Consider the following 544,574-nt stretch of genomic DNA (forward strand, 5'->3'; position numbering starts at 1 on the left):
AGGGAACTGGAGCCCAGCAAAGCCCAGCTCAAACCTCCAGGGATCCAGGACCCAGCTCCAAGGGGTGAAGATCCCCTGTGACACCGAGGGTCGTGGCTTCCAGACCTGCAGAGTTTGTGCAGGGAAGTTCTGGTGAGAAACTCAGCTCCCTGTGCCCAGAACGTACCAAGAACACCCTTGGAACAAGCTGAAACTGGCTTCATCTGGGGAAAAGCGCTAAGAGGAGTGAAAATGAAACCTTCCCAGTGCAGCTTTGGCTCTGGGAATGCCCCAACCCTCTCTGCAATGGCAAACCTGGGGAGATGGGAACAGATTCCAGGTAAAAGCACAAACCTCCCACTCCCCCAGGCCCCCCAGCCCTCAGCCAGGAGCAGAGGAGGAACCCAGGGCTCTGGGATGCCATTCCCAGCGTGTTCAACACTCCAACACAGTGAATCAGTGCTTTATTTCAGCATGGACAGGTCCAGCAGTGAGCTCCAGGGAATGAGCCGGGGTGGCAAACCTCCCCTGGTGCCCTCAGATCTGTGGGACTGAGGGAAAACACGAGGAGAGAAAAGGCCCCAAGGTGTCCCCAAGTGTGGGTGCAGCCCCCTAAACCCCAGGGGTCAGCAGCAGCCCCTTGCCTCATTAAAATCCTGGTGTATCCATTCCAGAGGAGGATCTGGCTCCTGGGACAGGCAGGAATGAGGCACTGGATTGAGGAGAATGAGTGTGGCAGCCCTTGGGAGCACCGAGACAGCACAGCCACAACGCCCAGAGCCTGAGCAGTGCCAAGGGCAGCCCCTGGGCCCAATTCCAGCTCCCTCCCACAGGGCAGGGCCAGCAGGACCCTGAGTGCCCCTGGGATGGATTGCACAGTGCTGAGTCAGGGGTAAGGCCAGGCCAGGGCCGAGGACAGCGCTGTGGAACCGTCCCTGCAGGGTGGGCAGGGGGGAAACCCCTGGATGCTGCCAGTGGGACCATCAGACATCCCTGCCCCAGCACCCTGGCAGGGTTTATATGGGGCACTTCATAGCATGATCCCAGAATAGCTCCAGGGATTAACCCCGAGCCTGAGCCCAGCTAATCCTGCCTGAGTGCCTGGGAGCGCCAGCACAGCCTGCCTGCCTCTGGACACTGTCACAGCAAAGATCCAGGGCTCAGCACGGGCACAGAGCTCCTGGGTGGAGCTGGAACAGCCCCAGGGGGAACTGAGCCAGGGAAACCAGGGGGGACTGTGAGAGGGAAACCAGGAGAGAGCCAGGACAGGGAAATGAGGAAAGAACCGTGACAGAGAAATCGAGGGGAACTGCAACAGGGAAAACTGACAGGGAAATCAAAGAATAAAACCTTGACAGGGAAATCAAGGGGAAACCGTGACCACACAATCAGGGGAAAACTTGGACCAGGAGCTTCCTTGGGGTTGCTCCTGCTGTGGGTCCCTTTGGCAGGTCAGTGCATCCCAGGAGTGGAGGCAGGATTAGCCCAGGGCAGTGGCAGGTGCAGCAGCTCACTTACTTCTCCTTCAGGTCAGCTTTACCTAAAAACAGGGGAGGAGCAATGAGGGCTCGTGTTTCTCCCTCCAGAACCAGCAGCCCCTTTTTATCTGGGGGTTTTGTTACACGATATCACCACCGTCACAGCCTGACCAGCAGGACAACAGCCCATGGCTATGCTGCTAACTGGAATTTGGCTTCCTGAGGCCTTTCCTCAACAATTTTTCCTTTGAAAACTTCCCCAGGGAATGCCCAGCAAACCTCCCAGCCCCTCAGTGCCACCACAGAGGGTCCCTGCCCTTTTGCACCCTCAGAGAAACCCCCAAAACTCAGCCACCCTCAAAGCCACAGAGTTGCTGAGTGCTGGTGACAACCAGGAGCTCCAGCTGAGCTGAGGAGCCTCAAGCTGAGCACAATGAACCGGATTTATCCCAGAAGCAGCTCCCTGCCCTTATCAGCACAGCCAGAGCCACCCTGCTGCAAGCAGTGCAGCACTCTCAGCGTGCCAGAAACAACTCCCTGGGCAGGGCAGGGGCCAAAGCCGCGCTGGTACCTTTGGGGATGAACTTCAGCGAGCTGCTGAATATTCAGAAGCGGGACTGGCCCCTCTTGGGGCCATCGTTGAGGAACTCGTGGCCCAGCCCGTTGCCACACTTGCCGCAGGTCACCTGGGGAGCAAAGGAGGGGTTGGCAGCAGTCCGGGGCTCACCGAGAGCCAGCCCGGGGGTGTTTTGGTCACACCCGAGGGTTCGGGGTCCGCACCTTCAACGCCCCCGGGCGCTCCTGGCGCTTGGCCACGCTGTCCTCCCGCAGGGTCTCGGTGAACGCCGGCCACGGCGACGAGTGCTCGTACTTGGCACGGCTGGAGAACAGCTCATGGCCACACTTGGCACACACGTAAATACCTGCGAGAGGGCACGGCAGGGACAGCGCGGGGTCAGGTCAGAGCGGGGACACGGGACACGCAGCGCTCATGTCCGGGCTGCGGCTGCCGGACCCCGGGACACCCCCAGGGATCCCCCAGGACACCCCCAGGGCATCCCCAGGGCCAGGCAGGGTGTGGAGGGGCAGGATCCCCACTCCCCATTGAGGTTCCCCCAGGGCAGGATCCCCACCAGGGACGGAACCCCCGAGCCCCTATCGGGACCCCCCTCCCCCATCGAGGAGGATTCCCCCACCCCAACCAGGACCGCAGAGGGGGGACCCCCGCCCGGATGCTCCGCAGAAGGAAACCCCCCAAACCCTCCTCAAACCGCTCACCCGGGGGGTTCCGCCTTGCGGGGTGACCCCCCCTGCCCGCCCCGCTGAGACCCCCCGGCCGCACCCCCGGAGCCCGCGGGGAGCCCCCTCACCAGGCTGGAAGTGGTTCTTGAACACCTCTCCCCCCAGGAAGGAGCAGAAGGACATGGCTGCGCCCGCTGCCCGTTCCGTTCCGTTCCGTTCCGTTCCGTTCCGTTCCGTTCTGTTCCGTTCCGCCGGCCCGGCCGCGCCCCCGCCGCGCCCCCCCCGAACCACCCCCGTGTCCCTCCCCTCCTCGTGCCACCCCCTGTCCCGCCCCTCTCGGTGCCACCCCCGTGTCCCTCCCATCCACCGGTCCCTCCCCGGTCCCGCCCCTGCGGCCCCGCCCCGCCGCCCGCAGAGGGCGCTGCGGGCCCGGCGGTCCCGGGGCGGTCCCGGTACCGGGGGGACCCCGCTCCGAATCCCCCGTTGATCCCCGGGAGCCCCGGCCCGGCCCAGCCCCCGCGCGGGCTCCCGGTGGCGGCGGCGGAGCGGGGGCAGCCCCGGCGGGGGCGCGGGGGGGCGCGGGGCGGAGCGCGGAGCCCGCTCGGGGCTGCGGATGCTCCGTCCGGCACCGCCGGTGGCAGCGGGGCGGGCGCCAGCCCGGCTCTGGGCGTCTGTAACGGGCAGCGCGACCGCGACGGAGCCGCCGGTACCGGCTCTTCAACGGCGGTACCGGCACCGGTACCGGCAGCGCTCCGGCCCTGCTATCCCAGCACCGGCATCAGTGCTTGGATCCCGGCACCAGGACCGACCGGCCTCACTGACACCGGCACCGCCACTGACACCGGTACCGGCTCTTCTTCCCCGGCACAAGGTCCGGTGTCCCCGCCACCGGGACTACACCCCGTTATCCTCCCCCGGCACTGGGACCACTCCGATTCCCCGGCATTGCTCGTCCTTCTCCTGCACCGGCACCGACCGGCCCTTCCCGGCTCCCCGGGCCCCCGCCTGCCGCAGGTACCGGCGCTGCGGGGCCCGGGGCGGGCGGCGGGGCCGGGCAGCCCCGGTTTCCCCCGCAGGGTTGGGGGCGGTGCGGACCGGGGGTCCCTCAGGCGCTCCTGGGCTCTGGGGATGGTGCGGGCACAGCAGGGACCGCCCTGTCCCGGGATGGCAGCGGGCACAGCAGGGACCACCCTGTCCCGGGAGCGCAGAGCGTGGCCCCCGGGGGATGCGGGGTCCGACCGGGGGATGCGGGCTCTGACCGGGCCCGTGGTGGGCGCGGGGATCCCCGCAGGAGGAGGAGGTGACAGCCCGGCGTGTGGCAAGGTGAGGGCTCTGAAGGTGAACCTGGGCAGGTTCCAAAGGGGCTGAGCTGCTGCGGCTTCCTTCTCCTTGCAGAGATCAGCAGCGCAAATCCCTGCTCGGGGACTTCATACAAAACATCTCACCGGGGTGAGTCCCCGGGCTTGGGCTCTGCTGGAAGCGGCGCCTTCCTTGGTGTAAGAGGAAGAAATTTTGGTGCTTTTTGGCCAAAACGCGGCTCTGGTTCCCTGCGGGGATGGATCCCCGCTCCCAAGTGCAGCCGGGCGTTGCGAGACCCCGGCGTGGGGCCGCTGCCCTGTCGGAATTAGGTCAGGCTTCGTTCATCCCGGGCGGGCTGAGCTCCCGCCGCAGCCCCGGGATTGATGGCTCGGGGCAGGAGCCCGGGCGGGGGGATGGAAGGGGCTCCGCACGGCGGGGAACGGGAGCGGGGACGCGCAGCATCACCGGCACCGCACGGAGGGATGGAGGAGGGGGATGCGCTGCTTTGAAAGCGCCTCCCGTAAGATCCACCGAGATCAGAGGAGCGGGATGTCAGGGAAAGCTCCAAATAGACTCCAAATAGGGCCCCGCACAGCCCAGCGCTGTGGATCTGCAGGCGCTGGAAGGAGCTGCAGCTGCCAGGAGCTCCCGGCAGCATCATCCATCGGGTAACTGCTGCTCCCTGCAATTCCTGCGGCGAGGCTGTGCCGGAGGGAACGGGATGGATGTGGGGAGTGGCTGGATCCTGCCCCATGGCTCAGAGCCCCTGTGAGCTGCAGGGGCCCACGCAGCTCAGGAAGACGAGTGGAAATTGGGAATGGCTGAGACACGGGAGTGAGGCAAAGCCCAGAGACAGGCAGGGCTCAGCTCCAGCCCTGGGATGCACAGGGTGCTGGAGAGGCTTTGGGAGTGGCTCCTGGGGCTGGCAGGGTCTCAGGCATTCCAAAGCAGCACAAAACCCACCCTGGTATCCACCAGTAAAACCCCTGAGAAGCAGCGATGTGATGTGGAGCTGGGGGCAGGGGATGGAGCTGGGATCCCACCCTGCCCAGCCCGCTGGCCACAGTTACATCTGAGCTTGCAGAATTCCCTCAGAGCCACCCCAGTGCTCCTGATCCCGGGATAATGCAGGGACAGCCGGCTCTGTCACTGTGCTTTGTGCAGATAATTAGAGAGGGATTTCCAGCTCCTTTGGCTGTGTGAGGAAAGCGCTGCTGTGGTGCCACTGCCACCCTAATTAACCACAGAGGACCGAGGGAAGTTAATGAAGTTGATATTTCAATTAACTCCCTGATCCTACAAGCAGAGCAAACACCAGGCAGGCGGTGCCCACCCGGAGCTGCCACCCTGCCAGGCTGTGCCAGGCCACCTCTGCTGCCCTGGCCATGTCAGGGAATGTTCCAGGGGGACACACTGGGTCACAGCTTGTCTCTGTCAGGTCGTGTCAGGCCCTGAATTTGAGCCAAAGCTAGGAGCAAGGAGTGGAATTTTGGGGCTGGAATGCAGGGAGAGGCTCACTGATGGTCATGGCTTTGGTGTGTCCTCACACAGCGAGGGGGGACACTGTCATTGGGGGTCTTGTGTCCCTGCCCTGCACAGGTGTGACTGTCCTGGGCTGTGTGTCCCACTCAGCAGCCATCCCCCTCAGCCCCAGTCCTTCTCAGGGATGTCCTGGAAGGGCTGGGATCACCCCTGAGAGCTCTTTGCTGGCACCACCATCACCCCACTGCCCAGTGACCCCATGAGCCCACCCAGCTGCCCCCATGACAACCCCTGCAAGGACTTTCATGTCAGATTTATCCTGCAGAGAGCACAAAGATCCCCCTGATCCTGCAGGGCCGCAGCCTGGGCACCCCCACACTCAGTGCTGGGGCACCCCCACACTCAGTGCTGGCTCTCTGGAGCCTGAGGCAGCAGCAGAGCCTCCCCCAGGGCTGCACCTGCCCCTGGGGTGCTGCTGGTGCACCAGGACACCCAGCAGGGTCTGTCCTGCTGCCCACCCTCCCCAGAGGTGGCTGCAGCAGCAGCAGCATAGCCGCCCCTGTACTCACCATCCCTGCCAGAGGAGAACTCCCATACAAACCCAGGCTATTATTATCTCTGTCTTCCACCGTGCTAATGGTCTCTCAGGAAACAGACTTCTTTTTTTTTTTTTTTTTTTTTTTTAGCTTTGAAAACCCACGAGTGGTGGGAACGGAGAGCTGGGCACGGTGGAGTGAGCACAAGGAGCACCGAGGCCAGCACAGGGAGACACTGTCCCCTGACCTGGCAGGGACACGGAGCAGGGACCAGCCAGGACCCTCCAGGGACCAGCCCAGGGGCGTTCTGGTAGGAGCAGCCAGGGGTAGTGGGCAGCACTGGGCATACTGGGGATACTGGGGATGCTGGGAGTGGCTGTGATGGGGCCATGGGACCCCTGCATGGTGAGGGGCAGGGGCTGCAGTGCTGGGTGGGAGGGGGACAGGGCCCTGCAGGGTCAGGGGAGGGATCCCTTGGAACCACACACGGAATGCTTTGGGCTGGAAAGGACCTTAAAGGGAAGGGACCTTAAAGACCCCCCCTGCCATGGACAGGGGCACCTTCCCTAGAGCAGGGCCCCTCTCAGGCCCAGCCCCACTGCTCATTGCCCTGCTCACCCCTCCTTTGGCTGTTTTGGTGCCTTGCCAATGGTGCCAGCAGTGCCACCAGCACCAGCCAGGCTCTGCCGGGGGCTGGGACCATCACCCGTGGATGATCCGAGGTTAACAAGTGGCTCCTGCAAAGGAGAAGCAAAGCAAGAGCTGAGATTATATAAAGGGGGCTGGAGGCAGCTGCGGCACAGGCTGTGATTAATTCCTGGCACCGAGGAGCTCTGAAGATCCAGGGCGGTGCGCTGGGAGGATGAGGCAGCCCCAGGGTCCCTGGGATGCATTCCTGCTGCCGCTGCAGGGCTGCTGTGAGGGGAGGGGGACAGGGAGGGGCTGAGCACTCCAGGGACCCGCTGGGGGCTGACTCAGCACCGCGGTGCCCTGCAGATCCCTTCTCCCTCCCAAAACCACGGCGGGGACACGGCTCAGGGCAGGCCAGCCCATGGAGAGCGGCAGTGAGGGGTGGTGGGGACAGGACAGCCCTTCCCTGAGGCCATGGGCCCCCTCAGGACAATGGAAACTTGGTGTTAGAAGAACTTTTGTCCTCTGCATCCCCAGTGAAGGCAGAGATTGCTGACTGGGCACTGGGGCCGCAGCTTGGGCCGGCTCCAGTTTGGATCCATGCAGTGCTCGAAGCTGGGGCCAAACCATGAACGTTCAGAGGAGTCAGGGAGTCCTGCCCGCTGGCCTGGCAGCCCTGGGCTGGCGCTGGAGCAGGGGAATGTCCTGGTGTGGAAAATCCCCTTGTTTGGCTGCAGCCCTGGCTGGCAGCTCTGGGCTCTCTCAGCCCCATGGATGATTGCCTGGCTGGGTTTATCCTCCTCGGACGAGCGGGTTCTCACATGCAGATATTGAGGGAACAGCCTGGCAGGGCCCAGCTCGGTGTGAGGGTCCGGGGGATGCAGGAGCAGAGCAGGGATGGATGTTCTGTGCCCCGCGGTGACACGGAGGTGACGCGGAGCCCTTCCAGCTCTGACAGCCGCTCCCCTGCCCCTCGGCAGTGCCGCCGGCGATGCGAGCCATGGCAGACCCGGCTGCGGTGGCAGCGGACGCCTCTCCAGCCCTGGCACCGAGCCCGGGCTCCCCTCGGCGCGGGGACTTGGAGGCACCGACGCCGCACGCCCGGGAGGACGGGGGCGGCCGGGATGGCTGCGGGCTCCTTCCCTCGGCAGACGGGGACACGAAGCGTCCCCCCTCGCCCCAGCCCGGGGGGATGCTCCTGGCCGAGCTCCCGCGGGCCCCCCAGCCCCGGCTGAGCCCGGCCCGGTCTCGCACGGCTCCGCCGTCGCCCAGCGTGTCACCGTCGGAGAGCCGAGCCGCGCTGCTCCGGCTGCGCGACGCCAGGCTGGAGGACACGAGGCGGCGGCTGTCGGAGGCCGTGCAGGAGCCCCTGAGCCGCCTGAGCCGCCTGATGGCCGAGGAGAGCGGGCCCAGGGAGCCGGGGGGCAGCCCCGGGGGCGGCCGCGGGGCCGGGGGCCGCCGCCTGCGGGACTGGACGCCCTGGGAGCCCACGCAGAACTGCCGCTACGAGATCTGCTCCTACGGGGACGTGATCCAGGTGGTGGAGGTGGCACAGAGGGACACGGAGCCTCCGCCGGTCCCAGCGGCCGAGGAGACCCCGGCGGCGGCGCGGCCTGGAGGCTCCGTGCCGGGCAGGGCCCTCGGCGGCATCGCCCTGCTGGCCTACGGCTACCTGGTGCTGCCGCTGCCGCCCTACGCCGCCGGGCTCGGCCTGGGGCTGCTCTGCGGGCTGCTGCTGGGCTTCCTCGCCATCCTCCTCCTCGTGCCCAGGGCTCCGCCGGCCGCTCGGGGACCCTGGGGCCGCCTGCGCCCCAAGCTGCTGCCCGGGGAGCCGCGGGAAGCGCCGCACCTGCAGGTAGGAGCGGGTGCTCCGGGATGAGGGGCTGGGGGTGTCCGTGGTGAAGAGGGGAACAGCCGGCTCCCTCTCCCCGTTCTGCAGGGCTGGATGAACCAGCTGCACGCGTACGACCCCGAGCTCTTCCACCCGTCCCTCACGCACTCGGTGCTCGCCGTGCTGGACGGGGCCACCCTCAAGCTGTCCTACCCCAAGAGCAACATCCCGCGCAGAGCCACCTTCGAGGAGGAGATCCTGGACGCCGTGTTCGTCAGCCACCGCTGCTACGACCTGACAGACGCCAAGGTGAGCCCGGCGGTCCCCAGGAGCCTCCTTCCCACGGGGACCCCCCAGCCTGGCCCGGGCACATTCTGCTCTCGGTGCTGCACGTCTCCCTGTGCCCCTCCAACCTGGTTTGGCCTCACCCCGCTCTCGGTGCCGCAGGTGTTCCTGTGCCCCCCCAGCCTGGCCCGAAAGCGGACGTGGAACAAGAAATATCCCATCTGCGTGCTGCTGCCCGAGGCGGCCGAGGCAGAGGGCAGCGAGGAGCAGCGGGACACGGAGCCGCAGGGGGACGAGGGCAGCAGGAAGGCCCCGCTGGCCGGGCAGGACAGCCCGGGGGACAGCAGGGACAGGTGCCTGTACCTGTTTGGGAGGACGGGGCGGGAGAAGGAGGAGTGGTACCAGCACCTCGTGCAAGCCTCCCGTGGGACAGCCAGCGGCCACGGTGACACCAGGGCAGGTGAGGGGCAGCCACCGGGGCTGAGCCAGGAGCACAGTGCCTTGGTGGGCAGCAGGGAGTGTGGAGGGACGGGGAGGAGCCCAAAGTGTAGCCAAGAGAGTTCAGATGGTCAGCACAGGGTGGGTGGCATGTCACTGGTGTCATGGACAGGCATCATGTCACCCCTGATGCCATCCTGACCGAACAGACTGGGTATTAGTGAATATTGGATATTAGTGAAAATTGGATATTAGGAATACTGGATATTACTGAATATTGGATATTAATGAATATTGGATATTAGGAACAATTCTTTTACTGAAAGGGCTGTCCAGGCCTGGAGCAGGGGTGGAGTGCCCATCCCTGGAGGGGGTTAAAGCCACATGGATGTGGCACTTGGCGACACGGGTTGGTGCTGGCCTGAGTGGATTGCTGACATTAGGGAGGTTTTCCAAGCTCAGTGATTCTGTGATTCCTCATCCCCAGGCACAGGATGGGCTCCTCAGAGCAGCGGCAGCAGCAGCGGGGGCAGCACCGAGGACATCCCATCCACGGATCCCTCCAGGGACATGTCAGGGAGCACTGAGGAGATTTACCTGGACTACAGCACCTACATGGCCCGATTTGTGCCAGCACAGGGGGCAGCCAGCCCAGAGAGGAGCCCCTCTCATGGAGCTCTGGGCAGCTCCACGCCCACAAAGGTGAGAGGGACAAACCCAGCACTGAGAGCGGGGCTGGAGGCTGATGGAGCCACGCTTCCAGTGTGTGGTTTGCTTGAGCAGCCATGCCCTGGGGCAGGGAGCACAGACAGCAGGTCCCACTGCTCACAGAGCCACCTCACTGCAGGGGCTGGTGGCTGCTGTCCCCTCCCAGGAGGACACGGCCAGCATGGCCTGGATGAACGCGCTGGTGGGACGCATCTTCTGGGACTTCCTGAGGGAGCAGTACTGGGCAGAGCAGGTGTCCAACAAGATCCAGAAGAAGCTGAGCAAGATCAAGGTGAGAGGCGGGAGCATCGCTCAGGGAGCCCTACTCCCAAGGCCCCACAGTGAGTGGTGACTGTCCCCATGGGGGATTCCCTCCATCAGCTCCCGTATTTCATGAACGAGCTGACGCTGACAGAGCTGGACATGGGCACATCCATCCCCTCAGTGCTCAGTGCCTCCAGCCCCACCATCAATGAGCGAGGTAAGAGCCCCACAGAGGCACAGGGACCCCAATGCTGCCTCCAGGTTGGCTTTGCAGAGCTGCCAGCCCAGTCCCCAGAGCTGGGAGGGCTTGGCAGTGGCCAAGCAGCTGACCCCTGTGGTGCTGACCTGATCTCACCCTGTCCCTCTCCCTGGCAGGGCTCTGGGTGGACTTGGAGGTCACCTACAGCGGCTCCTTGCAGATGACACTGGAGACAAAGATGAACCTCAGCAAGCTGGGGAAGGAGAGCTCTGCAGAGGAGAGCAGCCCTGCAGAGGCAGGCAGAGAGGGGTAAGGAACCTGCCCGTGGGTGGGCTCACCCTGCTCCTCCTGCCCCGGCGAGGCGAGGCCGCTGTCCCCGAGCGGGCTGTGACCTCCTGGGCTGGCAGGGCCCGGCCACGGCTGATCCTGCTGGCAGACAGCGACGCCGAGTCCTCCAGCGCCGGCTCCTCCGACGAGGACGATGCCACCGGTGCGGAGCCCGTGGGAGCCCCGGGGGAGCGGCTGCCCCCGCCCGGCACTGAGGGGTACGGGGGTGCTGGGGGTCTGTCTGTGCCATGGGGGGCACAGGGAGGGGATGGGGATGCACAGTGCCACATCAGCACAGGGAGGGGGATGGTGTCCATGGCAGGACACACACAGCACATTGTGGCAGCTTCCAAAGGGGACTCTGTCCCTGTCCTCTGTCCCTCTCTGTGCTGTGGCAGAGGGCTGGGGAATCCCCAAACCCAGCAGGGCTGAGCTGGGACCCCCCTTGCTTTAGGCACGTCAGTGGGAACAGCACGAGCAGGAGGATCCTGCGCTTCGTGGATAAGATTGCCAAGTCCAAGTACTTCCAGAAGGCCACGGAGAACGAGTTCATCAAGAAGAAGATGGAGGAGGTGTCCAACACGCCACTGCTGCTGACGGTGGAGGTGCAGGAGCTGGCAGGAACCCTGGCTGTGAACATCCCCCCGCCACCCACCGACCGTGTCTGGTACCAGCTCTCCTTCCCCACATCACATCCCGCTACCAGCCCCAGGGCTTTGGGCTCATCTTGGGCACCAACAGCCAAAGCTGCTCCCCAAAGGAGCTCACAGAGCTCATTCCTCTGAGTCTGCACCCAGGCCAGCACAGATCTGGGCGCCCTGAGCTGTCACCTCCTCCCTAACCCCCTCAGTGGCTGTGCCACACCTGTGATGCAGGTGATGCTTTCTGCCTGTTTGCTCTCCCCTCACAGGTACAGCTTCCGAGTGCCCCCGCAGCTGGAGCTGAGGGTGCGCCCCAAGCTGGGCGAGCGGGAGGTGACATTCCTGCACGTCACTGAGTGGATCGAGAAGAAGCTGAAGCACGAGTTCCAGGTGCCTGGGCTGCTGCTCAGGGCCTCAGCAAGCCCTGCTGAGCCTTGAGCATTGCTGCCATCGGGGAGAGGCAGCCTCAGTTGGGGCCAGTTGTTTCTGCAAAAAGCCCGCACTGGTCTGGTCTGGCCAGCTTGGAGCAGTGACAACACAGAACCCAAATAATGAGCTCAAGGGCTGAGGAAAAGTGATTTCCTCCCATCATTTGCAGCCCTGCCCCAAGCAGGGAGGGTTCAGCCCCAGAAGGGTTGAATCCAGCTGTCCATTCTGGTTTGGGGATGTTTGGGAGATTTGCCTTCCCAAGGGTTTGTGTTCAGCCTCTCACCTCTGCTCAAAGAGCAGAAATGTCCCCAAAGACATTTAGGGTCCCCCAAAAGCCACACATTGGATGGTTGGTCCCTCTCCTCTGCTGTGACCACCCCTGCAACCATTGAGGTGGTCAGGGCAAAGAAAAACTGTCCCTGCTTGTCCCCACCCTGATATCCAGAGCTGGGACCCTCCTGGGGCTGCTGCTGTGGGGTGGGAACCCAGAACCTCCAGTTTATCCCCACGTGGCTCCTGCCAAGCCTCCTCCAGGAGTGTCCCCGTGCTGCTCAAACCCACTGATTTGTTACTCTGAATTCCTCTTTGCAGAAAATCCTGGTGATGCCAAACATGGACGATCTCATCATGCCCATCATGCGCTCTGGCCTGGATCCTTGGCCCCCCAGCCCGGGACCGCCCCAGGATCCACCAGCCACGGGGGACAGGAGGCTCTGAAGCACAACCCAGGGGCAGGGACACTGCCCAGAGCTCAGGGACCTCACTGGGACATGGGACAGCCGGGGCTGTGCCTGGATTCATCCTCACGCTCTGCTTGTGCAGATGAGCCTCCTCAGATCCTGCAAGCACACGTTCAGGGCACAGCCAGGCTGCTGGAGACCCAGGGATTCCACAGCCACGCTCCAGGACTCCTGGTCAAGCAGGCAGCTCGGGGCAGGGGAGGGCTGGGCTTCCCACTGTCTGCTTCCAAAGAGGGTGCAGGACACCTGGATCACGGCACTGAAGGAGTTGGGATCATTGCTGATCCAGAATTCCCAGCTCTGGGGCATGCCCCATCCCCACAGGCAGCTGGGCTGCAAGGACAGCACGGGTGGGAAAGGCTCCCAGGTGAATAAATCCATCTCTGCCCAGCCCTGCCTGGCAGCCCTCTTGTTGTGCACAATTCCCACCTCTGCCAGGGTCCCAGCCACGATCAGGGGGCTTTGAGCGGGAGAAGCCCCCAGGTTGCACCTTCAGCTTGGCAAAAGCAGTGCTGGAGGTGTGTGGGAGAGGCGGGAGGAGACAGGCAGGGAGCTGGGCAGAGCCAGGCCATGGGCTGGCCCAGTATTCCCAGTGGAAGCTGGGGCAGAAGTGCTGGAATGTGCTCTGCTCTCTGCTGGATGAGGGGGGAGACTTCGTGGTGATTTGGGTGAGAGGGAAAAATTCACTGGGAGGAAAGAAAAGGGAGGATCCAGAGGGCAGAGCAGGCACTTGGCTGTCCCAGTTAGTCCCCATCCATGTGGGCCAGTCCCAAATGCCACTTTTCCCATCCCCAGCTGCTGAGGAGCCTGAGAACAGGCAGGACACCCCTCCAGAAGGAGAGAGGAGCAGGCAGGGCTTGGAGCCCCTTTATTGCAAATGCCCAGCAGGCAGCCTTGGATCTCTGTCCTCAGAGCTCTTCCTGCACACCTGGCTTCTCCTTCACCAAATGCTTCTTCTGGGGGCCCTGGAAGAGAGCAGAGAGGAGAGTTTGGATTTAGGGACACACAGACCTGGCCTGCATGGCTGTGTCTGAAAGAAAGGCAGCTCGGGCCAGCAGCTGAGAAATGGGATTATCCCACAGCAAATCAATCCTACGGGAGCAGGTGGCAGGAATTACTTGTGTCCCTCAACTTCCAGACAAATGTGATGTTTTAGCACAGAATCCATGGGGCAAAATGGCAAAGAAAAGAGCTGCAGCCAGGTCAGACCTCCTCCTGTCACAGCAGCTCAGGGCTGGCAGTGACACAACAGGCTCCTGACACTGAGCTGAAGGAAATCAGCTTAACCTCTAAAGAGCTCTGCAGAGGCAGTGCCTCACCAATCCCCCTGGCAGCTCTAAGGAGGCTTAGCCAGCTTCACATGGCATTTCTGGCTGACAGGCCACAGCCAGACCCAGTTTACATCTGCGTGGGACACACACACTTGTTTCTTTCCCTTCTCCCTCTCCTGGTTTACTCAGTGCTTCCTCCGCTTCAGACTCAGACTCACACCAGCCTGGTGAAGGCTGCAAAACTATTCAGGGAACTGCTGTGTTTGGATTATTTAATTATATTATTTTTTTGCCCTGGGTTTAAGAAAAATACACTGTTTGGCCTTCTTGAAAGCTTCTGACAAAAGCACCATGAATCTGCATCTGAATTTGACCCAAACTTTTTTTCCTCTGAGAACATTAAAGCTATAAATCATCCCAAACAAATCAAAGCAGTGCACAATTCTGAGTGAAAGGCACCATATGGCCAAGACAGTGCCTGCCAAGTTAACTGCTTGTTTAAAACTTCCCATGGTGAATGGGAACTGGTTGCCCATATGGTCTTTTATTTGCTGGTTGAGTTGTCTTGGATCACTCACACAACCATCCTGTTCTTCCTCAGCATCATTTCTGCTGTGTGAACTGAATTCATGGCTGCCTTTAGGCAAGAGAGCCTCAAACATTTACTTGGCTGCTGTTGTATCAAGGAACACACCACAGAATCATGGAATCATAGAATCCTGGGATGGTTTGGGTCGGAAGGGACATGAAACTCATCCAGTTCCACCTCCCTGCCCATGGAAGATGCTTGGTTGGAGTCAGACAGTGGCAGCCTGAGGAACTCACCATGAAAGCTCTCTTCTCCTGAGCCGTCTGGAAGCGGCCGTGGCCGAATTTGGAAGTGGTGTCAATGAATTTGAGCTCGATGGCTTCGTGGGCCCGGCGGCTCGTGTGCACCAGGAGGGACTGGGAAAGAACAGCCACAACAGCAGGGGAAGTGTCACAGAACAGCTGGTCTCATGGAAGCAGGGCTGGAATATCCTCTAAAACATCCCCTCAAAAATCTGTGTTCTCACAGCGACACCCTGGGGCTCAGATGGGAGAGAGCTTGCAGAGCTGCTCTTTGCTCAGCATTGCACAGAATCACAGCATCAGCCAGGCTGGAAAAACCTCTGAGATCACCAAGTCCAACCTATGACCTGACCTTGTCACCCAGACCATGGCAGTGAGTGCCACATCTGTCCTTAAACACCAGGGACTCCACCACCCCATCCCTGGGCAGCCCATTCCAGTGCCCACTCACCTTTCTGTGACAACCCAAGGTTTCATTTCTGGAATGAGCCACAGCCCTCAGAGCTCTCTGTCCTTAAACACCAGGGACTCCACCACCCCATCCCTGGGCAGCCCATTCCAGTGCCCACTCACCTTTCTGTGACAACCCAAGGTTTCATTTCTGGAATGAACCACAGCCCTCAGAGCTCTCCTGCTCCATCCACCTGCTAACACTGCACCAAGGACCTGCCCAGTGTCCCTGCCCAGCACTTGGAGGGTTCTGCAGGTGGGGAATGTGCTCCTGGGGAGCTGCAGCCCATCCCAGGTGCTCTCACCTTGCGCAGGGTGAGGACGCGCTTCCTGGTGCCCACCACGCAGCCCTTCAGCATGAGGAAATCGTTGTTGACCTCCCCATAGTGAGGGAAACCACCCTGTGGGGAGAGCAGAGGGGTGGGTGGGCAGGAGAGCTGGCTGGGAGGGTCAGGGGGGCACGGCCCTGTCACCCCTCAGCCCTCACCATGGGCGTGATGGTCTTCTCAGTGATATCATAGTGCGTCGAGGCGTTGTTCCTCACCACCTTGCCATCCTCCACGTGGATCCCGTGGCCAATGCGGTAAATCTGGGGACACACAGGCAGTGGGGATGGAGGCTCTCCTGCCCCTTGCTGAGGAGCCTTACAGGGTGCCAGAATCCCCCACAGAACCACGTGGTTTTTGTTGTCATTATATTGCAGAAGCTCTATTATCAGTACATTGCAAGGGTTCCATATTGCTAGAGTTTTATACTCCTTGATGTTTCTTGTAGGCAGCTCCTCCAGGCACTGACCCTGCCTTGTCCTCACAGCAACCAACTGACTCCAGTTCCCCCTCAGCCAACCAATCCACTCTTTTATAACACTCTTCTTATTGGCTAGAGGTGTGGCCTGTTAACATCAGGCCTGCTCCTAATCTTTAATAATGCGTTCAGCTGCAACTCTTTAGGGGATAAGATCACATCCTATACCACCTTCATTTACCCATAGTGAATTCCCCTACAGGTTTTCACCACGCTGTGCCCTCAAGCAGCAGAAAATCACCAGGAAGGCCATGGAGATGTCCAGGGGAACATCCATGAGGATGCAGGGAGCTGAGGGCAGCGTGGGGAGGAGGGTGTGACAGGATGGAGCCCCCTGGCCATACCTTCTTGTTGATCTCGGTGCGGTGGTGGTAGCCCTTCTGGCCGGCCCTGGCGATGGAGTAGCCCACGCGGGCCGGGTGCCAGGCCCCGATGCAGGCCACCTTCCGCAGGCCCTTGTGCGTCTTCCTGGGCAGCTTCTTGGTGTGCCAGCGGCTGGTCACCCCTGGGGGCGTGGGGACAGTCAGCAGGGACACCAGGGAGGGCTGGGGAAGTAGAGTCCCATGGCTCTCCTAAAGGACAGTCCCTGAGGGGCAGTCCCATGGCTCTCCTGAGGGACATTCCCTGAGGGACAGTCCCATCATTCTTCTGAGGGGCAGTCTCTGAGGGATGGTCACACCACTCTCCTAAAGGACAGTCCCTGAGGGGCAGTCCCATCACTCTCCTGAGGGACAGTCCCATCACTCTCCTGAGGGACAGTCCCATGGCTCTCCTGCAAATCTCACAGGAGGCCATGCTGGGAGGAGATCAGGAGCTATTCTCACCTCCCAATGCTCTGATCAGACCAGATGTCCCATGTACACACTCAGGGATGCCCACTCTTCTGCACATGTGGGGTTTGTGAAATTCACACCATCACAGACTGGTTTGGATTGGAAAGGACCATAAAGACCATCCAGTTCCAACCCGTGCCATGGGCAGGGACACCTCCCATTAGACCTGGTTGCTCTATGCACTGACAGTGCCTCAGAGCCTCCTGGGAGGAGGCCTTCACTGGCCTTAATCTCAGGGAAAATCCTTCCAACAGAGATTACCTTGTCAGCTCCTCTGTATCTACACCAGAGGTGCCCCTGTTGGATTTTTCCCTTGCTGAGATTAAGGAAACGGAGCCCTGCCACACCAGAACTGGATGTCATGCTTTAGATCCTGAGGCTTTTTGCTACTCCCTCTACAGAAAGTGAGGGGTTCTAAGCATGGTTAACACTCCCCTACCCCAGAAGCAGCTGCAGGGCAGAGCCCTGTGAGGAGCACAGCCCCATAGCCCCGTACCTTTCATGCCATGGCCCTTGGTCACGCCGATGACATCGATCATCTCGTTCTGGCTGAAGACACTGTGCACAGAGATCTGCTTCTCCAGCCTCTCCCGCACCCAGTCCACCTTCTCAGCCACCGTGCCCCCGTTCAGCTGGATCTCCATGATGTGGGCCTTCTTCTGCCTCAGGGGGAGCAGCCTCATCTGCAGCACACCGTGCTTTAGGGTGGCTCTGAGCCCCACAGAGAGCAGGGTGCAGCAGGGATGGGTCCCTCACAATTCGTGAGGGGCACAGGGGTGAACAGAGCCACTGCTTCATCTCTCTGCCACAGCCACCCCCCTTCATAGCAGCCCTGGGTCAGCAGCTCTTTATATCTGGGATTTTATGGAGCCAGCTCCTTGTCCTTGTGCCCAGAGTCCCTGTCTGGCCTTGAGCCAGCTTAGCTCTCCCCCAGACCCCAAAGCAGCCCTTAACTCCAGGGATCAGCATTAAAATGGGCCCGTGTGTATCCAGGAATCAGCATCTGGCAAAACTGTGCCTGCCTGTGGGGTTATTTTTACCCAAAACATTTGACACCAGTTGCTAATTTGAGGTGATCATGAGGTCCCTTGCTGACACAGGACTCAGGACCTGCCCAGGCTCTGCCCTGCTCCTGCTCTCCTGCATGTGGTGTGTGGGTTCCCATTGGGGTGTGGGGGCTCCCCAGGGACCCCAAACCACAGCCCCCATGGCAGCCCTGGAGCAGGAGCTCTGGGAGGGCTCTGGGAGGTCAGGAGGCAGCTGGAAGGGTCATGCATCACCATCTCACACCCTCTGCTCTCTCAGCCCCTGTGACCCCACCAAAACACCCCCTGATCCCATTTCCAGACCTTCAGAGCCGAGGAAGCCCCCGAGCCCCCTGCCCATGCCAGGGGGAGGCTCTGACCTGTGTGTGCATAATGACACGGATGACCTTGCAGTACTTCTTCATGGCTGCAAAATCCTTCTCCAGCTGCTTTTTCCCAGCCTCATCCTGCCATTTCTTGCAGTACTTGGTGAACGCCTTCTTCTTGCTCTTGTGCCTAGGGACAGGAGTGGTTCAGCAGCCATCAGAGCTGATAAAGGGCTGGTGACACTGCAGAGAGGGGACAGGTCACCCTGGCTGCCACCTGTTCGGTGGCACAAGGAACCTGTGGATACCTGAGCCTCCCCTGACTGTCAGGACCTTGAGGTGGGAAGAGGGAGGTGGATAATGAGCCCTGAAAAGGGCTCCTTCAAGGGTAATTCAAACCTTTCTGCATGAGGAATGCAGCTGTCTCCCACTGACTGACTCAGCACCGTCAGAACAGGCGCAAAATCAGAGGCAGGAGAAAGCAGGGACAGAGCCTTGGGGTGGGTGCGTCCCCACGGCACTCACAGGGGATTCCTGCAGCCAGGAAATCACTTCCCTGCTCCCTGTGGGTACCTGAGCCTCACCTGGCTGCCAAGGGTTGGGGTGGGAAGAGGGATGAGCGTGAAAAGGGCTGACAGGAGCAAACAGGGATCAGTGTGGTGGGTGGGTCTCCATGGTGCTGTGACAGGAGACACAATTCCTACAGCCAGGAAATTCGTGTTCCCACTTCCCTCTCCGCTGAGGGGTGTCGATATTTATGAGGGCCAGGGGCCACATTCTGCATCAATTTCCCCCCTGGCAAATCTGGTTTCAGTCCAGCTCAAGGATTCTGGTTAACTGGGGAGCCGAGGAGCTACACGAGGGAAAAGGAACCTGCCACACGATATTGTGGAGAGAGCTGACTTGGTTCAGCTATTAGAATAAATTTACATATGCAAACGCTGCTCCCCAGCACCGGGCTGTCTGCAGTGTATCCCTGTGCATGACTAAACAGGCAGCAGGTTCACTCCTCGGGATCTGAGCTGTCTGGGCATCCTGGAGAGCCTGTGGGATTCCTGCCAGGCATCCCTCACCGGCAGCCCCACAGGAAAACCCCACTCTGGGCATCCCAGGAGGTGGGAAAAGCCCTCCCAGATCATCCAGTCCGACCTGTGGCTGATCCCCAGCTTGTCCCCCAGCCCAGGGCACTGATGCCACATCCAGGGGTGCCTTGGACACCCCCACCACCTCCCTGGGCATTCCCAGTGTTTGGTGACCCTTTCTGGGAGCCCGTACCAGTTCTTGTAGAAGCGCCGGCGGCACTCATCGCTGATGTGCTCAGCAAAAACAGTCTTGAAATTCCTCAGGCCCTTGGGGGTCTCGATGTAGCCCACGAGCCCCACCACCACCATCGGGGGCGTCTCAATGATGGTCACGGCCTCCACCTCCTCCCGCTTGGACACCTCTGCAGGGCCGCAAAGGGAAGGGGTGCTGGGCATCCTCTGGGATCATCCCTGGAGGATTTCCCTGTCACCGAGTGCTGGGGGCGAGGCTGTGTTTGATCTCAGCCAGCCGCAGCCTCCCCACATCCCAAACCCACCATCCCAGTGTGCACAGTTCCACACTCAGCCCATGCTGAGCTGGCTTTGACCATGCAAGATGTGGACAGCCAGGGTTTAACCCAGCGCTGTGGGCTCCACTGTCACGGACATATTTTATGAAAAATCCTTTTGCTAGGATTTTTTTCTCCTGAGAAGCTGAGAGGTGTCAGAAACGAAATGCAAACAATAATTATCTACTGCTGTGGAATGCAACAGGTGCATCTGTGATTGGCTCATGTGGTTGTTTTTAATTAATGGCCAATAACAATCCAGCTGTCTTGGACTGTCTGGTCAGTCACAAGATTTTATTATTATTCCTTTCCTTTCTATTCCTTGCTAGCCTTCTGCTGAAATCCTTTATATTTTAATATATTTTAATATATTAAAATATAAATGAATAGAATTTATTTTAATGTATTGAATATTTTAATATATTTTAATATATTATATATGTCATAAAATAATAATATGGTCAGTCACAAGCTTTTATTATTATTCCCTTCCTTTCTATTCCTTGCTAGCCTTCTGATGAAATCCTTTCCTCTATTATTTTAGTATAGTTTCAATATATAATTTTCTTTTAATATAATATATTATTATTATATTTTAATATAATATATGTAACATTTTATTAAAATAGTTTCATATAATATATTATATATTATATATTATATATTATATAATATATATATAATACATAATACATAATATATAATATATAATATATAATATATAATATATAATATATAATATATTATATATTATATATTATATATTATATATTATATATTATATATTATATAAATATAATTAAAAATTTAATATAGTATATTTTCTATTTTAATATATTTTAATATATTAAAATATAAATTAATATATTTAATACTTTAATTTATTATATATAAAATAAAATAATAAATCAGCCTTCTGAAACTGAATCTTGGAGTCAGATTCTCATCCCTTCTCTCATCCTGGGACCCCTGCGAACACCACCACACTCCACCCCCCTTTCCATAAAGAGCCTTTCTTTCCCCAGGAGCCCATTCCCAGTTTCCCTCCCCCTGCAGCCCAGCCTTACTGAGGCCGGGCCGGTGCACCTCGCGCACGGTGTGGGTCATGCCAGCCTTGTAGCCCAGGAAAGCTGTCAGGTGCACTGGTTTGCTGGGGTCATCCTTGGGCCAGGCCTTCACCTTGCCGCGGTGCCGGCGGCTGCGCTTGTGGGGCAGGAAGCCCAGGTGGCCGTGCCTGGGAGCCGAGAACTTGCGGTGGGACTGCGGAGGGGAACACAGAGGGAGCTGCGCGCTCAGCTCAGGAAAATGAGGATAAGGGAAACACGGCAGAAACGCAACAAAAACACAACAAAAATCCCCCCTTTCAGATGGGAATGGCACGGAGGTTCTGGGCACTTCGCTGAGTCCCAACAGGGCAGGGGTTTGTTCAAGCTTCTGTCACGTACATGGAAAATGGCACAGAATATTGGAATGGTTTGGGGTGGAAGGGACCTCAAAACCCATCCATGCCACCCCTGCCATGGCAGGGACACTTCCACTGTGCTCCAAGCCCCATCAAGCCTCACCTTGGACTCTTCCAGGGATCCAGGGGCAGCCACAGCTGATCTGGGCGCCTGTGCCAGGGCCTGCCCACCTCACAGGGGAAGGATTTCTTCCTAACACTCTTTCTAAATCTACTCTCTGTCAGTGAATTCACTAAATTTCTGGACAAATGATGCCACTTATATAAAAACTTTACATGATCTCCCTCCTCCAGCTTCTTCTGAAGGACGTTGAAGGAGAAACACATTCTTTACTAGGTCTGTCTTCCTGTGCTCTTAATTATAACAATTTATTTTTGTACCCTGTAGCACCAAAAAGGCCTGCTTGGAATTCCTGGGCTTCGTGTCATCAAGGCAAATGGCACAAAACAAGCACAGCCAAGGACTGGGAAAACAGGGGAAAGGATGCCCAGAGGAACTGGCAACAGGAACATGCACAGGTTCTAAAGGCACCTTGAAAGCCAGGTGAGAAGAGATAAACACATAAACCTCAACCACAAGCAGCAAAGGGTTAGTCCTGCACCCACTGCAGCTCCTTCCTAGCTCAGATCAGTGCCAGCACCCGGCTGTGCTTTCCACCAAGCTCCTTTTCCAGCCTGAGTGGAGCTCTGAGGATTCTGCCCCATTCCTGTGGCACCACCAGGAGCACAACCCAGCCCTGCTCGCTGACCCTCACACACAGCAGAGCTCTACCAACCATGGGACGTCTTCAGGCCAGGCAGCAGCAGAGAGAGGCCGTCAGGAGGTGCCTCCCCAGATTAATACTTGAGATGGGAATGGGTCTGAAGACACAAATTTAGCCGCTCGCTTCACCCGCCGCGATATTCATTTCATTCCTGGCAGGTTGGACACGACAGTTGTGGTGTGGTAAAGGTCACTTGCTGCTGGCTCAGTTTACGCTGCTCCCTCCTGAACAACTCTGGTGTGAACAGCAGGAATTGGGGCAGTTTCCTGAATTAGGGACAGTTTCCAAAAGGGGTGCCACACACCCAGAGCTGTGAACACCTGTACCAGGTACCCCCAGCGCAGGCTGAGAGTCTGTCAGCCCAGGATTGTGATCCTGGCTGGAAAAGAGATTGAGACAATGCATCTCCAAATCACAGAGCTGTTTGGATGGGAAGGGACCTTAAAAATCATCCAGTGCCAACTCCTGCCATGGGTGGGACACCTTCCAATGGCAATGGCACCAGAGCCATGGGCAGGAGCTGATCCCAGGCAGTTCCACTGGACACGAGGCAGAACTTTACCCCTGTGACTGAGCACAGATCCCAGAGGATGTGGAGTCTCCCTGTGAAAAACGCCAATCACTTGTTTTTAAATTTTTAAATTTTAATAGTAATAAAATGGTTATTAAAATAGTAATATAATTAGAGTAATAAAAATTTGGACAGTTTGGATTAGGACAATACAAGACAATAAAAACAAAGAGTTACAGACCATCCAGGTACCTTTTTCTGGGCAAAATAAGCCTGAAAAAGGAGCCACATTAACAAAGGATTAATCCTTAAAAGAAACAGCCTGTTGCATATTCATACACCTCATCCATAAATTCCATAAATTCCATTCAAACACAGGATTCTGTCTGGGCAGTGTCAGCTTCTTCCTCTGAATCCTGATGGTGTCTTCATGGCTGAGCGAGGCAGGAAGAAGTTAATTTCTTCTGATAATGGAGCAATAAATTCTTTATATCTGAAAGATTTAGGTGTCCTGTGGCTGCTATCTCACTGCAAGTCCTCTCTTTTAAGAAAGTATCTTACATAGCATAGTTTCTATTTTAACATTATGTTATAACCTAAAACTATATTTAAAACACTGCTTAAGAAAATTAATACAGCATAACTTTCTAACATAGCACGTATAATATTCATTTTAATATTTGTGAAAAGCCAATAATGAAATACGCATTTTTCACAGAGGGGGACAGTGGGGATGGCCCGGTGAGCGGGGATGGGGACATCGGGATGGCCCTGTGAGCAGAGATGGGACAGTCAGGATGGCCCTGGGAGCAGCGAGTAGGGACGGAGACAGCGAGGACACACTGTGAGCAGTGAGGGGACAGTGGGGACACGCTGTGAGCAGTGAGGGGACAGTCGGGGCATGCTGTGAGCAGTGAGGGGACAGTGGGGACACGCTGTGAGCAGTGAGGGGACAGTCGGGACACGCTGGGGGCTCTGCCGGCCCCGCCCCATGCCGGGCTCCCCTCACGGATGAGGCACACCCGCACTACAACTCCCGGCATGCCCCGGGGCCGCCGCCATATCCCCGCGCCCGTCCCCTCGGGTCGCCGCCATGTTCCCGGGCTCCCGCCCCCTCAGGGGTCGCCGCCATCTTTTGCCGCCGCCGCCGCCGCAATGCCGGAGGATCGCGACTGGGAGGCGTACAAGGTGCCTCCGACCCGCACCCCCGTCTCCGAGAGGACCACCTCGGTGCCCAACCCCGTCGACTACTTCCAGAGCGCCTTCAACTATGTCCTCGACTCGCCCGTCGGCTTAATCCGAGGTACCGGCGGGACGAGATACCCTTCCCTGTCCTCCCCTGGGAGCTGAGCAGCGGCGCGGGGATGGGGACACCGGGATGGGCACACCGGGCACGGGGCAAAGGCGTGAGGACACGGGCACCTGCACAGGCAAAGGGCACGCGCAAGGACACAGGGACACCGGTCCTGTCAGTAACGGTAGAGGGACAGGACACTGGGACACGGGACATTGACAAGAACACAGCATGGACACAGACAAATACATGGCCTGGACAGAGGGACAGCGCAGGGGACATGGGATACAACATGGACACGGGCAGACATGGACAGGGGACACACGGTAGAGCACAGCATGGACACAGGGACATGGGACAGACAGGAACACAGCTTGGATAGGACAGACACAGGGACATGGGACACTGCACAGACATGGGAACATGGGACAGACAAGAACACAATATTGGTAGTGGGACAGGGACATGAGACATGTCATGGACACTGTGAAGATACAGCGACATCAGGACACAGCTCGGACACTGGGAGTGTGCAGGGGATACAGGGACACGGTGACACAGCGTGGACAGGACATGGGACACAGCACAGAGGGGCAGCCACACAGCTGGGCATGAGCTGGACAGTGTGGAGCCACTGCTGCTGCCAGGGAAGGTGGCACAGGCAGTGCCAGCCCTGTGTGGGCTGTGCTGCCCTCGGAGCTGGGCCAGGTGTGTGACCAGGCTGTCCCTGCAGGCTGGATCGAGCGGTGGCAGAACAGGAACAAGTTCTACTACTACCACCAGAAGTTCCGCCGTGTGCCCGACCTGAGCCAGTGCCTGGAGGGCGACTACCTGTGCTACTATGAGGCCGAGGCGCAGTGGAGGAGGGACAGGTATGGCTGCCCCTGCACTGTCCCCAGGCCAGCTCACAGCAGAGCACAGGGTCTGGGGGATGCTGGGGTGCTGAGGCACATCTGTGTCCTGCTGTCCCTGCACCACGTCTGGGCATGGTGGCATTAGGGACCAGGATGCTGAAAATCCCAGAGCTGACATTCCACAGGGTGTCCTCAGCCCTTGGTTCAGCTTTTCTGCCTTGTGGTTCCCACAGGATGGTTGATCAGGAGATTGTGGAGATAGTCCGGGAAAGGATGGCTGCGTGCAAGCAGAGGGAAGGGCCCAACCAGTTCCAGAACTGTGCCAAGGAGATGGAGCTGCTGGCACAGGTCACCAAGGCCTACCAGGACAGATGTGAGTGTGGCAGCAGCACACAGGGCAAGGGCTCTGAAACCACATCCCACACTCATCATGGAGGCACTGCTCATGCATCTCCTTTCTTTTCCAGACGGTGAACTGGGTTTCCATGGCAATGCACGGACATGCCTGATGAAGCAGAAGCACAGGATGATGGAGGAGAGGAAAGCAGCAGAAAATCCATGCCCTCCAGGCACTGGCTCAGGTCGGCCCTGAAGCAGTTCCTCCCCAATGGTGCTGGTACCCAAGTGCATGCTGCTTCCTTGGCCTCCACAATAAACAGATCTGTACAGCTGGGCTCTGTATTCATTCTTTGAAGAGCTCTGCAAGCCCTCAGCTCCAGGCACTTGGGGGCTGCCACTGTTGGGATTTGCCCTCTCCTCCAGAACACTCTGTGCTGCTCTGCCCTGGCTCTGAATCCCCTAAGTGAAGATGAAGTGCCCAAGGCCAGGCAGGACAGAGCTTGGAGCAGCATTGTTCAGTGGAAGGTGGAACTGGATGAGCTTCCAGGTCCTTCCCAACCCACCCCAGGTGGTTTAGCCCTCCTGCCCCAACCCCCATCACACCAAGCACGGATTCCTGGTTCTCTGATCTCTTTATTGTCCTACAAAAGCCCTTAGGTGGTGGCCACAGCGGCTGCCTGGGTCCTCTGCACCGACACTCTGGTGTGGGTCTTGGCCAGATGATCAGTGAACTCCTGCAAGAAACACCAACGGGGTTATTCCCCCAGACCCCTCACGGGTTCCTCAGCACCACTCCCACCCCTCGTGTGTACTGAGGTCAGGGTGGCTCAACTTTATAGCTCCCAAACCTTTGGGTACAGAAATCTGAATTTTAGCGGCAATTTTGAGCTTTAAGTTACCAAAATGCTCTTACCTGGTAGGGAGACTTGGTGAAGACAGTCTCTTTCCAGAGGTCAGGAGTCAGGTAGCTGTAGGTTTTGGAGATGGCATCGAAGGTGGCTTTAGCTGCAGAGAGATGTCACACACTGTCACACAGTGCCCGCCAACGGCTGCAGAACCACCCCGCTGATCAACCCGCAGCTCCAAAATACCCACCAGTTACAAAAATGTGGAGTTTTGAAAGGATCAGGGAGACCAGAGAGGGCCTCTCTGATGAACCCACAAAGCTCAGGTTGCTCTCTCTCTCCAGTTACGACGATTACACCACGGCACACAAGTGCAATCGCGCAGATCGGGAGATTGGGGAGTGTTGAACCCCACAGCTCTGTCACCAACTCTGACAGAACCTCCAGCAGCACTGACTGCACTGGCAGCACAAACCGCTGTAAAACGGAGCTGCTGTGCCCCATCAGTGCCAGAACTGTCCCAAACCCCGTGGCAGCCCCAGAGCTCACCGAAGTTGCCAAGGGTGGCCGTGCAGCCCCGCGCTGACGTGTAGCAGTCATCGATGCCGGCCATCATCAGCAGCTTCTTGGGGACAGGGGCAGACACGATCCCAGTGCCACGGGGAGCCGGGATCAGGCGCACCAGCACGGAGCCACAGCGCCCGGTGACCTGCAGGGACACAGCGGGGTCAGCCCCGAGCAGAGGGACACAGGGGATCAGCCCCAGGGCCAGGCCAGGGGACACTCACCTTGCAGGGCACCGTGTGTGGCTTCCCGATCTTGTTGCCCCAGTAGCCGCGCCGCACGGGCACGATGGACAGCTTGGCCAGGATGATGGCCCCGCGGATGGCCGTGGCCACCTCCTTGGAGCACTTCACCCCCAGCCCCACGTGGCCGTTGTAGTCCCCGATGGCGACAAAGGCCTGCAGCACAAGAGGAGTTTTCAGTGCTCCAGCCAGAGCTACGCTGTGGTGTTGCTTAGCAGGAACTCACAGCTCACCCCCAAACCTCCCACACAGCTCTCAAAACCCGTTTCTCCCCTCAAAGTTCATCCTTCAGGCAGAACCAGCCAAGCACTAGAACTCAATTCCTTGCTGCAGCCTCACTCTGGTCAGAACTCCCCACAATCCTCCAACAGCACTCCCTGCTTACACCCAAAACTTCTCCATGAAAACCCAACACTGCTGTGCAAGAACAACTGAATTTTGCAGTGTCAGAAAAGTTTTCTTAACAAAATACTTATTTACTAGATGTGACAGTAAAAAAGGCTTGGAGTTATTAAAATCACTCTAAAGATGCAAGAAGGAAGATGTGAACAGGAGGATCCAGAAAAAGGGGATTACCTTGAACCTGGTGCGCTGCCCAGCACGGGTCTGTTTCTGCACAGGCATAATCTTCAGCACCTCATCCTTCAGCGAGGAGCCCAGGAAGAAATCGATGATCTCCGACTCCTGCAAGAGTCAGCACTGAGCACATAGAAATCACAGAATCCTGGAATGGTCTGGGTTGTGGGGGACCTCAAATGTCAGCTAATCCAACCCCGTCCCAAGGGCAGGGTCATCTTCCACTGCCCCAGGCTGCTCCAAGCCCCATCCAAGCTGGCCTTGGACACTTCCAGGGACCAGGGGCAGCCACAGCTTCTCTAGGAATATGTGCCAGGGCCTCACCACCTTTTATGGGGAACAATTCCTACCCAATACTCCATCTGACCCTATCCCAAATCCCTCTCCAGCTCTCCTGGAGCCCCTTTAGGCTCTGAGGTGTCCCCGGAACCTTCCCTTCCCCAGATGAACAACCCCTGCTCTCCCTGCCCGGCTCCACCCCTTGGAGCATCTCCCTGACCCATCCCTTCTATGTCCACAGCAACTCACCTTGATGGGAAGCGAGAAGAGATAAATCTCCTCGAGAGACTTGATCTTCATATCCTTGACCAGGCGGCCGAGTTTGGTGACAGGAATCCACTGGCAGAGAAACCCAGGGGCAAGAGTCACCAGGTGCCAGCACCGGCCGGGGCCCGGCTCTGCTGCCCCGTCCCAGGGGCTGGCAGCGCCCCCGTCCCCGCTCCCCACTCACCTCCTTATCCTCGGCTTTCCCTCCGCGGGCTCCGCGGCCTCTCCCACGGCCTCTCCCGCGGCCGCGCCCGCGGCCCCGCAGCCCGGTCCCGAATCCACCGCGGAAGCCCCCGCGGGCCGCTCCCGCTCCTCCCGCAGCACCGGCGTCGTCCGCCATTTGCTGGAACAAAGCGGGACGTCAGGCGGGCGGCGGCGGGCGCCGATGGGGCCGGATGGCCGGGCCGGGCCGCGCGGTGCCGCGGCCGCCGCTCCCGCCATACTTACGTGATCCCTCAGCGTAGAAGGCCGCGCCGCGGCACCGCGCGCTATTTATACTGCGCGGGCATCTCGCGAGAGCCGCGCCAGGCGGCCCTGCGCGCTGGATGAGGAATAACCGCGGGCTGGAATGGGCAGTTTGTTGTTATTTATGCAGAGCGCGGGGCGAGCGCGGAGCCCGGGGTGTAGGGGCGCGCACGGGCGGAGCGCGCAGAGCGCGGCGCGGCGGCCACAGGTGAGGAGCGGCGGGTGAGGAGCTGCGGTGCGGGCGGGAGTGAGGGCACTGCCGCACCTCCCTCCTGCCCTGCGCCTTCAGCCGCTGTAAAACTGCTGGGAAACGGGAATGGTGCTAGCCGAGCCTCAGCGGGGGCAGGGAGCAGCCCGGGAAGGCGCTCCGGAGGCCGCGGTAGAGCCCGGCGCGGTCTGAAAATCATTCGGGGTCTGCGGTGGCCCCGGGTGAGATAACGGCGCCCAGAGCATCGGGAACATTAAGCTTATTGCCCACGGCTGTGTGTGGGGAATGAAACCCATGTTCCCATAAGCGCCGTGGCCGGCGGTACCGGCACCGCGGGGCTGTGGGGCTGTGTCTGAGGTTTGTTCCCTGTTCCAGGTGCCGTTCCTGGGCGCTTGGAGCGCGGCCCCGCCACGGGCTCGGCTGGCGCTTCACGGCGATCCCGTCCCCGGAGGAGCTGTGAAGAGCACGGGGCTGCCGTGATGGACGGCGACACGGGGGTTACTGCGGGGAACGATTCGGTTTTGTATTTTGATGTGCAATAAAAGATGAATTGATTAAAAGATGGAGCGTCTCTCTTCATTCTAATTGTCCAAGGTTCTACTTTACGCTGTGGTCAGGGAGTTCAACTTTGCGCTCTTTGGGGCGGGGAGGGGCGGTTGTGCTGGAGAACGCTCCGGATGGCGGGGAAATGCAGCGCAGAGGCCGGGCTGTGGCCGCTGTCCCGGGGGAAGGGGGAATTCTTATTCCGTTCTGCGGGGCCGGGCTGTGGTCACTGTCTCGGGGGAACCGGGAATTCTTATCCCGTTCTGCGGGGCCGGGCTGCGGCCGATGTCCCAGAGGAACGGGGAATTCTCCCGTTCTCCGGAGCGCTCCCCACGTGGTGCCGGTGGCGCCCCCGCTTACGTCACTGAGGGGGCCGGAAGTGTTCCCTCACTTCCCGGAAGTGGTGACCGGAAGCACGTGGGCCGTGGCCATGGCGGACACGGACCCGGCCGCCGCCGCTCCCGTGCGCTTCAAGAGCAAGTGAGCGACCCGCGGGACCGGGCAGGGGCTGCGAGGGCGAGCGAGCGGCCGGGCTGGGCTGGGCCGGGCTGGGCTGGGACCGGAGCCCCCGGGCCGCCACCGCTCCGCTTTAACGGAGCCTTCCGGCGCGTCTCTTTCCCTTCCAGCTATGCCGCGACGCGCAAGATCGAGCCGTTCTACAAAGGAGGGCGAATCCAGGTAACCCCGGCTCTGGAGGGACAGCTGGGAATGTCGCACCTCCCGGCTCTAACGTTCCCCATCCCTTTCTCCAGGTCAGCCGGGATGGGAAGTTCATGTTCTGCCCCTGCGGGAGCAAAGTCAACGTGATCGATGTGGAAACGGGAGCGCTGCTGCACAGCCTCCAGCAGGTGACCGCGATCCGCCTCTCCTGGGCGGCTTGCGAGGAGCCCGGGGGGTTTTCTCGCTGTGGATACAAAACTCCCAGGAGTGAGGAGCGCAGGGAGGGGGGAATGAACCAAACACAGGTTTGGGGTGATCAGCAGAGCCCTTGGAGAAGGGAGCTCGGAGATCCCTGCAGGGGTGGTTCAGCTGTGGCATTTCCCCTCTGTTTTCCCAGGATGAGGAAGAGGATGTCACAGCGTTCGTGCTGAGCCCTGATGACGAGGTGGGTTTGTGCTGGGGGCAGTGAGCAGCCTGGGACAGGCTGAGCCAGGAATGGGGGGAATTTTGGGGTGTCCTTGCAGGGCCAGGGCTTGGACTCGATGATCCTTGTGCATCCCTTCCATGGTTCCATTCCATGCCCTGTGTGCTTCCTGAGGTCCCCTGGGGGCCATGGGTCACACTCACACCAGAGCCTGAGCTCCCCCAGCAGCTCCCTGTGCTGTGTGGCACTGACAGGAGCCCAAACCCAGCCTGTGCCCAGGCTGTCCCTTGTCCCCATGTCCCCAGGTGCTGGTGACAGGCAGCAGGGCGCTGTTACCCATGGCTCAGGCTGTCCCCGTGTCCCCAGGTGCTGTTACCTGTGTCTCAGGCTGTCCCCGTGTCCCCAGGTGCTGGTGACAGGCAGCAGGGGCTGTTACCATGGTTAGGGCTGTCCCCGTGTCCCCAGGTGCTGGTGACAGGCAGCAGGGCGCTGTTACCTGTGTCTCAGGCTGTCCCCGTGTCCCCAGGTGCTGGTGACAGGCAGCAGGGCGCTGTTACCCATGGCTCAGGCTGTCCCCGTGTCCCCAGGTGCTGGTGACAGGCAGCAGGGCGCTGTTACCCATGGCTCAGGCTGTCCCCATGTCCCCAGGTGCTGTTACCTGTGTCTCAGGCTGTCCCCATGTCCCCAGGTGCTGGTGACAGGCAGCAGGGCGCTGTTACCTGTGTCTCAGGCTGTCCCCGTGTCCCCAGGTGCTGGTGACAGGCAGCAGGGCGCTGTTATCCATGGTTAGGGCTGTCCCCGTGTCCCCAGGTGCTGGTGACAGGCAGCAGGGCGCTGTTACCCATGGCTCAGGCTGTCCCCATGTCCCCAGGTGCTGGTGACAGGCAGCAGGGCGCTGCTGCTGCGCCGCTGGCGCTGGAGGGAGCCCAGGTGTGAGCGCAGCTGGCGAGCCGTGCACACCGCGCCCGTGGCCACCATGGCCTTCGACCCCACGGCCACCCTGCTGGCCACAGGTACGAGCCACCCTGTCCCAGGGCTGTCCTGCTCCTGGGAGCCTCAGGGCCGTGTCCAGCCTGCAGCTCCCACAGCTCTGCCCTCCAGAGCTCAGGGGTTCTTCTCTTCCAGGTGGCTGTGACAGCACCATCAAGGTGTGGGACATGGTCAAACACTACTGCACACACAACCTGAAGGGATCCTCTGGAGTGGTACAGTAAGGAGCAGAGCTGTTTGTCAGTCCCTGCTGTGCTGGGATACTGGGATTGAGGTGCAGTTCTGGAGTTAATGCAGCAGGAAGCCAAATTCCCAGCAGGTTCTGGGCTCTTCCTGCTGTTTGAGGGCAGGGTTATGGCTGGCTCTGCCCAGAGAGGAAACAGTCTGGTCAAGAATTTTCATGGAATTCTTTCACAGAATTTTCGTGGAATTGTTTCACAGAATTTTCATGGAATTGTTTCACAGAATTTTCGTGGAATTGTTTCACAGAATTTTTGTGGAATTGTTTCACAGAATTTTCGTGGAATTGTTTCACAGAATTTTCGTGGAATTGTTTCACAGAATTTTTGTGGAATTGTTTCACAGAATTCTCACAGAATTGTTGGGCAGGGACACCCCCCAGTAGGCCAGGATGCTGTGAGCCCACCCAAGCTGTGCTGCCGTGGGATGTGCATGATTTAAAGGCTGCTCTGGGATGTGCATTATTCAAAGGCTGGGGTTTATTCCTGTGCTGTCCTCTGCCCTGCCCAGCCTGGTGCAGTTCCACCCCGACATCTCCCGCCTGCAGCTCTTCTCCTCCTCCATCGATTACAAGATCCGCATCTGGGACCTGAGCAGCAGCAGGTGTGTGGCAGCGCTGGAGGGACACTTCAGTGCTGTCACCTCGCTGGCCTTTGCAGATGGGAACAGCCTCCTCAGGTATCCTGGCAGGGCTGCACCTCCATCCATTCACTCCTGCAGGGCCTGGGTGGGTTCTGCTCTGAGGGGAAGGGGTGGTGCAGCTGCTCAGTGCGTGTGCATTGGAACCATGGAATGGTTTGGGGTGGAAGGACCTTAAAGCCCATCCAGTGCCACCCCTGCCATGGGCAGGGACCCTTCCACTGTGCCAGGGTGCTCCCAGCCCCATCCCGCCTGCCTGTGTTCCTGGGAATATCCTGTGCTGGCACAGGGAATGCTGCTGCTCTCTGTCCCACGGCCTCTGCAGAGAGGTGTTGAGCTCCCACAGTGCCACATTTGCACCCAGAGCCAAGCTGGACAGGTTTAGCACTAAAACTGAGCTTTTCACTTGCAGCTCTGGCCGTGACAAGATCTGCATGGTGTGGGACCTGGAGAGCAGGCAGAGCAAACGAACCGTCCCTGTCTATGAGGTGAAACTGCTCTTTGTCCCTTCCTTTGAGGCCATGGTCTCCCTCTTCAGGGTCTGCATGCTGTGAAATCAGGTTTCTCCCCCTTCCCAGGGTTTTCAGCTCAGTCTGTGCCTCTCTGATTTTTTCAGACTGTGGAAGCTGCTGTGCTGTTGCCTAAAGAGGGAGATTTCTCTCAGCTGGGTGTGAAGAATCAAGGGCTGCACTTTGTCACAGCTGGCAGCAAAGGTGGGTGGCACTGAAGGGTGGCACTTGGGTCACTTCACTGCTGTTGTTCCCCGGCTGTGTGTTCTCCATGGCAGGAGAGCAGAGCCTGCTCCTGAGATCCTTGGGCTGGAACAGGATGGAACAGGCACAGATCCATTTACTGCTCAAACACATTTATCTCTATTTTCTAACTCGATGAGTTTGAGTGAACAACCAAACCCTTGGGGCTTTTCCAGCCACTGCATCCTGCCCAGTCTTGCCTTGGAGCTGGGTGGCTTCTCCCACTGTGCTTTGGATGGTGTTCCCTGGACATGCACTGTGTGGGGCAGTGGCCCTGCCATGGTTTATCCTGTGTGTTCCCTGTGGGAAGCAGTGGCCCTGCCATGGTTTATCCTGTTTGTTTCCTTGTTGAAGTGAAGGGAGACGACCCATCTTCCTTGATCAGCATCGACTCCAATTTATTGATCAAACCAGGCACCTTTTATAACAGTGCTAATTCACTTCATGCATATTGCAAAATCTGAGCTCCCGATAGGCTGTAGAGAAAACTTCAACTCCTCCTTCTGTTAACAATACCTGAGGTTTGTTTATTGAAACCAAGATCAGTGTTCTCACCATGATATGAAAAGTTCTCAAAACCTTTATATCTGTTCCCAGAACGGCCGTCTGTTCCTAGAGCAGCCAAGGACAGAATATTGCCTGTTTTTGAGGAAACGGTCTGAGAATCTTGTTTATATAAAAGGTGGCTGAGAACCTTAATTATTTACAGAATCAAGCCTGGGAACTGCTGCTTTACAGCGGCCTTTTATTTTTCCCTTAGCTGACTACCTTTATGGCCTCTTTCTTTAAGCCATGCTTGAACCAGGCTCTCCACATTTCCTGTTCTTTCAGGCATTTTGAGGGTGTGGGAGGCAGCCTCAGGTGCCTGTGTGCACAGCCAGGCCGTGCCCTGTGTGAAGCAGTGGCTCTGCCATGGTTTCTCCTGTTTGTTTCCTGTTCTTTCAGGCATTTTGAGGGTGTGGGAGGCAGCCTCAGGTGCTTGTGTGCACAGCCAGGCTGTTTCCTGTGTGAAGCAGTGGCCCTGCCATGGTTTCTCCTGTTCTTTCAGGCATTCTGAGGGTGTGGGAGGCAGCCTCAGGTGCCTGTGTGCGCAGCCAGGCCGTGCCCTGTGTGAAGCAGTGGTTCTGCCATGGTTTCTCCTGTTTGTTTCCTGTTCTTTCAGGCATTTTGAGGGTGTGGGAGGCAGCCTCAGGTGCCTGTGTGCACAGCCAGGCCGTGCCCTGTGTGAAGCAGTGGCCCTGCCATGGTTTCTCCTGTTTCCAGGCATTTTGAGGGTGTGGGAGGCAGCCTCAGGTGTCTGTGTGCACAGCCAGGCCGTGCCCTGTGTGAAGCAGTGGCCCTGCCATGGTTTCTCCTGTTTGTTTCCTGTTCTTTCAGGCATTTTGAGGGTGTGGGAGGCAGCCTCAGGTGCCTGTGTGCACAGCCAGGCCGTGCCCTGTGTGAAGCAGTGGCTCTGCCATGGTTTCTCCTGTTCTTTCAGGCATTTTGAGGGTGTGGGAGGCAGCCTCAGGTGCCTGTGTGCACAGCCAGGCCGTGCCCTTCGCGCTGCAGGAGGAGCCCAGCGAGCGCAGCCTCTCCCAGTGCCAGTTTGTGCCCGCCAGGAACGAGCTCCTCACCGTGTCCATGGAGCACAACATCCTGTTCTATGATGCTCAGAGCCTGCAGCTCAGGAAGCAGGTGACAGCCCCAGCCTCCCTGTCCCTCTGTCCCTGCTCCAGGACCAGCCCTGCTCTGGCAGAGGCACCAAGGGCACCCCTGGCTCTGGGATTGTTCCATGGGCAGGGAATTCCACTGCTCTGGGGGAATGTTGCCCAGAGACCAGCACAGGAGGGAGAAAGCAGAACAGACTTAGCCAGAAATGCCTCCTGTGTGTAGAAATTGCAGACAGCATGAAATGAAAAGCAGCCACTCCCACCTCCCCTTCAGCTCCATTTCCCTCTTGGGCTGTTGCAGCTTGCAGGATACAACGAGGAGGTGCTGGATGTGAAGTTCCTGGGCCCTGGGGACTCTCACATTGTGGTGGCCACCAACAGCCCCCAGCTGAAGGTGTTTGAGCTGGCAACGTCCCACTGCCAGATCCTGTACGGGCACACAGGTGGGTGACAGCCCTGCCTTTGTCCAGCTTCTCCTGGAGCTCTGGTGGAGAGGACTCCCCGAGTTCCTGGTGGAGCAGCACCACAGCAGGTTTGGGAGCTGTGTGGGGAGAGGATGTGTCCCTTTGTCCCTGTCCCTGGCAGTGAGATCAGTTTAAACTGGAGCTGAAGGTGCAGGTGTGTGACAGGCTCAGTCCTCAGGGACCAGTGTGTCCCAGACCTGTCCCTTGGCTCATTAACTGGGCTCATTAAGCACTGGGCTCATTAACTCACCCTTTCTGTTGTCCCATCTCAGCTTTGCTCTGCATCCACCAGCTTTTATTTCTTCTCTTCAGAAACAATCCTGGCTTTGGATGTCTTCAGGAAAGGCCTGATGTTTGTCACCTGTGCCAAGGTGTGTCACTGTTCTCCATTTAATGAAGCTCTTCATTCCTAGTGATCCCTGTGGGCAAAATTACGTTGTTTTAGGAACTCCAGAAAGGGTTTTCTGTTCACACAATCCCTGGCTGCTGCATGCCCCAAAGAGGTTCTTCCACTGTCCCTTTTTAACATTGTCCCTGGGAGAATTGGTTGTATTTTATTGGCCTGAAGGAGATATTCTGTTGTAATCTTCACTGCAGTGTTGTTCTTGCCTCGCTGCTGAGGCTCTTCTCCATTCTCTGCAGCACAGTCCTTCCTGTCTTCTCAGGGGCTCCTCCTGGGCTCTCAACCCACCCCTATTTATCTCAGTTACCTTCACGAGCTACAGCTGCTGCCCAACTAAGGACCCTGCAGCTGCAGCTCGTTTGGAGCAACTCAGACCCACACAGGTCTTACAATACAACATATATTCAGGCCCCCACATTGACACACACAGGTCTTACAAGACCACATATATTCAGGCCCCCACAATATTCCTTCTCCAAACATCCTGGTCTGAACTGTTAGAGTTCAGAAAAGTTGTTGGTGTGAGATTGATGAGGGAAACAACAACAGACAGAACAAGAGGACACAGTCTCAAGTTGCGCCAAGGGAGATAGAGGCTAGAATTAAGGAGGAAGTATTTTACAGAAAGGGTGGTGGAGTCACCACCCCTCGATGTGTTTAAACAAAGACTGGATGTGGCACTTGGTGCCATGGTCTAGTTGAGGTGTTAGAACATGGGCTGGACTCGATGATCTTAAAGGTCTCTTCCAACCTAGAAATTCTGTGATTCTGTGAGAAGGTGCCAAGAGCCCTGACAGACCCAACCCCAAAGCTCTGAGACAGCCAGCAATAACCGTCCATGCTGGAGCCCCAGAGCTGATGTTGCTGCGAGGTTCAGGCTGGAGCAGCAGAGGCCAGCGGGGCTCGGGGATGGGGTGGAAGCTCAGGGAGCTGCTGTCCCCAGCCAGCTGAGGCTTTTGTGTCCCCCCCAGGACAGAAGCGTGCGGCTGTGGCGCATGGGCAGGGCTGGCAGGGTCACCTGTGTGGCACAGGGCCTGGGCCATGCCCACGGCGTGGGCGCCGTCGCCTGCTCCAGGTAACACACGCTGGGCAGGCAGGGAGGGAGGGAGGGGAATGTCCTGGGGGTGCTGTCCCCTCCCAGCTGTGCTGCTCCTCAGCCCTGCTCCAGCTTCTCCTGGTGCCCGGCTGGGAAGGGACCGTGGGGTGGTTTGGGTGGGAAGGGGCCTCAGGTGTCATCAGTGCCACCCCTGCCATGGGCAGGGACACTTCCCCTGTCCAGCCTGGCCCTGGACGCTCCCAGGGATGGGGAAATCCTTCTGAAATAGCCTGGAAAGCCATGAAACCGCTTTCCCACACCGAGCAGTGGCTGAGTGTGGGGATGCCAGTCAGGGAGGAGAAACCACGGAGTTGTTTCCCTGCCCTTGATGCTTTCACTGCTCTCAGGATGAAGGAAAGCTTTGTGGTGACCAGCAGCCAGGACTGCACCATCAAGATCTGGAACATCCCGGAATCCCTCACTTCCAAAGCTAAAGCAGCCTTGATCTCCAGCCCAGAGCCCCTCCATGCCAGGGTCACTGAGAGGGGCCATGACAAGGTACAGCTCCAGCTGCTCTTTCAGCCTCTGTTTGTTCAGTGTCCCACAGCCAGAGCTGAGCCCTGACCCTCCTCCTCCTCCTCTTGTGGCTCCCCCAGGACATCAACAGCGTGGCAGTGTCCCCCAATGACAAGCTGCTGGCCACGGGCTCGCAGGACAGGCTGGCCAAGCTCTGGTCCTGCTCCGACTGCTCCCTGCTGGGGGTGTTCTCTGGGCACAAACGTGGCATCTGGTGCGTGCAGTTCTCCCCTGTGGACCAGGTCCTGGCCACCTCCTCGGCCGATGGGACCCTGAAGCTTTGGGGACTTCGGGATTTCAGCTGTCTGAAGGTGATGAGAGCTTTGCCTCTTGCCCTGGGCAAAACCTTGGGGTTCCTCAAGGATCCTTCCAAAACTTGGGGCTTATTCCTTTGGGCTTTGGGAGTAACTGGGATCCTTTGGGGTCTCTCCAGAGGCCTGGCAGTGCTGAGCTCCCTTTGTGTTTTGCAGACCTTTGAAGGGCACGATGCCTCAGTGCTGAAGATCATCTTTGTGAGCCGAGGGGCTCAGCTGCTCAGCAGGTTTGTGTCTGATTCCAGAGTTAGGGAATGTCTGAGCTCATCAGCAGCACCAAGAGGAAACACTCCTGTGCCCAAAGAGTCTTGGGACAGATTTATAGGAAGATGCCCTGTTTAGGCCAGGCTTTCTGTAGAGGTTATTTTCATCTTCCTCCTCTCCAGGTGTCCCATGGGTTCCATGGGGCTGCTGTGGCATTGCTGGGTTGGGACAAACTCAGTGACAGAGCCAAGGGTGCATCTTGCCCTCCACATTTTGGGTTAACTCTGCTCCTGTTTGGAAGGAATTGGGATATTTGTTCAATTCATTCAAGTCCATCTGGTATTTGAGGTGGGACAGAGCAAGAATGGATCTGTGCAGTGATGCTTTCTGTTGTGTTTCTCTTCCAAAAGTGGATCTGATGGTCTCTTAAAACTCTGGACAATTAAAACAAACGAGTGTGTGAAAACATTGGATGGTCATGAGGACAAAATCTGGGGCCTTCACTCCAACAAGAAGGATGACATGGTTGTGACAGCCTCCAGTGACTCCTGCATCACCCTGTGGCAGGTACAGCAGGGGCTGCCTCCTCCCTGGGTTAATAATCAGGGTAATTGGAGAGCTCAGGGTCCCAGGGGGCTTTTCATGTGTTCTCCTTGTCTGCAGTTTGAAATTAGGTTAACGAGGCTGACCTTGGGGTTCAGGGTATTTTTTGGCCATTCTGTATTTCCTCAGAGCAGCAGATGAGCCCCAGCACTGGAACTTTGGAGGGAAGTTGGAAATTTAACATTTAAATTACTTGACCACAAGATTTTGCTGCAGAAACTGGTCTCACATCACTTAATGGCCAAATCAAAACCCTTCTGTATTAAAGCAGGATTTGATAAAGTTTGATCCTGTTTTTTTTTAACAGGATGTGACTGAAATTGAGGAGAAAGAAGCACAGGCTAAACAGGAGGAGCAGATTATGAAGTGAGTTGATCTTGTGTCTTAAAGAGCTGTGAAAGCAAACTGTGCAGTGGAACTGTCCACACCTGGAGCCATCCAGCTCCACCTGATCCCAATATTGGAGTGAGGGCATTTATTGATGAGCACCACAAACTCCTTAACTGTTATTGCCAAATCTGCTGCTTTTTCTGTGGTTTTGTTTTTTTCAGCACCCAGAGATTTGTCTCACTCTCACCCCTGATTTGTTTTCCAGAGAGCAGGAGCTGTCTAACCTTCTCCATGAGAAGAGGTTCCTCAAAGCTCTGGGCCTGGCCATCTCGCTGGACCGGCCGCACACGGTGCTGACCGTGGTCAAGGGTGAGTCCAGAGCGTGCTCCGAGGGCATTTCCTGCCCTCCCTCCTGTCCTGGACACCCCCTCCAGCCAGCTCAGGGCAATAATTACTCTGAAATCCTGAGTTTTCCCTGAGTGCCATCACCAGGGTGCCCCTGCTGTGGTTTCTGTCCCCAGCCATCCTCAGGGAGCCCGAGGGGAGGAGGCACCTGGAGGAGAACATTGTTCGGCTCCGCAAGGATCAGAAAGGTTTGTGGCACAGCTGAAGTGCTGGAAGCTTCCAGCTCAGAGGCTTTTCTGACACTGAAATTAGAATCCTGCAATCCTGGCATGGTTTGGGTTGGGAGAGTGTTCGGTTTTACCCTCTGCCATGGGCAGGGACACCTTGAGTAGAGCAGGACTGGCCTTGGGCACTTGCAGGGATGGGGAATGTCCCTGGTGGGACCTCAGTGAGAGCCCAGGGATGTTTTCTGTGTGGGCTGTGCTGTGTGCCAGCCTGGCCAGGCTTCCTTCCCCCCACAGAGGCCGTGCTGGCCTTCCTGGTGACGTGGAACACCAACTCCAGGAACTGCCACGAGGCCCAGGCTGTCATGGAGACCCTCCTGAGGCACGAGGCCCCCGACACCCTCCTGCAGTTCTCGGGAATCAAATCTGCCGTGGAGTCCCTGCTGCCCTACACAGGTGAGGCTCTGTGGGGACAGGAGGGGCTGCCTTGGGTCAGGGATCATGGAATGGTTTGGGGTGGAAGGGGCAGGTCAGGTAATCCACCCCTGCCATGGCAGGGACACCTTCCTTCCACCATCCCAGGGTGGGATCCCCATCCCAAGCCTCCATCCCAGGGTGGGATCCCAAGCCCCAGTGTCCAGCCTGGCCTTGGGCACTGCAGGGATCCATGGCAGCCCCAGCTGCTCTGGGCACCTGTGCCAGGGCCTGCCCACCCTCACAGGGAACAATTCCCAATTCCCAATATTCCATCCATCCCTGCCCTCCAGCAGTGGGAGCCATTCCCTGGGTCCTGTCCCTCCGTCCTTTGTCCCCAGTCCCTCTCCAGCTCTCCTGGAGGCCCTGGGTGTCTCCCTGGAGTGTTCCCCTGTCCAGGCTGGGCATTCCCAGCTCCCCCAGCCTGGCTCCACAATCGAGGGCAGGGTTCTGGTGCCTCCCTGAGCCCTGCCCTCCCTGCAGAGCGCCACTTCCAGAGGCTGAGCCGCCTGCTCCAGGCCTCCACCTTCATCGAGTTCATGTGGCACAACATGAGGCTGGCAGATGTGGCCCAGCAGGACCAGGGCACTCTGTGACCCTCCCTCCTCCCACCAATTGCTCTTTCCAAAGAGCTCTTTCCCACCAGGATTTTTAGTTCCTGTATTTTATAATAAATGTTTTCATTTCTAAGCCAAGTCTAACATTCAATCTCCTCAGGGATGAATGAAAGGAAAAGGTAATTTCTTTGGCCAAGCTGGTGTTTGTGTTTTCACACCCTGAATTTTCACAAACAGAAGGCAGTTTGGGATTTAAAAAAGGCAAAATCCCAATGAGCAGTTGGGATTTAAAGGGTTCATGGAGCTGGGATCTTGCTTGGGCAAAGCAGCCTGGACCAAGGCAGGGGCCTCACCTGTGCCCACCCAAAATTTAGCACCTGGGAGGAAGAGAAGCACAATTCAAATTCCCCAAATAGCAAATTTTTAAAGCATAAAACAAGCAGGCTTCAGAGATATTTACATGTATTTTATTTCATAAACAAAAATGTATAAAATTCAAACAACACAAATACCTCACAAGTTCTTTATAAAAATATTAACAGATACCTGGGAGAATAAGTACAATTAAAGCCATTAGTGTAGAGAAAAGTCTTGATTTTCCTGTAACTCTTTTTCTAACTCATTTCTAGCTAATGAGTTTAGGATTGTTGTTTCAGTAACTAGGCAGTCCCCTTGGGAAGAGGAGTGTTTTGTCCATAAAGGTGACCTCTGTTCCCATCCCCAGGTGGGACAGGAGCTGTGGCTCCCCTGGTTGTGTTCCTGTGGCTGCAGGGAGCAGGGATGAGCTTCCTCCCCAGCAGGTTTTTTATTCTCACAACCATTCAGCACATCCAGCCCATCCCTGTGTTTCATGGCCTCTCCACTAACGTATAAAAAAACCCCAAACTGACACCAAAAGTCAGAAAGTTTTTAAAAATACCTATAAAACAGGGGGTTAATAGGTGCCATCATACATCCCATCTCTCCCCAATCCCGTGGCTGTGTCCCCTCTGTGCCAGGGGACACTGAGGCACTCTGGTGCCACTCCTGTGCCCTCCATGGTGGCCGTGGCTGTGCCAGCTGATCCTGGCATGGGGAATAGCCCAGCTGCACTGCAGGGAGGGGAACACCTGCCTGGGGGAGAGCTCTGAGTGACCTCCAGCCCTGCAGCTGCTGGAAGCTCGGGTGACCCCACTCAGCCCTGTCCCAGCAACTCCCTGGGGAAGCTGCAGCTGCCCAGGGAGGTGGTGGATCTGTGTGTGTCCCTGGGGAGGGGACAGCCCCAAGCCCTGACACTCCAGCAGTGATGGATCTCTGTGTCCCTGGGGAGGGGACAGTGCCAAGCCCTGGCACTCCAGCAGTGATGGATCTCTGTGTCCCTGGGGAGGGGACAGTGCCAAGCCCTGACACTCCAGCAGTGATGGATCTCTGTGTCCCTCAGGAGGGGACAGCCCCAAGCCCTGACACTCCAGCAGTGATGGATCTCTGTGTCCCTCAGGAGGGGACAGTCCCAAGCCCTGGCACTCCAGCAGTGATGGATCTCTGTGTCCCTGGGGAGGGGACAGTGCCAAGCCCTGGCACTCCAGCAGTGATGGATCTCTGTGTCCCTGGGGAGGGGACAGTGCCAAGCCCTGGCACTCCAGCAGTGATGGATCTCTGTGTCCCTCAGGAGGGGACAGTCCCAAGCCCTGACAATCCAGAAATGATGGATCTCTGTGTCCCTGGGGAGGGGACAGTCCCAAGCCCTGGCACTCCAGAGCCGCTGCCCACGGCTCCCAGGGGGCTGCAGGGTGCCAGGGCTGTCCCCGTGCCCCCTGCCCAGGGTCCCTAACGCTGGCTGAGGTCCGGCAGGGCCGGCCGGGGGGCCGAGTGCTGCACAGCCCGCTTGGTGACGGTGCTGCAGCGCTGCAGGATCTCCTGGGCTGAGGGACGGGCTGGCACCTTGGGGACACCCGCGGCCAGCTCGGGGTCAGCGAGGGGCGGCTCGGCTGTGCAGGACTCCACGAAGCCAGAGTCGTTCCTGTCCCTGGCACTGAGCCCTGGGGATTTGCTGCTGTGTGTGCCCAGCTCGTGGCTCGGGCCAGGAGAGCTCCTGGCCGGCTCCACCTCGGGCAGGGACCGAGACAATTCGGGTTTCCAGGCCAGCCGGGCGTTCCCGGCGCTGCTGCTGCTGCCCGAGCTCAGCGAGGAGCTGTCCAAGCCCAAATCCAGCCCCGGGGTGGAGCTGGCCTGGGGCAGGGAGCGGGATCTGCTCCTGGCAGAGCTGTGTTCCTCCCGGGAGCTGAGGCTCGGGGTGCAGGCGTGCAGGCTGCAGCTCAGGATGCTCTGGAGCTTGTGGTGAGGGTTCTGGTAGGGCCGGAGGCACAGCGAGGGCATGTAGCCAGTGCAGCCGTTGTACCTGAGGGCAGGGATGGAAAGAACACTGAGAAAACCCTTCCTGCACCTGGGGCCAAGGGGAGGGAGCACTTGGGGAGCAGGTCAGTGCTGTACACGGGGTGTGAGGACATCCCCAGCTAAGGACATCCAGCCCAGAGGGCTCCCGTGCATCCCACACAGGAGGAACAGCAAGCAGCTCCCCTGGGGAGCCACAGGGCTCTGGGAAAGCCTCACCTGATCAGCCACCAGCCATTGTGGGACGTCCTGAGCACCTCCACGACCACCCCCTGGTTCAGAGAGAGCTCGTCTGCCTTCTGAGCCTCGTAGGCCTGCACCACAAAGTACAGGCTGCCTGCAGAGAGAGGGAAAGGTTGGATTTGCCTTGTGGAGAAAATCCTCTGATCCATTTAAGTTGAATATAAAGAAGCTTTTTACAAAAAGGGTGGGCAGGCCCTGGCACAGGTTGCTCAGAGAAGCTGTGGCTGCCCCTGGATCCCTGGAAGTGTCCAAGGCCAGGCTGGACAGGGCTTGGAGCAACCTGGGACAGTGGAAGGTGTTGGGGTTGGAACTGGATGGGCTTTAAGCTCTCTTCCAACCCAAACCAGTCCATGGTTCCATGACCCACAGGTGGTGGCAGAGCCAACACCAGAAGAGTCAGAGGTCCAGGCAGGGACTCCAGGCAGTGGGTAAGGTGGTGGGGGTTTGCAGAACCCGTTTTGAAGGAGGAACAGACTCACCCTCCTCATCTGAGCTGAAGGCATTCTGGATGTCCTCATAGGCATCAAGCTCTTCCAGGTATGTGGCTGGGAACCAGGCTATCTGCTTGTCTGCATTTTCCACCAGCCACCAGCCTACAAAGAGGAAGAATACCCAGATTTTAACAGCCTGCAAGTCAAGACATGACAATAATCCCAGGGTAGGGGACATAAGGGACAGGAGTGCAAACTCCTGAACCCCTGACACCAGCTCAGCATTTGCCTAGCTATGAATCCATCTGCCCATCCAGCCCAGCACTGAATCCTCTCAGACCTACCAGTCATGTACTTGATGAGCACTTCCACGATCTCCTCCTGAGCCACTGTGAAGGGTTTGTTCTTTGTGTCTTTGGTTTCAAAGGCCTTGATGCAGCGGTAGCTCTGCGACGCCTGAGGGAGGGTGATGGAGAGGGGCTGGGGGCCCTTCTCCCTTCTGAACACTGAGGGCATGATCACAGCACTGGAAAGTGAAGGTGCACGTCAAAACTCACGTGAGAGGTTGAGTTTAGTATTGATTTTGGTAAAATCATTTCTGCAGTAGACTGAGAAATACTTCAGTCATCAGAAACAAAATTAAAAGCACCCAGCTGAACTGCCCTGGTGTTTCCCTTCTATCCATATCCCATGACATTTCTGTTTCACCAACAAACAAAAAAATACAATTCATATTTCACACCTGTTTTCAGGGAAGGAGGGATCGAGGTCTTGAGTCTGTGCCTTGAAAAACTGGTTCACCTCTTCACCCCGGGAGATTTTCACATCAGTTTTCAGCAGCTCCTGGGAATACGTTTCCAGCAGTTTCAGGATCTCCAGGCACCTGTTCAGCTTGCCACCCTTCCTCTGCTGCATAGTTATTCCTTCAAAATAACAAGGGCACAGTTGGGATAGGACAGCAATGGATCTGGGTCCCTGGAGCAGCATCTTTTCCCTGAACACCAGGTGCCCTCAGCCACCACCCTTCCTGCCCAAGCTCAAACTGTACAAAGGCACTGTCCGTCCCTCCCTGTCATTTTTAACAGCCCCTGATAGGATTTTTTAACATCTAAAATTTCTCTTTTTTTCACATGTAAAGTTTCAAGAAGTTCTAGGTCAATATTTGAAGTGTAGCATTATTTGCTAAGTGCAGCTATCTATTTAAAAAGCCTTTCTGGGTCATTTCAAGTCTGTAGTAGACCCAAACATGATGATGTGACCCAGTGGTGCCATGGCAGGAGCAGGAGTGAGCCCCTGATCTGTTCCAGAGGAAGGTCAGGCTCAGAGGCTTCAGTCTCTATCATGGGTTAGGCTGTCCCTGATCACTTTTGGGTTTGTTGGTCCATCAGAGATTTGTCCTTACCTTTAAACCTGGGTAAACTCCTCAGTGACCCATTCTCAGTGGGGAATTTTCTCTTCAGCTCTTTCTAAAAGCAAGGAGAAGGAGAGAACAGTGATTCCTCACAGCTGACACATGGCCAGGCTCCTTCCCCTCCCCAGGACACAAACCTTGAAATTTCAGGAATTGGAAATTCACTTACATGGAATTTCCGAAAGTCTTCAAACGTCCTGTAGATGAGAATGTTGTTCTGATCTGACCAGGACACAAACATCATGTAGTTCTGGGGAAAAAGAAGCAATTTAATCACAATGTTCAATTTTGGATGCTTCCAGATAATTAGCATTTGCTGTGGTTTAGTTGAGGCTTTTAATGTCCCATTAAAAAATTAAATAAAACATTAAACCTACAAAAGTATGTCCTAAATTTCATAGTCCTAGATGGGTAATCATTGCTGAAACCAGGAGAATTTTATGGTGCTGTGACAAAAAGAGGGCAAACCCCAAGATATTAAGCTCATTAAAAACCAAGTCCCCTTATCCTAGACCCCTAGGCTCCAATCCCAATACTATGGGGAACGAACAAATACCCCTGCAAAATCCTCTAGTCTCCCAGTTTGTAAATTATATTTAAGGAAGAAAACAAAGCCAAAAAAAAACCCAATAAAAATTAAAGTACCTTCTGTTTTCTGCACTGCATGAAGCCGACAGCCTTCACATCCACGGGATACCTGTTAGAGCTCATCTTCCCCGCGGCTGCTGCTCCTCCTTCGCGGGGAGCCAGAGGGATGGAGAGGGAAGGATGGGAGCTGGAGGGATGGGAGCTGGAGGGATGGGAGACGGAGGGATGGAGAGGGAAGGATGGGAGCTGGAGGGATGGGAGACGGAGGGATGGAGAGGGAAGGATGGGAGCTGGAGGGATGGGAGCTGGAGGGGTGGAAAGGGAAGGATGGGAGCTGGAGGGATGCGAGACGGAGGGATGTGATCTGGAGCGATGGGAGCTGGAGGGAGCAGCGATGCAGCTCCAGCCCGACTGCCCAATTTAAATGGCACGGAGCAGGAGGCAGGGCAGAGGTGCTCCCGAGCTTCCTCCTCCGCCCAGGCCGGGCAGAAATTCCGCGATTTGCCAAACTGCCGCGTGCCTTTTACCTTTCGCCCCGCTTTTAACATGCAAATGCTGCCGGCTGCAGGAGGAACAGAGTTCAGGGAGCCGGGGAGGAAAAACACACTCTGTTATCTCGTCCTTACTCAGCAGTGCCGGGAAGGAAGGAAGGCAAGGGAGCGGGGCTGTTTGCCAGCGCTGGGGCAGAGTAGGTCACAGGGCTGCAGAACCTGGCCCGAGATGTTTCCGGGACACAGGTGAGGGTTTTGCGGCTGTAATACACAACCTGCAGCTCGGGCTGAGCTCACTCCAGCCCCAAAGGCTGATTTAGACATGGGTTGTAAAACATAGATCAGGCACCATTAAATGTGAGTAATATTTGTTGCAATTTTTTTTTCCTGCTGAGTTACTTTAAATAGATTTCTGACAGTTTTATCAGTAACTCCATTGAGATGCCGATGTAATGAACAGACACATCCCCAGGATGTAACTAAAAGACTGAAAGCTCCTCAGGTGTAAATGTGATGGAAATTAAGCTCCGAGTGCTCTGCCCTGTGTCCAGCCAGGTGTGCACACCCTCCCAGGGCAGCCAGCAGCTCTTCCTAAGGAGCAGCTCCACTGCCCAGGGGCTCAGCAGCAGAGATAATTCCAGCCCTGGCCAGCCTGTCCTCTCCCTGAACCTCAGGGCTGATGGGCACCGTGTGATCAAAGCGCCTCTTCTTTGATAAAGCCTCAATTGAACCATTCTCACTATAATTATCTTTATCATTATCATTATTGGAACCCAAACTGAGAGGCTCAGCCGTGCCTCCCTTTCATTTCCCAGCTACACCTGGTGCCTCAAAGCTTCAGCAATGGCTACAGATGATTTTTCATCTACCAAAACCCCCCACCGAACTGGAACAGGGAGCCAAACCAGATTCCTTCTGGAAAATACAGTCAGGAGGGTCTTGGTTTGTGATCCATGAGCACGGGAGGCTGCTCCCACACAGCAGAGCAGCAGTTTCTGGAGACAAAGAAAGCAGGGTTATTGCAGTTGGATTTATTGCTGCTGGATATCTGTCCTGCATTAAAAAGGGAAAGTTATCCAAAGAGCGCTTTGGTTTGGTGTGGATTTTGGAGAGAAAATCTCTCCCACAGCATCTCCGAGGCATTTCCTGGCTCAGGAAGTTGCACAGGAGCTGCCCTGTGGAAAAGGGATCTGGAGCAGCTCCCTGCCCTCCACAGCCCTGGAATCAGACCCTCCATCCTTCGTTACAAATCCTCCAGCCAAACCATGTGCTGGTAAATCTCCCCAAATCACAGAGTGAGGATTTTATGGAGTGAGAGGAAATTACTTCATCCAGCAGATTTATTTAGAAAGTTCCAGTCTCTGAGGTGCCAAACCCCTTTGCTGACTCCATGTCCTCAAACCTGCACTCCTTGGCTTCTCCTGGGCAGCCAAGCCAGGGCCAAGCTCCCCCTCATGTGGCTCTGTTAAGTGGCTCTTGGAAATATGTGGGACCAAGACTCCCAGTGAAGCACCTTGGCTTGGTTTCCTGTCTCAGAGCAAACACAAACCACGATGTATTTCCAAGAATGTAAAGGTTTAAGCATGTTTATCCTGACTGGGAAAAGCCAAAGACAAGGAAAGCCTTGGAGGAGCTGCAGGATGAGGAGACAGCTGGGGAGGCTCAGAGAGCACCTTGATCTCAGGATGCCATAAAAACCAGAAGAGTAGGAAATGCCTTGGTTTTGCTGTGTTTCATCATTCTCAGGGCATTCAAGCAGAAAGGGGGTGTGGAAAACATCTAATGGAATATTACACCTGGAAGGTGAAGCTACACAGGGGTTTCCAAGTCACCCAAGGCAGAAGGACCAGCCCTGCAGCTTGGAGAGCTGATCTTCTGGAAAAGATTGGACTGACTGGAGCTTGCTGGTGACTGCGGTGTTGTATAAATCCAAATATGAACAAAACTGCTCAAAACTTAATAATTGGTTATTGAGAAAATGTTTTGTGGAAGTGAAGGTCTCTGTGACACAGAACTGAGGTGCAGGGAGGGGAGGGGAAAACCTCTGAGACACCAACACCTCTGGAGTCACCTGCAGGGCCCAGCTCCAGCTCTGCAGCTGTCGCAGCAGTGTCGGTGTCCCAGAGGTGTCAAGTGTGATGTCACGAAACTGTCAGCTCCAGGATGACCTCAGGAGCCACGTCACCTCTGCCGTGACACTGCCCATGAAACTGAAAGGAGGCTGGGCCAGATGGCCTTGGATGGGCACAGTGCTCCCCAAAGCTCTCCACAACTCCCATCCACGGCAGGACCCATTGGCAAGGATGGGTCACCCACCAGCAGAGGCCATAACTCCGCAGCTCTGCTGGATGTATTTGGGCTCGCTTATAAAAAACAAGACAAACATTGTTTTTCCGCCATTATCAAGTTTACTTTGTGTCTTCTACAGTTCCCATGTCATCCTGCCATAAATCAGCGCCTCTCGTGGGTAATAATTAATGGCAGGGGAGGAGGGGTCTGCCCAGAAAAAGTGATACTCAGCAGGAATTACTGGATGCTGCTGTTTCATCATTGATATTTATTTACACAGCTCTGAGGGCAGCAGTAAATTTTCCTTTAGTTGTTTTGCAAGGTACCGAAGAGATCATAAATTAACAGGCAATATGCAGGAGTGCACTGCCCAGCTTTGCCAAGATACAGGACACACAGATTTTTCCATAATGACGCCCATAATTTTGCAGTCTGCTCCAAGAGAGCCTCCTGCACCCCACCAAGGTGCAGCTCTGCCACTCAAAGAGCATCACTCCAGCCACAAACAGCTCCTGTGGGGACAGAAACATGTTTGTGTCACAGCAGGTGACTAAGGCACTGTCACAGGGAGTCACAGCAGCCTGCCTGCCCCACATTGCCCACGGCTGGGAAGAGGAAGGACGGCACCCAGAGGCTGCAGGAAGGCCCCAGAGTCACCAGGGCTGTCCCACTGAGTATCTCCATTCCAAGATCAGCCTCATTCCATGCCAAATAAACACTGATGCTCTCTTTTCTATTCATTTCAGTGTGGATGAGGAGTAACTTCAGTAGAAGCAGAATCTGAGTGCACAGATGCTCTCCAGCTCCTCCTGAGCCATTTTCCAGGTCCAACAAGAAACAGCCTTGTCCCAAATGCTTGGAGAGGAGCAGCTGTGTCCTGAACATCTGTCCCACACACACAGGTTGTGTCTGGGCTGCTGAATGACCTGTGCCCCTCATGGCTGACGATGTGTGGGACTGTGCATCAGGGATTTCTCCTTCTATGGCCGGCACAGGAAAGGCAAAGAGAGGAAAAGTCCTCAAACCACCCTCAGGACACTGCAGCTGCGAGGAAGAGATACAGAAAGGAGCTGTGGGCACAGCCAAGGGGGGCCTAGAACAAAGCTGGTGGAAAAGCTTCATCTTTCCCTTGCTCACCTTCAGGATCAAAACCTGCCCTTTACTGTTCTTGAAGGTCACTTGTGATGACACATGACCTATCAGCACCTTTAATGAAAAGCCCAGATGCTAAAAGCCGATTTTAAAAGTACAAAGAGGTTTTAGACTTTTAATAAATAGAGAAACAGACCTTTATTTAAAAAGAATAATGAAAACCCAGACACTGGAGTTGACAAAAGTCTCCTTCACATCACGAACAAAGGGAGCAGTTGAACTTTCACACAGGCTGGGATGAGAGATTTTGCAGTAACTAATCCAGAAGAAAGTATTTCATTTTATCCTAATTCCAGCAGCTGCTGCAGGCACTAAAGCATTTCTCTGTGGCAGACTCAGTTCAGGAATTCTTTGAGCCCGGGCAGCAGCTCAGCCCTTTCCCACTCCATCACAGGAGCTTCCCAAGGTGCACATCCCTCCTCAGGGCAGGGGGGCACTCATTCCTCACAGGCAGCTTTATTTCAAGATCCAAAATCACAGCATCACATCAAACCCCCTCAAACCTCACTCCTGAGGTGTCATTTTCTTTGCAGAGCCCTTGAGATGGCCCAGCCCAGCCCATGGAGAGCTCTGCCCGTCTCAGGAGCTTTGCTCGCTGCCTGGGGCACGCACAGCGGACGGGCTCGTGTTTACCAAGCACAAGTTGAAATAATTTCCTTGTTGTTTTATAAAAGTGACATGTTTTCCTAAGGTTATGCAAAATACAAAAGCGTGATTCGAGAAGGAATCTTCCAGAAAGGGTGAGAATGTAACTTAAGCTGCTTCAAGAAGAGGAGGTTCCCTGAATTTTTTTTTTTTTTGAAAAAGCTGTGTTTGATGAGTGCATAGCACGAGGGCAGAGCTTTGTGGACGTGCTGTGACCCAGAAATGAGATGTGAAGGCAGAAGAAAAGCAGAGTGGAGTTTCCAAGGACGTTTGAGGCTCTGCAGTGCTCAGCCTGCCCTACACATTCCAAAATCTGGTGGGAGAAAATCCCAGCAACACCAGTACAGCCAACAGCGAGCGCAGCAAGCACGAGTGAACATGAAGAAATACTGTTTTCACTTGGGGAAAATCTGTTCTTACATCATGCTAAATATAGTAAATTGATCAGAGACAGGACCGTTGTGTTCCTTCCAGATTAGTCAGAGATGCTCATCCCACTCTTTCCCTTTCCTCATTCCCCACGGCCACCGAGGAGCAGAGTAGGCAAAGCCTTATCTCTCCTGGCGATTTCACCAGCTAAATGTCCACCTGCATTTCAGAGCAAAGACAGCAACTTGTGTTCCTTGGGCCCTCCAGAAACCAGGGAAAACCAGACCCAGTCTTCACTCAAAAGCCTGGTAGGAGAAGAGCAATGTGGAAGGGATTGTTCTTTCATTTAGGTTTAATTCTTAAAACATAGCAACTGTTACCTGAGGAAAACCACTCCCACTGAAGGAGACTTCCTGTTGAATTCCTTTGACCTCCTTCTGGAAAAAAGGAATTATCCCAAGTCAGGGACCACTCTCCTATTGCAAAGCCAAGAGGAACAGGAGCTGCTCACTGAAGACTTTGTTTTTCAAGAGCACAAAAGGAACCCCCAGTTTTGCTGTGTTTATCCTCAGAATGGATGAACTGATTCCAGGGAAGCTCGGGGTGGGTCTGGGAAGGAGGAGATAGATTGGAGCATGACACAAACAGAAATAATAAATAATTTGGTTTTCTCCCTGCCCCTGCCATCACCATTACTCATGGATTCTCATTTTAATCAGCGAAAGGATCCACACATAAAAATGGCACCAACTTTAAAAGAACAAACTCAGTGTCAGTAGGTGCCAGATCTGAGCAAGGCAGTGCCTTGTGCTGTCCTTCAGACTGTTCTGAACACATTTCAACAGTTCTGGATGGATCTGATCTGACACATCTCACCCATTCCCTGGCAGGGGGCTGCAGGCTTCTTCGTGATATCTGAGGGATAAATTCATGCTTTTGGGAAATTTTGCAGGTGATAAAGTTCTTCTACGCAGACAGAGAGGATCAATATGATTCACATACCTAGAAATAAACGTCTTTTTTGTTGTTGTTGCTATTTCCTAGTTGGCTGTAATTTCTCAAGCAAGTCTATGACTAATTCCTGGTGCTGGTTTATCACTGGTCAGACTTTCGGCTCATACTCTTACATGTAAATACAAGACAGCTTCCTGCTGTACTGCAGGAATACAACCCAGGCTGCTCCTAAGCCCTGTCCAGGCTGGCCTTGGGCACTGCCAGGGATCCAGGGACAGCCACAGCTGCTCTGGGCACCTGTGCCAGGGCCTGCCCACCCTCACAGGGAAGGATTCCTCCCCAAAATCGAATTTGTGTGAGGAGTTTGTTTGGTAACAGGTTCTAGCACACCCCAGCTCCTAAATCAGTGCTGGGAGCAGAGGGTTGGGTGGGTTAGGGCTGTCCAGAGGGGAGCAGGAGGGAATATTCCCTCATCCTTCCTCAGCTCTGCACCACATTCCTTCCTTTGGATGGAAATAATTTGGCTGTGCACTTGGATTCAATTAGAGACAGTTAAGTGAATTTCCTTGCTCTGACTTCATTTGGAGCATTTCTCTATTTTTTAAACTTTGAAATCCAAGCTGATGCTGAAGCTGAAGGCAAGTGGAGAAAATTGGGAGAACCTTTTCCTAAAGAGCCAGCTCTGCTGCTAGAGCTGAGCACAGAATGGGCAAGGGGAGCAACGCGGAGCACAAATCCCTGTAACCAACAGCCTCCTTCAAGGCTTTTCCTTTTCAATAAAAATGCTGATGTTTTAACTGAATCCATAAATTAAATCACAATCAAGGAAGCAAAGTCTGCTAACGGTCAAACCAGAGATTGCTGTGACTTGGAAACATCTCTGTACCTGTTTAATTGCTTGAAGGCCAAACAATAAAGCTCTAGAGGAAATTCCCTCAGTATCTCATTCTCTTTTTTCCCGACTTTACAAAAATTAATGAGGTCATGAGCATCAGTTAAAACATTTATTGGTGGGCAAGGAAAACAGACATAAAAATGTTGCTGTCCCTACTTGATCTTTTCTTTGCGTGTGAAATTTATCTTTACAGTTGTCTACAACTTTAAACAAAGCCATTCCAGCAGCTCCTACCAGTTACTCACGTGTCTTCTCCCTCCCTCACAAAAATCAGCAAATAAGTATTCCCAAGAAACTGCAAATAAATAAAAATAAAGGAGCACTGGTAAATAGAGACCCCAAGATGGAGATCCAGACCATCAGCTCTGTGCTCCACAGAGCAGGAACAGCTCAGCCATTTCCACATGAAACACAGCAAGTGTTGAAGTATTTTTGAGGGCAAGTCTTTGACGTATTTCTCTAAAATGATGCTTTTTCTAATACACATTTTACACCCCACTGTGTTAAATAAATTGCATATATACTTTTTTAATTTATATATATATATATATTTATTTTTTTTAAATTTTGGTCCAGCTCCATCCTGGACATAGATTTGTTCGCACAAAACAAAATAATAATATTTTTCACTTGACCTACAGGTGATGAACAGGAGAAAAGTTGAAGTGGATACAAAATTCATATTGTTCATTGTAGGATACTTGTGGCTCTCAAACCTTTAAGAGCATGACAGAATCAAGCCAAAAAGAAGGATGTGAGCAAGTCTGTGCTGCTCTCCAAGTTTTCACTCTCTGACCTCTATTAGGAATTTTGTAAGGCCACAGCTAATTAACATTTCCCAGGGGTGAAAGAGCAAGCTCCAAAGTCTGATGCCAGGCTGGACAGTTGCCCAGGTTACCCCTCTCATGTGCTCACAAGCCTGTGGCTCTCTGGGAATGAAAGAAAAAATGCTAAATGTCCACTCAAGACCAAGGCCCTGAAACCAGGTTTGGCTCTCCATCATCCTGAGGAGCCCAGCCACTCCCGACAGCACCTGCCCTGGCGTGACACATGGCAACACTCCCAGAAAGAGGAAAATCCTCCCTCAGTATGGATTTACAAGCATGTGACAGGTGTTAAAAATATGGAGAACTTCATATGGGCGTGTTGCTATAAAGGAGCATGAGATGAATGGAGTTATCCACTTGTTTGTCCATAAAATCGCCCTGTTGATTGTATGAGTCTGCTGGAGATAACGCTGAGGTGCCCGTCAGCACCGCTGTCACGAAGGAGAGCTGCTGTGTGCCATGGGATCTGCACACACAATATCTACATCCCAGAATCCCAGAATAGTGCAGTTTGGAAAAGATCACCCAGTGCAGCCCCTGGCCAGACAGGGTCACCTGGAACAGGTGACACAGGAACGTGCCCGGGTGGGTTTGGGATGTCTCCTGAGGGAGGCTCCACACCCTCCCTGGGCTCTGCCATGTCAGGGCTCTGCTCTTTCCTCTATCATGGAAAGAGGTTCTTCCTCATGTTAAGGTGGAACTTGTTGTGTTTTAGTTCCTGGCCATTGCTCCTCATCCTGTCACTGAACAGTCTGGCACCATCCTCTGACACACCTGGGAGGGATTTGTATGGATTGATGGGATCCCTTCTCCAGACTAACCAGCTCCTACAGTCTCTCCTCATCAGAGATACTCCAGACCCGAGAGGAACACATATTTTAACGTATTTTTGTGCTCATTTGGGAGGGCTATAGGAGGGGAACTGCTTTTTGACACCCACTGAAGGGACATGTCCGAGCCCCCTCACATCCTCGGGGGGATCATGGCAGAGTCCTTCTCACACCCTCAGGGGGTATCATGGCGGATCCCCCTCACACAGAGGGGAAGCAGAGGGAGACCCCCTTCAGCCTCCCACTGTGTGGGTGAGCACAGCTCCATCACATCCCAAGGGCGATGTGAAGTAAAATCGAGGATGCACAGACGGGAGTATCGTGTTCTCCTCACACACGACACTTAAATACAGAGTTTGCTGCTGGTTTTTGGTAAAAACACACCAGGAATGGCACTCGGGCGCGTGCCGGGTCCCAGCCCCCTCACGCCGCCCGGGCGTGAATGGCGCCGCCCCGGCCCGTCCTGCACCGCGGCGCCATCATGGCGGCGCCCAGCGAGGGCCGTGCGGGTCGGGGCTACGAGCCCTTCTCGGGCACCGACAGCGGCTCCTTCTCCTTCGCCGTCCCGCAGGGTGAGACGGAAGAGACACCCAAGAAGCCATGCCGAGCCTGCATGGATTTCAAGAGCTGGTTCAGCCACCAGAGGAAGCAGATGGGTCCGGGCACCGCGGTGAGGCGCGGCGGGAGCTCTCCCTGGGGCCCTTGGCGACCCTCAGTCCCTGCAGCGCTCCCTCCGTCCTCCATCCTGCTCCCGCAAGTGGGACGAGGCTGGGTGTTCCCTTCAGGGTGTGAAGGAGCCGGGGACAGGGCTCCCTTCAGTGGGAATGGGAAGGGAGTCCCCATCTTCTCCCTGGGGGTGAGGGGCGCTGCCATTGCCCCCGTTGAGGGTGTGAGGGGGGCTCTGCCATGTCCCCTGAGGGTGTGAAAGGGTCCTTGCCTTGACCTACAGAGGGTGTGAGGGGAGCTCTGCCATGTCCCCTCAGAAGGTGTGAGGGGACTCTGCCATGACCTCAGAAGGGATGTGAAGGACCTGTTACCCCACCTCACCTTCCCACCCAGCACAAAAGGGCTGTTTCCCCACCCGCCCCGGTGTCCCCTCACACTCCTCTGTCCCTCTGCAGGAGGCGAAAGAGCCCCCTCGGGACTGTCCCCTGGACATCGAGCAGCTGGGCCGCAGCACCTGGGCCTTCCTGCACACCATGGCTGCCTACTACCCTGACCGGCCCACCGGGACACAGCAGAAGGAGATGAGGGACTTCATCAACCTCTTCTCCAAGTTCTACCCCTGCAAGCACTGCGCAGAGGACCTGAGAGAGAGGTGAGTGGGAAAACCCTCAGAGGGTTTTTTCAGGATCTGGGCAAAGGTGAGTTTTCTCAGTGGGTTTTTTGAGGCTCTGAAGGACAGGTGAGTGGCCTCAGCAGGTTTTCTGAAGATCTGAGGGAAAGGTGAGTTTCCTCAATGGGTTTTTCTAAGATCTGAGGGAAAGGTAAGTAGCCTCAGCAGTTTTTTTGTTGGAGGGGCTTGCCAGAAGTGCTGGGCTGCAGCAGCTAGTTTGCATATCAGCAGCTCTTCCTGCATTTGGAGTTTGTAGCTACCTGAACTGGTTTCTTCCATTATTGCATCAATCACAGATAAACTTACTCAAAAAACAAACACCTGTTCTCAGGCTGTTGGGTTCTGTGCTGCCTCCAAGGCTTCCCTGAGGCAATTTTGGAGTTTTCTGGTTCAAAATGGGCTTGTGAACAGTTATAGAATTAGACTGGAATAATTTTCAGGAGGCAAGTGTTCTTCTACCCTCTAAAATGCCCTGTATTGGCAATCTGAGTAGTGGAGGCAAGGACTGAAATGGGCTGAGGTGTTTGATTTGGTTTGGGATGAGATGATCTTTAAAGTCCATTCCAACCCAAGCCATTCTGGGATTCTGTGGTAAGGTTTTCTGCTGCTCTCAGCTTCTTTCTCAGAAGTTTCCACTGATTTGTTTGCCGTTCCCTGTTTGCAGATTACGGACGAACCAACCCGACACGAGCACCAGGAGAAACTTCTCCCGGTGGCTGTGTCTGCTCCACAACGAGGTGAACAGGAAGCTGGGCAAGTCGGAATTCGACTGCTCCCGTGTGGATGAGCGCTGGAGGGATGGCTGGAAGGATGGCAGCTGTGATTAACCCGCAGGGACTGCTCTGGGAATCCAGCAGAGCAGTGCAGTCCCTGCGGGGTTGCTGCAGGGACAGAGGGAGTCAATAACTCTGTTTGTGTGGGACTGATTCAGAGCTGATCCAATGCCAAAAGGAGAATTGAAAATCCTAGCCCAATGATATTTTGATAAGTAATGGTACCTGAGGGGTTGAGGCTGCCAGAAACCTCTGAGATTGGGTCAATCTGACAAACTCATTTCATGATGACATTTCCTGATTTTGGGGGCATTTGCTTATTTCTGTGGCTAGAGTTAATTTTCCCTGAATGCAGTGATCTTCTCCAAGGCATTGCCTGATGTTTTAGAAAATACATCTGATTAATTGTCACTTTCATTTCTGTTGTTCTAATAGAGAAAACTCATGCTGGGTTTTGTGCCAAGTCTGTACCCCTGGATTTCTCTTTCTAGCATCTCCAACATTTGTTGTTACTCTTTTGTCCAGTTCCTTTGGTAAAAGTCTTGAGGGCAGGTACATTTAATTTAAACACTAAAACATGGAGCCCAGATTTCTCAATTTGGTTTTGTATTTCAACTTAACATGTCAGAGGACACAACAGAGTCAAAATCATTTCAAGTTCTTCACGTAGGTGATGATCTCATCCCTTCCTGCACTCCTGCCTGGGAGAGGTTTGCACAAACCCTGACAGCAACAGGTTTTTTTCCTTCCCTGCTTCCTGCTGAGGTTTTCTTGTCTGTTTTATTGAGCTTCCTTATCTCATGCCCTACAGCACACCTGTGAATTTAGCCTTGGAGTTTTTGGCAAGTTTTGACTGGAAAGATTCATGGTGCTGCTGAAACTAGAGCAGACTCACCTCTTATCTGAACCTTTGGTCCTCACACCACTGTGTGGGCTCCTGAGTGATTAGAGAACCAGGAACACCTTTGGATACACATTTTAGTATTTTGTGGCACAGTGAAGGCCTTTCAAGTCAGATCTGTTAAATTAATGTGAGACTTTTATGGACTAATGATTTCTGAACTTTCCGTGTCGTAACATTTCTAAACACAAACCCAAACGAACTGATAACGAGACACTGCATGAAGAGTGTGATTGAAGGTGTCACTCAGGCTGTTAAAAGTGCTCAGAAAATTTCCCTGCCAGCATGTTGAGGTTCTTAGAACAAATAAACCCCAGCTCTTGGGTTTTGTGTTTGGTAATAAACTCAGCCCCCACAAAAAAAGCTCATTGGGATCCACTAGAGGGGAAAGGACCAACAAAAGGGCAGGCCTCCGTTTTTGCAGGTAGGACCCATCTGACTCAGTTCTGTCAGGACACTTTTAGCAGAGGGAGGTGTGGGCAGGCATCTCCCTGTGGGTTTGGTTGTGCTGAAGCAGGAATTCTGTGTTCCTCCTTTCCAATCTGCCCTCCACTGGTGTGTGTGACGGTGTCCTCGCCCACGGAGCAGATGATGAGATTTCTCCCTCGTTTGTTTCAGTGTAAACGAGCAGGTTGGTGAAACACCTGCCCATCCTTTGTCACCTCCATCTGCCAGGGGCCTGGGGAGGTGCATTGCCCTGGGCCAGCAGGGACACGGAGCCCCCCAGCACTCCTGTCCACTCCTGAGTGCTGAGGGGAAAGGGAGGGTGTACCCAACACATTCTGGTCACTTTGTGTCCTTCAGGGAGGTGGTGCTGCAGTGCAGGAGGAAAAGCCTCTCCTGTCCTGGCAGAGCTTGGGAACAGCCTTCAAGCTGACTCTGTGTCTTTAGCAAATCCTGCCCAAAAATGAGGCCACCAGCTGTAGCCAGGATGCTTTTAGGGCAGTTTCTATCTTTACCAAGTGGCCATTTGATGAAATCTCTGCTTGCACTTTGTTCTCTCATTGTTTTGGCTTGGCAGAAGAGCTCTGATGTAGTTGTTTCTCAGGCATATCCTCACCTCTGTGGACTTGACCATGTGAGGATTGGGGGAATTTGTTCTGCTGCTTGTTTGTACCACAAGTTTTAGTCTTGGGTAAGGAATTTCCTTTGGAGGTCCTCATACTTGTGTACAGAAAATTGTGACTTCTTTACTAATTGCTCTTGATTAAATCTAGTTTTAAAACATCTCTGTGTTCAAATTGTATTTCCTGTTGATGTAAAAATAATAAAGCAACTGAGTTCACTCCTGGTTCACTCCTGCTGCATGGGATCTTAGGAAAAGGGGTCATGCTGTGCTGGTGGGTCTAACCTCTGTATGCCAAGGTACTACTGTTATATATACAAAGCAAGATATAGATATAAATATAATTATATATCTATATATTACAGTTTGGTGGCTCAAGTAAATTGTGTGATTCTCTGTGGATTGATCAGACAAGGTGGGGCTGCTCCTGGTCCCTTCCTCTTGTGCTGTTGAATTGATGCTGTTGGCCCTACAAAAATGCAGGAATTTGACAGGAATTTAACAGTAAATTCAGAATTTGCTTTTACATGGGGAACAGTGGGAATTTTATGGGATGCCAGTGATTTTTTTGGCTTGCTGACAGCGTGAGGGGCAGCATTAGAGTTGGGAGTAGCTCAGCTCTTGCTGGTTTGGAGCAGGGTGGCATCCCTGAGGGGCAGGGTTGGCAATCCCATTGCCTGGAATGGGGAAGCTGCTTCTCCATGTGAGGAGCCCTTGTGAGGAAGAGCAGAGCCAGGAGCAGGTGCTGCCTGAGGAGCTCTCCACCTGTCTCAAGAGCTGCTGCTGTGTGACAGGAGCCTGACCAACCCTGCAGCTTCCCAAACTCCTGTTTCCATGGCCTGGTTTGCATTCAAACCACACTTCAATTTTTTCCCTTTTTTTTTTAAATTCCCTCCCCAAAAGCAAAGAGCAGGGAGCCCCGGGGGAATCATCTGTTCCATGGATGGCAGGCAGGCTTGCAGATGCTGGCAGGAGCAGCGCTGTGCCTTTGACATTTTTCCAGGGATTAGCTGTTCCTTTGCAGCGCGTTGGGCGTACACAGGCTCCTGTTTACAGAAGGATTCCCAAGAGTTGCTTTGTTTTCTCGTGTCTTCTGCTTCAGTCTGTTCCAATCAGTGTGGGAGATCCTTCCTGTTGGAGTTCTACAGGCTTGGAGAGGGAAGGCTTTGGATTTTTTAGGATTTTCTTTCCTTTCCTTCTAAGCCCTGATTTTGTTGGTGTTTTATTCCATTCCTGGAATGGCTGCTCAGGGTTTTTGTCTGAAGGATGGAGAGGAGCTGTCCAGTATTATTTGAAGTCAGGATTAAGCACAGCCAACAAGGTGATGTAAAGTCAACTCTTCATTTCACAGGGTAATGGGAAAAGTAATAAAACATGGAAAGAAAACCACAAATAATGGCACGGAGACAAATCAGTTAAATTGTAATCGAAGGGGATGAGGGTCAGCCTTGGGGCCAGCTGGGGCACTGCTCTGGGTCAGTCCCACAGGGAAGTGTTGATGAGCACCAGACCCTGGTTCCAGGCTGGCCAGCCCTCAGTTCAGCTGTTAATCCCAGTGCAGGGAGCTGAGGGGTGATGCTAGTTGGCATCTTCTGCAAAACAGTGAACCAAGGCTGTTTGCTGAGGATAAATGGGGTTTGTACCCTCCTCTGTGCTGATGCATGTAAAATAACCCCCAACCCCGATGGAGCTGATTTTTCTGTCATTTCTGAATATTTGTAACTGCTGTTAAGATTCCCACAAGCAGAATCACAGAATATCCTCAGCCAGAAGGGACCCACAGGGACCATCCACACCAGCCTTTGCCGGGCTGTGTTCCCCTTGGCATGTGACAGTCCTGCTGAGGGGTGGCTGATCCAGCCCCGAAAGTTCTGCTGGCATTTCTCTGGGCTCAGCACCTGGCATGGGCTGGTACCCCAAAGGGGTCCCTGGCACTGGCACCTGCCCAGTTCTGCCCTTGCTTCCTATGGAAAGGTGCCCTCCCCTCCCACGGGCTGTGCTAGTGCAGGCTGATGCTTTTCCTCCCGAGCACTCCAAATCCAAAAGCCCCGTCCTGGTCTCAGTTTTCCCTCCTGGTCCCAGTTTTCCCTCCCATCCAGCACATCTCGTAATTCTCCTTGGCTTCTGTTCCTGGCTGCAAGATTCTCCTTGGTTCCTGGCTGCAGTGTGCTTCCCTCCACATCTGACCAAGCCAACAGTAGAGGGCAACAGAGGATGTATTGTCATGCATTTCCTTGTATTGCCAGGTATTTCCATGTATTTACATGTATTGCCATGTATTTCCTTGCATTTCCTTGCACTTCCTTGCATTTCCTTGACTTTCCCACATCTTACCCATCTCTGGAACAAGACTGCTCTGGATACCAAGTGTTTTACCTCATCCTGGTCCCTTTCCTGTGACTTTGGGAGGAGATTTTGGTGTCTTCAATTACTTTTTGAACGAGTGTGCAAGCCTCTTGTATATTACCAAAATGAGGGATGTGTTATTCCTCTGCCTGCCACTGAAATCTGCACTTGGAAGTAGAATAAAATGCTGTTTCCAGTTAATTTAATGTCTGTCCCACCAGGCATTTAATGCAGCCCCTAAAACCTTCCATGTTTCCCAGAACACCAAGCTTTAGTTCTAAGCTCAAGTCCCACTGCTGGATGGAGATGTGCCCTGTGAATTCTGAGTATGGTCAGGCAAAGCTGGGCTTTCCCTGCTTTTTCCATCCAGGTGTGCATAAAAAAGTAAAAAAGAAAGTGGATTCTGTGACTGTGCCTCATGTTCTGCTGCTCAGATGGTGTGAAAGATATACAAGGAATAAAAGACAATGCCTTTGTGGCCAGAGCACGTGACTGGAGGCTCTGGAGATCAAAATTCAGTTCTTTTTTAGTCATAAGCTTCTTGCTAGACACCAGGTAAGTCACTTCATCTTCTGCAGCTCCACTTTCACTTCTGCCTATGGGGGTAAAAATAGCTGTTAGGGCAGCCTTTGCCTGTATTTCCTGTTTAGATGAAAATCTCTTTCAGAGAGGGTGTTTTAATGGGCTTGTGCTGCACAAGCCTGGGCCTGAGAGCATTCACACTTATAAAATCCCTCATCTCCATCCATCTCACAAACCTCTTTTCCATCAGGTTGCATCCTGCTCGTGAATCTGAGGACCTGTTGGGGTTGTGTTCAGTTAAACAAAGCTTTTCTTATTTTCAGTGTATTTTGGCAGCAAAGCTCGATGTAGCTGTGGATGCTCTTCATGTCCAGTATGGCCTGAGCTGCCCCATGTCCTTGTGTACCTGTCAGCTCTGCTCACCTGTGCACAGCTGCAGGTGACAGGCACCAATGTCAGCTGTTGGCTGGCACGTCCCAGCACGGTGTGACTGACAGTGTGCTCCTAGGGAGGCCAGTTTGGGACAGCAAAGACCTTGTTCCCCTTTTTCAAGCTCCCCCCAAGGTGAGCAGCAGTGGCTGAATCAGATTAGATTCTGGTTTGCCAAAAGCCCCGAAATTTTCATGCTGGGGGAGCAGAGGCTGAGTTTCCTCCCGAGCTGTCGAGGCCACGGCTGCACCCCTGAGAGGAGTTTTGAAACGCTTTGGGGTTGGGTTCAGTTTGGGTTTTGCGCAAGCACTGAGACACCAATCCCCTGTTCAAAGCCAGTGCTGCCTCAGCTCACTGAGCTCTGTTATCCCAACCTTCCCTCAGCGATTTCAGTCTGCAAAGTTTTCCACAGGTTTTTCTGGCACACTTATCCTGGGTTTATCCACGTACAGTAAGTGCTGAATCCCACCTGAGAAACGTTTCACAAGCAGATGAGTAACCAGCTAATAGATGATCTTCCAGATATTTTTAGTGTGGAAAGCATGAAGAGCTTTCTATGACAGTGGGCTAAGGTACTGCTCATCAAGAAGCCCATTCTCCCTGCCCCTGGGCCCTATGGGCTTCTAAGCTCTCCTCAATACTCCCATCAACTCATTTTCATTTTCTCATTTGATGGCCGAAAGCAGCATCAGCCAAGCTCTAATGAAGGGAGGCAAGCAAAGCATTTCAGAGCAACAACTAAGCACCTCTCAAAGTGCTGCTGCGAGCCTGCTGCCCGGGGAATGTGAAGGACAAGCTGTTTTCCCACCCACGCCCGTGCCAGGGCCGGCTCAGACCATGGGGAGCTGCTGGAATCTGTGTCCAGAGCCTGCCCAGCTGCCTTGTCCAGGCTCTGCAGCCAGGCTGCGTCCTGCACGCTGGGATTGCTCACTCCAAACACACTCTGGGGCAGGTTTCACCTTGCTTTTCCCACCTGGAGCACTCTGTCCAGCTCTGGGACCCCACACACGAGGAAAACGTGGATCTGTTTGGGTCACTGCTCCCAGGGCTGGAGACCCTCTGCTCTGGAGCCAGGCTGGGAGGGCTGGGGGTGTCCAGCCTGGAGAAGAGAAGGCTCCAAGGAGATCTTTGAGTCCCTCCCAGTACCTACAGGGTATTAGGCTGACTGGAACAGGTTTTGAAGAAGGAGAAAGCCCCACATCTTGTCTCCTCCAGGTTGTCATGTCCACATACTTAGCCCTGAGAAAACCTGATGTGTTTTTTTGTGATAGAGACAAAGACAAGAAGTTGGCTTGACCAGAAGAAGCAGAAAGCAAATAGAGGTTTTCCACTACCTTTAATTAAATTCATGTAAAATAAAGACATGGGCAGCTCTTGGGCAGTTGTCTGCGTGCTGCTCTGTTTGCTTCCTGTCCTTGTTCCCTGTCCCTGAAATCCAGTGGGAATGGTAAATAGAGACAAAACTTGTTCAAATCAAACTAACGCTCTGCGAAGGGCCATTTCCAAACGCTGCTGCTCTCCCTTTGATGGGGAAAATGTGGAAGTTGCAATATCCTTCCCCGTTATTGGCTGCCTCTGTGTATCTGTTGATCTGCAGCAATAGGAAGCGAGGCAGAAAGACAGTTTGTATGTGGGCTGGAGATAGCTCCTGTGCTCTATCTGAGCTGGAGCAGGGGAAAAACTGGCACCCCACGATGTGGGCAAGGGTTGTATAAACCCTGCACACAGTGTTTGGGGGGATGAACCCCAAAGAAAGCACAAGTTTAGGAGCAGAGATTTCAGTGCCTGGAAGGTTATAAAGCCCATACCAGTCTGGAAAAGGTCATGATTTGTTCCAGGGTAACATTTCAAAGATCCAGGCAGTGTCCTGCTCCCTTGTGCTTTGCATTGTCCAAAAATTCCAACTGGGACAGATGAGCTGGGCAAGACAGGTTAGAAAGAGAGAGAAAGAAGTGGTTTCCCCAACATCATCAGAAAATCAGGAGCAGAAATCAGAGGTCGAGCTGATTCCCTGTGCAGCATCCCTGGAACAGCTGCCTCCCTGGCATGGCCACCCTGGAGGAGCAGGGCAGCCCGTGCCATCCCAGGAACTCTGGGCTGGTGGGCTTGGGATGGTTTGTGCCCAAAGCATGAAAAGGATTTCTGAGGATGCTGAAACAGCTGCCTCTAAACTGCTGAGGCTGACTGAAAACCCCACCTCGGGTAATCCCTTCAAGTTAATTTGGTCTTTGTTCCTGCCCTGCAATTCAGGGATGAGCTGGCAGTGATGCTCTTGGCACTGGGCTCCCATCCCTGGCCAGCTCCACAAACCATCCTGCCAGCAGAAAGCAGGAGGGACCAACCTGTCATTTTCTTCATGGCCATTTTGGTTCTGCCTAGAAAAATGTGCCGGTTCCTGAGCTGGTGACATTGAGGAATGAAGGCCTGAATTCTGCTTTTCCTGCTGCGCGTCAGAAATAGACCTGGAGAGATGATGACTCACCTGTAATTGAGAAAAACTGCGTGGCACCATTATGAGCTTCAACAGTTAAACCCTGATCCCACCCTGCCAGAGAGAGCACACTGACAAAGCAGCAAAAGGCCAAGAGGGGCTGGGGACAGGATCCAGCACTCGGGAATCCTTGGTTCTGTGGCTGCATGGTGTGTGAGGGGTGTGACACACCTGCCCCACAGGTACCGCGTGTGCTGTGGCACTGACAGGGTCCCTGCCGGGGGAATGGGGCTGCAGAGGGGCAGGGCAGCTGTGTGGGGGCAGGAGAAGCCCCCAGAGCCCCCAGCCCCAGAGGCCGGTGCCAGCAGGGCGGGTGGCTCCTCCTGGCTGCGCCTTTCCCGTCCGGAGCGGGGATGATGTCAGGGTTGTCATGGCATCGGTATCTATGGAACCGGGATCAGCATCGCTCAAAACCAGCTCGGGACACGGGCCTGGAGCCGCGGGGGGAACTCCCAACATCCGCACTCATCGAGGGTTTCCCTCTGAGCTGCTTCCTTTTCCTCCTTGCTGCTGCCCATGGGAGGGAGCAGGGATGGGGCTTGGCCTCCTCCTCCCGTCCCAGGGCAGCTCTGGGCGGCTCCTTCCGTGCATGAGGGAAGCGAGAGCTCAGCCCCGTCCATTTTCACTTCCCTTTTCTTGCAGCAGCTCTGGATGTGCAACAGCAAAGAGCAAAACCAGCCAAACCTCACCCTCTGCTCTCAGTGAGTGCCAGGTCTGAGAGCCCTCCTGGCTGCAGGGCCTCTGAGGGTCCCCAAAGGGTGACAGCCACCCTTTCTGGGGGTCTGGGCACAGAAGGGGTTTATTTTAGGGTCAGTGCCCACAGCAGAGGTGAGCTGAGCTGCCTGGTGACCTCCCTGTGCTCTGGACCATGGCATTGCCCTCCTGCCAACAGCCCAGCTGCTCACAGGGAGTCTTTGCCATTGCTTGGTGACACCGGCATGGCATGGTGACCCGGGCAAGGACACCGCACCCCTGCTATCCCCAAAAGCAGCACTATGACCACAGGACGGTCATTCTTGGAACAGCACAGTGACCCTGGCAGTGGCAAGGTGTCCTGGCTGCTCCGTGGTGTCCCCAGAAATGGCACAGTGACACGGCCACAGCATGGCAACCATGGCCACAGCACAGTGACCCTGGCACAGCTGTTCCATGGTGGCAATGCCCTCAGCTGGGTGACAGTGCCTGTCCCACTGTGACAGTGCCCGCAGCCCCATCCCGGAGATAGTGCCTGTCACATTGTCACAGTGCCCATGCGTACAGCTGGGTGACAGTGGCTGTACCGCTGTCACAGCGCCCGTGCCCACATCCCGGTGACAGTGGCTGTCACAGTGTCACCTCTCCCGTGCCCACAGCTCAGTGACAGTGCCTGTCTCACTGTCACAGTGCCCACAGCCCCATCCCGGTGTCGAGGTCGCAGCTCGGGCTCTCAGCGCCGGGAGCGCGCCCCGCGCCGGCCGCGGGCACCTGCCCGTGCCCACCACCCCCTGTCCCCCCCCCTCACCCCACGGGTGGTTCCTCCCGCCGCCCGCACGCGGCGCTGCGGACGAGCCCACGAGGGAGGGGCGCGGGGGGGGCGGGCGGCGCGCGGCCGGCGCGGGGCGCGCGCGGCGGGGCTCGGCTGGGCGCGGAGCGGGGGAAGATGGAAGGAGCGTCCTTCGGAGCGGGCCGGGCGGGGGCGGCCATCGACCCCGTGGATTTCCTCAAGCAGCCGCAGACCCTGCTCCGGGTCACCACCTGGGTAAGGCCGAACGGCCGCGGGAGCGCGGGGATGGGCAGCGGCGGTGCGGGGACAGCGCCCGGTGCGGGGACAGCGCCCGGTGCGGCGGGCAGTGCCCGGGTGATGAGCAGTGCCCAGGGATAAGCAGTGCCTGGGTGATGGCAGTGCCTGGATGATGGCAGTGCCCGGGCGATGGGCATTGCCGGGGCCATGGGCAGCTCAGGTGCATCGCAGCCGGTGCATCGTTCCCGGTGCTTGGTGCGGCGCCGGTGCCGGTGCCGCTGCCGGTGCTCGGTAAGCTGCCGGTGCCGGTACGGTGCCGGTGCGGCGGGCGCTGCCGGTGCCGCTTCTCGATGCGCTGCCGGTGCTCGGTGCGCTCCCGGTGCCGCTCCCGGTGCCGGTGCCGGTGCCGGTGCGGCGGGCGCTGCCCAGCCCCGCGGGCAGGGAGTTTCCCCGGGAACGGGGCCGGGATGCGCCGCTACCCCGCTGCCGTGCGGTACCGGAGGATGCGGCTCGGAGCCGCAGGCAGAGGACATTTTCCTGCTTTCCACGCTCCGTGCATGCGTGTGTGTGACAGAAATCCGGGAGCCAGCCCTGCCCTGCTCCCCCGTGCTGCCCAGAGGATGTCGTGTTTGTTGGACGTTTCCATCTGTGAATTCCCGGTGTGAGCAGGAGGTGGAATGGGCAGTGCAGGGCTCAGGGAAGGCTGTGGTGCTCCTGGGGCCGTGGTGCCCCGATGCCCTGGGCCAAGGACAGCCCTGATTTTCCTCCCCCAGCTTGGCTTTTGCTGAGATCTGCAGGTGTGCAGGGCCTTGGCAGGTCAGGAATGCCAGGTCCTTCCCAAAATCCCCGCTGTGGGAAGGATCTGCCATCTGCCCGGCTCTCACCTGGCTCCAGCGCTTGGCTGGGGGCTGTGGCTGAGCCTGGGGCTCATCCTCGCCCATGTCACACCTGTGCTGGCCCTGTGTCGCCGTGTCGGCGAGGCAGGGGGCTCACCAAGCCGTGCTGGGAGGGGGGTGCAGCCATCCCCAGCTGCCCTCCTGCCAGCGGGCACAGCCCTGGCACCGAGGGGCTCTGCGGCCTGGGCTGCCCTGGGAGAGGCCCCAGCAGCAGCACATGAGCGATTCCAGCTGCAGTCACATGCTCAGAGTCAAACCACACGCTGCAGTGTGAGCCTGATGGGAGCTGCTGTCCTTCCCAGGCCTTGAGGAGGCCCACAGCTCTATTGATGGAGAAAAACGGGGCCAGGGATGGATCTGGGGCATCCAGACCCATGGATGGGGTGTGGATCTTGCTGTGGATCTTGGGGCATTTTGGGCAGGGTTGAGGCACAGGGTAGAAGTTGTTTCCTAGCAGAAAACTTGGTCTGGATCCTCCTTGCTGGCAGTGCTGTAGGGTTTGGGTACAGTTCAATCAACCTGGTGAGTTCAGCCCCTCCTAAAATCCTAAAATAAATGTGTCACCCTGCATCCAGAGGGCTCCCTGTCCTTGTTGGATGGAGGGGGTTGGACACTGCTGGGGAGCAGGACCAGAGTATGGAATGTAGGTACAAAATAAAACCCAGCTTAGTAGATATTTCTGTATATACCCACTGGTTCATTCAGGGGTGAAGGGCTGAATCCCATCACCACTTTCCTGGCTCTGTGCTCCCAGGGATTCAGTGGCAAACGAGTGCTCACAATCACAGAAATTCATCAGCTTAACTCCAAACGAGTGCAGGGCCAGCAGTGTGCACAAACTGGGATGAGCATGCTGCCATGCTGCCATCCCAGAAGTGTTTGCAGCATTCAGAGCTGGCCAAAGCCCACTGAGCAAAAAGGGAGGTTTTGCCCTTTGCAGTGTGCTGGGGGAGGGTTTATCAGGGTCAGGGTTTATCCAGCCTGGGGGTTCAGAGCCCAGTTTGGTGTCCCAGCCCAGTTCCCCGTGTGTTAAACCAGTTCAGCATCTGTGATCCTGCCCAGTGTGAGCTGGGGCTGCAGTCTCAGCGCTGCCCTGCTGCTGCTGTGCCCTGTGCCAGCCCAAACCCGTGCCAGCACGGAGAAATTGGGTGGAAGAGACACCCAAAGCCTTGCTGGGGTCCCAGCTGCCTTCCTGCCGCTGTCCTGGGTGGGTGGCAGTGCTGTGGCACATGGTGGCACCGTGCTGGTGGCAGGGCAGGAGCTGGAGCCGATGCCCAGGTGCCATCCCTGATTGCCAGACCTTGCCAGGGCTGCCTGCCTGCCCTCCCAGGGGGATGAGCTGCACAGAGCAGCCACGGTGGGTGTTTGCTGGGCTGAGAGCAGCTTTGGGGTGGGATTTCTCACGTGGTTTTCCTTCCTGTGCCTCGGTGATGCAGCTCGGTGCCCTGGTTACCCTGAGCAGCTGGATCCCACAGCTGGATCCCACAGCTGGATCCCACAGCCCTGCTCTGGGTGTGGGCTCAGCTCCTCCTGGGGAAGGAAGGGCTGCCAGGAGGGGCTGGGTTGGGTGGGGGTGATGGAGAAACCCCCCAGGATTGGGGCCAGCCCCAGTGCCCAGGGTGGGTGAGCCCATCTGGTGTGGGTGATGGCCACTGCTGGGGCTTCCCAGCACCAAAGGAAGGTCCAGTTCTCTTTTCTGCGACTCCAGAGGCTGCCTTGTGCTGGCAGACATGTGAGGGGCTGGCAGGTGAACAGTGACCAGCACAGAAATCCCCAAATGTCAGCGGTGCCCAAAGGGGATTCCTGGTTCTGCCTCCCCCTGAGAGAGCAGTTCTGAGTATCTGAGGGGGAAAAACACCACTCCTGCCTCGAGCTGCAAAATCAAAAGCTGGAAAGAACCATTTAACAGTTCCTCATTCATCTGTTCCCTCTCTGTCTGATGCAGTTTGTCAGATGAAGATGTGATCGCTCTTGTGGTTTCCTTTTGAGACATTTTCTGCACAGCCAAACAGAGTCGATATTCACGAGGGCTGCCTGCAGAACCACGAGCTCCTGTCTCTGTCCCTGCCCGTGCCAGCCAGCCTTTCAAGTGGCCACTCAGCTCCCCAGGGCAATTGTTCATTTAACACAGGCTTAGCTTTGGCTTTTAAAAGCAGTTTTGAAAATGTTTTCAGCAATAAACTTTTTTGGTGATTCCTGTGATTCCGTGCAGGGCAGCAGGAGAAGCTCAGTGCTGGGTACCAACAGTGCGTCCTCACCCATCCCATTATCCCATCCAATCCCATCCCATTATCCCATTATCCCATTCCATGGATCCCATTATCCCATCCCAGCCTCCCTGGGGCTCAGCAGAGGTGCAGGGAATGGGCTCTGGATGGTTCCTCAGGGGTTTCACTGACTCCCGAGCTCTCAGGGCTCTCAGGGAAGAGCTCCAAAGCTGCCCTGGCACTCCAGGAGCCCCAGCAATGCTCAGAGCCATTACCATGATCTGAGCAGCCTCAGACTCCAGTCCTGACCACTTTTCAGAAGGGTCATCAGATTTCTGCCTTAATTTTCTCTTTCTGCAGGCTGTGGATTAAAGGCAGAACTTAAACTCAACATTTTGGTAATGGAATTATGGGGATCTTTGCTGCATCTGAGCTTGGAATGGCTCTGAATTGTCGTGCTCTGTCATCTCTGGTTTCAAGCCCTGCTGCTGTGCCATGTGCTCAGATTGCAGGGCGAGATTGGAAGCCTTGAATGAGCGCCGTGTCTCAGCCAGCATCTCTCACCACATCAGAAAAAGTAATTCAAGAAAAATCAGTCATGTGGCCATCAACAGACATCCTCCCAAGCTGATTAGCCTGGTGGAGGTGGCCCTGAACCCATTACAGGCAGCATCAGCCCCCTCTTGCTGTGCCAGAACCCATTCTCTTGATGGCATCTCCATGGTCCTGTGGGAGATCTGCAGGGCCTAAAGCTGAGCTTTGGTCATACAGCCCCCAAAAATGGTGCAGATCAGTGCTGGAACCCCCTGTGAGGATAAACTGCAGGGGGAGCAGGGGTTGAGTGCCCCCCGTGCCAGGGGATCTGTGCCAGGAGATCTGATCTGTGCCAGGGGATCTGTGCCAGGCCCGTGCACAGCCCGGGGCTTACAGGGAATTAGGGGAACACTCGCTGCTAAGCAGGATTTGGCCGCTGCTAATTTGACCTGAATTGTTTTCCTTTTTTCATTTGGTGATGCCTCCTTCCCTCTGGGATGGGCAGGGAGCTGAGCACGAGGGGTTTGGGGGGCAGTGAGGGATCTCAGAAGGGGTTTGGGAGGATGAGGGATCTCCAGAGCTTGGCCTGGCTCTCTTACCCGTGAGCAGGAGCCAGGGCAGAGGAGATGAGCTCTGGGCTGTTTCTCCTCATGGATTCCATCTCCTCCATGCTGACAGGGATGTGTGTGTGTAACCAAAGCCGGGCTCTGCAGTCTCCTGCCACCCCACACCTTCTGCTGGTGATTTTTATAGGCCCCAAGTGCCAGAGCAGCTCGTGAGCAGTGGGAAATGCTCACCTTAAGATGGCTGACAGCTCACACCGGAGCTCCCAGCTCCTGCTCTCCTGTGCTGATGCTGCTTGCTTTCCTTGCCTGCCTCTGCTCTGCTGAAGCACATTTTAGGGGATGGGCTGCAGAAAGCTGAAAGCAACAGGGAGAAAACTGTTTGTGTGTTGAGGTGCAGGCTGCTGGAGCTTCAGGAGGGAAGGGGGATCTGCAGAGCACAACCCCAGGAGAAAGGCAGGCAGGCTGGGCAGCAGCATCCTCCAGATGGCAAAATGGGCTGGAGGGAGGGCAGGCACAGCTCCAGCTCCATCCACACTGAGAGGTGTCTGCACCCGGGCACCCTGGGCTCCTGCCTGATGGATCCAGCAGAATCCTGGAATGGTTTGGGCTGGAAGGAGCCTTAAAGCCCATCCAGTGCCACCCCTGCCATGGCAGGGACACCTCCCACTGTCCCAGGTGCTCCCAGCCCTGCCCAGCCTGGCCTGGGCACTGCCAGGGATCCAGGGGCAGCCCCAGCTGCTCTGGGCACCTGTGCCAGGGCCTGCCCACCCTCTGAGCAGAGAGAGTGTCCCACTGTCCTGTTCCACTGTCCCACTGTCCCACTGTCCTGTCCCATTGTCTGTCCCACTGCCCTGTGTCACAGAAATGCTGCCTGGCCTGCAGAGCTGTCTCTTCTTGCTTAGAATCACACTTTTTAAACTTGCACCGGCTCAGCCAGGAAAAGCAGAATTTGCTGCTGGTGGAGTTGGGTTGTTCAGCTGGAAAATGAAATGTCCTGTGAAGGCAAATCCTCTGAGATGCTGCTCCGGCCACCAGACCTCGCTCACAGTGGAAAATCTGACCCTGTGTTTTCCCTTTCTGTCTCTGATGAGCTGCTTGGGGCTCTGAGCCGCTGTGGTTTGTGAAGGTGATGGGGAAATGCACTTGTTCTGTGGGAGCTTCAGAAAAAACACAGGGGGTTTATTTCCCTGCCCACATTTATTTCATCCACCCACGTTTTCCTAAAATAAAAGCACTTTTTCATCCAAACTTAGAAAGACAACACCAAATTTATTCTCATTAAAACATTTCGCCAGCACCAGTGGGTTTTTAAAGAAAATAACATTACAATCCTGGGGTGAGGGAGAGGTAACCCATGGCAAGGCACGTTTTGACAGGAATATTCCAGGCAGTGCTGATGGTTTGAGCTCCTCTATTAAATGTGTGCACTTGGAATTCGTGGCTCCTTTGGCCTCCCAAGGAAAAGCTGCCTGTGCTGTGTTTTGTACATTAAAATGTGCTTGTGTCTCATGGTTTGAGCCACTTGGCTTGTCTGGCAGCAGGAAGGATGCTTTGCTTCCCAAAATCCTTTTCTACTGGAAATTAAGTGATAAAACATCCTTAAAAAAATAAAAATCAACATTGCCAGCCCCAGGTGTGCAAAGCTGGTGCAGGCACCCCACACCTGTGCTGGGCCATCCTGAATTGTGTTTATGGGATATTTATGGGAGCTCCCCCTCCTCACAGAGCTCTGGGATGCAGCAGGTCCCCACAAGCCTGGAGCAGGCTGATAATCCTGGGGGGAATGAGTGGAACTTCTCCGAGCAGCTGAGTTCAGGTTTGCTGCCCTGCCCCAGCAGTGATGGTGTGGAATCAGAGCTCCTCAATTATTCATGTTTTCCAGAATCACATTACTCCTTCCCAGGGCCTGCTCCATCCATGCTGCTGCTATTTCTGATGGTAAATAACAATTCTGCATTATTTATGAGCAGATTTTTACAACTGCTGATGTTACAGCTGCTGCCAAAGCCCTGGGAAAACGATTAGGGCTGTTTGTTGTTGTTTGTGCCTTACTCACGGCCCCTCCTGGGTGAGGATGAGGAGGGTGGGGATGATGGGGATGGTGGGGAGGATGAGGATGGTGAGGATGATGGTGATAGGAGGATGAGGATGATGGGGATGAAGGTGGTGATAATGATAGTGATGGTGGTGATGGTGATGATTATGATGAGGGTGATGATGATGATGATGATGGTCATGATGATGGGGATGATGATGGTGATAAGGATACTGATGGGGATGATGGTGATGATGATGATGGTGATGATGATGAGGATACTGATGGGGATGAGGATGGTGATGGTGGTGATGATGGTGATGGTATGATGGTGATGATGGTGAGGATACTGATGGGGATGATGATGATGGTGAAGATGGTGGTGATGATGGAGATGGTGATGATGATGACGATGAAGATGGTGATGAGGATACTGATGGGGATGAGGATGGTGATGATGATGCTGCCATATTTTTAATAAATCACCAAGTGCTCCCCAAGCACAGCACCAGGAGGAACAGGGTGCAGGTGCCACAGGGTGACATGGGTGACCCCTGAGGTGCCACAGGGTGACATTGGTGACCCCTGAGCTCATGGCTGGAGCTCAGGGCTGACCTGGGGCAGGGATGGCTGTGGGACAGGGCCCAGGCTGTGGTTGAACTCCCAGAGGAGGAAGAGGAGCAGATCTGTCCCTGTGTTATGTTAGAGGGTGGTTGGACCTTGGGGGTGGTTTGCCCACTGTGGGCTCTGCTCCATTTCCCCTGCTCAGTGACACAGCTGCCCTGGGAGCTGCAGGAGGTGACACAGGTGACTGTGAGAGCCACCAGCTGGGCTTCACACAGTGTCCCCTGTGTGACACTGGTGCTGGTCGTGCTGTCCCTGCAGGGACAGCCTCTTATCTCTGCCCTGCATGCCTGGGAGCAGCAGGGAGGCAGCAGCGCTGCTGGTGCTGGCAGGGATGAGATCAGAGGCTCCCAGTGTGAGGGAGATGTGCCACCTCCCCACACATGTCCCCTGTCCCCTCCAGCCCTTCCCTGGCTCAGCTGCTCAGCTGTCCCTGTCCCTGGGGACACCAGGGGCTTTGTGGGGCCCAGAGAGCAGCACAGCACAGAGTCCCTGCAGGGATGTGGGTATCCTTTCCCTCCCCAGCGTGCCTGGAGAAGCAGGTCCTTACCCCACTGTGCCCAGCAGGGCATTGGGAGGCAGGAGGAGGTTCCAGGATGGAACACCCAGGTGCAGCCTGGAGCCACCAACCAGAGCAGAGCCGGGATGTGTCTGACAAATGCCACGTTTGGGATGTGTCTGACAAATGCCACGTTGCCATGGAGTCAGGGCTGGGATGTGAGGATGGGATTGTCGCTGCTGTTGGGGAGCAGGGTTCAGTGCCACAGCAGCCAGCTGTGCTCTGTGCCTGCTCCTGCAGATCTTCTCCATCGTGGTGTTCGGCTCCATCGTCAACGAGTGCTACGTGAACAAGGACAGCCAGCACCCCGAGCTGCTCTGCATCTTCAACGAGAATGAGAGTGCCTGCAGCTACGGCATCGCCGTGGGCGTCATCGCCTTCTTCGGCTGCATCTTCTTCTTCGTGCTGGACCTGCACTTCCAGCAGATCAGCAGCGTCAAGGACCGCAAACGGGCCGTGCTGCTGGACCTGGGCTTCTCAGGTACCTGATCTGCTTGGGTCTGCCTTCCCTTCCCTTCCCTTCCCTTCCCTTCCCTTCCCTTCCCTTCCTTCCCTTCCCTTCCCTTCCCTTCCCTTCCCTTCCCTTCCCTTCCCTTCCCTTCCCTTCCCTTCCCTTCCCTTCCCTTCCTTCCCTTCCCTTCCCTTCCCTTCCCTTCCCTTCCCTTCCCTTCCCTTCCCTTCCCTTCCCTTCCCTTCCCTTCCCTTCCCTTCCCTTCCCACTCCAAAGCTCATTTCCAAGGTGCTGGAGCACCCAGCCCTTGCTAGATTAAATTTACAGTCCCTTCTGTGGGGTTTGGTGCCTGAAATCCTGGATTCCAGCAGAAGGGGGATGTTGGGATCTATAAAATTAGAGGGTTTTGAGAAAGAAATCTCCTCTCACCCTGGCAGCCTCTGCTCCCTGCCAGCCACGGGGCTGGCACTGCTCCCAGACCCTGCCTCCTGTCCCCTTTGTCCCTGGGGTGGATCCATGGGAGGAGAAAGGGGAGAACCAGCCTGGAATCCTGGAATCCTTGAAATCCTCAGATCCTGGAATGGTTTTTTGGGAGGGACATCAAAGCCCACCTTTAAAGGGACATTGGAAGGGACGTTAGAGCTCCACTTTCCTTTAGACCAGGATGCTCCAAACCCAGTTAAACCCTTCCAGTGTCCAACCCTCCCAGGGATCCAGGGGCAGCCAGAGCTGCTCTGGGCACCCTGTGCCTGTTCTACCCTCCCAGGGAAGAACTGATTCCTGAAATGCATCTGGGCAGTGACTGGGAGGTGGCTCTGGGTGGCTCACAGCTTCAGGGCCACACTGAAAGCAGCATTTACAGCCTTCTCCTCCAGCTGCTGCTCCAGCTGTTCCCATGGACAGGGTGTGCAGGATTCCAGCCGTGATTAGGGTGGTAACACATCCCGGCTGTTTGCACTCCGTCTGCAGACCCCTAAATGCTCATTATCTCCTTAATTGATCATTATCTCCTTAATTGATCATTATCTCCCGCGGTGCTTCCTGGCCCTCCTTTCCCGGGGTGCTGCAGGCAGAGGAGCTGGGGCTGCACATTCAGCCTCACCCGCGGTGCCAGCTCAGCCCTCTCAGAGCAGAGGGGTTTAAATTCCTGTCTAGCATCACCCACACCTGGCTGCTGTTACTGGTTTATACTGGGAGGCACTGGGGGCTCAAAATGGGTTGTACTGGCTGCTGTTCTGGAGGTGCTGGCCATGCCTGACCCCATCCCCATGCCCATGCCCTGGCACTGCCCCCTGCCCTGTGCTGGCCATGCCTGACCCCATCCCCATGCCCTGGCACTGCCCCCTGCCCTGTGCTGGCCATGCCTGACCCCATCCCCATGCCCTGGCACTGCCCCCTGCCCTGTGCTGGCCATGCCTGACCCCATCCCCATGCCCTGGCACTGCCCCCTGCCCTGTGCTGGCCATGCCTGACCCCATCCCCATGCCCTGGCAGTGCCCCTGCTGCAGGTGCTGGGGCTCCAGCGTGGGGAGGGAAGGTCGGTGCTGCAGAGGGATTGGTGTGGCAGCTGCAGTTCCCAGCGCAGCCGTGCTGGCTCCGGGCTGGGCATGATGTCATTTTAACCCCTGACAGCCCGGGGTGCCACTGGGGACACACCGTGGGCAGGGGAGCAGTGCCAGGGAGGACAAGCTGTGCTGGGTCCAGGGGTTCACACAGGAGCAGCTTCCCCTCCACAAACCAGTGCCAGCCCCAGTGCCAGCCTCAGTGCCAGCCCTGTGTCCCTGGGCCTGAGTGGTGCCATCCCCATGTCCTTTATGCCATCCCTGTATCCCCAGCCCTGTCTCTGAGCCTAACCAGTGCCAGCTCCGTGTCCTTCATGTCAGCTTTGTGTCCCCAGCCTTGTCCCTGACTATAACCAGTGCCAGCCCCATGTCCCTTGTGCCAGCCCTGTGTCCCCAATCTTGTCCCTGAGCCCCACCAGTGCCATCCCCATGTCCTTCATGCCATCCCCATGTCCCTTGTGCCAGCCCTCTGTCCCTAAGCCTAACCAGTGCCAGCCCCAGTGCCAGTCCCTTATTCCAGCCCTGTGCCCCAGTCTTGATCCTAAGCATAACCAGTGCCATCCCCATGTCCCTTGTGCCAGCTTTGTGTCCCCAGTCTTGTCCCTGACTATAACCAGTGCCAGCCCCATGTCCCTTGTGCTATCCCCATGTCCCCTGTGCCAGCCCCATGTCCCTTGTGCTATCCCATGTCCCCTGTGCCACCCATGTCCCCTGTGCCAGCCCCATGTCCCAGCCCTGTCCCTGAGCCTAAGCAGTGCCAGCCCATGTCCTCTATGCCATCCCATGTCCCTTGTGCCAGCCCCATGTCCCTTGTGCTATCCCCATGTCCCTTGTGCCAGCCCCATGTCCCAGCCCTGTCCCTGAGCCATCCCGCTGCTCCCACAGTGGGAATTATTAACCCTTGGGAGCTGCTCTTGTTTCACCTCGGGGTTTTTGACTCCCAAAGTTTCCCCCGTGTGATTCTGAGCTGGCTGAGGTACAAATGTGGGGTTTGGGGCTGGTTCCCATTGCAGGGAGGAGCTGCTGGGGAAGCCCCCTGGAACAGCAGGAACAGAAAATATCCCTGGGTTAAAGGGTGACCTTTGAGGAGAAAATCCCAGTAAATCTCTGCCCTTTAGGGCTGGCAAGCAGGCACTGTGCTGAAGGGAAGTGAAAATGCTCATGCAGAGATTTGGGTGGGTTTGGTGACAGGCTTGGCTGCCTTTGGTGAAGGTTCTGTCATTTGGAAAAGGAAACCAAACTTCACTTCCTGTGAGGGGAGGATTCCTTCCATGGCCAGAACTGGTGCTTGGGAATTCCCAGGCCCAGCCATGCAGGAGGAGACGGGGAATGTGTCTGAAACTGCAGTGAGGGGAAAATTCTGAATTAAAGCCTTGAGTACTGCTCCCAGGCATTTTATGGCATATTTAGGGAAAACTGGCGAGAGAAATGGGAATAAATGGGAATAAAGGGAGGTTTAAAGGAGGAATAAAGCCTGGCTGCTGACCCTGATGTGCTGATGATCCTTGGGGGCTGCTGGGCAGCTCAGCACTCCCAACATCCATGTGTGCACTGACACCCAGAACCTGGGACATCAGCAATGATGGGGACCCTGAAAGCAGCACCATGGGAGGGTCCAGGTGCTGCAGAGCTGGAACACACCCCTGCTGCTGGCCCTGTGTGCTCCTGGCTTTTCCTTGAGCTGCTTGGCCCTGGGCAGGGCTGGTGGCTGGGGATGGAATTAGGGCAGCTGCAGCCCTATCTTGCTCAGCCAGCTTTGCTTCCAGGCAGGAATAATCAAATAATCACCAGAGTGTTCCTGCTCAGCCCCACAGGCCCAGGGGGGTTCTCTGCAGGGATGAGCAGAGCTCTCACGTGTCCTGGAATCACGGAATTACAGAATGGTTTGGGTTGGGAGGGGCATTAAAATCCATCTCATCCCACCCAGTGCCATGGCAGGGACACCTCCCACTGTCCCAGGGACACCTCCCACTGTCCCAGGTGCTCCCAGCCCTGTCCAGCCTGGCCTGGGCACTGCCAGGGATCCAGGGGCAGCCCCAGCTGCTCTGAGCCTCCCCACACTCACAGGACAGAATTTCTCCTCCATATCCAATATAAATCCACCCTCCCTTGTCCTGTTATTCAGTGCCCTTGTGCAAAGTCCCTCTCCAACACGTCCAGGGGGGATGTGCTGTCCTAGGAATTCTTTCTGACAAAGAACTAGCGGCAAATGTCACGCAAAATTCGTAAAAAATGAATATGTATGAACCTACTGTGAAATTGTATGCACGTGTATCTGAGAGGGGGATAAAAAGGGACCTGAAGTCCCCAGAGGTACACATGTCATTTTAGGGGAATGATTCCCACGCGTGTCCAGCGCTGTAATAAACATCCCAGCTTTACAACTTTCACAAAAGTTGTAGAGTTTTGATTATCTCCACCAAGCACGTGTTCCCCCGCAGGTTTCCTGGCCTTCCTGTGGTTTGTGGCCTTCTGCTTCCTGGCCAACCAGTGGCAGAGGACGACGCTGACGCGCGGCTTCGCGCAGGGCGCGGACGCGGCGAGGGCGGCCATCACCTTCTCCTTCTTCTCCATCATCATCTGGGTGAGGGGCTGGGGGGGCCACAGCAGAAATGAAACCTGCCCGGGGTGCTGGGGCGGGCTGGCTTTGCAGAAGTGATCCCTGGTGGGCGCAGAGGGGCTGCGCTGGGGAGCCTGCGCGTGTGGGACCGGTGGTTTCCAGCCTGAGGAGCTCGGCTCAGTCTCCTCTGCCTGGGGAAGCCCAGGCTTCCCTTTCTCCCGGGGCTGGGAGCTTTTGTTCCTGTTGAAAACGTGTGGCCAGGCACGAGCTGCCTTCATTTCAGGGCCTCCTTGGAGGCAGGGAGTCCCAGGAGCAGATCTCTGCTCTGAGCAGCTCCATGGGTGCCTGGGGGATTTGGGAGCTCTCAGCTCCTCCTGGGCCACACCAGCCTGTCCACATGGAGAAGGGGATCAGAAACCCCCCTTGGTCCCGTTTCCAGCTCCATCTGGGCCACACCAACCTGGAGAAGGGGCTCAGAAACCCCCCTTGATCCCATTTCCAGCTCATCCTGGGCCCCACCAACCTGGAGAAGGGGCTCAGAAACCCCCCTTGATCCCATTTCCAGCTCATCCTGGGCCCCACCAACCTGGAGAAGGGGCTTAGGAACCCCCCCCAGTCCCATCTCCAGCTCCATCTGGGCCACACCAGCCTGTCCACCTGGAGAAGGGGCTCAGGAACCCCCCTTGATCCCATTTCCAGCTCCACCTGGGCAGAGGGACTCCAGCCAGGGCTGTGAGAAGCTCACCTGGACCCCACGTGCACCTCAGACAGAGCAATCCTAACTTTATACACACGACAACAAGCTCTTGGCTGGCTGCTAACACTTAGAGATGTTTGGTGTTTATCATGGCTAGACCCATGAGAACATCACTGAGGTGCTCACCAGCAGTCAAAAAGCAACCTGAAAGGCAGAACATAGGAAAATAGAATAAAGAAGAGAGAACATCACATTGCCACCTCAGTGCATGATGAACACCATAATTCTGGTTCAATCACCTGGGATCCCTCTCAAAGACAAAGGGAAATCCCAGCATGTCTGGCATCTACCAGGAAAAAATTGTAACAAAGGTACCAAAGTCCTCAGGAATCTTATGTTCAAATGTTCAAAATATCCATAAACAATTTGGAAAGGGGCTGAACAGCAGTCTGGCAAAGATGAGGGTCAGCTATGAGGAAACACCAAAGGATCTCACAGAAGTCACTACAGAGCAGGAAAATGAATTTCAGCAGAGATGTGTGCACCGGGGGGCTCCCAGCCCAGAGCTGTGTGTGCAGAGGCAGGGATGGCTCTGGGTTATCCCCAGCTTCCCCTGGGCACAGAGCCCCGGGATGTGCCCTAATTCCACATTGCCTCCAAAGAACTGGGGCAAAGCCAGGGCAGGCTTTCCAGCACAAGCCTCGCTCCATTCTCCCCAGTTCAGCTGCTCCCTGCTCTGTGATTATCCCAATAAATCTCCTCTAATCCCAGCTCTTCCCCATCTCTGCCACGGATGCTCCCCATCCCATCAGCATCTGCTCCCACCCGGGAGGGCTGTGGGGACACTGCTGTCACCCTGTCCCATCCCGATGGCTGGGAAGCCATTCCCGGCCTCTGCAGGCGTTTTCAGCCTCCTCAGAACGTCATTTACAAACTAATTGAATTGTTAATGAATCCTCCTGGAAGGAGAGGAGCTCGGGGCCCTCCCGGCTTTGCCGCCCACATTTCCCAACCTCAATTCCAGCAACCTGGAAAGGGGTGAAGGAGCCTCGGCAGAACTGACCTATTTTCCTGGGCTGGCTCTCGGCAGCTCCCCCTCCCCACAGCAGATGTGTTTATTTGGGCCAGCTGTGCCAGATGTGCACGGCCAGGGCCCCCCAGCCCGGGCAGAGCTCTGGGGGTCCCCCTGCCCCACAGAAACGGCTCTGGAGTGTTCCCGTGGGCTTTGGGGCTGGGGTGGCTCTCGGGTACAGCAGGGTGGGGTGGCAGCGTGTGGGGCGCTGCGTGGGCTCGGTGCTCTGCAGGGAATGGGGGGTGTGGGGTGATGGGGGATGTGGGGTGATGGGGGAATGTGTGAGGTGTTGGAGGGGTGTGGGGTGATGGGGGATGTGGGGTCCGGAGGGCTGTAGGGTCGTGGGGGGACTTGGGGTCCTGGGGAATGCGAGGTTCTGGGGGTTTGGGGATCCTAGGGGGACACGGGGTCCTGATGGGATTCAAGGTCCTGGGATTTTGGGGCATCCTAAGAGGACATGGGGTCCTGGTGGGATTTGAGGTCCTGGAGATTTGGGGACCCTGGGAAGATTTGGGGTCCTGGTGGGATGCGAGGTTTGGGGGATCCTGGGAGGTCATGGGGTCCTGGGGTGATGTGTGCTGCTGATGAGACACGGGATGCTGGGGGGACACGGGGTCCTGGGGGTCCGGGGGGTCCTGGGGTGTCCTGGGGTGTTCTAGGGTGCAGTAGGGTCGCAGCCCTGCCCTGTGTGACGCTGTCCCTCCCTGTCCCTCCCTGTCCCTCTGTCCCTCTGTCCCTCTCTGTCCCTCCCTGTCCCTCTGTCCCTCTGTCCCTCTGTCTCTCTCTGTCCCTCCCTGTCCCTCTGTCCCTCTCTGTCCCTCTGTCCCTCTCTGTCCCTCTGTCCCTCTGTCCCTCTGTCCCTCTCTGTCCCTCCCTGTCCCTCCATCCCTCTCTGTCCCTCTCTGTCCCTCTGTCCCTCTGTCTCCCTCTGTCCCTCTCTGTCCCTCTCTGTCCCTCTGTCCCTCTGTCCCTCTGTCCCTCTGTCCCTCTCTGTCCCTCTCTGTCCCTCTGTCCCTCCCTGTCCCTCTGTCCCCCTCCATCCCTCTCTGTCCCGGTGCCGCAGGTGGTGCTGGCGCTGCGGGCGCTGCAGCGGTACCGCCTGGGCACGGACATGTCGCTGTTCGCCACCGAGCAGTTCGGCGCCGAGCCCAGCGCCTCGTACCCCGGCTACCCGGGCGGCAGCGGCGTGGAGAGCACCGAGACCTACCAGAGCCCGCCGTTCAGCGAGAGCTTAGAGGCCAACCCCAAAGGTTACCAAGTGCCAGCGTACTGAGGGGCCGCGGCGGGGCCGCCCCGCTGTCCCGCCCCGCTGTCCCCAGCCCCGTCCCCCCGCCGTGGCCGCTCAGTGCCGGGTCCCTTTATTAGCTCGTTGTGCAGTGAATTCTGTACAGTGGTATTGGTTCTTGTCTTACCTGTCCCAGGGTTTCTAAGAGCAGTGTTCCCTCTAAGCCGGGAGGAAGGAAGGTTGGTACCGCATCACCTGTGCGTGGGGAGGAGGAGGAGGAGGAGGAGGAAATGTCCCAAATGTCCCCTCCGAGCTCTGCTGGGAAAGCCCAGGATGCCTTTTCCTCTCAGCAAACAGCAGCTGAGGAATTCTTATCTCGTTCTTCCAGAGCTAACACAGAATCCATGGAGGGTGGGTAGAGCTGGCCCTGGCTGCTCCCGCTGTGGAGCTCCCAGCCCAGGTTCCAGGGAAGCCAAATCCACGGGGAATCAGTGGTGTCTGTGTTGTTTCCTTTGTATATACTTGCTGTACAAAGCAAATATCCAAACAGGTGTTTCCAAACGTGGTTTAGAGGCACAGCAGGCCGGGGTTGGGGTCAGTATCCAGAGGGCTTCTATGCTTCAGCAGGTTCTGGTTGAGGATTTAAAAAGTGGCTGTTAGAAATGGAAACCAGCAGGAGCTGGTTGCTAACTGGGAATAGCCTGTGATCAGTGGGAATGTGGCACTTTGTGGTTCATTTCCTCGTGGGGGGTTGGGAAATGTGTAAATTCCTAAGGAATTTTTGTTGGCAGTGCTGACACATCCTCACCCTGGCTGGGTGAGGACCGAGATGAGGGGCTCAGACTCCACATCCAGGGCCATTAGGAGCAATATTGGAGTTGTATTTTTATTCTGGGAGCAGCCACCATCTGCCAGCTGCAGCAGAACCCAGGTGGGGACACGTGTGTCACCCTGCAGCCTCCAGAAATGAGGGATTATTCAGTGAGGGACCTGGGAAGGCTCCACAGGCCACTGGAGTCCATCCATCCAGTGTGGGCTCACACCGTGTTTGGTGTGGGGAGAGTCAGTGAAAAGCAGCCAGGAGGGAGGCTCAGGTTGAAGGTTCAGCTGCAGAGAACAAAGCAAAGGAGGGAATGTGTAAAACATCCATTGCCAGCTCCCCCTGCCCGCGTGGCAGCTGCTCCGGGCTGTGCCACCAAGGGCTGAAACCTGAATGCCCAGCCCGGGGGTGGCAGCTCCATCCCTGGGGGCTCCTCCAGAGCCACCCCTGCCTTGTGACCTCGAGAGGAGCAAGAGCCACCCCTGTGCTGTCCCCTCCCTGCCACAGGGCCTGCTCACCGCCGTCCTGCTGCTGGCATCAGAGCGCTAATTAACGAGCAGCAGGTAAATGCACTAATTAAGCAGCCAGTCATGCCCAGGTCACTGCCCGTGGCGCGTTCCTTGCCTTGGCTCCAGGTCCTGGCTGTGCCCAGCCCCTCACAGGTGCCTGACCATGAACACCCAGCCCAGGGCAGCCTCAGCCTCGAGGGATTCCGGGATCTTTGTGGGTTTGTGGAGTCAGTTTTGCTGGGAAAGAAAAGAAAAAAGCCCCGAGGATTTTAATACAGGGTACGGTAGAACTGTAGCAATATTTTCCTTAGAGGGAACACTGAAACTTTAGCAGCACAAACAGTACTTGTGTTAATATTTTAGCAAAATTATAATCAATTTAAATGTTTAAATTGATTGTACGTGAGACAATGTTCGTTGGGTACAGTGTATTTTTTCTAACTATGATATAACTGTTGCAGAGTTTCCGTGTAACCGTACAGAGCTAAAGCTGTGTCTGCCTGCGGGACGCGTCCCGTGTGCCCCCTGCTGAATATATCACGCTCTGAATGTCCCCCCCAGGCCTGCATTGCCTTTCTTTGCCCCCACACGCACATCCCACCACGCTGTGACCTCTGGAGCAGCAGCAGGGACACGGGGATGGCACCAGCACCGCTCCTGGTGCTTCCCAAGGCTCGTTTCAGCTTCCCAGGGTTTCCTTTTCCTTGCTGTGCTGGGCAGGGCCAGGAGGAAGGGCTGGGGGGCTTCTGGCAGCACAGGAGATGCTCCTGGATTAAAGCAGAGATGGAATAAATAACCTGGTCCCTGATGAAACCAGAGCTGGGAGTAAATAACCTGGTCCCTGGTTAAACCAGAGCTGGGAATAAATAACCTGCCAGCCTCAGCACCTGGAGGGAGGCGAGCCCTGCTCCTCTGCACCCACAGTGCCCGTGCCAGGCAGGGCAGGGTGGCACCTCTGCTGGGGTGGCACTGGGACGGGCAGGAGCCACAGCTGGAGCGTTTTTTCCAGGGAATGGCACCGGGCTGGTGTCCCATGGGCCGTGCCAAGGCTGTGTCACCAGGCAGGATGGGACAGCCCCAAACTCCCTGGCTGTGGTGGGAGCCTTCACCCAGTGTCCCCACAGTGTCCCCACAGTGTCCCCACAGTGCTGGGTGTCACCATGCCCGGTGGCAGCCCCTGGGTGTGCCCATCAGGGTGTGCAGGGAGCGCTGCCACCAAACACACCCCAAAGGGGCTGTGGATGGAGAAGCAGAGCCATGGCTGCAGTAACCCTGGGCTGCTGGGGGTTCAGGGACTTGGAACATCAATTTTCCATTTTTCTCCTCTTTTTCTCCCAGCTGTGCTACAGCAGCACTCGCCCCCTTGTAAGCACCCAGGCCACATCCTAGGAGGGTGCCAGGGCTGTCCCAGATTTGTCCCAAAAGCATGCCAGGATTGTCCTGAGCGTGCCAGGGCTCTGCCATCCTCACAGGCTGTTTGCAGCCCTCTGTTCTCCCCAGAGCTCACAGAGGGCTCAGCTGTGCTCAGCCCAGCCCAAAAGCCTCTGCACGGTGTTAGCTCTAAATTTGGGTGTGAAGAGCAGAATTTCAGCATTCTGCCCTTCCTGGAGCTGCACTCTGCCCCACCCATCCCCTTGCTGCAGGAGGCTCTGTCACAGCACCACAGCCCCTCAGCACTGAGGTAACCCCATCGTGCACTGTGCATTCAGGCATATTAAAAGATTTGGAGTTTTTGCCAACATTTCAAGCTGTTCCTAGCAAAGGTGGAAGCTTCAGTGATGTTCAGTGAAAAGCATCCTCCTCCTGCATTACCTGCTGTGTGTCAGGGGCTGGAGCAGAGCCTGAGAGCAAAGCCCCCCTTTACAGGGCAGCGTTTGGGATCTCAGATTCCCATCAGTCCATGCCAAAACCACCAGTGCTGTTTGTTCTCTGCCCATCAGGCCCTCCCAGGGCTGTCCTGACCCTGTCCCTGTCCCTGGCTCTGCCCTCTGTTCCCAGGGAATTGCCATCATTGTCCCACACAGTGGAATTTCTCTCAATAAACGCTGCTGTGCATTTCAGACCCCTCCCCAAGAGGTGGCTCTGGTCCCCCTGGTCCCACTCTCAGTCCCATTTTGTCCCCATGTCTGTCACAAGCCCCTCTCCCCCTCAGTGAGGCTCAGCCCTCGCTGCCTCAACTTGAAGCCCCAGTTCAGCTGCCTGGATTTTGTTGCAATACACATTCAAACCTCAGCTCCTCTCAGAGTTTTAATCTCCACAGCTCCCACCTGGGGGCTGCTGGTTCAGTTTCTTTGCCAATACCTCTGTCCGAGCAGACGCTTCCAGGAGTTGCAGTTGTCACTAACCTCTGTGCAGTGTAGTATAAAGTGGACTGTGTATGGAAATAAGTTTAAAATGTTTACAATTTTGTATATATTATATATATAAAAATATCTTTTGAGAGAACAATCTGTGATTCTGTATTTTCGGTGTCTGTGTAACCAACTGCAACTTATTTTCAATAAAGAGCTAAAAATGAATAGAAAAAAAAAAAAAAAGATTTGGTAATAACTTTATTGAATCAGGTGAGCACAAGGAACAAGGAAACTGCAACATCAGGCCCCAGAGATGCAGCAGCTCGAGGGAACTCCCAGCAGCCCCTCCCAGGGAACTCAGAGCTGCTGATGGAGAAGGAACTGAAACCCAAGGGAAGACACAAGATGCTCCTGCAGGGAAGACATTTCACTCCCTGAACTGCACAGACCCAATGGGGACAGCTGCTGACTGCAAGTGCTGGCAGCACCCAGCGCCCTCAGGGACCAGGATCAGCTCCAGGGTCCTGAGGGAGGGTCAGGGACTGCCAGGGGCTCGTGCACCCAAATCACCCTCCCCAGCCCCTTCTGGGCCAAACCCAACGTGCACAGGTGGTCACAACAGTCTTAAATATTCCAGAAAAGAAACCCAAAGCACTTTGCAGCCTGAGAGCAAGCAAAAATAACACATGTAAGGCAAGGAAGAGTGGCTGTGGGCAGGAGTAGCTCGTGGGTAATACTCTGAGCTCGATTCCATAGAAATGATGATGCTAGAAAAGCTGTGTTTCATCACTACAAATTACATAAATTAATGTGAGCTTTGTTCCTACGTGTTAGAAATAACTAAACCTGGAGATGGGAGAGAATCAGACACCGAACTACAGCCAGGGGGGACTCCTGGCACTCCATCAGCTCAGAGCTGCTGCTGGAGGAGTCACTCGAGAGGAGGAAGGAAGAGATCCTCCTCTTCCTCTGGGGTGGAATTTGGGGGTGCCAAGGAACAGGAGCCAAGCCAGCCCGGTGGTACCCAGGGAGGTGCAGGTGTCAGACTACTGTAAACAGATAAATGCACTTAAAGGCACTGCAGAAAACATGGTCAGTAATCAGCAGCATTTAATGTCCCAGGATGCTGTTGGGAGCTCCCACCAGTAATACATCCAAGAAATTAGAAACATGGCAGTCATTAAATAAAATTCCCGTGTGCTTTACGGAGAGTAAAGCCTTAATGCTGTTACTGTACATGCAGGGCTACAAAATCAGCTTCTTGAAAGAACTTTACAGAAAAAGTCAGAGGCAACTTCAAATCTTGCACAGATCAGCCCAATTCTCCAAGCAGCAGAACTGACTCTGCAGAAAGGGAAACTCTGCAGCCCAGTGTGTGCAGCTCCCCTGGTCACACAGCCCAGGGAGCAGCACTCTCTTGCACCTTTTACCCCTGACTAGTGTGATCTTCACTGAAATAGCACAAAAAAAAATCAGAATGTTATAAGGGAAGCCACCTCCATTCATTTCAGCGATCCATAAACTTCCCCCACCCCCAAACCAGAAAGAAACCCCCAAACCAGAAGCTTATTCCCCTAGTGAGTCCCCTGTCATTCTGCAGATCCAAAAGGATTCCCAGCTATTGCATGTTCCAGGAGGAAGGAGCCCTGCCTGTCCCCCTGCAGCTCAGCCTAACCCCAGCCCAGCTTTGGGAGCTCAGACAGAGGGTGGGGACGAGCTCTGGCCCATTCCCCTGCCCCCTGTGCCCAGGAGGGCTTCCCAAGCCACCTGCTCCTCTCTGCCTCAAGGGCACCAGCCCCCAGCCACTGCCAAACCTCGTTCCAAAGTGCACAGCCACAGCCAGAGCCTGGCTGCTGGCCCTGGGCAGAGCTAGCTGATGATCCTGCTGATTGCCTGCAGCGAGGGGAACTCCTCATCCTCCAGGTGCAAAGCTTTGTGGGTGACCACGTCCTGCTGGGTCAGCACCTGCCTGCACGTGGGGCAGATGCAGCAGTCGAGGTCGGCGGGGGAGTCCGTCTGCCAAACGTTCTTTTTGTTCTTTTTGGGTTTGTTGGAGCTTTGCTTCTCCTTGAGCCGGAAGTCGTTGTGAGCAGAGAGCAGTTCCTGCTGCTTGGCTGTGTCTGGCAGCAACACCAACAACTCCTTGAAAATCTTCTTGAAGTTTTCCCCCAGCAGCTCCCGGCAGCTTTTGTAATACTGAGCTGCAGAGATCAGCCCCTGCAGGGGACAGGGAAGGGCAAGAATCAGAGGAAAATGAATATTTATCTATTAAAAATCCCACTGGAATTCAGGCCTCCCAGAAAGGGAGGCTCTGGGAAGCCACTCACCTGCCTGAACTGCCCAGAATGAGTTTTAAATTTATTGAACTTGGACTCGTCGCTCTGAAGAAATTCTTTAATGGATTGTATGAGCTGGATGTTCCTCTGCTGGAAGTTCTCAGGTATCAAGTATGATCCATGACAGGATTTTGGCCTGTGTTGGAAAAGACCAGAAGTGACCCTGACACTGGTTTGTGTCACACAAAGATGTCCTGGGACATAAATCACAAGGCAGTTCTGGTTTACAGCTGCACGTCCTTCCTCCACCCAGCTACACAAAAGCAGCACAGCTGTCTTGTCAGAACAATAAAATATGGGATTTCCATATCAGATTCCAGCTTTACACAAACAGAATGTTTAAAATCCAAGTTTAACGTGGTCCTGACAAGCTGCTCTGTGAGCTGGGTGCACTCAAAGGACCTGAGCAAAGACCTCACTGTGAATAAACCAACATACAAATGCAGGTTCTGTATGAAACTGACACAAAGTTTTCCCTCCCCTTTTCCCAAAAACTCCTCTTTCTGTCCCAGAAGAACCCAGAGAGCAGATCCTGGAAAGACCAGAGCAGTGAAGGTCACCAAGGAGAACAAGCCTCAGTGCCTTGCTGCTGGGACTCCCATAAGGAATATGTTGGAGCTGCAGATTCCCAAATAAATCTAGGATAGACCAAGGTCTGAGCAGCCAAAACATTGCAGAGGCTTCCAGTTCCTCAGACTTGTAACTACACAGGGCTGTTTTAGGCAATTCTCCTGAATCCAACCCACAGCACCCTGGGACTTCCCAACAGGAACCTTCCCTGGCTGGCCCCTTGGAGCCACCCCCTGTGTGCTGTTTGAAGCCCTGTGACAGCAGGGAGTGAGAGGGGTCCCACAGCCCCTGGCAGGCCCCTGACTCACTCTTTCAGGGCTGTAGTGACGGGTTCAGAGATGGTGGAGGATGGGATGACAGCGAAGCCCGGGGGGGGTTTGCTGACAGGCACCGACAGGCCCGGAGGCGGAGGAGGGTTCTTCAACAGCACCACGGAGTTAAAGCCTGAGGGAAGCAGGGAGAGACAGGAATTAGAGCACCCACAGACCCCTGGCTAAAACCCACACCAGTGCCTGACACACTCTGCAGAAGCACCAAGCACAGTTTGCAGTGCAGACATCACTATATTGGAGAAAACCTAAAAAAAATCTTCAAGAAGCACTTGAGAGTAGCTGATGTTCCTCTACAGAGAAAGTGCTTTAATTATTCATTTACTTTCTCAATGGAAAATAATTTTGAAAGCCCACTCCAAGTCACAATGAGAAACACTTTTGCATTATTAAAGTGAACACAAACCACGGGAGGAGGCATTGGGGCCAGCCTGGCCTCTCCCAGCAGGGGCTGCACAAACAGCGGTGCTGGCGCCTCCCGACGCGATCCCACTGCCATGAAAACCACTCCAGCTCACGTTTGCTCCTGTCTCCCTGCCTTCACAAGGTCATGGCTAAAAGCATGGCAGGAAAGCTCTGCCAGCACAGGAGGAAGTGAAGTGACAAGTGCCAGCAGGGACAGGACACAGCCAGATTCCCTTTGCCTGCAGCGGCTCCAAGGCAGATCTTGGAGCACAGCACACGGATGTGTCAGCCCTGGGGACAGGGAAGAACCAGCTCTACATCCAGGAGCCACCCCCAGAGAGCAAACAGCTCCAGCTGTGGGGCAGAGGTGAGTCCCATGCAGGACATTCCAGCCCTCCTGTGACAGCCAGGCTGACTCTACCTGGCAGCTGGTGGCAGAATCCCACAAGAGCCAGGAGTTGACACAACACATCCATGTGTTCTCTGGGCTGTCCCCAAGCAAAGCTGGCTGTGCTCAGCAGTGCTTCCCCATCCCTGGAAGTGTCCAAGGCCAGCCTGGAACAACCTGGTCTAGTGTAAAGCGCCCCTGCCCACAGCAGGGAGTGGAATGAGATCATCTTTAAGATCCCTCCCACCCAAACCATTCCACGACTCTGAGCTTCACTCCCTGCTCACCTGGTGGTGGGGGCATCCTGGCTGATCCTGAGCTCCCAAGAGCTGGGAAGTCTTCCTGAGGTAAAGGGCATTTGTTAGTCCCTGGGGGCTTTTTAAGGCCGGGGGGCTCTTTGGGTGCAGCACAGGCAGCTGATGGTTTCTCCGAGTGCCCGTTGACGAGGGGGCCGTGGGCAGCAGGGAAGGCCCTGCAGGGCTGCTCGGCCTCCGGGGGCCTCTCTGTGCCTGGCCTGGGCAATGGTGGCTCCTGGGGCGGGCGTGGGGACGATGGGCTCTGCTTCTCAACCCCCATCTTCTTTTTCTTGCCCACTTTTGTAAAAGTTTGTGAGGTAGAAGCTGCCAGCAAGGACGAGACGTCGAACATGGTCGGGGTGTTGCGGATCTCCTGGGTGGTCAGGCCACCGCTGCCGTCCTCGTCGTCCGATTCACAGAGTTTATTGCTCTTCTTATTTCCTTTGGAGGTGTTCAAGGATGGTTTTTTGGCTGGCTGGTTGACACAGGGGTTGCACATGGCTTTGACTACGTTTTTACTGGAACCATTGTTCCATGCAGATGTGATGTGAGTTACTGTCCTATTGGTGGGCTTCACTTTGGACACCAGGGCTGGGAAATCCTCCTCCTGGAAGGCTGCTTTCCTGGCAGTGGCTGTGTACATCAGAGACATCCCTGATGAGATGGTGGGAGCTGCAGAGGAGGACAAGCTTGGGAAATCTTCTTCTTTAAGCTTAACCAGAGCTGGCTGGGCAGAGCTGTGGGGAAGGGAGAGGGTTGGAGTTACTGAGGCAGCAGAACCCCAAGGGACAGCACAAACCCACAGCTCTCCACTCCCCCTCTGACTGTCACTCAGAGTGACACAACAGGAGCTGGACCAGATGATCCTCAGGGGTCCCTTCCAGCTGAGGATATTCCATGATTCTGTACCAAGATCAAGCCAGGAGCTGATGCTGCTCATGCTGGTGAGCAGCACAGAAACAGCTGCAGGCAGGAGGGGACGAGGCAGGGGAAACCTTGGAGGGATCAAATGATCTAGAAAATTGTTTTCCCCAGATATGCAGAACATATCAATCAGCTTCTAAACGTGCTTTGTCCCTGCAGACTCACCCTGGGAGAGGTCCTGCAGCAGAGCCGATTGCTGGAAAGTCCTCCTGGCTGAGCACTCCGTTAGCAGCTGCTTCTTTTGGAACGGGACAGAAAGAGCAAAGACATTGTTTTCAACCCAAACCCATTCATTCAGAGCAGGGGCTATCAATGGCCATGACTGCAGCACCACCAAGGCCTATTTTCAGCAGCTGGTGATGTCATTAACTGACATTCCAGAAGAACAATTTAAATCCATGCATCACTATTTCCTTCAATTAACTGTGCTGCCCATTATGTTGTGGCATTCAGGAAATCCATGATCCTTTAAATGAGTAAACCATGGCTAAGGCAGAACTTTCTGAGGGAACCTTCCAGACACTGAGATGCCCTGCAGCTGCAGGACCTGTCCAACACTCACCTGTGACATCGTTTGAAGACTTTGGCACACGTTTGGAGCCGAGCACGTCGGGATCCCTCAAATCCTCCTTTCTCCCCCTGCTGCTGCTGCTGCCTTCCTCCTTGTCCTCCACCCTCTTCTTCTCCTCCTGCCGTTTGGCTGCCACAGATGCTCTGACTGCTGCTGCAACATCTCTGTCTTCTTCTTCCCTGCAGGACAGGGCAGACTCCTTGGTCAAACACAAGGATCACAGAGCGCTGCCTCACTGCAGCGTCACCTCTGCGGTGCCAGCTCTGGTCACATCCCTGACCTCGTGCTGCCACCTGCTGAGAAACCCAAACCAGCCCCACCACTCCCATCCACTCCGCATTTCCAAGTTCCACGTGTGGGAATAACAATCCAGGCCAGAAGAAACCAGGCTGAACTGGGAGAGACAGTACCAGGGATGCAGGGGGCACCTGTCCCTCCCGCTGATTTCCAAATGTATGGAATCATTCTTGGAGGCCACAGGAACTCTTTGGGGCATGAACTCTCAACACATGCAAGATCCACATGTGACACCAACAGAGGAGTGCTTTGGGATGCACTTTTTTCCCCAGTGGAATCACCAGTAATGAACCAGCTGCCCATCCAGCCAGAAAAAGAAGAAAATAAGATGTACAGGATGGAAAAAGCACTCGGGTCTGGTGTGGATGAAGAGACACAGAAATGCAAAGTTTTTCAATTCAATACTTAACCCTCTTTCTTTTCCAAAGCACTCAGTCTGGCCACACAGAGATCTGTTATTTCAATGAAAAGCATGGTCCTTAGAACAGGAATTTCATCACTACCCAGACCAAAAACTCCATTAAACCTGCACAGACTTGTCACCTACTTCAGAAAATCCTATTTAGGGAAGTTTGCATAAAAAAAGCTGCTGGAATTAATTCAGGGTTCTGAGTTTACTTAACCCAAAAGTTGAGGGTTACATTGTTTGCTTCCTGAGCTGAAACCTCACACAAAATAATTCCATGATTACCAAGCACATAGCCAGGACACAGGCTTGGACTGGAAGCTGTCAGCTAAGGATTCACCATGGAGGCTTCCAAATTTTGTATCACTTCCTTCCTCCTAATCCACCAAAATATTGTGAATTGGTAAATAAAAGCCAAGACGAAATGGGAGTAAAACTCCCCACAAGGTTGTGCTACTCACCTCTTGTACCTCCAGCTGCCCCTCCTGTTCTGCTGGCTGCCTCGGCTGCTCAACCTGCTCGCCCTCCCTTGCCTGTTGAACCTGTCAACCTCCTCGTAGTCATCTCCACCTACAACACCTAAAACAGAGGGGAAGGATGATCACTCTCAGTTATTTCTCTAGTGTGGGCATCACACTGTGCTTGAAATATGCAAATGGTACAAATAAATTATCTTCATTTCTTTCTGATGACCAAGTCAGCAGTTCTCCTAAAATTACCTGTCCTCATTAAACTCGTACACAGGGAAAAAATCCTACAACAATTCAGGCAGGAAGGGATGCCTGGATATCACCTGCTCCAGCCCTTTACTCAAAGCAAGGCCAGCTCTAAAACTACATCAGAGGGCTTTGTCTGGGCAAGTTCTGGTTATCCTCAACCTCTGCAGCCTCTCAGGTTGGAAAGGCCTCAAACTTTGCAACCTCTCAGATTGGAGAGCCCTTCTCAAAGTCTGCAACCTCTCAGGTTGGAGAGACCTTCTCAAACTTCAGATTGGAGAGACCTTCTCAAACTCTGCAACCCCTCATGTTGGAGAGGCCTTCTCAAACTCTGCAACCTCTCAGGTTGGAGAGGTCTTCTCAAACTCTACAAGCTCTTGGTGCTGTTCCAGGCCTTGTCTACCTTGTCTGGGAAGAATCTTCACGCCTATGAAATATTCACTGGGCGTTCTTAGAGAATAAGACCCATAGATTGGTTTGGTTGGTGGGAGGACCTTAAAGAACACCTTGCTCCAGAGCAAGGACACCTTCCACCAGGCCAGGCTGCTCCAAGGCCTGTCCAGGGCGCTTCCAGGGCTGGAGCAGCTGCAGTGGTGCCTGCCCACCCTGGCAGGGTACCCATCCTTGCTCTGCCCACCCTGCTGGGGTGCCCATCCCTGCCCTGGGAGCTGACCTGAACATCAGTCCTGCCCACCCTGCCCCTCAGCCCAGCTGACCATCAGTCCTGCCCATCCCGCCCCTCAGCCCAGCTGACCATCAGTCCTGCCCCTCAGCCCAGCTGACCATCAGTCCTGTCCCTCAGCCCAGCTGACCATCAGTCCTGCCTGTCCTGCCCCTCAGCCCAGCTGACCATCAGTCCTGCCCACCCTGCCCTCAGCCCAGCTGACCATCAGTCCTGCCCACCCTGTCCCTCAGCCCAGCTGACCATCAGTCCTGCCTGTCCTGCCCCTCAGTCCTGCCCATCCCTGCTCCTCAGCCCAGCTGACCGTCGGTCCTGCCCCTCAGCCCAGCTGACTGTTAGCCCTGCCCACCCTGCCCCTCAGCCCAGCTGACCATCAGTCCTGTCCCTCAGCCCAGCTGACCATCAGTCCTGCCCCTCAGCCCAGCTGACCATCAGTCCTGCCCGTCCCTGCCCCTCAGCCCAGCTGACCATCAGTCCTGCCCACCCTGCCCCTCAGCCCAGCTGACCATCAGTCTGCTCCTGCCCTCAGTCCTGCCCAGTCCTGCCCCTCAGCCCAGCTGACCATCAGTCCTGCCCACCCTGCCCCTCAGCCCAGCTGACCATCAGTCCTGCCCATCCCGCCCCTCAGCCCAGCTGACCATCAGTCCTGCCCACCCGCCCCTCAGCCCAGCTGCCCATCAGTCCTGCCCACCCTGCCCCTCAGCCCAGCTGACCGTCGTCCTGCCGTGCCCCGTGACTCAGTCGATGCTTCTGGCCCCTCGCCCTCTCTGCAGGCCCTGTGAGCCATCATCCGTCGGGGCCGATCCCCCCTCAGCCCCCTGCACAATGCTCCTGCCCCTACCTGTCCTCAGAGCCAGCTGACCATCAGCCCTGCCCATCCCTATCCCTCAGCCCAGCTGACCATCGGTCCTGCCCTCAGCCCAGCTGACCATCAGTCCTGCCCCTCAGCCCAGCTGACCATCAGTCCTGCCTGTCCCTCAGCCCAGCTGACCATCAGTCCTGCCCACCCTGCCCCTCAGCCCAGCTGACCGTCGGTCCTGCGCGGGTGCCGGGGCGCGTAGGTGAACTGCAGGTCGATGTGGCGGTTCTGGCGCGCCTCGGCGCGGCTCTTGCTGTGGCAGGCGCTCTTGTGGGCCTTGTAGTCGATCTCGGTGCGGAAGGCGTGCGTGAACTGCTCCGTGCTGCAGCGGCCCTCCTCGCACAGGAAGTGCTTCTCCCTGAAGTGCTCCCGCAGGTACTCGTAGTCACTGCGGAGGGAAAGCACAGGGCTGAGCCTTCTCACTCTGACACAGTCATGCCTTCAGGTTGAGCTCTCCCACTTCCCAGATTCTTGGGAATTCCCTGCATTGGTACAGAACTCTGAACTCCATAGAAAGTGTCAGCAGCTCTCCTCACAGCTCAGGCACACAGAACAATCCTTGTCCAGCCCCAGAACCAAGGACACCGCTGCAGCTCCAGGCCCAGAGAGTGCAAACAACAGGGAATGGAGGAGAGCAGTCTGGGAGGGTGGGACTGCAGAACCTGAGCTGGAATCGGACAATGAACCCCAACATGGAAATGGACCAAAACTTGTAAAAGTGTGAAAACTCGCAACCCATTGTCCATCTTGGGTGTAGCCATGGCTGGGCTCTTCTAATGCCCAAGGTGAATCCTTTGAGGACTTTTATTAAATCCCTGCTTTATTACTTTAGCTCTGCCCAGCCTCTGTTCCAGGCAGCCTCCCAAGGCATCAAGGGGAGGTGAGGACAAGCCCTGGTGGTTCATTTGTCCTTATCCCAGGAAGTTTTCCAGCTGACCCTGTTGCTGTACAGTCAATGCAGTATAAAGGTGTTAAGCCACACCCACAGATGCTCAGCACATCCAGTTGTGCATACAACAAAAAAATTACCTCTATTCCCCTTGCACACAAACCTTGGAGCAGCAGGATCAGGGAATCACAGAATTAAGGTTGGAAAAGGCCTTTAAGACCATCAGCCAGCACCACCACCATGCTCACCACTAAGTCATGTCCCCAGGTGCCACATCCACTTGGTTTTAAACATTTCCAGGGATGGAGACTCCACCATTTCCCTGGCTAACCTCTTCCAGTGCCTGCCAACCCTTTCCATGAAGGAATTTTTCCCAATATCCAATCTAAACCTCCCCTGATGCAACTTAACACTTCCTCTCATCCTGCCCCCCATTAGAGGTAACACACCAGACAGCTGCTGTCAGGCTGCAAAATTAACTTTTAATAAAGACAATTTTAAAGCATGAACTAGATTCAAAGTGAATATTTTGGCTACTTATTTACAGAATTGCACCTAACCTGCTGCCACTCCTCCACTCTGCTTTCAAACACTACTTACCCCCAAATTCAAAGCACACCCAAGGAATTTTACGTCATAATTTAAGCTAGAAAAAGGGAATTTAAGCCGGGAAAAGGACCAATATCAGCAATGTTTTCTTGCCTGTAGTACTCCTGAGCCCCCTCAGAGTCACAGAAGTGGCAGAAGTAGTGGTCCCTGCGCAGGTGTTTCAGCAGCTCGTCGTTGTCCAGGTAGCGCTCGTCGCAGAACTTGCAGAGGGGGTGGCCGCGGTGCGAGGTGTCATCGGGGTCCCCGTGGATCCGGTGCCGGGCCAGGTCCTTCCTGGAGTACCATTTCCTCTCGTAGGTGAAGATCTGGAGGGCAGGGATTGTGTTAATGCATTGGTATTTAGAGATTTGCGTTCATAGATTCGTACTGTTTCCTATGGACACAGAACCAAAGAGAACAAGCCAGGCTGTGTCCAACTTCTCCATCTCTAGGGGTGGAAGATTTGCTTCAAAAAGATGCAGTTTGACCACCAACACCTAAAATTTTGTTGGACAGGAAGTAAAATTCAATTGATGATTCAAACTAAATCTAACTTGCATTTCTCTGAACACTGGGAACGAATTTAATTCACTTTTTTCCCTTTGGAATCTTTCCATGCTGTAATGAGTTTAAATTATAATCTCTGGAGTAGAAAAAGCCTAACTGTGTATTTATCAACAAGCAGTATTTTGCATTCTCAAATTTAGAAACCCCAAGGGAGCAGTTTTACCTTCCTCTCACAGTAACCACCCCAAATATCTGCACACAGAGGATCCACTTCAGTGAACAAGTCCTGTATCACAAGCCAGCCCTCTGTCCCCACTGCCTTGTGAGCTGTTTTGGTAGGAAGGGTTCTGGAGATGCCAAAAAGATCAACCCAGCCTTGAGAACAAAATATCCTTTATTTCTGGCCTAGATAAGGACTGGGAAATTGCTCTGGGAAAAGGTTGGTTTGGCTTTGCCAAGGCTGATGGACTGAAGCTTTCACGAGTTTAGGAGTTTTTTTTCAGTGGGTATGAGTAAGATGGGACTTTTTTCCTTGAAATAAAAATCTCTACAGTACTCAGAAATTAAAAAGCAACAGTTTTAATATTGTTTGTGAGAGAAAATGGCAAACAAGTTCCCTCAGTGCTGAGGGAACCCTGGGCATGAAGCACCTCACCAGAAACCAAAGGAAGTCCTGCCCTCCTTTCCCACTTCCCTTCAATCAGCTCCAGGAATTCCAAGACCACAGGAAAGACTCAGCTCAGTTCCCAAACTTATTAGGGTTCATTGAGGTCAACCTGCTCGCTCCTGGATCCCATCCCTTTTGGCAGCAAACTCCAGTTCACCTGGCACAAACCAACTGTGGCACCACCACCGTGGGGTTTAATTTAAAACCTGGAGAACCTCCAGAGCCTCTTCATTAATCAGTTTATGGAAGAAGAAAGGCTTAGAATAAAGCAACTGGCCTCACTGCAGGAAGAGGGAACTTAAATAAATCCTTGCTGTTCTGCCTTCCCACTTCCCAGGAGCTCCTGGAGGTCACGGAGGGAAACTCCCTCCTCCCCACACATCCAAGCAGAGGCCCAGCTCACCTTTAGGTGTTTAACACAGAGTTTGCAGCAGAAGAGCTCGTGCTGCTTCCTCATGTGCTGCTCCAGATCTGCAAAGGTGTTGAAGGGCTTTGCATCCGGGCACAGGGGGCATTCGTGCTGCAGCAGCTTCCTGAGGGATGAGAGAGATTCCCAAAAATGACCCAACTCCCTCTCAGCACCCCCACACCTTCAGCAAAACACAAATGTTCCATCCCTGGCAGAAGGCTCCAGCTTTAAGGCTGCCCCTGCAATCTGCAGGGAGGGTTGTGACCTGCTTATTGCAAGATTTGCTTATGGCAAGAATTCTGCTGGATGGAAGGAACAGGATGGAACCAAACTACACCGAGGGTCCGACTGCTGGAGCAGAGCTGAGCAGCCATGGATGGAAGCACAGCAGGAACTCACTGCAAAACTGAGTAAACTGAAACAAACCCTTCCCCTGATGGGTCACATCCAATTCCAGTACACTTCCCACTGTCAGAAACTGAGGAATACAGTGGGGAGAGATAAATTGAAATTAAGGAATTGTATTAGGAAAGGAGGGAAAAACCCCACTCAAAACCCCACCACACAGTGGCTCCCAGGAAGAGCTGAGCACTGGTCTCACTGGGAGAACTCCTACTCCCTCATTCCCACAAATATCAAACCAAAACTGCAAATGTCCCAAAGTTACATTCTCAGCCCAAATCAGGGTGAAAATAATGCCCAATTCTCCAAGGACAAAAGCTCCACTGCCAGTATGCATAATTTCCACACCTATTTCCATTATCTAAAATCCTCCCAATTAGGATTGTTATGAAAAATATTTGTAGAACACGATGCTAATGCCACGTTTTTATTCTGCACTGGTTTTTTTCACTTCACCTTTTTTCCCTCCCATTCAGAATTAAGATCTTTGTGTGAAGACATTGTTACTCTTCATGCAATACTTGGCACACCTTGGTTTGGTTAGTCCTTATTCAGCACAGCAGTAATTACAATTACAACAGTAATTAAGTCTTTATCAATTTCCACAGCAGCCACACAAGGAATGGGAAGGTTTTCAGCAGTTTTGCTGCTGTTAAAGATGCCAAAAGGGATTTTTATCGAGAGAGCAAAGCGTTGCGCTGGTGCATCCAACCCTGCAGCCCCAGGAGCTGCTGAGCGCTCAGTGCCTGCTCCAGCTGTCACCTCGCCAAGCACACCTGCACAGGTGACTCAGAGCTGCCCAAACGCCAGGAGAGCAGAGCAGGGCACCCCGCCCTCCCGCAGGCACTTCCTGCCACGTCCCGTGCGCCACCACGTGCTGGGGACACCGCGGGGACATTCACCTGTACAGCGCGTACACCTCGGCATCCATGAAGTAAATGTCGTATTTCTTCTCATGCTGCAGCTGCTGCAGGGCAATGGAGGAGAAGGATGGCAGCTTCCTCCCGAACACCACCTGTGGGAACAGCACCGGGGTGGGCATTGCAGCAGGCACGGCCTCGGGGAGCTGCCCATGCCCACAGCCCTGTGCCAGCCTCAGCTGTCACCTCCCTCGGGCACTGTCCCCAGCAGGGCCACGGCACATCTTATCAACCCGCCAGGGATTGGCACAGCGCGGCCTGTGGAGTTTGAACGGGGTTAGGAAACGCTCCCGCTGTGTTTTGCTAGCACAGCTGTTCGCAGAGTAAATATCCCGCACCAGCACAGCCCCTGCCACAGCCAATGCCCGCCAGGAGCCCTGCCCCCGGCTCCTCCCTGGGCATCGCACGGGCACCGGGAGTTTCCAGGTGACTCAATGTCTAAGGCTGGCAGGGAATCACTGTTTCGTGTTCCCTTAGCTCCCAGGAAAGCGAGGAGCTAAACACAGAGCGCCTCCCGAATCACCTGTACCGCACACCCCTCTCAGGGCATCTCCTTGCTCCCGGCTCCCCCCGGGCTCGGAGCGCTGCAGCTCCCACCTCCAGCACACACTGCCAGCCCGGGAACTGCTGCTGGAGTCACCAGCCCCGGCCCAGACAGGCTGAGACACAAATACAGCAAGGAATTTCAGTTCTTACAGTAAAAGCTACATCAGAAATCTAGAAGTAGATTCCCAGAGAAACTGTGGCTGCCCCTGGATCCCTGGCAGTGCCCAAGGCCAGGCTGGACAGGGCTTGGAGCATCCTGGGACAGTGAGAGGTGTCCCTGCCATGGCACTGGATGGGCTTTAGGTCCCTTGCATTCCAAACCATTCCAGGATTTTACGATTCCATGATCCCCCCTAAGATCTGCAGCCTCCTGGAGCAGGGAGCAAAGGCTCCATCCTGTGCTGCCAGGGCGAGCCCTGCTGACTTCACACCATAAACATTCGCTCTAACTCCATTTTCTCCACGTTTTGTTTCCCACTGGCCCAGGCGGCGGCGGCACCCCCGGGAGCGGGGCAGAGGGCGGATAACCGGGCCGTCCGTCCCCGTCGGTCCCAGCCGGCCCATCCCCGGTGCGGCCCTGCCCGGAGCTGCCCCGCCCGGCCCGCGGCCCCCCCAGCCCCAGCCCCGGGCCCGGCCTCACCTGCCGCAGCTCCTCCCGGCACACGGCGCAGTACCGGACGCCGCAGAGCGCCCGCATCCGCACGGAGCAGCGGTAGCAGATGGGGTGCTCGCAGCGGCCCAGGGCGACCACGTCCAGCTCCCCGCAGCACAGCACGCACGGCCCCTCCGCCGGGCCCGGCCCCGCGCCGGCCATGGCGGCCATGGCGGCCTCGGCCCCGCGCCGCCCCGCCCGCACCACTGAGCGCGGGCTAGAGCGCCGCCCCACCATAGAGACGCACGCTCGCACAGCGCTCACCGGCCATAGAGCTCCGCCCAGAGCGCCGCCGGGCTGCCGGAACTGATTCCCCCCCCCAGGGCCACAGCGCCGCCATACTGATGTCACCGCGCGGTCCTCCAGCGGCCGGCCATAGAGACGCAGCACGGTGACCATAGAGATGCGCGGGGCGGAGCGGCCCCGGCTGCGCCGCTCTGGTTCCCTCTCGGTGGTGGCTCTGAGGTGGAGGAGGACCCCGGACGCGGTCGGCGATCCCGGACACGTTTGCGGTCTCCAGCTCCTTCCTGGCTGTGGGGACATGGGGACTCGGACTCTGCACTTCAGTCTGAGGGACCCAGGGCCGCTCCTGCCACCTCAGTCTGTGGTGACACGGGGCCCTGAGCCCACTGCCGTGCCCCGCTGCCGATGGATGTGGGATTTTCCCAGATCAAACGCCTCCTCTGGGGTGCCAGCAGATCCTCCATGGATTCATCAGATCGCCAGCTCCGCCGCTTGATTTAATTTTAAATTTTATAACCCAGCCATGCGTTTTCCCAAGTAAACCGGGGTGATTGGGGAAATAAAAGCGTTAAAAACATTTTCGGATCACTGCAGACACTGAGGTGTGGTATCCGCTACAGCAGGAACACAAACGAGCTCAGTGTATGTAACACGAATAAATCTTTATTTGCTGCAGGGGGTGAGTCCCACACACTTCCCCCTGTGCAGAGGCAGCCCAGGTGTGTAAAACGCCAATCACTTGTTTTTAGAATTTTAAAAGTTTAATAGTAATAAAATGGTTATAAAAATAGTAACAGAGTAATAAAAATTTGGACAGTTAGGATTAGGACAATACAAGACAATAAAAGCAAGGAGTTATGGACAGTCCGGGTACCTCTTTCTGGGCAAAATAAACCCGAAAAAGGACCCACGTTAACAGAGGATTAACCCTTAAAAACAGCAGCCTATTGCATATTCATACACCTCATACATGATTCAAAACTGAAGGTGTTTCTGCTTTATATCTACTTCCCCTCTTCATCTTGTAAATCAGTTTTCTTGGCTCCTCGAAGTCTGAGGAGGCAATAATTCTTTTCTTGAGATCTTGGTGTCTTGTTGCTGTTTTCTCTTTGAAGAATTTCTGTATTATCTTATCCATTCCTTGAACTAGTTACTAAAAGTATCTTACATCACATAGTTTCTATTTTAATATTATGCTATAGCCTAAAAACTATACTTACCACACTACTTAAAAATATTAATGCAGCGTTACTAAAAAATATTAATACAACATAACTTTCCAATATAACACATATAGTATTAATTTTAATATTTGTGAAGAGCTAATCATATAATATGCATTTCTCTTAGATGGGAATTGCTGCTGCTTGGACAGGAGAGGGTGCTCCAGGAGCAGGAAAAATGCTTCAACAGCAGCCATGTTCCTCTGGAAGTGGGGAAAAAGGAAAAAAAAAGAAAAATAAAGGATAAAAGCTTGTTTGGCGATAGCACAGAGGAACACACAAGAAGTTTTTCAAAGTTCGCTGCCTTCCATCTTTGTTTCCCCACGGATCCCTTCTAAGTGACCAACGTAGGATCACTGAGTCATAAAACCTTGGCATGCTTTGGGTTGGGAGGAACCTCAAAGCCCTCTGAGTGCCACCCCTGCCATGGCAGGAACACCTCCCGCTGTCCCTGGGTGTTCTATGCCCTGTCCAACCCTCCCAGGCATCCAGGGGCAAACACGGCTTCCCTGGGAATTCCATCCCAGCCCCTTCACCATCATCACAGCCAGAATTCCTTCCTCTATCCATCTATCCCTGCCCTCTGGGATCCAGGGGCAGCCACAGCTTCCCTGGGAATTCCATCCCACCCTCAACCACTCACAGCCAGAATTCCTTCCTCTATCCATCTATCCCTGTCCTCTGGGATCCAGGAGCAGCCACAGCTTCTCTGGGAATTCCATCCCAGCCCCTTCACCATCATCACAGCCAGAATTCCTTCCTATATCCATCTATCTGTGCCCTCTGGGATCCAGGGGCAACCACAGCTTCCCTGGGAATTCCATCCCAGCCCCTTCACCATGATCACAGCCAGGAATTCCTTCCCCAATCCCATCATCCTGTCCCTCTGGGATCCAAGGGCAATCCACAGCTTCTCTGGGAATTCCATCCCACCCTTCACCAGATCACAGCCAGAATTCCTTCCCCATATCCATCTATCCCTGCCTCTGGCATGGGGACAACCACAGTCTGTCCCTGGAATTCCATCCCAGGTCCTTCTTGAACTGACTACAGCCATGGATTCCTTCCCCTAATTCCTTCATTTATGCCCTCGGGGATCCAGGGGCAACCACAGCTTCCCTGGGAATTCCATCCCAGCCTCACCACCCTCACAGCCAGGAATTCCTTCCCCAAATCCATCTATCTGTGCCCTCTGGGATCCAGGGGCAACCACAGCTTCCCTGGGAATTCCATCCCAGCCCCTTCACCATGATCACAGCCAGGAATTCCTTCCTATATCCATCTATCCCTGCCCTCTGGGATCCAGGGGCAATCACAGCTTCCCTGGGAATTCCATCCCAGCCTCACCACCCTCACAGCCAGAATTCCTTCCCCAAATCCCATCAATCCCTGCCCTCTGGGATCCAGGAGCAGCCACAGCTTCCCTAGGAATTCCATCCCAGCCTCACCACCCTCACAGCCAGAATTCCTTCCCCATATCCATCTATCCCTGCCCTCTGGCAGTGGGAAGACATTCCCCCTTGTCCTGTCACTCCATGATGAAATTCCTACTGAATTCCTAGGGTCTTCTTGGAAGGGCTGACTAGCACCTCTATGGTTCCTTTCTTTTCCCTGAATTCCTTGTCATTTGAGTCAAAAAGTTGCTCTTCGTTTTCTTTGAGCCATAAACAATCATTTCAGGACAAAGCAACTCATCAAACAGATAATTAAAAAATCCCATGATGTTCACCAGCCTCGGTTAATGACATCTGTGCCATCAAATAAATTAAGTAATAGCTTTGTTAAGTGTTTGGGAGCAGATAATGAAGGATTTGAACGATTTGGATCATTGGGTACAACAGGTAATATTTACTTTCTCCTAGAGAGCCCCATTTATCCCTCTCAACGTGGAGTGGGATAACACACGTCTTGCTAATCAAGGCTGAAGTGTGTTTGGGTGGGGCTGCGTGGAATAATTAGGAATGACTGGTGATGCTGGCTGTAATTACTCCAGGAAATGTTCCCCGAATTAATGACACTGTTGAAAATGTTTTTGTGCCCCAACTGCATCACCCAATTTTGGAGAGCAATTAGCATGAAATGAGCTGGAGGCTGCTGGCAGTGATGTGCTGCCCTGAGTGTCACTTGGCTGGGGAGTGACACCGTGGCTCGGGATCATAAACACACCTGGAAAGGGACATTACTCACTGCCAGGACAATGGGACACGGACACTCAGCACGAGCTGGGACATTTCAGAGGTGGTGACATCACTTCCCACCAGCCCAGGAGCACCAAGGAGCTGATCCAAAGCCCTGATCCTGCACAGTGTGTCCACAGGAGCGTGTGGTGTTCCTGGTCCTGCTGTTTGCCAGGCAGGCAGCAGCTCCTCAGCTGGGGCATTGTCTGCTTTTGGGGTGATATTTGTTATAATCAGTGTCTGGGGGGGAAACAACTGAAGATTCCGTGTCCCTTCATGGTGCAGGTGAACCTCCCCCAGCTCTGGCAGCTCCTGCCAGGTCAGATCCCATCCTCAGCTCTCAGATCCAGGGAGCTCATTTGGCACAAAACCCATGTAAGGACATCATAGCATGGCCTGGGCTGGCAGGAACCTTAAGGATCATCTGTGTTCCTTCCAGAGTTCCTTCTGGAGGCCAGATCCATCCCTGACCTGTCCACCCTCCATGGGATGACCCATCCCAGCCCAGATCCCACTTGTGGCACGGTGCCATTGCCAGAGTTGGGTGTCCTTAACTGCTGCCTCTTGCTCTTCCTCCAGGCACCACAGAGAGCAGCTTGGAGCAGCCCCTCCATGGCACCAGGGCCTCAGGCTGCACCAGGGAACCTTCAGGGATATTGGGAAAATTCCCTCATGGACAGTGTTGGAGTCCCCATCCCTGGATGTGGCACCTGGGGACACGAGTTTGTGGTGGCCTTGGCAGTGCTGGGAGCGTGGTTGGACTCAGTGGTGTTGGAGCTGTGTTCCAGCCTCAGTGATTCTGTGATTCCACGGCTCCATATCCTGCTAACACAGCTCTGCTGCTACCATGGCTTTTCCAGCAGTTGGGCACATCTTTCCACAGCTGTAAAATGCCAAAAAACCCCTCTCTGTTCCATTTTGTCATCATCACACAAGATATTCCCACTCTTCTGGCATTCCCACCATCAGCAAGCAGCACAAAGAATTGCTAAAAAGCCAACACTGAAACCTTCAAACTTCACCAAATCCTGTTTCCAGCTCCTCACCCTTCTGGAGAGCCATCCTGCTGGTGCCTGTGAGTCATGTGTTGAGATTCATTTATTTTGTGGTGCAGAGAGGTTTTTATAAGCCTGTTTGAAGGGATTGAATCATTCTTTGCTGATGATTTAAAGATGCTGGTTTATTTCTCTGGTGATTGCAAATGAAAGCTGGATCTTAGCACTGAGTGTGACCCCAAAAACATAAAGAATTAAAATACTATAGAATTAACTGGGTTCTAAATATCTTAGTTGGTGCTTAGTTCAGTGTGTTGGCAGGCAGGTAATGTTTCCTTCCCAAGAAAAAGGGTTAATATTGACACTTGGGATAGTTGATTTCGATGTTTACTCACTAAATATCCCATAAGAACTGCAGGAAAAGGCCTTCTCCAGTCATTTCATCAGCAATAAATACCCTTTGGAATAATTGATCAGTCTGGAGATGAGCACAACAAGCCCATTGCACTCAGCAGAGCCCCAGACCCGATATTTATTGTTCAGCTCTGAGATCCTGTCCAAGTGCAGAACCAAAGGTTGAGCCTTGGATTAATTTCCCATTCCCAGCTTGGTGCCGACACGGCTCATTTGCAGCCAAGGCTCTCAGTGCAGAACGGGGAAATTTGTCTTCATTTGATAAAGTTTCTGCTGAAAGTGATGATTTTCTCAGCGTTCTGTTTTAAGGAAAATGAGTCTCAGCCAGCCCCTGAGCAGTGGCTTCCCACAGGTACCTCATTGCATGGAATCCTGGCATGGTTTGGGGTGCAAGGGACCTTAAACCCATCCAGTGCAATCCCAACACTTTCCACTATCCCAGGCTGCTCCAAGCCCTGTCCAGCCTGGCCTTGGACACTGCCAGGGACCCAGGAGCAGCCACAGCTGCTCTGGGCACCCTCCCCACGCTCTGAGTCAAGAATTCCTTCCCAAAATCCCATCTAACCCAGCCCTCTGGCAGGGGGAAGCCATTCCCTGTCCTGGCTCTCCAGGCCCTTGTCCAAAGCTGCACCAGGGGAGGTTCACGTTGGATATTAGGGAAAATTTCTTCATGGGAAAAAGGTTGTCACACCCTGGCAGAGGCTGCCCAGGGCAGGGGTGGAGTCAGGGTCCCTGGGCTGCTCAGTAAATGTGTGGATGTGGCACTTGGGGACGCAGGGGTGAACGAGGAGGGGACGGACTGATGCTTGGACACAGGGATCTTGGAGGGCTTCTCCAACCTTACCCTGTGCAGATTTGCCTGAAGGCAGATTTATTCTCATCTACACCCCTCCGAGCCCTCCAGCCATCTCACACGTGTGTGCTGGAGAGCGTCAGCTAATTACAGTTCAGGAGAACAGGAGAGCTCTTGGGAGTGGTGTGCGCTTTGCTTAGGAGATCTCAGGACTGTCAAATGAAAGATTCATCTCCCAACTCTTTCTTCTTGCAGCAACTCTGCAGAGCGGAGCCAAATGTACTCTGCACTTCACACATCTGGGTATGAACTCTCTGGTGGGGTTGGGAATTACTTCCAGGAGAAAGCCTGGCTCGTGGGCTGGAGGGAGCTGAGGATCTGCTCACATTTCAGACATCAGCAGCCATGGCATCTCTTCTCCCTGCTCTTTTCCCTGCTTCTCAGAGTTTTTGTCTTTGCTGCTTTCCTGAGGCAGCACTGTCATCCCCCATGGTGGGGAATTTCTCGTCATGGTTCCTCCGTGGTGTTATTCACACCCAAACCACTCTGTGATGCTGCTGCTGCAGCCCTTGATGTGTTTGAAGACTTATCATCCTCTGCCAAGTGCACAAGAGGCAAAATATAGGGCAGGGTGGGTGATGGTGTCTCACAGTCCATCCTCTCACCCAGGAGGCCCCACCAGAGCTGGGCTCTCCAGCTGATGAGTCAGGCCAGGAGTGAAGGGTCACTCCTGCAGCTTGCAGGGTGATGGACAGCTTCATTAAGCTGGAGGTGAGGACCCCTCGGTGGGTTTGGTGAGTCTGGACCTCTGTTTGGTTTTGGTCTCCCATCAGTGATTCAGTGATTCCCTCTCTGTACCTGGGTTTGAAGCAGAAATAATTCCACTGACTCACCTGGGGCTTAGCTATTGTCAGTAAAGGGCTTTGAAATCCTGAAGGATCAATGCCCTGAGAGTGTGGGTGATTGTGGTGTGAGCTCAGCACAGAATCCAAGTGTGGAAACCAATTCCCTTGGCTTGGAGCAGCAGCTCCGTGAAGCTCTGCACAAGCATCACAAGTCTGTGGGGTTTTTTCCTTACCTTTGTGCTAATGGATCCATTGTTTCGTGCAAAGGTTTCTCCTGCTCCTGTTCTATCCTGTGTGACATTTACAGTACTCTTTGTTCCATTAGCAAAGTAATTTGAGATAGTTTATTATCCTTTGGAGACTTCACTGCCTTCTGTTTAACTTCCACGTGACTGGACCCTGAAGACAAAACCTCTTAAAATAGTGCGTGAGACTAAAAATAGCGGGGAATAAGTTGCTTCTTAGGAGTCAAATAATTAATTTAGTGCACTTTAGCAAGATCTGCAACAGTAGGAAACACCCCTTGTTGTTTCCTCTTTCTCTTCAGAGCCACCAAAGCCTGCAGCAGCTTTCTCAGGAGTCAAGGTGTGTTTTACCTCACAGCTTGAAACCGTAATTTGTTTGTAGCAACTGCAGCTCCTTTATTTCAGAGGAACAGACAAATAGCATTTAATCACGTTCTGAATCACCGGGGGCAGGAATTGCTCCGTGATCCGAGTTTGTTACACAAGGACACACTTGAGATGTGAGAAAATGGCAAAGGTTGTTATTGCTGGGGCTTTGTGGTGTGCTGCCAGCACAGCACCTGGGGACTGGGGCTGTTTGGGTCCCCCTGGCTGAGTTCCTCATCCCAGCCCCACACAGACCCTGCTCTGATTGCCCAGGAGCTCAGCACTGGGATGGGTGCTGGAAAACACCAGGATTTACTGAGCCACACGTGTGGGAATGTCCTTTTCTTGCCACCAAGACTTTGCTCACTCCCAGGCTGAAGTAATGCAGGAGGCAGCAGGGATGTGGATCTGGGAAAGGAGGGGAAGTGCAGGAATTTGGGCAAGGCTGGGCAATCAGAGCAGTGACCTGGGCAGCAGGGTGTTCACACAAATGTGACAAAAATGTGACATTTCTGAGTGGGGCCTGCAGTCCCAGCTCATTCAGCTGCTGAGCTTCCAGCCTTGTCTGGAAATCACCGCCTCACAGCAGCACTGGCTGTGCTCCACCTTGGGCAGGGCCTGGCACTGCCTGGTATGGCATGGGCAGCAAAACTCATCCCTTCTCCAACCTCCAACTTCACTTTTGTGCCTCCAGCTGATTTCACAGTGATGAAGCTGCTTTTGGCTTATTGGCTTATTATTCCAAGGCCAACCTGCACAGGAAGGCAGAGCTGGGCAGTGGCCAAGTGAAGGCCCTCGGAGCAGGAGGCTCCAGGTTACTCGGGCCAAACTTCCATTCCTTGGGTGGTCCTTGGCAATGTGCTGAATGCTCTGTGCCTCAGTTTCCCAGCCTGAAGAACAGGATGATCCCAATTAGCAGAGTTGGATGAGTTCGCAGAGTGCAGGAGGGCAGGCTCTGTTCCTCTTCATCCCAAGTGATGTCACCTCCATCCTCTCATACTCCCACAGGGACATGCTGGAGAGCCCAAATGGCCCAAAAATGTCGTGAATAGAGCAGGCATTAATGCCCAAGAGTGCAGAGGCCCCATGGCAGAGCTGGCCTCTCCGATTGCTTTGTTTTCCTGCTCGCTGAGTTGCTAACCTTCCAATAAACACCAGAGTCATTATCATAAAAATGTGGAAAATGCTGTCATTAAACCCCACCGGTTTCGCTTTCAAGTGCCTCTTTCTGGGACATCAAATTCATTTAGCTCATTCTCCAAAGCCACAAATCCTGAGTGGCTGCAGTAATGTGTGTGGTGGGAGGTGAGAGCACAGCAGGAATGAAATCGGGTGGAGAGGCTCTTCTGAGAGCTGGGCTGGCTTTACTGCAGGGGTGAAGATGTGGTGCCTCCAGCTGCTCACCCCTCTCTCCCCTCAGCTGTGGGGTCCCTCTGGATGTTTTCCAGAAAGCCCAGTTCATGCTCTGGAGCTGTGGTGGGGATGGTGGGTGCAGTGCAGAAATTGGAGGTACCCTCTGGAGAAGCTGAGCATCCAGCAGGATGGGAGTTGCAGCAGAGCCTTCCTCTTACAAAAAGAGGGATTTTGTTCCAAAATGAGAGAAGAAAACCTTAAATCCTTTCAGCAGCAGAGACATGTGGTAAATCCCTATGGTTAGGTTCCTCAGAGAAGCTGTGGCTGCCCCATCCATGGAAGTGTTCAAGGTAAGGTTGGACAGGGCTTGGAGCAACCCAGGATGGTGGAAGGTGTCCGTGCCCACAGCAGGAGGTGGGACTGGATGGCCTTTAAGGTCACTTCCCACTCAAACCACTCCAGGATTCTGTGATTCAGTGATGATCCCATTCCCCTTCCCCTCAGCAAATGTGGAATGACATCATTAAAGGTTCATACGAGCACTGGGATGAACCCCAGCACTGGGAGCTGTGTCTGTGTGGCTGGGAAATGTGATGCTGGAGCCATAATCTGAGGGTTTAAATAAGAACATAAAAATGGGGTTTCCAAAAGGGCTTGGGGTCAGCTGGACCCTGCCTGAGGTCAATAAACACCTTCAGCTATGGAAATTACTCGAGAGGCTAAAATCTCATATTTCTGTGAGTCTGTACAAGACTTCCATAGGAACTAGGACTTCTTCAAAAGTTTTTTATCTCCCAAAAATAAGCAGGATTTTGCTCCTCTGGGGGAGTTCCTGGCACAAGCCCACCCCGGAGCAGCACGGTGCCATGTGCCCGCTGACGTGCTACGGTATTTGCAGAGCATCAGCTTCTGCGAGGGGAAGAAGAATCCTAAAATTATCTTTACTTACTTAGAATATAAATAGCAGACAAATTGCTTATCAGCTGTTTCGTTGGGAAGATATTTAAAAATACTTGGGAGAGGAAACGTGCACTCTGCTGGAGATCCGGAGCCGTGCTGCATCCCAAGGCTCTCGGCCTTGCGGACAGAGCTGCTGGCTGTCAGCAGGGACCATTCCTGGGAGGAAAGAGTTCAGTTCATGCAGAGTTTATCAGGGTGACAAGTTACCCAAGTCACACCAAAAACACACAGAAAAGACACTTCAGGCAGATCTCTGGGAATGAGAGAATCTTCCTTTCCTGCCTGGGAAGGTTGAGCCCACATTGGAGCGTGGCTGCAGTGAAACAGGAGCTGCTAAACCTGCCTTTGTTTGGGCACAGGGCAGGTGCAGAACGAGCCAAGAGGAGCATCAGGTGCTTCTGAATCGATCCTTCCCTCGTGGGGAGGAGGGAGTGTAATGGCTTTAGCTGGAGGGAGCAGAGCCCTGGAGGCAGCGTGTCCTGTGCCAGGTGACCGGGGATGCGCCGGGCTGCTCCGTGAGCTGGGCTGTACTGCTGCCATTCATTAATGGCTCCAGCAAACAGCAAAGTGCTGAGGCCTTCTAATGTCCAGAGCACTCAGGGGTGACCAAAATAGCCCATTCAGCCAGGATTGGCTCCCAGTGAGACGGGAGCAGCCGCATCCTTACTGTAAACCTGGGCGCTTCCAAGAACTCGAGCCGTGCCTGGGTTGGACTCTGCTCTGGGTCATTACAGGAACGAGTTGTGCTCTGCACAGACGTAACTTCCAGCATCCTCTCACGAAGGGCTGGATCACCCTCCTGCCGGCTGGGATTTGCATTCACTCCCAGCCTTCTCAGAAGAGGAAAGCCGAGAGGCTCCGCACTGACACTGCCCATCCCCATGCCCTGATCCCTGCCGGGCCGAGGGGCTGGCTCCTACAGGAGCAGGATGTTGCTTGGCTGAGATCCCACACTCTGAGGGGCTCCCAGCATGGTTCTGTCCCCAGTGTGAGCCTGGAAAAACATCCCCCAGAGTGGAGGGGCACAGAACACCAACAACTGCAGGCTGAGCTGTTAAAGTTTCCACTGGGGACTTGTGCTTGATGGGTGGGAGAAGAGGAGGCTGGAGGGTGAAGGACTGGGGGAACCCAATGATGGGAAGCAGCCTGGATGGGATTCCTTTGGACTGTGTTAAAATGAAATCCACAAGGAGAAATTCCAACCTCTGCCCAGAGCAGCTGTGGCTGCCTCATCTCTGGAAGTGTCCAAGGCCAGGTTGGACAGAGCTTGGAGCACCCTGGGAGACTGGAAGGTGTCCCTGCCCAGGGCAAGGGGTGGAATTGGACGGGCTTTAAGGTCCTTTCCAAACCAAACCATTCCATAATTCTAAAATGCTGAGATTAAAATTAATCTTTGTGTGGCCTAAAAAAACCCCCAGAAATTATTTAGTCCTAGTTCAGCATATAAAGAACTTCCCTAATCAACAAGAGGAACTGGAATTGCTCTCTGCTGAGCATAAACTTGACCTGCTTGGTTTCATTAAGGAATCTGGAGGGGGGAATCAGCTGACTGCAAAGGCAGAATGGATGGTGATATCGTATTTAAGATCGGAGTGGCAGAAGAGGAGGGCAAGCAGCCTGGCAAACCCACTGCAAATGGCCCTGAGCACTTCACCGCAGGGACCACGAGGATGCTCACGGATGCTTGGGATGCTCCAGGCTGCGGGGGAATGCCCAGAGGATGCTCGAGGCCATGGGGACGGTGCTGAAGGCTGCAGGGAGGCTGCTCACGGACACTCGGCTCGCTCTGGCTTTCGGGGGGATGCTCAGAGGATGCTGGGGGCCGTGGGGAGGATGATAAGGCAACAAGGGGGATGCTCGTGGGTGCGCGGGGTGCTGCGGGCTGCGGGGAGACGCTCGGGGATGCTCAGAGGATACTCGGGGCCATGGGGAGGATGCTAAGGGGGATGCTAAGTGGGGATGCTCGTGGGTGCGCGGGGTGCTGCGGGCTGCGGGGAGACGCTCGGGGATGCTCAGAGGATGCCGGGGGCCATGGGGAGGGTGCCGGCATCCCGGGGGGGGGGCTCTGCCGGGGGAGGGCGGCCGGGGGCTGCCGGGGCGGAGCCGCGGGGCCCCTCCCGACGGCGCTATAAACCGGCGGGGCGCGGGAGCGGGGCAGCCGTCGCTGGGGTGCCCGGGGCCGGGCACAGCCCTGCCCGTACCGTGCCCCGCGCCATGGCCAGGGGACAGCTGTCGGGGGGCGCCTGGGGGGCCCTGGTGCTGCTGGGGCTGATGCTGCCGGCCGCCCCGGCGGGCGCCTGGTACAAGCACGTCGCCAGCCCCCGGTACCACACGGTGGGTCGCGCCTCGGGGCTGCTGATGGGGGTCCGCCGCTCTCCCTACCTGTGGCGGCGGGAGCTGCCGGCCGAGCCCCCCCGGCACCCCGGCACCCCGGCCGGGGACAGCCCCCCGGCAGCCCCGGGCCATCCCGGCGGGGAGAGCCCCCCGGGCGCCGCCCCGGCCCCGCCGCCGCCGCCCGGCCCGGGGCGCCTCCTGCAGCGCCTGCTCCGGCGGGGATGGGGATGGGGCGGCCCCCGCCCGGCCCCCGCCCGGCCCCCGCCCGCGCCCCGCCAGCCTCAGGTAACGCCCGGGACACCGCGGGGATGCGGGGGATGCGGGCGAGCGGCCGGTCCGCGGTGCTCGGGATGCTCGAGGGGCGCACGGGATGGGGAGCCCTGCGGTCACTCCACGGCTCCCGGAGCGCTGGGGGTCACCGGGTTGTGGGGAGTCTGGAGTCTGAAACCCCGTGCAGGGGTTTCAGCAGGAAATTGGGGTTCGGGGGAGCTTGGAGAGGCGTCACCAGGTAAGTGTGTGTTTGTAAGGGCTGTGCTTTGCCTTCAGGGCAGAAAAAGAGCTGGATGAAGTGACCAAGGTCAGGTTGGACGGGGCTTGGAGCAACCTCGTGCAGTGGAAGTTGTCCTGCACATGCAGGGGGTGGAATTGGAGGATCTTTAAGGTCTCTTCCAACCCAAACCATTCCAGGACTGTAGGATTTCTGTGTGTGCCCGGTTTGGTGCATCACAAACCCGCACTTTGTGGGACCGAACTGCCCATGCCCGAGGGGTGTCCCTGGGCTATCCATGGGGTGTCCCTGGGCTATCCATGGGGTGTCCATGGGGTGTCCATGGGCTATCCATGGGGTGTCCCTGGGCTATCCATGGGGTGTCCATGGGCTATCCATGGGGTATCCATGGGGTGTCCCTGGGGTATCCATGGGGTGTCCATGGGCTATCCATGGGGTGTCCCTGGGGTGTCCCTGGGCTATCCATGGGGTGTCCCTGGGGTATCCATGGGGTGTCCCTGGGCTATCCATGGGGTGTCCCTGGGGTGTCCATGGCGTATCCATGGGGTGTCCCTGGGCTATCCATGGGGTGTCCCTGGGCTATCCATGGAGTGTCCCTGGGCTATCCATGGGGTGTCCATGGGCTATCCATGGGGTATCCATGGGGTGTCCCTGGGCTATCCATGGGGTGTCCCTGGGGTACCCATGGGGCAGGCAGCCCGGTGATGCCGGGGTGCTCCCAGCATGGCCCTCCCCCTCTCAGGACCCTTCTCCTGCCCCTCGGGGCTCAGCCGGCTGCGTGGGACTGCCTCGGGGCCGGCTCCAGCCTTTACATTTCTTTCCTCTTATGTAAAGCTGGAGCCAACATCCAGCTGAAATCCACCGAGGCTTTTAGCTGTTGGATCAGCCCCTGAAACATGTAGCTGTGTTCCTCCCCCACTTCATTTTTTGGAGGAAATCTGGGATAAGAATCATTTTGGGAAGGCTCAGACAGGTCAGCCCAGCCCTGGATACGTTGTGCTGTCCTGGGCTCCACAGCTCTGACCTGGGTACACCCTTGATTAAATCCTTCTGATTTCCCAGGCAAATTCCCACTGGGAACCCTGTGGGCAGGTCCAAACCTGGAATTTGGCTCTGCGTGGGGTTTATCTGTGTGGGGTTTATCTGTGTGGGGTTTATCTGCATGCACGGTGGCAGAAAGGGAATCTGCAGGTCACATCTGAGCCTGTGGAGGAGGAGATTTAATGAAACTTGTGAATGGAGCTGTGCTTTAAGCACTGAAACGGGGTCCCACGTGGGGAGGGAGGTGGTGCTGGAGCTGGATACTCCAAAATAATCCAATCCCTCTTCTCCTTCCAGCTCTTCCCTCTTGAGGACCTGGCTCTGAGCCGCTGACAGAGTGGTGGAGATGCTTCCTGTGCCAGGGAGCACCGGCTGCCCCAGGTGGGAGCTGCTCACCTGGCTGGCAGGGAAGGCTCTCCTCGCTGGATCTGCGGGCACTCTGACCTCTCTGAAACCACACAGACACTGACATCCCAAAACTCTGATTTCTCACAGCCGCTGCCCAGCTGCAGCGGTAAATCCATCTTGTCTCCAGGCCAGCCCTGCGCTATGAACTCGGGGAGAAAGAAACAGGGGAGATATTTATTTTTGTTTATTTTTTTTACATTTCTGTACTGGCTTGTTTGCAATCTGACAGAAACATGTACTGTTCGCTTCCTCGGAACCTGCCCTCATTAAAATGAGATGTGATCAAAGGAAACTTTGGCTTCCTGGTGCTGTTGCAGGGTCTTGGTGGGGATTTTTTGAGAGCAAAACCTGGTCCGGCTCTGCATGGGGCAGACACGTCAGCAGCTGGGTCACTCCCAGATTTTTCTGGCATGATTTAACTCCTTGACACAATTTTTTCTGCAGTTTTACAGTAAATCTCTTTTACTGCCTGTCGGGGAGTCACTGCCAGGCCAAGTGCCAACTCAGATGACAAAATTTCGGGATATTTTCTCAACTGGGCTGTACAAAAGCTCTGCAAGCCCTCACTGCTCTGCTTGTGTTTTAGGGTTTGATTTCTATATATTCCCACTGATGGAAATAAATGTCAATCCCCATTAAAACAGGGAGAAACCTCAGGGCTGGGCAGGAGAATGTGGGGAAGGGGCATTGGAGCTGGTGGCATCTGGGATTTAGGGAAAACTGAGGTTTGGGGGGCTGAGTCTGGCACTGCTGAGCTTTAACCTGTTAGTGGATTTTGCAGGAAATTTGACAAAAAGAAACATTTCCACCACTTTTAGATGAACCCCCTGTTCCTGCCAAGGTTTGTGCTGCCTTTGGTTGGGGTCTGGAAGGAAAATCCCCTCCTGGGGCTGGTCAGTGCCAGGCCAGGCCCTCCCTGCCGTGCTCCCCTCACCCTGGGGCTCTGTCACCCCTCACGGGCTCTCAGGGAGGATTTTGGGGGCTGTAACCCATGAAGGATCATTCTCTCCCTGTTGTTTTCCCCACCAGTTTCTCCTCCATGTCCCCTCTCCTTCTCCCTCCCACGATTTTCCAACTCCTGCCCTTGGATGCTGGGATGGGCCCAATGAGACACAATTGCTGCACTTGAATCCATCCTTGGCAGGCTCCAGCAGCCCCTGGAGTGGCCATGAGGCCAATTCCTCCAGGAAAATAAGGGGTAAAATGAGGCAGAACAGGTAAAGCTCTGCTTTGAATTGAGGGTGCACAGGGGGATGAAGGGTGATGGGATTAGAGACCCTCATCTGTTGGCAGCAAACACTTGAACGTGCCAGTGAACCCATGAGACATTCAGTGAAAACCACAAACCCTTCACTCCTCACCTTGGAAAATCATTTTTCCTGTAGAGCTCGAGCTGATTCCCCACTGGGGCTGTAAAATCATTTCCTCTGTGCTGCTGTTTCTCTGGAGACATCTGGGCCTTCCCTGGGGGTGAATGAGCCAAATAAAAAGGAAGGAGGCTTAAAAAGGCATTTAATTACCCTGCCACCTCCGGGCAGGACCCAGCCATCCCTAATGGATGTTAATGTGATCCCCTCACAGGCTGATCCCGAGGGAGATCCCACATTCTTCCCCATCACATCCCCTCGCTCCGAGGGGCTGCGTGCCTGCACCACCAAGATCCCATGGCATCGGCCACAGGGACGCCCTGTCCAGGCCCCAGTGAATGCCCCAAAATGAAATGCAGCCACAGGGATGCCCAGGGGGAGTGCCAACATCTGCAATTCACAGCTGGGAGCAAAGTGAGGGGACAAAAGCTTTAGAGAGGAGCATGGAGAGGCCCAGAGCTGCAGCAGCGCATCGGCCCTGGCCCCATTCAGGGTCCTGGTCCTTCCCTGTTCCCCAGAGCAGCTGTGCAGGGACAACTGCAGCCAAGGAGGGCGATTCCCAATGGCACTTTGGGATGGGGGGGCTCAGAATCATCCAGTGCCAGTGGCACCAACCATCCCTTCCCTCCCACCATGTCCTGGGGGCTGTGGGGCTGTGGACAGGAGGTGCCACCAGGAGTGCAGTGGCAGCCGGTGGCTTCCCCAGGCCCTCTTGTGGTCACAGCGGCCACCATGGAGGTTGGGACCAGCCCTGCCACCATGTCCCCATCCCTGCTCCCTTGCAGAGCAGGGAATTGTCCCCATGGGTGCCACTTTGCCTGCGTGGCCCCAGCCAAGGCCACAGGTCCTGGAAGGGATGGGTGCTCTGGCTCTCTGCTGTGCCCCTGCCCCGTGTGTGGATTTGGGCAGCCCAGGGATGAGGCAGCTCGGGGTGCCCATGCAGCACACCTGGGCTCTGCAGCTGTGCTGGGGAAGATGAGACAGGAAAGCCTTATCAATATGATTGTCTGGCAAAAGATGTTGAGAATATGGAAACTATAAGCGAGATTGAAATGAAAGCAAGCTCTGAGATCCCTCAGTTACTGAACAACTGGAAAACAATGGTGTGGCCAGCTGAAGGTGATCCCCTTTTGATGGAACAGCACTCTCTGCTTGCAGACAGCTCCAAGGGTCAGAGCAGACCCTACAGCTTGGCAGAAAGGGCCCAAAGAGGAGTTTATAGGGTTTAAATGTAACACAGTATGGTAATGTAATGATTCTTATAGGTTGTATGGAAATGCTATAGGATTTGTATCTTGTACTAGATTGGTTAGTGAGAATTAGAATATTCAACACAGAAGAAGATTTATTGTATTGTAATGGGAACCTCACTCTCTTACCTGTTTACTGTCTCACCCTCTCATCGTCTCTCTCCCTCTCTCTCAGCCTGCTCTGAGCTGTGGCTGGCAGCTCCCAGCAGGGCCCTGCACCCAAGCCCTTTGCAATAAACCCCAAATTCCACAACCTGGTTTCAGAGATCTCTCATCTCCATCCATCCCAACCGTCCCACACCCTGATGCTCCTACAGAGCTGGATGGGGCCCGGGTCCACGCCCAGGGCAGCCTTGGCATTCCGTGGTCGCAGCGGGCCTGGCAGTGCCCGCGGTGCCCGGTGCCAGCGGGCGCGCTCCGTCCCAGGCCCAGGGCGGGTGAATCCCAGCGGCTGTGGCGGGCAGGAAGATGTCCCACCCCAACCCGGGGCAGCTCCCTTTCCTTCCCGGCTCCCCGGCCTCTCCCAGGGGAGCAGCAGCAGCCAGGGCGGGTTTGGGAAGGGCAGAGGCCGGGCAGGAACCGGCGGGCCCGGGGGAGCTGCCGTGAGCTCACGCTGGGCTGGCCCGGGCACACACAATGGCCCCTGCGGGTACCAGGAGGAAGAAAACTCCCCAAGGAATTTCCTCCAGCGTCGGGCCTGCTCAGAAGCTGTTCCTCAGGGATGCAGGCCAGCACTGAGCACATCCCTGGCTGTGGATGGAAATGCCTCGCACGGAGCTGGCTGTCCTCATGGTCCCTGCAATGGCCCCAAATGGCCCTGTGGGCACCAGCCTCCTCAGGAGCCAGTCCCTCTGGAGTTCCATTACCCATGGAGCTTTCCTGTACCACCACACACATCCCAGCTCCTGCAGGCAAAGGCGTGTCCTGCCTGGCAGAGGCCGTGGGTGTCTGTCCCACGGGGACTCTGGGTGTGGGAGCTGCATCCCTGGAATCCCCAGGTGGAGGCTCAGGTGTGGCCAGCCCGGCTGGGCCCGTGGCCAGCTCCTGCCTGCACAGCATCCAGCAGCACCAGCCCCACCAGCTCAGCTCAGCTCCCACAGCTCAGCTCCCACAGCTCTGCCACCTCCTGCACATAATAAAGGAGCTGCCAGCTTGTGCAAGATGGATCTCCCAGCTCTCAGCGGCGTGGCTGAACTTTCTGGACTTTCACAACCCACAAAACCAGTAATTAATCGTGCTAATGATCGGTTCTTCTTCTATCCCCATCAATCTAACCTGGGGAATGTTTACAGCTCAATAGTGCCACACACAGAGGCTCAGGGAAAATGAGATGGGGTTTTTTATGAGCTCTCCTCTCATTCCTGGTTCCTCGGGCAGCACAAATAAATCATCCCCTTTGAAATCATCCCCTGGGAGCAGCCAGGCCCAGCAGCCTCACACTGAGTGATGGTGAAACAAGGGAGGAGTGAGCATGGAGTATCCAGGCCAGTGGGAAATCCCAGGAGTTCATTTATTCCCAGTTAGAGCTGATCACTGCGGTGGCACGGGCTCTGCACTGCCAGCAGGGACCAGCAGCACGAGGAGCAGCCCTGAGCTCCCTCCACAGCCAGCAGAAGGTGCTGGGAGTGCTGGAAATGGAGCCTGGTGAGCTCCAGCTATGGGGTGGAAAGCTGGAATGTGAGTAAACACCAGCACTGAGGAGGAAGAGGAGGCTGAGCAGGAGGAAGAGCAGGAGCAGTGTCCAGCCCTGCCGTGGGCCAGCAAAGCTCCCAGCTCTGGGCAGGATGAGCTCAAGGGATTTACCAACATCCCGGGACAGGCGGGACATGGAAATGCCACCAGATGTGCCCAAAGCCACTCATGGAGCCACAAGTGGGACACAGGGCTCTTGGCATCTCAGCAATGAGTGTGCAGAAGGACCCAAAGGCACCAGGAAAACCTCCCACCCCTCTGGAAGCTCTGGCCCAGCCCAGTGGCTCCATCGTCACCATCCTCCTCCTCAAAGAGCTCCTCACCCTCCCACTGCCTCAGGGACAAACCTGACTGAGCAGGCTTGGGGGGTCAGCTGAGGATTTCCAGTTTCTGAATGAGGATGGACTTTGTGGCTCCCCAAAATCCCCACTTGGAGCTGCCAGGGAGCCTGGAGGTGACTCTGATTTCCATAACTGGGAAAGTCTTCACCTGCATTTTAAATTAGTGTTGCAACAGCATCAGGCCTGAGGCAAAGGGAGCAGGACACAGGTGGGATTCTCTGTCACTGCTCAGCCAGGGAGGGAATTGGAAGGAGATGTTGACCAAAAAGAGCTCCAAACCCTTCCAAGCCACTGAGCTCCAGGTCCCTGGGCTGCCTCTGCCCCCAGTCTGGGCTTAGAGATCTGCCCAAATCAACACACCCAGAAATGTAAATGGAAAACTTCTGCCTGAGCAGGATCTGCTGGATTTACCAAGGCTCTGCCATTCCAGGGTGCAGGATCCTCTCTGTGCTCTCTCATTTTGCTTTCACTGAGACTTGGGAGGATGGGAAAAGGCAGGATGAGCAGAACCAAAGGGATTTTGTACCTTGTGATGATGCACATTTGCACAATGTATTTTAATGTTCCTTCCAGCTCCTTCTCCATCAGCTGCAGGGAAAAAATGCAGGATTTCCCTGAGATCCATGTTTGTGCCAAGGGATGCACAGGCTGTGTCCCAGGACAGGCAGGACAGCCCAGGGCTGTGTGCCAGGGGCACAACCACAGCTCCCAAAGCAGAGGGATCACAAAATAAATGTTTGATTTTAGGATCACAAGGTGCTCAGGCAAAGATCCAGTGCTGAGTCAGGGCTCTACCAAGTCCCCTACATTCTCTACAATAAACAGATGGGGTTTTTTGGGGGAAGGAATGCCTTTTGCAGACACTGAGGTTGAAAAAAATCAATAAATTCAGAGCACACTTTAAAAAATGCTCGTACTTTACAAAAGAGAGCTTTTTAAAAATTCAAATGGTTTCCCCCCTTTTCAAAATATTTTCTCTCTGTTTTATTATCTTTTTAAAGTTTTCCATGCTCCCAATGCTTTCAAAAAGATATTTAAAAGGGTTAAATATTCACTCTGACCACCCGAAAGATTTTCTCCCACCGTGTTTTTATTGCGCTGAATCAAAAGAAAAACTTTTTGGTTCAAATAAACTTGAAACAATTCCTTCTCCTCCCCCCTTCCCTCCAGCATTTTGGTTTAGCCAGTGAGTGGAAAAATCAATTATTCGCACTCCTCCAGCCCGATAAAAAGCTTCAGGACTCCACAAAGAGGCTCGAGGGAGCAGTTGTGTTGTACAGCAAATAAAACGGGCTCAGGTTCTCAGCTCTCCTCCTGGGTCACCCGGGATCCTGCGCTGAGCTCGGCGCTGCTGCGGTGACACAGGCAGTGGAGAGGCAGAGCATTGTCACTGGGGGAACTAAAACATCCTCCTGGGGGGACATCAGATCCTCTCCTGGTGGGACATCACATCCTCATCACATCCTCATGGGGGGACATCAGATCCTCATCACATCCTCATGGGGAGACATCACATCCAGCTTTGGTGGGACTTCACATCCTCCTGGGAGGACATCACATCCTTCTTTGGGGACATCACATCCTCATGGGGGACATCACGTCCAGCTTTAGTGGGACTTCACATCCTCCTGGGGGGACATCATATCCTCCTTTGGGAACAGCACATCCTCCTTCTGGTGGGACATCCCATCTTCATGGTGGGACACATGTCATCCTGGTGGGACATCACATTCTACTTTGATGGGACATCACATCCAACTTTGGTAGGATATCACATCCTCCTGGTGAGACATCACACCCTTCTTTGGTGGGACATCAGATCCAACTTTGGTAGGATATCACATCCTCTTGGTGAGACGTAACACCCTTCTTTGTTGGGACATCAGATCCTCCTGGGGGGACATCACGTCCAACTTTGGGGGGACATCTGATCCAGCTTTGGTGGGACATCACATTCTCATGGTGCGACACACACACCGCATCCAACTTTGGTGGGACATGAGATCCTCATGGTGGGACACCACATCCAACTTTGGTGGGACACGAGATCCTCATGGTGGGACATCACATCCTTGTGGTGGGACATCACATTCTCCTTTGGCGGTTCATCAGATCCAGCTTTGGTGGGACATCACATTCTCGTGGCGGGACACACGTCATCCTAGTGGGACATCACATCCTTGTGGTGGGACCTCATGGCTGCCAAGCCTGAGGAGCTGAGGCTGCCCTGACCTGTCTGGAGCCAGGGCTGAGCCTGTTCCCACCCCACAGTGACAGACACCCCAAGGGACAGCCCCAGTGCCCCCACCCAGCCCCTGCAGCTCCCAGAGCCACACTGCCTGCAGGGAATGAGGGGGGAAGGACTGGCAGAGATAAATAATGCTGTGATTTTTCAGGATACAGTCTCCAAGCATGTTTTTGGTTCCAGGGTTTTTAAGAGTGAATTTATGCATAGCTGCAGTGGAAGTAGGGTTTTTAAGCAAACTACACATTAAAAGTAAATCAATATTAATTTCTGGAGCCTTTTATTTCCAGCCTCCAGCTGGCTGCTGTGTTTGCTCAGCGCTGTAAAATCTGGTAGGAAAGCTGTTGAGGAAGGAGAAGCTGCAGAAGAAGGCCTGAGAACCTGTGTGAAAGGAATGTGTCACAGTGACACTCAGGGCCATCACTGTGACAGCTGCTCTGGGTCGTGTCCTCCTTGTAAAAGATTTCAAGGAAATGAAGCTGAGGAATGCAGAAAGGTGAAGACGGGGATCTCTGTGTTTCACTAAACAAACTCAGCCCAGGTGAAACCTGGGTGGCCTCCAAGGGTCAGCCCGGCTGGAGCCGGAGCCTTTCCCCACCAGGAGTCATCGAATCCTGGAACGGTTTGGGTTGGAAAGGACCTTAAAGGACTTAAAGATCCGGTGCCATCCATCCAGTGCCACCTCTGCCATGGGCAGGGACACCTTCCACTGTCCCAAGTTGCTCCAAGCCCCGTCCAACCTGGGGACACTTCCAGGGATCCGGGGGCAGCCACAGCTGCTCTGGGCACCGTGTGCCACGGGGATGCACCAGACTGCCGCTGCTGGGAGGGTTTTGGCCCCGGGGCTCCATCAGCTGCTGGAGTCAGGGTCGGTGTCGGTCCCGGTGCCGATGCTGGGCATCCCCAATCCCGGGGCTCCATCAGCTGCTGGTGCTGGTGCTGGTGTCGGTGTTGGTGTTGGTTCTGCTGCCGATGCTGGTGCCGATGCCGGTACCGGGCATCCCTAACCCCGGGGCTCCATCAGCTGCTGGTACCGGTGCCGGGGTCGGTTCTAGTGCCTATGCCGGGCATCCCTAACCCCGGGGTTCCATCAGCCGCTGGTGTCGGTGCCGGTGCCGATGCCGGTCCCGGTGCCGGTGTTGGTCCCGGTGCCGGTGCCGGTCCCGGTGTCGGTGTCGGTGCCGGTCCCGCCCCGTCCCTCGCTGCGGCTCCGCCCCGTCCCCTCCCGTCCCGCCGCCGTCCCCGCCCGCCGCGCTCCCGGTGCCGCGGGGCAGCCGCAGCATGGCCGAGCTGCGCATCGCCCCGGCCCCGGTCCCGAGCCCCGCCGCTGCCCCGCTCCCTCCGCCGGCCGCAGCCCCGGCGCCGGCCCCGGTCCCGATCCCGACCCGCCCCTCGGCGCCCGCCCCGGGCCGCCCATAAAAGCGGCCCCGCGCCCGCCCAGCTCCGCCGCCGCCGCCGCCGCTCCGCCGCCGGCCATGGCCAAGGACCAGCTGAAGCCGCGGCTGTGCCGAATGCTCAAGGGGGAGAGCGGCTACGGCTTCCACCTGCACGGCGAGAAGGGCAAGAGCGGCCAGTTCATCCGCAAAGTGGAGCCCGGCTCGCCCGCCGAGGCGGCGGGGCTGCGCGCCGGGGACCGCGTCGTGGAGGTGAACGGGCTCAACGTGGAGCAGGAGACGCATCACCAGGTGCGGGACGGAGCGGGGACACGGCCGGGCCACCCCGGGCCCAGCGGGGTTTGTGCCCGTTCCAGTGGGGGTTTCACCCGAGATATCCCGAAATATCCCCGCTGGAGCATCCCCGGCCTGGCCGCGGCGGGGCGGCTGCGGCGGTGGGGCTGTTGCAGCTGTGGGTGGGTGTCCCGATGGGGTGGGTACCGCAGTGGGGTGGGTGCCCCGGTCGTGTGGATGCCCCCCGAGATGCCAGGGCCCGGCTTTGCGTGGCCCGGGAGCCGCAGCTCCGTGCGGGGTCGGAGCGCTGCAGTCGTGTCAAGGTGGGGAAGGCGAAGGAAGGTGTGTGTGGGGCTGGGCAGGGCTCTGCCGCGTTATGCAATCTGTGGTGGAAAGGAATGGGGAGACCCGGGCTTTATTTCCGGCTCTGCTGTGGGTTTTCTTGGCTGCTTTAGGCGAGCTGCGCCTGCCTGTGCAGCTCGGAGTGTAGGAAGATGCCTGAAAATCTCCAGATAGAGCTGTGCAGATGTTCAGCGGTTGGGCTGGCCAGGGAGCGATAGGGCTCGGAGGGGAGCCCTGGCTCTTCTGACCACGCTGGGACCGGGCAGCTCCGAGGGTGCTGTTTCTGCTCCAACAGAAGCTGTTTGTTTCAGGCTCTGGCATTTTCTCCTTGTAAAACTGAAACTTACATTTGTCAAACAATTTAGTCTAAAAAAAACCAAGAAATGCGGAAAAAAACAAGCAATGAGAACAAAAACAAACAAGCAGTAAGGTTCAAGCTGCTCCAGTACTGCTGGACTCTCAGAGCCTGGCAGGGGCACAATTTGCCTCGTGGTTTGTGGGGCTCTGCAGGATTTGGTGTTTTAGTAACTTAAAACATCTGCTCAGCCCCGCTGCCAGCACTGCAGGGGACAGAGCTGGGATGTGCCTCGATCCCACAGAGTTTTGGGGGGCTCTGTGTCCCCAGACCTCGCCCCAGGTGTGGATGTTGCTGTGCTGAAGGTGAAGCTGATCCTTCTAGGTGGCTCCAGTAAAGCCCCGTGTGCTCCTCTCCATGAGCCTGGTGGGGTTTGGTGGCGAACTGAGCTTGTTTTGATGCTCTGAGCCAGCCGTGTGAAAGTTGATGTTTGTCCTGAGAGCGGTTTCAAACTCCTTGAAGGAGGATCCCCATCTTTGATGTGGCTGGGCAGGAAGGAGGGCTGTGTTCCTGTGGTGCCTTGGAAGCCAGCAGAGCTCCCTGCTGGCGCTGGGCTGCTGGGGACGGGCGATAGCGGAGCCAGCTGCGCCTTTGAAACGTGCTGGGGCTTCCCAGTAGGTCAAGTGAAATGGGAGGGGGAAATTTCTCTTTCTTCCTTTTTTTTTTTTTTTTTTTTTTTTTTTTGGTGGTTGTTTGTTTTTGTTGTTGCTGCTGGCGGCAGGATGGAGCGCTGGCACTGGCTGCTGCAGAGCAGTGATTGGAACAGGGTGTCCCATCCAGGGTGTCCAGGAGCTCGGTGCCACTCTGGCTGCTGTGGCACTGGGATCTGTGAGAGGGCCGGTGGTGGGAGCCCTGCCCGCTCTGGGATCACCATTTTCCTGCCTCAATGCCACAAGAACCTCTTCGTTCCCCCAAAGCCCTGATGGGCCGTGGCGAGGGCGATGCCCTGGTGGGTCGCACGATGGCTCTGAGCAGCCGCTTCACCGTGGCCCTTCCTCTGCTCCTCGCCCAGCCTTGAACAAGTAACACTTCACCATTGCACAGGGGAGCCCGCAGCACACAAGGCCTTGCTGGTTGGGTGTAACTGTGTTTCCAGCTGAAGCTGGCAGCATTTTTGTCTTTGTTCTCTGTTTTTTTTTTTTCTTTGGCCATGCCCAAGGAGCGAAGGCAGTGCATGCTCTGTCTCAGGCTTGCATGCTGGGTTCCTCCGAACCGGGCAGAGCTGCAGCTCCTGGGCACAGAAAGACTCCTGGTGCCCGGGGAGCCTGGCAGCATGGAGCAGGGCATGGGCACCTCTATGGGAGCTGCTGGTGGCACCGTGAGTCCTTCCTGGGCGCTGCTGTTTGGCAAGGGTGGCGGGGCCGGCGTTGCCGGGCTGGCGCTGCTGGCGCAGGGGTAAAGTCTGCCTGGGTGGGGCTGCGGAAATGGTGGGGCTGGCTCGGGTGCTCAGGAGGTCCCAGATGAGCAGGGCAGGCTGCATTGTCTCCAGAAGCCTGCGGGACTCCAGCCTGGGAGCATGGCTCGCAAGCGGGTACGGTGCTGGCCAGGAGCTGCTCTGCCTCCCACCTCTCTGCTCTGCCCCCAGGGAGACCTGCTGCCTTTGGGGGGCTCCTCGCAGCCCCTTCTGCCTTGGGGGGCTCCTCACAGCCCCTGCTGCTCGTCCTGCTCGTGGGGAGGGGGCAGGGGGCTGCTCTGTGCCACTCTCCATCCCTGCTCAGCCCCCAGCGCTTGTGGGACCTTCGCTCCATCACTGCTGTTGCTGTTGGGGGGCTTGGCCATGGGGTGAGCCCAGCACTGCTCCATCCCAGCTTTGGACCCTTCTGTGGACCCTCAGAGTTTCTCTGCAGTCTGTGGGACCGCTGTGATCCCCTGTGCTGCCTGGAGCACCCAAACTGCAGGCTCTGGGGATGTCCCTACAGCACCTTCCCCGTCCCCGTCTTTGCTGCTGTGCTTTGGCTGCTGCTGCCAGGTCCCCTCTGGGAGAAGTGTCCCTGCACAGGCTCTGCTGGTGTCAGCAGCACCGTCTGATGGCAGATGTAAACGGATCTGAACGGGAGCAGATGGATTTTGTGGGCCTGGTGGATCAGCACCCTCCAGGCTGGTTCCAGGAGGGAGCCTGGATCGCTGCTGTGCAGGCAGGGGCTGCAGTGGATGAGTTGGTTCAGCCCTGGCTGCAGCCTGTGCATTTCTTCCAGGCTGGTTTTTTTCTTGTTTGCAGATACCGGCTCTGTTGACCTTGAGTGGAGCTCGCAGGGAGTAAATAAATGCTGGTTAATTGCGTATTAGGCTCGTTTGTCGCTCTAACCTTGGCGTGTCTGGCCGCTGTGACCTAGATCAGAGCAGGAGCCCTGCAAGGAGCCCCGGGCTGCTTTTGGGAGATTCTCAGCACGTCTGGGGTGTTCAGGGCCGCCCCATGGCTGGGGAGGGTGGCTGAGCAGCACTTGGAGCAATGCCACCCCTCCTCCTCCTCAGGATGAAGGCCTGTGCAGGGAGGAGGTGCCCTGGCAGCTGCCAGCAGTGAGTCTGGAGCTGGTTTCCCTGTGGATGTTCTGGGTTTTCCCTGTTTCCATCCCGCTCTGGTGGGATTTAGCCCTGCCTGGCTGTGGGATCAGCTCCTCCTGGCTCTCTGCAGTGTCAGTGCCTGTCGGAGCCTCTGCCAGTCCCTGATCCTGCAAAGGAGCCGGGCACAGCAGGACAATGTCCCCATTCAGCCCTGCTGGAGCTGGATCCTGCCAGGGACGGGCTCATCTCCCGCTCCCAGCACTGGCTCCCCTCTTCTCTGCTGCTTCCCAGCACGGGCTGGGGATGGGTGCATGGATTGGGCTGCTTGCTTCCTAAATCTACCCCTGGCCTGCACAATGGTGTGGTGGGGACAGTCCAGCACCTGACTGCCCACACTGGTGCTTGGAGCGTTCCTCTGCCCCCTGGCTCATGCCCTGCCCTGGGTATGGGAGTAGAAGGACACCCTGGATTGAGGAGATGAGGGTGTTTGCTTGGTGGGACAGACTGCACGGGACAGAGGGTTGCTGATGCTCGAGGGGCAGTACCAGCCTCTGGAAGCTCCTGACCGAGCAGGAGGCCATCCCAGGTGTCTGGGCAGGGTGATCCTGGCTGGCAGAGCTGCTGTGTGGCTGCAGGACCTGGGCTGGGAGAGATCCCCAGGGATCTCCCAGAGCTGTGTCCTTGCCCTTTCTGCCCCATCACCTGTATCTGGGAGCACAGCCCTGTACCCAGACTGGAGCTGCAGCGCTGGGTGGGGGAGCTGATGGCCCTTGGGTGCCACCCCTGAATGTCCCCATGGCTCCATCTGAGCTGTCCCTGTCGTCCCCAGGTCGTGCAGCGCATCAAGGCCGTGGAGACGGAGACGCGGCTGCTGGTGGTGGACAAGGAGACGGACGAGTACCTGTGCAGCCTGCGGCTCACCTGCACCGAGGACATGGTGCACAACGGCATCGTGCTGGGCTCGGCAGTGCCCCCTGCCAAGGGCCTGCCCAGCGACAACGGCGAGCTCTGGAAGCCGCAGCTGGATCTGAGCGGGGGCGGCCTCCAGAGGCATTCCCACAGCTTCTCCTCCCACGGCAGCAGGAAGGTGAGGGGGGATGTGGGGACACCCTGGGATTTCCTTTCTCCTTGGGCATGCCTTGTCCCATCAGAGAAAACCCTGCTGTGCGTGGGACCCCCAGTGTCCCTGTGGAATCTTTCACTCCAGGCAGTTTGGGGCTGTGCATTCCCTTCCCTCTGGTGTCCCCAAGGGTCTCCTGAGCTGCTGGGGGGGCTCTGGGGGGCTGCCAGTCCTGGGGACAGTGACCCCATGGTGCCTCAGCCAAGGCTGGTGTCCCAGCCTGGTCACAGGCAGCCCAGTGCAGGGCTGTGGCCAAGCTGGAGCTCATGAATGAGCTTCTCTGCCTCCATTATTCGCCGGAGGGAGGGAACATCTGGGCTGAACGTGTTCGCAGCTTTTTGCTGAAATGGGAAGTTAATTGGCTCTTTTCAAGCGGCCTGGGTCTGGCCTGGGACTCGGCACTAAGTGCCTTTTATTGGTAAACTCCTTTCCAGAAGGGAAGGAATTCGGGGTGGAACAGGTCCAGTTTCCATGGCTGCGGGGCTGGAGCCGGCGCCGGCAGGAGCGGGGCTGATAGCGGGGCTGGCTGGGGCTGGCAGGAGCTGCTGGGTGCTGTGTGCCCTGCTCCACGGCCATCTGTGCCCTCCCGTCCCTGTCCCCTGTCCTATGCTTGCTGCTCTGGGCTGCTCAGCAGCCTCTGCAGCACGGAGCTGCTGGGATCCCCTCCTCCTCCTCCTCCTCTTCGTCCTCCTCCTCCTCCTCCCTGGGGCCCTGCAGGGGCTGCGCTGCCAGCTCGGTCTCTGTCCCCTCGCACTGGGGGTGGTGGCCGAGTGCTGGCCCAGAGGTGGCCACTGGGCTGCCAGGAGGGCATCCATGGGAAGGTTGGGGAAGCACTGTGTCCTCAGAAGCCCCTCGTGCAGAAACCCCCGTGCAGATAAAGGCGATGCTGGTGTGAGGCAGGAGAGGGGCTCCCACCTCTGGTGCTTCCCTCTGGAGCTGTTTGGAGTCTTGCAGAGAAGGCTCCCCCTTCCCTGGGCCAGCCTCGGAGGCTGTGCTTTATTTTTCTTTATTCACTGTCTGATTTGAAGCTGTGTGTGTGTGAGGGTGGTGCTGGCTGTGTTTCCCTGGGGCTGCAGCCCCCCGGGACAGGGACAGGAGCCATTCCCAGGGACAGGGTGGCTCTCACAGGGACATTTCCTGCCCTGTTCCCTGTGCTGGTCTCGCTCCAGCAGCGGGAGCTGACGGGAAGTCAGGCCGGGGAACAGGACGGTCCTTTCCGGCCTTTGGGCTGTGGCTCCTCCGAGGAGAGGGTGGGACAGGGAGAGCAGGGCTGGCAGGGGGAGCAGAGCCCCTGTTCCCCCCAGAGGGGCTGTTCCTGGGCACCCACTGGGCTGGACACAGGGCTGATGTTTGGGCTGGACAAGAGGAGCTGGTTCTAGGGGTGATTCCTCGTGGGGATGGGATTGGGCTGCTGAGCACCTGGGGTGGTTTGTTCCTGCCCCAGCAGGACAAACCAAGGTGCTGCCAAGGTCATTTCTCCATGCCAGAGCCATGTGTGACACTGGGGTGAGGTCAGGGGTGGCTGGAGCAGCAGGGCTTTGCCCGTCCTGCCCCCGGGCCTTGCCGTCCTGCCTGACTCAAGGTGGTGAAAGCTGCCCCAGGCTCTTGCTCTGGTTGCTGTGTCCCCCTTGCTGGGTGCCAGAACAGCAGAAGGGGTGCTGGAGCCCGATTTCTGCCCTGTGCTGTGTCCCCCCATGGGGCAGCTCGAGCCTTACCCCGACCCAGCAGCTCACAGGCACTGCAATGTGCAGCTCCTGGATATGGGAGATTGCTGCTGCTGCAGTGAGGCTGGGATACACCCAGGGATTGTTTCCCAGCCAGATTTAGGGCTTTTCTGAGCTTTCCTGGAGGCGTGCAGTGAAGGAGAGGAGGCAGCTCCTTCCCCCTGCAGACCCGTGGCCCCAAGCTGTCCCTGTGGGAGCTGGGGCTGCTGCTCCAGGGAGCTGCATTTTTGTCAGCAGCGTTTGTTTATAGAAAGCCTGGAGTTTTCCTGGATTTGAGGCCGGGGTTGTTCAGGGCAGCCTGAGGAGAGGAGCAGCTGAAACAGAACGAGGAGGGAAATCTGGCGGTGGTGATGGAGCAGGAGGGTGGGCACGGCCCTGCCAGCCCCCAGAGCTGCCCTGGGTGTGGGGAGGTCACCGTGCACCCCGGCAGGGAGCTGTGCCCAGCACCTCGTGCTCCAGAAACCTCGGTGGTGCCATGAATAATTCAGCATGTATTTAAAATCCTGCCCGGGGAGAGGTCAGCAGGGCTGGCAGCCAGCAGCTGTGCCTGTCACAGCCCTGCTGTCCCCAACACCGTGGCTGTGGTGGCACAGGGAGCCAGGGCTGCCCTGTCCCGCAGCATTGTGCCCGTTCCTGTCTCTGCTGGGCTGGGGGGTTTGTCCCACTCTGTCCCCTGGCAGGGCACGTGTCCCCCATGCCAGGTTCCCAAGGCTCTGGCTGTGCCCTGCCCGGGGTGCACAGGTGGGGTTTGGGGGTCCCAGCGTGCCAGGGCAGCTCTGGGTGCTGGCTGTGAGCTGCTTTAATGACAAAGGTGCCTTTGGCCACGGCAGGCTGTGATAAACCCCTGGGCTGCTGGTGTGTGAAAGGCAGGGGAGCTGCAGGGCTGCCAGCACCTCACCTGGGTGCTGCTGGCCATTCCAGAGGTGTCCTGGTGGCACCTTTGCAGGGCTGTGGCTCTGCTGTCCCATTCCTGCAGGGCACTGGGACCCCGTTATGGCCATTAGGGATGTCCTTGGGGCTCGCTGCCTTCTCCAGGTGTGTTTGTAGGAGAAACAAGAGCGACAGCAAAGCCAGAGAGACGTTGGGGTGATGCAATTCCCTTCCTTCATGCTCTGGTCTGCAGGGGGTGGGTGTGCAAAGGGACCTTTACAACCTTGGTGAAGGATAAACTCTGGAGAAGTTTTATAATTTGGAGGACAAACCCACATCTTGGAGCTGCTGGATTCAACCCTGTTGGGTCTGGGGATTGAAATGGGGGGAATTAGTGGCTGGTTGCTGATTGTGATGTGCTGGGGAGGGATGGGGCACCCCAGGATCACTGCTGGCAGGAATTGGGGCAGCAGGATGGTGTCCCTGGGGTGACACTGGGGGCAGCAGGATGGTGTCCCTGGGGTGACACAGGGGGTGGTGGGCAGCTCCTGAGCCCTCTGTGTGCCTGGGGACAGCTGTGCTGCTCTGAAGGACAAAGGACCAGGTGTGGGGTCAGTGCTGACCTCGAGGCAGTCAATATTTACCCTTCTCTCTGGGCCAGGAGTCAGAGCTTGTGTCTGTTGCAAACAAACCCCAGTGCTGTGATGTGTCCTGCCCCAGCTCTGCGAGGGGAATAACTCAGCACAGATGTCTTTGGAGCACTTTGCCAGCTCAGCTGAGGCCCAAAATTTAGGGCTTGTAGAATAACCACAGAGATGTAATAAAACCAAACATGAGCAGAAATGTCTGCAGCAATTATGCAATTTAAAAAAAAATAAATAAGTGGATGGTTTGAATTAAAGCGCTTCCCTGCAGCATCTTCCACTGCCCGCGGCAGGCTGGGCTCTGTGGGAAAGGTGGTGAGGATGGCACAGCTCAGCCCTGGCACAGCCCAGCCCTGGCACGGCCTGGTGAGGCTCCTGCTGGGCAGGGAGAGTGTGGGGAACCCTCTGTGTCCCAGTGCATCCCTGCCCTTCCCACAGCAGCTGCTTTTGGGGATGCTGTGGGTCTGAGAGGGCAGAGATGAGGGGAAGCTGTGTTTGTGCCACCCTGGGGGCATCAGGGGTGTGCCACTCTTGGGACTTTGCCCTTTTTTGCTTTAAAAAAACACTTTGCAAAGCCAACTGTGCACCTGCAGTGTGGAGCTGCCCCTGGCTGAGGACATGGATGGGATGGATGAGGAAGGGAAGGGATGGGATGGATGAGGAAGGGAAGGTGCCTGGAGAGGCTCTGCCAACCCTGGAGTCCCTGCCATGGGCACCCCTGTGTCCGTGAGGGTCTGTGTGGGTGGGAGCTCAGCCAGGATGGCACAGGGCTCCCTGGTTTTGGGATCTCCATCCCGAGCAGCAGCAGCAGCAGCCGGGCGGGGCTGTGGGGCCGCCCTGCTGACCCCGCTGCATTATTGATGTCCCCGGGCTGTGGCATCGCGTGTCACCGGCTGGGGGTGGGCTCGGGAGCGGCTCCAGCTCCGCAGCTCCGGCTCTGGGGGCTGGGACACCTGGGGATTGCACCTCCTCATCCCTGGGGGATTGCACCTCCTCATCCCTGGGGGATGCACATCCTCATCTTCATCCCTGGGACTGCCAGGGCCGGGCTGGACCCAACCCGGGATAATGGAGGTGTCCGAATGAGATGGACTTGGGGCTCCCTTCCCATTGTTAGGGAAATTAATGCACAAACACCACAGGTTTATGTCCAAAAAGGAGACAGAGGAGTGCTTTTTGGCGTTATAATAACGGGAGAGGCCATGGGGCATCCCCTGGGGTCTCTCCAATTTTTGGAGGATGCAGCCTCCTTTTTATCCCAATTTCCCAGCTGCATTTCCCTTCTCTCTTTCCCCATTTCTGAGGTACTTGAGAGGTTCAGACTTCCCAATGTGCCTGATACCAGAGATTTCCCCTCTAATGTAGAACCCTCCATTTTAATTTTTAATTCTTATGGAATTTAGGGGTTTTTCCCCATTGGCTGAGGTACTTGAGAGGTTCAGACTTCCCAATACACCTGATACTGAAGATTTCCCAAAGATTTCCCTCTAATGTACAACCCTTCCTTTTAATTTTTAATTCTTACAGAACTTAGGGGTTTTTCTTCCCCATTTCATCTTTCAGTGTCTAATTTCGTTCATCAACAAACCGAAAGTTTATTTATAAAAGCAAATATCTTTTTCCATTCATCAATCAGTGGAATCCTTCCCATTGTTTCTTTTACCTCCCAGTGCTGGTTTTGTCCACCAGCAGACCCACAGCTTGTTTGGAAACACAAATCCTCCATTCCTCTCACCATCCCAGGATTCTGTGATGGTTTTGGGGTGCTGGTGCTGTTGCAGAGGCTGCACATGCCTGAACGCTGTGGGGTGGGGCAGCCCCAGCTCTGGTGTCTGTCCCTGTGCGCTGCCCCCCTTCCCTCTGGTGCAGGTTTTGGTGAGTTTGGGGCTGGCAGTGCAATTCCTGGAGCTGTGTTGGGATCAGCAGCATGTGCTGGGCATCACTGCAGCACTCCAAGGAGGAGCTGGCAGGGATCTGAGCCCAATCCTGCTGGGAATGTTCTGGCCAGGGGTTAGTGTGGCAGGTCCTGTGTGCTGGGGCAGTGCTGGCAGGTTTTCCTCTTCTGGCCATTGGTGTCAGAGCTGAAACACCTCCTGGGAATGGGCTGGGTGGTAATTACAGCTGTGGCTGCAGGGAAATGGGAGCAGCCTGTTTGCTGCTCCTGCCCAGGGGTTTGTTCTTGTTTGCTGCTCCTGCCCAGGGATTTATTCCAGTTTTCTGTTCCTGCCCAAGGGTTCATTCCAGTTTTCTGCTCCTGCCCAGGGATTTATTCCTGTTTGCTGCTCCTGCCCAAGGGTTCATTCCCGTTTTCTGCTCGTGCCCAGGGGTTTATTCCCATTTTCTGCTCCTGCCCCAGGGGATGCGGGCTGGAGCATCTGGGCAGGGCGAGCTCCAGTCCTGCATCCTCCCGGTGCTGCGGGACAGGGATGGATGCCCAGAGCTCCCCTTGGCATGGTCAGGGCTGGGCAGGCAGTCCCGCTCCAGAACGGCCCTGCAGAACGGGCCGGGGGCTATTTCAGTGCTCTCCCCGCTCCAGACTGCCCTGCACATAGAGCTGGGGGCTATTTCTGTGCCGGGGCATTGCAGGAAGCCCCTCCCGGGGAGGAGAGCATCCACCCCGCTGCACGAACTTCCTCCCCGCGGTATTTTTAGTGAAACACAAAGCGGGCGGGAGGCAGATTAGCATCGGGAGGAGCCGTGCCCTGCCAAGAGCCTTTGTTCCCGGAGCCACGGGGGACCGAGGGGTCACCCCGGGACCCCCCAGCTCCCCGGGATAGGGGAGGGGTCCTGCCCCAGTCCGGAATGGGGATGCTCAGGGTGGTCCAGCCCAGGGAGGGGTCCTGCCCCAGCCCGGAATGGGGATGCTCAGGGTGGTCCAGCCGGTGCTGATCCCTTCTGCATCCCCCACTAATCAAAACCTTTCCCTCTGATGCTGAGTGGGAGCTGCTGGAAGTGCAGCTCCATCCCTCCCCAGCCCCCTCGGCTCTCAGGATGGGCTCCAGCAGCTTTCCTTCAAACCCAGCCCCGCTCACCAGTGGGCTCCCGGCCAGCTGGGGATGGTTCTGTTCAATGGCAGAGCTATTAAATGGTTTAGAATAAATTAAAAAATCTTCTGGCAGCGGCGGGGCCTCGTGCGTGTGCCCTGGCAGCTGCACAGAGCCTCTGCTGTGCCTCTGCTCCATCCCTGGAGCTGCTCCAGCCTGCTCGGCCCCGGGGGCTCCACATGGCACAGGAAACCCTCAGACAATATTGGGCTTGGGCTGGGTTTTCTTTCTCTTTTTCTTATCCTCTGTTTATTCCTGAGAGCCAGTTGTGGAGAAGGGGATGATGTGCTGCTGGTTCCCAGCTGTGTGTGCAGGGCTGTCCCAGAGGGATAAATCATCCCAGGCGTGGATCTGAACCTGCTGGTGGCTGTGGGGGAGTCCCAGCTCCTCCTGCTCCCACCTGGGGCTGTGGGATTGCTGGTGGGCAATGGAAACTGGGGGGGCAGAGGTGCCCCTGCTGCTGATTCCAGTGTGAGCCCCCAGGCTGGAGGGGGCCAAGGCTTCCACACACACCTGACTGCCAAAAGAGCATCCAAAGAGCTCCTTTTAAACATTCCTTGGGTGCTCTCAGCCCTGGCAATGTGGCATCACCTCTGTGTGGGTCATTCCTGCCCTCCAGGCTGGGGGAATGATGTACCCAGCATTATAAATTGCTCAGGGTGCAGTGAAGGTCTGTTCTGAGCTGGGTTTGTCTCCCAGTCCTTTGCTCTGTCTCTGGATATGGAGATTTTACAGGCACTGCTGGTGGGGGACTCCAGGCTGGGATATGGGAGAGCAAAAATTAAACTTGCCATCAGTGGAGGCTTTCTGCAGATCCACAGGTCTCTATAAATAAGGAATTGAACCTCAAGCTGTTGACATAATTCTTTCTGGCAAGATCCATATTGTAATTGAATTTCATTACATTTTGCCTGGACTCCTGAATGTTTTGGTTCCATTGCTGTGCACATTCTGACCACATCCAGACTGGAGCTGGATTCTGTTGGCTCAGTGTCCCTCTTTTCCCACTAAAGCTTTGCAGGAGTTTGTTTCCAGGTACAATAAGCTGGTGTGAGATGTTTGTTTAGTGGTGAGCCTGTGAGAGCCAAATTTTAGTTGTTTTATGAGCACTGGGAAGGGGAGAAAGACAATTCCCTGCAGGTGCCAGTGCTGTGGAAGTGTGAGAGGCTGCTCAGTGGGCAGAGAGTTCTGGAATGGTTTCTGGAAGGGGCAGGTCAGTTAATCCACCCCCTTCCACCATCCCAGGGTGCTCCAAGCCCTGCCCAGCCTGGCCTTGGGCACTGCCAGGGGCAGCCACAGCTGTGCCAGGGCCTGCCAGGGAACAATTCCCAATTCCCAATATCCCATCCATCCCTGGCAGTGGGAGCCATTCCCTGTGTGCTGTCCCTCCATCCCTGTCCCCAGTCCCTCTCCAGCTCTCCTGGAGCCCCTTCAGGCCCTGGAAGGGCTCTGAGCTCTCCCTGGAGCCTCCTTTTCTCCAGGCTGCACTTTTGGGCTGCCTGGTTGTGGTTTTTTCCCCTGGCAGGGTGTCCAGCCTGGCACTGAGCAGTCCCAGGGATGCTTGAGGGAGGAGCAGCAGTGCCTGGGTGCCCAGATGTGTGCCCAGATGTGCTCCAGGGCCTCTCCATCCCCATGTGCTGGCAGTGGGGTCAGAGCCTGCCCTGCTGCCCCTGGGCTGTTCTGTGATTAACCCCTCTGATGGCATTACAGGGGCTAATCCCCCTAAAGCCCCCAGCAGCACACGGGGGGCAGGGAGGGCTGATCCCCCTTGTCAGCCTGAGCTCCCAGCACCCCTGGGGACGTGGCCCTGGCACCTGGCTGAGCTGGCACTGCCAGGCAATTCCATTTCACTGCTGCTGTGCCCTGGGCAGGGGCTGCAGGGGCTCTGCCCAGCCCTGGCACCTCCTCCTGCCCCGTGGGGCTCCTGCCCACCCCACCAGCAGCCAGAGGCCATCCCAGGTGAATCAGTTCACTCTGGCTGTTCATGGTTGGCAGGATTTAATTAAGACAAGCCCTAATTAGCTGTAAGCGGGTGAGCAGCCGGCTTTGCCTGGAAGGGTTCCCTGTGTGGCTGCTGGGCTGAGCCAGGGGGATGTGAGCCCCTGCTTGGGGCTGGCGTGTGGGGATGAAGCCCCCTGGGAGGGGCTGGTGGCTTGTGCTGGGCACCCAAATCCCTTTTTTGGGTTTTGCCAGCACCGTTTTTGGGCTGTTCCCCCTTTCTGGGGGCTCTGTGTCCCCCTGGCACAGGCAGGGATGGCAGCGTGCCCAGCGCCCCAGGACTGGCCCTGGCACCCCCTGCAGCCCGGCTTTATCAGCAGGAGCAGCTGGCCCTGGCTCTGGGGTTATCTCAGAGATCCTCCCTGCCCCAGGAACCTCTGTGTGCTCTGCCCAGGGCTCCAGGGGCCAGCCCAGCCCTTATCTGCCCTGCCCTGCTCAGCTGCAGATAAGCTCAGCTCCCTGCCAAGGGGTATCCTCATCTTTAAGGAGTTTGGGTCAAAAAATGTCATTTTTGGAGCTTGGCAGAGGAGCCCTGGTGGTCCCTGATGATCCTGTCAGATCCTGGGACCTGATCAGATGGGATCACTCGGGTTGAGCCTGGTTTGATCCCGAGTGTCCCAGCAGGGCTGGGGGATGCCCTGGTGCCAGCATTGTGCAATGGGGGCGCTGGCAGCAGGGCTGAGGGGTGCCTGGGGAGGTCAAGGGGAGCCCCAGCAGCACGGGAGGCTCTGGGTGTGTGCCCAGCCCAGCAGATCCTGTGCAGGAGCTGTGATTTGGGGGTTTTGGGACAGGGGAGCAGCTCAGTGTGGAGCTGAGGGCTGGGACCAAGGCCCCTCACCCCCCAGTTCTGGAGAATGGCACCCTGGATGTTTGATTGCAGGTTTCTGAGCACAAAGGGCCCCTCTCACACTGGGTGACCCCAGGGGGGTGCCCTGAGCTGCCTTTGCTCTCTCTCACCAGGAATGCAGAGGATGTTTGGAGCCCTCCCCCTGCCCCATTTCCTGCAGCCAGCTGGGCTGCCCGGCCAAGACAAATATTGGGAGTAAACTCTTGAACTTCCCTGGGCCAGCACTCACAGAGCAGAGCCTGTTCTGGGGCAGGGGCCGGGCTGGGGGTGCAGATGGGTCCCCTGCCCTGTGCCCAGTGCACCCCTCACTGCCAGGGGGCAGAGCAGGAGGGAAACCAGCCCCAAAGGGACAGCAGGATGGTTTGTGCCTCCTTCCCACCCTGCCTGTGCTGGGCTGGGCTGAGTGCAGCATCCATGGCCTCTTCTTGTGGGGTCTGGGGGCTCCTGGAGGGGACCAGGATTTGTGCCCCTGCTGGAATGTGGTGCAGAACAGTTCTCCCCATTCTGTATGAGATGCCTGGCTAACAGCTGGCTTTCTGCAGGATTGCACCCTATCCCTAAAATTCAGCCTTCAGGGCAGGTCCTGGTGGGTTTGAGCAGTGGGTGCTGGCCCTGGTGGGGTTTGCTGTGAGGTGACCCCAATGCCACAGCCCTGGCACGGGGAAAAGCAGCAGGACAGAGCCTGAGCAGCCTCAGTCTTTGGGAAAAACCTTTATTTTCCCAAAACCTCCCTGTCCTGGGGTTTTCCTGGGAGCCAGAGCTGCAGGACTGGATTCCTGCTCTGACTCCGGGGCATTGCAGGGCAGGAATGGGCCCAGCCTCCACCAGCATTTGTGATTGCTCAAGGCCTGGCCTCCAGAACAGCTGGGGAGGCCAAGGGGGCTGGGCAGAGCCTGGAGGTGCCTGGCTCCAGCACAGACCTGGGTGAAAGCAGGGCTGGGCTGGGCTGGAGCCGTGCCTGGCTCTGCCCTGTGCGGGGGGCTCAGGTTGGGATGTGCTATTGGGGGTTTGGGGTGTGCCATTATTGGGGTGGCACTGCTCTGGTTTGAGGTGTGCCATAATTGGGGCTGGCACTGCTCTGTTTGGGGTGTGCCATTGCTCTGGTTTGGGGTGTGCCATTGGGGTGGCACTGCTCTGTTTGGGGTGTCACAGAGGGGGTGGCACTGCTCTGTTTGGGGTGTGCCATTGGGGTGGCACTGCTCTGTTTGGGGTGTCACAGAGGGGGACAGGACCTCTGGTTTGGGGTGTGCCATTGGGGTGGCACTGCTCTGGTTTGGGGTGTCACAGAGGGGGTGGCACTGCTCTATTTGGGATGTGCCATTGGGGTGGCACTGCTCTGGTTTGGGGTGTGCCATTATTGGGGTGGCACTGCTCTGTTTGGGATGTGCCATTGGGGTGGCACTGCTCTGTTTGGGATGTGCCATTGGGGTGACACTGCTCTGGTTTGGGGTGTGCCATTATTGGGGGTGGCACTGCTCTGGTTTGGGGTGTGCCATTATTGGGGGTGGCACTGCTCTATTTGGGGTGTCACAGAGGGGGTGGCACTGCTCTGGTTTGGGGTGTGCCATTATTGGGGTGGCACTGCTCTGGTTTGAGGTGTGCCATAATTGGGGCTGGCACTGCTCTGTTTGGGGTGTGCCATTGCTCTGGTTTGGGGTGTGCCATTGGGGTGGCACTGCTCTGTTTGGGGTGTGCCATTATTGGGGTTGGCACTGCTCTATTTGGGATGTGCCATTGGGGTGGCACTGCTCTGGTTTGGGGTGTGCCATTATTGGGGTGGCACTGCTCTGTTTGGGATGTCACAGGGTGGGACAGCAGCTCTGGGCTGCAGCACAGCCCCTGTGCAGGGAGGGAGGGAGGGAGCACTGTGGCATTGGGGAATTTCGTTCCCAGCATCTTTCTCCATTCCCATTGTGCAGACAACCCCTCCTCTGGCCTGGGGGTTCATGCTGAGCGTGGGAAGGAGTTTTTCCCCTGCTCCAGCAGCTCCAGCCCTGCTTGCTGACCAAGGCTTTATTAATAATAAATCCAAGGATTTATTCCCATTTGCTGTTTCCCCTCCCACCCAGCAGAAAACAGATCCCTGTGGATCTGCTGAGATCCCTTTCAACGCAGAGCAGAGATTCCACATTTCTCCTCTTGGACAAACCCCAGCCTGCCATTCCCCACATTTCTCTCCCACATCAGCCTGGAGCTGCTCCCCGTGGAGCAGAGGAGCCCTGTGGTGCCCTGGCTGTGTGTTCCCTTGGCAGAGCCAGCTGGAAAAGCCGTCTGTGTCCATGCAGACACGTGCACGTGGCGCTTTCTGCCTCCTCCATCCTCCCTCCTTCCCTCCCTGGGCTGGCCCAGCTGCTCCCTGCTCCAGCCAAGCCTCTGCTGCTGCTGCTGCTGCTGCAGCCCTGCCCGGGGCACAGCGTGGGTGCTCTGCTGCCTCAGCCTGCTCCTGCTGCAGCACAGAGGGGAAAATGCTGATTCCCACAGCTGGGGGCTGCAGGGAATGAATGGGGACAGATCCATCCCTGATTGGGGACCAGCTCCATCCCTGCTGCACCCTCTGGGGATGCCAGGGGACAGGGACAGCTCCATCCCTGCTGCACCTTGTGGGGCTGCCAGAGAATGGGGACAGGGGACAGCTCCATCCCTGATGGATCTTGTGGGGCTGCCAGGGGACAGGGACAAGCTCCATCCCTGCTGGGGGATCAGCTGCACTCTGTGGGTGTGGGCAGAGCTGGGGCTGTGCCCCTCGGGGACCCTCCCTGGGGCTGTGCCCACGGGCACAGGAGGTGCCAGGCAGGAGTGGCCACGCTGAGAGCCCCCTTTGTGCTCAGGGATTTCCCCAAAGCCGCGGGGATGTCGCAGAGGGGCAGATCCAGCTTAGCCCGGGGGCACCGAGGGCAGGCTGAGCTGGGGTTGCTCTGCCAGGAGGGTTCTGGAGTGGGGCCCTGTGGGGCTGCAGGGAAGGGCTTTTCCCAGGGCTGGGCTGGCAGTGGTGCCCTGGCACAGCCTGGCAGTGCTGCCACCATGGGCTGCACCTCCCCACCCTCCACATCCTGCTCCTGCTTTCTCCTGCCTGGCACTTCCCTGGGCACACAGGGCTATGGCACAGCTCTGCATCCCACAGCTCCTGGCAGTGAGCTGGGCACAGGGAGCTGCAAACCTCCTCTTGCTGCTGCTCTGGTGGCACGGGATGGTGAAGGGCCTCATTAACCTCTTGTGATGACTTTGCACCACCCTGGCACCCTCACTGTGCCCTCAGCTGTGCCCACAAGGGCTGCAGGGCTCAGGGGAAGTGTCCAGGACCCTGCTGAGGATGGGTGCCCACTGTGGGCATCATCCTTCCCCTCCATGCAAGGAGCTGTGCTGTGAGTCTGGGCTTTCCATGGCATGGCTCATCATCCTCCTCCTCCTCTCAGGGACTGCCTGAAAAATCAGAGAAATCCCAGGAATACCCAAATTAGCAGGAATGATCCCAGGAATATCCAAATTAGCAGGAATGATCCCAGGAATATCCAAATTAGCAGGAATGATCCCAGGAATATCCAAATTGCCCTATCAGCTGCAGCCTGGCCGTGTGTCCTGCTGAGGAGCCCAGGCTGGATGTGTTCCATTGCTAATTGGAGTCACTCCCTGCCATCCTCACCCGCTGCCTTTGTGCTGCCTGCTGGCTCAGGGCGTGTGGGATGCATCCAGAGGTAGGGATGGAAGGAGGGATGGATGCATCCAGGGGGCACTGGGTGGGTGCTGGTGCAGCCCCTGGATTGGCAGGAGGGAATAAACCCTTGGGCAGGAGCAGAAAATGGGAATAAACCCTTGAGCAGCACAAAGCTCAGCGTCTGCCGCCCTGAAAATAAACCCCTGCTCTTTTATTTTTTTATTACACCTGCTTTTTTAGTGCTTCTGTCACTCCAGCTCAGCTGGAGCAGTTGAAATAATTGCAGTAATTTGAATAATGCAGGGGATCTCAGTGAGGTGCAGCAGCCCCGTGCTGGGCAGGCAGGTGAGGGTGGCACAGGTGACACCCCAGTCTGTGCTGTCACCATCAGGAGCTGCAGCTCTGCTCTGGGGACACTGAAGGTGACCCTGCTGGTTTCAGGGTGATCTCAGCCTCTCCCAAAAGGCCTTTTGGTGGCAGCTGAGCCACGTTTGAGCTCCTTTTCTGTGGGGCAGAGATGGCCACGGGCAGTCCCTGAGCTTTGTCCTGCCGGGATGTGAATGAGGGAGGTGTTGGGGACATTCCCTGGGTGGCTCTGTGCTGGGGCAGTGCTGGCAGGTTTTCCTCTTCTGGCCATTGGTGTCAGAGCTGAAACACCTCCTGGGAATGGGCTGGGTGGTAATTACAGCTGTGGCTGCATGGAAATGGGAGCAGCCGGTTTGCTGCTCGTGCCCAGGGATTTGTTCTTGTTTGCTGCTCCTGCCCAGGGATTTATTCCTGTTTGTGCTCCTGCCCAAGGGTTTATTCCCATTTTCTGCTCCTTCCCAGGGATTCATTCCCATTTTCTGCTCCTGCCCAAGGATTCATTCCCATTTTCTGCTCCTTCCCAGGGATTCATTCCCATTTTCTGCTCCTGTCCAAGGATTCATTCCCATTTTCTGCTCCTGCCCAGGGATTCATTCCCATTTTCTGCTCCTGCCCAGGGGTTTATTCCCATTTTCTGCTCCTGCCCAGGGGTTTATTCCCATTTTCTTGTCCTGCCCAGGGATTCATTTCTGCCTGCTGCACACCTCCTGCCCGGGGGTGTCTCTGGATGCTGGATCTGCCCCTTCCTACCCATTCCCAGCCCAGGCCCTGCAGGAAGGGCAGGAACATCTGCTGGTGTTTGGTGGGGCTGGCGTCCCAGTCTCCCCTCCCCCGTCTGTTATTTATAGCATTTCACCAAACATCTGGAATTTGAGCCCGCTCAGACTGCCTGCAGCTGGAGGAGGGGATGGGGGAGAGTGTGTGGCCAGCAGGAGGGAGGGAGGGATGGAATCAGCCCCAAACCCTCCCAGAAGTCCCATCTGGAGGTGGGGATGGACAGCAGGGCTCTGAGCAGTGCCCTCTGTCCCCTCAGGACATCCCCAGCCCTGGTGGGTTCTGCAGCTGAGGTTTGTTTGGGAGGGAGCAGAGGAGCCATTTTGCCATTTTCTGACCCAAACCACAGAAAAAGGAGAGGAAACACCGCGGCTGCTGGCTGAAAGTGTGTCAACAATGTAAATGAGGCAGGAGTGCTCCTGCCTGGGCTCTCTGCAGCCCTGCCAAGCAGGGATGGAAAGGTTTGACCTGTCCTGGGTGATCCTGGAGTGCATCCAGGTGCTGCAGTGTGACCGCGCTCTCAGGGGTCCCAGGATGAGGGAGGAGATGAGGATCTGACTCCATGGTTCAGAAGGCTGATTTATTATTTTATCATATATATTACATTAAAACTATACTAAAAGAATAGATGAAAGTATTTCATCAGAAAGAAGGCTGGCTAAGAATAGAAAAAGGAAGGAATGATAACAAAGGTTTGTGTCTCAGCTCTCTGTCCGAGCCAGCTGGACTGTGATTGGCCATTAATCAGAAACATCCACATGAGACCAATCCCAGATGCACCTGTTGCATTCCACAGCAGCAGATAATCAATGTTTGCATTTTGTTCCTGGGGCCTCTCAGCTCCCTAAAGAAAGGATTTTCCATAAAAGATGTCTGTGACACTGCAGGGGTGTTGGAGCTGTGGGCAGGGCCCCTGGGGTGGGCACAGGGAGCAGGGGAGGGGGTCCCAGGCAGGGCTGAGCTGATTAGGAGCCCTGATCCTAATTATTGTGATTATTGTGGCACACCAGGAGAGGAGCTTGGTGGAGTTCCAGCAAATCCCACTGCGGGCAGGAGCAGGGCTGGAGCTGCTGGGACACCCCAGGGACACCCCAGGGACCCCCTGCCCTGCCAGCCTGCAGGAGCCACCAGGACCCAGGGTGATGGTACCAGCCTGGCCTCGGCCTCTAGAGTAGCTCTGTGTGTGCCTGTGTCCCCCTCTTCCTCCTCCTTGTCTTCTCCTGGAAGACCCAGTGTTCATGCTGGCACTGGTGTGGAATTTTTTATTTTATTTTTTATTTTATTTTATTTTATTTTTTTTTAAATTTTTTTTTAAATTTTATTTTATTTTTTATTTTTTATTTTATTTTTATTTTTTATTTTTTATTTTTATTTTATTATAATTTTTTAGCTTATATTTTATTATTTATTATTTATTATTTATTTTTTATTTTATTTTAATTTTATTTTTATTTATTTATATTATTTATTTTTATAATATTTAATTTTTATTTATTTATTTTTTATTTTATTTTAAATTTTTTTTTTTATTTTTTTTATTTTTATTTTATTATAATTTTTTTGCTTATATTTTATTATTTATTTTTTATTTTTTATTTTTATTTTATTTTTATTTTTTATTTTTTATTTTTTATTTTATTTTAATTTTTTTATTTTTATTTTATTATAATTTTTATTTTATATTTTATTTATATTTTATTATTTATTTTATTATTTCTTTTATTTTTTCTTTTATTTTTTATTTTTATTTATTTCTTTAATTTTTTTTATTTTTTTATTTTTTTATTTAGGAGTAAACCCCTATTTTTTATTTTATTTTTATTAGGAATAAAGCCCCAAACCATGGCTTTCAAAGCATTTTAGCCCTTTGTGGGGCAGAGGGGTTGGGGACAGTCCTGGCACCTGAACACCAGTGTGGAGAGCCAGACCCTGGGTGCTCCTGCAGCTTTCTGGGCTGGCTCTGAAATGTCCATTTTATTTATTCCTGTCCCTGCTCAGGGCCAGGCTGGGCTGGTGTGAAGGTGCAGGTTGGTTTTTCCTTTGGGCTGTGGGGAGCAGGGACATCCCTGTGCTGGGCTGGCTCACAGTGGCACAGGAGGGTCCCTGGCACTGGGGTTTGTTACTATAGGAGCCGAAAGAAAATCAGTGTACACTGCTGCTTTTGAGGTGAAGGATAAAAAGGGGAGTTTATTTTCTGACTTTAACATTTATAGTTTTCCTAAAGTGACAGCGGACTGGAGGGTGACAGTGCCACCTCTCCAATGACCCTGGTCAGACCAACAGTTTATCAACTTTCTCTTCTTCTATAAAGGAATGCAAAACAATGAGTTATTTACAGAAAGTGTGTGAGAAAGTTCACTACACTTCAACATGAGAAGGCTGAGAAAATCTTAAAAATCTTAAAAGGGTGAGAGGTGTTGAGCTGGGAGGGGTTTTTGTAGGGCCAGGTGGGTTTGGTTGGGTAACCAAAGCTTGGGGGCTGCTCTGCTGCCCCTCAAACCCAGGAGGGGACTTTGGCTCCTTTTGGTGCTTCTGGATTCTGCTTTCCTGCAGGCTGCCACGTGCTAATTAATGGTGTGCAACCCCTCGTTAATCAGGGCTGGTGACATTGGTGCCAAATGGGCACAGCCCTGGTCAGTGCAGGGGTGGCACAGAGCCAGGGCTGGGGCACCCATGGGCCAAGGGGCACCCATGGGAGCTGGGCTTGGCTCTGGGTGCCCCCAGGTGAGCCCTGAGGGACCCCGGTTCCCCTCAGCAGCGCTGGGAACTCCAAGGGGAAATCAAAAATCAGATGCTGCAAAGAGTTGCCGTGAGATTGTGAGAGCTGGCAACACCCAATCGGGTTTTTTTTTTAAATTTTTTCTGAAAGCTTTTCATTGTTATTTAATGTCTTGTTTGTGCTTTTTTAAATGGAGCAGCTTGAGCTGAGCTTCCGAAAGGTTTTCCTTGGAAAATGCAGCAGCTCCAGGGCTGGGTGTGAGTGCAGTTCACCATGCAGGGAGGATTTACCTGCACAGACACCCCTGGGCATGGCACAGGCAGGGATGGAGTGGGCCCTGCTTCAGGCACTCACTGGAAGGGCCTGGATTCCTGGAGAAAAATTCAAAAAATCTTCATTTTGCATGTTTTTTTTTTTGCAAAATCTTCATTTTGCGGTTTTTTTGGGGGGCAAAATCTTCATTTTGCAGGGTTTTTTGAGGGGCAAAATCTTCATTTTGCAGGGGTTTTTTTTTGCAAAATCTTCATTTTGCAGGGTTTTTTTTTTTGCAAAATCTTCATTTTGTGGGGGTTTTTTGGGCAAAGTCTTCATTTTGCATTTTTTTAGCAAAATCTTCATTTTGCAGGGTTTTTGGGGTTTTGGGATTTTTTTGCAGGTGTTTGTTTGGTTTTGGTTCTTCATTTTGTAAGGTTTTTGGGTTTTTTTTTGATTTTGTTTTTTTGTTGGGTGTTTTGTTTTTTTTTTTTTTTTTCCTGTGTATGGGCAATTTTTGTCTTTCTGAGACAGAAAAAACGGGGTTGAATTCAGTTTCTTTGCAGCACGCCTGTGTCTGTAACTGGATCCTTTGCAGCGCTGGCTGTGAGAGGGGCGCAGCCTCCCCCTCTCAGGCAGAATCCTGTGAAGCCCCCATGATGACCACACTACTCTTCCAGAAAAACTCGGGTTTCACAGAGGCCAAATCCCCCGGGAAATGGGGAAATATGGAAATATCTCCCCAGAACACAGCCAGGGAAAGGAATGCAAAAGGAAAATAAAGAGAGGAGCTGGCAGGAGAGGCCGTTCCAGAGCTGGGGGTGTGAGCAGGGGCTCAGCCCCTAATCCCAGAGAGGGGCTTTGCAGAGCTCAGCTCCAAAAGCTGTTTGCTCCAGCAGCCAAGGATTGCGTTAGCTGGGAGCTTTAAGAGCCCAGCAAAACCCTGGATCATCTCTGCGGGAGGATAAGCAGTTTTCCCTGAGGATTTCTGCCCAGAACAGATGCTGAATTGGGATTATTTTTTTTTTTTTATATGTGTGTATTTAAAAATAAACGTCTTGGATTCGTTCCAGTTAAGGGCCTTAAATTGAGGATTTTGCAGTGAGAGCAGCACAAGCCCACGCAGGACGTGGCACAAAGCAGCAGCTCCCAGCCTGGGGATCCTGCAGGGGAGCTTTTCCCTCCCTCTGGGGTTGGTTTAGTGAGTAATTTGATTTCACTGCTGATCCCTGGAGGAGGAGGAGGAGGAGGAGGGACTGACCCTGCCAGGGTGTCCCCAAGGGATCCCCACGCTGGGACAGCACCTCCAGCCCAGATTTTGGGGTGATTCTCAGTGATTCCTCTGTGTTTTCACACTGCTGCAGGAGCTCTGACCCTGCAGGGATGGAGCAGGAGGAAAATGGCTTTAGAAGGTCCTTTTTGGACCCGAATAGGTGATGCCAGGTGGGTTTTGGTGATGCCAGCTGCACTTTGGTGACCCCAGAGGCGCTGCCCTCGTGCTGCACACAGAGCCCCGTGTGTCCTTTAAGGTCACTGCAGTTGAATCATTTCCTGTTTTCCTCAGAGCCTGAGGAGCTCCAGGCAGGCTGGAAATGTTTGCAGATAGGGTGAACTGCCTGCTCTGGGGCCATGGGAAAAGTGCAGCAGGGCTCAGGGTGCACGGGGAGGGGATGGGGCTGCAGGGCTGCCCTGGTGGGAGCAGGCACAGGAGGGCCTTGGAGCCCCATCCTGGCTGGGCTGTCACTGATTCAATCATTATTCCCCTTTATGAACCCAGCTGGGGGTGAGATACCAACACCACCAGCTGGTTTTTAGTAAAGAACTCATTTGATGAAGGAATCTCTGTAAAATTCAGGAGCAGTTTTGAGTGTGCCCCCGTGCCTGTGATGGGCACTGCTGGTGGTGACCCTTGTGTGAGAGGAGTTTCTGAGGAATTTGGTGGGTAAAGTGAGCACTTTTTGAGGAATTTGGTGGGTAAGGTGAGCACTTTTTGAGGAATTTGGTGGTTTAGGTGCCTCTCCTGTGCCAGAGGAAAGACTCAATCCTGGGTGATGGGCTCTGGGGAATTCTGCTTGAACAGGGAGATTGGACTTGGATGACCCTCAGTGGTTCCTTCCCTCCTGAGCCATTCTGTGTGCACAGGCTGTTCATTTTGCATCCCTGGTTCTCCCTGGATGCTGGGCTTGGGCTGGTCCACATCTGGAGCCCTGGTCCACATCTGGAGCCCTGATCCACATCTGGCTGCCCCTGGATCCCTGGCAATGTCCAAGGCCAGGCTGGACAGGGCTGGGAGCACCTGGGACAGTGGGAGGTGTCCCTGCCATGGCAGGGGACTGGAACAAGGTGATTTAAGGTCTTTTCCACCCCATCTGGAATTCTGTGCAAATTCCATCCCCAGCACAGGGATCCCTGGTAGATCCCTCTGTGTGACCCCACTCAGTTCTCCTCTGTAAAACCCCTCCTTGAGGGGGTGAAGGAGTTGGGAGGTTTGGAGTTTCGTGGTGCCTTTCAGCCAAGGGAGGGAGGAGGAGGAAATTGCTGCCTGGATTTTTAATTTGGACGGAAAGGCTGGGAGAGATTTCCCTGGGAATGTGATCCCAGACCAATCCTCTCTGCTCAGACAGGGAGCAGAGCTGCTCCTGCTGAGGGAAGGTTAAAACTCATCCAGGGGGGATGTTTTCCTTAAAGCCTGGGTGAAAATGAGCACCCTGGATCTCTGAGGTGCCTTTGGCAGGGATGTGATGCTGTGCCTCGAGCTGGAGCTGCTGGTGGGAATGTTGTGGGTCCTGCAGACCTGCAGAAAACCAGGAGTTGTTGCTCCCTGGCTGGCCTGAGGAGCCGTAAAGCATTTTCCATGGCATGGGGAGAAGCACTGAGCTCCTCCTGTGCCCCTGTGCTGTTCATCCTGCCCAGCTCAGCCTTCCCCAGCCGCAGGGAGCTCTTGGATGTTGGGGTTCATCCCCTCCCAGCAAGGAGGGACTGGGGTGGTGGCACCAGTGGGTGATGCAGGTGTCACCGAGACCAAGGGAGTGGCCCTGCCTTAAATACCTGGCTGAGGTCAATCCCAGGTCTGGCCAAAGCACAGCTGGGCCTTGGTTCCTCCCTGCCCAGGGCTGGGGCTTGGCCGCTGCTGGGAGGGTCCCAGCCTATGGGTGGATGAATCTGAGCCACTCCTGCAGAAGGAAATGCATTTTTTGTTTTGTTTTCATTTTTCTGGAGTGCTTTTGGACAATTGGGTTTCGAAAATAGACTCAATGAGAGGAAATCCATTTGTTAAGCTGTCCCCAGGCTGAGGACGGGGGGCAGATACGGCGCTTCCTCGGGGCTCTATTTACAGTCACATCTGCCTGGAGCCACCCCAAATGCATCCATTAACCCCGTGCCTCCTTTCCCCCACCCTCTCCTCCATGAAGCAGGACCTGAACGGGCAGAAGGAGCTGTGCCCACGCCTGTGCCACCTGAAGAAAGGCCCCAATGGCTACGGCTTCAACCTGCACAGCGAGAAGTCGCGGCCGGGGCAGTTCATCCGCTCCGTGGATCCCGACTCGCCCGCGGCCAGGGCAGGGCTGCGGCCCCAGGACCGCCTGGTGGAGGTAACAGCGAGGGGGCAGCAGCAGGGTGGGACCCTGGGCAAGCTGGGACAGCCCCCAGCCCGTCACCTTCCCCAGCTGAGCCCCCTGTGTTGCTCTAATTGGGGTGCCAGGGATGGCACGGCTCTGTGCTCCTCTCCTCCAAGTGGGAGCTCTGGGGAGGATTACAGAGTAGAAATTTGGGGTTGTTCTTAGGCTGGAAAAGCCCTCCAAGACTGCTGAGTCCTGCCATCCCCCAGCTGTGTCCCCAAGGTGCTGTGCTGGCTCTGGCTGGCACCAGGGAGCGTCGGGCAGGGGACAGTGGGCACAGGGCCAGGCTGGTGCTGCCCAGCTGAGCTGATGCCCTGCCAGGGAGTGCTTGGAAACACAGGGGAAGAGGCTTTGCAGAGATTTTAAGACACAAAATTATGGAAGATGGGGAAAAAGTGTTCTTGGAAGCATCTCGCTGATCACCACGTGCTGGACAGCACTTCTTGCCCAAGATGGGGCTGGAGTTGCCCTCTCTTTGGATTGTAATGTTGTGTTGTTCCTGGAGAAGGAGGTGCCCCCATCCAGAGCTGCCTGTGTGGGCAGAGGGGCAGACACAGCAGCCATCACCCCTTTCCCTGTGGGAGCACATGGATATTCCCTGCTTGGGCTGAACCCCAAAACCACCCACAGGGACCTCGCTGCCAGCTCAGAGCAGGAATGGGATTGGCACCCCTGCAAGAGTGTGAGCTGGGATAATCCTGCGGGCAGAGCACTCTCCTGCCTTTCAGCCCCATGAGGAGTTACTGCCCGGGCAGTGGGAGCTGTGCCTGTCCCTGCAGCTGAAAGTTTAATGCTGGGACAGCGTGGGGCCGGGCCGGGCACGGGTGGCACTGCCGGGCTGGTGTCACATCCAGGGGTCCTGTTATTTATTGATGGGCTTGGCCCGGGGCCTGGCACACACAAAGCAGCTCGGGGTGAGCTCAGAAACCTGATCCCCTCCCTGCCTGCTCTTTGGGGCTGGGATAAATATTTGATGCCCCCAGCTCTGTGCCAGGGTGGGGGAGAGCAGCCCTGGCATGGATTGGGGTGAGCTGGAGTGGCAGGACAGGGATGGAGCAGGGCTGTGAGCTGGCAGCTGAGGCTGGCAGCACCTGGAGTGAGGGGCAGAGCCTGGAAGGGGTTGGAAGGGGTTTGTTCTCACCCCAGCCCTTGCAGCTGTGCCCTGGGGAGCAGGGGAGCCTGGTTCCCTGCAGAGGGGACCCCAGGTGTGGAGCCCAGGCTCTGCTCGTCCCTTTGGATGAGGAGCAGCTCTGGGTCGTGCTGAGGCTGTCGGGCCCTTCCCGGTGGGACAAAGGGTGATTCATTCACCGAACAATGTCCTGAGTCACCATTGTCCCCTCCTGCAGGAACAATCGGGATCGGGTTCCCTGGAGGTCCTGGCTCTCACGCAGGGCAGGGCAGGGAGGGAGGGATGAATCCCTGCCCCAGGCACAGGGACTCGCCTGTCAGGGGCACAGAAATCTCAGTTTCCCTCCAGAGGGATGGAGGGTGGCACAGTGATGGCTCAGGACACGGGGGTGCACCCAGCCCCCTGTGCCCACGGGGAGATTGGGGCACATCCAAGGGGAAGGCTGGGCTTGGCAGCACCAGAGAGGGCAGGCAGAGGGTTTTGGGGGGAGCCTGAGGTGTGTGATTACCCATGGATGTATTTGGGATGCAGCCAGAGGTGTGAGGTAACACAGAGGATGCTCTGGGGGGGTTTAGGAGAGGGAGAAGGGAAAAGCCTGTAGCCTTCCTGTCATCCCCACAGGAACAGAGAAAGGAAAATGCCACAGGCCCAGCAGGAATAAAGACAGGAATCCTTAGGGAAGGAGGGTTCTGGGAGCAGGAGCAGCCCTGTGGGCTGGGTTTGGGTTGTGATGCTGTCCCTGTGCAGGTGAACGGGATCAACGTGGAGGGGCTGCGGCACTCGGAGGTGGTGTCCCACATCAAGGCCAGGGACAGCGAGGCCAGGCTGCTCGTGGTGGACCCCGAGACAGACGAGTACTTCAAGAAGCTGGGGGTGACCCCCACGGAGGAGCACAGCAAAGGTGAGACCTTCCCTTCCCTTGCCAGGGTGACTCACGGTGGGATCCCAGATCCCAGCACAGTCACATTTCCCTCCTGCCTCATCCCTCAGTGGTTTCCTGAGAACCACCCAGCTATTTATAAACACTGAGAATACACCCTCCCCCTGCCAAAAACCACTCTGTGGCTTTTACACGGTGAATAATTAACTCTGGAACTCCGAGGCACTGAGGTGTGCTGGGCTTTGGGATACTGGAGCACGGGTACTCGCATGGATATACCCAGCAAAAACTAACAGTGAGGGTAGGACTAAGCCTTTTGTCCTTGGGTGTGTGTGGCAGCCACCTGGACATCTTCAGTGTCATGCTTTTTATCAGCTACAATAACGTAAAATTTGGTGGGTGATTGGTTGATGACTGATGATCATCATTGGGGGGCCCCTTCAAAGCCAGGCTGGACAGGGCAGGGCTGTTCCAGTGCAAGATGTTCCTGGGTGAGCTTTAAGCTCCCTTCCAACCCCAAGCACTCCACGATTCTGTGATTCTGTTGCTCTTTGCTCCAGTGAAGGAGCCCCTGGGCACTGGAGAGTCCCTGTGCAGAGGGAAGGGCTCCACGCTGGCTGAGCAGGGCATGGCTGGGGCAGGAATTGTTCTGGCTGGGGCAGGAATCGTTCTCCTGGCTGGGGCAGGAATTGTTCTCCTGGCTGGGGCAGGAATTGTTCTCCTGGCTGCAGAAACCTGGCAGGGAAGGCTGCTCATCCCCTGCCCAGCCTGGCCGTGCCCTGCTCAATGCCCAGCTCTGTTTCCCAGCACAGCTGCTCCTTATCTGAGCCCCGGGATGCTCAATGGGCAGATTTGTCCCCAGAAATGGGTCAGGCACTGCTGGGGAGCCACAGGGTGTCAGATGCTGCAGGAGGAGCAGGGCTGGCTGCTGGCACTGCCACAAAGGAGCCCTTGTTCCAGCAGGGGACTGGCGAGGGAGCCTGGGGGCTCCAGCGTTCACAGGGAGCAGAGTTTGGCACCTGCCAGGTAACAAAGGGCTCTGGGAAATTCTGCTGTTTGCTGGGTGAGAGGAAATAATAGTAATAATAATAATAATAATAATAATAATAATAATAATAATAATAATAATAATAATAATAATAATATATTATAATAATATTATTATTATTATTATTATTATTATTATATTATTATTATTTCTATTATAATAATATTAGTTTATAATAGTTATAATAATATAATATAATATATATTATATTTTATAATTATTTTATAAATTATTTTATTACTATATTAGTAATAATAATTATTATTACTAATAATAATAATAATTACTAATAATAATTACTACTACTAATAATAGTTATTATTATTATTATTATTTCTATTATAATAATATTTTATTAGTTTATAATAGTTATAATAATATAATATAATATATATTATATTTTATAATTATTTTATAAATTATTTTATTACTATATTAGTAATAATAATTATTATTACTACTACTAATAATAATAATTACTAATAATAATTACTACTACTAATAGTTATATTATTATTATTTCTATTATAATAATATTTTATTAGTTTATAATAGTTATAATAATATTATATAATATATATTATATTTTATAATTATTATTTTATAAATTATTATTACTATATTAGTAATAATAATTATTATTACTACTACTAATAATTACTAATAATAATTACTACTACTACTACTAATAATAATAATTTCTATTATAATCATATTTTATTAGTTTATAATAGTTATAATAATATTATATAATATATATTATATTTTATAATTATTATTTTATAAATTATTATTATTACTATATTAGTAATAATAATTATTATTACTACTAATAATAATAATAATTACTACTACTAATAATAGTTATTATTATTATTATTTCTATTATAATAATATTTTATTAGTTTATAATAGTTATAATAATATAATATAATATATATTATATTTTATAATTATTTTATAAATTATTTTATTACTATATTAGTAATAATAATTATTACTACTAATAATAATAATAATTACTAATAATAATTACTACTACTAATAATAGTTATTATTATTATTTCTATTATAATATTTTATTAGTTTATAATAGTTATAATAATATAATATATATTATATTTTATAATTATTTTATAAATTATTATTATTACTATATTAGTAATAATAATTATTACTACTACTAATAATATTTACTACTAATAATAATAGTTATTATTATTATTTCTATTATAATAATATTTTATTAGTTTATAATAGTTTTAATAACATTATATAATATATATTATATTTTTTAATTATTATTTTATAAATTATTATTATTACTATATTAGTAATAATAATTATTATTACTACTACTAATAATAATAATTACTAATAATAATTAATACTACTAATAATAGTTATTATTATTATTATTATTATTATTATTATTATTATTATTATTATTATTATTATTATTACAAATAGTGTTATTACTATTTGAGCTCACCCTGACAACTTCCCAAGCCCTGCAGCTCACCCTGAGCACCTCAGCCTTTAACCAAGTGAGTGGCTTTTAGATGAAGCATTTCCAGATGTGGCTAATTCGGTTTTGAAGTCCAGTCCCGCTTTTCTGTTCCTTGTCATCTGAAGCTTTTTATTTAAATAATTTAAAATTTAGCTTCTTACGATACCAGAGACATAAGCATCTGTGTGAGCTGACTCTTTTGATGCTCATTGCTCAGAGCTTATCCTGCTCCAAACACGAGTCCAGCATTCACTGCAATAAAATATTTAAGGATCCCAAAGCCACACGGAGGTTTTTGCACCAGCACACTCTCAAAAATCATGATTTAGGTTTATTTTTCTGCTCTGCCCCAGAAATTCCTGCAGTCTGCAGTGATGCAGCCCCCAGTCAGTCCCTAGGGAAAGCATCCATGCTTGACATGATGCAGTTATTAATCCTGTCCCAATTAACACATCTGTTAGTCTGGGACAGAGACACGGTAATGCCTGGGGCAGTGACTTGATCGTGGTGACTGGCAGCTTAAATGCATGAAATTGCCATTGTGTGGGCTATTGTTAGAGTAAATCATTGGAAGTGAGCAAAAAAAAAAAAAAATTAAATTCCAGAGTGCCTGGAGAGGGGGTTGTGTGGCAGACACTGCTGTGACAGCACCATGATGGGGATTTTGATGAAGGTTTTTGAGCTGGCTTTTAAGATTTTTGATTAAAGAATTTATGAAAAAAAATGGTAAAAAAAAAAGAGAAAAGGGCAGGATGGTGGCTGTAGAAGGAGGTTACCTGTTCCTCCTCCTGGCAGGTGTTTTCCCCTGATCAAAAGGGTGAAGTGGAGTGAGTTGAGGGGATGTGGTTGTAGAAGGGCACAGGGAGAGGGCAAAGGCTTCTGTGTGGGCTGGGGAGCAGCACAGGGCGGAGGGGCAGGGTGAGCTGGTGGGTGGGCAGAGCAGGAAGGGTGGGTGGGTGCCAGGTGCTGCTGCTGAGGGGCTCACTGTGTGCTCTGTGTGTGTTTGCCGTGCCCAGGTGTGCCACCCCAGCCCATGACAAACGGATCTGCACAGACCCAGGTGAGTCCTCACCTGCCCCAGAGAGGGCTGCAGAGAGCAGAGGGATCAGGGGCTGTCCCTGCTGGTGCTCAGGTCCCCAGGGCTCGTTTAGCTCAGCCTTACTGCTGCCTGCTTTAATTGCTGCCTGCTTTTAATTACTGCACACTGCAGCTTTAATTCAGGGCTTGAACCGGGCCAGTTCCAGCCCCATTTAGTCCCATGGGGAGAGGAGGAGGTGCAGTGTCCCAGTTCTGCTGGGGCTGGGGGTTTCTGTGGGGTCCCAGGGGCTCCCCTCAGCAGTTCCATCCCCTCCCTGCGGGCTCCATCCCATCCCATCCCATCCCTGGGGGTTTATTGTGTCCAGCTCTGCCTGGCTCACACCACACTGACGTTTTCCTTTCCTCCAGCTGAACGGGGGATCCACATCTTCATCTCACAGCGACCTGCAGAGCCCTGGGAAGGAATCCGAGGTAAAAACCCCAAACCAACACCTCGTGTCCCCTCCATCCTGCCCCACAGGGATGTGCAGTGAGGAGGTTCCAGTTTATCTCCCAGATTTGATTTCTTTTGTACCCACCCAGGCTTTCCTCTCCTCCCTTGCACTGGGGGGCTCCCTGGCAGCTCCTTGGGCACTGATTCCTGCTTGGATAATTTGGGAGGTGAAGGGGTGTCTGCAGGATTTGGGGTCTCAGCTAATTACACTCATGAGCCACAGCAAAGCTGGGAACCCATAAGGAACACAGCTGTGAGGCTCAAGAGCTGCTAGCAGGACAAAAGGCAGAATTTAATATTTTTTATTTATAATTTTTTTTAGTTTGGAGCACAGTGTTTAAATGAAGGGAGGAGTTGTTTTTGCTGCCAGGCTGGGCTGAAGGGGTTTCTGTGGTGTGGCTCAGCACTGGAAAGGGGCAAAACTTGTTGGGCAAGGTGAAGTGGCAACCAAAAGTCAACACAAGGCATAGACTGGCATTCTCAGGCGTTAATAATTCAGCAGTTTTTTTTCCTGTTAAAATAAGAAGTGGGGATTTGCAAAGCGCACAGAAATTTATCTTCAGCACAAGGTTCTGCTATAAATAGAGCAGAGTGTCCCTGCAGGTGCCCGGCAGGAATGAGCCAGCCCCAGGTGCTCAGGTGGCCTCTGAGCACCCAGAGCCGCTCGGGCAGCAGCTGTGCCAGGCGCCTGCAATCTGCCCCTGTCGCTGTGAATAATGCATGGCCTGCTGCAGGGGTGTGTCCTGGGAGACCCCGGCTGTGTCCTGTCCTCTGGGGAGCCCCGGTGTCCCCCGAGCCTCCCTGGGTGTGACCGTGCTCACAGGGGTCCCAGGATGATGGAGGAGATGAGGATCTGACTCCATGGTTCAGAAGGCTGATTTATCATTTTATGGTATATAGTACATTAAACTATACTAAAAGAATAGAAGAAAGGATTTCATCAGAAGGCTGGCTAAGCTAAGAATAGAATAAGAAAGAATGATAACAAAGGTTTGTGTCTCAGCTCTGTGTCCGAGCCAGCTGACTGTGATTGGCCATTAATCAGAAACAACCACATGAGCCCAATCACAGATGCACCTGTTGCATTCCACAGCAGCAGATAATCATTGTTTGCATTTTGTTCCTGAGCCCTCTCAGCTTCTCAGGAGGAAAAATCCTAAGGAAAGGATTTTCCATAAAAGATGTCTGTGACACCTTGGGCTGCTGCAGGGTCACTGCAGCCCCAGTCAGAGTCCATGGCATGGAGAGGATGGAAAATGGGCTGTGCTGGTGCCCTCCTGCCATGGACACACCCTGGGGCTGCTCAGGGCTGTCCTGGCTGTCCCTGGGGCTTTCCTGGGCTCGGTTGGGTTGGTTCAGCCCAGCAAGGCTGGCTCTGTTATTCAGAGAATGTGAAACCCAGAAATATTCTTGGGAAGAATTGTGCCTTGCTTTTCTCTGTGAGGACAAATGTGGAGCTGCAGGTGTGGGGCACAGCTGGGGGGTTTGCAGCCTCTGTGATGCCCTGAGGGGCTGTGGGCACTGCAGTGCCATCATATGGGACACAGCTGGGGGGTTTGCAGCCTCTATGATGCCCTGAGGGGCTGTGCCATGGGGCACAGCTGGTGAGCCTGGGGGTTTGCAGTCTCAGGGATGCCCGAACAGCCCTGGGCACTGCAGTGCTGTGCCATGGGGTGATCCTGGGGCTTTGCAACCCTGAGGATGCCCTGAGGGGCTGTGGGCACTGCAGTGCTGTGCCATGGGGTGATCCTGGGGCTTTGCAGCCCTGAGGATGCCCTGAGCAGCCCTGGGCACTGCAGTGCCCGGCCGTGCTGGCAGCTGTGTCCCTTCCAGGACGGTGACACGGACAAGAAGGACCCGTTTGAGGAGAGTGGGCTGAGCCTGAGCCCCACGGCGGCCGAGGCCAAGGAGAAGGTGAGGGCCAAGCGAGTGAAGAAGCGAGCGCCGCAGATGGACTGGAACAAGAAACGGGAGATTTTCAGCAATTTCTGAGCCCTCCCTCCCGCCCAGCTCGGACCTTTCTGAGGTGCCTACGCCTGTCCTTCGGTGTCCACGTGAGATGCTTTGTGCTCTGCTCTTCACTGGTTGCTTTTACAAGGCGTATTTTAAAGCCCTTTTTATTTTTATTTTTTATTATTATTATTGTTGTTATTATTATTATTATTGTTACTCACCAGCGATTCTCATAAGAAAAATGTGACCAAAGCTCCTTTTCTTGCTTGCTCTGAGCCTGGCTCCGGCTGCCTGCCGTCCCTGTTCTATGAGAAAGGACTGGAAGAATTTTAACTCTTGTTTCTTACCTGCAGCATTTAGGCTTCTGTTACTTCTTTTTTTTACTTTTTACGTGGGGTGTTTTGGCTTTGTGGGTGTCCCAGGCTGAGCCCCGTGGGATGCTCAGTGCCCCTGTGGAAGCATCTCATGGCTCATGGTGGGGGTGCCAGGAACCCCCTCCCCAGCTCCCCAGCATCAGCTGCTCCCACCATGGGAAAATGGACTGTGGCTGGAAATTGTTTGTTGGCTTTGCTGTTGAAGCAAAAATATTTGTTTTGTTGGGGTTGTTTTTTTTGTTGTTGTTTTTTAATGAAGTCCATGTGTTTCCAGTTAGTTTAGGAACCTCCCCCTCAGCAGCAGCTCCTGCCCAGGCAGTAAAAGCCCATTAAAAGCCCATTTTCATCCCAAGCAGCTCTGCAGAGGGGGGAGGGTTTAAAAGCAAACCCCAAACCCTGAGAACACAGCTGTCCCCCCCTGCAGCCGTGGATGTGGCAGGAGAAGGAGGAGCAGCAGGGCCAGCCCTGCCCCACGGAGCACCAAGATGAGAACCACGAGATGCTGCAAACCCCTCTGGGCAGGCCTGGCTGTGGGGCAGCTCCCACATCTGCTGCCAGGAGGGAGCCCAGGGATGCAGCTGGGTTGGTGTCCCCAGCCTGGCAGTGCCACCGTGGGAAGGACATCCTGCAAAGGAATCCTGCAAAGGAATCCTGCAAAGGAATCCTGCAAAGGAATCAACATCCTCTGGAGCCCTGGGTGTCCCTGGGGCTGCAGGTGCAGCAGGCTCTGCTGTGATAGAGGGAACAGCACCCCTGGCCTCCTCCAAACCCACTCTGGCCATTCAGAGTGTATCTAAAGCACTACAGATGAGTCCATTTAAGCTCTTTGTTGTTCCCTCTGGGTGTGTGGGTGAAGGTGGCCCAGCTGAGCTGGGTTACAGGGCTGGGGCTGCCCCACTGCTCCCCTGCCCCTGCAGGACCCCAGCCCTGCTCTGGGGAGGGACTGGGGGCACAGGGCCCCTGTTCCCAGCTGGGATCAGTGGATGAGGGCTGAGCACAGAGCTGTGGCTGTGCCCTGCCTCCCTCAGCCCCTCAGGGATGGAGGCCCTGGCTGGGCAGCGTGCTGTGGGTGTGGGAACGGCTCTGCACGGATTTCCCAAGGAATCCCCAAATTGTGGAGCTAAAGGTGCCTTATGCCATGCTCTGCTGTCCTCAGCAGGGGCTGGGGCTCAGCACAGCGTGTTGGGCTGCCCTGGGCAGCAGCTGGTGCCCCTGGCCTTGTGCTGCTGGCAGGAGAGCGTGGAGAGCCTCAGGGGGGAGGAGATGAGTTCTCTTTATGAAAGTGATCTTTGAGGATTGTCGATGGGCTGAACAGGTAGGAAATAATGGCTTTGGAGAGGAGCTGGTGCAGGTTTGGCTGTGGGTGAGGAGACAGGACATGGGGGTGATGGGGATGTGGAGAGGCTGCCTCCCCTCGGGGCTCTGCCATTAACAAGACACCTCTTCCCATCCCACTTCAAGCTACCTGCTCTCTCTTTGTCCCCCAAAATACTGTTTTCTCTGTCTGGGTGATGTTTGGCAGGAGCCCCTCTTTCGCATGCTGTGCCCACATTGCCAAACCCCGGCAGTGCCCGGGCTGTGCAGGGCAGAGCAGCCCCAGGACACCCTGGTGCCCATCAGAGAGCACAGACCTGGTGTCAACGCCCCATTCCCCACCCCAGACTGCTGGACTTGAGGGGGGAAAGGAAAAAAAAAACCCTTGTGTAGTGTTGAATGTAGATCAAAAGAAATCAGGCGTGCAAATCCGTGTTGGTAAGATTGCAAATCTTAATCTGTCAGTGCAAGGAAACTGCTCCTGGTTGAAGCATTACTGCATTCCTGACATCTTGTTGTAGCTCAGTAGTAATTATTCAGTTCCTGTACATTTAACTTGGAAAAGAAAAATCAATAAAGTCTAAGGCTGGCAGCAGCATTGCAAACCCATATGTACACTGTAATGTCAGTAATAAACTTGGTTTGCCATGTACCCAGCACTTATCTGCTCCTTCCTCAGCTGCTCAGGGAGCGCCGGGCGGAACTGCAGCCCTCCAGCACATTGTAAACTTTGCTTCCTCTTCGGAGAGGAGCTGGAATTACCCTTTGAAGCTCCACAATGAAGTCAGCACTGCCCTTTCTTTGAAGAACAAAACGCAGGGGTGGTGCTGTCCCTGCCAGCTCCTGGGGACACAGCCCGGCTCCCGTGGCTGTGTGACCCTTGTGGCACACACAGAGTGGCACTGCTGCTGCTGTGCATCACCCAGCACCCAGGGATTGCTCATCCAGCAGGGATTCCTCTGCTCCTGCCTTGGGAAGGCTCCAGGTGCACCTCGGGCTCACCAAGGCTGGAAAAGATCTCCAGGATCATCAAGTCCAACCTGTGCCCCATCCCTGCCCTTGTCCCCATCCCCACCTTGTCCCCATCCCTGCCTTGTCCCCATCCCCAGAGCTCTGAGTGCCACATCCAGGCCTTCCCTGGACACCTCCAGGGATGGGAGCTCCACCACCACCCTCCTGGACAGCCCATCAGTGTTTAACAACCTTTCCCATGAAGGAATTCCTGCTGCTGTGCACCCTGGATGTCCCCTGGCCCAGCTCCTGTCCTGTGTAGGTTCTGTGGCAGGGCTGGGCAGGTTGTGCTGCCTGTTCTGAGCCTGGCAGAGCAGGGTTGCCATGGTTCAGCCCTGCTCAGGTCACCCACGTTCTCCTCCCCTCAGCCAGTGCCACACAAATGCCAGCAGACCTCGTGGGTGCAAAAAGCCCTCACCACCTTTATTAAACAATATTTACAAGCAGCAGCAGCAGCTCCCTGAGGACAAAGCTTTTCCCTGCAGTGACTCAGAGTGGCACAGCTGGGCTGTGCTCAGCCATTCGGCCAGGCTGGAGCCTGCAGCTCTGTCCCAGCAGGATTGCTGCCTCTCCAAGCCCCTTTTCCCTCTGCAGAGCTGAGCCATGGCCGGTGGCTGTTCCTGGAGCTCCTGTCCCTGCAGCCACACTGCCAGCCCTGTGCCAGGCCCAGCTCCAGCAGGGCTCAGCCCAAACAGCTCTGTGGCTCTGCCAGGGCTGGATGGTCCCTCAGGGTCTCCTGGCAGCAGGGCAGATGTCTTGGTTGAGGCACTGGCTGCAGCGAGGGCTCACAGGCAGGCAGGTCTGCTGCCCAAAGCCCACCAGGAGCCAGTTGATCTCCTTCCAGAGGTCCCTGCAGTGAGGGGACAAACAGCACCGTTGCCATGCAGCTTGGAAAGGTGAGAACAGCCTGTGGTGCTAATGGGATCCCTTTCTTTCCCCTTCTGTCTGTCCCTCCTGGAGTGAGGGAGTGAGTCCCAGCCCTGCTGGAACAGCCCTCCCAACCCTTCCTGGTCCTGCTGGGCTGGGGGAGCAGTGCCTGTGCTCAGGCACGTGCCAGGTGTGGGGCTGCCCCTCTGTGCCAGCTGTGTTTGATACTGAACATCAACCACCACTGAGGCCAGCATCCAGCCCTGCTGCTGTGGCCACTGGGCTCAGCAAGGAACAGCACCGGGCCTGGGTCATGCTAAACCTGGCAAGGCAAAAATCAGGGACCAGGAGCTGCACTGGAGGTGACTGATCCATCTGATAACAACAGAAACACCACACAGGTGAGATATTGCTGCTGTGGCTGTGGCAGGGGGGAAATACTGCGAGCCTGGAAGGAGCAAGGAGCCAAAATGCAGCCCCAAGCAGGGCTGAGTGCAGACACAGGGCCTCACCTGGGCAGCCACTCCTCCAGTGCCACCCGAGTCTGCTCGGGGCTCTTGGTCTCCTTCTTCACCCACTGGAGTCTGTTGGAGATTCTGTGCACGTGGGTGTCCACAGCTGGGGAGGGAGAGCCAGAGTTCAGCTGGGGCAGGCACAGAGAGAGACAGAGCAGAGCCCCAGGTGTCTGTCACAGCCCCAGGGCACAAGGAGAGAGCAGAGCCCCAGGTGTCTGTCACAGCCCCCAGGACAAGGGGACAGAGCAGAGCCCCAGGTGTCTGTGCCAGCCCCGAGGGCAAGGGACAGAGCAGAGCCCCAGGTGTCTGTCACAGCCCCAGGACAAAGGGACAGAGCAGAGCCCCAGGTGTCTGTCACAGCCCCAGGACACAAGGGAAGAGCAGAGCCCCAGGTGTGTGTCACAGCCCCAGGACAAGGGGACAGAGCAGAGCCCCAGCTCTGTGCCAGCCCCAGGACAAGGGGAAAAAGCAGAGCCCCAGGGTCTGTCACAGCCTGAGGACAGGGGACAGAGCAGAGCCCCAGTGTGTGTCCAGCCCAGGCACAAGGAGAGAGCAGAGCCCCAGGTGTCTGTCACAGCCCCCAGGACAAGGGGACAGAGCAGAGCCCCAGGTGTCTGTCACAGCCCCCAGGACAAGGGGACAGAGCAGAGCCCCAGGTGTCTGTGCCAGCCCCAGGACACAAGGACAGAGCAGAGCCCCAGGGGTGTGTCACAGCCCCAGGACAAGGGGACAGAGCAGAGCCCCAGGTGTCTGTCACAGCCCCAGGACACAAGGACAGAGCAGAGCCCCAGGTGTCTGTGCCAGCCCCAGGACAAGGGGACAGAGCAGAGCCCCAGGTGTCTGTGCCAGCCCCAGGACACAAGGACAGAGCAGAGCCCCAGGGGTCTGTCACAGCCCCCAGGACACAAGGACAGAGCAGAGCCCCAGGGGTCTGTCACAGCCCCCAGGACACAGGGACAGAGCAGAGCCCCAGGTGTCTGTCACAGCCCCAGGACAAGGGGACAGAGCAGAGCCCCAGGTGTCTGTCACAGCCCCAGGACACAGGGACAGAGCAGAGCCCCAGGTGTGTGTCACAGCCCCAGGACAAGGGGACAGAGCAGAGCCCCAGGTGTCTGTCACAGCCCCAGGACAAGGGGACAGAGCAGAGCCCCAGGTGTCTGTCACAGCCCTCAGGCTGGCCCTGGGGCAAGAGCACCCAGCTGGATCAGAGCACAGGGCAGGGGAGCCTCACTCCAAGAACAAACATTTTCTTCCCAGGCCTGCAGCCAAAAGCATTTGGGGTGGGTGTCTGTCTGTCCCTCCCCAGGCTCACACAGCCTCTCCCAAGGCTCCCCAGCCCCATGGAGCAGGCACAGGCCTGGCCCCTGCTCCCTCTGCACGTTCCCATCCTCCCCGAGTTTCAGCTGAGTTACGCAAACTGTGCTCTCTGCCCCTTCCTCTGCCCGCATGGAAAACACATTTCATAATACCCACCAGCAGAGAGGGCTTGGGAGGCTTAAAGCAGTGTTTATAATGTGCTTTGAGCTCAAAAGCTCTGCATGCAAAGTGTATTATTGTTAGATCAGCGGTGATAAACCTGTCTCTGGGGCTAATTGGGCAAAACCCAGGAAACTGCTGTAAACAGGAAGACTGAGCCTTGCCTCCCAAATCAAACCCGAGCACACAATTATTTGGAAAGCACTTGGCTGCTTTGGCTGCCTCTGGACTTCCCTCCCCCACAGCAGGAGAACAACAGACCCCAAGGGCTGCTGGATGCAGGGCAGGGGCCACGGCCTGTCCAGCTGATGGTCACCATTGGGGCTGCAGGCTCCAGCTCCCACCCACCCGCCCCTCCTGCCTTTCCCAGGGCTCTCCCATGCAGCAGCACATCCTTCTGGAACACTCCTCTGTCCCCAGGGGCCCCGGGGCAGGACCTGCAGGTGATGGTCCAGCCCCATCTGGCACCAGCTCCCCAGGGCTGTGACTTCCCTGGGGGATGTCTGTTATCAGATTTGGGGAGGAACAGCAGCTGCTCACATCCTGCAGCTCCCCGGGTGAGTGCTGAGGGTCACATCGTTCCCCCACCCAGATACTGAACCAAGGGGTGTCAGCAGGCTCTGGGGCTGCCCTGCTGCCCCTCTGCCTGGGGATGGGCTGGGATTTAGGAGAGGGGTGGGAGAAGCACAGGTTACCTATCCCAGCCACGCTGTCCCAGGCTATGTGCATGGCCAGATGAGCCATTTTGGGCCCAACTCCTGGCAGCTGCACCAGCTCCTCCACAGTGCTCGGGATGTCCCCTCCATATTTCTGCTTCAGGATGGCCGTGGTCTGCTTGATGTACTTCACCTTGTTCTGCAAAACCAAGGGGAGAGGCACACAGTCCAAGATGCCCTGCAACACAGGGAAACAGACACACAGCCCAGGAAAGCGACCATTCCTGAGTGTGTGTTACAGGTGAGGCCACACATGGGAGCCTCGGCTTCTACATGAAATGAAAATGCTGAGAGCTGGGAGCTCCAACCTCCTCCTGCACAGGCCCTGCAGCCAACAATCCCATCCTGCTGGCAATACAAAGTGCCAAAACTGGTGTCCAATCCAGCTTCTAGCCTGACTCCAGGGGAGAGAAGAGGGCATAGGGGCTCTGTGTCTGTGTGGCAATGCTGCACTCACCTGTCACTACAGGACATGAAATAATACAATGTGGACACACTGCTCTTTTCAAGGCAAAAAGAGACTTTTCAATTTTTGACTCTAACATTTATAGATTTCTAAAAGTGACAGTGGACTGGAGGGTGAAAGTGCCACCTCTCCAATGACACTGGATGGACAAACCAACAATCCACCAAATTTCTCTTCTTCTATAAAAAACAGAAAACACTACGTTATTTACATGAAACGCGAAAGAAAGCTTAGAAAACCCTAAAAGAGCAGAGCAGCACTGACCCTCCAGAAGCCCACGGGGTAGATGATGTGGCCCAGGCTCTCCTCATCCATCTGCAGCACGCTGTCCACGGTGAGGCCGCGCCGGCGCAGGCGCAGCATGGCAGCGCTCGTCACCTGGTCCTTGGTCTGGCTGGACAGCATCAGGGCCAGCAGCACCTGGTACCGCCTCACCTGGGGACACAGGGGACACTGACACACCTGGGGGGATCCAGCAGCTCTGCACCACCCTCAGGGCAGGCTGTGCTCCCACCCTTCAGCCCTATCCGCCTCCAAGAGACTGGTAGGCTGCAACAGGAATAATCCATAAGCAACAGGAATAGTCCATAACCAACAGGAATAATCCATAACCAACAGGAATAGTCCATAACCCACAGGAATAACCCATAAACTTCTAATTCCACCACACAATAAAGGAGAAAAGGAACACACCTTCAAGCTCAGCTGTCAGTACCTGTGAGAGGGCAGGGAGCAGCTCTGCCTGCTGGAATACTCCTAAGACAGTGCTGAGCCACAAAGGGCTGGAGAAAGCTTTTCCTGAGGATGGCATTCCCAGGAGAGGCACAGGATGCACAGGCACAAACAGCCAATGATTTTTCATGCAATGTCTGCTCTAAGCAGCTTTTGAAAATCCCAACCCTTTCCCACCAGGCTGCAGTAGGAATTGGTGTCTGGCTCCAGTGAGCTCCTCAGGGAACCAAATCTGAACAACTGGGATGAGAGACTGGGAGAAGGAGACAAATCCCAGGAATTCCTCTGCTGCCACGCAGGGTTTAGCCAGGCCATCACCTCCTGTTTCCCAATTCTTTCTTCCCAGATGTGATTCCATCCCACCAGGGAGAGGAGGATGATGCAACTAACCCAAAATGACCTGGGCTAACATGGGACACAATCCTCCCTCCAGCTCTCCTGCAAAGTTTGCAAAACCAGGTGCACCAGGAAAAATCCCTGCATGCGTGGAAACAGGATAATCTCAGGGTACAGAGAAATGGTGTGAGGAGTGAGGGTTACAACATCCACTTTTTCTTGGAAGCAGCAACGCAGCTTCCCCAGGGAAGAGAAGCTATTTCCATGTGGTCCCCCAGCTGCCAGCCCACGCGGCTGAGAGCGTGTGATGCTGCCTGGCTCCGGGGTCACAGCTCATCCTTCTGCCAGGGAGCAGCAAGGACAGCATTCCCTGTGCCAGGGCTGTCCAGCTGTGTCCTCCAGAGCCCTCCCTCAGAGCCCATTGTCCCACTGCCCCTCTGGATGATCCCCACATTCCCACTCCAGAGGCTCCTGCTGCTCCAAGCCCATGGGGTTGGATTAGTCAGTCTCCAGTCATTTCCAACCCTATCAATTCTGGGGTTCTGTGATGCCCACATCCCCACTCCAGTGCCTCCCACTGCTCCTCCAAGCCTGCCCCACACATTCCTCTGCATTCCACAGCCACCTTGCTGGATACTTTCCCTGGACTCCTACAGAGATTTTTAAGGAAAAGAAGAACATGGCTTCACGCCCTGCCAGCCTGCTCCATAAAGCAGCACTGCCCCTCACATTCATCACATCCTCTGGGACCAATCCCAGCCCTGATCCTGATCCAGTTTCTGCCCTGGAAACATCCCAAGTGGGACAGATCCAGGGGCAGCAGGAGGGCGAGGGAGGCTGGGTTATCCTGTGCCTGCTGGAGCTGTCACCCATGGATGCTGTTACCCGTGGATGCTGTTCCCTGTGGGAATGCTGTTCCCTGTGGGAATGCCATTGCCCATGGATGCTGTTCCCTATGGGAATGCTGCTCCCTATGGGAATGCTGCTCCCTGTGGGAATGCTGTTCCCTGTGGATGCTGTTCCCTATGGGAATGCTGCTCCCTGTGGGAATGCTGTTCCCTGTGGATGCTGTTTCCTGTGGGAATGCTGTCACCCGTGGATGTTGCTCCCTGTGGATGCTGTTCCCTGTGGGAATGCTGCTCCCTGTGGGAATGCTGTTCCCTGTGGATGCTGTTCCCTATGGGAATGCTGCTCCCTGTGGGAATGCTGTCACCCGTGGATGCTGCTCCCTGTGGATGCTGTTCCCTATGGGAATGCTGTTCCCTGTGGATGCTGTTCCCTGTGGGACTGCTGTTCCCTGTGGGAATGCTGCTCCCTATGGGAATGCTGCTCCCTGTGGGAATGCTGTCACCCGTGGATGTTGCTCCCTGTGGATGCTGTTCCCTGTGGGAATGCTGCCCCCGTGGGAATGCCGGGGTTACCTCTGGAGGCGCGCTGGTGTCGTAGCACCTGTGCACTCCCATCTCATCCACGGGAGCATCCCTGCCGCTCCTCATCTGGCGGATGCGCTGCAGCTGCTCCCGCCAGCGCGGCGGCTCCCAGCGCGCCTCGGCCCCCTCGCCCTGCCCTGCTTCATAGGCAATGGCCACGCTCTTCCTCCTCCTGCTCTGCCTCGGCACCGCGGGTGTGCGCTGGAGCTGGCTCCCTGCATGGATGGCAGAGATTCCAGGTTCAGGAGAGCGGCCTGCACAGAGCTCGGTGACAGCCCCATGTGCCACCAGCCGCCCAGGGGACCCTGAGCAGGGCGAGTTCCCTGCCCTGAGTCCCAACTCAAACACTGAGCATCCCCCGGCCCCGAGCAGAGCCAGCAGGGGCGAGGGAGGGTGGAAGGACCTGTGAGACAAGTGGCAACAGGTGACAGCAGTGGGGTCACTGGTCACACCATGGGGACAGTGTCCCAAACACAGGCGAGGCTGCTGGAGGTGCATCCCCAGCCCGGGACAGACACATCCCTCGCTCCGAGTGGGACGTGACAAGGACACCCAGCCGCTGTCCCAGCCATGCCGGGGCCTGGTGCAGCCCCAGCACACCCCGATCCCCTCTTCCCGTACCCAGAAGCGTGATCCCCCTTCATACTCCCATCCATCTTATCCCATCCTCCGACCCCCTCCCTACCCAGACTCTGATCCCTTCTCATACCTCCATATCCTGTATCCACCCATCCCTGCCTGACCCAACCCCCATCCCCTATCGTACTCCCCTCCCACGTCCCGTACCCCCATTCCCTGTCTCTACCCCATCCCCAGTACCCATTCCCCCAGTACCCCATTCCCGGGTCCCCTACCCCCATCCCTGCCGTACCCGCCCCGCACCCACCCCTGCCCACCGCATCCCAGCCCGTACCCCATCCCCAGTCCCGTACCCCCATTCCCAGTCTCGTACCCCATCCCCAGTCCCATTCCCTGCCCGTACCCCATTCTCTGCCCGTACCCCATTCCCAGGCCCCTACGCCATCCTCTGCCCGTACCCTGCCCCGTACCCCGTCCCCTGCCCGTACCCCCGGTGCCCCCGGCCGAGCGCAGCCGCCGCAGGCCGGGCCGGGCCGCGCTCATGGCGGCCCCGCGAACTACCGGGCCCGGGGCGCACCGGGGCTGCCGGAACGGGCGGGGCGAGCGCGGGGCGGGGCCGGCACCGGGCACCGGGCACCGGGCCCCGAGCGGAGCGGGCCGGGGGCGGCGGGACCGGGCCGGGCCGGGCCGGGCTCGGGGTGAGTGACGGGGGAGCCGGCACCGGGAGGGGACCGCGCTTTGGGGGCGCGCTGTGTCCCCGCCGTGTGTCCGGGGGGCCGGGCTGTGACCCGCGGTGTGTTTATTGGGGTCTGAGTGTGACCCCCGTTGTGTTTGGGATCTGTAGTGTGATCCCCGGTATGTTTGGGGTGTGGAGTGTGACCCTCGTTGTGTTTGTTGGGGACTGGGGTGTGACCCCCGTTGTGTTTGGGGTCTGGCATGCGATCCCCGTTGTATTTGGGGTGTGGAGTGTGCCCCCGTTGTGTTTGTTGGGGTCTGGGGTGTGACTCCCATTGTGTTCGGGGTCTGGGATGTGTCCCCCGTTGTGTGTCCCTAAGCGCTTATGGTATATCCTGGCTTGGGGTGGGTTGTGGCATGTTTGGATTTGGGGTGGGATGTGGCATATCCCGGCTTGGGGTGGGATGTGGCATGTTCGGGCTTGTTCAGGGGTCTGGGGGGACAATGTGCCATCACCCGGGGTGGGTCAGGGTTGTGGGGGTCCCCAGGGCGGTGCACTCCAAATGTCCCTGTGGTCAGAGGGCTGGGGGCTGGGTGTGTCCCCGGGGATGGTGGGCAGGGGTCCGTGGTGTGTCCCTGGGGATGGTGGGCTGTGTCCATGCCATGTGCCCCAGGATGCAGGGACAGGCTGTGTGCTGCATCCCCAGGAGCAGCGGGAATTGCTGTGCCAGGCTGTGGGAAGGCCATGGGACGTCCATGGGGCTCTGGGGTTGTGCAGGGTGCTGTGCCCAGGGCCAGGGTCCCCAAGGGACAGTGGGTCGGGCAGGGGGAGGCAGTTTCTGCAGTTGTCGTTGTAATGCCCTCCCTGTTCTTGCCCATGTTTCCCTTGCCATGGCAGCACTTGGATGTTCCAGCACTCAGATTTGTGAGTCCTTCCTCACTTCCACATCAACAGCACAGCACGGTGTGCTTGGCCTTTGCTTGGGGAACAAGTGGCCAGCTCACACCCTCCAAAAACTGTGTGCACATGGACATGCTGCAGAAATCATCCTGTGTGCTGGGCTGGGCGTTCAGGGCTCTCAGGAAAGGGTGTCCCAAAGGCCCCTGTTCCATGGGGGATGCAGGTGCTGAAGGCAGGAGCAGCACAAGCTCCTTGTGTTTCTCAGTGTTGGGCTTCTCCCATGTTTGAAAAGGCTCAAGCACCCAAGCTCTTTGGAAAAGCCTGGTGTGATGCTGTTATTGGGGTTTCCCTGCTGAAATATCCCCCTTGTAGTTCCCTTACCAGAGGCCTGTTCTGTGTTTGCAGGGCCTCAGCGCTGGGCAGCCATGGCAAAGCCTCAGAGCAAGGACTCTGGGCTGAAGGAGAAGTTCAGGAACCTCCTGGGCCTGGGAACATCCCGGGGAAGCTCCAAGTCTTCGGAGGGCAAGCAGACAGAGTTCATCATCACTGCAGAAATACTCAAGGTGTGAGAACTGAGTGGAGTGAAGGTGGGAGTGGTGCCTGGGGTACCTCAGCTGAGGGGATCCTGCTCCTTTCCTGTTTTTTTGGCACTCAGTTCCTCTCCATCATTCCCTCTCCTGATTCTCTAGTGAGCTGGATGTAGAGCTCACCTACTTTGCAGCTCCAGCATTTGAGTTATTCACTCTTTGAAAGCTTTAGAAATATTTGTTGTGTTGGGTTACAGGCTATTTCCCTGTCCTTTTGATTTTTTATGGTCTGAGCTTGATGAAGTTTCTGTGGTGGCAGTTTCCACAAGCTGGGAACTGTTTCTGTTTTATGGAAACCTTACAGTGCTGTGGAAATGAAAAATAAAATAATTGATTCCAGTAATTGGTACCACAAGTCTTTAAGCAGAATAGTTGGCACACGAGGAGGAAAATGCAAAAAGAAAAAGGGAGAAGGAGACCAGAATTCCTTCTCCCCTTGGAGAAATGGATAAGTGTTTCTGGTAAGATAAACTGTTAGCTTATTTCTCCATTTCTTTCCAGGAACTGAGCATAGAGTGTGGATTGAGTAACAGGATACGAGCAATCAGTCAAATCTGTGAAGTGGCAAAAACCAAAAAAATTGAAGAGGTGAGTTCCAAAGTGTTCAGTGAGTATTGGAAGGATGGAAATGTAAGCAGCAGCTCTCAGACTGTATCGTAAGGGACTCCTGTTGTTTAGAAAGCATTTTAGAATGGGTGATCCCTGGCCACTTTGTGCTGTAAAAGGGAATTTGTCTGCCCAACCTTCCTCTGCAGCAGAGGGGATGGAGCTGTTGGGCTTCCTGCACCATCCTGGAAGGAGAATGCTGGGGATATTGAGGACAGCTCATGGGAGATGATGTTTAGAGAGGTTTCCTTATCTCCTGACTTGTTAATAAGCATCCCCCAATTGGTTTGAACTCATCTTGTAGCTGGGTGAAGGCTTCTGCACAAATATTCCCACTTGCAGTGAGTGTGGAATGAGAAATTGCAGTTCCTGGGGTGTAGGGCTGGATTTGGGGTCTCCTGGGGTTGGTCTGAGTGTGTGACCAGGTGGGTGAGTGTCCCTCAGAGCAGAGAACCCCGCACGTGGAACCCCTGGGTCTTGGTCATGGATTGCCATCGCTCATTGTGCCCTGCTGGCGGAGCTGAGCTCTCCTGCCTCACGCTTTTGCCGTGCTGTTGGTGTTTGCTGTGCCCCCAGCACGCCGTGGAGGCCGTGTGGAAGGTGGTGGCTGACATGCTGCAGCCGGAGCGTCCCGCCGAGGCCAGGCACGCCGTGCTCCACCTGCTCAAGTCCATCGTCCAGGGACAGGTGACAGCAACCCCACGGGGCGGGGGGACACTGACCTGAACTGGGCTTTGTGCAGGGGGGAAAATGGGAAAAGCACCAGGGAGCTCTTCTCTGCAAAGGTTCATATTTGTCATTTTGGTTGTGTCTCATAAATGAGAAGAGGAAGCGCTTTAGTTTTAAGTCTCGGTTTGACCTCACAGCAAAACTTTTCATACAACTCATAGAAAGCTGTTCTGGTTTGGGGTAACGCTCTTGAGAAAGAGGAAATACTTTGGGTTAAGTTCAGCATAATTCAGCAGATTTTATGTGGTCTTTGCCCAGACCTTCTAGTCCCAGTTTGCAGCTGGTTTTGATGTTTCAGGTATGCAAGGGGTTCTGTGTGAGACACTTCTAGCCTGGCCAAGTTCAGCACACAAGGAATTCTTCGGATTTCCCAACGTGTTGCACAAACATGGGGCTGAATCAGCCCAAAGTTGTCATTGTCAGTGTTGTGAGAAAGCAAGGGGGGAGTGCTTATGAAGGGAGTAGGCATCGATTCAACAAAAAGCTGATTTAAAGCATGAAGATTACTGAGGTATACCTTGCTAATGACCAGGCCTTAACCCCTTCCCTTTTTTCATTTCCAGGGTGAGAGGCTGGGGATCCTCAGAGCCCACTTTTTTAAGGTTATTAAGGATTATCCCTCCAATGAAGACGTGCACGAGCGGCTGGAAGTGTTCAAGGCTCTGACGGAGAATGGGCGCTACATCACCTACTTGGAGGAGGAGCTGGGTGAGCATTGTCCCAACTCCTCTTCAGTCTGGGGGGGAGAATTCCAGGCAGAGACACCCAGTGATAACAGAAAAGGGCATGGTGTCATTCCTGGGGAGAAGGTAACAGGGTTTTTTCCCTTTTTTAGCTGATTTTGTGCTACAGTGGATGGATGTTGGGCTGACGTCTGAGTTCCTCCTGGTTCTGGTGAACCTGGTGAAATTCAACAGCTGCTACCTGGAAGACTACGTAGCTGACATGGTCCAGTAAGTTGGGTTTTTTAACTCCTACCTGCTTATTCCTGGCAAATTAGAGAGAAAGTTACAGATCAATACACAGACAACTGGGATATTTTTGTCCCCATCTGGATCTGTTTCGTCCTAGGTGATTTCTGACAAATATTTGATTTTCAGTTCTTGTGGTGTTTAGGTTTGTTTTAGTTTAACTAGGTGTGTTTCTCCCATTCCAATTCCATGGGGTGGGCCTGTTTGCATTGCTTAGTCTCACAAGGGTCTGTGCTGTTGCATTACCTGAGCTGCATTTAAGTCTCCCTTTGTAAAAGAGATTGCAGAGCTCAGTGTCCCTTGGGCTGTCACCTCCATTGCCCCCAGAAGGGCAGTGAGGAGTTAAATAGCATGGCAATTAACCTGACTGCTCTGGCTCTTTGTAATTTGCCTAAAATCATGTGGAGCAAACAATTCTAATTAAATGTTCTTTCTTAACAGCAAGATCTGCCTTTTGTGCATTCAGACTTCATCATCTATGGACATAGAGGTCAGTGATCTGAGCTTCTTTTAGTACTGCAGAACTCTTTGAAGTTCTTTGTAACTTCTACAAACAAAATCAGATCATCAGACTCTGGGTTTATTCTCATCTTTCAAGAGAGCTGATGCAATATTATGTTATTTGTAAGCCAGTAAATCTCATACGCCAATAATTTATTCCAATGCAAACAGAGCATTAATTTGATAAATGAATTGACAGTGTTTTTTAAAAAGAAAAGAAAACCCAAAATATCTTCATCCCTTTTGACTTCCAGGAGATTTCCTGGGTGTGCCAGGTGTGGATTTGACCTGGCTGATTGACTTTTGTCTTTCCCAAAGATTTCCTTGCAAGTCCTGGATGCAGTTGTCTGCTACAACTGCCTGCCCTCGGAGAACCTGCCCGTGTTCATCATCACCCTGTGCCGCACCATCAACGTGAAGGAGCTCTGTGAGCCCTGCTGGAAGGTCAGGAACCCTGCTTGCTTTCAGGAATTCACCCCTGGATGAAGTGTCAGACTGACCTGGGCCCATCTGCCACCAGTTTCAGCTTGGTTTGAAGAGTAATTAAAATTAAAACTTGTTGAAGTGTTGAGGGATCAGCTTCTCATTAGTGCAAGTCGTGCCATGTCCGTGGGATTCTCCCCTGGTTTCAGCTGCTGTGACAGGGAAGGGCAGGACATGTTTACTCAGAAGCATGGCCATTTAATCCGTGTTTAGGTGCTGAGTGTTTGAACAGCTGGGGATTGAGGCGTTCTCTCTGCATTGCAGCTCATGCGCAACCTCCTGGGGACCCACCTGGGACACAGTGCCATCTACAACATGTGCAGGATCATGGAAGACAGGTAAGGGAGCAGCAGCCAGGAATCCAGGGAGCTCAGTAAGGGCCTGGTGAGATGGATGGGGAGTCACCAACCTCAGCAGGACAAGCTGAAGGTTCTGGTGCTTAGAACTGATTTCCCTTTCTAGTTATGCTGCTGAAGTGCTCATTTGGGGCATTTCTGAATTTAATTTCCCTCTGTTTAAAGTTGTGGTGAATGATTTGCTGCTTTTCATGTTTGTCCATTGCTGTGCAAGGCCCTGATGTGTAACAGCTGGGAATTCCTGGGACAGTGCATATTCCTATTGACTTTGTATGCTGAAGTAATTGTGGCACGGTTTGAACCTTCCCTTCCCCCTGTCCTTAGATCCTACATGGCAGATGCAGCCCTGCTGAGAGGAGCTGTGTTCTTTGTTGGGATGGCTCTGTGGGGGGCTCATCGCCTCAACTCCCTCAGGAACTCCCCCACTTCAGTGCTGCCTTCATTCCTCAAGGTAGGATGGGGTGCTGGGCAACTTTTTGATTACTTGGATAAATTTAAACCAAAAACGTGCCCCCCTACACCAGAGGGATTTTTGTAGGACTGGAGGACAAGAGGAAGAAATTGGGTGTGGGGTGAAGCAGTAAAACAAGAGGATTTGTGTCTGTAGCTGAGGCCTCCTCCTTGCACATCTTTGGCCAGAAAAGCAAAGTCTGAATCCTTTCTAGCAAATACCTACACTGTGGGTGCTTTACCTTAAAAAAATAAAATAAAAAGCAACAACTTTCACTCTTCCCAGTGGGTGGTACAAAAAGTGAGGGAGGGTGTCTGCAGGGGAAGCCTCAGAGCTCTCAAAATTTCCTCATCTGGGTGCCTCAAGCAGGAATTACTGCCTTTAATCCCCTTGTCTGCCTGTAGGATGGGGCTGTGTCTGCCATCTGAGGCACAGCTGCTGGCAGGAGGGCAGAACTGCTTTGAGAAGGTGGCTCTGTGTGCAGGGACCCAAAGGGATTTATCTCAGGCCTCCAGGCTGATTCCCTGATTACCAAGGCTTGTTGCATTTGGGTGCAGAGGGTTTGAGGGCTCTGCTGCCCCCCTGCTCACTGATGAAGGGCTTTGCTTGCAGGCCATGACCTGTCCCAACGCCGTCGTGTCCTACGAGATCGTTCTGTCCATCACACGCCTGATCAAGAAGTATGGCAAGGGGCTGCAGGCTGTCACCTGGGACATCCTGCTGGACATCATGGAGAGGCTGCTGCAGCAGCTGCAGGTGCGTGCTGGGCCTGCCTGCAGGTGCTTTCAGTGCCAGGGCTGTGCCATAAGTCATAAATGTTTGTGCACTGTGGGGGAAAAGGGGAGCTGAGAAAGGCTTCGCCCAGTTCTCACTGCTGTGGTTCTCTGAATTTTCTGTTTGTGTTTAAAATTAGCACTTTTTGGCAGGGTGGAACTCTTCCAGGAATGGTTTTGTCTCTTTTCAGGTTCTGGAGAGCCAAGAGCTGAAGTCCATTGTACATGATCTTCTGACCACAGTAGAGGAGCTCTGTGACCAGAATGATTTTCATGGCTCTGAAGAGAGATTTTTTGAGCTGGTGGAAAGATGTGCTGATCAGAGACCAGTAAGGCTTTTATTATTGTCCTCCTTTTGGATCTGTTCTGTTACAGCTCAAGTTTGAGAGTCCTAAAATAGGAAATGGTCAGAAAACCCCAGCAAGGTCTTCCATGATTCTTATTCCCATGGAGGGGGTTGGGGAAATGGATTTATTACGTTTACTTATGCAATAAAAACATTGCTTGGTCTTTCCATGAAGGAATCTTCTGTGTTAAACCTGATAACATACAGAGCTCAGTCCATCCACCCTGCCAAAGATGGCTGGATCCACAACCTGCAGCTCCTAATGGAGAGATTCTTCAGGTAGGAAATCATAACTTTGGGAACTTCTTACTTTTAAGAAGCACTTTCAAGTGCTCCTTGCCACCTTGTCGTGCTAGATAATTTTGTTTTCTGAAGTTCTAAGTCAGTAAGTGGCTGCTGAGAAGTGTGGTAGTCCCAGGGCAGAGCACATGAAAGGACTTCTTTAACAGAAGAAAATCTTTCCACTGAGTTCTTTATGCTGCTTTTTTCTCCTTCTCTTTCATTCCATTCAATACTATTCCAATTAGCTTAGGCAGTTTTGTTCCACTCCACAGCACTTTGTAGTTCTGACACCAAACAAGATTTTCCTGTTAAGCATTAGGGTTGCATATGGTTATCCAGTATTCCAGTTATCTGGTTTTGAATTGGTGCTCCCTCAGGGATTCTGTGCTCTGAAACATCAACCCAGAGCAATAACAAACTTGTGTCTCCTCTGTGAAATGCTGCCAAAGAGCAGCTCTTCCTCAGTGCCATGTGTTTGCTTTTAAATTCGCTCACCAGAGCACTTGTTCTTCTGACATGTGCTTCCTAGTTTGGATTGGAAATGGGAAAGTGCAATTACAGGTCTGCAGAAGGAGTGAAAGCTGACCTGGGATTTGAATTTCCAATTGTTCTTGAATCTGATTTCAGGTGTAGAGACATTAACTCAGGTCTCAGCTGATCTCTCACAGTTACTGCTCCAACTCTGAAAAAGTTTCTTATTTTCCTTTAGTTTTACTTTTCCCCATTCCCTAAATACCAACAACTCTTCTTTTATTCATTTTGGATTTGTTTTTCTTGTTTTAGGAACGAGAGCCGCAGTGCTGTTAGGATTAAGGTCCTGGATGTGCTGTCCTTTGTGCTGAGCATCAACAGACAGTTCTATGAGGTGTGTTTGCCTGGGGCCAGGTGAGGTCTCAGGTGGGGGGAAAGCCTTTGGTAGAACATTGTCCTGTGGGTTTCAGGTCCCCTCTGCCCGTGGGGAAGGCACAGCCCTGGGCTCTCAATGCCACACAGAGCTGTTTCTTTGGGATGCTTGTGGGGGGATTTGCCATTATTTGTCCTTAGCTGGATACAGAAATGTGCAATTTGCAGTGGGAGCTGCACGGTTTTGAGGGCAGACCTGGTTGTGTTTTGGCTTCCCTGTTTTAAGGCTGTTAAATCCATGTCTGTGTTGTTTTGGCAGGATTGACAGTTGATGTGAGAGGTGCAAAGCTGATTTAAAAGCTTTGTAAAAGGATGGGGACTGGACATATTGAGCAGTGACTGGTCTTGGTGCTTGCAGTTTAACTGCTGTCCAAGATGGAAACTCTGTGAGAGAGAAGTTGGGGATATCCAGGGATATCTTGATCTCCTCAGGATGTGGATCTCACTTTAGGATCTCCTAAAGTGTCAGAGGGCAGGAAGGGGCAGAGATGCTCCTTGGGTTTATTCAAGATTTGTGAAAACATGAAGCTGTTGGAGTTTCCTGTCTCTCTCAAAGAACCAAGGCCTAGAAATCCCTGTCTGTTTGAGCCTGGGCTGTCAGATCTATAGGATAGACAAAACCCAAAGCACTGAAAAGTTCAATAAAGTCACAAATATCTGGAGGGATGGCAGACAGAAATACCTGTGGGATGGAAGGGGAGGTGAAGGAATGAAGCAGTGGAGGAACAAGCCTGGTACCAGAATAGCTGAGCTCTTTTGTTTGCAATTCTTTCTCTAACGTGCTGAACATCTGACAGCTTAGGAGGGTCTGTCCTCTTGCAGGAGGAGCTGATAAACCTGGTGGTGATCTCCCAGCTGGCTCACATCCCAGAGGACAAAGACCACCAGGTCCGGAAATTGGCCACTCAGCTGCTGGTGGACCTGGCTGAAGGCTGCAACACTCACCACTTCAACAGCCTGCTGGACATCATTGAGAAGGTGAATGAAACCTCCAGGGCTGGCAGCTTTCCCAGCAGGGGTGACTTCCTGAGGCTCTGAGGCTTCCAGCATGGAAACAGAGAAAGGATGTGCTGCAGGTTTCAACCACGTGTTGCTTTTCTCTTTCACAGGTGGCTGCACATTCTCTGTCATCTCCCTCTGAACTGGAAGAGAGGGACTTGCTGTCATATTCAGCTTCTCTGGAGGATGTCAAGACAGCAGTTCTTGGGCTCCTGATAATTCTTCAGGTAAATGCTGCAGAGCATTAAACACAGATTGTTCATAATACTCTTCTGCTAGACTTGGCTTTTTAGGTACTAAATATTCTGACTTTTAACTATTTAATATTTTAAGTCTTGTTTTGGTCAGTGCTTTGATTTTGAGCCCTGTGGGACTGTTTGCTAAATGTTGTATATTCTTAACTCCCACTGCACAACCCAGATGAGCACATTTTCCTGTGTGGAGGGAGGATGTGCCCATAAATTAGCTGAAAGGAGGAGCTGATAACCTTGAATAGATTTAATAGGTCTGTTGTGTTTGGGCAGCATGTCCTGGGCTGTTCTCTGGAGCAGCTCTGGATCTTTGCAGAGGTTCCTTGCAGAGCCATACAGCGAGGATGAAGCTTTTGCTGCCTTTCTGCAGGAAGTGGCAGTGCAGCCCCAGGGGTGTGACAGGGCTGTGTGTCTGTGTTTCTGTGCTGCAGACCAAGCTGTACAGTTTGCCCTCCAGCCACGCCACGCGCGTGTACGAGATGCTGATCCAGCACGTGCAGCGCCACTACAAGTTCTGCTACAGCCTGCCCGTGGCCAGCAGCATCAGGCTGCAGGTAGGAGCAGCCCCTGTGCCCCCAGAGCTGCACAGCCCGCTGGGTTCCTGGGTCAAGGTGGGGACTGGGTGCTCTGGGGCTTGCAAGAAGTAGAATTAATGTTCCTTGGCTCACACAGGTGTGTAAATGCGGTGCGATGCCTCCTGCAGAACAAGCTGTGGCATCTCTTAAAAATCCTTCTGCACCAGGAAAAATATCATGTAGGGGTGGGAGAGCATTGCAGTGGCTGAGGTTTGAGTGACTCCAGTGTGTTCCCTGTTGCAGGTGTTTGATTTCCTGCTGATGCTCCGAGCTGACTCCCTGCACCGCCTGGGCCTTGCCAACAAGGATGGAGCAGTGAGGTTCAGCCCCTACTGCCTCTGTGATTTTGTGTAGGTTTCTCATTGTGTCAGGCAAAAGAATCACAGAGTGGTTTGGGTTGGAAGGGATCCTAGAGCTCATCCAGTGCTCCCCTGCCATGGGCAGGGACACCTTCCCCTGTCCCAGGCTGCTCCAAACCCCACCCAACCTGGCCTTGGACACTTCTTAATTTATTTTTTATTTTTAAAAAGCGTTTTTCCAAACTAAATTGTGTTTCCAAACTAAACTGTGTGCTGAGCTCAATGTTCCATCAGTAACAATCTGCAGTTTTTCTAAATCTTCCACATCCAAGACCAGTCTGTAGTTACAGCCTAGGATTGTCTGAACCAGTAAGGCATTGGTGAGCTGTTCTTACAAATCACTTACCTGCAGAGCTCTCAATCTCAGACATGAAATTTAAGTTCCTGCTCACAAAGCTTCCCCTAAAAATGTGCAAATTTTTGCCTCAAACCAGTTCCACGCTGAATTTGATTCAATGATTTGTACAAATCTGGCTAGTTTTAATTTTATAGCTTGTCTAAAGTTGTGTAACACACCCCAAAAGATATCTTTATAAATTGGATAGAAAAATCCTTCATTGATCAAATTGGCTGATTGCAGTGTGTCTGCTGGGCAATCCTGTGCTTTTTAAAATTGAAAATGCAGATTATATTTGTCAGTCTTTAACCTGGCTCCCAAACAGAGCGATGCTGTAGGTCACACGAATAAGCTGTAAAAATGACATGTATTTTTCTGTGTTTTTCTCCCTTTCTGTGCTGCAGGGAGGCAGAGAAAAGGGCTTCTGAGAAAAAGCCCCCTGGCACCCTGTCCCCACCTTCAGGCAGCCCCAGTGTGCCTTCCCAGGGTGGCACCGTCCGGGTGGGACACCTGCCCTACTCCATGGTCTTTGGGGTCCTCCTGCAGTGTTTGAAGCAGGTATGTGCCCTCCTGGCATCCTTGTGTCCCCTCCTGGCATCCTTCTGTCCCCTCCTGGCATCCTTGTGTCCCCTCCTGGCATCCTTCTGTCCCCTCCTGGCATCCTTGTGTCCCCTCCTGGCATCCTTCTGTCCCCTCCTGGCATCTTTGTGAACCCTCCTGGCATCTTTGTGTTCTCCTGGCATCCTTCTGTCCCCTCCTGGCATCCTTGTGTCCCCTCCTGGCATCCTTGTGTCCCCTCCTGGCATCCTTGTGTCCCCTCCTGGAATCCTTCTGTCCCCTCCTGGCGTCTTTGTGAACCCTCCTGGCATCTTTCTGTCCTCCTGGCATCCTTCTGTCCCATCCTAGCATCCTTGTGTCCACTCCTGGCACCAGCTGCCTGTCAAATTCCAGCCCAGAGTTCTTAAATAAATCCTGAAAAGCAATTTCTGCTCCTCCTGCTCAAAATCTGGGTGTGATTGTGCAGCTTCACAGCCACCAGTGGGAGCAGCAGTGCAGCTCTTGAGAAAATGAGCACAGCTTTCCCTGCACTGCTTCAGAGCAGGCAAGGGCAAAAGCTGTGCTTGTTAAACAAGATCCAAGAGGCCATCCTGCTTCTGAAAGGGCATTTGGAAATAAAACCTCTCCCAGTGCGAGTTTGCGAGGTGTTTTGGGAATGTTTCATCAGCAATAAACCGTAAATAGGAATTGTTCCTGAGGGTGGCATTGGACACGGTTCTGTGCTGAGGGCTTGGCTTGCTCTGGGAGTTAATTGGTGCTGGTGCTTTGGAGAAATGGATTCTGGCTGTCAGATCTCAATGTAATTCCTCTTCCAGTTTGTGGTGCCAGTATTGCACCTCGAGCTGGGTGACAGACAGGGAGAAACTTGTGACTTCTTTTTCTGTATCAACCACGACAAGGCCTGCATCTGCCTAGGAAATGACACATTGTCTGCAGTTTGATTGATCTTCCAAACTCAAGTGAAATCGTGCAAAAATTTTCAAGCTTAACATTTCCTGTCTTTGCAGGAGACAGACTGGAAGGTGCTGAAGTTGGTTCTCAACAAATTACCCGAGTCCCTCCGCTATAAAGTGCTATTTTTAACTTCTCCTTGCAACATAGACCAGCTGGCCTCTGCACTGAGCAACATGGTAATGCCACTGAAGCACAGTCCCCAGCTCCTTGGCTTGCTTGGGAATTGCTTGGAGGGGATTTTTGAGTGTTTTTTTTTTTGTCTTCAGACTAATATTTTTACGATTAGCAGGCTGGTTGTCAATCCTTACTCACCCTCTCTTTTGTGAGGGCTGTTCTAGGTACAGAATAGGTAATAAATGTGTGTTTTAATGCATGTATATGGATATATGTATACACAGGTCTTGGGGAGCTGTGGGCAGTGCCTTCTGCTGCCTTTCAGAGGGTGTTTCAGTGAGAGGTGCCCTGACTGGCTGTGTGATTTGTCAGCTCACAGACAAGAAGACCACGGACAGGCTCCACGGGACCCCCGAAGGCTTTTCCCGCACGGATCTGCACCTGGCTGTGGTCCCCGTGCTGACAGCACTGATATCTTACCACAACTACCTGGACAAAGCCAAGCAGGTGTGGGGACACGGGGGGCTGCAGGGAGGGCAGAGCCTGTAGAGCATGGTTTAGCCTGGGAGCTGGTTAGGAGACAGGAGTGCAAGGTAACACTGCCCTTTGCTGTTGGTGAAAAAACACTTTGGGAACTCCATGTAGGATTAACTGTGGGTTCACTCCTCACCTCTCTCCCCTCACAGATCACTGAGTGATTCTACCCTCTTAGAAACACAAAATTTCTGTTAAATCAGGAACTTAAAGTCTCAACTACCTACTTGATTTGAGTTCCCTGATAAGAGTTTGGCCTGGGGTATCTGCAGCGTTATTTAAAGCTCAGTGTTAGCACTCAGCTGTGTCACCCAGCCTTGCAGCAGGGGTGCCTTGCAGCAGGGGTACCTTCAGGGTGCCCTGGGGTGCTGCCAGGAGTCAGGGGGTGCTGTCAGGGTGTTCTTTGGTGTGCTGAGTGTTTCCCTGCCCTGCCAGCGAGAGATCGTGTACTGCCTGGAGCACGGGCTCATCTACCGCTGTGCCAACCAGTGCGTGGTGGCACTGTCAGTCTGCAGCGTGGAGATGCCCGACATCATCATCAAGGCACTGCCCGTCCTCATTGTCAAACTCACCCACATTTCTGCCACGGCCAACATGGCAATCCCTCTGCTGGAATTTCTGTCGAGTAAGTCGTGATGTTCTTCCTTTCGGTTTCTGTAGTTGTGGGTTTTGTGTGGAATGGGGGGATGTTGGTCATATGGAATGCACTGTGATGCCCTTGCTTAGGTTGTAAATGTTGGATCACCTAATTTGTTACAAGTTTTCTGTATGAAGCTCTTGCTCTGAAGAGAGAAACACACTCTGTGTTGTGCAGCCATATAGAAATACCAGCTGCTTTCTTCTTGCATGACGTGATTTTAACTTCCATGTCACTGATCATTCAGAAAAAACCAAAAATCTAGAAATTGAACTGAGTTAGGATGTTGAAGGGTTGTGTGGAAGGGTGTGTTGAGGGCTCACCTGTGCTGGTTTTGCTGTTGGACTCTTGCAGCTCTGGCCAGGCTGCCTCACCTGTACCGGAACTTCGCGGCAGAGCAGTACGCCAGCGTCTTCGCCATCTCCCTGCCCTACACCAACCCCTCCAAGTAAGGCCACAGCAACGTGCTTCTCTCAGCTGTGAAACTCAGAGCTTGGAAAGCCTTTTCTTGTAGTTTTTGGTTCAAGGTTATCCACAGGATGTTGCTCATTCTGGTGTCACCAGGCTTTTCCTGAAGAAGGGATATTTCTGCCTTGTGAGGGTGGGCAGGCCCTGGCACAGGGTGCCCAGAGAAGCTGTGGCTGCCCCTGGGTCCCTGGAAATGTCCAGGGCCAGGCTGGACAGGGCTTGGAGCAACCTGGGATAGTGGAAGGTGGAACTGGATGATCTGTAAGATCCCTTCCCACCCAAACCATTCTGTAATTCCATGATACAATTCTAGGACATCATCACCTTGGACAAAAACCTGTTTTTCTTGAAGAGAATTTTAGAGGGCTTTTTTTTTCCTTTACACTCTGATTAGGTGAAGGAGCAGTTCAGTGTGCCAGGCTGAGCAGTGCACACTGAGCTGGGGTGTCTCTGCTGCTGCAGGTTTAACCAGTACATCGTTTGCCTGGCCCACCACGTCATCGCCATGTGGTTCATCCGCTGCCGCCTGCCCTTCCGCAAGGACTTTGTCCCCTACATCACCAAGGTAATGGCTCTGCTCAGCCCAGCAGCACTCAGGGGACCTGATCCAAACTGAGCTGAGATCATTGGAGCTTCTCTTTGAAGCCTGCAGAATTCTGGTTGTCCTGTCAGCGTCTCTGTGAGCTCTTGTGCTTTGAGTTGCAGATTTTGAGTTGCAGATTTTGAGCTGCAGATTTTGAGCCGCACGTTGTTCACGTTGTCACCTCCTGTCCCCACGCAGGGCCTGCGCTCCAACGTGCTCCTGTCCTTCGATGACACCCCAGAGAAGGACAGCTTCAGGGCTCGCAGCACCAGCCTCAATGAGAGGCCAAAGAGGTAAATTCTCTTGGAGCCCAGCAGGGTTTGGTGTTCCTGCTCTGGTGTCCCTGAGGGAGGCTGGGTTCTGATCCCCATCTGGCAGTGCAGTAAGCAAGCAAAGTAAACCTCTTTAGGTCAAAGACAAGTGGGTTGGTGAGAGGCTGGGATGCAGCCAGGCTGGCAGCCTGGTGGGGCAGCTGAGGCAGCACTGCCTGTCCTGCAGGCCTGTGCAGCCCTTTTGGTGCTCACTTCTGAAAATCAACACTTGTGTCAGGTTGGGGTGTGTCAGTGCAGTGTGAGCAGAGATGAGAGATGAGGGTGATACCAGAGATAACAGAATCCCATGTTCATGTGGATTATGTGAGCTCCTTTTGATGATTGATCTGTAACGAGTCATTTTCAGATGATTGCCAGAGAAATGGTTGTGATCAATGACCTGGATAAATTATAGAGCCAGTCCTGTGTTTTTCCATGGTGTTCCCAGCCAGGTCAGTGCACTGGCTGGCACACAGCTGCTTTCTGTCCAAGCCCTTTTTTATTTTTTGAATCTTTGAAGCCATCATGACAGTTTTAAGCAAAGCCTTCAGAAGTCAGAGCCTTTCTTGCCAGCAATCATTCAAGGTAACATTTGCCAGGGGAGGAAGATATTCCTTGGAAGGCATTCAGGGTTTCTCCAACATCCTTTTACCTGCAGGGATTACCTAAACTGGTTCACTTAACTTGCTTCAGTGTTGTGAGCAGTGAGCACATGGTGGCATCTGAGCCCTGGGGAAAGTGCCTCTACTTCAGCTGCAAGGCTGCAGCAGTCTTGCAATGCAGAAACACCATCCCTGCCCTACTGCTGCAGCTGTGAGCCTTGTGTTGTGTTTCATCTCTCCCATCTCCTCCTCTTTCATCCAGCAACTTGGAAGAGAAGGCTTTTGACACTCATCTCTCCAATTAGAATCCCAACTAATCTTTTTTTTTTTCTTTTTTCCCCCTTAAAAAACCTGTTAAATTCTACCAGGTTGGAATACTACTGTCTCTAAAGGCTTTTGCTGGATCACTTTCCACAGAGATCTCTGCTGAGGAGCGTGGCTGTACTCAGGCAGTGCCCAAAGCACTGGAATAGCAGGATGCCACTGCTTCTGGGCCTGGCTGAGCATGGATTCTGGCCAGGGCAAAGAGGAAGGGCCTGGAGCAGATTCCAGTTTCCTTCCTGAGCAGTTTCTGGGCTTGGTTTTTAGTCCTGAAGCCCAAAGAAGGTTTCCCTGCCATAGCTGAGGTGCTGGGTGTTCCAATGGTAATGATCCCAGCAGTTCCCAGGGCTGCTGGGTGTGCTGATGTTGGTGTAGGGGATGATCCCTGAGCATGAGCCTGGGCTCTCTGCAGCAGCTGTGGCCAAAAGTGCTCTGGGAGAGGTTGCTGGGAGAAGGACAAAGAAATTCTGATCCCTGCAGGTGGCAATCTGAGATGTAAGAGCTCACTGAGATGAGGATGGCAGACAAATTGTGTTTAGAAAGAGCCAGAAGGGTTAAATTAGTGCCTGCATTTTATCCCTGGGGACGGGAGCTGCTGGACCAACTGTTCTGCCCAAATTAGCCCGAGCCTGGCGTGCATCTCAGTGACTAATTAAAGTGCCTCTTGGATCTTAATTGGATCTTAATCGCTGTCATCTCCCACGTGTTCCTGGCACTTGCCAGTGTGCACAGTAATTTCCTTTCTGTGCCAGCCCAGGGCCCAGGGGGTTCCCTGGAGCTGGGGTGGCACAGGAGCATCCCCAGGGCTGTTTGTGGGCTCTGCAGTGTGGCAGGGTCTGGAACAGGGGCTCAGTGTCCCCGGGGCCTCGAGCTGGGCTAAGGGACACCTCTGGGAGGCCCTGGGTGTGCTGTGACTCAGCTTTGGGCCAGGCTTAGTGAGGACAGAGATGGGTGCCATAGTCCCTGTCTCTTATTAAAATCTGCTGTGACCTAGTGCAGGTAAAGCATTTTAGGATCTGTGGAAGCCCTCAGGTGTTGAGCCATGCTGAGTTGGGGCAACACAAGAGGGGTTGAAGTGCACAAAACTCCTCAGCCTTGAGGAATTTGTGCCAGGGAGCCCTCAGGTGCCCTTGCCTTTGCTGAACAGCCCAGTATTCCAACTCTCATTTCAACCAGTTTTTTTCTTTTAACTTGTACTAATTTCATTTGTTTTGTAGCACATTTAAAATCTTGTTTTCAAAATGTGGTTTGTCTTTTTAAAGCTTTCAGCTCTGCTTGTTTGTATGTTTTAATTTTTGTTTCCCTTTTTTTTTTTTTTCTGGCATTTGTTTTATTTTCCATCACCCTCCGGGATCCCCCAATATTGACCCTGTGACTGTGACCTTTCAACCTACATCCCTACAATGGTTTCCTCCCTTCTGTGACCTCTTTTGGGGCTTGGTGCTTCTCCACATAGTAGTTTAAGACTAGCCAAAAATGCAAAGCAAGGCTTGAATAACTCTCCTCCAGTGAAAGAGCTGAAAGAACCCTCTGCAGTTGATGCCTTCCGATCCCGCAGCATCAGTGTGTCTGAACATGTGGTCCGCAGGTAGAGGCACTTTGGATGGGGACAATCCAAGAGCAGCTGGGCCCTTGGAGGTTTTGCTGCCAGGGTGGGTGGAAGCAGGGTGGATTTGCATGTGGGATGCTTGCATGACTTGGTTATCCCATCCAAAACCGGCCTCGGGCACAGGCGAGGGCTTTGGGAAAGCATCCCGAGGCTTCCCAAGGCCACGTCACACCCTGGGTGTCTGTGCTCACCTGGCCACGTTCTCTGGTGCTTTAGCAATCAAAGATTCTGTTTTCAAAGTAAAGGTGGTGAAGGGGAAAAAAACCCCCAAACAAACCCACACACAGAAAAAGGAAAAAGGTTGCATTCTGCACAAGTGAGAATCCTGGGTACAGCTCACTAAAACTTGAGCCTCTCAAGCAGGGGTTTGATTCAGGAGAGGCTCTGGAAGCTCTGCAGAGTCATGGAGAGCTCTCCTTCCAGTCTAGTTCTGGCCTCAGTTTAGGATTTGTTCTTCTGAAGGAGCTGGTGAAGTCTCCTGGTCTCAAGAATGATGCCATGAAAAACCTGGATTTGTCTTTCCAGAGACGAGTGAGGGCTGTGCTGAGCCCATATGAATTGTTGCTTTCACAGCTAAGGAAAACAAGATTTGATTTCAGAGATTGATTTGATTGACTGACAGGTTTTGATGGCAAGCATTGATCTGCTCCAATGAAAGATCTGAAATAATTGATGCCAGTTTTTAAAACATATTTCTGGATCACTTCTCTTGAGTGTTAAGCTGCTGAACCTGAAGAGTTGTGCCTTAACCGTAAGATTGCTGTCAGTGGTACTTGATTTGGTTTATTTTTTTTTTTATTTTTGGCTCTATGTAGTGTTTGGGGGAGACAGGCTGAAGTGACTGAATTGCAATTATAGTTCTGACACTTCATGTAATGGGAGAAATCCTTCCCTGGCAGGGTGGGCAGCCCTGGCACAGGTGCCCAGAGCAGCTGTGGCTGCCATGGATCCCTGGCAGTGCCCAGGCCAGGCTGGACAGGGCTGGGAGCACCTGGGACAGTGGAAGGTGTCCCTGCCATGACAGAGGTGGCACTGGATGGGCTTTGAGGTCCCTTCCAACCCAAACCCTTCCAGGATTCTCTGATTTCCCTATTAATCATGAGGTGATTTTCTTCTCTTGCCTTTCAGTGTAAATGGTAGCAACAAAAAGTTCAGATAATTGCCCTTAATGAAGCCAAAGAATTTGCCACATGACAACAATTTTGGCTGTGCCTCAGCTTAGTTTGTATTACAATGACATAAGGAATTGTCTTTATAAAGTATTGCAGTCCAGCCTAAAACAGAAATGGTTTTAAACTGCTTTGCTGATTTGGCTGATTTGAAGGCAGACCTTCTCTCTATTCTTGTGCCAATTTCCTGTTCAGAGTGCAATGTTTTTTCCTATTTCAAGTTAAATTAGGTTTTACGTAGCTATTGAATTTGGAGGGGAAAAAAACCGATATACGGAAGAGATGCAACAGAGAAAAGAGCAAACCACAGGAGTATAAAGTGAAGTGTGGAGTGCCCCAGTTTCTGGCTCATGGGCAACCTGCTGCCTGGGAAGCTGGTGCTGCTCATGGGATGCTTGCCCTCAGCATAGATTAGGAGCTCAAAGCTGCCACTCTCTCCTTGCTTGGTGCACTTGCCCATGGGCCACCAACGTCAGAGAGCGCTGGCACTGGAGGCTCTCCAGAGAAAATCCCCTTGCTGCAAGGACAGCCTGGGAAGCACAGCACCAGGCTGATCCCAAAATCTGTTTCCCAAGGCCTGGGTGTGCTGGCTGGCACGTGCATGCACAGCAGGGGCTGCATCCCATCACCTGTGGGCACGGGGACGTGGTGCCATCTCATCGGGCACCTGGGGCCTTTCTCTTCCAGCCGCATCCAAACCTCCATCACCAGCTCCAGCCTGGGCTCTGCAGATGAAAACTCCATGGCTCAGGCTGATGACAACTTGAAAAACCTGCACCTGGAGCTGACAGAGACGTGCCTGGACATGATGGCTCGATACGTCTTCTCCAACTTCACCGCTGTGCCCAAGAGGTCAGTAGGGACACACGGGTGGGACTCAGGTTCATGTCTCACTCTGTTGGTGGGAAAATGTTGGGATTGTGGCAGGCTCAGGCTCTGAAGCCTTTCCTCACTGATAAAATCTTGGCTAAAAAGGAGGAGATGAGGAAAGACTGGAGATGGGAAGGCTGTGGTGAGGTCTCAGAGCCCCTGAAGGGGCTCCAGGAGAGCTGGAGAGGGACTGGGGACAAGGGGTGGAGGGACAGGACACAGGGAATGGGTTCCCACTGCCAGAGGGCAGGAGTAGGTGGCATACTGAGAAGGATTTTTTTTCCTGTGAGGGTGGTGAGACCCTGGAATGGATTTCCCAGAGGATGCTCCGTCCTTGGAAGTGTTCCAGGCCAGTTGAATGGGGCTTGGAGCAGCCTGGGATAGTGGAAGGTGTCCCTGCCATGGCAGGGGGTGGCACTGGATGGATTTTAGGGTTCCTCCCAACCCAAACCAGTCTGTGGTTCTTTCAAATCCACTGGAGCAGGGCTTTGCTCCCTGTCCTTGCAGGATAATCCCAGCGTGCTGCAGCAGCTCATCCATCATCCTGATGGATAACAGAGATGTGGGCAGCCAGGGGGGGTGGCACAAATGCTGTGTAAAGGAGAGCAGGCAGCACCTCCTGCATGGTTAATGGCACCAGCTCTGTTCTCTGCCTGCTGAGGAATCTTCATCCCAAATGTGTTCCCAGGTCTCCCGTGGGGGAGTTTCTGCTGGCTGGAGGAAGGACCAAGACCTGGCTGGTTGGTAACAAGCTGGTGACCATCACTACAAGTGTTGGAACGGGGACAAGGTCCCTGCTTGGCCTGGACTCTGGAGAATTCCAGAGCCCCCCAGAACCAAGGTAGGTGTTGCTCCCATTTCTGGAAATCTACGGCTGACAAAGTCACCTAAACCACTGCTACATCTTTGTAGCATAAGAGGAATGTTTTATTTGTCCAGCACGCCTGATTCCTCCCTCAACATCACCAATGTCTCCTTTCCTACAGCTCAGACCCTGTTTTGCAAGTGAGACAGACCAAGGAGGCTCCAGCCAAGCTGGAGTCCCAGCCTGGGCAGCAGGTTTGCAGGAGCTCCCGCAACAGAGTCCGATCCATGTCAGGTGAGTTCCCATCCTGGGCTCTCCCTGCCACAGCTTGAAGGCCTGGGTGCCTCCTGTGTCTGAGCTAATTGGAGATCTGGAGCTCTCTGGTGTTTAATGAGGAGCAGGTAGCAGGAGCTGTTGGCTTTAGGTGTGGTGAGGCTCCTCCTGCTTTCCTCTCTTCGCAGGAGAGCTTTGGTGATCACATAAACTGCTTTATAAAGAACACATAGAACATCAAATTCTCTTTGTGGTTTAGCCCCAGCTGGCAGCTAAGCCTCACACAGGTGGTCACTTTGTCCCACACAGGGAGATGGAGGAGAGAGTTGGAAGGGGAAAAGTAAGAAAATTTGTGGATTGAGAGAAGAACAAGTTTAATAATTAAAATGAAATAATAGTAACAACAATAATTGTAATGACAAGGGAAATAAAATCAGTATACTGTGTATGTGGCTGCTAGAAGAAGTTAAAAGCCTCATTCCTGAGATATTTTCGGGGCTAACTAAGCGTGTCTCTCCCTTGGATTGTGTCTGTCCTGCCAGGTGGTCATGCCTTACGTGTTGGTGCCTTAGACAGCTCAGCCTCCCACTTTCCCAGTGGCTCAACATCCCAAGGGACACAGGGCCCTGCTGCTGCTGCAGCCCGCCCAGACAAGGCCAGTCCTGCTCCACAGACGGCCCTGCAGAAGGAAAAGGCCAACTTGGCTGCCTACGTGCCCCTGCTGACCCAGGGCTGGGCAGAGATCCTGGTGCGCAGGCCCACAGGTGGGTACCTGAGTGTGGGGGGGATCCTGGGGAGAGCCCAGAGCCTGGGGGAAGGAGAAAAATCCATATTTAGTTGTAAATAAATCTGTTTATGGCTTACTGCCTTTTGAAACTGTAGAACCATGGGATGGGTTCCATCCAGTGCCACCCCTGCCATGGCAGGGACACCTTCCCCTGTCCCAGGGTGCTCCCAGCCCTGTCCAGCCTGGCCTGGGCACTGCCAGGGATCCAGGGGCAGCCACAAGTCTGGACAGCTCAGCTGTGTTTGCTCTTAGGGAAGGAATAACAACCTGTTCAAGGTCAAAATGCTTGAGCACCAATGTGTTCCACGAGATTAACAGGAATTACCTGTTTCAACTGAAAGCTGTTTCATGAGAAAGTAACTGACCTGGTGTTAATTAGGACACCTGAGTGTTTTGGATGGCTTTGGGAATCTGCTGTTGCAGTGAGTTACCGGGGGTGGGTTTTGAGGAGCTTGGGGTGCAGTGCAGAGCACTGGGAGTAGCAAATTAATTGAGTCATTCTGCAGAACTGAGAACTTGCTCTGTTTGGCTCTTTTACCTGCAAATTCCAAAACAATGTGAGCATTTCCAACAGGAGCTGTAACCTGTGGGGGAGCTGGGAGACGGTGTTCACAGGGGTCTTATGCTGAGAATCTGGCTCCATGTTTCAGAAGGCTTGATTTATTATTTTATGGTATATATTACATTAAAACTATATTAAAAGAATAGAAGAAAAGGCTTCATCAGAAGGCTGGCTAAGCTAAGAATAGAAAGGAATGATAACAAAGGTTTGTGGCTCAGCTCTCTGTCCGAGCCAGCTGGGCTATGATTGGCCATTAATTACAAATATCTAAGATGAGCTAATCAAAAGTCTACCTGTTGCATTCCACAGCAGCAGATAACCATTGTTTACATTTTGTTCCTGAGGCCTCTCAGCTTCTCAGGAGGAAAACTCCTAAGGAAAGGATTTTTCATGAAAAGATGTCTGCAACACTTCCCCCCTTGTCTGGTGCAGGCAACACGAGCTGGCTGATGAGCCTGGAGAACCCGCTGAGCCCCTTCTCCTCAGACATCAACAACATGCCCCTGCAGGAGCTCTCCAACGCCCTGATGGCTGCAGAGCGCTTCAAGGAGCACCGGGAGACGGCTCTGTACAAATCCCTGTCCGTGCCCTCCTCCAGCCTGGCCACGGGCACGGCCAAGCCCTCGCTGCTGCAGCGCTCCAACACAGGTGGGGGCTGCGGGCAGGGCGGGCCAGCTCCGGGCTCTGCTGGGTCCCTGCAGGGCTGCCACAGCACCTGGGAGTGTCAGGGGGCCAGCACTGAGAAAGGGAAGCGGTTCTTGTCCCTAGAAGGGAAAAATTCCCTTCCTCTTGCTTCTGCTGGTGCGCGGGGGAGCAGGAGGCAGGGGGAGTCACGGAGCTGCTTTGGAGGAGTGGTGTGGTTGGTGTGTTCCCCAAATGAAAATGAACAAAGTCATGGATCTGTTCCCTCTCCCACTTGTTTGGGGCTGATCTGGGCATCCCACATGTGGATGGATCTTTCCATGCAGTGTTTCCATTTCCATTTGTCTTCAGTTTGGGAGTCTGTGTCGGGCACTCGGAGCTGCAGGTTCCTGGGGCATGGCCTGTCCCAGCCCTTGGCAGCCAGGAGGAGTGGGCTGCCTCTGGCTTTTACAGCAGAATGCAAATCCCCTTGGATTTACCCACCTCTGAAAAGGACTGTTCAGCCTGCAGTTGAACCACTCGAGTTTTCATTTGCTGGCTTGATTTTAACACAGTGGCCAAGGATTTTCACTCTATTTAATGTGGTGCTAGTTCCTCTTAAAAACTTGTTAATGTTGGGAGATTGGTGTTGACCAAGAGCTGCAGTTTTTAAAGCTTTCTGCAGTCCCTGCTCGAGCTCTTACCAGTGGTATCCAACACTGAGGCTCTGAGCACTGCAGGCACCATCAGAATTGAGCAGCAGTACCAGCAGACCAGGCTTTGCTGGGGAAAATGGGATGGATTGTCTGGAAATCTGGTTAAAATGCCAGTTTTCAGCTTTCTTTGAAGCAGGGCAGGGTGTGTTTTAGTGTTTTAGAACATGTAAACACAAAATTGGAGCCAAAATCAAATTATCGCCTCTTACAAACAAACAGAAAAATTATTCTCCATTAACACTTTTGTGACTCTAAAAATTCGTGGTATGTGGAGCTAAGTGGAGAGCTGAACCCATGCCACCTGAATGCCACTCCTGTGCCAGTCTGGGAGTCATTTGGGCCCCTCCTTGTTACCCAGACTTGCTGGAGCTGGCTGGGCAGTGACTGGAAGAAGTTTTGCTGTCCCACTGTGACACGCCTGTTCTGCCCCTTTAGAGGTTAAACCTCTGTGGGTCTTTACCCAGATTTTTCAGGCTCTTCTGTGGGTTTGAAAGTGACCTTGTGCAGGTCAGGAAAGGGTCAGCCTGGTTTCCTGTGTGTGCTGGGATATCAGGAAGGGATTTTCTGTTCCTAAGCCTCCTCACAAAATGCATTCTGCAAAGGGAGCAGTTGGAGCCTGCACTGTTGGATGTGTTTATTCCTCCTTATTCGTGTTGAGACCTTGTGCCCTTAAAGTATCCCTTTGGCATCTGGTGAGCTTATCCCAGCTTGTTCTTTCCTTTGTTTCATTTATTTATTTGTTTGTTTTAAACTAGGCTCTTGGTTACATTTTAAACTCTGTGCTTTTTAATTTTTTTATATTTTTTTCATATAGTCTCTCCTTCCTTTTGATGTAGCTGCTCACTTGATTTCCCTTTGCAGTGGCCTCTTTCTCTTCCATGTACCAGTCCAGTTGTCAAGGGAAGTTGCACAGGAGCATATCCTGGGCAGGTATATTTATATATCTTTAAGGAAAAAACCAACCAAACAGTATTGCCATAGAAGAACACCTCTGATTCATAGAAAATGTATCCCTCATCCCTCATTTTCCCCTTCCATGTCTCCTGTCTGTCCCCAGTCTCATCACTCTCAACAAATGGGATCTTGACTAGCATGAAGAAGTCCAAGCCAGATCCAACATTTGCAAGTGCAGACAGTTCCTCAAAGCAGCTTTTAGCTGGGGTGGCTTGTGAGTCATGAGGCCAGTGTTAAATGACCTGTCAAAACGTGGCTGGGTTAATTAATCCTTCATTTGCAGCTTCATTTTCCAATTGGCTTTGTGTTGTGCCCAGTGGAAAAGCTCCCAGCTGTGAGGAGAGCAGCGTGTGCTGCAGGACAGGCTCCCCTTGGAGCTGCTCAGCCCACAGGGAGCTGCCAGAATTGGGCACAGAAAAATAAAAGCAGCTGATAATATGTATAGATTTCATATATGGATAACGTTCAGCCAGCATGGAGCCTGGTTAAGAGCTTTTTTTTAAAAAAAGAAATGTATTTCAGCAGAAAACCTGCTAAATTTTACCTTTCAGAAGCTCTACAATAACGTCAAATCTTTCTCCACTTCAGTAAAATTTATTTCATAATTAAATGAAGTGGAGATCAAATTACACACTTTATGAGCACAACACCTGCATTGCTTTGATAACCTGCAATGCTTTGTGATTTTAATTAGAGGGTTCAAATGTCTTTCTGCCTCTTTCCTTCACTGGAAAGCTCCCAGCAGAGCAGTGGGGTGTTCTGAGCTGCTGCTGGCTGCTGTCAGAGGCCTCTCAAAGCAACACAAAGCTGCTGCAGTTCAATATTTTTCTGTACTTCCCCCTGTTCCTGTTATTCTCTTCCCACCTAAGGAATAATTAGTGCTTGGGTTGTTTCAAAGCACCAGCAATCTTGGCAGTGGTGTAGGTGGGGAGCTTGGCAGCACTGGGTATCTGCAGGTGTGTTCTGGCTTGGACAGCTAACCAGATCAGCACGTTGTTTTGGTTCCTTTTGGTTTGTTTTGTATTTTTAGAAGGTTTGTGTGTGCAATGCTAACTCTTAATTGCTTCTTTGAAATAACTTTGGTCCTGCGAGCTGAAATCAATCCAGGAAAAGCTGCTTTAGTGATTTTTTTTCTTTGTATATTTTTTTTTAATTTTGCTGATTTTCTTTATATTTTTTGTGTGTGCTAATTTTTTGGTTTTATTACTTTTATCGTTATTATTTTGGAAAACAAATCTTGGCCTTTCAGATTGGTCTTCCAGTCCCTTGTGTGCATAATGGGAAGCCTCCTGTTCTCCAGCCTTTTCCTCAGGACAAAAAGCAAGGCCAGGAGGAGCCTTTGGTCAGACTCATCCCTGTGGTCAGTGCCTGGAGCAGATCCAAGGTTAAATCCTCCACGTAGGCAGGGCTTTTTTGTCAGTGTGGTTCCACTCCCTGTGTGTGTGAGCAGATGCCACCGGTGCCCCTGTCACCCCTGCTCTCGTCCTTCCACACATGTTCAGGGCTGAATTGTTCTGCTTCTCCCGAGACGTTCTAGGAAAGCTGCCAAACTGCAAGGAAATGGCTCCTAGGAAAATTTCTGATCTCCTTGTAGGCCTCAAGGCTCGGGAGCATTGCATTTCAGTTCAAGAAAAGCTCCCTTTGAGAGCTGATGTCTCCAGTGAGCTTTTATCCCGTACTTTCCTACACCTCTGTAGTTCCTGTCTGTCCTGATAACCCACGTCCAAGGTCCCGTTTCCTCATCCCATGCCCTGTTGTCCATCAGCAACAAATTGGAAAAAACAGCTGCACTTCCTTGGCCCAAAAGGCAGGCTGTGAGGGAGAGGTGATTTATTCCCTGCAAAAAGAGCAGCCAGGAGCGAGTCTGACGTGCCAAGAGATGCCAGGGCACTCACTGGGCATGGCCTTCCGTTGAGATCCCGTAGGGAAAAGGCTGGTGCTTGAGAGGAGAGGAGAGATGGGGGCCTGTCCCCGTGTCCCTCTCTCAGCTGCCGTGCCCGTGTCTCCCTAGAATCGGCCGTGGTGCTGGAGGAGGGCAGCCCGGGCGTGGACATGGAGCTCAGGGAGGCCGAGTCCCCCGCCGAGTCCCCCGAGAGCGAGGACGCCGAGACCTCGTGTTCCGAGCACGTGCTGAGCGAGGAGAGGTTTGGAAAAGCCCAGGACTCGTACAGCAGGGTAAGGACAGGCCCAGGGGGGGATTGGCCATGGGCTCCCTCATGGCGCCCTCAGGAACTGATCGCTGATGGTGCTGGGCGCGTTCAGGGGAAAACCTTGATCCACATTGCTTTGTACTCCTTCCTGCCCACTTTTCCTTGGAAGTGTTGGGGTGCCTTGAGCCTTGCTGCTGTCAGCTTTTATTCTGGCTGTCAGGAGAAGGAGGGAATCAGTCCCTGTGAGGGTGGGTGGGCAGGCCCTGGCACAGGTGCCCAGAGCAGCTGTGGCTGCCATGGATCCCTGGCAGTGCCCAAGGCCAGGTTGGACGTTGGGGCTTGGAGCAACCATGGTGTGAAAAACGCCAATCATTTGTTTTTAAAATTTTAAAAGTTTAATAGTAATAAAATGGTTATAAAAATAGTAATATAATTAGAGTAATAATAATTTGGAGAGTTTTAATTAGGAAAATATGAGACAATAGAGACAAAGAGTTATGGATGTCTGGGTACCTTTTTCTGGACAGCACAAGCCCGAAAAAGGACCCAGGTTAACAGAGGATTAACACTTAAAAACAACAGCCTGTTGCATATTCATACACCTTGTACATGATGCATAAATTCCATTCAAACACAGGATTCTGTCTGGTCATCTTCCACTTCTTCCTCTGAATCCTAACAGCGCCTTCGAGGTGGGAAGAAGTTTGTTTCTTTTGATAAGAGGGCAATAAATTCTTTTTCTCTGAAAGATTTAGGTGTCCTGTGACTGCTATTTCGCTGCAAGTGCTTTCTTTAAAAAAAGTATCCTACATAGCATAGTCTCTATTTCAACATTTTTTTTATAACCCAAAACTATATTTAACACGCTACTTAAGAAAATCAATACAGCATTACTTTCTAACACAAACATATAATATTCATTTTAATATTTGCAAAAAGCCAATCATAAAATACATGCATTTTTCAAAGATGGGATGAGCATTCAGGTCTGTCCCAACCAGAACCAATCTCGGGTTCTCTGATTCCGTGAAAGCTGTTAATATTTTCTCTTTTTTTTTTTTTTTGTTTTGTTTTGTTTGGGGTTTTTTGTTTGTTTGTTTGTTTTTTATTTTATTTTTTTTTCCCCAGTCCTCCTCCACGTCCAGCCAGGAGGAGAAGTCGCTGCGCTCGGAGGAGCTGTGTGAGGGCGGGATCCCCATCGGGCGTGAGGAGGGCCGGGCGCTGGAGGAGCTCTCCTTCCAGCCCTCACAGCCCCTCAGCAAGTCCAGCTCCTCCCCGGAGCTGCAGACGCTGCAGGAGGTGCTCAAGGACGCCAACGGGCGGGAGGTGCCGCGGAGGCTGAGCACGGAAGTGAAATCCAAATCCCAGTCGGGGAACCTGGAAGGGGAAGGCCTGGGCGGATGGCCGGGCCGGGCCGAGGACGGCCGGGCCGCCGGGCAGGGCGGCGGCACCGCGGCTGCCACCTCGCCCCGCTCGCCCTCGGGCCACCGGCCGCGGGGCTACACCATCTCCGACTCTGCCCCGTCCAGGAGGGGCAAGAGGATCGACAGAGACGCCTTCAAGGGCAGGGCAGCGGCGTCCAACACGGAGAAAGTCCCTGGGATAAACCCCAGGTGGGTGCAGAGCCCCTGAGCTGCTCCATCACGGCTCCTTCGGAGGGGCTGCACAGTATCCCATTAAATAATTAATCATTCAAATTATCACCTCTTAAAACAAACAAATTATTCTCCATAAACACTTCTGTGACTAAAAATTTGTGGTATATGGAGCTGAGTAGCCCATGCCGCCTGAATGCCACTCCTGTGCCAGTCTGGATAAAGCTCCTGCTTTATTCAGGAGCTGATACAGACCTGTTGAGCACACTACCATGAAATGAACTTAGGGATTAGGAGACAGAGCTCCCAAATGGTGAAAGAAATAGATGGGTAGTTTCCTCCTGTACTTAATGTACTTAATTAGGGGCTGTGGTTTGACCATAGGTTACACAGAGTTAATTTTGCTGTGAATGATGTGGATTGCTAGTTTTGCATTTTGAGAAATAGAATGTGCAAAATCCTAAAAAGAAGGAAAAGAAGGGTTGTAATAGAACCTGGGTATTGTTAGCTGTCCAAAATTGCATGATGAGACAATTTTCATCTGATTGAGGGCAGGTAAAATGCAAATGTCTGCGCAATCATGTGTCTGAGAGCCTAGAAATGTCCCCAGAGCTGTGGAGGGCATTCCTGCTCCTCCATTCCCTGCCTTTGAACAGGGAATTTGTGTGGCTGTTGCTGTTTGACACAGCATTGTTCTTCAACAGGGGTCTGTTGCAAACCGCAGGTAGTCCAGGCACTCAGAGTGTCTTTGAAAGATGAATAATACCCTGTTAGCATTTTAATTCCTCCCGTTTTTCTGCTGTACATAACGTTCTTACCTCCAACAGATCAAAACTGACATTAATTTTTATGGTAACAGATTTTTCCCTCCTTCTCTCCTTCAGCTTTGTGTTTTTACAGTTGTACCACTCCCCCTTCTTTGGTGATGAAAACAACAAACCCCTCTTGTTGCCAAATGAGGTAAGCAAGGAGTTGTATAAATCCTTAATTTTTTTAACCTCATGACTTTCTTGGAATGCAGGTGATAATTGCAAATATCCAGCTCAGGTGCTGCAGTTTAAAGGTGTTTCCCACCAGCAGTGCCACAGGTGGGAGATCTCTGTGTTGGGGTTGTGGAGGGGATTGTTTAAAGCTGGCAGAATGGTGGGATGGTTTGGTTGGGAGGCACCTCCCAGGCTGCTCAGATTGGGTCTCTGTTTTGATTGCAGACGTTTGAGAGGTCGGTGCAGCTCCTGGATCAGATCCCATCCTATGACACACACAAGATTGCAGTGCTCTACGTTGGGGAGGGCCAGGTGAGTGTGTGCAGGGTCCTGGATCCTTGTGGGGTGTTGGGAACCTCTCCAGCTGTGGGGTTTCCCTGCTCCAGCTGTGGGATGTGCCCTGCTCCTGCAGCAGCCTTCCTTTTCCTTAATTTCCTGTGCTAAAAATGAAACCCTTCTGTGGGGGCAGTCACCTGATCCCAGGAAGGGTCTGTGGTGCTGGTGCAGTGCTGCTGGCCCTGAGTGTGACACGTGCCATGTCCCTGTGTCCCAGAGCAACAACGAGATCGCCATCCTGTCCAACGAGCACGGCTCCTACCGCTACACCGAGTTCCTCACGGGCCTGGGCAAGCTCATCGAGCTCAAGGACTGCCAGCCTGACAAGATCTACCTGGGTGGCCTGGACGTGTGTGGGGAGGATGGACAGTTCACCTACTGCTGGCACGATGACATCATGCAAGGTGGGCTGGAGGGATGCTTTGTGTCTCCTCACCTTAACTGACCTGCATCCACACTGGTTCCTTCCCAGGAGAATGTGCTGGGCTCTGATCCCCTCCTGTTCTCTCTGGTAGCTCTGCAAGCCATGTGGGAAAGCTCAGGCCAAAACATACCTGCCTTACTTAATAAAAAAAATCACACCGGTTTATAATGGTCTGCTCTGTAAAGCAGTCTACTCTGTGAAAAGTTCTGCTCTGTAAATCTGTGAAATTATCAGCTCTTTAAAGGCAGGCAGGGTTTGGTTTGGAGATTTAGCTGCTGTCCCCAGCTGCTGTAAAAGCTCTTCACTGAGGGTGGTGTCAGTTTTGCTGTGTTTCTATGAAGAGCAGTTTGGAGCAGGGGGTGTCACTGCTGTGGCCATGGCTCGTGACAATGCAGTGTCACCCAGCTCCTGCAGCACCAAGCAGTGCAGAAATCATCCAGGAGCCAGCAGGATATGGTGAACTTCCCAAATTTTTCTGCACAGCTCTGTGCTCATCACATGGAGTCCAGTTCCACCTGGGGCTCTGCAGAGCTCAGTTATGATGAGTCCTGGTTTAGGCTCTTTTGCCTCTTTCCTCCCTAACCCAGGGTCTCCTCCCTGTGCTGCTGTGGTCCTTCCCACTGGTTGCTGCCCTCTGCGCTCCAGGGACCCTGGAGCATCCAGTGGGAATGGATTCAGCTGTCACAAACGGGGACAAACCTACTGAAGGAGCACAGTTTGTATTTTTATTACTGGCATGTGACCATTGCTGCTTTCCCAGCACATCCTAAGGATCTCTGTGTTCCCTCTCCAGCCATTTTCCACATTGCTACTCTGATGCCCACGAAGGATTTGGATAAATACCGCTGTGACAAGAAGAGGCACCTGGGGAATGATTTTGTTTCCATTGTTTACAACGATTCTGGAGAGGATTTCAAGCTGGGCACAATAAAGGTAGGGGATTTTCCTCATGGGTGTGTTACAGCAGGAGCACAGGGTTGTACCCTCATGTGTGTGGGTGTTACCCTAAAAGCTGTGTGGGGATTATGGGGGGAGCTGTTGGCTGTGGTGGGTTCACTGCTGTGTGTTTATGGCGTTCTCAAACCATGATGCTGCCAGGGAAATGTTTCTGACTGGTGCATTGGCTTCTCCTCAGGGGCAGTTCAATTTTGTGCATGTGATCATCACCCCCCTGGACTACGACTGTAACCTGGTGACGCTGCAGTGCCGGAAAGGTGGGAGTGAACCTCAGCCCATGCTGTGCTGGGGGTTTGTGCTTCAAAAGTTAAAACTTCCAGGAGAAACTCTCTGGAACCAGTTTGCCCAGTTAGATCTGGGTTTGCCCTGCTCAGGTACCTTCTCTGGATTGCTCATGCTGTGTTCAAGCCCAGGACCCAGTACCAGCAGCAGAGCAGATCCCTCCCTCCAGCAGGTCTTGGGAATGCTGGAGGACATGGGGGGTTCAGCAGTGCTGGGGCAGGTGTTGTACCAAAGGTGTTTCTGGCCACAGTTGGTTCATGTGAGAGCCCAACAGGCTCTCCCTAAACTTTTATGGAGCAGCCAGGATTTGAGAGCCAGTTGTGTTAAACTGCTGAGCAGGTTCTGCTAGAGCAGGAGCTGTGGAGCTTGTGGGTACTTGGTTGATACAATTCCTCAGGTTTATTTGAATTAGATATTTAGTTACTGGCAACCTTTTGCTTCTTAACTGTCTTACAAGAATTTTTTCTTGTTCCTTTAAACTAAAGACATGGAGGGTCTGGTGGACACGAGTGTTGCCAAGATCATCTCTGACAAGAACCTGCCCTTCGTGGCCCGTCAGATGGCCCTGCACGCCAACGTGAGTACCCCCAGCTCCCTGAGCTTCTTGGCCCATCACCAGCTTCCAGGGAAACAGGCAGGGCATGCTAAAGCAAAGAAAAACTTTTCCACTTGACCTTGAAGCCAGAGTTGGCACCTGAGCAGTCCTAACTCAGCTGGATTGCAGTTGCCGTCAAACTGCTCTGAAAAATTTGACGAATTTTATTGTTGTGGTTACATTAATGTGGCTCCTCTCTTTCCCTGCTTCTCCCCACCCTTCCCACCCCAGATGGCTTCCCAGGTCCACCACAGCAGATCCAACCCCACGGACACCTACCCCTCCAAGTGGATCGCGAGGCTGCGCCACATCAAGAGGCTGCGGCACCGGGTGAGTGCAGCTGCCCTGAGGGTGGGACTGGGCTGGACTGAGCCTCTGCCTGCAGCTGAGGCAGGTGAAACCAGCTGTCAGCGCTGGCTGTGTGTACAGAGCTTAGAATCCAGCTGGTCATGGAATCAGAGTTTGGGTTGGAAGGGACCTTAAGGATCATCCAGTTCAAGTGTGGCAATGTCAAACAGTTTCGCTGGCAGTGAGGGCTTTGGGAAGCTTAATCCTGGAATCCCAGAATCACTGATGTTGGAAAAGCCCTCCAAACCCATTGAGTCCAATGGATGTCCAATGCCCACCTTGTCCCCAGCTTAGAGATTGCCACCTCCAGGAATTCCTTGGGCACCTCCAGGGCTGAGGACTCCAAACCTCCCTGGGCAGCCCTTCCAGTGCTTGACCACCCTTCCCATGGGGAAATTCCTCCTGGTGTCCCATACCTGGACACAGAGTGGCACTGCCACAGTGTCCTGGTAACCTGCCCTGCCCAGATGGAGATTTGGAAGAATTTTGGAGAGAATGGAGCTCACCTGCTCTCCCTTGCCTTTCAGCTCCGTGAAGAGACGCAGTACCAGAGCCCTGGCCTTCCCCTGCAGCTGCACCCCTCTGCCCCCACAAAGCCCCCTCCCCAGATGCCCCAGGACCCCCCTCCCAGCTACGAGACAGGCCAGAGGAAGAGGCTGATCTCCTCCGTGGATGATTTCACTGAGTTTGTGTAGGGCCGGGCTCAGGGTGTCCCTGCAGGGACACTGGGGCCATGGAATTGTGTTCCCTGCCTGCTGATCCCTGCACCTGCATGGACACAGGCACTGGGAGGCACAGCCTGGCTGCTCCTTGCATGTGGACTTGGCACTGAACCTGCCAGGAGCTTTGGGTGCCCCTGAGGATGACACTGGACTCCCAGCAGAAGCTCCCAGAGGACCAACCCACAGTGTTTGGTTTGATTTGAGCTGTTTCAAAGCTTCTCTGTTGGGAAATTCCCTGCAGAACCTTTCTTTGGACTCCTTCCACAGCAGCTCCTGGTGGAAGCAGACAAAGGATGATACTCTGCAGATCCTCATGTGAAGGTACAGGAATTGTGGGATTTTTGAGACTTTATTTGGAATGAAATATGAAGTATTGAAAATCCAGTTGCTATTTCTGAGCACCCCAGAATCCCAGCTCCTCCCTGAATCTCGGGGCTGTCAGCACTTGGATTCTTCAGGCTCTGACTCATTCTGCTGCCAGCTCTGGAAAGAGTTAATTTGCATTCTCTCTTGCTCAGAATGCTGCTTAAGTTCCCAAGATTTGTCTTCATTTTGGCCATCTGCAGAATTTCCCTGGCTGCAGGAATGCTGGGGTGTCTCACCCTTCCCCATGCACCTGATAAGTCCCTTCTTGACTGCTGACAGGTCTTGGGGCATCATCTCCCCACGAGTTTTGCCTCTTCCCTGCCAGGGAGGCTCTCAGGGGAGGCTGAAGCAGCTCAGTTGGAGCTTTCAGGGCAGGTGGGCACAGCTGGAATGGGACTTGCAGCCCGTCCTGAGGCAAGGAGGGCACCAGACACTACAGCACCCAACTGGGAGGCACCTCATAAGCTGGACTATACTGTGAGAACTTCATCTCCGAGCGTGGCTGTGGGAATGGCTGCCAGCAGGGAGATGAGGTGCAATGTGCACAATGTGGGACTGTGAAGGGACAGGTGAGGGACAGCCCTCACCTGTGCAGGTGTGTGGGAACACCAGGTGTCCGTTGTGTTCGAGTGTTTATGAGTCATACAGGAAATAAAATATTTGATCAGTGCGGTCTGGATGTCCTGGGAAAGTTCCATATAAATCCTTCCTCCTATCCTGGTTTAGGTTCCCAGCCTGGTTTGCTCATGGACCACCCCCTACCCCTTGCAGTGTTGGACACACAAATTCCTGGCTGTGTTCCAGTCCTGGACTGGGATATTCCCTCTGTGCTGGGAGGGGACTCTGTCAGCTTTGTCCTTGTGCCACCCCCAGTACCACAAGTGAGCTCATTCATTAACACCACCCCTGACAGGCTGGAGGATTTTAGGAAGTGTCTTGTGCTGTGCAGGAGACCTTAATTAAAATTAAGGATGCAGAGAGAATGAGGGTGGGGTGGAGAGGAGCAGCTGGAGCAGGACAAAACCACCTGAGCCACGTTTCAGCAGTCAAGTGTTTATTTGACTTTGTCATTTTGTAAGAAACATCCCCACAGTTACAAAATACACCATTTTTGTTTGCAGTGAAATGCTGACCAGACAGGAACTGTTGGCATTTTGGTCACAATAATTGTTCTTTAAAAAAAACCAAAAATTAGAAAAAATAAGGCACTTACAGAAGTCCCTCCCTCTCCCTTGGAACGAATGGATGGGGGTCTCATTTTTCATTTAAGCAGCTTGATCCTGATACATCACTGTGAGAGTCAAGGCAATAAATAAGGCACCATCTCTTGGTGACTACAGACACAAAAATATACATTCAGGGGGACTGATGGGCTTTGAGTCAAGGTTATTGCTGTGAGGGTGTAACTCCATGGCTGGGACATGGAGGGGAGCCTGGGACCCTGCTGGAGCTGGCACAGGAGCTGCTGGAGCAGAAGTGAGAGTGCTGGAAGCTGTGGGTGCTGCCCACCACGCAGGGCTGGGCTTTTGCAGGGACTGGGGGGGCACAGCTGCTCCCCGTACTTCAGGGAAGTAGGGCAGTTGTCTGATCCCTTCCTGCTCCCCTGGCATCAGCAGGAGCACTTGGGAAAGGCACACACACCGAGTCACACACACACAGGGCAGGGAACAGGCACTTGGAACAAACATCCAGATGGATTTGGGGAGCATCTTTGTTCCAGCTGCCCCTTAGCTTAGGAAGGGATGCTCAGAAACATTTGGGACCTGCTGGCCCCTCCTTCCCTCCTGCTCCCATCCTCTTCTAATGAGGATACTCCAGCTGAGAACTGACCATCAGGAACTGAACTTTTTGGCTCTTCAAGACACTTCCAAGACCTGCTTGGTTTATGTGGGACCTTTCAATCATTGAATATTCCCACAGAGCCCGTGGGGTGGCTGGATCTACACCCCTGGTGCTCCATACAGGTGAGACGGGCTGTGCCAGGGCAGGGCTGTGGGGAAAGGAGCTTTGGAGCTGAAGGGACTCCAGCCCTGGGGGCATCCCAGCTCTCTGGGACACCTCACCACTGCTCCTCTTACTGCCTTGCTCTGGGGACATGGCACTGGCCCTGTCACCAAAAAGGAGCCAAGGACATGAGCCTGGTGCTGTGCTGCCTGGGAAGTTAAAGAAACAAAAAACCCAAGGCAAATAGTGTTCTAGCTCTGGCTTCAAAACCAGGGTTTTTTCTGAGCACAAAGCTGACCAGCACCTGGTCCCAGCCCAGGGCTCAGCCTCCTGCCTGCTGCAGGCACCTCCCTGTCCCACTCTGGGCCCCTCTCTGCCCTTTCCCCCCCTGTCCTGGTGACCAGGATTGCATTTCTCCCCTCTCTGCACTCCACTTCTCTGTGCTCCCTGCTCTCCAACACCTCCATGCTGACCAAGCACCACCTCATTTGTCTTCTCCTGCCCTCATCCCTCTGCAACCTTTCCACAACATCTGTCCTGCACAGCACCTGAGCTTTCCACAGGTAACTGAGACCTGTCCCAAAGGGACCCCAGAGCAGCCAGTGTCCCCTGCAGCCACCCTGACTCACACGGCCAGGGGAGCACAGGGACACTGGAATGAAATCTTCTCAAGTATCCAACACAGCTGGGGGCTGGAGGGGAGGCTCAGGAGGGCATGGAGCAATGGAAGTGCTTTAGGAGCCTCCTCTCTCCACCTGGATAAGCCTCCCTGCCCTGGGAAGGTGCTTCCAGGCCCACCAGCACCAGAGGCAGCTGAACCTGAGGCCCCTGCCCTGCAGCTCTGCCCTCCTCAGCCTTCCTTCCACCTCTCACCTGTCCAAAGCAGGGAGCAGGTTCTGGAACACACAGAGGAGCCCACTGGGGGCTCTTCCCCATCCACCTGTGGCCACTGCCCCGAGCCAGCCCAGGAGAGCACACGCACCACACACACACAGACACCCAATCCTTATATACACGGGACATTCCCAGGAAGAAGCACTTAATACATCCTTTAAATAACTCTGACAATAGTGTTCTGTCTCCTATCTACATGTTTCAAACACGGTACCGATGCTATGAAAATATAGCAAACATACAAAAATATATACATTTAAAAACCAAACAAACCCCGTATAAATTACTTACAATAGCCATAAGGTGAAATGGGGCTGAGGAGGGGAAGGCAGCCCCTGGGGGGCTTCAGGCACCCCCAGGCTGTGATCTGGGGGGCCCCATGGCACAGGCCAGCTGTAGCCCAGCAGCTGTAGCCCAGCACATGGTGAATCCCAGCTGGCAGGGCTGGAGGGAGCCCAAAAAAAGCTCCCTCAGGGCTTCACCTGCCTCCTTTGTGCTCAGGGAAGGCGCTGGCACTGCTGCCCGAGCTGGGGCTGCGCTCCCCTCCTCCCTGCCCATTTCAGTTTATGATTTAAACAAACAAAATACTGCTTTTGTGATATATTATCCCATTCTTAGCTCGCACGTGTCACTGGTAGCCGAGGAAAGCCTTGTTTAAAGTGCTGGGCAGTACATAGGAACAAGTAAACCAAAAAAAAAAATACATATACTTAGGGCAATACATTCCTTGGGTTAGAGAAGCCAAGCAGCCAGCGGCGCCTGCACCCCGGGGCCACAGTGGGGGGACAGGGCAGGTGGGGACCGCAGTGACACCAGCACGTTGGGAACCCCACATTGGGAGTTGGGAACCCCACGCTGGGAGTTGGGAACCCCACAATTGGAGTTTGGGAACCCCACGCTGGGAGTTTGGGAACCCCACGCTGGGAGTTTGGGAACCCCACGCTGGGAGGTGGCTGAGGCAGCCCAGGGGTCTCTCGTCCCCAGCTCGCTGCAATGTCCTTTGTTTTAAATATTGGATTTCTTTAAATACAAATAATAGTACCAATTTCTGGAGGATAAAAGTAGCCAATACTGGAAATTAACTGCTCTGGGTGTAGATAGCATTTCTCTATATATCTATTTACGCTTAAAAAACAAGGAGGGTTAAATACCTTCTCGAAAGCTGTCGCTTTCCTCCACAGTGCGTCTGGTCGACAAAAATCCAAGACTTGGTTCAAACCTTCAAGGCCTGGGGCTCTCCTTTCCCTTTCCCACCCGGCACAGCCAGCAGGGAAGGGGGGGAGCTTTGTCCCGTCCCCCTGTGCCCACCCCAGTCCCACCTGTGGCCGGTTGTAGCCGGGCCGTTGAACACCCTGTGAGCCAGCAGGGACCTCCTGCACCTGCTCACGCCCCGGGGGAAGGCTCGGCCTTCTCCCCGTCCATCTCTACCCCTGGAACGCTCCCTGGGGCTGTTTCTGGAGGGCCGGTGGCCGTGCCAGCGGCGTGGCCGTGCCAGCGGCGTGGCCGGAGCCCCCTGTGCCCGGCCGGCCCAGCCGCCGCGGCAGCTCCGGGCGGGCACAGCCCACCCAACAAAGCCCTGCCAGGGCATCGCTCCCGCACCCCGTTACTTCACCGTGGGGTGCACCCGGTTCTTGGCCCGCAGGGGCCGTTTCCTCCTGGTCGCGCAGGGCTTGCCCGCCGTGCCCGCGGCCGCGCTGACCCCACGGCTGGCGCGCAGCAGCCGCCCGGGCACGGGTACGGGCACGGGCACGGCCCCGGCACAGCGCGGCGACAGCGGCTCCGTGCCCGGCGCCTCCGGGGACGGGCCCTGCTCCGGGCCCCCCTCGGGCCCGCGGTGCCTCCTGCGGGCGCGGCGGCTGCGGGAGAACTCGAGCAGGTGCTCGATGCGGGACACGTCCTCCGTCACCTGGTTGACGCGGTCGAACTGCGCCAGCAGCATCTCGAAGAGCGAGAGGAGCCGCTGGATGTCGGCGTCCACCTCCAGGCTGTCGCGGGCGCTCAGCACCAGGCTCAGCCCGTCCAGCTGGCTGGAGGACGTGGAGGTCCTGGAGCTGTCGGAGGCGGCGCTGGGAGTGGGGCCACGGAAGGACTTGGAGTCGCTGGAGTCTCGCGAGGGCAGCGGCTCCATCCCCTCGAACCTCACCTTGTGCCGGAACTGGGGGGGAGAGGAGAAAGGGCAGCGTTAGGGCAGGAAGATCCAAACAGCTCCAGGGCTGCTCCAGCCATTCCTGGTGTGACAGGCATGGGCTGGACCCCAAATAAAGCCACGTGGGACTGTGGGGCTGAGAATGGGCAGCTGATGCCAGTACACTTCCTCATCTCTCTTGGGCCCCCAGGGTGGCCACTGCTCCTACCCTTGCCTGCCAGAGAAACCCGGCTGCAGGAAGGAGCCAGAGGCAGGGAAAGGCTAAGGATGGCGGGTGCTGCTCTGTGCCACCATGCCCCTTCTCCTCAGAGACCCCAGGCTGGCCTCCCCCAGGCTGGCCTCACCTCCTTGGCTTTGCTGAAGCCCATCCACATCTTGAGCCTGCGCATGAACAGCTCGACCATCTCGTAGTCCTGGGGCTCGAAGGCGGGCCGGTAGAGCTCGAAGTGCATCTCGCGGTAGCTGTGGATCAGCACCACCGCCAGCAGCCGCAGCACGACCCACGCCTCCAGCACCACGTAGGAGGTGCAGAAGAGGCAGTAGAGCCCCGAGGCCTCGGGCAGGCAGGGCCGCAGGCTGGCGCTGCCCCGCAGCAGGGCCAGCAGCAGCAGGAGGCTGCTGCCCACGCTGCGGAAGGACTCGGAGGAGGAGGAGAAGAGCTGAGGAGGGACAGAGAGATGGGTGAGAAGGGAGCACAGCAAAGAGTTCTCCTGACCTTCAATATCCCCTCCCACAATGGCCCACAAATGGGCTGGGGCAGGGACAGCCCCTGGCCAAAGGTGCTGGCAGCAGGACGGGCACAGAGTGCCCAGGGGCTTTGCTCATGTCATGCCAGGGAAAAGGGGCAGCAGGAGCACCAGCAGCCCCTCTGTGAGGACGGGGACCAGAGTGCTTACCAGGAAGCCAAGCTGGGCGTAGGCCAGGAGGAGGAGGGCGAAGGCCACCCCTGCAGCCATCAGCTCCTTCACAGACTTCTGGAAGGTCTTCCCAAACACTGACCACTGCCGGACAAAGCGCAGCTGCTGGGCAGCCTGGAGGGGAGAGGAGGCAGTTACAGACATACCCCATAGCCCAGGAAGGGTGAGAAACACATGAGAAACCCAAACCCCAGCAGAGCACAAACACCCCAGCCTGCAGGTTCCCTGCAGACAGACCCATCTGGCTGAATTCCCTAAGGAAATCGAGGCCCCAGAGACCCAAAGTGCCCAGCACAGACACAGGTGGCCTCCCTGCCACCCCCTCCCCTGGCAGGGCTGTGCAGGGGTGACAAACACAGCAAGACCAAAGCACCCAGCACCCACGTGCAGCTCCCCCAGCCCGCTGTACCTGCACGGTCAGGAGGAAGAGGAGGGATGCGGCCAGGCTGCTGAAGACAGAGCTGAGGAAGGCCACCTGGTAGAAGTTGGTGAAGCCCCTGCGGTTGCTGAGGTACCTGAGCCACTGCTGGTCAGCCAGGGTGGCCTGGCTGAGGTGCACCAGCACCGTGCACGTGGTGAGCAGGATGAAGAGCCACTGGCTGTAGTTGCCCCACAGGGTGAAGTAGGCTCTGCCTTCCTTCTTGATGGCCAGACACTCTGACACCACGAAGTAAACCACAAACAGCATGAGGAACACCTGGGGGAGGAACAGAGAGGTCACCAGGAGAGGTGATGGAGACATGACCAGGAGAGGAGGAGTGGAGAAGGTACCAGGAGATGAGAGGACAAGCCCTGACTGCTGTGCTTGCACCCAGGACAGCAAAATCCCCCCAAACCAGGCCAAGTTCCACCACTGCACACCTGCGGCACCCCCTGCATCCTGCCCTGCCCTCCTCGCTCATCCAGCACCCCAATCCCTGCTGAAGGCCCCCAGTGCCCTCACCCAGTGCCCCTGTGGCAGGGTGGCAGTGCCCAGGGGGCACTGGGCTCTGCTGACACCCCCCCAGGCAGGGTGACAGACGTGGGGACAGGCAGAGCAGCTCGAGCCCACAGTGCCCAGGCTGGGTGAGGGTCCCCAGAGCCCCCCAGCAGAGGGCAGGGGGTGCAGGGGAGGCCCCACACTGACCATCATGAGCAGCTGCAGGGTGACCCCTGTGCTGAGGCGCAGCAGGGGGAAGGGGCTGATGGTGACGGCGGCGATGGCCTGGCCGGCCCCAGGGAACTCCAGGCGCAGGGTCAGGGCCACGTGCAGGTCCACGCTGGGGTTGTACTGCAGCAGCTCCACAAACACTGCCCGGCTCCTGCAGGGGCACAGCACCAGCTCAGGGGCCACTCCTGGGGGGGACACGGGTCCTGTGCCCTGTGACACCCCAGCAGCACTGCTGAGAGCCCAGGTGGCAGCAGGACACTCTCCCTGCCTTGTCACACTCACATGTTGTCGATCCACGTGTGCTGCTGCAGGAACTCCAGCTGAGCCCGGCTCTCCTCCAGGGAAGGGCCCAGCTCCTGCACGTAGCCACTGCTGTCATAGAAGGAGATGTAGCCCCAGTACCAGATCCTGCAGAGGAAGAGGAGCTGTGGGTGAGGCTGAAGGACACTGGCTGCTCTCCTGCGTGGCAGGCCAGGATCTGGTGTGCAGATGCAGACCCTGCCCCTCAGGATTTATTTCACAGGACAGATTACAGGGGTGCATTGATCCCCTTCAGTGCTCCCAACCCCAGAAGAGCCCCAAGCCCTGTGGTGGCCCACAGCTGCATGGAGATGATGCCTCTGGGGACAAACCAGAGAAGAAACCAAGTGTGATTTATGTCCTGCCCAGGGTGAAGGACAACCTGCTGCCACCCCTTGAGCAGAAATCTGGGCTGCTGGCTTCCCCTGCCCTGTCTGTGCCCTGGAAGGAGCAGAGTTGATCCCCTGTCCCTGGGCCCCAGAACAGCACAACGCTGCTGCTCAGGCCATTTGGAATTTCCATGTCCATCCCCCCTTTGCCAGGCTCAGGGGCTGAGGAGAGGGCTGGGAACAGCCCAGGGCATTGTAAAGACCTTGGAGAGGTGTGCAAGGGTCCCTGGAGGAGGAGCAGGGCTGGGAGCAGGGCTGGGGGCTGGCAGGGCAGCCTTACCCTGCCAGGTCGGGTGCTGAGTGTGCCCACGCCGCCGTCCCGTTCCCGGCTGGGCTCTCCCAGCCCACGCCATAGTCAGCAGTGGCAAAGCTGTGCTGGTCAGTGCAGCTCCTCTGGGCACTGCCCATGCCCTGCAGGATGTCCTGGGCACTCTGCTGGCACTCAGCTGCAATGAGACCACCCTGTGAGCCCAGCATGGAGCTCAGCTTCCCACCCCTCCAAACCCATCCCACCAGGGCCCCAAGGTGAGGGAATGGGCATGCTCTAGTCAGGGATTCAGGAAAGGATGGATATTAATAATAAAAGTAACTGTCCAATTTAGGAGTCATGATACAGCCATGCCTCCAGGTCAGAGTGGATTAGCTAGTACAAGTGGAGGAGAACAGAGACATCCCAACTGGCCCTGGGTAACTGGGGAGCTGCACTCTGGATACATCACTGGCTTCAAACTGCCAGAGGGCAGGGTTAGATGGGATATTGGGAAGGAATCTTCCCTGGGAGGGTGAGCAGGCCCTGGCACAGGCTGCCCAGAGAAGCTGTGGATCCCTGGCAGTGCCCAAGGCCAGGAAGCGTTAGGTGTCCCTGGATGGACTTTAAGGTCCCTCCCAGCCCAAACCATTCCATGATCCACTGCCCCAGCTCATGTGTGCAGAGCAGAACCACTGCCTGCCCAAGCTGTGCTCCTCCCTCAGCCCCACTGCACCCAGAGCTGTCCCTGCAGGACTGTCACCTGGCAGAGTGACAGCAGTGCCACCCTCCCTGCCCTGCCCTGCCTCCCTCCCTGGTACCTCCGTGCAGGCGGAGCTGCCGCAGCCGGGCCGTCCCCAGCGTGGTGCTGTGGCTCTCCTGCCCAGAGCCGTTGTTGTACAGGTAAGGCAGGAACACCTGGGACATCCACACCCAGAACTGATCCGACCTGCAGGGGCAAGGTGTGACATTGCTGAGTCCAAGTTCCAGGGGCTTTGGGGCACAAACTGATGTGCACTGAGAGCCCAGGGCTCTGCAGGGACACAGAACAGCACAACGATCCCAGTGCCAGGCTGGGCTGCTGGGAGCTCCCAGGGCTGTGGAAAATCAGCTGGGAGAATTGAATCCAGTCAAACTCATGTGCAGAGTGAGGAAAGGCAGACTGGCCACGATGCCATTTCTGGCTCTCATGACCCTGTTCATGGCTACAACTTGCGACTAAATTCTGGAGACAGAGAAACCCTTGTGAAAGATCAACATCAGCTCCCACAGCCCCTTCCCACTGGGGAAACCACTAAACCTCAGAGGAATTAAACCTCTCAATCCCCAGAGGCCCCTCTGCTCTCCAGGGCAGCAGCAGAACCACAAACAGGAGCTGCAGAGTGCCCAGCTCCCCATGGGCACCAAGGAACCTCCTATGGGACAGAGTGTGGAGCACAAGCCCAGGAGCCGACCCCCCTGGCCCCCCCAGGGGCTGGCAGGACCTCTTGATGAGCAGGAAGTCGTTGCTGCCCAGCTGCTGCTTGATGGAGCTCTGCAGGAGGAAGGCCCGGCTGGTGCGGGAGGCGTCCCCGTAGTTGGTGAGCAGGACCACCAGCAAGAACATCATGTAGATAAGGAAGTTCTGGGAAGCAAAGGGTAAAAATGGGATGGCATGGAAGGGCTGGATCCCCATCCTGCAGCAGAGCAGTGCTTTCCATAGCCATGCAACAGCATCAGACCCAGAGGCTGAGAAACTGAGGCAGGAGCTGGAGCCAAGCACTCAGAGCATCCCAGCCTGACTGGGAGGGCCCACACTCAGATGTGTCTGAGCCCTGGGCACCAGGCAGCAGCAGATGTCCCACCTTGAGCATCCTGTGCAGCAGCTTGACCTTCCTGGCCTCCTCCTTGGCCTGGAAGAGGGCAAAGCCCTGCGGGGGCCGGACCTTGCTGATCCTCTCGGACACGTGCTCCACGCAGGGCTGCTCCACCAAGGTGTCATCCTCCTCTGGGTGCAGCCTCTTGGCAACCAGGGAGAAATAGAGGGCTTCCAGCAGCACCTGGGGCACAGGGAGAGAGCTGAGCCTGCAGGGAGCTGGGCCACCTCAGCATCCCAGCAGCAGCTCCCTTGGCACAGCCAGCATGGCACAGCTCCTACCTGGACCTTCAAAACCAAGTGCCACCAGCCCTGCCACCAGCCCTGCCTCTGGTGTTCACATCCTACCCTTCCTGAGGGGTGCAGGGATGGGAGAGACCATTCAGTGCCCACTCTGACCCCATTTCTTTGTGCAAGGCCTTGTCAGGCATGGGAAGGGGATGCCCAGGGCTTTGAATGGTAGATTCACCATGCCTGGAAGTGTTCAAAACCCACATGGATGTGGCACTTGGGGACACAGGTTAGTGGCGAACACGGGGGTGGTGCTTGATGGACTTGATAACTTTAAAGGGCTTTCCCAACCTTAACAATTCCATGACTGTGATCAGCAGCTGGACATGTTAATCCCACACACAGGTCAGTGCACTCGTGCCACGCTCACCTTCAGGGGCTCCCAGACCAGGAACGATGCCAGAAAGCTGAATATCCCTGAGATGAGCCACATGAGGGCCACGCTGGAGGAGAAGCCCACCCCGATCCACACGGAGACGCCCGCGGCGGCGGCCAGGAGCAGGAGGCTGATGCCATGAGCCAGCAGGGAGCACCAGGGAGGCAGCAGGCGCTTCCTGAACGTCTGCTCTGCAACTGGGGGCAGCAGGAGGAGCAGGGAGAGCGGTGTGAGCATCACTGCAGAGGGCCCGTGGGCACAGGAGGGGTGGGCTCAGCGCTCATCCCAGCACAGAGCTGCCACCAGCCCTGGAAGGTTTGGAGGGACCAGCCCACACACTCTGCAGGGAGCAGAGCAGAGCTCCCCAGGGGACACTGCAGGCACTGGCACAGCACTGTGCTGGCCCAGGCCTCACTGAGATCCAGGCTCCAAGAGAAGCTGCAGGAAATAGCAGCGATATCCCAGGCAGGGAGCAGCCCTTCCCAAGGCTCCTTTTGTGTTTTATTTCCCATTTACTCCACAGAGCTGTAGTGTGGGATGGGCCCTGTCCCCTCACACCCCGGGGCACACCCCGTACCTGTCCAGGTGGACTTGGCTGATCTGCTCACTTCCCTGGCAGGAGGTGCCACGCTCTGCCCCTTGTCGTTCAGCCTCTGCATCATGACAGCCTCCACCTTCTCCCCAAACACGCTGGACCTGCCAGGCACAGGGGGAACTGCTGAGAGCTGTGCCTCTGCTGGCCCTGTGCCGAGCAGGCTGGCACCACGGGGGCTGAATGCCAGTGCCAGCACCAGGGCTGGGACATCCCACACGTCCCAGGGCACAGACACTGCTGTGTGTCTCATGGACAGGGCCTGACTGTCCCTCCCCGCCCCTGGCTGGCCACTCTGCAGTGCCTGGGGGCTGCCAGCCCTGGGGGTGCTGGTCAGGGTGGCCAGCAGGGAGTCCTGGGCTTGGCAACACTACAGGGATTTGGGGAGAATCCCCTTCTCCCTCCCATCAGTGCCATGAAGGAAGCTCTCATCCCAGCACTTTGCCCAAAACTGCTGGAGCCACAGCTGTGGCCTTAGGGGATGCTCCAGGTGGCTCCTGGAAGGGTGGCAGTGAGTTGTGGCTGTGGGGGCTGCAGGAGCCATGGCCAGCAGGGACAGAGTGACCCCTGAAAGCATCCCAAAGGCAGCTCAGCTCAACCCCCATGTGGCTCCCCAGACACTCACAGGCCTGAGATCAGATCTGTTTCTGCCCTCATGTACGGCCCCAGGTCCTGGGAGATGCCGCTGGCTCCATCTGCCAGGATCTGCCGGATCAGATCCTCATCTGGGAAGAGAGAGCACAGACAGGGTTGGCAGGAGCTCAGAGCTCAGCCCCCAGCACCACCCCAGGGCATGGCTGAGCACCTGCTGGAGCTGGGGAGGAGGAGGAGGAGGAGGGTCCCAGCCATGTCCTTCCCCCAGGACAGCCCTGCCCTGCTCCCTGTCCTCCAGCTCTGTCCATCCCAGCTTGCCCACAGAGCTGGGCAGTCAGAGCTGCTTCAGAAGGCCACGTTCTCATCCAGAGCCTCAGGGACACCCTGTGGCTTTGAAACCAGCGAGGCAGTGCTGGCTGCTTGCAGCATTCCCATGGGAACACACCTCTCCTGGCTCCCACTCTGCTGCCCAGCAGGATTTCTGTTTTTCCAGACTACAAGCAGACACAACCCTCTGCCCTGCCCTTTGGGTGCAGCCAGAGCTGATGCAGCAGCTGTGCCCGGGCCAGGGGCTCACCTGAGGCTGAGAAGTAGCGGGGCTGGCCCTGGTGGTGGATGCCCAGGGACAGGGTGTCCTCCTCGGGGGCCAGGGGCGCCTCCAGCCCCAGGTGGCGGCTGGCCCGGCCTCTCTTCAGCCTCTGGATGGTGTTGCCCATGATGGAGGAGTCACTCAGCAGGTCTGGCCAGCTGAGCAGGGCCTCGCTGGAGGGCCAGGGCACCAGGCTGTGGGGAAATGGGAATGGGCACAGTCAGAATGAGGGGAGCAGAGGAAATGAACCTTGTGAGACTGCAGAAACAGCTGTGGGAGCCCAGCCCAGCCCAGCAAAGCACAGACTGGAGCTCTGCTTGCTCCATCTCCAGAAACCCACTCACCTCTTGGAGTCCTCCAGGAACAGATCTGTTTTGGTTTGCTCAGAGAAGGCCTGCAGGGAACAGGAAGGTTTCAGGAGCATGACACAGGTGTGTGCCTGGTCAAAGCTGGGAACACCAGGGGTCACTGAGCTGCTCCTAGCCCTCCAGGAGCCTGCCCAGCTGCGGGGAGGGAAGCACCCACCTCTGCCTGGAGCCCGGGGAAGGTGGGGAAGGAGCTGTCAAGGATTGAGGAGTCCAGGTAGTTGTCGATCTCCAGGGACTGCTGGTCCGAGTGGGTCACGGTGTGGCTGATGGAGACCTGCAGGGCACACCGGGGGCACAGAGGTGACACTGCCACTGAGATCAGCCACATGGCCATCTCCTCTGCCCCCACACACCTGCAGCCACACGTGCCACAGCCAGGGCCACCCAGGCTGTCCCAGCTACAAGCCCCGAGGCTGAGAGCTTTCCCTGAGTGCTCTCAGCAGCATCAGCCCCATGAGCTGCTCATCAGCCCCCAAGCACTGGCTGCAATACTTAATGGAGCTGCTAATTGTGCTTAACTAGTCGGTAAATAAGTCCCCAGCTAATCCCTGCCCAGCTGCCTCAGCCAAGCTTTGCCCAGGGCAGGCATCAGAGAGGCTCCACTGAGCAGCTCCTGGCTCCTGCCTTGGGCATTTGGGTGCCTAAACAGCTTCTAAAAATCTGTCTTTTGGTGCCTGGGCACTGACAGAGGCCAGCAGTGATCTGAGGAAGGGAGGCAGAGGCCAGGGAAGGGTCTGGCCCTGGAGCAGCACAACCAGGCAAGTGCAGAGCCCAGCTGGAGGAGAGAGGTCCCAGGAAAGGCAGAATTCAACCTGGTGCTTCCCACCCACCTGAGCAGCCTGCAGCCATCCCCCCTCCTCACCTTGCCACGAGCCATCCGGAACAGAAAGAGAATGACCAGGTAGAGAGGGTACACCACCACGCTGGACACCAGGCCCACAGCCACCGTGTCCACGCTGACAGGGAGCAGGCTGGACACGGCCACGTTGCTGCAGGGAGGGAGCACACAAAGGGTCAGCAGCAGCACTGGGGCTGCCAGGCAAGCAAGCAGCAGACAACAGCGCACAACCAGGAATTCCAGATGTGCACAGAAGGAAATGGGCCTGGAAACCAAAATCAGGCTGGTTTGGGTCATCCATCATCCATGTCCTGGTGCAAGAGTCCTTAGAATGGGGAGGGCACATCCAAGCAAGGAAGCTCTTCCCAGCAGAGGGAAAATGTGTCCTGCCCCAAGGGGACAGGCAGGGTGGGACTGGCGGGGGACACACCTGAGATGGACACTGCCCACCACACCCTGCACACACCTGAGATGGACACTGCCCACCACACCCTGCACACACCTGAGATGGACACTGCCCACCACACCATGCACACACCTGAGGTGGACACTGCCCACCACACCAAACACACCTGAGATGGACACTGCCCACCACACCCTGCACACACCTGAAGTGGACACTGCCCACCACAGCAAACACACACCTGAAGTGGACACTGCCCACCACACCAAACACACCTGAGATGGACACTGCCCACCACACCCTGCACACACCTGAGATGGACATTGCCCACCACGCCGTACCACACGGCGTTGGCGCAGAGGAAGAGGAAGATGAGGAGGCAGCAGCAGGTGGCCCTCTGGACGCGGGTGAAGCGGGAGCGGGGCGGGCGGTCCCACAGGGACAGCCACACGTGCTTCTCAAAGAAGCCACGCTGCAGCTCCGCCACGAAGATCCGCCAGAAGCTCCTCAGCTCGCTCTCACCTGGGGACAGAGGGACACGCTCAGGGTGGCTGAGCTGGCCACATCCATCCCAGACACTTCAGAGTACCCACACTTCATCCACAGGGCTCCAGGTCTGAGGATGAGGGGCTGGAAAAGCTGCCCAGCAGAAAAGGATCTGGGGGTGATGGGCTGAACATGAGCCCAGCTGTGTCCAGGTGGGCAAGAGGCCAATGGAACCTGGCTTGTACCCCAAGGCAGTGCCTGTCCCTTGTGCAGGGCATTGCTGAGGAACCTCCAGTCCCAGGGCCAGTTCTGGGAACCTCACAAGAGGAAAGAGCAGGAGGGGCTGGAGCATGTCCAGAGCTGGGGAAGGGGCTGGAGCACCAGGAGCAGCTGGGGGAGCTGGCAAGGGGCTCAGCCTGGAGAAAAGGAGGGGCCCAGGCCCCAGGGGTGAGATGAAGCCAGGGGATGTGGGGCACTCACTGGCAGCAAACACCTCCCTCTCCACCAGGCCATCGTTGTCCTCACTCTCCACTGACAGCCAGTCGTTCACCAGGAAGAAATAGCTCTTGCTGCTCTGCAGGTCCCGCACGATGACGTGCTGCAGGTACCACGAGGGGCTCAGGCCTGAATGGGGGCACACAAAGGAAATATTGCATGGCACACATTCCCTGAGTGAGCCCGTGAAGCTGAGGGGCCACGTGAGCACTGTCAGAGGGACAGTGACATCACTGTCATCGATGGGCACTGCACAGCACCCTGAGGGAAGCGTGGCACAGCCACCTCACCCTGAGGTGACATTTATGGTCACAATGCACAGCACAGTGCATCCTCTGTGTCTGGCCAGTCTGTGAGGAGTTCCCCCGCAGTGTCCCCCCATTCCAGCAGTCACCAGGGGCCAGCTCCCCCAGTGCAGGCCCCTCCATGTCCCACCTTTGTTGTCGTGCCAGATGCGGATGCGGCAGACGCTGCCCAGGCTGCGCTCCGTGGCGATCTGGAACACGTCCAGGCTGTTGCGGTGGAAGGCGTTGTCCCCATCCAGGTGTCTGTGGCCACTCTTGTTGTCCACCCCGTAGAGGGCGATGCCCACGTGGGCCGTGGTACCTGCAGGGAAGGAAGGGGCTCCCTCAGGGAAGCCCACCCGAGGTGCAGCTGCTCCCCAGCCCTGCCTGTGGCAGCTCTATCTACAAACCAGACCCTGAAGGGAAGCCAAACTTTGAGCCTGGCTGCTGTTGGGAAGGATTCAGAACAAAGTGATGGGTCCTGGAGGACAGCAAAAGGAGCCATCCAAAGGGCCAGCTGGGCAGGAGAGGGACAGAAGTGAGGAACAACCTCTGCCTCTGCAACCACAGCCCAGTCAGGGAGGACAGGATGGGGGGATTTCTCTCCTGGGTGGTTCCTTCCAGCAGCAATTGCTTGTGCCACCACAATGGCCAGGGGTGGAGCAGCCTGGGCTAGTGGAAGGTGTCCCTGCCCACGTCAGGAGTTTGGAACCAGAAGGTTTTTGAGGAACCTTCCAACCCCAACCATTCTCTTGACCTGCCCCATCATCACACAATAAACCCTGGGAATGCTGTGGGGGGCCCTGGCCTGAAGCTGCAGCTCTGGGTCCTGCAGGGAGTGTGATGTGCTGAGGTGGGACCTCAGGTGGGCTACAGGTGTCCCCTTGGGAAGCAGGCACAGCAGCAGGCTGTGGGCTCACCTGAGCCTCTGCCCCAGCCCGTTTTCACCAGGATCTCGTATTTGTACATCCCGTTCTTGCCGCAGAAGGGGATCACCCCCACGCGGTGCAGGTCGATCATGTCCAGCTTGTGCACGATCAGCGCGGCCACCGAGTAGGTGACAAAGCACACGGCACACGTCAGCAGCACGATGTAGTTCAGCCCCGGGCCTGGAGCCTGCACAAGAGAGAAGTGTTGAAAGGCCAGCCCAGGAGGATCCCCTTCCCATTCCCATTCCCGTTCCCGTTCCCTGCCTCCTTCCTGGCCATGGCCCCACTCACAGCCGCGGCCCTGCAGCTGCCAGGAGCTCCCTGCTCCTGCTCACGTCACAGGGACACAGCCAGGCAGGGCTGGATGCCCCTGGGAAGCAGGGAGCAGCTGGCAGGTGCAGCTCTCTGGGATCAAACAGTGCTGGGAGGAACCTTTGGCATCTCCCCAGGAGGGGAGCACAGTGCGAGCTGTCCAGGCCAGGGACTAAAGCCATCTGCAAAGGTCTGTTTCCAGGCAGGATTCCCAACCAGGGGACACAGCTTCCCCTGAGCTGTGCCCATCTGCACCTCCCAAAGGCTCCCAGATGCCTGTGCTGGTGCCAGCTTGGACATGAAACCAACAGGAGCCTATGGCTTTGCTCCAGGTGACAACAACCTGTCCTATGTGTGACAGCACTGCACTGCCTCTGCTTTGCTGTACTCACGGGAAAGATGAACTGGACAGAGTTTGGGGGCACAAACAGGCTGGCCCCAAAGGCTGTCAGGTGCTGGGTTAGGCACACGGCCTGGTCCGGCCTGGTCTCCTCCAGGGGGACAATTCCTTCTGTCTTCCAGCGCTTCTCCTGCTCGCTGAAGTACTGGCACAGGGACGTGTACAGCCCCAGGGTCACCTCCACTGCCGACCAGCTGAAGTGGTTGGTGATGTTCAGGTAGTATTTCTGGATGGGGTCATCCGTTCTGGGGAAGGGGAAGAGCAAGGAGATGACTCCTCTGGCTCCTGAAGGGACACCAGCCGCAATCTGGTAGAGGTGTGACCACAGAAAGCTTCCAGCCACAGGGGCAGGGATGCACTCAGAGAGGAGGAAAAGCCCAGTGGATGTGGTGTAATTCACACCCTTTGGCTGTGCAGGTACTCAGGGGCTCCACAGACCACCTGAGCACCCCTCACACGCACCCACAGCACAGCCTGAGGCTGACAGGGAGGCTGCTCTCACCTGGGTGAGGTGAAGAAGGTGTAGAGCTTGTGGTCACTTCCAGCCAGGGCGTCCAGGCTGATTCTCTTGGAGGCAGAGCAGTTGTGCTCGTTGGGCTCGGGCTCGTGATGGAGATAGGCCATGATGAAGGGCTCGGGCTCACTGGCCAGGTAATGCTCTGTGGGGAGGGGAAGAACAGAAAGGGCGTTAAAAACCCCGGGCAGGCTCAGCCACAGGTCTGGGGCTCAGGGAAGAAGGAATGCAGAGCTGTGGGAGATGCTTCTCCAGACTGTGCTCCCTCAGTGTGCACCTCAGAGGGTCCCTGAGCACTGGGTACCACTGGGCCTGCCTGGGAGAGGGACTGGGCAATGCCTCCCAGGGCTAATGAGGCTCAACAGAAGGGCTGGGAAAAGCAAAAGGCTTCTCAGAGCCAGAATCCATGAGTAAGGATGACACTGGGCATGGAGATTGTCCAGGACAGCCAGAACCTCGACCATGCAGTGTGGAACCTGCTGCTGGCACCCAGCATCCCCTCCCACACTGGTTATCCCCCACACCCAGCCCTCCTCTCCAACAGGAAGCACCAACAAAGAGATGGATTTGTCTGCCCTACCATTGAGGACTCTGTAGGTGAGCTGAAAGTGCAGTCCTGCTTCCCTGTTGTTGCTCTCCATGATCACAATCAGGTTCACGGACGATCTTGCCTCGATGACCTCAGTGCCAGCCACGAGATTGTCGGGCTCTGTGCTGTTTGAGACCATCACAGTGATGGCTTTCTCAGAGTCCAGGCTCCCGATGGGGATCTGCACCCCGTTGTGTGTCTGGAACTCCATGGAGGCCACCTTGGTGGACACGGTGTAGTTGCTGATGTAGCCAAAGGGGAAGGGATTGGAGTCCACCTGGAACATGACTTGGATGACATCCGTCAGGTTGGAAAGGGTGGAGTTGAAGGCCTGGGGGATGGAGAACTGGCAGTTTGGTGTGTTTTCGTAGCACAGCAGGTTAAAGGGGTCAGACCTCTTGCCTGTGGCCTTAATTTCTCCTCCCACCAGCTCGAGGGGCTCTTCGTTCAGCACCCGGGATTTCATCAGGATCCGCATCAGGCTGGAGGACAGGTTGTAGGCTTTGGGAGCCAGCAGCAAATTGTGGGAATCAGCCAGCAGCTCCTGGGGCTTGGATTCTTGTGAAACTGTATTGACAAGGTGGATCAGGTCACCTGCCAGGAGAGACATGAAGAGGAGGTGGTAAATGGCCTGGATAACTGCTACAGTCAGAACCCCTGACACCTCTCCAAAGCAATCAGACAAGGCTTTCCTTGCTGTCTTCTCACTGTTCCTCTGCACATGACCTTCCCCACTGGAGTGCTCATAGCCCAGAGCTAAAAGCAAAGCTGTCAGCAGCTCCTGCAGCCTCTCTAATCTACCAGGTTTGGTGAGGAATACTTAATCACCACACGCTTGATTTCCCTGCTGTGTAATGAAGAGAACCACAGCTCAGGAAAGAGGGAGGGAATGGATAAACAAACATATGTTCCAAGCTTCTGCACCATAAAGTGCACAACACTCAGAAGGGAGTGCAGAGGTAACCAGGGGTGCAGAGAAGGTGTCTCTGCTTCCCCCAGGTCACCCAGGTAGGAATTTCCACACAGTGCTCCCAGATGCCCCAGTGAGGTCTGACAGCCTCCTTGGACTCCAACCAGGAAGACAGGCATCTGGAAGCCATAGCTGTTACTCATTGTTTACTAAAAAGAGAATCCCCTGGAGTATTAGTGAGCTTATTAGGAGTATTAGCGGGTTATATTAACAACTGTCAGATGGAAATGTCCACAGAGCAGCTGCCAAAGCCAGGACAACCCTGGGAAAAGCGCAGGGAGCAGAGAGGGCTGGGATGCCACACTCCAAATGGCAGAAACAACTTCCTAAAAATCTGTGCCAAAGCCCAGATGGCAGAGGAGGGAGCCTGGAAGCTCCTCTCAGCCTGCTCCTACCCTGTCCCTGTCCCTGTCCCTGTCCCCACCAGAGGCCAAGGCTCACCTGTGATGTTGAGGATGTTGTCGGCGATGCCGGTCGGGGTCACCGTGCCCTGCGTGGTCTCCCCCTGCAGAATGGTCATCATGGTCTCCAGCTTGTTCAGGGTCCTTGTCAGGCACGACTTGCACACCAGCTCCTTGCTCACCACCTGCAAAGGGACCAGGGTGTGACAGGGCAGGAGCAGCCCAGGGAAGGGAGTGGCTCTGTCCTCAGGAGAGCTTCTCCCTCTGGGCAGGGGCCAGCAGAGGCTGCCCTCTCACACTGACACTGTGAGCAACCTGTTGGCGGCCCCAAGACTCTTCCATCAGCCCCCCATGACATTCCAAATGTACAGGCAGGCAGAGGATGCCTGGCAGAGGATGCTTTTGGGTTGGGAAGAGGAATAAAGGGAGGAAATTGCTGCCCAGAGAAGCTGTGGCTGCTCTATCCCTGGAAATGTTCAAGGCCAGGTTGGACAGGGCTTGGAGCACCCTGATCCTTCCAACCCAAGCCATTGCAGGATTCTGTGATTCTAAATTCATGTTTTCCCTGGTGTGCACACCCCTCTGGGACCACACACAGCAACCAAGCAGGAGGAGCTGCATGGGATTCCTCCATCCCCTCCATGACCTCCAGTGGAAGCAGGATTTAGCCCCAACCAAATCCATTTCAGTGTCCAAATCCTCCTGAAGGCTGTGGGAGGAATCCTGCCACTCAGGCATGATGGATGTCCCTCCCTCTGCTCCCAGATGTGTCCAAGAAACAGAATGTTCCAGCCATGGCCTGGAGCTCCCTGCACTCTCCAGGGCTGGATGGGAGGGACTGAGGAACACATGGAAGCTGTTACAACCCCCTTCCTCGCTCTTATTCATCTTTTTTCTTTTAATCATCACAGGATTCAGCCGTGATTCACCATATGTTTTGGTGAAGAATCAAAACAGCATCTGCAGGTCTTGAATTCCCCCTTTTCTGCTTTATTTGTAAGCTCTGAGAAGCCAGGATTCTGTGTAAATTGGAGTCAGGAATCAGGGAGGTGGGGAAGACACTGGGTTATGGGGAGGAACCACCCAAGGGCAGCTCCTACTCAGGGAGGAGAAACGACCAAAAAGTCCAAGATTCCTTTTTTTATCCCTCCAGGAGAAACTAATTCTGATTTTTTCTCTCCCTTGTAGGTAAAATCAAGAATGTACCAGCCCTAATGGACACTTATGCAGGAATGTGTGAGCTCCACTTGTCCCAGCCACCTGGGAATTTCTGGAGGACTGTTTTCCTAAGCTTTTCATTCCAGCCCAGAGCACAGAGTAATCCTGGAATGTCAGCTTTCCCCGTGGAATAAAAATTCTATTTCTAGCCCTAAGCTCCCACAGCAAAACCAAGTCACGAGGCAGGAGGAGGTGGGAGAGGCAGAAACAAACTGCTCCAGCATGGAATGGGATGTGCTCAACCCCAAACCCGGGCACCCACAGAAAGAAGGGATTTATGAGGTTTGCAGGCTCAGAAGTGGGGAGGGAGCAGCTCAGGACTCTCTGTTCAGAAGAAACGTCTCTTCCCTCATCCTAAGACCCCTGTGACCACCGTCACAGTACCAGGCAGTGCCACCTGTCCCTGTGTGTGTGTGGGCAAAGCCAGGTGAGCACAGCAGCCCTGAGGAGCTGCAGGCTGAGGTGGGGCGGCCGTACCGTGCACTGGGCCAGGGCAGCTGAGATCTGCTGGATGTCATCCACCGTGTTGACCTTGAGCGCGTTGAGCGTCTCCGTGATGGTGTTGCGGGTCCAGGTGCGCAGCTCCAGCTCCTGCCCAGCCTCGGGCTCCAGCAGCTCCGACCGCTCGTACTGCGGGGGGAAACAGCAGGAGGAGGTGAGCAGGGAGGGGAGGGAACAACACAGCGAGTGTTGGGGAAGATGGAACAGGAAAGCTTTATAAATATGATTGTCTGGGAAAAGATTTTGAGAATATGGAAACTATAAGTGAGATTGAAATGAAAGCAAGCTTTGAGATCCCTCGGTTACTGAACAACTGGAAAACAATGGCGTGGCCAGACTGAAGGTGATCCCCTGTTGATGGAACAACACTCTCTGCTTGCAGACAGGCCCAAGGGTCAGAGCAGACCCTACAGCTTGGCAGAAAGGGCCCAAAGAGGAGTTTATAGGGTTTAAAATATAACACAGTATGGTGACGTAGTGATTCTTACATGCTGTATGTAAATGCTATAGGATTTGTATATTGTACTAGATTGTTTAGTGAGAATTAGAACATTCATCACAGAAGAAGATTTATTGTATTGTAATGAGAACTTTGCTCTCTTACCCCTTTTACTCTCTTACGCTTTTACTGTCTCACTCTCGCATCCTCTCTCCCCCTCTCTTCTCTCAGCCTGCTCTGAGCTGTGGCTGCAGCTCCCAGCAGGGCCCTGCACCCAGGCCCTTTGCAATAAACCCCAAGTTCCTCACCTGGCTGCAGAGATCTCTCATCTCCATTCATCCCAAATGTCCTACCCCCGATGCTCCTGCAGTGAGGAGTGGTTTCAGAGGCTGCTGAGCTGAGCTGGAGTCGCCCGTTCCCTGCACTCCACATCTCCTGCTCTGCCTCTCCCCAGAGGGATCTATCTAATGAGCTGGTTTTCCAGCAGAACTTCCTCACTGCCACTTCTGCTCTCCAAGCAATTATCTGAACAGCCTGGCACTCAGCAGCTCACTAGCACCTGGAGTGTAGTCCTTATCCAGCTAAGCAGGGTGCTTGTGCCCAGGGGGACCATCCCTGCCTGGCTTCCAGGTGTGCTGCAGCCTCTTCCTGGGCAGGGAGACAGGAATATAGCCCCGAATTCCTGCCCTGCCTATAGAGATCTTTGTACAAAAACTGGCCCAAAAATTCTCCTGGTGATTGCAAAGATCTCTGGAGGCCCCTCATAGGCAGAACGAGCTGTGTTACCTCATTTAGGATGGTGATGAGGGCCAGGGAGTACTCGATGACCTGCTGAGGGTCCCCTTGTTTCACCAAGCCCTGGAGCACGGTGTCAGTCTGGTTGTAGAGCCAGTGGGAGAGGCTGGGGAAGCCCTCGGGGAGGCCGATTTCCATGGAGCTGCAGGGAAAGAGGATCTGGGTGAAGTGCAGGCTGGGCTGGGAAGGGACAGGAGGGAAGGCAGGTGGGTGACCCACAAAGGCAGCACTGCTGCTGCTGCCCTGGTGCCCCATCTGCATGAGAAACACCACGGACCTGCAGCCTGGCTCCTGTCTGACCCAGCCAGCCCAGCCGTCTCTTACCGGTTGACGGCCACCACGGTGGCTCCCAGCTGGTCCTGCACCAGCACGGCCACGGACACCTGGAAGCCGCTCTCGTGGAAGCCGGGGGGCAGGAAGGCGCCGTGCTCGGCGCGGCTGCCCTTGTACACGCACAGCTCCTGCCAGTGCCCGGGCCGGCGGCGCGACGCCAGCAGCGTGAACACCAGCGGGGCCTGCGCGTCCTCCGTGTCCCGCCAGCCTGCGGGGGAACCAGGGAGCTGTGACAGGGCCTGGGGAGCTGTGACAGGGCCTGGGGAGCTGTGACAGGGACGTGGGGAGCTGTGACAGGGCCTGGGGAGCTGCAGGCACTGCCCCTGCCCTGCCAGCCTGCAGGGGAACACAGGGAGGTGTGACAGGGCCTGGGGAGCTGCAGGCACTGCCCCAGAGGAGCTGGCACTGCCCCTGCCCCGCCAGCCTGCGGGGAAACCAGGGAGCTGTGACAGGGCCTGGGGAGCTGTGACAGGGCCTGGGGAGCTGCAGGCACTGCCCCAGAGGAGCTGGCACTGCCCCTGCCCCGCCAGCCTGCAGGGGAACACAGGGAGCTGTGACAGGGACCTGGGAAGCTGTGACAGGGCCATGGGGAGCTGCAGGCACTGCCCCAGAGGAGCTGGCACTGCCCCTGCCCTGCCAGCCTGTGGGGAAACCAGGGAGGTGTGACAGGGCCATGGGGAGCTGCAGGCACTGCCCCAGCCCTGCCAGCCTGCAGGGGAACACAGGGAGCTGTGACAGGGACCTGGGAAGCTGTGACAGGGCCATGGGGAGCTGTGACAGGGCCATGGGGAGCTGCAGGCACTGCCCCAGCCCTGCCAGCCTGCAGGGGAACACAGGGAGCTGTGACAGGGCCATGGGGAGCTGCAGACACTGCTCTGGAGGAGTTGGCACTGCCCCTGCTCCTGTTCCTGCTCCTTCCCCTGCCCCAGCTCCTGCCCCTGCCCTCCCCAGAAGGGTCCCATCCTGCTCAGCCCTGCAGCACAAACGGGGTTTGGAGCGACCCAGACGGGCACAGTCACTGTGTCTGTCACTTCAGCTAAAAAACAATCACTAAGAGCTGAAATTCCCACCATTCCAAGGAGGAACTGATTCCAGGGTTATTCTGGATAGCTCAAAACACACCCAAGTTAGAACCCCAGACCCTGACCACGTTTCTGCTGCTCCCCCAGTCTGGTGCCCAGCCCCTGGAGGCAGCAGGGCTCATCCCCTCCCAGCGTGGCTTCCCGGCACTGTGCACAAACAGCTCTAATCTCCACCACGGATCATTTGGGGAAATCTGGTTTCCAGAGGCACTTAGTCCTTGGCCCAAGGCTACGGGACATCGGCCAGGCCACTTTTCCAACGCTGGGCTCGCTGCTGCTGTCTCTGCAGCTGGTTGGGAAGGTGGCTCTGGTGGGAACATCCAGCCCACACAGCAGAGACGGCCCCACTGCTTCATCTGCTGATTCTTCCCACATACTGTGACTCAGTTTTGGGCACCATCTTCATTTTCCTGCACTGAAATACCCAGTCCCTTCCACAAGAACTGGCCTGGCCTGGATACCATCATTCACCTACGTGAGTTAGGAATTTTTAAACTGCCTGCCTGCTCTGGGGAGCTCCACAATCTGGGCACACAAAGCTGCTCGTGGTCCAAACCACTGCTGAGCCCAGCCCTGGCCAGCAGCACCCCGGGGCAGCAGTTTGGGGTGAAGGGAACCTCTGTGGCAGGAGCAGGGGGTGATGAGGAGCAGGGGCTCTCACCTGCACACTCGAAGTGCACCTTGGTCTCCAGCGCCCGCAGGGGCCCCTCGGGGGACAGGCGGCAGGAGCCCCCCACCGGGGGCTGGTTGGGCAGCAGGTCGATGGAGGCAAAGCCCTCCTCCCCCGTGGTGAGGTCTGTGATGTGCAGGGTGAAGGTGTAGCCCTCGCCGTCCCGCAGGGCTCCCGGCCTCAGCACCAGGTTCATGCCCGTGTCGCCGGTGGACGTGGTTGTTCTGTCCAGGATGAGGGACTTGTTCTTGAAGCTGTGAGCTGCCCACCTCTGCAGGGGGAAGGACACCAGAGGTTCGGTTTGAAGCTCAAGCTATGTCCTTAAAATGTTTTCAGATTGAGTCTTTTATAAAAAGTAACAGATTTCTAGTGGGAGCGTCTGCCAAATTTGCAGTTGATAATTCAGCTTTAGTCTTGTGTGCTACAGCAACAAGAACTGGAACTTTTCCAAAATGTCTGGTGGGAATATTTCCACTGTGAGATCTACTTTAGTTTCTGGAATTACATCACCCTCCAACAGAATATTTCATAATTCAGAGTACAAAACACAGGAAATAAATGAAGGGCTGGTGGAGTCTCCACGGGATACCGTGTTTTATGTGCTTCAAGCTGAACGTGGCCTGGGTGGTTACTGTTAATAGCACAAACCTACAATTGTGATAACAGGAGAAACAGTGAGATAACCAAGCAGAAAATGCCAAGCAAGGACATGCTGGGCTTGCTGGGAGCAACAGGACTTCCAGTTCTGAGACTGCTTCACTCCACAGGCTGCAGGGGAAGCTGGAATTAGAGGAGGGCACAAGAGGGGAGACTGAACCACCTCTGCTTGAACCACCAGAATAACGGGCAAAATGCCAATCAGCAGGGAGAAAAACTACTTTACAGATCTCTTATAGGAAAAAAAAAAGTGGCTTTTGTGTGGAAAGACCTGGTCACTCATGGCTTTGGCTTAGAATGACCCCACAAGGACTCAGCCAGGCCCACCTGCTGCTGCTTGTGGCCAGGGATTGCTTCCCCTCCTTGTCTCCACAGCAATTTAGGTCCAGGACTTCACTTCTCTTTCCCTTTCCACCTCTGCCTGCCCCTTCTCCCAGAGCCCCCCTTCAAAGAGGTGAAGCAAAGCCTTGTGACTTTACCCCAAGCTTGGAGTCGTTGTGACAGTTCTGGCAGGTGCCCTCCAGGTACACGTAGGAGCTCTTGCTGACCTCGTAGACAGACTGAGCCTTGCAGGAAACGCACTCCAGGGACACAATGGGGACTCCTCCCCTCTTGATGAACACCTGGCAAGGCAAGAGGCTCCATCAGAAGGTCTGACCAAAGCACACACACCCAACAGGTAAGGACACACCCCAGCAGCTGGTGCTGCAGGGAGGAATTGCTCTGCACCAGCCCAGTCTGTGCTAAGGAACAGCAGGAAGGGATTCCCAAATTTGGGGTCAGATTTAAGCTGCATCTCTGCTCTCACACTGCCCAGTTCCATCAGCGGTTTGCAACGGCCACCCAGCGCTAAGTTGGGCTGATCTAGATTATTCTGGATTTATTTATTTACACTTTTTAACTACATAAATGACTTCTGAAATGTCCCTCTGGTCCCTGGTGCTGAATTCCCAGCAAACCCTGCTTGTGCTGCCAGGCGGGGATGGAAGGACCACCTTTTCCAGGGAGCAGCACGTTGTTCCAGGCTTCCAGCTGGAATCCAACTGCACATCTCCAGACATCCACCACACCTTCCTGGCAGAGCACTAGAGGAGCTCCAGAGGCACCGGTGGCTCAGACACAACAGCAGCTGAACTCTGACTCCTGCGCTCTGTCTAAATTCCTTTAATCCCCGAGGAAATGGGCTTGTCCAGCACTGGACTGAGCCCTCTGCCCTGGCATAATGAGTGTTATGAATTCAAAGACAGTAATGAAGACATTGTTTAACATGGCAGACCCTTAAAAGGGGATGAATATTCCCCAGCCCTGCGCTGGAGCCCTGCTCATCCCGCCAGTATCTGCACATTTCCTGCGACACTGGGAGCGTTGTTTTGTGCTCCTGCATGGAAACCAGATAGTACGGAATGTCCTTGAAAGACTATCAATTTCATTTTTTTCTTTTCATCCCGCAGCTCTGGTTTCAAACCCGGGCTGTAAGAATTTCCACTTCCAGCCTGAGTCCATCTCCAGTTGCCAACTGCACCACGATGGATGTTCCCGACAGAACTGAGCGGGTGAGCTCAGCCCTGGGATTCGTGGGACACAAACAACGTGCCCTGAAAAAATCCTCCCCTAGAAGAGCTTGGAAGGTGAGAAGAGAGGAATTATTGACAGTAAAACTGAGCCCTGGCTCTTAGGAAGCTCTCTGGGTAAAATGAGGGCAGAGCTCGTGGTATGTGAAGAGCCGGGAGTGCTAAAGGATGGGAAAGGAAGTTTCCTTTCTCCTATAGAAATTTCTTTGGGAAAGGGACTAATTCCTCCCTGTGAGGGTGGGCAGGCCCTGGCACAGGTGCCCAGAGCAGCTGTGGCTGCCCCTGGATCCCTGGCAGTGCCCAAGGCCAGGCTGGACGGGGCATGGAGCACCCTGAGACAGTGGAAGGTGTCCCTGCCATGCAATGGGTGATCTTTAAGGTCCTTCCACCCCAACCACCCCATGACTCTGTGCCTCAGAGGTGACTGTGCCACACAGAGAAGGTGACAGCTGAGTGTGGTACGTACGGTTTGGTTGGTGGCCTCGGGACTCATCCCTTCCTTCCTGACGGTGAGGTCGAACGTGTACTCCACATCTGCCTCTAATAGAGCTTTGGAAATTGTGACAATTCCTTCCTTGGCACTGAAATTCAGAGAGCACCCTGCAGCCGAGCTCTGCTTGCAAGGAGAAAAGAACTTTCAAACCCTCCTTGGTAAGGGTGCACATCGGGTTAGTCCACAGCCAAAACATTCAGGTCCACACAGAGTCACTGTCACAGACCTTGCTGTGCAGTGCCACCACTGGGGTGGGAGAAACAGGGCGTGTGTGGACAATAAAACACATTATCCTACTCTTCAGGTTAGTAAACAGTAGTTGGAATACTCCTGTATTTCATCTGAGTTTCACATTTGTAGTTTACAGCAATTAATTCTTCATTAAACACCTTACAAACATTGCCAAGCAACACAAAAAGCTCACATTAAACCAAAAAGTCCAATCCCCACACACTTCACATTTGAGACAAAGATAGAAAACATGACATCGTACAAGCAAAAGAGTTCCACATTCAGTCAAAAATGCTGCTGAGGTGGATTCCCATGGGGATTTGCCAGGAAGGTCTCCTTGCCCTTCCATCACTGCAGGGTCAGATCCCTGCAGCACAAGGACAGTGACCTGCTAGTGACCACAAGCTGTGGTCACTCAACCTCTGCAAAGTCTAACTTTGTCCCCTGGTGGCATTAGAGGCATTTAACTGTTACTGGGGGAGGGACCAGAGCCCTGAGCTCCCAGGCTGCATCAGCAGCTCCGAAACACTCTCAGTGCACAGCAACAGCAGCACTGACAGTGGGGAGCAGAGGAAAATGCCATGGAAGCAGCAATGCTCATGCTTCCCTCCCAGAGCCAGCCCTTCTGCCCTGCCCAGGTGCACTGCACCACACCTCACATCTATTTCTGCATCATCATCCTGAGCTGGGAACTGAACCTTTGCAACCCTCCTGCCAGAGCAGGAGAGCATGTTAAAGCATCTCTGTTAAAGATGCTCACAAAAGCTTCCCTCGACACTGTTTCACCCCAGACAAGTTTGTGGTGGAGCTGGAGGTCCCAAATGGTCACTGTGGCTGGGCAAGGCTGCTCTTACCTTGGAGGAGGATGTGCAGGACCACTCATACAACAGCGGGGTCTGTTCCCCATCATCCAAGTTCGGGTCGTAGGATTTCTCCCCATCCAGGATTAAGTCCTGGGTGTTGGACCATACACGGTACGACCCGCCATCAATGATTGGGACCAGCTTGCTCGGGATCACAGTCACGTTGGCAAAGATGCTTTTGGACAGCGGGGTGTCTCCAAAGGAGACGATAAACATGAAGCAGTAGTTCCCAACTTCCAGGCCGAGCTTTGGGATGACCAGCTGGGGCCTGTTCACGTCGACGTTGGGCAGCCGGATCCTGCTGGAGTCATCCAGGTTCATGCAGCTGGGTGCTCTGTAGATCTCCCACAGGTGCTCTGTCTGGTACTTGAAGCACCCTCGGAGGTCAATCTGTGCCTCCAGGTAGTTCCTCTGCGATCTCTTCATAACCACCTGCGGTGGCAGGGCCAGCTCCACCTCGGGCTCCTCGCACTCCAGGACTTTGACGGTGACAGTGAGCTGGGCTATGAAGAAGCTGATGAGATTGGTGGCATTCACCTCCACCAGGTAATCCCCGGGGCTCAGGTAGGAATAGTTGGCCACTGCAACCCTGGTGGTTTGAGTGGAAGAGCCATCCCCAAAGCTCCACAAGAACTCAACGCTCCTGCTGCTGGGCAGCACCACAGCTTCAAACAGCGCTGTCCTGTTGACAAAGGCATTGGTGGCACTGAGGGACACCTGCACTATGGGGTCCTGCACCTGGATGGTTCTGGTGATGTTGACACTTCCCAAGTCATTGAAGGCAGTGAGGTGGATCTCCAGCAGCCCTGCAGCTTCTGGAGCATAGGACACTCTGTCTCCTGACGCAGCAACCACGGAGCGGCCTCGCTCCTTCCACAGGCAGAACTGCCAGGAGAAGGACACGCGGGAGCCGCTGCCCACGCGGGCACTGAAGCTCTTCTCCGTGCCCGTGGCAATGCCCTCCTCGCAGCAGTTCAGCAGCCTGACGCCCTGGATGGGCTCCAGGACAGAGATGAGCACCTGGGCGTGGGCGATGCTGATCTGGTTCTGCACGGTCACGGTCACCAGGTAATCGCCGCTCTTGGTGAACTCGTGGCTGTACCTGGAGCCGTTGAGCACCACGGAGTAGTCCCCACTAATGCTCACCAGGTAGCTCACAGAGGTACCTGACAGCATCCTGATCTCAAAGGTGACCTGTTCTCCTGGCTCCACCACCTTCTTGCTGGCGATGACTTCCAGACCTTGAATCCTGTCCAGCACGGAGATGTTCCTGCTGGCCAGAGCCCAGCTGATGTCGTTGGAGGCGTTCAGGTGGACCGTGTACCAGCCTGCCGTGGGGAAGGTGACTGCCACGGACTGGCCACTCAGTGTGCCATTTGGCACCTCCCACAGCCAGGTCACTTCAGTGCCCCTCTGCAGCTCCCCCTCAAAGACCACCGTGGAGCCTGAGGAGACGTACCTACAGTCCAGCTCTGCTGTCCCTATACTCAGCCCCTCGATGGCCTCCTCCACACACACAGAAACAGTGGCATTGGTTGAATTCAGCTTGTTTTCTGCTCCAACAATGACCTCAATCATCCCAGGGCTTTGGAAGGAGTGCACAATAAAGGGTTCAGAGGTGACAGGAGAGGAGCCATCCTCCAGGTACCACACGTACGTGACGCCAGTGCCACTGGTTATGGTGGCACTGATGTTCACAGAGGCATTAACAGCAGCTGGGTTGGGGAAGGCATAGGGCTTTAGGACACCAAGGCTCTCAATGAACTCCAGAGTCCTGTTAGCAGTGGCACAGCCCAGCATGTTGGTGGCCTTCAGGTAGACAGTGTAGTTCCCAGCTTCCAGGATGCTCAAGGGGAAGGTTTTCCCAGTGAAGGTCTGCACAGCACTGCCATCCCTTTGGACCACCCAGCTGTAGGAGATGTTTGTGCCCTCTCTCACCACGGCCTGCAAATGCAGTGTTTTGTTAGTTGGGAAATACAAGTCCTCCACCAGGTCGGTGCTGGCCACCTGCAGGCCCTCAATCTGCTCCAGGACGTAGACAAAGATGCTGTCCTGCAGCGAGCTGATCTTGTTCTCGGCCGTGACAATGACGTTGAAGGTGCCCACGGAGCGGAAGGTGTAGGAAATGGTGGAGGAGCCCTGGATGGGAGTGCAGCGGTCACAGAGGATCCACGAGTAGCGGATGGCAGTGCCAGCCACCAGGGTGGCCACAAAGCTCACCGAGCCATTCAGTGGCACCACTGTCCTGCTGGCATTGACGGTCAGGCCAAAGAGCCGCCGCTTCACCGTGACATCAATGGTGGTCTCGTTGGAGCTCACGTCGTTCTGCCCCATCACTGTGATGCTGTAGTGCCCTGTGCTGTTGTAGGAGTGGGTGGCCACTTGCCCAGGCTGGACAGTGCCATCCCCAAAGTCCCAGCAGTAACTCACTTTGGTTCCATTCATGCTGGCAGAGAACAGGTAGATCTGGTTCAGCTCCAGAACATCCGTCCCGTTATACTCGATCTTTGCTACCCCAACCGGCTCCTGGACCTCCACAAAGGCCGTGTCGTTGTTGAAAGAGACGTTGTTGGAGACGGTCACTGTGACCAGGAACACCCCTGTGTTCTTGTAGGTGTAGGTCACCTCAGTGCCACTGGACCTGGTGGACTCGTTGTTGCCGAAATCCCAGCGGTAGCGGTACTGGTAGGGAGGCACAGCACTGACCTGGAAGGAGGTCTCTTCCCCAAGCCTCACAAAGCGTTTGGAGGGGAGGAGGGTGACGTTGAGGATCTCTGGCTCCACACAGACACTGGTGAAGTAGTTAGCCTTGTTAAAGCTGCTGGAGAGGGTCAGGGTGAGCGGGAACGTCCCGCTCCGGGTGAAGTTGTGCATCACCACAGGGTCCCCGCTGACTGTGACATTGGAGGAGCCGTCCCCAAAAGTCCAGTCAAAGATGTACTCCTCAGGATTCCCCGTCACGTAGGCGGTGAGCTGCACGTCGGGGTGCTCCAGGATGCAAGAAGTAGGCTCTATTTTGAGTATTTCCAGGACAAATATCCGGACAGGAACCACCTGGGAGACGGAGTTCACAGGATTCACGGCTGTCACGTTCACGGTGCAGTTGATGTCCTTTATGTACACGTGTTCCACCACTGGCACCCGACTCCTCAGCACTGTGCCATCGCCCATGTCGAAGATCCAGGTGATGCTGTCCCCAGTGTGCACGGAGGCGTTGATGGTGACAGGTGCCCCCTGCTCTGCGGCCTCGTCGGCAGAAACGCGCAGCCCCGTTATCTCCTCGAACACCTGGTAGCACTCCACGGTGCCCACGCTGCTCACGGTGTTGTTGGCTGTCACGGTGACGTTGTACACCCCTCGGCGGGGGTAGCTGTGGGTGGCTGTGGGCTGGGGCTCTGTGAGCAGCGAGGAGCTGTCCCCAAAGTCCCAGGTGTACACCACGCCGTAGGGGGATGGCAGGGCGGTGGCTCGGAAGGTGACCGGCCTGCCCACCACCAGAACATCCTGCTCTGCCTCCACCTGCACGGCAACCAGGGGGCTGTGAACCTGCACTGCGCTCAGGTGGGTGAGGTTCTCGTACTGGTTGGACACAACAACCATCAGGGCGTATTCTCCTGTGTCGGGAGAGAGCAGAACAAGAGCAGGGTGAGGACATGCCTGACAACAGTGAGATAGGGGCTGCAGGGGACACTCTGCTCCTGTGCTGTGCTCACTCTGAGCAGCCCAGGACCAGCAGGAATTACATCAGGTCGTGTGAATGGGGACCAGCATCAAGAAAGGAGCCAGTCCAACAGGTAGAGATAAAAGATTTTCTTCCTGCTCACCCACAGGACAGACCCCTCCTGCTGCCCACTCCTCCCACCAGCCCAGGGCTTGCCTGCCCATTGTCCTTCTGCTGAGGCTGCCCAAAAAGGGGCTGAGTGTGGTGGACCTGCTGCTTACAGCACAGCCAAACTTCCCTGGGAAACAGGGTTAGAGAGGATGGCCACTGCTGGAGACACCCAGTCACTCTGGCTGTCTGCTCAGGAATCAGGCAATGATTTCCAAGCCCTGGTTGTTTTGGAAGGTGCCTTGTACACCCCTCAGACCAAAAATGCCTGAGCCCCTTCCTCCCCAAAGAGCCTTGCTGAGCATACCTGGGTCTTGGTAGATGTGTGAAACGTTGTGCTCAATGACAACCTCATGGACACTGGGATCAGGAACAAGGAAAGACTTGTTGTAGGGAGGTTTGAACAGGTAGGTCTCCTGGACACCATCTCCAAAATCCCACCTGGAGAAACAGGTGGAGAAACAAATTACACTGCACAACAGGAGAATCCCAGAAATCCCAGAGCAATCCTGGCTCATCTTTCAGGTCAGGGCTGGGTTCTCCAAAAAAAACCCCTAGGAAGCAGAATGCCAAGTACCAAAGCAGCAGCTGTGCTGAGAGAAGGAAGAGGAAGAACCCAAATAAAAGCAGTGTCAGAACACTTTAAATGGAAAGGATTTCAGCCTGAATTACAGGTGTGTGACTGACCCCCACTCACAGAGATTTCACATAACTAAACAGCAGCTGAGAGGGACCAGCTGGCCCTGGGAAGAGAAACTGTGCAGGCAAGGTTAGAGGTGCACAGAAGGACCCTAATTTTGGGCAAGCAGCACAGGACTCACAGGAACAGAGCCTCCACAGCCGAGTCCACGTGGACACGGGCGCTGAACTCCACGCTGCTGTTCTGGGGCACCACGGGCAGGGCCCCCACCACGCTCAGGTTCCTCATCCTGTTCATCATCTCCACCGTCACGTTGTAGTTGACTGTGAAGTTGCTGACGTGGTTGGAGGCGGTGAGCTGGGGAGAACAAGGGACAAAGAATGGGTTTGGGGTCCCCGTGCTGCCCTCAGAGAGGGGTTTGCTGGACTAAAGTGAGCAGGTCAGGGCAGAGAGAGTGGCCACGTATTCAGCTCTACAGCCAGTTCGAGGAAGGGCTGGTGCTACAGCAAGAGGACAAGGAGAGGAGCTTCTCATCCTGAGCCTCTGAACATGCCAGCTGCCCCTCTGCCTGCTCCCATGTCCCCTGCAGCTCCAGCTGCTGAGCACAGGCACCTGCTGCCACCAAGGGGACAGGAGCCACCCAATTTCCTCAGGGGAGTGGCAGAAATGGCTTCAAGCACAGAGCAGGGAGAGGAGAGGCTCATAAAACCAAGCACAGCAAGGGAGCTCCAGGATCCTGGTGTGGTGGGCACAGAGAGGGACAGCGAGGCTGGGCAGAGGAGGGAAAGGGACACAAGAAGAGACATGACAGAAGTAGAGCAGAATCCTCATGGTTTTCTAGGCATGTAACACTGACAGAGCATCTTCACCTTCTCACCTGCAGCAGAGCTGAGCTGCTGGTTTGTGTGGCTCAAACCCACTGGGACAGACCTCCTACCCCAGCAGGGAGGAGCAGCCCGTGCCTGGGCTGCTGTGGATGTGCTGCACTGAACCCAGGGCCCCCCAGGCCTACAGCACTTTGGCAGCTCTGCAGGTGAAAGCAGCCCAGGCCCTCAGCACAGTGCTGCACCCAGCAAATCAGTGCTGCACCCAGCAAATCAGTGCTGCACCCAGCAAATTAGCAGCAAATTAGTGTAAGCATGGCCTCAGGGCTGGGCTGGTGCCTGCTCAGGAGGCCAAGGGACACCCTGAGAGCAGATCCAGCACCTTGCACCACAGCAGGGCATGACACACAGAGATGTGCTGGCCAGAGCTCAGCTCCTGCCCCACAGCACACAGCTGCCCTGGCCCAGGCTCTGCTCCCTCCTTCAGGGCCATGGCAAAGCCCAGCACTCCAGTCTGCACCAGGAGAAACAGAGCAGGACAGAGAACACAGCAGCTCGTGGGAGAAGCTTCGGCCTGCCTATGGAAGTCTCATGATGCACCCTGCATCTGCCAGGCTCTAAATCCAGATTTCCTGCCTGCCAGAGCAGGGGCTCCCTGCTCACTCCTGCTGGGGAAACACAGACACTCCATGAACAGAAAGGGCAGCTTGGAGAAAAGAGGAGAAAGCACAGAGGAGAAACACAGCTCAGCAATGTAAGAGTACAAGAAACTATTTGCATTTGCAAGAGCAGCTCCGTGAGAAACAGCAAACGAGCGCAGTGAAAACCTCAACTCAACTCTGCCTTCTCTCCCTGCTGCTTTTCCTGAGGAGTTTGTGGGATGGGATGGAAAGCCAGGGGTGAAATGGTGTCATGGGAAAGGCCTTGGCTTACCGAGAGCTTGTACACAGCTGGGCTTTGGTAGATAACGTTGAAGACAACATTGTAAAAAGTGAAAGATGGCTTATCATCTACTGTCCATCGGAAAGTCACATCTGAGCCAGCCTCCATCACAGGGATGTAGCTCTGAAAGGCACGAGAACATTTCACACTAGTGCAAGAGAAAAGCACGCCCAGACTTCCCAGAGACCTCCAGCTGAACTGGAGAGGGAGCAGAGCCAGACTGGGAGGCTCCCACAGCTGCAGTGCCCTCAGGGCATGGCACAGAGGTGACAGATCATCTGTGGCTCTGCTGCTGATGGGGAAATGCAGACCCTGACTCCATAAATCCCCAGCAGAGCTGGGAGCAGACCCCACACTCCCTGCTCCCACAGCCCAGCACTCTGCTCTTGTGAGCAGGTCCCTCTTGCTGACTAAAAAACCTTCTGAAATCTCTGCAGAAACAGCCTGGCTCTAGCTACACCTGTAAGCTGAGCCTCTGACCCTCGTCCAGGGATGGTGCCTGACCCAAGGACTGAAGGGGCTGGACAGGGCAGGTCCCTCCTCACTCCAGCAGTGCCTCCTGAGCAGCCTGTGGCAGCAGGAAGGGTGAGACCGAGAGGTGCAGGCAGAGCATCTGCCAGAAGCAGCCAGAGCTTGTACAGAGCATTTGGGGCAGTTACTGAGCAGCTTCCCAGGCTGTAGCTCTGGGGATGGGGGACTGGAAAAAACAAGACTGCAAACTCCAAGACTTGGAGGGGTGGAACATCTCTACAGCTTCAGCCAGCTGGTGTAAGGATTAAGCAGAGCAAATCTGAACACCTCAAGGAACGACTGCCTGGACAAGGCAAACCAAGGTAAGCACTGGCCTTTCCTAAGGCCCCTGGTGTCCTGGGGCACTGGACAGACAGTGACCCCTCTCAGGAGGCCCTGCCTTACCTCAGGGGCTCCAGGGGGACAGGTGAGCTGAGCTGCCCTCCTGCTGGACAGCACCAGTGCGGGTGCCACATGCTGTGCCTGCAGCAGCGCCCGGCCTGGCAGCTTAGCAGCAAGCAGTGCCCCCTGCCCCGAGGCAAACACACCCTGGCAGCTCCAGGGGAGGATAAACCCCCCCAGGGGAGGATAAACCCCCCAGGGCAGGGAAGGGTCCAGAGCAGCAGCAAACCAGCACTCACCACCCTCGTGTTCAGCAGCACTCTGCTCTCGGGGTCGGGGGTGGCCCTCAGCCCGCGGATGGGCTCCTCCACCTTGACGGTGACCGTGATGTTCTGCGAGCTCACGGCGTTCTCTGCCACCAGCACGTGGGTGCTGAGGCCCTCGCCGAGGCCGCCCAGCTGCAGCACAGCAAACCAGGTGTCGTTGTTCTCCCTGGCGCAGAGCGCGGCCACGGCCGCGGGGCAGGTGGCCACGAAGGGCACGCTGCTGCAGCTGTCCCCCAGGCAGCTGGCCGTGGCGTTGGTCCCCGAGGACAGCCTGAGCAGCAGCCAGGTGTGGTTGGTGGGCAGGTACACCCTGGAGCCCTGCGGGGCCGGGTGCAGCACGCGCAGGCCGGACACGCGCGAGGCCACGCGGAAGGAGCAGGACAGGTTGGCACGGAACAGCCCGTTGTCCACGCTGGCACGGAGCCTGTAGTGCCCGGGCTGCTCCAGCCCCGCGTTCCTGGGGCTCAGCACCGGCACCAGCTGCTCCTCAGCGTAGCGCACACGCACGGAGCAGGCTGTGCTGCCAGCCCTGGGGGCACCCACGGGGCTGGGGGACGGCCCCAGTGCCCACCCTGAGGAGTTCCTGCTGGCCACGGAGCTGGCACTGCGCTGGCACTGCAGGAACGAGCCCGGGGCTGCGCTGTGCTGGATGCTGAAAACGTCCCCAGGCCTGACAAAGATGTTCTCATTGCTGAATGGGACCTGCAGAGAGAGGAGAGGGGTTTGGGTCAATGGCTCACATTAAGAGCAGTCAGTAGCCAGCTCCTGCTGGGTGAGAACCTCTTGGTTCCCACCTGGCTGGGTTTCCTGCCAGCTGGGACCAACAGAAAAGGTGCAGATCCCACCACAGCACGGAGACTTTCACCACTCCACCCTCCTTGGCCTCTCTGAATCAAATGTGCTAACAGAGCAATCAGCTTTATGCTCCATCTCCACGGTGCTAATGCCATGGGAATAGCCCGTGGAATCTGCACAGCCTTGTCATGGAAACATGGAATGCTTTGGGTGGGAAGAGACCCCAAAACCCATCCTGGACCTTAAAACCCATTCTGTTCCACCCCCTGAATAGGCAGGGACACCCTCCAGCACCCCAGGCACAGCAGGGAAATGCAGGGAGCCCACATCCCATGTGCCACTGGGCACATCCCTTAATTCCAATGGACTTGAGTGGCTCCATCTGCCACAGGGGAACAACCAAACTCACCCAAACGCCCAGGAGAAAACTGCCCCACCCACCCACTGGTCCCAGCAGCAGCCACTGACCTGGTACTGGGTAGAGGGCCCAGCTGGCACCATAAAGAGGAACTCCTTGAGCAGCTCGTAGCTGGGCTGGCTGCTGTTGGGCTGCAGGGACCCGGGGGCAGGGCTGCTGCCAAGGGAGCTGTTGGCACACTCGCTCCCATTGCAGCAGCTGTTGTGGGATGAGCACAGGTTTGTCAAAGGACACCACTGGAAACCAGGAGGACACTCCAGCAGGGTCCAGTTCCCATCATCCTGAGCACTGGGGAATGGTTCTGTAGCATTGTTTTCCTCCTGGTAGTCTGGAAGAAGTGAAAGAGAAATCAGTGATAGCCACTCTGGTGAGTAACACTACCAATGCACTTCTCTGCTCATAATTCACCCTTTTTCCATTTTGGTGATGGCTCCACTCTTAGCAAAAGCTGCAACTGCAGCACATCCTGCTGCTACATAAATGTCCTCTTTTACTGGAAAAATCCACCAAGATCATTAAACCCAAAGTTGTCTCTTTTCCAATGAGAACGTACCAATTTGCAATCTGAAAGGATCAGTGCTACAGCAAAAGCCAGTCCAAGCGAAAGCAAGAGCTGGCCTTGACATTGAAAACACATTAAGCAACTTTTCTGAAGTTAATGTTTCCATGTCAAAGTATCAGCTTGTCAGTGTCAGAAAAGATCCTTTTGTAACCAGCCAACCCCACGGCTACAACAAACATTCTGCTGCAGAGTTAATTGTTGCCAAAACTGTGACTGTTGAGCTGTTGTACAAGGAATAAAAGGCTTTTTAGATTATCTCATCCATCAGGAAGAAATGGGCTCAGGAAAATGTTCTTCCTTGTTAACCCGTGGGGCCAGATGGACCAGAACACATTCCCCATTTGACATGTGCCTTCACAAAGCAAAAAGTACAGCTCAGAAGATTAATGAGCTTCTCCACATGGTCCTCACACTCTCCTCATGCATGGAGAGAGGTTTCTCCCTGTTATTTTCTCCAGGATAACCACTGCTCCAAGGCTGTGCGTCCCACACTTTGATCTCCTCCAGAAACAGAACCAAACCTCTGAGCCTTTAGGAGTCAGAGGAGCAGAGGGGCCACAAAGCCAGCCCAAATTTGATGGTGTAACCTCCAACAGCCCCACAGGAGCTGAGGAGCATCCTCACCTTCTCCATCCAGCAGTCTGTGCAGCTGGAACCTCACTTGGACGGGCTGGTGCAGCTCCTGTGCCGCGAACTCCAGGGCAGTGAGGAAGCCGTGGTGCCTGAAGGGCAGCTCTGGGAACTGCAGCACCTGCAGAACACGCACAGCTCTCACCTGCCCGTGCCCCCAGGGCTCCCCGGGCAGCCCAGGAGGAGCAGAGCCCCCTCACCTCCTCAGCCTGCCCCGGCTCTGCTGCCACGGCCTCGCTCACGTTCCTCAGGGCCTCCCGTGGGGCCAGCGCTGCGTCCCCCTCAAAGAAGTTCTCGGCGTTCAGGAGAACTCCTGTTTGCAAAGGAGATGTTGGAGCAAAGCTGTGAGGCTCAGCAGGGCCTCAGGCCATTCCCTCCACCCCATGAAGCTGCAGAGGGCTTGGACCACTCAGCAGAGCAGCAGCTCCATAATCCTGTACCCTCCTTCTCCTTTCAGGTATCTTGATTTCTCTCTCATCCAGCACAAATAACATTTCCATTTGCAGCGTTCAGCAATTTTGACTTCCAGGAACTGTGCAAGTTATTCTCCCTTCCAACAACTCATTATTTGCCTGGAATTTCTGAGCACCAGGTGCACCTTCTCATCCTCCCTGTGCCCCTGGACTTCTTGGGCAATGTGGCCACAACCAACTGGTTTCCAGCAGTGGCAAACACTGCTGGCTCTCTGGGGACTGGCCAGCTGCTGCTGCCCCTCTGGCCATGGCTTTTCCTTCTTAAATAAACCTTCTCCCCTGTTTCATGTCTATCCTTCTTCTCTTTCTTACTGGTGTGGAAGATTTGGAAAGCTGAATAACCACAAACCTGCACAGCACATCACACCTCACCTAATCAACTTCTGAGCCACCCCAACATCTCCCAAAATACACAATGGGGGACACCAAGCCACCAAGGCAGCAGCAAGGCCTCAGGTCCTGGCAGCAGCAGAGACTGCTCAAGTAAGAGGGAGAAGCTATTTCCAATGCTTTGCCTCAGAAATTTGCTCCCTTCTCTGCTTCTGCTGATGGCAAAGACTGGAGTAAGCCAAACTCTTCCTTTTGGAGCTTTGCTCCCCTCTCTCCTTCTGCTCATGGCAAAGATGGGAGTAAGCCAAACTCTTCATTTTGGGCTGAAGTTGGGTTTCTAGAAGTTGGGTTTGGCACTATTGCTGCAAGTCACTCATTTTGTAGTGACGCTCCGGAGGAGCCTCTCCGCGCACCCCACTTTATCCTTCTTTATCCCTCTATATCCCCCTTTTTCCCTCTTTTTGCACACCAGAGGAAGGAGGGGAGCCCTGGCCAGCCCTGGTGGCAGCAGCAGGGCCCACCTGGTGGCTTGTACTCGCAGACATAGCTGTGCTTGGCCATGCACAGGTCGGTGTTGCACTGGCCCGTGGGGCCCATGCGCACGCAGTGGTCGGCGTTGGAGGGATGGGGCTCTCCTGGCAGCCAGTTCTGACAGCTCTCCAGATTGAATCCTTCCCCTCTCTGCTGCGCTCCAGGGCTTGCAAAATCATTGAATCCGATCCAGACATCCAGGCTCCTGCAAAAAAAGGAAAAAAAAAAAAAAGAAAGAAGGGGGAGGGGGGATTTCAGGAAATCATGAGTATTAGAAAGAGCTGGGACAGCTGCCATCTATGGTTCTCTCTAAAAATATTAACAAAATAACAGCAGCTCCATCGGGGTGCCATGGGCTGCGTTTCATGGAGCCTTTTAATTACTGAAGGGTTTCAGTATATCCACTGTACCAGCAGGACCTCAGGAACTGCCCCTCCACTGCACAACATCACTCTCGTCCAGCCTTCCCCAAGAGCCTGGTGAGGGTGGGCAGGGCCTGGCACAGGGTGCCCAGAGCAGCTGTGGCTGCCCCTGGATCCCTGGAAGCATCCAAGGCCAGGTTGGACAGGGCTTGGAACAAGCTGGGACAGTGGGAGGTGTCCCTGCCCATGGAAAAGGGTGGAACTGGATGAGTTTTAAGATCCCTCCCAACCCAAACCATTCCATGATTCCCTGGTTGAGGCTGACTTGCACTCTGTCACCAAATGTCCCTCCCAGACTCTGCCCTGAGTCACCACCCCAGAGGGATGATCTGGTCACACAGAGCAGCCTGGGACAGCTGAATCCCTCAGGACATTTGTGCTTTTCCTGTGCACACCTGGGGGATTCACCACCAGCCCATTCTCCCCTGCAGGTGGGACTGGCACCAGGGCAGGATTAAAGCTCAGCAGGGCCAGGTCTGGGAGCTCTCCTGGATGGTGCTGAGCTCCTCAGGCACCATGGAAAGCAGCAGGCAGAGGGGACAAGCAGAGCTGGAGCACTGCAGGCAGCTGAACCCCTCACACACTGCCAGGCTCCTTTAGAGATGAAACATCCCTGCCCCATTTGGAAACTGGCTCAATCCCAGCCCAGACCCAGTGGAAAGTGCTGAGAGGTCTCTCATGGCCTCAAAGAGCCTGGAGAGCCGTTTCTAATCTCACCCAGCAGAAAGGGAGGCATTTGTTCCATATTAACTCCTATTAACTTCTCCATATTAACACCCTGCGCCCTCCCGAGCTCTCAGCTCCTCCACGCTCCCTCCTGCAGGTGGAAATCAATCCAGCCCTGCCTCTGCCTGCCCCAGCGTGCTCCCAGGGTGGTACCAAGGCAGACTGGGGAGATAACTGGTGCTAACTGGTGCCTCTCCACCCCCAGGCTCAGGCCAGATGAAATGATTCATGAGGTCATGCTGAAAAACGATGACAAAAATAACTTGTTCCATGAATCAGTAGTTTTCACTGCAAATGAGATTAAAAAATAAATAAGGGCTGTGTTCTGCTCCTGAACCACTGGCAGGGAACGAGGGAGAGCAGGGTAGGAAACCGCCTGCCTGCTGCCATCAGGAAAACTCAGTGGAGATTTTCCTCTTCTAATTCCAGCTATGATCTAACTGCAAGTCATTAGGAAAAAAAAAATAAAATCAAAAAGTAAGAAAGAAAGGAATAACTAAAAGACAAGCTGCTGGCTGGCTCCCACCCTGCCCCACTGCCCAGCCCATTCCACTGCAGGGGAAACAGGAGGACTCTGAATAATCTTTCTATGAAGCAAGATGTGAGCTCTCCTCTGCCTGTGGGGAAGGACTGAGCTGCCCTGCTGGGGCAGGAGGAGCAGAACGAGCCTGGGGAGGCTTGGGAGGGCTCTCAGTGCTGCCCTGAGAGTGGGGTGCCCTGGATGGTCCCATCCCCTGCTTCTGCAGGCAGGGAGGGACCAGCCCAGCACATGGGGAGGGCATCCCACTCCAGCAGCAAGGCAGAGGAGACCTGCCCAGTGCCCTAAAACAGGGAAACAGCCTCCTGCTTCTGCCATCTTCCCATCAGAAACTGTGGAAGAAGCTGCATGCTCCAAAAGCCTGCAGCTCGGCCCATTCGCCTTTTATCAGCAGGGAAATCACATCCTGGAGCTGCCTCCCCCGTGTTTATCTGCATGGATTAATAAAATAAACACATGGGCTGGAGGGGGCTGGGGAGCAGAGGCTGTGGGGCAGCAGCTGGGGAACAGCCTGGTGGGTCCAGCAGCTCCACACGCGATTGCTGCACATCCCAGGGGCCATGGCCAGCTCAGTGTGACATCCCAGCAGCCATGGCCAGCTCAGTGTGACATCCCAGCTCCTTGTCACATCCCAGCAGCCATGGCCAGTCAGTGTGACATCCCAGCCATGCACCCATGTCAATCCCAGCAGCCATGGCCAGTCATGTGACATCCCATGCCAGCCACATCCAGAGCCACGCCAGGTCATGACATCCAGCCTGCCACATCCCAGCACCCATGGCCAGCTCTGTCACATCCCAGGGCCATTGCCAGCTCGTGTGAATCAGCAGGCCATGGCCAGCTCAGTGTCACATCAGGGGCCATGGCCAGCCAGTGGACATGCCGAGCCCATGGCCAGTCACTGTCACATTCCAGCTCTGCCAATCCCGCACCATGCCACCTCCCTGCCACATCCCATGCCCAGCTCCTCACCCACTGAGGGACAGCCTCCCTCCCCAGAGCAGAGAACACGTTTGCACTCTGAGTTTGCAGCCCCGTGTGAGGGAACAGGGCAGGGGCATGGTTTGGGAAGAAGGAGCTGCCAGCCCTGGAGCCGGAGCGCTCACAGCCCACGTCACACGCAGCTGCTCCCCTCCATGTGCTTTCTGGGATGTGTTTGTGAGGAGCCCATCTCGCACAGCTGCAGCTGGGAGTGCTGACAAGGGCTGTGGGAGCTCTCCTGGTTGTGCTCCCTCCCCCGGCATGGCTGGCTGGAGAAAGGGCGCTTGGAGGGACGGTTTAATCAAAGGCTGACACTTGCAGCACTCTCTGTTTATAAAGGCCAGTGCTGAGGTGGAACAGATGCTGCTGCAGAGGAGCACTGCTGCTTGCCAGGGCGAGACACAGGAGGGGAAAGGGTCTGGGCTCTGGGCTGCAGCCGTGTCTAAGGGCACAGGATCCCTTTTCACATTTCAGAGGCACCCACGGGCACAAACACAGGGCACACAAAGCCCTCCAATCCCTCAATTCCCAGTGTGATTCTTCCCATTCCTCTTCTTCCCTCCAGAGCCTTTACGGAAAGAATCCAAGTCCAGAAGGGCTCGAGCTCTGCTCATTCCCCCTCTCTGTTCAGCAGCCTCACCCCCTCCATCTCCTCATACCCACCAGACCCCTCAGGAAGCCAAACCCCGTGCCCAGGTGATGCCAGCCCTTCCCCTGCCCACTCACCTGATGACATGAGCAACCAGGAAGCTCTGGATGTCGGGGCTGCTGACAAAGGCCAGGTCCCCGTTGCCCAGCTCCTGGCAGTGCCGCTGCGCCTCCAGCCACTCCGCCTTCTCCACCACCAGCTGGTAGCAGTGGTTGTTCCCCGGGAAAACCAGGCCCTCAGGGGGGCACATGGGGTGAACTGCTGCAGAAAGAACACAGGGGTGAGGTCCTCTCTGTGGGCCACACAGCTATGGAATGTGCCAGCCCTGGAGCCAACAAACCCCGTGGCTGTTAAAGCACAGAACACAGCTCAGCCAGGGACACAGCACACCCAGAGGAGCCAGCCCTCACTGGGACTGCAGGCAGAGGGGACCCAGGAGGCAGTGCCACTGTTCCAGATTTGCAAGGCAAGATGTATTCTATCACCACCTGTATGGCAGATTATCTTTTGTCAAGTGGGCAGTTTGCCTTATCTCTCTGAGTGACCACAATCACTCCTCCCTCGGGAGGGGACATTGCTGATAACAGACTATTGAATGTCACTGCATGGCTGATAAGAACTACAGCATCCCATTGGGAGATGCTCCGCCCAGAGGGAGGAGCCAAGCATTCCTACCCGGATATAATCCAGAGGTTTTGAGACACCAGCACGGCTTTCTCTACAGGATTCCCCAGAGGAACAGCAGCTGCCTCTTCTTCCACTGGATCTTCAGAGGAAGAATACATCCTTCTCTACAGATCCCCCTGCTCCAACAGAACCACCCCTGACACTGCAGGAGGGCTGAGCCACAATTCCAATGGCACTGCCACCAACACCCTGACACCAGGGTGTCAGGTTGGGTTCTGACTCTGTCAGTGTTGTTCTCGTGTACTGCATTGTTTATTTTATCCTTTTATTTTCTTCCCTATTAAAGAACTGTTATTCCCTGCTCCCATATCTTTGCCTGAGAGCCCCTTAATTTAAAATTCATAGCAATTCAGAGGGGTGGGGAGGGATTCCATTCTCCATTCCAGGGGAGGCTCCTGCCTTCCTTCGCAGCCTCCTGTCTTTCCAAACCAAGAGAGCCACCAGCCCCAGCCCCCAGGAACCCTGCTCACCCCTGGCCAGCTCTCCAGGCCCCGCAGTGATCCCATAGAGCACAGCCAGCCCCGTGCCGCCCCTGTTGCGGATCCGGATGTCCAGGCTCTCGTTGGCCACCACCAGGGAGGGACACAGCAGCTCCAGCTGCTGGGGTGGCGCCACCACCTCCACCTCTGCCTGCTCCTGCAGGAGCCTGGAGCCCAGCAGGAGCGTGGCAGTGACGTTGTAGCGGCCGGGTAAGGCGTAGCTGTGCACGGCTGAGTGCGCAGTGGTGTTGAGAACCTCGCTGCGGTCCCCAAAGTCCCACAGTAAAGTGCTGGCAGCGATGGGAATACTGACATTGAGGAGCACGGGCTGCTGCAGGCTGTAGCGGGGCTGCAGGCCCGTGAGAGACACAGGCAGCTGGGCCTGGAAGGGCGAGGGGACGAGCGAGGGGGCACCACAGCCCTGCCCAGACACACGCTCAGTGCAAAACGGCAAACAGCCGGAGGAAGAGTTCGTTCCGTGGGCAGCTCCACACAAACACTGCCCCTGGGGGCTGAAAGCCCCATACTCGTGGTCCTGGGAGTAACACAGGGCACTGCAGGTCTCCTCAGTGAGGTTCCCAGGGTGCACAGATGTGAAGAGGATGACAAGCTCAGCTTCTTCGGTGTAGTTTCCTGTCAGGCACGTGATGTACTGAGCTCCTGCAGGACAGAAGAGAAGATCTCTTGCAAAACAGACTCTGGGATGCCATGGGTTGGTGAGACCCTCCAAGAGAACCAGCCCACACTCCTGGGAATGGAATTCTCCTGCTCAGCTCCTACTCTGAGTGTTTCCTTTTTGAGACTTGCCTGGGAAGTGTTTAATCCCCCAGCAACAGTTTCCAAACTCTTTATGCTAATTAGTGATGACAGAAATAACAAGCCAGTCACACAGATTTATGGAGCAGCAGCACTCAGTAAATAAAACAGGGCTTTGGAGAGCCTGACACTCCCATGGGACATGGAGCCACTGAGTCTGGCACTCAGAGGAGCCCACAGGACTTGTTTCCAAGTGAGACTGTGAATAAAGGATGTCCTTTGGTGGCTTGGTCAGTGCAGAACGTTTCACCATGTGCTGCCTGGGACCTCCAGCAGCAAACCCAAAACCAAACACCCTTGGGCAGTGGCACAGTGGGGAGACACTGATGGACCCTCCACCAGGCACCTTCCTCCGTGGGGAGAGCCAAGAATCTCCCTCCTTTCAGGAAAATGTGGTGCTGGAGAGGAGGCAATGCCAGGCCCGGGGATGCCCACGGGAAGGATGCACGGGAACAACATGAGCTGGGACAGGGAGCAGGGACACACATGGACACAGAGCCAGGCCCAGAGGAACAGCTCAGTCCCTGGCCTGCAGGGCTGGGACATTTCCCTGCCACAAACACCCAGGCAGGGCCTCTCTCTCTCCCTCGCCCTCTGCCCACGTGGCCCGGCCACGTTTGCGCTGCTGTTGCTACAACATCTCCCCCAAACATCTCAACAGCTCCAGCCCCGTGTGATCCTCCCAGATCAAACCCATCCAGCTGTCCAACTTCCTCCACGGCCTTCCTGCAAATGCTGAGCCACTTCTCCTCAGAGCAGTCCCCGGAGAGGAGCACGGCACGGGAGCTGCTCTGATTCCACCACCAGCCTGGCCATTCCTCATCCCCTGCCGGTCACTGAGAGCTGGCAGGGCTGGCAGGCTGTCCCAGCCTACTCCCATTACACTGAATTACCCAGAAGGCAGCCTCACATTATTGTTTCCACACTGGCTTGAAGTAGTTCAAGAGAGAACAACTAATTATCAAGAGCAGCAACAGCACCAAGTGTTTTTCCCTTTGATAATTCCTGCAAGATGCTGCAAGCTTTGCTGGGGGAAGAGGAACAACCATCACCTGGATTTTGGTCCTGGGGAACACTGTGCCTCACCAGGCAGCTCAGCTGGCTCCCACCAGCCTCAGCTGGGTCCTTCAGCCTCGGACCTGCATCCTCCTGTCACACAGCCCTGGGTTCTCATCCCTGCATCCTCCTGTCACACAGCTCTGGGTTCTCATCCCTGCATCCTCCTGTCACACAGCCCCAAATTAAAGGAGATGCCTGCTGCCTGCCACAGGGAGCCCTTGCTGTCCCTCCCTCTCTCTTATTCTGGAATAACCAAGCATCCAGGCAGGATTAATTTCCTTAGGGCTCTCCCTTTTCCAGTGAATGACATTTCTCCTGGCCAAGCAGTCAGTAAAATGCCCTGCAGCAGTGGCTGTAGGTCAGGGCACTGCTCATTCCCTCCCAAAGTGGAGCCCTGCCAGCTCAGCCTGTCCCAGGGGCCATCACCTCCCATGAGGTTCCAGTGCTGGGGGTCAGCCTGTTCAAAGCCTGGGGCTGCAGGTCACAGACCAGTCCTGTGGTGTCTGCTCTGTGCTCAGGGCCAATCTCAGCCCTGCTGTGGCTGCCCTGCTCCTTGGGGCACAGCCTGTGTGACCAACAGCTGATTCATTAGATCAGAACTGGCCACTGAAGGTGTGAGGAGGCCCCAGGTGCCCCCGAGCCCCCCAGTCCCACTGAGCCAGCCCCATCCCAGCCCCTCCTTACCACAGGAGGCATTGAGGACCAGCACATCGAACAGGGACAGGTTGGCCACCTCGGGGGGGTGGGCACATCTGGTATCTGATGCCTCAAGGACCCTCACTCTCCTGTCTTCCACCCAGCGGGGCAGCCAGGACAGCTTGCAGTCACAAACAAATGGATTCCAACTTAAGTTTCTGTCAGAGGGAGATCAGAACAAGTTAGGGATTAATGTGACATGTGCTAAGCCTTAATTACAGCAGTGTGCTGAGCCCTCCCTGCTCCCATCTGTGCCACTCCACTGAAAGGCTTTGGAATAACTGGGAGAGGAGTTAATGAATAGGGAATCAAGCAATAATTAACGTGATTTTTCTAGAGGCTAGAATTAGGCAAGTACTCCAAGTACTTTTTTAACTCTACAAATAATTGTTGCAATTAGAAGCAAATGACAGACACAATCATATATCTAAAAAAATCTGCCATGCAAGAGCCCCAGGGTATGAGGGCAGCCTCTCCTGCTCAGGGAGACTACTTACAGCCCATTAAAAATAGCTAAGAGAATAAAATTCATCTGTCAAAAAAAAGAAATGCAAAGTCAATGATAATCTTTCCATGTGGCAGTTCAATGAAAAGAGGGAAACTTTAATTGCAGCTAAGCTTGATCCAAGTTGGAGCCTCTGGCGCTCAGCTGTGAGCAGGACAGAGCTGGAGCTGATGCCAGCAGGGCTCAGGCCTGACCCTGGGGCTGAAAGCAGCACTGTGCCCCCAGGCTGAGCAGGGACAGCTCCCTGGGACCCAGCCCTGGCGTTTGTGTCCTTCCAGAGCCACTGGGAGCCAAAGTGCAAAGCTGAGGATGCTCCTTGTGTCCTGTGCTCAGGGACAGTGTGGGGCTGAGCTTTCCTCTCTTGCCAGGAGGGCTTGCACAGGGTTAATCCTAATCCTGGGGTTAATCCTAGTCCTGGCTCATCCAGAGGCAGAACTGCCACTTGTGCTGTGACTTCAGGGACCTCTCCTGGAAATGCATGACTTCCTCTCACCTCCCTTCACTTAGCATCAAAAGACCTCAATTAAACAACAAAACTCAAATCACTTAAGGACAACCTCCTAAGTGACTTGGACAGCTCAGTCAGGACCTACCATGCTGCAGAACCACTGGGTGCTCCAGGCCCGGGGGTGACCATGCCAACAGGACAGTGTGCCCATGGACAGAGACAAGAACCTCAGCAGAGCTGGTGTGGGAGAGGAGCCAGGAAGAGAAGAAGGCAGCAGCAGAGGTTGGAGATACCAGAGACAGAGGCAGAGAGCAGAAAGAGGTCAGGACTGAAGGACAACAGGATCCAACAGCTTGGGAAAAGAACTGGAGACACCCCAAAAGCAGCTGCTGGGGTGGGCACCTGCCCAATATCTCTCCAAGCCAGCACAGCCATCCCCCACAGCAGGAAAGGAAGGGATGTTTCAAGGAAAGGTCTAAATAAAGAACTGGGAAACAAAGGAGATGAACTTACATTTCACTTAAATTAAATAAATTATCAAATATTCCATCTTCTAATGTAGAAATCTGGTTGTGGCTTATATCTCTGTAAAAGAGACAAAAGTTCATCATGTTAGAAGCAACTTCCTCATCAGTGCAGCTTTTCCCTGAGGGTGGGCAGGCCCTGGCACAGGTGCCCAGAGCAGCTGTGGCTGCCCCTGGATCCCTGGCACTGCCCAAGGCCAGGCTGGACAGGGCTTGGAGCAATCTGGGACAGTGGAAGTTGAACTTTAAGGGCTTTAAGGTCCCTTCCAGTACCAACAGACATCTTGTGATAATTCTCCTTTACCCGCCTTGAGCTCCTCTCCATCCAGCAGCACAGAGGGTCAAACCCTGCCCAGCTCCAAATGCCAATAATTCCCAAATCCCTGGAGTGAGCAGCTCAAGGCCCCAGGGAAAGAGCCCATGGACAGGGGTACGTGGGGCTGGGGAGAAGAGGTGGAGCAAGAACAAAGCAAACCAGTGCAACACGAGCCCATGCTGGGGGGCACTGGGGGGACTGGGGGGAACAGCAAGTACTTACAGCTTTGCCAGAGAAGTCAGGCTTCTGAATAGCTCAACATCTAAACCACTGATCCTGCTATTGGAAAGATTCCTAGGGAAAGAAAAAAAGAAAAATCCAATTTCAGCCTTTGTTCAAGCCCGTTTTGTCACACCTCCATGAGCAGACCTCAGAAGAGCCTCTCTCCAAACCCCAGCCAGAATCCTGACTGGAAACGGGATGTGTTCAAGGCAGAGCATTTTTCCCAGCCAAAGAAAACACCTTTCCCAAAACCATAAAGCTTTTGCTGCTCACATAACCCGTAAAGAGAGACCAGGAGCCTCAGGATGTGCCCCCAGTCTGCAGCACACCTGGAGCAGTTACACCATGCCACACGTGGTGCCAAATGTGATGTATCCTCAAAAAAGACATTCAAGTCTAATCTATGCTCAAAGAAGTCATTAAGAAGTACTTTAGACTCAAGCAGTAATTAACTCAGAGACAAATTTATTATGAACTTCCAAGTGTGTTTCTCGTGCCAAAACCCTGATCAGTAATTACACAATTGATGCGTCAACTCCGCGTTTTAAACAACTTTTTGTCTCTCTTTGGAAAAGCTTAAAATGGAAGAAAAAGCAGCAATAAAGAATATTTTCCATTTGAAATCAGGACAGACTGTCATTCTAAAAGGAACATTGCTTAAAAAATCTCCCAGTAACACCAAGAGCCTTCAGCTCACCCAAACCAAAGTGTCCCTGTCCAGCCCAGCTCTCTCCTCACCCATCATCTTCCTCCCCACATTTAAATGTCACTCAGAGAAACGAAGGTTTTGCTCATCCGCCTCCACTTGTTCCCAATAAACCTCACCATTCATTTTCAGAAAAATCTCCTTTGGCCTAAACTTCCTTTCAGCAGCACCAAAACCCTTCCTCCAAGCCCATGGGATGGTTCTGACCCTTCATGGATTCCTGGCTGAGCTCCCAGGCGAGCACAGGGCTGGACACACTTTGCCATCTCCTTCCTCACCTTTTTCCTACAAACACCTCCTCTCGCTTCTCCTGGCTGTCTCAGCTGTTATTCCTACCCCTTAATCAATTATTTCTTGGTTTGATCTGACATTTAAACTTCATTTATCCAAATGAAAAGAATTCTGCCAAACTGGCAGGAAAACGACGTGCGATTCCAGGAAACTGGGGATAAGTGACAGGGATGGATGGCTCTTTAAAAGGTTTATTTTCCCTGGTTTTGCTGTCTGGGAGTTATTTGCCAGGCTGAGACTGGATTCAGAGGAGTTCACCAGCAACTCCAATACAGAAGCCCAAGAAATGTGCAAAACACCAGCTCAGTAAATACATTAGAAAAAGGACATTAATAAAAATACTGGATTATGCCAGTGATTGAAGCAGCAGGGACAGCAGTGCTGGAGCACAGAGCACCCCTGGCTGAGCCCCACTCTGCACAGGGACAGCAAAGCCACCCCAAACCTGCTTCCAGCTCCCACTGAAGATGACACAGAGACAGCTGGGAGTGGAACCCAGGTGCTCCAGCCAGGACAGACCCTCCTTGGGGATACCCCAGCTCCTGAACCCCTCTGGCCCTGCTGCACCTGTGTGGGGAAGGAATAGAAGGACCAGAGCCCCAACAGCCACCCTACAGGGAGAGCAGCACAAATATTCCCCTCCTCCTCTGCAATACCTGGAAATCGCCCATTTGGTTTTTAGGCAGCACCTCAAGTCCAAGGAAAGGAAATGGGAGTTCCAGCTCAGATGCCTTCCTGCTCCTCGCCCAGACAAGCAAAACCTCCAAAACAAACCATTCAGCTGCTGCAAAAACAGGGCTCTGCCATGTCCAGGAGCCTCTTCCAAGGTGCTCCTTGGCTGCAGGGGAGTGTGGGGCAAGGGGAGCTGGGGAAGGTGTCAGACACTGGGATCCCGTCTGGGGAGCCAGCACTGCTGTGGCTCACAGCTGAGAGGGCTCCTGTGCCTTGCTGCCCTTTATCTGCTGACAAAGGAGATGTCAGATGGCATCCTGCTCATCCTCCACTCCCTGCTGGCATCAGGTGTGGTGAGCTGATCAGTGATGATCATTGATGATCAGTGATGAGCTGATCGAGCTCATCACCCCAGACCTGCACTGCCCCTTCCCAGGGCAGTAACACCCTTCAAACCTGTCCCTTCACAGCTGACAGCCCTGATCTGCTCAATCTTCAGGGCTAACAGGCTCCACACCTGCAAGTTTTCCAGGTTCCGGGGTGGTTGCTGAGGAAAAACAGTTCTGTGCCTATTTTAGCCCTGTCTGTCACTTGATTTTCATCTCCAGTATGTTTTACCAACATTTTATTTAAGACCACTCTGAGCCAGAGCCCAGCACGCAGAGATCTCGCAGGGGAGAGCTGGGCTCAGCTCCATTGGCTGCAATTAACCCAAACCCTGGCACTCTCACTCCAGCTCAGGTGCTGCCCAGGGATCCCCAGCCCTTGGCTGCAGACCCTGCTGAGCCCCATCCAGGCCAGGCTGGCACCCCCTGGTACCCACAAACCAGGGCACCTCCTTGCTGTTTGCTTGCCCTCATGATGCCATGAGGAACTGCTATAAAACCCCTCAGTTTTCATCTCCCTGACCTGCAAGGGAAGCAGAGCTGCTGTGGCAGCACAGCTGGGAGGATGTGGAATGGTGGTGGAGCCACTGCCTGCCAGGAGCTGCCCTCTCCCCCTGCTCCCTCTGCACCAGGCATGGAAAATCATCCATCATTCTGCCTCCCTGGCATGGGCTGCAGAGAAAAATACAAACCAGGAAACCCTGAGCAATGAAAGGCAAGGCAAGGCTGTGGGACACAGCTCCCAAACTGCCACGACTGTGTTTTCCCAGCCCACTGCCAGGCCAGAGGAAATTCAGAGCAGGTTCGAGGCAGAGCTGGAGCCAGCAGCAAACAAGGCTCTCCATTGACATTCCCTGCACACACAGCCTGGCGCCCTCCTCACGAGGAGAAGGGAAAAATGTCCTTTCCTGTGGCTTGGGGAACACGCTGTGCCTCCTGGAAAAGGGCAGCCACGAGTCACAACTGCTCAGTCCTGCAAAATGGAGCCATGCAATGTCATTCTGTGGGACATGGGGCACCAGAACTCACCAAGCCACAGCACAGGGCACAAACTGTGTCACTGAGAGCTCCCCACGCTGCCACGCTCCACTCCCAGCCCAGCTAAGGCAGAGATTCAAACGCTCTGGAAAAGGGAGGTGCTTTAGTGAGGAAGGTGAAGCTTTGGGAACTAAGGGAATATTCAGTAATGAGGGCGTCAGCCTGAGCCTTGGGAGCCTTCAGCTCCACCCCAGCCCTGCCAGGACTCGCTGTGTGATGCTGGGAGCATCCCTGAGCTGTCATAGCCACACACAGAGGGTGAGGGTGGATCCAGCACACACAGCACCAGCCCGACCTGCTGCCCATGGACTTGGGGAATTCTGGGGGAAAAGCCCCAAGAACTGGCTCCTTTCTCAGCCGCAGCAGTGTCAATGGAAGAGGGAGGGAATGAGAGGACTGAGGGCAGCAGAAGGGCTCAGTGCCACCCCTCCATCCCTCAGTGATGCCCAGCAGCCCCCTCAGTGCCAGCCCAGGGGTGATTCCTGCCCATTGCTGTGGCCAGGCTGGGTTTGGGCACTGCTGTTTGCTCCCTCCTTCCACGGAACACAGAATGCTCAGCAGAGCACGGGCGGCCCCGCTGCCAAGGCTGATGTCATGCTCTCATTATGTCATTTGTGGGCTCTGCCTCCATCTCACCAAAAGGGAGGGAGGCAGAGGCAGGGCAGAGCTTCCCCAGCCCCTCTGGTGCAGGGAGCCCTGCCAGAACAGTAATGGGAAAAGCATCCAGAGACGGAGAACGTCTGAGTGAGAGGAGCCCATGGCTGGGGCAGAGCAGGGAGAGCAGCCCCAGGGCTGAGAGCTCAGCAGGGCCGAGGCTCCAGGTCTGAGAGCCACTGAGGCAAAGTGGAAAATTTTCCAGGGCAGAGATCCATTTTGATTTAGGTGAAATGTACATCTTTGAGTTGAGTCTGTGGTTTGAAACACAGCTGTGTAGCCTGACTGCAAGGCCTAGGCTCAGGGATTCAGTGAAGGACAGAGATAAGGTGGGGAGAGAGACAGAGGGTGATAGAGAGAGACAGAGACTGCTGTGAGAGCAGGTCAACCTGACCCAGGAATTCTTTCTGATAAAGAAGAACTAGCGGCAAATCTCACCTGAAATCCATAAAAATGAATATGTATGAACCTACTGTGAAATTGTATGCATGTGTATCTGAGAGGGGGATAGAAAGGGACCTGAAGCCCCCAGAGGTACACGTGTCATTTAAGGAAAGTAATCTCTGCATGTTTCTGGCGCTGTAATAATAAACATACTGGCTTTACAACTTTCACAAATCTGTGGAGTTTTTGGCTATATCTGCACAAAACACCACCAGCAGGGCTGAGGCTCCTGAGGGGCAGCAAAGCCCCAGAGGGCACAGGGAACACAGCTCCCAGCCCTGCTCCCATTTCCTACCCCATCACGCAGCTGTGGCTGCCCCTGCATCCCTGGCAGTGCCCAGGCCAGGCTGGGGCACCCTGGCACAGTGGGAGATGTCCCTGCCATGGCAGGGGTGGCACTGGATGGGCTGAGGTCCCTTTGAAGCCAAACCACTGCAGGATCCTGTGACAAGCCAGGCTGCGCCGTTCCACACCCTGTGAGCAGTGACAACAAGGGACACAGGGACACGTGGGATGGCTGGCGAGGCACAGCCAAGCCCAGAGCTTCCAGAGCCTTCCATGGCCTGCCAGATCTGCCCAGAGATGCCCTGCAGAGCCCCAGGGCTGCCTCCAGGTTGCCATGGCAAACCCTTGCCTGTCTGCAGGAACAAAAGGCAGCACAGAGCTGACACACAGAACAGACTTTCCAGAAAAGAGCAGGAAAAACTCTGTGTGCTTTTGCCTGCCCGAGCCAGGAAAAATTACAGGTTTTTGCTGATCAGATTCCTTTTTTCCCTTCGTCTTTTGGCTTGCACCTCTCCAAGGAAGCACTGCAGAAGCAGCAGCACTGGTGTGCAGAGGGGATGAGAGAGATTATTTCCACAAATGGCTCTGGAAATCTGGAAAACCAGGGATTTTCCTGTGTGCTGGGCACAGGCAGCAATGCTGTGCTCCTGCAGGAGGGGCAGGAACAGCCTCACAGCCCTCCTGCACCAGGAGCTCTCTGCCTTCCAACACAGGCAGGAGGGAAATGGCACATGGAGATATTCACCCACAGTTACTGGTTTCATGCTGAAACAGGGATTTTCCAAGGCAAAAGGATTCCAGCTGCACCACACATCACCCCAAGAGCTGCAGCCCAGCACTGTCGCAGACATCTTTTATGGAAAATCCTTTCTTTAGGATTTTTCCTCCTGAGAAGCTGAGAAGCCTCAGGAACAAAATGTAAACAATGGTTATCTGCTGCTGTGGAATGCAACAGGTGCATCTGGGATTGGCCCATGTTGGATGTTTGTAATTAATGGCCAATCACAGTCAGCTGGCTCAGACTGTCTCAGACAGAGCCTTTGTTATCATTCTTTCTGATTCTATGGTTTTCTGATGAAATCCTTTCTTCTATTCTTTTAGTATAGTTTTAATGTAATATGTATCATAAAATAATAAATCAGCCTTCTGAAACATGGAGTCAGATCCTCATCTCTTCCCTCATCCTCAGACCCCTGTGAACACCACACAGCACCAAGAGGGGCCTTTCCCTCCTCTCCCCGAGGCTGTCACAGCACCAGGACAATTTATTTGTGCATTTTGAATTTACGAGTTTCTAATGCTGGCCCAAGTCCTCGCCTCTCTCTGAGGAATTTGCCCCAAAAAACTTTTTCGCAAGAATTCATCTAAAAATGGAATGTTTTAATTCCTACAGCAAAATGCTGATTGCTGATAGGAAATGCAAGGCGAGAGGAGCATCCCTGCCATGTTCTGCTCACCCTGTGCTCTCCCAAAGCCCCCTCACAGGGCAGGAGCAGGGCCAGGGGTCTCTCCCAGCTCCTGCAGGACCACGAGCAGGTCACTCCCTCACTCAGGGCTCCCTGAGCAGCTCCCTCAGCTCACAGCCCTGCCTCACCCTGCTCCAGCCTCTCCCTGAGCACCAGCACAACTAAACCCTTGCATCTGCAGGAATAAATCCAAGGTTGGGGCCTCAGGCTCTTCACAGCTCAGGAAAGGGGCTGGGAGAGCCTGACATAGCCAGGGCATCCCCCAGCACAGCCAGGGTGTCCCAGACATGACCAGAGCATTGCAACCACTGCCAGGGTGTCCCAGCCACAGCCAGGGCATCCCAATCACACCCAGGACATCCTCACAATAGCCAGGGCACCCCTGTCATGGCCAGGACATCCCAAGCACACCTAGGGTATCCCAAGCACAGCCAGGGCATCCCAATCACACCCAGGACATCCTCACAATAGCCAGGGCACCCCTGTCATGGCCAGGGCATCCCAACCATGGCTAGGGCATGCCAACCATGGCCAGGGCACCCTCACAATAGCCAGGGCACCCCTGTCATGGCCAGGGCATCCCAAGCACACCTAGGGTATCCCAAGCACAGCCAGGGCATCCCAATCACACCCAGGGCATCCCAAGCACAGCCAGGGCATGCTAACCTTGGCCAGGGCATGCCAATCACACTCAGAACACCCTCAGGGCACCCCTGTCATGGCCAGGGCATCCCAAGCACACCCAGGGCATGCCAAGCACAGCCAGAAGACCCTCACAATACCCAGGGCACCCCTGTCATGGCCAGAGCATCCCAATCACACCCAGGGCATCCCAAGCACAGCCAGGGCATGCTAACCTTGGCCTGGGCATGCCAATCACACTCAGAACACCCTCACAATAGCCAGGGCACCCCTGTCACGGCCAGGGCATCCCAGCCATGGACGGAGCATTCCCAGCACGGCCAGGCAGCCCCAGCAGGGTCAGCAGCAGGGCTCCCTGCAGGTGGGAGCTGTCTGCAGAGCAGCTGTGCTCCAGGAGCAGCTCCTCAGAGCCCTGCAGGCAGCAGCTCCACGCAGACCTTCCCAAATAAGGCTGTGGAGCCTGGATGGAGCCTGGAACACAGGGATGTGTGACCTCAGGCAGCACATCAGGCTCTGGCAGGGCTGTCCTGCAGCCATGGCACCCTGTGCTCCATCCCTCTCCCTGCCCAGGGGGCTCCCAAAGCCAGGACCTGCAGCTCAGCTCCTTCCAAGTCATCCTCACCCTGAGCTGATCCATCCCTGCATCCCCAACACCCAAACACGGAGCCAAAGGTGAGGGAGGCATTGGGGCATCACCAGCTCAGCTCCTTCCAAGTCATCCTCACCCTGAGCTGAGCCATCCCTGCATCCCCAACACCCAAACACAGAGCCAAAGGTGAGGGGGGCACTGGGGCATCACCAGGGGAGCTTGGGGAGGCCAGGAAGGGGACAGGGAAGGGGACAGAGGGATGGCACCAAGCTGAGAGGTCCCTGCCACACTCTGAGTGACCAGGAGCTGGCACTGCCTGGGCTGGCACCAGCCCTGCTCCTGCCCTCTCTGCCCAGGGCTGACCTCAGGTGGCACAAAGCAAGGAGAGAGCTCAGCACAGCCAGCCCTGTGCCAGCAGGGCCAGGAGGGGAAGGGCAGAGAGCTCCAGAACCCAAACACTGCAATCAAGCTGCTGTCCGCAATTAGCGCCGCACGCAAACGAGCTGTCTGCAGCTCCAGCCAGGGAAATGTCAGCCCTGCAAACACTCATCTGCCTCATGGAAAGTCTGCAGAGCAAACAGAGATGTGATAAATCCAACTATCTTCCCAGCACACGTGGCACAGCTCGAGCAGATCCTCCTGCAGCCCAAAGCCAACTGCTTCCCATGCAGATCCCACTGCTTCCCCCAAAATTCATCTGTGCCCTGTGTGCCAGCTCACAGCAACCCCAGTGCCCAGCTCTGCCCTCCTGAGAACCCAGCACGTCTCCCAGTCAGCCTTTGGGAGCCCAGGAACATCTGATTTCACCATAAAAAGGGAGCCCTCTGGAAGCTGTAATTTAGGGATTACACAGCTGAGCCACTCAGTGCTTCATCTTCCTTACACAAAGTGAAGAGTTTTCAATAAATGTTTAGGTATTGCTGATATTAACTCACCACTGGGACAGGGAATGGCGTAGATAAATCTTTGCATCCTGGTTTTTTATGACTCAATTTGTATTTCTTTTGTAAGTGAGGCTTTTCTATTGGAATAATTACTTTTCCTTGGACAGCTGTCCTCTAGGGATGTGGGAAAGAGTAAAACCCAATTCTATCTAGCCTCAGCACTGTAAATTCTGCAGTGCACAGGAAAGGAGCCACAGGCAGGGCTCACAGGATGCGGGGGGCTCAGGATGATGCTGGACTGGTCACAGGGATGTCACACTGAGCTGGAGCCAAGGGACACGGAGAACTCCAGCAATCTTCTCCAAAGCACACATCCCATCTGCAAACACTGGTAAAGTCTGAATGGTTCCTTGGAAACCCCCTGGGGTATCTGTGTTTTGTACCCCAAAAGGAACAGGGCAGCAATTTGGGCATCACTGATACAGAATGAGATTCACAAACCAGGCTTGACCCTCCAAAACCCGGGGAGAACAGTAAAACCCTTCCTGCCACTTCTGAGCTGGGCTCAGAGCACAGCCCAGCTGAGGGAATGTGAGACTGATAAGGCAGCACCAGATCAAAAGGCATTTCTTCAAACAGCTGGGAAATAACTCTCCCATTCCTCACACAGAGCAGCCAGTGGTTGTCAGGCACCAGCAGCACAAACAAAGGGAAAACAAAGCACAGGCAGCAAAACACAGCAAGCACAGGGATCAGGGAATTCTGGAATGGTTTAGGTGGGAAGGGACCTTTAGGATTACCCAGTGCCACCTCCTGCACCTTCCACCAGCCCAGGCTGCTCCAAGCCCTGGAGCTCAGAAAGCATTGAGGATTTAGGAAAAACAGCAGCAAAGCCTCTCATGGCAGGTACAGCAGACACACATCCAGACACACAGGAATGTCTCATGAAACACACAGAAACAGCAGCAAATGCTGTTTTACCAACAACATTTCATTTAAGAGGCTCCCCGTTTCAGGCTCTCACCAACATCCTTCAGCTCCAGCATGGGATGTTCCCTAAACACTGATGGGGAAAAGGACAAGAAGAAAGGAAAACCCACTGAGGTCCTGGCAGAGCATTGTGAGCAAAGGAAACCAACTCTGAGCAGGGTTTTGCAGCACAGCCTGTGCTGGAGAGCTGATGAGCCTCTTGATTTATTTTCTTCCTCCCAGAGGGAAAACTCATGGATCTGGGGCCGTCAGATTAGTGCTTGATATGTTTAAAAATAGCCCAAAGTAAACTTTGGTGCTGCTGTGTGAGGCTGAGCACAGCCCTGGGTTCGCAGCCACTGCCTGGGACAGAAAACCCCCAGAGCAGCAGGGCTGGGAGCAAAAAAAGCAAAAAGTGCAGCATGTTCAGACCCCCAGCCCCAGCCAAAGCACAGCCCAGGGGTGCCTTCCACCCATGGCTCATCCCAACAGCTCAAATATTGAAAATCATTGGGTTCCACACAGGTTCCACACTCCTGGTCCTGCCCAAGCCTTGCAGAGGATGCTCCCATCCCACACAGAGACTGAGAATCACTGAAAGGTTTGGGTTGCAGCAAACTGATCTCGTGGGAAGTGTCCCTCCCCATGGCAGGGGGCTGGAACTGGATGGCCTGGAGGTGTTTTCCAACCCAAACAATCCTTTGGGTCAAGTCTGTCCTTCTATGAAACATCCTGGAGCCAATGTTTAATCCCTTTAACATCTGCAGCGTTGCCTTTTTTCATTCCAATGTCACAAATACATGTGACATTGAGTCAAAAGTCAAAAACTTGACTCAGAATTCAAATTCTGACTTCTTGCAGAAATCAGACGTGTATTACATCAACGTCAGCATCTTCTGCTCCTCCATCTGCAAAGTTACTTAAAAGGCAGAGGTTTGGGAGATCTTTTTTCCATAAGTGGATTTTCCACGCTGACTGCCACTAATTACACCATGCCCTTTAATTTTTAGCTGATGCCATGCTAGGCACAGCATTGTTTCTGCCTGGGACAGAAAATCAGGACATTGGGCTAATGAGTGTTTGTACCACCCCATTTACCTTCTGTTAACACTGGCACCATGTTTGTTTTGATCCAGTCCCTGGGAATCTCCCTGAGGCCCTAAAATCCATTAAAAGTGAGCATTAATAGCCCAGAGGACTCTTCAGCCAGATCTTTTAAAATTCTTGGATGCAAAATCTCTGAACTTGCTGGTTTAAGAAGGTCTAACATTAATAGCAGCTGTTTAACATCCTCCCCGGTTACTGTTGGAGTGGAAAGTGTTTCATCATCCTCATATGATACAAATACATCACCTGGCTTTTTTCCAAATAGAAAACAGAAATATTTACTGAGCAGTGCTGCCTTTTCTGGATCTTCATTGATAACTTGACCATGTTCATCTATTAACAGACCAGTATCATCTATCTCCTTTAATTCCCAATAAACTTGAAAAACTCTTTACTCTTCCCAGCTTTGCTGGACAGAGACTTTGCTTTAAGATTCTTTTGCTTATCAGTGTTCAATGGGCCTGAGCTGAGCCCACACTGCTCATCACAACCAACATTTCTCTTTCCTATCTTGCTTATCTATTTTCTGTAAGCACCCTCACAGGAAGAATTTTTCCCCAGAATCCCACCTAACCCTCCCTGTGCTGGTGTGAAGCCATTCCCCCTTGTCCTGGCCCTCCCACATCCCTCTGCAGCTTTCCCTGTGTCCATCACTGACCCTTTAAGGGCTCCTCTTTAAGGACCTGATGCCCCAATGCTTTGTTCTCCCCTTCTTTGCACTGAAGATGATAAGGAAAGAGAAAATTAGAGAAGTAAAAAATATTAATGCTCTGCTGTATCATCCTATTAAAAGAGGACCAGCCCTACCACATATCCCTCAGGGATGGTTACTGCCTTAATTTGAAGCTCCTTAATTTGAAGCTGTTCCATAAAAAGCAATTTTCAGCCTTCTCCGCTCTCCATGCAATCTATTTTTTTGTGCAATTAAATCCCATCTTCCCATTTTCTCTAATTCTGGCACATCCACAGCAGCTGCTTTGTCCTTGACATGCCCAGCCCTTGGATACCTGTGGGAGGTTAATGATGGAACCCCAGAATTGTTTGGGTTGGAAGGGACCTCAAAACTCATCCAGCTCCAATCCCAACACCTTCCCCACTGTCCCAGGTGCTCCAAGCCTTGTCCAACCTAACCTTGGACACTGCCAGGGATGGGCAACCTGTGCCAGGGTCTCATCACCCTCTGAGTCAAGGATTTATTCCCAATATCCCATCAAACCCCGCCCTCTTGCAGTTCAGAACCAACAGAACCCGGAATGGTTTGGGTTGGAAGCAACCACATCATTCCAAGCCACCTTATCTGCACCCAGCCAAAGCTTGCACAACTCCTCCAGAAATCAGGAATCTGTGGGACTGTGTAGGACCCCCAAGGGACCCCTCTGTGACCACCCCAGCCCAGAACCTCCCTGGGCTCCAGCAGAGCCTGGGTTTCCATGCCCAGGGCCGGGCACCTCCATGGGCCCTGTGTGTGTGTGTGTTTGTTTGGGATTTTGTGAATAGGGCTGCTCAGCACGCTGAGTCCTCCCCGCAGGGCTGATGTGTTAGAGCCCATTGGCTCCCTATTCCCCGAAGGAAACATCTGCACATTCCAGACACATTCTGTAACGGGAGTGAAACCCATCCTTGAAGTGAAATTTTACAGCCTCCACAGCGCAAAGTAACGATCGCTGGCAAGGGCCAGTGGAAAAGTCATGTTTAAAATATTATTACAGGGAAGCGGCTGCCAGAGCCTCAAATTAATCACTTGAACGTGTCTCTGGTGCGTTATGTAACGCTGGGCCAGCTCCTGCCTGGAGCTCTGCTCTGGCCACATCCCTCTGTCCATCCTGCTCTGGCCACATCCCTCTGTCCAGCTCTGCTCCATCCACATCCCACTGTCCAGCTCTGCTCCATCCACTGTCCATCCTGCTCTGCCACATCCCACTGTCCAGCTCTGCTCCATCCACATCCCACTGTCCAGCTCTGCTCTGGCCACTTCCCACTGTCCAGTTCTGATCTGGCCACATCCCACTGTCCATCCTGCTCTGGCCACATCCCTCTGTCCATCCTGCTCTGGCCACATCCCTCTGTCCAGCTCTGCTCCAGTCCCATCCCATTGTCCACATCCCCCTGTCCAGCTCTGCTCTGGTCACTTCCCACTGTCCAGCTCTGCTCCATCCACATCCCACTGTCCAGCTCTGCTCAGCCACTTCCCACTGTCCATCCTGCTCTGGCCACATCCCACTGTCCATCCTGCTCTGATCAGATCCCTCTGTCCAGCTCCCCTGTCCACCCCCAGAGCCACGACAGAGCCAGGCTCCCACTGCTGACATCCCCTTGGGGACCACATCTTTTCCAGGTGACCAATTTTCTCTTGTGCTAAAGGAAATCCCAGGAGAGACAAGGACCAGGAGTGTTTCTCCATCCCCTCTGAAAAGCAGTAATTTGTCACAGCAGCAAGAGGAGCTGCTTCCCACTGTGGTCCTACAGGCTTGATGGTTAAATAGCTTTGCTGGTTAAACAGGTTTGCTGGTTAAACTGGTTTGTGGTGGCCCACCTGGCGTGCCCATGGGCAGGTGACAGAACAGGGACAGTGTCCCCTCCTCGTGCAGTGATCACTAGCTGGCAGGATGCAAATGTGATAACAATGCAACTGATGCTCAAAATAAAATTTTAAAAAGCCTCTGAAGGAAAGCAGGAGCAGCAACAGCAGTGGATGCAGAGCCAGCTCCAGGGGAGGGAGGAAGGAAAGGCACCAGGGAGAATCCTGCAGGCCCTCAGGAGGGATGTTCCCCTGCCAGAAACAAGCACAGAACTCTCTGCCCACCAGGCTGAAGGCACCACACATGAGGCAGAAACGCTGCAGATGAGGATGTCTCCATCTCTGCTGGTCCAGCCCTTCCAGGTGCAAGCCATGCCCAATTCCAGGGGCAGGGAGGTGCTCTGGTGACAGGTAGCTCTCAGTCCTGGGTGGTCTCTGTGCAGAAGTCCCTCCTGAAGCTTGAGATAACAGCGTTTCCAGGAATCCAAGGGAGAAAGGGCTTCCAAGTTTAGCTGTAAACATCTCTCCAGCACAAAGGCCCCATAACTCAAAGTCAGGCCCACAAATCCCTACTGGAACAGAAACACTCGAGGAATTCCTTAAGCAGCAGCTCTGGTGGATGCTCAGGGCTGTAAATCAGAGGGCAGGGCAGAGCCCAGAGCAGGCACAGACACAGCACAGGGACCTGGCCTGGAGATGCCACAGGACAGGCTTCCCCTAATCCCCGATTCGAGCTCCCCCAGCCTTTTCCAAACGTGGTTGTTTGGGTTGGAGGGCTCTGCTCTCAATGTTTTTGCAGCATGTTCAGTATAGAACCTTAAATATCTTCCTTCTGAAAACAAAACCCAATTAGAACCCAATATAGAGCTGCTGGTTCCCGTACAAAGCCATTTGCATGTTTCTGGCATTAATAATGTGTGTGGTTGGGCTGCTTCCTTTCAGCATTAGGGAGCCTTCTGTGATGCAGTCAGAATATTTCTGCTTCAAGAACGCTGATGTTCAGAGGCCCAGGGCAGGTACAGAGGAAAGGAGCAGCTTGCCTGGGCCTCAGCTGCCCCTCTAGGAAACCTTCAGAACAGGTTTGGGAGACAGAAAACCATCTGATCCCTGCAAAGCTCACAGAATCCTGGAATGGCTTGGGTGGGAAAGGAACTCAAAGCCCATCCAGTTCCACCCCCTGGAATGGCAGGGACACCTTCCACTAACCCAGGATGCCCCAAGCATCATCCAGCCAGGCCTTGGACACTTCCACACCTTCTCAGGGAGGAATTTCACCCCAATATCCCACCTAAATCTGCTCCTCAGAGTGCTCTCAAGTCAGAGCACGTGCAGGTGATGCACATTTCTGGTTCTCTCTCAGCTGGAGTATCCCAGGCCAGGCTGGATGGGCCCGACCAACCTGCTCTAGTGGAAGGTGTCCCTCAATGAGATGGTCTTAAAGATCCCCTCCAGCCCAAAGCACCCCATTGTTCTGTGATTTTTCTCTGAGGAACCAGAGGAAGGATAATTCCATTCACTTCAGACTGCAATCCTGTCAGGGATCTGTCAAAGGGAGGATCACCACAGTGCCTTTCCCTTCTCTCACAGCACCAATGCCTCTAATCCTTTTATAAGAACATCATTATGGGGAATAAACTGTCTAGAGAAAAAAAAGAGAAAGGTCTTGCAACTCTGCTAATCTCCTTAATGATTTAATACCTGCAAATACTACTGGGAGGGATCCCTTTCCTGATCCCATTAAACGCTGCTGTACAGAACACCTCACACACTCCAGCATCCTACTGTGCACCTTGTTTTCAAACAAAGCCAATTTCTCTGGAGACCAGGCGAGGGTTTCTGATCCCACAGCCCCACCAGTTTTACAAGATCTTCTAAACATCTGCCTGGGGGATTCCAATCAGTGCTGGCACAGCTCCTCCAAATAGCAGCAAAGCTAAACAGGGTAGGGCAGTGACTGACTGCAGAGATCTCAGTGCCAGCACAAATACACAGCCTGGCCATTCACCCTGTTACAGCAGGAAAGGCACAGACAGCTGATGATCCACAATCAGCACTTTCCCTTCCACTACAGGCACCCCTTTTCTTTAATTATTCCATCTCTCTGGCCAGCAGCTCCTCCCTGCAGCTTTTGTGACACTTTTCCCCCTGATTTCTTCATCACATTGACAAGGACAGGGCACATCCCACAGTGCCCTGTTTGGTTTCTCCATCTGCCAAGGGCTGGTGAGACATCCCAGGCTGGGGTTCAGCCAGCCAGGGCTGCCCATTCCCTTGTTTATGGGACCAGAACAGGGCTGGAACACTCCAATCCTCAGGAGAACTCAGAGTAAGGCTGAGGTGGCTTCATGGGCCTGGTTTGTGCTGGTTCTTCTCTTTTTCTTTGCATTTGCACAGCCAAGAAACATTTCCTTCCCAGGTCAATATTTGTAAATATATATAAATATATTCAATATACAATATATAAAATATATTAAATTGTTGCCTACTCCCCGCACATGCTGGGACTGACACTGGTACCGATTCTTCCTCTCAGAAATCTTTTCTTAATTAGTTCAAATCTTCCTCAGCTCAGGGTTTTTCCAAAGTTCCCCAGCACATCCCTGGGTTGATTCACCTGAACTCCAGGTGTAAATCCAACATCAAAGTCCCCACACATCACACAGTGAAAAACCTCACCAAGAAAGGGCAAACAAACCATGAGAGACCCACCAGGGCTGATGTCCCTGGAGCTGACACAGACATCTTAAACAAGAGAAAGTCACACCCCTTGCATTTCATGGAAGTTATTCCTACAGTAAAACAGATTGATTTTGTTGTTGTTGTTTTGATTCATGCTGGTTAAAACAGAAGCCCAAGGCTGATGCTTCACTTCAGGCTCAGGTAACTGTCTTGGACCGTGCCAGTTTAATTATTAAATCCCAAATCACTCTTCCCCATTCTGCAGAAAGCCACCAGGGTGATTGTGTAAGAGGCTGTACACACAAACCACCAGCAAATCTGCTTTGTTTAAAAGGGAAAGAAGAGCAAGGAAACAGCGAGGCAAGGCCAAGGCAAACAGAATGGCACAGCCAGGGCATGCAGAGCGCTCTGTGCCCTGCTCCCAGCCCTGCAGGGACTCCCTGAGCAGCCTGGGATCAGCAGGACACCAAAGCCTGATCCCTGCTCAGCTCCACACACACGCTGCAAGCTCTGGGTAAACACCCCTGGTAAACTTTGGCCACCACAGCAGCGTCCAGAAGGACGACACTCATAAATCAGCAGGAGGAGAATCTGCCCGGCTCTCTCAGCCCCAGCACTGAGGATTTGCAGCAGACACCGAGTTAAGCTGCATCTCTGGTCTGATGCTAAACCACCTTCTTGCCAAGGCTAAAAATTGCTGCATGGCGTAATCACAAACCGAGGCAGAAGAGCGAAATAATAAATTTCATTCCCATATAATAACAACAAGCTAGGTTTCCATAGCACCCCTCTTCCTGTCAGATCCAAGAGGACATTGCTGCCTTGGCTCTGCGCACAGGGGTTGTGTAACCCACACAGGCACAAGGACTGAACCCTGCACAGTGCTGCTGATCCATGGGCTGCTCTGCAGGGACACCTTCCACTGCACCAGGTGCTCAGAGCTCCGTTCCACCCGGCCTTGGACACCTCCAGGGTGGGAAAAGCACCAGAAGCAAGATCACCACCTTTTGTCCATGCTCAGCCTGGGCTGGAGCTGCAGAAAGGGCTCTGTGCTCCTGATGGTGCTCCCATGTAACACAAAAAGGCAAATCATAGAATCACCATGGTTAGTTAGACCTCTAAATCACCACCTCACAGGCCTGAGCATGGATTTCACATCTTTTTATCACATTCAGAATCACCAGACAAAAACATTTTTGTGAAGCAACCTGGAGCCCCAGCTCCTGGATTCAGCCGAATTTGAGCAAATAAGAATATGCATTTGTTTCTTGTGTGTTGGGCTGCTTTTTTTTTAATTTCCTGCTGTGTGAAACAGGAGGAGCAATAAAACCCAACCCTTGGAAACAAATGACAACTGTTGAATGGAGTAAAAAGGAATCCCAACACCATCCTGGGCTGTTTATGCCACAGCTACTGCACACACAGCTGCGCACACAGGTACAAGAACAGGCTCCAAGTCCAGACTTCCTCACTTTTATGGGTTTAAATTGGATCCCACTCAGTGTTTAAGGCCATTGTTGAGCTGCTAACACATTCTGCAGCATGACTAACACCAACTGGGTTATTTTTCACTCACATGTGACAAATTCCTGTGCCTGGTCCCATGGTACGTGGCTCTACATCACTCATCCTTACCCCAAAAACAATTAGAAAATACACTCAGTTTTGTCCTAAAAGAAGTGGTGCGTTCCCTTGTCTCCTGGAATCATGACAATTAATTATAATCTCTACTTTTTCCTTCCCTCCTGTTTTGTTGAAATCTGTTATTGCCCTGTATCTCCCCAGTGAGACACAGATGCTCCCAGGTGTCTCCTACATGGGAGCCACAAAAGGCACCAGCATTGGGCCTTCTTTTGTTTCTTTTTCATCTCAAGATTTATGAGAGGTAATTGACTCATGTTTGGGCTGCCAGAGCTGGACTTCGGTAAGCAATTGCATCCTTGCTATTTTATTAATTAAGATAACTTCTCTCCCTTTTGTCTGAGTTGTTGGGGATTGACTACTGTGAGAAAAATACAGATATTTCCTGGGTGTCAGGCAGTGAAAGTGCAGACACTTCCTCCTCCAGGGCCTGGCCCAGGCACCCAAAGGGAAAGGTGAAAATATATCAAATATATCGAATATATCGAATATCCCAGCACTGCTCAGCTCCACCAGATCATCCCAGCGTCTCCTCTCAGAGGGGAGCTCCACCCTCAGCACAAGGCAAGAAACCCTGCACACACCAGGGCTACTGTGAGCTGCTAAGTGTGGTTTTGCTCCACATACCCCCATTTCCTTTCCAGCAACAGCACCAGAAAAAACACTGAGGAGAGAGCTCGTAGCCGAGGAATTCAGTGGATGATTAACTCCATCCTACCTATTAACCACTGCCTCCTTTCCCTCCTGGCAGCCCCAGAGCTGGGCAGCAGAGCTGTGCCAGCACCTGATGCCCCTGAGTGCTGTGCAGGGTCTCAGGTGATGTGCTGGCTCTGGCTCTCACCCACAACCTATTAAGGGCACTAATGATTAATGCAGAACCCCAGAACAGGTCCAGGATGGGACCTTGCTCCCCTTGTGCCACTCAATGGTGCCCCTGAGTGCTGTGCAGGGTCTCGGGTGATGTGCTGGCTCTGGCTCCTGCAGCCTCACCCTGCTGGAGAACAGCAAGGGGAGGCTCAGGGTGGACATCAGCAAGGGTTTCTTCACTAAAGGGCTGTCAGGCAGTGGAAGGGGCTGCCCAGGGAGGTGATGGAGTCACCATCCCCAGAGGTGTCCAAGGAAAGGCTGAGGACATGATTTGTGATGGCCTTGGGGGAATGGTTGGACCCAGGGATCCTGGAGGGTTTTTCCAGCCTTAACAATTCTGTTACTCCATTATTCCACTGTCACACAGCCTGTGAGGCAGCCAGAATTAGGACGCCAAGAAGTGCACAGGTGGGTTTGCAGCCAGGAGGAGGACTGGAGCCTTCCCTGCCATCCCAAACTCCATGGGAATACTGAAATGCAGCCACATTCCCCTCAGGAGCTGCTCCCTGCACTGCACACAGCTCTGACCCCCCAGCTGGGGCTGGATGTCTCTGTTTGGGAAACCGATGGCTCTGCCCTGAACACAAAGTACAAGTTGGGCAGAAAACTAATCTTTGCTTGTTTTTCAGATGCCTTAAAAGCAAAATTAATGTTCTCCAGCTGTGGGAGCACAGTGGGACCCTGCTGCTCCAGGACCTGCCACTGGGGATGTTCCCCCAGCACAAGGCTGTGCTTGGTTCTGAGGATGAGGAAGAAGAGGCTGAAGGCCAAGCAGGGGTGGGAGGGCAGGACCAAGGGTCCCAGTGATCCTGTCAAAGTGAGCCCACATCTCCATTTTGCTGCCCTGATGCTCACCTTGCTCAGGGTGAAGATTCACCTTCCCAAGAGCAGCTGCTGGGGATGTTTCACTGGAGGATGAGCAGAGCACCAGGCAAGCAGGAACGACAAACCCAGGGCAGCCAAGCACTGAAGCACTCCAGGAGCACCAGTTCCCATCAACAACCAGGACAATACCCAGAGGAGCCTCAGCCCATGGCTCAGCCAGGAGCAGGATGCAGAGGAACCCTGAGAGCCCAGCCCACAGCAGCAGCAGGGTCAGGCTGCAAACAAAAGCAGGAATCCTGTTCCAGCCCTTAGACAACACTGCCCCCAGTAGCTCGGCTCCCTCCCAAGCCAAGGTATGCACTGAGCACCCAGGGCACACACAGGAGTGTAGTAAACCCCTCAGGTTTAGCCAGGGCCCCTTGGAGAATAGAATGCTGACACAGCAGCAAAGAAGTTTCCTGTCTCCAGGGACATCCGCCTTGTACCTTATCCCTATAGCCATGTAAGGCAATATTGTGTTAAACCCTACTATTGGTCACTTACGGTCACTCTAACACCTTTGCCATTGGTCAGGATTGGATCCAGGCCAAGGGTATAAAAGTAGCACACTGTACCCCTACTAACTCGGAAGAAGAAGAGCTGAGACCCTTCACAGACCCTACAATAAAGCCATACTCGTGGAACAGCCAGCGTCTTCTGCTTCTCCTCTCTCTGCCGTCTGCTGGAGCCTTAGGCCAAGGGAAAAGCTACCCAGCAAGCAAAGCTGAAATCACAAGAGCTGCCTAATCACTAAGAGCTGAATATCTGCCTGCTTGCTAGGGGCTAACCCGCGGCCTTGGTCTGAGAGCGAGCTGGCTTCTGGCACCCAGTCCCCTTGGGGACTGAGCTCTGGAGCGGTAACAGCTTGCATAGGATACGACCAAGCAAAGCTCATTTACAGGAGCTGCTGCTGGCCCTGCCCACAGCCCCCATGCTGCTGCAGGAGCCAGCAGCTCCCAGGGGCTGCAGGGCCACCAGGAGAGGGAACAGCGGCTCCCCTTGCTCTGTGGGAACAGGGGAACTGTGCTCAGTGTGCACAGGGAGCTGAAGGGGCTGATCAGAGCACCCACCTGTGAGAGGAGCATCCGTCCTCTAAAGGGGGAGCAGCTAAAGGTTGGACTCACTGAGATAAGAGGTGTTTTCCAACCTAAACGACCCCCGGATTCTGTGAAAAGATCCTCTGATGATTCTGGAATGTCCTTCCCAAGCAGCCAGAGTGGAGCTAGCTCAGGGGAGGCTCTGGGTCCTGCAGGGTGTTAGGAGAGGAATTCCCAAACTCTCCCATGTTGGGAGAGGAATTCCCAAACTCTCCCATGTTGAGAGAGGAATTCCCAAACTCTCCCAGCTCCCTCTGAAGCGATGGGACCAAGCTCCAGACCTGGATGTGTCTGGCTAATGCACAGGAACACAGAGCACAACAGTGGGCTCTGCTGGCTTGCTTGAGAGATCTGATGGCCAGCTGTAATTAACCCTTTAATTGCTGCAAACACACTGATGCCAGAGGGAAATATTCCCACTGGGTGCACAGCACAGGGCACTACACACAAAGCAAAGCAAACCCAAATTAATGCCACTTACATCTGTGGCTGTGGCAGATGCAATCTGTGCATGTAACCAGAAATTCAACTCCCCAAGGCCAGTGGCACTGCTACCTTGACAGGTCACTGTGTTGCAGGCACTGAGAAGGCACAGAGCTTCCCAAGGAATGGTTCAGAGCTTCCCAAGCAATGGTTAATCACTGGATGCAGGGAGGGACAGGAGGGAGCACACAGAGGGCTCTGGAGCTCGGGGCCTGGCTGTTGGGCTACTGAAGTTATTGTGTTGTACAAAACACAGATCCAGGAGCCAGCGATGCTCCTGGCAGTCCCTGCAGAAAGCAGGGTGTGTCGTCCCTCTCAATTAAACCTTGGCAATTGTCTTGTGTCAGCCCAGCAGAACCTCGAGTGCCACCCAGACAGCTCCAGCTTTATCTCCAGGGTGTTGCTTGATCTGTGCTGTGCCCTGCACAGCTTTCATTTTCCTTAAATAAAGCCCTTCCTCACTTCTGCAGGAACACAACCCACCACAGATACCAGCTACAGTGAATTTTCTTAACACAACTCAGAGACTAACAAAGCCTAACCCTTGGCCTCTTCCAGCTTTTGTTTCCCCACCTCAGTTTTGTCTACAGTAATTTTTTTAAGACTTCTGATCCAGCCTTTGCACCGATCCATGCAATCAGGGGTGGCAGAGCTCAGCCTATAAAGCCACTGACTTCATGTTTTCCCTCTGTAGGAGTAAAATAATGTTCCCACACTCAGATAGGAACCTTTGCTCTGCACAGATTTAATTCATTACTTATGAATCTCTGGCCAACGCCACTCTCCTCATGGCAGTGGCTCTGTGTTTGCAGCTGTGTCCAGAGGCTGGCAGGACAGGGAATCTCAATTTTTGCTGTGTAGTGAAGGAGCTCAGAAGGGATCCTGACTAATGGCTCCACCAACTCCTGCTTGTGTTAGCAGCCCTGTTCCAGAAAATCACCCAGGTAGCAGCAGCAGGCTGTCCTGCACAACTGCTCCACAGAGCATGGCTGGGAGCCAGGATATTTTCCAATGGAAACTCTTCTCCCAGGGAATCACTCTGCAGCATATTTCAGATGGGAGCTGTGTTTGGCTTTAGGGAATGGGAGAAGATTTCATTTTAGCTGTGAGGGCAGTTCTGGGACACAGATCCCTGCGGAGTCACTGTGCATCACTGGGGAGGCTGGGATGGCAGCAGCTCTGCCAGCCTCAAAGGCAAGTGCCCATGCTCCAAGCTGATGCTTTTGCAGGATTGCCTGGATCAGGTCTCAGGTAAGAGCTGCCCTTTTGCTGTGCCTGCACCAATGCCTGAGACCCCAGAGCTGGTACAGCAACAGGAAACATGGAAGGTGCCACTTGATTGCTCTTTCCCTATCCAAACTCCCCCTTTGCAAGCTCACTCTTTCCACAAAGCTCTCCAAACCTTTTTTTCATCTGGGGAGGGGTGAAACCCAACTCTGCTGAGCACCACACTGCCTGCACAGGCTCTACCAGAGCTCAGAGCCTTTCACCAGGTCCCCCGTGCCCCTGTGCCAGGATGGGCATCCTGCTCCTGGAAATGTGGCATTTGGGAGCGCCATCAGGAATGAACAGCTGGACTTTCCAAGGCACACGTGCAAAGGCTGCATTCAAGCCCTAACACACACACCCAGCCAGCTGCGAGGCGAGCGGGTGAGCGCAGAGGTACAAAAATACAAAAAATAGGCACTTCTGGAGTGCCTCTTCAAGCAGCATTTTTGTGCTACAAAAATACACACAAAAAAAAAAAAGAAAAAAAAGAAAAAAAATATCACGGGTTTGATTTTTTTTTTTTTTTGCAGTTCCCAAAGGGATCCACGTGCTCCCATCACAGTTTTGGGGATGAAGGGATCATCCCCAGCTCACCACCCTGCGGCTGTCACTGCAGCAATGTCCCGGGACAGCACACAGATGCTGTCACCAACCTGCCCCAAGCCCAAAGCCGCAGCTCCAGCCCGGCCTCACTCCACCCCCTGGCCGAGGCGTGGTTTGAGAGAGAAACGCTCAGCTCGGGCCAACACAGCCCGGCCGGGCTCCGCTTTCCCAGGCTTAGCTGTTCCTCGGGTTCCTCCCTCCGGAGGGCTCAGCCCACACCCCGGGCCCGCTCCTCGGAGCGCCACTCCCACGGCTCGGCCGGGAACCGCTTAACCCGTTCCACAAGGAAAAGAACCCCGAGCAGCCCAGTTAACCCGTTCCGGGAGCCCTTTAACCCATCCAGCAGGAGCAGAACCCACTCCAGGAGGAACAGAACCCATTCCAGCAGGAACAGAACCCATTCCAGGAGGAGCAGAACCCATTCCAGGAGGAGCAGAACCCATTCCAGGAGGAGCAGAACCCACTCCAGGAGGAACAGAACCCATTCCAGCAGGAACAGAACCCATTCCAGGAGGAGCAGAACCCATTTCAGGAGCCCCCTTAACCCATTCCAGGAGCCCCTTAACCCATTCCAGTAGGAACAGAACCCATTCCAGCAGGAACAGAAACCCATTCCAGAGAACAAAACCCATTCCAGCAGGAACCCATTCCAGTAGGAACAGAAACCCATTCCAGCAGGAGCAGAACTCTGAGCAGCCCAGCTAACCCATTCCAGCAGGAACAGAACCCATTCCAGGAGCCCACTTAACCCATTCCAGCAGGAGCAGAACTCTGAGCAGCCCAGTTAACCCATTCCAGGAGGAGCAGAACCCATTCCCAGCAGAAGCAGAGCCCCCAAGCCCTGTCCCAGGGCTCCACAGCATCCCTGCCAATCCCCCAGGCCAAGGGCAGCACAGAGAGGAGCCACTGCCTGTCCCTGCAGGGAAAACCCTCCCTTGCCTCTGGATGCTGGTGCTGTCCCTGCCAGAGGAGCCTGGAGCAGCCACAGGGATCCTGAGGGAGCCAGGGCTGAGGGGCTGCCAGGGATGTTGCAATGGAGCTGGGAAGAGGCCATGGCTGGGGATCTGCAAGCTCCACAGAACCAGGGGATCACCCAGTGCTCGGGGCTGGGAGGGACCTCAGAGCCACCCAGTGCCACCCCTGCCATGGCAGGGACACCAACCTGGCCTTGGACACTTCCAGCTTCTCCAGGCAACCTCACACGGAACAATTTCCCCCCAATATCCCGTCCAACCCTTCCCTCTGGCAGTGTGAAACCATTCCCCCTGTCCTGGCACTCCATGCCCTCATCACAAGTCCCTCTCCAGCTCTCCTGGGGCTCTCTGAAGGACCAGGAGCTCTGTCCAAGGAGGTGAGCACAGGCTCTGGGAAGGCTACAAACCCCACCCTGGAAATGTCCCTTCCAAACCAGGGTTAGACCCTGTGACTCCATCACAGACACACAAACTGCATGATACAGAGCCCAGAGTGCTTCTCCACACAAGGAGCTGCCCGCACAGGCTGGCACAAAATGAGCTGCCAGCTGTCACCAGGAGAAACAAGGCCGTGGTGTGGTGGCCAGGGATAATTTTGGATGAATAGGAACAAATTGGTGGAGTCATGGCTCAGATCCAGGCCCCGTGTCACCCCAGGCTGTCCTGCTGGAATGAGCTGCTGCAGGCTGGGGCTGCCGGGACAGCCAGCACAGCCTGTCCCCATGGTCCCCCAGAGCATCTGCCAGCACCACTGCAGTGAGAAATGGGGATCCCCCCAGCTCCCAGAGGGCACCCACAGCCTGCAGGAACAGCAGGGCCACGCTCCAGCACCCAGCAATGCTGTAGGTGGGAGATCTGCTACCACAGAGGGAATGAACATCCAGTCCTGTCACAACCCAGCCTATCACACTGCCTCAGCACGGGCTGCTAATTGAATTCAACATGACAGCAGGTTAAACACAGTCACACAGGACCATATGCCACGTCTGAAACTTCCCTGCCGAGCTCAGCTCAAGGAGGTTCCTCCAAGGCCTGATGCCAGGAAGCAGAGGAGATTTACCTGCTCCTAACCTGAGGGCAACTCCTTTGCTGTCAATGTAATAGAAACAGCTGGCTGAGGAATTGTTTTAATTATGTGTTTTGCTTATCTGCACATCATCAAAAAGGATGTGATCTTTCAAGGGAAAGGGAAGAGCTGGGAAGCTGAGGAAGTTCAGCCTGCAGAGGAGAAGGTTGCACGGAGAGCTCACAGCACCTTCCACTATCTAAAGGGCCACAGGGAGGCCAGAGAGGGACCTGTAGTGACAGGACAGGTGGGAATGGGTTCACACCAAAGAGGAAAAACTGAGGTTTGACATATGGAAAAAATTCCTCCCTGTGAGGGTGGGCAGGCCCTGGCACAGGGTGCCCAGAGCAGCTGTGGCTGCCCCTGGATCCCTGGAAATGCCCAAGGCCAGCCTGGATGGAGCTTGGAGCAGCCTGGTCTAAAGGAAGGCATCCCTGCCAACAGCAGAGGAGTGAAATGAGATGCTCTTTAAGGTCCTTTCCCACCCCAACTAATCCAGGATTCTGTGATTCTATGACAAAATCTCTTTACTGGTCACAGTTCCTATAAATACACTGCAAATGCTACAGCTTGCACGTTTTTGATGTTCTTCCTGATGACAGCTATCCTTTAAATAAACGTGAATGGCAGCAATCACATGAGTTTTGCTTTTTGTGCCCTTTGCAAAGCAAAAAAACTAACATTATGTTTCAATTGACATTTTTAGTTTTGGCAAACTGAGATGCCAACTTCGCTTCAGCGTCTACGTAAAGAGCAGGGATTCGATATGGAAAACAGGCTCATTCTTTACTGCAAAGGAAGGCTGAGAAATGAGGGCTGGAGAGGTCTGGTGGGACACCACCACCCTCCTTTGGGGCAGGGCAGTGTCCTTCAGCACAGCTCGTCCGTGCAGCTGAAGGGGAGCGTGGCCGGCAGCTCCACAGCCACCGCGGCTTTCCAGCCTTGGAGCCACATTTCAGCAAGGGCTGGAGAGAAGGGAGGGATGGCGGGGAGGGAGAGGAGGGTGGATTGATGTGGGGGCAGAAAAGGGTGGGCTGGTGAGCAGCAGCAGCAGCCATTCCTCTGAACAGCAACAGCACCGTGAGCACAGCCGGGAGCGGAGCTGCCAACTTTCCACTGGGGAAGAGACGGGGAATTTTCCCTCTGAGCCTGACAGAGACTGCCTAAAATCCTGCTGTTGGCCGTGGAGGGACTAACCCACAAGTGCTGCGTCCCCCAAAATCCATTCTATTGCCCACACTGCTCCATGCACTCTCCTCACATCAAGAGCAAGATGCAGGCGCTCCCAGCCCGCTCCACCCTGGCACTGGAATGCACAGCTCTGCTCCCGAGCTGTCCTTCCTCCCCTGCTCACTTTGCTACTCACTTACTACAACTCAGATAAATGTTTGGGGACATGTGGAGTAAATAAAACACAAAATCAAGCTGAACTGCAACAATCAATCTAAGGACAACAGAGCTTGGAGGAACGGGGAAAGGATGACGCCGAGCCGCGTTATGGAAACCACAGCGTGGAAAACGTGGCATGACAAGAGATAAAACAAGGAATCCCATTAAAACGGGATAAAAGGCAGAGGAGCACTAACAAACCATATGAGTTCTACCTTCTGAGTGAGTGGTTTTCTTTCAAATCCACTCTCTGTGAGAGCAGAATGAAAGCAGCTGAGTGAAACGCAAAGAGACCTGCCGGGGGCTCGCCAGCAGGAGAAGAGCAGGAGCAGCCCTCACTTTCACTCCAACAAGGAAAAGGCAACACACAGAAAGAGACCACCAGGAAACTTCAAAACGTCAGGAAACACAGGGAAAAATCAGTGTAAACAGTGCACAGGAAAAAAAACCACACCAGGTGTCAGAGGAAAGCCAGAGGGTTCCACCAGCAGCTCGTCCTGCCTGGTGGGGCTCCAAGAGGTTTAATTACAGTTATTTAACACGTGGGGGTTCGTCACTACTGGGGTTTGCAGGCTTGGCTGCACCACACTACAGATCACAAAAGTGAGACATGTTGATGCTGCTCGGGATTATTCAATTGCAATTTTTGCCACAGAGCAGGAGCACCTTCAAATCCGCCTCTCCAATGGATGCCTGTTCTTCCTGAGCAGGGCATTTCTCTTACTACACTCTGAAACACCACTAAGAAAAGTTTTAATTTTTAAAAAGTTTCTCAGTGGTGGGAGCAGCACTGAGAGTTCTCTGGAGCTTTAGGAAGGAGCACAATAAACAGCCCAGCCCTCTTTAACAGCAGAGCCCGTTCTGCTCCGACAGCACCCCACAGAATCGCCTCCTTGTTCACACTCACATTATAGCCACGAGCTGCTCATGGGGCTGGTCCCTTCCACAGGCTGAAAGAATCTCGCTGGCAAAATATTTATCTAGCACCTCATTTGGGCCTTTTTCCCTCTCCAAAATCTCTTACAAAAGAGAAACGCAGCCTTGTTTTCGCTGGGATATGGCTCCCTACAAGAATGACATTCCAGGCTGTCTCCGTTTTTTCTAGGAACGGCAATAGAGCTATTTTGCTTTTGTGGCCTGGACACTACTGTACAGACACTCCACTGCCTGTGGGTTTACCTGAATTAGATTTTAATTTAAACTGGAAATTTTTGTCCCCTGATGGCTTTTGAAGACACCCCAAGCCTTGAAAAGGCTTTTCCTGCATCACATAATAATATCAAAATCTACCAATCACTGCTGACCCTTGAAATTTAAAATTCCAGACTGCAGGTTCCTGAATCACAGGATCTGTTTATTTTAAGGTTTATTTAGGTGAAGTCACCGGCTGGGCAGTGCAACCCCAGCGCTCACTGCCAAATCCACAAAAAACCCCACTGGGTTTTGGATGAAAATTCTGATCCCCACTTCTGCAGGAGCCTGGCGACAGCAGAGCCCCTCTGATCCCAGCTTCTCCTTCTCACCCATCCACAAACACTATTCCATCCTAATGAGGGGAAAATAAAGGAACTTTCCACTCTCATCCTTTCACATCGAGATTCTAATTTCCACTTCAAACCCGCCACGACACCGAAGATGTGTCAGAAAGAATCAGTATTTGCAAGGGAAAGTCGGAAAGTCTTGATGAGATTTATTTCCACTCGAGGAACGAAATAAGCGATGAAAGCTCAAGAAACAGCTCAGGCTCAAATAAACGCGAACAAAATCCGGCAGCGCTGAGAGCAAAGCACTTGAAAAGAGATGGATCAGAGCATTCCTGGGATGCAGGAGCTCAGAAGTGCAAATGCTGCCACTCCAAGCCTGGCTCCCCCAGTCCAGATCCGCGTGTTGCGCACTGCGGATTATTTGGGAAAACAGCCCTTGCTGCTGGTTCCAGGCAGACTTTGCGTTACACTTCAAGAACCTGGCTGTGGCCATGGGAAGGGGCCAATATCCCCGCTCGCTCTGCCTGGAGACCGCTTCCAGCGAGGTATGTGGTGTCTGCGAGCAGCAGAGCCCATTTCCTTAGTGATTCTTTGGATGGGACATTTCCCCGTGCTCCTGGTAACAGCGCGGCCGCGGTTGGCATTGATTTCCTCAAGGCTGCTCCGTCTAAAACGTCGGATGTAAGAGGAATTCATTGCCTAGGCCTCACTGCCACAGCCAGAAATTTGGAATCGCAGTTGCTGAGCGCTGCTGCGAGCAAATGGCCGGGAATTCTGGCGTTGGGAATTTTCAGACCTCGGCCTTCCTAAAGGCTGCTTTCATTCCAGAATAATTAATTTTTTAAAAAGGGGTTGTTGAGATACTAAAAAATAATTTTTCCTCTAAGGAGAGAATATATATACGTTATTTATCTGTCCGTGTTCAACAAGGGGAATGTGAAATTATTAGGAAAAACCACTCGCATAACCTCATGGAGCCATGAGCAGAGTCCCTTCCATCCCAACAGAAATCAATCTGTAAACTCTTCATGGTTTTAACAAGAGTGGGTGCACCTGCATTCTCTGCCATCACCAGGAGGCCAAACAGGGCAGTAAACCTGAAAGAAACCCACTCCAGCACATCTGAGCCCAGCCCTCAGAACAGGACCAGCACACATTTCCAGTCAGCACACACAATGATGAGCTGCCTGACGGGGATGACTCCACAGCCTGAATTCCCAACTCGAGCTCTGTGCCCTACACAAACACTTCTGCAATCAGAACATGTGCCACAAACACCATCCATCGCTCTGGAGCATTTCCCCTTCCCATGGTTTTGTTCACCTGCAAGAGCTTTATGTCCCACTTCCATCTGTCACTGCACAATACCCAAAACATTCTGGGAGCTTTTACAACTCAGCGCCTCTGAACAACAATAACATAGTCTCAAACACTTACTACCAACATTAATAACCACAGAAACACATTGTAATAGCCCCAAATCGTCAAAAAGCCAAGTGAAGGACTGATCATCACAGCCTTCGGGAGGCTGCTCCACAGTGAGCAGCGAGCAGCCTGGGGAGCTGCAGAGCCCCATCTCAAAGCAACACCAGATAACAGAAATCCAGAACCTCCTTAATAAAAACCAGTCTTTTCCAGTTGGGGACTTTCTGCAACAAACAATGGCTGGTTTGTTTGCAGAAGTCTAAATATATCTAGCAAGAAAAGAGCTGGAAAACACCTTGGCTGCTGGATTTAGAGATGCGCACATTTTCCTGAAGTTAATCCAGACACAGCCTGCGAAACCTACAATGTATGTTTACTGTGGTACTCCACAACCTCTGCAGTATCTCTGTGTTGACACTAAAAGTGGAAGCTTAGCTAAGAATATCCAAATAGAGAAACAGACCCTTCAAGCAGCGAAATACCACCAGAAATTAGTTCATGTGAGATCTGTGCACCACGCCAAGCCCCACGTCATCTTTCTTATATGAATCACTCGATGCTTTTGTCTCGTCAAGAACTGAAAAGCTGCTCCCTACGGAAAACCAAACTTTTCCCCTGCGTCTGTTTCTTGCGTCAGGCAGCGAGCTGATTTCAGTGACAGAGCACATGGACCATCGCAGTGCCCCTCACGAACGCGCCCGACTGACCTACCCACAACAACCACACACAAACACATCTGTCATCCCAGCCACGCAGAAAGGCTTGTTACGTGTGAGCTGCGTCTTTCGGGCTGGCTTTAAAGCGTGTTTAACCCCGCAATTTATTCAAACACTCGCTCCCGCACACCCTCCTCCCGTTATTCCCTCAGAACTCCCCGAACCAAACTCCAGGCTCGGAACCTCCCAAACGCGAAACCCCCAGTCCAAACTCCCAGCTCGGAATGCCTCGAACCAAATGCCTGAGCGCGGAACCCCCGAACCAAACTCTCCGCACGGAATCCCCGATCCAAACTCTCCGCACAGAACCTCCCGCACCAAACTCCCAAACACAGAAACCCCCCCAATCCAAACTTCTGAACACGGACCCTCCCAAACCAAACTCCCAGCTCGGAACCGCCCGAAATAAACTCCCCGCACGGAACCCCGCAAACCAAACTCCCGAACGCCGAACCCCCCGCTCCATACACCCGGCAGGCCACCGCGGTTCCCCATGTCCCGGTGCGGGCCTATCCCAGCTCCCCGGCCGTGCCCGGTACTCACAGCGCGGTGGCGGCGGGGGGCACGGCGGCCCCCGGGCTCTCCCCAACGCGGGCCGAGCAGTTGAGGGCGCAGGCGGGCGCGGCGCAGGCACAGCCCGGGGCGCAGGGCCGGCAGGCGGGGGCCGGGGTCGCGGCCAGCCCCCCGCACAGCAGCGAGCAGAGCAGGCACCAGCCCGGCAGCGGCAGCCGCGGGGCGCCATGTTTGCGCGGTGCTCCGGCGGCTCCATTTCCCAAAGGCATCTCTCCCTACGGGCATGGCATGGCCCCGGCGCGCCGCCGCCGCCCCGGCCGCCCGCCCCGCCGCGCTCCGCCGCCGCCTCAGCGCCCGCCCGCCATGGCCCGGCCCGCTGGGGCCCCGCTCGCCGCGCTGACAGCCCCGGCCCGGCCCGGCGCCGCTCGGCTCTGCCGCTGCTGCTCCGCCCGGCCGCGGCCGCCCCCGCTCCGCCTCCCGGCCGGCGGAAACACGGCGCCGCTCCAGCCCGGGCCGCCCCCGCTCCGGCCCGGACCGTGGGCACCGCGCGGCTCCCGGCACCGCGGGCACCGCGGGCACGGCGGCTCCCGGGGCACCGGGACTGCGAGCGGGGCCGGCAGCAGGAGGGTCCCCTCGGAAAGGGGTGTCCCGGGGGGCAGCGGGATCTGGGGGACCGGGGTGTCCTGAGAACAGCGGGATCCCGTAGGGAAGGGGTGTCCTTGAACAGGGGGATCCCGTGGGAAAGGGGTGTCCTTGAACAAGGGGATGGCGCGGGACAAAGCTGTCCCGGCAGAACAGGGATCCCGGGGAACAGGAGCATCCCCGGGACAGGAGAATCCCGGCAAACACGGGTTATCCCCGTGGGGGCAGCTCAGACAGCGGGCAGGGCACAGAATGCGGCAGGGAATTGAGTCCCGATGCCAGGGCACACAGGGCAGCGTGCCCACCTGAGCCCTCCCCAGGCTGTGCTGTGGGATGCAGTAGGGGCTGCAGGGTGTGTGTCACACCCCCAGGTAACACAGCAGGTAACTCGGGTGCCTCGGAGAGAGAGGAAGAACGAGGCACGTGCTTTACAGTGCATTTGTTTTTTTTAGCATCAAACACAACAAATCTGTCAGGTTTCAATGTCACTTTCACCCTGCAATGGCCCCGGGCACTGGCTGTGGCTCAGACCTGGTGAGATCAATCCATCATCCTACAACATCTCTTTGGGAACTGAATTATTTCTGATTTTAAAATATAACTAAAATAAAATCTCCATACAACCAAAGGAAGCACCATTACAGAGGGCATCTCCCCAAAACCAGCCCCACTTGTATATTGCACCCTGATTTGTGGTGTTTCACCTGTTTACTCAGGACAGAGAAGGGTTAGCCAGGGTGATGGTTTCGGTTTGAATCATGTAGGATTTTTGAAGGCATTTGTGACTTTGGGTATGTGGGATTCTCTAGGGAACAAGGGACTGACCCTTCAGCACTGCATGTGCACCCACTGTGGGCTGTGAATCCCACCCAGGATCATTTAAGTTGGAAAAGACCCCATGTCTGGCTCTGCCCAGTGGGATTGACCCAGGATGGTCCTGATCCAACAGAATCCATCAGCACCTGTGTGGTTTCAGCTTTGGGATCGCCCTGCTGAGGCTCTGGCTTCCTGTATGCAAACTCTGAACAAACCTGAAATGCAAAGCCTGACAGCATCCAGCCCCCCTCCTTGGCATGGTGCTTAATGTATGTGAGCATTTACTTTCCAAAAACATTTTGTGCCTTGAATGTTGGGCTTGAAATGTGCTTGAAAGACACATCATCCTTTGCATGATGTATTGTGCCCAAAATAGCTCCATGGTTACTATTTCCTCATGTGAGTACGATATATTTATTTCCGCTCCCTCAATTGTAAATTGCTTTTTGTAGGGGTTCTTTTCCCTTTCTTTTGTACTGATGCCCATATTCTTTCAGATAACAGCAAGGAGAAAATATCCTGTGTGTGGATTGTAATCAGTAGATTAGCTGGCTAATGGAATCCAGCTGATGGAATGAAGTTAAGGGCTCTCCCCCAAAAGCCAGGGCTGCCAAGCAGTAATGAGGGCAGTGAGCAAGGAAATGCTTGAGTGAGTGTGCAAGGAGAGAGCAGACCTTGACACAGCAGTGAGAAAATCATTTGTTCACATCAAATTACGATTTTTCGTCTTGGAGGAAAATCTTGCCGCTGAGCTGGGATGGGTTTTAGAACAGCAGCTGGGGAAAATGATGGAAGTGGAAAATGCACTCTGGGCTTGGGAGGCTGGGAAGGGCTCGCTGTGGGGAAGGGATTCTGCTGGATCCTCCCCCTGGCGGGAACAGGAGAGTTTCCCAACACGGTTTGCTTGAAGCAGAATTCAAACCCCAGTGAGGAGGCTGCTCATTCCCACTGTCCTGCATGCAGGCACCCAGCACATCCCAGACACACCGTGCTCAGCAAAACGTGACAGAGCTGTGGCTGACCAGGAATGTCCCTGCTGCCTCCAGATCCCAAAACCTCTGCAGATGGCTTTGGACAGCCCTGGAGCCCTGTGGCACCCCCTCTCCAGCACCCATTTCTGCACAGGAAACACAGGAAAAAACTCCTGCAGCGCCAGGTGCAGGTCCATGAGCAGCCACGCAGGCACCTTCTTGTCCAGGTGTGTTCATTGCCCATGGAGGGGAAACTCTGCACAGCTGGAAATTGGATTGGAGCAGGACAGGGAGCCTTCTGCCCCCAGCAGCACCCATCCACTGTACCTCGTGGAGGTGCCAATACCCATGAGAGCTGCAGGATACACCAACTTCTTTATTTCTGAGCCTGTTTTGTAACAAAAAATCAAAACCCGTTGTTAGAGTATGTTAGCCAAGTCAGCTGAATGGCCCTAACATTTTATTTATAAACAATTTTCTTAAATACATTTTAGTGTATTTTCTCTTCCACCCTACCAGTTCCTTGAGAAATATAATCACTCTGATCAGTAGGAGTTGGAAAAGACCACGGAGTCCAACCATTCCCCCAGCACTGCCAAGCCCACTGCTAACCCATGTCCCCAGTGCCACATCCGTGGATTTGTCACATCCCCGAATTTGTCACATCCCCGGGGATGGGGCAGTGACACTCCCTGAGGAGTGACCCCCACAGGGACCATCTCATCACCCAGTCCTGGATCCTCCATAGTCCTTCTCCTTTTCCCATCCCGCTGCTCCAGTGTTCCCCCGATGGCAGCAGCAGCCCCGGGAGCTTCCCCGGTGCCGGTCCCGGTGCCGGTCCGCGGGCCCCGGGCGCCCTCTAGCACCGCGTCCGGGATAGAGACCGGGAACGGGCCCGGAACGAGCCCGGGATCACGGAATCACAGAATCACAGAATCCCGTGGGTCCGAAAAGCCCTCTGAGAGCAGCCAGTCCAGCTGCTCCCCCAGCAGAGCCAACGCCACCCGTGTCCCCAAGTGCCACCTCTAACCCGTGCCCCCCAAGTGCCACCTCTAACCCGTGTCCCCAAGTGCCACCTCTAACCCGTGCCCCCCAAGTGCCACCTCTAACCCGTGCCCCCCAAGTGCCACCTCTAACCCGCGTCCCCAAGTGCCACCTCTAACCCGTGCCCCAAGTGCCACCTCTAACGTGTGTCCCCAAGTGCCACCTCTAACCCGTGCCCCCCAAGTGCCACCTCTAACGTGTGTCCCCAAGTGCCACCTCTAACCCGTGCCCCCCAAGTGCCACCTCTAACCCACATCCCCAAGTGCCACCTCTAACCCGTGCCCCCCAAGTGCCACCTCTAACCCACATCCCCAAGTGCCACCTCTAACCCGCATCCCCAAGTGCCACCTCTAACCCACATCCCCAAGTGCCACCTCTAACGTGTGTCCCCAAGTGCCACCTCTAACCCACATCCCCAAGTGCCACCTCTAACCCGTGCCCCCCAAGTGCCACCTCTAACCCGTGCCCCAAGTGCCACCTCTAACGTGTGTCCCCAAGTGCCACCTCTAACCCGTGCCCCCCAAGTGCCACCTCTAACCCATGCCCCAAGTGCCACCTCTAACCCGTGTCCCCAAGTGCCACCTCTAACCCGTGCCCCCCAAGTGCCACCTCTAACGTGTGTCCCCAAGTGCCACCTCTAACCCGTGCCCCCAAGTGCCACCTCTAACCCGTGCCCCAAGTGCCACCTCTAACGTGTGTCCCCCAAGTGCCACCTCTAACCCGTGTCCCCCAAGTGCCACCTCTAACCCGTGTCCCCCAAGTGCCACATCCACATTTTAAAGGACAAAGGGATTTTAAAGGACAAGGGGAGCGGCTTCCCGCTGACAGAGAGCGAGGAGAGAGCAGGAATTAGGAACTGATTGCTCTTCAGAGCTCTGAGTGCCTGAAGTGCCTGCCTGCGGCTGCCCGTGCTGCTCGCACACTGTCATTTTGAAATAAAAACTAATTGCCCGAGCTCGCTGGATTTTTGCTAAGAGGAAATGTCCGGCCTTCCTTGGAAAACAGTAACAACAGCCTTAAACTCGGAGCTCCACCGTCACGGTCATCACCCGGATTGTTAATTACCCGGAGTGGCTCATACTCGGGTTGGGAATGTCACTTCAGGTTGGGAATGTCACCTCAGGTGCGCCAGAGCAGAAAGACAAAAGCTGCTGGATCCCACCCGTGTCTCATCAGCCATCTGCCGCCAATTAGCGCTGATGAACGCCTGGGCACACTGCGGGCACTCATTTGCGTGTGCCCAGCTCCTCCTTGCCTGGCTCAGGATCCGGCTTTGCCTTTCCCTCCCCGGGATGTGCCCACAGCACAGCAGTCACACATCCATCTCCATCCCTGGCTCCCTCGGGAGCCTCTCCCCAGCTGGCCCTAGAGGGTGACTCGTTCTCCAGAGCAGCAGCTTTACGAGGCTCTGCACATTTCCATGCTGCTCATTAGCACTGTTTATTGTTTTACAAGGGCCCAGAGCACTGCTCACATCCCAGGGCTGGCCCACGGGAGCTCTTGAGCTCCGTGGTGCCAAACTAATTTCCAAAGATGAGGGTTTTCAGGGATTTGTTTGTTCCAGCTCCTTGGGCTGTGCTGTGGTGGCTCCAGGCTGTGCCAGGCTCGGTGCCACTGGCTGCTGTGAATCGTTGTGGGATGGAAATGGCCAAGTGTGCAGGGATGGCACCTGTGACATTTACACCCTTCCTTTGAAACCACAACCACAGCCTAACCCTTCCCTGGCTCAGGATGTGTTTGTGTACAGCTACAAAATACCTCAGATATTTCCAAGCTGACATATTATACTCCTAAAATATTTGATGCCGCTGAGGCACGTCAGAAAAGCATCTAAAATATACAAAATAACCTGGAAATATCTCATATTAGGGAGGCTGGGCACTTGCCCTGCCCTCCCTCTGTTCCAAAGGCCTTTTGAGCATCCAGCTCTTCATCCTGTCTCAAAGTCCTCGTGGGTGACTGCCCTGCATTCAGCCCTCTGCTCCTGAAGCCTTGGCTCATGTCAGTCCTGGCACAAGGAAAATTCATGGCCTGGCCTCAGCCCAGTGCCGGCTGTTAGGACCTGGCACAATCACCTATTTATGCATGGGAGGGGGCAGTGGGGGCCAGGGCAGCCCCAAAGTTCCTTAGGGATGCCCATGGGGACATGGCAGGCATTAGAGAAAAGCTCTGCTGCAGAGATGGGGGCTGATCCCATCCTTCTGCTGCCAGTGTGGGTCCTCCTCTTGAACGCTGTTTGGATTGGCATTTTCATTGCCTTTATGGAGAGGGAGAAGGGGCTAAAGGGGCACTTTGGGGGGAAAGGAGGGCTCAGGCTCTGCACATGCTGGAAGCTCCATTTCTGCCCTGCTCCACGATGCCCAAACCCTCCTGAGGAGCTGGATGCTGTTCTTATGGACTTGAACACCAAGAAATAAAGAGTTAGAAACAGGCTGGGCTCTCCAAACCTCCCCAGGGCAAACATCGGCAGTGGCTGGAGGGAACCACAGGTGGAAAATGCCCCTCAGGATGGGCCCGAGGAGTGAAGGAGCCTGAGATGGAACCGGGGGGACTCTGAGGAGGAGAGGTGGAAAATGAAATATCCAGACAAAGGAAAGAGGCTGCCATTGTAAGATTGGGATTGGCAGCATAAGAAAGGGAAGAGACAAAAGCAGTCTCCGAGCAAAACGCTGGAATTTAACTTTCACAGCTGCAGAAGGAAAACAATGACTTCCCACACAAAACTCACTGATGGGCTGCGCTGATGAGGAGATGGCTGAGGAATTTCAATTAAAAGCCAGCGACACTGACAAAGGCGATGAGATCGAAGCGTTCAGAGGTGAGTGAGCGATGGGAGGGAGAACAATGACTGGCGAGGGAGGGAACGGTGCCTGCTCGGGGCTGCGTGGGCTGCGCCCTTCCCAAGGCAGCAGAGTCCGTGCCCGCCCTGCCAGGGGCCGGGATCCTGCTCCAGCTGTGCCCTGGCAGGGGCTGGGATCCTGATCCAGCTGTGCCCTCCCAGGGACTGGGATCCTGCTCCAGCTGTGCCCTGCCAGGGACTGGGATCCTGATCCAGCTGTGCCCTCCCAGGGACTGGGATCCTGCTCCAGCTGTGCCCTGCCAGGGGCTGGGATCCTGATCCAGCTGTGCCCTGCCAGGGGCTGGGATCCTGCTCCAGCTGTGCCCTGGCAGGGGCTGGGATCCTGCTCCAGCTGTGCCCTGCCAGGGGCTGGGATCCTGCTCCAGCTGTGCCCTGCCAGGGGCTGGGATCCTGCTCCAGCTGTGCCCTGCCAGGGGCTGGGATCCTGCTCCAGATGTGCCCTGCCAGGGGCTGGGATCCTGCTCCAGCTGGACACTCTCCAGCCCCTCCACGTCATGAAAAGTCCCAAAACTGCCCCCAGGATTTGAGGCTGAGCTTCACCAACACCCAGCAGAGACAGAGAAGCCCCCCAGGGCCTGGCTGGTGGCACAGCAGCAAGGGACAGCAGAGGCACCACGAGCAGCACATGGGAAGAGCCTGCAGCATCCTCCCTGCACTCACCATGCGGGGAAGATGAATATCTCCCAAGCTGGCACAGCTGACATGGTGCCTGGTGGGAATAGCTCGTCCTTGCAGGCTGCCTGCTGGAGCAGCTCTGCTCCCTCTGAGCTGGCACCGGGAGCTGGCACCAGGAGGGCAGCAGGCTGGGCAGGCTGCTGGGACAGGCAGGGATGGATGGATAGAGTCTGGCCAGGCCCAGGGCATGGAGCAGCCAAGGCTGGGAGTGTGGGGGCAGCCGTGGCACGAGCCAGCTTTGGAACAGCCCTGAGCAGCAGCAGGAGGCAGGGAGGGAGGGAAGGGAGGGAGGGAGGGAAGGCCTCACACCGAAATATCTCCCTGGCTCTGAGCACGGCACGGAACTTCTGGCACACAGAGCCCTGCCAGGTTCCGTGCCAAAGCAAACAGGCAGATTGGGAGCCCTGAGGCGCAGTGTTTGTGCAGAGCAGCTGGGCAGAGCACAGCACCGAGCCCCGGGTGGGCTCCTGGTGTCTCCAGCCCTGTGCACAGCTCTGCTCCCCGGCTGAGCCAAGGGCAGGTGCCATCCCCGCGGCTGCTGGCACAGGTGGCACTGGTGGCACCATCTGCCTCTCCGTGCTCACATCGGTACAGCAGCACAAGGGCCCTCTTGGGCTGACCACCGTGACGGGGACAAGCTGTTTTTCTGCCTCTAAGAACAAATTTACATATATGTAGATGGCTCGGAGTGCCGGCCCCGCTCCGAGCCGTGCCAGATGCCGCAGCCCCGCTTCCCCGAGGCAGCCGTATCTCCAGGCGCCTGTTGTTCCATTACGCTATTTTTAGCAAACATATCCCCCTTAGTTCATCTGCCGTTATCTGATTAGTTCCTGTAACTATCTGAGGAGCAACATCTCCCGGCGTGACTGCGGTTGTGAGCAGGCTGGCTCTGTGCACACGCCTTTCCTCCACGAGGGGAACCTGCCGGGATGCTCCTCCTGCCGCGGGGCTCCGAGCTCTGCCAGGCTCAATTTGGGGCTGGGGGCAGCCGGGGAGGGCACGGCCCTGGCACGGGCGGGGTTACCGGGAGCGCTGCCGCCGATGGGGAGCCGCGTCCTCTCCTCCGGCGTTGCCCCGGTGCGGCGGCGATGAACAGCTGGCTTTGTTTGCTCCGGAGATTTCCATCAGCCTCGCCCGGGGATGGCAGCGGGGCAAAGTCCTGGCGTGCCCCGGAGGTGCCAGGGCAGGGTGTACCCCCTCCACCCGGCGGGTTGTGCCAGGAAAAGCCGCACCACGGCCGCGGCTCAGGGACCGGTGGAAAACCTGCAGCCCACAGATGGTTCCAGCATTGCACTTTGTTCCCAGGCCTCGGCTTCTATTGACTGCAGCTGTCCTGGAAAATCAGATTATAGTGCAGAACCGTGGCATGCAGTCTGCTCTGCCGAGGCAGCTCTTCCATCTCCCGGCTGGATGGCCGGGATGCAGGGAGTGGGATGATGAGCCTCCACCGTGACAGCTTTTCCTCCAGCCTCGGCTGTGTCTGAGGAGCGCTGCAGACCCGGAGCTCCTCAGCATTCATCCCCTGGAGCCTGTGGCAGCCGTGCCCGTGCCCAGGACTCGGGGTGGCAGCAGGGGATGTCACCGAGGAGCCGTGTACAGGAGCTCCTAACCTGGCCCATCTCCCTTGCCCATGGATAAATCCATCAGAACCCTGCTGCCTGCTCCTCCTCCTCCCCACGGGGCGCTCCAGGGATTAACCATAAATGCTCCCGAAGGGAAAATCCCGTCCCTGCCCACAGTGAGAATGACCCTTCAGCACCACAGTTATCACCCGAGCTCTGCTGCTGGCCCCGGGCACTCTGGGGTGCTGATCCCTGCCCTGTCAGCTGTCCCTCCCTGTGCCAGCGCTGTCACTGACTCCATCTTCACCGTGTGCCTGCCTGGCTTCTCCTGACAGGGCTTTACTCCTCGCTCCCGCTTTCCTGTGCCTGTCCCGGCCCCCATTCCCAGGCAGGCTGTGCCCGTGCTGCCGAACATGTCAGGCAGCCGACGGCATTGATTCCAGCTGGGAGACCGCCAGTGCCTCAGACGGCATTCGGGATCAGAGAGAGAAACCAGTTGCTGAGACACACTGGGGGAACCCGGGCTCCGTCCCGCAACCCATGCTCCAACCCCCCGTGGCCTGGACCCAGTTCCACCCTGAATGTCTGTGCCTGCCTGAGTGGCTCTCCTACACTGTGCAGGCAAATCCGAGAGGAATGGATGGATGAACGTGGCTATGGGACGGACCCCTAAACCAGGCTGCGGGACGGACCCCAACCCAGGCTGTGGAGCTCCCCTCCGCCCGCGGGGCTGCCGTGTGCGGCGTGGGGCACCCCACGCTGCTCCCCGGGGTGCGGGTGCCACCCTCCATTCGCCGTTCCCTTCGCTCCTGCAGACCCACCCGAGGCGGCTCCCGGTGCCCCCACGGTAACGCGCCTCGGGGCCGGGGCGTGCAGGGGCATCGCGGGGAGTGGTGGCCCCGTCCTCGCCTCCCTTCACGCAAACACAGACCCCTCGCACCCTGCTCTCGCCGTGCCCGCTCCCCTCGGTGCCCGCCGGTGCCCCCCGCTCCTCCCGGTGCCCCCCGCTCCCCCCGGTGCCCCCCGCTCCTCCCGGTGCCGGCGCTGCGGGGCGCGGAGGGGCGGGGCCAGCGCTCAGACCACGCCCCTCCCACTCTCCGCGCGCTGCCATTGGCGGAGGGGCGGCGCGGGGCGGGGCCGGGCGGGGCGGCGGCGGCGGCTCCCGCGCCCCCCCAGCGCCCGGCGCGGCCGCGGCGCCGGCCCCGGGATGTCGCGCAAGAAGGCGGCTCGCAGCAAGGGCGGCGGTGCCGCGCCCTCCGCCGCGCTGCCCCCCGCCGGACAGGGCTCCGGCCGCGCCGCCGCCGCCCCCCGGGGCAGCTCCGCCAACGCCGCCGCCCCCGAGCTGCCCCGCAACGGCGGCGCGGCGGCGGCTGGGCGGCCCTCGCTGAGCAGCAGCGGGGAGTTCTACGACCTCGCCTTCAAGGTGCGGGAGCGGAGACGGCAGCGGGGAGGGTTGTGGGAGTGTGGGGTCAGGAGGGTACGGGGTAGCGTCGCCGAAGTTCCCGGGGGCCAGGACCGGGCGGGCATCCCTGCATCCCTTCGTCCCTTCATCCCTGCATCCCTGCATCCCTGCATCCCTGCATCCCTTCATCCCTGCTTTCTCCTCTCCCTGCCCTCATCCCGCCCTCCGCAGCCGCCCGGTCGGGGTCTCGCTCGGCGGGGGCTGCGCCCGCAGAGCCCCCGGAGCGGGGCTGGGGCTGCGGGACTTGTGCAAGTGACGGGCAAAGGCTGCCCCCGATCCTGTGAGCCTGCAGGAAAGCGGGGCTGTGAGCAGGGTGATGGTGGCACCCCCGAGGGGCGCCGAATGTGCCCCGGCTGCCGCTCAGATGTCCCCAGCCTGCCGGGCTCGGTGGCTTCTCCTCGCCGCTCAGAGCCTGGCGAGCGATGTATCACCCTCACATCGCAAATGAATCTGCTTCCTCCCCACCTCTCCCCTGAGACCTGATGCCAGCCCAGCTCGGAGCCCATTTGATTATTTTGGGGCTCACACAGCGATTTTGGGGCTCATTTAGTGATTTGGGCTGGGGGCACGACTCGGTGAAACCCCCGTGTGTTTGTGACACGATCTCTGTGCCGAGCGCGGGGCATCGAGCCTGGAGAGAGTGGCTTTGCTGGGGCAGGTCCTGCCCGGTGTGTGGTGGGGAGAGCTTGTGCCTGTGGTGTTGTGGTTTGGGGGTTTGGGATGTGGGGATGGAGGTGTTGAAGTTTGGGATGTGGGGTAAGAGGTGGTCAGGTTTGGGGTGTAGGGTAAGAAGTGTTCAGGTTTGGGATATGGGGTGGAGAGGGACATTCCAGAAATGTGCTTGTTTGCTTTGGTAGGTGCTCGGTCCTGATACAGCTGCATTAATGGTTCAACAGCTTCCCTAAAATGGAGCCACCTCTGTGTTTGCACTGGTCCTCGGCTCCTGGAGCTCACCTGTGCCTGCCCGGGCTGGGGCTTTCCCTAGGGATGGTCCCCATGGCACAGGGATGAGCCAAATGTGTCTCAGATGAGCCCAAACTCACCGGGTAGAAAAAGCATCTGCTAATGGTCTGGCTGGTTTTGACCCAGTGGCAGACAGAAATTGCTTTGTGTCCAGTAAAACCTGGTTTATTAAACTTTCTCCTTCCCTTCCCCTCTCCTGAGGCTCCCGATCTGTACCAAGTCCTGGGCACAGGGCTGGCTCCTGGCCCTGGGCACTCTCTGTGCCCGGCTGAGGCTTTGGTGGCACTGGGAGAAGCTGCTGCTGAGGGTCACCTATTCCAGAAAGATATCTTGAAAAATTTTTAAAAATCAATATTTTGTACTAAAATGACTTTTTTCCCCCTTCCCTTGGCTTCACACTGGTACCCCTGTGGGCTCTGGCTGCCCTCACCCCGCTCAGTGCCTGGTGCTCCTGTGGGGCACCACTGTGGGGCTCTGCTGGGGCTGTGGGGCACCGTGGGCACACCCTGCCCTCCTTGGCAGTGCCAAAGTGAGCTGCACCCTGTGCCATCAGCCTCTGTACAGGGCTGGTGGCATTTGCCACCTCTGGCAGCCCTGGGAGGGTTGGGTGTGACCCGGGGCAGTCCCTGCCATAAAGCCATTTAAATCCTGTCACGGGTAAATGGCTCCTGGAAGGCTGATGGCAGAGGGAAGGAGCCTGGCACGGCAGTGGGGAAGGAGCTGGCACAGCCCTGCTCCTGTCCCGGATTTCTCGGTGTCATCCCACCGAGGGCAGCAGGGTCAGTGCCCTGGGGGCAGCAGGGCTGCTGGTGTGGGCAGAGGCTTTGGGGAGCTGCATTTGGAAGCAGCCTCAGCTCTGCTGTGGTTGTTTTGTGGCAAGGAGCTGCCTGCCCTGTCTGTGCCCAGGGTGGCTGCTGGGTGGGGAAACTGAGGCAGGTGGGGAAACTGAGGGAGGTGACACCTGGGGCTGCTCCTGGGGGACTGGCGGGGTGGCCATGGGCATGTGTGGGTGCCACTGAAGGAGGGCAGAGTGCTGGAGCTGGCACTCATGGCTGGGGACCGCCAAGGGCAGTGTCACCCTCCTGAAAGCCCCACATGGGGTGGGCTGTTCTGTGGGGACAGCACGGGCAGCTCTTGGTTTTTAGGGGCGTTGTGCCCCCACCAATGACCTGTTAAGTGCCTGTCAGGGCAGGGGAAGGTGTCTCAGTTTGGTGACATGGTGCAGGGCCTGAATAATCCCCTTGTGTGCCTTCCCCACCCTCTCCTGGCTCTTGGATGTGCTTCTTCCCCCCATGCACTGCTGCCCGCTGCTGCGATGGAGCGGGGTGATGGCTGTTTTGGGGTGTCCTCCCAGCCCTGCAGCCTCACACCCCTGCATCCCTCCCTCCCTGCAGGTGATGCTGGTGGGGGACTCGGGCGTGGGCAAGACCTGCCTGCTGGTGCGCTTCAAGGACGGCGCCTTCCTGGCCGGCAGCTTCATCTCCACCGTGGGCATCGACTTCAGGGTGAGTGAGGGGGCCCTCGGGGGTCTGCCAGGTGGCTGGTGGGATGTGCAGGGGGGTAACAAACACTGAACCTCTGCAGCTGTGCCAGCTCCGGCTCCAGCAGCATCTTTGTCACGGCTTTGCCAGGGATGGGGCAGCCTCTCCTCGGCTCAGGATCCTGGGGGTAATTCCTGTAGCAACCAAGGCCTGACATCTGCCTGTGAAATGTTTCCCCAAGGCAGTTCCAGTGGTTCTTAAGAGTTGATCGTGTTTTTTTCTTGGAACAGCAGAACCAAAACTGATACAAAGCAGAATGTCCTGCAAGAATCTCCTGAGCACTGCTGTGCTGTGCTGAGGGATCTCTGAGGTCTCTGCTTGGTTGGGAGCAATGGGAGCATCCTGATGTCAGGAGAGTCATGGGGGCAGTGGTTGGAGCTGTGCAGCTCCAGTGAGGACTGTGGGAATTGCTCCACACAGGGAATAAGAAGGATTCTTATGGGGGAAAAACAGGATCACATCACAATTCCTGCAGTGCCCCAGTGTGCCAGGGCATCCTTTGCCAGGCAGGAACATCTGAGTACACACCAGGGTCCTTGTAACCTTCCCTTGGCCGTGTTTCCTGTCAGTCCCATGCTGGGGGGCTGCCTGGGCTCTCTGTGGCTCCCTCAGCCCTGTCCCAGGGGATCCCCCCCCGTGGGGTGGGACAGCAGAGCCACAGCAACGGTGACTGCGCAGAGGTGGCACCAAAGAGCCTTTCCAGGGCACGGGGCAGGGGTGGCACCAAAGCAGCACGCCTGGCTTGCCAGGATCTGCTGCTCCCTGGCCCTCACCAGCCCCCCGACCATCTGCTACCCCCAAAATGTGAGCCTGTCACCTCCCGGGGTGTCTGGGCAGTGCTGCTCTCCCTGTCCTGCTCCCGGCTGTGCCATCTCTCTCTCTGATGGATTTGGCTCCTTTTGGGGGCTCTGCTGTGAGGAGCTGCTGGTGATGCCACCACACACCAGCGTTGTGCCTTCCCAGCTGCCTTTTCCCAGCAGGATCTCAGATCTTGGCTTTTCTGGGCCATGAGTGTCTCCTGTAACCTGCTGCTTGCCTGGGGTGTGGGTAATAACCCTGTGGAAGGGTGAGGGACAGCTCAGAAAGCTTTGAAGGAAGGGATGGTCCATGCCTGGCGAGGCTGGGGGTGCTGCAGGTGAAATGGTGAATTGGGGTCTGTAATTGCATACAGAGGTAATTACACAGTGTTCAGGTGTTCTTCAAATAAAAGGGTTTTATTACTGATCGGGGTGATTGATACAGAGGGCAGCCATAAAACCCTGTGACTTATTGATTAGAGTGCTGAAATGACTGTTACTGAGGAGCAATCAAATTAGAGTTAATTTACTTCTCTAATAGAGCTGCTAGAGCTCCATGTCTCTGAAATGGGCAGATTATACAGTGGGGGAGATCATGTGGATGCCCTAAAACTCATTATTATCGTCCTTGCAAGGCATTCATAATTTTGGGGGGACATGGAAATAGTTTTTTGATGTGCCTCTGCATTCCCAGCAGGATAATCCTGTTTGGTAATTGTGGGCACCGTGATGCAGATGATGCTCTGGGGTGGCAACACCGGAGGCTTCTGCTGGGTTTAATTTGTGTCTTTTTAATCACAGAACTGCCACATCTCAGCTCCTTCTCCCTGCAGCCCCGAGTTTGGCAGGCTGCAGCACTGAGGTGGCAGCAATGGGGAGGTGTCACTGGGGCTCTCTGTGTTCTCTTGGCCCCTGTGCAGGGTGCTGAGCGAGCTCAGGGGGTTATTTTGGGGTTTTGGCAGGGTTTTTGGCAGGGATCGTGGCGCTCTCCGAGCCTGGCTGGCACCAGGAGCTCCCCAAGGCCAGCGTGTGTGCCAGCTGTGCTCCCGCGCACGCCCGGCCTTGCAGGGCCCTGCCACGTCCCTGGGGCCATCCTGGCTCAGCACAGCACGGGCATGGGAGCTGCCCAGCTCCCCATACTGCCCTGGGCACCATCTGCACTCTTCTGATGCCACCTGGTTCCTGCCATGGCTCTGGGGCACCCCAGGCCAGCCCAGCTCCCTCCTCTCCCATTCCATCCCCTGCTCCCTGGGATCATTGCTCGTGTTCAAGGATGGCACCCAGAGCTGTGGCTAATGGCTTACACAGGCCAGAGCCAGGGTAAATGAATAGAAATCCATTTCAAATGAATCTGGCATTCCTATTCCTAATGGCCCCTGAGGTTTGTTCCCTCCCACTGTTTGATGCGAGGGAGAGCCTCCCGCGACGTGTTTGTTTATTATCATCGCTTAAACAAAGAGGGATGCTGATCTGAATGTGTTTGGAAAACAAACCACTGATGCTGGGGAAATAAAGATGATTGTAATATTAACAAAGGCATCAAAATGGCACCTGTTGGCTTTGAGCTTTGGAGGTGCTGCGTCCTCAGCATTCCATCCAAAATGTGGTTTGCTGCGGGAGCATCCTCAGCTCCTGGGAGTGATTCCAGCCTTCCCAGTTCAGCTGGGACAGGGCCAGGCTGAGGGTGCAGTGATGGGTGGGTGCCATGGAGGCAGAGCCCTGCGCAAGGGGTCCTGCTCTGGCAGGGCTTTGGCTGAGCAGGAACCTCTGAGCAGGAACCTCTGTCTAAGCAGAAACCCCTGTCTGAGCTCCTGAGCTGTCCCCCAGGCTGGGGGACAAACCCCTCTCTGCCTTCAGCTTCTGGATCACAGGTGACACCCTCAAGGTGTCATTGCCAGATAATGAGGGGGTTAATTACTGCCCCCATGAGCTGTGCCATGGCACCGGGGAATCCTGGCAGGTTTCTCCCCACAGATCCCCGCAGGTGAGGGCACAGCAGCTCGGGGCAGGCTGTGGGTGCTCTCCTGGCCTCACACACGGGGGTTCCAGGGAGAGGGGGCTCCTGGAAAGGAGCAGGTGTGGTGCTCAGGGGTGTGAATCCCGATGTTCTCAGTGCCACGGCGGGAGCTGCCTCTCCTTGTGATTTTGGCAACGCTTCAGAAACCTGGACAGAAACTCAAGCTGTGCAGCCAGGGGGGCTCGAGTCCTGTGGTGACAGCTGAGTGATGGGAGTGTCGCTAAAGTGAGGAGCCAAGGGGCCACCTGAACCCCCCGTGTCCCTGTCCCCAGTGACACCCGGCCCTGTGGGGCTGCCCCATCCTCACAGCCCCCAGCTCTGCAGGCTGGGCAAGGCAAGAGTTTTGTGCTAATTGGACCTGAAAGGAGAAGAACATAAAAGAAACAAATTAAGGATGCACTCTTCTCCCTGGGAAGAGGTGCTAATGAGCTCCTTTGCATTAGCAGGGGTGGTGGTTCCTGTGTTAATCAGGGGATGAAACCCTGGGAAGGTTTTTGGTGGGGTTCAGAGCAGGGTGGGCTGCTCTTGGTGCTGTCCCGGGTGTGCAGGGGTGTCAGTGCTGTGCTGCTGCCCTGAGGACAGGGAGCAAAGCAGCAAAGCAGCAAAGCAGCAGAGCAGGAAAGCAGGAAAGCAGGAAAGCAGCACCGTCCTGGCCCCTGGGCACATCTCCAGCTGCCAGGGCAGGCGGTGGCACTGGGGACATTCCCTTTGAAGGCCCAGCTTTGATGTGCACAGGTTCTCAGGGCTTTGGGGGGTTCAGCTGCTCCCCAGCCCCCTCGGGAGGCTCCATGCTCTGCCCCAGCCTTGGCTGGGCCGTGGTTAACGTGGGAGTGCTGTAAATAAAATAAAACCTGTCCCGGTGGCCCTGAGCTCTGAGGACTCCTGATTACAGCCAGCCCTGTGTGGCTCAGGGCTGGAATCAGCGGTGCTAATGTGTTTTTTTTTTTTTTTGTGTTTTTTTTTTTTTTTTTTTTTTTTGTTGTTTTTTTAATATGGGAGGATTGTGGCATCTCTGGTTGTTTTTTGTTGTGTTTGTGTGTGCCCCTTCCAGGGGCTGCCCTCTGCTCCTGCAGCGAGCTGAGCTTTGCAGAGCTGAGCTTTGCAGGAGGATGGGAATGTTTTCCTCAGTATTTTCCCCAGCTCTGTGCGGTGTGCAGAGGAGCAGTGACCACGGTTTGGATTCACCCAGACTGGTCCTGGGGGTGCTGGGAGAGTGCTGTGGGTGCCCAGAGCATCTGCTGGTCCCCAGTGGGCACCCAAATCCCTGCAGCTGGGGCCGTGCTCTGCTCCCCAGCAGGTGCCCAAATCCCAGCCCACATCCCTGCCCAAATCCCTGCCCACATCCCTGCCCACATCCCTGCCCTCCCAGCCTTTGGAGGGCTGGAGCAGCCTGGAGCCTCCTGGAAGCCAGGGCTGGCTTTTATCTCAGCGGTTGGCAAGGAGCATTAGCAGGGCTCGTTTTCTGGTGGATCAATCTGGAAAAAGTGGGAGGGGAGCTGCTTAGGCCAGAAGAAAGAAATGGAAATAAATTAATTTCAGTGTCTTTCTGTGCAAAATGAGCCCTGGATGTTGGAGGGAGGGAACTGGGCAGAGTGTTTGGTCTCTCCTGTGCTGTGGGGTCAGGGTGGGATTTGCTGCAGGGGTGGGTTTGGGTTGGTCTCCAGGGCTGGAGCTCTGCAGGGAAGAGTTTTTTCTTTTCCTGGGAGAAGCACCTCGGTGCTGCCAAGTTGTTTGGATCAAATTCCCTTCATGGGGCCATGCCAGTGGCAGCAGAGGTGCAACCAGGATGGGGAAGGTGGGGCAGGAGCAGGCAGGGGATGCCTGTGCTCCCACCTTGAGTATTCCCATGGCAAATGCTTGGGACTGGATGCCCTTTGAGGTCCCTTCCAACCCAAACCATTCCATGTTTCTGTGTGTTCCCAGCAGCTCTTTGTCTGGAAATCAGTTTACTCTGCAGCTCCCATTGCTGGATGAATTTTAATAGCAGCCAGTAGCTGATTTCATATTTTTGCATTTCTCACTGTGTGGAGAGCTGGGCTCAGTTTGCCCAGAGCAGATTTCCATCCTTGTGGGTGCTCAAGGATGAGCTGGATGGGGTTTGGAGCAGCCTGGCCTGGTGAAGGTGTTGGACCTGGGTGCTCTTTGAGGTGCCTTCCAACCCAAACCATTGCAGGAGGCTCTGGTGGTTCCTGCCATGCTCCCACACCCCTGCCTGGTTCCAGGGTATGGACACAGTGCTGCCACCCTGCTTGGGGAGCAGCTGTGCCCAAATGCAGCACAGGGAGGCAGATCCTGGCAGGTTTGTGCCCCTTGTGTGTGGCTCTGAGGGTGCTGCTCCCCCAGAGCCGCTGCTGGTGCCCATTCCCCACTCCCAGGACGGGCCCTCAGGGCAGTAAATGCCCATTTCCCTGGGAACCCAGCCCTGCTTTGCTTGCAGGGCTGGCAGGGGGACACTCAGAGCTCTGCAGCCTGGCATGTGCATGCAGGGCTCAGTTGCCAGGGGATGCTGCTGGTGCCCGCGGTGCCCGTGCCCGCTGCTGGCAGCTCCCGGGGTTTATCCACCCTCCTGTGCCTCCTGCTCCTGGAAAATAAACCCCTAACCCCCCCAGCTCTGCAGCACAGCAGGGAGATGCAAACCCTGTGTGCAGGCGGGGATCCCGGGCACAAGGGACTCCAATCCTGCCCTGGGGAAGGCACAGACAGGAGATGAATGCCTTCAAAGCAAAAAGTGCCCGAGCAGCTGGGGTGGCAGCCAGCCCCAGAGCCTGCTGAAAACTCTTACCCAGCTTAATCCTCTCTGCAGGGTGGTGGGAAGGTGCCTGCTCCACCTCCTTGGTGTCAGAAATACCGCCCAGAATAGTTTAGGTGTGGAATTTTTGATCCATTCCAGCTGCCAGGATGGTGCTGGGGATGTGGGGTTTGCAGGATGCTTCTGGAAGGGCACCAGTGTGTCCAGGCTCCTGCAGCCCTGGTGCTTGGTGTGTTCCTGGTGCCTGTTGGTTGCTGGTGTCCCTGTGGCTCTGGCCTGGCCTGGGCTGGGTGGAATGATGGATTTCATTAGCTCAGGGGAGAGCAGGGGCCTGGGCTGCTCAGGAGCTGCAGTGCAGGACACAGGCAAGGCAAACACAAACCTGGGAGCTGCTGGTGCAAGGAGGGAGCTCGTAAAGGTGCTCAGCACAACCTGCCTCTGTGTCCTCCTGCTCAGAGCTGTGTGGGAGCCCAGAACCCCTGCAGAGGGTGGGAACCATGGGGAACTCTGTCGCAGACATCTTTTCATGAAAAATCCTTTCCTTAGGGTTTTTCCTCCTGAGAAGCTGAGAGGGCTCAGGAACAAAGTGTGAACATTGATTATCTGCTGCTGTGGAATGCAACAGGTGCATCTGGGATTGGTCTTGTGTGGTTGTTTCTAATTAATGGCCAATCACAGTCAGCTGGCTCGGACAGAGAGCTGAGCTACAAACTTTTGTTATCATTCCTTCCTATTTTATTCTTAGCCAGCCTTCTGATGAGACCTTTTCTTCTATTCTTTTAGTATAGTTTTAATACAATAATATCATAAAATAACAAATCAGCCTTCTGAACCATGGAGTCACATCCTCATCTCTTCCCTCACCCTGGGACCCCTGTGAGCACGGTCACAAATCTCAGCTGGGAAATTCAACTCCCAGCCCAGCGTGGTGTGTCTGGGTCAGATCCCTGCCCTGCTCCAGCCCTGCAGGGTCCTGTGCAGCAGCAGCTGGGGCTGGGAGGGCTGTGGGGACCCGGCTGGGCTGTGCTGGCTCCTGCCTGGCTGCTGCCAGGGGGGAATTGGCTCTGGAAGGGCCCAATTTGGGCACTGGAGCATCCCCTGCCATGGCCCCGAGCCGCGCTGGATCCGCTGCCGGTGCCAGGCCTGACAGGGAGCGTTTCAAACTCTGTAAAACGTTCAAATGGGGCCAGAGCAAGCCTAAATGCTTTCAATATTTAATGGAATACATTTGGCTTAATTTCACTTTCATCTTTTATTTGTGATAAAATATTGAACTCAGCTCAGTGCAGAACTGGGTTGTTCTTTGAAAGCAGAGGGAAGGCGCCCAGGAAAGGGGGCACAGGTGGGGTTTGGGTGTCTCTGACCCCCCCTCTGCCCCTGGCATGGGCATTTGGGGCATCCCTGCCCTGTGGCTCTGCTCCTGTGCTCCCCTGGGCCCTTGCTGCCCCTCTGCTGTGCTGCTGCCTCGTTTTGTTAATTAATTATTGCTCCCAGCAGGGTTTGGGTTATCCCAGGGTGGATGTTGATATCTGTGTGGGGAAGGTTGAGGTGCCAGTCCTGGGTTTGGCACTGCTGCAGTGGCAGGAGCTGAGCTCACCAGCTGCTCTCTGTGTGTTGTTCTTCCCTGAAAAGCACCTTTCCCTTTTTCCCTTTCCCTTTCCCTTTTCCCTTTTCCCTTTTTCCCTTTCCCCAAAGAGCCCCTTCCCTGAGACCTGAGCCACGGGGTCAGTCCCATCCATGGGTGATGGTGGCACTGAGCATCACCATGCTCAAAAGCAAGGCAGTAATTGAATATGCCAAAGCTTGGAACAGTGAGCACCAGCAGGGCACCCTCCTTGGGAAAAACTGGGAAAAAATGGGAAAAAAAAACTGGGAAAAAAATGGGGAAAAACTGAGCAAAACCAGCCCCATCAGAGCTGTGTTTGGGGTGGAGGGAGCTGCAGTTGGTGTGTCCCTGTCCTTGGATGGTGGTGGTGGTGGGGCACACACAGTTCCTATGGCAGTGGGGGATTGAGGGCTTTGCCTGCAGAGCCTTTGGAAGCAGAACAGTTTGTGGTTGGCACCAGGGGCAGCTCCTGGCTCCATCCCAGGGTGCTGGAGCTGCCCTGGCCCAGGGGCCCAGAGGAGCCCTGCAGCTCACAGAGCTTTGTTTGTCTCCCAGGGACACCGAGCATTTTAATTGTGGCTCAGCACCCAGTCACTGCCCTGGGGCACTGGTGAATCTCTCGGAAACAGCAGCAAATAATTCATCTTTATGCCTCCACTGGGAAAAAGTGTTTCTCCCTGATCACAACTAATGTGAGCTGGGAGCTCGTGGTGCTTCAGCTTTCCAGGGTGATGTCCCTTGCCCTGGGCTGTGGCTGTCCCAGGGTGAGGGGGTTCATGGGTGCCTTGGGGGTCTCAGTGATGCCTCTGAGCCTGAGGAAGGTGCTGGTGAGGCTGGGCTGGGTCAGTTCTACCCACAGGAGGTCAGCAGGCAGGAAGGGTCATCTCCTAGGGGCCACAGAACCATTGGCACATCTCTGAGGATGAGACTGGTCCTGCTGCGAACACCTGGACAGGGTTTGTTCCATTTTGTGGGGGGATTTTCCATTTAATTTGTGGAAAGTAGGGGTCAGATTCCACGAGGCCATGGCACCCACAGAGCCATGGCACCCACGGAGCCATGGCACCCACAATGGCACCCACGAGGCCATGGCACCCACGGAGCCATGGCACCCACCCTGGCACCCCTCCTGCCATCTGCCTGTGTCTCGGGCCGTTTTCCTCCCGCCTGCCAAGGCTGGATGTTCCAGGCTCGGTGACACACGGGGGAAATGGAGCCTTTGGCTTTTCCAGCTTTGCCTGCGCAGCATCACCACGGCAACGATGCCAGCCAAGGCTGTGTGCCATTAACGCTGTTACTGGGGGAGAGCCCTGGGTGTGATGAGTGCCAGGCTGGGGAGGGACTGAGGGTCCTGCCCCACCTGTGCCAGGCTCAGGAGGAGCTGTGGGTCCTGCCCCACCTGTGCCAGGCTGGTGGGATGTGAGCCCCCCGTGCCCATGGGGTGCCCTCCCTGCCCAGAGCCCTGCCCAGCCAAGTGCTGAGGAGCTGGAGAGGGGGGTCCTGCTCTGTGGGGCTGCTCCCCAGACCCCTTTGCACTGGGGTGACACGTCCAGGTGGCCTCTGGCCGGGCTGGGTGGCTCTGGGGCTCAGCCCTTCATTAACTGCACCTATCAGTGTGCATGGATTATGGCAGAAGTGCTCACAGTGCCCAAAATAACTTTGTTCCCAAGCAAGCGTTAATGCCTGGCAGATGTGATGTGTTTTCCCTCCTGGATAACACACGTGGGGTCAGAGTGTTCCTGCCAGCTGGGCGTGCTGGGGGGGCACAGCAGCCATGGGAGGGCTGGTTCTCCAGGGACCAGCCCCATGGATCAGTGCAGAGCTGGGAATCCTCCCACGGGGACCTGGCTGCTCCAGCTGCAGCTCCTGGCTGAGCCTGGCCTTCCCAAACGTGCAACAAAAAAAGAAAAAAATCAATGTGTTTTGGTTCAGTGTTGTTTGTAAAGGGTTGGCAGTGTTGGGGCAGCTTCCCGGGAGTGAGGTCTGCACTGCACCCACAGTGATGGATCTGGGCTGCTTTGCATCCCTGGGTGATGCCCCAGCACAGCCCTGGCTGGCAGCTCTGCTCCAGAGCCCCACGTGGGGACAGCAAATGTGGGGCTGGATTGGCCGGACTGGTTTGGCTGCCTGGGATGGTTGTGGTGTGGAAGGGATGAGCTGAGTGTGCTGCAGTTCCTCAGCACCTCTGCATCTCCCGGGGCGCTCAGTGCTGCCCAAACCTGGGGGAGAGCTGGGGCTGCTGCCAGGGACGAGGAAAAGCTCTGCAAAGATCAAAGCTCTGAGTGCACGGTGCCTGTGCTGTGCCTTCTGCCTCGTGCCACCTGTGGGGCACCCGAGTGGCCACCCTGGCCCTGGCACAGGAGTGTGGGCAGGGCTCTGCCTGCTCAGCCCCCGTGTCCCCCAGCACTGTCCCCAGCTCTGTCGCTGTGTCCCCAGCTCTGTCCCCAGCACTGTCCCTAGCTCTGTCCCCAGCTCAGCACTGTGTCCCCCTGTCCCCAGCTCTGTCCCCAGCTCTGTCCCCATGTCCCCAGCTCTGTCCCCAGCACTGTCCCTGTGTCCCCAGCTCCGTCCCCAGCTCTGTCCCCAGCACTGTCCCTGTGTCCCCAGCTCTGTCCCTGTGTCCCCAGCTCCGTCCCCAGCTGTGTCCCCATGTCCCCAGCTCTGTCCCTGTGTCCCCAGCTCTGTCCCTAGCTCTGTCTCGTGTCCCCATCTCTGTCCCAGGGCCATTTCAGGATTGTCCTTGCACAAGGGACAGGTGGCCAGGCAGCACCTTGGTGGCATTGCCACCCATGGCAGAGTGAGAGCTCTGTGGTCAGTGAGGAGGAGGTGAAACCTCAGAGAGCTCCTCTGGACTCTGGGGAGCAGCACAGGATGGGGAGGGTCCTGCCCTGCACAGGGGGCTGGGACCTGCTGCATTCCAGCCCTGGCTGTCCCTATTGTCACTGCCCTGGCTGTCCCTGTTGTCACTGCCCTGGCTGTCCCTATTGTCACTGCACCCTGCAGAGAGGGGCTGTGGGACCAGGGGCACTGGGACGTGATGGGAGCCAGCCCTGGAAGCTGACTGCACTCGCACAGACATAGAAAATCTCAGCAGAGCTGTTAGTCCCTCTCCTTTCCTTGAATGCTTCGAAGAATCTGGGCTCAGGTTTGCTGCTCAGCACTTTTTGGGAGCTGTCTGCCTTGGCTGTGGGTGAAGGATGGCAGTGTTTGGGATGAAAAGCTGCAGATTCCTTTGTCAGGTCTTTGGGGATTTCATTTCCTTCAGGGATGAGAAGTGCTCTTTAATAATGCTGTTTGCAGTCTGTCTGCAGGCGCTGCTGTGCTGCTGCTGGGTGCTGACAGAGTGTTTGCTGCTGCATGTGCAGCCCTGGTTTTCCTTTAATTGGATTGTGGAGTCTTCTCAGAAACTTCAGGGGAGCTTTGAGCCCAGGGCTGGCTGCAGTCACCGAGGCAGATCCTGGAATTGTTTAGGTTGGAAGAGACCTTTAAGGTCAGACAAGTGCTGCTAGGCTTTATTTCTCCCCAGATAAATGACTCCCTGCCTAACAGGACCTGATGAGCCATTTTTCATCTCTGTGCCACTGACGGGGCCGTGTTTGCTGCAGATGAGAAATGATAGAGCAATAAATGCTCCGTGGAGATCCCTGCTCAGCTTTGCAGCGTGCCGTGGCCTTGATGAGCAAAATGAAGATAAATATGTCGAGTGCCACGTTCCTTATTCCCAGCATTGGCACAGACCTGCCTGAGCCATCTCTGCCCCCTTTGCTTCCAAGGCTTCCTGGCTTAGAAATAAGCAGAGATATTTTTTAAAAAATCCCTTCTTTTATAAAGTATGGGAGAAGGAGATGGAAGGGGTGAGTGATGCAGGGCAGGGTGGTGGGGGAGCTGTGCAGACCATCCAGGGTGGGCAGGATCCATCCCTGTGCTGGAGCTGCAGGTTTGGCCTCAGTTTCCTGCTGGCTGCTGCTTTCTGGTGCTCTGGTCCCCAGGATGGCTGTGGCAAATCCTGCCCTGAGGAATTTTGGGGGTGGTTTCTCTCTGGCTGCCTGTGGGGTTGGGCTCAGGATCACTCCCACTCTCACAGCCTCCCACGGCCCCGTCTCCATCCTGCTGGGATGAGTCTGAGTGTCAGAACTCAGTGCATCCCTCTGGGTGTCCAGAGTTACCCAGGACCCCATCAGGGGGCTCAGAGACCCTGGGGATCTGATTGTGACCCCTGGAGCGAGTTACCAGCTTTGTATGAGGACCTGAAAGCCACACAGGTTTGAATGGTGTAATAACAGAATAATCACAGGGTGAAAATGGAGATTTTAGGATTTTTGGTATGGGGGTTATGGGGGCAAAATGGAAGAAACTGGGCATGTCCAGCCTTTCTTCTTCTTCTTCTTGTTCTCCATTTTCTGCAGTGATGTTGGCACTTTGGGGTTGGTTTAGAGCAGAAGTGCACTGTCTAACACTGTCTAACTGGGAATTAAGTGTAAATATGTTATTCGTAGTTTGTGGTATAAAAGGACAACACAGAGTGCCTGTGGCTGCCCTGCTGAGCAGACCTGGGCTGGGCAGAGAGAAAATTTTATGGATAAGAATTAATAAACAACCTCAAGAACGAAAAGTGAAGATCCAAACTCGTTCTTCAGCCGTGTGGGCTGAAGCAGAGGCACCCTGCACATCTGGGGGCAGCAATTATCAACCAAAACCTGAGACTTGAGCAGCCCCATTGGGCTTGAGAGCACCAGGACTCATCTGCCTGAGCCCCCCTCAAGGATCCTTCCCTGGATCACCCCAGACTTTGCTGTTCCATGGGCTGGGAGGGAGCACAGCCCTCACCCGGGACCATGAATGCTGCAGGCAATGCTGGGAAGCAGAGCAGGGCTGGATTTAAAGTGTATCATCCTAAGCAGATCCTCTTACCTCTAATCTGTCCCTAAGACAGGATTCTCTTCTTGCCAGAAACCCCTTTTATTTGCAGACTGATGTGACTAGAAGATGATAAGTCAGTAAATCTTCAGTGTGCCTGCTCCAACAAGGGCCTGGGCTCTTATCTGGGCAGGGCTGGCAGCCAGGGAGGTGGTAATTGGGATTTAATGCAGTGAGCAGGCTCTGGGCAAGGGCTGGTGCTGCTGACATCCCTCTCTGGGTGCTGGGGGGACCCAGCTGGGCACCAGGGCTGGGGGGCACCCATGGAGGGCCAGGCTTGGGGCTGCTCCAGGCTGGATGTGGCAGAGGGGACAGGATGGGTGACACCTCCATGGGGCTGTGGGGTGGCTCTGGGCTGTGGGGTGGCTCTGGGGCCAGGCCTTGGCTGCTCCAGGCTGGATATGGCAGAGGGGACAGGTTGGTGACACCTCCAAGGGGCTGTGGGGTGGCTCTGGGGCTGCACCAGGCTGGATGTGGCAGAGGGGACAGGTTGGTGACACCTCCACGAGGCCGTGGGGTGGCTCTGGGGCCAGGCCTTGGCTGCTCCAGGCTGGATGTGGCAGAGGGGACAGGTTGGTGACACCTCCATGGGGCCATGGGGTGGCTCTGGGCTGTGGGGTGGCTCTGGGGCCAGGCCTTGGCTGCTCCAGGCTGGATGTGACAGGGGGGACAGGATGGGTGACACCTCCACGGGGCTGTGCCTGGAGAGATGCTGAGGCACCAGGAGCAGCTCCCTGTCTGGCAAAACCAACCTCCGGGTTTAACGAGCAGATTTAATGCAGTGTCCTGCTGTTTTGGGCAGATTTCCATATCGATCCCTGATCTATTTTTGCAGCCGCCGTTGGAGGTGGTTATTTGTGTGTCTGCTCTATCACAACTCAGCCCATTTCCTCCTGGCACAGAGTGTTTGTGCTCGCAGGGGGCTTTGCCAGGGGGGAATTTGGCTCCTGGTGTGGCCTTGCTGTGGGGCTGCGGTGCTCCAGTGTCACAGACACATTTCATGACAAATCCTTTCCTTAGGGTTTTTCCTGCTGAGAAGCTGAGAGGCCTCAGGAACAAAATGTGAACATTGATTATCTGCTGCTGTGGAATGCAACAGGTGCATCTGTGATTGGTCTTGTGTGGTTGTTTGTAATTAATGGCCAATCACAGTCAGCTGGCTCAGACAGAGAGTCTGAGCCACAAACTTTTGTTATCATTCCTTCCTTTTTCCATTCTTAGCCAGCCTTCTGATGAAATCCTTTCTTCTATTCTTTTAGTGTAGTTTTTATGTAATATATATAATAAAATAATAAATCAGCCTTCTGAACCATGGAGTCAGAGCCTCATCCCTTCCCTCACCCTCACACCGTGTGAGCACGGTCACACTGCAGCATCCCTTCAGCCTCTCCTGCACTGTGGGTTTCTCCTGGCTCCCTGCAATGAAGGACAGCCCAATCTGTCCCTCGCTCCCAGCTGGCCTGGCCCGGTGACACCACAACCTAATGACATTTCTGGGTGGCTGCACTGTCAGTCCCACAGCTCATTAGTGGCGCTAATTAACTCTGTGCTGCCCCAGCGCCTGCTTTGATCTATAGTCACTAATGCCATTTATCCCCGTTCTGACAGGAATTTGCCCCCCCTCGGCTGCAGGAGATGCCTCCAAGGCCCAATAACGACATTTGAGGGGCTCCTTTTCCATGGTAAAAGTGGGGTGCACTGCTGGGCAACACCACAGGAGCCAGCACAGTCACAGCTCCAGGATCCAGGGTGGGGTCCCCAGGCTGGAGCCTGAGTGCTGCCCCTGAGCGCTCCCCATTTGTCCAGTTAATTGCAGAGCAAATTGATCCGTGTATCCAATTTAACTTTAAAGGCTTTAATTAATGAGACCATGCGTGTGAGAGCTGCCAGAGGCCGGGCTATGGGTGGTGCTGAGCCTGGGCTGTGCTGCAGCTTCAGTGCCAGGGGCTCGGGCACTGGAGACATGCCAGCTGCTCCTGGTGGGGCTCACGGGCACTGTGGGACCCTGTGATGGCATCTGCCTGTCCTATGGGCACTGTGGGTACCCTGTGATGGCATCTGCCCATCCTGGGGGTACCCTGTGATGGCATCTGCCTGTCCTATGGGTACCCTGTGATGGCATCTGCCTGTCCTATGGGCACCTGTGACCCTGTGTGGCATTTGCCCATCCTGGGGGTACCTGTGACCCGGTGTGACATTGCCATCCTATGGGTACCTGTGATGGCATCTGCTGTCCTATGGGACCCTGTGATGGCATCTGCTGTCCATGGGCACGTGGGACCTGTGATGCATCTTGCCCATCCTGGGGGACCCTGTGATGCTCGCCGGGTCCTATGGTACTGTGGCATCGCCCATCCTGTGGGTACCCTGTGGCCCAGGCTGTGGCTGTGCCCATCCTGTGGGTACCCTGTGGCCCAGGCTGTGGCTGTGCCCATCCTGCAGCTGCTCAGGGCTGGCAGTGCTGGCTCTGTGTGGCAGCACTGTCTGTGCACGTCTCAGCAGCAGCAGTTTCACCCCATTGCCTTCCCCTCCCTCCCTTGTGCTGCTCACTCGTGGCTGTGGATGGTGCCAGGGCTGCAGCCAGAGGGGCCTCGCTGTGTGATAATGCTGCTCCTAATTGAGGACCATCTGCGCTTGGTAATTTAATTTTTCCTGCATCTGCAAGGTTCCAACTCTGTTTATCTGATGTTCTGATGATCATTTAACTTGCGAGCATCGTGTTTGTCCACCCTGGGCACTGCAGGCATTCCACTGCTGCCCCTGCTAGATGGGGTTTCAATAACATTTGCACTGCCTCGGGAAATAGGACACAAAACTGAAATTGGGAAGGGTGAGAGCAGAGCTGAGGTGCAGGGCTGGTTTTGCTGCCCAAATTGTGGCAGGAGGCTGCTGAGAGCATTACCTCTGCTCCAACAGACAGAGAGATGAGCAGGAGCCCTGAGCAGCACAGCCCTCCCTCCCAGCAGGGCTGGCAGCACATTTCACATCCCAGTGCCTTGACACACCACAGCTTTTGTCTTTGGATGCTTAGCAGGAGCTCAGCCCCCAGCTGAGCCTTGGAAGGGCTGACAGGAGGGAATTGAGGCATCTCCTTAAAAAAAAAATAAAAATTGGAGGCTGGAAAGTCACTTAGCGGTGGTGGGGGGGAGACCTGGGCATCTGGTTCATCTGAACTTCTTGGACACTTCCAGGGATGGGGCAGCCACAGCTTTGGGATGCAGGCAGGGATGCCAGCACCAGTGGTGCTCTGGCTGTGTCTCCTGTTTGCAGGAGCACTTCTACAGCTTCTCACCCTGGAACCCTGCTCTGTTCCACACCCAATCCTCAGAAAATCAATTTTTTCCCCAGCAGCACCTGGATCCCTGTGCAGCGTTTAATTAGGCCTAAGCATTTACCTCCCTAAAATATAGGTCAGCAATAATTAGTGTGACTGCTGTTGCTGCTGGCTCCGTGTTAATTAACTCCTGAAGGGGAGGTCAGAGCATGTGGGGCACCTCTGCAGCTTCATCCTTTTTGGCTGCTCCCCAGGTGCTTCAGGGTGGCTTTGGCCTGGGTGATGCATGCTCAGGGCTGGCACCCGTGGTGTCCTGCCAGCCTGGGAGCCACACTGGGGACATGGCCACGTCCCTGGGCACAGCCACACTGCTGGGAGCTGGAGGTGCTGAGTGTGGCCGTGGGGATGTGACACTCATTGTGTCCTTGTCCCTTGTCACCATCCATCACACCAAGTGTCCTCATGCCAAGAGCTGGGGCCAGTGGTGAAACACAGAGCCTTTGCCTTCCTCTGCAGTCCCTGGCATGGTCCCTGGCAGGGGAATGGTGTTTGGAATGGCACTGTGCTGGTGCAGAGCCTGTGGGATGGGATGAGCCTGTGGGATGAGCCTGTGGGATGAACCTGTGGGATGGGATGAACCTGCAGGTGCAGCACCTGCACAGAGGAGCATGGAGCGTTTTGGAGAGCAAGGTGAGCTCAGTGTGGATCTCCTGCAGAGCACAAACCTGCCCCTGCATAAAGCTCACCTGTGGCTCAGGTTGGGACAGGGCTGTTCCCCATTCTCTGGGATGAGGTGGAGGTGCAGCTCAGCACTGTTTGTGGTTCTGCTCTGGGGATGGCTCTGTCCCTGCCCACCTGGGAACCCTGGCCAGAGGCACCAAGGTGCCGGGAGCACTCTGTGGCAGTGGGAACGCTGGGTTTGAGGCACTTCAGGAGCCCAGGTGTCGCATCCTGGGGAGGCTCAGCTCCACACGTGGGGAGCCCTAAACCCCCGGCTGGCTCCCCGAGCCCCAGCTTTTCCCTGAGTCCCTCCCTGCTCCCCCACCCCAGTCCCTGGTGCCTATTTTTACAGCTCCTGGGCTGTGAATCACTTCTCTCCCCCGTCTCAGTCGCTGCCTTTGAAGGTATTTATAACCCTGGGCCGTCTCCCTGCGCTGCCTGAGCCGAGGAGGATTCAGCGCTCCGGCTCCTCCTGCCCTCTCCTCCTCTCCACATCCTCGTGGAGATGTGCAGGAGATGAGATGCTCCCTCTGTCCTCGGTAAAACCATCAATGAAGAGCCTCCCCAGCCCCTGAAGGGGTGTGGGATGTGCAGGGACAGGGCTTGGCACGGATCCCTGGGGGTTTGGTGGCACTGCATGGTTGGTGGGGTGCCCAGTGCCAGGGTGTGTGTGAGCCAGCAGAGCCCAGCTGGGGTCACTGCAGCCTTGCCCATCCCATGCCATGGGAGATGGGAGCATCCCAAAGCAGCTCCAGAGCAACTGGAGGAAATGGGATTTAGATGATCAGCAGAGCAGCCACCAGCTGCCTCGTCCCACTGCTGTGCTGTTCCAGCACGTCCCACTGATTGCTGTGCTAATTTCTATGGATCTGGCAAGCAAATTAATCTCTTCTCTGCTCCTTCCCCTGGGACCCCTGGTCTGTAGGCTTGCATTCCTTTCATGTTTGGAGAGGCTGGTGCAGATTGCAGGGCTGGTGGCTGCTCTGGGACACGGGCAGGATCCATCTGCTGCCCTCCCTGTCTGGCACAGCCACGCTCAGGGGCTCCCACACAGCTCCCAGCTCTGCCAGGGCATCCTTCCACACAAAATATCCCCTTGGCTTTGGGGAAAACCCATTGTGGAGGGACACTTCCCCCTCTGCTCCTTGGTTCCATCTTTCCTGAAACCAAGCAAAATGGGGGGAAAACATACTAAGAGAGAAACCAGGAGGAGAACAGGTCCAAGAGGCAGGAGCAGGAATTATTTTTAATTTGCTGGCTGCGTGAAGTGGCTGTCTGTGTCTTTTGAGGACTATTAAGGTGGGATGCTGGTGCTCATTAATTTATGGACAGAGGTCTCCAGCCTGAGCTGGGTATGGCATTGCCAGGGTTTAGGTACCCAAATAGATGCAACTTTTGCTGATACAGGGAGATCCTCTGGCTGGGCCATGGTGAAATGGCTCTGCAGGTGCTGGGACCAGTGGATGGGGGTTTAAGAAGCAGGAGAGGGGATCAGCCCGAGGGTTTGGGGGAGCACTGGCTGGGATGGGGGCTGGCTGTGCCTCCCTTGGCATCGTGCAGCTGCGCTCACCCCTCACCACCCTCTCCATTCTCTTTCAGAACAAGGTGCTGACGGTGGATGGGGTGAAGGTGAAGCTGCAGGTACGTCCCCCTGTCCCTGGAAACATCTCCCTTGCTGCCCTGGGTGTTCAGAGATGGCCAAAGGCCCTCAGAGGACAAAGCAGAGGAGCATCCCCAGAATGGGGCCCCACCTCTATCCTTTGTGCTCGTGTCTCCCGCCCTGGCTCAGCCTTACAGACCCTTCTGGCTGCTCTGGCAGGAGCCTGCACAGGGCTGGGGGATGTGACCCCATCCCAACCCTGCAGCCAGAGCTGCTCCAGCCCCCTCAGACCTGACAGTTCCTCGAGCCCTTTGCCCGCAGCTCGGTAACACAGATCCCCCAGGCAGCAGCGTGCTCTCTGCAAACCTCCTGCTGCATTAAGGACTGATAAATCACATTAGCAGCTCCCCATGCATCCATCTGCTCCATGGATTTTCCAATTAATGGCCGTGTTGGGAGCCCTTGGCCACGCCGTGTCCCCACACCGAGGAGCGGGAAGGCGCTGCCTCTGTATTTATTGCTCTGCTCGTTTTTCCTATTGATATCCCCGGGAGCAAGAGCTGGAGAAGCTTCCTGGGGTTGCACCATTCTGTTTGGGCTGGTTTGGGTGGGTTCTGCTCAGGTCTGATCCCTCTGCTCCCGTCTGCCCTCCAGATCTGGGACACGGCCGGGCAGGAGCGCTTCCGCAGCGTCACCCACGCCTACTACCGGGATGCGCACGGTAAGCACGGCCAGCCCTGCTCCTGCTCTGGGTAAGCACGGCCAGCCCTGCTCCTGGGGATCCAGCTCTGGGGTCCCCGAGTTGAGCCAGGTGAGCCAGGAATCACTGGAGTGTTTTCCCGTGGGAAGCAGCTGCCGTGGATGGAGGAGGCTCTGCTGTTGCAAACACATTTTATGACAAATCCTTCCCTTAGGATTTTTTCTCCTGAGAAGCCAACAGGCCTCAGAAACAAAATATAAACAATGGTTATCTGCTGCTGTGGAATGCAACAGGTGCATCTCTGATTGGTCTCATGTGGTTGTTTGTAATTAAAGACCAATCACAGTACAGCTGTATCGAACTGTCTGGTCAGTCACAGGATTTTATTATCATTCCTCTTCCTTTGCTTGCAAGTTTTCTGGTGAAATCCTTTCTTCTATTCTTTTAGTGTAGTTTTAATATAATATATATCATAAAATAATAATTCAGCCTTCTGGCACATGGAGTCAGATTCTCATCTCTTCCCTCATGCTGGGACCCCTGTGAACACCACCACAGTGCCAGCACCAGCAGTGTGAGGTGTTGCTGCGCTGGATTTGTGTGTTCTGTGTCTCACAGGGCCCTGATGGCCACAGGGGCTGTGTGCTCTGAGGGCTCGGTTGGCGCAGGCACTAACGGGCTGTCCCTCTCTCCACAGCCCTGCTCCTCCTCTACGATGTCACCAACAAAGCCTCCTTTGACAACATCCAGGTACAGCAGCAGCCTGGGCCCTCCTGCTGTCCCCCTCGTGTCACTGGCTGGGTTGTGGCTGGCTGTGGGTTTGGTCAGGAGCTGTGGTCATTTGCAGCAGGGCTCTGGTCACCGCTGAGCACCTGCAAGGACAGGCAGGGGACAGGCAGAGAAGTTTTTCCCTTTCTCAGCACATAAAGGGTGATGGATTCACTGCCCCAGCACTGGAGACAGCTGCTCACACCACGGGGCCAGGGATTACAGGGAATTAGAGCAGGTTTGATTGGATTAGGCTGGATTAGAAGGCAGGGAAGGCACCCCACGGCTCAGGGAGGCAGATTCAGGTGCCTGCTGGGAGCAGTGTGCTTGGCACGGGGCGGCACGTGCAGGACATGGGCACGGGGCACATCCTGGGGTCAGAGGCTGATGTTACCCTGGGAAATGGGATCTGCTAGCAGCCAAAGTGGGGTGCTGGGCTTGCTTTGCCAAGTGGGTCCCCCAGGGCATGGGGGAACCTCAGGTACCCCCTCGTTGATGGGATCATCTGTGGAACATCCCTGGCATTGCCTGGGATGGCAGCACTGGGGCAGCGCCCCATCCCTCCCATTCCCCTGCTCCTCCTGGAGCCATTGCCAACCCCTCTCTTTGGCTGTGTCCCTCCAGGCTTGGCTGACAGAGATCCATGAATATGCACAGCAGGATGTGGTCCTCATGTTACTGGGAAACAAGGTGAGCCTGGCCCCAGGGCTTTGCCAGAGCCTCCTGTTCCTCCCACGGGCAGGGGAGCCTGGCAGGGCATGAGGGCACAGGGACGTACACGCTGGTGACCTTCCCAATCACCACAAACTGCTCTTGGCCATTCCTGCTGCAGGTGGATTCAGCCCAGGACAGAGTGGTGAAAAGGGAAGATGGAGAGAAGCTTGCCAAGGTAGGTGAGGATGTCCCTGAGGATGTGCGCAGGAAATGGTCACCTGGAGACCAGTGACCCAAAATACACCTGGGAACACTTGGCTTTTTTCCCTTGTCATGCTCTCCCCTTTCTCCTCATCTGTTCCTCCTTTAAGTTTCTACTGACACCTCTTTTGTCCTCAAAAATCCCTCCCTGAGAGCCCTGGGAACACCCCTGGTGGCACCCCTGACAGGGCTGTGTCTCGTCCCTCAGGAATACGGAGTGCCCTTCATGGAGACCAGCGCCAAGAGCGGCCTCAACGTGGAATTAGCGTTCACAGCCATCGCCAAGTAAGTGAGCAGAGCAGTGGCCTTGTCCTTCAAAGGAGCTTTAGCAGTGTCCAAGCCACGCTGAGATCAACTGAGCTGGGCAAGGCAGCTTGGAATCATAGAATCCTGGGATGGCTTGGGTTGGAAGGGACCCTAAAGCCCATACAGTTCCATCCCGCCATGGCAAGGACACCTTCCACCATCCCAGGCTGCTCCAAGCCCTGTTCAGTCTGGCTTTGGACACTTCCAGGGATCCAGGGACAGCCACAGCTTCTCTGGGCAACCTGTGCCAGGGCCTCACTATCTCACAGGGAAGATTCCTTCCCAACATCCCATCTACCCCCGCCGTGCCAGGGAAAAGCCATTCCCTGTGTCCTCTCACTCCACACCCTTGCCCAAACTCCCCCTCTGGCTCTTTCCAGACAAAACCCTCTCCCTGCCAGAAGCAGCAGTGTTAGAGTAGCATCTCTCCCCTTTCCCAGGGAGCTGAAGCACAGGTCCATGAAGCTGCCCAACGAGCCCAAATTCAAGCTGCACGACTACGTGAAGAAGGAAGTGCGAGGCTCTGGGTGCTGCAGGTCCTAACGTGTGTTTGTACAGAGACTCAGGCCCGTGGGCAGTGTGTGCATGTCCGTCTGTCGTGTCTGTGTCTGCCCCCACGGCCAGCTGAGAGCAGGGCACAGAGCAGCAGGAGAAGCTCTCTGGGATTCTGCAGCCCCCGCATCCATCGGCTCCGGCTCCCCTGGCCAGCGTCCCTGCCCTGCTCACAGGTGGGAGGAGGGCGTTTGGAAGGGGCTGGGGTCTCCCTCTGTGCCTGCTCTGTGAGGCTGCTCTGAGCTTGGTGAGAGCCAGGCTGTGCTGCAGGGGAACCAACGCCTTCTCCCCACCTAGGAGGAAAAAAGTCCTGATTTTTTCTGGGTAGGAGAACGTCCTGAATTCCCTTTTCTCTCCCTGTGTACCTGGAATCCAGCTGAGAGCCCTGGCCTGGGGCGTGCAGGAAGGATGTTTGAAGGCAGCCATTCCTGTAGGTGCTTTCTGCTGTCTGCCCATCCCTGTGAGGTGGGACACGTTCCCACAGTGAGGGATTCTCTGCTCCCTGCAAAGGCAGAGCTTGGCTGTCCGAGTGAGCTCCTGCACACCTGGCTGTGTACAGAGATTTCTGAATGTCCATCCCTCTGGGAAAGCCTCTGCTTCTCCTCCTTCCGCCCTTTCTGGTACTTTGAGAAGAATCCTAATGTATTGCAGCTTATTCTAAATACCTTCCTGTAAGTGTGATGGTGTTTTCAGACTGCAACAATGCTTTGATATCTTCAAAGTTCTCTTGGGCAGCTCTTTCTTTTCACCGCGGAGAGCTGGGGGGAAGCTGCAGGCAGTGATTTTACAGGCTGCAGACTCTGCCAGCTCTCTTCAAGGGCCTCCTCACCCCTTTGGTCTGTGTCAGGCTTTTGGCTGGTTTTTTTTTGTCAAGCTGCACTTCTCAGTACAAATCTGAATCTGGATGAAGTGTTTGGCCTTTGGCAATCTCTCCCTTTGAAAACTCCACGCACACATCAGCAGGTGCCCGCTGTGCCGAGCCCCGGTGGCTCCTCCACATGGAACAGAATAAATCACCCATCCTTTGCCCTGCAGCCAGCACCAGCCCCCAGCTGCTGACTCAGATGCCCCTGCCCCTCATTTTGCCTGGATTTTGGCTCCAGCACTGCCTTCCTGATGGGCACAAGGAGCCTCTGCAGCTCCCACGTGCTCCGAGCTCCGCTCCTCAGGGAGCTACAGCAACACGAGCAGCTACAGCTTCACACGGTGAACAAGGATCTTAAAATGAACCAGCTTTCTTCCCTAAATAGTACTTTAGGGGAGAGACAATTCTTAAAGCTGATTTAAATTTCCAACTCACCTGTGGAAAACCCATTTGTGCAGGAACGTTTGCATTCCCAGCAAACCCTGCTGCCAGTCCTGCAGGAGCAGCCAGGTGATGGAGGGGCTGTCGGGGCCCCCTCACCCCAGTGATTTGGTTTTGTGTGGGGCAGGAGCAGCCTGGCAGCTCCATGGCTGTTTCCTCATCCTGCCCTTGGAGCAGCAGCAGCCCCATGCCAAGGCAACAAGGAGTCTCCCTAAAATTTGGGATTCCCAATGGATTAGGATTCCTATTGCTAGGTTCCTACCTTCCCTCTCCGTCAGACTGGCATCTGTCTGGGTTGCAGCTGCTCACTTCTTGCTCAGTGTGGTCTAAAACCAATAAAAACCCCATAAAATGAGGAAGATTTAAATGTTTCCCTTTAGAGCACTTCCTGTGGGGAACACTCTGCTCCAGCAGAGCTCTCACAGCCCTGCTTGTGGTTTAGACCCGAACTCGAGCAGGCCCAGCCCCTCTCCCAGTGCAGGACTGGTTTCCAGTGCCTGCACACTGGGCTGGCCCCAAGCTCCTCCTCGGGATTTTCCACGGGCCTTTGCTGCCACCACGCGGAACCGCTCAGCGCAGCGTTAATTATCCCCGTTAATTGCTCACAGCACCCAGCCACGTGCGAGGGCTCGGCCTCACCTGCAACATCCCATTTCTGCTGGCTCTTGTTTACAGCTTTCGGTTCATTCCTCTTAATAAAATTTTTTAATAATCTCCATGGCTACAGCGGTGTTTTGATTGTCTAAACAGCACTGTAAAGTCGTTTAAGTATTTCAGCTCAGCCTTGAAACCATCTGGATCCACACAGTAGAACCAGGGTATGACACAGTTTAAACTGGATTTTGGGTAATTTCTCCCCAGAAAGGGCTGAACATCCCTGGCACAGCTGCCAGGGGCACTGCTGTAATCCCCATCCAACCGAAGTGACTCCAAGACTCCAATTTGGAGTGAGGCTGAGAAAAATCCGTCAAATTTCAATGCACTCCAGTTCCACTGGGCACCCACACAACATTTCCAGTCAGTCTGTAAAGGTACACGTGTCCCATGGAAACATTGGTAAACAGAAGCAAAACTCAGACTTTTCAATACTTTATTTACCTGTAAGCCACAAAATTTGCTTTACATAGAAGCTGAAGTACAAATACAGCAGAAAAGCATTCACAATTAAGGCTGGTCTTGAGAGAGGAAAAACCTTAGAGGAGTAGCTTGTTTTATCTTCCACGGAGGTAAAGAGAAAAAAGGTTTTAAATCTGAATCTACACACTGTAGCACTGCAGTTAAGAATGTAAATCCATTCACTTACACTACTGCACCCACCACCCAGCCAGGATATTCACCTTTAACTAACCCACGAGGGAGGGCAAAACTCGGTGAATTCTTTCCTCCAGCCCATTCCGCAGCTGCTCCTTTGTGCTTCAAGATCCACCTCGTTGCGGAGCAGAAGCATTTCCCGGGGCTCAGCCCCACTTACCGCAAACACCGGAGCAGGGATCGCCGCCTTTTAGCGGCCCACAGCGCCGGGGACTGCCAAGGATCGGGCACGGGGCTCGGGACGCCGCCACCGCCGAGCCCTGAGGGGAGAAGACAGCGCGTGAGGGGAGGAGCGCGCCCGCCCGCCCCGCCGGGCCGCGGGCACCGCAGGCCTCAGCCGTGACTGCTCAGCAGGGGCTGCGGCCGCCCGCCGCCCTCAGACGAGGTGTCAGAAAGGTAAATGTGGATCATCAGCGGCCCGCCCTCAGTATTAACCCCGTTACCGGCCCCGCTCCCTCCCTCCCGCACAGCCCGCCCGTGCCGCACCTCCGGCTGGAAAGACCGCACGTGTACTGCGCTTCGTTTTTTATGGCCACTGTGACGCCGCTATTGGTCAGACTGCTGTGGACATAGCCAATCACCAGCGGTTGGCGTGACCACTGCCCCGCCTCTCCCAGCGCTGATTGGCCGCCGTTCTCCTCCCTGCCAATGGCGACGCGCAGCGCAGCGTGGCCCGAGGCGGCAGTTGCCGCCTTCTGATTGGTCACTGCTGGAGGCCGGGCACAACCAGTAGCAAGAGCGGTTGTAGCACGGAGTGACTGTCTGTGGGGGCTGCTTGGAAGTTGTAGTCCAAGCCGCTCGGCGGCGCGGGCAGGAAGCGGCGCACGGGACTACAAGTCCCGAGGAGCGCTGGGCGCGGCTCTTCCGGGCCGGGCGGCGGGGGGCAGCAGGCCCGGGCGCGATGTGCCGGGACCGGGCACCGGCGCTGCGGCCGCCGCCGCCGCTGGGAGGTACGGGCGGGCCGGGGGGAGCCGGCCGGGCCGCGTCGGGCGGCTCCGGCAGGGGAGGGGCCGGGCCGGGCAGGGGCGCCGGGCGGCGGGCCGGGGAGGCGCCGGCGGAGGCTCCCGGTGCCCACCGGGCGCTGTGTGCGGGGTGCCGGCCGCTCTGCCGGGGCGCTCCGGGCAGCCCGAGCACCATCGGCGCTGTTCCGTGCCGGTGAATCCCGCCAGGCCTCGCTCACCGGCCCCGCTGCCCGCCCGGGGTGTTCGCTGGCTCCCATCGCAGTCCCCGCTTGGCTTTGGCTTTTTCTGCTCAGTTCTGGCGTTTTGTGCCCCGTTCCCTGTCCGAGCAGCACGTGTTGCTGCTGCCTCTCTCCCGCCCTCGCATTCAGCTCCTTTCCCTGGGCTCTGGGCTCACAATACACAAAATACGGGCTGTCGGCGGGTCCGTCTCCGTGGCTGCCGCAGAACATGTGCAGGTCCGGATTGCGAACTGTGAATTGTGGATTCTGCCATTCCCTTCTCATTCCACACGAGCTCTCGGGCTCTGTCCCTGCCGCTGTGAGCTGGGGAGGGCAGCGGGGAGAATTCCCCTTGGTTCCGCTTCCCGGTGGGCTCTGCTGGGCTCAGACACAGCCACAGGGCTGCTGAGTGTGCCAGGAGGGGGTTTGGTGGGGTCACACACAGGCACAGGGCTGCTGAGTGCTCCAGGAGCGGGTTTGGGGGGTCACACACAGCCACAGGGCTGCTGAGTGTGCCAGGAGGGGGTTTGGTGGGGTCACACACAGCCACAGGGCTGCTGAGAGCTCCAGGAGCGGGTTTGGGGGGTCACACACAGCCACAGGGCTGGATCAGGGGCTGTAGGGACCAGGAGGAGGCAGCTGGCTGCTCATAGGGGTTCCTGTCACCCCTCTCTGAGCTCACCCCAGGAGCCTTTGGCAGCAGCACCCCCAGTTACCCATTCAGGCTGCTCTGCTCTGCCTTGAGCACAGCCCTGGAGCTTCAGAGGCACCTCTGACTGACCAGGATATCGTGGGGCTGGAGGGGGCAGTGCCTGCTCCTGGGACAGCCTCAGCTCTGCAGGGCTGTCCTGGCACTGGGAATCCCCCACCACCAGCAGTGTCTGTGTTTTGGGCAAGTCCTGCTCCCCAGCTCTGCCCTTTTGTGGTTGTTCCTTGTAACTGGGTTTCCCTGGATCGCCTCTCCAGGCAGAGAGCGTGTTGCTGCTGTTACACAGAATTCTGAGTAGTTTGGGAACTTTAAAAGAGGGTGAGAAACTCCAACTCCCCTTAAAGCAAGCGAAGAACTTTTCTGTCTGCGATCAGGGAATAAATCCTTGTGCTGGGAGAGGGTTGTTTTTCCTGCACTGAACTGAACCCGGAGCAGCCGGGGCAAAGCCGGGAGGCAGCTGGAGATTGGCTGAGCTGTGGGATTTTCCAGCTGCATTTACATATCGCCCACTGCTCCGCATGCCTTTGTGTTTACATCACCGGGAGCGATCCACAGAGCACGCTGCAGCGGAAGAGGCCGAGGAGAAGGCTGTCCCCAGCTCAGGGCATGCTGCTGGCATTTCTTTGGCTGAGGAGAAGCCTGTCCCCAGCTCAGAACTGGGCATGCTGGTGGCATCTTGCCGGGCTCTGCTGCTCCAGGATGGCCAGGGGTGAGTGTGCTCCAAGGAGAAGGGTTTGCTCCGGGTGCCGGGTGTCAGGCAGCATTCCTGGGAAGCTGCTCCCCTGCAGCAGTGAGGGAGGAACTGTTTCCATCCCTCCAGGAGGCACCTGGAGCCCTGCAGCAGTTTAGCAGTGAGGGAGGAGCTGTTTCCATCCCTCCAGGAGTTACCTGGATCCTGCAGCAATGAGGGAGGAACTGTTTCCATCCCTCCAGGAGGCACCTGGAGCCCTGCAGCAGCTTGGGAATAAGGGAGGAGCTGTTTCCATCCTTCCAGGAGGCACCTGGAGCCCTGCAGACTTTACCAGGGGTACCTGTGGCCTGTCCAGCAGCTGCAGCTGTGTTGGGCTGGTTTTCTGGTCCCTCAGAGTGACCTTTGCAAGGGTGTGGAGTGTTTGATTGCAGCAGCCCAATGCTGAGGTTGGTCTGGTGTTCCTTGGGCAGAGCTGTGAGCACAGCAGCCAGGCTGGAGGATTCTGTGTCCCCTGGAATTCTGAGTCACCCTGGGGCAGAGTTTAGTCCGTGGTGTTTGGGGTTGTGGGACACTGAGTGGTGCTTGTGTCTCAAAGCTGTCAGCAGATTTGCCATGGTGGCAGTGTCCACATCCCCTGGTCTCTTTTGGAGTCAAGGATTTGGTGCTGTTTCTCCCAGGATCACTGGTTTGATCAATGAGTGTTGGTGCCCACAGGTGCCTCCTGCTTGTTCTCAGTGGCAGAACCCAAGGGAGCTGTACAAAACAACAGCAGGTGACTGGAACTTGCTGGATTTTTAGTTTTTCTGAAGGAGATGATGCATTTCAGCTGGATCTCTGAAATGTTCTAGCCTCATCCAGAGGGCAGAGAAGAGTGTGTGTCACGAGGTGTCAAATCTTTGGAGGATGCTGGGGGGAACAGGGGGTGGAAGTGCTACTTTGTGCTGTTTGAGTCATGGCTATGGGCTCAGGTTTGCTGTGACTTCAATCTGGAAGAATCCCACCGTGTGCTGGGGTGGTTACAGCTTTCCAGAGGATGCAGTGCAGCCAGCCAGATGGAAAAGCAGCTGGGAAAGGCCTCAGCCATGGCACAGGAGTTGGGGAATAGAGGAGAGAGGAGCTTTGATTGCTTTGGGTCAGACAGAGCTCCAGGAGAGCAGAGTCCAGGGGACACAAACATTGCTCTGGCCTCCTTGGAAGAGCAGAGGCCAAGTCTCTCCATCCCCAATCTCTGCTGCTGCCCTGCCTTGTGTTCAGCTGAGCTGCAAGGCTCCCTCTCTGTCAGATTTGCAGCAGGGACACCAAGAGCAGAGCTGAGCCAGCCCACAGGACCCTGTGGAGCCCTGGCAGCCCCTTGTTCTCTGTCAGCCAGGTCTGAGGAGCACCAGCTGCGGTGGGAGTGCTGAGGGTGGCTGCTCTCAGCTCTCAGGTGTGGGATCTTCCATCAGGATCTGGCCATTCCCTCCCAAGGACCTGCAGCAGCACTGAGGATTTTGCCTTGGAGGGGAGGATGTTGTTGGTTTCAGGCCTTGGCTGGGGTTTTATTCTTTTTCCTTCACCAAATCCATAATTTAGCAGTGTGATGTTCTCAGAAGGGGTCTGTTCTGTGAGGGAGGATGTGGAAGAGCACAGGCTGTGAGAGGCACAGCACGCAGCTGTGCAGTGCCAGGGCCAACTTTTGAAGCACCTTTTGATTAAGGGCCTTGTGTGGCAGAGCTGTGGATGTGCCTGTTCTGCCCAGCAGTGCCTGAGGAGCTGCTGAGCCCACACAGGACAATTTCGGTTGCAGGGTCAGAGCTGGGCTGCATAACAAAAGTGGTGCTGTAGGTGGCTCCTCCCAGGTTACCTGAAATGGAAATAAAACTTCAAATGTAGCTTTTGTGTCATGGAACAGCACTGAATATTGGCCTCTGTCCTAACTTCTAATTTAATTGTATTTTTCTGGGAAAATTGAGGTGCTTCATTTCACCAGAGCAATCACTTTGGATCCAGCTGGGGGGACATTTGAAAGCTGGAGCTTCAGGTTTTCCCATGGAGTATTGCAAATATTCTCCTATCCCAAGGCTTCATTATCCTTTGGGAAAAGCACCATGTGAAATGCTTTTCCTTTCTGAACTGCATTTGTTCAAAGGCATGGCAGTGTTCAAACAGCTGCTGAATGTTCTCTCTCAGTCCTGCAGTCAGTGCAAGCGCTGGCAAAAGCAGCAGCAATTAAAAATATCCCTTTTATTTTTATTGATGACAGCTCAGTACAGTTATGGTCCCACTGTAAGACACTCAGAAAAGCTGATGTGACTTATAAGAAAAACTCACAAACAGTAAAAAGACTGTTCCACAGATTCATCAGGTGGAGGTGCCACGTCCTGTCAGTAAGGCTGAGCTTCTGTTCATGTTTTATGTCCTTCCTGCAGTGATGGACATCTAAGGAGTGTAAGAAATGTCCTGCTGGCTCAGGTGGTTTAGATTTTAGCTCATATATAATCTCTTTGTCTCCTTAGTTTTGTGAGGTTTTTCATAAGCCCTTCACCACCAGCTGGCACTGCCTGCTGGGCAGAGCTGGGTGTCACCTGCAGCCCTGGTGCTTTCACTGCTGCTTTTACTGCCCATCCTCACCTGGGGCTGGGCCAGGCTGGGAGCCCTGGGCTGAGTGAGGAGTGACCAGAGGGCTCCACTGCCTGACTCTGATTTGGTGTCCATGGAAAGGTGTCCAGGGAGAGGTGTTGATGGAAAGGTGTCCCCTGAGAGGTGTCCATGGATGGAGAGGTGTCCATGGATGGAGAGGTGTCCATGGATGGAGAGGTGCCCCTGAGAGGTGTCTATGGATGGAGAGGTGTCCATGGAAAGGTGTCCAGGGAGAGGTGTTGATGGAAAGATGTCCCCTGAGAGGGGTCCATGGATGGAGAGGTGTCCCTGAGAGGGGTCCATGGATGGAGAGGGGTCCATGGATGGAGAGGTGTCCATGGATGGAGAGGTGTCCATGGATGGAGAGGTGTCCATGGATAGAGAGGTGTCCTGAGATGTGTCATGGATGGAGAGGGGTCCATGGAAGGAGAGGTGTCCATGGATGGAGAAGTGTCCATGGATGGAGGGTGTCCATGGATAGAGAGTGTCCCTGAGAGGTGTCCATGGATGGAGAGGTGTCCATGGATGGAGAGGTGTCCCTGAGAGGTGTCCATGGATGGAGAGGGGTCCATGGATGGAGAGGGGTCCATGGATGGAGAGGTGTCCATTCACGGAGAAGTGTCCATGGATGGAGAGGTGTCCCTGAGAGGTGTCCATGGATGGAGGGGTGTCCTTGGAGAGGTGCCCCTGAGAGGTGTCCATGGATGGAGGGGTGTCCATGGATGGAGAGGTGTCCATGGATGGAGAGGTGTCCATGGATGGAGAGGTGCCCCTGAGAGGTGTCCATGGATGGAGGGGTGTCCTTGGAGAGGTGCCCCTGAGAGGTGCTTGTCTCAGGCCCTGCTGTAGCTCTGCATGCTCACACCCTGAGCTGTACAGGTCAGACCAGATGCTGACAGCCCTCGTCAGGAGCTGCACCTGAGGTGCTGCTGTTCACAGAGTGGTTAATTACCCCAGAGTGCTTAATTACCCCACAATCACCCTGTGCCCTTGGCACCTGCCTGTGCTTTTGTGGGAGTATTTCCCTGGGATGTGCCAGGGATGTGTAACCCTTCTGTTGTGAGTGCAGTGTTTGTTGTAAGAGGAACAGGAGCTCTGTCTTGCGCCATAAATACCCAAGAAGTGAGATAAGGAAGTTCAGGCAGGGCAGGATAACCCGTGCCTGCCTCTCCCACTGCCAGGCACTCCTGCTCTGGCACAATTTGCCAGCCCAGCAGTTTCCTTGGGGTGAATAACCACAGAGAGAGGGATCAGCCAGGCCACTGCTGCTGGTTCTGCTGCCAGCTGTGGGGTGATGTGTGGCTGATCCTGTTGGATCTCCCCTCAGCAGTGGGACAGGGAGCACTGCTTCTCTCTGCAGCTGCTGCTGGTTGGGTTTTCCTTGCCTGAATTACTAAAGGAGGATTTTAAGGCTTTTCCTCTCATCGAGTCTCAAAAGCCTCGAGTTGATCCCTGAGATGTGCAAATGCTGAAACCTATCCCTGCCCCCCCTCACATCTGGTTATGATCAGCTGTGGGATTTACTGAATATTGGGTCCCCACAGCTTCCTTTTCCCAGGGGAGATTTAGATTTCCACCCCTCCTTGTTTACTGTAAAAACCACTGATGTTGCATGTTAAAAGAATTAAGTCCAGGCAAGGAGGATGTGGATCACAGGCTGCGTTCCCAGCAGCAGCCACCCACGAGGGACACTCAGGCTGGGAGCACAGGGCAGTGAAGCTGGCAGGGTTCAGATCCAAGAAAGGTGCAGAGATCTGGCAGAGATTTTTGCAAGTGCTGTAGGAAGTTGGTATTAATGTTGACACAATCAGTTCTTTTCTGCCTCCTTTTAAATTCTTTGATATCAGTTGGAAACGGTTCTCAGATGGAAAGGAGGGTGTGAGGAGCTTGTCAGACAATGCTGTGGAGAGGCATCTGCTGTGCTGAAATGCTCCTGGCCGTGGTGGGTGCTGAGGTTTGGGCTGAAATCAGATCTTGCTGGGGTTCTGCAGCCTGGCTGATATTCTGCTGGAGATTTTTGCCATTGCTCACATTCCTCTGGTCTCTGCTTGGAGCAGACACCAGCAGCTCCCTGCTGCTGCTGCAGGTACCTCGCTCAGCCAAGCTTATAGCCAGCCAGTGAGTGGGAAATCCCTGAATTCCACTTTCCTTCCCCACTTTGGGTTTATTGGAGGCTCCAGGCAGGGATTGAAGGACCATTGCAGTGGCTCAGGTGGCTGCAGTCACTGTTTGTGTCACAACTGATCCAACCTTTGATGATATCACAGAACTCCTCACGCTCTCAGTTTATCCCCATTTTTGTTTTCCCTGGCTCTGAGTGTTTCCCATTGCTTGAGTCTCCATCTGTTCATCTGGAGGTGATACATACCCTGAAAATGAGAGGGAATGGAGCTGTGCCTGAGTCTCCAGACAGCCCTGATCCTCCTTTCCTCTCTTTCCATCTGGGAATGACTCTTTGCCCTAAACCCCACAAGGAATATTTGATATGCCAGGTTCCCTTAACCCTCACTGCCATGGCTGATGAGGTGGGAGCAAATCCCTGTTCCTGCCTTTGGGCAGGGCAGGATAAAGGGGGTGTGGGTAGGTGTTGCATGGATTCATATCCCTGGAAATTTGAATATTTCTCTATTTCCAGCCAATTGTGGGAGGAGCAGAGTGCTGAATCCCTTTTCCAGAGGAGAGTGGTGAGCCCAGGGGTACTGCTAGGTGTAGGGAACCTACATTTTAGGGATGTACATGTACTGGCCATGAGATAATGCAGCCTTGAGACGGGAAATCCCAGGAGATGCAGCAGTTCCTGCCATCACTCATGGAAGTACTTGCTTTGCTTAATTTATGAGCACTGCATCATCTGGAGACCTCTCATCTTCAGCCTTTGTAGCTGGAGAGGGGAATCCTCAGCCTTGTGCAGAAGGGGGGAGTTTTTGCTGGGAGGAAGCCGAGGGCTCATCCAGGGCTGCCAGAGGGAGAGGGGCTGGGTCAGTGGGGCTCAGAAATCCTGGGGCCAAACCCCTTGTCTGCCCTCTGCCACCTCCCTGCCTCCCTCTGCTCTCTGTGCCCTCGGGAGAATCAAAGGATGCAGTGGGCAGAGGCAGCCCTGTGGCTGCTGCAGCCCAGCTTCAAACCCTGCAGCTCTCCTGATGCTGCAGCACAGCTCTGCTCCTTCCTGCTGCTTTTGAGACAGCTCAGACTCTGTGCTCAGCATCTCCTCAGGGATCTGGCATTTGCAAGCAGCCAGGACTGTGCTGTCACGTGTGTGGAAAACATGATCCAGATCCCTGCTTTTCACAGGGGTTTGGGTTTGGTTTCGGGGTTTCTGTTTGTTTGGTTTTTCTTTGGAAGTTCGGATTTTTTATAATTTTTGACCATAGTTGTTTCTGAGAGTTCAGACCTGAGCAGCAATCCCCTGCCCAGGGTTCTGCTGTGGTGGCTGCCTGCCAGCTGTTGGATCCAGAGCTGCAGGAGCCCTGGAATTGCTGTGTCAGGCCCTGAGCAGAGCCTTGGCCGAGGACAGCCCCAGAGTCACCCTTGCAGTGCTCAGAATGTGTGTGCAGGATGTGCCCAGCCCTGTGTGCCAGGGCTCTCAGGGAGGTGGGAATCCTGCACAAATCCCAGCTCACAGCTCTGCTGGGATCCTGGCTCTCTCTGTGAGCCTCAGTTTCCCTTTCTGGAAAGTGCAGAAATCCCAGTGGTGGTTTTATAAAGAGCTCGGAGATTTAGGACTGGTCACTCCCAGGTAAGAGAAAACCAATTGCTGGGAACACCTGGGACACTTCACCTCTCTCTGAGGGAAACTCCAGCCTGAGCCAGGAGCACCTCTGTGTGATGGCAGAGGAGCTGCAGCTGCTTCCTGAGGCTCTCCTGGCTCTGAAGGAGACTGAGAGCATCTTGTCAGATTTGCTGGGACAGCAGCATAATTGTGCCCTGAAGCAGTATCAGGTTTCAGCAGAGGTTAAAGAAAGCAAATTCCGTGTGTTTCTGCAGATTACTGTTGTGGAATTCTTGACTTGGCAAACTTGAGCCTAATGGACTGGTGGAGGGAGAGGAATGAGGCTCTTATTAAAAGATAATAATATCTTTTAAAAAAGGCTGAACACTCACTCAGGGGCGATTTGAAGGAATCTTTGTCCTCTTGCTTCTGAAAATCCAGGTTTTTATGAGTTTAGGTAAACACTTGTGCTTTGTGCTGGAGGACAGTGTTCTCTGGGCCCAGGGAAATACCCAGAAGGAGCCTAACTCCCTTTGTGTCCTTTTCTCCCACAGAGCACGCTTCCCATGACTAACAGATGCTGGCCTAGATTATGAGCTCAAACAAGAGCGCTCGCTACAATCGTTTCTCCAGTGGCACCACCAACATCACTACTGCTGAGAACACTAACGGGGTAAGGCAAACAGCACAGCCCTGCTTCCTGGCCTCCCATCCTCCTTTTGAAACAGGCTCTTTGCCTGCCACTTAAAATCTCACTATTCACACTGTGTGTGCAGCATTTCAGCAGCCCAGGCAAAGCCTGAAGGCTTTAAATGCCCTGACATTGGTTTTTTCAATATTTCAGACAAGAATGGAAACAACTTTTGGACCAGCCTTCTCTGCTGTGACCACCATCACAAAGGGTGGGTGTTTAATGTACTGAGTGTGGTTGTTGTCCTTTTACAGATGATAAAGCTGTTGGGAGAATCTCTCTGGTCATTAACCAGGTGTTGAGGGGCTGGTTTGGTGTGATGTGTCCTGACAGGATGGAAATGAGCAGGCACAGGAGTTTCCTCTCCACAGGCAGACTGAGCAGCACCACTGGGAAGCCTTTGCTGAAAGCAGAGTAGTACAGCAGGGTTTGATGCTGAGCTCAGCACCAAGTCTTATTGATCCCTGTGACAATCATCACCAATGCTGAGAATTTCCATTTTTCCTCTGTGCCTGAGTGTGAGTCACTCTGGAGCTTTGGTAAAACCCCATGGCCACTTTTAGCTCAGACAGGAGGGAATGCAGATGTCCCTGCTCATTTACAATTCCTGTGCCTTGTTCCTCAAAGCTCAGCAGGTGAGGGGAGCCTGAGCCCTGGCACGTGGGGGGAATGTAGGGAGAGGCCTGGTTTCATTTTGGGATACAAATATCCTTCCTTTAATAGAAACAAAAAGACTTGACACTGATTTTGATAAGGATATGAACATCTCCCTGAGAAAAATGTTTGGATTACATTTGTCCTGGACTTGGATGGTTTTGGACTCCCAAATATTTACATTCAGACTTTTATACGTATCAGAGTCAGTTACATGATCTCTATACAAATATTTCATATTTAATTTAGCATGGCTCCCCTGTGCCTCAGGGATATCCAGACCTCCCTGGATCCAGGCAATTTTTACTGGTGACTGAGATACATGGGAGTATAAGGTTTCCTTTTAATAGTATTTTTAAGGATATTACCTATGCTCTTTTCTGGGCAAGCTCTCAGAGATCAGGGTTGTTCTGCCTGTGCTGATACATCCAGTCATGAGCCAGCATTGCAGAATCCCCAGTCTTTTCCTCTTCTAAGGAACACTTACAGCTACAGAGGCTGTCCCATAGCTTGGCAATGTTTCTGAGGAGCCTAAGTGCTTGTTTTTCCTTTTTAATTCCCTGTAAAGCTGACGGGACCAACACTTTCAAGCAGCACCGCCGGACCCCGTCCTCCTCCAGCACCCTCACGTACTCCCCACGGGACGAGGATGATGGCATGGTAGGTGTGGGCAGGACCCTCCTGGCTGGCTTAGCAGAGCAGAGGTGAAAGGAGAGATGTCTGCAGCTCCTTTGGTCTCCTCTGCCTCCCTCAGCATTGTCTGTGATGTGTGCCCCAGAGGCAGGACCAGCCTCAGCATTGCTGCTGCCATGGGGAAGCAGCTCATTCTCACCTGGGCTGGAGCTGCTGCTGCTGCTGCTGCTTTTCACACTGCTTGAGATTGTTGTGGGGGTCCAAAGCCTGGGAACTACAAATCCCAGAGGCTCCTTGAGAGGCAGCACCTGGCTCCTGGGAGAAGCAGCCCCTGCCAGGATGTCTGGGCTGTGACTGGGCCAGGCACTCTCTGTGCTGTGTTGGATGGATCCCAGCTGGCTCTGCACTTATGGCCAGAGAATCCATTCCTGTTCCCACCTCCAGATGGGGCCTCTGACCACAGGGAGAGGGTTTGATACTGCAGATTGGGATGTTGGACACTAAGGGCTGTGCTGGGCTTCCCACACAAACCATTCCTGTCTCCCAGTGTCTTGGTGGTAAAGCAGTTCCCAATTTTGTATCCAGTTTTATCACTCACTTCTGAGCAAGTTCTTTTTGGGTAATTTAGTGATTCAACAGTCTTCAGGGTTAGCTGCTTGGAGAGAAATTAAATTAGGTAAATCAGTTAAATCAAGAACAGCAACAGCAAAGCAAGGATGACAGAAAGGATGGACCGCTCTGAGGGTGGCCCTTGTCTTGTCCCTGGTGCTCCAGCCACATCTCACAACCACAAGCTCTGTTCAGATCTAAACATGTTAGTAACAAACTTCAAATGAAGTGTTTGTAGAGTTAGTCAAGTTACAAGACCCAATTTCCAAGCTAGGGATAAAAGGATCATTGCTGCTGGAGTTAGAGACTGGGGTCAGCAACAGTGTGGAGCTGCAGCACTTCTTAAAATAAATTTGACACCAGATTGCAAAGAATTTTATTGTCAGCATCCTATAAAGTTCCTTCTGTTGCTCAGAGATCTTGCTGTGTTTTATGTGAGCCCGTGGGGGTTTTGTTTGTTGTTGGTCTTTTCTCTAACAAGCCCTTTGAAAATGTGCCTGGTGTCCTTGGCAAGTGCAGCTCTCCAGCCCGCTGCTGACCCCACCAGCTGGGCCAGGGCTCAGGCCGCCCCTGGCTCTCAGCACAGACCCTCTGGGCCCTTTTCACAAGCTGGGCAGCTCTCACAGGGCAGAGGGGAGGATTTTTCCAGAGGAGGGGAGGCTGTGAATATTTCATTGAGCCAGGTCTGATAAAGAAACTCCCTGACTCCTTTGGAAACCCCGCTGGCACGAACTGGGGTGTGCAGCCAAGAGTGGGGGAGATCTCTGCTGGGAGCCAGCTTCAGTCCTCTTGGACAGTCTCAGCCCACTGCCCCCGGAGTGTTAAATATTCTTCAGCAAAACCAGTGAGAGGATTAATGAGTGGTTCAGGAAGCAGCGTGAGGTGCTGACAAACCAGAACCGCCTCGGTCCTGCTCTGCCTGCTGCTCCAGGCAGACTCACTAACCCTCTTAGGAAGCTTCATTTGCTTTGTCAAGGAATAATCTGGGATTTCCCTTCCTCATCACTGAGTTTTCCCTCCTCCAGAAGCTGCCAAGGGCTTCTCAGCCATCAGAGAGACAGCTGGAGAGGAGTCAGAGCCCTCCTGTGACCTCCACCGCCCCCTTTTCTTTCCTTGTAAAGCTGCTGTTAGTGAAACAGGAGCAGAGCAGTGTGCTCTGTGTGCAGGGCAGCATTGCTGTTAGTGAAACAGGAGCAGAGCAGTGTGCTCTGTGTGCAGGGCAGCATTGCTGTTAATGAAACAGGAGCAGAGCAGTGTGCTCTGTGTGCAGGGCAGCATTGCTGTTAGTGAAACAGGAGCAGAGCAGTGTGCTCTGTGTGCAGGGCAGCATTGCTGTTAGTGAAACAGGAGCAGAGCAGTGTGCTCTATGTGCAGGGCAGGGATTGCTGTTAATGAAACAGGAGCAGAGCAATGTGCTCTGTGTGCAGGGCAGGGATTGCTGTTAATGAAACAGGAGCAGAGCAGTGTGCTCTGTGTGCAGGGCAGCATTGCTGTTAGTGAAACAGGAGCAGAGCAGTGTGCTCTGTGTGCAGGGCAGGGATTGCTGTTAGTGAAACAGGAGCAGAGCAGTGTGCTCTGTGTGCAGGGCAGGGATTGCTGTTAGTGAAACAGGAGCAGAGCAGTGTGCTCTGTGTGCAGGGCAGCATTGCTGTTAATGAAACAGGAGCAGAGCAGTGTGCTCTGTGTGCAGGGCAGGGATTGCTGTTAGTGAAACAACAGCAGAGCAGTGTGCTCTGTGTGCAGGGCAGCATTGCTGTTAGTGAAACAGGAGCAGAGCAGTGTGCTCTGTGTGCAGGGCAGGGATTGCTGTTAGTGAAACAGGAGCAGAGCAGTGTGCTCTGTGTGCAGGGCAGCATTGCTGTTAGTGAAACAGGAGCAGAGCAGTGTGCTCTGTGTGCAGGGCAGCATTGCTGTTAATGAAACAGGAGCAGAGCAGTGTGCTCTGTGTGCAGGGCAGGGATTGCTGTTAGTGAAACAGGAGCAGAGCAGTGTGCTGTGTGTGCATGGCAGCATTGCTGTCAGTGAAACAGGAGCAGAGCAGGTGCTCTGTGTGCAGGGCAGGATTGCTGTTAGTGAAACAGGAGCTAGCAGTGTGCTCTGTGTGCAGGGCAGGGATTGCTGTTAGTGAAACAGGAGCAGAGCAGTGTGCTCTGTGTGCAGGGCAGCATTGCTGTTAGTGAAACAGGAGCAGAGCAGTGTGCTCTGTGTGCAGGGCAGCATTGCTGCTGTCATCCTGCCTGGGCACAGTGCCCCAGGTCCCCACCTTGCTGTGCCTGCATGGAGCTGGAACCAGGAGGCTGCTCCTGTTGCTGAGGTGGTGGGAACTGCAGCTAGAGATTGCAGCTCAATATTGGAACATTGGACACCATGGATGGAGGCTGCCTGCCTGTCCAGATCTGTTGTTTACAGGGAGCTTCACCTCTGAGCCAGAGGTGGAAACTCTCCATCCTTGGGCTCTTTGAAGGTGTGCCTGATGTTTAGTGCAGAAATGAGGTCCCTTGAGTTTTATCCTTGTTTGCTTGGCAGCTCAAGGCTGCAGATACCCAGAGGGTCTGGAACTGCCAGCACAGCCTCTGCCATTCATTGTTTTCCCCCCAGCCTGCGGGGAGTGAGGGATCCTTCTCAGCACATCCCCTTCTCTGCTGTTAACACCAGCATTATCCAAGCCAGGACACAGGGAGCTGAGCCCAGAGTCCTACACAAACCTTCTGTGTCTCACACCCCTGGAATGCTGCAGTCCTCTTCTCTGTTGGTGATCCTCTCTGGATGCTGCTGGTGACAAACCTGCCTCCCTGCAGGGCCTGCCTTTGCTGCCCTCACCCCCTGTCACCTCCAGAGTGGGAACTGTGCACAGTCATTCTGGTTATTTTAATAATTTCTGCTTCTAGTGGAGGAAAATCATAAAATGAATGGATACACATAAAATGGATTTACCTCATTATAACCATCCCTCCTTAAGGTTTATGTATTTAGTCAATAAATATGCTGTCTTTAACGGAAAGACATTTATGCTTTGGCTTCTAAGCAGATGCAGCATTTCTGAGTTCCTCAGAGCCCAGGAACATAAAAATGAGGCAGCAGAGCAGAGTGAGGAAGCAGCAGGATCCTGGTCTGCTGCTCTCCTGCAGCCCAGCCAGGCTGTAGGGACTGCAGCTTTGTCTCTGGGGAGGGCAGCAGCCTCTGAACCTCATGTTGCAGCTTTCATTGCTGAATTTCCTGCTGCCCCTCTGCCCTCCTGCATTGCCTTTGTCTGGCTCTGAGGTCACCCATTTCACCCAGGGCAGGCACACAGAATGCAGCTCCTGAGGCTCACATGGACATGAGGAAAAGTGTTTTTCCCACAAGGTGCAGGACAGGAGCTCAGCAGAGTCTGGTCATGCAGCTTTCCCTGTTCCCTGGGCAGTGCCAGGCCTGGGCCAGGGCCAGGTAGAGAGTCCCTTTTCCAATGGGCAGCCAGGGATCTCCAGAGCTCCTTCCAGCCAACACTGCTCAGGGCTGGGGACTGACAGGGGCTGCAGCCAGGCCTTGGAGAGTGTGGCACGTGCAGATGCTCATCCACCATGCCTCGTCTGAAGTGTCTGAAGCTTCTGGTTTCATTCTTCCGTTTCTTTGTCCAGTCATGCATTCTGCTCATTGAAGACCTTTATTTCTCCTCTCTGCACCTTTTCCAGTCCAGCAGCAGCACCTCTCCCAGACTAACCCCTCAGTGGCTGCGCTCCCAGCTGCACTGGCTCCTCAGATCCAGCCTCCCCACGGTCTGCAGCCTCCAGTGGTGCTTTGACACCGAATGGCACCTTGGCTACGTGCTGGTGGTTGCCATTCCACCCTGGGAGACATGCTGTGGTTAATATTCCAGCAGCAGCACTCCCTCCAAGCCAATCCCAGGGCTGCCATGGCAGAGGATCTCTCTGGATTGGTGCTCGGTGTGTGCTCTGCTCTCCCCTCCCGAGCAGGAAGCGGCAGAGCCGGGCTTACAGAGAATTCAATAGAAGGAAGTCTCCGCACTTACGCAAAGAAATTTGGCAGAAGTTAGATAGCGAGTGCAACAACAAGTGCTGCTGCAGAGATTAGAGCCATTGCAGGAGCTGGAGCGGTCTCTGGGGGAGGTTTACAGAGCTTTCCATGAAGGATTAATTCTTGCAGGCCATTGCTTTGCGGGTGTGCACGGTAAGTGTGCAGGGAATGCCCCTTGGAGGAGGTGATGTGCTTGGAATGTCGGTGTCAGCCTGGCTTAGGGAGTGGAACCCCAGTGACTCCTGTCTGGGCACGGGGCAGGGAAGGGCACAGCAGCAGGGCCGCTCAGTGAAGTGTTGTGGAGGGGGAGAGCTGAGCCTGGGGGCCGTGCCTGCACTTTGGGAATGATGGCACTGACCAGAGGTGCCCTGTGTCCGCAGCCTCCCATCAGCACCCCGCGCCGCTCCGACTCCGCCATCTCCGTCCGCTCCCTGCACTCCGAGTCCAACATGTCCCTGCGCTCCACGTTCTCGCTCCACGAGGAAGAGGAGGAGCCAGTAGGTATTTGGGATTGCCTCAAGGAGCAGGATTAGGAAGCTCAGTGGCAGAGTAACTTAGTGGGCTGTTGTGAGTACGCAGAGCTCTCAGGGGCAGATTTTGTGCGGTGCCTGCCTCAGGCTCCTGCGTTTCACTTTGTTTCCACCACTGACTTTGCTTCCTCCTGTACCACTTCCCTGCCTGGAAAGCAAGGACAATGGTGAGGCTTTTCTGCTTCCCAGAAAAACTCTGTAAGTCTGTGCAAAGTCCTGCTTGATTCCCTGGCCCTGCAGCAGAGCAGGCTCAGGCTGGTGGTCTGGCCCCAGGCAGCAAAAAAATACAATTCCCCATGGATTTGGAGCCCCATCCCCATTCAGGGCTGTGTGGCACCCCACAGACTTGATTGTAAGCCCCAGGAGGGTGCAAGGAATTGTCTGCATGCTGGGGGAGGGTACTTTTAAACTGAGCTTAGCTTGTGACCCAGTAACCAACCCCAAACTTGATGAATTAGAGGTCAGGCGACGTTCTGCCACTGATCTAGGATAAGAGTTTGTTTCATATTTGGGAACCCAGGGGGCTGTGTTTGCATTTCTGAGAGCAGCACAGGATGAAAAGACAGAGGGAACTGCAGAGATTGATTGGAAATGCTCTGAAATGTGAGCATGGAGAGCCGTGGTGCTCTGGGAGGACGTGCTTGGAGCCCTGTGCTGCCTGTCCTAGTTGGTAAACAAAACTGGAGAGATGGGCCCATTGCAGCAGAAACAATGCTGTTTCTGCTTCCTGAGGAGTGAAGGAGCCCTTCCTTCAGAATGCTTCAAAAGCACAAGAGTGCAGGCTGCTCTAAAATTGCTCTTAAGCTCAGGCTTACTACAATTTTGACAACTCTCTGCTCAGGCCAACCAAGGAGAAAGTCCCAGCCAGTGCAGCTCATGCAGTGAGCCTGTGACTGAATCACTGGAGTTGGTGTGTGCAGTTTGCTGTCAGGTGCTGATCCTGCTGTTGGCCCCAGTTTGTGATGAGCTGAGTGAGGGTCCCCAGCCATTCCCAAGTTCATCCTTCCCCTACTGGAACTCAGCAGATCCAGACAGAATTTTATGTTGAGGCCATGAAAAACCCTCAGTGTGCCCCAGGCTCCCCGAGGCTCAGCACTGAGGGGTTGTGATATTCCTCCTGCAGTGCTGCAGGCTCTTGGTTTGGACTAACCCCCGCTGTGTGTGTCCTGCAGGAGCCCCTGGTGTTTGCAGAGCAGCCCTCTGTGAAGCTGTGCTGCCAGCTGTGCTGCAGTGTCTTCAAGGATCCCGTCATCACAACCTGTGGGGTAAGCATGGCTCTCCCAAACACCCTGGCTGAGCCACACTCAAGCCTGGACTGTCCCCTCTGTCTCTCCCTGGAGACTGCCAAGCAAAACTAGGTGGGATGGCTTTTCCCAGGAGAGCTGGACTGCCGGCCACCCCATCCTGGCCATGTTCAGTCTCCTTGCTGTGGCTTCCATGAGGTCAGAAACTCCTCCTGCAGGGCTCTGCAGGAGCTCCCGGGCACCCCAGGAGTGGCTGTGCTTCAGTTGTGAAGGAAGTGTTGCTTATAAAACAAGAATGGCTTGAAGCTTCATTTAGTTAATGCTTGCACAGGGATTTGAGATCCTCAAATGAAAGGCACGAGGTGTTATGAATATTCTTCTGGATTCCATTTTACTGGGGTTTAATAGAAGCTGTATATTATTCCTGTGCTCCTTGTGAAGAAAGATGGCTTTGAGATGGCTCTAATGCTTGTGACGTGATCTGATCACCAGGATGGGGCTGGGGCAGCAGCAGCAGAGCTCAGGATTGTTTATTGCAGCGAGGGTGCCATTCCCCAAAAGTGCTGCAAGCTGCTGCAGTTTGGCTGCAGCATTCCAGTGAACAGCTCTGCACAGAGACACTGAGATTTAGTGGTTAATGTGGAAAAGGGCCCACTGCAGGAAGCAGCCTGGCTTCATCTGCAGTCCTGCTCTGGAGGGAGCTCAGTGCAGCTGTGGCGGGCAGGAAAAGGCCATGGGAGCAGGGCAGCAGATAACAGCTCCAGAGGGGGACTCACAGCCCTGCCAAGAGCTGGCTCCCTGGCCAGGGAGCGTGGCTGAGGAGGCTCCAGGGAATGCACAGGGCAGGATCAGGACCAGTGAAAGCTGCAGCCTTTGTGTTCATTAGTGTGTTAGACTGTGCTTGCTGCTTTGTCAAGTTAAACTGTCACAACGGAGAGGGGAGCTATTTAAAGTGCTCAAATTTACAGAGCATTTAATGGGCTTACAAACCAGCTGTTCCATCTGCCTGGCAGCAGGACAGGGCTGCCTCTGCTGCCTTGAGAGGGCTCCAGAGGGATGGATGTGGTGGGCTGGCTGGGCAAGGACAGGGAGAGGCACAGGGGACAGCCCAGGCTTCCCCTTCCCCAAGGGCTTCTCAGAGGGGTGAGAGGGATGACATGGGCTACAGGGGAGGGTGAAACCCATAGAGAAACCCTGTGCTGATGTGGAGGGTAGGAAAGACTTGGATGTGTCCAAGAGCAGGCTGGATGGAGCTCTGAGCCCTGCTCTGGTGGAAGGTGTCCCTGCCCATGGCAGGGAATTGGAACTTGATGATCTCTAAGTTCCCTTCCAACCCAAACCATTCCAGGATTCTGTGATCCCATGAATATCAGTGTGGCAGAACATGCCCCTGGCTTTGGCTTTCACCTTGATCATGGCCTGATCCTGAGCAGGCAGAAGGTCAGAGCTCCAAGCTGTGTGTTCAGGACCTGTGCTTCACCCTGAGCAAGCAGCTGGGGTTTGCCCTGAGCTGGAGCAGGCAGAGCAGCTGCTGAGGCTCTGAGCCCAGGCTGTGCTGTGTCCCCCCTTTCCCAGGGGCAGCCACAGGGAATCATTTGCCCACTGGTTTTACACTGACGCTGCTGTTGCTCTCTGTCTCCACAGCACACGTTTTGCAGGAGATGTGCCTTAACATCTGGTGAGTACAGGGCTGTTCTTGTGTGATGCAGCCAGAACACTCTTATTTCCTGGTTGATTTGCTTTCACCTAAAGAGAAACCTGCAGAAAAATGTCCACAGGGCTTAAAACAAGCTGTCAGTGAGGCGTGGCACTGCAGCAGTGAGGGGCTGGGGGCCACTGGTGCACTCTGGAGCATGGGCTGGGCACAGGATGTTCTCAGATGCTGGAAAATGCACTGGATAATCCCAGGATAATACGTGTCTCGCCCAGAGCTGACCCACTGATTTCAAACTGAAAGCTTTCTGTGGCTGCCTGGATAAAGAAGCAGGGGCCACATTTGGCATCAATCCCTTCTCTCCATCCCCTCAGTGCCAGGGCTCTGGCCCCTGACTGAGCCCCACTGAGCTGCTTTAGCTCACCCAGCTCTTCCAGAGCCCTGGGAGAGCCCAAGCCCCTGGCTGCTGGCCTGGGCTAAGCAGCTCCCACTTGGGTTGGACTTTGGCTGCAAAGAAAAGACTTTTTTTGGCACAAGCCTTCTTGGCAAGCTGTTGTTCAGCACAGAGCCAAGCCATTGGCATTACCAGAACAGTGAGCCCTGAGGAGGCTCCCTGGGGAGTCCTGCAGAGCAGCAGCTCTTTCTGCCTTAAGATTTTTGTGTTCCACACACAAGAGGTCCCTCTGCTTTGCATGTTAATCCCCTCACTGTACTCTGCTATATCAACCCCAGCCCACAGATCTGTGGCAAAAGGCTTTGCAATTGCAATCCCCATGCCTGCAGTGTTCCATAAACAGCTGGATGTGATACAGAGCTCAGTTGGCGAGGTGGTGATCAGTCCAAGGCTTGGAGGTGTTTTCCAAGCTGAATGGTCCTGGGTTCCAGTGGTTGCTGGCAGCAGGAGCTGAGCCCAGGCCTGGGTGAGGAGCGGGTTATGGCTGGGGGATGTGGTGATTTGTGCTCACTGCCTGTGAACACTCACCCTTCAGCCAGCACAAGGCAGTCTGAATCAGTGTGGGCTCCTTTCGCTGGCAGCTCCCTCAATCATTATGCCTTAACATAAACTGTAACTTTCCCACACCCCAAGACAACCAAAGATGAAGGCTGGCAGGCCTTGTGTGAATATTCCTGGCTTTTTCCATGGCCGCTCACCTGGGACTTGGCTGGCCCCACCAGGGAAGGCACAAACCACAATTTCCATGCAGGGGCTCTGGCAGATGCCAGTGCCCTGTGTGAGCCCTCAGTGACTGTGCCATCCTTCCCTCCCTGGCAGAGAAGTGCCCCGTGGACAACGCCAAGCTGACGGTGGTGGTGAACAACATCGCGGTGGCCGAGCAGATCGGGGAGCTGTTCATCCACTGCAAGTACGGCTGCCGGCCCGCCGCCAGCAGCAAGAGCCCTGCCTTCGAGGTGGACCCCCGAGGCTGCCCCTTCACCATCAAACTCAGTGCCAGGAAGTGAGTGCTCCTTCCAGGGATCCTCCCCAGGGAAAGGGCACTGCCAGCCCAGCCTGTCCGAGCTGCCCTGTGGCCATGCAGCTCCTGCCAGCCCTGCTCTGTTTGGCTGTGCCAGGGAGATGAGCAGGGTGGCTGCAGGGGACAGCTCAGGGCTGGTGTCCGGGGTACCACGCTGTTTTCTGCTCCCTGAGTGCCAGCACTGGGACAGGGGTGCATTGTGAGAGCAGCCATCTCACATCTGGGATGAAACTCCATGGCTGAGGTCAAGTAGAGAACTTGGGATTCTTTTTGTTATCTTCATTATATCCTATGAATCTTAACTCTATCTCCATCACCATCCCTGTTTTCCTTGTCCATTCCTGTTGTTGATGGCTGCCTGAAGGCTCAGCCCATCAGCTGCAGAAGTAGATGTGCCCTGTGAAAATGTGGCCTATTATTACTCTCAATTTTCTGGCCAAATGAGAATTTAAAGCTGGAATTGCAGCCTCAGAGCAGGGGGCTTTGGATCATCTGACAGCCTCCCAGGGCTGGTTTGCTCCTCTCCTGAGGATCTGTGTTGTTCCCAATAATTTTTGCTCGTTGCTGATTTTCCTGCCTTTGTTTCTCTCCATGCACAGGGATCATGAGAGCAGCTGTGATTACAGGCCCGTGCGCTGCCCCAACAACCCCAGCTGCCCTCCCCTCCTCAAAATGAACCTGGAGGCTCACCTGAAGGAGTGTGAGCACATCAAGTGTCCCCACTCCAAATACGGGTAAGGAGCTGATGCTTTGGGCTGGGGAACTGCACTGAGCTCATGACTGAGCTGCTTCTGGCTGCTGCAGCCTTGGGGTGGCCTGAGGCTCTGAGCAGCCCTCCCAGTGCTCTGCATTAGCCTGAGGCTGAGCTGGGGGTTCCAGGAGTGGCAGGAGGCAGCCCTGCAGCCTCGGGGTGGGAACAGACAGGTCACGGTGAGGAGGAGGATGAGGAAGGTGAGTGCACAGGTCGAAGAGCTGGAGGAGAGTCAGCATGAAGAGAGGGGGATGAGGACAAGAGTAATTTGAGCACCATGGCTGTGTCTTGCCAAGCAGGCCTTGTCCCAGGCAAGGGAAGTGCTGATCCACCCCAGAGGGTTCCCTGTCACCCGAGCCCCAGGGCAGCCCCTGCTTGGGTTTACTGTTGCAGGGAGAGTTCACAGAAAGTTCTTCCATCACTGGCACAGGGCAGTGGAGGAGTGCCCATCCCCAGGGGATTTAAATGCCACTTAGATATGGCACTTGGGGACATGGGTTAGTGTGGCCTTGGGGAACAAATGGACTTGATGATCTTGGAGGCCTTTTCCAACCTCAGCAATTTTATGATTCCATGATCCTGAGCCATGTCTTGGCAGAGGCAGAGCAAGGCAAGTCCTGGCAGAGCAGCCCTGACATGCTGCAGGCCCAAGGCAGCATCTGCTGAGGTCAGCTGCAGTTTTTTCCACTGGTTTTGATGGCTCCTGGTGAGCCCAACAAACTGACACCACCCTCTGTCTCCTGCCCAAGATCTGCTTTTCCTTCCCTGACAGACAGACAGTCCAATCTGGGGCCAGTGCCCTGGCTGGAAGGGTGGGAGCTGCTTGGCCTCTCTTGTCCTGCAGTTGCCTCTCCCAGCAGGATCACAGAATGATTAAAACTGAAAAGGACCTCTACCATGATCAAGCCCACCCTTTGAAGGATCAGGAACCACAGAATCCCTGCTGCTGGCAGGAGGAGCAGGACAGCTGGGGACCCACACAGGCTGAGCCAGGAGGCTCCAGGAGAGCCCTGCTCCAGCCAGCACCTGCCTTCCCCCAGGTGTGCCTTCATAGGGAACCAGGACACCTACGAGACCCACCTGGAGACGTGCAAGTTCGAGGGGCTGAAGGAGTTCCTGCAGCAGACAGACGATCGCTTCCACGAGATGCAGGTGGCCATGGCCCAGAAGGACCAGGAGATCGCCTTCCTGCGCTCCATGCTGGGCAAGCTCTCGGAGAAAATCGACCAGCTGGAGAAGAACCTGGAGCTGAAGTTTGGTGAGCGTGCAGCACACGAGCTCTGTGCTCAGAGCTGCAGGGACAGGGCAGCTCTTTGTGCTGCATTACAGGGCTGCTCTCCCTGCTGATGGCAGCGGTGTGTTCCCAGGCTGGGGGGCAGTGGGTGCCCTCTGCCTGTTCCCTGGGGTGCCAGCAGTGGCTCTGCAGTGACTGTGGGCCTGTCCCTGTCTCACAGATGTGCTGGATGAGAACCAGAGCAAGCTGAGCGAGGACCTGATGGAATTCCGCAGGGACGCCTCCATGCTGAACGTGAGGAGGGACCCTGGGCTGGAGTTACCTGGCTCTGCCCCTGCCTGGGCTTCCCTGCAGTGGGGGGAGCCTTTGGGGACAGCTTCTGCTCCAAAGCCTGGGCCTTTTACAGGGCATTGTCCCCAGAAAGCAGGGAGATGAGCAGATCCAAGCAGTGTGGGGAATTGCAGGGTGAGGACAGGATTTTCTGAGAGGTATTTCTGGGCCTCTCTGAATACTGAGAGTTTGGTGCAGCTCTGAGGTGCTGTCAGAGCCCTGTGGCCTCTGGAGGGAGGTGGCAGTCACAGAGTAGAGCAGAGACCAGGGGATGAGTTGGCTGCTCAGGAAGGGCCCTGTGGGAGTCAAGAAGACAAGAGGGGTTGGAGCAGTGGAAGGGACAGTCCTAAAGCCGTGCCCAGGGCAGGCTGGCCTGGATGGCCCCACAGCTCACACAGCCTGTTGTGCTTTTCAGGATGAGCTCTCCCACATCAATGCTCGGCTCAACATGGGCATCCTTGGATGTGAGTATCCCCATGATGGCTGGGCTGGGTGTGGGGAGCCCAGGGAGCCCTCCTGGCTGCTCCCACAGCTGTGCAGGGCAGCAGCACTGCCCTCCCTCACCTGGCTCTCCTCTCTGCAGCCTATGATCCTCAGCAGATCTTCAAGTGCAAGGGGACCTTTGTGGGCCACCAGGGCCCCGTGTGGTGTCTGTGTGTGTACTCCATAGGAGACTTGCTCTTCAGTGGCTCCTCAGACAAAACCATTAAGGTGAGAGCTTCCCTCTTCCATGCCCCTTCTGCATTTGCACATGGAACAGAAGCTGAGTTCATTTGTGGGGTGGGTGGATGTTGCTTCCTAAAGTTTCCTCCCAAGAATCAAATGATTCTTTATGATTATAGCTGGACAAAATTATCTGCAAGGAAACATTATGTGCTAGTGAAATTGAGAGACAAGCAGAGATCTTTGCAAGGCCAAGATTAGAATCTCATTCCTGCAGCTGCTGGTTTTGCTTTATGTGGCATTTAGGCTATTCAGGACTATTTCAGCTTCTGATTTTATGTTCCTTTGTCATAAAAAGTCATCTTTGAACAAAACATTCGTCCCTGATCCGATGTGTCCTTTCCCTGTTTTTTATGGCACGTTTGTTTTCCTTTGTCCTGTTTTCAGTAACTCAGGCTGACAGCACTGCCCCAGTGCAGCCTCAGCAGCCCTGCCCAGTGTCACCCTGGTGGCTGCTGGCCAGGCTGGGGACACCATAGCTGACCCTGCCAGGAGCAGAGCTCTGGTTGTAGAGCCACGTGGAGGGAAATGGATATTGCTGTGCATTAGGGCAGGAAAGCAGATTCTCCCCTGCTCTGCTCTGGGCACCACATTCCTCCTGAGAGAGCCCTGTGTGCTCAGGGAAAAGCCTCTGCAGTGGCAGGGGAAGCTGTGCTGTGCCACTGGAGCCCTGGCATGGGTGGGAAGTGCTACAGCAGGAGCCTGAGAGCTGCTCCTGTGTCTCAGTGTGGTGGTGGCCTGGCCTGAGGGAGCAGAGCTGGAGCAGCTGCTGGGCTGTGTCTCATTTGCTTCAGCCTGGCCCTCTGCAGCCCTTTCCCTGTGCTAGCCAAGCCTGCAGGGCTGGGAGCTGCCAGGCAGTGAGTGCCCAGGTGCCAGGCAGTGCCCAGGTGCCAGGCAGCCTGTTTCCTCCTCTGGCTGCTGCCATCCTGCCCAGGCTCCAGCCCCGTGTTCTCTGTTAGGTGTGGGATACCTGTACCACGTACAAGTGCCAAAAGACCCTGGAGGGTCACGATGGAATTGTGCTGGCTCTCTGCATCCAGGGGTGAGTGAGGAGGGGCACCTGTTCCTGGGGAGAGTGGGGACAGCCCTGGGGCCCCTGAGCATGCCCTCACACTTCCATCCCCTGTCCTCCCTGTGCCATGGCACTGTCCCTTGGTAACCCCCTTGTGTCATTGCAGGAACAAGCTGTACAGTGGCTCTGCTGACTGCACCATCATCGTGAGTACAGGGCACCCACGGCAGCAGGGACTGCCCCTGCTGTGCCAGGGGGCACTGAGAACCCTCCTGTGCTGGATCCAGCCCTGGGGTGGGCTTGGGGCTTTCCTGCAGGCTGCATTTCCCACTCCCAGCTCCTCCCTGGGAGCAGGGGGCTGGTGCTCTGGGCTGGGGCAGGGTGGCCTGTCCAGCCCCTCATGGGCTCTGCTTTGGTGGGCTTTTCCCACCTAAACCATTCCATGATTCTTGTTTTAGGTCTGGGATATTCAGAACCTGCAGAAGGTGAACACGATCCGAGCACACGACAATCCTGTTTGCACTTTGGTCTCCTCACACAACATGCTCTTCAGTGGCTCCCTCAAAGCCATCAAGGTGCAGCTCCAGGGCTCCTCTGGGGCTCCCTGGGGACCAGGGGCACAAACTCTGAGGCAGAAGTGTCCAAAGGGGAAGGAAGTGCCATTTTTGACCTGTGGGTGGCCTTGTTGCTAAGGTCTCCTGAGCCACAGGGCAGCCAGCACTGCAGAGGTTTAGCCATGCTCTGTGCTCAAGGGAAAGCTGTTCTCTGGCTGCAGAAGCACTGTATTTCTTCCAGCTCTAAACCTGCAGCTGCAGTATCCTGGCAGTTCCTGAGCGTGTGTGTCCTCAGGCCCCCAACAGACCTGCCCAGACCATTGGGAATTGTGTCTGGGCTCCAGAACTGGCTGCAGATTCAGGCTGTCTGTTTTGAAACCACCTCCAAAGGATCTTGAGTCTGCATTCCCTACCTAAAACACACAGAAACCAGAAACAGCTTTTCAGGCTGCCCTTTAAAGCCTTGGCTAGATTCCTGTGGTTGTGCTTCCAGCTCCTGGTGAGACAGCTTATGGGCCCGTCCATCTGTAAGAGGACTGTGCTCTTTTCTGTATCTGGGGCCTGGAGTGCTTCAGCTCTGGAGAGGGCTCAGGGCTGGAGCAGCCACACAGCACAAGGAGAATTTGGGGCCTTTTGGGTTTGTCATCCCTGGCCACTTGCTGCCAATGAGGCAGGCGGGCTCAGAGTGGGGGGAGTGAGCTCTGCCAGTCCCTGTGTGCCAGGCTGGGAGGGGAAGTGCAGGGCAGTTCCTTGCTGCAGCTGTGCTTTGGGCTTTGCAGCACGGCTCTGCTAGGGAAGGGTCTCTGCCAGCAGTAATGCAGGCTCCAGGCTGGCTCCCTCAGGGAATGTGCTTGCTCAGCAGTTTGTGCGTTTTATCTGCAAGTCAGTGGGATCAGGCAATTCTCATCAGGCAGGAGAGCTGGCACAGGGATCCCCACAAGGGCTGGGAGGGAGGGTGGGCACTGCTGTGTCCTGCCCAGCCCCACTGAGCTTTCTCCCCCTGTGTGTGTCCCTGCTTTCCACAGGTGTGGGATATTGTGGGAACTGAGCTCAAGCTGAAGAAGGAGCTGACAGGTCTCAACCACTGGGTTCGAGCGCTGGTGGCTTCCCAGAACTACCTGTACAGTGGATCCTACCAGACCATCAAGGTGGGACCCTGAGCCCCTCTCCCTGTCCCTCTCTGGGCTCTGCACTGGGGCAGCAGCACCAGAGGCAGCTGCTGGGATGTGAGAGCACTGCTGACATGAGGGGTTTCCTGTGCTGATTGCATCTCTGGGCCTCGGGAGCTGCTGGGGAGGCTCCCTGGGACAAACTGGGGCCTCAGCCCTGGCGCCTCGAGGCTGCTGCAGCCTTATCTGCACTGACACTCCTGCTGATAACGGGGGAAGGTCACTGCCTGGCTGCAGAGCTGCCATAAATCCGTGTGAGGGTTCCCAGTGCCCTCCCTCCTCTGTACTGGCTCAGGTTCTGATGAATAGGTCACCTCTCAGGGGTGAACTGTCTGGGGGACACAGGAAAATTGGAAGTTGCCCTTCTCAGGGTTAATGAATCTCTGTTAATTTGTCTGCGTTGGGGTTTAGTGCTATCAAGGACTGGGCTGTGTGTGGAGTCACACACAAAGGGTGTGAAGTCTCCACACAGCCTTTCCAGCTTGGATATTTAAAGTTGGGCAGCTAAATAAGATAACAGGGATTTGCTCTGCAGTGCTGAACCTTCCCAGCTGGATGGGTTTGTGCCTAAAGGTGTGATCTGGGCACACAGGGAGCCAGGCTGGCTCTGTGCATGGCAGAATGGCTGCAAGGGATCTCCCCTGGGGAGAAGGGTCTCATCCTGCCTCTGCTCCATCTCTCCCAGATCTGGGACATCCGGAACCTGGAATGTGTGCACGTGCTGCAGACGTCGGGAGGCAGCGTCTACTCCATCGCCGTGACCAACCACCACATCGTGTGTGGCACCTACGAGAACCTCATCCACGTATGGCACGGGCACAGGGCCTGGGGGTGGGCACAGGGGAACCTCATCCACGTATGGCATGGGCACAGGGCCTGGGGGTGGGCACAGGGCTTGGGGATGGGCACAGGGGAACCTCATCCATGTATGGCACAGGCACAGGGCTTTGGATGGGCACAGGAGAACCTCATCCATGTTTGGGATGGGCACAGGGCTTGGGGATGGGCACAGGAGAACCTCATCCAAATACGGGATGGGCACAGGGCTTGGGGGTGGGCACAGGGCTTGGGAATGGGCACAGGAGAACCTTATCCATGTATGGCATGGGCACAGGGCTTGGGGATGGGCACAGGGCTTGGGAATGGGCACAGGAGAACCTTATCCGTGTATGGCATGGGCACAGGGCTTGGGGATGGGCACAGGGGCTTGGAGATGGGCACAGGAGAACCTCATCCACATATGAGATGGGCACAGGAGAACCTCATCCACATATGAGATGGGCACAGGAGAACCTAATCCAAATACAGGATGGGCACAGGGCTTGGGGGTGGGCACAGGAGACCCTCATCCACATATGAGATGGGCACAGGAGAACCTCATGCACTATGGCATGGGCACCTGGCTCTGCCCATCCCCTCGGGCACAGCACCTAGTACTGTGCATGGAGGCAGGAGCAGCTCCCAGAGGGGAGCTGGGTGGCCTCAGCACAGCGTGATGCCCAAGCCCAGCTGTCCCCACAGGTGTGGGACATCGAGACCAAGGAGCAGGTGCGCACACTGACCGGGCACGTGGGCACAGTCTACGCCCTCGCCGTCATCTCCACGCCCGATCAAACCAAAGTCTTCAGCGCGTCCTACGACCGCTCGCTCAGGGTGCGTGTGGGGCTGTGTGTGGGGCTGGACACAGGGTCTGGGACAGCCCAGGAGCCCCAAGGGAAGGGTGGGAGGAACCCCAGGGGCCCCCGTGTATCACCCGTGTCACCCATGTCACCTGTGTCACCCGTGACATGCAGCATCCCTGTCCCTGCTGGTGCTGCGGGCTGTGCTGGGCTCACCTCCCCGTGTGTCCCCGCAGGTGTGGAGCATGGACAACATGATCTGCACCCAGACCCTGCTGCGCCACCAGGGCAGCGTCACCGCCCTGGCCGTGTCCCGCGGCCGCCTCTTCTCCGGCGCTGTGGACAGCACTGTCAAGGTGGGTCTGCTCAGGCTGCTCCTGCTGGTCTGGGCCTGTAGGGCATGAATTGAGTTAGGAGTCAGAGTGACAGGAGGGTGGGGACAGGTGAGGGTTCAGCTCTGCTGCCAGGGAACAAGTGACCAGACAAGAGGACATAACCTCCAGCTGGGCCAGGGGAGGTTCAGGTTGGACATCAGGAAGAATTTCTTCATGGAAAGGGCTGCTAAGGAAGGGGCTGTCCAGGGAGGTGGTGGAGTCCTCATCCTGGAGGTGTCCAGGAAATGACGGGATGTGGCTGGGTGACAAGGTAGGGATCAGTCACAGGTTGGATTTGATGATCTCAGAGGTCATTTCCAACCTTAATGATTCTGGGATTCTTTGAAACAAGGGGATGGTTCTCCAGGGGAGGGAGGTCTCCCTCCTGACAGTGTTGTGGATGCTGGCAGTGCAGAGGGAAGCTCTGTGGGGATGAGGGGAAGCCCACAGGGCTGCTCAGGAGTCACTGCCTGCGGTGCCATCGTCTGTCCGCAGGTCTGGACGTGCTAACGAGAGCGTCACACGAGTCCTGCACACTGAAAGACCAAAAACTCTCCCCTCCATCGGCCTGTGGGTGACCACGCCACTGAAACGACTGCTGCAGCTCCTCCTGCACTGACCACTGCCTGCTGCTGCTGCCCCTCGGCCGGCGGCTCTGCGGACGGCTCTGCCCCACGGACGCTCCAGGTGTTCCCTCAGATTGCCCCAGATGATGGAAAAGTGGAAGCTCCTCCAGTGCCAGTGCCCTCCTCTGCCTGTGTCCCCCCAGCTGGGGACACCCCCAGGCTGGCGCTGGGGTGACACTGGGCCTGGGGGCTCAGTGCCAGTGCCAGGAGCGGACAGATCCGTGTGTCCTGTGGGGACAGGCTGGGCCCCTGTCCGTGGCAGGACTGAGCTTTAGGCCGTACCCTGGGTGGGCACCCGACCCCTGTCTGTCTCTAGTATTTAATTTACTGCCAAGGCGCCGGGCCGATCCAGCTGGGAAGAGGTGTTTCCTTGAGTAGCCAGGTACGATTTTTATTGCCACAGCTAGTTCTCAAATCAAGTTCCACAAGCCCATTGTTCACCACCCTGTAATAATGGTCTCCACATTAAAGACAAAAAGCCTCCGTTGCATTTTTACTCACATTTTCTACTGTTTTTAAGATTGTAATATAGATTTGATTATTTCTTCATTGACAATAAAAGCAGAAAGAGTTGTTCCTGCCCGGTGTGAGTTATTGCAGGGAGCCAGCAGCCAGCACTGGCCCCATGGGGTGAAAATTGAAGTGCCTGGGCCCTACACTCCATAGGGAACAGCTCCCAGCCAGGCCCCAGCACCCCACAGAGACACCCAGGGGTGCCCTCAGACTGTGCAGCACAAACACCCAGCACGCCACGAGGACTCAGGAGGGCTTGGGGACACAAACAGTGGTGGCAGCCCGGCAGGGGTTTTATTTTTTTATTTTTGTTTAAATATTTGTTGCCAGACTTGGTATAGGAGCAAACGTCTTCACAGCACCACGAGCCATCTACAATTCAGAATAGGAAGAATAAAGACGAGTAGAGGTGAAATCTAAGCACAGAAGAGCAGGGAGCAGCACCAAGATGCAGAGCTGGACAGATGGGATACGATACAGAGTCCATAACTTAATCATAAAAAATATATATATGTATATATCCATCATGTAGAACTTTATGGATTTTTTTTTTTTAGATACATATTTTTTTTTCTTTTCAACAGATATTTTCAGGCGGGTGATTTATTTATTTTTTTAAATTATTTTTAAAGTCTTTTTTTTTTTGTGTTTTGTTGGTTTTTTGTTTTTTTCAAAAGAAATTTCAAAGTTGTGCCAAACACATCTGGATCAGCGACCACAACAGGAGAGACGGGGGGAGACAGGGCAGGGGTGGGGGAGAGGGAAGGAGGGAGAGACCACTCCACGTCTCGAGAGAAAGAAAGGAACAGCAACACTTCTGTTTGGAAACCACAAGCAAAAAATGCATTCATCAGGACTCAAGCGACTGAACCAGACTCCAACTCCAGTTTGTACAGGAATATACAGCGGCGCATCCCGCGGGACGCGCCGGGCACACGCACCCCGCGTGCACACCCACGCACACCCACACGCACCCAGACACAGACCGACAGCAAAAGCGAGGAAAAGAAACCGAACCAAACCCTGAAGACACTCCAAAAGAAACGAAACACCTCCGGTGTAAGAATTAACAAAAACCTCCATAAAACAAGGCACATCCTTTGAGTTCGTAACGGTGGAAAAAGAAAGACGCGACACTGAATCCCAACGGAAAACCCGACCAGAACCGCTCGCACGTACCTTCCACCCAGAGAAAAGGTAAATATTGTGCTACTCTTAGAATGAGTTTGCCACAAGACACACAGCTTAGTATAATCTAATAGTTTTTCTCAAGCTAAAATCCAGTTTTCTCTTGATTTCTTTTAAACTGCTTTATATATAATTGCTAATATTTTAAATCTTTTAAATATATATTTGTTAAAGTTTATTTCTTTTTTATTATTTTGGGGTTGGGGGAAATCTGCTTTATATCTTTTTTTTTTATTTTTTTTTTTTCCCCTCCAATAAATTAATACTTTTTTTTTTCTTATAGCTTATCACCGTCCTGTCCCCAGGCGGGGAGGGGCCGGGCAGGGGCACGTCCCGCTGCCCCCAGGGCCACCGCCAGCCTTGCCCGCCCCCGCCAACGCCGACCGAGAAAGAAAACAAAAGTTTAAAAATCAAAATTAAAAACGGAGCAAAGAAACCCAAGTGCATTTGCCCGCCACCAGCAAACGCCGTCGGTGACACGCGGCTGGCGGAGCCACCGCGCCGGGCAGGGCTTGTGCTACATTCGGGCGGCGGTGACCCGCGGCACCACGGCTGGCAGGGTCAGCCCCGAGCCCCCCGAGCCCCGGGCCGGAGCTTTGTGTTGCTTTGTTTCTTCTGTTGGGTTTTATTTCTGTGGTTTTTGTTTGTTTGTTTTTTTTGCTTCTGCAAAAAGGGAGTCCTGCCGGAGCCGGCGCCGAGTCCGTGAGCACAATCCTGAGGTATCTTCTTCTTTGTGCAAACCCCGAGGGACGGGATGTCCGGGAGGGGACGGCTGTACAAAGGGGACGGGGGGAGGGCGGCGGGGCCGGGGGGTCGTGGATCGTTGTGCCCTTGTGCCCACGTAAGCCCTGAGGTTCTCGGGGCCCTGGCGCCCCTCACTCACTCCAGCATGGCATCCAGCTGGTCCGCCAGGTCGTCGAACATGCTGCCGATGTCGTCCAGGATGCTCACGGTGCTCTTCGACTCCACGGCCGAGCTGGGGAGTGACAGAGACGGGTCAGGGCAGGGCATGGTATGGGGACAGGGCACAAGTCCCCTGGGCCCCATGACACGGCCCTCCTGCCCCTTTGTGCTGCCGTGCCCAGCACTGTGTCCCCACTGCCATGGCACAGTGTTCAACCTCCATGTCTCCTGTGTCCCCTCTCCAAGATAGGCCCCAGGGCACCCACATGCCACCCTTGCCCATGCTGCTCCAGATGTCCTTCAGTGTCACCTCCCCAGGGCAGTTCCAGCCAGGATCCCCTGCTGCTCCACCACTGTCCCCCAGCACCACCCCAGTCCCGCCGTGGTGTCACAGCCTGATCCCTGTGCATGCTCCTTTATCGCTTGCCGCGCTCGGTGGCACCGAGTGGCCTCACACCCTCCCGGGGGCCACCACCCACCCCTGCAGCCCTTACTCTGCCGCCTGACTGTCCTCCTGCTTGATCTTCTCCTCCACGGCCTGCAGCGCGGCCGCCAGGGACGCGCTCGTCTCCTCCAGCTTCTGCTGCGCCAGCTCGGGGCCGCCGCTGTCCACGGACGGGCTGGCGATGGTGGAGCGGGGCGGCTTCACGGGCACCTGCTGGGGCTGCGCGCCGGGCGACAGCGGCTTGGCGGGGCTGGAGCAGAGCGAGGGCGGCGTGCTCGAGGGCTTGCCCGCGGGGCTCAGCTGCCGGGCTGGCGACGGCGCCGGCGTGGAGCTGGCGCTCACCGACTGGATGGCGGCGTGGGGCTTGGGGGGCTTGGGCGCCGTGGGGGGCGGCGTGGGCTTGGGGGACACGGGGGGCGGCGTGCCATGGACCCGCTTCACCTCTGCGGAGAGAAGGGAGAGGGGCAGGAGGGCGGCGGGGCCGGCTGGGACCCCCGGCGTCCGCCCCGCGGAGCGCCCGTCCCGGGGGCTGGCGGGGCACCTACCTGGGCTGCCGGGGCTCGGGATGGGCACCTTTTTGGGGACGGGCACCGGCGGCCCGGGCATCTTCTGAGGCGGCTGCGTCAGCACGGGCTTGGGGGACACCGGCGGCTTGAAGGGCTTCTTGGGCTCGGCGGGCGGCGGGGCGAACTCGGGGCCGTCGGGGCGGGCGGCGGGCGGCGGGGTGGGCGGCGGCTCGGCCCCGCTCAGCTCCGAGGCCGGCCGCCGCTTCACGGTGCCGGTGCCGTTCTGGTACACGGCGAGCGTGGCCGGCTCCAGCGCCGGCTCCTTGTCCTTGGCTTTGGGCCGGCGCTTGACGGTGTCGGACTCGGTGAGGACGAAGCGGACGCCGTCCTGCTGGCTCTGCCTGGCCCGGATCCGCCGCTTGAGCGTGGCGCTGGCCTCCACCTTGGCCAGGTCCCCGTGGCGGTGGGCCGGGGACAGCCCCTCGCCCGTCTCCCCGCGGGCCGGCCCCAGGGGCCGCGGCCGCTGCTTGATGGTGAGGGTGCCGTCCTCGGCGAAGGGGATGCCGTCGGGGGAGCCGCCGCGTTCCACCCGCAGCCGCTCGCCGGGGCCGTCGGCGGCCGCCTCCGAACGCACGCTGTCGGCGCGCTCTCGGCGGGCGGCTGCCACCAGCCCGGTGACCGGGCCGCTGATGGTCCGGCGCCGGTTCACCACCTCCCCGTCCAGCCCGATGGCCTCCTTGTGCTTGACGGTGGCCAGCACGGTGGCCACGCGGGCGCGGTCGGGGCTGCCCGGCGGCGGCCCGGGCTGTAGGTAGTAACCCTCGGGCGCCTTGGCCGGCGCCGGCCCAGGCCCGGCTGCCACGTGCGGCTTCTGCAGCGCCAGGGCGCGGGCCCCGCCGCCGATGGACGACATCTCCAGCATGGCCGCGATGCTGCGCACGCTGCCGGCGCTGCCCGTGTCCACGCTGCCGCCCAGGTCGCTCGCCCGCCGCTGCTCCCGGCGGCCCTCGCCCTCGGCGCTCGGGGCTCCCACGGCCGCCTCGCCCTCACCCTCCTTGGGGAAGTCCTCGGCCATGCCGGCGCTGGAGATGGCGGAGCTGGAGCGCTTGGGAGGGGGCGGCGGGGGTCCCTTCTTCTTGGGCCGGACGGCGAAGGACTGGCTGCGGTTCACGTTCTTGTCGCCGCCGGCGGGGGCCCGCACCGAGTGGCTGCGGCCCACGCGGCGCTGCACGGTGGCGTAGGGCCCCGCGTCCGGCACCAGCAGCTCGTCCCGCTCCTGCTCGCTGTCGGAGGCGGCGTAGCGGTTCAGGCTGTGCGCCCGCTTCTTCGGCCTGCCCGGCTCCTCCTCGCCCTCGCCCGCGGGCGGCAGGCACAGCACGGGCACCGAGACGGGCAGCACGGGCACCCCCGGCGGGGCCGCCTCGCCCTCGGCGGGCTGCGGCAGGACGTAGGCGAAGCCGCGGTGCGTGGGCGACTGGGGCAGGGAGCGGGGCGAGGCCGGGCGCTCGCCGGGCGGCAGCAGCTGCGGGGTGGGCTTCACCTTGGCCGTGGCGTGCGGGGCCGCCGGGCCTTGCGGGGACGAGGGCCGCGCCTTGCCGGGGGTCTGCGGCGGCGTCAGCTGCCCGGCCGAGGCGGGGAAGGGCTGCCGGGGCTTGCCGGGCACCGGGGGCACGCTGGCGCGCTTCACGGGGTGCCCGTGCCGGGGCGGGCGGCTCTCCTTGGGCGGCGCAGGGGGGCTCTCCCCGGCCCCCTCCGCCAGGTACTCCTGGCTCTTGGAGATGGCGGCGGCGGGCGGGCCCCGCGGGCCGTCCCCCAGCAGCTCCTGCGAGCTGCTCATGCCCCGGGCGCGGCCGCCCAGCCCCGGCGGCGAGCGGTAACCGGGGCCCGCGGGGTTCGCCGCCTTCTCGGGGGGCTCCTCGGGGCCTTCGCCCGTTATGGCCACCTGCAGCTCGCTGCTGAGCTCGCTGTCCTGGAACGTGGTCATCTTGGGCGACTGGCACTCGGGCGGCTCCGGCGGCGGGGACTCGATGGCCAGCACCTCTGGGCTCGGCCCCGACGCCTTCCTCTTCAGCGTGCCCGGCTCGTACTTGCCCAGCTCGGCGCGCTGCAGCTCCGCCAGCTTCTTCACCGCCAGCATCAGCTTCTTCTGGTGGCCTGCGGGTGGCACATGCCATCAGTGTCACCGCCAAGGGCACCGCGGGCAGCGCCGCGCGCGGGGCCTTACCCAGCTTGGTGATGCCGATCTCCTGCAGGTCCTCCCAGGTGATGTCGGTGATGAAGTCGATGTTCTCGTAGCCGTTCTCCACCAGCACCTTGTAGTACTGGGACAGGCCGATCATGGAGAGCCACAGCGCCAGGTTGGCCTGGGGAGGGTGCAGGGCATGGATCAGGAGGTGGCAGCAGAGTCTGGCCTTGCCACCCAGGCACCCATGGCACACAGCAGAGCCCATCTTGCTCGGGGATCACAGCCCCAGGGGACTCTCCCTGTCCCTGTGCTGTCCCTGTGCCCCACAAGCATCCTGGGCTATTCCCAGCCCTGTTCCCTTGGGAAGCCCCTCACTGTGCCCAGTCACCGGGGCAGGAGGGGTGCCACAGTGCCACATCCGCAGGGGTGACAGCTGGCAGCAGCCTGATGGGCCCTGGGGAGCTGCCGGGAGGGAACATGGGCAGCTCTGGGACCATGGAGCCAGCTCCCACCCTTGTCCAGTGCCACCCTCCCCCGAAAGACAGGACGGGACTCGTTGCCACCATGGCTGTGGCTTCTGTCCCCCTGGCCCTGCAGGGCCCTCACCGGTTTGTACTCGGGCAGCCACTCGGGGATGCTGAGGTTGTTGATCTCGGAGGCGATCTTCTTCCTGTGGCCCGGCTTGGTGACCCCGATGGCCGTGAGGTCCTGGGGCAGAGAGGGGGGTCAGTGCCGCCCTGCTCCGGCCGCGCCTCCCTCCCACCGCCCCCGGCCCCACCTCCGGCGTCATCCGGCTGATGGTGGTGATGTCGTAGCCGGCGTTGATGAAGTTGGGAGCGTAGAGCTGCAGCTGGAACTTGCAGAGCCACTGGTACACGGCCTCCGAGCTCTGCGGAGAGGGGACAGATGGATGGGGCAGCTCTGGGGATGGGGACCCGCCCTGGGGATGGGGACCCGCCACTCCTGCCCCTGTCCCCCAAGCTGTCCCCACCACACGCTCCCCGCGGTACCCAGCGCTCCCTGCTCACCTTCCCCTCCGATGGAGGCTCCATTTTCTTCAGCTGGGGCTCGGCGGGGGGCTGGGGGGCGTAGGGGGAGCTGGCCACGCTCTGCGACCGCGACGAACCTGCCGGAGGGGCGGCGGTCAGCGCGGCCCCGGCTCCGGCTCCGGCTCCGGCCGAGGGAAGGGAGGGAGAGCCGAGCCCTGCCCGGGCGGGTGCCACAGCCACAGCCCCGGGCTGGCAGGGCCAAGGCAGGCACAGGAGGGCACACGGGACACCCAGCCCAGCACACGGGACACCCAGCCCAGCACAGCAGCCCGGAGCACCCGCCGTGCCCCGAACAAGATGCTGCTCCTCGGGGAGGGGCAGGAGAGCTGCTGCACCCAGCGCAGCCCCGAGCAGTGGGACCCAGCCAGACCTGCCCTCCAGAGCCAGTGTCCCTGGAGCCCAGGCAGCAGCCAGAGGGGTTCCTGTGCCCAAAACACTCTTGGCCCCACTCCTGTGGCCTTGCCACCCGCCAGGCAGGCTCGCAGGAGCACTCACGGGCATCCCTTGGTGCCCTCCCTGCAGGGTAAGGAGGCTGCCCTGAAATTTTTGCCTCATGTTTATCAGGATGAACAAGAAAAGCCCCTTCCCTCCCCACCAGCAACTGCATCTTCCGTGTGTGTGTGTGCGTGCGTGTGTGTGTGTGTGTGTGTGCATCCCCCCTGTGTGTGCATCCTTCGGGCATCTGCATCCCTCTCGCGTGGGCATCCTCCTCACATGTGCATCCCTCTGCCGTGTGCATCTCCCTCCCGTCTGCATCCCACTTGCGTCTGCATGGCTCCAGCGTTTCCCCCTCTCCCTAGCAACGTCTGCGCCCCCTCCCCGCGTGCCCCCCGCCCTCCATGTGCGCGCCCCCTCCCCAGAGCGCATCCCCCTGCCCGCCTCTCCCTGCCCGCGGCCCGGGCTGCTCTGGGCATCCCCCCCACGCCCACGCCCACGTGTGCCTCTCCCGTCTGTCCCCCCGCTCCCCCGGCAGGTGCCACTGCCGTGGCGTGGGCACCCCGGTGGCGTGGCCGTGCTCCCGCAGCCCCCCAGCACGGTGGCGGTGCCGGGGTGGGGGTGACCCCGCTCGGGCTCCATCAGGGCTGGCGGGGGGGCCCGGGAAGGGAAGGGGCCGGGGAGCAGCGGTGCCCCCCCTGCCCGCCCCGCGCCGCCCCCCGCCCCCCACGGGCCCCCACTAACCGAGGCAGGAGAAGGCCTGGCAGCAGCCGAAAGGCGACAGAGTCATTTTTTACCCACACGTTTTTCTTCTGGCGACGGGTGCCGTGGCAATAAAAAAAAAGACAAATCCCTGGATCCACGGCACGGCCAGGGCTCCTCCTGCTCCGGCAGCCGGGCGGCCGCAGCACGCACCTGCGGGGATGTCCTGCGCCTTGGCCGGCCCATCGCCCACGGCACACTCTTGCGCAGAAGCCTTCTGGGAAAGGACCGTTGCCAGCAGCTGAAAAACACCCCGGCAAGGGGGGAGAGCAGGCACAGTGAGGCGGGCGGAGGGGGCCGGCGGGCCGGGGCTGCGTGTCGCGGGTGTCGCCGGTGTCGCCGGTGTCGCGGGTGCCGTGGGTGCCGTGGATGCTGCGGGTGCTGCGGGTGCTGCCAGCTCGGGCGAGGGTGGGCAGGGAGGGTTGCAGCAGATTTCGGCGGCAGCGGGGAGAGCGGGAGCAGCAGATGGTGCTTTGCCGGCAGCAGAGCCCACGGCACCGCCGCACCCCAAAGCCAGCCTGGCACATGCCCAGCCTGGGCTGCCGGCACGGGCTGGGGGTCCCTGTGCCCGCGGGATGGAGCCCCCCTGGCTGGCAGCGTGCTCGTGGGCACGGCAGGCAGGGTGCCAGGGACGTGGGCTGGCGGGTGCTGGGGTCGGTGGGCTGGCAGGTGCCATCGCCAGGGAATGGGACAGCCCAGGGGCACTGCAGGGCTGTTGTGGCAGTGGTGGCAGGGCAGCGTGCAGGGCGGTGTGCAGTGATGGTGGCAGCAGTGCACTGGTGGCAGTGTGCCGTGTTGGTGGCAGCAGTGCATTGGTGGCATTGTGCTGTGCCACAGGCAGCAGTGCACTGGTGGCAGTATGCCATTCCAGTGGCAGCAGTGCATTGGTGGCATTGTGCTGTGCCACAGGCAGCAGTGCACTGGTGGCAGTATGCCATTCCAGTGGCAGCAGTGCATGGTGCTGGTTGCAGTGTGCCATGTTGGTGGCAGCAGTGCATTGGTGCAGTGTGCCATGTTTTGGTGGTGGTAGTGCATGGTGCTGGTTGCAGTGTGCTGGGCCAGTGGCAACAATGCACTGGTGGCAGTGTGCCAGGCTGGTGGCAGCAGTGTGTGCAGGACAGAGCACAGTGCAGAGGCCCCTGCGAGTGGCAGCAGAGACATGGCACAGCAGCCCTGATGGACCTGTGGAATGTTTTGCAGGGCCTGAGCCCAGGTTGCCCAGGCAGCACTCAGGTGCCAGCTGGAGGGGACACGCTGGTGGCCGCTGTTGGTGACAGCGTAACTGGTGGCACACAGGTATCGATGACACTGCAAAGCACCCCGTGAAATGCCAACCCCAGCTGAGGTCAGGCAGGCAGCAGACGCTGCAGAGTGCAGCCAGCAGCAGCTGGCACGGCCGCCTCGGGGCTCTCCTTACCTTGACGCCCTCGGAGCCGGCGTGCAGGGCGTGCGCCCCGCTGCCCGCGCTCTGCCCGCTCCCCGAGCTGCGCGCCGAGGCCACGCTGCCCGTGCTGCCCAGGCTGCTGCGGTCACCACCTGCACACAGGGGAGAGGCTCTCAGGGCTCTGTGCCCCGCTCCTAGGGGACTCCACAGCATGGCAGTGCCCCACGGAGCCACCGCCACGCCTGGCATGCGCTGCGCATCCCGTCAGTGCCGTACCTGCGAAGGGTTTCCGCAGCACCCAGATCTCCTCGGCGGGCGCTGCCGTGGCCGATCCGCCCTGCGATGGGGACAGGTGGGACGGGCTCATGTCGGCCCCGCGGGACCCTTGGTGGCAGAGCAGAGAGAGCGGCTGTCAGGTGTGTGGCACTGCGCCGGGCTCGCACGGGTGTGGCACAGGGAGGTGACCACAGCCTGGGACTGGCACTGCTGCACGTGGGAACAGCCCCACAGGGATGGTGTGGGAACAAACAGCCCCACAGGGACGCTGTGGGGACCCTGGCTGTATCCATGCCCAGGGATGCCAGAGCCATCCTAGGGCCCTGTCCCACCCCAAGCTGGCAGAGGTGACAGTGACCAGCCCTGGGCCCCGTTGTGCAGAGCATCCCTCCTCACTGCCAGCCAGGACAGACCATGGTGGGGTGATCGAGTGCCCTGGCTGAGCCTGGACAAGGGACAGGGACTGTATCATCCCTTCACAGGGCAGGATGCGGACATGACCCAGTGCAGGGAGCAAAGGGAGCTGGGCAAACTCAGGCAGTGGGGACCAAGGTTCCCAGCCCACTGTCCCCTGTCCCAGTCAGTGCTGGCCATGTCCCTTCAGCTGCCTGCACCCATCTGGGGGGACACAGGGGCTGTGCAGGGCCAGGCACCGGGTGCTGAAACCCAGGTGACACACAGGGGACACAGCAGTGGATGAGAGGACCTGGCCCTCCTCTGGGGCACAGCCTGAGGGTCACCCCAGGGCAGGGCTCCTCACCAGCTCCCTGTGCTGGCCACCTCTGCCAGGTCCCACTTGCACCAGGGACAGCCAGCTCCGAGTGCAGGGGGAAAACAGCATCAGGTGAGATGGACAGCAGCCCTACAGGGCCAGTGCTGCCATGGCCCCACTACGGCCCCACCACTGTCCTGCCAGCCAAGGGGCACTGCCACCACCCCACCAGCTGTGGGACATTGTCACCGCCCTGCCAACCAGGCCAGTTCTGTTCATGGAGCTGCTCACTCCAGCAGCACCAGCCATAGCAGGGGACAGGTGGTACCAGGTGATAAAGTCACTGAAGGAGCACAGCAGGGACAAACAACCTCACCAAGTCAGGCTGGGACATCCCTGAGCTGCTCATGCCACGGTCACACCAAGGAGCCTGGGCTTGGGCAGCTCCATGCGATCCCAGCAGGAGAGAAAGCCCCAGGGCAAAGAAGTGCTCCCTTGTCCCCAGTGCCAGCAGGGCCACCCAGTGCCCCCCAACACAACCTCCTTAGGCACCAGGGCATGTGCAAAGACCCCTGGTCCCAGCCATAGAGGACAGAACCCCTGCAATCCCTGCTCCTGGGTGCTCCTGACGCACAGCCCTGCAGCATCTGTCACCTGCCTGTGTCCTGGGGACGGTCCCCAGGGCTCACCTGGGCTCTGCCTGCGCTGAGCCAGCCCCGAGAGCATCCCCTGGGAATCCCCTGAGCCACAGCCCCTTCCAGCTCCGTGTGCACAGCCAGGACCTGCAGGGAGCCTGTGGCCAGCAGAGGGTCCCTGAGCCCGTGGCACTGTGCTGTGGCACTGAGCTGTGGCACCGTGCTGCCAGCCCTGCCTGGCACAGGGCCGTGAGTGCTTTGGGGGTGCCCATGCACCCAGGGGATGCCAGGCTGGGGAGGATGGCTGTGCCTTGGGCACTCGCTGTGCCAGCAGCCCTGGAGCAGGTGTGGAGGGAGCAGTGGCAGCGTGTGCCACCCGAGTGCCCCCGCTGCCCCCGCTGCACGCATGCACGCGCATGCACACGCTGCATGCACACACACACACGCCCTGCAGCCCCCGTGAGGGCGAGAGGCCGAGCAGAGAGAAGGGACTCGACACACGCTTTAAAGGGAAAGAAAGGAAAATCCATGGAGAGCACGAAGCGAGCGGTGAACTACCTTGTCCGTAACGCGGCTCGTCGGCACTGCTAGGGGAGAGCCTGTGATAGCCAAAGGAACTGAAAAGAGTCTGATGGGAATGTGGTGGTGGAGGTGGAGGTGGAGGCAGGGAATGGAACGGATGGGACGAGGCGTCACCGTTTAGCACAGCAGCCCCGTAAGCCGGGAGCGGGATCTTTTGGAAGTGTTGGGGGATTGTTACAGTCTCCCATGAACCTGATAATAAAACATAACAAGAGACAAAATGAAAAGAATCAAAATAATAGAGGCACGTTCAGTGCCGCCAAAAAAGAAAAAAAAAAAAAAGGAAAGGAAATAAAAGAAAATTAAAGAAAGGGGGGAGAAGGCAGCAAATCAAAAATGCGACCAAAGGGATGTGGAGAAGCCAGAACCGAGACCCAGGTGATGCGGAGCAGAGCTGAGGAGCAGCAGCGGGAGCTCAGCACAGGCACAGCCCAGCACAGGGCACGGACACATCCCATGGATCCAGCACTGGGATGGCCCCAGGGTCAGCTCACGGGCTCTCACAGCCAGGCTGCGGCTCCTGCTCCCTGCAGGGCCATCCCAGGGCTGTGGGGCTGCAGGCAGGGCCGGGCTGGGGCCGCAGCACTGCCACCCCCGTGTCCAGGGGTGAGCTGTGACACAGCGCCTGCACCCCACACTGCTGCCGCCAGTGGGGTGCTGCAGAACCTACAGCCTGCCTGGCACTGCCGTTGGCCAGCTGCAGCCCAGGAGCCACAGAGCTCAGCCCAGGAGACATGGATGGCATCTCTGCTACTGGCACACAACCCATGCCTGGAGGGTGGCTCTGACCCTGCCTGTCCAGCACCAGGTGCCTCCAGGGACTCTGTGGGTTGCCTTGCAGCCACTTGTGCTGTCACTCTCCTGAGACAAGTGCCACCATTCCCTGCCCATGGCCCCATGGTGTGGCTGCCCCCAGGATCCAGTCCCAGGGCTGGGGTGAGATGGTTGATGTGGGGCCTTTCAGTGCTGCCTGCAGAGGCACCAGCCCCATTGGGGCTCTCCTGGCAGAGGGCACAGCCCAGGGGGGCTGCAGACGCGCCCAGGAGCCTGAAGGGATGACGATGGCAATGGGGATGGGAACAGGCAGCCACAGGGCAGGGAGCAGGGCCGATCCCTGAGATGGCCCCTGGCTGGAAAGACGCTCTCTGTGTGGCAGCATCAGCTCCCTGGCACCGGTGCCCAGCCCGTGCACAGACCCTGAGCACCAGCTCCTGCCACCCCACTGCTGTGCCCGTCCCCCAAACCACAGTGACACCCTGGGTCTCCTCATGCACCAACCTCCCAGCACCTCAAACGCCTCCCCCAGCCCAAGGGGTTTGACCCCAAACACCCCAGGGCTGCCAGCACCGACCCCACAGACACCACGGGAACACGGACCCTGCACACACAATGGGAGCAGCAGCCCCACAGGCACCACGAGAACACTGACCCCACACACTTTAGGCACCGTCCCCATGCCCATGGCGGGGACACCGACCCCACATGCATGAGGGGCATCACCCCGCTTTGCCTTCACCGCTGCAGCCCCACAGCCCCGTCCCCACCAAGCCAGGATGGGCTCCCCGGGACTGGGGGTCTAGGGGGGTTATTTGCCTGTTCGTTTGCTTATGGCCTCCACGAGGCTGGAGGGGAAGTATCCCACGCGGTCGTTGCCGGTGCGGTTGTCGTGGATGCATCCCTTCCATCGCCCGTCCGCGTGCTGCTCCAGCACCTGCGGGCGCGCCAGGTCAGGGCCGGGCCGGGGGCTGGCACTGCCACCGCGCTGTCCCCGGCCCCCCCGGCCGCACTCACGGTGATGACGTCCCCGGCTTTCACGTTCAGGCTGGTCAGGTCGTAGTTGTTGCAGTAATCCTTGACGGCCCGCACCTGCAGGGCTGCGGAGGCGTCTGTGGATGGAACGGGGGCGTCAGCGGCCGCGCGCCCCACGGGGGTTGGCACCCCCAGCCCGGCGTCCCTGTGCCAGCGCGGCCGCTCTGTGCCCTCCAACCCCCTACCCCGCAGCATCTGCTTGATCTCCTTGCTGGCCTGGCTGGTGGTGAACTGGTTGACGATGTCCAGAGCCGTCTGGTTGTAGGTGTTCCTGACGTGGGCGTTGATCCCGCTCTGCAATGGCACCGAGAGGGATTGGGAGGAGGCTGGTCCCCGTCCTGCCACCCCTGGGACTCCCTAGGCCACCAGCAGACCAGCAGCTGGAGGGCACAGCTCTCAGACCTTCGTGTGTACCCCCCTTGCGACCCTCACCCCTCAGTGTGCACCCCCAGGACCCTCAGAGCCTTGGTGCATCCCTTCCAGGACCCTCAGAGCCTTGGTGCATCCCCTGCAGGACCCTCAGAGCCTTGGTGCATCCCCCCAGGACCCTCAGCTCTGCTCCCAGGGAGAGCTGCACAGGCTGCTCTGAGCCCCAGCTGTGGGGTCACCCCTTCCTGGCTGGGTTGGGGGTGCCGGGGCCATCTGGGGGTGCCGAGGGGGCCCTTACATCCAGCAGCAGCCGCACCACGTCCGTTTTGCCGCAGAGCGCGGCCTCGTGCAGCGCCGTGCCCGCCTTGGTCTGCCGGTTGATGTCGATGCCAGCCTGCAGCAGGAGCCTGCGGGGCACAGCGGGGTCAGGGGGGCACGGGGGGCGCCGGTGCTGCCCCCCCTGCCCGCGGCACGCACCGGATGATGTCGATGTGGCCGTTCTTGGCGGCCAGGTGCAGCGGGCTGGTGCCGTTGGGGTCGGTGGTGTCCCCCGGTTTGGGCTCCAGCAGCGCCGCGCACATGTTGCTGTTCAGGAGCAGTTGGACCACCTGGCTCAGCAAACACAGACGGAGCAGGGCTGCAAGGGCGGCTCGGCCGCCCCTGGGCTGCAGCCCCCGGCCCCCGGCCCCTGCCTCCCCCTGCCAGCAGCCAGAGCTATCCTGCAATGGTGGTGGCACCAAACACCCCCAGTGCCGGCCATCCCTGTGCCCCTCCAGCAGTCCCGGGACCTCAGAGTGCCCCTGTCCCCCCCAGGGACCTCTCACGGTGCCCCTGTCCCCTCCCGGGACCTCACAGTGCCCCTGTACCCCCCAGGGACCTCTCACAGTGCCCCTGTACCCCCCAAGTACCTCACAGTGTTGCTGTCCCCTCCCACAACCTCACACTGCCCCTGTCCCCTCCCAGTCCCCCTCTGGGGACACCCAGCCCTGCGAGAACTTACCCCGACCCGGCCAAACTCGCATGCCAGGTCCAGGGGCGTCTTGCCCGAGTTGTCCATGATGCAGGGGTTGGACTGGTGCTGCAGGAGCATCTCCGACTGGGGACAAGCAGAACCCGACCTGGTGAGGGCAGGGCTGGAGGGGTGGCACCCTCCCCACCAGCCCCGTGCCCTCCGTACCACGTCGTAGTGCCCGTGCTGTGCCGCCAGGTGCAGGGGGATCTGGCCCTCGTCCGATGGGATGTTCACAGAGGAGCCTGCCTTCAGCACCATCTTCATGGGCTCCTTCTTGCCCTGCCAGGCCGCGTAGTGCAGGGGCCTCATGCCTGCAGGGGCAAGGAGCCGTGAGCCTCCCATGTGAGCCTTCCATGTGCCAAGGCAGTGGGCAGAGCCCACCGGGGCACGGGGCAGGGGACTGGGGACTCGCCTTTGTTGTCCTTGATGTCCACGGCAGCCTGTGCCTCCAGCAGCAGCGAGATGAGCTCTGTGTTGCCGTTAAGTGCTGCATGGTGCAGAGCTGAGAACCTGGGGAGCGGGCTGGTGTCAGGGGCCACTGTCCCCTCACAGCCCTGCCAAGCCCTGCCCAGCACCACGGCCTCCAGCCTGCCCCCGAGGCTGCTCTGCCCTTCACGTGCACCCGGGAAAGCCACCCCCTATCCCTCTGTGGGCTTTGGGCTGAGAGCTGCTGTGGGCCTGGCAATGCTGAGACCCCACTGGGCAGGGCAGGCACAGAGGGTGGGGGTACCAGGGAGCCCCCTCCCCAGTGACCCACTTCCCCCAGGCTGGCCCCATGAGCACAGATGGCAGCGCTGCCATGCCCGGTGCCGTGCCCAGCTCTGGGGTGGGGAAAGCCCCCGGCCCCGCACCCCTCTGCTCTGGCAGCTCCCGAGGCTCCCGCCTGGGAAGCAGGCCAGGAGCTGACCTACTTGTGCTCCCGGCAGCGGCGTCCTCCTCCGTGCGGCTGCGCTGGCACCCACCGTGCTGCTGCTCGGGGCCCTGGCCCTGCACAGCGTCCCCATCCCATCCCCAGGGCCGCCCCGGTGTCACCACCGGAGCATGGCAGCCCCCAGGACACGCTGACCTCTGTGGCTGCCTGCTGCCTGAGGGGCTGGTGTGGGTGACAATCCCCCTGGCCCTGTTCCCCAGTGCCCACGGGGCTGTGGGTGACAATCCCCCTGGCGCTTGTCCCCAGGCCCTGACCAAGGGGACAGGTCCCATGGGAAGCAGGCTGCAGGCACGGCGGTGCCCAGGAGCTGTGGCTGCCATCCCCAGCGGGGCGCAGCGATGTGAGCAGACAGCCTGCACAGGAGGCCGATCCCCAACGTCTGCCTGGGAAATGTCAACATTTTCCGCTCCAGCGCCCTGCTCAGATCCGCTCAAGATGGTGCAAATCGCAGCCTGGCCCGCGGCTGCCTCAGGGGCTTCCCTCGGGCACCTCCTGGCCCAGCCGGGCACCTCGGCCACGAGCAGGGGAGCAGGGCACCGGGGCCAGCACGGGGACACCAGCACGGTGCTCACCAACGTGGGGACACCAGCACAGTGCTCATCCATGCAGGGACACCAGCACAGTGCTCACACACAGCACCCCCAGCCAGGAATGAGCCAGCACTGCCGGGATGGGGAAACTGAGGCACGGGGCTGGCTGAGCTCACACAGAGCAGAGCACAGCCAGGCTGCAGCCTGCGTCCCAGGGATCCTTTCCAGGAGCAGTGCCTGGGGCTGGAGGCTGCTCCCCTTGTGCTTCAGCACCCCCTGAGCCTTCCAGGAGCCAGACACGAGCAAGGCCCTGCCTGCAGCTGCCCAGCCCTACCACAATGGTCAGCCCTCCTGTGTCCTGCTGTCTCTGCTGAGCCCGAGGTGGGCCCTGGGTGGTGCCCCTTGCCCCTGGCACAGCCATGAGCTGGCAGGTACCAGGGGATGCCCACTGCCACTACCCTGGTGACAAGGATGAGGAGGCAGCTGGGCTGCTGTGGCCGTACATCCCCAAGGCATGGCCTCCTGTTTTGCTACTCTCCCTGGCATTGCCCTGGCACAGCAGAGGGAACAAGTGGCATCACATCGTGCTGCTGCCCTGCTCAAGGGGGATCTCAGGGCGGGGAGAGCCAGGGGCAGCTGCTGCCCAGCCCCACAAGCAGCACTCCCAGGGCAGCACCCCCTGTGCAGGGCCCCAATGCCTCCCTGCAGCCTCATTAGTGTCATTAGCAGGGTGGTCTGCAGACCCTTTCTGCTGCTCCCACCCCTGGATGTGGCTGTGCAGCATCACCCGTGCCTGGCAGGGTCACGGCTCTCCCACCCAGCTCCCCCAGGGCTGGGAAAAGTGGGGTGAGATGTGGGCACAGCCCTGCCCCTGCCTCCAGCACCAGCTCTGGGTGCGGGCAGGGCTCAGCCATGGGGGCTAATGGGGCCAGAGCCCTGGAGCTGGCAGCTTGGGGAGCCTGGCATTGCCACACAGGCACTGGGCACTCCTACAGCGGGGACAACCCCTGCTCACAGCACCCCACAGCACCCCACAGCACCCCACAGCACCCCACAGCACCCCACAGCACCCACACCCGGGTTGGGGCTCCCACTCACCCGTCCGTGTCCTGGAAGTTGACATTGACTCTCTTTGCTGATCCGAGGAGCTCTGGAAGGGAGGGAAGGGGACAGGGTGTTAGAGGAGGAGGCTGGCACAGGGACAGGGGCACACCAGGGAGGGGACGTGCTGGCAGCTCCAGGTTTCCCTGCCTACCAAGGCTGGCGCTCCCTGCAGCTCCACAGGTGCTGAGTGAGGCTGCCCAAACCTGCAGGCTCAGGGTGGGGGTCCCTGCTGAAGGGGGCAGAGCCCGGGGGTCCTCCTGGCACCATTCTGGTTCTGCCCATTCTCCCCTGGTTTGCTTGGGCAATGTTCCCCCGTCTCGTTCACCCATCTGGGGCTCTGGAACGGCCCCTGCAGCCCCCCCTGGGCAGAGCTCAGCACATCCCCCTGTACCCCAGCCCCCCTGCACTGCCCTCCCCACCCTTCTGGGAAATGAAACCGCGCCGGGGCAATCCAATTAGCAGCACGAGGAAGGATGGAGCCAGATTTACATAAGATTTACCCGAAAAATGCCACTCAGGCTTTCCAGCGAGCTGCTCTTCCCACAGCGGGAGCAGCAGGAGGAAGAGGAGGGTGGGAGCAGCACGGCAGAGCCCCACAGGGGACCCACACTGCAGCCCCCGAGCCCAGCACAGCGAGCACAGCTCCAGCCCTGAGCCCATGGGACAGGACCCAAAGGCTGCATGGCCCAGCAGGGAGAATGGGCAAAGGCACTGGAAGCCAGGGACGAGCTCTTGCTGGGAGAAGCTGGCTGGAAGGGGCTGCTTCAGGCAGGGAAAGGGAATGCGGGGCCAGAGAGATACTCCCTGTGTGCCTTGGCTGTGGCCTTGCTCTCTCCCCCTCTGCCGTGTCCCCTTGTCAGTGTCCCTGTGGTCATTGATTATTGGACACAAGGCTGTGCCACTGCCCAGGAGCCTCTGCATGGGCACACAGGGCTCAGAGGGCACCAGCAGCAGGAGGGGTGGCTGTGCCCAGCCCTGACCTCAAACCTGGGGAGTGGTGCCAGGCTGAGCAGCCCTGCCCAGGCCACACAGCACGGATGGGCCCAGGACAGAGGCTCTGGCACCCAGAGCTGCCCCCTGCACTCCAGGGCTGCCCGGCTGCCCGAGCTGCAGGACATTTGCTGATGCTGACACAGCCCTGTGTGACAGGTGACAACTGCAGAGGGCAGGTTCTACCAGCCACAGCAACCACCCTCCAGCCACCAGGTGCCCAGGGTCCCCTCCCAGATGAGGTGCCTCATGCAGGATGAGAAGGGGGACTGCAGGGTGCCTGGAGAGGGACAGGGACACCTTGGGGTCCCCAGGCTGTGGGGAGGGACAGGAATGCCACAGAAACCCCCAGGCCCCATCCCTGCCACAGCATCCCCGTGCTCCCAGGGAAGAGCTGCACATTGGTGGTGGGCAGAACCCCTGTGGCACCGGCACTGACCAGTCCCTGGCACAGCCCCTGTGGCACCGGCACTGCACCAGTCCCTGGCAGAGCCCCTGTGGCACCGGCACTGACCAGTCCCTGGCACAGCCCCTGTGGCACCGGCACTGCCCCGGTCCCTGGCACAGCCCCTGTGGCACCGGCACTGCCCCGGTCCCGCAGCCCCGTGCTGCCGCCAACGTCCCCAACAAAGGTGCCATTCAGCCCCGTGGAGAGGAGCCCAGCGCCGCTTCCGCTGCTGCCCGCGCCAGGAGCCAGCTCCCAGGAGAGGGCCCGAGCTGCCCCCAGGGATGCCAGGGCCAGCGGACAAAAGGAGCCGTGGGCGCAGGAGCGGCACCGTGCCCGGCGCTGGCTCCAGCCTCCGGTCCCAAGATGGGCCCCGAGACGGGCGATGGGGCCTTGCGGACGGATGGACGGACAGACGGACGCTGTCAGCGGGTCTGCACTGCCTGGCCGTTCCCACAGGTGGATCCCAGCGAGGGGCTGGCACGGGGCAGTGCCCGGGCACCAGGGTGCAGTGGTGATGCCGTTGGTGATCCCCAGGCATGTGGCACCCTCGGCATCACCAAACCACCATCGCCCCGGCGCAGCGTAGCGGCAAATCTTCCCTCCCTGCACCTGCAGGAGAGGCTGCGGCTGCCAAAATCTGTGTAGCACTTCCATCACTGCCCGTGCCAAGTGCTTAGTCAGTGACTTGCAGCCATGCAGTGGTTTGACTTTCCTTAGAGCTCTGGAAGTGGCCGTCAGCGTGCCGAAGGCAGCTGGAGCACGGAGCCCAGCTGGGCTCTCAGAATAACCCCAGTTCCCAGAGCAGGAGAGAAGGAAGGATGGCTGCCCTGGCCACCAGATCCACAGTGAGATTTGCAGCCAGTCTGGGGGCAACAAGAGCCAGGAGAGCTCATTAATGGCTGAGAATTAATGACAAGGAACATTCCTCCACTAACAAGGCAGAGAGAAGGGAGCTGAGTGCTTCCAATTAAAAATATCGGCTACAAAAGGAGATGGGCACGGTGGGGAGGAGAGCAGAGCTCCTTCATGGCCACACTGCCAGTGAGCACCCAGTGTGTCCCTGGCTGTCCTCTCTGCTGGGATCCCTGGGGGGTGGCAGGGACCACTGAGCACCTGCAGTCACCATCCTGCCCTCTCCATGCAGGTGCCATCAGGGCTGGCACATCTTTGCTCGGCCATCCTGAGCCCCACCACCATCCCTGGGACACCCCACTGTCCCCTCTGGCTCCGCATGGGCTGCTCAGGTGATGGTTGTGCCGTGTGGGCTCACAGGGCTGCCCTGGTGTCTCATGGCCCGGCTCTCCACGGCTCTCAGAGCAGTTTGCACCCCACAAACACCTGGATTACGATGCCAGCCCCAGGGAAGGGGGGCACACACATGCCCTGGCACCGTGGGCTGCGCTGTGCAGCGGGAGCCGCAGCGTCTGCCATCGACACCAGCTATAAACAGCGCCTGCCGGAGTAAACACGGCGGCGGGAGCGGCCTGCTCTGCTCCAGGAACGCCTTCCCTCAAACACAGGCACTGCAGGAGCTCCATCACGCTCGGGTTGAGCCCGGCGCTCCGCGTGCAGCGAGCTCCTCGCCGGCCCCGCGGCAGCCCCGGCCCCGGCGGGCACCGCGGTGTGAGTGGCGCACGGGCAGCTGGCACGTGCAGGGCCTGGGCATGGGAACCCGCTCTGCCCCACCCCTGGGTCACCATGGCTCCTGGCACTGCGCCTGGCAGCTGCTTTGGGTGTCCCGGAGCACGCCAGGAGGAGACCTCCGTGCCCAACCCCAGCTCTGGGCACAGCGATGCATGGCCATGTGGAGACCCTTGTGCCCAAGCAGGAATCCCAGTACATGCCATGAGGAGATCCCCATGCCCAACCCCAGCTCTGGCACTGTGATGCATGGACATGAGGAACCCCGTGCCAACCCAGCTCTGGGCACAGCGATGCATGGCCATGTGGAGACCCTTGTGCCCAAGCAGGAATCCCAGTACATGCCATGAGGAGATCCCCATGCCCAACCCCAGCTCTGGGCACTGTGATTCATGGCCATGAGGAGACCCCCGTGCCCAAGCAGCAATCCCAGTACATGCCACAGGGAGACCACAGTGCCCAGTCCCTGCTCCAGTTATCCCAGAACATGCTGTTGGACACACCTGTGCCCAGGTGAGCGGTGTATGCCATGGTGGCACCCCAGCGGCCAAGCACAGCTCTGGGCACCCCAGTGCAGATTGCAGTGAATCCCCTGTGCCCGGCTGCCCCATCCCCTCCCTCCAAGGCCATGGCCCCACATGGAGGGGCTGCTCAGGGGGCTCCTGTCCCTTGCCAGCACCCCCTCCCCTGCCCCTGCGCCAGCCTCTGCAGCCAGCGCAGCGCCAGCAGCGATCGATGCCCGGCCCGAGCGTGGGGGCTCCCGGCCAAGCCCCCGCTGACGAAGCACATCCTCACCCAGCTCCCCCGGCAGGCAGCAGGCGGCTGCTCCAAGCAGATGGCTCCAGCCTCCGCTAAATCAACATCTTCTTAATGAGGGGAAAGCATTGCTGCCCCCTCCCCAGCATGGCGGCAGCGGATCAGCCAGGAGAGCCCCCCAAATCCTCCTCTCCATCCCTTCCCTGACCCCTCTGCAGTGACCCCGCTCCCCTCCAGCCCCAGCCCTGCTGCTTCCCCACTCCCCAGCTCACATGGGCGGCCAGAGCCCTGCGTGTGCCCCCACAAACACAACAGGACCCCACAAGCAGCCAATACCCACAGGGAAGACATTCAAGGCAAGCGCCTGTTTCAGAGACAGGGGGGAGGATCCTGCAGCGGCATCGCTGGGAGCTGCCGGATAAAGGAAGCATCCAAAATAGCTGCTCTTAATTATATCCCTGCTAACGAGCGCCACGCAAACAACGGGCACTGCACGAGGAGCCCTGCCATGGGGGGGTCTCACGCCTCACTGCGAGGATGGGGTCCCCAGGGCAATATGTGCCATTGGGGGACCGCACTGGGGCAGCCACGGCAGCCCTGGCTGGGGCTGGTGGTGATGGTGACACCGGGGAGCAGGTCCTGACAGGGAAAAGCTGGTGCTCCTGCAGCCAAGGGGAGCCGGTCCTGACAGGGAAAAGCTTGTGCTCCTGCAGCCAAGGGGAGCCGGTCCTGACAGGGAAAAGCTTGTAGTCCTGCAGCCAAGGTCGTGTCAGGCGCTGGGGCCGCGATGCTCAGATGCTAATGAAGCCGTTATCATCTTCCGATCGATCGGGACTGTATAAATAATGCACCGGGAGGCTCGTTGTGCAGGGAAAGGGATTGCCTGGGGCTAAGGGGTGCCTGGGATGGGATGGAACCATTGCAGGGCAGAACTCGGCACAGCTGGATCACTGCCGCCCACCACAGCTGGACAGGCATCTCTCACCACAGCTGGATCACAGCTGGTGTCCATCACAGCTGGTGTCCATCACAGCTGGATACCCCCAGTGTCCACCACAGCTGGAAAACTGCTGCCCACCACAGGTGGACAGACATCTCTCATCACAGCTGGACACCCCGGTGTCCATCACAGCTGGACATACACCTTTCACCACAGCTGGATGTCCATGCCCACACAGCTGGACATACACCCCTCACGCAGCTGGACCTCCCAGTGCCCACCACAGCTGGATAACAACTGCCCACCACAGCTGCACAGCCACACCTGTGTGCCCCGCTGCCCATCCCCAGCCATTCCCCAAATCCCAAGGTACTTTTGGGGGATGCTGCCCACATGCCCAGCGCAGGTACAGGTGCTCCGGATGCCCGTCCCTGGCAGACCCTTTGGAGAAGGAGGGGTGAAATCCGCACTGGAGGCTGGCTGGGCTCTGGCAGCCTGAGTCACCGCGCAGCGCTGTCCCCTGGGGCTGCAGGAAGCAGCTTAAATGCAGCTTTCAAGAGGCAGCAGGGACTCCACTGTGATGCTTTTATTTTTACAAAAAGGAAACTTTTCAGTCCCTCGGGATGGCGCGGGGCTGAGCCTGTGGGCTGCCAGGGCAGGCGGGGACAGGGGACACGGGTGTACCCAGGGCAGAGCCGACCCACCAGGGCTGGGGCTGGCCAGGGGGCCCAGCACCCACCAGCAGCTCCATTGGAGGGAGATCCCCACTCTCCCCCTGTACTCCCAAGCCATATCCTCACCTGACCTTTGCTGTGTGGTGCCATGCAGCCAGGCCAAGCCACGCTGCATCAGCCAGACCCCTTTGGGCAGTGCCAGCCCCCCCAGCCCCTGAGTACCACACGGGGCTCTGCTGGGCAGGGGCTCGCTGGTGCCTCGGCCCAGGGCACCCAGGAATGTGGGGAAGCAGCAGCAGGGATGGGCAGGACAGAGATGTGGACAGGGATGTGACAGGGGGACACGGGTGGGACACGAGGGGTTGTGCCCAGCTCTGTGGGACCAGCACTGAGCATCACAGCTGGCTGCCATGCCTGGTGCCCGCCGTGCCCGGTGCCAGCCGCCCACCATGCCTGGTGCCTGGTGCCTGCCATGCCCGGTACCAGCCGCCTGCCATGCCCGGTATCAGTTGCCCGTTGTACCCAGTGCCAGAGCCTGCCATTCTCTGTACCAGCTGCCCACTGTGCCCAGTGCCTGGTGCCTGCCATGCCTGGTGCCAGAGCCTGCCGTGCCCGGTGCCAGCCGCCCGCCCACACTCGTCTCTGTGGAAATGAATGTTGGTGTCGCTTACAGGGAGCCCTAATTGGCAGCCTGTGGCAAACAGGTAATTTTCAATAATCACCCTGGCTGGAAGGAGCTGCTGCTGGCACAGCGAGGCTGGCATGGCAGGGATGGGCACGTGGCTGCTCAGGGCCACTGTCACCTGTGTCTGTCCGTCCATCCATCCATCCCAGCACGGCTGGCACTGCACCTCCTGGGACACGGGAGCAGATGGAGGTGGATGGATACACACTGCTCACCTCCACCCTGGGCAGAGACCATCCTGCCCCATCCCCATCCTCATCCTCATCCTCATCCTCCCCAGCTCCTCCTCCTCCTCACCCCCTGGGAGGAGGGACCCTGTCCACGCTGGCTGCAGGGCGGGACCCGGAGCTTTGTGCATCTCAAAGCATCATTAACCAAGGCAGGCGGTGATCGCTGGCCTCCCATGAACCCGGCACGGGGCAGCAGCACTGGGAAGTGGTGGGAGCTCCTGGTGTGCCTCGAGCGTGAGCACACGTGTGCACATCTCTGTGAGCAGGCAGCCCAGATCAGCTCCTGGTGTGCCCTGAGTGTGTGCACATCTGTGTGCAGCAGCCCAGATCAGCTCGTGGTGTGCACACGTGTGCACATCTGTGTGCAGGCGGCCCAGATCAGTTCCTGGTGTGCCCTGAGTGTGTGCACACGTGTGCACATCTGTGTGCAGGCGGCCCAGATCCATCGGAGGCTCTGGGGGCTGCTGCAGAGCTGTCTCTGAGCTCCCAGCCATGCAGAGCTAAACAGGCCCTGGGTTCTATTTGAACCTGATGCCTTCCAAGCCATCATTTGTCCTCATCCACGGCTGGTGCACGGTGCCCACCTTCTGCTCCAGGGCTGTGTTCCCAGCAGGAATGGAGGGGCAGCATGGGCACAGGCATGGGCAGCTCTGCGGCCTGGCAGTTCAGGGGTGTGCCGGTGACCACCAGGGTGGGTGGGCAGCAGGGATGTGCAGCCAGGCCATGCCCTGCATCATCCAGGAGCACAGGGAGCATGGTCAGAGGCCTCACACTGCTCCCAGGGGGCTGACAGCGCTGCAGGGGAGGCACAGGGCTGGCAGAACCCGTCCCAGTGTGCCCAGTGTGCCCAGCATCCCCAGTGTCCCCAGTGCCCCCAGTGTCCCCAGCAGGGCGGGCACAGGCAGGGGCTGGCAGGGGCTGGCAGGGCTGGCAGGACCGAGGCTCAGGCAGCCGCTGAGCACACCCGGGAGCGGGGCTGTGCTGCTGCAGGGCTGCGAGGAGCGCGCTGCCGTAAACAGCCCAGCTGCAATGCAGGAGCCGGGCAGCCGCCGCCGCTTTGTCTCTGCTCCAGCGGCTGCCGCGGCCGGGAACCCGCGGGGCCTCTCGGGGAGCTCCGGCAGCCACATCTGGAAGGGATCAGCGGCTGCTGCCGCCGCCACGAGCCCGCCGTGCCCGGGGCCCGGCCCCTCGGCCCCATGGCCGGGCAGGCGAGAGGCACAGGGGGGCACGGGGCAGAGGCACATGGGCACACCATGCACACGCCTTCACATGGATGCACAGGGGCTGGGGCACTCAGAGCATGCACAGGGGCACGCACAGCATGCACAGGGGCTGGGGCACACACAGGATGCACAGGAGCATGCACAGGATGCACAGGGGCATGAACAGGATGCACAGGGGCTGGGGCACACACAGGTGCACAGCAATGGATGCCCAGGGATGCAGAGGGGCACGCGTGGGCACATGGGAGGAGCACCCAACCACCCGAGCGCTGAGGAGCAGAGCCTGTGGTGGCTCCTTGGGCACCATCTCCAGCTTGCTCCATCTCCAGCTGACACAGGCCATGGCAGGGCACGGCTCTGGGGTCCCCTCACCCTGCTGTGCCCCAGGGCACCACCTCCAGCTTGGTCTATCTCCAGCTGACCATGGCAGGGCATGGCACTGGGGTCCCCTCACCCTGCTGCACCCTGGGGAACCCCAGCCCCACAGCCACCTCCACCTGCTCAGCGCTCTCCAGGTGCTGGCAGTGACCTTGTGGGGACACCCAAGGAGACCCGGGCAGAGCTGGCACTCCCTGCCAGCCGCTCTCCCTCCCAGCACGGTGCTGCCCCACGGGGTGGCTGTGCCAGCACCGGGACCCATCCATCACCATGGAGCAGTCCCGGCTGTCGGGAGAGGCCAGACCAGCTCTGCATCCCAGTTCCCATTTCTCAGGCTGATTGCTCATGTCGCTGCAGAGCCCAGCGTTAAACACCTCATTTTCTACTCCCGGATTGAGTTGGAAAATACTATTAACATTTCATTAGCGCTTAAAGATCCCTCTCAGGCCGGCAGGATGAGCCAGCCCCGATCCTGCCGGGCAGGGGGACATCACTGGGAAGGGGAGAACCAGGAGGGCAAGTCCCAGTGTCCCAGATGTGGGACAGGATGGTGAGCCAGGGCAGAGGTGACACCAGCGCTGCACTCTGGCTCAGTGACCTGCTGGCCATGGCCCACCCTTGCAGCGCACTTGACCAGGGACAGGACACAAAACAGTGGCAGAACAACAGTGTCCATGCAGGCACTCCTGAGTTTTGCTTCTCAGTGCCTCTCCCTCACTGGAAGGGAAGCCTGGCCCAGCAGGACCAGCACCAGTCATCAAATATCAGCAAATTTATTCTCCAGCATTCCCCCAACAGTGCTGAGCACCATTCCCAGCACACACCAGCCAGCACCAGTATGGGGACAGACAGCACTGTGGGAAACAACCTCAGGTATCACCCAAGAGCTGGACTGTTCCCTCCAGCACTCAGCCCACCAGCACTGCCACAGCTCCCACCTGCCATGAGCCAGGAATGTGCTCACTGAGCTCCCAGCACTGCTGTGGGACCCAGCCGGGCCCTGCACAGCAGCACGGAGCTGCCATCCCCAGGCACTGCTGCTGCAGCCTCTGCAGCCATGTGGGGAAGGGGAAGGGGCTGGGGGCACCCGGGCACACCGAGATGGGCAGGGGACTGATCACAGCCGTTCCCAGCAGCTGGGAAGGGGAAGGAAGGGTTAAACAGAGCACAGAGAGGAGGAGAGGAGCCAGACGCCAGCCTGGCTACTGGAAACCACCGTGGGCTGGCAGCCACTGGGACGGCTGTGGAGAGGAGCTCAGGGCACCCGCAGCACTCAGACCTGCTCAGTGCCAGCCCTGCCACCCTTGGGTGCACGCTGGCCCTGCCACATCCCCCCCAGTGGCACCCCCAGCACAGGGGCAGCGAGGCGCTGGTGCACACAGAGCCGTGGGACAGCCCTGCACAGGGGCTGCCAAAGGGCTGCTGGTGCCCAGCCAGGTGCATTTGGGACTGCTGAGAGAAATCCAGGCCAGGAGGGAGCTGGGAACGGAGCCGCCGGCCCGTGGCTCGCTGCCCCTCCATGGCAGTGGCCAAATGTCCCCGGTCCCCAGAGCAGGGACAGGGACCCTGCAGCAGCATGGACACGGGGCTGTGCTGGGGATGGGGGCACTGAGGGTGTGCACGCACAGCTCTGCCCAGCCACAGAGGCAAGAAATGTAAAAGGATGAGAAGCCACCCCAGGCTGAGCAATGGTGCCCCTGTGGAAGGAAACTTGGCACACTGCAGCCCACTCTTCCCTGCCAAGTCCTGCTGGGAGCGAGGCCTCGCACGCGGGCTGGGAACCCCGAGAGGCTGACGGGGGACCCGCTGACACATGGAGGAGCTGGGCAGCAGCTGGGGGAACCTGCCTGTGAGCAGGGCTGGGAGCACAGCCCGAGCCTGGGCCACGCCTGGGAATCACCATCACCTCCCCTTGCTGGCACCGCCCGTGTGCCCCAGCCCATCAGCCCATCCCCTGGGCATTGCCCCTCCAGCCCTGCCAAGGGCACGGGGGAGGCGTGGGAGCACTGCCTGGCCATGCCATGGGGGATGCACGGGCCCTGCACCCCTTTGGCCACAGGATCTGGCCCCACAGCCCCTTGCCCCAGTCCAGATGTGCTGCCCAGCACTGATGGCTCCACAGGCAGCAGCATCCAGGGGCTCCAGCACCCCAGTGAGCATCACCTGCTCATCCCTGCCTGGCTTTCTCTGTGGGCAGGGAGGTTCTGCCCAGTGCCCAGGGAGCAGCAGCAGGGGCCATCGGGGGTGGCTGCATCCCAGGGAAGGTTCCTGCTCTCCCAGGGAAGGCTCCTGCTCTCTGAGAAGGTTCCTGCTCTCCCAGGGGAGGTTCCTGCTCTCCCAAGGAAGTCTGCCTCCCAGGAGGTTCCTGCTTCCCAAGGAAGCTCGCTCTCTGAGAGTTCTGCTCTCCAGAGCTCCTGCTCTCTCCCAGGGCTGGGGGAACTGGGCAGCTCCGGTGGCTGCCGGCCACGTGTGCCCTGGGCATTGCACCACAATTGGATTTGCATCTGCCCTGCCTTTTACTGCATGGAAATTGAATTGTAAAATGTCAAAGACATTTCCTAACTGCGCCATATTAGCCCGGTTTTATTAAATACTGTTATCAGAGCAGATTATGAATGCAATCAAGTGCAGGCAAGAAAAGCCAGAATTAACTGGCCACTGTGCAGGAGGACACACCGGAGGGCAGGAGGCAGCTGGCGAGGTCCTGCCCAGGGCCCATGTCCCCAGGTGCTCTGGCTCTGCTGCCCACTGTCCCCAAACCCTGGAGCACGAGTGAAGGAACGTCCCCACCCAGCCAGTGCAGCTCCACTCACATCCCAGGATGTGGCCAACCCTCTTGGGCTAGCCGCTGGTTAGCAGGGCAGGACCTGCTCCCTGCACATGGCAGCAGGACAGGACTGATGGGACAAGCCCTGAGATGCCAGAGCTGCTGCCAGGGACACGCAGGGCAGCATTCAGAGCCCTGCCCAGGTGGCAGTGCAGGAACAGGGCTCTCCTGCCCAGAGTGGGGGCACACTGAGAGCTGCCCAGGCCTCAGCACCAGCACCCCGGGCAGTGGGGCCGGGCTGGGCTGGGTTACCCAGGGTTGCTCTGACGTGGCAGGACACAGGGGATGCAGAGAATCTGTGCCCTGCCCTGGCTAACCCAGCCCTGGGTGGCCCCAGAGCTCCAACAGCACACCAGGACACGAGTCCTGATGGCAACCTGGGGGACCAGGGTGGCACTGAGGACCAGGCATGGGGAGGGCAGCACAGCCCCACAGGACACAGCCCTGGATTCCAGCCACACAGCCAGTTCCTGCCATGCTGGGTGATTGTCCTGCCACTGCAGGGCCACGTGCTGGGACATCTCCTTGGCCACACGATGCTGCCATGTGTGGAAGTGCTTTACAGAGCCCCCCAAGCCTGGCTGGAGGAGAAACTGGAGCAGAGGATCCTTTGGCTGGAGGTCCCACACTCAGCACTGGCAGCACCACACGGGAGCCTTTCCCAACGTGGATGAGCCCTGGCAGGGCTCACAGGGCAGGAGCCAGCCCACTCCAACCCTCCACAGCCACAGAACTGTGGATCCTCTGCATGGCACAGCATGGCACAGCTCCTCTCCCACTGCCCAAAGCCCCGGGTGCCCAGGACAGGGATGGCACAGCGGGCACAGTGCTCCTGGAGACACCCCACGCTCCCATCCCATCCCATGGCACTGGAGCCGAGGGGAAAACGCCAAGTCACCACATTTCTTCGAGGTAGCACCGAGAAGGAGGGGACAGGGAGGGAAACAGTTTGCTGCCAAATCCCTGCATCTGATTTGCGCAACTTTCAGACAACCTCATCAATTATGGATGGCCCGAAGCAGGCGCGGTGTGCGCTGCGGCCGGCCCGGCCCGAACCCACACTCACACCAACGGGGCCCCTGTCACCATGGCAACCCGCGCTAATTCACGCAAGGATTTCCAAAATCTCGTGTATTAAACCCCACATGAATAGGATATTATCAGATAACAGAGCTAAGTTACAAATCTCGGCGGTGCCGCGCGGGGAGCGCCGCAGGCGTGCGTGGGACCAGAACTCGGAGGGGACGTGGGGACAGTGTGGGGACAGCCCTGCCCGCTGCTCTGCCACTCCATGCACCACCCCAGCCCCACTGCCACGGCCAGAGGTGCTTGAGCACCCCAGGCTGGGAGCATGGCACCCACAGCACACGTGGCACCCGCTGGCACAGGGGAGAGTGGGGTCCGGTGGGGAAATGGCCCCAGACAAGCCAGCACTGGCACTGTGGGTCCAGCAGAGCTGGGGATGGACAGCCCAGCAAGGGAATGGGGTGACATCCACCCCAACAGCAGGCTCAGCCCCACTGGGTGTCCCTTGTCCCTAACCTGTGACCCTGGCATGGGAGCAGTGCTGGCACCCGTGGCCATCCTGCCTGGTGGGCTCGGCCGTGGGAGATGCAGCAGAGCCCTGGGAAGGACAGGGATGCAGGAGAAGGTGGTGGCACTCAAGCACCTCTGGTTGTTGCCACAGCAACGCCAGCTGTGTGCCCAGGCCAGCAGGGGCTGGAGAGGGGTGTGTGGGGACACTGCTGGGCACAGGCCAGGCGTTGTCCCCATACCCACACACTGCCCCAAGAGGCCACGGCAGCAGCAGTGTCTGGTGGGTTGGGAATGAAGGGGGCTCTGAGCTAGAGGCCCTTCCTGCCCAGTCCCTCAGCAGTGACAGCAACGATGGCACTGGGGACAGGGGAGACACCACGCCAGCCCTGCATGGCATGAGGAAACACATGTTGGCCTCATGTGGCACCGTGGACATGGTGGATGCAACACCAGAGCAGGGACATGGGAAATGCCATGCCAACCCTGCTCAGCACCAGCACATGGAGCCCCACGCTGGCCCTGCTTGGCCAGAAACAGCCCTGCACGACCAGGGACAGCTCACCAGCCCTGCACAGCTCCAGGGGTGCCCACAACTGGGGAGTGCCAGCCCTGCAGAGAGGGACAGTGGGCCCAGCAATGGAGGGACCGCGTGCCCAGTGACCCAGAGCCACACGAGTGCTCCCCGTGGTCCCTGTCCGTACCCAGGGACCGTCCCCGGCCGCCCAGCTCGTCCCCGGCACCAGGCCTGAAACCTGCGGCTGCATCAGCACCATGAATTATTCAGTCCCGGGCGGAACGCCTCGACGGAGCAGTTACATCCTACAGCGAGTAGATACTCATGGAGCTACACACACGTACGCCCGGAGCCGCACACGCACAGGCACACGCACGCCCCCGCAGCCTCACACCTGGCCACGCACCCGCGGCGCCGGGCACAGCCAGCCGCAGGGATGCTCCGGGAGATACCCGGGAGCGACATCCAAACACCCCCTCAGCGAGGAACACCAACAGCCCAGCCAAACGCACAGATGCCAGGGTACACACCGCCACGCAAACACCCCACGCACCCAAACACAGCGGCACACGCGCCCGCGGCAGCGCGGACACACGCGGCTGTGCGGGCAGCGAGCCCCGGCGCTCTCCCGCCGGGCCGGCCGCGCTCCCTGCAGGCACACGCAGCGCGCCCGGCCGCAAACCCTGCCCGGAGCCCCGCGACCACCGGGCCCGGCTCCCGGGGCTCCGGAGTTGCTCCGGGGTACGGGGCAAGGGCAGCCCGGCCGGAGCCCGACCCGCCGGGGGTGCCCCGGGAGCGGCGAGGGGAGCGTTCGCAGCGCTCCGCACCCGCGCAGCGCCCGGGGATGCTCCGAGCCGCGCCGGGCAGCGCCCCCCGCCCCTCCCGGGCCGCCGCCGGGGGTCCTCGGCACGTCCACGGTCCCCGCCCGCCCGCTCGGAGCCGCAGCCGGGGAAGGGCCGGGGATGCTCCGGGGCGGGCAGGGCGGCATCGCGGCCGGGCCCCGGGAGCGGCGCTGGGATGCGGCCCCGAGGCGCCGCGCCCGCCGCCGGTGCCCGTGCGCGCCCCCCCTCCGTGTGTCCCCCCGCAGCGGCGCCCCCCGCCCGGCCCCGCCGCCGCCGCACTCACTGGCTTTGCCGGGCTTGGGCCTCTGCAGCAGCTTCTGCACGGCCGCGATGTCCTCCGCCTTCACCGCCTGCACCAGCTCCTGGTCCTTGCCCATGGCTGCGCCGCGCCGGGGCTGCCGGCTGCGGGCTCACGGCCCGAGCATCCTCCGCGGCGCGGCGCGGCGAGGGGCGGGGGGCGGCGGGGGGCGGCTCGGCGCGGCTCGGCGCGGCTCGGCTCGGCACGGCGCGGCCCCCCCGCCCAGCCCGCCCGCTCCGGAGGCGGGGGCGGGGGCGGCGGCGGCGGCGGGCGCCCGGGGCGGGGCGCGGCGGGGCGGGGGGGCCGCACCGGGAGCGCGGGGGGCAGCGCGGGAGAGGAGCAAGAGGAGGAGGAGGAGGAGGACGAGCAGCGGGAGGAGGAGGAGGAGGAGGAGAGGGCGGGGGCCGCCCGGTGCTGCGGGCGGAGCGCGGGGATCCCCTCCCCGGTGCCGGGCCCGGGGGACGCCCCGGTGGGCGCCGCCGCGCAGCCGTGCCGGTACCGAGCTGGCGGGGCTCGGCGGCCGGAGGGGACGGGGGCAGCACGGCTGCTCGGGGGCTCTGTCTCCCGAGGGAGGGTCCCGGGGGGTCCAGCAGACCCCCTCCCGGGGCACCCCTGCTCCCCAGCCCGGCTCCGGGGCGCCTTCGCCGCTCCCCGTCCCGCCTGGCCATCGCAGCAGCGCCGACATCGGAAACCGGGCAGGAGCAGCATTCCTTATTTCTGTAAATAAAGCGCTCATTACCGCGTCATTTTCCACTTTTGTTGACACAATGGCCGGTGACATTCGTCCCTTTCACTTTTGAGGCTGAAACGACCGAGACATTACGGTTGCGAAGGGTTCCCGGCTGTGCCGAGGGCTGAGGAAGCTGAGGAGCCCGTAGGAAATGGGGCCAGTGATGGACGAGGCGCTAATGTCCCCGTGGTGCCATCAGAGCAGAGCACCGGCATCATTCGCAGGATATCAGCCCAAATTTCTGCCCTGCCGGACAAGTTCCCAGCTCAAAGCCTCGAGCAGCCCCGGCTCCAGCAATCCGCGCTGGGGCACACGGGGCCAGCCAGAGGGCTGCGGGCCAGCTGGGCACCGGCGCCGGGCACGAGGGTGCGGTCACAGGGCTGCGGGGCACGGGCACCGGGAGCTGCAGCCCCGAGGCACACGGGAAGATGGAGGAGGGACCCCGCTGTCCCCGGTGCCCCCTGCCCGCCCCGGGCTGCCCGAGCCCCCGAGCTGGAGCCCGAGGGTCCCCTCACAGCCCCCAGCTCCCCCCCAGGCCCCATCCCCGGGCTGACCCCCCCTCGGGCACGGCGGGGTCCGTCTCCTGTCCCCACCCCCACTTTCCAATCCAGGACATTTGGGTTGCCAGCACGGAGCGCCGTCTAATCTGCCCTCTAATCCCGCAGCCGGGCGCCGCACGGGGCCCTGAGCCGCGGCCGGGCCCGGGGCTGGGGGCTGGGGCTGGGGCGGGGGCTCCGCAAGGCTCGGGGGCTTCCCTCGCATCTGCCACCACCTGAAAACAACGGCAGCGCCTCAACAAAGCTCCCTTTGTGCCCCACGGCTCCCTCCTGCTGGGCCCCCACCCCCGGTCACCCCGCACCCAGCCGGCACCGGGAGCGCTGTGACCGGGGCACACACGGGGCACCGGGACCGCGGTGGGGCCGGTGGGGCACCAGCCCCGTCCCTCCTCCCCTCCTGAGCCGGGTTTGCGGGAGGAGCTCCAGCCTGGCGTTCCTGCGGCTCCCTCGGGCTCTTGCCAAGTCGGGTTGGTCTTTGCAGAGCGCAAGAATGTGCAGTGAAATGTCCCCGTTCCTGCCCTGCGCTCGCCGGGAGAAAGCAGCGCCCGGAACGGGCAGAGCCTGGGGCGCGGGGGGTTTAGGGTGGGCACCGAGGGCAACGGGCACGTGGGAATCTGACTGTGGGAACCGGAGACAGCAGCAGCAGCAGCAGGAGGGCTCGTCCCACGCAGAGATCCCCCAGCACAGCTGCCTTTCCATGGGAAAGCAGCACAGCAGGGCCTCTGCCCGGCCTGGGGAGGCAGGGGGGTCTCGGAGCACACGGGGCCCTGTGCTGGAATTGCAGAGGAGAAGGAGGAGATGAAGACAGAGTTTGGAGGCTGAGGAAGGCACCGCTGTGCTCCCAGCCCTCCCAGCGATCAGGGGACTGAAAGCAGACCCAGCACTGGGCAGCGGGTGCTGGTGGGACCCTGGCAGGGCCCCTGCCCATCCCTCTGTCCCTGCTCCGTCCCGGGTGCCAGCCCTGCCCTGGGACACGCACCACACAGCAGCCACACGCTGGGTCCTCTCCAGGGATGGCACTGCCACCCTCGAGGCCAGCCCGAGGCACTCGGGTGTCACCACGGGCTCCGTCACATTCTGCCCTGTGGCTGCCAACCCCTCTGGCTCCATCAGAGCCTGAGCAGGGCCCCGGGGACTGGCACAGGGTGCAGCCCAGCCCTCCACACCAGCCCGAGCCCCCTCTCCCTGCACGGGGGGCAGAGCTGTGCCCCCTCAGCAAACAGCAGCATCTACGAAAATACTTTATTGTGGAGGGGCTCTGTACAGTGCAGACAGCAGCAGCAGCGCTGTCACCAGCAAACGCACACACACAGGATGGTGGCCATCACCAGCAAACTCACACACACACACAAACACAAACACACACACACACACCATGGTGGCCATCACCAGCAAACACACACACCCCCACACACACACACACACACACGATGGTGGCCCCAGAGCCAGGGGGCAGCAGGACCCGGGGGCTGCAGCCCCTACGTGGCCTTGGGCCGGCCCTTGAGGCGGATGATGGCCCGGTAGTCCCGCACCAGGTCCCGCAGCTGGTCCAGGTAGGGGTTGACGTTCTCCTCCAGCCACTCCTCCACCGTGTCAGGGAAGTAGATCCTGTCCAGCTGGGCACGCAGGTCACGGACAAAGCTCTCCCAGTCCTCGTGGAGCCTGAGGGGGAGAGCAGGGGTGCAGCTCCCTCCTGCCAGGGAGCCCCCCAGCCCCGGGCAGACCCCTCCCAGCCCCGGCAGCACCTACTTCAGCACCTTGCTGCCAAAGCTCTCCATGTTGCGGGGGTTCCCAAACTGCCGCTTCCTGTGGTAGGGGCTGAACCAGCCCTTGATGGCGCTGCAGAGGCACGAGGGACTTGGGGACACAGGGGGCACGGGGATGGGGAGCTGCGCCTGAGGCAGGTCCCCTCCCATGGAGATACATGGCCAGAGGCACCAAAGCCTGTTACCTCTCCTCCTCCAGCGCCTTGAGGATGCTCTCCTTCAGGTGGCCATTGACCTGCTCCACCATGTGGTAGATCTCCACACCAGGGAACGCTCCCCGGCCCTCGCTGGGGAAGGGAGGGGAAGGTGAGGGCTCAGCACGTGGAGTGCCCTGGGCTGGGTGAATCCAGCACCCCGGCAGGTCTGGGACCATTTGGGTGACCAAGCCCTGCCTCCCTCCAGTGCATCCCTTGTGATGCAGCTGCCCCCACCACGTGGCACGCACCAGGTGCTCTGCTCCAGCTGCACGCTGTCCAAACCCAGCACATCCAGCACCTTCCTCTTTGCCTCTTCTGTGAAGCCCCCTGGGAGGGTGAGGAGGGGGACAGAAGAGCCAGGAACACCATCAGGCTCACCCTGGCTTCACCACACCCCAAAACTGAGTGAGCTGAAGCTCTTCCTCCTCTTCCTCCCACCTCCCCAGCGCCCTGCCCAGCAGGACGGGCTCTGGCAGGCAGTGGGAGCTGGGGATGAGCCCGGCCATGCTGCCAGGGCTGGGGCTCACCGTTCACCAGGGTCTGCAGGCAGATGGCCAGCGAGGGGATGCTGACGGGCAGCAGCTCACAGAGCACCGAGTAGTGATCGTACCTGCAGGACAGGAACAGGGACAGGGACAGGGACAGCCAGCACCGTGCCAGCACGGCTCTGTGGGCACCGGGAGGGCACAGGGGGTCCCAGCTCCCCTCACCTCTGCCAGCCGGTGAGCACGATGCCCTGCAGGCGCAGCGGGGCCAGCCGTGGCACGGCCTGCATCACCTTCAGCCAGCTCAGGTGGTTTTTCAGGTGGTAGCTCAGCGGGGTCCAGGCCTGCGCCGGCCCCGTGGTGCCCTTGAAGGCGCTGGCGAACCACACGGCCTCGAAGCCGCTCTCCACGTACTTGGTGAGGAACTGCACTGCAGGGGGACAGCACCACCAGTGCCACTGTCCCCAGGGGCTGCAGGGGCTCAGGGGGGATCTCCCCATCGCCCCCAGGGCCCTGGCACATCCCCTTACCGATCTGCTCAGCCTCAAAGTCGGGTGCGTAGAACCACAGCACGGGGGAGACGTGCTTGGCTATCCCGGACTCTGCAGGGAGAGGGGACGGTGGTGCAGGCAGCAGGAGGGAGCCTGGGGCTGCTCACACTCCCCTAGAGCCACATTCCCCCAGGGCAGGGCAGGGGCTCCTGCTGGCACTGGGTGTGATGCCTGCCAGGGTGGGCACAGAGCGGGTGCGGATGGGGAGCCTGGCACAGGTGCCACCCTGTGCCCTGTGCCCTCACCCCGCAGGGCTCCCACGCTGATCTTCCTCAGCATGTCGTCCCACATGAGCACGCGCAGCCCCCAGTACTGCGCCGTCAGGAAGCCCAGAACCTCCTTGATGTGCCTCAGGTACATGGTGCCCACGTCGCCCTTGTGCTGGCTCATCCAGTTCTTGGAGTCCATCCCCTCCCCGAGGTGGAAAACCTGGATTTGGGGGCAGGGAGAGGCTCAGCAGGCCTGGAGGCACCCCCAGTGCCTGGGGAGAGGGCTGGGGTCCCTGCAGAGCCCCTGCCCACCTCGTCTGCCCCGATGTGGATCCAGGAGGAGCGCCGGTGCTTCTCGATCACCTGGGACAGGATGCTCTTGAGCAGGGCCAGCGTGTCGGGCACGTGGGGGTTGAAGCTGTTGGGGAAGCGCTCAACCTCCCGCAGGTGCTGGTACTTCTCGTGCTTGAGGATGAACTGTGGGGAGGAGCCATCAGGGGGTGTCCAGGGGAACCCCTGTGAGCCGGGATGGGGAGCAGGGCTGGCAGCCTCTACCTCCACGTGGCCAAAGGTCTGCACCAGGGGAACCACCTCCAGCTTGTGCTGCTCCGCCAGCTGCTGGATCCGCTCAATGTCCTCCTCGCTGGGAGGGCAGGGACAGGCTCAGTGCCAGGGCAGGGCATGGGGGCACTTCCCCCTCCTCCCCTCCTCTGGCAGCCTGGTTACCCCACAAATGTGTGCACTTTACTTGGGGTGCACAAACACTGGCCTGTCAGGGCAGGAGGACCTGCTGGTCTGCCCAGCAGCACAGCCTGGCACTCTGAGCGTGGTTATCATGGGCACGGTGCCAGGTGGGTCACACCCACCAGGACCTGCAGGGCCACAGCCCCACAGCCAGCTGGGCACACTGCCCTGCTCACCTGTAAGCGTACGGGGACCTGAGGATTTCCAGCTCCCCCTTGAAGGGGAACATGTCCTCGTACTCGATGAGGACGCCGTTGGCTCCCAGCTGGGACAGGAGGGGGAACACCTGCAGGGTGGGCAGGGTGGGCTCAGCAGCGGGCATGGCACAGCCCAGGATGGCACATGCCCATCAGTGCATCCCCTCCTCCCTGTCCCTGGGCACCCTCACCTGCTCCAGGTAGGAGACTCTGGGCGCTGCTCCCTTGAGGTCCAGGTGGACCAGCCTCATCTGGGTGGCACTGACATCCCTGGCGACCTGCTGCTTTTGCTTCAGGGTCATTATCTTTGCTGCAGGCATCTCCAGAACCTGCTGGCTCTGGGGGATGACATCCTGGACGACGTCACCCGTGTCCCCCCAGAACCCGCTGTCCTTGCTGACGTGCTTGTGCAGCTCCAGGGTGAGGCTGCAGGGAGTGGGGCAGGGATGGGGGTGTCCGTGCGGTTGTGGGGGCACCAGCACCACGCAAGCCCAGCCCAGGGGGTGCCACAGACCCCCCGGGGCCCTGCTGTCACCTCACCTGTCACGGAAGAGGAACTTGATGCCAGCCAAGGCCACGAGGAGCAGCACGACGAGGCGCAGCAGGTTCAGCCGGTGGCTCCTCTGGAAGGCCATCTCTGGGACCTCTGGGGACACACAGGGGGTCTGGTCTGTGCCCAGAGGGACCCCAGGCACAGGGCAGCGCACCCAGCCCCACATACCGTGCCCTGTTCCCCTGCCCGGGGCAGCACGAGAGCCAGAGAAAGGCGGCATGGGGGCAGCCCCTCTGGCCAGCCCGGTGCCCATCGGGGACGTGCTGGGCAGTGCCCCGTGTCCCTCCTACCTGGTGTGCCCCAGCGTGGGGCCAGCGGCGGCTCCGCCTCCCTCCGCCCGCAGGGTGAGGCCGGTGCCCGAGCAAACAGGGCGGGGGCTGCAGAGCAGGGCCCCACCGGGGATCCCGACCGGTCACCCCTGCCCAGGGCCGGGTCACAGCGCGGCTGGATGGGGCGGCATCACGGGGCGGGCACGGGGCATCCCTGCGGGAAGGGAGGAGGTGATTGGGAGCTGCCTGGGCACATGCCAGCACCGGGGATGGCACTGGGGATGGCACCGGGTAGGGAGGAGGTGATTGGGAGCCACCCGGGCACATGCCAGCACCGAGCTGTGCCAGGGATGGCACCGGGTAGGGAGGAGATGATTGGGAGCCACCCGGGCACATGCCAGCACCGTGGATGGCACTGGGGATGGCGCCGGGTAGGGAGGAGGTGATTGGAGCCACCCGGGCATTCCCAGCAGCTGCAGCAGGGCCGTGCCAGGCTGGGGACGGCTGCCAGCCCAGGGGGCACCACTGGGCACACGGGAGGGCACAGGGGGCACGCAGGAGGGGGGTCGGTGCCCCCTGGGCACGCAGCGTGGGGAGCCCAGCACCCAGGAAGGCCATAAATATGCCAAGTGCTAATGGCGCTGTCATGGGAACGCAGCGCCTGATCGGAGCGGGGATAAATATTTAGACAGACGCTGTCAGCCCGCCAGGATTCGGTGTTTTTAATGCACGTTATCTTATTTAAATAGGGCAGGTTCCCAGGGCTGGCACTGCCAGGGCGAGGGGTGGGCGCTGGACGGAGGGGGAGTCCCAAGGGGTGTGGGGACAGCCAGGACCGTGTCCCTGCCCCACGGGGACAGCCAGGACCGTGTCCCTGTGCCATGGGGACAACCAGGGGCCGTGCCCCGGCAGCCCCAGCAGTGCAGCCCTGGTGGGGCCGTGCTGCTCCCTGCACACCTCGAGGGCACACTCACACAAACGTGTGCACGCTCACGTGCTTCCAGAGCATTCCACGGCCCGCCTAGCCCTCACCAGCCCGTGCTGCCAGCCCGTGCCACCCCCCAGGACCAGCAGAGGGTCCCTGTCCCATCCCGTTCCCTCCCGGGGTGCTTGAGCACAGCTGGAGCAGCCCCTGGGCACAAGGGACCCTTTCCATAGCCCACCCACACCCCCAAACCCGGCACACCCCACAACGCCCCACACCAAGGACATCCCCTGGGCACTCCTGCCCTCCACGGCACCCTCTGGGCTCTGCTTGGCACCCCTGTGGCCCCAGGCACACGTGCATCATCCAAGGGCATCCCTGCATCCTCCTGAGCATCCCTGCATCCTCCGTTGCATCTCTGCATCCTCCCGAACATCGCTGCATCCTTCCAAGCATCCCTGCATCGTCCTGAGCATCCCTGCATCCCCCCGAGCATCCCTGCATCCTCCTGAGCATCCCTGCATCCTCCTGAGCATCCCTGCATCCTCCTGAGCATCCCTGCATCCCCCCCGAGCATCCCTGCATCCTCCTGAACATTCCCCCCGAGCATCCCTGCATCCTCCTGAGCATCCCTGCGGCACCGGGCCCCTGCATCCCCCCGCATCCTCCCGGTACCTGTGCCCACCGCGTTGCGGGCATCCCCCGGCCCCGAGTAACCCCCGCCCGCTCTCCCGGCCCTTACCGGCAGGCGCGGGGCGGCCGCGGGCACCGCCGGGAGCGGGCGCGGGCACGGGCACGGCCGCCGCCGCCGCCGCCGCTCTTAAAGGGCCCGGTGCCCGCCGGTGCGGCAAGCGAGGAGGGAAGCACCGGGCGCCGCCGCCGCCGCGCACAGCGGGCACCGTGCCCAGCGCCCCGTGGCAGACGCGCACGGCGGGGAGCACCGGCACAGCGCGGAGCCGCCGCCCGCCCTGACCCCGGCGCGAGGGGCGGATCCGCAGTGCCCGGTGCGTGCCCGGTGCGTGCCCGGTGTCGGTTCCCAGCGCCCGTTCGGGCTGGGTGTGTGTCCGGTGCCCGCCCCCGCCCAGCGATGCCCGGTGTGTGCTCTGTGGCTGGAGCTCGGTGCGTGTCCCGTGTCCCGTGTCCCGTGTACTGTGTCCCGTGTCCCGTGCCCCAGGTCCTGTGCCCAGTGTGTGCCCTGTGCGTTTCCCGGGTCCCATACTTGTGTTTCATGTCCCACACTTGGCACCCAGTGTGTGCCCTGTGTCCAGCATGTGTCCCACGTCCCATGTCCTGCATCCCATGCCCCATAACCCATGTCCTTTGTTCCATGTCCCACATCCCATGTCCCATACCCTATATCCCATATCCTATATCCCATACCCCATATCCCATATCCAATATCCCACACTCCATATCCCATGCTCCATATCCCAATCCCATATCCCATAATGTCCCATACCCCATATCCCATATCCCATATCCCATGCCCTATATCACAATCCCGTATCCCATTACGTCCCATATCCCCAATCCCATACCCAATATCCCATAATGTCCCGTATCCCATGTCCCATATCCCATATATGTCCCAACCCCATATCCCGATCCCTGTCCCGTTTCCAGCCCTGCGCCCCCTGGCGGCACGCTGAGCACGCGCTCTCCCCCCCGCCGTGTTCCGTGGTCTCGCCCATTGCTTCCCCCACGTCCGGGATATGGTCCGTTCCCGCCGTTCCCGCGCATGCGCGCTCCCGCCGGACGCGGCCGGGCCGGCCGGGCGCACGCGCAGAGCCGGGAACCGGGAGCGGACCGGGAGCGGGAGCGGGGCTGGGGGGACACGGGGTGAGGGAGAGCCGCGGGCCGGGCCCACACCCCGCGGGGTGACACAGACCCGCGGGGTGACACAGACCCGCAGGGTGACACAGACCCCGCAGGCTTCAGGGAGTGCCCCGAGCGCGGCGGCTCCGAGAGCGGCGGCACCATGAACGCGGCGCAGGGCACGGTGGGCAGCGACCCGGTCATCCTGGCCACGGCCGGCTACGACCACACAGTGCGGTTCTGGCAGGCCCACAGCGGCATCTGCACCCGCACGGTGCAGCACCAGGACTCCGTATCCTTCCTTCCTGCCCCGCCGCCCCGCGGCTCGGGCCGGCCCCGCCACCGCCGCCGGGCCCGCTCGGGCCCGCTGATGCTGCGTACCGACCTTAACGGCGCCCGCAGCAGGTGAACGCTCTGGAGATCACACCGGACCGGAGCATGATCGCAGCCGCAGGTGAGCCTGAGGTGCTGAGCCTCTGCCCGGTGTGCTGCCGCTGCCGCTGCTGAGCCTCTGCCCGGTGCCCGCAGGGTACCAGCACATCCGCATGTACGACCTCAACTCCAACAACCCCAACCCCGTGATCAACTACGACGGCGTGAGCAAGAACATCACCTCGGTGGGGTTCCACGAGGACGGGCGCTGGATGTACACGGGCGGGGAGGACTGCATGGCCCGCATCTGGGACCTCAGGTGGGCACCGGGGCTGCCCCGGCCTGCAGGGCCGAGCTCACAGCCCTGAGCATCCCTCAGTCACTGTCACAGGTGCCACAAGCCCTGAGCATCCCTTCCTCACTGTCACAGGTGCCATACCCCTCCCTCTCTGTCACAGGTGCCACAAGCCCTGACCATCCCCTCCCTCTCTGTCACAGGTCCCGGAACCTGCAGTGCCAGCGCATTTTCCAGGTGAATGCTCCCATCAACTGTGTCTGCCTGCACCCCAACCAGGTGAGGAAGCTGCCTCCTCTGGGGTTCCCAGCTCAGAATCCTGAGGAACAGCTTAATGCCCATCCCATTCCACCCCTGCCATGGCAGGGACACCTTCCACTGTGCCAGGCTGCTCCAAGCCCCATCCAGCCTGGCTTTGGGCACTGCCAGGGATGCAGGGGCACCCTGTTCCTGTGGCTCCTGTCTGAGGGGCTGCAGAGATGTACCCCAGCAGAAGTTGGGGTACCACAGAGATGGCCTGGGGGCTTCACATGGTGTGTTTGTGCTGATGACCTGGTGGCTGTTGCAAAGGGACAGCACAGGGGCTGCACTGAGCTCATCCCATGGCAGCAAACACGCTCTTGGAGCAGCCTCTGGCCCCCAGCATCCCTGGGGATGGCATGGGAGCAAAGCTGGCAGAGTGGGGGCAGCTGGGGAGCCTGAGGGTGACAACAGTGCCAAGGAAGAGCATCCTGGGGCCTTTGGGTGGGGTTTGGTTGAAGTTCCCCAGTGGGTTCAGCAGCTGTTGCTGAGCAGAGGGAGAGTGGGGGCACTTGAAGAGGCTGAAGGGAGCAGGAGCAGGGAAATCAATAGGGATCAATCAGTGCTAATGGCTGGGCTGGGCTTGCAGGGCTGTGGTTTCGCCTGCAGACAGGGCCGTGCAAACCTCTGTAAAGTCCTGAGTAATGGAAATGTTCCCTTGCAGTTCATTTTGCAAATCAGGAATATCAGGCTAAATTTGAGATCAGTTATTTGGCCCAGACTATCCAAATCATGTAGGATATCCACTGTCCTGTAGTGTCAGTGGTGTGAGAGTGTGTTATGTTAAATGAATATTGCTGAACATAGGCCTTAGATGTGAAATAATCCCTGACCACAGTGCTGCTGAGGTGCAGAGTGCTGGTTTGTGAGCAGAAGGTGGTTAATTAGACCAAAGGTGGCAGCATTTGTTTGGGCAGCTCAGTGGCTCTGCAGTTCCCTCTGCAGAGATGCTGATCCAATTATTCAGGGATTCCTCACGGCCTGAGTAACGCCATGAAAACTTTGGACTCAGCATTTACACCTGCTGAGAGGGGGTGAGGAGCCCAGAAGAGCCTTTTGTGCAGCCAGATAAATGCATTGATGGTGTTTGTCTCCTCAGAAGCAGCCTGTGCTCCCAGGGACAGGATTAGCTGTGCCTGATGACCTGATCTCCTCTAGGGATCCTGCTAAAATTATGGACAGCGCAGGGCTGTCGATAAGGGCCTGGTTGGAGTGGAGACACACCAGCATTGTCTTCTGCTCTGAGCACGGGATCAGAGCCAGGACTCCTGCCCTTGGCTCTTGTCCTTCCCCTGAGAAGGGGAGAGACACAGAAAAACCCACTTCAGGTTGTGTTTTCTGCTATCTGCACCCTTGAGTGCTTCGGTTGTTCAGCGGCCAACCTGCCCTTAATGCTGCCTCTCAGACGTGCTGAAAACCACTTGGCTGCTGTGGCTGTCGTTTGGAGCCATGGCTGTGCCACAAACCTGGAACTGGGACAGCTCTGCTTGCTCTGGGGTTTGGGAAATCAGCAAACCCTTCTGGGGAGGGAAACTGCTTTTTGCAGAGTGTCACAGGAGGGACAGGCTGTGGGACAGCCCTGAGCTAGGGAGAGAGGAGGCAGGACAGGATGGTGCTGCTTAACCCCAGAGCAGGGCTGCAGTGGGGCTGCAGGGGCACAGTGTTGGTGCCAGCTGCAGGCTGCAGGGGCACAGCATGGGTGCCAGCTGCAGGGGCACAGCGTGGGTGCCAGCTGCAGGCTGCAGCTCACAGTGCCCACAGAGCCGTGTGCCCTGCAGGCAGAGCTGATCGTGGGTGACCAGAGCGGGGCCATCCACATCTGGGACCTGAAGACTGACCACAACGAGCAGCTGATCCCCGAGCCCGAGGTGTCGGTGAACTCGGTGCACATCGACCCCGACGCCAGTTACATGGCAGCCGTCAGCAGCTCGGTGAGCCCTGCTGGGGTGGCAGCTGGGCTGGGTGGGCATCCCCCAGCCCGGGCACAGCCTGGGCACAGGTCCCTCTGCTGCAGGGACACTGCTACGTGTGGAACCTGACGGGCGGCATCGGTGAGGAGGTGACACAGCTCATCCCCAAGACCAAGATCCCGGCTCACAACCGCTACGCCCTGCAGTGCAAGTTCAGCCCCGACTCCACGTGAGTGTGGAGCCCTCAGTGCCCTCCCAGGGCAGGCAGGGGCCAGCTGTGCCTCCAGCTGTGCCTCCAGCTGTGCCCCCAGCTGTGCCCCCAGCCGTGGCTGCTGCTGGCTGCACACTGCAGGTTCACAGGGAGGAGTGGGACACAAGGCAGGGCATGTGGCACCGCAGCATTGCTGTCAGGGGTGTGCTCCCTGAGCTCAGCCAGGTTTGCAGCCATGGGCTGTTCTCCAGCTGGGATCCAGCTGCTGCAGTGTGAGCTCCTTCACGGAGTCTGTTCAGCTGGAATCTGCTCAATCTGACAGTGCAGGTGTAAGGAGATCTGATTGCACTGGGGACAGGTCTCCAGGCTGTCACTGGCCCTGGCCCAGGTCTGTGTAACCAGAGGCCCACAGGGGGACAGTGACTGATGAGATTGCCCTCAGATGTCTCCTTCTTGCAGGCTCTTGGCCACCTGTTCTGCAGATCAGACGTGCAAGATCTGGAGGACTTCAAACTTCGCTCTGATGACAGAGCTGAGCATTAAGAGCAACAACCCCGGGGAGACGTCGCGGGGCTGGATGTGGGACTGCGCCTTCTCCGGGGACTCCCAGTACATTGTCACAGGTCAGGCTGCACCTGGGCTGGGCCAGGCCTGAGCAGTGACCCTGGCTGGGACACGGCAGAGCCTGGGGCACTGGGGCTGTGAGGGGAGCAGCCACTGCTGGCTGGAGCATTCTGTGCTGCTGCTCTGGGGCAGCTGTTGGAACTGGAGAGATCTCCAGTGTGCTGTTCATCTCACAGCCTGTTAGTCCCTTGAGCACACCTGTGGTGATTTCCACACTCAGTGCTCTCCAAAAGAGCTAAACCCCACATGCAGAGAAGTGCACTGAGCTGCTCTGCCTTGCTGGTCATCACCAGCCCTAAGGATGGCTGCATGAAGCAAGAGCAAAGTATTTCTTAGAATAATAGTAAAAGAGAAACTTGAAAGGTTATATATATGTATATATCCCACTCTTTCCACTCTGTGTTCCAGCCTCGTCTGATAACCTGGCCAGACTGTGGTGTGTGGAGACAGGGGAGATCAAGAGGGAGTACAGTGGCCACCAGAAAGCCGTGGTCTGCCTGGCCTTCAATGACAGCGTCCTGGGATAACGTGTGGCAAGGACAGCACCTCTGCTCATTCCCCCTTGCCTTGCCTTGCCTCTCCAGAGCCTGGGACACGCTCTGTACCCATCCCCTCCTGTGTGGAGAGGGCTGGGGCTCTGACAGGGGCAGCTGCAGCTGCCTGGGCTGAGAGCAGCCTTCAGCTCCAGGCTGGACATTGCTGACACGTGTGTGGCCCTGAGGGAGGCAGGGTCCCACTGCAGGGACACGGGTACAGCTGCAGGAATCCCTGGGGCACTGGCTGCTGACAGCTCTGGATGTTCCTGTACCCCAGAGTGGGAACAAAATAAACCTCAGCCTTTGCCAGTGGTGGGAGAGGCTGAGCAAAGAGAAGCAGCTCTTGTCTTGGTTTGCAATCCCTTTATTCAAAGTGTTTCACAGAGTGCCTTGGAGAGCTGCTCTCCTAAAGCCAACCACCCCCAGATGTAACAACAACCACCTTGTGCTGAGCAGAGCCTGGAGCCCCAAAACTCCAGCTGCTTCCTGGGATTCCTCTGGGCCTGGCTCTCCTAATTCCTGTGAATGAGGCACAGGAGCAGAGCTGCAGTGTCTGTGCTGACAGTGCTGAGCAGAGGCCTCCTGCTTCTCTAAACTCTCCTGATGCTGCTTCTCTAAACTCTGCTGACCTGCAGCACAGAATCAGCAGGAAGCTCTGGGGATGCTGTGGGTGTTCCTTTCCTCGTGGAGGTCAGAGGCTGTTGAGGAATCCAGTCCAAGTGTGAGGGCACAGAGGGGCTGTGGCTGCAGCACTCACTCGGGCAGGTAATAGAAGCAGATGGAGACACAGATGTTGCTGGGGAAGCAGATGTCAATGCACAGGTAGATGAGGCGCTGCCTCCCCGGCCCTGCCAAGGAGCAAGGACAGCAGTGAGAGCAGTGCTGTGGTCCCCAGGGATGCTTTGGTCCTGCTGAGTCCCCGGGGAGCTGAGCAAAGGGAAAGCCTCAGGGAATGACCTTTCTCATTCAAGCTGGAGTCAGATGGAGCAGGCTGACAGCTCAGCAGGCTGCTTTGGCTGAGGATGAAGGTGGCAGGGATTAAGCAGTGATGTCTCAGGGAAGCTCTGGGTGCTGGCTGTGCTGTGCTGTGCTGCTGGGGCAGCTCTGAGCCCATCCCAGTGCCACGGCTCAGGACAGGGGTGGGTACGAGCCAGCACTCAGGGGTGGTGGACAATGGTCTGATTTTGCACTAGAGGTCACCTGTCCTGGCCCTTGGCAGCCTGTCCTGGGGGGCATCAGCTGCTGTGCAGCACAGGCTGATCCTCTTAGAGGTGCTGGCAAAGCTGCAGCCTGCCCTGCCAGGGGAGTGCCCCACTTACCGTGGGCTCTGCGCACCCAGAGGATGGAGGAGTGCTCACACAGGCTCTGCACAGCCTCCCCCAGCGCCCTGGGCTCCAGCTGCTGCCCGGCCACAATGCCCAGGAACTCCCTGTAGAACTTGGTCTGGTTGTTGGGCTGGAGCAGCTGCTCGGCCTGAAAGAAACGGCGCCGTTGGTTCCTGCAAGGCAGGCACTGTGTGTGTCCCCAGAGCCCTGCTCAGCTCGCAGGGCACCCAGCAGTGCTCTGTGCCCCAGCAGGTGTCTCCTGCCAGCTGCCCTGTCCAGCTCCCAGCTCTCATTGCCTGTCTGTGGGCTGCTGGCAACCCCAGCACTCCCAAGTTTTATTTCCATTTAGGAGCCTCAGGGCTGGGCAGGTGCTTTCCTCTCCCTGCATCCCTTTTGGGAGCCTGTGTTCCTACACTTCTCTGGGAGTAAGGACCAAGGAGCCCCCAGGAGGAAAATGGAAATGGATAGCAGATGGCAGGGGCACAAAACCATGGGGCTTTCTGTCTCCTGGGAATGGAATCTGCCCCTGCCCAGGCATCCACTGACACTTTGTTCTGAGGGTCCTTGTGCATGATTGCCTCCAACCTTGTCCTTCCCTGGCAGTTGGTAACAAACCCCTTTTGTTTTTCCTCCCCCAGATTTTTGAGCAGGTAACAGAACCCGGTGGGAGCAGGTCCTGCAGGAGCCCTGCCATTCACCTCCATGGGACACATCCCCTGCCCCAGGCTGCTTCCCACAGCAACCAGGGCATGGATAAAGGCAGGAGCTGGGAGCCCAGCCTGGGGCACAGCTCTGCTCCTGTGAGCAATGAATGCCCCACAACAGGGGCTGGGAGAGCCCTGCCCTGGCTCCTTGGGGCAAATCCCCACAAGGAGAGCACTCAGTGACCCAGTGCAAAGCCCAATCCACCCCCCAGCTGTCCCGGGAGTGCTGCAGCAGCTGCTCACGCTGTGCTCGGAGGTGTTGAGAGCCATCTGCAGGTCCCAGGGCTCCATCCTCCTCAGGTAGCAGGCTCGCTGCTCCAGCGGCTTGTAGCACACGTAGCCCTGTCAGATGGACAGATGTGGGCAGATGTGCCCTTGGAGCAGGCAGCACACGCCCACCCTGGCCCAGGAGAGCCCTGAAGAGCCCATTCCCTTTGCCCTGCTCTGAATTGATGATTAAAGGTGCAGAGGGAGGCAGGGCTGCCCCAGCACTCACGTTCCTGCTGTCGTACAGCACCACGGCGCTCAGGTTGCTCCGGGAGGTGATGTAGTAGGTGACAGTGCTCCTGGCCTTGTCCACCACGGCTGTCTGGTTCCTCAGCGGGTCCTGCTGGCCCTGCAGGGTCACTCGGAGGAGCTGGGAGCCAGCCTGGGCACGAGGAGAGGGAGGGCAGCACCCACCAGCAGCTGCTCTGTGTGTGTGTGTGTGCAGCATCTCCCACCCACAGCCCCGGCTGGCCCCGTGCTCCCCCTGCTCCTGGCTGGCTCAGCAGTGGGGAGGAGCAGGCTCTGACCCAGGGGAAGGGTGATCCAGCACTCCATCCTCACCCCCAGTGCCCCTCGTGCCAAGGGCAGCAGGGGCTGGAGGAAAGGGCCAGGACTCCCTGCCCCTCCTGCACCTCCCTGCTCTGGCCAGGGACTGACCCAGCCAGACTCAGCCCACCCATCCCTCCTGGAGCTGCTTCCCACACAGCCCAGCTGCCTGCCCAGATCAGCATCCCTTACCTGGGCAGAGCTGGGGGAGAAGCTGAGAACCCCCACGACACTGACACCAACAACTGCAAAAAACAACAAGGCAACGGACAAGATGATCCAGAAGGTCCTGGAGGGAGCTGGGAGGTGTGCTGGGGCCCTCCTGTCCTGGGAGCCAGGCAAAAGAAGGAGGAACAGGAGTTAAAATTGACTCTTCTGCCAATTCTTCTGCATCAAGCAAGTTTCCGGCTCATGACACAAACCCTAGTGCACTCTGGTTGTAGTGCAGAGCTGCCAAACCATTGCAGCACCTGGAGTAACCCCACAGTGCTGGAATTCAGATCCAGCATCCTGGTACCCAGCACTGGCACCGCCAGCAAAGCTGCAAAGCCCCAGGGCAGGGCTGGAGCAGCAGCTTTCCAGACACAGGGAACAACAAATTAAATTATTGTGGTTTACAGCAGAAATCCCCAGCGGGACAGTCAGCATTGGAATCAGACCCTGTGTGGAGTGATCCTGCTTCTGTCCCCTCCCTGTGCTGGGCTCTGCTGGATTTTCTTGCGAAATTATTCTCCATGAGACCTAGGAAAAGAGCTTGGCAGCGCTGTGACATTTCTATTGGCTCTATTAATTTACTCTAATTCTTATATTGAAGCAATTAAATTTAACTTCATGGCACATAACGGGATTTTTACAAAGCAGAAAATGTGCTTTCAATAATCTCAAACACAGCCCACATTTAAAAAATAACCTGTTTCTCAATCCTCTGAAGGACAGAGACATTCAATCCATGCCCAGGATTACATGTGCTCCAGCTGCATGAGGATGGGCTCACCCAGCCTGGGGACAGTTTATGGATCTTTATTGGAAACAGGGAACTCCCAGGCTATTCCCTGAGAAAAGCAGTGAGGTAAAACTGCACCTATGTGAAATCCTATCAATTCCAGCAGAGCAGAGCCCCAGCCCTGCAGTGCCTGGCAGATTTTCAATAACCAATGGAATATGGAATTCCCTGTGGTGGGAAAGGTGCAGATAAAAGAACTCCAGCAGCTCCCAGCCCTCAGCAGGGCAGAGCTCACCCCCATCCCGAGCAGCCTGGCCGTGGCTCCTCTGCCCTGGAACCTGAGCAGGTAAACCCGGGCACCCCCAAGGCACCTCAGCCCGGGTGACAGCAGCTCCTGGCAGGAGCTGGGCTGGGGATCAACAGAACCCTCCCAGGATCCGTGGGAATGGCAGGAGCTCTGCCCCTTGGATGGGATCAGGCAAGCACAGAGACTGCAGGGGCAGGGAATACTCAGGAATACTCACTGCAGGGGCAGGGAATGCTCAGCAATACTCACTGCAGGACAGGGAATGCTCAGGAATACTCAGGAATACTCACTGCAGGACAGGGAATGCTCAGGAATACTCACTGCAGGACAGGGAAAGCTCAGGAATGCTCAGGAATACTCACTGCAGGGGCAGGGAATGCTCAGCAATACTCACTGCAGGACAGGGAATGCTCAGCAATACTCACTGCAGGGGCAGGAATCTCAGGAATACTCACTGCAGGACAGGGAAAGCTCAGGAATACTCACTGCAGGGAAGAGGAATGCTCAGAAATACTCAGGCAGGGGCCCGGAATGCTCAGGAACATGCAGTCTCAGCAATACTCACTGCAGGGCAGGGAATGCTCAGGAATACTCACTGCAGGGATGCCAGAATATCAGAGGCAGGAAGCTCAGCAATATCACTGCAGGGGCAGGGAATGCTCAGTAATACTCACTGCAGGGGCAGGGAATGCTCAGGAATACTCACTGCAGGACAGGGAATGCTCAGCAATACTCACTGCAGGGGCAGCAGGGCCGGCACCGTCCCCTCCTTCCATCCTCCCTTCAGACAAGGACCCGGCTGCTGTGGCTCTGCCTGCTGCCCACGCTCAGGCTGGGCATGGTCCCGGCTCCAGGCACACCGGGGGAACCTGGCCGTGTGTCCGGGGGCCATAAATACCTGAGCCCATAAATACCTGTCCCTGGCAGCCCGGGGGCTCTGTGGGACCCGAAACCTGAGTGGGGAGCGGGAGCTGAGCGCTGCTGTCAGTGCCGGGCGCGGCTCTTCCTGCCCAGGTGGGAGCCACAATGGGGGCCTTTGTGTGCCCAGGGGCTGGCACGGCCCTGCACGGCCCAGCTGAGGCTCCTGGAGAGATCAAATGGCCAGAGGACAGTGGCAGCCTGCCCGTGTGGCAGCAGCAATTGCCACACGGCAATGGGAGCTCCTGGGCTGGAGCCAGGTGCTGATCCTGCTGTCCCTGCAGGGCGGCACAGACACACGGACACACCTGTGCCACCCTGCAGGGAACGGGAAAAGGGCTGTGCCACCAAGTCACTGCCACAGCCTGCGCTGCTGTCACACTGTCACCTGTGTCCTGAGAACCTCCCTGTGGGAGCAGCATTCCCTGAGCACCCAGATCTAAGCAGTCCAGGAGCCCCCAGAACGTTCCAGACCCGCCAGCCAGACACAACCAAGGTGTGGAGGCAAGGAAAAGCCAAGAATTCCTTCATGTGATGTCTACCCAGGGAAAATGCAGGTTTTGGACATTTTCCTGTCATGCACAGCCCAGGGCTGAACAAACTGGGTGAAGGGAGCCCACAGGAAAGGAGAAAAGGGACTTTGGCCAAGGGCATGGGCAGGGCAAAGGGGAATGGCAGAGGGTGAGATGAGGTGTTGGAAAGAAACTCTTCCCTGTGAGGGTGGGCAGGCCCTGGCACAGGTGCCCAGAGCAGCTGTGGCTGCCATGGATCCCTGGCAGTGCCCAGGCCAGGCTGGAGCACCTGGCACAGTGAAGGTGTCCCTGCCATGGCAGGGGTGGCACTGGGTGGGCTTTGAGGTCCCTTCCACCCCAAACCATCCCTGACCCCCAGGATTCCCAATGCTCAGGACACCAGAACACACGGTGAGACAACGCTGGGGAGAGCAGGTTTGAGAGTTTAATGGGAATTCAAGTAGAGGATTAGGAACAGTTTGGAAGCCAGAACAGAGATTTGAAGCACGACTGACAGCACCAGCAGCACATTCCAGCACCCCTGAGCCCAGGCAGGGACAGAGCTGCCTGAGGGATGCTGGGCTCTCTCCTGGCCTTTTCCTGACACAAAAAGCACCAGAAACAGAGACTGAATCCAAACCCACACTGTTACATCAGACACGACCTGCAGTGAGTCCACAATGTCCATCTCCACGTTACCCAGACCAGGGGTAAGTTCTGCCTCCGGGACTTTGCAGGAGAGATTTTCCACACTTCCTTCCACAACTCCACATAACAAACAACAGCCTTGCAGAGGTTCAGCCAGTGCTCTGGGAACACTGAGAGCCTCTGCACTGCAGGGTTATTGCTGTGCAAAGAAGGTGACAAGTTACCAGGCAGGAAATCAGCACTGCCCGAGCTCCTCAGCTGGACAGGAAGGAAAACCAGTGCTTAAATTGAACTGTAGGTACTGGAATCTATGCAATAAAAGCGAGTTATTTGCATATATAATTTTCAATTATTTCTGTAATGCAAAAGCTTTCACTGTGGGATTCAGGCAGCACAAAAACCACCCTGTGGTGAGCCCCTCATTGCCCAATCCCACCTGGAGATCAAAGAGAATCATCCCTGAGCAAGCCAGCACTCCTCACCACCCAGCGTGCACACACCGAAGATCTGAACCTCAGGGATGGAAGGAAGCACGAGCTGCTGTCACACACACCCGGAGCCACAGGGCTCCCTGGGGACAGCTGTCCTGGGCACTACACCCATCCACGGACTGAGCAGGAACTGGGATTGTGCACTAAAGCCAAGGCAAGCGGCTCAGTGATGCTGAGGGAAGTGCAGGAGCTCGGCACACATTGATCCTGGGATTTCTGGGAAGCAGCAGGAATGAGGGACAGTCCTGTGTGGCTGCAGACTCTCTGCATTACCAAATACAACCGTTCAGGAGAATTAAATCAGTGCTAAGTACATTCCTCTCATCCTCCCTCCTGGGAAACAAGATATATTATCATAGACTCTATTTATAATTTAAATATATTCTAACTTTATGCTCAGGGAGTGGCAGTGTGTACAAGTGCTTTACACACTCTCGACCTTGGACAGACACTGTGCAGCAGACAAGGTCTGGAATTGTGTGGGATCATCCCAATCTGCATCACAAGTGCAATGTGCAGTGAAATGAAAGAGATGAATTTGTGTGACCTGACGTGGGGCTGTGCCCCTCAACAGGGGCCCAGCTGGGAAAAAGAGTCACCCCAAGGGCACACACCAGCTCCACCAGTGCTTCCAAGCACAACCAGAGTTACTGCACATCCCAAGAGTCGTTTCCCTGAACAGACCGGGCTGAGCCATGGCCCAGCCTGGCCAGGACATGATCCTTCCCCTCAGATCACCCAGCTCCAGCCCAGCCCAGAGGAGCTGTGCCGTGGATCCAGCACTGGATCGATGCACGATAACCAAACCCAGCCCCAAGCCCAGCCCCTGTAACGCCCCCTTTGTTCAAAGTGCATTTCAGACGGAGATGTAAACAGAATCATACCGAGAGGACAGAGAGGAGACAAGCGAAGGGTTCTACCCTGGGGAGTACCTAGTGAGTGCGTGGGTTACTGCCAGGGGCTGCTGCAGGGCTGCCCCGAGCCCCTCACTGCCCCAGGGCCGGCAGCAGGTCGGCGATGCTGTCCACGTAGAAATCGGGGACCAGGCTGTGCCTGGCGGGACAGCCGCTGTCCTGGTGGCCCCGCACCTCGTCCAGGGCCGTCACCCCGGTCAGCGTGAGCAGCGTGGTCAGCCCGCAGCTGTTGCCCATCAGGATGTCCGTGTCCAGCCTGTCCCCCACCATGATGGTGCGAGCGGGGTCCACCGGGAACTCCTGCGCCACGCAGTCGAACATGAAGCGGTTGGGCTTGCCCACGATGAACGCCTCGCGCTGCGCTGCCGTCTCCACGGCCTTCACCAGGCATCCTGTCCCTGGGGAACAGACAGAGGGGTTAGGGACAGACAGAGGGGTTAGGGACAGACAGAGGGCATCTCCACGGCCTTCACCAGGCATCCCGTCCCTGGGGAACAGACAGAGGGGTTAGGGACAGACAGAGGGGTTAGGGACAGACAGAGAGGGGTTAGGGACAGACAGAGGGGGGTTAGGGACAGACAGAGGGGTTAGGGACAGACAGAGTGTCCATGGCCTTCCCCAGGCATCCCAGCTTTCACCAGGCATCCTGTCCCTGGGGAACACAGAGAGAGGGGTTAGGGACAGACAGAGGGGTTAGGGACAGACAGAAGGCATCTCCATGGCCTTCACCAGCCATCCTGTCCCTAGGGAAACACAGAGAGGGATTAGGGACAAGAGTCTCCACAGCCTTCACCAGGCATTCCATGCCTGTAGGATCATTCAGAGGGATTAGAGACAGAAGGCTCTCAGCGCCCACACGAGCCAGGACAAATCTGCTCAGGTCACTGGGAATGGACACCTCAGCTTTGCAGGCAGAGGGACGGGGGGGTCCCAGGAGAGGTAATGCTTAAAGCCTGCCAGGAGGTGGGAATTCCGTCCCGCAGCGCCAAAAGGGAACTGCTATTCTCAAGTAAAGGATCAATAAGGATTCCCTCTCTTTCGTCCGGGGTGCTGTGGAGGAAAGGCTCCGGGACACCGAGGCTGCCTCAAAGAATCCCAGGATAGCTGGAGGGGACCTCTGGAGACCATCCAGTCCAACCCCCGTACCAGGCAGGGCCACCTGGATTAGGTGACACAGGAATGTGCCAAGGCGAGTCTGGAACATCTCCAGAGACAGAGACTCCGTGACCTCCCAGGGCAGCTGCTCCAGGGCACTGCCACTCCCCAGGGAAAAGGTCCTTCCTGAGGCTGAGCTGGAACTTTTGCGTTTTATCACCACGACACCGAGGCACGGAGAGCGCCCCTCCCCGGGCCCACCCGCTCCGCCCCCCGGCCCCGCGCACCGGGGATGCCGGCGCCGCCCTCGAGCGGCAGCCGGTGGTCGCGGTTGGTGCCGACCAGGAGGCACTCGGGGCCGCCGCGCAGGAGGTACCGCAGCGCCTGGCACAGCTTGGCGTAGCTGAAGTGCTCGTCGAAGCCCACGAGCACGGCGCGCACGGCGGGCTCCAGCGGCGCCTGCACCCAGTCGGCGGGCGCGGGCCCGGGCAGGGCGGCGGGCCCGGTGCCCACGTGCGGGATGCCCACGGCCTCCAGCTCGGCGGCCAGCGCGGCGCTGCCCAGCACGTAGGCGGCGGCGCCGGGCGGCAGCGCCTGCCGCAGGTAGCGGGCGGCGCAGAAGGCCGAGCTGAAGATGTGCCGGGGCTCGGCGGGCGGGAAGCCCAGGCGCCGCAGCTTCTCGGTGTAGGCCGCGCGCGTCCGCCCGCTGTTGTTGGTCACGTAGCACAGCCGCTTGCCCGCCGCCGCCAGCCGCTCCAGCGCCGCCGCCGCGCCGCTCACGGCCGCCTCGCCCCGCCACAGGACGCCGTCGCAGTCGAAGAGCAGCGTGTCGGCGTTGGCGAGCGCAGCCCGCGCCGCCTCGCCCTCCAGCCGCCGGCAGCGCCGCGGGCCGCCCGCCGCCATCCCGTCCGCCATGGCCGCGCCGCCGCGCCCGAGAGCCCCGCGCACCGCATTGGCCGCGCCGCGCCCCGCGCCCGCCGCCCGCGCCTCCCCATTGGCCGCGCCCCGCACGGACTGCGTCCCCATTGGGCGGCGCTGCTGGCGGCCACGCCCTCCCCGCCGGGAGCCGGCGCCCGGTGTCCCCCCCGTCCTCCCGCGAGTCGCCGCCGATGGCTCCTGGCGCGCCGCGCTCTCATTGGCCGCCCGGCCCGAGGGCCCGCCCCCCGCGCCCTGCTATTGGCCAGGGCGCCCCGGCGCTCGTTCGGTAACGCGTTAGGCAACTCCGCGGTAACTCCTCGGGAACTGCCTGGGCTCCGCTCCGCCGGGGCTCGGGGCCCGGCGGTCACCGGGAGCAGCGGAGGGACCGTGCTCCGACACCGCCCGCCGGCACCCGGAACCTCCGCGCGGCGGGCGCGTTCCCCGCCGAGCCCCGTCCCGTTGTTATGACGACACGGCCGTAAAGCCGCCATCTTGCGGCGCGTTGCGACACGGGGGCCGCGATGGCAACGGGCGCGGGGCCGGCGGCGCTTACGGCAGAAGCGGCCGGGCCGGGCCGGGGCGCGGCCGCCGCGGGCTCCGGGCCCCCCGCGCCCCCCGCCGCCCTCATCGGCCTCCAGCCGCCCTTCGGCGAGCAAGGTACCGCCCTCACGGCGCCCCGGCCGGCGCTGCCAGGCCCGGGGGCGGCGCGGCCCGCTGGGTGAGGGGGCCGGCCCGGTGCCGCCATCGGGGCGGGAGGCGGATGGGTCTCGGTGTGCCTCGGCCGGGATCGCCCCGCTCCCCTCCCGCATCCCCCGGGCGGAGCGGCGGGGCCGGGTGTATCCCTGTGCCGGGAGGGGCTGGGGAGCTGCTGGGACGGGATCCCGGGGCAGGGAGCGGGGATGCACCGAGCGCCCGGTGCCTCGGGCCTGTCCCGAGTCCCGTGTCCCGCCCCGCTGACGGCGCTTTCCCCGCAGACGAGGATGACGTGCACAAGTGCGGGCGCTGCCAGTCGGAGTTCAGCTCCCTGCAGGAGTTCGTGCAGCACAAGCTGCAGAAGGGCTGCCAGCGCCCTCCCGACCCGCTCGCCGGGCTCCTCGGCCACGAAGGACAAAAGGTGACCGCGGCCTCTCCCAGCCGGGGCTGGAAATGATTGGGATGCTACGGTCTGCTGGGTTGGAGGGGAGGGAGCAGCGTGCTCAGGCAAGCAGGACCCGCCTGCTGAAAGGTGCTCTGTGCCAGCAGGTGGTTCCTGCTGTCGAGGAGTCCATCACTGTTGCTCACATTGTTGTTGAAGCATCTTCCATAGCAGAGGAGATCAGCGACGCCTCGGCCATCGTAGGTGAGCTCTGGGGTGCCTTGGTGTGCCCGGGGGGGGTCTGGTAGCTGTTCCCTCATCTGTGACCTCTTCTGATGGCTTTGGGTTGTGGTTGGGTGGGCGACACCTCTGTGGCACTGGGATTTGGGGCTGTTCCTGCAGAGCTCTGGGGGGCAGCCCTGGGCCAGCTCTGCAATCCTCCCCCATCAGGGCCATGGAATAGTCATGGGATGGGCTGGGTTGGGTGGGACCTTAAAGCCCACCCAGTGCCACCCCTGCCATGGCAGGGACACCTTCTACCATCCCAGGGTGCTCCCAGCCCTGTCCAGCCTGGCCTTGGGCATTGCCAGGGATCCAGGGGCAGCCACAGCTGCTCTGGGCACCTGTGCCAGGGCTGCCCACCCTCACAGGGAACAATTCCTTGCCAATATCTATTCTAAACCTACCCTCCTTCAGCCTAATTAATACAACTAATTAATACAAATTAGATGTTAACCTCTGTTTTAGAAGTGCCCATTTTATGCTGCCATAATGAGAAGGTTGCAAAGACTCAAGTGGCAGGTTTAAAATATCTTTTCTCCTTCTTCCTGCATGGCATGCTGAGACAGTAGATGATGGTTTGTTGTCCTGTAAAGAAGCCAACTGTGTCCCCACCTTTTCCCAGGCAGTGGGCACATCAAAGAGGTCATTGTAGCAGGAGACCATGTGTTTGAGAACCCGAATGGCCACGTGGATGGGGAGGTCAGTGAGGAGCAGGACGTTTCCAGCGAGCTGACCAAGGTCAAGCTGCAGGTGAACAAGGAGGGGCGATATGTGTGTGAGCTGTGCCAGAAGACATTTAAAACTGTGAGTATCCCCTCTGCTGTTGTGGGCTAGGGAGCCTTTTAGGCTGGCTGTGAACCTTATAAGAGCTCCCAAGACTCAGTAGCAGCGTGCTTTACTGCCTGCCACACTTCCCAGAGGGAAGTTCTGCCTTCACAAGGAGCCTTGTTGTTCTTTACAGCTAAAATGTAAAGTCTTTAAACGATTTGGAAATTCTTTCCCTAGGCCAGCATCCTCAAAGCTCACATGATCACCCACAGCAGCAAGAAGGACTATGAGTGTAAACTCTGTGGGACTTCCTTTAGGACAAAGGGGTCTCTGATCCGACACCATCGGCGGCACACGGGTAAGGGTCCTCCCAAATAAGAGCTCCTTGTCACTGGAGCTGTCTGTGGCTATCCTTTTGCCTTCCAGTGGAATTCCTTGCTGCCTCCCATGTTTTGCTGAGACCATTGAGCTCCCCAGCATTTGGGGTGCTGGGAGGCAGTGGAAGGTTCTGGGGTAGGCACAGTTGTGTGCTGTAGAAAGGTGAACATGTTCTTCAGCCTGTCACACAGAGCTGATCCACACAATGCTGGCTTTAACATGGTTGTTTTGATTCTTGTCATTTCCAGATGAAAGACCTTACAAATGCAAGAAATGTGGGAAAAGCTTCCGGGAATCGGGAGCTTTGACTCGGCACCTTAAATCTCTGACACCTTGCACTGAAAAAATCCGCTTCAACATGACCAAAGAAATAGTTGTCAACAAAGATGATCTGCCACCAGGTCAGTGGTGCTGCCAGGACCTGCCTCCTGTCTGATAAAGCCAAACCCTCCCAGCACTTGGAATAGAAATTCCTTCTGGCACAGGTGCCCAGAGCAGCTGTGGCTGCCCCTGGATCCCTGGCAGTGTCCAAGGCCAGGTTGGACAGGGCTTGGAGCAGCCTGAGATGGTGGAAAGTGTCCCTGCCCATAGCAGGGGGTGGAACTGGATGACCTGCAAGATCCCTTCCAACCCAAACCATTCCATGATAAGAAATAATCCCATGGTTTTGAATTTATATTTTTTATACCAGAAAAAAGTAATTTATAGAGCAAAGTTACTACCTCAAAGCCAGGTGTGAACTCAAGAATGTTTGAGAATCTGGTGCAAAGGTGGTGTTAACAGGCACCTTGTGCTCTAAGGCAGATTTTTAGGGCACAGGGAGTTGCTGAGGGGTGCATTTCCCCACCCCTTCATTTCTTGCAGGTTCATTTCTTGCAGGACCCTGCAGCTCCACCACAGACACAGTGTCCTCCATAGCGAGCGAATCCATCGAGGCCTCCCCTGTCATCCACTTCGTGACAGATGCAAAAGGCAACGTGCTCCATGAGGTCCATGTGCAGATGCAGGGACTGCCCGTGGTGGATGCAAAGCCCCTGGAGGCAGATGTGAGTGTTGTTTGATTCAAACACCCTCCGTGTGTTTTACACAAAGAATGTTTCACCTCAGAGCAGAGGTGTCTGGGGTACTGGCAGTAAATCTGAGTGTGGATTGAAGGGCTTCCTTTGGTTGGTGTCCTTCTGGGCTTGTCATCCTTTGGGTTGTCAGAGTACAGATCCACCTCATCCTCCTCCTCAGCCCAAGGTATTCCCTGGTTGAGCTTTCAGCCCCATAGCTCTGGACACTCAGCAGAGTGGCACTGCAGCAGTGTTGCTGTAGGACACTGTGGGTTTGCTGTGCCCAACTTCTCTTTGTTCCTGCAGCAGCTGCATCCCAAGGAGCTGCCCTGCGAGGGGGAAGTGAACAGTGAGAACCTGCTGAGGCAGGCCATGAGGAATTCGGGGATTGTCATCGAGAGAGTGGCTCTGGAGGAGGTGCAGAAGCCGGATGTACCTGTGGCAGCTGCTCCAGAAGGGCTGGAGAACAAAGGGATGGAAGTAGAAGAGCAGCCGTGTGTGGAGCAGTGTGTTAAACTGGAAGGAGCAGAGTCTGTATGTTTGTATTCCATCAGCACATTAATTTTTTAACTTTCCTTGTCTGTATTTGGTTGTGGGCAGCTGTTGTCCTCATGTTGTCCTCGTGTGTGTCTGCCTGTGCCTGTGGCTTTGTGTCAGGTTTTAGAGTTACATTGTGCAGGTGTGATTTAAGGGAAATGTTCCTTCACACATGTGCTGTCTCTTTCACAACAGAGATCTCTTTCCTGTCCAAGCTGGACTGTTTAATTGGGAATTTGGGTAGCAGTCCTAACTGGACACACCAGTACAAAAATAGAAAAGCAGTTTTCCCATTTTCTCTCCAGCAGACACCTGCAGAAGGAACCAACGGGTACAAATGTTACGTTTGCTCTCACTGTAATGAAGCCTTCAATGAAGTTGCTGCCCTGGAAGCTCACAGCAAGAGTCACACAGGTAAAGGGCTGCTGAGGCTGCTGTGTGACACAAGCTCAGTGACCTCAGCTGGGTACAGCTCCTCTGATGAGGAGAGACTGCAGGAGCTGGGCCTGGTCAGTCTGGAGAAGGGAAGGCTGAGAGGGGATCCCATCAATGCTTCCAAATCCCTCCCAGGGGTGTCAGAGGATGGTGCCAGACTCTGTTCAGGGACAGCACAAGGAGCAGTGCCCAGAAATTAAAACACAACAAAATCCATGTTAACATGAGGAAGAACCTCCTTGCAATGAGGGTGGCGGAGCTGTGGACACGTTCCTGTGTCACCTGCTGCAGGTGACCCTGCCTGGCCAGGGGGCTGCACTGGATGATCACCAGAGGTCCCTTCCCACCCCAGCTATTTTGGGGTTCTGTGAAAGCCCACACATTTGGTGACAATACAATTCCTCCCCTTCTCCAGGTCGCTTCTGTGACAATTCAGTTACACCCGTACCACATCCTTGTGCTGCAGGATACCCTGATCAACCACACCTTTTTCTCTGTGTCCCTCTAGAGTACAAACCTTTCAAGTGCGAGGAGTGTGGCAAGGAGTTCACCAAGGGCTACCTGCTGAAGAAGCACCAGGAGGTGCACGTGAATGAGCGGCGTTTCCGCTGCGGGGAGTGTGGCAAGCTCTACAAAACCATCGCCCACGTCAAGGGGCACCGGCGCGTGCACTCGGACGAGCGGCCCTACGCCTGCCCCAAGTGCGGCAAGCGCTACAAGACAAAGGTGGGGCCCCATCACCAACCCCTCACTGCCTCCCAGAGCCAGGCTGTGCCACAGGGCTTTGCTCCTCAAAGAGCTCATCTGTCTCTTATAGCTCAGAGAAGCTGGGGCTGCTCTATCCCTGCAAGTGTCCCAAGGCCAGGTTGGACAGGGCTTGGAGCAACCTGGGATAGTGGAAGGTGTCCCTGCTATGGCAGGGGGTGGAACAAGATGTTCCTTAAGGTTCTTTCTAACCTAAACCATTCAGTGATTCTGTGAGCTGAAACTCCAGAAAGACGTTTTGGTTTAGTGGGCAAAAGAACAGTCTTTGTAAAACCATCACATCTCTGAAGAAACTGTTCCTTTCTGTGTGGAACAAATATGTAATAAGTGTCCCAGTTCTGGCCAGGATGAGGTCAATTTTTGCAGTAGCCAGGAGGGTGCATGTCTAGAACATCCTGGTATGAGTGTAAGGGGTTCCTTCTCTCTGTTATCAGGGCAGGTGAGTTGCTCACCTCTTTCTCACACTCTCTGTCACCAGTAGTGGTCTTTTATCTTATTTCTGTTTCTGTAAATTGTCCTTATCTCAGTCCATGATCTTCACCTTTTGTGCCTCCAATTCTCTCCAGCCCACTGTGAGGGGAGGGGGAGAGGGAGAGGGGAACAAGTGAGTGCCTCTTGGTTTGGAGAGTCATGGTGTGAGCACTGGCTTGGGAAGTTCCATTCCTAAACCACCACCCAAGAAAATCATCCTATAAAAGACATTGAGTTCCACCCTGGGAGCAAAGCCCCACATCTGTGAGTTGGCCGTGTCCTTTCTGAGCGCTTGCCTTGCCTCCCTGTGCGTGCAGAACGCCCAGCAGGTGCATTTCCGTACCCACCTGGAGGACAAGCCCTACGTGTGCCAGTTCTGCAGCCGGGGGTTCCGGGAGAAGGGCTCCCTGGTGCGCCACATCCGCCACCACACCGGCGAGAAGCCCTTCAAGTGCTACAAGTGCGGCCGCGGCTTCGCCGAGCACGGCACCCTCAACAGGCACCTCAGAACCAAAGGTGAGCAGGGCACCCTCAACAGGCACCTCAGAACCAAAGGTGAGCAGGGCACCCTCAACAGGCACCTCAGAACCAAAGGTGAGCAGGGCACCCTCAACAGGCACCTCAGAACCAAAGGTGAGCAGGGCACCCTCAGCAGGCACCTCAGAACCAAAGGTGAGCAGGGCACCCTCAGCAGGCACCTCAGAACCAAAGGTGAGCAGGGCCCCTCAACAGGCACCTCAGAACCAAAGGTGAGCAGGGCACCCTCAGCAGGCACCTCAGAACCAAAGGTGAGCAGGGCACCCTCAACAGGCACCTCAGAACCACCAAAGGTGAGCAGGGCACCCTCAACAGGCACCTCAGAACCAAAGGTGAGCAGGGCACCCTCAACAGGCACCTCAGAACCAAAGGTGAGCAGGGCACCTCACAGCACCTCAGAACCAAGGTAGCAGGCACCTCAGCAGCACCTCAGAACCAAAGGTGAGCAGGGCACCCTTCAACAGGCACCTCAGAACCAAAGGTGAGCAGGGCACCCTCACAGGCACCTCAGAACCAAAGGTGAGCAGGCACCCTCAACAGGCACCTCAGAACCACCAAAGGTGAGCAGGGCACCCTCAGCAGGCACCTCAGAACCAAAGGTGAGCAGGGCACCCTCAGCAGGCACCTCAGAACCAGAGGTGAGCAGGGCTGGGCTGCCCTGGGCCTGAGCTGGGCAGGCTGGGAGTGGTGCTGAGGGTGCATCTCAGCCACTGACAGAACCAGAGCACACAGCCTTAAGCTGCACCAAGGGAAATACAGGTTGGATATCAGATTATTTTTACAGAAAGAAATGGAATGGCCTGCCTGGGAGGTGGTGGAGTTACCATCCCTGGATCTGTTTAAAACAAGCCTGGATGTGGCATGCAGTGCCATGGTTTAGTTGAGGTATAGGGCATGGGTTGGACTCTATGATCTTTAAGGTTTCTTCCAACCTGGTCATTCTGTGGATTTAATGACTCACATGGAAGTGGGCATGTTCTGGGAAGGAAATGTCTGGGTAAAGTTCTCAGCAATAATCTGGTTTGGTGGGATTAGTTGCACTGGGCTTGCTGCTCCTAAGCAGGGATTTCCAGACTTCTTCAGGTAGTGCTGACGGTGTTATTCCAAAGGAATAATACAAGTTTACTGGAGGAAAAAATTGACTTTTGTAGGAGCTACTGAGATGTATCAGCAGAAAAGATCAATGATTTAAAATATACCCAAATTCTTCCTGTATGTTCTTCACACATGGCTTGGGTACCCTGAGTGGTTTTACCACCTGAATTTACCCATGTTTGGAATTGCACTGGAGAGCTGCTCTGCTCCTGGTGTCACAGGGACTCTCCTGGGCTGTTCCTTGGCCTGTCCTGGTGGGCCAAGAGCCCCTCAGGTGCCACTGGTCACTCGTCCATGACATCCCCTTGCTGGTGCTGCACAGCACCTTCCAGCTGCTACTGGAGATGGACACAAACAATGATGTTTTTCTGGAATTCCCTGCAGGTGGCTGCCTCCTTGCTATGAAGGAGGTGGAAGAAGTGATGGTGTCAGAGGAGAGCCAGTCTGCTGACAACCTGGCAGCCACGGTCCTTTCGGAGGATCCACACACGGTTCTGGTGGAGTTCTCCTCAGTGGTGGCAGACACCCAGGAGTACATCATCGAGGTGAGAAGGGGCAGCCAGCCTGCTCACTGGGAACTGAGCACAGGCTTTGGTCAGGGAAAACCCTGCACTTGTTCACGTTCCTGCTCCAGGCTTTTGGGAGAAGGTAAAACAGGCCCTGCCCTGCCTGCACAGCCCCAGGACCAGTGCGATCAGCCTTGTTAGGAGGGAAAGCACTTGGAGCTTCCCCACCCTCCCAAAGTGCTGTGTGTGCCGGGAGGCTGAGCCTCAGAACTTCTGACCACGCCAGATTTTAGGTCCTCACAAGCTTGCTTCAGCTTTCCCTCCTGTTTTCTCCCATTTCTATCTACCTTGCTTTGTCCCAGATAATCTGTGTTGTTTCTAACAGAGGCTGCCAAAAGCAATGAATTCTGCATTTCACGTTCTCCCCTCTGTCACACAGAGCCAGCTCTCATCCCAGCAGGGTCACACAGCTCAGTTATTGAGTGCTGCCGTAGTTCTTCTCCAGTAGGAGAAAAATCTGCTGTGTGGCCAAATCCTGCTGAGGGAGGACTTTCTCTTTCAGTTATTTGTGAACATTGTGCATTCATTTTAAGTAGTTCCTGATAATGGGATTGGGAGGGAACGTCAAGGAGTTGTCTTTGGAGCAGCTACTGCATGTGAGGGGAACACAAAGGCTTGTGTAAAATATCTTAGTGAATTATATCTTGGTGATAAAATTCTTTTTATAAGAACCTAAAAAGAGAATAATCTTATTTTGTCTTCCAGACTTCTACCGAAGACATGGAGACCAGTGAAGCTACTGAAATAATAGAGGGAACAAGACATGAGGTAAGGCAGTCAGTCCTTGGGTGGCACATTGCAGAGTCTGTGCTGGGGTGCACAGCTGGAGCAGAGCTGTCCTGTCACTGCCCCAGGGGTGACACGAGCAGTGATAACTGCCCTTAACTGTGTCACTAAATGCAGCCCCTGTCCCTGGCAGGTGGACAGCCACATCATGAAGGTGGTGCAGCAGATCGTGAACCAGGCCAACTCGGGCCACCAGATCATCGTGCAGAACGTGACGGTGGCCGAGGGCGGCGCGGGCGCCGACGCCGCCGACACCATCACCATCGCCACCCCCGAGAGCCTCACGGAGCAGGTGGCCATGACCCTGGCCTCGGCCATCGGCGACGGCGCCGTGCTGGCCACCGACGGCGGCCTGGCCGCGCAGGAGGCCACCGTCACCATGGTGGCGTCCGAGGACATCGAGATCATGGAGCACGCCGGCGAGTTCGTCATCGCCTCGCAGGAGGGAGACGTGGAGGTGCAGACTGTGATCGTGTGAGGGGTGGGAGTGCTCGCCTGGGCCCTGGGGCTGCTCACGGAGCCAGGGGGACGCTCATGGGAGAGGGCAGGCCCCCAGACAGGTCTGAAACGGGATAGTGCAGGTCTGAAACGGGATAGGCCTGAAACGGGATAGGCCAGGTCTAAAACGGGATAGTGCAGGTCTAAAACGGGATAGGACAGGGCAGGTCCGAGGTGTTCTCAGTCTTAAACCAATTCCAGGAGTTAAACCCTTGGCCTGGTCACGCTGAGGAGACTGACAGGTCACAAGTGGCACTCAGTATTCTGTACAGCAGCCTCGAATGAAGGAAGATCCTTTGGGAATCAGCCCACTCTGCCCACCATTGGGACGGCAGTGGTCTGGCTTTTAAAAGGATTCAGAAAGTGTAGCAAGTATGTGGGGTCTCACAAGGGATTATTTCAATATATGCATTTAAAACAAATTGAGAAAACCAAACCTAAGGAGTTGTGGTGTGTGTTGAGCACCACTGAAACACTCTCATGCCTTTAACCTCACTCCTTCAGGCCTCCCAAGGCACGGTACTGCAGTATTTCTCTTTTCTTTGGTATCCTGGACAAGTAGCCTTATGTACTGGTCTGTGAATGCATCATTGTACCCTGCAATGCCAGCCAGGCTGCTCTGAGAGCCAGCCTGGGGGCTGGAAAGCCATATTGTATAGGAATTTGGTTTTTTTTAAACCATATTTGGATTTTTTGCATATTGTACATATTTGGCATGTAAATAAATACATTTTTAAAAATAAAGTTATTTAAAGTTCTTACTACATTTTTTTTCAATTTCTCTTCTATTATCTAGAAGGAGGGGTGAACAGGGACACTTTAATTTCCTTCCTGAAGCTGATGCTCCAAAGCTGCAGCAGGACATGGTTTCTGCAGGTAAGATCCTGCCAGAAATCATTCTTTCAGCTAAACACACACAACCTATTGTAGTCATTGTTAACAGTCATGACTTAATTGTTTCCCAAAGAAAGATACAAAAATATGCTGCTTCCTCAAAATTCACAGGAGCTCCGTGTTAGCCCTTCTCAGAGAGAAAAATTCACATTAGGAAGATGAACCAAATCCTTATTCAGGGGCCAGGCCTGAGCTGGCCCTGAGTCTCACTGAGGGAGGGAGCTCCAGTGAGGCACCAATATGTGAATTCTGCAGTAATCTTGTTCCAATTCAGTTCCAAATCTGCAGTTCCACAATCCTGTTCCACAATCTGCCTGGGGCAGCCAAGTCTTAAAAAGCATTTAAAAATGCCCAGAGAAACAAGGATATCTTCATGTTTTCTTCTTCCTTTCCACCGTGGTGGGAGGGTTAAAGATTTCCTTTAAGTTCCTCCAGATCCCTTTGGAATAGATGTTTCTGTAGACGAGGGGTCTGTCATGAGGCTGTGAGGGGACAGGGGGGGAGCCCCCAAATCTTCGGGATTTGCACCATTCGTTGGTGGTCTGGTTGGTGAGGGCCAAATACAGACTGAAGCAGCAATATCCCCCCAGCACCAGGGTGAGCAGGATGACAAAGCCCAGCATGAAGACAATCCTGGGGAAAGTCAAGAAAAGGTGCTGCAGAGAAAGAGAAAAGTAAATTAAAAAGGTGGAACTGTATCTGCATTCTGGGGAGTGTCCTGCTTTAACACCTCCACACAGGTACCTCAGGGACTCTCAGCTGTTTCCTAAGCCTGACTACATCAGCTAGTCACTGGGATGGGAAATCTTTCTCTGTGAACCAGACATGAACTGAGTGACAGATCCCAGAGAAAGGAACCTGTGGGATGGGAAGTGCTGTGAGAAAAACCCCCCATTTCTAAAGGATTCAGCAGTGGCAGCTTTCTAAATCTAGTTATATGTATAAAACAGCTGCAGTCTGCCCCAACACCCTGCAGTCTGCCCCAACACCCTGCAGCCTGCCCAAAACCCTGCAGTCTGCCCCAACACCCTGCAGTCTTCCCAACACCCTGCAGTCTGCCCCAAAACCCTGCAGTCTGTCCCCAACCCTGCAGTCTGCCCCAACACCCTGCAGCCTGTCCCAAAACCCTGCAGCCTGTCCCAAAACCTTGCAGCCTGTCCCAAAACCTTGCAGTCTGTCCCAAAACCCTGCAGTCTGTCCCAAACCCTGCAGTCTGTCCCAACACCCTGCAGTCTGCCCCAAACCCTGCAGTCTGCCCCAACACCCTGCAGTCTGTCCCAAAACCCTGCAGTCTGCCCCAAAACCCTGCAGTCTGCCCCAAAACTCTGCAGTCTGCCCCAACACCCTGCAGTCTGCCCCAACACCCTGCAGTCTGCCCCAAAACCCTGCAGTCTGTCCCAACACCCTGCAGTCTTCCCAAAACCCTGCAGTCTGTCCCAAAACCCTGCAGTCTGTCCCAAAACCCTGCAGCCTGTCCCAACACCCTGCAGTCTGTCCCCAAACACTGCAGTCTGCCCCAACACCCTACAGCCTGTCCCAAAACCCTGCAGCTCTCCCAACACCCTACAGTCTGCCCAACACCCTACAGTCTGCCCAACACCCTACAGTCTGTCCCAACACCTTGCAGTCTGCCCCAAAACCCTACAGCCTGTCCCCAAACCTGCAGTTTGTCCCAACACCTTGCAGTCTGTCCCAAAACCCTGCAGCCTGTCCCCAACCCTGCAGCCTGTCCCAAAACCTGCAGTCTGCCCCAAAACCCTGCAGCCTGTCCCAACACCCTACAGCCTGCCCCAACACCCTGCAGTCTTCCCAAAACCCTGCAGTCTTCCCAAAACCCTACAGCCTGCCCCAACACCCTGCAGTCTGTCCCAACACCCTGCAGTCTGCCCCAACACCCTGCAGTCTGCCCCAACACCCTGCAGTCTGTCCCAAAACCCTGCAGCCTGTCCCCAACCCTGCAGCCTGTCCCCAAACCTGCAGCGTGCCCCCAACCCTGCAGTCTGTCCCCGTGCCAGGGGGAACAGGACGCGGTTCCTGACAGCAGAGAGAGCCAGAACGTTGCACAGCACTGACCTGGATGAGGAGGGGGATGCCCACGGGCTGCTCCTGGCCCTGGGCATCCAGGTAGGTGCCGTGCAGGGCGTTGGAGAGCAGCAGCACGTGCGCGAGCAGGGCGGCAGTGACAGCGGCCACGGCGGCCGCGGTGGCCGTCAGGGACAGCAGGTAGAGCAGGAAGAGCCCCGCGTTGGCGGCCCCGATGCAGTTGTTCACCCACACGCAGTGGTGGTCAAAGCGGTGCACGCACGTCCTGCACACGCCTGCAGGAGGCAGGGGCAAAGCGAGAGCCTTGGGGTCAGAGCCCAGGAACTCAGAGCTCTGAGTGCCCTGGAGGGCTCCAGCCCCTGCCCGGGGGGCTCAGACACCCTCCAGACCCCTGTGCTTTGATTTTGACCCATGGGGAATTGCTCAGTTCTATCCCCTGCTTAACCACCTTTATATGAAATTACAAGTTACCACCTTTATATGAAGAATTACAAGTCAAGAAAGTTTAAGTAGAAATAATAGTTAGTGTGTCACAGGGTGAAAAAGAGATTTTTGAGTTTTTAGAATGGGGGCTAGGGGTGCCAAGATGGAGGAATTTGGGCGTGCCCTGTCCTTTTTCCTTCTCCTTCCTAGCCTCCATATTCTGGGGGGTGCTGGCACTTTTGGATTGGTTTGAGGAAAAAGCTCACTGTCTAACATAGCTGATAGGTATTGGGAAGTTATGGTAAATAATGTACACATAGTTTTTAGTATAAAATTTGACACCAGTGTGCCTCAACCCAACCTGCCAGACAGACCTCAGCAGGCCAGGGAAAGAATGTTATAGATAAGAAATAATAAACCACCTTGAGAAGGAGAACAGAGGAATCCTGACTCCTTCTTCGACTGCCAGGCTGGAGAAAGAGGCTTGTACATATCTCAGAGTCACTGTGACCAGCAGAGATTCTGAGATCTTGGCTCTTCATTTTTAAGTAAGCAGTTGGATCTTTAGGTGTTTTTTAAGCTGGAAATATGTGGGAGTTGCTGTCAGGGTTTAGCTGGCAGCTTTTGAAGCAAATAAATTCAATTGTGGATCCTAAGCAAAACAACATATTCCATTTCCTCTTTTATTCAGCAAGACTGCAGCTCCAAGGCTTTGGTTTTTCTGACAGTACTGCCTGGCAAAGCACCTGAAAGGCAGAGATTGGGGCTCCCACCTTTATTTTAGATGATAAAAAGAGGTGGTGGAGTTCCCATCCCAGGCAGGGTTCCAGTCAGGCTGGCAGGGCTTGGAGCACCCTGGGCTATTGGAAGGTGTGGAGGGTGACACGAGATGGGCTTTAAAGATCCCTCCAGCCCAAACCAGTACAGGGTTCTGTGACTGTGAAACAGAAATTCCTGATCTGAGGTCCTGACAGGTGACAATTTCTGTCATCAGCTGTTCCTGGCCCTGAATTATCCCTCAGAATTGGTAATTTCTGTGAGAAGAAACAGCACCCAACCAGCTCCAGGGATGGGCAAACGCAGCTGTGACCTGGGACCCCAGGAACACAAAGCCAGCCCTGTGAGCCCTGAGCTGGTAACAGAACAGCTGTGGTGGGAGCTGCAGCTCCTGGGGCAGAATTCCTTTGGGAAGCCCTTACTGCCATGGTTATCAAGGAGTCTCAGATCCTTACTGCAGTGCTTGGACCTGGCTGGTTTCTCCAGGCTGCACGTGGGACACACGAGGCCTCTCTGGAACAACACCCCATCATAGGCATAGACCTTAGCCAGGGATGCAGCGTTGGATTTGGTCACTGTACCTGCCAAAGAGACAGGGAAAAGAACTAAACCATGGGATTTGCAGCAGGTTTTTGTGTTTTCAGGGAGCTGGGTGTGATCTCACCAGGGTTGGCCCGGGAGCAGAGCAGGAGGCAGCCCAGGTTGGCAGCCAGCAGCAGGTAGGGCAGCAGCAGCAGCAGCAGGTGGAACTGCAGCTCCCAGCAGTACACAAACACCTCCCAGGTGTACTCCCCAAACACTGCAGCCTGCAGGGCCACGTGCAGCACCACAAACAAACAGCTCCTGCCAGCAAAGGGGACAGTTCATACCCAGCATCCTGATTAACAGGTCAAGTACACCCAGAGGTGATCAAAGACTTCCCAAATGCAAGGAGACGCCTCTTTTAGGTTTTCAGGCCAGCTTGGATTGCATATTAATAGTGTTTTCTCCATCCACTGCCTTCTCCTTCTCTTCTTCCCACATATGCTCCTTTAAATATGTCAGCTCAATTCCCTGCTTTATTCACATGTACTTTGGATTTTTTCCCCTGTCAGTACAAAGTCCTATAATCACTTGCTGCTGACAAAATATGCCACAGCAATAGGCCACAAAACATTCTGCCAGAAGGCATTTGCTGCTCTGAAAGCAAAGAGAATAATCTTTAAAACTCTGCCATAATAGCTGGTAGGAAGCAAGGGTGGCAGGAGGTGGGCAGTGAGCACCAGTTCCAGGCTATGTGGAGATTCCCAGTGCCCCCAGCACCCTGGCAGTGCCACCTCTGTGTCTCAGGCTGTGTTAGAGCAGGGCAGCAGCAGAACAGGCACCAAGCCCCTGCAGCACTCCCAGCACAGCTGCAGCCCTGCGAGCTGCTGTCCCCAGAGAAAAGGTGTTTGAATCCTCCCTGAGGCACCCGAGTTGACAGACACACAGAATGCACCTGAGTCCAGCACGCTGCTCTGCAGCTTCCCCCCAGCCACCTGGCCAGCCAGCCTGCTGGGCTGCCACTAATGGGATTGGAGGCAGAGGATGGAGATGAGTCTGTCTGGCTCCATCTGCAGCTGCCACAGAGGCTGTGGTGATTCCTGTGGGATGCAGGATCCCACCAGTGCGACCAACATCTGCTCCTGAGCCACATTATCAACGTTTGTCAGTATGTTCCAACATTTCAGGGCTCCACCCTCCAAACAACGAGTGAGGAAGGCAGAGCCAGCAGCGTGGCAAACCTCAAAGGGAACCTGGAGTCCTGGCAGGCATCCCAAATGGAGACAGAACACCTAAGGATAATACTAGAGCTCTGATGGTGGCAGGAGATCCCAACAGTAGCCAGAAATAAGAGTGGAAAATAATTCCAAAGGCATGAAAGTGCAATACCTTGTGTGGAAGAGCCTGTGCAGTGCCCGCTGTGCCACCCTCTGCAGCTGGCTGGGGATCAGCAGTGACAGCACCTGAGGGAATGTAGGAAATGGCAGGGAATGTTACCTGGCCATCCCTGCTCTCTGGGGAGAGCTCAGATTGAAATCCGAGTCCCTCCTCCCTCAGCTCAGGACCTGCACAGCCCCAGCACTGGGGAGGAGGCTCCTTTTCAGGAGAATCAAAGGTGGGAGAAGACCACGAAGCTCAGCCATAACACAGAATCACAGAAGGCTGCACCAGCCCTTCAAGCTCCTCGAGTCCAACCTGTGCCCAATGCCCACCCTGTCCCAGCCCAGAGCTCTGGGTGCCACCCCCAGGTGTTCCTTGGACACCTCCAGGGATGGGGACCCCAAACCTCCCTGGGCACGTCCCATGCCTGAGCCCCCTCTCTATGAAGGAGGAAGAGAGGCAGGAATGCTGCTGGGGTTTTCCACAGGGGTTCCACACTCCCCCCAGGCCCAAACAAACATATCTGGGTTAATGTGTGAAAGTTCTAAGGAGCTTAGGCTGGGAGTGGGGAGGGGCTGGGTTAAGCAGGGGATAGAACTGAGCAATTCCCCAGCTACAATATGCTCCATCAGCCCATCTGACTGATCAGGGGGGGATCAGCAAAGGGATAAAGCTTGTGGCCTCCAGAAAAGAGAGGGGGAAAAAAAGAGCCAGCCAGATCCCCAAAAATGCAGTTTGTGCAGCTCCATGGCTCTGTGTCTAATTGTCCTTTCAAGCACAACTGAAGGAAGAGCTTTCCTTCTCATGGAGTGAGTCCCACAGGCAGGGCTGTGCCTGAGGAATTGCCTGCTCTGAGATGAGATCTCTACAGCAGGAATTGCCTGCTCTGACAGATCTCTATAGCAGGAATTGCCTGCTCTGAGATGAGATGTCTATAGCAAGAATTGCCTGCTCTGAGCTGACAGATCTCTGTATGAGGAATTGTCTGCTCTGACAGATCCCTACAGCAGGAATTGCCTGCTCTGACAGATCTCTGTAGCAGGAATTGCCTGCTCTGACAGATCTCTATAGCAAGAATTGCCTGCTCTGAGCTGACAGATCTCTGTATCAGGAATTGCCTCCTCTGACAGATCTCTGTAGCAGGAACTGCCTGCTCTGAGCTGAGATCTCTATAGCAGGAATTGCCTGCTCTGACAGATCTCTGTAGCAGGAATTGCCTGCTCTGAGCTGAGATCTCTATAGCAGGAATTGCCTGCTCTGACAGATCTCTATAGCAAGAATTGCCTGCTCTGAGCTGACAGATCTCTGTATGAGGAATTGTCTGCTCTGACAGATCCCTACAGCAGGAATTGTCTGCTCTGACAGATCTCTACAGCAGGAATTGCCTGCTCTGAGTTGACAGATCCCTACAGCAGGAATTGCCTGCTCTGAGCTGAGATCTCTATAGCAGGAATTGCCTGCTCTGAGCTGACAGATCCCTACAGCAGGAATTACCTCCTCTGACAGATCTCTGTAGCAGGAATTGCCTGCTCTGAGCTGACAGATCCCTACAGCAGAATTACCTCCTCTGACAGATCTCTGTATGAGGAATTGTCTGCTCTGACAGATCCCTACAGCAGGAATTGCCTCCTCTGACAGATCTCTGTAGCAGGAATTGCCTGCTCTGAGCTGACAGATCCCTACAGCAGGAATTGCCTGCTCTGACAGATCTCTGTAGCAGGAATTGCCTGCTCTGAGCTGACAGATCTCTATAGCAGGAATTGCCTGCTCTGACAGATCTCTATAGCAGGAATTGCCTGCTCTGAGATGAGATGTCTATAGCAAGAATTGCCTGCTCTGAGCTGACAGATCCCTATAGCAGGAATTGCCTGCTCTGAGCTGACAGACCCCTACAGCAGGAATTGCCTGCTCTGAGATGAGATCTCTACAGCAGGAATTGCCTGCTCTGACAGATCTCTGTAGCAGGAATTGCCTGCTCTGAGCTGACAGATCTCTGTAGCAGGAACTGCCTGCTCTGAGCTGACACATCTCTATAGCAACACAGCAATTAGAGAGGCTGCGCCTATTTCGAGCTGACACAGAGGGAAAATATGCAGTGAGAGCTTCTTGCCTCAGATGTGAAAGACCAGGAGGCAAAAAGCATATGTGGAGCTGAGAAGATGCTAAATATTTTGGTGTGAACTGGTGCGTCTCAGCTCGGCGGCTCGAGGGATGAGTGTTTGCAAAAAGAAGATTTTTTTTTCCAAGTGTGCTGTAAGAGGAAACACAATCCAGCAGAAAAGAGCCTGCAGGAAACCTCAGCACTCTGCAGCCCAATGCCAAGTGCCCTCAGCTGCTCCTCCAGGCCCTTCACTACCCCCTGTCCATTTTCTGGATGCTCTCTAAGATCTTCAGACCCTTCTGATACTCTGGGGTTTGCATTGCTCCTTATCTTAAAATCATTTCTCTTCTATTGTGACCTTACATTTAACATTGCCTGTATTCATATCCCAGGTAAAATATTGATTACATTCATATGTATTTATTTCCCAGGCACAAGTATTGATTGGATTCCCCCAGACAGTGCCTTCATACCACAGCAGTAATTTAATTGCTGCTGTTTAAACACTTCATAGCAGCAGCTATTAAGATATGGGGGGAAAAAATCAATTTCTCTGCACAGTGTGTCTATAAACCAAAAGGAAGTATAATGCCAGTAATAAAAAAAAAGTCTGTCTGAACTCCTGTGAACAGCATTAAACATAATTTTCAATTTAAGTGATAATTTTCTCATCCTTTACCTTCCAGAAATATTACAGCATTATTTTTTCCTTTTCATTCAGACACAGCCCAACAAACAGAAAAATGAACTGGTGCTTTCCCAATTCCTCGTTTTTACAATAAAATGCCAATTCTTAATCCTCTTTTAAAGCTCTTCATTCCTGCTTCTTTCTTACTGAACAAGAGCCTGCAGCATTAGTACACACATTAAAGAGCTTTCCCTCAAATATCTGCCACCACTTATAATTCTCTCCCTATTTTAATCCTCAAACCTCCCCCACCTTTCTCCTCTTGATGACAGCAGCAACACCACAAAACTGCAAATCCCTGGGGCCCGATTCTTATTTAATTTTTCTGAGATGCGTTGTGGTGTTAGTGAGGAAGGCACTTCAACCTCACCCCAGACAGGCACGGGCAGGGCTGGGAGACCCAAATGATTTTTACAACCTGCTTGGGCAGGATTGAACCATCTCAGAGAAGTGTATTTCTACTTCCTATCTCACTTCCTTGAGAGCGGGCATTAAAGCAGGATGAAATATATTATCACTCTGACCACACGCACTGGCTTTTGTTGGGATTTTTTTTGACAACAAATACAGCAGTTGCCCTAATTTTAGCACACAAAGCAGGGCAGATTGCCAGCAGGGCAGCTGCTGGTTCCCCTGGCAGCTCATTCCCTGCCTGGCAGCGCAGGGCTGTACCTGGCTGGCCCTGGTGACACTCCTGGTGAGGAAGCTCTCCTGCCTTCCCGAGCTCAGGCACAGCAGGGCAGCCACGGCCAGCACGGAGCACAGGTACAGCAGGAACAGCGTCAGGAAATCCATCCCGAGCCCTGCAAGGGAGAGGAGAGGCTGTTGGACCCCTGGGTGCCAATCCTGCAGCACAGCCTGGCATTCCCTGAGCCCAGGGATGGAGAGGAACCGTTGTTGGTCCCCTGGGTGCCAATCCTGCAGCAGGGTATGGCATTCCCTGAGCCCAGGAATGGAAAGGAACCGTTGTTGGTCCCCTGGGTGCCATCCTGCAGCAGGGTCTGGCACTCCCTCAGCCCAGGAATGGAAAGGAGCAGCTGTTGGTCCCCTGGGTGCCAATCCTGCAGCACAGCCTGGCATTCCCTGAGCCCAGGGATGGAGAGGAACCGTTGTTGGTCCCCTGGGTGCCAGTCCTGCAGCACAGCCTGGCACTCCCTGAGCCCTGGAAGGGAAAGGAGCAGCTGTTGGACCCCTGGGTGCCATCCTGCAGCACAGCCTGGCATTCCCTGAGCCCTGCAAGGGAAAGGAGCAGCTGTTGGTCCCCTGGGTGCCATCCTGCAGCAGGGTCTGGCACTCCCTGAGCCCTGGAAGGGAGAGGAGAGGCTGTTGGACCCCTGGGTGCCAGTCCTGCAGCACAGCCTGGCACTCCCTGAGCCCTGGAAGGGAAAGGAGCAGCTGTTGGACCCCTGGGTGCCAATCCTGCAGCAGGGTCTGGCATTCCCTGAGCCCAGGGATGGAGCAGCCCCTCCAGCAGCAGCCAGCACTGAGGGCAGAAACACAGAATCCTCAAATCCTTTAGGCTGGAAAAGCCTTCCCAGCCCATGGAGTCCCAGCTGTGCCCGATGCCCACCTTGTCCCCAGCCCAGAGCCCCGAGTGCCACCTCCAGGAAATCCTTGGGCACCTCCAGGGATGGGCACCCCAAACCTCCCTGGGCAGTTCCAATCCCTGAGCCCCCTTTCCACGGGGAAATTCTCCGAAATATCCACCGTGAGCCTCCCCAGCCCAGCCTGAGGCCGTTCCCTCTGCTCCTGTCCCTGTTCCCTGGAGCACAGCCCGACATCCCGCGGCTGTGCCCTGCTGGCAGGGAATTCCAGAGAGGGAAAAGATCCCTCCTTTGCTCCAGGTGAGCCCCTGCCCAGCTCCCTCAGGGGTTCCCCAGCCGCTCCCGGCCCCGTTCCCTTCCCTGGCGGTGCCGCAGCCCCGAGGTCACCGGGGCCGGCCCGGAGCAGCCGCGCCCGGCGGAAGCGGCGCCGCTCGGGGTTCGCGGCGGTTCCAGCGCCCTCCGGTGCCTCGGCGGCCCCGGCAGCGCCTCCGGCCCGGCGGGGAGCGGGGCACGGCGGTGAAGCGGTAAAGCCATCACTGAAATCAGCCCGCGAACCCCGGTACGGATCGGTACCGTGCGCGCTGATGCGCTGCCTCCGTCCTGCCGCTGCTCTCACCCGTCCTGTGCCGTTCCTTAGCCATCGCCAGAAATTCCGGCACGCTGGTGGCCTTTGGTGAAGTCTCTAAAGCAAAATTCCCGTGGTTTCCCAGAGATGTGAGCGCACATTCCCCGGTCCCCCCGGTCCCACCGTGCCCCAGGTGTCCCCGCACAGCCGGGCTGAGCCGGGAACACGCGGGATGCTGAGCCCAGCCCGGCCCTCCGAGCTGTTGTGTGACAACTGAAACCGCCGGGGCCGATTGGGTTACGGGGCCTGCCTGGAACTTGCCAGAGAAACCCGTCCGGGAGCGGCCGTGCCGCCGATCCACCGGCTCCCGAGCTGCTGGGATGGTTTGCCCAGCCCCGGGTCCCGCTGTGCCGCTGGCCGGAGCTCGGACAGCACAGGTAAGCGTTCCAGGGATGCTCCAGGGCCTTCGGCCAAACAGGAGATGAATCGTCTTGGTGGGAGGCAGGAGAGGAGCTTGAGTTACAGGAAGAGTCTCTTTTCTTTTTTCCCTTGGTAAGCCCAGTGCACCGAACAGGACATGAGAGGGAGAAATGCAGCCAAAATACTCCCAGGGCACAGCTGTCCTGGAGTGCAGCCCAAGGCACTTGGGTCCTGATGGAGGATGGGGGGAAAAAGCCATTTCCCCATCCTACAGAGACAGCAGAATTTCTGCAGGTACAGAAACAGCTTGGCTTGGGTCACTGGATGTCACCTGGCAAGCCTGGTGGCACAGGAGGGGCTGGGGTGGGCACAAGGGGGTTTATTTGTGGGGGACAGGCAGGGTCTGGGTGTGCCACAGCCAGGCCAGGAGCTGCAGGGACAGCAACCACATTGGGACTGGCAGGGGAGCTGTGCCACTCTCGGTGCCCTGACAGGCTGTGCTCAAGGACAGCCAGCCAGCCAACAGCTGGGCAGGGGCTGAGACTCAGAGGGATGGAGCTCATTCAGTGCAAGCACTGTGAAAATCACTTAGAAACTCTCGTCTGGTCAAAGTCTGGCAGAAGGTCTTAATGGAAGGCACATCCATTCACTTAGGATCCCAGAACTCAGCTCTTTCAAGGATTAAAATTCGCTGTCAGTGTTTAAAGTGCTCAAAAATGGAGGGAAAAGAAGCAATTACGTCACTGGCTGAACAACAACAAAAAAAGGGGAATTAATTGCGGTTTTGACTGTTGGGGCAGGGAATAGTAACAGAGATGCCTGAGTTGGTAGGAGTTGTGTGTGTCAGTGTCAGTATGGGAGGACAGATGCCCCAAGGCCCTGGGATTGATGCTCAGGAGATTTGTGCAGGAGAACCTGCCAGAAAGGAGCTGCAGAGGACAGGAGGAGCAGGAAGAAGTGGGTTTCAATCCCCTGAAGCAGTGACATGGCCACAGAAGTCCTGAGCAGGAGGAAAACCCTACAGCTGTCCTTGCCCAGCCCCGTGCCAGCTGTGCCAGCTGTGCCAGGGAGGTTTTCCCAGCCCATCCATCAGTGCCAGCAGCACAGCCCGTGCCGGAGCCGAGGGGAGGCCGATCACAGAGTGCTCCATGCAGAGATGCAGCCGCCCCTCCCGCCGGTGCCGCAGCAGGACGTGTAATTCCCTAAAACCTCTTAGCGTGCTAAGCCCTGGGATCCCTCAGTGCCGAGGAAGCCGGGGAGAAAATCAGAAATAGCAGCTTAAGGGACAGTCGCTGCCAGCGTGGGGGGCTCTGTGGGCAAACGGGGCTCGGCTGCTCCCCCTGCCATGACCCCACACACGGAGCAGCCTGGCTGGGGACAGCTCTCCTGGTGAGCCCCAAAGCCCTCGACCCCCAAATCGCTGCAGCAAACCACGTGCAGTCCCCAAACCTCGGTGTCTCACTCACCTGTGCCCAGGTCCGGGCTCGCCCAGGTGTCCCCGGCGCTGTCCCCTGCTCCGCACGGCGCTGTCGCTCCGCATTTGCCCTGTGCCTGAAGGATTTCCCTCCACGGGCACTAATCTGTTTTCCCTCCTTCCAGCTCCTAATTCCCCCCAGATCTGCAGGCTCAGGTCAGCGCCAGGCTCAGCCAGGATAGCGCGGCAATTAGTGTGCCCGCGCTCCTCTGTGCGATGGAGATAAGGTTAATTAGGAAAGGAAAAGGCCAGAAGGACCTCAGTGCGTGTGTGGCGCTGAGCTGGAGCCGCTGGAAGGGCTCGGGGCTGCCGTGAGAAGGCCGGGAAGGGGCGGCCAGCCCTGCCCGCTGTGTGCCGGTGCCACGGCAGCACCGGAGCGGGCCCAGCCCCGGGGAGCACGGGAGAACCGGGAGGATGCTGCCAGCAGCGCTGCGGGTACATGGGAAGCGTTTCCAGGGGTGATGGAGGAGAGTCAGGAGAGCTGCGAGCCCTCGGTGGGACGGAGCTGCCGCCGCTGAGAGCCCCCGATGGCCGCGGATTTCTGTAAGTGCTGGAGCCCGCGGCGGCGACGTGAGACAGAGTAGAAATTGTCCAGAGTAGGAACAGAGGTGCAGGGAGCAGCTCACACTGGTCTGTTGGGCTTTTCCTGCAGCACAGCCCGCAGCAGCAGCGCTGGGACCGGCCCAGGGCTCACTGGGCTCCTGCTGGAGCGCTCAGAACCCGTGCTCAGCAGCCCCTGGGGTCTGGGCACAGATGGGTTTCATCCCGCTGCTGTCCCGAGTTTCACCCTCAGCTCTTCCCCTCTGAGTCTCATGGTCTCTGTGGGGTGATTTGCCCGGGTAAAATTGGCAGAGTTTCATTTTTGCCCGGGTAAAATTGTCTGAGTTTCATTTTTGCCCAGGTAAAATTGTCTTGTTTTCATTTTTTGTAAGTGCTTAATGTGCGTTCAGTGACACGGGGGTAAAAAGCGTCTTCACAGACAGCTGAGATCAAACACAGAGGAAAACCCCGTGTGAATTATTTTAGTGTCAGCGGACAGGCACTCACATCACAGAATCGCAGAAAGGGAGGCTGGAAGGGACCGTGGCAGGGTCATCGGGACAGCACAGCTTGGAAAGGGCATCCGAGGGCACTGTGCCCATCAGCTGGGCAGGTTACCTCGGGCAAAGGCAGCTCCTGCAGATGTTCAGGGCTGCTGTGCCCCTTTCTCCTTGGGCAGCCTGGAGCCAGGCCAAACCCTTCACGTGAGTCACAAACAAGTCCTGCTGAAAACCATCATCCTGCCATTTCGGGATGCTGCTGTCAGGAGAACTCATACACGGGACTGAGAAATGATCCTGGGAGAGCTGAGAGGATCTGGAAAATCCTAATTTACAGTCATTTTCTAGTTGCAAACAGATAAAATACTGAGTGTTGAGAAAGGCTGGTTAAAATCAAGCTGGTTAAAGTCCTTGGATTATCTATTCATTAATGTAACATTAGAGATGTAACATTAATATAACATTAATGTAACATGCCAGAGAAATGAACTATTCATTTTGATGGACAAATAAATACAAGAAGATGGCTAAGTGAGGCTCCTGGGGAAGGGCTAGGTGGGTGCCCCAGGTGGGACCAGGGCTGTGCCAGTCACATCTGAGTGCCACGTGTAGCCCCAACCTTCCCAGCCAACGTGGCCTCCTCAATGGCCCCACCAGCAGCCAAAGATAGAGTAGAAGCTGTTATTTTAAGGAAGTTTACAGGAAATACAGGCTCTTGGGGCGTTTCTTCCCACGGTGAGGGGGTCACAGCACACACTGTAACCCCCATCTGATGGGCTCCACACGGCATCTACAGGAACGACCCCTAAGGATGGAAAAGCCACCACAACTCCTCTCTTTCCCTCTTTCCCTGCTTCTTTTGCAGTCGCAGCCATGCCGGCGACCAACCAGGGCTGGCCCGAGTCGTTCGGGTTCGGGATAAGCGGCTCGGGGCCGTGCTACATCCTGTGGGTGCAGGAGGGCAGCAGCGCGGCGCTGGCGGGGCTGCGGCCCGGGGACGAGGTGCTGGAGCTGGAGGGACAGCCCGTGTCCCGCCTGGGCCGGGAGGCGCTGCGGGGCCTGGCCCGGCGCTGCGGCAGCGTGCCCCCCAGCATCGGCGTGGTGTCGCGGCTGCAGCGGGCCAGCATCCCCCCGGGGCCCCGCGGCTGCTTCGGCTTCGAGCTGGGCAGCGAGAGCCCCCCGCGGGTGGCCAGCGTGAGCCCCGCGTCCCCCGCCGCGGCCTGCGGGCTGGAGCCCGGCGATCTCCTGCTGGAGGTGGACGGGACCCCGGTGGCCGTGCCCGAGGCCGCGGCCGCGCTCGTGGGGTCGTGCCGCGGGCGGTGCCTGCGCCTGGCGCTGCTGCGGCCGCAGTGCGGGGACACGGCTGGGGACACTGCCGGGGACACTGCCGAGGACATTGCCGGGGATATCACGGGGGACACCGCCGGAGATAACATGGGGGACACCGGGCCCAGCGCCGGCCCCACGCACCGGGACAGGAGGCAGAAGGCGCAGGAGTTCAGCAGGAAGGTGAGGCCGTAAAGGGATGTGGGTAAGGGGGCAGAAGGCCCAGGAGTTCAGCAGGAAGGTGAGCCCAGGTGTGGGTAAGGGGGCAGAAGGCCCAGGAGTTCAGCAGGAAGGTGAGCCCGCTGTGGGTAAGGGGGCAGAAGGCCCAGGAGTTCAGCAGGAAGGTGAGGCCGGGCTGTGGGTAAGGGGGCAGAAGGCCCAGGAGTTCAGCAGGAAGGTGAGGCCGGGTGTGGGTAAGGGGGCAGAAGGCGCAGGAGTTCAGCAGGAAGGTGAGGCCGTAAAGGGGTGTGGGTAAGGGGGCAGAAGGCCCAGGAGTTCAGCAGGAAGGTGAGGCCGGTAAGGGATGTGGGTAAGGGGGCAGAAGGCCCAGGAGTTTAGCAGGAAGGTGAGCCCGGGGTGTGGGTAAGGGGCAGAAGGCCCAGGAGTTCAGCAGGAAGGTGAGGCCGTAAAGGGATGTGGGTAAGGGGGCAGAAGGCCCAGGAGTTCAGCAGGAAGGTGAGCCCGCTGTGGGTAAGGGGGCAGAAGGCCCAGGAGTTCAGCAGGAAGGTGAGCCCAGGTGTGGGTAAGGGGGCAGAAGGCGCAGGAGTTCAGCAGGAAGGTGAGGCCGGTAAGGATGGGTAAGGGGGCAGAAGGCACAGGAGTTCAGCAGGAAGGTGAGCCCGGGGTGTGGGTAAGGGGGCAGAAGGCCCAGGAGTTCAGCAGGAAGGTGAGGCCGGGCTGTGGGTAAGGGGTTGGGGCACTGGGCACCCCGGGTGCCAAGCAGAGCTGGAGATCGCCACCTCCAGCCTCAGCACACAGATGGGGGATGCTCCCAGCTTGGTCATGTGGGACATGAGCACCTGAGAGAAGGGTCTGGAAATTACCTGGGAGAAGAGATGGTGCTGCAAAGGGCTTGGAGAGTCCCTGGGGATGACCCCAAGCTCTTGTTCCCTTGCTCTACAAGAGCGTGGAGAGACCCACAGGGCAGATCCTGCTCTGGTGGTCCCTGGATGTCCCTTCAAAGTCTGAGCCTGTCACCCCGCAGACATTTTATTTTATTGTAAAAGGGAAAAACATCAATGTGATTACATCTTCATTGTGCTCCTGAAAGCTTCCTAGTGGGTATTTTAGCAAACACCTCGCCTTGTGCTAATTATAAATTTGATCACAGTTGTTTTTTTCAATCTTCCTAATTTCCATTTCAAAGTAGCCTTTTAAAATGCTGTTATGAAAATAACCAGGCTGGTAGGGCTTTTTTTTTTTATCCCGAGTTAATGAAGGAACAAGACATCCATAAAGAGATTTGTGGGTATCAGGCGAATCCCCTCAGTCAGCGTGTCCATTAAAGATTCACGAATACCCTCTGAGGTTTGGATTCATGGGCGTGGGAAACAGATACCTGCTGATTACAGGAGATTAACCAGGAGGGGCGGTTGTTCCGTGCCGCCTCTGAAGGCGCATTCAGCCGAGTGAAACATTCCTGGATGATCACAGGAGAGCGAGTCTGTTGTGGTGCTGTGAGCACCCCATCAGCACCTCTGTCCCTCCCTCCCCAGCCCCACAAGCAGCCGGGACAGCGCCAGCAGCAGCGTGGGCAGGAAGGCAGAGCTGCTGGGGCACAGCTCAGCTGGCAGAGTCTCTCCAGAGGGAATTCACAGCACAGTATTTGAAGCGGCTTCAGTTTCTGTACGGTGTAGCAAACACTAAAGCCAGCGTGCTGTTTTACCCCCTCCTTTCCCAGGATCCCAGCTCTGGTCGGTGCTGTTGGTGCTGCCCGCCCGCTGCCAGGCTGCAGGGTCAGAGGGTGCTGCTGGTTTGTGTTTCACACTGCACTGCCCACGGGTCACCTTTTCCCAGCCTGCTCCTTTGGCGGAGCCCCAGGCTGACAGACAGTGGTGTCCGTGCCAGTGGCTCTGGGGCACGGCTGTACCAGTGTCCCACATCCTGGGACATCACCAGGGAGGTGCTCAGGGTCCCAGTTCCAGGGCAGAGCTTTCTCTCATCCCCTGTGTGCTCAGGGACACGCTGGGACCCCATGAGGGCTGGCAGCACCCCCGTGCTGGATGGGTGCCCAAGGAGGGGCTGCATGTGGCACTCAGGGATGTGGCACTCAGGGCTCTGGGCTGGGTGAGAAGGTTGGGATCAGGCACAGCTGGGACTCGAGGATCTGGCAGGTCTCTTCCAGCTGAAACCATTTGTGATTCTGTGATTCCCACCCACCAAGCCCTGCAATGCCAGCCCAGCCCAGGCAGAAATCCCACAGCAGCCCTCTGGGATCCATCCCAGCAGGAGCACCACAGTGTGTCAGCCCTGTGCTGGGCCTGGGGGCCGTGCTGACGAGCCAGCCCAGGGGACACTGCTGCTGTGCTGCCCCAGATTTGGTAACCTTGAAGTGCTGCTGCTGCTGCCGGGAGCCCTGCAGTGCCTGCGCAGAGCCAGCAGCACTGGGGGGCTCTGCTGGGACCCTGGTGCCAGTGTCACCCTCCCTGGGGAGGGACAGGTGGGACAACACCTGCGAAAATGGCTCTAAATGGCTCTTCCCTTCCCCTGGCAGGGGATGCCTGTGGCTCCCTGGCAGTGCCACCACAGGGGTGCACACAGAGCCCTGCACACCCCCCAGTGCCCAGGGAAGGGTGAGGGGCTCCTCTCCCCTTCCTGCAGGCAAACCCTGCAGTCAAACCTGCACAAAAACATCACTTGCAGGGAATCCCAGCACTCACAGGTACAGAGAGGGGGTGACAGGGAGTTCCTGCATCCCACTGGAGAGGTGCAGGTGAGGAACCAGCTCCCAGTGCCCAGGGACAGGGGGCAGCCAGTGAAGGAGGAGGTGAATAAGGAGGGTCCCATGTAGGTAATTGGCTCGATGGTAATTAGCTAATCACTCTGCCTGTCCCAAGTGGAGAGGATGGGCCATGGCTGGGAGATGTCAGTGCTGGTTCCAGGGCTGGCACTCACCTTCATGTTCTGTCTCCCCATTCCCAGCAGCTTCCCGGGGCTAAGGGTGGGATGGAGCTGCCCAGAGGGATCAGGGATTGAAGCACAAAGCTTGAATAGCTCCAAAAGCCCATGGCAGCATCCTCTGCCAGGCAGGCTCCAGCTGATCCCATCCCAGCAGAGTTTGGGAGTTTGGGGTCACACCCCTGTTCTGCTGGACTGTCTGGACCCGCAATTGCAGGGCTGTGTGTGGGAGCAGAGCAGAGCTGTGTGATGGCTGACCCCTGCCGTGTCCCTCTGCTCCCTGCGTGCTGCCCTCCACCTCGGCTGAGCAAGTGGGACCCACTGTCCGTGTGCCAGTGCCCCTGCTCAGTGTCCCTCCCCTCGGCTCCCCTGTCCCCCTGCAGGTGGACGCCATCCTGGGGCAGCAGCCGCAGCTGAAGGAGAAGCTGTTCGCGGTGCTGAAGCAGTACGCGGCCCAGAGGAGCGTGGAGTGCCTGGCCCGCGGCCTGAGCCCGCTGCTCACCCACGAGTGCCACCAGCCCCTGGTGGACAGCATCAGGTACCGGGGACACCTCTGCACTGCCCTGGGGCCACTGAACCAAACCAAACCAACCCAAACCAAACCAACCAACCCAAACCAAACCAACCGAACCAAACCAAACCATGGCTCCCTGTGCCAGCTGCTCACCCACGAGTGCCACCAGCCCCTCGTGGACAGCATCAGGTACCGGGGACACCTCCACACTGCCCTGGGGCCCACCAAACCAACCAAACCAAACCAAACCAACCCAAACCAAACCAAACCACGGCTCCCTGTGCCTGCTGCTCACCCACGAGTGCCACCAGCCCCTCGTGGACAGCATCAGGTACCGGGGACACCTCCACACTGCCCTGGGGCCACTGAACCGAACCAAACCAAACCAACCCACTGCCTCTGCCTGCAGCAGGGGATGTGGCTCCCATTCCTGGCTGTGATGTGGAAGGGAGATGGGATTAGCTGCAGAGCCACTGGAGATTCTCCAGAAGCCTGGCCAGAAATAATCTGGGTTCTGCAGGGTGAGATCTGGTTTGGGTGAGGGCTCAGCCAGCTCTGCCAGCAGCTCTGGCTCTGGGGGGCTGGGGGGGGTCTCTGCTGGCCCATGGGCTGCCTGGGGTGCCAGGGGGTGGTCACTCATTCCGGGGTGCCCTGGCACCTCTGGAGCCCCAGTGCCAGCTGATCTGGCAGCGAGGCTGGGCTGGGGCTGGGCTGGCCCAGGGACACGTGCTGGGATTACAGCCAGGCTGAGACCATGGCCATTAGGGAATCAGGTCTCCATCTGGCCTCGCTCCGGGCCCAGCTTTCCAATTGCTGTTTAATCAGAGCAATTGCAGGATTTTACAGTTTCCATAACAACGTCCCCGTGCGGGGTCTGTGCCCTGCCCCACCGTGGCAGGGTGGGGGTGGCTGGGGGCTCTGGCCATGCAGGGTCCCCCTGCCGTGCCAGGGCTGCTCTGGGTCCCCAGAGCCCTGCACACCTGGGGACAGCGGGCACAGAGCCCTGCAGGGCCGGGGTGCAGAGGGGATGCCAGCTGCCCGCAGTCACCTTGTCCAGGTGCCCATGCCAGCCTGTCCTGCCCCACTGGGCATTCTGGGGGGAGCTGAGTGCCAGCAGCTGGGGCTGGGCAGGGATGGATGGCACCGAGCCAGGCCTGCACCATCACTCCAAACTGAATCACAAAATGAGCCCCCACCACCCACAACTCAGGGAAATTATTTCCCCCAGCAAGATCCGTGAAAATACCTCCAATGCCTCGGATATCCCCTCCGCCATCATCCCTGGGGAATTATGCAGGATTACTTCCCCTCACAGAGGGGATTTGAATAAGTGTCCAAATCTTCTTCCGGCCCAAGCCCCTCTGTGGGGGGCACAGCAGGTTCCCCCCAGCATGTCCCTGTCCCAGCAATGCCTGTGCCAGTGAGGAGAGCCAGGCTGGAGCCGGTGCTGCCATCCCCAGATGGATGGGCATCATCCCATGGCATCCCATGCCAGCCTGTGATGGATGCCAGGGGCAGCACCACGTTATGGCTCCCCCAAACAGGGTCACAGCCCCTGATTGCCCCTGCCCCGTGTGAAAGGTTAACCCCAGGGCTGGGTGAGGGGCACCATGGATCTGGCAGCTAATCTGGCTTTGATGGAAATGAAATATTTAGCTCAGGGAAAAGATTTACCGTCTAATCTTAATGAAATGAAGCCAAGAAAAGAAATAAAAGAGGTGCCTTGCAGAGCAGGTTTCCCAGCTGTGGGTGCTGGGGCAGTGCCAGGCTGTGCCTGATCCCAGCTGCTGATCCTGGGGTCTCTCTGATGGATTCACTGCCAGGCAAGGGCTGGCCCTGCCTGTGCTCTCACTGTGGGTGTGAGCAGATCCAGCATTTCTGGGTTCAAGGAGCTGTGATTCAGGGTGATTCCAGCCCGTTCAGTCTGTCTGTGGCTGAGCAGGGGTCTGGGCTCTGTGCCCTGGGGCAGCACCCGGGGCTGGGAGGGCCATGGGGGGCTCATGCAGGGGTGTGCTGGTTTCAGTGCTGGCTCTGGGGTGGGTGCAGTGTGGGGATGGTGCTGTGGCTGTCCTGGGGCACAGGGCAGCCACCCTGGGCACTGCTGTGGGTGCAGTGTGGGCAGAAGGGCCCCTCAGACCTGACCCAGCGAGTGTCCTGGGGCTTGTCCTGTGGGATCATCCCAGGGGGGACTTGGGACCTCCTTGGGACCTCGGGAGTACCTGCCGTGCATCCCTGTGAGGCTGGCACTGGCTGGCTGTGTGTGCCCGTGTGTCCCTGGCACAGATGGGCTGTGTGTGCCCGTGTCCTCTGGCACTGATGGTAGCAGGCTGTGTGCCCGTGTGTCCCCTGTCACTGGCAGGGTATGTGTGCCCCTGTGTCCCCTGGCACTGGCAGGCTCTGTGTGCCCCTGTGTCCCCTGTCCCTGGCAGGCTGTGTGTGCCCCTGTGTCCCCTGTCACTGACGGGCTGTGTGTCCGTGTGTCCCCTGTCACTGGCAGGCTCTGTGTGCCCCTGTGTCCCCTGGCACGCAGGGCCAGCCGCCGCTCCGTCCCCGTCTCCCACTGACCCTGGCGCTGCCCTGATTGGATCTTCCCTGTGCACCAGCTGTATTTATTTGTGTGCCGGTGCTGCTGCCGCCTGTCTCTGCTGTCCCCTCCCCGCTGTCCCCTCCCTGCTGTCCCCCCGGCTCCCCCCGGGCCTTGCCGAGCTCCCGGCCCAGCGCTGCGGCTCAGTGTAACCCCAGACCCGGCCGGGCACTGGGATCCTCCCGGGGCTGCAGCCGCCTCTGCCCTGCCCTCCAGCCGGCCTTTCCCACTATTGGATTTCCCCCCCCCCCCCTTTCTTTTGATCTCGAATGGATTCCATCCCATTTGCCCGGAATTAAGCTCCCGCAGATTTCAATTTGCTGACATTTCTTTCCTCTGCCGGGCTGTGGGTAGCGGGGATGATGCTCGTGCTGCGCCGCGTCCTCCCCGCTCCCATCCCCTGCCCGTATGGCTGATGTGAGCAGGCAAAGTGCACAGCTGTGCCCGAGGATGCTGAGAGCCGGCTGCCAGGGGGCAAGATGAGCTGTCTCGGGTGAGTAACGAGCGCTGCGAGTGAGGGAAATGGGTTTAAATCAGGTTCATCCCGCAATGTGGCGGCCCTGGCACCGCGGAATCAAGGTGTGCTGGAAGTTAATTAACTCTTAGCATCCGAGGAGCTGCTCCGCCCGAGGGATCCGGGAGGGGGAGGCTCTAATTGGGTTATTCCATCACGGCACACCGCGGGGTTTGTCCCCGCTCGGGCTGGCCCCGGGTGGGTTATTCTGGGCCGGTTTCAGGGGGTCACATCCCTCGGTGCTGCCCCGATTCCTGAGCTGGGTTCAAAGCAGGGCAGAGCTGCGGTGCCAGCTCCTCACCCGGAGCTCTGCGGAGCTCTGCCAGCTCCATCCCCGGGCTCTGGGAACAGGAGCCACCCTCGGGACACGGGGGATGCCCTCGGTGTCACTCAGGGCTCCGTGTCCCTTTGCAGCTCGCGTTTTCCCGGCGGTGCCGTGCCAGGGATGCCCCAGCCCCTGGCAGCACCGTTTGGGTTAAAAACATCTGTTTGCAGTGGAACTGGGGGAATTCAGATCCCGTCCCTCCGAGCCCAGTGCTGGGGCCAGCAGCAGGCCCAGCCGGTGGCACGGTGACACAGGCAGTGTCCTGTTACCGGGCTGGGGTGGGGATGTGTGTGTTCCAGCCCCCGCCGCATCCTTAGGGGAAACTTCTGGTTCTGTTTGGGCTGTGAGATGTTCTCTTGGCTCTCTGTAAGTCGTGTTGTGTTCAGGGCTGCGGGCAGGACAGTTTGGGGCGGTTTGTTCCTCCCTGCTTGGGTTTCGCTCCGTTTGCTCCCGGGATAAAGCCAAGGGGGCCGTGCCGGGCTGGGCCGTGCCGGGCTGGGCTGGGCTGAGCCCGCTCTCACCCCCGATCGCGGCACAGCTGAAATCGCTGCCCTCGGGGGCTCCCTCGGCGCGGCAGAAATCCCACCGAGCCCGAGTTAATAACGCTCCCAACACAATCTATTTGTCTCAGCTTGTTTTTCACGGCAATAAAACTGCCTGGCGTGCTCCTGCATTAAACTGCTCCAGCCATCTGTGACCGGCCCTGGATCAGAAATTTCATTTCAGCCATTAGGATTTAAATATTATGGATTCTGCTGCTTCCCTGCTTGTCAACCCCCTCCTCGTGCCCACCCTCCAGGGCTGGGGGAGCTCCCCGGCTCTTTTGGATGTGGATGGAGCACGAGAAACCCCCCGAGTCCCTGGTGCTGATGTGGACACCTCCTGCCCACGGTCCCTTCATTCCCACTGGAAATCCACCTGGGTCACAGGATGGTAATGGAGGAAAAGCAGCTCTTGTTCGCTTCCATTAAAAAAGAAATCCCTAATCTGATGGCCCAGCATATGCTCAACTGCCCAAAAAAGAGGGGAATTAGGGCAGCAGGGAACAAAACGTGCCAGCAGTGAGACAATTGGGAGCGAGTTCCTTTTTTATTGGCGGAGTTCAAATAGGTCATGACCAAAATGCCTCGGTGGGAAATCTCCTGATAGGAGATTAAATTCCTTGGGCGAATCAAACTCCGGATGGGATGTAGATGGGACCAGCCCGCCCCCCCTGCACCCTGCTGGAGCCCCAACTTGTATTTTGGGAAGGGGGTGCTTAGGATGAATTTTCCAGTGCCTGGAAAGCAGGGAAAGCAGCCTGGAGCTGCAGAAAAAGCCCTTCTGGGGTCTCTTTGAAGGTCTAACTTGTATTTTGGGAAGGGGTTACTTAGGATGAGTTTTCCAGTGCCTGGAAAGCAGGGAAAGCAGCCTTCTTCACGGCCTGCCTGCTCTCCCGGGCAGAAAAGCACCTCCATCCCTGCTAACCGGTGACAATGGTCCCATCTGCAGAGCACCTGCAGCCCAGGGAGGGGTTGTGGAGCCTCCCAGCATGGGGAGAATTGAGGCACAGCTCCGTGCTGCAGCGAGTTCTGCTCCTGCACCAGGGTCTGGAGGCTCCTCATCCCCCGGGCTGTGCCCCAACCCCACACACATGGGTAGATGGGGTTTGGGAATTCAGGGCTCATAAACAGAATTCCTGTTCTGGGGGTAAAGCCTGCAAGAGTTTTCTCTCCTAGATTTCAGCACTTGGCTGGACCAGCAGGGTTTTCAGGACTGGTAGTGGTTTCCACAGCACAGTTCAGACATAATCCAAGTGTAGCTCAGTGTTTTAATCCACTCTGGGACGTGTTTTCCTGCACAACAGACAAACTCAAGGTCAGGTCTTTGCTGGCTGTTTTGGGGCCAAACCATGCATTTTCCATTTCTCCCTCCTTTGCTGCTACCTGGGGATTGTGTGTGATGTTGGCAGCCCTGGGAAGCCTCACATCCCCTTCATCGAACACCAGTGATGTGCGTTATGTAAATTAAAGAAGGGTTTTGTCTTTTATTCCTGCTGAAAGGCATTGCTGTGTTCCCCTTGGGGTAAAGGATGCTCTGTGTGAGGGTTTGGGCCCATGACCCTGCTCCTGGTCCTGGTCTTGGTCCTGGTCCTGGTCCTGGTCCTGCTCCTGGTCCTGGTCCAGCCTGGCAGCTCCACCTCCCCACCCCCGGTGCCGTTCGCCTTTAAGGTTTCTCACCCCTTCCCTCAGCACGCAATTGAAACACAAGCGCTCGAGAAGTCACTAATTAGCAGCAGGGAGGCATCCCCCCGGAGTTGGGCGCCGAGCCGTGCCCTCCTTTCTGAGGAGCGACGAGCGCGTTCCGGCTGGAAAGCACAGCGCTGCAGTTTTGGGGAGAGGAGGGACGGAGGGAAGGCAGGACCGAGCCGGGCACAGGCCAGGGGGTGTCTCGGCCGATGCTGGGGACGCACCGGGGGCTGGCAGCGTGCCGGAGGGGCCGGTGCCAGTGCCGGTGCCGGTGCCCGGGCACGGCGGGGGTGCCACACGCGGGGCGGCACCGGCTGGCACCGTGGGCGTGAGCCGGGGCTCAGCTGCATGAAGATCTGAAGCGTCTCCCTTTTGTTCCCGCCGCACCCCGACAAATGGGAAAGGACCGGAGTTTCTCGCGGCATTTTCGGTACGTGTCCCCGCTCCGCTGGCGGTGCTGGCAGAGCCCCCACGGCTGTCCCGGGATGGCTCGGCTGCCTCTGGGGGCTGGGGGACCCCGCTGTGTCCCGGGACAGCCCTGGCACCCGTGCTGGGGCACTCGGGCGATGCTGGGATGGGAGCGGGGTGGGAGCGGTGGGCAGAGCCCCAAAGGGGCTGCGCTGGCTCCAGCCCTGCAGGGCAGCCCGGGGGATGAGGATGAGGGGCTGGGGTGTGATGGGAAAGGCTCGGTGTCCCCTCGCCTCCATGGCTGAGCAAAGTTGTGTCAGCTCCACTGGCCCCGGGCAGGCTGGAGCCGCCTCTGCTGTCCCCGGGGCCACGTCCTGTCCTGCTGAGCCCCAGCACCGCCATCCGGGGTGGGACCGGCTGGGGGAGCTCGGTGTGCCCCGCAGGACACGGGTGTGTGTGGCACAGGAAATGACCAGGGCAGCTCGGTGTCCCCTGCAGGATATGTGTGTGTGGCACAGGGGCTGGCAGGACATGTGCTTGTGGCAGGATATGTGTGTGTGGCACAGGGGCTGGCAGGATGTTTGTGTGTGGCAGGACACACGTGTGGGGCACAGGGGCTGGCAGGAATGGGCAGGCAGCTCCCAGCAGGGTGGGCTGCAGGAACAGGACTGCCTGCCCAGTGCTGGGTGCCCAGTGACCCACCTGGCAGCCGTGGGATGGGAGTGTGGCACAGGCTGAGAGGTGCCAAAAGGAGCCCCGAGCAGAAGCTGAGGGCAGGGGACGGGCACAGTGCCACTCTGCCACCATCCTGGCCAGGCTGCTCTGGGGATGGGGTGAAGGTGAAGCAGCCTGGAACATCTGGGACTTTTCCTGGCCTGGAAAATGCCCTGAATTCACATCCATGTGTTCGAGCAGACTGAGCTCTCCCAGGTGAGTGCAAAGCTGCTGCAGAGGAGGGCTGGTGCCCTCAGTGGCACCGGGCATGGGAGTGGGCACAGGGCTCAGGGGTGGAGGTGCACCTGTCCAACAGGAAACAGAGCTGGGGCTGACCTGGAGCACCCCAGGAGGAGGAGGAGGAGGAGGAGGAGGAAGCAGAAGGCACGAGGGCAGCACTGCAGCACCCTGGCCCTGCCTGACCTCCACAGACAGCGTGGGCACATCCCTGCCCCGTGAATCCCAGTGGGATTTGCTGGCAGAGGGAAACCCCAGCTGGGCACTGCTCCTTGGTGCCATGGCAGTGCCCAATGGCAGGTTTGTCCTGGGGGATGGCAGGACACTGCAGGAACAGCCACAGAAATGGTATTGCCTGCTCTGGTGGGATTGTTTGTAGCAGTGAGTTGGGTCTCTCCTATCTGGGCCCTGCTGTGCCCCAGCTCTGAGCCAGTCCTGGGGCAGTGCCAGTGCCAGTGCCAGGTCCTGGGCTGGGTCTGAGCTCCTCTGAGCCAGTGCTGGGTCCTGGTCTGGGGCTGGGGCTGAGCTCCTCAGCCCAGGGCTGAAGCAGAGGCTGGTGCAAAGTGGGACAGCTCTGCTGGAACGAGCAGATGTAATTTGGCCAATTAAATGGGATTGTGCTCATTTTGCCTGTGAGGAACCCGGACTTCTCCCTGGTGGGTGCCCAGCCTGGGGCGGAGGTTTGGGGGACTCACATCCTCCCCTGTCCCACAGGCTGAACTATTTATTAGCAAAATGTCACTCTTCTCTAGTTGCTGCTTAATCCCAAATCACCTGGGAATTGCACCAATGTGTTTTGTTACTTGTTTTGAATTGTCACCAGATGCTCTGTGTGAGCATCTGCCAGCTTTGGGTGGCGTGTGCTCTGTCTCCTGCACCAGCTCTTGTTCTGAGCTCTGCCTTTGGCTGGGGGAAACAGAGATGTCCTGGTGGCGGTAGGTTTGGGATTTGGAGCCTCTCCTCCTCTGTCTCCACCCAGGATTTTGTGTTCCCGTGGTGCGGCTGCCCAAGGGAGCCCTGTGGGATCCTCTGCCAGCCCCGGCTGTGTCCCGGGCGCCGCCCCTCGGAGCAGCTCCTGTGGCACCAGTTTGGCCCAGGTGCTGCTCAGGTGGGACCTGTGGTCCCCAGGCAGCCGGGGTGAGGTGTGCTGACACCCCTGGGGCTGTGATAACACCCCTGGGGCTGTGATTCCACCCTGGGAACTGTGATCGCACCGGCCCCGCTCCCCTCGCACCCGCGCGGTGCCGGCGCTGCCGAAGCTCCCGGGATGGTTCTGTGCGAAGGAGCCGCAGCTGCAGGAGTTGCTATAGAAACGCTCGGAGGTGCCGGCTCCTCCAGAAACCCCTGAATGTGCGAGAGGAGGGGAGGGGAAGGTGGGCAGGTGCAGGGTCTGCCTGCTGTGGGGCAGAAGGAGAAGATGAAGTGTCTGCCGGGTTATGGAGCTCACCTGGGCCCAGGTGGGAGCGGTGCCTCCTCCTCCTCCCTCCCGGGGTCCTGCTGTGCACTCCCTGAGCATCCTCTGAGTGTCCTGGGCATCCCTGCAGGGCACAAGGGCCACCTGGCTGCTCCCACCAGGCAGAGGGGAGGTGACCCCAAACAGAGCGAGTTCCAGGGCTGTCCCCTTGCCTGCGGCATCACCGTGCCCGTCCCTGCAGCACCGTCATCTCCCAAGGGCCACCAGGCTCTGCCTGGCTGTGGGGGCAGCTGGAATGAGGGGATATTCACAGCTGGAGCCCAGGAGAGCAGAGTTTGGGACAAGAGTTGGGGGCAGCGTTTTGGGGTACCAGAAGTGGGACTGGGGGAAGGTTCCAACATCATCATTGCTCCAGCTGAGCTCTGCATGGGACGGGGAAAGAAGAGATGCAGGTGGCAGCAGTCAGTCAGGTCCTGGTGTCCCCAGCCCCCTCAGTGCCCCCAGCCCCATCATTCTCAGCTCTGTCAGGACTGTGCCCAGGCTCACACATGTGGTTCAGCTCTTTCCCTTCCAGGGACACCCGGGCCCACAGCTCTGTGCCCACCTGCCCGTGCCCCGCTCCTCACTCCCTCCCTCGCCTCGTTCCCCAGGATTTTCATCCCCAAGAAGCACCGGCAGCGCTTTGACGAGGTGGTGTCGCAGAGCCTCATCAGCAAGCTGTGCCGCTCCCGCAGCGAGCACGGCAATCGCCTGCGCCGCAGCCGCAGCGAGGACCAGCAGGAGCGGCTGCTCGTGTCCACCCGCGCCAGCTCCGTGCCCCGCAGCCACGAGGAGCTCAGCAAGAGCCTCCGCAAAACCTCCTCGCTCGTCAGCAGCAATGTGGCCTCGGGGGCTGCCCGCAGGTACGGCCCCGCTGGCTTTGGGATGGTGTGCGGGATGGATGGAGTGCGGGATGGAAGGAGTGCGGGATGGATGGAGTGCGGGATGGATGGAGTGCGGGATGGATGGAGTGCGGGATGGAAGGAGTGCGGGATGGATGGAGCGCGGGATGGAGTGCGGGATGGATGGAGTGCGGGATGGAAGGAGTGCGGGATGGAGTGCGGGATGGATGGAGTGCGGGATGGATGGAGTGCGGGATGGATGGAGTGCGGGATGGATGGAGCGCGGGATGGATGGAGTGCGGGATGGATGGAGTGCGGGATGGGTGGAGTGCGGGATGGGTGGAGTGCGGGATGGGTGGAGTGCGGGATGGGTGGAGTGCGGGATGGGTGGAGTGCGGGATGGTGGAGTGGGGATGGTGGAGTGCGGGATGGATGGAGCGCGAGGTATGGTGGAGTGCGGGATGGTGATGCGGGATGTGGAGAGCCGGGTAGTCGGTTGTGGTCCGCTGGTCGAGGATCTCTCCCCCTGGAAGGCTGGGCAGCTTTGTGCCCCTTATCCCAGCTCTGTGTCCCCTCAGCTTTGCAGGGCTGGCTGGATGAGCTGTGTCAGCAGCCGGGGTGGCACCTGCAGGCTGAGAGGGGATGTTTGCTCCAGCTGTGCCAGCACAATTCAGGATGCCTGGTTGTGCCAGCAGGATTTGGGATGCCAGTCTGTGCCAGGATTCCTGGTTATACCAGCAGGGCTCAGGGCACAGAGCAGGCTGGAAGGAGGATGGAACCAGGTTGGGGTTGGTCTCTTTCCCCAGGTAACGAGTGACAGGATGAGAGGAAATGGCCTCAAGCTGCAGCAGGGCAGGTTTAGTTTGGATATCAGGGAAATTCCTTCACACAGGGGCTGTCAGGCATTGTCACAGGGCAGTGCTGGAGTCCCCACTCTGGAAATGCTGGGGAAATGTGAATGTGGCACTTGAGAAGATGGGGCAGTGCTGAGCACGGGGTGGTGCTGGCTTGCCAGGTGGGTTCCATAACCTGAAAGGTCTTTTCTGACCCTGAGATTCCTTGATTTGAGTGGGTGCCTGGCCCTGCCCTGTCCTGCCCCAGCAGGTGTCTGTATGCTGTGGGAGGAAGGCAGCACAATCCCCAGCACAGGGATTGTCCCACAGCACAGGGATTAACCCACTTCCCTCCGTGCCCAGATGGCCAGACTGCCGTGCCCGAGGGCAGGGAGCTCCTGCAGACCCTGCCCCACCCAGCCAGCAGCAGAGCAGGGATCCGGGCTCCTGCCCACCCCGCTGCCAGGCTGAGAGCATCCAGGGCACCCAGGGGCACCCAGGCTCCTGCCCACCCTGCTGCCAGGCTGAGAGCACCCAGGGGATCCAGGCTCCTGCCCAGCCTGAGAGCACCCAGGGGATCCAGGCTCCTGCCCAGCCTGAGAGCACCCAGGGGCACCCAGGCTCCTGCCCACCCTGCTGCCAGGCTGATCTTCCCTGTGGCTGGTCCCAAATGCACTCCCAGCCCAGTGTCCCTCCCTGCCAGCACAGGATCCCACTGGTTGGAAGTGATCTCAGCAATGCTGCCTTCCCCCAGGTCCCTGCAGGAACAGCCCACAGCTCCAATCAGCCTCCCAGCAGGGAGATTTCCTAATGCTCCTTCCAAAATTTCCTAGAGGAAGTTAATTCCTCTCTCATCAGCCGAGGAGACCTTTGCTCCCTGAAGCACATTGTCTCTAATTCTCTGTAATAAAGAATCACAGGCTGGTTTGGGTTGGAAGAGCCCTTAAAGATCATCCAATTCCTAGTCCCTGACATGGGGGGTTGGAGCCAGATGATTGTTAGCTCTTACACATATATTTATTCTTTAAATCTATATATTTACCCATATTGCACTTTGAAACCACATTTGAAAGACACTTTGGTATCAAAGGGGACATTGGGAGCACTGGGGACTTGGGCACTCAGTAGAACCAGGGCTAACAGGGTTTGGAGGGGCTGGGGAAGGAAACAAGGGCTGGATCTTGTACTCTGACATCCTGTTTGCCTTTTTCACCCCCAGAACCGTGCGAGTTTATAAAGGCAACAGGAGCTTTGGCTTCACCCTCCGCGGCCATGCCCCGGTGTGGATCGAGTCTGTCCTGCCAGGTAGGAACACCAGATTTTAGGAACACCAGACTTGGGGCACCAGGGACTCATCTCTGCTCTGAACTCCAAATGTGGAGTGCTGTTTGCTAGGAAAGAACAAAAGGGACTTTCCCAAGGCCCGGTGATGGAGTTTTTCCTGTGGAATAGTGAACATCTTTGGTACAATTTAGTTTGGCTTTATCCACTCCTGTGGTGGTCCCCAGGATGAGGGAAGAGATGAGAATCTTGACTCCATGCTTCAGAAGGCTGATTTATTATTTTATGATATATATTGTATTGAAAGAAAATGATATATTAAAACTACACTACAGAAAGAGAAAGGAGACATCAGAAAGCTAGAAAGGAAGGAATAATAAAATCTTGTGACTGACCAGACAGTCTGACACAGCTGGTGTGATTGGCCATTAATTAAAAACAATTCACATGCTGGGTAAGCAATACTCCAGATCACATTGCAAAGCAGCAAAACATGGGAGAAGCTGAGGCTTCCCAGCTTCTCAGGAGAAAAGACCCTGGCAAAGGGATTTTTCAGAAAATATGTCAGTGACACACACTCCTTGTTGTGAGAAGTGGGAAATGTGTTCAGTGACCACCCTGACATGCCACCAGTGCTGCACCCAGCTGGGTGAAGGGTGCCAGCCCACCCAGCCCGGCCATGTGCAGGGGTGCCCTGCCTGGGGATGCCCCTGGACCCCCATCCCAGGCAGGGGAGCTGCAGCTGGAGCCCCTTTGTGCCCCCAGGGAGCCCGGCGGAGAAGGCTGCGCTCAAAGCTGGAGACAGGATCCTGTTCCTCAACGGCCTGGACATGAGGTACGAGCTGGGCAGGGCACCCAGGGCTGGGCAGGGGCTGGGCACACGCTGTTTTTGTGTTTTCTGTGCTCACCCTTGGGCAGGGGGAATGGGAGCTGCTGGCCCTGTCCCCGTGTGCTGCCGTGGTTTGCCCTGAGGGCACAGCTGGGGACAGCCCCTTTGGTGCTGCTGTACAACACCTGGCTCTAAAGGAGCATTTTCTCCAGCCCTGCTCCTCCTCTGGGTTCTCTGTGCAGGACAGTTTGTATAGCCTGGGTTCTGACTGCAGCCCACCTCAGTCCCCAATTTCAGACACTCTGAGTTAATCTGTAGGTGTTGAACACCTGGGGTTCTGCTTTGGGGAGCAGCAGAGCCCCATCCAGCCCAGGAATCACTCCCACAACGGGATCATAAACTTAAAACCATGTGGGAATCCCACTTGTACCCAGAGTTTAATTCTGTGTGTTGTTTGTGCACCAAAGCAATGGCACCAGAGGGACTTGTGCCCCTCACCCGTGCTGTGTCCTTGGGGGTGTCTTTCTGCATAAAAACCAAGAGCAAAGGGTGAGAGGAGGCTGCAGGACAAGAGAGAGTGATGAATATTTAAAGGTTAAAGCGATGCTGCTTCTGTCAGGGCTCGGGTTCTCACGTTTCAGCTGATCCAGCGAACTCTTGGCTGATGCAGCACTGCCAGGAAAAGGAGACCGGGCTGAGGATTGTCCTCTGAGCCCTGCTTTTGGCAGGCATTGTCCCAGCCTGGCCCATGCCCTTCTCCAAGGGCATCCCGAGATTTTCTCACCTACAAAATTACACTTCATGTTCCCCTTGCCTTTTATTTCCACGCGGAATTAGGGCAGGCGAGGACAGACCTGCAGCACTGTGTTATTTAAAGGAAAAATCATTTTCTGGGTCTGGGTGCAGCTTAACTCTGCCATGGCACTCCTCAGGGCGGGCACAGGCATTGCCATGGTTGTTTCTTGGTGCCCACTGGTGGGGCAGGACCCAGGCTCTGCCTTGGGGCAGCACAGGTGGAGATAATCCAGGGGATCACAGAGGGGCTCTGAGCAGCACCAGGAGGCTTTCCCAGACAGAGGAAGGAGCTGCCGGCTGTGTGTGCTCCCTGCTGCCCTGGGCAGCTCTGACCAAGCTCTCTGTGCTGCAGGAACTGCTCCCACGACAAGGTGGTGTCGATGCTGCAGGGCAGCGGGGCCATGCCCACCTTGGTGGTGGAAGAGGGCATCGTCAGCTTCTCCAACGGTAAGAGTGCAGAGGGAGGGTCTGGAGAGCAGCCAGCCCAGCCAGCTGCCCGGCTCCTGGGGCAGGAGGGAATGGCTGGGCACCTCCATGGGCTGGGCAGGTTTAACACTGCTGGGCACCTCCATGGGCTGGGCAGGTTTAACACTGCTGGGCACTCTTGCAGAGCAGGTTTAACACTGTGGCACCTCATGGGCTGGGCAGTTTAACACTGCTGGGCATCTCTGTGGGCAGAGCAGGTTTAACACTGCTGGGCACCTCCATGGGCTGGGCAGTTTAACACTGCTGGGCACCTCCATGGGCTGGGCAGTTTAACACTGCTGGGCACCTCTGTGGGCAGAGCAGGTTTAACACTGCTGGGCACCTCCATGGGCTGGGCAGTTTAACACTGCTGGGCACCTCTGGGGGCTGGGCAGTTTAACACTGCTGGGCACTCTGGTGAGTTTACACGGGCACCTCTGTGGGCAGAGCAGGTTTAACACTGCTGGGCATGGATTGAGCAGGTTTAGCACACTGCCTGGGGATGCTCCTCTCTCCTGGGCACGTGGCCCTTGCAGGGTGGGATCAGGCTGGATCCCAGGCTTGGCTGCTCTCCAGGAGGGCTCATCCTGCTGTGTGGCTGTCCCTGGTGTCCCTTGCAGTGTCCTTCCTGCAATGTGTGTGCTGTGTCCTTGTCTGCAGTAACCCAACCCTGTGCTCGGGGCTGAGCTGTGCAGGATTGTTATCCCACTGCAGGATCAGTGCCTGGTGAGAGCTCAGGATGCTGGGCAGGGCAGGGTGCCCATGGAGGGCAGGATCCACCCCTGGGCACAGCCCTGAGGAGGCTGCAGGGTCCCTGTGCTGCTCCCAAATGCCCAGAGCTGGGAGCCAGGCCTGGCTCTTCCCTCTGGAGCAGCACTGGGCTCCCCTCAGCCCCACCTCAGGAGCCCTGGGATGCCCCAGCTCGTTTGCAGGTGCTCTCACACCAACCCCAGCACCTGGAATGGCTTGGAATGCAAGGGACCTTAAAGATGCTCTCATTTCACCCCTCATACCTTCTACCAGAGCAGGCTGTTCCAAAGCCCATCCAGCCTGACCTACTCCAAAGCACGCAGCCAGTGGCCCTCAAAGTGCTCCACTGGCCTCGAGGCAAGCCAAGGAAAGATGGAATATTTCTTTGGAAAGATGGAATATTTATTTTGCAGACTCTGACTCTGCTGAGTCCCCGAGCAGCTCCTCGGCCCTCACCTCCCTGCAGTGGGTGGCAGAGATTCTCCCCTCTAGCATCAAGATCCAGGGAAGGACGTTCACGCAGCAGCTGGAGCACCTGCTGACCCCCCCCGAGCGTTTCAGCGTCTGCAAGGCCCTGGAGGGCTTCTTCCACCACCGGTAACTCCTGCCAGCTGGGACCCCTGCCCTGGCACGGGGCACTGCCAGGGTCACTGTCAGGCAGGGCACACCTGGGGCAGTGCCAGGGCCACTGTCAGGCAGGGCACACCTGGGGCAGTGCCAGGGTCACTGTTAGGCTGGGCACACCTGGGGCAGTGCCAGGGTCACTGCCAGGCAGGGCACACCTGGGGCAGTGACCTCCTTTCCTGCCCTTGCTTGGTCTCCCAGCAGTGCTTTGTCAGAGGCTGTCACAGAACCATGGAATGATGGAATATTTGTGTTAGAAGGGACCTCAAAGCCCACCCAGTGCCACCCCTGCCATGGCAGGGACACCTTCACTGTCCCAGGGTGCTCCAGCCCTGTCCAGCCTGGCCTGGGCACTGCCAGGGATGCAGGGGCAGCCACAGCTTCTCTGGGCACATGTGCCAGGGCAGCATTTCATCCTGTTGCAGGCTGTTCTATCCTCATGGGATGGGGTGCTCAGCTGCTCCCAACAGCCCTTTTCCTCAATCTACACACCAAAATCAGATGGGGCCTTTGGCCCCAGGAGCTGTCACCCTCCTGTTTCCAGGAACACTGTCACCCTCACTGCCCTCTCCTGTTTTCCAGGACCGTTGTCACCCTCACTGCCCAGCCCTCTCCTGTTTTGCAGGACCATTGACACTCTCATTGTGGATGTGTACCCGGTGCTGGACACCCCAGCCAAGCAAGTCCTCTGGCAGTTTATCTACCAGCTGCTGAGCTACGAGGAGCAGGAGCACTGCCAGCAAAAGCTGGACAGGTTTCTGGGGTGCAAGGCCTTGGCAGGTGAGAGGCAGCCCCGTGCTCCAGGATGGACACGCCGTGTCCTGATGGTGCTGGGAGCTCAGTCCCTTGTGCTGGTGCAGTTTTGGGTGCAGAGGAGAGGTGGCACCTCAGAGGGTCACTCTGGGGGCTTTTGGAAGCTGCTCAGGTGTTAGAGGTGAGCAAGTCCAGGACAGCTGGTGCAAGGGCAGCATTCAGATCATGGAGGTGAAATAAAGGTGACACGGCATCCCTTGGGATGCCACAGACACATCCCTGGTTGGAAAAGGTGGTGCTGCTCTCCCAGGAAGACACAGAGGCAGTTGGTGATCCCCTTGTCCCCCTCAGCATCACCCTCACCCGGTTGTGTGGCAGCACAAAGCCAGTGGTGGACTCAGGAGAGCAGGTTTGAAGTGAAATGTCCTAATCTGTGTGTGTGTGCTCTTAATTGCTTCCAGTTTTGCTGTTCTCAGCTGCTCACACAGATGTGTTAATTTTAGACCCAGCAAAGGTAAAAGAAGTGTTGTTTAGGAGGAACACAGCGACTTTAGCAGGAAACAACAGCCCCAAGTCCTGGTGCAAATCCTGCCTGTTGTGCATGGGATGCTGTGCTCCATGTGCTCTGTGCACCCTGGATCTGCTCACTGGGTTTGCACTGAGCCCCCTCTGCTCTGTGTGTGCAGGATCACAGCTCAGCCACGGGCTGTGCATCCCCAGGGATTCATGTCCTGTAATCGGTGTGCAGTTCTCAGCTGCATTCCAGGGATGCAGAGCAGCAATCCCCAGCCAGGGGAGGCTCAGGGGCACATCTCCCTGTCCCAGGCTGCTGTTCCCAGCCCCAGGCTGGTCCCTGGCTCCTCTCAGTGTCTCAGGTGAATGGGGCAGTCTCTGAGCATGAACATTTTTCATTGTTCTGGTCTGTTCTGTGTCTGTGCCCTGCAGCACCATGGCCAGGTGAGATCTCTGGGTTTGGGCTGGTCCTTCCCCTGGGCTCCAAACTGGGTGATCTCCCCTGTCCCAGTGCTGGGTACCTCAGGGATGGATCCCTCCATCCTGTGAGCCTCCCTGAGCTGCACATGGACACTGCATGGGCCATGTGCTCCTTCCATAGGGAGCAGGAAGGGTTTACTGGGACCAGCCCCGCTCAGGGCTGCAGTTCCACATGGGCCATGAGCTGGTGGATGGCAAAAGGGATTGGATGGAAAAAGGGATTGGATGTCCCATCCCTGAGCATCCATCCCTGCCCTGTGCTGGCAGCAGCACCTGAACCTGCTCAGCTCCAGGGATGGAGCCAGCAGCTACCTGGCAATGTGGGTTCCATGGCCCTGGGGGGCTCTGGGGGGCTCTGGGGGTGCCTGTGCAGGGTGAGGAGCAGCAGTGGGAGCTGTGGGTCTGGCTGTGCCTCACGAAGGTGTTTCCTCACAGCCGAGGCAGAGGCTGAGGATCGGTACCGCAGCTCCATCCGAGGCGCCTCCCTGTGCCGGGGCAGCCTCAGGACCCCCCGGCCCGAGGAGGGGGCAGCAGGTGGGTGAGGGGGCTGGATTCCCTGTCCTGAGGGGGGGCTGGATTCCCTGCACTGGGGAGGGGATAGGATAGGGTGGGTGATTTGGGATGGATTCCCTGTCCTGAGGAGGGGATAGGGTGGGTGACTGGGGCTGGGACATGGGACTGTCCCTGCTGTGTCCTGCTCTGCCCCAAGACAAATTCCTGACCAATTCCCAAGCAAGAATGATGGGAAAAGATGGAGGCAAAGGTGGAGGGAGGTCAGAGGGCCAGCAGTGAGGCACCAGCTGGAAATCCATGTTTTCAGAAACAGAATCACAGAATTATAGAATGACAGAATCATTGAGGTTGGAAAAGCTCTCCAAGATCATTGAGTCCAACCTGTGACTGGTCCCCACCTTGTCACCCAGCCCAGAGCACTGAGAGCCACATCCAGGGACAGCAATTTCATAATGAAAGAACCAATTCAATAAGAGACCACTAGATCATAAGTCTGAATGTTATTTTCAACCCTTTCCATCACTCAGATGTGAACTGCTCCTGCTGTCTGCTGCCCACCCCTTCTGGGGATAAAATTTATGGCTTCCCTCTGAACATGCTCAGAGTCCATCCAATTAACAGGGCAAACCACACTTGTGAAATGATGTGAGGAGGGAGATCATGGTTCAGGGCCCCTTTGAGACTCTGACAAGCCCCATTTGAGGCCCCAGCCCTGCCTCCCTCCAGGGCACACAGCCCTGCCTGTCCCATCTCCCCTGGCTGATGCCAAAGGGCCCTGAGCTGTGCTCCTGAGCACAACCTCCCCCTGACCTCCCTGAGCACCTCCTGGCCATGTGGTGTCCCTCGGCTGTCAGGGGGGCTCTGGGACACTTCCCAGGGGAGGAAGATCCTCTGCCCTGGCTCCGAGGAGCTCTTCTGGAGGGGATTAGAGCCTGGAGAGCAGCCAACAGCTGTGTGTGCTGCAGGGGAGCCGTGGCTGGGCAGATGTTGGCCAGCTGTGGGAGCAGCCCTGTCCTCAGCTGCCCCGAGGGGAGAATGGAGCAGCTTGGAGCTGTCTGCTGACCCCAAACCCACCCTGCACTGCTCCCTGGGGACCCCCAGAGCCAGGAGCTGGGGCAGGGGGCTCCCTGTGGGTCCCAGCAGCACACAGGGACCCGTGTGGGTCAGGGCTGTGTGGCTGGGGCACACACAGAGCAGTGACTTTGTCTCTCCCTCTGCAGGCAGTGACACCGTGGAGGTCCCCGTGCGCCTGATCCCTGGAGAGAGACAGGCTGGAGATGGCACGTCCCTCCCGGAGACACCCAACCCCAAAATGGTGTGATTGATGGGGCAGGGGGCACCTCTGTGGGGCTCTGCCCGCCTCTGTGGGGTGGTGTGGGCACGGGAAGGTTCCTGGCTCCTTTGCTGTGAGCACAGGGCAGCAGGAAAAGGGAATGGGGTGTGTGGGTGAACACCTGCAGGGGCTGAGGGTGTCCCTGCCCCTTCTGAGGTCACCTCCCCGGGCAATTAGTCACCTCTAATGAGGCTGATGCCTGCCAGTGTCTCCCTGCAGCCTCATCAGTGAGAGGCTCTTGGGGGGCTCAGACAGGGCTGGGGTGAAGCCCCCCTTTATAGAGTGAGAGATGGGTACTGGTGGGCCAGAGAGTTCCAGAAAGGTTTGGGTTGGAAGGACCTCAGAGCCCACCCAGTGCCACCCCTGCCATGGCAGGGACACCTTCCCTATCCCAGGGTGCCCCAATCCCTGTCCAGCCTGGCCTGGGCACTGCCAGGGATGCAGGGGCAGCCCCAGCTCTGGGCAGCCGGGTCTGTGGGGACTGTGCTGTCCCCAGGGCATGGCGGGTCACTGGGGCAGCTCTCTGGGGCTCCTCAGCAGCTCTGGCCATGGCAGCAGCTCTGTGTCCTCCCCCAGATGTCAGCTGTGTACGCGGAGCTGGAGAACCGCCTGATCGGGGGCTTTGGCGGCAAGGTGGGCAACGCTGCCCTGCACAGGACATCCCCCCCTGCCCCCGAGCTGCCACACGCTGCTGCAGGTACCTCTGGGGACCGTGGGGGTGCTGGCCAGGCGGGTGGGGACAAGGCAGTGTCCCCTTGGTGCCATTGCACAGGGCAGTGTCCCCTTGGTGCCATCTCACAAGGCAGCAGCCATGGTTCTGTGGGTGAGGGAACTCACAGGGCTGGCTCTGCAGTGTGGAATTTTCAGGCAGTCTGAGTGGGATGAGAATTTGACTCTAAGTTTCAGAAGGCTGGTTATTATTTAATGATATATATTATATTATATTATATTATATTATATTATATTATATTATATTATATTATATTATATTATATTATATTCTCTATTATATATACAAAAAGAGCTCAGCTGGCTCGGACAGAGAGTCTGAGACAGAGCCTTTGTTATCATTCTTTTCTATTCTATTCTTAGCTTAGCTAGCCTTCTGAGAAAATCCTTTCTTTTATTCTTTTAGTATAGTTCTAATGTAATATAGATCATAAAATAATCAATCAGCCTCTCTGAGGGGAGAGATCCTCATCTCCTCCCTCACCCTGACACCCCTGTGAGCACGGTCACACCAGGGGCTGCAGGACCCCCACCCACAGCTCCCCGCGCTCCGTCCACAGGTGGCCGCAAGCCGGGGCTGGCGTGGCCGAGCGAGCTGGCGAGCCAGCCGTGCTACTACCGGCTGCACAGCAGCGTGGCCTCGCCCTGCAGCACCGAGTCCAACCCCTACGTGAGCCTGGACAGCAGCCCGGCCCCGTCGCCCACGCGCCGGCCGCGCTCGCCGCTGTCGCGACGCAAGAAGCTGTTCACCTTCTCGCGGCCCCCGCGCAGCCGCGACACCGACCGCTTCCTGGACGCGCTCAGCGAGCAGCTGGGCCACCGCGTTACCATCGTGGATGAGTTCCTCACCCCCGAGAACGACTACGAGGAGGTGAGAGGGCCACTGGCTCTGGTGTAGGTGCCTTGGGTATGGAGATGGACATGTGAGGGGTCAGGGGACACGTCCTGGGCTCTGCAGGTGGCACGAGGGGCTGGACACAGCGGGGTGGTGGGGATGGAGGGATGGAGGGATGGAGGGATGGATGGATGGATGGATGGATGGATGGATGATGAGGACAGTGAAGGATGGTGGGTGGAGGATGTGGGTTGAGGACCCTCAGTGAGCAGCTGGGGCACCACGTCACCATCGTGGATGAGTTCCTCACCCCCGAGAACGACTACGAGGAGGTGAGAGGGCCACCGGCTCACCAAAGCAATGGTGTAGGCACCTTGGGTATGGAGATGGCCATGTGAGGGGTCAGGGGACACGTCCTGGGCTCTGCACACAGCGGGGTGGTGGGGATGGATGGATGGATGGATGGATGGATGGATGGATGGATGGATGGATGGATGGATGGATGGATGGATGGATGGATGGATGTGGGTGGAGGATGAAGGATGGAGGACAAGGAGGATGGAGGATGTGGATGGAGAATGAGGAGTGTGGAGTATGAAGAGGATGGAGGATGGTGGATAGAGGACAAGAAGGATAGAGTATGGTGGATGGAGGACGTGGATGGAAGAGGAGGATGGAGGATGTGGATGGAAGATGAGGAGGATGGAAGATGTGGATGGAGAACAAGGAGCATGGAGGATGGTGGATGAAGGACAAGATGCCACCCTCACCCTCTGCCCTGTGCGCCCCCAGATGAGTTTCCAGGATGACCAGGGCAGCTATGTCACCAACGATGTCAGCAGCAGCGAGTACATCAGCAGCAGCGACGAGGGCAGCTCCCTGACCTACTCCACGCTCTCGGACCACATCCCGCCCCCTCCGCTCAGCCCCCCGCCCCCGCCGCCCCCCCTGCCGTTCCACGACCCCCAGGGCGGCCCCGCCAAGGCCGAGCCCCCCAAGGGCAGCGTGGCCCCGGTCCCCAAGTCCCTGGTGAGCCACCTGCACCCGGTGCCGCCGCCGCCGCCGCCGCCTCCGCCGCCCCCCGTGCCCTGCGCCCCCGCCCTGCACCGCGGGCTGCTGCACCGCCGCAGCGACTCCAACCACATGAGCGTCAAGAGGCTGCGCTGGGAGCAGGTGGAGAACTCGGAGGGCACCATCTGGGGCCAGGTATGGCCGGGAGAGGGGAGGTACAGGGGGTCCCAGATGTGTCCCGGGGAGCGGTGACCTGTGCTGAGGCTCTGCGGGGCTCCCGTGCATCCCTCGGTTGTTTGGAACGAACTGTTGGGCTGGGGGAGGCCCTGGGAAGCCTCTGAGCTGCTGATTTTGTCTGCAGCATCGTGGGGAGCACTCCCCTGCCCTCAGGGGTTGCCTCCAGATGGATTCTGCAGCGGTTTGGGAAGGGGGTTCAGTGGGAAAGGATGAGGATGGGTGGAGCAGTGATGGGAGAGCCCCAGGCAGGGCAGGACAGCGGAGGGGACAGCAGAGGTGAGGGGTGACACAAGGCAGGACCGTCCTTTGGCATGGTGGCCATGGAGTGGTGCAGAACTCCGAGGTGGATCCCATCCCTCCCCAGGGTTTCACTCCCAGCCTCTGGTGTCTCCCGGTGGTCAGGACATGCCATATTCCCTGTGCCCTGAGCAGCCAGAGGGGAGCTGTGGGATCACCTTCCAGTCCCACAGGCACTGAACCCTGCAGCTCCCTCTCCCCAGCACTCCAGAGAGGAATATCCTTCCTCACGGTGATTTCTCTGTGTGCAGAACAATCCCCGAAGCTCCTGGGATTGCCATTTTATCCTCCAGTGAGGGGCTCATGTGCAAGGAGCAATGAGGACAGAGGTGCTCTGTGTCAGGAGCTGAGTGAATCTGCAGGGCACTGGCTGAGCCTGCAGTCACAGGAGGTGCCACCAGCCTGTCTGGGGACAGGAGCTGAGTGTGGGACAGGGAAGGTGCCAGCACAGGTGGCACTGAGGGGCTGTCCCCGTCCCAGCACAGCCCCTATTCCTCCTCCCACAGCTCGGGGAAGACTCTGACTATGACAAGCTCAGTGACATGGTCAAATACCTCGACCTGGAGCTGCACTTTGGCACTCAGAAGCCCACGAGTAAGTACTGAGCCCCAGAACGGGTCCTGGTGCCAGCAGAGACCATTTCCAGCTGGGAGGGACTGGGAGGAGCTGGGAGGGACTGGGAATGGATGGGCAGCAGGGCAATGCCAGTCTGTGACATCACCCGTGCCATGAATTTGTTCATCCTCAGGATTTTGTGGCTGTGATCATTAAGGTGGAGATGGTTTCATTATCTCCCTTAATTATCCCTGCTGCCACGATCTGTTTTCTCTCCACATTTCACTGGGCACTGAAACCCAGCTTGAGGCTTTCACCAACTGCAGGTCCAGTGCCTGAGAGCTCTGGAAATGCTGCAAAAGCCATGAAAACATTGCTGTGTCCAAGGAAATCACCTCCAGCAGCACTTCACTCTTTGTGCAGATAATCAGTGGATGTCCCCAGAGCTGTGCTGGCTCTGGAGCTCTGTGCCTGTGCAGCTCCCATCACCCACAGCCCCACGGGATCCTCACCCAGAGCAGTTTTTGGGTGCCACAAGCCCAGAGCAAGGTCCAGGCTGGGGTGTGGGGTGGTGGTGACCCTGTGGGAGGCATTCCAGTGAAGCCAGTGGGATGTCTGAGCTGCCCTGCAGGGGCCAGGGTGCCCAGCTGGCACTGGGATGCAGTGGGGCTCATCTCAGGGCACGCTGTTTGTAGGATGTTTCTGAGCAGTCTGGGATTTTCTGTGTGTTTCACCTCTCCTTTTGCCTTTTTCAGCTCCAGCTGAGCCCTCCATTGGGGAGATCTTTGAATTGCAGAATTCAAGGATTCCTGGAGCCATTGCTGTGTGCAAAGCATCCGTCCTCCTCTCTCTCATTCATGGTCTCATGTTTGCAGGACAGTTTTCTTCCCGCTGGAGCCGCCTGAGCCTGTCCTTACCCACGATTAAATCTTTCAGTTTCTCTTCCAGAGCCAACTCTCATGCCTGAAAACTTTAAAAAGAAAGACGTGGTTGAAATTTTGTCCCACAAAAAGGCCTACAACACATGTAAGTGAAGGTACCCCCAAAAGGGGCCCACAGGTGGGATGTAGAGAGCTGGAAAGGTAAAGGGGAAGACCATGAGCTCAATCCCATGGGCACAGCTCAGCTGGGATGGACTGACTGGACTCTTCCTGCAGCCCAGAGCTGCCCCAGAGTGTGCTCAGCCTGGGCAGGGCAAGGAGGGAACTTTGGGGGCAAGGATGGAACTTTTTGGGGAAGGATGGGGATGGGATGTGCCTGGTGGTCCTGGGGACCCCTGCAGGGAACTGGGGCAGTGTAGGGGCAGTGCTGCCTCTCAGGATGTGTTTCTGGTGGGGAGGAGGCTGGGAGGGCTCGGTGGGACCCTGCCCAGGATCCCCCTGGCTCTGGGGATGTGGGAGCAGGGCTGGTCCCAGGGCAGCCCAGCTGGGGTGTGGATGAGGTGCGTGCTGTGCCCTGGGGGGCTGCAGGACCAGAGCCACCCCTGGGTCCCCACGCAGCCCCTGCAGGGTCCCAGGGAGGGGAAAACCCTCCCTGAGCCAGGGCTGTGCCTGCCTGGGCACCTGCAGGGGTCTCACTCCGTGGGGAGGTTGGTGATCCGCTCCTGTGTCTGTCCTGTCCCTCTGTCCTGCTGGGCAGTGTGTCCCTCTGTTCTGTCCCTGTCCCTGCCAGGCACTGCGTCCCCAGCCCTGCCACACCCCGGTGTCCCCTGCTCCCCCCAGTGACAGTGACAATGACAGTGACAGTGCCGTGCCTCCCCCCCAGCCATCCTGATCGCGCACCTGAAGCTGTCGCACGCGGAGCTGCGGCAGATCCTGATGACGATGGAGACGGATCGCCTGGAGCCCTCCCACATCAAGCAGCTGCTGCTCTACGCCCCGGATGGGGAGGAGGTGCAGCGCTTCCAGAGCTACAAGGAGAGCCCCGGCAAGCTCAGCGAGCCCGACCAGTTCGTGCTGCAGGTGCCGTGCTCTGGGAGGGGGCTGAGTGTGCCTGTCCCTGCCAGCAGCACACTCACACCTGGGTGATGCTTTGTGTGCCCTGTCCCTGCCAGCAGGGCATTCACACCTGGGTGATGCTGTGTGTGCTCTGTCCTGCCAGCAGGACACTCACACCTGGGTGATGCTGAGTGTGCCTGTCCCTGCCAGCAGGGCATTCTGGGCTGAATGTACCTGTCCCTGCCAGCAGGGCATTCACACCTGGGCTGAATGTACCTGTCCCTGCCAGCAGCACACTGACACTGGGGCTGTGTATGCCCTGTCCCTGCCAGCAGGGCATTCACACCTGGGCTGAGTGTACCTGTCCCTGCCAGCAGGGCATTCACACCTGGGTGATGCTGAGTGTGCCCTGTCCTGCCACCAGCACACTCACACCTGGGGCTGATGGCACTGGGACCATTGGGGTGATGCTCAGTTGATGCCTGAGGGGTCTGGCAGCTCCCAGGGGCTGGTTCAGAGCTGCAGAGCCACCAACACATTTGCTCCCTGGTGACAGTGGCTTTGCCCAGCTCTGATTTATCTTCCATTGACAAAGCCACTCGTGGGTGTTGGTGTGAGAGTGCCCATCCCATGGCAGCACACCTGCCCTGTGCCACCTGTAGCTCCTGTTCCATGCCCAGGGCAGCAGAAGTCCTGTGCAGGGGGCCTGTGGCACTGCAGATGGTGGCACTGCAGAAGGTGACCCTGCCCTGCAGAAGGTGACACTGCAGATGGTGGCACTGCCCTGCAGAAGGTGACACTGCCCTCTTGCCCAGATGCTGTCGGTGCCCGAGTACAAGATCCGCCTGCGCAGCCTGCACTTCAAGACCACCCTGCAGGAGAAGACCGAGGAGATCAAAGCCAGCTACGAGTGCATCTGCAAGGCCTCCCTGGAGCTGAAGAGCAGCAAGAAGCTGGCAAAGATCCTGGAGGTCAGAGCGGTCCCTTCTGCTTGGGACAGCCACCACTGGTCCCTGTGCCCCACCCATACTGCCCTCCCCCTGAGGAGGCGTTTTGGGGTCCTGGGATGGGCTGAGCCTGGCACAGAGAGAACAAATCCCACTGCAGGTCCTCCATGACCCTCCTCAGATGAGCTGTCCCAAATTGCTGTTAATTCGTTTGGGTCTGCTTTAAAAAAAAAGCAGGTGGGACAAATGAGGTCAGTGTGTGCTCAGAGGCGTTTGCAGAGGAGGGATGAAATTCCTCAGTAGCTCCTGGCCAGTGACCCCCCATCAGTTCCTTAAATCCATGGGGACAGGGTTGGTCTGCACATGAATGGGTGGGGAACAGAAATTCAGAGTCATGGGAGATGGAAGGGCAGTGTTGTTCTGCACATTATGTAAGGACAGAGATTAGAGTCCCATCAGAGCTGGAATGGGGACAGGTTGCACTTATGGTGGAACAGAGATTCAGAGTCATGGGAGATGGAAGGACCCAGGGCCAGGAGCTGACCAGCCCCTCGTGCCCTGCTCTCCTTTTGCAGTTCGTGCTGGCCATGGGGAACTACCTGAACAACGGGCAGCCCAAGACCAGCAAAACCACAGGCTTTAAAATCAACTTCCTCACCGAGGTGAGGAGAGCAGCTCGCTCTGGGGCAGGGCACACCGAGCTGGGGGCTCCCTGTGCCCACAGAGCTGCTCTCAAAGGGACCCTGGGACCCTTTGGGAGGGGGCAGGGGCTGCACTGACCCACAGGGGGGACTTCAGAGAGGCTCTGCTGTGGTTCTGGTGGGAATCCTGCCCACCGTGGGCCAGGTGTGTGTGGGAGAGGTGCTCACCCCATAGGGGCTGCAGGGGGACACCTGAGGGCTGGGGACAGGGGACAGCCCTGCCCTGCAGGAGGGACATCTCCAGCACTAATCTGTGAACATTAACTGTGTGTGAACATCAAATGTGCAGTTTAACCCTTAGCCCCAGCACGAGGAGCAGCCCACCCCGGTGTGTGTGAGCCCTCAGGTGGGATCCTCACTTGTTCTGCTTTGCTGCAGCTGAACACGACCAAGACTGTGGATGGGAAATCCACCTTCCTGCACATCCTTGCCAAATCCCTCAGCCAACACTTCCCAGAGCTCCTGGGCTTTGCCAAGGACCTTCCCACGGTGCCGCTGGCTGCCAAAGGTAAAGGAGAGAGGAGCTGCAAGCCCGGGTGTCCCTGCACTGCCCCTGGGCTGGGTGTGAGCCTGGGCTCAGCCGGGAGCTGCACAGCCTGGCAGGGGCAGGATGGAGCCTGGGCAAACGAGGAAAGGTCCTGAGCACGTGAGGGAAGGTCCTGAGCAGCAGGAGAGCCTTGGGAAGGGCTGAGCTGGCAGTGACAGTGACAGTGAGGTGTCACCCATCCATCCCACACTGCTGCCCCTGGGCAGGGCTCTGCTCCAGGGAGCAGGGACAGGAGCAGAGGGAATGGCCTCAGGGTGGGATTTTAGGGAAAATTCCTGCCTGGAAACGCTGCCCAGCCCTGGCACAGCTGCCCAGGGCAGGGGTCCCCATCCCTGAGGGGTTTTACAGTCCCGTGGATGTGGCACTTGGGGACAATGCTTGGGTCAGTGGTGGCTTTGGCAGAGCTGGGGAAACAGCTGGACTGGATGACCCTGGAGGGCTTCCCCAACCTAAATGATTCCACAATCTGTGATTTTAAATGATGCATTGAATCCCTACCAAGCACGAGCTGCATTCCCCTTGCACACCATCCCCTGCTGTTTGTGAGCAATTCCCTTGGGAATTAGTGCTACAGTGCATAAATAAAGGAGCAAACTCCAGCCTGGAGCTGTGAATTTCCCCTTCCCACCAGGGGAAGGTCTGTACCTGGAGCTTTCCCAGCTGGAATTTGTGTCACAGGTTCTTGGATTGGGGAAGAGACGAGGATGTGACTCCATGTTTCAGAAGGCTGATTTATTATTTTATGATATATATTACATTAAAACTATGCTAAAAGAATAGAAGAAAGGATTTCACCAGAAGGCTGGCTAAGAATAGAATCGGAAGGAATGATAACAAAGGCTTGTGGCTCAGCTCTCTGTCCAAGCCAGCTGACTGTGATTGGCCATTAATTAGAAACAACCCCATGAGACCCATCTGTTGCATTCCACAGCAGCAGATAATCAATGTTTACAGTTTGTTCCTGAGGCCTCTCAGCTTCTTAGGAGGAAAAATCCTGAGGAAAGGATTTTTCATAAAAGATGTCTGCGACACTCCTCCTCCATAAAACAATGCAAAACAATGAGTTATTTACACAAAGCGTGTGAGAAAGTTCCTTACAAGAATGTCAACATCACAAGGCTTAGAAAAACTTAAAAAATCAGGGCGACAACTGTCCCCTGGCCCATGCTCCTCACCTCACCTGTGGGAGCAGAGCCAGCCCTGCGTGTCCCAGCCCTGCTGACCCCGCTGTCCCCTGCAGTGAACCAGAGGACCCTGACAGCCGACCTGAAGGACCTGCACAGCACGGTCAGTGACATCCAGAAGGCTTGTCACAGCATGCCCGCCACCGCCGAGGACAGGTTTGCCATTGTCATGACCGTATCCTTCTGTGAGAGGGGAGCCGGCCCTGAGTGCCCCCAGGGACCCCCGACACTGCCTAGGGCTGTGCCTGGCACTGCTGGGAGCTGCCCCTGCTCTCAGCCAGCCTGGTGAGCAGGTTTGGGGTGTCCCTGTGTGGCACAGCCCCAGGAACGTGCTGGGACATCTGTCCTTGGGAGCTGTGCTGACAGGGACAGCCAGCACCTCCACGTGTGCCTGTCAGCATCTCCCTGCTGCCATGTGATAAGAGATTGATAAAGGGGATGGGACCCAGCTATCTGATAAGAGATTGATAAGGGGGGGATGGGACCCAGCTATCTGATAAGAGATTGATAAGGGCTGGGACCCAGCTGTCTGATAAGGGGCTGGGACCCCTGCCAGCACCGTGGAGCAGCTCTTTGCCCTTAAGCCAAGCCCTGCAGTCCTTCCTGGAGAGTGCCCAGCCCGCCATGCGCTCCCTGGACGACCTGCAGCACAAGGCCATGGAGGAGTTCAGCAAGGTGCTGTCCTTCTTCGGGGAGGACTCAAAAATGACAACCTCCGAAGCCTTCTTTGGCATTTTTGCAGAATTCATGAGCAAGTTTGAGGTGAGTTGAAGCTTTCCAAGGCAGCAGGGATGTCCTGTGGGTGTCAGTGAGGTGTGTTATTGTGTGTGACTGGGATGGGCTTTTGTGAGCAGCTGTGCCTGAGTGAGAAGCAACTTTTCTGATGCTGATAAGGTGCAATTTTTCTGACACAAATGTCAGATGGCCAGGGTGGGACACTGAGGGAGGCCCCAAGCCCCAGGGGAGAGTGATGGGGTTGTTCATACTGGAATGGTTTGGGGTGGAAGGGACCCTAAAGATCACCCCATATTCCATCCCTGCCATGGCAGGGACACCTCCCACTGTCCCAGGCTGCTCCCAGCCCTGTCCAGCCTGGCCTGGGCACTGCCAGGGATGCAGGGGCAGCCACAGCTGCTCTGGGTACCTGTGCCAGGGCCTGCCCACCCTGCCCCTCTGAGCTGTGCCCTTTGTGTCCCACAGCGGGCTCTCAGTGACGTGCAGGTGGGCGAGAGCCAGCGCAGCCCCAGGATGACCTCTCCCCTGGCCTGGTGACGGCCTGCAGCCACCTGAGGTGCAACAGCTCCTTGCCAACAAAGTGCAATTTGCTCCTGTCCAGCCTGGTGTAAATACGCTGCTGCCTCCTGCTCCCAGCCAGCAGGGTCACCGACAGAGGGGCCGGGGCAGGCACTGAGGAGGCACCGCAGGTGACACAGGGTGACAGAGGGTGACACAAAGACAAACCCTGCACTGGTCCTCACAGAGCTTCCTCAGCACCCTCCAACTCCATAGATCCCTGAGCCCGGGGTTTGTGTCCATCTGGTAAAACCCCACTGAACCACGTTCCCCAAACTCCTGTGACTGGAGACCTTCCCCACACCCCCACGGGCACTGCCCGAGCCGGGGGGCACTGCCCAGCAGCCCTGGGCTGGGGGAGAGCCACAGAGCCCCCGGGCAGCCCAGCAGGGAAGGGAGCAGGGGGATGAGCAGCAGGGAGGGCACCTCCCGCTCCTCTGGGGATGCTGCTGAGCCCTGTCCAGCCCCTCTCCAAGCCCCTCTGCCCCAGAGCACAGGGGGAACAGCAGAGCAGAGAGCACCGGAGGTGGCCCAGGAGCTCCAGTTCCCTCCCCTGGCAGCCAGTGGCAGTGCAGAGCAGCAGGACCCTGCAGGACCCTCCTGGCACATCCCCGAGGTCCCGAGGATGGATCCGGTCTGATCCTTCCAGCTCACGGCTCCTTCCTGGCCCTCGGCTCTGCACAAAGCTGTGCCAGAGGCTGACAGGCCTTGAAACCCTCCCAAGAGAGCAACACCATCAGCACGAGGTTGCTGGAACTCGCCAGCAGGCAGCCCTGAACAGTTCCATGGCTCTTGGAAAGCACAGAATGCCCGGGAGCCTGAATGGGAGCAGGAGGGCTCTGCAGCCCCAGGTGCTGCTCCGGGCACGGCACGGGGGAGCAGGGCATCACCCTAGAGGGGTTTAACAGCCCTTTGGATGTGGCACCTGGGCACAGTGCTTGGGTGAGGGGTGGCTTTGGCAGAGCAGGGGCAGCAGCTGCACTGGATGGCCTGGGAGGGCTTTCCCAACATAAATGGTTCCACCATCCTGGGACCCCCTTTGCTGCAGGAGCAGTTTTCGTGGGGGATATCCCAGGGAGCTCCAGGAGTGTCCACGGCCACCTTCCAGTGTGCACACCCATCTCTTGATGTGCACACCCACCTCCAGATGTGCACACCCACCTCTCATCGTGCCCATCCCTCTCCCAGCTGCCCGGACCCTCCTGGATCCCCCCGTTGTGCCCCTGGCACGGAGGGACAGCGTTCCACGGCTGCTGCTTGCGCCTGCGGGGGCTCCCGAGCTCTCTCCGTGCTTTGTGGGCATCCCCTCCGTGCAAAACCCACCCGTGTCCCCGTGTCCCCCGTGTCCCCGCAGCCAGCGCCGTGTAGGTCCCGCCTGCCCGAGGCCGGAGCAAGGGCTCCGTGTCCCGCAGCCGCCGCCGCTCCGGGACACCATCACCGACCGGTGCATTATTTCGTTATTTACGGGAGACCTTACGACCCTCGGATCTCCGGGTTTTGGTATTTTTTTTAAACCCCGCTGTAGAAAGTGAGGTATATTTTCACAAGTGTTCTCCGTTTATACAGCTTTAAGTGCCAGGTAGTGGGTAGCCTCGTGTTCCCAGAGGTCCAGGACAGGGCCACGCTCCCTCTGCTCCTCTCTCCCTTTTGGATGTTGCACACTGCATTCTGTTATTTATCCTTTTTTTTAAAAAAACATGTCCAATATTTAAACCACCAGAGGTTCTTTTGAAACTGTCCCGACAGAAGATGCTGTACATAGATTTTGCTACATGTTGTAACTTTCTGAAATAGTTAGAACTCCAATCCCTTTGGTATTTTTATGTGAATATTTTCAAAGAGCCAGAACTTCTGGCGATAAGATTTGATAAGGGGACGATGTATATTCCCGGTTCAGTCTCTACCCAATGCCTATGTGCTATTCCTGAAATAAAGCTACTGCCTTCTGCCTCCTGACTGCACAGACCTCTGTCTTCTGTCCAGAAGTGCTGCTGGTGATGGTGTCAGGGATTCTGCACCTTCTGCACTGTTGATCCTGGCTCTGACACCTGCAGGCTCTCACCTGGCTGGGCTGGGCTGGTGGGGAGAAGAACCTTCCTGCCCCACAGCATCCAGGCTGGAGGGATCAAAACGAGCAGCAAATTCTTAAAATAGCACGGATTTTTAACCGCAGCCTTCAGAAGAAAACATTTAGCGAGCTGTATGAGGCAGTGAATTGTTTCCCTCTGGAAAAGAATTCTTGGCTGAGGCTGAGTTCATGTCCAGGGGGGTTTATCTCCCGTGACAGCGGGAGCAGACAGACAGGAGCAGCTCCCTATCAGGTGCTGTGCCTCAGCCGGTTCAGAGCAGCCCTGGGAGCCGCCCGGGGCCGGAGCAGCTCCGTGCAGAGCCACCCTCAGTGTCCCCGGCCGGGCACGTCACCTCCTGCCCCGGGGCACTGACTGACACCGCGGGACCGGAGATGCGCTCCAGGGAGCGGGGCGGGTGGAGCTGCTGACCTCCGAGGGGCCCGAGCAACCCGAGCCACCCTGAGATTCCACTTGAAGCGCTCCGACTGACTCCTCCTGCCCCCAGGGACCGGCCCAGAGCCGCTGCCACAGCTGCGGTGTGGGGCTGAGCCCTTGGAGCAGCAGGGATGGTGTCCCAGAGCCCCATTCCTGAGCCCATGGAGCAGCAGGAATAATGCCCAGAGCCCCATAAAGCAGCAGGAATAGTGTCCCACAGCCCCATTACTGAGCCCATAAACCAGCAGGAATAATGCTCAGAGTCCCATTCCTGAGCCCATAAAACAGCAGGAATGGTGCCCCAGAGCCCCATAAACCAACAGGAATGGTGTCTCAGGCTGAGCCCATAAACCAGCAGGAACGGTGACCCAGAGCCCCATTCCTGAGCCCATAAACCAGCAGGAATGGTGTCCCCAAGCCCCCATTCCTCACGTCCCAGACTGAGCCCATAAACCAGCAGGAATGGTGTCCTGGAGCCCCATGAAGCAACAGGAATGATGTCCCAGGGCCCCATCCCCACGTCCCACACAGCACCCACACCATTCTCTCCATGTTCCCCTCTCCTTGCTCTGGTAACTTTTCTGCAGCCACGAGGTCATTCCTGCCCAGATCCAGCACTTTGAGCCTCACTCAGGGTTCCTGTGTCAGCCCTGCCCACGGGATCATCCTCACAGGAAAGCCTGGCCTTGGGAAGGAAACCCCAGCCCGGGCAGCAGCCAGGGCAGGGCAGGGATCACAGCCCTGGCTGCTCCTGCTCCTCGGGTGCCACTTCCGTCCTCTGACAAACACTGGGAAATTGTGTCCCTGGAAATCCCAGCTTCCATTCCAAACCTCAGGGGATTTGGGGGTTTTGTTCTTTCATGCAAGAAACAGAGGGGAAAAGAGCTCAGAAAGGAAACGAGCAGCTTGAGCACAGCCAGGGTGCATCACAGCTGGGCACATTTGTGCCAGGCAAAGTGGAACCACCTGGGAACCTCCCTATAAGTATCTGGATTGTGGCTTGAAGGGCCATGATCTGTAATTCCTCTCCAGGTGCCATGAAAGATGCCAAGGGCCAGAGAAGGAGCTCAGCTTCAGGCTGGTAAGTCAGGGGGAGAGGTGGCACAGGCTGGGAGGCAGCACAGGACACCTGGTGCTGCGTTTGCAGCCCTTGAGGATCCACCTTCAGGAAAACTTGGGGTTTCCAAATCATAGCAGATCAAGTGAATGCCTCTCCAATTGCAAGATTGAAAGAGCTACAGTTGTGTTCATCAGAGCTGTGACTGGGAAACAATGAGATAAAATACAGACATGGATTTATATGGAATTATCAAGTTTGCACTGGAAGGGACTTTGAAGATCATTCACCCCTGGGACACCTTCCCCTGTCCCAGGCTGCTCCAAGCCCTGTCCAGCCTGGCCTTGGGCATTCCCAGGGATGGAGCAGCCACAGTTTCTCCTGTGCCAGGGCCTCCCCACCTCACAGGGAATGGTTTATTCCCAATATCCCAGCTAACCCTGCCCCGGCAGGTTCCAATGCCCTCAGTGGGTCACCTGCAGTGAAATCCCTGCTGGTAACTTCAAGGCTGGGACAAAGATGGGGCTTGTGAGGGCTCAGTGCCCATTCTCCATCCACCCTCCAGGCTCGTGGGTCACCTGCCCAGCAAGGGGCTGCTCAGCAGTGCTGCTGGGGTCTGGGCACCCCAATTCTGGGATTTATGAGTTGCTCCTGCCACAGTCACTGTGCTGTGAGATTCAGCATCACTCTGTGTGTGTTTTGGCCCTGATGGTTTGTCAGGGATTTCAGGCAGATGATGCTGAGGACAAACCTCCAGCCTGTTGCCAGAGAGGGACTCGGTTCTGGATTAACCTCCAGCCTCAGCAGAGTGCTACAAACCCCAGCCCACGGCTGGATAAACCCCAGCCCACGGCCGGATCCTGCGCCCTGCGAGGCTCAGGCACAAACACTGACACAGGACAGGCTGTCAGCTCCTCCCTGTGCCACGGGCTGTCAGCTCCAGAGGACATCAGCCCCGATTTTTTATTGTTCTGTGTGCCTCGCATAGAGCACAGATTGCTTAAGAGAATGGCACTCCGTGGAGTTTGACCCGGGAGCCCTGATAGTGAAAATAATGCACTTCTCACCAGAGCCACGGGAGACCAAAAGAGTAACTTCGGTCAATTAGTTTAACTTTGACTATAAATATTCCTTCTCATCCCTTGTGACCCTGTTAACAGCTCCGCTGGCAAACCCCGATTCTCTGGCAATATTTAAGCTGCCTGTCAGTTGGCAGAGCCCTGCTGGTGCCCGGCGCGGGGAGCAGAATAAGACCCGGCTGAGCGCAGTAAGTTCCCTTTCAGTTCTACCTCGAGTCGGGAGCTCGGCGGGGTTCGGGGAGCTCTGCCGGGCTGCTCGGGGCCCGGCGGGCCGTGCTGGCCGCAGGAGGTGCGCGGAGCTGGGGATGCTTTAGAATCCCCCCGAGGAGGCACCGGAGCCTGGAGCCACGTGTGCTGCGCTGTGGCTGATACAGCAGCGCTTCATTCCCATGCCGCGGCTGTCCCCGCGCACAATCTCTGGCGAGGAAAGCGCCGCCGCCGGTGCCAGGCACCGGGGGACAGCGGGCCGTGAGCGGAATGCACAACGCGGGCAAAATTTCCACTGGGCCGCGGCCGAGCCGCGATCCGGGAACGCGCGGCGGGGCGGGAGGCTCCGGGAGGAGCCGGAGCGGCACCTGCGGCTGCCCGGGAGCGTCCCTGGCTGCGGGGCATCTGCGCTCCCTGTCTGTGCTCCTGCGGGGCATCTGCCCTCCTGCCCGTGCCCATCTGCCATCCCTGCCTGTGCCCCGGGCACGGCTGCGGGGCTGTACCCCTGTCTGACACCTCTGGGAGGGACAGACAGACACGGCTGTTCCCTGTGTGCACACCGCTGGGAGGGACAGACACCTCTGGAAGGACAGACAGACACAGTTGTCTCTCTGACCAGCCCCTCTGGGAGGGACAGACAGACACAGCTGTCCCCCTGTCCGACACTTCTGCAGGGACAGCCGCAGCCCTGTTCCCCTGCTCGACCCCTCTGGAAGGACAGACAGACGGTGCTGTCCCCCTGTCCGATCCCTCCGGAAGGACAGACAGACGGTGCTGTCCCCCTGTCCGATCCCTCCGGAAGGACAGACAGCCGCAGCCCCGTCCCGCCCCGGCTCAGCCCCGCTCTCCCCTCGCTGTGCGCGGCTCCGCAGCTCCGGCCCAGCCGCGCTGTGACCCCAGGCGGACCCGGGGGCTCCCCGCGGGTCCCTCCCGGCCCCGGACATTCCCGATCCTGGGGTTCTGCGGGATCCTGTGTCCCTGCTCCGCGGGCCCAAGGCAGAGTGTCCCGGGCTGGAAGGAGCCAGGGGAGCTGGAGGTGTGGAGCAGGGTGAGCAGCTTCCCAGGCTGCCATACCAAACGCTGTTTGTCCTTTCCTAGTCAGGGGTTGGGCGTGCCAGTAAAAACTCAGCGGCAGCCAAGACACATTGGCCTTAGAGAGGTGAGAGAGCAGCGCTGTGGCCATCGGTGCAGCCCTGCCAGGAGGGATGGGACCCACGGGGATCCAGGGGCTCACAAAGCATGGAAAAGGCTCTGCTGAGTGTCCCCAGGGCCAGTTTGGGGCTGGGACCACTGTCCTTAACTGGATCACAGCTCCCTACCAGCCTGGGACTGGTGCTGGGGGCTGCAGGGCTGGGATGCAGCTCCCAGCTGTGGGATGGTTCCTGCCCTGGGAAATCCTTATTTATTGCTGACCTTTGGTAAAGGGATGAACCATGGGGTGCTGCAGGACACAGGGCAGCCCTTGCCATCCTCCAGCTCCTCCATCCCCCAGCTCCTCCCTCTGTGTTCTCCTGGCTCACATTGCTCAGCCTGCAGCTCCTGCCTCCTCAGCTCCTGCCTCTGTGTTCTCCTGGCTCACACACCTGGGCAGCCCTTGCCTCCTCATCCTCCAGCTCTTGCATCCTCCAGCTCCTCCATCCTCCATCTCCTCCCTCTGTGCTCTCCTGGCTCACCCCCTGGCAGCCCTGTGGTGCCACCAGGGCAGGACCATGGCCGGTCACGCTCAGGGCGAGTCCCCAGGGCCCAGGTGAGGTGAGGGCAGGCCCAGCTCAGCCCCACACCTGTTCAGAGGTGCTGTGGGACCCGTGGGACAGGAGGCTGCCCCGGGCTGGCTTTGCTGCCCTGGGCTCAGAGGCAGAACCCGTCTGACCACTCGTGATCCCAGCGTCCGTGCCGGCTGTCCCGGCGCCCTCGCCACACCTCCCCAGCCCTCTGGCAGGGACAGCCTATAAGTGTCCCCTGACAAGAGCAGCGAGGCCAAAGGAGCCGGCCAGACCGCAGGAAGGGAGCAGCACACACCTGGCCCAGGTGTGCAGTGACATTGGGGCTGGCCTGGCTGCGGGGCTGTGACTGCTCCTCCTGGGGACCCCTCCTCGGCCAGCAGGGTAAGGAACACCCCAAAGCTGCTCTGGGCAGGGTAAGAAAAAGGAACATCCCAAACCTGCTCTGTGCAGCCACCAGGGCTCCTTGGGCACCAGCTGTGGCCACTGGTGAGCCAGGGACTGCCCAGGTGGCCTTGGCTGCCTCCCACCTCCTGTCCTGCTCTCCTGTCTCTGAGGCAACGAGGAGACAGGGAGGAACTGCATTAATCCAAACACCTGACCAACATCCTAGGGGATGCTCCAGGGAGCCCTTCCAGGGATTCCCCAGCGCTGCCACACCTCAGTCAGGTGTTCAGGAGAAGAAAATGGGTTTTTGTATTCCTTGGTTGCCGTCTCTGCTCCTGACAAGGAACAGGGGACAGTTTCCAGTTCAGGAGGGACCCAAGTGCTCTGCACAGCTCCTGCTGTGGCAAAGGAGGAAAATGCCAGCACTGCTGGGGCTGCTCATGTGCCACCATGATTGTGGCAGCAGCTCCTCACTGGGGCCAGTCCTGCCCTGCTGCCACCCTGGCTGTAACCCCAGTTCTGCTCCTTCCCTCTGCCTGCTCCAGCTGCTCTCACCTTCTCTCTAATGCCCCCATTTCTCAGAAAACCAACAGGACATCCAGCAGCCCAGCTGGCAGCATCTCCCCATCACCTCAAGGGACTCTGGATGAGGCAGAGGCAGGGACAGGAGCCTGCCCCGAGCTCTGGCAGCATCAGCAGCAGCAGCACCTCAGCACCCTGAGCTCCTCAAACCAGCCCCAGCTGCCCCGGGCTCTCCCTGGCCACCCTCCCATCCCTCCACAGGTGTGTGCAGCAGGCCAGGCCGTGCCCAGCAGCCATGGAGCCCAGCAGCGTGCCCCCAGCCTCGGTGACCCCCTCGTGGGACGTGTTCCCCCAGCAGACCCTGGAGCCCGTGGACATCGCTGTGCTCGTGCTCTATTTCCTCTTCGTGCTGGCCGTGGGGCTCTGGGTGAGCAGACACCTCCAGAACTCCCTGGGTGTCCTGTGTGCTGAAAATGGGGCTGCTCTGGCTGGGACTGGGCTGCTTCCCACTGCACCCAACAGCTGCAGGGGCAGTTTGCAGGTCCCTGTCCTCTCCCCAGCCTGGGACGTGCCCTCACTGTCCCTGGGGAGTGCCCAGGCCTGCGCTAGCCAAGGTTTGAGAGCCCGGTGAGGAAGAGGCTGTCTGAGCACAAACTACTGCTAACAATGATGTTTTGTTCATCCAGGAAGGAACTGCTGTCCTATAAATCACCTGTGCTTGTCCACAGGGGTCCTGACAGCAGATTCCTTAAATTATTAGCATTGTCTATATATAATTGGGGCAGAAGGACATCCTTTGGCGTGGCTTTTGTGGCGGCCTGGCTGTCAGGAGGCAGAGGGGAATAGCTGCTACCTTTGGATGGGGTGCACAGCTCAGAGCATTGCATGGATCATCTCTGGGGAAGGGGGATCACATGTGCAAAGCCCAGCATTCCTCCTGAGCGCTCCTGACACCCAGAATTCTGCAGTTCTTGCCCAAAACCGCTCTCCTTCCTTTCTGACCTGGAGGGATGGAGTTTGGTTACCCAGAACATTCCATCAGGGCGCCGAGGTGATGGAGAACTGCCTGGGGCTCAGGGCACTCAGGAGGAATGCTGGGCATTGCACATTGACACATTGCAGGTGTCCCTCAGGAAAGCTTTCTGTGCAGCTGGGGGCACGCAGGGGCTGTGCTGGGCAGCCCTGGGTGTGCCCTGAGCCCGTGCCCCCCTGTGTGCCCGCAGTCCATGTGGAAGACGCAGCGCAGCACCGTCAAGGGCTATTTCCTCGCCGGGGGACAGATGGTCTGGTGGCCTGTGAGTACCCTGTCCCCTGGGTGTGACCGTGCTCACACGGGTTGTCGGATCAGGGAAGAGATGAGAATGCTGACTCCATGTTTCAGAAGGCTGATTTATTATTTTATGATATATGTTGCATTAAATCTATACTAAAAGAATAGAAGAAAAAGTTCTCATCAGAAGGCTAGCTAAGAATAGAAAAGAATGAGTAACAAAGGTTTGTGGCTCGGACAGAGAGAGAACCAGCTGACTGTGATTGGCCATTAATTACAAACAAGGACATGAGACCAATCCCAGATGCACCTGTTGCATTCCACAGCAGCAGATAACCATTGTTTACATTTTGTCCCTGAGGCCTCTCAGCTTCTCAGGAAGAAAAAATCCCAAGGAAAGGATTTTCACAAAAAGATGTCTGCGACACTGGGGCACCGACCCCCACTTCTGCTGGGGCACTGCCCATGCCTCCAAACAGCAATAAACAGCCAAAAGTCACTCCTGTGCTCTGCCAGCTTCATGTTGAGCTTTTCCTCCTGGATTTCAGACTGCAGGGCGAGTTCAGCCCAATGTCCCACAAAACCTGGCTGCTTCTGGAGATGTCCACAATTCCCTGGGTGTCCCCAGCATGGACACAGCTCTGTGCTGAGCCTGGTCCCTCAGCAGTGCTGATGCCAGACCCTGACATTTCTCCCTGTTCCCCCACCTTCTCTGCCCACCCACAAGAATTGGATGCTTTGCAAGCAGGGTGGTCCTGAGCACACCCACAAGTGGGCAGTGAATGGTGACAGAGGCTGCAGAGAGGTGCCCAGGCCACTGACCCTGTATGGAAAAGAAGAAGGTGGCAGAGGCTGACGGGGGTTCCATGTCCTGTGCAGCCAGGAGCGGGGACAGCTCCCTGTGCCCCCCGTGCCAGGGCCACAGCTGGTTTCTCCCTTTGCCCAGGTGGGTGCATCCCTGTTTGCCAGCAACGTGGGCAGCGGGCACTTCATCGGCCTGGCGGGCTCGGGAGCTGCCTCGGGCATTGCAGCCACAGCCTACGAGTGGAACGTGAGTGGGCACGGGGGCTGGACAGGGCATTCCACCCTCCCTGCCCTGTCCTGCCCTCCCCGTGGGCTCAGCCTGCTCCTGCCGCAGGGCTGGCAGCCCCCAGCTGTGGGACACTGCCCCAGCCCAGCCTGGAACCCCTTCTGACCCTTCCCTTCCCTCCCTGGCAGGGCATGTTCTGTGTGCTGGTGCTGGCCTGGCTCTTCCTGCCCATCTACATCGCCTCGGGGGTACGTGGGGATGGATGGATGGATGGATGGGCTCCCTCCACTGCTCCTGGCACTGCTCCCCTGGCCCGACTGGGGTGGCAGAGCTGCTGGCAGGGGGCTCAGGCTGCCCCCAGCCCCTGGCAATGAGCAAAGACCCCTCCATGCACTGACCACGGGGATGGACACTCACTGGTGATGGGGATCCCTGTGCAGCATCCCAGCAGAGCCAAACCCCAGCCCAGGGCAGCCCCCAGGGCCCTCCTGCTCCTGTCCCACTGCAAACACCCCCAGAGCCCCTGGGGAGCCCCTGGCAGCTCTGGGGGTGCCCCAGGCACTGTCCCCCCTTCCCTCACTCCCTGTCCCTCCACAGGTTACCACCATGCCGGAGTATCTGCAGAGGCGCTTTGGAGGCAAAAGAATTCAGATATTCCTGGCCATCCTCTACCTGTTCATCTACATCTTCACCAAAATATCTGTAAGTAGGAAAAATAAAGGGAAATGGGTTGGGTTGAATTCACTTTGGGAATGTGTGCTGAGCAGTGAGGCTGAGAAAGGCAAGGAGTGGCTGTGCCTGGCTGAGCAGAGAAGGGTTTGTGATCAAAACACCCAGGGAAGACAGACTGTATTTTAAGGAGTGGCTTCTCTTTTTTTGCTCAGCTAGCACCTGAATGGCTGTGACAGCAGGAGGGACAGCTCGTGTCAGTGCCCTGAGCAATAGTCCATGGACAGGTGGGGCTCTGAGGGAGGATGTGGTGGCTGTTAGATTTTGCACCCCTGGCAGCTCCCCCAGCTTCTCCCCTTTGCTCATTTATTGCCTGTGCAGACACAGGTGCTGTTATGGCAGGATGGAGGAGCTGGGACAGGCTTGGAGGAGAAGTCTTCATTCCTTTATTGCACCTGTTTGAATAAATAACTGAATGAAGCCTTGCACAACAGCCTGGTGGCTGTTCATTAACTGCCAGCCAGGGCACGGATCCGTGGAGCACACAGATCCCTGCTGGGGTATTTCCTGTCCTGGGGGAGAACACGGTGTCTGACCCTGCCTCTGAACCTCCCAAAACCTCTGACAGAGGCTGGGAGTGCCAGGGCACAGGGAATGGCTGCCCAGGGCCAGAGGGCAGGGCTGGGTGGGGAACTGGGCAGGAATTCTGCCTGGGAGGGATGCAGAGCAGCTGTGGCGCCCCTGGATCCCTGGCAGTGCCCCAGGCCAGGGCTGGGAGCGGCCTGGGAGGTGTCCCTGCCATGGCAGGGTGGGAATGGAATGGGATTTAAGGTCCCTTCCACCCAAAGGGTTGTATGGAAGGGATGTGAGTGCTGGGTTCAGATGGCACCGATGGGGAAGGCTCAGATTCTCCTCTGGATCAAATTGAATGACTCCATTTCCACCTGCTGGGGTGTCTGGGTGCAGCTCCTGTGTTCAGGGTGTCCTACCCCTGCCTGCCCTCCCTGGGCCTGTCCTGGAGCTCTCCTGTCCCATTTGCAGTGCTGCAGAGCAGGTTGGGCAGGGCTGGCCCAGCCCTGGGGACATTGTGCTCCCCCTGTCCCCATGGCAGCAGCAGGGACAGTTCTGGGGGGCTGGGGAGGGGGGTTTGCAGGGCACATTCCCCAGGCCCTGCCCAGCTCCCCCACCCTGGGCTTGGGGATGGAGAGAAGCTCACCCCACTCTGTCCCAGGGCTGGGCACGTCCCCTCTCGTGGCACTCCTGCCATCCCCTGGCTGCCACTGCTGGGAGCAGCAGGAGTGACAAATGGCTGAGGAGGGGTCCTGGGGCTGCTGTGTGACCGTGCTCACAGGGGTCCCAGGGTGAGGGAAGAGATGAGGATCTGACTCCATGGTTCAGAAGGCTGATTTATTATTTTATTATATATATATTATATTACATTAAAACTATACTAAAAGAAAGGATTTCCTCAGAAGGCTGGCTAAGAATAGAAAAAAGAAGGAATGATAACAAAAGTTTGTGGCTCGGACAGAGTCTGAGCTAGCTGACTGTGATTGGCCATTAATTACAAACAAGCACATGAGACCAATCCCAGATGCACCTGTTGCATTCCACAGCAGCAGATAATTGTTTATATTTTGTTCCTGAGGTTTCTCAGCTTCTCAGGGGGAAAAATTCTAAGGAAATGATATTTCATAAACAATGTCTGTGACACTGCTGGGGGGTCCTGGTGCTGCTGTGGGAGTGGGTGCTGGGACTGGGGCCATGAACAAACCAGGCTGGTCCCAGGAAAGGGGGTTTGGGGGCTGAATGTGTGCACTGGGAGGGGCTGGGGGTGCTGTCCCTGCAGTGTGTGATAGTCACTGTGCTGTCCCCACAGCGTGTCACTGTCACTCTGCTGTCCCTACAGGTGGACATGTACGCCGGGGCCCTGTTCATCCAGCAGGCCCTGCACTGGGACCTGTACATCGCCGTGGCCGGGCTGCTGGCCATCACTGCTGTGTACACCGTGTCTGGTGGGTGCTGGGGACACTCCTCACCTGACCTGACCTGCCCCAGACCCTGCACTGACCCTGTCCCTGCCCCTGTCCTGTCCTGCCCATCCATCTGACACGTTCAAGTGCCCCAGGCCAGGCTGGACAGGGCTGGGAGCAGCCTGGTGCAATGGAAGGTGTCCCTGCCATGGCAGGGCTGGCACTGGGTGGGCTCTGAGCTCCCTTCCCATCCAAGCCATCCCAGGACTCCATGGTTCATGCCATGCACCATGTCCAGCCTGGTTTTGCCATGGGCTGGGAAGGCAATAGAAAATTCACCTTTTTAGAGAAAATTGCCAGGTGAGGGTGAGTGAAGGCTCCTCAGAGGCTGCCCCAGGTGGGTGCAGGTGTGCTGTGCCCCAAGGAGAAGCTGTGCAGGGCATTGCCAGGGTACATTTCCCCCGTTTCCCCGGAGGTGAGAGGGATTTGCAGCACAATGAGCCGTGTAATGCACAAAGACTCCGGGCTTGGATGCCCTTTCAGGGCTTAGGAGTGGCCAAATGGAAAACAGCCACACAGACAAATAAAGGTTATTCCTTTCCCACTGCTCACCCCCAGTGATGTAAAATCACAATCCCCTTTTTTCCCTCTGCCTTTTCCAGCTTGGGCTTTGTTTTAGAGCTTTTCCATGGGTTTCCCGTAGAATTACTCCTGCTTTTGGCTTCCAGTGACACAATGGTGACTCACGATGAGTCAGATCCTGAGGAATTCCAAAGGGCCACTGGCCAAAGCTGCCCCCAGCCAGGCTCAGGGTTTGGGGCTCAGTTTGTGCTCAGGAGCCTGTGCAGGGTGTGAGGTGCTGGGGCAGGACAAACCCAGCTCACCCAGTGTGTGTGGGGTATCAAACCCAGCTCACCCCAGTTTGTGTGGGGTATCAAACCCAGCTCACCCCAGTTTGTGTGGCAGGACAAACCCAGCGTGTGTGGGGTATCAAACCCAGCTCACCCAGCGTGTCCCTGTGCCCTGCAGGTGGCCTGGCAGCTGTGATCTACACGGATGCCCTGCAGACCCTCATCATGCTCATCGGGGCCGTGTCCCTCATGGTCTTCAGTGAGTGCTTCCCTGGGCCTTTGTCACTTGCACTGTGACAGAAACCTCACCGAGTTAAATACTGGGGAGAAATCCTTCTCTGGGAGGGTGGGCAGGCCCTGGCACAGGTGCCCAGAGCAGCTGGGGCTGCCCCTGCATCCCTGGCAGTGCCCTGGGCATTGGGGATGAGGGCATCTGGGGCAGTGGGATGTGTCTCCGCCATGGCAGGGTGGGATGAGATGGGATGTAGGGTCTCTCTCACCCCAAACCATGGCAGGATTCTGTGATTCCATAGCACAGGCAGCACCTGTGAGTGTCTGCCCTTCCCCAGCCAGAGGGAGAATCAAGAGCTGCTGATTGTTAAAGAATCCTTGTGGAGCATCCCCCACAGAGGCTGCAATCAGAGTCCTGACCTGCGGGGATGCACTAACAGCTTCTCGTGACCCGTTCCAGGTTTCATTGAAGTCGGTGGCCTGGAAGGTTTGCAGGCAAAGTACTTTGGTGCCATCCCCAGCATCCGGCAGGAGAACAGCAGCTGTGGGCTGCCCAGGGCAGACGCTTTCCACATCTTCAGAGACCCCGTCAGCTCGGACCTGCCCTGGCCAGGGGTCCTGGTGGGAATGACCATCCCCTCCCTGTGGTACTGGTGCACAGACCAGGTGGGTCCCTGCCTGCTCCTGCGCCTGGCTGCATCCCATTGCAAACCTGGCGGCTGCCACCTCACCTGCACTGATTTTATGATTTTCTTATTTCACCTGATACTGATTTTCATCAGTAAAATCGTATTTTACCATCAGCAAAATCAGATGGTTAAGTCCTAAAGAAGGAAATCTTGATATTCACAACTAAATATTAGTAATCATCTCCATGGAAAAAGGGGTAAGAACGTGTTTGTGTGTTAATCCCTGTCTATAAAGAAGTCTTTTGTTTGTTTGTTTGCTTTTTAACTTGATCCTTTGTTCCTTGTGAGCCACCTGTGCGTTTCTCCTCTCACCTGTCCCGGGTCTGGCTCCCATCCCTCCACCAGAGCCCCAAAACCCCTCCTGCTGCTCCAGCTGTGCCTTCCTGCTCTCTCATTTAACTCTGCCCACTCCAGCTCTGTCCTGCTCCTGGGCCAGGCTCCTCCACAGGGCCAGGGAAGGGCCCAGAGCAGGAAAATGGAAAACCAGGGCATGGGTAGGTGAGGTCAGGCCCTGCAGCACGGCTGGAGGGGCACAGAGCAGTGCCTGTGTCTCTGGAAGGAGCCAGCATCCCGAGCAAGGGCTGCAGAGCACGGCCAAGCTCTGTGATCACCCTCTGAGCCCCGCAGAGTTCACTGGAGATCAAAGCCAGGGTGATCCATCCCAGGCAGCCCCTGCTGCTGGCGGCCAACCACAGCCATTCCTTCGTTCCTAGGTCATTGTTCAGAGGTCCCTCGCTGCCAAAAACCTCTCCCACGCCAAAGGAGGCTCCTTGATGACCTCCTACTTGAAGATTTTGCCCCTCTTTATGATGGTAATGCCAGGCATGATCAGCCGGGTTCTGTTCCCAGGTAAGTGCTGAGGGAGGGATCTCAGAGATCTCCCCCTGCCTGAGGCTGTGCCAGCTGCACAGGGCTGGGGAAGCCTTTCTCAGTCAGATGAGGGGTTCCAATGCACCAACGTGAGGAAATGTCCTTCCTAAATGTGCAGTCAGGAGCTGGATGGTGCCAGAGCAGCCCCAGCCCTCACTGAGCTGAGCCAGCCCAGGGTCACTGGCTGGGAGCCCCCAGGCTCTCAGTATTTCCCTTTGAAAGAACATTTTACAGCATTCAGAGAGGAGCCTGCTCAGAGACACTGTGCACTGCTGCCCCTCACTGCCCACTGCTTCTTCCAGACCTGGTGGCTTGTGCAGACCCAGAAATTTGCCAAAAAATCTGCGGCAACCCCTCTGGCTGTTCTGACATTGCTTATCCCAAGCTGGTGCTGGAGCTGCTGCCTGTGGGTAAGAGCCTGGTGATGGTTCTGCCATGGTGGGGTTGGCACCTGGGAGAGGAGCTCAGAGAGGCAAAAGCCTGGGGCTGTCGTTTAGAGGGGTTTGTGTGGGATGAACCTGCCATTGTCATTTTAAACTGGAGCTAAACCAGATTTAAAAGTCTGTTCTGCCCACAGAAGGCCTGGAGGCCGCCCTGCCCTGGAGCCTCTGAGGGTTCCTCAGGGTGGCTCTGCCTCTCCTCGTTCCAGGGCTCAGGGGCCTGATGATGTCCGTGATGATTGCAGCCCTCATGTCCTCCCTGACCTCCATCTTCAACAGCTCCAGCACCATCTTCACCATGGACCTCTGGAAGCACCTCCGGCCCCGCTGCTCCGAGTGGGAGCTGATGGTCGTGGGCAGGTGGGCACAGCTGGGTGGGCTGGGCAGAGCCTGGTGCCAGGCACAGCTGGATGGACTATGATTTATTATTTTATTATATATATTACATTTTATTAAAGAATGCTATTCTAAAACTATACTAAAGAAAGAGAAAGGATACATCAGAAGGCTTAAGAATGATAATGAAAGACTGTGACTGACTCTTCAGAGTCCAACACAGCTGATGGTGATTGGTCATTAATTAAAACAATTCACATGGAACCAATCAAAGATGCACCTGTTGATAAACGATCTCCAGCCCACATTCCCGAGCATTCAGATAATTATTGGAGGCCTCTCAGCTTCCCAGGAGACAGTCCTGGGCACGGAGGATTTTTCAGACAATCTCATGGTGGCAGGGCCTGATCTCACAGGCAGGGCCCTGTGTGTCCCGCAGGGTGTTTGTGCTGCTGCTGACCGTGGTGTCCATCCTGTGGATCCCCCTGGTGCAGGCTGGCCAGGGGGGGCAGCTCTTCATCTACATCCAGTCCATCAGCTCCTACCTGCAGCCGCCCGTGGCCGTGGTCTTCATCCTGGGCTGCTTCTGGAGGAGAGCCAACGAGAAGGTAACGGGGCTGTGCAGGCCCTGCAGCCCTGCTGGGCGCTGCTCCAACACTGAATCCCCTCCTTCCCTCCCCAGGGCGCGTTCTGGGGGCTGCTGCTGGGGCTGCTGCTGGGTGGGGTGCGCCTGGTGCTGGATTTCATCTACCCCGAGCCGCAGTGCGGGCAGCCCGACACGCGGCCCGGCGTGGTCAGGCACATGCACTACCTCTACTTCTCCATGGTGCTGGGGGCCGTCACCAGCCTCACCGTGCTCCTGGTCAGCCTGGCCACCGAGCCCCCGGCCCCCGAACAGGTGGGTGTGTGTCCTGTGTGTTCCCTTAGCCCTAAATGCCTTCCTGGGTTATGGGCCACCTTTGTGTTCCCTTAGCTCCCAGTGCCATCCTGGGTTATGGGCCTGCCTGTGTGTTCCCTCAGCCCTAAATGCCTTCCTGGGTTATGGGGCCCCTCTGTGCTCCCTTAGCCCCCAATGCCTTCCTGGGTTATGGGCCCCCTTTTGTGTTTCTTTCAGCCCTAAATCCTTTCCTGGGTTATGGGCCCCCCTGTGTTCCCTCAGCCCTAAATCCTTTCCTGGGTTATGGGCCCCCCTGTGTTCCCTCAGCCCTAAATCCTTTCCTGGGTTATGGGCCCCCCTGTGTTCCCTCAGCCCTCAGTACTTTCCTGGGTTATGGGCCCCCCTGTGTTCCCTCAGCCCCCCTGATGCCCCCTTGATGCCACAGATCAGCCGGCTGACCTGGTTCACCCGCGGGGATGCCCCGGCCGTGCAGGAGGCAGCAGCAGCAGCAGCCGGGCCTGGCCCCACCAAGGAGCAGCTGGAGCTGAGCCCCACTCCTGAGAGCGGCCCCGACTCCAGCAAAGGTCAGTGAGCACAGCCCTGGGTGTTCCCAACAGCCTGCAGGACAGGGAACATTAAAGCTCTTTCCTCTGGAGCTCTGGAGCTGCAGGGTGTGCTGAAAGAATCGCAGAATTAAAGAATACAGAATGTGCTGAGCCAGAGGGACCCCCAGGGCACCCCGGTCCCTGCACAGATCCAAACCCTGGGCATCCCTGGAGTGGTGTCTAAACCCTCCCAGAGCCTGGTGGGGCCATGCCCATTCCCTGGGGATGTGGGCAGTGCCAGCACCCTCTGGGGGAAGAACCTTTCCCCTGAAATCCAACCTAAACATCCCCAGCCCAGCCCCAGTGCTGTCCCTGTCCCAGAGCAGGGCTGGAGCTGCAGGGCACAGTGAGCTCTGACCTCCATCTCCTCTTGTCCAGGGCCAAAAGGCTTTACCTGACACTGTACCTAGGCAGGAGTTCAGTTTCTTTTTCAGCTCTCAGTGCTGAAAAATGGAGCTGGGTGGGATACAGAGCCATGGCCACTATCCCAGGCTGGTGCTGTGGCACCTGCTGCCAGAACTGGCTGGAAAAGGGGAGGGTGGAGGAAAACACAGTACCATTGATGAAATTCCCTCTCTATTTTCCAGCGGTGTTCTGCGATCAGCTCTAGCAGCAGGGAGAGCCCAGAGCCCTGGGCTGAGGTCTTGGCAGACCAGTGAGGGAGGATGTGCCTGTTTTAAAGCTTGTGCCTGTCAGGATTGGGCACAGCCCTGTGCAGTGCAGCCAGGATTCCCATGCCCTGTTTGTGCCAGGCTCAGCCCTGTTTGTGTGTCAGCTTTGCTGCTGTCCCTTTGATCTGTGCCAGGCTGCAGTGAGTTAATGAGTTATGGCGCAGCTCCCCTGCAGCTGGGCAGCCTCACACTGTTGGACTCCAGCATTAATGAATGATGTGTCCCAAGGCATGGGGAGTGCAGGCTCCAGGTGTGGCAGGGATGGACCAGAGCAGCACTCACCTGGGGGCACCAAGCACCTACAGCTCGGGTTTTAGGTTTGGGTTATCATTACCATGGCTGCAGAAGGGCAGAACCTGAGCTCAGGGCTGCAGGGGTGCAGGGTGCTCAGTGACAGCAGGGGTGTGTTTGTGCCCCAAGCCCTGCACAGCAGCACCAGGCACTCCTGGCTCATCTCTCACCTCCTGTTGCAGGTGCAGCCGAGGCCAAGGGCAGCTCCAAGCTGCTGAGCACCGTGCTGTGGCTCTGTGGCATGGAGCGCAGGCAGGAGGGGGCTGAGCCCCTGCCCAGGCCTGAGCCCCTGCCCGTGGTGTCCCTGGAGGAGGAGCCCCTGGTGAAGCACATCCTGAACATCAACCTGCTGCTCTGTGTGTGTGCTGGGGTCTTCCTCTGGGCCTACTTTGCATAGCCAGGGGGATGCCAGGCACACACACCATCTAATCCTAACTGGTGTAAATATTAATGATTAGTGGAGGGTTAATGTAATTCTTAATGCTTTCTAAATTTTATTTCTTTATTTAAGATATTTTAAAGACATAATATTTTCCTTATTTCTAATGGGGGCCTGGCTGTGCCTGGGCAGAGCACTTGGCACTGGCACTGCCAGACCCCACCTGGCACCAACCAGCTGAGGACGGTTGGTTTGGTTATTTTAAATATTTAATTTTGCTCTTTGGCCTTAGAGCACTGCCTGGAATTCAGGAAGCCTGGAATCTCTTCCTATTTATGCCTTGATAACCAGCTACGACCCCTTGGGTCCCCCTCTGGTTCAGCTCCTCTGGCCTTGGGGGACAGCAGTGACACCTCGAGTGCCCAGAGCAGAGCCCAGGGCTGTTCTCTGTGCTCTGCTGTGCCTCTGGCTCAGCTGTGCCCGTTCAGCTCCTTCCCTGTGTGCAGTGAGTGCTCATGGACCTGTCTGGGAGCTCTGGCTGAGGTACCACCACTGACACTCCAATGGCAGCACCAGCACCAGCACGGAAACCGCCCCACAACTGCTGCTGGGGGCACCTGAAGGACCTACACCAGCCAAACCCACCAGGTGTGCCAGGGCAGGGGTGCCCAGGGCCAGCCCCTCGTGGCCTGGGCACCCAGAGCCTTTCAGGGAGTGCCTCAGTGGAGATCCCTGGCCCTGGGCACCATCCCTGGCCCTGGGCACCATCCCTGGCCCTGGGCCTTGTGCAGCTGCAGAGAAACATTAAAGAGTGAGATTTGGTCCCTGCCTGCCTGGAGTCTGTGGCATTGGGGGGCTGCCAAGAGCTCTGGGCCCCATGGCCAGGTTGGAGGAGGCTCCTCCTGGAGCCCCTCAGCTGCCCTGGCTCCTGCTCCCCTCTCCAGCACTCAATAACTCCTGCAGGGTCACAGCAAACCTCACCCCCTGTGCAGGCAGGAGCACCTGGGAACCTGCAGCAGCCCACAGAGGCAGGAAATCCTCCTGTTAAACCACACAAAGGGAATTGGCTCTGGGGGATCCTGCCTGAGCCTGTGAAACGCTGCTGGAAACCCTGGGGGAGAGAGGCACTGACACTTTGGGGGATAAACATCAAAATCAGTCACAGCACTGGAGTCTGTGGCTCTCCAAGCTGAATTTAGAGTTAAAGATTTGTTACAGGGCTGCTGTGGTAACAAAGGAGGGTCTCACAGTGCTCCCACTGAGGTCCTTAAGGCAAAACCAAGCTGAGCAGCCAGTGACTCCAAGCTACACAGCGCAGGGGATCACCGTGACCTTCAGGACCCAGTGGAAGCAACAAAACTAGAATAAAGATGCCTTAAGTTGACAAAAAACAATCTTTAATTTTATAAATGTTCACTCAACTTCTGAATCCAAACAGCTGTTTCAAAGTTCTTTCAAAATTCAACCGTTTTCAACAAAAGCACAAACCCCATTTCCACGGTTTCCTCGTGAAACAGTTGCCAGTTGCACATGAACAAAGCAGGTTAATACAAATAACTATGAAATCAGGGTAAGTACTGCTCCTACGTAGCAATGAAATGATTAAAGAGACAGAAGTTCCTCCTACAGCACGACAGTCCTTCAAGGCACTGGATGCATCCACAGTTCCACAGGTGACTGAGAACCAGCAGTCACCACCAGCACTGGGGCAGGGTTTGGTTCATGGCTTGAGGGGAATCTGCAGCAAATCCGGGAGGGAATGTCCCTTGGGAGAGAGGGATGTCCCTTGGGAGACAGGAGATGTCCCTTGGAGGCAGCTCCTGGGACGGGCTAAGAACTACAAAGAACCTCTAATGGTGCTGTGAGAAGGATTATTTCCCTAATACAGACATGCACTTTAAATAACTAACGTTCTGCTTCTTATTCTTTTGGAATTTCTGCTCATACCACCTGTATCAGCACTGACCACGCTTCCTAGGCGAGCTCCTGCAGGAATTCATTCCTTCCATCCAAGAGTTTGAAAACCGTTGTCCAGACCCAGATCATTAAACTTCTTCTGAGGGCGAAACCCGGCCAAAGGCTGGGCTCCATTTGCTGAGAGGTCTGCTCTGAGCTGTGCCAGCCTGGAGCTGAGTGCCAGAGGCCCCCTGCCAGCTGTGCCCAGCTGTGCCCGCTGCCAGAAGAAGCCTTTCCCTGGTCGGTCTGGGGTTGCCAGGAGCTGGAAGGCGGCGCCGCAGCGCGGTCACAGCGCCGTGCTCTCCGTGTCATTGTCAATGTCCAGCAGCAGGTGGGTGTGCAGCTCTCTGCCCAGCTCTGCAGGAGGCTCGGGAGGAGGGTTTGGAGGTGGCTCTGGAATACTGCAATTAGAGTCTGCACAAAAAGGGAACAGCAAGTTTAGCAGCCGAGCCAGGGCCAGCTCACTGAGTCGGGGCTTCCTGGGCATCTCCTTGGGCAGAGAAGGGAAAGCAAAGATCAATGAGGGCTCTGGGGACAGAGCTGGCCCCTTGGGCACAACTGAACAGCTCAGACTGCTCCTCCCACACACCCTGGGCACAGGAACACAAACCCACTTCTTCCTCAAGGAGCGAGGACACTGAGCTGATTTAGGATCAGATTCCCCAATGCCCCTGGAGAGCTACTCTGCACTTTCATGTCAAAACACTCAGCAAAATAATCTGGCACCTAAATCATCCACCAGGGAACACCACCTGTGACTCTGAGAAGCAACAGCAACAAGGATGGTGTCAGAAGGAGGCAGAAGTTATTTACACCAAGTGCAGATTAAACCTGTCTCCTGTGTGAACAGGGAAGGCCATGGTCTTTGCCTCTTCTGAAAAACGGAGGATTTTATTCAAGATGTCAAAAAAGGACCACAAAACGCTGCATCTCTGGTGACTGACTGCCCTGGCAGCTAGAATTACCAGACCAGAAAAATCCCCAGCAGCTCAAAAAAGGGTAACTGAAAATCTTGTCAGGACTTTGGAAAGCTGATTTATAACGTGCCATGACATCCCTTACTGCAGTCCAGCAGCTGCTCCACATGGGAAGTAATTTAGATCACTTAGATCAACAAAAAATCCAAATAAATGCCTTGTTTTCAAGCACAGGAGGTGCAGACAGGCATCCTAGAGAGACTGGGACTCATAACTCTACATGAAACCCTGAAGTTAACCCAGCAGTTACTGCAGAACAGCTCAAGCTGAAGGTTTCTGAGCTAAATGAATGACCTGGAGGAGGGGGAAGCAGCCCCTGAGTGCAGCCTGCCCTGCTCCTGAGCCCCCCAGGCTGCAGGGATTTGGGACCCTGCTCTGGCCTGGCACTGAGCAGGAGCTGCAGCCACACAGCCCCAGAAGGGCCTGGGCTGGAAGGGACCCTAAATCCCATAGCACCCCACCCTCGGCATGGGCAGGGACACTGGCAGCAACCCCGGGGCTGTGACACGGGACGAGCACTGGTGGCACAGGACAGGGAGTGACACCGGGTACAGCAGGAGCCTCTGCACGGACACAGCAGCTCTGGGTGTGTGCACAGACACAGCACGGGGGACAGTGGCCAGAGACACCAGGAGCTTCACATTCTGCTCTCCAGGGCTTAGTGGGTTAATGCAGCAGGGGCAGCCCTGTCTGGCCATGCCAGGGACACACACAGCAGGGCACTGGGGGTTAGTGGTTAGCACACACATCATTAGCAATTAGCAATTAGCAACAGTGGCGGCCAATCAGGGGCCTTTTCCTTACCATTGCACTTGCCAATACAGTTCCTACTGAATGCTGGTCAAACATCTGGATTATTTAATAAAACCTTTGATTAGAATATTCTAGGGCTTCTTACTCGAACACCATAAATAGAATTTGAGGCATTACTAAAGCCCAGCACATGGACAAAGGAGTTAACAGTGTCCTGAGGACAGCTCAGGATTCCTGTGCAGGGATCATTAGGAGCTTTGCAGGCACCTTAATTCTGTTCCCTCATTCCACTTGTTAAGGTTCAAATTAAAACCAGCAGCTGCACATTGTGAATTAGTGAGTCTGTAAGTGCTTGTATGTGCAGGTGTGAATATTAGAGCAGACACTCTTATGTGACAGGTGGTGGTGTTAATTCAGATTATTAATCCTTTAAAACACATTGATCTGGAGAAGGTGGATGCTTTAGCATGGGGTGTACTGCTGGAGGTGAGCCTGAGAGTCACTTCAATGCTCCCCAAGGGGATTTTAGCTGAACAGCCTGGATCTTCTAGGTCCCTTCACCAGTTTTGGAGAGAATCCTCCCTCAGCAGCTTTCCTTTCCCAGTTTCCCTGCCTGGCAGCTCCCATGCTGTGTTTACAGCACACACCTGGGCTGATCTGCTCTGCTTTGCAGCCCCCTCTGGCAGGTGGTTCCCGTGCCCAATTCTAATGAAGCAGCCCCAGCTGGAAGTTAATTACAAGATAAGGATTTCTCCCATTACTGGGGTAAAACAAACCCTCCCTGTCTGCTGTCACTGAAGCAATTTCCTCAGAACCAGGAAAACCCTAAAATGAAAATAAATATGGTCAAAGTGTGAAACACTTGGAAATTCAGATTAAGTCTTTCCTTGAAGTTTGACTCATTAGCACAGCTGCTGCTGTTAACTTCATTGTGAAGTGCCGGCAGCATTCAGAGCCCAGCCCCACTTCTGACTCCAGCTTGGGAATAAATTATCCCCATATTTTAAAGATACTGACAAAAGTACAATCAGAAGTCAGTTGTTTTAAGAATCAAAGCTACTTTTTAATTGATTAAGCAGCTCATTTAGTGCAGGTTTCTTCATGGAGCTCCATAATGGGCAGGGACACCTCCCACTATCCCAGGTTCCTCCAAACCCCATCCAACCTGGCCCTGGGATCCCGGGCAGCCTCCAGGCCACCTCTTTCTCCAATTACCAGAACCCCCAAACCTGAGTGATCTCCAGCCTGATTTCTCAGTGCAACACTGATTTCAGTGTCCTGTCCTGCTGCACCTCAGGCAGAGCCCCCAGGGAGGCTGGCAGCCAATGTGCCATGCTGCAGCTGCTGTTCTGCCATGGGTTTAGTCACAGCAGCCTGGATTTTGCCCAGAAACCCCAAGTGGTTAAAAATAACTGCAAAGCTGAAGTGAGAGCTACATTAAAAGGTAACCACAAACCACCAAGTTGTAGGAAAGGTCAAATTTGTCTGCAGTGAGGAGAACAAACCTGCTGGCAATGGGTCACCCACCACACCTGAGCTGGGATAACTCTGGGGGCCTGGTGTGAAGAGTGAATTCTCTCCAGGGACCTAAGGAATAACTGAATATTCACAGCCCTATCAGAGCCGAGCAGCAGAGCCCCAAACCCTCCTGCAGGCAGAACGCTATGGAGGGATGAGGTACAGAGCTGGCAGAGCACAGTTCCTACACAGGGTGAGGACACAGGGCACAGAGCACAGTTCCAAGCACACGTCTGAACTCAAGCTACAAACAGGAGCAGTTGAGCTGCAGGCTCTGTGAGTGAGTACAAACCTTATTCGCAGTAACCATCCCCACCTGTGAAGGCATTGGGGTACAGCTGTTAGGCAACAGAATTGATATCTGCATTCCAACACATCAGGCTAATTCTAAAGAAGCTGCAGTGTCATGGGAAAGTTCCAACCATTATTAATTATGAGTAGATTTAAAAGCATTAGTCTCCCACATCCAGTATCTCTCCCTTCAGAGTTTCCCAGAATAAGCAGTGACTCAGCAGGAAAACATTCCAGAATCTGCTGGTTTTGAATGGCCTCAGCAACTACATTTAAAAAAAATAAACTTTATTAAAGTAACACTATCCCAACCAAACTGGTAACTACAAGCTTCATGAAGCTTCTGTGAGAAGACGAAAGTTTCTCTTTACTTCATGGCTGTCTTAAAACAAAGACTGCACTTAAAATGTCAGGCTCTATAAATACTGACCTAAGAAATACAGTTTAATACAGCTGATTCTTCAGCTTCTGGATGTCCAACTTCAATGCACATCAGAAGGCTCTGTTCTCATAAGGTAAAACATTCTCTGCATGTTTTGCCTACTAGAACACGTGTCAGTGACCACTCGTGCCCTTTTCTTATCTCAGTATGTGCTGAAATCCACCATCCTTGGCTACATCTTCTCCCTCCTCTAAATATTTGCTTTTTTGGCAACAGATGTCCAAGCAGAACTGAGTGCCAAGATGCTGAGCTGGAGCTGCTGTCACAGTGTTAAGCTTCCAAACAGGAACAAAAAAATCAACAAAAGTTCATCTCCACTTGCCCCCAAACACTTCTGCCTGAGGAAGGACACCCTCGTGTGCAGAGCAGCTGGGTGGGCACTAACTGGAAATGAGCTTTGAGTATTTTAACTGAGATCTGTGCTCCCCCAGGATCCCCCAGCTCCATCAGCGCTTTGGAGGGGGCACTAACTGGGAATGAGCTGATTTTAACTGAGATTTGTGCTTCCCCAGATCCCCCCCACTCCATCACTAACTGGGAATGAGCTGTGAGTATTTTAACTGAGATTTGTGCTCCACGGGACCCCCACTCCATCACTACTTTGGAGTGGGCACTAAGTGGAAATGAGCTAGGAGTATTTTAACTGAGATTTGTGCTTCCCAGTGCCCCCCAGCTCCATCACTGCTTTGGGGTGGGCACTAACTGGGAATGAGCTGTATTTTAACTGGGATTTGTGCTTCCCCATGACTCCCCAGGTCCATCACTACTTTGGAGTGGGCACTAACTAGAAATAAGGTAGAAGTATTTGAACTATGAGTATTTTAACTGAGATCAGTGCTGCCCAGCTCCCCTCACTGCATCACTAACTGGGAATGAGCTGTGAGTATTTTAACTGAGATCAGTGCTGCCCAGCTCCCCCACTCCATCACTAACTGGGAATGAGCTGTGAGTATTCTAACTGAGATCAGTGCTGCCCAGCTCCCCCACTCCATCACCGCCTCATTCCCAGCTCCCCCCACTCCATCCCCGCCTCGCTCCCTGCCATCCCCACGCCCGGCAGGCGGGAGGATGATGATGATGCACTCACCTGTGACTATCTTTGAGGCCGTCGGGGGGGGGTTTGCAGCGCTCCCATCCGCGGGCGGCTGCGCGGGCGGGTGCGGCGGGGGCGGCACGCTGGGTCTGTTGCGGGGCTTGGGCACGGGCCGGGGCCGGGGCAGGGTGCCACCCTGGGGCGGGCACGGGGCCGGGCAGGGCTCGGGGGGCGCGGCGGGGGCGCTGCCCGCGTGCTTGCCCAGCGGGGGCGTGTCGGGAGGGGTGGGGGTCTGCGGCAGGGGGGGCACGGACGGGGAGCAGGGGGGCACATCCAGGCCCTGCTCACCGGGAGATGCTTGGCTGCTGCTGCTGCTGCTGCTGCCCTTGGGCTGCAGGGGAGGAGTGGCCGTGGCTGGGGGCTGCGGGGGCGGGTGGCTGGGGGCCTGCAGAGGGGACAGGCTGCTGGAGTACCTGCGAGGGGCAGACACCTGGCAGGGAGAGGGGCTCTGGGCTGCTCCTGGGGCTGCGTGCTGCGCAGGAGGAGAGGAGCTCCTGCCCGGGGGCTTGGGAGAGACAGAAGGAGGCTGAGCAGCTGGGGAAGAGCTTTGGCTGCCTGGCTGCCCCGGGGGGGGGTTGGCTGGCTTGGGGGGGGCTGGTGCAGGCTTCTTCATAGCTGTGGAGAGAACAGGGGACATGTCAGCATCACTGGCACTGACAGGACATGGGGGATGGCTTCCCACTGCCAGGGAGTGCGGTTAGATGGGATATTGGGCAGGTATTGCTCCCTGTGATGGTGCTGAGGCCCTGGCACAGGGTGCCCAGAGCAGCTGTGGCTGCCCCTGGATCCCTGGCAATGTCCCAGACCAGGCTGGACAAGGCTTGGAGCAGCCTGGGCCAGTGGAAGGTGTCCCTGCCCATGGCAGAGGACAGAACAAGAGGAGTTTTAAGGTCCCTCCCAACCCAAAGCATTTTGGGATTCTTCGATTCCAAACCAAGCTCCCAAAGAAAACAATCAGCAGGACAAAAACCTCCCAGCTGTGTTATCAAAATGAAGTGGTGCATTATCAAGTACAAGCATTTACTGATCAATAGCTTTTGAGAGTTTGTTAAACAGCACTGGTGACACTGTCACCATTCAGAGAGTCCAAAAGTCACAGCTGCTTTACAGCCAGGCCCTGGGGACAAGCCAACAGATGAAAGTGCTGCCTGTGCAAGGGCAGAGATGCTGATAAAGTGATTTCAGCAGCATTCCTGCAGCACCTCAAGGCTTGGAACACATTGCCTGGAAAGCAGTGAGCACCCACCTCTCCTCAGGGCGTGGGGACTGGGCCCAGCAGCGTTCTGGGGCTGGCTGACAGCGAGCTGGGAGCTGCTGGGCGCTGCCTGGCCCGGGGCTGGGGCTGGGGCTGGGGCTGCCTGCCCGTTCCTCACCGGGGGAGGAGTGGCTGCACTCGTGCTCTCCTTGGCCTTGGAGGTGCTGCAAAGGAAAGAGCCCTGTTAGAGGTGGTGTAACCCTGATGCCTTGTGTGGCTCAGCTGCAGCTGCTCCCTCACAAACCGTGCTGTGGATCAGACAGAGGAAACAATTCTCATGGAAAGAACTGCCAAGCCCTGGCACAGGTGCCCAGGGAAGGGGAGGAGTCACAGCCCCTGAAGGGTTAAAAACCCGTGGATGTGGCACTTGATGGCACTGTGGCAGTGTTGGCTGATGGGGATGATGGAGGATGAGCCAGCTGGGGTGGGTCTGGGCAGGGTCCCTCCTGTGGCCGTGCACCTGCAGGCTTCTCTCACTGCTTTGTATTTAGAGCCACCTGCAGCACTTTAGCCCTCCAAAGGACCGGCTTTATTCACTTCCACTGGCACTGTGCAGTCCCTGTTTCTCCAGGTGCTGTTAGCAAACTGTGAGTACTTGCACAGAGCCTGTGCAGATTTTAAGTGCAACTTTCACACATGACCCCTGAGGTTTCGTTTCAGCTGCCTCTGCCACAAAAACCATCTGTGGAGGAAACAGTGGCGTGCAGGGGATTTCCAAACGAGCAGGTTTTGTAAATATGTCACCTGAGAACGAGCTCTGTGCACAAGAGCCAGTGCTGCATCCAACCCCACGGTGGGGCTTCACCCTGAGGCTGACATTTGGAGGCACTGCAGCCTTCACACGTGGTTTGTCACAGCTCTCAGAGCACTGGGGAGCTGACAGCAAAGTGCTGCTTCCACCCTTCACAGAGGAACTCAGGCTGCTGCAATTAGCCCTGGAGTTCAGGGACACGAGCACAGAGCTTCAAGAGACATTAAACTGCAAAGAGCCTGTGTAGCTACTTGTCCTAAAGGAACTAATCCTGAAATATGATAAACTGACTGCCAGTTCTCCTGTAAGCAAGTCTGCTCATCACTAACACCTGCTACACACAAATAAACAAAACAACACATAAACAGATAACAACAAACAAGAAACAACAAACAAGACCAACAGGTTTGTGGTATTACCACTGTAAGTTTTGCTCTTTCAGCAGCAAACTGGTATCACCTGTGTGCCCATCTCCAGAACATAACCTGGGAGGGTCAGTGTGGGCAGCAGAAACAGAGTGTATTTGTCATCATCATTTTTTCCCCCAAGAATTGCAGTGTGCTAGAAGATGAACTCCAGAACAGACAGAACTGTGTATGTTATATTAGCAGACAAATTGCAGAACACCCAGAACCATGGATGCTATTGTGTAAGAGCAATTCTGTGTGTAAAACCAATTCTGTGTGTTATTTCAGAAGCCCAATTGTGGAGCCATGCCCATGGCAGGAGAGCTCCTGCAGGGCAGTGCTGTCCACACCTGCATGGCACATTCCAGGGCACAGGTGGCACCATGGCAGTGCTGCCCATACCTGCAGGGCACATCCCAGGGCCACAGGTGGCACCATGGCAGTGCTGCCCATACCTGCAGGGCACATCCCAGGGGCACAGGTGGCACCATGGCAGTGCTGCCCACACTTGCATGGCACATCCCAGGGCACAGGTGATACCAGGTCGCTGCCAGAGCCGCTGCCAAGCTGCTGCCAGTGAAGCCGTGCCTCTTACCTGGCATCCTCAGTGCCTGGAGCCGGGGGCTGCTCTGCTGGGGCAGCAGAGGGAGCGGGGCCAGCCCCGGGGCCGGGCTCAGCCCCCGAGGGCGGGCAGGGCTCAGCCCCCGAGGGCTCGCAGGGCGGCAGGGGCGGCTGGAAGGCGGGCGAGGTGAGCTTTCTGCTCACTGTGCCGCACCGCCGCGGGGTCACTGACAGCTCCAGCACCTTCACACCAAAGCTACAGAGAGAACAGAGAGTGAACACAGCAGGCGGCCACCCCGGGGCTGCTGCAGCAGGACTCGGGGCGTCCCACCCCCAGACAAACCCCACATGCAAAGCAGCGACGAGGAACAGCTGGCTGCACAACACCACGGTGTTTGTTAGACACCCACTGAGCCACCACTGGCTGCACCACACCATGATGTTAGAGCCTGCACTGGCTGCACAACACCATGATGTTTGTTAGAGCACCCAGTGACTGCCCAACACCATGATGTTAGAGCCTGCACTGGCTGCACAACACCATGATGTTTGTTAGAGCCTGCACTGGCTGCACCACACCATGATGTTTGTTAGAGCCTGCACTGGCTGCACCACACCAGGATGTTTGTTAGAGCCACCACTGGCTGCACCACACCAGGATGTTAGAGCCTGCACTGCCTGCACCACACCAGGATGTTAGAGCCTGCACTGGCTGCACCACACCATGATGTTAGAGCCTGCACTGGCTGCACCACACCATGATGTTGGAGCCTGCACTGGCTGCACCACACCATGATGTTTGTTAGAGCCTGCACTGGCTGCACCACACCAGGATGTTTGTTAGAGCCTGCACTGGCTGCACCACACCATGATGTTTGTTAGAGCACCCAGTGACTGCCCAACACCATGATGTTAGAGCCTGCACTGGCTGCACCACACCATGATGTTTGTTAGAGCACCCAGTGACTGCCCAACACCATGATGTTAGAGCCTGCACTGGCTGCACCACACCATGATGTTAGAGCCTGCACTGGCTGCACCACACCATGATGTTTGTTAGAGCCTGCACTGGCTGCACCACACCAGGATGTTTGTTAGAGCCCCCAGTGGCTGCACAACACCAGCAAGGTTAAGACATGCAACAGGACTTGGCTCATCCCCACAGAGGGATAAGAACAAACAACTCAATGACATCTGGAGACAAACACTGATGACAATGAGGTCAGAGCACTGGGATCTCACATGTAAATACAGACGTTTCCTCACATACCACGGTAGCTCCTCACTACATGTATTCTGCCACATGAAGTTTGTTTCTATCACACACTAAGTTGCAGCAGAGATTCAAAAAAAGCTACTGGATACAGGCTGTGATTTGGGGGCTGGAATGAGTGATTCCTTGGAGAGGAATGAGTCCTCTCCAACCCAAATTGTTCTATTTGTGTTTCAAGGAGAACACTGGAGAAACAGACCCCAACCCCAACAGATTTTAGAATGCATACAGCACATTCATCCTAGAAATTATTATATTCTTGTTGTGTAAAACATTGAATCTTGAACTGATTTTCTTCTTCCTCTGTGAGTGCTGACAAATTTGCATGTGGCTGGTCACAGCTGACAGGTAACAACATTTGCATCAACAGCTAGAAACAAGCACATCACTTGAATACTCATGATGAGTGATAAGAATGAACGTTACACTACATGTTATATGGGAAACAGCACGTTTTACTGGGGGTTTTTAGCATTCTACTGCTTGCTGTGGCAATACTGTACCATATCAACTCACAAGTCTTATCATGAAGGCACCAGGTAACACCACCTCAGCTTTTGGGCTTTGAAAGAGAAGCCATGGGATACCAGAAGTTAGAGACTAGAGAGGCTACTGCAGACACTTCTGTTCCAGAATCTCACACCACCCACAGTGTGTACAGCAGAATGGAGACTGGGAGCAGCAATATCTGCTTGGCATTTGTCATGCATGGAGTGTAACTGGAAGGAAGTGACAGTACATTACCTCTGAGCCATCCTCAGGCTGCAGCAACAGGGAATAAATCACTATTGTTATCTACAGCGTTTCCATGAAATTCCTCTCCTGACACCAGTGAAGGTGTCTGACTGAAGCCTCACTGGAAGAGGGCTGTAATGGACCCCCAAAGTGAGAATTACACCTACCTTTCCTTCTTCAGCAAATCCCCTTCCATCACAGTCATGCTCAGGGGCCTCTTCCTCTCCAGGGTCCCACATTCATAGTCATTCCCAGTGTGTGACAAGTGATTGGAATTTACAGCAGGAACTGCCACAAAGGCCCCAGACACGTTGAAATCTTCATCTGAAGAGGGACAGACAGAATGCCTGCTCAGACACACACGCACATCCCAAGCATCTGACACTGCTGGGCTGTGGCAGAACTCACCTCCAGGGAAGAACCAGTCTGCATGCTGGATGATGGGCTCAATAACTGCCACCACGTGCACCGAGGTGGCTGCTGCCATCTCAGCCAGGGACCTGCAGGAGAGATGTGAACAACGCTTTATTCGGAGTTCCATCTAAGTGAGAAAATGAAAATCAACTCAGACTACCTAAAGAACAACTTAGGCTAAGCATGATGGATCAGCTCCTCAGTACCAGAGAAAGAGCAACTGTGCTGGACTCCAGAACATTCAGTAATATCCACAACCTTTAGGGGAAACACCCCTAAAACCCTCCTGCCTCAAAGGACCTCGAGGCATGGCCTGAAAGAACACTTGAAGTATTTTGCAGGTAAACAGTCTGTTGCTGTGAATTGCTGAATTCCTCGCTAAAGGATTTAAACCTATCAATTCTCCAGCTTCCCCCCATTCTGCTTTGTTGCTTTTTCCAAAGAACTCACCCTTCATTCTTTGCCCACAGCAAGTTGGGGCCCAGGACTATGGCGATGTTGCTCGGCGTCATTTTGTTAACGTCACTGTTCTGGGCAAGCTTGGCCAAAAATTTGATTAAATACCTTCAAAAAGGAAAGAAATCATTAAAGAGCAGGAACCAGGAGCGTTTCTTGTTGAAAACAAGTAAATAAAAATTGAAGAGCTTGTACAGAGAGCTCCCAACAAGACGGAAATGAGATGAGCAGCCTTCTTGCTTGGCAGCTGCCCAAAGCTTCTGCTCCTGACTCATAAAAGTTGAACTGGGTAGCAAAGAAAGCAGCTCCCATCTTAGCAAAACAGAACCACAGAAATGTTACACTTCCAGAGAAAAACCCTTCATTTCAGCTGGTTTCATGTCCTGTGGTGGAAATTCCATGCTTCTAGGAACCACCAGAGCTGGTTTTGTTCCGGTTCATTTCCAAAACACAAAACCAAAAGGAAAAATGAGATGTTTAAGACAGATCCAGGTGATTTCTAAGACTGGAAACTACAGCAAAGAGCAGAGCATGAGCCATAAGCAGAAAGGCTCTGTGCATCACTATTTCCTGAAGGCCAATAGGGAATCAATCTGAGGACACCACCTGTGCACGGCCACTGCTGCATGAAACAAGAGGTATTTTATAAATCTCACTGAATTTGGCCAGAAGAACACACCTGGATTAGAGTTCAGTTTAATTGGCTTTGGGGTGCCAAACAGCTGAGCTAGGAGATGCTCTCACCTACCTGAAGTTAACTCGGTAATGCTCAGGTAATTTGTTACAAATCCTCCACAAGTCCTGCAGCTTCCTGTCCTGGTCCTGAACACTGAAAGGACAAAAAAATGCCATGACATCTTACTTTCAGGGCAGGAATTGGTTCCTGCAGTGACAAAGAGATGATGGTATCAACTTCCATTTATGCCAAATAAATGATTTGTATTCAGTAATCTGCTTGTCAGATCCCTGAGTTATCTCTACCTGCAACAAAACTGCTTGAGCATCAATACTGTGCAGCCAGCAGCCTGAAGCAGCTCCAATAGTTAAACAAAGTAGATATTTCACCACATTTTGTGCAATTTTTTTTGTGCTATTTATTATTTAAAATAATTTGTTACACGAATACCCGTTAGTGCAATAATAAATAACTGTGTGAGCTCGGCTGTTTCTTCTGAATTCATCTGTGAAGAATCAAATTTACCAGAGATATGCAGCATGACTTCCTCCACAGCTATTTCTAGCATGCTTACTTGGCAGCTTGTGTCCACTCCTCATACAGGCTGTAGGTCATGAGAGGCTCTGGCAGCTCCCTCAGATAGGATTTCAAGGCACCTGCAAAGCAGACAGGGACAGGTTGGCTCCTCAGCCATTGCTTGCACACTTCAGAGAAAATTCTGCCCTCACTTGATGCAGTTTGATCTGTGCAGGGAATTCCAAGTACCAGGGAAAGTGGCCAGACCTGACACTGCTCAGATCTCAGCACAAAGGGTCTGTCAGGAATTGGTGCAATTTGACAGAAACATGCTGTAAAACTCTGAATCATCCCTTCAGGACAAAGGACTTCTTATAAAGATGTATTGAAGGTCTACACCCAGCTCTAACCTACCCTGACCAGGTTAACACTGTCATGGCAGCTGGGCCATTGTGATCACCTGAATTTTACACACCATAATCACAAATACAGCAGCTGTGACCAGCACAGGCACCTACACTTATCTGTGTCAAACTGTGCAGTGAACCTTCCACTGACTGTCCCTTCTCCCAATGTAAGTGTGGAGATACCCCCTGAGCAGCAGGAACTGTGCTGTGTAATTTACACCTGGTTTGCATTCAGAACACCCCAATACCTGCCACAGCGTGGGGATCTGAGTAAAACTCATCCAGCTGGGACGTGGAACAGTCCAGGGCAGCTTTCAGCTTTTTTAACTTGGAGGCTCCAGCAGCAATTCTGAACAAGCCCTGCATCAGAGAAATAAAATGTATGGATTGGTAACCACACATTGGCACAGTTTTACAACAGAACACTCCAGCTCTGGTGCCTTCCCTGACAGCTAGGACCCAGCTGGCCCCTCATGTGCCCTGTCACTGCCACCAGACCATGGTTCAGCTCTGTCCCTCCCTCGGCCCACCCTAATCTCACTGTATGTGCACCCACTTCCAAAACACTTCACACAGTGCTGAGGTTATCCTGTTGCAAAACATTTACCAACTACTGAATGAAGAAATTACTTAAGCAACATATTAACAAACAGACCCCAGTTTATGAGCTTCACTGGGGCCTCTTTCCCCCATTCCTGGGCTGTGACCTGGAATCACCCAGCTCCTCTCTGATCTCTGTGATCTGGAATCACCCAGCTCCTCTCTGATCTCTGTGATCTGGCATCACCCAGCTCCTCTCTGATCTCTGTGATCTGGCATCACCCAGCTCCTCTCTCACCCCTGGATCTGGCATCACCCAGCTCCTCTCTCACCCCTGGATCTGGCATCACCCAGCTCCTCTCTGATCTCTGTGATCTGGAATCACCCAGCTCCTCTCTGATCTCTGTGATCTGGCATCACCCAGCTCCTCTCTCATCCCTGGATCTGGCATCACCCAGCTCCTCTCTCACCCCTGGATCTGGCATCACCCACCTCCTCTCTCATGCCAGTCTCCAGCAGCATCATGACACAGGCTTCGATGGGCACTGCGATTTCCCGCCCGCTGCGCTTCAGGTGCTCTTCCAGGGGGGTTCCAAAGGCTGGCTTTTCAGTCCATTTGTCTAAGTTGGAGAGTATCAAAACACTGAGCAGGATATCTACCAAAGCCTTGACTCACAGCCCAGGCAAGAAGAGAGGAAAGCCTCTAGTACAGCACAGAAATGTTCAGGCTACAGCAGGAGTTTTACAGCCCTTGATTGGTAAAGTCCCTTGGATCATGAGCAAAGAGAAAATGAGCTGCTGGTGGTCAAGAAAAAAATACTTCTGCATCTTTCTGGATGGAATATCACATACAAACTCTGTGTGTAACTGGAATTATAAATAACAAACCTCAGCAAGTGCCAGCACAAGGCTGCATGTTCCAGTAACGCTGATTTGGCTCTGCAAGAATCTGTGAGGAAAATTTTGTCCAGGCTGCATGACCTGGGCTGATTTTGGTTTTAACTGTATTTAAAGTGAATAAAAACTGAGCTGTTTTATTCCTTAAATCAGCAAATTACAATGGGTGTTAACAGTCCCAGTGTACCACATCAGAACTACCAAGGTAACAGCCCAGAACCATAACATTCAAATTTTCAATTTAATTCTTCAACTCTCGTTTAACTCCAATTTGCACAAATTTCTCCAAATTGAATGTGAATTAGTTCTTTCCTGTAATTTATGTTCTGACCCATTTCTGCTACTTTAACTGAAAAAAATGCAGATGCAAAAGGTTATTGTTAGTACAGATGTGTTATTTCTTTTATGTGGAAAAGAGGCCAAGAAGGACAAAAACTTCAGAGGACTTCAAAGAGTGCTCTGAAGGCAAAGTGTTCCTGCAAAGGATTTAATTCACCCCTTTTCTTTACAAAACCACATCAATCACCTCCCTTGTCCTGTTTTACTCCCTCTCATTTGTTAACACGCCATGAGATGCACAAGGCATTTCCCAACCTCTCCAAATTACAGCAAACATTAGGAAAGGAAAGCTCAGCACTTGTTCTGAGTGCCAGCTCCATCCCTGGCAGTGGGAGGTGTCCCTGCCATGGCAGGGGTGGCACTGGGTGGGTTTAGGGTCCCTTGAACCCAAACCTTTATGGGATTCTAACTGACACCAGGAACACAAGGTGAGAAATTCCCTGCACTCAGCACTTGGCCACCATGGCTCCTTCTAGGGAAGCCAGATCTGAAGCCTTTGCTGCTCAGCTGCCCTGTCCCAAATTCCATGCAAAATAACAAATTTCAGTCAGCCATATCCACAAAGAACCTTCTGCACAGCCTGCTGAGCCTGCTGTTGTAGCAGCATCACCTCCTCTCCCACAGAGTGCAGGTATCCCACACCATTTCCACAATGCTCCCACTGATTTGTGTATTGAATTGGTTCATCTTTAACAACCTGCATCAGCTGGAGGCACCTGAGCCTGCCTCAGCTCAGACTGTATTTCCCTCAGACTCTGTTCACCTATTGCTCCAAAGATTCAGGGACAGCACAGCCAGTACTTTGGGGAGCAGTTTCCAAAACACACAGTGCACCTTCATCCCAAATCATCAGTGATACACCTGAAGTCCCCTGGCAGTGGAAGCTTAGCAGCAGTCCCAGTTCTTCTTAGGGAAGAAATGAAGCTGTACAATTCCATTTTTTAACAGCTGATAATCAGCACAAGAACCCAAACTCTCAGTTTCCCTGCATGCAGTGCACACTGGGAAATAGGATTGCCCAAAATGAGGTTGGGGGGAAATCCAGCTCCTTAAAATCCATTGAGTTTTCTTGATAATCACCTGTAATCACTCAAGAACCAAATCACAGTGACACTTCCATTGGCCTGAAGAGCCAGATGTGACCAGAAAAAGGGCACAAGGAAAACAGGTAAGCAAATAGAAAAATCCTTCCTTTACCCTCCTGGGTACCAGGGAGATCCTTAATTAATATTTGATTAGTGTGTTAAACATGGCTGGAGAACTCTGGAGAACAGGAAGATGGAATTATGCTCGGGAATGTAAAATTGTTAAGCAGATCAAAATGGCCTCATTAAATCAGTGTGCATGCAAGAGAATCGAGATAGAGGAGGAGAATATTGTGCATAGGTGGCACAGGCAAGGAGAAGCATCAGCCAGAGCACAGGTTACTTTACCTTGATGGGCTTGAATTTCGGGGAGGACCTTTTCTATGACTGCTAATGCTTTTCTATGGTAATCTGCTTGTGCTTCTAATAACTGAGAACAGAAGCCACATTTTAAAAACAAAAAGAGCATTAGCTTCTGATGAGCACATAAGACAAGACTAAAGGTTCAGCACACAAATGGCACCTGTGAGAGCCCAGTGTGTGTGGCCAGCTGTGCAGGAGCAGAGCCCAGGGGCAGCACTCACCGTGACAAAGCAGCGGGCGTACTCCCCCTCCTTGGACACAAAGCTGTACATGTCTGCAGCCAGCTGGTCCTGGGGAAACATGGGCAGCAGGACAGCACATTTACTCATCTCAAATCTGACACACTCACTCATTGTGTTTGTTTTGCCTGCAGGAAGTTTGAACTGAGGAGCTGTAATGCACCTGCTCTGATCCAAGTGCTCTTCAAGCTCCAGTCATTTCTTCAAATTGATTTCAGAATCTTAACTCTGGTTTATGCAGCAAAGCAGACTTTGCCTCCTTCAGTCAAGGACATATTGCCATTCAGTCCAGTTATTTATAGCACTCAAAGACAAGTACTAATAAAAATGGTTTCAGTTCTCAGTACTCAATGGAGCATTTGCTGCTGAGAAGTGAAAATGAATGTGAGCTGCTCAGGGGTGTCACAGGTCCTGGGGTGGCCCAGCTTCAGTTTCCTCCAGGTGCCTCCTACTGGAGCACCCAGGCACCCTGAGCATCCATTCATGGCCAGCACACAGCTGGCTCAGACTGAAACTGAAAATAATGTCCAACACCCAACTTAGACATACCCTGGATGGAGTTCCTCATTGAACTACAGCAATCCAGAGATCAGCTGGCATGAAAATGTCCAACACCCAACTTAGAAACAGCCTGGATGGAGTTCCTCATTGAACTGCAGCAATCCAGAGATCAGCTGGCATGAAATGCCCCCAGGACAGGCACTGCCACAGCCACATGATTTGCAGCTGCACAAGTGGGCAATTCCATGGCAGCTGGGGAAGGGACACTCATCCTGTCCTTACCTTGCACTGCTCTACTTTATTCCCAGCTTCATCCATCTCTTCCTTAAGAGATTCTATTTTTGAGGGATGCACTTGGAAATTTGTTCCTGAAGTCTTGTGGGCTTGGTTGTATCTGGGGAAGCAAAGTTTCATTCTGTGAGCATCAATACCCAACACAAATCTGCATTTATGGCTCCCTTGGAACTGGTTTCTCTCTACAGGAACAACCCCCACAGTTCCAGAGGTTTTCCAACAGACCCAAAAGGTTCCAAACACAGCATTCATGACATGCTGACACAATCCAGCAGCAGCTATAAAAATCACCAGAATCCTGTGTCTGCCCCATAACGTGGGTGTGGAACATGCTGGAAATGGCTGCCCCAGCTCTCAGGGCAGGGAAAAACCATCCAGAGGCGCTCATGGAAAACCCAGGAGCCTCCCAAGGAGATGGCTCCACACAGCTCCTGCTCCCTCTTCAAGCTGAGAACTTCAGTGATTCCTTATTTAAGTTAAACACTTGTATGAACTGGAAACTGGATGAGTTTCCAACATTTTTCCAATTGTATCCAGGCATGTAAGAACTCTGAAATCCTGATTCTGTTTGGATCTAGCAGTCATGGATCCTCTCCTGGTGTAACTGAAATGAAAGTTTGCCTTTTTTCACCCATTGCCTGCTCACAGCAGCATTTCAGGAGCAAGCACCAGAGCAGAGCAGGAGCCATCAGATGCCAACAAGGAGCTCACACACACAGAAAAGCAGCCAGGAACTAAAATGCTCTCCTACCTTCCCCTTGCAGAATCCCAGTCCAGCACCAGCTTTGCAAGCTGCTTCCTCTGCTTCTGAATGTTTGGGATCTCTGTCTGAAATGAGAATTGGGGGCTTACATTCCATTTTAAATTGTGCACTGTGACAAATTACATATTGTATGTTTCATACCCACTTCCCACCGCTAACACAGGGCTCCTTAAAGCAGGTTTTTAGTACCAGCACTGAGATAAACCACTTCTGCTCAGTTTATGCATCAGTCCAGGTGTGCTCTCCTCTCAGGCTGAGCTGTCTCACCTCTGTCAGCAGGCACAGTGGGTCTATGACTTCTCTCTCAATCTGTACTTCATGCTGGGAGAGCTCCATTGCCAGTTTATTCTCTGCATCCCCACAGGTATCCAGCATTTTCCTGTAAGAATCACAGAAATTCGTTAAGGCAGTTACTGACTGAAGGAGGATTGAAGGCAGAGCAGAGCTGTGCAGAGCTTTGAGCTGCAGAAAGCAAAGCAACCCTGCAATTGCTCTGTGCTCTCTCGGAGCCATCTGGGACAGGCAAGTGCTGTTATTAAACCTTTTTCTCCTAAATTCCTGAGCCATGACAACACTTTGGAGGCTTTCAGACATCCAGGTGATTCCAGCAGCCCTGAGGGCACAAAGTCAGTCTTTATTTCCAAGCCCATCCTTCCATCTCACAGAGAAACTGCTCAATGCAGTTTTTCACTTGCTCCTAAGCCCCTTTAATGTGAAGGTCTTAACACCCTAATTCCCAGCAATCCCATCCCCAGCACCTCAGGCTCCAAACCCATGACCTGACCTTCATTTTATGCTTGTTATAAGGAAAACCCCTATTCTGTGAGATTTTTATCCAGGTTTGAATCTCCTGCAGTGGCTCAGAAATACGTTCCCAGAGGTTTCTGAGGTCATTCTACACGGTCTCCATGAGAATTCCCACCAGCAATGAGAAAACCCACTTGGCTCCAGGAATTCAGCACAGGGAGGTTCATTTGTTTTAGTCACTTTCCTGTTAATTGCAAATAACCCAGGACAGATAAATCTGGGCTACTTTAAACTAGGAGCCATTAATGCAAATTGACATTATTTTAAGTCATCAAATCAAACCTGCAGAATGCAGTTTAAAATAAAAATGCAGTTTAATTGTAGAATACACAACACTTTAAACTTCAAATGGAGATGATAATTCTACCAACCCACAAAGAAAAAAGCCATTTTAAAAGCTTTTATGATAGCAGAGAATCAGAATCCTCTGTAATGCAATTCAGCCTAAAGCTTGTCCCCAGACCATTCCAGAAAAACTGCTTGCTCACAGTTCCTCCCTTTGGATTAGAGAAACTAGAAATATTAAGTTTTATTAGACTGAAACCAGCCTTTGTGCACGCAGAGGTTCTAATTGGAGCCCTGCAGCAATGAGATGTCAGACAGCAATCAGGGAAAAGGCAAACACTTACCCCAGCAGAGTTTCATCACTCAGCTGGATGGAGCCCTCCTGCATGTTCTGAGCCAGGGCTGTGAGAGGAAGCTTTTTCTGTGGAACACAAGGAACAGTGCTTAGCTTGGTGCTGCTCACTCCTGCCAGCACATCCCCTCTCAGGTTCTGCTCCCCTTCCATATGGTTTCTATTACACAAACACAGCTCCTTCTTGGACTCCAGGAAAATGCCAAGTCACAAAAAGCTTCAAGCCCCAAGACTCCTGTTCTCAGACACTCTGAAAAGCACTTTCCTCTCAGTTTTAGCTGGAATCACTGGCCCAAAGCATATCTCAGCCACTGCCAAGGAGAGATAAACAGCTTAGAGCTGAGATTTGAGCATCCAGCTTGTCACCTCTCTCTGCTGTGTGCCCCTGCTCCAGGTCTGTGCCACTCAATAAAAGGAAAGTGGGAATGTGAATTCTTTCTGGCTCTGATGCTCTAAGAAAACCCAACTACAGCTTTGCTAAGGAGGGCAGAACCAAATGTGTACAGAACAGCATTTCCAGCCAGCTCAGCTGCCAGGGCAGCTCCAGACCTGAGGAGCTGGGGCAGAGCTGCAGGGCTGCAATTGTCTCTCCTGGATGGGTCAGAGCTGCAGGGCTGCAAATGATCTCATCTGCCCTGGCTGGGTCAGGAGAGCCCCCAGCACCCAGCAGGGACATGAGGTGTCCTGGCACTGCTCCAGGCTGTGCTGGGGTGGGCTGGCACTGGGGTTTCACTGGGATGTCACTGGGGGGGTGGCATTGGGGTTTAACTGGACTGTCACTGGGATTTCACTAGGATGTCACTGGAGTTTCACTGGGGTGTCCCTGGAGTGTCACTGGAGTTTCACTGGGGTGTCCCTGGAGTTTCAATGGGGTTTCATTGGGGTTTCACTGAAGTTTCACTAAAGTTTCACTGAAGTTTCACTGAAGTTTCACTAAAGTTTCACTGAAGTTTCACTGAAGTTTCACTGGTGTTTCACTGCAGTGCCACCAGTGCCAGCAGCAAGCTGCCCTGGCAGAGCTGTGGTGCCCTGGTGGCACTCTGGCACAGCCGTGCTGCCCTGGCAGAGCTGTGGTGCCCTGGTGGCACTCTGGCACAGCCGTGCTGCCCTGTTGGCACCCTGGCACAGCCGTGCTGCCCTGGCAGAGCTGTGGTGCCCTGGTGGCACTCTGGCAGAGCCGTGCTGCCCTGGCAGAGCCACGCAGCCCTGGTGGCACTCTGACACAGCTGTGGTGCCCTGGTGGCACTCTGGCACAGCTGCACTGCCCTGTTGGCACCCTGGCACAGCCGCGCTGCCCTGGTGGCACCCTGGCACAGCCGCGCTGCCCTGGTGGCACCCCCAGCTGTACTCACGTGTCTCTTGTCGGGGTCAGTGCCATGCTGGCCCTGCAGACAGGCAATCAGCCTCTTCTGGGCCAGGTGGCACACGGACCTCACGGCGTCCAGCCGCCTCTCGATCTGCCCGGCATGGACACAGGGGAGGAAGGGAAAACAACACAAAAACCAGAAGTTATTTCCCTGGCCTCAGCAGAAAACCTTCCCCCCGTACCACACGCAGCTCTGGGCTGCAGATTTCTCAAATTCTCCAGCTTACAAGAAGTGCAGCTGCTTAGGAGAACTGCCTGACAGCAAAAATGCTTGGGGGGAAACCGAAATTGGTTTTTCTCTTCAGTGGCACGAGACTCAGTCAGAGCTCACGACACTGGAAAGTGGGAAAGGGAAAAAGCATTGTCCTGCTTGGCACAAGGGAATCAGGGTGGCACTTGGCATCTGAGATGAATGGCACATGCAGGTACCTAAGACACTAATTTAGAGAGAAAACTGTGGGAAAACTCATCATTTTCACTGTGACCTTGTGAAGCAGGTGCTGGAGACAAACCTGGACTCCAAGCTCCTCCTGCACGTCCTTCCCTGGCTCTTAAACACAAGGACACAGCTCCCACATGCTGAGCAAAACAGAATTTCCAGGGAGAGACTACTGAGGTTCAAATGGGATAGGGAATTAAAAAACAGGAGTCAAAGCCCAAACAAGAGTTCTGTTTATCAGCATCTAATTCAAACATGGCTTAATACACAGCCTGAGAATAGGACAAATATATACATGATAAACTGTTCTTTTAAGGGATTTTAAGCAAGGAATTTGGACTATTTTATTTCAAAGAACACCAAAAACAAACACAGAGATGAGCAGTGGGACAGAACTGCTCGTGGCACTGAGCTCTCTGTGCACAGCACCCAAAGAATGCTGTTTATCTGCATTTTGATGACTCACCAAGAATAACAGGAGGCCCTTTGGAATGGGTTCTATTTAAAAAGCAAGGGGAAAAAAAAAGTGGATTTCATCTGTAGAAATAATCTGAACAGATTCCAGTTTTTGACACAGCTCTAAAATCACTTTTATTATATTTTCAGGAGGGCAAAATGAACCCAAGTTGAAGTGCTCAAAATGATCGGTAAAAATCCATTAGGGTAGAAAAAGCTGCAGAGAAACTGCCCAGAGATTCCTCTGAGAGCACAAGGCTCTGCCTTTTATCTACAGAGTGTGCAGCAACAAATTCAAAATTAAATCCAGGTGGGAAAAGCCCATAAGGAGATCAATGAACAAGCAGGTATTGTTTGTGCTCTATTGTTGCAGCTGAGATTATCCACTTCTCTTGTGTTATCTTCAAAATGAAATCCTGGAATGGTTTGGGGTGGAAGGGACCTTAAATCCTATCCAGGGCCAGGGACACCTTCCACTGTCCCAGGTGCCCCAAGCCCTGTCCAGCCTGGCCTGGGCACTGCCAGGGATCCAGGGGCAGCCACAGCTGCTCTGGGCACCTGTGCCAGGCCCTGCCCACCCTCACAGGAGCAAACACCACCACCACACTCCAAACCATCCTTTTGCTACAGAATAATTCACTTTGCAAGGCCAGGCAGTTAGAAGCTCTAACACTGAGCACAGGGTGTCCCACACTGGAGCAGGTGCCACCCTGGGGCTGGGGCACCTCTGAGCCTGGCACAGCTGGGCAGCCCTGCCTGGGGCTCCTTGGAAAGCTCTGCAGCTGCCAAGGCTCTTGCAGGCACCCCGAGCTGCAGGGAGGGCACACGACTGACAGCAGGAACGTGACCCCACAATTTCAGCCCTGCCCTCTCCTCTCTGATCTGCTCTCTAGGGCAGAGACGGCAAGAACACCACAAAGGGCATTAATCTCCTCCAAGCCACCTCTGAAGTGACAGTGTGACCCAGGGGCCACGCTGTCTGTCCCCTCGGGCCATCCCCTGAGTACAGAACATCACACAATTGCTTTATTATCTGCCACGGGGCCGTGCCAGAAAGCAGGGCTATTGTACAGGCCTGTGGAGCACTGAATTATAGCCCTTGTCTTCAGATGAAACACACTGAACAGACACTTGAAATGGAGCACAGCCCTTCAGAAAACAGAACAAAAAAAGCTGTAACAATCCTGTGGCAAAGCTTGGGCTAAATATAAAAAAGCCCAAGTGTGAGCCGTGTTTGTGAAGTGAGCAGCACCATGTTTCCAAACCCGTGGGTTAGATAAGAGCCTCCTGCCCCTGCTCAAGCCCCCAAGAGCAAACAAACAAGTGAGTAAATTCTTCCACTTGGGTGTAGCCAGGCTGCTCGGGGCCTGGGAAAGCCTTGCTTGCAAAATTTTTTTGGCAACGAGCAGCAGAGCTTTTGGCTTTCACTTCTTGTTACTATTCTGCAGCTAAGCAAGAAAGCAGCTGGGCTCTCACAGGCTACCAAGGTGTTTAACATCTTTGTGCCTCTGAGCCGCACACCTCCTCAGAAATGAACAACACAACCGTCAGACTGGCAAGGTATTTTTAGTTTAAATAAAGCAACCTCCTGAAAAGGAGGTGAAATGTTTTGGGTCCCCATTACACTGGCACAGGGTGCCCAGAGCAGCTGTGGCTGCCCCTGGATCCCTGGCAGTGCCCAGGCCAGGCTGGGCAGGGCTTGGAGCACCTGGGACAGTGGGAGGTGTCCCTGCCATGGCAGGGGTGGCACTGGGTGGGCTTTAAGATGCCTCCAACCCAAACCAGTCTGGGACTCTGTAATTCTGGGTATTTGTGCTGAATTCATGTCTGAAGGCTGGCACACCCCTCAGGTGCCTCCTGAACCAGAGCCAACCACATCACCTGCCTGACCTCCCTGCTCCACCTGCTCTGAACCAGGAGCACCTCCATCACCTGCCTGACCTCCCTGCTCCATCTGCACCTCCCTGAGGTGCTTTGTGATGAACCAGAAATGAGCACCACGCTGAGTCCAGGAGCAGCCAGCCTGACTTCCCTCCCTGATTCGTGTTCCTTTCACAAAGCCTTCACTGAGAAATAGGGAAGACAGCTATGTGGGACAAGTCTGCAGGCAAGTCTGCTCCACGGAATCAGTCACCCCTGCTAATGTGACAGTTGCAGCTTCAATTCCACCATGAGAGTCGTGTTTGATGAGATGATAAATCTGCACAGAGATGACAAGTCTGCAAACAAATCCATGTCAGCATGACAAATCTGAGAACAAGTATCACAGCTAAACAAGAAGCATTTGTACACTCACTTAGAGCAGTAACAGACTCTATCAGTGAGCAGTTGGGATGATTTTTGTGCCCCTTCTCTTAAGGCCCAGTTGATGTGTCCAGGTGAAAGCAGTGAGGACAGAAACCAGCTGTGCCCAGCAGGGTTTCCTCATCCTCCCCAGCCAGACTGGTACATCACCAGCACCAATGGCTCCTGGGCTCAGCAGGCTTGTTCATCTCATTAAAAGCAGGAATGGTTCCTCCTCCACTCTACCAAGCCATGTAATGCACTCAGAAACAGAAATAACTGAGTTTTTCTACTCAAAATGTACCTGTTATTTCAGGTGCTGTAAAGTCAAGGATGTCCAGGGTTCCATCCCTGACATGTGCAGTATTCCTCCCCACATCAGGTTCTCCACAAACCTCAGAAAGCTCACACATCACAGCATTAAAAAAATACACATGAAGCATGTTACAATACCTGCAACAGGTCTTCACTGAGCACCTCTGTTCTCTCAGCCCTAAGAGAGGAAAAAAGACAATTGTCAGACAACTGGCATGTTCAGGGTCAAAGATTGCCTCAACAATTCCAACAAAACCTGCTCAGTTCCAAGTTATGGTGCCATGACTGCAAACAGCACCATGTTCACCTGTCCCAAGGGGTTTGGGAAACCCTGACATCCTTAAGAGTGCCCAGCCTGCAGCACAAATCCACTGCACAAGCCCCAAATGGTGATTCCAACTGCACACAGAATAACCCAATGCAAACTGAACCATTGCACCGAGCCTGAAATGATGATTGCAGCTGCACATGGAATAACTCAAACTGAGCCAGTGCACCTGAACCACTGCACCAAGCCTCAAATGGTGATTCCAGCTGCACATGGAATACTCAGAGCAAACTGAATCAATGCACCTGAACCACTGCACCAAGCCCCAAATGGTAATTGCAACTGCACATGGAATAACCCAAAGCAAACTGAGCCAGCGCACCTGACTGTACAGGAATATAAACCTCACACCCTGCCAGCCCAGCTCACACAAACTGAAATTGTTCAATGTTCACACAGGTTTATTTGTTGCTGGCCCTGTGGCTCGAGCAGTGATTGAGTCTCCCTTTGCCAGGCCTATAAAATAAAGATAAATTCAGTTTCCCCAATCTCTCCTCCCTGTGCTCACCGTTACTACACATGTACACCAGGGAGCACTTGGAGGGACTCCAGCACACTCTCTTCCTGTTCTGAGAGTTTCCCCTGCTGCTGCCAGAGTCCCTCAGCTACTCCAGCCTTTATCAGCTCCTGCAATCTGTCAAATAACCCACTGCGAACCCGGCACGCACAGCAAGCTCGAGTTCCTGATCAGCCCTCAGCAGCTGAGCGTGCCAAAAGCCTCCAAGGACAGGATTCCTCCAGGTTTGGGTTGGTGCTTTTAAAGCATTTATTTGAATTCAATTTTACAGCACATTATCTGCTTCAACTAGTCGTGAACCATAAGGTGTTTAATAATTAAATGCCAGAATAAAGCAAAAGCTCAGAGCCTCAGCCAGACTCAGACAAAAGCAGCTGAAATACCCTGACAGCACTGCAATATTTATTTGTTGAGGAAAACACAGACAAGATTGATAAACTTTTCTCCCACCCAAACAGAAACATTTCGTCTGACGGAAATGACATCCTGTTAGAGAGCAATTATTTATACTTATTATTTATATATTTATATTGTATCGCTGCATATCCCACTCTGCTGCAACCACAACTTTAATTCAAACCCCCTCAAACATTAGGATAGAGCTTCCATACAACTTTAGAGTCATATACAGTTTGATCTCTCCTTTCCTTCCTCTTCCCTAGGATATTCTATCCACTGGGGTAAATGGTGGCTCAGTACTGGGCCAACAGAAGTTTGCTCCCAGTTTAAATGTGCTTACCCACATACTGTGGATCATTTGTGAAGTGCAAAATAATTGTATTTATTTTGCTGAATTGTATTTTATTTCTCAAATAACTGTATTTATTTTTGTATTTATTTTTCTCAAACTGATGTGGTTTCTGCAGGCCCAGAGCCCCCATGGGACAGTGCAGGTGTCCTCCCTGGGGATGCTGGCCCAGCCCTGGTGGCAGCAGGAGCAGGGCCAGGCCAGGCAGGGCAGAACAGCCCCTGCTGCTGATGTCAGGCTGGGAAATGCAGCCAGGGAAAACCTCACCCTTCCTGCAGGCCCACATTCCACCTTTAATAAGGAAGCCAAGAAAGAGCCACTAAATAATGTTGTTTTTCAGTGATCACAACCATGAAAGAGAAAACAGCTCTGTGATAGCAGCACAGCCCATCTCCTCTCTGCACAGGGGAAAGCAGCAAACCATCAAAGGGACCTGGCTCCCTTGGCAGTAACCTCTGTCTCCCTGGAATTAACCTCTGTCTCCCTGGAATTACAGGTATGACCAGTTTGAAGTTTCCATCCAACTGCAACTTCGAGGGATGCTAATTCCTTCTGCCAGCTAACCAGGGAAGCAGCGAACTCCTCAAAAAGAACAGACTTTGTTTTTCACTGCTAAACTTCTGTCCTCAGCCCCTGTTAGGGTTTATTTGCACGCTATCTAATTGAAGCAGTGAAGAAATCCCTGGGAGTGTTGGATTGGGCACACAGGGCTGGCACCCCACCTGCAGCACAGCACAGGCTTCAGGTGCCAAACCCCAAATATCTGCTGGGCACCCCTGGGAATGGAGCTGCTCTGCTGCACCACAGAACCCTGACATGAACCAGCTGGCACTGAGCTCTCAGGGCAGCAGTGCCTTTGACAGACTGATTGTAAAAAACACAAGGGAACAATCGTTTGTTATGGCTGCAATAATCCTCTTAATGACAAAGGGGATAAAAGTACTGAACTCTGTGAAAGCAGCACTTCGGGCTGGCAGCAGGGCAGGCTCTGAGCATGGCACAGCTGCCAGGCTCAGCCAAAGCCCTGGGCACAGCCAGCCGTGCCCCCATGGTGCCAGGGCACTGAGAAACTCATTTCTAACAAAACTATTGGTTTTTCAGGCAAATTTTCTTTTCAAGACAGTAAATACAGTACTTAGCATGAAACAGGATATGGGACAGAAATGCTGGTGCCATTTCCTACCTGTGGGTGGCACGGCCTTAACTCACTCCAAGCAAAAACCCAATTGGTTTCACAAGGAAAGACTGCACCTTTTTATTCTAGACATGTTAATCACAATGCTTTGGCTGGCTGTGACATTGTAAAAATGCATTCCATGTGCCCCCAATTGACCTCCTGTCAGAGTGCTTTATGGTATAATTCCCTTTAATTCCCTTTACTTTTTCCCTTCTTTCTGGCCCAGCCTGAAGCCCAGCCCAGCCACAGGGCTCTGCTGCAGCCCAAAGCCTGGCTCTGCCCAGGCAGGGTGGGCAGGACAGCCCCCAGCCACCAGGTTAAAACCTCAGTCACTTGTCCCCAAAACGACTTGGCCATTTTGCAGCTCCTTCACACTTGCAGGCCAGAAGTGTTCTCTGCACATCTGGAAACAGCAGACGGGAATTCCTGAGAAACAAGTGTTTATCTTCCATGTATAATGCTTCATGTAAGGAGTCTCTGAGAGCCCCCTGGTCCTGCCCATCACTGGGGGGGCATCAGCACTGAAGCAGGGCTGATCTCCAAGGCAGGTGAAAGCCACAGAACCACTGCAAGTGACATTTTACAGGGGCTGGGGGAATCCCTCTGTCAGAGGGCAGGGATAGACGGGACACAGGAGGGAATTCCTCCCTGGCAGGGTGGGCAGGCCCTGGCACAGATGCCCAGAGCAGCTGTGGCTGCCATGGATCCCTGGCAGTGCCCCATGCCAGGTTGGACAGGGCTGGGAGCAGCCTGGCACAGTGAAGGTGTCCCTGCCATGGCAGGGGTGGCACTGGGTGGGCTTTGAGGCCCCTTCCACCCCAAACCGTGCCAGGACTCTGTGAAACGCACACCTCTGAAAGGCTGAGCAGGGAGAAGCAGAGCTAACCTGCCACATGAGCCACGAAGCCCTGGCCAGTGACAGCAGCAGTGACTCAGATGCAATGTCACCCTGGAGACCAAGCCTGAGTCACCCACAGCTGGGCAGGGCGGGCGCCTGGCAGAGGTGATGCCAGGGCAGGGCAGGGCCAGCTCTCAGCCCTGGAAAGGTTTCAGTGGCAGCAAGGAGACATCCACCCAAGCTGGAGCCACAGCCACAGCCAGCCTGCCCTGCTGGGTGGTTTCTCCTCAAACAAAGCTGTGTTTGTTACCAGGAGGAGCCAGCCCGGCCTCTGGTGAGGTAACACCGAGCACCTTGGCGGGCTGGCAGCACATCCTGCCTGCTCTCCACATACAATAGGCAGCACTTGCTGCCAGGAAAAATGAAACGATCAGCAGCTCTGCTCCAAAACAAGGAATCCAGAATTAGATGATAATTTCCCTTCAAAGAGGTTTGCTTTTCTAACACTCACCAAGACAAACTCCACAGAAAATACAACTCCAAGGTGTTTCAGGACCAAGTCACTCACTAATTATTGAATGGAAACCAGCATGACCCAAGGTAAACATCAACATTCTGAAGTGGGTTTCAAACGTTCAAAAATAACTCAGAGAATGCTGTCAGGTGTTAGTCACCACTCACTTTCAGTATTAGTATTTAGGGAACACCACAACCAGCCATTAGCACAATTTTAGTTTGCCTCCTATTCTCATTTTTCGCCACAATTAAAAATGTAAGCTTCTGTGCATGTATTAAAATGGATTTAATTGTAAATGTGGTGACCATGGATGTTTCAGTGATGCAGAAATCCCACCAAGGCTGTTCTGGAGCTCTCCCACCAGCTGCAGCTCCTGTGCTTCCAGTCCTTTAAAAATGGCGCATCACCTCCAAATCATTTCAGTGATGCACACACCTCAGAGCTGCACAACTACAGCTCAGGGAGTGGGTAAAGAAAGATTTCTGCTGCCTTGCCTTCCTTCTTTATGCTCTGTAGTGAGCTCCCCATCAGCCTGTGCCCGGTCACTGCCCAGGCTCAGCTCTGATCTCTCCCAGCCCAGGCCTGAGAGGCAGGGCAGGCTGCAGGGAGCAGATAATCATCTTGGCAGGAGAGCAGAGACTCCTGAGCAGGGCAGGGAAGCCCAGGACAGGCTCTGCACAGGAGGGGACTGGAATTCCTGCCTGGTGAAATGGATCCAAGGCTGTGCTCTGGAGCCAGGCAGTAAATTGAGCCCTGGAGAACAAGCACAGCTCAAGCCAAATCCCATTTTCAGGCCACTCTGGGAGGGACAGGCACTGCAGCAAGGCCCTGCACAGCCCCTCCCTGAGTGGTTTTAGTATCACACCTTGAGAGCTCCACCAAACACGGGGCAGCTCACCAAAGCACTGTTGGGTTCAGTGCAGCAAAGCTGGGCTGGTCACCCTGAGCCACAGCACTGCAAACCTGAGACAGATCTGAGCTGAACTTTCTACAGGCAAAAACACAACTGTGGTCTGAAAGCAGGAGCCCATTTGCAGCAGTTTTGTTTGAGGGAAGGAAGCCGTGTTTCAGTGAGCAGCCTGATGAGTCCAACAGCTTGTAAACCTCTGGGTGCAAATACAGATTTACAACTCAGAAAATTGTAAATCCAATTGCTTCCAATCACCTGCTATCCCAGCAAACCAAACACTGACTGTCCCTCGTATTCCATACCTGGGACAAAGTCACAGCTATTAAAGCTCTCCCCCATATTCTTTTTGACTCTGAAAAACCCCAAACTTCTGTCAGGCAAATAACAATGTGATTTTTTTTACAAAGTGCATTTGATTGGTGAAACTATTAACAGCTTCTGAAGGAAGGCAAAGTGCTGCTGCAGGGGATTAACATTCTAACTGCTAAAACCCAGCAGTGGTCTCAAGTTTTGTTCCCCAGAGAAAACAGTCCTATGACAAGCTGTCATAAATTAGTGACCAAAAAACCCCAAAGAACCTGAGACAAACTTTTAAAAGTTTCTGTTATAGCTTATGAAATGATGATGTATTTCCTATGCTTTGCTTTTCCCCCCTTCAGTATTACATTCTACATTTCTTATGCTGTACTTTACTACACAACTTGAGCTTTCCAAACATGTCAGTTTATTAACATAATTTATGTTAAAAAAGGTACACAAACACGCTCCACACCACGTCTCGGTAACTGCTTTTAATATTTAACTGCCAGGTATTTATTTACATTTAAAAGTTTATTCTCACATACGGTCTCTCCCAGGCAAGAACAACCTCTTACTTATGCAGAACCATTCATGTAAAATTAGCTGGGCACAGTTCTGCTATAAGACACAGTCCAGAAAGCAATCTAAATAATTCCTGAACTGTTATTCCTCAGTGTCAGGTGTAATTTTACATCCCCTGCGCACCAGCAAAGCAGCAGGTGCTGCCAGAGCAGGGATTCCTGTGCTTTGGGCCCCAGCAGCAGCTCCAGGTGAAATTTAACCTGGGCACCAGGAGCAAGAAATGATCCTGCAGCACCTGGGGCCTGCACCTGGCCGGGGCTGCTCACCTGGGCCCTGCAGGCAGCAGGTGTGTGCCAGGGCATGGAGCAGGGCATGGAGCAGGGCATGGAGCAGGGCATGGGCAGGGCTGCCCCAACAGCCTGTAGTCAGACCTGCGGAACCCCCTTCCATGTGAGACCGCTTGCTTCCTTCCCAAATGTGAGCTGGGGGTCCTTCCAGCCCTCCAGCCCCCCAAACTGCTCCCAGCTGCCAGGCCCTCTGCTTGGCATGGGCTGGGCAGCAGCACCAGACAGGCTGCACAGGGAAATCTGTCCCTTTCAGCAACAGCAGCCACTTAAGATCAGCTTAAACTGATAATGGAGCTGCACCCCGGGGCTGACATTGCATTCCCAGCAGGTGACATCAGCTGGCAGGGCTGCTGCCACAAGGGGCTGTGTCCTGCTGCTCCTGTCCCTGCCCTGGCAGGAGCATCCCCGCTGGCAGCAGCTCCAGGGCTGGCCTGGATGCCAGAAAAGGCATTTCCCATGCTCAGGTGGCCACAAGTGTGAGCTCCAGGACTGGGACAAAGGGAAGGGCAGCTGGAATCGGGCTGGCAGGGCTCTGGGCACCGAGGCAGCCACAGGTCTGAGCTGAGCCCAGGGCTCAGAGATTCCCCCTGTGCCTTTGGGAGCTTGTACATTTGAGCGAGTGCAGTCCCCTTGCCAAACCACCTGCTGACATGAGAACTCCTCCGCATGTGAAAAGGGAATTTTAAAATTCCAGCATCTCCTGAACTTCCAAGCAGATCCCGATTCCCACTCCAGCCATGACACAGGTGGATTAGCACCGACTCAAGACATTTTTGAGCTTCATGATTTCTTTTCCCAGAAGTCTTGCATTGTTAATTGCTGGAAAGGGCTCCAAGAAGCAGCTCTGCCTTTTCTACAGACAAGCTTTCTACAGGACAGACATGTCTGAATAGGAAAACTATGCACTACAGGAATGAACAAAATTCACTGAAGTGCTGAAAAAACCCTGGGCGTTTTTGTGTATTTGGTTCCTTTTTTTAAAAACTTTGACAAGACAAGGGGGAATAGCTTCACACTGACAGCAAACAGCTTTAGATTAGATATTAAAAAGTAAGTTCTTCCCTGGGAAGGGGGTGAGGCCCCAGCACAGGGCACCCAGGGATTCAATGGCTCCAGCCTTGCAAAGTATCAAAAAACTCCAGGCCAGAAATTATTATTTCACTAAAGGTAACACTTCAGTGATCAGGCTCTTTTTTAATGTATTGCCCAGCCTGATCTATTTTAAGTTTGGGGATTCACAAAACTGGCAAGAGAAAGCCTTGGAGAAGGAACCAAACTGAATCAACACAAGAAGCAAAACAAGGAAATGCAGAAAAGGCAGAACAATGAAGCAGGAATAGAAAGTCAGGCTGCAAAAAGGAGCTGGAAGCATTGAAACGACAGCCAAAAGGCTGCAAGGGAATCCGGGATCTGAAGTTATGTAAAGTCAGCTGGGGACAAACCAGGCACTATTCCCTATGCCCACGGTTTCACAACGGAGCCTTTGCGCTGATTTCCTGATTAACAATTAATGGCTGAGCCCTTGATTGTGTTTCTGCAGGAGGAGGAGGAGGAGGTGAGGCATCCCCAGGATCCCGCACGGCTCCTGCTCTGCTGCTCTGCTGTTGCCTGGACACGGCACACACAGAGCCACGAGTGCCCAGTGCCACCCTGGCACACACAGAGCCACGAGTGCCCAGTGCCACCCTGGCACACACGGCACACACAGAGCCACGAGTGCCCAGTGCCACCCTGGCACACACAGAGCCACGAGTGCCCAGTGCCACCCTGCCACACACGGCACACACACAGCCACGAGTGCCCGGTGCCACCCTGGCACACACAGAGCCACGAGTGCCCACTGCCACCCTGGCACACACAGAGCCACGAGTGCCCAGTGCCACCCTGGCACACACGAGCCACGGTGCCCACTGCCACCTGCCACACAAAGAGCCACCAGTGCCAAGTGGCCACCTGGCACACACGGACACACACGAGCCCGTGTGCCCATGGCCACCTGGCACACACAGAGCCACGAGTGCCCAGTGCCACCCTGGCACACACGCACACACAGAGCCACGAGTGCCCATGCCACCCTGGCACACACAGAGCCACGAGTGCCCACTGCCACCCTGCACACACAGAGCCACAGTGCCCACTGCCACCTGGCACACACGGAGCCACGAGTGCCCAGTGCCACCCTGCCACACACAGCCAGAGTGCCCAGTGCCACCCTGCACCACAGAGCCACGAGTGCCCAGTGCCACCTGCCCCGGCACACACAGAGCCATGAGTGCCCAGTGCCACCCTGGCACACACAGAGCCACGAGTGCCCAGTGCCACCCTGCCCACGGCACACACAGAGCCATGAGTGCCCAGTGCCACCCTGGCACACACAGAGCCACGAGCCCAGTGCCACTGCACACCGGCACACACAGAGCCACGATGCCCATTGCCACCCTGCACCACACAACAGAGCCACGAGTGCCCAGTGCCACCCTGCCACACACAGAGCCACGAGTGCCCAGTGCCACCCTGCCACACACGGCACACACAGAGCCACGAGTGTCCAGTGCCACTCTGGCACACACAGAGCCACGAGTGCCCAGTGGCACCCTGCAATGAAACCCAGGGCTGCCATTGCCACCCTGCAATGAAAGCCAACCCCAGGCTGTCTGGGGAAAGCAGCAGCCTCACACCAAGCAGAGTTTCTGATCCTGCACTCGCACACACGCCCGGACCTGCTGTTACAAAAGCAGGATTACTCGAGCTGCCTGTGCTGTCCCACAAAGCCCGGCAGCTCAGAACACTTAATCTGCCTGTGAAACCACTCTGCAGCTCCGTGCTCAACCCAAAGGGAAGCTGCAAGCTCAGCTCACACACTGGTTTCTCTGTGTGAGAATATCAGGTTTTTATCAGCTTCATTTCCTACACAAAATGGAATTTTTAATCTGGGGATTGATGTTTCCTAACAATTGCTTGATATTTGTATGTGAAGAGTCTGCATTTGAATAACTGCTGTATTTGCCACAGCCATACCTCAGCTGTGACTTTTAAACTGCCTGCAGGACAATTAATCTTCTAAAAACCAGCCCACCTTTGAAAATAACTTTGCTGTCACTGGCTAAAGCAGCTTTCTTAGCTTTAAACATGGAGGATGTGTTACCTGTGCGTACAACAGCATTTTCAGCTCTCACCGTGACCTACCTTGTCTGTGCAATATTCAGCTGTACAAACTACCATTTTTCCTTTAATTAATTTTAAATTTCACTCTGGAGGCATCACTGGGCTCCTGAGAAACCAGTGAGGTTATGTACACAAAAAACTCACTGCAGCAATGTGGAGCACGGGACAATCTGCAAGACAGAAGGAAAAACTCCTCCTGCACTGAGCGCCAAAGGCCATGTGGGCACTGTGCACCCTCTGACTGCCTGCCCTGCGGCCACTGCAGGATGTCCCTGGCCCTCTGCAGTGCAGTAACTGCAGCACACAACAACCCCTGTCCAGGAAAGAGGCTCCACCTCAGCCAGAGGAGCTGTGCTGACCTCACCCAGCTGGCCCGGGCTGCAGGAGCTGCTTCCTGCGGAGAATTGCACAAGGATCCCGACTGTCCTGTGGATCAGCCATGGGAGAGCTGTAACAGCTTCCAGCTCCAAGGTTCCAAGGCTGTTTGCTTCCTAAGGAATACATTTTAATCAAACCCACAGAGTCCTGGAAGGGTTTGGGTTGGAAGGGACCAAGGATTAAGTTTAGCCTTCCAGACTGGTACCTACAACAGCCTGAAAAAGGAATCTAGTACAGTAATCCATCCAAATCACTTGGCATGTCACCACCAGCGCTGTGAGGGCACCTGGCTCTGAGTTACTGAAATCAGACCTCCTTACCCAGTTGCACTGGTGTTTAATAAACTGCCCTGGTTTCAGGTCAGAGCTGTGCCACAGGCAGCTGCTGCCCCAGACAGGCCCAGCACTGTGGGCTGGAGGCACTCCTCAATGCTGAAAATCACAGCTACTTCATTCAACTTACAATTCCTTTCTTTCTAGAAACTGCAGAGTATTAGAAAACATTTCTAACACACAAAGACACTTTTCATTTAACCCCTTCCTAGAAAGATCCTGTTGTTTGGCATTTCATCATTGCTAACACAACGACCTCTAACAAGCAACTCCGGCCACAGATCCATTATCATAACCTTAAAATAACATGCCAGTGTCTAAGAAACACATTTGCCTTCATCAATTCCAAGTGTATCCCATTACAGCACCAGGCTGGAACAGACTCTTACATCACTTCTGGCTATTTCAGCAGATCAAATCATGACTATTTCAAGATTTTGACTCTGGGCATAACCTGATACTGAAATTATTCACTCTGAAGAGCCCCCATCAGACCAAGTGAGCATCAAGGAATCATCCATGGTGGGGATTACTTTGTTTATATGAATAAACACCATGAGGAAAAGAGGCCCCTCCTGTGCCGTCAGCAGAGCCACTGCCACTGAAGCAGATCCATTTTCCCTCGCTGTGCTGTTGCTGTGTCAGATACCAACCCCTGCACCCTGGATGCACCTAAAGCCCTTGGACAGCATCCCTGCCCACTCCCCCAGCAGCTCCGGGCAGGAATGGTGACTCGGGCTCTGGTTTTGTGCTGTGGCACAGCACAGCGTGCCAGCTCTGGCACTGCCCTTCCTGCTGCTCTCAAACCCTCCTGGAGCCACCTGCACAGAAAGAGAAACCTTCATTCTTCATTTCAAGGCACTGTGAGCCAGGCTTTCTCCAGACAGAGGCTGCCTTTATCCCCACACTGTCCTGACCCTGGCAGAACAGGGAGCTGCTGCAGCAGAGCAGATCCCAGGGTGTCTGTCTGGATTGTGAATATTTTATCAGCCCTCTCATCTGCTCCATCAGGCAGCAGCTCACACACAGCCAAAGGAGAAGAGGACACGCATGCAAGAAGGCAACTAATACTACCTTTGGAATCCTTTAATTTCTTTTTCTGCAACAAAAATCTCAAGTATTTTACCCACTGCCCACTCAGCACCTGACACACAAAGTTATATAGTTACTTTTTTCTTTTCATTCTTTTCACCAGCAGGCTTTAGCTGGTTCCTACTGGAATTCACAACAATTTATTATTCAAGTAAACAAAATTTAGTTTGTTGTTTAGTTTAGTTCTCTCTGGGAAAGAGAAGCTTTGGGCTGACCTGATTGTGGCCTTCCAGCACCTGAAAAGCTGATGAGAAAGATGGGGACAGACTGTTCACAGGGCCTGCAGTGTCAGGACAAGGGGAATGGCATCCCCAGGATAGGTGGGACGCTGAAAACATGGTGCTGTCAGATGGCACCCCTGGCTCAGAGCTGGGAAATGCCACCCACGGGATCCCCGGGCATCACACCCTGCCCGGGCACCGCCTCTGGAGCTGGGCAAGGCATTCCCAGGTTTCATGTGGTCTGGAAGCACATCACAAGCCATGAGCCTTTCAAACTGAGGGCTGAGCAACCACTTACTCATTGATTTAAAACCTGCTGCTGCCCTTGTAAGGGTATGAGAGAGAAGTTTGTTAAAAACACAACGTAATTTCTGAAGTGTCTAATCTTCAGGACTCTTCATGACCTGGACTTTAAACATGAGATCATCTTGGCCCATGAGGAATTACAAGATCCTGATAAACTCCCTGCCTTTACAAAACCTAAAGGAAACACCAGAAGCAGGCCAGAATACATTGTTTTCTTCCATTACATTGTTTTCTTCCCCATTTACAGACAGAACCTCTGGTCCTACCAGGGTTCCAGCACAGCAATCCAGCAGCTCAGCCCCATGGGTCTCCCCAGGCTCTCCACGTAGACAGAACACTGGAATAAATAAACTCACTACAAACTCCTCACCTTCAGTACATTCAGGTGATTTTCCCTTTGCCTTCAGCAATCTGCTTTGAAGGGGAGATGAATCAATGGGATTGACAGACATGCTCACAAATTCAATCTAGACACAGCTTGGATCCAACTTCCAACATCCATTTCTGGAATGATTGCTAGAACCTGTGGTCTGTGACTGTGACAACACAGTCCCAAACCCCACGGGTGCCAGTCTCACCACAAGCAGCAGCCCCAAACTGAACACAGAATAGCTGCTTTTCTATAACTGGAACTTTGTTCTGTTAGAAAAATCCAACTCCCGAGCTGCACAAGCCATTCCATTGTGTCCCAGGTCCCCAAAGGGTGCAGGAAGCAGATAAATGCAGTGATATGGGGATTTTGTTGAGGCTGCTGGGGTAACTGAGCTCTGTCCCTGCTCCCACCCCACATGGAAACCCCACCTGGCTGCGTTCTGTGCCTGTGCAGAGCCCCCAGGGCAGCTCCTGCCCCACAGCCCCATCCCCAGATGTTCATTCCAGCTGTGACCCCTGGGCTGCCATTCCCCGCACTCTGCTCCCACCAGGGCCTGAGCTGCAGCCCCAAACCCTGCTCAGGAACAGCATCCCCCTAATTAAATCCACCCAGACTCCTTTAAACCCATCATTGCACTCAGCTGCCATCCAGAAAGAGCTAATGCAATTTCCTAATTAGAGACCTGGAACTTCATTTGGAGATAAACAGGAAATGCTTAAGATAACGACTATAAACACTGAAATGAGATTTTTCTTTTCATGAGCACTCTGATGGAGACAAATGCCAACCTGCAAACTCCCTGTAAATATGAAATATTTCAGCCATGTTTACCCCTTCTTCAAATTCCTCTGCCAAACACAACGAGCAGTGCAAGCAAATAACACTCAGCAGATTTAACTTCTATTAAAGGATCTTTGGGTGAGGCAGAAGTTTTCAAGTACTGGGGTCATACTCAATTTCTTTCCCCCTCACAAAACCAGAAAAACATTAAAGAAATTATTTGGTATTAAATGGCACTGTAGGGTTAATGTTATATTGATGGAAGTATTGAGAGAGATGGATGCACTCTTGTTTTACCACCCTGGACACCTGAAAAAGTGAGTTTCAAAGTACTATCAACAAAATATGAAGAAGCAGAAAAACCTTCCTTAAGTAATAATAGGCAGAGCAATTCTGGGAAAGACAAGAATCAATGGATAATGCTTTAGCAGGAAAAAAAAAAGGAATAATTTGGATCATCCACATTTCCCATGAAGTATTACTAGAAATTACTGCTTTCCAGCAGGTTTTCCATGTACAGACAAATGCAGGCAGCTCCTCCTTGTACAATATTTCACTATCAGGCATTTGAACATAACTTGCTTTAATGTAATAATTATATTACAACTCCAGTTCCAGCTCAAGACTCGGACATTGCCAAGAGGCTTGAAGAAACACTAAATATAGCTCAGCACAGTAACTTTTATGCAGGACATGAGCTATTAAAAGCCATGTTCCAAATCTCCTGGTGAGTCACAGCAATGCCATGAGCGCAGGGCCTGGAAAAACCTATTTGTACACAAGGAGTTGTATTGGAGCAGTGGGAAAGGAGCACAGAAGCTGCAGAAAGCAGCCTCTTGCACAAAAGCAGGGCCTTCTGAGGCACTCTCTGGGCTCTTCCAGATTTCTAATTAGTCAGAGCTGTCTGTCCCTGGTTTAAATTACTGCAGGAGCCCCGGGGCAGATCGAGTATCTCTCCCAGCAAAGGCAGTAAGGAAATCCACCTGTCTGATCTTGGGTGACTCCACCAGACCCAAACCTCCCCAGCAGTGTCTGGAATCATTTTTAATCAGAATGGCACCGAGGGATTGCACCTGAAGGATGAAGGAAGAACCTGATGGCAACAACAGCGGCAGTCAGTCCCCAAGGCTGGAAGCCCAACTCTGGAGATTGTCACAGCCTGAAATGCCATTAATTACCAACCTGAGCTCTGCAAGCAAACAGCACCATGCAGACCTCTCCATGGGCTCATTCCTCATGGAAATTACTCAGCTATGTAGTTCAAATGCTTATTAGTGTATCAGTGCAAAGCTTTGATGACAATAGCTCTGAACATTTATTTTCATTAGGGATGACTGCAGCTACAAAGGAGAATATTCCCAAGCTTCTAATCAAATCTGTCTCCTTTGTAATTTACAAAAGGGTAAAAGGAAACCAAGACAAGCCCTTGTAGAGAGGTGAAGAATTACTCTGCTGACATCAAACACAATGCCATTTAAATTCCTGAGCCCAACACTTAGGTGCTGTGCTGGAGTGAGGATCTGCTCAGGGAGCATCCCAAGGGAATGGGATCCCACCTTGTCAAACCTGTGAGACAGCAGGTCCCAAACCAGCCCCATCCCAAGGGAATGGGATCCCACCTGCTCACATCTGTGACACAGCAGGTCCCAAACCAGCCCCATCCCAAGGGAATGGGATCCCACCTGCTCACATTTGTGACACAGCAGGTCCCAAACCAGCCCTCAGCTGCTCTGTGCCCAGGCCAAGCTGCTCCCAGTGCATACAAGCCCTGGGCCTCCACAGAGATGGTGGTTTAGAGGAATTAGGACAGAAATCCCACCAAAATCAATCCCAGCACGTGGCCCCTAAGGAATCACAGGCCACCTGAAATTCATGGAGCTCAGAACTGAAGTTACTCCTTTCTGCTCCACTCCCTCCCCAGCTAATTTATTCAGCCTAACTGCACTTCCCAGCTGTTTGCAGCTGGATTGAGGATGTAGCTCAAGATAAAGTCAGCTCTGAGCTGGTTCCTCTGGCTGATCAGCCCTGTGCCCACTGTGGGCAAGATGCCACTTGATGGCATTGCATTAATTCAGCTGATGAGGAACTGATATTTCCTGGCCAGCCCTGCCTCTGCCCACCTGCAGGTCCCAGCCCTGCTTTTTGGGAATGATCCTGACGGGATGTGGGAGCCTTTAGGATGCCATGGGCACCTACACACACCAGGACTCCCAGTTCACTCCAGCCAGGCCTGCCCTGAGATCACTTTGTGGTGCCACCTCCAGTGCCAGGCTGTGTCTCAGTCACCCTGCCCAAGCTCTGATATTTCACTTCTTAGGTTTCCCAGGGCTTGTGCTGCTCCCTTCAGCAGCACCGACAACAAATCTGTCCAATATACGAAATATAAAATCCTCAGCAGCAGATTGAACACTTAAGGCAGCCAAGAACATCCATGAGATAATTGCTGCAAAATATTTAACACATCTATTAATTATTGTGGAATCCTGTTCCACTGAGCTAATCCCCTCTTTAATTAGTTTCCTACACGTATTTCATAACTCCATATAATTCCATCTGTGGACTCACAGCCTTCTCATAAATGCCATTCCTCAGCTTTGATGGAGCTCTTGCCCATCCTTTCTTATTTCCCATATTCAGGTGTTATTTCCCTGATGCCAGGTGTGATATTTGGGGTCCAAGGCCCGGGATGGCAGCCCTGGAAGCAGAGCAGGAGGGGACAGCCCTGCCAAACACAGCACCAGGAGCTGCAGCAGCCAGGCAGGGATCAGCCCCAGGGGATGGACCCCTCACACAGATCCCAAATTCCTCCTGGCAGCAGCTCCTTCCCAGCAGGGCCCTGGAACCCTGAGCCACCACCTCTGCAGGCATTCACACACCCACAGGGACCCCCTCATTCCATCCCAGTGTAAAAAACCAACAAACGAGTTCACCAGCTCGACAGAACACAATACAACTCAACAGAACACATCCTACTGCCTGCAGGATCCTGCTGGATGTCTCTCGTGTCTTCATGAGCCCTCAAACCAAATCTGAAAGCCTCAGCCCCGGTACCTGGAAGTGAAACCTGTTAAAAGCCCTCCCTGCTATGGGATTTAAAATAATAATTTTATTCTGGGGAATAAAATAAGGCCCTGGTGACTACAGGAATGCTTGACTAGCACATGAAATGTGAGCAATACAAAATAGTCATCATTAATGAATACCAAACATGTTAAACCCAATGACTCGGTGTCATTTCTGCAGCTTTTAATGAAAACCAACGACAGCAGTGTAATTTTTAATGAAAACCGACGACAGCAGCGTCAGCACTTGGGTGCAAGCAGCCAGCCCCAGCCCTGCGTGCCCAGGGCACCCCGAGTCCATGGCCAGGTGTGGGGCAGGAACTGCCCAGCCACCACACCCAGCACCCGGGCAAAGGTCAGTGCCAGGCTCCCCACCCTGGCCCCACGCTGCCCTGCATTCCTGGGCACCCCGGGCCGCCGATCCTGCCCGGTACAGCCCGGATTGCTCCACATTCCGCCCGGGATTTGGAGCTGGGGGCTGACACGCGCCAACAGGGAATGCCACTAATCCCCCAACAGCATAAAACACCCATTGATTCACGTGAAATGGGAACGAGAGGATGAGGCTGGTTAGGAAGTTGTTCCCTCTTTACTAGCAAAACAAACCTATTAAAAATCTCCTCCTTGGGCTTTTTAGCTGGCACACCTGCCCTGGGCTGTGTGGGCTCCAAGGAAAACAAACACCCGTGGAGGGAGTTCTTGGAAAGGAGGCCACCAAGACATAAACTCAGATAATAATTTACACTATCAGCACCAGTACAGGCTTTCAATTTAAACCCTCAACATAAGAACTGATTTCCAAATGAAATCTTTGCTGAAAGAGGAGGAAGTTTCTGCATTGATTTCTGCCAGAGAAGCAGTGCGGTGACATTTGCATGCTGCGCTCGGGGACAGCTGCTGCTGCAGGGCACTTCCCTGTCTGGGCACAGATTTGTTACTGCCCGCTTGGGTTAAAAACCTTCCGAGTCGGACTCGGGCAGCTGGAAACCGATGGCAGCCGTACCCACAGGGCTCCTGGTGGCTTTGTTAAAATCAAATCCTGGGGAGGCGAGAGAACTCCTGGGCAGGCACTCTCGGAGCACTCTCAGATGGGAGAGAAAGCAGAAACGGGGCAAACACCTCGGCAGAGAGGAAACGAAAGGAAGCGAAAGGAAACGAAAGCCGCCAGGGCGCAGACAGGCAGCGCCCGGTGCAAACGGCCCCGCGGGGCCGGGGAGGGGCTCGGGACCCCCGAGAGCCCCCGGAGCTCCGGGATCCCGGCGTGGCTGCGACCCCGGGCGGGCGGGGCAGAGCCCGGCACGGCGCGGACCGAGCCTTCCCCCATGGCCCGCCGCTGCCGTAATCCCCCCGAGCTTCTCCCCCGAACGGCCCCGCAGCCCCCGCGCCCGGCCCGGCCCAGCGCCGCTGCCCACCTGCCCACGGTCTGGTTGGCCAGCTGCTTCATGCGGTTGAACTGCTTCTTCATGGCGGCGGCCGCTGCCCCGGGCTGCCCGGGCCCCGCCGCTCTGCGCCGGCCGCCCCCGGCCCCGCCGCCGCCCCAGCACCGCCCGCCCGGCGCGGCCCGGCCCGGCCCCCGCCGCTTCCGGCCCTGCCCTCCGCCCGCACCGCGCGTGATCGGCGCCCCCGGCCCGGATGTCCCGCCCGCAGCCCCGATGGCGCCGCTGCTCAGCGCCGCGGTTCTTCCTGCGCCGCTCGCTCGCTGGCACCGGGTGCTGCTGCTGCACGAGGGGCAGTGGGACCGACCCCTCCGGCAGGGCCGCTAGGTGCCGGACAGCCGCAGCCACGCTGCTCCGCCGAGCGGTGCCGGACTACAACTCCCGGTTCGCCTTGCCCTACCGCCGCCGCTTCCTGGTCGAGGCACTGCATCCCGCGCGTTCTCATTGGGCACTGTCAATTTCCATGAGCCCACGGACCAATGGCCGCCGAGTTCCGGCGGGGACTGCCCAGTGAGCGGCGGCGGGGGGCGGCGGCAGCGGCCGGGCCCCGCGCGCTCCATGGCGGCCGCCACCGGCCCCGACGAGGCGGACGAGGCGGTGCGCGGCACCTGCGAGGACGCGTCCGTCTGCAAGCGGTACCGGAGCTGGGCTGGGCAGGGCCGGTGTTCCCCGCGGCGGGGCTGGGCAGTGCGCGGGCGAGGCTGGGGCGGCTCCCGGGAGAGCAGAGCAGGAGCGGTCCGGGCCCGTCCCGGTACCGGGCTCAGTGCGTGCGCCCCGGCTCCATCGGCCGCAGGGCCCGGCCGGGTCACGCTCGGAGCTGGTCCCGGTGTGTGCGCGGGGGAAGCCCCGGGGAGCAGCGGGATGCTCCGGGACCCGCGGTGCGCCCCGAGCCGCCCCCGGCGCCCCCAACCCCGCCGGGCCCGTCCTGAGCCGGCCTGCGGTGCTTCCCGGTGCTAACGGCGGGTTCCATAGCGGAGCCAAGAACCGGCCTGGCGCTTTTCCATCTCCTCCCTGCTCCCGCCGGGATGGGCACTGGCAGGGGATGGTGTCACTGCCCTGGTGTGTGAATTTAACCCCTCTCTTGGTCAGGCTGTCCCTTTGGGCTTTAGAGCAGCAGAGCGTTTGTTGGGGAGAGAGTTTTCCTTGGGAAATCACTTGTAAAAGCCATAAGTTCTGTTAAACAGATCTATTTTACTGTAAACTGATGTGGCAGCTCTGGAATCAGTGCAAACACCTTGTCATATACAGCAGGTACAAGTAAAGCCTCATTTGTGTGCCTGAGGAGCTGCAGACAGACAGTTCATGTTCTGGCTCCCCCAGGAGGGAATATTTGAGATTTGGGTCTTTGCTCACAAAATTTCATCCAATAATGGAGAGGCCATTAAAAGGATACTTGTTGAATACAGTAACAGTTAAAATTTCTAACTAAGCTTTATATGATCCACACATGGAACAGATTTTTAAACCATGTCTGCATGTGCACACCCAGGGCAGAGGGACCTTTCCAGCATGTGTGTCTTTTAGGGTAAATTTTGGGGGCCTTATTTCATAATTCTTGTTTCCCTGCTGCTGCACAGGTTTGCTGTGAGTGTTGGCTACTGGAAGGACCCTTACATCCAGCATTTTGTGAGACAAGCCAAAGAGAGGAAGGCACCTGAGATCAACAGAGGCAAGTTGGAGCAGGGATGGGGACACCTCACCTGTCCTGACAACACCTCTGCACCCTGGGCTTGGGGGTGGGAATGTGAGAGAGAGTGAGAGGAGGTTTCTTCACAGCAGTAATTCCATCCATGCTGTGTCTGATCTTTGAAATATCAACCTGTGAGTCAAAACTCTCTTCCTTTGCTTTCTGAGTTCTGAGTGGGTGTTTCAGTGTGTCCCTGTCTAGAGATCTCCTCAAAGCAGTCAGAAATGTTGGTTTGACCCAGGGCAGTTGGGTCTCTGCAAGTAGAATTATTCTGCTCTGCTTGAGGGGGAACTTGACTAAAACTTCTGTTTGCCAAAGGAGTTGGGTTTTATCAGTGCATGGGGCTTTGTTTGTAATTAAAAAAGAAAAAGAAAAGCCCTTAGGTAGTTAAGAAGAGGGCATTATTGTTCCTCCAGAGTGCCTGGGGACCTTCCTGAGTGCTAACCTTGGAGAGCTGTGTGCCAGGGGTGACTCCCAGCTCTGTGTGTGCTGCAGGTTATTATGCTCGGGTGCACGGGGTCAGTTACCTGATCAAGGCTTTCCTGCAGAAGACACAATGCAACTCTCAGATTGTCAACCTCGGCGCTGGCATGGACACCCTGTTCTGGAGGCTGAAGGTAACGGGGGCTGCAGGGCCAGGCCTGGCTGGGACAGGGGCTGGGGGACCCCTGGGGGGCTGCCCTGGGCTCTGCAGGCTGGCTCTGTGCCACAGGGCAGCACAGCAGGACTCCCACACAGAACCCCACAATAGCTGGGCTTTGGGGAGCCTCTGGTGATCACCCAGTGCAGCCCCCTGGCCAGGCAGGGTCACCTGCAGCAGGTGACACAGGAACGTGTCCACGGCTCCGCCACCCTCATTGCAAGGAGGTTCTTCCTCATGTTAACATGGATTTTGTTGTGTTTTAATTTCTGGGCACTGCTCCTTGTGCTGTCCCTGAACAGAGTCTGGCACCGTCCTCTGACACCCCTGGGAGGGATTTGTATGGACTGATGGGATCCCCTCTCAGCCTTCCCTTCTCCAGACTGACCAGGCCCAGCTCCTGCAGTCTCTCCTCATCACAGAGATGCTCCAGACCCCAAATCATCTCTGTGGCCTCTGCTGGGCCCTCTCCAGCAGCTCCTTGTGTTTCCTGGGGAGCAGGACTGGACCCTGCAGCTCTCCAGGGATGGGTGCAGAGGCAGGAGCACTCCCTGACCTGCTGCCACGCTTTCCCCATGTCCCCTGGGATTGCAGTTGTGAGTTTATTTATGTAAATCATAGAATCACAGATTGGAAGGGATCTGGAAAATCATCCAGTGCCACCCCTGCCATGGCAGGGACACCTTCCTCTGTCCCAGGCTGCTCCAAGCCCCTCCAGCCTGGCCTGGGACATTTCCAGGGATGCAGGGGCAGCCCCAGCTGCTCTGGGCAGCCTGTTCCATAAATAGCAGTGTTTGTGTGTGTGTAATTCATGGAAATTCAGTTACTCAGGTGTTGTGTGATGGTGTCATTCTGGGTGAACACACCTCTGAGTGAATTGTCTTCCCATTAGCATTTGCATGGGTAAATTTGGGTTCTGGAGGGAGGCCTGAGGAGCATTTTGCTTGGTCACAATTTATTGTATTCCATCAGTGGAAGAGAGACAATTCTGATTTTTTTTTTCCTGAGCTGTGAAGCTTTTCTCTTACCTGCATTTCTACAAAAGCTCTACCCATATACTGTTTTGGTAACAGTGCTTTTCAGATCAGAAGTGGGGCCTGTAATTCCAGTTCTGTGTCCTTGCAGAGAGCAGGTGTGGTGCAGTGAATGAGCAGAAGCTGGGAGGCAGTTCCTGGAGTGTTGAGTGCTGGTCTCACCTCAGAAAGCCACGGGGTGCCAGCCAGCACGGGCAGCACATCCATCACAACGGGGCTGCTGCAAGGGACAGGCTTGGCACAGCCTCTCCAGCAGGCTGGGAAGCCCTGCCAGCGTGGAATGAGGAGCTTTCCTCTCTTTTGTAGTGCAGGCAGGCTGGTGTGCCTGTGCTCTGGCTGTGTGCTCACTGTCTGGGTGAGCCTGTGCAAAACCTCCCTGTTCCTCCCTGGAAGGCTGTGCTGACAGTGCTGGTAAATGCTGTCAGTGTGCTGTGCTCTCCCTCAGCCCCAGAACAGGCTGCAGGGTGTGTTTCAGTATCTGTGTCTGGGGTTGGAGTCCCTCTCCTCTCAGGTGACATCCCAGCCCCACCTGGACACGTTCCTGTCACCTGCTCTGGGTGAACTCCAGGGATTCCTTCCCATCTCATCTATGCTTCTGTGATTACATCACGTGATAAATCATTTCTTCAATTCTTAGAGAGCATTCTAACATCTCTCAGCTGGGTTTTAAGCCGTGGGACACTGTTACAGCACTGTTACAAATGGCACTGTAAGCCAAACCAGAACTGTTCAGGATTTTGCTTGTGTCTTGTCCTGTGCATGTGAAACTTGAGTGCCTCTAACTCTAGTGTCTTCCTGCAATTCCCAGGATGAAAATCTCCTCCCTAGGAAATATTTTGAAGTGGATTTCCCAATGATCGTTGCAAGAAAAATACACAATATCAAGTAAGTCTGTGTTCAGCTGTGGGGACTGGCTGTCAGTCAGGGCCATTATTTCATCTCTGCTGAGAAACTCTTCATGGTTTGGGGTGTGAGGGTGGGCAGGCCCTGGCACAGGGTGCCCAGAGCAGATCCTGGATCCCTGGCAGTGCCCAGGGCCGGGCTGGACAGGGCTGGGAGCACCTGGGACAGGGGAAGGTGTCCCTGGGACAGTGGGAGGTGTCCCTGCCATGGCACGGGTGGCACTGGCTGGGCTCTGAGGTGGTTTCCCAAACCATTCCAGGACTTATGGTGCAGGCAGGCTCTGCAGCCCCTGTCCCAGGCTGCAGAAGGGGGTGGGTGAAAGCTTTGGGGAGGACAGCCCTGAATTCCCAGATGTGTTCAGTTGGAAGCAGAACAGCTGGGAGTGTCCTGTTGGAATGAATCCATCCAGGGTTATTGAGGGGTTGTTACAGTGCCTGGATTTCTCTTGAAAGGTTCTCTCAGAGTTAAAGAAATTGTGTATAAAAGTCAGCTCCTAATTCACCAGGCTTGCAAAGGTTTTCCTTTCCAGCAGAGGGCAGAGATATTCCCTCAGCTGCTCTTGGCACACACACACAGACACACACACACACATATATATATATATGTTAAGAAAAAAGCTGTAAGCACTCTGTTCAACAGGCTTAACTGCTCTGAGATGCTTCTTCCTTCTTCCCACAGATCAAAACCTCCCCTGTCAAAACCAATTATGGAATCCCATTCAGGGGACTCTCTTCTAATAGGTGAGTCATCTTCAAACTCAGTCAGTGATGTACTGCAGCACTTTTAAAACTTTTCTGATCATTTTGTTCTGCTATGTGGGCAGGCTTTTAATGTTTGAAATGCTGTTTGGACAGAGAATTGGGAGGGAAAAGAGGCTTTTTTCTTCTCTTACAGACTCCTGCCCATTTGTTCTGTGTCATGTTAGAAATGTCTTCTCTTTAAGTGGTTTTATTCTGGCAGAAAGTTGTTGGGTTTTTTCTTTTTCTCTCATATGTAGCTCCTTTTCTGTCACAGGAAAGGAAAAAGTGCTACAGAGAGGCATGGATACTGGATTAAAATATCTGTTGAGTGTTTATCTGCTTTCTGTCTCATTAAGAGCACAAATCTTTACATTTAGCAGAGTTTTCACAGCAGAAACACAGCCTGCACAGTCCAGGCCCATGAGCCCGTGCTGTTTGATACATTTTAGTGTTAAAAGGATAACAATTTCAGGTGGTGTGAGATGCTGTAGTCTCTTGGTTTGTACCCTCATTAGGGAACAGAAGGTTCTGGGCTCCCATCCCTGGAGTGTCCATCCTGGCCATGGCTTGGGGCACCATGGCAGGGGTGGCACTGGGTGATCTCTAAGGTCCCTCCCAGCCCAAGTCATTCTATAATTGTGTGTTTGTGTCAGGACTGCACCTGAGAACCTTTTAACCTGTGGAAAATTCCCTGGGTTCCATTGAGTTCATGTTCTCAGCGCAGGTGCTGAGCTGCACCAACTGTCCTGTGCCAGAGTGTGCCAGAGAAATGGCACAGTGGTGGTGGGGAGGGAATGGCTCTCATATGGATGAGGAGCTGGGATGGAGGGCGAGCATATGCTGTTCATTTTTGTTCTGGAGGAGAGGGAGATCTGTGCTTGAGGGTATGTTGTTGTTCAACACTAAGGAAAAATTGGGAAAATAGTGATTAGTAAGTGGCAGCTTGTTGGCAAATCTAAACTCTGAAGAGTGGTAAAGAACTGCAGAAGTATCTTGTGAAATTAGTGACTTGATGATGATTTCAATGTGGATTAATAGAAAGTGATGCACATGGGGGGGAAAACAGTTTGTGCCTCACATGTAAATGATTATTGCTGCCTTCCTGCAGGATCTGGGTATTAGAATAAATAGATGGATGAAAGCACGAGCTCAGTAATGGTCCAGAAATACAAAGCAATTCTAAGTACTTTTGAGAAAAAGCTGGAAAACAACTTGGGTGCCAGTGTTAGTAGATGTTCCCTCTCTTTGACTTTTCCCTTGGGAGCTGCTGTTGGCCTCTGGAAGGGTGGGATCATCCTGGGGAGACCTCTGGTCTGACCTGGTATGGTGTTAGACCTGCAGAATTGTGGGGTTACCACTGGCACAGGGAGCAGCATTGCCAGGTGGGGAATTGCTCAGGATTTTGGAGTCCTGTCCCTATATCTGCCTCCCCACATCACTCCTGGCTCTGCACACCAGGAATGGTTTGTTTAGGCTGTTTGGGATCCTGGTTTGAGTTGTGCTGGTTCTTTCAGCTTCCCTCCATCCCCAGAGGTTCTTGTGGCCAGTGTGGGTGTCAGGGGACGTGCAGGGCTCACCCTGGGCTCCCAGGACAAGCTGAGAGCGTGGCAGTGCCTGCTGGGCTGTGGGTGAAGCTGGGGCTGGGCAGAGCAGGCTGCAGGGGCTGCTGCTCTGGAAAGCTGCACGGATACCTGAGCATGAACATCCCAATGGAATCACTGGAGTCAATATATCCTGCATGCTGCCTCTTGGAGAAGCTCCAGGAGATTGTTGCACTAATGAGAGAAGGAAGCTGGGTTGTGGTGGCAGAGGCAGAGCTTGGTGTGCCTGGAGGCTGCAGGGCTGCCCCACAGCTGGGTCAGGGCAGCACGGAGGGCCTGGGGCCTCCCTCTGCACAGCAGCAGGTCTAACACAGCTGGAAGAAAAGATTCAACATGCTCAGGTCAAAAGGCAGCTGTAAGCAGCTCCTGCTACTACTCAGTTACTGCAGGCTTGTCTTGCTCTGTGCCTGTGAAATCTGAACCACTTGTGTTGTTCCTGTGGCCAGAGCCATGGACAATAACCACACAGTGTGTGCCCAGGGCAGAGCATTCTCTGTTGGTCATCCCTGGACAGCTGGACCTGTGCCCTGGCTGGGGTAGGTGGGAAGGAGGGCCCATCTTTCCCCCTTCCCCATCCCCTCCCTTGTAGTTCTCCAGTTAAATCTGAGTTTGGTGTTTCTCAAACCTTCATTCAGCCAAGAACAGAGAGAATCTTTGTACAGGGTGAGGGTGAGCATCACACAGAGCCCAGGGCAGCTCTAGAGGAGAGCACCCAGCAACTCCTAACCGACAACACTACTACACCAACAACTCCTAACAACCAACAACCTCACTAAACCCAACTCCTAAACCACAACAACTCACTAAACACCAACAACTCATAAACAACAACACTCACTAACACAACACTCATAACCAACAACAACCTCACTAACAACCAACCCACAAACCAAGACAACCTCACTAACCAACAACCCCACAACCAACAGACAACCTCACTAACCAGCAACAACCTCATAAACCACCAGACAACTCACTAACCAACAAACTCACTAACCAACGCAACCTACTAAACACCAAACGACCTCACAACACAACAACTCACTAACCCCAAAAACTCATAAACCAGGTTTTGGTGCTGGTGTCTGGTAGGAATCAGTGCCTGGAGCATGGGATTTGCAGTGGTTTAAGCCCCAAATGTCACTGGCTGTGCCAGCACAAGGGCACTGGCCTGAGTCACAGCACTGCAGTAGGAATGAGCAGAGGGGTTTGAACACACACACACAGAATCAATTCAGGTAAAACCAACTCTTGTTCCTCAGAGGAAATCAATGGGGAGCATGTGACTGTGCTGCCAAGCTTTAACTGGTTTTTCCTTTTCCAGCTGCCCTGTGCATGGGCAGGAATTGTGAAATCCATTTGCAGCAGGGCTGCTCAGCCTGGGCAGCACATTGCTCACTTCATAGTTCACAGAACCCCCTGAGTGGGGAGGGACCCCCAGGGACATCCCAGCACAGCCCCAGGAGCCCCCAGCTCTGCAGGGAGGTAGGAGTTGGTGCCAGACCGTGTCCCAGCAGGTTTTGGGGTGTTTGTGGATGGATCTGTGGCCTCCAGGCTGGGGACAGTGGCAGGTCCAGCTGTCACTGCCCTGCACTCAGTGTGTTTGCTCCCCAAGGGGGAGGTGATGGAGCAGCTGAAGTTTGCCTAGTTAAGGATGATCAGACTGAAAAGGGGGAAATTTAGGTGAGATGCTGAGGAGAAATCCTTCCTTGGGAGGGTGGGGAGCCCTGGCACAGGTGCTCAGAGCAGCTGTGGCTGTCCCTGCATCCCTGGCAGTGCTCAGGGCCAGGCTGGAGCAGCCTGGCACAGTGGAAGGTGTCCCTGCCCATGGCAGGGGTGGCACTGGATGTCTCTATGATCCCTTCCAACCTAAATCAATTCAGGTTTTATGATAAGAATGCTCAAATCAATGAGCTGTGAGCAAGGAACGTTTACTTCCACCTTGGAGTGTTTGTGCTCCTTCTCTCCCAGATCACTTATAAAGTTTTGTGGTTTATTTCTGGCTTTTATTTCTGTTCTTTATTGAGGTATTTGTGTGACCCAGCCTCCGAAGCCGGACAGGGAGCTGGCATTAATTCCCTACTAATTGTGGTGGCTGACGCTCGCGGTGCCGTATCCATGGACAGAAACCAGTCCCTATTTAAACACTTCCCTGTGTGTGGTGGGGTTTTTGGGTGGCTTTTTTTGATGCCATTATCATGGCCTTGATGTAATCACTTAAATAGAAGGGTGTGGGAAGTAGTAAAGCTATTACAGAACATGCACATGGAAAAAGCCTTGACTCAAAATGTTGAATCATTCAACATGCCGCACAAGTTTTTTTCTCTTTTCTTCCCTTGTAACTCTCTTTCTGAACTGTTTCTGGTTCCTGGATCTGCTCCCAAGTGCTGCTGGAATGGCAGCTATTTCCCTTGCTAGTGCTATTTCCAGGGAGTTGGTCACTTGAAAACCAGAGGTGATCCTCTGGGATGTTTGGTCACTGTGTGTTGGGATAATTGGGGAACCCACACGTGTCCCCAGCTGTTTTGTTCATGAATGGAAACCCCTTTCATCCTGCCCCTTCAGCCACTTCTCTGCTCCCTCACGCTGTGCCAGGGGAGGCTCAGGCTGGACATCAGGAGGAATTTCTCCATGGGAAGGTGGCCAGGCACTGGAAGGGGCTGCCCAGGGAGGCCTGGAGTCCCCTCCAGAGCCACCCCAGTGTTGTGCAGGGCTTTGGCTCTGCCTGGGTTTGCTGGAGCACTTGGGAAGTGCCTCCTGTGGGCACTGGGCTCCCCTGGGTGCTCATTGCTGCTGGGTGTCAGCGTCACTGATGGCAGGAGGCTCTGCTGCTCCCTCCCAGCTGTGCCAGCATGGCAGGGGCTCCTCTGGGATTTGTCCCTCCTTCGTGCTGGGGAGCACCCACAGGGTCCTGTTGTATCCCTGGGGAATATCAACAACATCAGAATACCTTCAGTAATTTGACTCTTTCCTTAAATGCCATCACTAAATCATACCTAAAGGCTAAATGATAACTTCTTCTTGGCCCCAAGTCTCTGCCTGCTCCCCATATTTATTACATAACTACATATGCAGTTAATTTCTATAGCTATATCTGTTGTTAATATTTGAAATATTGCCACTTAGCTTAGCTTTTCAGAAATGGATGTACTTTTATGTAGTTCCTATGTACATACATTGGGCAGTCTAAGAAGACTCCCCAAACCAAACACAAACCCTGCCTTTAATCTTGCCATTTTTCTTCTCTCTGCATTGCTGGAAACCATGGTAACAGCTGGGCTAACCTCTCTGCTTCAGCGTGGCTGCAGAGGCAGAGCAGGCTCCTGCAGGGTCTGCTGGTGATGGAGAACACAGCCAGGAGGGGAATTTGTGGCTTGAAAAGAAGAGTTTGCTGCTCACAGTTGGGTGTGACAGAGCAAACTTGGGCTGCCTGTGCTCCTTGCAGTGTTTTTAATTGATAACTGCACATCCCTCACTGGTAACGGTGGTGTCTCACATTTCCTTGCAGATTCCCACAGCCTGGACTCCAGGTGGTATTTCTGTGCTCCTTGCAGTGTTTTTGATTGATAACTGCATATCCCCTCACTGGTAATGTTGGTGTCTCACATTTCCTTGCAGATTCCCACAGCCTGGACTCCAGTCGATATTCCATAGTAGGGGCAGACCTCCGTTCCTCCTCAGATCTGGAGGAGAAGCTGAGGAAACACAGCTTGGACACACAGTAAGGGGTTTCATTGGCTTTTTGTGGGTGTTTTTCAGTGGGGGCTTGTGGAAGCCCTGGGCCAGGCTGGGAGCTGGGACAGTGGCAGTGTCCCTGCCATGGCAGGGGTGGCACTGGCTGGTCTCTGTGATCCCTCCCAACCCAAACCATTCCAGCATTCTGTGATTTCTGAGTTTTAGCTCTGTAATTCTTTCCTGTGGCCTTCTCTCAAACCCCTGTTGTTTCCTAAACGCTTTGGTGGGGCTGCAGTGGCGTCCTTGGGATCTGAATCCCAAAGCTCCTCTGGGGTTCTCTTGTACAACACGAGGCTTTGGGGGGGCAGGAGTTGAGTTTTTGAGTGGATGATGGACAGACCTTTCAAATGGAAGCAATATAAATAGCAGAGATCTGGCTGGGTGGGAGAGAGCATATGGGGAAGCAGAATGCATCAAATTGCCATTTAATTCTTTACACTTCCATCCTCTGAAATGTTGCCTTGCTTGCCTACATTGCTGCTCCTTGTGGAATTTCTCCTGCTTCTAGTGACTTTTTTTTCCCCTTTCATTCCAGCAATTAAAAGCAAACTCAATAATTGTGAAGAAAATCACTTGTGTAGATGTCTATTTTTGTTCTTTTGTGGATGGAGGGGGAAGAGGCAACGTGCAAACTATGGATTACATTTTGTTAGATAATAATATGTGAAGATTGTTTTACAGATACTGAACAAATTTGTCTAATTAAAATTCTTCCTAGAACTTCTTTTAAAGAGAAAACTTTTTTTTTTTCTGTTTGTAATTAATGCCTGATTTCACTGATCTCTGCAAGAGTGGGAGCTGTGTGTGCAGGGCACAGTTGTCCTGCAAAGGGAATTTTAACACACACAGTTCTTGCTGTCAGAGAGGACTTACAGAATGCACAGTGTTCTGTGCTCAGGGCTGACTTTTGGGGAGATTGATCCCTAAAATCTCTGGTTCACAGGAGTCTCTGTGGTTCATTAATTCACAGCTGCCAGAGAACCCAGTTTGAGTCAATGTGATGAAGAGATTTCATTCAGTCTTCAGTGTCTGGTTCATAAAAGATGGAGCTCTTTCAGGAAATTGTGCAGACATGGAGTGACTTGCTTGCTCTCAGTCCTTAGCAGATTTTTCTTGTTCCTGTGCTGGAAATCATGCTCTGCTGTGGTTTTGTTTTACAGTTTGCCAACGCTGCTGGTGGCCGAGTGTGTGCTGGTTTACATGACCCCCCAGCAGTCTGCAAGCCTGCTCAAGTGGGCAGCAAGCACCTTCCCCGTGGCCATGGTTATCAATTATGAGCAGGTAAAACCAGAGGGGCATTTTTAGACCTGCATTGTTGTCACTAAAATTGCTCTCGTAGGTGGGAGTCGTTGGGGAATGAGAGTGGGCCCTGTCCTTTTGTAGGAACAGCAGTTTCTGCTGAATTTCTGGAGTAATGTGTTTTAACTTGTAGCTTGGTTAGCTCATTGTAGGGAAAATACAGCTATTCTGAAAGACAATTTCTGAAGTATGTTGAAGCAAAATAATTGAGACTTAATCCATACGTGGAAAAAACCATAGAATATTGATTTAGCTAAAGCAGAGCAAAAAGGACCGACGCTGAGTGCTGGCTCTGGCTGTATAACATTACATAATTACCTCTGTGTTCTTTGGCAAAGTGGAGCAAAAATCACATCAGCCTGAACTCTGGTTCTCCTGTGGAAGTAAAACACTGCCTCAGGGGAACTAGGTGGCTGCAGGAGTTAGTGACAGCATCTTCCAAGCTGTCAGTGCCTGCTGGGAGCTGGGGCAGAGGCAGCTGTGCTGCCAGCCCCGGTGTCCCCGTGGCACTGGGAGCTGCTGTGGGCTGGCATTCTGTGACCCAGGCAGTGCCAGGGTTTAGCAGGCTTTGCTGTGTCCTTGTGCCCCCAGGTGAACATGAGGGACCGCTTCGGGCAGATCATGATCGAGAACCTGCAGCGCCGGCACTGCAACCTGGCTGGGGTGGAGCTCTGCAGCTCCCTGGACTCCCAGGTGAGGGGCACAGGGCTGGCACAGGGCTTTGCTCACCTGGCTGGGAGTTCTGAGTGTGCCCTGGGGCTCAGCAGGGACCAGGGCAGGGGGGACAGGCACTGAGCCCTTTGCTGGCCACGTTACCATGGAATTGGGGCATGGTTTGGTTTGGAATGGACTGTGGAGCTCATCCAGTGCCCCCCCTGCCATGGCAGGGACACCTCCCACTGTCCCAGGGGGCTGCAAGCCCTGTCCAGCCTGGCCTTGGGCACTGCCACAGCTGCTCTGGGCACCCTGTGCCAGAGCCTGCCCACCTCACAAAGAACAATTCCCAATTCCCAATATCCCATCCAGCCCTGCCCTCTGGCAGTGGGAGCCATTCTGTGTCCTGTCCCTCCATCCCTTGTAAACAGTCTCTCTCCATGTTTCTTGTTGGCTCCCTCAGGCCCTGGCAGGCCACAGCTGGGTCACCCAGAGCTTCTCTTTGCTGGCTGAGTGTCAGTGCTTGCACAAACCCCTGCCTGGCCCTGCAGAGATCACAGCACACACTCAGTGAGGAGTCTGGGAGCTCTTAAATGCCAGCTCAGTCAGCTCAGTGAGACCCTCAGGGGGAGAAGCTGTGCCCTGTGCTTGCCCTGGAGCCTGTGAGAGCTGTGAGAGCTGTGCTGCCCTTTGTTTTGCAGAGGGAACGGCTGCTGGGGAGTGGCTGGGACAACGCCCATGCTGTGGATATGATGAAGGTGTACAGCTTCCTGCCACAGGCTGATGTCAAAAGGTACCACTGAGGGAGAGACCCCAAAGTCATCCTCAGGTGCCATTTCCAAGGGCCTTCCCATGCACGTGGGATCCCCTGGTGGAACAGAGGAGGCTGCCCAGGGGAACACAACCACACAACCACACAGCCCTCCTGAGCCTGAGGCTCTGCACAGCCCCCAGGATCACACCTGCACTGATCATCCAGGAGGTGAACGCTGCCAGGAGCAGGCTGGGAGTGCTGATGGCTTCTTTGGGTGTGACAGGAGGCATCTCCTGACAGAGATTTGCAATGGGAGATGCCACAGAAATGCTTTCTTGAGTTTTTGCACGCCCCAGGATGTTCCTGGTGAAGATTTTGGCTGGGGTTAGACCACAACACGTTGGAATTGTGAGGGGGAGACTGCTGGGTCTGCAGAACTCAGAGCAGGGACTAAAGGCTGTTTAACAGTCACTACTCTGCCTGGATTTTGTTCATATTCCTGCATTAAATGCTAAACAGTGGGAAATTTTAAGGACTAACTTCTTAGGGATACAATGTGAAATGTGAATTGCTGTGAGTCATTAATAGTTGGCATTAGCTGAGCAAGTTACCTTGGTCAGGATATTCACCTGTGGGGGTTTCTCAGAGCCTGGAACTGAACAGGTGAGAGTGGAAATCAGAGGTGGTTTAAATAGGAACAGGGCTGTGTGGTGGGACCATATGGCACTGGTGCAGACACAGAGCTCGTGCTTTCTCTGCAGCATTTTTGGCTACCCTGGATCTGCTCAGCTCCTTGCACTTGTTCCACATGCCAGGAAATAGGGTTATGTAAACTCTGTCCTCCAGAATCACTGAGGCAAGTGCTCTTTCTTTAGAAAAGTCTTTCCCAGAGTGCTCCTGTGCAGCTCCTCACACCTGGGAGTGCACTGAGGAGCTTTGGCCCCTCAGAGCCTCAGCAGCAGCCCTGGTACTGGTCAGGAGTTACCCAGATGGGTCCTGGAGCAGGGAATGGCAGGGATGAGGAGCTGGAAGCACCCTGTGGGTCACTTGTTCCATACATTGGTGGGTTGGCATCATGCCTGTAATTATTATAAGGTAACTGCCTTTCTGGCCACAGTTCTCACTCCCATGGAGTGAACAGTGCAGTAACAACTCTGCTGAGAATCCAGCTCAAATCCTGACCTTTGTTTTATTCCTGCAGAATAGAAGCCCTTGAATTCCTGGATGAAAAGGAGCTGTTTGAGCAGCTGATGCAGCACTACTGCATCTGCTGGGCTTCCAAGGACAGCAGCAACCTGGGTAAAGTCCTGCAGCCCCTGGGGTGCCCCTGCCATGGGGATGTCCTGAGGGAGGGCTGGGCTGGGATGTTTCACCAGGTGTACCCCAAATCCCCCTATCCAGGGCTCTGCTGCTCCTCCCTGGGCTGGGAGCTGCTCCCAGCTGGGCACTGCTCCTGCACAGCCTTTGGGGCTTTCTGGGCATCCAAGGGAAGCCTGTCCAGTGCAGGGAGCTGGAGTTTCTCCCCCAGAAGATGCCGTATGGGTTCCTTTAAATAACTGCCTGCTTTATCCCATCAGTGCTAATTGAAAGGTTTACAAATCCCATGCATGGGAAGTGCCATATGGGCACACGGTATATGAAGGCACAGTGTCCTGACAACACAAAAATAAATTTGTATTACTTATCCCAGGCTTCTCTGCACTGTCCCCATTTGCAGCCATCTGACACTGAAGTTTTCCACACTGCTTTCTCCCTGGGGAAGAACATTCCCTCTGAAATGAACTCTTCTACCTGTTCCTTTTGTTCTGAAAATTCTGTCTCTCCTGGGCTGGGATTTCTGTCAAAGAGAGAGATTTGATTTAGGCTTTCTGTAGCATTTGGGTGTTGCTGCTGCTCAAGAAGTGATAAAATGAGGGGAATTGTTGCTTGGCTGAAGCAGGGATGGCCACAGCCTCTATTTGTCCAGATTAGAAAGACAGCTCTGTGCAGTCACACTTTGTCTCTTTCTGGCTGCAATTTCAGGGATTTCAGTCTTTCCAGGAAAACTCTTGTATCATTTCTCCCCTTCATCCTCCCTGCCCTTTCCCTGCTCCTGACCGAGTACCCACCAGCAGATTTTATTTATTGAGATAGATTTATTCTGTTCCTCAGCAAATGGGAATAGATTTGGTCTCTGCAGCCTGGCTGGGCAGCACAGCCTCTGACAGAGCTGCTAAAGGGAGATCTTCAAATAAAAACTGGTAAAAGGAGCTCTTCAACACCCTGCTGCTGCTGGTGCTGTGACAGAGCTGCTGCTCGTGCTGCTGCTCTCCTGAATCCTCCAGAGCTGTGAGCTCCAAACCCGTGTTCTCCATTGGATCTCTTCAGGCTCAAAGTGGTGACTTCAGAGGAGCCAAGGCCCAAAAGTTCTGTTCATAGCAGTTTTGGGGGGTCTCAGCATTGCTCTGTGCTGGGATTAGTGAAAGGACAGTTTGGGGTTGAGCTCTCTCAGCAGTTACAAAGAGATCTCAGAGGTGATAACCAAGTGGGCATGGCATGGGTGTGCCTTAATCCAAAGCAGGGCTTTTTTATCCTGGGGGAATTTACTGCCCTCATGATGGTACTTTCCTCTGCCTTGTCTTCCTCAGACCCTGAGGTTCCTCAACATTGTGTTGTTCCTTATGCCATGAATAATTCCAGTGCTCCTGCAAATTGGCTTCATCAAATTAATTGCTGCATCACAATCAAAAAAGGGTTAAAAAGTACAGCCCAACCTGTTTCCTGCTTTCCCCACACCAAATCCTTCATGTTTCAGTTTAAAAAATGAAATAACTCTGCAAGCATCCTTCCTGCTGTGTGTAAGGTGCAGTGAGGGTAAGAATAAACCCTCCATTCTTGCCCCAAACCCCTCTTTTGTTTTCACCCAGGTCTGGCAAACATTGATTTCTGAGGGCAGCAGGGAGGGAGCCCTGGGAGCCCAGGGCTCAGGATGGACATGCACAGGATGGATTTGCACGTGCCAGCCCCGGGCTGAGCCTGGGACACTCCTGGTGCTGCTGCTGGGGACGGGCTGGAGCTGTGGGTGCATCCAAGGGACATGGAACATTGAACATTGCATCCAAAGGACATTTCTGTGGGCAGGACGTGCTCCCGTTCCCAGCTCTTCAGTGGTGGACTTGCACAAGGTGTCAGTAACTCCTGTTCCAAGCTTGCCTTCCTTAGTTTCCAACCGAAAGTCAAGTGTTCGTGGGTTCTTTGATTTGCCTCTGTGTGTGTTTGTGGCTGTGTAACACGTGCTTGTGGCAGGGAGCTGGGGGTGGCTGAGCAGGAGGGAATTCTGTGCATTTCTGTTCTGTTCAGGTCTCGTTGGATGAAGTGTTGGCTGCACTGCCCTGCAGGGCTCTCACTGCTGCCAGGGGAAGGGTGGAGGGCAAGGAGGGCCCTGGCTGTGTTCAGGGATGTACAAGAAACTGGAAAAGAGACTCGATTTAACTGGGAAGGGCTCAGCCTGCTGTGTCAGCACTGGCATGCTGAAGGAAGAAATGAATCTCAATTTGCACTGCTCCTGGTAGTATCTCTACACCAGTTCCTCCTTCTCTCTCTCCCCTTAAAAGAAGCAAAACAAAATCCCAACAGCAATGAAAACCCTTGTCCTGTTGTTTGAAATTGAATCTTGCAACCTTCCTATGAGAAAAATAATAAATGTTTAGTATTTATAATTTGTCTCCTGTTTTCCTTGCTGGAAATGACTGTTTTCTATCCGCTTTGGTGACATTTTTCCTCTCACCAGGAGTGTTTTTCAAGCAGTTGCTGGCAGGCCCTGGCACAGCTGTGGCTGCCCCTGGATCCCTGGCAGTGCCCAGGCCAGGCTGGGCAGGGCTGGAGCAGCCTGGGACAGTGAAGGTGTCCCTGCCATGGCAGGGGTGGCACTGGGTGGGCTTTGATGTCCCTTCCGCCCCAGACCATTCCAGGATTCTCTGAAATGACCTTTCTTTCCTTCAGGGATTAAAATGAGCCCAAAGCCCAGCACAGCCCCACAGCCCCTCTGCCCTGCAGGGCCTTCCTGGGCAGTCACTGATGCCCAGAGGCACCAGCCCTGTCCTGCCCTTTCCTGGCAATCCAGTGAGGAGTCCAGAGTTGCATGAAAGCCCATCTCTACCATCAGTTAGCTTTGGCCAGGCCCCTTTGGGACCGTGTTCCCTGAGCCTCCTGCAGCATCTCAGTGAGTGGGAGCCAAGCTGGGTGTACCTGCCCTGGAACATCCACATTGTTCCTGGAGCTGCTTCCCCTGGGAACACCCCCTGAGCTGGTGCTTTTCATCTCACAGCCTTGGAGCACAGCTCACTGCAGGGATGTCCTGGCTCCATCAGTCTTTTGTGTCTCTTGTCATGATTTCATCCCTTTGTGCTGGGGAATAATGTCTCTGCCAGCGTGAGGCAGATCTGGAGCTCCTCAGCTCTATTTTGGGTGCCTGTGTGATTTGCAGCCCTGCAGCATCCCTGGCATGGGAGGCACCGGGGTGCCCTGTCCTGCTGGAGCCTGCTGTTCCCTCAGCACCCAGCTGGGAGAAGGGGAATCAGAGCTCTCCTGGTGCTGCCCCAGGGCTCAGCAGCACTGAGGAGCACCCCTGGCAGCTGGGGGGGACAGGGTGGGCAGCCCCTGCTCAGGGCTGTACTGACAAACAGGCCCAGAAACCCCTCAGCTCTCTCTGGGGCTGTCTGGGTGTGCAGGTGCTGCTCTGCTGGGAAGCTGCTGCCTCAGGAGGCTTTTCCAGGCAGGAGAGGTCCCATTTCTCTGCCTTGTGCTGCTGCTGCTGCCAGGGCTGTGTGACCCCTGCACATCCCTGGGTCTCTGCCTCCGCCTCCTGCTCCAGCCTGGCCCTTTCCTGGGGCATTGCTGCTGATGGGGCAACAAAATTCATCTCTGGGAGTCACAGAATGCTTCAGACTGGAAGGAGCCCTTAAAGCCCACCCAGTGCCACCCCTGCCATGGCAGGGACAGCTCCCACTGTGCCAGGGTGCCCCAAGCCCTGTCCAGCCTGGCATGGGGCACTGCCAGGGATTGCCACAGCAGCTCTGGGCACCTGTGCCAGGGAAGGATTGTGCCCTGAGAGGCTGGAGAGGAGCCCTGCTCAGGATGGGCTCCCAGAATGGGGAAGGGGATGGGAAGCTTTGCTCAGGAGGAGGCTGGTCCTGCGTCCCTGGCACAGTCAGGCAGTGCTGCCTGCCCCTGACAGTTCACCAGGAGCCAGGAACCCCTCCTGGCTGTGGACCCCTGCTCTGGGTGGTGCCCCTGCCCTGCCCCTGTGTCCATCCACGTTGCCCATCCCTGAGCATGGCCTGCTCGCTCTGCACAGATGATAAATGAAGGTGCCTTCCAGGCAGTTCAGTTGTTTAACTTCCAGGGCTTGCCCAGCGTTAGGAGCTGAAGGAAGAGCAGTGGGTGGCTCAGTGCATGGGGTTTCAGCCCCTCTGCAGTGACCAGCTCCTGTTTTGAGTTTACACAGTTTTCAGGTGCCTGGGCTGCTGGGCACAGGAGAATGTGGTTATTGAGGATGGAAATAACCAGGACAGCCCGGGGCCAGGTGATTGCAGGGAAGATGTGCAGGGCTGGGGGGCACCAGCAGCATCCACCCCTTCTGGGGGACCTTGGTGGATTTAATGCTAAGCACCAGAATTAAGAATGTGAAATAGCAGAATTAAGGCCTGGGTGGTGATTTGCCAGCTCAAACACCATTCTGGGCTGTGGGACTGACACAGCTCCATCCCTGCTCTGCAGCAGGCAGCGCTCAGCCCGCCCTGGGGATCCCTGGAAATTTCCATCTGCTCTGAGACAGCAATGGGAGGAAAACTCTTACACAAGAGGGCTCTGCGAGGGGCAGAGGTCACCTCACCTGTGCACTGCAAACCATTCTGAAGTTCTCTTTCAGCCCCTTGTGTAATCCCTGCAAACCATTCTGCAAGTTCTCTTTCAGCCCCTTGTGTAATCCCGGGGACTCTCAGATAAACGGGGAAGATAAGGCAGTGTCAGAGGAGCTGCTCTGGTTCTTTATGGCTCCCTGAAAGAGCTGACCCCGTGCTGCATTCGCTGGGCCTTTCCTTGCAGCACCACGCTGTGCAGCGCCAGAATGCTTTGGAATGAGTTTTCTATGGATGCCAGCTGGAATTCTGGTGTTTAAAATGTACCAGGGCCGATTCACAGAGAGCACTCAAAGCGCTTCAAGAGCTTGGAGTGACAGGAAAAAGGGAATGAATTCAAACTGGCAGGGAGGAGGTTTAGATTGGATTTTAGGATGAGATCCTTCCCTGGGAGGGTGGGGGGCCCTGGCACAGGTGGGATTCAGTTTCCAACCCAAACCAGCCTGGGGTTCTGGGACTGTGTTAACAGCACTCAGTGATGTCCTTTAGTGCCTGCCTCAGTGCTTGTTGCAGTTTGGGTGCTTTGGGTTTAGAACCCCAGAATGGTTTGGGTTGGAAAGGACATTAAAGATCATCCAACCCTCAGATCTGGTTCTCTCTGCAGATCCTCACTTGGGTGCCTTGGTTTGTTTGGGAAAGCAAAGGGAAGGTGGCAGATCTGCTCAGTGAAATGAGGGGAGGAGTGAAACACTGGGGGTGGATAAAACTGGGGTGTTCTGGCTGTCCTGCCCAGGTGCATGGGTGAGGGAAACGCTCCCTGTGATTCCTAAAAACCATTTCTGGAAGCCTTGGCTTGCTTGGTGCCACCACTTCCTGTACTAATTGACACAGTTGCTATTGTCACTTATCTAACAAATCGGTGCAAGCCCAAACAAGGACAAAAATAAGTGTCTGCTGATAGGAACAGATTTATCTGTTCTCATCCCCACGCCTTTTCCCACGGGCAGAGTTTCCGTATGAGCAAACCTTGGTGCTGAGGATTCCATCTCCTGCTCAGGGCAGGGCTCTGCCCTTGGCATCCTGGGGCACCTGTGGGCACGGGGCAGGTGCTGAGGCTCCCACCCAAGGGAACCCTTCCCTCAGGGCTGTGCCTTTGTTCAGTGCTGTCTCAGGCCCGTGCTCAGCAGGAACTGAAGCCTTTGTGGCCTCAATGTGGAGCATTTCCTCCTCAGGGCTCAGGCAAACATCCCGCTCCCCAGAGTGGTAAATGTTTAAAAGCCAAGGACAGGGGTTAATCCTGGCTGTGGGCTGTGACCTTGCTGTGCTCTGAGGCTGCTACGGTGCTGGGAGCAGAGTGTGGGCACGGTGGCACCAGCCTGGGCACCTCCTGTGCCAGGGGGCACCCAGCAGCACCTGGATCTGCCACCTGGCTGCCTTTGCTGGCCAGCGAGGGTCCTGGGGCTGCTGGGGCTCACCCCTGCTGCTGTGGGGTCTAGGATTGGGGTCTGGGATATAGAATCTGGGGTCTGGGATCTGGGGTCTGGGATTGGGGTCTGGGACAGCCCAGCTCCTGGCAGCGCCTGCACAGTGCCCTGGGAGCTGCTGCAAGGAAGGAGCAGCTGAGATCTGGAAGTGTGTTACATTGATCTCTCATAATAAACACCCCAAAAATAACTGAAATCTGGATTCCTTCTGCCCAAGTGCAATTTCTTCCCAAAGGAGCACTGGTCATGCAGGGAGCCATGGGACAGATGGGTTCCATGGAGCTGTGGGAAGCTGGCCCTGGGACACGGTGCCCTGGGAGCTGATGGGATTGGATCAGGCCCTGGGGGTCCCACAGCTCTGGGGGTTCATGGGGGCCCCCAGGCCAGGCAGACCCAGCTGTCACTCTCCACATGCCAGCTGTGTCTATCAGCGATGCCAGGAGCTCCTGGCTGTAGGAGGAAGCTCCTGGAGGGCACTGGGTCAGGGGGGGCTCATTCAGAGGTGCCCTCACTGGGATTCTCCTGCCTGACCCCTGTCAGCAGCGTGGCCACAGGGACAGGCAGTGGAAATTTCCTTCCCATCCCCAGGGCCTTGTGACAACACCATAAACCAGGGTGGTTCTTTACCTGCTGACAGGAGAGAAGAGCTCCTGCAAGCCCCAGTCCCCACAGCAGCACAAACACGGGCTGCAGGTGCTTGCTCCAGGCTCAGGGCCCATCCTGCAGGGCTGGGCTGGTCCCTGCCTGGCTCCTGGGCACATTCCTGCTGCTCCAGGAGCTGCCCTGGCATCACCCTGGCAGTGCCCATCTCTGGGTGGGGGGTCACACTGATCCCTCTCAGTCAATACCCCAAATCAGCCACATCTGGATCCCTTCAGCCCAGCTCAAACCCCCCCAGTGAGCCCTTGCTGGTCCTGCTGGGAGCTGTGGGCTGTGACCTGCTGGTACCTGGGGGTGCCCCATTCCCCCTGCCCTGGCTGAATCTGCTGTTCCTGCAGTGATCCCTGCTGGGATGAGGAGGGTTTAGGCAGGGTTTAATCAGTGTTGATGTTTAATCAATGTTTGATCAATGCCAACTTTGCAGTGGCTGCTGGATCCCCTGGCACCGCTGCCCTCATCTTTATTGAGAGCAGTGCAGGAGGAACAGGAACCCCCAGCCTTGGCACCCTGGGCAGGATGTGGGCTGAGCTTTACAGGAGTTTGGACTGGTGGTCTCCACTCACAGGGTGGGCAGGCCTGGCACAGGGTGCCCAGAGCAGCTGGGGCTGCCCCTGGATCCCTGGCAGTGCCCCATGGCTGCGGACAGTGGAAGGTGCCCCTGCCCAGGGCAGGGGCTGGCACAAGATGCCCAAAGCGCTTCAGTGCCTCAGAGCACTGCAGCAGTTTCTCAGTTCCAGCTGCAGTTTCTCAGAGCTCCCTTCCCTCCTGAGCCAGCCTGGGGTTCTGGGCTCCAGCAGAGCCCCAGGCTGTTCCCCAGTGGCTCCTGCAGGCCCCAGGGCTGGGCACAGGTGCCACCTGTGCAGGGCAGGAACCCCCTCCCGACCCTTGGCAGAGCCCCTCACACCACCCCAGCACCAGCAAGGGAGAACCCCCCAGCCTTGAAGCACGGCGTGGCAGCGATAACGAGCTTTGATACCCCTGGGGGCCGGCCCTGCAGCTTTTATGGCCCCTTTTTTTCCCTTAGCAATGCAAATCCAATCTGTATTTAGAGCCTCCCGTGCGGAGCCGCCTGTCAGACTCGGGGGGAGCCCTGGGGTGGGTCCCTGCTGAGGGTCCTGCAGAGCCAGCTGTGCTCCAGCTGTGCCCAGCCGTGCCCCGGGCTGTGCAGGGCATTCCTGGGCACCCCTGCCCACTGCAGGAGCTGATGGATGCCCAGGCCAAGCCCTCAGCGCCACGGCTGCCCCGCTTCGAGCGCCACGTGCAGCCGTGCCTGGCAGAGCTGCTGGGCACTGCCCTCTTCATCTTCACGGGCTGCCTGGCAGTGCTGGAGGAGCCAGGGGGCACGGGCAGGCTGCAGCCCGCCCTGGCACACGGGCTGGCCCTGGCTGCCACCGTGGCCGTGCTGGGGGACATCAGGTAAGGGACACGGGGAACAGGGGGTGGCCCTGGCACAGGGGTTGGGGACATCAGGTAAGGGACACGGGGAACAGGGGGTGGCCCTGGCACAGGGGTTGGGGACATCAGGTAAGGGACACAGGGCATGGAATGCCCCTTTGGAGCTCCTGGTGGGCAGCGTGGCCCTTTGGGGGTGGTGGCAGTGGTGGTGGCATCTTTGGTGGCACCCATAGCACTGTGGGTTTGGGCTGCTCACCTGGCTTTGGATTGCAGTGTTTCCGTTTTTAGCCCCTTTTCATAAAATGGTCAGGCTGCAACGGGAGCGTTCTCCCCTGGGAGTTGGAGCTAGGAGATATTTAAGGGCCCCTGCAGCCCAAGGCATTCTGTGATTTTGTGATTCTCTGTGAAGCTGAGATGATTCCTTTCACAAGGATGTCAGAGCAAAACATTTTGACCCAGCTGTGCTCCTCCTCTGGGTATTTTCAGGTAAAAAATTAAAAGGGGATTTCAATTACTCAAAAGCAGCATTTAGAGAAATCTGCTCGTTGAAAAGCTGTTGTGTGGAGCTGAGATGTGGATTTATCCCCAAGGAAGAGGCTGGGAGAGCCCCTGGGGGGTTCATTGCCTTTCCTGTGTCAGCTGCAGGGATGGGGCTCCCAGGCTGTCCTGGCCTGGCCAGCATCAGGCCCTGGACCCCAGAGCCATGAGGGATAACTCAGCAGTGCCTGGTGGGAGGGAGAGCAGCCCTGGTGGGGTTTGTGCAGGGGAACTGCTGACCCACAGTGCCTGTGCTGGGCCCTGCTGCACAGACCTGGCATGGGGAACCAGGGCAGCAGCACTGGGGGCTTCGGGTGGGGGGCTGCACTTCACACTGAATCCTGAAAGGCTTTGGAGTAGAGAGACCTTAAATCCACCAAATTCATGGGCAGGGAAAACTTCCACTGTCCCAGGGTGCTCCAAGCCCTGTCCAGCCTGATCTTGGGCACTGCCAGGGATGCAGGGGCGGCCTCATTCTCTGGGCACCTGTGCCAGGGCTGCCCACCCTCCAGGGAAGGATTGAGCCCAGGGAGGGATTGTCCAGGGAAGGATTGAGCCCAAGGAAGGATTTCCCCAACAAGGACTGAGCCCAGGGAGGCTGGAGAGGAGCCCTGCCCGGGATGGGTTCCCCATCCAGGCTGCTCCCAGGTGGGTTTGTGTCCCCCCTGTGCCCAGGCTCCCTCCCAGCCCTGCCCAGCCCTGCCCAGCCCTGGCACAGCCCCGAGCAGCCCAGCTCCCTGCTCTCCCGGGGCTCAGTCCCAGCTGAGCAGTCAGATGTGCTGATGGATCCCAGACTCTCTGACTCATCACCAGCAATTACCAGGCTGATCAGTTATGAAACCTGTTCATTAACCCGTGTCTCATGGTAATCACTATTAATTAGAGGGTCTCTGTGTCTGACTGGCTTGTGCTTTTTGAGGTGAAGGATTTGGGTCTGGTACTGAGAGCCCTGCTCTGATGGGGGATGTCCTGCCAGGCTGGTGCCAGCCCCAGCCCTGCATTCCTGCAGCTCTGCCAGGCTGTGCCAGCCCCAGCACTCCTGCATTCCTGCAGCTCTGCCAGGCTGTGCCAGCCCCAGCACTGCAGCTCTGCCAGCCCCCTCTGCCCACAGCTGCCCTGGCAGAGCTGCTCACAGTGACACAGCCCCAAACCCTGTCCCCCAGACTGTCCCTGTGGCCCTGCAGGAGGGGCTGTGTGCCCACCCTGCTGCTGCTGCTCTGCAGAGAGGGAACAGCTGGATCCTGCTTTCCTGCAAACTGGGAAAGCATCCGTGGCTCCGGGCCATGGCAGGAGCCCCGTGCAGGGTGAGCCCCTCACTGATGCTCCTCTCTCTCTGTCCCCTCGGCAGCGGAGGCCACTTCAACCCCGCCGTGTCCCTGGCCGTGTGGCTGCTCGGGGGGCTGCGCGTCACCCTGCTCATCCCCTACTGCCTGTGCCAGCTCTGCGGAGGGGTCATCGGGGCTGGCCTGGCAAAGGTACGGACCGGGGGTGTCCCTGGGGCGGGGGGAGTGTCCCTGCCTGTCACGGCTGGCCTGGCAAAGGTACAGACCCGGGACTGTCCCTGCCCTGCCACAGCTGGCCTGGCAAAGGTACAGACCTGACACTGTCCCTGCCCTGCCACAGCTGGCCTGGCCTCCCCAGCCTGCTGCGGGCTCTGGGGCCAGCAAACCTCTGCTCTGTGGAGTTTGCTGTGCCCTCTGAGGGGGTACAGGAGGACTCGGGGTGCCTCTGCAGCACTGCCGTGCCCCCCCAGCCCTTTCCCCGTGCCCGTTCCCCCAGCACTGTGCCCCGGGGTCCATTTGGGTTCGGTGCTGCCCGTTCCCAGCACTGTGAGACCCCACATCCCCCGGGCACCGGGGCTCTCCCCCTGCCTGGAGCGGTGCCCCCGGTGCCCAGCGGTGCCCGGAGCCTCCTCAGTCGGGTGTGTTCGTGCCAGGTGCTCGGGGCTCCCTCTCCCCCCGCAGTTTAGCTCCTCTTTAAGCCGCCCACGCTGCCCCGGCAGGCGGCGAGCCCGTGTGCTGGCACGGGCACAGCCTGGGCACAGCCTGGGCACGGCCGGCTCTCCCGCAGGCGGTGGCACCGAGCGAGCGCTTCAGCAACGCCAGCGGCGGAGCCCCGGGCGGTCCCACGGCCCCAGAGCAGCTCCCGGCCGTGCTGGGGGCCGAGATCGTGCTCAGCTCCTTCCTGCTGCTCGTGGTGTGCATGGGAGCCGTGAACGGCAGCACCCGCACCCCGCTGGCCCCGCTGTGCATCGGCCTCACCGTCACGGCCGGGATCCTGGCGGGGTGAGAGCCTGGCCTGTCCCTGTCCCCGGGACCCCTGTCCCCTGTCCCCATAGAGCCACCAGGGGCTGCTGGCACCGGGCAGGGCTCAGGAGGGACCCGGGGTGTGGGGTGGAAGGGGGGCAACTCTGAGCATCCTCCATAGGGGCACCCCAAATCCCACCCCGACCTGCTGCACCTGGGATGGGATCCATGGGATGGGATCCATGGGATGGGATGGGATGGGATGGGATGGGATGGGATGGGATGGGATGGGATGGGATGGGATGGGATGGGATGGGATGGGATGGGATGGGATCCATGGGATGGGATGGCATGGGATGGGATGGGACAGACCTGCCCCCCTGCCACACCAAGGGCCCTCCCCTGACCGGGGAGTCCATGAAATGAGCCCAGTGGGTGCTCTGGCCGTTTGGGAGAGCTGATGGGGCAGGAGCAGCCCGGGCTCAGCCTGGAGCAGGAGCAGCCCCAGCTCATCCCGCACGTGTCCCCGCAGCCCCTGAGCCCGCACCGTGGGTGATAACACAACCCCGGGCCTGCCGGGCCGTGTTTGCCCTGGGAAGCCCTGAGCAAACAGGGGGCTTTGTGTCCCTCGTGTCCCCGCACCGCTGGCAGCGCTGCCAGGCTCCGGTGCCACTGTGCCAGGATAACGAGCGCACATTGCAATTAGCGATGTTAATGGGCGCTGTGTTCAGGCAGCGCTCACCACTCCGGCAGCACCCCGGGCCGTGTTTGCACAAACCCCTCGGCAAATATTTACCCTAAAGCTGCGATTGCTGCTGCCCTGCTCCCGTGTGTGAGCCGTGAGAGCCATGCAGCCTCCATGAGCAGAGCCTGGCTGCCCTGGCCCGAGCCCAGCGCCCACCTGAGCCCCGGGAAGGGTCCAGGGAGGAGGGGGGATCCTACTGCCCACCCCACTGCCCCATTGCCCATCCCGCACTGAGGGGATGCTGCTGCCCCGTGTCCCCTGGGATGTCGCAGCCACCGCGCTCCCCTTGTCCCCTTGCAGGGGCGGCGTGTCCGGAGCCTGCATGAACCCAGCCCGAGCCTTCGGGCCGGCTCTGGTGGCGAACTGCTGGAACTACCACTGGGTCTACTGGGTAGGGCCCATGCTGGCCGCGCTGCTGGTCGGGGGGCTGGTGAGGTACGTGGCACCTGCATGGCACTGCCACCCTGGCACCCTGAGCCTCCCTTTGCCTCTGCTGCCCCTTCCATCGGGCAGGGCTCCCAGCTGATGCTTTTCCAGAGGGGTGTCCAAGGCTGGGGGCTCCTTTCCCTTTTCCTTCCCATGAGGACAGGGGGGCAGCAAAGGCCCAGCCTGTGCCCACACGTGCCTTTGCTTCACCCGTGTCTCGTGTGGTGAATCAGCCTCGGGCTGGTGCTGTCCCCGTGTCCCTGTTGTACCCTTGCCACGGCAGAAACACTGATCCCAGATTTCTGTTTTTCCTCCCAAAGGCTCCTGCTGGGTGACCAGGCCACCCGCCTGCTGCTGAAGTGACAGCGGGCACAGGGCCCTGCCCGTGGGCAGCGGGCACGGCCCAGCCCAGCCCTGCCAGTGTGGAACCTCCTGCCCCTGCTCCTTCCCTTCCTCCTGCCCCCCTGGCACCTCCCTGGCACCCCTGGGCCATCCACGGTTCCTCCTGAGGGAGGATGGAAACGGGGCTCTGCCAGCCCTGCCCTGGCACTGCCTCACCGGGAGCAGCCTCGTGGTGCCCCAGGCTGCTCTGGCACTTCCCCTGTGCCGTGTCTGACCCCCAGAGCTGTGCCCGGGCACCCACAGGAGCCCTGTGCCCGCTGGGCAGCCGCCTCCTCCCGCTCTCGCCGGCGGCTCTGGCAGTGCCAGGGCAGTTCCCAGCTGTCCCCGTGGGGCTGGCAGGGCGCTGCCAATGTCACCGCTCTATTTTCAGCTCGTTTCCTACTCTGCCGTGCCGGGAGGTGACCCTCGCAGGGCACAGGCTGGCACAGAGATGGTTTCAGGGGAAGGACAGCGCTGCGGAGCTGCAGGGGTGAGGGAGGGCCGGGGATGGAGCGTCCCTGGCTGGGTGGGAGGGGGCGGCTGCGGCACCCCCGGGCTGGGCAGGAGCCCCGGGCGGCTCCAGGTGAGCGGGACCCGGAGCTGCTCACCCCGGGAGGAAAATGGTGCAGCCCCGAAAGGAGACAAACAGCACGGCGATGTCACCGGGACGGTTGGCATGGCAACGGCACCGAAATGCCGAACCAAACACGGAGCAGAATCTCAGCTTCCTCCGCGAAGGGAGCCCGTGGGGAGCGGGTGCTGGGGGTCCCCAGCGTGTCCCCGCCCCGCTGGGGTGCAGCGCTCGGTGGGAGCGGGGCTGGGGCCCCGGGCGTGACGGGCTCCTCCTGCTCCCCCTTCCCCTTTCGAGAGGATGCTCGGGCCCGCAGGAAACGCGCTTGGCTGCGGCTGCTCTGCGCCGGGCAGCCTGCTGCACCGCGGCTACTGCCTGGACCCTGCACCCAAATCCACTCTGCGCCCCAAATCCATCCTGCACTGCCTGCATCCCGGAGCCCTGCACCCCAGATCCATCCGGCACCCCAGCTCTCTCCTGCACCCCAGATCCATCCGGCACCCCAAATCCATCCTGCACCCCAGCTCTCTCCTGCACCCCAGATCCATCCTGCGCCCCAAATCCATCCTGCACTGCCTGCATCCCGGAGCCCTGCACCCCAGATCCATCCGGCACCCCAAATCCATCCTGCACCCCAGATCCAGCCCACCCCCATCTCCCTGCTGCACCCCGGTTTTAAGGCACCTCTCCCCGGAGGTGCAGGGCAGGGGCTCAGCAGGTCCCTGCAGTGCCGGGGGCAGGGGACAGCAGGGACAGCAGGGACAGCGGGGGGACAGCAGGGGGACAACAGGGACAGCCCGTGCACAGCCTCGTGTGCTGATGTGCTGGGCACACTCATCTTTCGTTTGTCAGGGTGACTTCTGATAAAGCATCTGTAACACCACGATGTTTTTCCTTGAGTATTATTAAAGTGCTTGATTTATGCTAATTAAATACCAATTAACTTCCAAGCACTTAATGTGCTTTAAGGACATAAAATACATCTCATTCCCATTCAATTAAATCTGCACCAGGCCTGGACATGGGTCTGCACCGTGTTTTTATCAGCACATGGATCTGCTGGGATGTTGCCCGGGGTTTCCCAGGTTCTGGTGCCTGCTGGGATGGAAAGGGGTGGGGATGGAGCTCAGGAATAGGTGGGTGCAGGATTCTGCTGCCAGGGGCAGGCACAGCGTGGTCATTGCTGAGGTGAGGGGCTGGACAGGCACCAACACTCAGCCAATGGTCACTGCGAGATGAGGGGCTGCAGAGGCACCAGCTCTCAGCCCCTGCATGATGGAAAGCTGAGATGAGCTCAGGGCACTCGGGAGAAATGCCAGAGGCTGCACAGACAGCAGGCACACGCTGGCCCAGGTGCCGCCAGCTGTGCCCGGTGCCAGCACGTTGGGAACACAGGGAGAACGATCAGGGTGCTGCAGAGGAACAGCCAGCCCTTCCCTGTGCCTGCTGCTCAGCAGCCCTCACCCACAGCCTGGGAAAGCATCGGCTCCCAGCGTTTTGCCTCCCTAAGCCTCCCTTTGGCAGGGTTGCAGGGCTCTGGCAGTGTGTTCCCCCAAAGCCTGGCGCTAAAATAGCAGCCCCAAGCAATGCAGCCCAGGGAGGGGTGCCAGGAGCGTGGCTGGGGGGGTTAGAATGGATGGGCACTATCAGAACATGTCTGGGGGGTTAGGATGGATGGGCACTATTAGAAGGGCATCTGGGAATTCTCCTGTTGCTCAGCTCCAAAGGTTTCCTGCAGCTGGAGGAATCGCAGCCTGGAAAGAAGAGCTGAATTACTCCTTTAGCTCCTGTTTCCCATCAGGCAGAGCCGCAGTGGCTGCAGAGCGAACCCCCAGCTCCCCTCTGGAGCCGTGCCAGCCCCGCAGCTCCCGGTGCCGGTGCCGGCGGCTCCCAGGGGTGCTGCGGGCCGGGCGGGGCCGGGCGGGGCCGGGAGGCTGCGTGGGGACAGCGGAGGTGGCGATGATGACGCGCGGAGCCAGCTCTGCGCGTGAGCTGGCAGCTGCATGTGGGAGCGGGGAGCGAGGGATGCGGGAGTGGGAGTGGGGATGGAGCGCTGGGGAAGCTGCGGCAGCCGCTGCAGGCGGGATGGGGATGTGGGGATGTGGGGATGGGGATGTGGGGATGTGGGGATGGGGATGGGATGTGGGGATGTGGGGATGTGGGGATGTGGGGATGTGGGGATGGGGATGTGGGGATGGGGGTGTGGGGATGGGGGTGTGGGGATGGGGGTGTGGGGATGTGGGGATGTGGGAATGGGGGTGGGGGATGTGGGGATGTGGGGATGTGGGGATGTGGGGATGTGGGGATGTGGGGATGTGGGGGTGTGGGGATGTGGGGATGGGGGTGTAAGGATGTGGATGTGGGGATGTGGGAATGTGGATGTGGGGATGTGGGGATGTGGATGTGGGGATGTGGGGAGGGGTGGATGGGGATGTGGGGATGGGGAGTGGGGATGGGGATGGGGATGGGGATGTGGGGATGTGGGGATGGGGTGTGTGGGATGTGGGGATGTGGGGATGGGGGTGTGGGGATGGGGATGTGGGGATGGGGATGTGGGGATGGGGATGTGGGGATGTGGGGATGGGGATGTGGGGATGGGGATGTGGGGGTGTGGGGATGGGGATGTGGGGATGGGGATGTGGGGATGTGGGGATGTGGGGATGGGGATGTGGGGATGGGGATGGATGGGGATGTGGGGATGGGTGGGGATGTGGGGATGTGGGGATGTGGGGATGGGGATGTGGGGATGGGGATGTGGGGATGTGGGGATGGGTATGGGCTCCTGCGGGGCTGGGCAGCGTCCCTCGGCACCGTGCTACCTCCCCAGGGATGTGCCATGGCCCTCAATACCGTGACACGCCTCTCGATGCTGTGCCATGGCCCTGGCTCCCATGGCAAATCCCACAGCACTGCCCCGTGTCCCCATCACTGTGCCACCCCCTGTCCCCATGCAGACCCCCAGCACGGTTCCTGCCGTGCTCCCCAATCCAAGCCCCAGGCCAGAGCAGCCCCACAGGCCGTGCACGGAGCCCCGAGGAGCCTCCCCAGCTGGTTTTGCTCCGGCGCTGTTTCCTGGGGACACTCCCAGCCTCGTGCCAGGGCCGTGCCCGCTCGGTGCCACTCTGCTCCCTGCGGCAGAGCGGGCACGGCCCTGGGGCGAGGCTGCCGGGAGGGAAATGTGGCAAGAGGGGCTTTCTCCATTCCCCCCCACTCCTCCTCACTGCACTGATCTTTCATTTCCCCTCGCTGGCATCGGGCACCCCTGGGGCTCCCTGGAGAGGGGCTGGCACAGAGCTGTCCCTGGGGACCCCCGGGTACCCCATTCCCGCAGTGCAGGGAGAGCAGACCCCCACTCCTCCCTGCTGACACCCAGCACAGAAGGCTCCCTGTGCCCAGCGCTGCTCAGCCGAAGGATTTACATTTTAAAGGGGTTTTAGAATGGATTTGCACAGACGTTTATTTGCAAGTGTTATTTTTTTCGGGCTTTTGCCACTTTGAATGTTTGTGGAGAAGAAATAACAGACAGAAACCACAGCCGGGAAAGCCTCCGAGAACTCGTTTGCGCTCATGCAAATGCGGCGAGAGCGGCAGCCGGGGGTCAGCCCGGCCATCCTCAGCGGCAGCCGGTGCTGCTGTCGCTGCCGGCTCCGTTCCTCAGCCCTGGGAGCTGCCGGCTGCCCCGGTTTGTCACCAGCGAGCGGCGGGGCCGCAGCTGCGGGCGCTCCGTGTCACCCCGGGCTGCCTGGGGCCGGCAGGAGCGAGGGCTCGGGGGGAACGCTGCTCGAGTTCCGCGCTGGCAGCAGCCAGAATGCCGCACAATAAATAGCCGCTTTAATTACCGCACAATATTTACAAGATTGCTTCCTCATTTGGGAAATTAAAACAAATGCTCCATCAAAATGATCAACACTGTGCAGGGAGCGCGCGGGGCTGATGGAGGAACCCTCGGGCTGCGCATGGAGGCGGCTCTGGCGCCTCGGGGCTGCCTCTGCTCCGGGTCCCCGCCCTGAGCTCGGCCTGGCACGGCTCGGCCTGGCACGGCTCGGCCCGAGGGAGACCTGGGGCGTTGGCAGGGGATGCTGAGCTGCCAGGGCCTCTCACCCCGGGGTGGGCTCCAAAAGGAGAGCTGGGGAGGTGGCCGTCCCCTTGTCCCCTTGCCCCTTGTCCCCGTGTCCCCGTGTCCCCGTGTCCCCGTGTCCCCGTGTCCCTGCCCCAGCAGTGGCTGTCCTGCCCGTCTGACGGCTCCGGGCCCGGGTCCCTCCCGCCTGGGCCGGTGGGTGCCCGCAGAGTCCCCGTTGTGTCCCCGCCGTGCTCCGGGCCCCCTGAGCATCCCCGGGATGTCCCTGTGGGCCGGGGGGGTCTCTGGGGACCGAACCCCGGGGCTGCTCTTGTCCCAGCCCCCTCCCGTTGCGAGCTCTTCCCTCAGCTCCTTTCCTCCTTGTTTTGGTTTGGGTTTTTTTTTTGCAGAACTCCCGTTGCCATGGGAACGGTGACATCCCGACATCCCGAGCCGGGCGGGGCGCCGGGAGCGCGGCTGCCCCGGAGCCACCCCGGACACGGGCGGGGGTCCCAGGGTGGGGGATCCCAGGGAATGGGGGTCCCCCCGGGCAGGGAATTCCCCTGGAGCGCTCCCGTTGCAGCGGAAAGAGCAGCGCGATTTAATTACACCCGAGCACCTGCTGCCAGTCCGGCGGGTCCTTTCAGGGGAGGAAATTCCATCTGGAATGAACGGGGTGAGGTGGGGGTAAAGCAGGACGGCCCTTGGCATCCAAATGTCCCTTAATAAAGGAGCTCGCAGGACCTGATGGATGCGAGCCAGGAACATTTGGGATTGTGGAGAATTCACCCTCCATGTTCCCGGGGCAGGGAGAACAACTGGGGAGCCCGGGTGGCATCGCACGGGCTGTCCTGGGGTGCAGGAGCAGCTGGGGTTCACTGGGAGAAAGAATGGAGAGGGAGAGCGGGGAATGGGGTGGGGTCCGAGCCCCTGCAGTGTGTCAGTGACAGCGCGACCCCCGAGAGACGGGGCACAACCTGGGCGTGGCACAGCCTGGGCATGGCACAGCCTGGGTATGGCACAGCCCGGGCATGGCACAGCCTGGGTATGGCACGGCACAACTCGGGCATGGCACAGCCCGGACACGGCACAGCCAGGGGGCGGGCACGGCCCGGTGCCCAAGGAAATGCCCACGAACACCATCACGGGAAAACCCCACAGACACCACCACGGAAAACCCCAAAAGCTCCCGGGGGCTCTGTGCCCCTGCAGGATCGCC

The 544,574-nt window shown here is 56.1% G+C and overlaps 29 protein-coding genes and 2 non-coding genes across 63 annotated transcripts; 17 read left to right on the top strand and 14 right to left on the bottom strand.

The window, feature by feature from the left end:
- Positions 1–426: 426 nt before the first annotated feature.
- MSRB1 (methionine sulfoxide reductase B1) lies at positions 427–2,982 on the bottom strand. The gene is made up of 4 exons (XM_064725873.1): positions 2,828–2,982; positions 2,238–2,380; positions 2,029–2,143; positions 427–1,519 (listed from the first exon to the last, which is right to left on the bottom strand). The coding sequence occupies exons 1-4, from the start codon at positions 2,880–2,882 to the stop codon at positions 1,494–1,496; spliced, it is 339 nt and encodes a 112-aa protein (XP_064581943.1). The 5' UTR covers positions 2,883–2,982; the 3' UTR covers positions 427–1,493.
- Positions 2,983–3,116: 134 nt separating this feature from the next.
- Positions 3,117–12,898, top strand: LOC135454130 (testis-expressed protein 2-like). Of its 4 annotated transcripts, XM_064725975.1 has the most exons (14): positions 3,117–3,713; positions 4,095–4,148; positions 6,167–6,326; positions 7,627–8,501; positions 8,586–8,786; positions 8,925–9,222; positions 9,688–9,902; positions 10,048–10,200; positions 10,290–10,389; positions 10,548–10,680; positions 10,779–10,916; positions 11,153–11,365; positions 11,609–11,729; positions 12,360–12,898. In XM_064725975.1, the coding sequence occupies exons 4-14, from the start codon at positions 7,638–7,640 to the stop codon at positions 12,483–12,485; spliced, it is 2,562 nt and encodes an 853-aa protein (XP_064582045.1). In that variant the 5' UTR covers positions 3,117–3,713; positions 4,095–4,148; positions 6,167–6,326; positions 7,627–7,637; the 3' UTR covers positions 12,486–12,898. The 4 variants fall into 4 exon arrangements, with proteins under 4 accessions (XP_064582045.1, XP_064582044.1, XP_064582043.1 ...); XM_064725974.1 differs by lacking the exon at positions 4,095–4,148 and having other exon boundaries at positions 7,596–8,501; XM_064725973.1 differs by lacking the exon at positions 4,095–4,148.
- Positions 12,899–13,416: 518 nt separating this feature from the next.
- Positions 13,417–20,761, bottom strand: RPL3L (ribosomal protein L3 like). The gene is made up of 9 exons (XM_064725977.1): positions 20,707–20,761; positions 19,324–19,492; positions 18,103–18,238; positions 17,194–17,380; positions 16,209–16,369; positions 15,548–15,649; positions 15,366–15,461; positions 14,605–14,724; positions 13,417–13,473 (listed from the first exon to the last, which is right to left on the bottom strand). Exons 1-9 carry the CDS (start codon positions 20,744–20,746, stop codon positions 13,417–13,419), a joined length of 1,068 nt encoding a protein of 355 aa, XP_064582047.1. The 5' UTR covers positions 20,747–20,761.
- Positions 20,762–23,481: 2,720 nt separating this feature from the next.
- Positions 23,482–25,197, top strand: NDUFB10 (NADH:ubiquinone oxidoreductase subunit B10). The gene is made up of 4 exons (XM_064726169.1): positions 23,482–23,679; positions 24,404–24,542; positions 24,758–24,897; positions 24,992–25,197. The coding sequence occupies exons 1-4, from the start codon at positions 23,532–23,534 to the stop codon at positions 25,114–25,116; spliced, it is 552 nt and encodes a 183-aa protein (XP_064582239.1). The 5' UTR covers positions 23,482–23,531; the 3' UTR covers positions 25,117–25,197.
- Positions 25,198–25,476: 279 nt separating this feature from the next.
- On the bottom strand, positions 25,477–27,979 carry RPS2 (ribosomal protein S2). Its single transcript, XM_064726168.1, has 7 exons — positions 27,821–27,979; positions 27,619–27,708; positions 27,091–27,198; positions 26,497–26,670; positions 26,258–26,417; positions 25,777–25,868; positions 25,477–25,597 (listed from the first exon to the last, which is right to left on the bottom strand). The coding sequence occupies exons 1-7, from the start codon at positions 27,974–27,976 to the stop codon at positions 25,517–25,519; spliced, it is 861 nt and encodes a 286-aa protein (XP_064582238.1). The 5' UTR covers positions 27,977–27,979; the 3' UTR covers positions 25,477–25,516.
- Positions 27,980–28,492: 513 nt separating this feature from the next.
- LOC135454396 (small nucleolar RNA ACA64) lies at positions 28,493–28,617 on the top strand. The gene has a single exon (XR_010442105.1). It is a non-coding gene; the product is annotated as a small nucleolar RNA ACA64 (small nucleolar RNA).
- Positions 28,618–29,244: 627 nt separating this feature from the next.
- TBL3 (transducin beta like 3) lies at positions 29,245–39,872 on the top strand. The gene is made up of 22 exons (XM_064725722.1): positions 29,245–29,332; positions 29,479–29,530; positions 29,605–29,700; positions 29,910–29,957; positions 30,808–30,949; positions 31,062–31,146; positions 31,677–31,844; positions 32,218–32,293; positions 32,422–32,518; positions 34,038–34,234; positions 34,511–34,652; positions 34,986–35,044; positions 36,048–36,151; positions 36,520–36,670; positions 36,769–36,999; positions 37,159–37,229; positions 37,617–37,773; positions 38,117–38,175; positions 38,405–38,508; positions 38,661–38,732; positions 39,006–39,164; positions 39,666–39,872. Exons 1-22 carry the CDS (start codon positions 29,283–29,285, stop codon positions 39,776–39,778), a joined length of 2,433 nt encoding a protein of 810 aa, XP_064581792.1. The 5' UTR covers positions 29,245–29,282; the 3' UTR covers positions 39,779–39,872.
- Positions 39,873–40,331: 459 nt separating this feature from the next.
- Positions 40,332–45,192, bottom strand: NOXO1 (NADPH oxidase organizer 1). The gene is made up of 8 exons (XM_064726138.1): positions 44,840–45,192; positions 44,364–44,444; positions 44,186–44,249; positions 43,526–43,706; positions 43,128–43,309; positions 42,832–42,945; positions 42,329–42,446; positions 40,332–42,116 (listed from the first exon to the last, which is right to left on the bottom strand). The coding sequence occupies exons 1-8, from the start codon at positions 44,903–44,905 to the stop codon at positions 41,546–41,548; spliced, it is 1,377 nt and encodes a 458-aa protein (XP_064582208.1). The 5' UTR covers positions 44,906–45,192; the 3' UTR covers positions 40,332–41,545.
- Positions 45,193–53,643: 8,451 nt separating this feature from the next.
- Positions 53,644–57,529, top strand: GFER (growth factor, augmenter of liver regeneration). The gene is made up of 3 exons (XM_064726280.1): positions 53,644–53,904; positions 54,356–54,552; positions 55,235–57,529. The coding sequence occupies exons 1-3, from the start codon at positions 53,677–53,679 to the stop codon at positions 55,395–55,397; spliced, it is 588 nt and encodes a 195-aa protein (XP_064582350.1). The 5' UTR covers positions 53,644–53,676; the 3' UTR covers positions 55,398–57,529.
- Positions 57,530–64,680: 7,151 nt separating this feature from the next.
- SYNGR3 (synaptogyrin 3) lies at positions 64,681–81,688 on the top strand. Its single transcript, XM_064726249.1, has 4 exons — positions 64,681–64,836; positions 72,480–72,720; positions 76,694–76,836; positions 79,645–81,688. The coding sequence occupies exons 1-4, from the start codon at positions 64,738–64,740 to the stop codon at positions 79,852–79,854; spliced, it is 693 nt and encodes a 230-aa protein (XP_064582319.1). The 5' UTR covers positions 64,681–64,737; the 3' UTR covers positions 79,855–81,688.
- A 1,987-nt stretch (positions 81,689–83,675) lies between these two features.
- ZNF598 (zinc finger protein 598, E3 ubiquitin ligase) lies at positions 83,676–98,025 on the bottom strand. 2 transcript variants are annotated; one of them, XM_064726246.1, is made up of 12 exons: positions 97,777–98,025; positions 96,573–96,685; positions 95,263–95,392; positions 93,800–94,011; positions 92,379–92,596; positions 90,413–90,530; positions 89,240–89,427; positions 88,843–88,915; positions 87,745–88,490; positions 86,644–86,779; positions 85,757–85,901; positions 83,676–85,646 (listed from the first exon to the last, which is right to left on the bottom strand). In XM_064726246.1, exons 1-12 carry the CDS (start codon positions 98,023–98,025, stop codon positions 85,299–85,301), a joined length of 2,676 nt encoding a protein of 891 aa, XP_064582316.1. In that variant the 3' UTR covers positions 83,676–85,298. The 2 variants fall into 2 exon arrangements, with proteins under 2 accessions (XP_064582316.1, XP_064582318.1); XM_064726248.1 differs by having other exon boundaries at positions 88,843–88,912; positions 97,777–97,973.
- An 11,545-nt stretch (positions 98,026–109,570) lies between these two features.
- Positions 109,571–111,985, top strand: NPW (neuropeptide W). The gene is made up of 2 exons (XM_064726170.1): positions 109,571–110,021; positions 111,583–111,985. The coding sequence occupies exons 1-2, from the start codon at positions 109,617–109,619 to the stop codon at positions 111,616–111,618; spliced, it is 441 nt and encodes a 146-aa protein (XP_064582240.1). The 5' UTR covers positions 109,571–109,616; the 3' UTR covers positions 111,619–111,985.
- Positions 111,986–119,844: 7,859 nt separating this feature from the next.
- NHERF2 (NHERF family PDZ scaffold protein 2) lies at positions 119,845–155,475 on the top strand. Of its 3 annotated transcripts, none has more exons than XM_064725749.1 (7): positions 119,845–120,273; positions 124,284–124,541; positions 144,881–145,057; positions 146,961–147,114; positions 150,668–150,711; positions 151,098–151,160; positions 153,016–155,475. In XM_064725749.1, the coding sequence occupies exons 1-7, from the start codon at positions 120,064–120,066 to the stop codon at positions 153,172–153,174; spliced, it is 1,065 nt and encodes a 354-aa protein (XP_064581819.1). In that variant the 5' UTR covers positions 119,845–120,063; the 3' UTR covers positions 153,175–155,475. The 3 variants fall into 3 exon arrangements, with proteins under 3 accessions (XP_064581819.1, XP_064581820.1, XP_064581821.1); XM_064725750.1 differs by lacking the exon at positions 119,845–120,273 and adding an exon at positions 122,088–122,270 and having other exon boundaries at positions 144,878–145,057; XM_064725751.1 differs by lacking the exon at positions 119,845–120,273 and adding an exon at positions 122,088–122,270.
- A 757-nt stretch (positions 155,476–156,232) lies between these two features.
- Positions 156,233–163,527, bottom strand: NTHL1 (nth like DNA glycosylase 1). 2 transcript variants are annotated; one of them, XM_064725801.1, is made up of 6 exons: positions 163,440–163,527; positions 162,364–162,587; positions 160,139–160,309; positions 159,388–159,547; positions 157,214–157,319; positions 156,233–156,684 (listed from the first exon to the last, which is right to left on the bottom strand). In XM_064725801.1, the coding sequence occupies exons 1-6, from the start codon at positions 163,492–163,494 to the stop codon at positions 156,561–156,563; spliced, it is 840 nt and encodes a 279-aa protein (XP_064581871.1). In that variant the 5' UTR covers positions 163,495–163,527; the 3' UTR covers positions 156,233–156,560. The 2 variants fall into 2 exon arrangements, with proteins under 2 accessions (XP_064581871.1, XP_064581872.1); XM_064725802.1 differs by having other exon boundaries at positions 163,410–163,464.
- Positions 163,528–163,573: 46 nt separating this feature from the next.
- Positions 163,574–196,921, top strand: TSC2 (TSC complex subunit 2). 4 transcript variants are annotated; one of them, XM_064726454.1, is made up of 42 exons: positions 163,574–163,649; positions 164,933–165,090; positions 165,616–165,702; positions 166,297–166,407; positions 167,013–167,157; positions 167,285–167,402; positions 167,862–167,910; positions 168,240–168,365; positions 168,669–168,742; positions 169,085–169,211; positions 169,824–169,967; positions 170,176–170,313; positions 170,506–170,609; positions 171,396–171,477; positions 172,338–172,493; positions 172,625–172,741; positions 173,197–173,319; positions 173,584–173,690; positions 174,441–174,594; positions 175,602–175,724; positions 176,035–176,169; positions 176,632–176,821; positions 177,188–177,281; positions 177,764–177,866; positions 178,083–178,177; positions 180,575–180,706; positions 182,584–182,748; positions 183,455–183,607; positions 183,753–183,865; positions 184,387–184,608; positions 185,626–185,841; positions 187,392–187,460; positions 189,496–189,659; positions 190,763–191,247; positions 192,114–192,189; positions 192,438–192,524; positions 192,766–192,952; positions 193,766–193,905; positions 194,108–194,186; positions 194,697–194,788; positions 195,038–195,136; positions 195,682–196,921. In XM_064726454.1, the coding sequence occupies exons 2-42, from the start codon at positions 164,953–164,955 to the stop codon at positions 195,847–195,849; spliced, it is 5,487 nt and encodes a 1,828-aa protein (XP_064582524.1). In that variant the 5' UTR covers positions 163,574–163,649; positions 164,933–164,952; the 3' UTR covers positions 195,850–196,921. The 4 variants fall into 4 exon arrangements, with proteins under 4 accessions (XP_064582524.1, XP_064582520.1, XP_064582521.1 ...); XM_064726450.1 differs by lacking the exon at positions 187,392–187,460 and having other exon boundaries at positions 163,575–163,649; XM_064726451.1 differs by lacking the exon at positions 180,575–180,706 and having other exon boundaries at positions 163,575–163,649.
- A 364-nt stretch (positions 196,922–197,285) lies between these two features.
- On the bottom strand, positions 197,286–274,623 carry PKD1 (polycystin 1, transient receptor potential channel interacting). The gene is made up of 46 exons (XM_064726449.1): positions 274,340–274,623; positions 244,589–244,660; positions 244,040–244,111; positions 242,562–242,731; positions 239,994–240,662; positions 238,914–239,097; positions 235,511–235,725; positions 234,387–234,499; positions 234,181–234,307; positions 233,045–233,322; positions 231,755–232,483; positions 230,595–230,726; positions 229,019–229,194; positions 228,505–228,638; positions 224,360–227,982; positions 223,248–223,394; positions 221,690–221,833; positions 220,545–220,824; positions 218,793–219,009; positions 218,460–218,610; positions 217,211–217,363; positions 215,556–215,700; positions 214,136–214,738; positions 213,544–213,700; positions 213,034–213,286; positions 212,321–212,516; positions 211,552–211,722; positions 211,102–211,245; positions 210,447–210,657; positions 209,757–209,883; positions 209,052–209,168; positions 208,871–208,920; positions 208,515–208,720; positions 207,969–208,068; positions 207,329–207,447; positions 206,746–206,948; positions 206,074–206,268; positions 205,714–205,853; positions 205,051–205,178; positions 204,263–204,428; positions 203,576–203,701; positions 203,270–203,444; positions 202,553–202,840; positions 202,123–202,257; positions 201,571–201,885; positions 197,286–201,235 (listed from the first exon to the last, which is right to left on the bottom strand). Exons 1-46 carry the CDS (start codon positions 274,576–274,578, stop codon positions 200,684–200,686), a joined length of 13,047 nt encoding a protein of 4,348 aa, XP_064582519.1. The 5' UTR covers positions 274,579–274,623; the 3' UTR covers positions 197,286–200,683.
- A 9,439-nt stretch (positions 274,624–284,062) lies between these two features.
- On the top strand, positions 284,063–309,786 carry RAB26 (RAB26, member RAS oncogene family). Its single transcript, XM_064726048.1, has 9 exons — positions 284,063–284,302; positions 286,699–286,809; positions 304,525–304,566; positions 305,180–305,246; positions 305,923–305,975; positions 306,618–306,683; positions 306,826–306,882; positions 307,117–307,193; positions 307,655–309,786. Exons 1-9 carry the CDS (start codon positions 284,087–284,089, stop codon positions 307,755–307,757), a joined length of 792 nt encoding a protein of 263 aa, XP_064582118.1. The 5' UTR covers positions 284,063–284,086; the 3' UTR covers positions 307,758–309,786.
- A 925-nt stretch (positions 309,787–310,711) lies between these two features.
- LOC135454395 (small nucleolar RNA SNORD60) lies at positions 310,712–310,802 on the bottom strand. Its single transcript, XR_010442104.1, has one exon. It is a non-coding gene; the product is annotated as a small nucleolar RNA SNORD60 (small nucleolar RNA).
- A 386-nt stretch (positions 310,803–311,188) lies between these two features.
- On the top strand, positions 311,189–339,760 carry TRAF7 (TNF receptor associated factor 7). 3 transcript variants are annotated; one of them, XM_064726227.1, is made up of 21 exons: positions 311,189–311,333; positions 319,846–319,964; positions 320,136–320,193; positions 321,205–321,296; positions 326,273–326,389; positions 327,595–327,687; positions 329,311–329,344; positions 330,594–330,777; positions 331,395–331,529; positions 332,587–332,804; positions 333,001–333,074; positions 333,526–333,574; positions 333,694–333,821; positions 334,793–334,875; positions 335,012–335,051; positions 335,304–335,420; positions 336,425–336,547; positions 337,254–337,373; positions 338,090–338,221; positions 338,424–338,543; positions 339,057–339,760. In XM_064726227.1, exons 2-21 carry the CDS (start codon positions 319,884–319,886, stop codon positions 339,069–339,071), a joined length of 2,013 nt encoding a protein of 670 aa, XP_064582297.1. In that variant the 5' UTR covers positions 311,189–311,333; positions 319,846–319,883; the 3' UTR covers positions 339,072–339,760. The 3 variants fall into 3 exon arrangements, with proteins under 3 accessions (XP_064582297.1, XP_064582298.1, XP_064582299.1); XM_064726228.1 differs by lacking the exon at positions 311,189–311,333 and adding an exon at positions 312,839–312,981; XM_064726229.1 differs by lacking the exons at positions 311,189–311,333; positions 319,846–319,964; positions 320,136–320,193; positions 321,205–321,296 and adding an exon at positions 325,857–326,045.
- A 228-nt stretch (positions 339,761–339,988) lies between these two features.
- On the bottom strand, positions 339,989–370,701 carry CASKIN1 (CASK interacting protein 1). 2 transcript variants are annotated; one of them, XM_064726225.1, is made up of 21 exons: positions 370,485–370,701; positions 356,512–356,563; positions 354,365–354,462; positions 354,118–354,263; positions 353,941–354,036; positions 353,418–353,548; positions 353,239–353,347; positions 352,757–352,865; positions 352,554–352,648; positions 352,356–352,473; positions 350,739–350,954; positions 348,834–348,941; positions 348,591–348,709; positions 347,327–347,414; positions 345,956–346,053; positions 345,706–345,816; positions 345,534–345,635; positions 344,967–345,105; positions 342,782–344,896; positions 342,286–342,679; positions 339,989–341,864 (listed from the first exon to the last, which is right to left on the bottom strand). In XM_064726225.1, exons 1-21 carry the CDS (start codon positions 370,576–370,578, stop codon positions 341,768–341,770), a joined length of 4,635 nt encoding a protein of 1,544 aa, XP_064582295.1. In that variant the 5' UTR covers positions 370,579–370,701; the 3' UTR covers positions 339,989–341,767. The 2 variants fall into 2 exon arrangements, with proteins under 2 accessions (XP_064582295.1, XP_064582296.1); XM_064726226.1 differs by lacking the exon at positions 350,739–350,954.
- Positions 370,702–373,014: 2,313 nt separating this feature from the next.
- LOC135454258 (hexosaminidase D-like) lies at positions 373,015–376,971 on the bottom strand. Its single transcript, XM_064726220.1, has 14 exons — positions 376,779–376,971; positions 376,476–376,581; positions 376,127–376,361; positions 375,915–376,024; positions 375,550–375,637; positions 375,307–375,471; positions 375,031–375,214; positions 374,765–374,836; positions 374,460–374,664; positions 374,277–374,359; positions 373,998–374,076; positions 373,738–373,839; positions 373,536–373,625; positions 373,015–373,448 (listed from the first exon to the last, which is right to left on the bottom strand). The coding sequence occupies exons 2-14, from the start codon at positions 376,568–376,570 to the stop codon at positions 373,265–373,267; spliced, it is 1,692 nt and encodes a 563-aa protein (XP_064582290.1). The 5' UTR covers positions 376,571–376,581; positions 376,779–376,971; the 3' UTR covers positions 373,015–373,264.
- A 2,479-nt stretch (positions 376,972–379,450) lies between these two features.
- Positions 379,451–384,084, top strand: MLST8 (MTOR associated protein, LST8 homolog). The gene is made up of 8 exons (XM_064726215.1): positions 379,451–379,789; positions 379,900–379,951; positions 380,026–380,188; positions 380,368–380,443; positions 382,243–382,395; positions 382,479–382,603; positions 383,045–383,208; positions 383,618–384,084. Exons 1-8 carry the CDS (start codon positions 379,661–379,663, stop codon positions 383,734–383,736), a joined length of 981 nt encoding a protein of 326 aa, XP_064582285.1. The 5' UTR covers positions 379,451–379,660; the 3' UTR covers positions 383,737–384,084.
- A 29-nt stretch (positions 384,085–384,113) lies between these two features.
- Positions 384,114–389,955, bottom strand: BRICD5 (BRICHOS domain containing 5). The gene is made up of 7 exons (XM_064726320.1): positions 389,912–389,955; positions 386,780–386,876; positions 386,271–386,423; positions 386,018–386,116; positions 385,065–385,218; positions 384,375–384,593; positions 384,114–384,264 (listed from the first exon to the last, which is right to left on the bottom strand). The coding sequence occupies exons 1-6, from the start codon at positions 389,953–389,955 to the stop codon at positions 384,499–384,501; spliced, it is 642 nt and encodes a 213-aa protein (XP_064582390.1). The 3' UTR covers positions 384,114–384,264; positions 384,375–384,498.
- On the bottom strand, positions 389,690–393,441 carry PGP (phosphoglycolate phosphatase). The gene is made up of 2 exons (XM_064726235.1): positions 392,703–393,441; positions 389,690–391,718 (listed from the first exon to the last, which is right to left on the bottom strand). Exons 1-2 carry the CDS (start codon positions 393,439–393,441, stop codon positions 391,393–391,395), a joined length of 1,065 nt encoding a protein of 354 aa, XP_064582305.1. The 3' UTR covers positions 389,690–391,392.
- A 175-nt stretch (positions 393,442–393,616) lies between these two features.
- E4F1 (E4F transcription factor 1) lies at positions 393,617–403,493 on the top strand. 5 transcript variants are annotated; one of them, XM_064725669.1, is made up of 15 exons: positions 393,619–393,990; positions 394,308–394,447; positions 394,576–394,672; positions 395,313–395,494; positions 395,696–395,816; positions 396,085–396,237; positions 396,701–396,882; positions 397,198–397,425; positions 397,734–397,842; positions 398,372–398,589; positions 399,417–399,615; positions 401,116–401,276; positions 402,003–402,065; positions 402,217–402,540; positions 403,378–403,493. In XM_064725669.1, exons 1-15 carry the CDS (start codon positions 393,855–393,857, stop codon positions 403,387–403,389), a joined length of 2,325 nt encoding a protein of 774 aa, XP_064581739.1. In that variant the 5' UTR covers positions 393,619–393,854; the 3' UTR covers positions 403,390–403,493. The 5 variants fall into 5 exon arrangements, with proteins under 5 accessions (XP_064581738.1, XP_064581737.1, XP_064581739.1 ...); XM_064725668.1 differs by lacking the exon at positions 403,378–403,493 and having other exon boundaries at positions 393,617–393,990; positions 397,201–397,425; positions 397,737–397,842; positions 402,217–403,327; XM_064725667.1 differs by lacking the exon at positions 403,378–403,493 and having other exon boundaries at positions 393,618–393,990; positions 397,201–397,425; positions 402,217–403,327.
- On the bottom strand, positions 403,381–413,382 carry ZDHHC4 (zinc finger DHHC-type palmitoyltransferase 4). 2 transcript variants are annotated; one of them, XM_064725671.1, is made up of 7 exons: positions 413,312–413,382; positions 412,082–412,210; positions 408,630–408,703; positions 407,383–407,561; positions 407,174–407,299; positions 405,549–405,793; positions 403,381–404,131 (listed from the first exon to the last, which is right to left on the bottom strand). In XM_064725671.1, the coding sequence occupies exons 2-7, from the start codon at positions 412,202–412,204 to the stop codon at positions 403,847–403,849; spliced, it is 1,032 nt and encodes a 343-aa protein (XP_064581741.1). In that variant the 5' UTR covers positions 412,205–412,210; positions 413,312–413,382; the 3' UTR covers positions 403,381–403,846. The 2 variants fall into 2 exon arrangements, with proteins under 2 accessions (XP_064581741.1, XP_064581740.1); XM_064725670.1 differs by lacking the exon at positions 413,312–413,382 and having other exon boundaries at positions 412,082–413,293.
- Positions 413,383–417,325: 3,943 nt separating this feature from the next.
- On the top strand, positions 417,326–452,099 carry GRID2IP (Grid2 interacting protein). 4 transcript variants are annotated; one of them, XM_064725978.1, is made up of 22 exons: positions 417,326–417,961; positions 421,279–421,433; positions 430,484–430,735; positions 432,767–432,852; positions 433,594–433,663; positions 434,805–434,899; positions 436,081–436,264; positions 436,917–437,071; positions 438,473–438,571; positions 439,771–439,865; positions 440,460–440,580; positions 441,173–441,483; positions 442,240–442,653; positions 443,499–443,586; positions 444,484–444,573; positions 445,312–445,508; positions 446,300–446,455; positions 447,007–447,093; positions 447,511–447,640; positions 448,920–449,038; positions 449,461–449,625; positions 450,064–452,099. In XM_064725978.1, exons 1-22 carry the CDS (start codon positions 417,326–417,328, stop codon positions 450,133–450,135), a joined length of 3,777 nt encoding a protein of 1,258 aa, XP_064582048.1. In that variant the 3' UTR covers positions 450,136–452,099. The 4 variants fall into 4 exon arrangements, with proteins under 4 accessions (XP_064582048.1, XP_064582050.1, XP_064582051.1 ...); XM_064725980.1 differs by having other exon boundaries at positions 444,496–444,573; XM_064725981.1 differs by lacking the exons at positions 417,326–417,961; positions 421,279–421,433 and adding an exon at positions 427,326–427,490.
- Positions 452,100–453,670: 1,571 nt separating this feature from the next.
- On the top strand, positions 453,671–469,399 carry SLC5A11 (solute carrier family 5 member 11). Of its 5 annotated transcripts, XM_064726199.1 has the most exons (17): positions 453,671–453,741; positions 454,878–454,984; positions 457,895–458,060; positions 458,857–458,928; positions 459,850–459,954; positions 460,122–460,181; positions 460,531–460,635; positions 462,512–462,617; positions 463,605–463,685; positions 464,118–464,323; positions 465,060–465,195; positions 465,519–465,626; positions 465,866–466,016; positions 466,432–466,600; positions 466,675–466,890; positions 467,315–467,453; positions 468,619–469,399. In XM_064726199.1, the coding sequence occupies exons 3-17, from the start codon at positions 457,929–457,931 to the stop codon at positions 468,831–468,833; spliced, it is 2,001 nt and encodes a 666-aa protein (XP_064582269.1). In that variant the 5' UTR covers positions 453,671–453,741; positions 454,878–454,984; positions 457,895–457,928; the 3' UTR covers positions 468,834–469,399. The 5 variants fall into 5 exon arrangements, with proteins under 5 accessions (XP_064582269.1, XP_064582271.1, XP_064582268.1 ...); XM_064726201.1 differs by lacking the exon at positions 465,519–465,626; XM_064726198.1 differs by lacking the exon at positions 462,512–462,617 and having other exon boundaries at positions 453,685–453,741.
- A 797-nt stretch (positions 469,400–470,196) lies between these two features.
- Positions 470,197–512,069, bottom strand: ARHGAP17 (Rho GTPase activating protein 17). 8 transcript variants are annotated; one of them, XM_064726192.1, is made up of 23 exons: positions 511,946–512,069; positions 494,759–494,798; positions 491,114–491,218; positions 489,754–489,830; positions 488,585–488,696; positions 488,306–488,382; positions 487,543–487,654; positions 486,742–486,810; positions 486,506–486,587; positions 484,329–484,456; positions 483,545–483,656; positions 482,948–483,029; positions 482,446–482,526; positions 481,692–481,805; positions 481,236–481,327; positions 480,995–481,151; positions 480,837–480,854; positions 478,854–479,075; positions 477,092–477,264; positions 475,840–476,460; positions 474,312–474,335; positions 472,553–472,597; positions 471,048–471,185 (listed from the first exon to the last, which is right to left on the bottom strand). In XM_064726192.1, the coding sequence occupies exons 1-21, from the start codon at positions 511,996–511,998 to the stop codon at positions 474,313–474,315; spliced, it is 2,550 nt and encodes an 849-aa protein (XP_064582262.1). In that variant the 5' UTR covers positions 511,999–512,069; the 3' UTR covers positions 471,048–471,185; positions 472,553–472,597; position 474,312. The 8 variants fall into 8 exon arrangements, with proteins under 8 accessions (XP_064582261.1, XP_064582259.1, XP_064582264.1 ...); XM_064726191.1 differs by having other exon boundaries at positions 470,197–472,597; XM_064726195.1 differs by lacking the exon at positions 474,312–474,335.
- Positions 512,070–512,391: 322 nt separating this feature from the next.
- LCMT1 (leucine carboxyl methyltransferase 1) lies at positions 512,392–528,712 on the top strand. Its single transcript, XM_064726188.1, has 11 exons — positions 512,392–512,604; positions 513,547–513,638; positions 514,152–514,273; positions 516,139–516,215; positions 516,912–516,973; positions 522,193–522,295; positions 523,470–523,590; positions 524,200–524,301; positions 524,964–525,055; positions 526,218–526,315; positions 527,923–528,712. The coding sequence occupies exons 1-11, from the start codon at positions 512,528–512,530 to the stop codon at positions 527,943–527,945; spliced, it is 969 nt and encodes a 322-aa protein (XP_064582258.1). The 5' UTR covers positions 512,392–512,527; the 3' UTR covers positions 527,946–528,712.
- A 5,489-nt stretch (positions 528,713–534,201) lies between these two features.
- On the top strand, positions 534,202–539,079 carry AQP8 (aquaporin 8). The gene is made up of 5 exons (XM_064726238.1): positions 534,202–534,413; positions 536,278–536,404; positions 537,000–537,214; positions 538,221–538,355; positions 538,667–539,079. The coding sequence occupies exons 1-5, from the start codon at positions 534,202–534,204 to the stop codon at positions 538,707–538,709; spliced, it is 732 nt and encodes a 243-aa protein (XP_064582308.1). The 3' UTR covers positions 538,710–539,079.
- Positions 539,080–544,574: the final 5,495 nt, after the last annotated feature.

This window comes from Zonotrichia leucophrys, chromosome 14 (assembly GCF_028769735.1).
Source record: "Zonotrichia leucophrys gambelii isolate GWCS_2022_RI chromosome 14, RI_Zleu_2.0, whole genome shotgun sequence".
In the NCBI taxonomy this organism is placed as follows: domain Eukaryota; kingdom Metazoa; phylum Chordata; class Aves; order Passeriformes; family Passerellidae; genus Zonotrichia; species Zonotrichia leucophrys.

Excerpts from the sequence above, each read along its gene's own strand:
- RPS2 (XM_064726168.1), bottom strand. The coding sequence starts at position 27,976 with ATGGCGGACGACGCCGGTGCTGCGGGAGGAGCGGGAGCGGCCCGCGGG. Across the intron at positions 26,418-26,496 it reads CACACACGGTGCCCTGCAAG|GTCACCGGGCGCTGTGGCTC; the intron begins GTGAGTGTCCCC and ends GTGTCCCTGCAG. Across the intron at positions 25,869-26,257 it reads GGCCACCCTTGGCAACTTCG|CTAAAGCCACCTTCGATGCC; the intron begins GTGAGCTCTGGG and ends ATCTCTCTGCAG.
- GRID2IP (XM_064725978.1), top strand. The coding sequence starts at position 417,326 with ATGCCGGCGACCAACCAGGGCTGGCCCGAGTCGTTCGGGTTCGGGATA. Across the intron at positions 432,853-433,593 it reads GATCGAGTCTGTCCTGCCAG|GGAGCCCGGCGGAGAAGGCT; the intron begins GTAGGAACACCA and ends TTGTGCCCCCAG. Across the intron at positions 444,574-445,311 it reads CAAAAAGGCCTACAACACAT|CCATCCTGATCGCGCACCTG; the intron begins GTAAGTGAAGGT and ends CCTCCCCCCCAG.
- LOC135454130 (XM_064725975.1), top strand. The coding sequence starts at position 7,638 with ATGCGAGCCATGGCAGACCCGGCTGCGGTGGCAGCGGACGCCTCTCCA. Across the intron at positions 10,201-10,289 it reads AGAAGCTGAGCAAGATCAAG|CTCCCGTATTTCATGAACGA; the intron begins GTGAGAGGCGGG and ends TCCCTCCATCAG. Across the intron at positions 10,390-10,547 it reads CCCCACCATCAATGAGCGAG|GGCTCTGGGTGGACTTGGAG; the intron begins GTAAGAGCCCCA and ends TCTCCCTGGCAG.
- AQP8 (XM_064726238.1), top strand. The coding sequence starts at position 534,202 with ATGGATGCCCAGGCCAAGCCCTCAGCGCCACGGCTGCCCCGCTTCGAG. Across the intron at positions 537,215-538,220 it reads ACGGCCGGGATCCTGGCGGG|GGGCGGCGTGTCCGGAGCCT; the intron begins GTGAGAGCCTGG and ends GTCCCCTTGCAG. Across the intron at positions 538,356-538,666 it reads CTGGTCGGGGGGCTGGTGAG|GCTCCTGCTGGGTGACCAGG; the intron begins GTACGTGGCACC and ends TTCCTCCCAAAG.
- SLC5A11 (XM_064726198.1), top strand. The coding sequence starts at position 453,705 with ATGCCAAGGGCCAGAGAAGGAGCTCAGCTTCAGGCTG. Across the intron at positions 458,929-459,849 it reads GACAGATGGTCTGGTGGCCT|GTGGGTGCATCCCTGTTTGC; the intron begins GTGAGTACCCTG and ends CCCTTTGCCCAG. Across the intron at positions 466,601-466,674 it reads GGAGGAGAGCCAACGAGAAG|GGCGCGTTCTGGGGGCTGCT; the intron begins GTAACGGGGCTG and ends TTCCCTCCCCAG.
- PGP (XM_064726235.1), bottom strand. The coding sequence starts at position 393,441 with ATGGGGACGCAGTCCGTGCGGGGCGCGGCCAATGGGGAGGCGCGGGCG. Across the intron at positions 391,719-392,702 it reads GGGCGGCGCCGGCATCCCCG|GGACAGGATGCCTGGTGAAG; the intron begins GTGCGCGGGGCC and ends TCTGTTCCCCAG.
- TRAF7 (XM_064726227.1), top strand. The coding sequence starts at position 319,884 with ATGAGCTCAAACAAGAGCGCTCGCTACAATCGTTTCTCCAGTGGCACC. Across the intron at positions 319,965-320,135 it reads CTGCTGAGAACACTAACGGG|ACAAGAATGGAAACAACTTT; the intron begins GTAAGGCAAACA and ends TCAATATTTCAG. Across the intron at positions 326,390-327,594 it reads ACGAGGAAGAGGAGGAGCCA|GAGCCCCTGGTGTTTGCAGA; the intron begins GTAGGTATTTGG and ends TGTGTCCTGCAG.
- E4F1 (XM_064725665.1), top strand. The coding sequence starts at position 393,855 with ATGGCAACGGGCGCGGGGCCGGCGGCGCTTACGGCAGAAGCGGCCGGG. Across the intron at positions 394,448-394,575 it reads TCGGCCACGAAGGACAAAAG|GTGGTTCCTGCTGTCGAGGA; the intron begins GTGACCGCGGCC and ends CTGTGCCAGCAG. Across the intron at positions 395,495-395,695 it reads GCCAGAAGACATTTAAAACT|GCCAGCATCCTCAAAGCTCA; the intron begins GTGAGTATCCCC and ends TTCTTTCCCTAG.
- RAB26 (XM_064726048.1), top strand. The coding sequence starts at position 284,087 with ATGTCGCGCAAGAAGGCGGCTCGCAGCAAGGGCGGCGGTGCCGCGCCC. Across the intron at positions 286,810-304,524 it reads CCGTGGGCATCGACTTCAGG|AACAAGGTGCTGACGGTGGA; the intron begins GTGAGTGAGGGG and ends ATTCTCTTTCAG. Across the intron at positions 304,567-305,179 it reads GGGTGAAGGTGAAGCTGCAG|ATCTGGGACACGGCCGGGCA; the intron begins GTACGTCCCCCT and ends TCTGCCCTCCAG.
- BRICD5 (XM_064726320.1), bottom strand. The coding sequence starts at position 389,955 with ATGGACATTGTGGACTCACTGCAGGTCGTGTCTGATGTAACAGT. Across the intron at positions 386,424-386,779 it reads TCTCCCCCAGCTCTGCCCAG|GCTGGCTCCCAGCTCCTCCG; the intron begins GTAAGGGATGCT and ends CCTCGTGCCCAG. Across the intron at positions 385,219-386,017 it reads TCAACACCTCCGAGCACAGC|GCCGAGCAGCTGCTCCAGCC; the intron begins GTGAGCAGCTGC and ends CGTTTCTTTCAG.
- SYNGR3 (XM_064726249.1), top strand. The coding sequence starts at position 64,738 with ATGGAAGGAGCGTCCTTCGGAGCGGGCCGGGCGGGGGCGGCCATCGAC. Across the intron at positions 72,721-76,693 it reads GCTGGACCTGGGCTTCTCAG|GTTTCCTGGCCTTCCTGTGG; the intron begins GTACCTGATCTG and ends GTTCCCCCGCAG. Across the intron at positions 76,837-79,644 it reads TCTTCTCCATCATCATCTGG|GTGGTGCTGGCGCTGCGGGC; the intron begins GTGAGGGGCTGG and ends CCGGTGCCGCAG.
- TSC2 (XM_064726454.1), top strand. The coding sequence starts at position 164,953 with ATGGCAAAGCCTCAGAGCAAGGACTCTGGGCTGAAGGAGAAGTTCAGG. Across the intron at positions 183,866-184,386 it reads CAGAGTCCGATCCATGTCAG|GTGGTCATGCCTTACGTGTT; the intron begins GTGAGTTCCCAT and ends CTGTCCTGCCAG. Across the intron at positions 185,842-187,391 it reads GCTGCAGCGCTCCAACACAG|TGGCCTCTTTCTCTTCCATG; the intron begins GTGGGGGCTGCG and ends TTCCCTTTGCAG.
- TBL3 (XM_064725722.1), top strand. The coding sequence starts at position 29,283 with ATGGCGGACACGGACCCGGCCGCCGCCGCTCCCGTGCGCTTCAAGAGC. Across the intron at positions 31,845-32,217 it reads GATGGGAACAGCCTCCTCAG|CTCTGGCCGTGACAAGATCT; the intron begins GTATCCTGGCAG and ends TTTCACTTGCAG. Across the intron at positions 36,671-36,768 it reads CTGAGAGGGGCCATGACAAG|GACATCAACAGCGTGGCAGT; the intron begins GTACAGCTCCAG and ends TGGCTCCCCCAG.
- RPL3L (XM_064725977.1), bottom strand. The coding sequence starts at position 20,746 with ATGACCCACACCGTGCGCGAGGTGCACCGGCCCGGCCTCA. Across the intron at positions 17,381-18,102 it reads GTGTCATTATGCACACACAG|ATGAGGCTGCTCCCCCTGAG; the intron begins GTCAGAGCCTCC and ends GGTGTGCTGCAG. Across the intron at positions 15,650-16,208 it reads GCACCGAGATCAACAAGAAG|ATTTACCGCATTGGCCACGG; the intron begins GTATGGCCAGGG and ends GTGTGTCCCCAG.
- NDUFB10 (XM_064726169.1), top strand. The coding sequence starts at position 23,532 with ATGCCGGAGGATCGCGACTGGGAGGCGTACAAGGTGCCTCCGACCCGC. Across the intron at positions 23,680-24,403 it reads GCCCGTCGGCTTAATCCGAG|GCTGGATCGAGCGGTGGCAG; the intron begins GTACCGGCGGGA and ends CTGTCCCTGCAG. Across the intron at positions 24,543-24,757 it reads GCGCAGTGGAGGAGGGACAG|GATGGTTGATCAGGAGATTG; the intron begins GTATGGCTGCCC and ends TGGTTCCCACAG.
- LCMT1 (XM_064726188.1), top strand. The coding sequence starts at position 512,528 with ATGGCGGCCGCCACCGGCCCCGACGAGGCGGACGAGGCGGTGCGCGGC. Across the intron at positions 514,274-516,138 it reads CCCTGTTCTGGAGGCTGAAG|GATGAAAATCTCCTCCCTAG; the intron begins GTAACGGGGGCT and ends TGCAATTCCCAG. Across the intron at positions 522,296-523,469 it reads AAACACAGCTTGGACACACA|TTTGCCAACGCTGCTGGTGG; the intron begins GTAAGGGGTTTC and ends TTTGTTTTACAG.
- ARHGAP17 (XM_064726189.1), bottom strand. The coding sequence starts at position 511,998 with ATGAAGAAGCAGTTCAACCGCATGAAGCAGCTGGCCAACCAGACCGTG. Across the intron at positions 486,588-486,741 it reads ACGCCCGCTGCTTTGTCACG|TTATTAGAAGCACAAGCAGA; the intron begins GTGAGTGCTGCC and ends TTCTGTTCTCAG. Across the intron at positions 481,152-481,235 it reads AGACTGGTTCTTCCCTGGAG|ATGAAGATTTCAACGTGTCT; the intron begins GTGAGTTCTGCC and ends GTCCCTCTTCAG.
- MLST8 (XM_064726215.1), top strand. The coding sequence starts at position 379,661 with ATGAACGCGGCGCAGGGCACGGTGGGCAGCGACCCGGTCATCCTGGCC. Across the intron at positions 382,396-382,478 it reads TGGCAGCCGTCAGCAGCTCG|GGACACTGCTACGTGTGGAA; the intron begins GTGAGCCCTGCT and ends CCTCTGCTGCAG. Across the intron at positions 382,604-383,044 it reads AAGTTCAGCCCCGACTCCAC|GCTCTTGGCCACCTGTTCTG; the intron begins GTGAGTGTGGAG and ends TCCTTCTTGCAG.
- NHERF2 (XM_064725749.1), top strand. The coding sequence starts at position 120,064 with ATGGCCAAGGACCAGCTGAAGCCGCGGCTGTGCCGAATGCTCAAGGGG. Across the intron at positions 145,058-146,960 it reads CCCAGGACCGCCTGGTGGAG|GTGAACGGGATCAACGTGGA; the intron begins GTAACAGCGAGG and ends GTCCCTGTGCAG. Across the intron at positions 151,161-153,015 it reads GCCCTGGGAAGGAATCCGAG|GACGGTGACACGGACAAGAA; the intron begins GTAAAAACCCCA and ends TGTCCCTTCCAG.
- LOC135454258 (XM_064726220.1), bottom strand. The coding sequence starts at position 376,570 with ATGGCCTTCCAGAGGAGCCACCGGCTGAACCTGCTGCGCCTCGTCGTG. Across the intron at positions 375,472-375,549 it reads AGACCTTTGGCCACGTGGAG|TTCATCCTCAAGCACGAGAA; the intron begins GTAGAGGCTGCC and ends TCCTCCCCACAG. Across the intron at positions 374,360-374,459 it reads GTGCTCACCGGCTGGCAGAG|GTACGATCACTACTCGGTGC; the intron begins GTGAGGGGAGCT and ends CCTGTCCTGCAG.
- ZNF598 (XM_064726246.1), bottom strand. The coding sequence starts at position 98,025 with ATGGTGGGGCGGCGCTCTAGCCCGCGCTCAGTGGTGCGGGCGGGGCGG. Across the intron at positions 92,597-93,799 it reads GGGGCTCAGGAGTACTACAG|TGACTACGAGTACCTGCGGG; the intron begins GCAAGAAAACAT and ends TTCCCTCCGCAG. Across the intron at positions 90,531-92,378 it reads GCACCCGCGCAGGACCGACG|GTGTTGTAGGTGGAGATGAC; the intron begins GTCAGCTGGGCT and ends CCTCTGTTTTAG.
- CASKIN1 (XM_064726225.1), bottom strand. The coding sequence starts at position 370,578 with ATGGGCAAGGACCAGGAGCTGGTGCAGGCGGTGAAGGCGGAGGACATC. Across the intron at positions 346,054-347,326 it reads GGCGCAGGACATCCCCGCAG|GTTCGTCGCGGTCGCAGAGC; the intron begins GTGCGTGCTGCG and ends CCCCTCCGGCAG. Across the intron at positions 342,680-342,781 it reads CCCGAGCCCCGGCAGCCCAG|AGGTGAAGCGGGTCCATGGC; the intron begins GTAGGTGCCCCG and ends TTCTCTCCGCAG.
- ZDHHC4 (XM_064725670.1), bottom strand. The coding sequence starts at position 412,612 with ATGGCACCCAGGGGTCCAACAGCTGCTCCTTTCCCTTCCAGGGCTCAG. Across the intron at positions 407,300-407,382 it reads CTGCTCCCGGGCCAACCCTG|GTACAGTGACCAAATCCAAC; the intron begins GTGAGATCACAC and ends TCTCTTTGGCAG. Across the intron at positions 405,794-407,173 it reads AGCCAGGTCCAAGCACTGCA|GCGTGTGCAGGACGTGCGTG; the intron begins GTAAGGATCTGA and ends TGCCTCCTGCAG.
- NTHL1 (XM_064725801.1), bottom strand. The coding sequence starts at position 163,494 with ATGAGCGCGGCCCGGCCCGGCCTGCGGCGGCTGCGCTCGGCCGGGGGC. Across the intron at positions 160,310-162,363 it reads ACACCAGCGCGCCTCCAGAG|GTGAGGCGGTACCAGGTGCT; the intron begins GTAACCCCGGCA and ends CTGTGTCCCCAG. Across the intron at positions 156,685-157,213 it reads CTGGAGGAGTGGCTGCCCAG|GGACCTCTGGAAGGAGATCA; the intron begins GTGAGGCCCTGT and ends CCCTCACTGCAG.
- PKD1 (XM_064726449.1), bottom strand. The coding sequence starts at position 274,578 with ATGCCTTTGGGAAATGGAGCCGCCGGAGCACCGCGCAAACATGGCGCC. Across the intron at positions 209,169-209,756 it reads TCCGGATGGCTCGTGGCAAG|GTCTCCATCAGCCACACCGT; the intron begins GTGAGGAGGGGG and ends TGTGCCCTGCAG. Across the intron at positions 204,429-205,050 it reads GCAGCTCCGCCTGCACGGAG|CTGAGTGCCAGCAGAGTGCC; the intron begins GTACCAGGGAGG and ends GTCTCATTGCAG.
- NPW (XM_064726170.1), top strand. The coding sequence starts at position 109,617 with ATGGCCAGGGGACAGCTGTCGGGGGGCGCCTGGGGGGCCCTGGTGCTG. Across the intron at positions 110,022-111,582 it reads CCGCGCCCCGCCAGCCTCAG|CTCTTCCCTCTTGAGGACCT; the intron begins GTAACGCCCGGG and ends TTCTCCTTCCAG.
- NOXO1 (XM_064726138.1), bottom strand. The coding sequence starts at position 44,905 with ATGAGCTCTAACAGGTATCCCGTGGATGTGAAGGCTGTCGGCTTCATG. Across the intron at positions 44,445-44,839 it reads TGCAGTGCAGAAAACAGAAG|AACTACATGATGTTTGTGTC; the intron begins GTACTTTAATTT and ends CTTTTTCCCCAG. Across the intron at positions 42,946-43,127 it reads GCTCATCAAGTACATGACTG|GCTGGTGGCTGGTGGAAAAT; the intron begins GTAGGTCTGAGA and ends TCCTCTTTGTAG.
- GFER (XM_064726280.1), top strand. The coding sequence starts at position 53,677 with ATGGCGCCGCCCCGGCCCGTCCTGCACCGCGGCGCCATCATGGCGGCG. Across the intron at positions 53,905-54,355 it reads AGATGGGTCCGGGCACCGCG|GAGGCGAAAGAGCCCCCTCG; the intron begins GTGAGGCGCGGC and ends GTCCCTCTGCAG. Across the intron at positions 54,553-55,234 it reads GCAGAGGACCTGAGAGAGAG|ATTACGGACGAACCAACCCG; the intron begins GTGAGTGGGAAA and ends CCCTGTTTGCAG.